A 576716-nucleotide genomic window follows, 5' to 3' on the forward strand; every position below is an offset into this window, starting at 1 on the left:
TTTCAGTGGGCTGCCCTTGAGCATGAGAGGGGTTTCCGGGGCACAAAGGGTGGAGCAAAGGCTGGGGTTGAATGTCACCTCCATCCCACCCAAACATACTGCTGGGATCTTTTTTTTTTGTTGTTGGTTTTGGTTTTCAAGACAGGGTTTCTCTGTGTACTGACTCACTGGAACTCACTCTGTAGACCAGGTTGGCCTCAAACTCACAAAGCCGCCTGCCTCTGCCTCCTGAGTGCTGAGATCAAAGGCGTGCGCCACCACTGCCTGGCTGCCCCACTTGGATGTCACTGCAGCAGCACATTGTAGCATCTCTTCTCCTCTAGCCTTCTGTTTTCCAGCTGCGCTTTGGAGTTACCTTAAAGAATTAAAGTCCTGGGCCCACTCTAGCTCCTGACTGTAGGTGTTTTTGTGTGTTTTGTGGTGCTGGGCTTTCCCAGGGTTTCCTGTTTACTAGGCGTGTGCTCCATCACTGAGCCACATTCCCTGGCCGGCCACGACTCTGATTTTCCCCTTTGCTGTATGAACCAGTTCCCCGAGAGAGATTCCTACACAATTGTTCTTGGAGCCAGGGCCTGGATGACTTTGGAGATCCTACTTAAACCAGCCTTTGCGTATCTCACCCCACCTCTTCCTGGTGCTGCAGTTTTTCCAGACTCCCCAAATTACTGTGCTTTCTCTTTAAAGATGCTGTCTCCCCACCCCAAGTCCCAGCACTCGGCCTGTCAGACCAGGCCTCTGCAAATCCAGCTTCCCACAGGGGAGCACCTGCAGCCTGCTTGCCTTCCCCTCCCCAGGTACTTCCACACACTTGGTTGTCTTGTAGCACCAGGGTGTCCTGAGCACCCAACAGTTTAGAAAGTGATGTGGTCTGTCCATCCCATCCCCTACCACATCAGCCAACCTGGCTGGGAATAACATCTCACCCTAGATCTCCTGCAGTTGGAGGACAGGTAATTCTTAATTCTACCCCCTCCACCCCGAGTATTGAAGAAGACACAGGAAGGGGCCTGCTCTTTGTTCCCTTTCCTTGAAGATGCCCTTGCTGCTCTGTAAATCTCGCGTTTTCTCATTTAGCATCCTGCTGCTCTTTGCTTCACTTTTCTTCCCTTGGGGTCTTGCTTTGGAGCCCAGGCTGGCCTTGAGTTCCTGATTGACTTTCTGCAGGGAAGGCCTAGACACAGCACAGAGCCTGGCTTCTATCTTTGTTTTTCCTCCCAAGTACTAACAAGGTCTCACTCTGCTTAGCTTCTGAGATCAGGCGAGACTGGGGACATTTTCAGGGTGGTATGGCTACAGGTTTGTCTTTGTTGCTTATGGTGGGTCCTGCACCTCATCGGCACAACTTCGGCCAGACATTCTGAACCAAAAATTTTCAGTGGAACACAGCAAAAGGAGGAAAGGGGCAGCTGCAGGGCCAAGCATCCCTTATGTGAAGACTACAGCTGAAACCGAGGAAGACGGCCAGTCTGCTCTACTTCTGAGGAGCCCAGTGCAGCTACTCCAGGAGCTGTAATTAAGTTCACCTCTAATTGGATAAGCGAGACCAGCCTGACATGTGAGAGAGTAATTAAGTCTCACTGGGGGCAGGACAAGTCCCTGGGCAGCAGCATCTCTGGAATCCCCATTCCCATTCTCTCTTTCTCCCCTCCCTCCATCTCTCCCTCCTTCTGATACATGTCCAAGAATGGGAAGGCAGAATGGCCCCAGCCCTGCCTTAGAATCTTTCCTGTCTCTACTCTCTGCCCCCTTGCATCAAGGGCATGGTCATTCGACAATACCTTGGACATGGCACAAGACAAAGAAGGCCAGGCCTCCCCTCTGCTCCGCCTTCTGCAAACTATGGGCTGGGAAGAGGCTGGCTTTAATGCTACCGCATCGCCCAGTGTTCCATCTCTGACTTAAGTCTAGCTCAGATCTCGGGTCCCGATGGAGACTAGGGGAAGAGGAGGGAGTCCTGGAGACAGAAATTTGAATGCTGCGTTTGCCTTGGCACACTGACTATGATCTCCCATAAATCACATAACCTCCCTGAGGCTCTGGTTTCTTATCTGCAAAATGGGCATAATGTTCCCCATCACTAATAACCAACCCGCTTACAGTGGAAGGAGATGAGAGACAACAGTTGTGAGGGCACGTGCAAGCAAGCAGCTGTTAGCACCTAGCCAGAGGTGAAAAGTTCTTGAACGCCTGAAGGCAACTCAGCCGGCCTTCCAGCCCAGAACGCGTCATCTGTCCATGAGGGATGGGGTAACCATGGCTGAAATCTCCCATTCACATAGAAAGGGGTATGGAAACCTTGTCAAAAGAGAGACCTGAGCTCTTGAACTTAACTTAGCCACTACCAAATAGCAAGAGGATTGAGATGTCAATTGTTCTGTGGAGGTCTGGGTCAGAGCCAAAGTCATGTGCCCAAGACTTGAGGCTAGACAGTAGAGGCAGGGTTGACTCTGCCTTTGGCTAAATCTTTTAGGACCAAGGAAAGACTCCCAGGTACTGAGTCCTCTGTCACTAGTGGGGTTCAAGCTCCAAGGCAGACTCTGTTAGCCACTGGCCAAACTAAGGTCTCTGGTCCCCATCCTCAGATGCTCACACTATACCTCTGAAGCTGTCACTCATGAATCTCAATCCTCTAAGGACTGTGCAGACCAGAAAGGCTTTGTATGCAATGGATAATCTCTATGGCAGTCCTGGTGCCTTCATCTCTCTGTTAGTGCTCTTTAAGCCAAACCAAACCTGTCTGTCCCAAGCCCTGTGCCCATGTCTCTCAAGTCCCTAGAAGTGTGGACTCAAGTGTTTCTAGAACCTGTCCTCTGAAATGCCCGCTGGTGGTTGAAGGATTCCTCTAGCACCGTCTCCAAGGGAGCCATGCGCAGAATACCAATGGGGTGGGGGTGGGGGTGCGGGCGGGGGGAGCTGGTTTGTGTGGCCATGCTCTGGGATGGTTACTGTGCTTGAGCTTAGAGATTCCTCTCACTGTTACATAATCGAGGTATTTTTTTTCCCCTCCTTATTTTAGATCCTGGTACCATCTGTCCTGATTTTCATGCTTCGCTGACTCTGGGCTGGAGGTGAGCTCAGGCTTGGCCAGTCAGCTTTGTCCCTCACGTGATGAGAGAGACTTGGGAAAGCCTGACCTTATCTGTAAAAGGAGATCTTGACCCCGCCCTGCCTCCCTGCCAGGGCAGCTGGAAGGATCAGCAGAGAGGTGTAACTGGCTGGGTAAGTGTGTCTGGCGCTGTACACAGGAGTCTGGTTGTTAACCTGGTTCTCCAAGCTGGGCAAAGGTGCTCGCTCACCTGTCCTAGGAGAGTGCCCACAGATTTGCAGAGCAGGGTTGAAACACAGGAAGTGAACAGACCTCGCCACGGGAGGCTCAAGACCCCCTGCCATAGACAGCAGGGGCACAGCCCTAGCAGTTTGTGACAGGCAAGGACAGGTTGTCTTGTCGCCTGCTCGCGTGGCCTCTTGGCCTTGCGGTGGCGGTGGAGGGTGAAGCTCGGCCCGCGTTGACTTAGCAGACAGCAAAGTCTTGCAAAAACCTTGTCCATTTCCAGCCATCAAAGGTGGGTTCACGCTAGGTGCAGCAGGCCAGAGGTCCCAGCTGAAGTCCTAGCTGCAGGCTAAGCCCAACCTGAGTCCCATCCTTATCCTCCCCACCCCCACTCAAAGGTTTGTCCAAAATGCTTTCCTTCCTCTTGCCTGTGGAACTAACTGAGGTTCAAAGGCACAACCAAAGGTTTGGGCGAATGAGAGCCAGCACACACTGCAGGGCCATCTCCCTGCTTTAAAGGCCACAGGAAGGAGTCCGTAAGACAAAGAATGCCAGGCTCTTGGCTATACTGGTCAGCTTGGCAGTTATAAAAACATGCCAGAGATTGATGATTAAGCAATAAAATACATGTTCACATAACTCTGGAGGCTGGATGTTCTGTTCCCACCCCCTGATGCTGGGCAAGTCACCCTCCTCTTTGGGGCCTCGGTTATATGATCTATAAAATGGGAATACCCTGTGATCTGCCCACCTCACCTGTCTCGTAAAGATCAAAGGCAGTTCTGTGTCCAAGCGGGACGGTAGCTGCAACAAGGGAAGGGGGTGGGGGTTGAATTACCACTGAGATTATCTGGAGAGAAGGTACACTGAGATCTTCTTTTCTGAGACAGGGTCTTACTGTGTAGTCCAGGCTGGCTTGGAACTCTCTATGTAGACCAGACCAGGCTTATCTTGAGCTCACAGAGATCAGCCTAACTTCTTCTGCCTAACTAGTGCTGGGATTAAAAGGGTGTGCGGCCATGCCTGGTAGCCTCAGGCTTTTCAGTTACGAGAATACAGAGGAAAACGCAGGGCCAGCAAGAGAGTCAGCGTAATCCTAAGTAAAATAAATCACAAGAGCCTGACCAGACAGTCCTCTTTTGCAGCTTAAGATGCCGGTGGAGATTCTCTGGCATTCAGCTTATTTCTACTCGGGACTCAAGTATGTGCCACTTCTAATCCCCTTCTAGTTCCCAGTGATGGATGGATGCAGACGTGCAACTCCAGGCCACTCTCCAAGTGTTACAACCAATCTCTTTATTAAGCACGAAAACAAATTCTCCAAGATGTAAAAATGCTACCTGAAGGCTCCAGCTGGAAACAGTCACTGCGGTACAAAAGCGGCTCGCTGCCGTGGGCTCGCTGCTGTGAGGGAGCTCTCTGGACACCGAGGCCCCGCCTCCCTCTTTCCTTCCCTCCCAGGCCCTATCTGTCTTGCCTGAAGACAGGGGCTGGAACCGGGTACCCCTGTTTGAATCCGGAGCGGTCCAAAGCCCAAAAGGCAAGCTGAATTCGCTCTCTGTAGAACCCTCTTGCTTCAGCAAGGCTGCACCCGGCAACCTGGTCTAGCTGCCTAGGTTCCTTTGCTTTCTCCTGGCACTGGGCTCCGGGTTCAGGCCAGACAGCTGCTCAGGAGTGTAAGGATAACCGTCTCTAAAGGGGCTTTGCTTCTTTCTTTGTTCCCAGGCAGCGTCCAAGTAGGTGGTCAAACGCTCTTGGAGGACCTCAAGCTTGTGTGGAAGAAAAAAACGCCTGAGCAAACTCTAGCCGAGGAGGCATAGCTCCCTCTGGTGGCAGGTCGGGATTTGCCGCAAAAGGCACAAATCACTGTGAAGAGCTGGCACTCCCTGGCTCAGGGCTTGACACCACCTGGAAGAAGGCAGTACTTGGTTTGGATCCAAATACCCAGACCCTGACCAACCGCAGGGACAAGCAGCCTTCAAATTCAAACCTTCCTGATGGACAACACAGACTGTCTAGCAGTGTCTCAGCGTAATTAAAAAATAATGTTTACAGTAGGAAGGAGAGGTGACCACCCTGAAGTCCTGTGGAGTGTGTGTGTGTGTGTGTGTGTGTGCGCGCGCATGCACCACATAAGCACGTGAGACAAGTAGGTACCCAGACCCATTGCTAGGGAGATGTCTCAGTGCCCAACCTTGGCACTGAGAATTTGTCTACAGCCCCAAGGATAGCACCAATCCTGTTCAAGGCGAAACCAAACCATACTCCTAGGCAAAGAGCGCCTCTGCCCAGACCCAACCTGAGTCTTCAAAGATGGTAGAGAAACTTCAGCTGGCAACCTCTAGATCTCCCATCCCCAGCCAGCTGAGAGTCAGTGGCTGCTGGCCACCAGTCACACAGTGCCATGGATGGGCAGAGAACACACAGTAGCACCTGATGTGACTGTCTCAAGAGAAGACACTCTGCTGGTAAGAAGATTCAAGGACCGATGGGTCCAAAGTGTCCCTGGAACACAGTGTGATGAGTTTTACAGCAATGCGCAAGCACGAGTGGGACCACCTGGATGCAATGGAAGGGGTATGCCATGTGCCATGAAGCTGCAAATTCTTCCTGCACACAAGAATAAAAATCTGTTCTTTTCACTTGTGAGACTAGATTAAAGATTAAATGGGATAAATATTTTGAACGGATGCTTTGACTTAGAAATGATTTGGGATTCTAGTCTAATAATCTGTTTTTAATAGAAAGATATTTCCCACAAATCTTTGTATAAAATCAACTTGAGCTAAATAGAAGCACCATGTTGGCTTTGAGGCTTAGGGCCACCCGCCTGTGACCTCCCACATCTGTGAAGGCCTACCCCCTTTACCACGTGAACAAGTAAGGTTAATGCTAAAATAAGTCTTCCTACGACCGTGGATGTTCCACAGCGAGTCATCAAAAGGTAACCGTATGAACTCCCCACCCCCATCAGCCTTTCCCCTCCCACCAGATCAGAGGACGCAGGCAGAGGACACCGGAGCCTCTTCAGTGGATGTAGATCTTGTCAGAGATGGCTCCCGGCAAGTGTGTCATGATCTGCATTCGCAGCCACCAGTAGTAGTCCATGGGGTGGTAGCGGGTGTAGGGGGTGGCGGCAGTCAGGGCGTGTGTGACAGCATCGATGACAGAGGAGGTGTCTGTGGAGCCGCTGTTGCAGTAGGTCTCCATCTTGGCGATCTTCTCATCGAAGTACTTCTTGCCATAGTCTTTGCGGACGACCTCGGGAAGCTCGTCCCACATCTTCTTGGCGATGGCCTGGATACGCTCAGGGCTATACAGACTGGTGGCAGCGATGAAATTGCCGGGCTCCACCACACTGACCTTCACGCCCAAAGGGTGCATCTCGTAGCGCAGGCAGTCAGAGAAAGCCTCTACCCCGAACTTGGTGATGCAGTATGGCGAGCGGGCTGGGTTGGCCATGCGGCCCAGCATGCTGCTGATATTAACAACACGACCTATAGAAGAAGACGGCAAACATCTGCTCAGGGGGCATTGCCCTGTGACGTGGTGGCCCGGCAGGGACAGCTTTAGAACCATCCGAAGCCACCCAGCTAATCAGTATTCCCCAGCTTCCCCAAGGGTCCTGCTGTGCCAGGCAGGACCAGGAAAGGGGAACAAATGAGAAACAAGCCTGTGGACTAGGAGGGTGCAGTAGACTAGGCAACACACAACGGGCTGATCACAGCCAAAGTCTGCCTGGTGGCAATACCGTGGGGTGAAAACACACTGGGCGCCCATGGGACATGGAATGGCTATGTCTGTGTGGACCTGTGCATCCACTCTAAGCAGGGTCTGATGCTGGTCGGGGAGAACAGGGAACTAATGCTCTTTCTCCCCAGTCAGGTGCACAGAGAAGTAACGTGGCAAGTCCAGGTAGGTACCAACTGCTGGCACAGCTAGGGATGGAGATAGAGCGCAGAAGGCAGAGTGCCCAGAACACCTCAGAAGAGAGGAGGACCTGGGTTGGTGGGCTGTTCCCAGAACCAGGTCCAGAAAGAAGTGAGCTGGGGCAGGAGCAGGGGTCAGGTTTCCAAAGCTGATTTCAAGGTTGGACTTTAGGTGGCACTGTGGGACTCATTCTGTCACGGGTCCAGCCTGGGAATGCAGGGGCCCATTACAACTCCCCATAGGGTTGGGGTAGATCCCTCTCAGTCCAGGCTGACCTGGGTCAGCTTGCCTAAGGCGTGCCCCCAGGAACACCCGCCCCCCAGTGTGAAGTCAGTTGAGCTTCCTCACAAAGACTACAGACTGAACCCCGTTCATTCCTGTGCTGCCAAGACCTTGGGGGCAGATCTGGGGATCTGGTACCTTTTGTCACAAGGGCTTGCTGTTCCAGGGGAAAATGTCAGATCTCATGACTTTATAGACGGTTTTGCTCACATTTGGCTATTTTATATGATTTGGAGATTGTGTCTCTTCTCCAAGTTTCTAGTCTTGTTTGAACCGAATAACACAACGTCTCATTTTTAAGCTACGGAACATGCTAACATTTGTCTAGCATTACACAGCGATGGAACAGCATGTAGACCAGCTGGTGCACATGTGCTGACTTCTGCAGAGTTGGTTCCTAGAGGACATGCCTCTACGATCCATGAGCCCGGAGTGCACAGACCACTGAACTACCTTTCTTGTGTGTTTTTGAGACAGGGTCGCATTATATATCCCAGGCTGACTTTAACCTCAAGGTCTTCCTGCCTCGGTCACCCAAGTGCTGGGTTTACAGATGTCCACCACCATCCCAGCTCATCTGCTCCACTTCTGAAAGCCACAGACCCCTCTCCCCTGCCTGACCATGTACTTCTGTCGATCGCCATTCCCAAGCCGAGCCTGGCTCAGATGCCTGAGTTCAGCTCGCTGTTAAGGACGGTAGCTCTGGCAGGTCTGGGGTTTCCATTCTGAACAGGAATGAAAAGTTTGGATAGGTATAGGGAGGGGTGGGCAGGAAGACTCTCTCTTCCCAACTCACCTTTGGCTCTCCGGAGAAGGGGGAGGAAGGATTTCGTCGTGCGTACCGTGCCCCAGAGGTTCACTTCTGCCACCTCCTTATACGTCTCCATGCTGGTGAACTCCACCTCCCCAAATGTTGAGATGCCTGCATTGTTAACCAGGCCCCACATTCCTGCACACAAGAGGACACAGCCAGTCACCATATGGACGCAAACGCAAACACTAGTCTGCCACTCTCTACTCTGATCTCTTTCTTCCAAGCCTCTTGCCCAGGGCTTTCAGGAAACATTTCTAGAGTCGGTCATCTCTAGAGAGAAAGGGAGAGAGAGAGAGAGAGACAGAGAGAGACAGAGGAGAGAGAGAGAGAGCCAACACTCCGACTGAATAGACTGTCCCTATGGTAGAACATCCAGGCTTCATGTCAGTGCTGACAGAATCAATTCTCAGCCCTTCCTGACTGAGCCTTGTAGGGTCTCCGCCTGTGTCTGCCTCCACTCCAGCTCTGTATGGTTCTTATCACCTTGACACGTATCTGGGAAGAGATCGCAGTAATTAAAAAGATGCCTCCATCAGATCGGCTTGTAAGCAATCTGTAGGGCATTTTCTTGATTTGGAGGGGCCCACTATGGGTGCTCCAATGCCTTCTTGCCAGGTGGTGTGGAAGAAAGCAGTTGAGCAACCCATGTAGCACAAGCCAGGCAGCGGCACTCCTCCATGGCCTCTGCTTCCGTTCTTTCCTTGAACAACCCATGTAGCGCAAACCAGGAAGCCACACTCCTCCATGACCTCTGCTTCTGTCTTACCTTCAGGCCCTTGCTTTGAGTTTCTGCCCTGACTTCCTTCAGCGATGAACTATGATTGGAAGTTTATACACCAAATAAACCCTCTCCCAATGTGCTTGTGGTCATGGTGTCTATCACAGCAGAGACGATGACAGGCATTTCTCTCTCCTCCACATGGCCTCAAGTCTACACCCTGCACCTATTCATCCAAATCAGCTATTGCTTCGAGGGCCCTTCTCGCCAGCAGGCAAGGAAACCTCAGAAACTTTCCAAGCCAAGCTCATAGAAGGGCACACAACCTCAAGGTCACCTATTAAGTTATGGGCTCTGCTGCCAAGCCTTGTTCATGGTCAGGCGCCGCCCCACTCCACCTTGGGACTGTTAACAATCCTCTATTCTCTCAAGCTCCTCCTCCGAGCAGGCTGCTGTTTGCTGGCGGTCACACATTAAGGGACCTTGGCTTAGGAGCCTTTCGGCCAGTGTGTCTCTTCTCGCCCTCTCCTGAGACTGTGCGGTGATACAGGCTATGAGATACAGTTCTCTTAGCGTGCACCAGTTGACTCTTCTATACGAGAGTAGCTAAGGGACAGCTGGCTTTTGTAGACTCAGATGATGTTGGTTCTGCAAAGTTCCTGGAGTTTATTTTGTCTGCTAACTATTTTTGCAGCAAGGCAAGGGAAACCAAAGCTGTCAAGGGAAAAGACAGATTTAAGTCTCATCATTAAGTTGGAGGCAGAGTTGAACCTGAGCCAAGGGAACAGAGCCTGTTTTCCAGGCCTCGATTCGAGTTCAGTTTTTTGGGTGTAAGCAGTGGATGGGTCAGAGCCCCAGGGCAGAGTGGGGTCCTGCCTCTTTGGTGTGGAAATCCTCAGCATTTGGTCTCCTTATGGCTGATTCTCCTGCCTCTCTCTGAAAGCTCTGTGCTCCTTGCAGGGGCTTCAGCAGCCATGGTGCCTGCTCGCGGCCTGTGAGGATAAGGCCCGGACTCACTCTCCCAGTGCATCATGGGAATGAATGTGTAAATGACAGAGTAATTGGTCTCATGTTGCTTTCCTTCCGTCTTGCCCAAATTAAAGCTTAGTCAGCTGACCTCTGGTGCCTTCTCCTTTAATTACAGGGAATTAAGGGCATTTATTAAGGAGAGGAAATTGCTGGTTAACTAAGTGTCCAAAGAGCTCCCTCCTGCATCAGCTGCCTGCTGGGGCTTCCTGCCCTCAGCTCTCAGGCTGAAGTTGTGACCTCGAGGCACAACCCACACGATCCGAAGCATCCCAGAAATCCACGGCTCCCAGGTCTGTCTTTTGACTTCCCTGAGGCTTCTTTCCTGGAGTCCAGAGGCTAGGGCTAACCCATGGCCCCTACCCATGCCTCCCCGCCCACAGCTGTCAGGCTTTTCTTCCTTTTAGGTGCTTCTCCTTTGCCCCAGTAGCCGCCCTTCAACTCTGAATCCATTAGGAATTCAAGACGTGCGTGTTGGTGGCGGATGTCTACAAACACTACAGGAGCCTTCTTAACCATGCCACCTGATCTCCTTCCTTCTGCAGCCAGACTTCTGAGAACACCCTATCCTCTCAATCCGGTCACATGGCTCTGGACTCCAACCTCCGTCTCCTGTTCACCAGGTTCTCCTACGGGCCGGAGAGGCCATCAACTGAGCCCCGCCTCTGTCTCTATTCTCTTCTTAGACACTGTCTACCAATGGCCCTGGACACCAGCTTTCCCCTGGGTTTAGTGACACCGGGCATCCCAGCGCTTTTCCTCTACCTGCCTCCACCCGTCGCAGGCACACCCAGTCTTTCACGCTCAGCCTGACTCTCCTGAACGCTGGCACAGTCTCCTCGTCTACTAGATGTTTATAGAACCTTCCAGTGGCTTTGTGTTTGATTCAGATGGGACAGTATCACATGACCAAAAATGTATGCATGCATGCTCAACCTGAAAATAAAACAATTCTATCTGGCACTACTGTCCCATAAAGATGAATTAAACTTCACCTGTCAAAGTCTCCTGCGTGGTAGAGCTGGTGACTTGGCAGATAGCAGTTAGCCTCAGAGCTCCAACAGCGCCCCTGCCAGTCCAGAAGGCAGCTGCTCCCCCAGAAAGGTCTCACCATTACCTCCATGTCCAGACAACTCCCATGAACCCCTAAGAGGAACAGCTCCAGAACTCCGCCTTACTGTCCCTTCTATCTGCGCTGAATGGCCCTAACTCACCCTGAGCACAGCTAACACGCTGAGTCTGTCCTGTTAGTGTGAACACACTCGCTCCTCTAGCTCCTTCACTTCTCCCATCCGATGTGTCAGCCAAGGCTGGGAAGATGCCTGGTGGTTAGAATGACAGCCACCAGGCCCTGGAGTGGCACTATGATGATGTCACCTGACCCTCATAACTAAGCCACACAGTAGATGTTAAATCGGCCCATAGCTGAATGAGGTAACCAAAGCTTGGCTTCACCAGGGACCAGGCGAGGAAGATGCGATTTGGACCTAGACGGAGGAGGAGCCTTCAAGCTCAGCCCCACATAGCTGCTGGTTTCCTTTGCTGGGACAGAAAGTCAATTCTGTTTCCTTCTGCATTAACTTAGGTCCTGGCTGACCTCTCTGCTGTGCTGCCGGTGAAGACCCAGGTCTCCCCGCCTCAATCTGTATCTTCCATCTCTACAGGACCTGCAGCCAGGTTAGTCTTTCTCCTCGGATCCTGTAGCTCTCAGTCTGTGGGTAGTACACAAGGCCCTGGCAGACTTCTCCTCACCCCTACACATTCTGCCTCCCTCAGTACGAAGAGCTCGATTGCTCCTCTAGGAAGCCTGCCCCTTGTCACCACAGGGGTGAAGTCTAGACTAAAGGGATCAGCTAGAAATACTTTACCACTTCACAGATGAGCAAGTTGAGGCCCACGCAGGGCCTGGTTGACATCCAAGTCACATTTCTGTGGAGAGGTGGAGCCCAGGGAAAGCCAGCCCTCCCCCTCTGATACCAAGAGAAGGGCCTGATGTAAAGGATTCCCTGCCCACGGCATCAAGCCCCTGGGTTGTTTAACTGTTCTTTGAAGGTTTGTCCTGGAGTCACTAGATTGGTGTCTAGTTCCAAGCTCCTCCTGCCAGATCAGAGCCCTCCAGGAACCAAGCATAGTCCCAGGCAAACAGCAAGGACTCAGTAAATGCTTACTCAAAGGTAAGTAATGACTTCGGAGTCAGGCCACACCCACAGCCCGTCAACAGCTGTGTGTTCGCTTTCCTGGAATTGGGAGGGCTGTTCACAGGCACCACATGTCCAGTCCCTACAAGTCCTACAAAGCAGGGTAGGTGGGACTAGTGAAAGGTGGCTCTAAGGACACCTCAGCACCTCAGGTCACTTCTCAGACTCCAGTAGTGACTGTCCCATGGAACCAGAGTGAAAACCAACCTCAAAATGTACCCAAGATGGTAGTACACCTGTCCTTGTGTTAAACGTGACTGCTGAGATGTTCTGAGAGGGCGCCACCTGCAGGTCAAAGTTAGCACTGCATGTAGGAGCTGTTCCTGATTTACCAGGAAAAGGACCACATGGCCCAAGGGGGCGAGCAGTGGGAGGTGGGGTGGATAACTGGCAGGGAAGAGGTAGATGGGGAGAATGGGAAAGACTGGGGGGCAGGGGGATCCGGCATGCAAATGCTGTCTGACAGTTTTAATTTCTGGTTTTGAACCCAAAAGTTCCAAATCATTTTCCCCAAACTGCATTATGGTTACGGTGGGTCACGGTGACGGGCAGAGCCGAGGCTGTGGATCCCAGCTGTGCCCCATTCCTGTCAAGCCCCATGAGCTGTGATTTCAGACTGCCTGGTGCTATGGCCGTCCCCATTCCTAGTCTGTGAAGGCAGCACCCTAGCTGCCCAGGGAGGCTGTGGGGACAAAGGGTGACAGGCTATGTGGCTGGCAATCATCCCACTGGGGCCCAGCCTGCATTTTCTAAATGGGCCAGGGACACCAACTATCGCTGTTAATCATTAAACAGATTTCAGTAGGTCTGTAACACACTGGGCGCTCCTGGAGAACACAGGGCCCCAGAATGACCTCTCAGAGGGTAGGGTGGCAGCACCGAGCTGCGGAGGTGACCCCAGTGACAGACTCCCTAACGGAAGTCTCTCCCATGGCTAGCCGTGTGGCACAAGCTCTTCTCAGAGATGGCAGCGTTTTTCAGCCTGGTGATTTTGGTAATCTACACAGCACAGGTGCAGGTCCCCCGGCTCCCTTCACTGGACCCCACCCAGAAGCTGTGCAGCAGGGAGCTAACTGAGGCAGCCCCCATTTTCCCTGGCCTGCCAAGGGGCTCTAAGATCAACAGCACAGACTGATTCTTCCACAGGGCCTACTGTGTGGCCTAGCTCCTTGCTTTCGGGGTCCATTTGAATGGTATTCCACCCCCTCTGAGCTGGAGAGCAGACCCCCTCACACTAAGGTCCTCCACCCAGGCTGAACTCAGGACAGTGTGCTCAGGCAGCTCTGCAGCATTCGATCCTTGGCCCCCTGGCTCTCCACACTTTCGACTTCGAGGCATCCATCCAACCTCTCTGACATCCAGCTCTCTCCTTCCTGGGGTCCTAACTCCTTGTATCCCTTCTGGACACTCCCCCAGGGTGTCCCATCGGCACTTCCAGCCTTCTTACCCGTCCCTCATCTTGCTCCTGCCGTTGAGAACACCAACTATGTAAGACAGACACCTCTTGCCTCTTTTTCATCCCCATATTCAAATCAACTCTGCCAGCTCTGTTCTATCAGTGCCATTAGCGAGCTCCAGTACCAGGGGCGAGCTCCAGTACCACGGGTGAGCTCCAGTACCACGGGTGAGCTCCAGTACCACGGGTGAGCTCCAGTACCACCGGCGAGCTCAGTACTACCAGCGAGCTCCAGTACCACCATGTTCAGGCCTGTGCCACCCATACTCCCCTTTAACCCATCTGTTCCCCACTCTAATGCAGGCTTCAGAGGGAGCTTTGGAAGTTGAGCCAAGCCATTACCTCAAGACAATCCCTTCACTCTCCAGCACCTTCAGCCAAGCAGCCAGTCTGCTGCTGCCTCCAGTCTCAACCTTGTGATGGGACCCTCTGTCACACCCAACACACCATGGGCTGCTTCCCAGCACCGTTCATGCTCTGCCCTCCCTCTGGCATCTCCTCCCCGGCTCTCGACCACACTACCCACTCCTTCCATACCCCTGACACTGGGCCAGGCCCCTTTCCTTGCTGTTCTGCCTCTGTCCGTGCCCTGTTCCCTGATGGTGAACTCAGTCCACCCACTGAACCCTAAGGTCCTCAGGGACAGAGAGCGTTTGGGTATCTTTGTGTCCCCGTCACTCAGCCCAGAGTGGGCATTCAAAGAACACTGGATGAACTGGCCTGAACTAGGAGGTCAATCTGTCACCCCACAGATTTCAAGCTTGCCTCTAGCCCTATTCCACTGTCCTATTACACAGGTATGTTTAATTTAATCCACTTCCTTATACCGAGCAGAAGGAAGAGTTTAAACAATAAAGAGAGGAACCTTTCTCCAGGAGGCCAGCAAACGGAGGGCGGTGTTGGGCAGGATCCCTGGAAGAGCGTCACATACCAACCCTGGTTCTCGCGGCACCCTTACCCTTCTCAGGGTCCTTGAGGCCGGAGCGGATGGTCTCCACCGCCTTCTCTATCTCTTCGCTGTTGCAGACATTGAGCTGCACGGTTCTCAGGCGGTCACTCTTTAAGCTGTCCAGCTCCTTGACCCCAGCATCACCTTTGTCCTGGAGGAGATAGGGCTGCCGTCACTGCTGTCCTTCCTACGCTGGGCAGGTTCTGGACTTAGGACCCAGCCCAGGTAGGGACTACCTCTAACCCCCTACAAAGCCTGAGGCTTACCCTAACACAAAACTGAGAAAGTTCACGGTAACATTATTCAAAATAGCCAAACGCCAAGGCAAGTTTTACAAATATTCTGAATAAATGTTTATTTTTATTTTTGTGCAATTTTTAAAATGCAGTTTGGGGCTGGAAAGATGGCTCAGCAGGTAAGAGTACTTGCTGCTCTTGCAGAGGACTTGGGTTCGGTTGCCAGCACCTATATAGTGGTTCACAACCATCACCTAGAACTTCAAATCCAGGGAATCTGAGACCCTCTTCTGGACTCTGGGGGCCCCAGGCACACATGTGATAGTCATATATGCAGGCAAAACATCCATACATGGGCTGGAGATATGGCTGAGCAGTTAAGAGCACTGGCTGTTCTTCCAGAGGTGCTGAGTTCAATTCCCAGCAACCACATGGTGGCTCACAACCATCTACAGTGGGAGTTGATGACCTCTTTTGGTATAAAGGCGCAAATGCAGATAGAACACTCATTTATAAAATAAATACACCTTTTTTTTTTTTTTTAAAAATTCATATACAAAAAAATAAATCTCTAAAGATGTTATATAGTTTATCTGGGGTACAAATGAGCAAAGTACTGTAGCATATCCATATAATTAAGTAATATTCTGAGAGAAAAATGAATTATAACAAATGCTACACTATAGATGGCTCTCAAAAACATGCTAAGGCCAGGTGTGTTGGCGCTCCATTCTTGTCAAGTCCCAAGTCCCCCAAGCTGTGACTCCAGGCTGCCTGATGCTGCTGCCTCCCCGCTTCCTGGTCTGTGAAGGCAACGCCCTGGCTGCCCAGGGAGGTCTTTCACCCCAGAACTCGGAAGGCAGAGACAAATGGATCTCTGTGAGCTCCTGGTCAGTCAGAGCTGCACAGTGAGACTCTGTCTAAACACAAACAAACACTGTGCTAGGTGAAAGACACACAGTAAAAACACCCAGTGACTTTGAGTCCAATGCGAGATTCATCCAGAGAAGGCAGGTCTAGGGGAATGGAAATCAGTGGTTGTCCGGGGCTTGAGGTGTGTGTGTTGCAGGGGGTTGGGGGGCGAATAACTGAAAAGAACCAAAAGGCAAAATACTGAGCCAAGGAACTGTTCTCAGAGTGAACTGTGGAGGTGACACAAGTCTCCGAACTGGGGGACAGTCCCCTAGTTACATTTGCAGCCTCATGTTTTAATACCTCCCTTCGTGGCCCCTAAATGCTCCCTGATTCCCAAAGCAGCCAGCTGTAGCTACACTTAAGACTGTGCTTAGGCTGTCCCTTCTGTCTGTCAATCTCTTCCTTCTCTGCATCCCACCCCCACCATGGATCATTCTGGAAAGGGCTTGAGAATGCCTTTATTCTCGTTCTTCAACTGTGTTTGTGCATGGTGTCCTCTCACCAACGGACGGAGAGCTCCCTGGGAGTGCTGGCTAGTTTTATGTCAGTCTGGCCCAAGCAAGAGTTATCTGAGAGGAGGGAATGCCAACTGAGAAAAAGTCTCCAAAAGATCAAGCTGTAGGCAAGCCCATAGAACATTTTCTTAATTAGTGATAGGTGTGGGAAGGCCCAGGCCATTGTGGGTGATACCACTCCTGGGCTGGGGTCTTGGGTGCTATAAAAAAGCAGGCTGAGCCGGGCAATGGTGGCGCATACTTTTAATCCCAGCACTTGGGAGGCAGAGGCAGGTGAATCTCTGTGAGTTCAAGACCAGCCTGGTCTACAAGAGCTAGTTCCAGGACAGGCTCCAAAGCCACAGAGAAACCCTGTCTTGAAAAACAAAAACAAAAACAGCAGACTGACCAAGCCATGAGGAGCAAGCCAGTAAGGAACACTCCTCCACGGCCTCTGCATCAGCTCCTGCCTTCAGGAGCTTGCCCTATTTGAGCTCCTGCCCTCGTTGCCTTCTACAAAGACGTGTGATATAGAAGTGTGGGCACAAGACACATTTTACTCCCCAACTTGCTTTTGGTCATAGTATTTATCACAGAAATAATAACTCTAACTAAGATACTGAATCTTGGACCAGTCTTATTCTACAACAGCTAGCAAAGCATCAGGCTCATCACCATCATCTAGTTGGGCCTATCAAGTGAACAGATGGCAGAGCAATGGATGGATAAGGATTGCTGGTACATGTATATACTCATACATGCATGCAAAAAGCTATGTAGAACACACGAGACTGAAGTGGAAAAGGCGTAGGCTATTTTAGCAACACATGTTAGAAAAGCACATGTGTGTGAACATGCACGCACATGTGTGCACGTGTGCACAAGCACACACACAGAATAACTGCTTGGACAATGGTAAAGAAAATGGCCCAGTCTTACCTTCATTAAGCAGCCAGCAAATACAAGGAAACCTTTTGAGTGTAGATGTTTGGCCAAAGAGAACCCAAATCCGGAGTCACAGCCTGTGATGAGGACAGCTTTGCCGCTCGCCTGTATTAGAGGGTTAGACCCGTTTTAGGAAGCCAGGACCCCACAGCGGAGTAACCAGCCCTCCCCAGCCCTCTTCACAGTAATATTAACGCACGCTGGGTGGCCAAGCCTCATCCTCCTAGCTGGCTTTCGCTGTCTGGAGAACTACAAGGCCCGAGGTATGCTGGGAGTGGAACTCAGAATCACCCGGTCCCTGCCAGCAACAGTACTGCCTGGGAAAAAGGACTCCTGCTGGCAGGATCTTCACGTCTTTTATCTGCAGTCACCGCGATGCTCACTGTCCTGGTCCTCAGCAAAGCCAGGCTTATGCAGTGCTCTCTGGGAGCAAGGCACTGGCTACGGGTTCCGTTCATGTCACATCCCCATCCCCAACCATAACCCCACAGACCAGCGGGTCTCAACTTTCCTAACGCTGTGACCCGTTAATACAGTTCATCTTAAGGTGTGGTCACCCCAACCACAAAATTAATTTTGGTATCACTTCATAACTGTAATTTTGCTACAGTTTGCTACAGATATTATAATGTAAATATCTATGTTTTCCAATGGTCTAAAGTGACCCTGTGAAAGGGTGGTGTGACCCCAATACCCCACAAGAGGTCATGACCCACAGGTTGAGAACTGCTGCCATGGAGTCACTGTGATTATTCCATGCCACCATAGAGGAAACAGAGTCACTTTCAAATGCCCAGTGCAGTTAGTGACAGGACTGGAGCACAGATGGGGCTGAGAGACCCCAGAGCCTCACTCTGAACCCCAACTCTCTGCTTCCCGGCAGGTCTCCGACAAGCTCCCTGGCTGGGAGGGGTGGAGTGTGTGTCATTACCGGTCCCACATGCATGGGGAGAGGGTCTTCCTATTGACGGAGGGTCTCAAAGAAGGATTAAGCGAAAATGTGGTTCAGAATGTCCTGGGCACTGTTCAGGCCCACGCAGAGGGTAACTCGAGGCCTAGGGTCCCCAGATGGCCCTCCTCTACCCAAGGGCTCCCAGGGAGCTGGCTTCCACTCACCTCATTTGCCTCACTGGCATAAGTCCGACGGGTGGTTGCCGCGAAGGAGTCTGGGTAAAACAAGAGTGTGTGTCTACAAGAAAACAGCAGCCGTGAACTCCAGGTTCCAGTGCCACTCCCGACCCCACCCCTGGGCAGAAGCTGCTTACAACACCCTCAACCACCAGCTAGGCTAAGGTAGCACTGATTTTCTCCCCATCCCGGGCTATGGGGACAGCGCTGCTACTGCTTAGAGAACCTTCCCACCAGGAGACAGGCAGGTGGGCAGCACACCAGACAGCTCGGCTACTAGACAGGAGATGCCTTCCTGAGAAGAAAGCCAGCCTGATGGCTACTTTCTTAGGAAGACATGCCAAAACTTGACTGACCCTTGGCCTACTCCAGTGATCCTCATTTTCTGCTTTCCACAGAGACACGGATGGTAGAGTGCTCCAGAGTAATCAAAGCGTGCATACGCTTTCAGAAACCAACTCTTTCAAAGCCTTCTGCAGGCTTAGAGGGTAAAGGTTATTGCCACCAAATCTGACAGCCTGACTTCATCACCAGAGCCCACATGAGGCTAGAAAAGAGGACTGATTGCTGCAAGCTGTCCTCTGACCTCCACGTGTACACACACACACACGCGCACACACATGCATGCACGATGTGAGATGCCCCTCTATATGCTGTGAATATGTCTTATTACCTTTGGTTAATAAAGAAGCTGCTTTGGTCTATGGCAGGGCAGAATATAGCTAGGCAGGAAATCCAAGCAGAGAGACAGGGAGAAAGAAGGCAGAGTTGGCAGATGCCAGCAGCCACTAGAGAAGCAAGATGTGAGATCACAAGCCTTGTGGTAAAATATAGAATAGTACAAAATTGGTTAATTTAAGTTGTAAGAGCTAGTTAATAATACGCCTGACCTAATAGGTCAAACAATTCAGGAACTGGCAGGCAGAAGAGAAACTTCCATTTGCACACACACACACACACACACACTTTATTTTCAGTATTTTAATTCTCCATTAGCTCAGTGCTGCTTTCTTAATCATTGTTTTTAAACTTTTTATTAGAGATAACTACAGATATACACACTGTTTATAATGATACATAGAGCTGGGCTTGGTGGAGGCAGCTAACTGGGAAGATGAAACAGGAGGGTCACAGGTCATCCTGGGCAACTTGGTGAGATCCTTGTCATAAAAAGTATAAAAATAGGGCTGTGGATACAGTTCAGTAATAGAGTGCTTTTCCACCACACATGCAAAACCCTAGATTTAATCCCCAGTACTAGGAAAGAGAAGGATGGGGAGAGGGAGAAGAGAGAAGGAAAAGGGGAAAGGGGAGAGGAGAAGAGGAGGAAGGGATGGGGAGAGGGAAGAGAAAAGAAAGAAAAGCAAACAGAGAGAAGTTGGGTACCTCTTGCCTAGTGTCCATTAATGATGGACATTGCACAACTGCAATATTACAGCCAGGATACTAACAAAGATACAGCAACCACGCGGAACATTTCCTCTTGCATCTTTCTCTCTAGCCTTCCCAGAGCCACACCTAGCCCACCCCACCTCTTCAGCCTCTTCTCTATCACTACGACAACAACGTTAAGCCAGGTATGGGGTCTTAGTCTGTAATCCCAACACTCAGGGTACAGGAAGACTTCTGGGAGTTCCAGGCCAGCCTGGACCACACAGTACAATTCTCTCTTATAAACACAAAACAATAACAACAAAGAGAACCTTCTAAGTGGATTACATGGTGTATAAGGCTTTCTGGGTCTGGCTTGCGACCCTCAGTGTTGCTCTCTGGAACTCATCCAAATTCTGGAAACCACTTCCCCCTCTGACTGGGGCAACTGTCTAACTAGTTACTTTCTGAAGGTCATCTGGGCTGCTTCCAGGTTGGATTTATTATGAATAAAGCTGCTACGAAGATTCCTGGGCAAGATTCTGTATAAACATATTTCTCTTGGATAAACTCCCAGGAGCGTAACCATTGGGTCCTATGGTCGGTGTGTGCTTGGTTTTTAAGGGACTGGGGAGCTGTTTACAGTTCCAGAGTAGTGGAAGCATACAGCATTTCCAGGAGAGATGTATGGGAGCCCAGTTTCTCCACATACTTCCCAGAATTTGATGATATCACTATTTTAAATTTTTTATTTATTTGTTATCATTGGTTTTTGAGAGAGGGAGTCATGTAGGGCAGGCTTGAAGGCCAGACAAACTCCAACTGTCCAGCATCCTCCTGTCTCAGCAGGCCAAGTGCTAGGATTACAGATAATGTTCCTTTATTTTACCCATGTCCGAAACTATACACGATTTTCTCACTGTGGCTTTAATTCACATTTCTCTAATAGCTAAGAATGTTGATCATCTCTTCTATGTTTATCTGGTACCTGTCTCAGGTCAGACAGCTAAACAAGCACCACAGTACGGGTGGCTTACACACAAGACAGTGGTTTATAAAGGGTGAAGACTTAACAGTTTTGAAAGCTGGGAAGCTCCAGCTCAAGGTATTGGCAGACATGAGAGCACACTTCCTAGATTTTTGTGACTTTGCTTGGTCGGAGCGGATAGGTGGTGTCTTAGACCTCTGTCACTGATGATGGCTTTGCTTCTACGACCCAACACTTCCTAAGACCTGACCTCCTCACACCAGCTGACGTGATCGCTTTTAACTGTCAACTTGACAGAATCTGGAAACAACCTACGAGACACACACTCTGTCTGTGAGGGCTTCCAACGAGGATTTGGTCCGGGTGGGAGAGCTAGCCTCAGAGTGGGTTGCGACTTCTAAAGCAGGGCTTGTATGTGCAGAGGACTGAGGGGAAACCAGTGCTGCTGGCCTGCACTTGCATCCCCGAGGGGTGTACTCCACGGCTACAATCTGACTGCAGCTTCTTCTGCCTTCCAACGCAGACTGAGAACCAGCGGCGATGAAGGTATCTCCCAGGCCTCCAGTACTAGCTTCAGATCTCCAAGGCATCTAGCTTTAGGTTCTGAGCAGCTACTGGGGTCTCAGCCTCTCCGATGTGGCCAGCCTCTAGTGTGTAAGCCAAGCTAACACACCCCTTTATAAGTCCTCCTATGTTCCACATCACACCAGCAGTACGGGACGTCCTCCTGTATTCCTCTAGAGAATCATATCACACCAGCAGTGTGGGGAGCAGAATTTCAGCACACACATTTGGGGGCACACAAGCATTGAGACCAGAGCATGTCATGCTCATCCTGTGCTTAGTCGCATTCTAGGTGGACTGTCTTCTTTCACTGCTGAACCTTCAGCATCCGTTAGATGCTCTAGATGCCTTTGCTGCCCATGCAGCATAAAAATCTCTTCTAATCTATAACATCCACCTGTAAGTGTTTGTTTTGAGACAGGCTCATTATGTAGCCTTAAGTGACCTGAAACTTGCTATGTAAATAAGGCTAGCCTTAAACTCACAGAGACCTGCCTGCTTCTGCCTCCCACGTGGGGATTAAAACTGTGCACTACCATACCTGCCCCCCACCCCGCTGTCCTCTTAGCAGGGGCTACTGCAAGGAAACGTGTTTCATTTTAATGAAGTCTAATCAACCCACTTTTCCTCTTATGGGGCATATGTGACTCTTTACCTAAATTTAACCTCCTCTTTTTTTTTTCTAAAAGTTTTCCATTTAAGCTCATGATTCTTTCTGAGTTTATTCTTGCATGAGACAACACTTAGGTCAAAGGATTTGGTTTTGCTTAGGAGATCCCAGCAGCACTGTTTGCAATGCTATCTTCTAAATCACTGTTGCCAAAAACCGGTCAAGTATATTGCGTGGCCTCTGTCTGGCTGCTTTTCTCTGTGTCACTGACATATGTACCCTCACCTTATTTCTCTTTTTGAAAAATAAACTATTATTCTATTTATTTTGTCTTTCCATGTAAATTTTATTTATTTATTTATTTATTTATTTATTTATTTATTTATTTATTTATTCAAGACAGGGTTTCTCTGTAGCTTTTGGTTCCTGTCCTGGAACTAGCTCTTGTAGACCAGGCTGGCCTCGAACTCCCAGAGATCCGCTTGCCTCTACCTCCCGAGTGCTGGGATTAAAGGTGTGCGCCACCACCACCCGGCTCTCCATGTAAATTTTAGAATAACTTCTATAGTGCAACATGGACAGAACTTAATGAATGACATCTGAGGTCATCCTCTGGCCTCCGTTGTACCCACGCATTCACACCCACCTATACCCACATATATGTGTACACACATATGCACACACGCACACACACACGCATGCATGCATGTAAAGCAAATGAGCGAAGAAAATAAAGAACTGTCCTTATATCCCTGGAACAAAGACATCTTTTTATGTTTCATAATTTAAAAAGATATTGCTGAATTCTACCTGCTAATAATTTAAGAGTATTCATAAAGGATTGGTCTGACCAGGCAGAGACAGGCAAATCTCTGAATTTGAGGCCAGCTTGGTCTACAGAGAAAGTTCCAGAAAAGTCAGGGCTACATGGAGAAGCCTCTCTCCTCTCTCTCCTCTCTCTCTCTCTCTCTCTCTCTCTCTCTCTCCACACACACACACACACACACACACACACACACACACACACATTGATATTGATCTGTAGCTTCCTTTCCCCACTTTTTGGTACCGGTTTTGTCTGGCTTGAAGATTAGGGTAATATTAGCTTCATAAATACTTGCATGACTTCATAAAGTCAGAGAAAGCTCAGCCCAGCCCTGGGCCTCCACTGCTGCTTCCCTGGCTGGGAGAGGGAGAGGGCGGTGGTTTCCTTGCTGCTTTGCACACATGTAGGGACATATGATCTTATTCCTGATGGGGACGGAGAGTCTCCTCCTACGACTCTGCTTCCTTCCTCCCGAGCAGACAGGGTTACCTGAAAATGACAGGTCTCTACTTGGCTTCCTCTGACTTACTAAAGTCCTCACCTCTCCGACACACCCTGTCTAATGGGATGAAGTCTAGACTCTGCTGTCTGCTGACCCTCACTAGTAAACACAGGCTGAGGCCACAGATGTGAGAAGAGCAATCGCGGGCTAATGTTATTTTCCCTTGCCAGGGCTGGTTGGTCCTACAGCTGGAGAAAGTGGCTTCGGTTGGGATGGTCTGTGTCTGGCTCACTGGTGTTTCCAGGCCACCAGCTTCCTCAGCTCAGAGTCTGGGATACATCAAACAAACAGAAACCTCAAGGCTGTCATTCCTCGGGTCTGAGGTTCTTGCCTCATCTGCTTTCTGTCCACCGGAACGGTCTGTTTGCTTTGTAGAAGATCCAGAAATTGTCACTGTGCTCAGCAGGGGGCACAGGCAGGGGAAAAGCATATGCACCCCATCTTTCTGGAAACGGAAGTTCTCTTCTGAAGTGACTGTTGAACCAGCAGTGGCAGGAGGAGGCCAGGGGAGATGAGTGACAATTTTCTGACCTTTGAACTTCGGTACCATATTCATATATTACCTATTTAAACCGAAGCATTAAAATGTATTACCAGTGGTAGCTTGCTTGTCCAAGATGTTTTAGGCCCTAGGGTTGGTCCCTGGGTCCCTAAACCTAAAAACCATGTTATTCACCATTCTTTTTTTTTTTTTTTTTTTTTTTTTGGTTTTTCGAGACAGGGTTTCTCTGTGGCTTTGGAACCTGTCCTGGAACTAGCTCTTGTAGACCAGGCTGGTCTCAAACTCACAGAGATCCGCCTGCCTCTGCCTCCCGAGTGCTGGGATTAAAGGCGTGCGCCACCACTGCCCGGCTTATTCACCATTCTTAAGGTGGTGGGTCACTAGACAGAAACAAGGTTGACTCGGAAAATCTGCCTGGGTGATGCTCTGTGCTTTACTGAGTTAAGCTCTCGTGTGTAGATGGTTTCAAGCGAGAACAGCAAGGTCGGTTTACCAAAGCTAGCTCAAATGACATCACCCAAAGAGAAGCACTGTGTGTCCGTGATCCCCAGCGTGACTTTACAAAAACAAAAGGACCAGAAAGGTGTTTCTAGTAGAACTGAAGTGTGCTTATCTTCTTAAGGGTCCTTGGTACTGTATAGCGTTTCTAAATACGTGACATTTTATTTATTGATTACTAGCATTATGATTGGATGTGTGTATGTGCACGCGCATGCGTGTGCATGGCATGGCACACAGTCAGTCCTCTCCTACCTTTACACGGGTTCCGGGGATCAAACTGAGATCACCAGGCTAGCATGGCAAGTGCTCTACCCATGGAGCCATCTCATGGACCCATGTGTGACATCTTAAAAAGTAACAGAAAAGTCACAAGTAAGATAAAGGCTTTGGTCAGAAGTTTGCTGCCAGATTTGTCTGTGACCCACCCTCCCATTCTCAAGTCTATCCAGATACGAACGCGGCCATGGCCAAGAAGAATGTGACACCTGGCTCTGCCACCCACACCCAGCTGTTGGTGGCACACACTTACGTCCCAGAGAACTCGCAGCCCCAAACCCTCTGGACCTAACCCCCAAAGGCAGAGCCCTACAGAGGGGTGGTGGTTCAGCCTATGACCAGCAGGGGTCCTGCTGGGCTCTGCCAGGGCTCTCTGCCACCTCCTCTCACCACCGCCGGCCGTGCCTCATCTGCTCTGATTTCAATTCTCTTAGTCCTTCCCGGGTTCCTACATGCCTGTGGCATCCCTGGCCTAGGGCTGTTTCTCACTGTGGAGGGGCTCTTGTTCTCGACCTGTTAAAGCAGAATCCCCAGGGTGAGGCAGAAGGAAGCACACACTCCATGCCAAGGTCTGTGGTAGACACCACTGCTCATTTGCAGCCGGAAACTCCAGGCCACGTAGAAGAGACCGTTCAGAACAGCCGAGGTATCCATTCTGACTCTTGCCCTTTCTTTTCGGTCAGAGTTCCTAACTGTGCTATTGCTCCCGTCATGAACCAGAGCTGGTAACCAGTAGCTCAGCTTCCCACCAAGGGAGCCACGAGTCAGTGTAGCAGAACTGCATCCAGGAAGATTAGGTTGAGAAGGCAGAGTGACCCAAGTCCAGTCTCACAATGACCTCTGGGGGAAACAAATTCAGTCAGGAATCTCCAGGGTCACACAGCTGCCAAACATGCAAACCCAGGGTGGACTTAAAAGAACCAGGCGAAAATGCCAGCATCCACTTCTACACGGCTAGACTGGAGCTAGGGGGTGTTATGTTTCCTATCTGCCAGGGCAGACCACGAGCGTGGGTTATAGGTTCTAGCGTCCAGGGTGGTACACACCGGCTACCTAGCTGCCAGAGCTACCAGTGGTGTCGGCACAGACACTCCTAAAACCAAAGGCTAATGGGGCTGATTGTCAGGTGTCTCGGCAGGGGCCGGAACCAGCCACCCCTCGCGAGGTTTGCACCTGGATGTGTCCGAGCGAGACTCCAGCTGAGGAGTGACCGGTGGTGGCTGTGCTGTCTGGACGTCACACTTTTTTAAGAGAGGAACACAGGTCAAGGAAAGACCACTCAGGAGGGAACCGCATGGGTGGAATAAAAGGTGACAAGCAGATGGGTACCGGGTGACATGGTGTCCAGAGAGGTGACAGTGTGAATTCGGAGGTGGACTCACAACAAAGGGTGGCCTTTACAGGAGAAAACGTTCCCGCCCACTATGAAGAAGGACTGTGTGCCGAGCTGTCCAAAGACACGAGGCTTCCTGGGAGAGGTAATGACCTTCCCATCAATGGATACATTCAACAGCACCAAGGCGGAAGGTCACACATCAAGGACGTTAGGATTCACCCTCAGGGATAACTGGAGCATGAAGCCCTTGGCAACTGAGACCCAAAGGGAACTGTTCAGGCCAGGGATTTCCCCTATGACCTTGTGTCTGATCCCTAGCACAGGTCACCCCCGTGCCAGCCCCCCCTTTGTATCTGCTCTCCCTCTGGACCTCCATGATATCCCACCCTGGGAATGTGATTCACTCTGATTCAGCTCTGCTGCCCCTACACACTTTGAAGTAACTCTTCCCTTACCCACACAGTCAAGAACGTCCCTGTAGGAGTTTTGTTTCCTCCTCAGTGAACCAAGTGCGACTAACACCCAAATCCCCTGAAGGATAAATCTTTGGTAGAAATATTAATTTCCTTTGGGGTTGTTTTGATATAAGAAATTTTCAGAACTCTCTAAATGCCACTTTGGAGACAGGTTGTTCTATTTTGTGTTTTATGTGCTTGAATATTTTGCCTGTGTGCAGTGCCTGCTAAAGCCAGAAGAGGGCGCTATATCCTCTCTAGCTGGAGCTAGACTGTCAGGCACAGACTCGTGGATGCTCCCGTGGGAGCATCTGGGTCCTTTGGAAGGGCAACTAATTCTCTTAAGCACTGAGCCGTCATTCTAGGCCCTATTTTTTGTTGTTTTTTTGTTTTGCTCTCTCTCTCTCTCCCCTCTTTCTCTCTCTCTCTCTCTCTCTCTCTCTCTCTCTCTCTCTCTCTATGAGTGTGTAACGAATCACTTGCTTTAACAAACAGAGACAGGCAAATAGCTAAGCAGTTTCACTATATCCCTCAGCAAGGCCCTAGTACAGTCTGGAGATTCTGCTGACCTGTAATTTCTATAGATTCCCGAGGGAAAGTGTGCAAGAGGGGAAACCACAGGACCGAATTGCTGGGTCCCCGAGGCCTGGAGAATGGGGTATCCTAGCATGCTGGGAATAGAGCATCTAAAAGACAAGCAAGTCTAGAAGCCTGGGTAAAAGCCATTTGCCCTGGTGGCAGGCATGGTCTGCAGAGGGAACACAGCTCTTCCTAAATGTGTAGCACTTTTGCCATAGATAAAAGTGAGTTCTCCTTGGGCAAGGGTTGCGCTTGCATGCAACAAAGCAGGAACCATGCAGTCCTGACAGGAAATTGGACAGAAACAGCCATCTAAGACGGGCAATGTGTGCCCATGCAAACTGCCAGATTCCCAGGCAATTTTCTGCTTAAGCCATTGACACGGAATTTCTGATGTTGTAACATTCAAGGACTTGAACAAATAAAAAGCAAATTAGAATGGATTAAAAAATAAGGAGGGCAGAAAGACACTTCTCTCTAAAGTCTGTCACACGCCAACAACGGAGAGCTGAAGTCCTGTTTGTAGCTGAGCCTCTTGCTCTGGCTCCCATACAAAAATGGGTTTTAGAAGAGATCCACAACTAACTACTGAGCTGAGCTCCCAGAGTACAAGGAAAGAGAAGGAGGAGCGATAACATGGACAAAGGCGTCAAGACCATGAACCTGAGCTAGTAGGAGCTCACTGATCCGCACTGACAACTGGGGAACCTGCATAGGACTGAACTAGGCAACCTGAGTGCAGGGGACAATGGTGTGGCTTGGGCACTATGTGTAGCCACAGGCAGTGGGACCAGCATCTAACCCTAAAGCATGAACTGACTTTGTGGAGACCATTCTCTACGGAGAGATACCTTGCTCAACCTAAGCATGGTGATGGGACAGATTTAGTTGGTTTTCCAAGGGAGGCCTTAACTCTCTCTGAGGAGCGGGTGGAGGGAAGGTGGGGTGAGCCGCAGGAGAGGAGAGAGGGGGAACTGGGATTAGTATGTAAAAAAAAAAAAATATAAATATAAATAAATAAAATTTTAAAAGGAGAAATTTCTCAATATCTGTTCTATCTTTTCAAGGCTTATTTATTTATTTATTTATTTATTTATTTATTTATTTATTATGTATCCAGCGCTTTGCCTGCAAGTATGCCTGCAGGCCAGAAGAGGGCATCAGATCTCATTAAAGATGGTTGTGAGCTGCCATGTGGTTGCTGGGAATTAAACTCTGGACCTCTGGAGGAACACCTAGTGCGCTTAACCCCTAAGCCATCTCTCCAGTCCTCAATGTCTGTTCTAAAGACCTGTATGAACATAGGAAAGACCAAGCATCTTGCTATAGAGACAGCATTTAACCTGACTGTTGACTCACTTTCCTCAAATATGACCAGGAGAAGTGTGTCTTCTTTTGTAGCAGCAGAGGCCACGGAATTCCCACTCGAACAGGTGAAATCTGCTGAGTGTGGCGACACACACCTAGACCCAGCATGTATAGGCTAAAGGGGAGGGCCCTTGAAGCAAGGAATTGGAAACCAGCCTGGGCTACAGGGTAAGATGTGTCTCCAAAATCCCAAACACTTGTTTGTTTAGTCTGTGCTTATTTCATAATTCTTCTAAATCACACAAGCAGTTCAGGAATGCCTAGGGTATTCTCTTAAAGTGTAAATGTAAAAAAACAAACAAACAAAAAAACCCCAATGAAACGGTCACAAGGACTCTTGAAGCTTCTTGCCAAACACGCTAATCTGTATTTAACCACAACACCACAATGGCACACACACACACACCCTACACCCGGACAGACATTCTTCAGAATAGCTGGCGAGTGGTCCCCCAGTATCATGATCATGACTAAGGTGACGAAGACTTGCTGTGATGAGAGCAGACTGAGGAGATGCATCAACTAAATGCAATGGTGGTGGGAGGGGCTAAATCATCAGTGGGTCACTCAGCGAAGGCTAGACAAGGTCTGCAGCTTGGTTATCAGCATCGTTTCCATGGCACTACGATTTAAATGATGCAAATGGCTAAGGAAGATGAGTGCGGAGGAAGCTAGGTGTCCTTTGTTTTTGCAATTTTTAGGAAATTCTAAAAGTGTTTCAAATAAAGGGTTTATTTCTTAATTTTTGCAACCACTGGGGACCATGTGTATACCAGGTGAGTGCTCTGCCCCCTGAGCTATAACCCCAGCACATCAAAGGGGTTTACAAGACAGGAGCTCTTTGCCCTGGGATTCCTGGGAAGGCCTGGCTTCTGAGCACTCCCTGAGGGCCGGGGTGCTGAGGACAGTCAGGACCCACCTGGGAAAAGCATGGTCCTCAAGGCCACCTACCTCTTCCTTTAGTGGCTTACCTTGTCACATTCTCTCTGTCACAGACACTTAGAATTTTCCCTGGGAGCTGCGACAGGGGTCTGAGACGGGCAGCCAGCATCATGTCAGCAAGTAGTAGGGCGATCGCTTTCTTCTGGTAACTCTGAAACACAAAATGCATGCTCAGCCTCTTGCCCTCAGAAGTTTAGGCAGGAAAAGTCCATTTTCTGACAAGGCACTGCTCAAGCTAAAGCCCCAGGAGATGGAAAATCGGGAGCCAGGGTGTACCAACAGCTGGACAACCATGGATGGGTGGTCACCTATGCGTGACAGACAACATTGAACTAGACCAGTGATCCTCGAGGCAGGCTGTACTAGGGGAACTGACTTGGGGACATAACCAGGGGAAGGAATGTCTAACCTTGTGACAAAGAAAAATGACCTCATCTGTAAAGTTCACACTCAAGAATTGTGCAATTGAGTTTTGTTGTTGTTGTTTTTCAAGACAGGCTCTCTCTGTATACCCCTGGCTGTCCTGGAATCACTCTGTAGAGCAGGCTGGCCTTAAACTCACAGAGATCCGCCTGCCTTTGCCTCCCAAATTCTGGAATTAAAGGTGTGCACCACCACTGCCACAAAAGGTAAAATGTTCTAAGTCATTTTAGAATTTTGTGTTGGCTCACGTCTATAACTGTCAGCTGTATGTGACCTGCAGGTCTGACACACCTGTTGGGGAGTCCTCTGGGAGAGCAGCCACCAGTTAGGGCCGGTCTAACTCAGAAAGCCTGGTTCCCTTGTCCAGGTTTCTGACATCTCATGAAACATCCATCTGTTGTGATCAGGACACCAGCCTTTGCCCACAGCGCATCTCCATCCTCTGTGGGTGGCGTGTGCCACACTATGCGCCACTTGGCTCAGGACTCCACCTCTCTCTCACCCCAGCAAACTGGAGGCTCTGAATTAAGGCGAGACTCTTCACATTAAAACACACACACACACACACACAAGGAGCTGGGCGGTGGTGGCACATGCCTTTAATCCCAGCACTGGGAGGCAGAGGCAGGCGGATCTTTGTGTGTTCGAGACCAGCCTGGTCTACAAGAGTTAGTTCCAGGACAGGCTTCAAAAGCTACAGAGAAACCCTGTCTCGAAAAACAAAACAAAACAAAAGAAACAAAAAAACGCACACAAAATCCAGACAGGGTAGTACACGCCTGTACTACCTAGCACTTGGGAGGCTGAGGCAGGAGGATTGCAACTTGGAAGTTAGTCTAGACTATAAGGCAAGTTCCCCACCAGCCTGAGCTATAAGACCAAAAAACAAACAAACATCATCGACAACAAAACCTGCACACAGAACAAATAAAGACCACACATATACTCCCTCATCCTTACCCATTTTAGGTTAAGTCAAACTACTACAACTAGGTCATATGTTACTTGGTGTCGCCTAAGGCCTCCCCAGCACCATGGTGATTAAATGTCTTATATACAAACCAGACCCAGACCGGGCTTGCGCTATGGCGACTGACAAATCAACCAAAGCAATGCTCATCACAGGGGCAGCTGGGGCCATTTATCTGCTTTATTCTTCAGACAACGAAGAGAAGCAGAGGTCTCCTCAGCTTGCACTATGCTTCCATTAGTGCCTGTGGCTCAGCATGTGTGTTAGCGCCTGCTCTGGCTAAAGGGCTAGGAGGGGATAGTGACAGCTTCTCACCAAAGGAGGAGAGGCTGGGAGGATCCACATGTCTGGAGCCCAGGTGATCAGACTGGGATGCGGATGTCTTTTTTCCTGGCCTCTCCTTTGTGAAATGGGCTGTAGCTTGCCACATCTTGTTAATAATAAGATCCCAGCAGGGAGAAATCTCTCCCTAGCCCACCCCAAACGCAACAGACGGTCAGCCATGAGGCCAGTACATCAGTCAATTTTCTATGACAATTAATAAAGTACCTGATACCGAGTAACCTTATAAAGCCAACAGGTTCATTTTTGACCCACATTTTTATTCCAAACTTAAAGGTGTACATCTAGTTACTGACTTCAGCTGGCAGAGTCCCAGGTTGTTACGATACATCAAGACATCATAAGTCAGTAGTCAGTAGCATGAACTAACTACACATCTTCTGTCCTTCCTTCCTTCCTTCCTTCCTTCCTTCCTTCCTTCCTTCCTTCCTTCCTTCCTTCCTTCCTTCCTCCTTTCTTCCTTTTGAGACAAGGTATCACTATGTAGCCTTGGCTGGCCTCAAACTCATAAAGATCTGCCTGCCTCTATGAATGCTGGGGTTAAAGGCACGTACCACCACACTTGGCACACAGACCTTTTATAGAGCCATCAAAATTCAACAAGGGAGCTCCACCTTGATGGCATTAGCTAATCTGGATCAGCTCCCAAAGGCCCTTTCTCTGAGGGCAAAAAAAAATAGTTCACTTAAGATCTGGAGAGGTGGCTCAGGGGTTAAGACCACTGGCTGCTCTTTCAGAGGACCCAGGTTCAATTCCCAATACTCACATGGCAACTCTCAATTATCTCTAACTCCAGTTCTAAAGAATCCCACTCCCTCTTCTGACCTCTTCTGGTGCCAGAAATGCATGTGGTACAGAGGTATGCAGGCAGGCAGACTCCCATACACATAAAGTAAAAAGGAAAAGGAAGAAAGCAAAAAAGTTTACTAATTTCCATAGTGAATAAGGACAGCCGGTTAAATTTCTACCCTTCAAACTTTACAATTCGAATTAAGGCTCAGACCATATCTAGATCATGGGAGCCTTATGCTAGTCAACAGGCCTGCCTAGACAATGCTCAGGGGGCAGGCAGAGGTGCTTAGCTGCTGAATTCCCAGGCAGGCAGACAGGGCCCCTTTGATTTGTGTTACTACTGACCTTGAACTTGACGGTGGTTCTTCTGTACTCTCCTTTCTACAAGTCACTCCCATTCTGAGAGCTTCCGGCTAGAAAGATCTTTCTAACAGCCGGAGGCAAATCCTGCTTTGGCCTCACCTACGCCTGCTCTGCTGGCCTCTAACTGCCTTTCTACACAACCCAGTTTGCTCACTTTCCAACTTTGTCTCTTACAAGTCTGGGGAGGCGGCTCTCTCCAGTCTCAGAGCACTTGCTTGGCCATTGCCCTCCCTCTTCCTGGGTGGCTGAGGCTGGGAGGACTAGTCTGTCCCTTCAGTCTTTTGAGTGGAGCAAGCAGCCTTGGCTTCACATGGAGCTCTGCCTATCTTTACACAACAAAAAAAAAGTGTTTAGTAATTGGGGACAATTAGAGCTGGTCCCCGGGAGATGTCACTCTCCGGGGCTGGATGAGTTACCCTAAGAGCAGGCTGTCTGGAGCAACCCATCTGCTACGTTCTGCCACGTTCAAACCAGCTCCCACCTCTCCCCGCCTCTGTTGTGCTATAAACAGCATGGCGTCCTCACCAGAAGTTGAGCATCAGCCCTGTGCTTTGGACTTCTCAGAAGCACAGGCGAACTGAACCTCTTGTTTTGAAAAGTATCATTCTCAGGTATTCTGTTAGAACCACAGAACCATGCAAAGTCATCTCCCGTCTTTAGAGAGCTCCCGAGCAATACACAGCATGACCCTGTAGGCCCATTGTCTTTAATGCCTGAGCTACCCTGCTTATTAACTTAACCTCTCTCTATGAGACAAAACCTCATGAGACCAGAGGACCTGCCCATCCTCTTGGCCATTTTCAGTAACCATCAGTGCCCAGGACAATCAGAGGAGGCACTAAGCACACCTCTGTTGAGTCTGAAAGGAGGTTAACCAAGGAGTAACCTTCCTTCTGGGTAGGAAGGCACCATGCGGTTCATACTGAAGTCCCTGTGGCAGGTCCCTGCAGGCGGCAGCAGAACAGAGCCCAACTTGGCCCCTGTGGAAGACCCAAGCCAGAAACTTCATTCTCTACAGGAAGCCATGTGCTGAAGAGCTGGATGAACACTCGCATCTCCACCTCGTCCCACCACAACCGAAGCCTGCTCACTGCTCCTGGCTGAACACACGCATCTCCACCTCCTCCCACCACAACCGAGGCCTGCTCACTGCTCCTGGGTGACTTCAAATGCTCGTCTGCAATTAAAGACCTTCTCCAGCCCTTGGCTCAATGCCTGCACAAGAAAAATGTCTCAGTGGAGTCTCCAAATAGAGGTTGCTTTCAACTTAGTTTTCCTTAGAGTCAGCAAAATGGGAAGTGTTATAGTCAAAATAGCTTAAAGCACATAAAAACTCAGGCCTTTGAATTATGCCCATTTACAATACGGTCTCTCATATACAGAGTGGTAGGCGGGGCCTCATACTAAGCAAGTGCTTTGCGGCTGAACTACACCCCCAGCCTGGCCTAGGTTTATGGCACACAGAGCTATCATGGCATACCTGAGGACTTTCCCCCAGTTGCTGTTGCTGTCTTAATGCCACTGGGTGGATTTCACTCTCTGTAAAAGAACAGGAAGTTCTTTGCCTTCAGGTTTGGGAACAGAAATGGTGACAGGAAGCAGGTGGTTCCAGAAAAAAGAAGGTCTCGTAAGGGCTGGGGGCTCTGTTGGCCTTGAAACTCAAGCACCGCTGTAAAAGGGCACAAGGGTCGGACTTGGAGAGACCAAATCCATAGGACGTTGTCACAAAATAAAGAGGCTAGCAAAACTCCTCTCATGAGCCGGGTGGTAGTGGCGCACGCCTTTAATCCCAGCACTTGGGAGGCAGAGGCAGGCGAATCTCTGTTAGTTCAAGGGCAGCCTGGTCTACAAGAGCTAGTTTAGTTCCAGGACAGGAACCAAAAAGCTACGGAGAAACCCTGTCTCGAAAATAAAAAAAAAAAAAAAAAATTAAAAAAAAAAACCCTCCTCTCATGAGCACCCCCTCAGATTTCAATGCATAATCTCTGGGAAACCCAAGATGAACCCCATTTCTCCTCCCATCAAAGCAGTCCAAATCAGGAGCTTGGTATGGTAGCGTCTATAATCCCAGCACTCGGGAGGCAGAGGCAGAGGCAGGCAGATCTCTGTGACTTTGAGGCCAGCCTGGTCAACGGAGCAAGTTCCAGGACAGCCAGGGCTATACAGAGAAATCCTGTTTTGAAAAACCAAAAAATAAAAAAGCAAAAGCCTTTGTTCAAAGAGATGCCCACCAGTCCTTTGAGAGAGTCTGGACAGGAAGCCTCAAAGGGTTACACAGGAACATTAGATGGTATCCACACATTCTCACCAGACTCCAGCACAATTGCAGACACAACACACAACAAATCTCAACAGAGTCAATAAAGCCAAGGATTTAGCTGCACAGCCCAGTTCTGCAGAGACACACCTAACACGGGCAACTCAATCTGCCCAGGAGACTGTGGTCACAGATGAATCCCTGAAAGGTAGTCACTGCAGTGTGTCTATTCTGTCAAGACCCTCTTCTCCCACTTGGTCCAGCCCACAGGACTCTGCCTCCACAGGGGGATGACCTGTCCCCTGACCCTGGATGACTTAGATGAGCCCTATGAAAGGATGAAAATCAGCCTCTATGAGCTGGACACCTAACACCTGCTGAGGGTAGGTAGTCAAAGGTGGATCCTACAGAACACTATCATTAATTTATCTGCCTTACGTTCAGACAGTGCTTCATTGTTGACCTTATAATGACAAGGTGACACTTGCCTCCCGTACCCCATCACTCATCTGTGTTTTCCCAAGAGAAGACGCTACCAGAGATGTCAAAATCACTATAAACTACAATAGCCAGACTAAGAGAACATTCTATGCCCAGGAGACCAGGGCTTGCTTGTCAAGGGCAAGATCACTGATGCTATCCGGGGCTCCAGCCTGGTCTGCTCTTACCATAAGGCGAGCTTTCATAGCTGTGTTATTCACTTGCTGTCAACACACTAAGGTTTATTTCCAGCTCAGCCTTTGCCCCAAACTCCAGGCTTAGGTATACAACTGTCCCTTTGAAGGTTTGATTGGGTATGCCAGGTCTAATTTGTCCCAAGTGTGCCTGTGTTCTGATTTCCTGCACATTCCACAGCCCAGCTGTTGGCAAATCTTACTGATATCCCCTCCACGAGCTAGTTAGGACCCTCTGCTAGGATCCACCACCATCTAAGCCTTCGTCCCTCCTCGCCTGCATTACTGCAACCGCTTCCCAAGTAGGCTCTTTGAGGTCCCCATGCAGGGTGCTCAGTCCTGCAAAACAGACATCATACCACTTCACTCTTGCATCTCATTCCCCTAACAATTAAAGCCCAAATTGGTACAGACTGCCCAAAACCCTACTTGACCTTGGCCCCATCGTCCTTTTGACCTCATCTCTGTCCACTGGGTCTCTGTCATGGTGGCCTTCTTGCTGTCACTAGAACATCTCTGGCGCACTGCAGCTTCAGGGTCATGCCTTCCTTGTCCCTCTGCCTGGAGACGCTTCATAAAACAGTTACATCTACAGAGCTCCATCACCTCAGTCCTTCACACCCCAGCCTGGTAATTTCTCTGTCCTCTGCCTGCTTCCTTTTTGGCTTTCCTTCTTGGTCCCTTGCTACAACCTTTCTATCTTATCTGCATTATACACATTCTTTCTATCTTATCTGCATTATACACATTCTTTCTATCTTATCTGCATCTTCGAGACCCAAAGCTGAGTGAATTAAGGGGGTTTTAAGCCAGGCGTGGTGGTCCATGCCTTTAATCCTAGAACTCAGGAGGGATACCAGTCCTTTTCTGTCGCTTTGTTCTGCAAACCACATAGTTTAACCAGGGCCATCTGGCTGACCACTGCATTGGAACTGTCCACCGGAGCCTAGTGGGGTCTTCAGCGAGTATTCAGTTTTAGCCCATGACTCTCCCTCTCCCTAAGTCAATAGTAAATATTTCAGTCGTGAGGGGTGGGGGCCCCTGAGCCCCTCCTCCATCCACGCCTGACCTTGGAGGAGCTGATTTTGTAGTCCACCTGTGAAGGCATGCATAGCATCTGGGTTCTTACCAGTGCTCACTAAATCATTTGCTATACCATCTCTCTGCATTCCTGTGCCTCCCTCATCCTATACCAAATCGGATCTGCTTCACACCTAACGGGTACAAATAAAACCTCCTCCAAGCTACCTTTCTTAATTGCCTATAGCAAAAATCAGTCTCCCAACAGCTACGCAGGAAGTTGAGGCAGGGTGGGGGTGGGGTCAAGACCTTACTGGACTATATGAAGTCTTAGGTCAGCCAGGTAACTGAGTGGAACATTATCTGAAAATAATAGAAATCAAGTTAAATATATAGCTCAATGGTAAACACCTATCATACATGAAGCCTTGGCTTCAACCCTCTTCACAAGAAAAAAAAGAAAACACCAAACAAACAATAAAACCTCTCTCTCTTTCCCCAGTCTCCCTCCGGACTTCTGTAATTGCAATCACCGAGTGGGGTATACTGGAGATATTTCTGTTTCCAACTACTCACAAGCCCTAGCTAACCATCGGTCCCACCTGCACTGTGAACACACCACGAACAGGACTCAGATGGTGAATCACTGACTTCTAGGTTTCCTCTCGAGATGCGTTGTTCAGAAAGGATGAAAGATACATAAATGTCTCCGTTCAGCTGCTTGGCCTGCTAGGGTGTTTATGTTCCGTGCTTCAGGGCGAATATGATGTCGAAAGAAAGGCGTCTGCTGCGTCACAAAGGACCCTGGCAAGAGGAAGCCTCTGCAACTCTTCCAAGTGGGAACCTCTGGGCTGGACAGTGACTCTGCACCTACTGACTTATGGGCCGACTTTGGCTCACTGGCTGGAAAAACACGCGATGGGTATTATGCCGCCTCCTCCTGGAATGGGCAGCCACAGGGAGAGGGAAAATGACGTTGGGGCCCCACCCAGATGCACGAACCCACGGGATCTCGGCGCCCTCCCACACGCAAGGGGTAGGGTGGAGTCGCACAGGCGCCTCCTCCTCCACGCCGCGCCCCCGACGTGGCTGTGGACCTCACAGCCAATCCCAGAGCCACGGTCCCTTCCAGCCGGCACGAGGGCGGGGACCAAGGGGGCTCGGCCAAAGCCGCGCTCCTATTGGCTGAGGCGGCACCACCTAGACAAAGCCACACTGTCCTCCAGACGCAGCGCTGGGGTGGCTTCGGGCCTGGTCCTGCCAGGGTCCCCGTAGCTCTGCCATCCCTAACCGACCCCCACGGTGCCGCCACCTTGCCTGGACCTTTTCCTCCCCCAGCACCGAGGTCAATCCAGTCTCCACTAACCCCGACTCCGTTCACTCTCAAGCGGCTGGACCTGAGGCCTCACCGCTGGCCAGCATCCTTTCTGGGCGCAGCACGCACGGAGGAGGAGCTGCCAAAACCCCGAGAACAGAGCCTAGTGGAGGTCATGGAAGGAGGGGGGTGAACGTAGGGCAAGGTCGGGAGAAGGGTCGGGACCGCGCAGAGCCAACAGCCGAGGCTAGAAGATTGGATGAAAGGCTTTGATTCATTCTCGGCCTTGGGCTACGAAGTGACCTTGGGCCAGTTCCTTCCATTCCTGGGGTCTCAGTTCCCGTCTGTGAAATTGCGCGGGCAGTGAACAATGAGTGCCAAGGGTTTCACCTAGGGGCCACGAGACCGCGTGATCAACCCCGGGCCTCCAGTGGCGAAAATAAAGCACCTTGTTCCTGGAGGCGCGCACGGAGGAAGCGGGAAGCAGCTAGAGTGTGGCGGGTGCAGACGACCGGGAAACGAGACAGGGAGATCGATCGATCCATCTCTGGTTCCTCTTTGGCCGCAGAGCTGCCTAGAGGACACTACGTCCCTTCCCCACCCGCATTCCAAGAACCCTTCACAGTCGCCACGCCAGGCCAACCCAAACCGGGCAGATGGTGCTGGCGTGCATGCTCCAGTGACGGCGACGAAGACCCTCCTCTTACCCCCAAAGCGACCCGGTAGGGGGCTCCAAGACGAGGGCTGGGCTGGTGTGCAGTCTCAACCTGGAGCTGTGCAGGTGCTCGCGCTTCTGGCTTGGAGTTGGCGCCCTGCCCCTGTTTCCCAAGATACTCTACCAAACCCCCTAAAACCGGCCTTCAGCCTCCGACACCCGGATGTGCCTTACACACTCTGGTGCTTGCGTTAGGGCTGCGCCGGGCGGGGCCCGACGGCTGACAGCGCGGAGGCGGGGAGAGCTTGGGCGCAGCCTCCTTAGCCCTCCTCATCCCGGCCTGGCTCTGCTCCAGTAGAGGGTGCCCCTAGTCTCTAGGCACCCCGGAGATAACTAGTTCATCCCAATATAAGCCTGGTACAGATCCCTGCTGCCATCTGATCTTTCCTTCCTGGACCCTCGATGGAGCAGGAAGGCAAAAGGTGAGAGAAAGCGTCAGCTCTCTCCCCGCGCCCCCAAACCAGGGGAGAAAGTGCCTCTCCAGGAAGTGAAGAAAACCCGCGAAGGACAAGACTTCTTCCAGGTTTTTCGTGTGTTTGCTGTCCTTAAAGCTCACTGGAGCTAAAAGATTAGTTGGTTGACTTTTAAATGTCATTTAACCAAATGACATATAAAATTTTTCTTCTGAGATTCTTTAACGTATCACAACGTCCCAAGGTTTCACCAATAGGACATATCTGCGTGTGGTCTGCGGAGGCAGTCAGCCACCCCACTACCACGAGATACCTGTTTCCAGGATGAGAAACAGGCTGAGAAAAGATACCAGGCTGTTAGTGATGGAGCTATGTTTAGAAAAATTACATAACGACTGCTCAGAAAGGGACTAGGAAGGTGAACGCCCGAGCGAGGTATCGGGGCGATTGTGGGGGTGGGGCTAGGCTTTAAAGAAACCTGCCATCCCCGTCCCTGAATTTTGAGGGTTGAGGCTGTGTTTCTTTTTTATGCCCCGCTTCTGGCACCCAGAGCACTGAAAACCAAGAGTCCTAAAAAGAGAACGCCTTGGTTTGCTGTGCCCATTTCACACACTCAAACCAGACTCAAAATGGCGCTCAGTAGATGGTGCCATAGCCCATAAAAACAAATCGCTATACGTAAATCAGGCGTGGCTGTATATGTCTTTAATCCCAGCACTCGAGAGCCGGGCAGATCTACAAAGTGAGTTCCAGGGTTCCAGGGGAAACCTGTCTCAAAAAAACCAAAAGCCTATAAAACACCTATAATCATAAAATCATTATAGAATGAGTTACACTTTGAGGGTTGTCATGCTGGAAGAGAGTTAATCTTCCCATCTAGGAGAACCGTAAATTCTAACTTGGTACTTGGGGCTGAGAATTATGTATAAAGATTTATAGAAGACTTACTAGTTGACCTCTTTGACATTAGTTTAGACACCCTTAGCGGCTGATTTCCAGTCTTTCCAGCCCAGCTTTGCTGGTGTAACCTGAGAAGCCCCCACCTCAGCCATACCTGTACCTCCTGATTCCAGTGTGTCCCATTGTCACAGCACACAGGGACCGCTGGGGCAACCCACCGCGCTCCGATACTGGGTAAACCTGCCAGCGTCAAAGAGCCAATGCCTTCCGGGGCGTTTCTCTGGCCAATATCACCCCCTTGAGACACATCTGGCCCTCATTATCCCCTTAGCAGTACTGACGTGAGCCTAGCATACTTCCTGAAATGATAATATGGGGTCGGTGGTAGGGAGCCACGTGACCAACTCAGTAACACATCCTTTTCCACTCCATCCTCCCCACATGACTACAGTCAGTCATGTCTAAAATGATTCCCAGTGGTGGCCCGGGTGAGTGTCCTCTGTTTTGCTGTGCAAATGACATACAGAGCCATCCTCTCCCCATAGGGAAAGCCATACATTATCTGCCAGACCACATGCGTGAGGTACTGACCTCGATTACTGAATTGCAAACGACAGAGCACCTCTAAGATGTTGGTACCCATGGGCAGATCACCAGGACCCTGCCATCTAGTAAGCATGGTCATCGCATGCCTTTCAGAATCTCTGGGGGCTTGGCCAAGTCATCCCTCTTAAGAACGTATAGAAAGGTATGCCGTGAGCTCTTGCTAGACTTTGTATGCAGAGGCTACCTTCATCCCAAGGAAACTGCTTGACCCTCAAAACTGGGATCTAAATTAAATGGAAACACAGTGAAGTTAATGTGTCTTGTCAGGGGGGTGTATTCCCTGTGCTATTTTCTCATACATACATATAATGACAAGGTCTCACTGTGTGGTCCTGCGTGGAAGACTGGCCTGCCTCTGCCTCTCCAGTGCTGGAATTAAAGGCATGCACCACCACACCTGGCTCTTCTTGTCCCTTTTAAACATAAAAAAAAAAAAAAAAAAAAAAAAAAAAAAAAAAAAAAAAAAAAAAAAAAAAAAAAAAAAAAAAAATTCCCTGTATGGCAGTGAGCCACATGACTAGTGAAAATGCTCTTTTGTCACCCCGTTAATCACGTAAATGGGGTTTGCTCCCCAGATAAGCCATCTGTATACACATTCTCTTTAGGGTCTGTTTGGGGTGGGGGACAAGTGGGGTACACAGATGAAGAAAATGGCAGCTCTGAAGAGGCATTCTAGCCCCATGTCAGGCCTCTTTCTAAAGACTGCTACCAACCCTGCTAGTGAAGAACTGGTTTGTTGGGTTTGAGATTCATGCCTTCATTCCCCAAATGTCCTGCCCTCGAGCACATCACTAACAACTCAGAGACAGGCTGGAAATGGCGACTCCCAGGAGAAAGCCATCGAGTAGGCAAGAGAGGCGAGTAGAGGCGGCCCCATCTCTAGTCATTCTGTCTTCCAATCTGGGAGCTAGAGAAAAGGCTTGGCTGTGAATGTGAGCACACGAAGCAGAAACTGTGGGAACCAGGTCACTCTAGACAAGACGTGTGCCAAGAGTCCAGCTTCCCGCTGCACTTCGGCCCACACGCAGGGCCTGGGGCCAGACTCCTTAGCAGCTGTGCACCTCACCTGAACCCCCAGAGGGCGCTGTTGCAAATAACCAACTAGGTTTGGGAGGGGAAAAAAATCTCTGCCTTTTAGGGATTGAGATGTGTGCGCGAGCTGAGTCATCGGGATCTCTACCGTAAGTCTTCTGAAAGAGGGACAGAGACATGCAGTGAGAATAGGGAGTGTGGAGCTTGGGAGAAGTTTTAGAGAAGAATTGGCTTTCTGAAAGATAAAAACACAGGAAAACTGCAACACCTAAGTCCCCTGCTGAATCAGGCTCTCCTTATCTCACACTTTGACCCAGGCCGGTTTAGTTAACATCCCTCCCCTTTTTGGACCCTGCCCAACTCAGACTACACCTGGCCCCGGGTGCCTCTGCTCCCTGCTGGTAGTGAAGAGCACAGCATCTGATTGGTGTAGACTAAATCCGGCCTTTATTCACCCCCCCCCTCCTAAATCCTGCACAATCTGCAGTTCTGTGATGAGATCGGACGGGGCTAGAAAACAATGGTGCCATCTGCTGCCCCAGACCCCACAAACTTTCTGCTTTGATGCAACTGGGTTTTTGTTTTAACCTGGAGGCCTGGGGAGGTGGCACCAGGGGGTGAGCAAAAGCCAAAGAAGAATTCAACACTCCCCTGCCCCCCATCACCCCAACCAATGTAAGAAGTCAAATGTGGCTGCACATCTGCACTCCTATCAAGATGGAAGGCTATGATCCAGTTTATGAGGCACTTGGAATAGGGACTCCTTTCTACAGCAAGTTCTCCATGGAAATGTCTCACAGTGATTCTGATATAGTGGCCAATTCTGGTACTACCTAACCTAATTGACCATATTAACTTCTTTTGTTTCTCTTGAGACAAGATCTTATTGTATCTCACTGTATACAGGCTGCCCTTGAACTCACAATCTTCCTGCTTCGACCTTCTGATTTCAGGAACTATAGGTGTGTAAAATACCATACTTGGCCCATATAAACCTTAAATTATAGTACATGGGACCTGATTCTCAATGCTTAGATCTGGTTAATTTTCTATACTTCCAGGTCTATTTTTAAAAAAGAATATTGAATATACTATAACAAATTTTAAAACCAAGGTACAAATTTATATGTTTATTTCAATTAATTTTTTTTCAGTGAGCACACATCCCTTTCATTTCTGCTGTTGGCACCCAAGTTGGAACTTAATTTTTCCATCTATCAAACTGCATAGCTACTGAGTCTTTAGGAGTAGCTGGGACCTCTTTCTAAAAGCCTGTTTACTTGTCTCGAACCTTCTAAGCATCCCTGGAGATGCAGGGGCATTTCCTTCCACAGGCAACTCTCAGGTCCACCTTCTCTTACCTTAGCAAGCTTCTGCAACACTGCCAGCACAGGGAGTTGTCCCAGACTGTGACCAGCCAGATGCCCAGAGTCCTCTTACTTCCCAGCAGGGTATAAAAACTGCCCAGCAAAATCTCGTCCAGACTTAATGTGTTTTCTTTAGATGGGAATGAAAGTTCCCACACGAGCGTGACAGGAAAGCCACCTACTGATAAAATACCGTACCAAGCTTCTGGATGTCTACGTGTTTGTTATTGAATGGGCAAAGTTCGGTTTTGTTACCATTTGTTTTAAGCTTAAACTGTCTGTGAATTTGACCCTCTGGAGAGCAGAGGATCAAGGGTTGATACTGCCGCTAAGGGAAATACTTTAAAGAAAAAAAAAAGATGGCAAAGGCCATCCTGGCTCTATCTGAGGCTCACCCTGCCAGGCAGGCAACTGTGGACACAAGTTAGCTCAGGAACTAGCTGAAGAGAATGGGGACTAGCCAGGATACCCTGAAGCATAAGCAGGAAACACGTCCTGAGGAAGAGTTTTGAATGTTTCAGGAGCTTTGCACGGGATGCCCGGAGTTTTGAGAATTCCTTGGGGGCAGCTCTTAGTATCGCCGTGCTACGATTCAAGTGGTTAAACTCAATGGAAAAGTAAGTGGGGTTAAATTAGTGACCTGGGTTGGTCTCTTCAGCAAACAAGGTTTGGTCACCTAACCTGGAGAGAAATGAGACGGCTGGACATGCTTCCTGGGGCCAAAGGGAAGACAGACCTGGTAGTGGATGAGAGCCATAAATGTGACCAGTTGCTAAGTCTGTAGTTGGCATGAATATTTATTCCTTGTTTCCTTATAACTATGTTTGTGTGTACAGCGATCCCTTGGTTCCCTTCTCTTTCTTTTTTTTTTTTTTTTTTTTTTTTTGGTTTTTCGAGACAGGGTTTCTCTGTGGTTTTGGAGCCTGTCCTGGAACTAGCTCTTGTAGACCAGGCTGGTCTCACAGAGATCCGCCTGCCTCTGCCTCCCAAGTGCTGGGATTAAAGGCGCGCGCCACCACCGCCCGGCTCCCTTCTCTTTCTTATCCTTTCGTCACGTAACATAAGATGTGTTGACACTCCAGTCCCAAGTCAACACATCGTAAGAGTGCATAGGGCTCTTGCAGAGGACCCGAGTTAGTTTCCCAGCCTGCATGTCTGGTAACTCACAACTGTCTGTAATGTCAGCTTCGGAGGATCTGATGCCCTCTTCTGGCCTCCAAGGGCACTCCCACTCATGGGCCACCCCACTACCTACCTGCCTCCCCTCGCCCACAATTCAAAATAAAAAATAGGGCCAGTTATAGTGGTACACACATTTAATCCCAACACTCAGAAGGCAGAGGCTGGTGGATCTCTTTGAGTTCCAGGCCAGCCTGGTCTATATAGTGAGACCACGTATCAAAAGACCAAAAATTAAATAAATAAGAAATAAATAAATAAAAATCTTAGAAAATACCGTGTTGATTTTAGTCTCCTAATAGTTAAGGACTATGAACTATTACCAGCTGGCCTCCTATACAGAGTGGACTTGTTGAGATGTCTCAGACACATGATCCAAATTCTTAAAAATTTCTCCGTTGGACAGAGCGTGTCACTCAGTGGGAGAGGGCTTAACCTAGAACATCTGAGGGTTGAGTTCAATCTCCAACAATGGAAAATAAATAAATAAATATATAAATAAATAAATAACATTCTTGAGCCCAGTGAGATGGCTCAGCAGGTAAGGCCACTTGCCACTTGCCACCAAACACAGCAGCCTGAGTTCAGTACCTGGAATCCGCATAGTGAAAGGAGAGGACCAACTACCCCCCCCCCCTGCAAGCTGTTTTCTGACCTCACACGTGTACACTAATGTGCTCATACACACACAAATAATAAATACATGTTTTAAATTTCTCCCCTGTATGGGCCATTTCACATTCAAAGCATATTTGTCTTTGATTGGGATACATGGGAAGGCCATTCTTGATATTGGTAGTTGAATGAGTTTTGTAGTATTATGTGTGCACATAATATACATTTTATATACATGAACAACCCTACTAAAATACCCACTCAAAGTGGTCTGGCTCCCCAGTTGGACCCCGAGACAAACTTGAAACAGATTCTTCTCTGCAACTATCACTCTTTTGAGAGTGGCGGTAAAGGAGCATATTCTGGGGCCTGGAAGATAGGCCAAAGGTAGGAGGGTTGGTCTCAAGCCAAGTCCAGATGTGGCAGTGTTCACTTTACACCCTGTCTATGCCCTGAAGTCTCTGCGGTCACTGCCCTCCAGGTCCTCGCTGACTGTGGAGGGGGCAAACACGGGAGCTTCCTCTTGAGCTCCCGTACTTTCTGTGTCCTAACTCACAAATGCAACTGTTCCTCTTTCCCATTTTTTCCATCTCCCCTTTCCGGACGCTGCTAAAATCCTCAGCCTGCTTGTCCTAACGCTCTGGATTTTCTCTCCCCTCCCCCTCTTGTCCTGTCCTGTCCCTCTCTCACCTCTCCCCCCTCTCTTCCCCCCTCCCCCTCCTGTCCTGTCCCTCTCTCACCTCTCCCCCCTCTCTTCCCCCCTCCCCCTCCTGTCCTGTCCTGTCCCTCTCTCACCTCTCCCCCCTCTCTTCCCCCCTCCCCCTCCTGTCCTGTCCCTCTCTCACCTCTCCCCCCTCTCTTCCCCCCTCCCCCTCCTGTCCTGTCCCTCTCTCACCTCTCCCCCCTCTCTTCCCCCCTCCCCCTCCTGTCCTGTCCTGTCCCTCTCTCACCTCTCCCCCCTCTCTTCCCCCCTCCCCCTCCAGTCCCGTCCCTCTCTTTCCTCTCTACCCCCTGCATCTGCTCACAGGTTGCCACTGCCAAGCCTCACCCTTTCTTTGCCTCCTCCTCATAAGGCCTGACTTCTCTTCCTCGTGTCCATCAGCCTCCTCCGGCAACTGTCCAAGCCTGCTGTTTTCACTGTCAAACTCCAACCATGTTGGCCTGTACTTTCTCCAGAGTCCCTTTGAAGATTCTTGCATCTGCAGGAGAGTCTGTGTCCTTAGTAACAGAGCGATGGAAGAGGGATCTATTCTTCAGGTGGAGGCCCAGGAGTGGGCTCAACAGAAACAGGGGTCACTCTAGCGCCCGGATACAGACGACAGGTGACCTTTCCCCCAGCTCATAATTTTGAAAGGAAGTTTAGGTGAGTGATAGAGCTTCGTGTTAGAGCATGTGCTTAGCATCCACTTAAAAAGTTGTTTGTGTGTACATGTGTTCATACGTGCATGCGTGTGTGCATGTGTTGCGTGTGTGTGTGTGTGTGTGTGTATGTTTCTATCTTGTCTTTTGACACAGAGCCCCTTACTCACCAAGTAGGCTAAGCAGGCTGTCCAGCGGTCCCCAGGAACCCACTTCCTCCAGCCAGAAATCACCTTTTGATGGTCCCAAAACAGTGTCATCAGCATGTGAGGCACTGAGGTATCTGCAGACAAAACACATTTACATAAACTGTCTGTTTTTGAAGTCCCCAAATCTAGGTTTGTCTGATCATTTCCTCCAGACTGATTATCCAGCTTAGGTATGTTGTGCAGGAACACTACCTGCATGGTTCTGAGGTGCAGTTTAGGCTGAGGTGCGGGCTCAGTATGCTTCTTATGTGACCAAGGAGCTCCAGTTTCTCCTGAGGTCCGAAGAGGAAGGTACTGAGGAGGAGATGAGAAATCCAGGCAAACGTGTCCTGTTATTGTTGACGGTTGTTCGGAGGCCAGCAGAGGCAGAGTAATGACTCAGCAAGTTAGAACACTTGCTGCTCTTCCAGACCAGATTTTAGCTCACAGCACCCAGACAGGGTGGCTCACAACGACTTTAAACTGTAGTTCCAAGGTATTCAATGCCTTCTTCAGGCCTTCATGGGTGCCTACACCTACCTGTGCACACACATTAAACACATAGATTAAAATAAATCTTTAAAAAAGCTTCAAGATGCCGAGAAACAAGCCTCACTCAAATGGCCAGATTTCAGCTCCTGGATGAGATGTTTTGAACCCTTTCCCAAGCCCTCTCCTCAAGACTACAACATATTTTTAGCTAGCATTAAGAGGGAAAGACAATCTCAAATAAAAAGAATGATAGTTTTAGTGCCCTTTCCCTTCCCTTTATTGTCAACTCTGCATGGCCCACTTTACTCAGAAATCCCTTCCCTCTCTCCTTCTTCCTGCTCACCAATGACCTCCATTTGTAGGCAGGGATTTTATCTCACTAGCCAGCTCCCCAATAACCACATGGAGACTTTTTCTTAGTTATGTGTTCTGCTGATAGCTTAGGTCTGTTACTGACTAGCTCTTATAACTTAAATTAATCTATATTTTTTATTGAAAGACTCCCAGTGTGGGGAGACTCTCACTTAAGTCTCTGGATAACACGACCTCCCCAGTAACTCATGAGAGACTGTCCTTGCTGCAATCACATGAGGTTTATTGACAGGTACCAGTGCACTGGGGCCGAGACTCATAACCCACACAGGGGAGGAGTTCGACCCCGAGTAACTGGGAGAAGGGGTTTTTAAAGGAAGAAACCACAGCCCAGTAATCTGAAAGGGATAGGGAGGGCGTCACAGAAAATTCCGAAAATACCAGTGATGATCACAAGGGGGCAACTCCCTGTTTCTCAAGATTATACTCAAGATTACAATCTAAAGTTTATCTTCAGCTAGTTCCTGAAACTGAACCTGCTAATCCTAGATTTCTGATTCTTCTCTCCCTGCTTAGATTTTTGACTCTATTTTTTTCCTGCTAGGGAGGGTCTGGATTTATCCAGGTCCTTCATTATCTATACTCTATCATGTGGTGTTACCTTTTTTCAGCACAGCATATTCACCTCCTGCTTCCTCTGCATGTGACTGCCAACTCCACCCACCTTCTTCCCAATATTCTCTCAGTCTGACTCTCCCACCTAACCCCTTTCTGCCTAGCTATTCGCCAGTTGGTTCTTTATTAAATCAATGAGAGCAAAACATATTCACAGTGTACAAAAGGGGTAAACTCACAGATCAGAATCCTCCACTTGACCTGTTGAATCACGCAATCCAAAAAAAGCAGCCGGCGGGAATGAAGCGAGGGTACCGGCTTCCCCTTAAATAGTATAAGAGGCCACGCCCCAGTAGGTGGGTAAATACAAGCTGTAATACTTCCTACATCACAACAGTGACAAAAATTCTAAAGCATCTGGGGATAAGAAAACATACGGCTCTGTCCCCTGTAGCCATGTCTATTGGCCGTGGTCAATCCCACTGTGTTCTTTCACAGGGCAGTGTTTCCTTCGTGATGTTTGTGGGCAGAGTTCCAAAGGCAGCAGAAGTTTTCTGCCCCGAGCTCTGGAGACAAAGGATTTGGTTACAAGGGTTCTTCCTTTCACAGGATCATTCCAGGCTTCTTTTGCCAGGACAACAACTTCACACACTATGGAGACACTGTTGGCAAGTCCATCTATGGGGAGAAATATCAGGATGAGAACTTCATCCTGAAGCATCCACGTTCTGGTATCTCGTCCATGGAAAATGCTGGACCAAACACAAATGGTTGCTCATTTTTCACCTACACTGCTAAGCCTGAGTGGTTGGATAGCAAGCCTGGGTCTCTAGGAGAATGAACCAGGGCAAGAGCATTGTGGAAGTCATGAAGCACTTTGGGTCCAGAATCAGCAAGAGCAGCAAGAAGGTCACCATTGCTAAGCACAGGCTTCTCTAATTCTTCTGACATGTGTGTCTCAAGCAGCAGACCATTCTTCAGGAGCTCAGGGAAGTGGCCTTCATCCCTTCTGCTCACAATGCCCATCATCTTTGAGCTCTCATTGCATTTCTTTAGGGTCCATATTTTCCTTATTTCCTCCAAGTCTATGTGAATTGCAGAGTTAAGTTTATGATTATAAATGAAAACTAAATGAAAAAGAAAATGTAGCGTTATTAAATGAAAACTGTCTTTATTGAGAGACATGATAGATGCATTGAAGAATAAGGTGATATACTGCCCTAGACAGGAAGCCAACTTTATGAAAGATTTTTCCCCAACCTACTTATCTAGAATTAAGTGCAACCTGGAGAGATAAGGAAGAGAAATTTGACCAGTTGATTCCAAAGGGGAAAACAAGCAAAATTAAGCAGGGGTGGAAGAAGAAACAGAGCCTAAGAGCCTAGTGGGAAAATGGTCCTCTTCAGGTTCAGTGAGAGACCTTGCCTCTAGGGAATACAGCAGAGAGTAATAGGAAGAAGGGTACCCAACATCCTCCTCCAATCTCCATTGATGCACACTCCCTATATGCCCAAGTATACACTTATGCATACCACTCATATATAACACACAACATACACACACACAAATAAAAAGTAAACTGGAGAGTGCTAGAGCAAGATAATTGATATCGACCCCTGACCTAGACAGGTACATACATACATGGGCGCACACACACAGAGGCCCTGGATTTGATCCCCAGAACCATGCACACACATACAATTTTAAACTTTTATACCAAATCATTGGCTAGGAGAAAACATATGCAACATATATAAAAGATAAGGGATAAAAATCCACTGAATTAGAAGTTCCTCCATATGAGTCATGAGAAGACAAGGAATCTTATTGAAAACAGCTTCATAAGGGGGAGAGAAATCACAGAAAATAAAAAATGAGAGGCTAACAAACATCAGAAAAAAATATACTCGATTGCCATGATAAATCATTTTTAAAATGCAAACTGACATTTTTTTCCTGACCAGATCATGGAAAACTAAAAACCACTGGATAGAGAGTGGAGAGGTGGCACCCTTACACAGCTGGATAGAGAGTGGAGAGGTAGCACCCTTACACAGCTGGATAGAGAGTGGAGAGGTGGCACCCTCACACAGCTGGATAGAGAGTGGAGAGGTGGCACCCTCACACAGCTGGATAGAGAGTGGAGAGGTGGCACCCTCACACAGCTGGGGAGAGAGAGAGTGGAGAGGTGGCACCCTCACACAGCTGGGGAGAGAGAGAGTGGAGAGGTGGCACCTTCACACAGCTGGCAAGAGTGAAACCCGCAATTGCCATCTAAAGTAAAATTGGCAGCAAGCACAATTCTTGTGGGCTCAGCAATTCACTTCTAGGACACCAGCCCATAAAACACTAGTGCTTTAACAGCCGTGTGTGCAGGTGGGTGTGTAAGGCAACATTGTTGAGTAAAAAGCTGGAAATAATCCAGGGATGGAATGCTTAGGTTAGTTATAGTCCATCCATACCCCCAAACACCACCTGCCCAGTGCAGATCCTTTTCTGGGGCCACCTTATGTGTAGCCCAGCCACCCCTAGCCCCCGACTCTCTTTGCAGGGCTCTTGTTAGAAGCCTGCCTCCCTGGCCCGCAGTTGGTTGATTTGGTGTGCCCACTGGCCCTCAGCAGGCCTCTCAGAGCCTTCATAAAGTTTGTAACTAGCATTGCGGTAGAGAGCTGTGGTGGCCTGAAAGAGAATGACCCCAGAGGGAGCGGCACTATGAGGAGGTGTGGCCTTGTTGGAGGAGGTGTGTCATCGTGGAGACCAGCTTTGAAGTCTCTCACATATGCTCAGGCTATGCTCAGAGTCTGAGACCACCTCCTGTTACCAAAATGTTGTCAAGATATGAGAACTCTCAGCTCCTTCTCTAGCACCATGGCTGCCTGCGTTCTGCCTTGCTTCCCTCCATGATGATAATGGACTAAACCTCTGAACTGTAAGCCAGCCACCTCAATTAAACATTGTCCTTTAGAAGAGTTGCCATGGTCATGGTGTCTCTTCGCAGCAATAGAAACCCTAAGACAAGAGCCAATCTAAAGATGTAACATAGGCCCAGAGGCCATGATTCTTGCCCTGTGCACGGAAACAAACTCCTCACTGAGCTGCCAGGAGAACAGGGAGTGGCGAGGACCTGCAGAGAGGATGTGGGGCTCCCACCCTGACTCCGCTGTCCCTGGACACAGCCAGCTGCCTTCTCACCCATCTTTATGTTCAGGTCACCTTCTTGCCTGAACTCATTCAAGCTGGCATTCGATCTTTTACGATCAAATAAGTCCAGAGTAAGATATCCGCCGTTAAAAAGACTGACATCACAAGTGTGTAGGAGTGAGGAAGGCCTCCCGAGAGACACTTGGGGTGAAAACACGTGAAGCTACAGAACAGTCGATGAGGAGTGGCCCCGCGCTGTGGCCGTTAAAATTGTCTGATTTTAATTTTAAGAATATTTTATTTTCTTTCGCAGTGTTGGGGGAAGTATGTGCCAGGCAAATATTCTCCTGCTAATTTACACCTCTACTTCCACATTTTGTTTCTAGTTTTAAGAAAAAATGATACACTAGCCAAAATGATAAGCTTTTAAACATGAAAAGGATGAGTAATATTGGGTGCCGAACTTCCAGCAGCTAGTATTTCTGAATAGGCAACAGACGACATCACGTTATCTATGCTTTAAGAAATATTATTGGTGCTTGGCCTCAGGCATACTAAGCCTGTGATCTGAAGCAGAGCTGAACCACTGGCTCCTCTTTTCTTCTTTCAGTGAGCTTTCAGTTTGAAGTAACTTTACATTTGTAGGAAATTTACAGAGCTAGGGCTCAGGGATGTGACCAGTCGGTAGAGTGCTTGCCTAGCGTGCAGGACGGCCAGCTTCTGTCCCCAGCACTGCATCAGGTCTGGTGTGGTGGCATACACCTGACACCTGCAGGCATAAGGATGAGTATTGAAAGTTCAAGGCTATGCTTGACGTGGTAGCAACTTTAAGACCAGCCTGTAATTCAGAAGCCCCTAACTTAAACAAACAACATGAGAAAGGAAGGAGGGAGGGAGGGAGGGAGGGAGGGAGGGAAGGAGGGAGGGAGAAAGATGGAGAGAGAAAAAGAGAAAGATTGCATAGATGAGTCCCCACAAACTCCTTAATCAGCTTCTCCTGATGGCGACATTCTGTATTCATCAAAGGTGGGACACTAACTCTGGCCTGCCACTTGTAGTTAAATTCCAGGCTTAGGGGTCATCAGTTTTCTCTCTGATCTCCCTTTCTTGTCCCGGGATCTCCTCTAGGATACCACACTGCCTTTAGTCATCATGCCTTCCAGAGTTTTCTGTCTGTGACCATTTCTCAGGCTTGCTTTGGTCTTTCAGATTGGGATAGTTTTAAAAAATACCCATCAAGCATTCCATAACTGTCCCCCAGGTGGCTCTTCTGATGTCTTCATGGCCAAACGGCAACATCTTCTCTTTTTTCTTTTAGTGGCAAGGAGAAAGGAATATCACAGGTGAATACTTTTGTAAGGGTGCACATTATCATCATAGCTGATGTTGCCGATATTGACCGTTTGCATAAAGAGTGCATCTGCCAGGGTAGGCACTGAACATCCTTCCCCATTTCCCCTCTTTCTCATCTCCCCTTCTCCCTGCCTTCCTGCTTCTCCCTTCTTTCTTTTCAGGGCTGAGGATCAAAGTCAAGCCCTTGAATGCAGGAAAAAACTCTACTGCTAACTTATACCAGCCCAGAAGTTTCTGTTTTAAACATTGGAAGCAAGTCATTGGAAGCAAGTCAGTGTCCAGCCATTTACAAAAGTTTGCGGCGGGGGGGGGTGGCTAGGTTCTGCTTCTTGGTGGATTACTTTTTAATTAAAAATAGATTTGAGGGCTGGTGAGATGGCTTTGTAGGCAAGGGTGCTTGCCTCCAAGTCTAATGACCTGAGTTTGATCTCTGGAAACCACGATGTGGAAGAAAAGAATCTGCCTGCTCTCTTCTGACCTCCATAGTAGAGCTGTGGTGCACACACAGACACACACGCACACACAGACACACGCACGCACACACACGCACGCACACACACACAAAGTAATTAAAAAGAGATTTGAAGGACTTTTGAAGGCCGGCTGTTGCTCAATACATTTTAAAATTCTAACATTCTTTCAACAAATCTGCATTGAGTACCTCAGTGGAGTGAGGGGGTTCTAGTTACTGATCTTAGGTGCTGAAAATAGAACAAAATTCATATTTATGAAACACAGACTTGTAGCCAGTATTGGATACACAGCAGATGGAGAAACCACTACAAACAAGCAAACCCCTCAACCCCATAGTTCTGAAGAGCTAAGAAAGGGACCTAACGTGAGATGAGATGAAGAGGACCCAGGCCCCAGGCAGAAGGAAGGCCAGAAGCAGAGAGCGCAGCAGTCTGGAGAGGTGGCCAGGGCCTCCACAGATGGTCAGGCTCCGGCACCCATCTTAACAGGCAGGCTGGAATTATAGGAAGGGCTTGCGACCCAACCAGACAGCATCTGAGGAGATAGTCTCAGCAACCCAGGACCGCAGCGGGCACTTTTGTGGTCGTTTGTTACACATATCTATGAAAACATAGCTACAGTGAGCAGGTATGCAGCCCCTGCTCTTCAGCACCCTCCCACCCACCAAGACCCAGAGCCTGGAGGAGTTTATCCCTGGGACTAAGACTTCCCTTAGATACTGCTCTGTCCCCACTGACACCCTCAGGCTCCATAACAGCCCCAGCCCGTCATAGGCACAGACCTTACCCCTAATTACAATCTAATTAATCTAACAGGACAGAATTGTCCTGAAAGTAAATCAAAGAGTCTGCCCAGATCTTAGCCAAAGCCAGAGCTAATTGAGAGCATTTTTCACCCTGGAGCCAGCAGGCAGCCCTAAGGTGATGGCTGTGTGGCCACCCAAGGAACATTATTGATTCTGTGATTTTTGTTTTTAGTATCAAAGCTGGAGCGTTATCAGCCCCAACAAGCTACCTGCCCCCAATGAGCCAGTCGTACAGATAAATAACAGTGACAAGCAGGGAAAGATCCACTCAGCCTGGCCACATTGGGAAGAAGGACAAATAGAGACCCAGTGATGCCCCCAACCAAGTCTGCCGTCTTTGGGCATTGACTTGAGGTGTAGCTTTAAATAGAGAGCAAGGGATAACCCTAACTAAGCTGTGATCGAGGTGTGGTCCTCACACATCACCGGTCTCTGTCTTGGTTCCAATCTGGTAAGGAGGTCTGATAAGTAGACAGAATGGTGTGAAACCTCTCCCAGGAAAAATTCGATAGCAACAGAGTGGGTGCATAACAGAAGTAAACACAGCCAGACACGAGAGAGCGGAGCAAACAGCAGGCAAGGAGAACGAGGAGAGCATTTCTAAGGCAATACTCTCCTGGGAGGGGATTTTATTTGGGGGGCTGCCGCATATTCGTGTAGGGTGAGACAATGTCAAGAGTACATTCCTGGGTATGCTTGATTTGTACCTAAGGGTTTAGCTGAAAATATAGGGGCTTTAAGGTGCATTAGCCCAGAAAAATGTCCTTGAGAGTTTCTGTCTTGTTTTGTTACTATAAATAAGAATGTAAATATGAATGGCCTCCCAGAGGCTCATATATTTGAATGCTTGGTCATCAGGGAGTGGCACTATTTGAAAGGATTAAAAGAGTTAAGAGGTGTGGACTTTTTGGAGGAAGTGTGTCACTGGGGGTGGGCTTTGGGGTTTCAAAGGCCATTGCCAAGCCCAGCCTCTCTGCTTCCAGATCAGGATGTAGCTCTCAGCTACTTCTCCAACATCTGCCTGCATGCCACCATGCTTCCTGCCATGACAGTAATGGACTAAACCTCTGAAGCTATAAGCGGGCCCCCAATTAAATGCTTTATTTTATAAGAGTTGCCTTGGTCGTGGTGTCTCGTCACAGCAACAGAACACTGATCAAGGGGGTTACTGATAGTTCCTTCTCTGGCTGGCACCAAACTTTCAGCTTCCTCTTCTTCCAGCATGAGATTGCTAAGAAAATTTTAACTCTTTGAGTACCAATATTCCAGTAGTTTTATAGTATAAGTAACTGGCTTTAAAATATCCTTTCTCACTTGATGGTATGATCCTCTTGCTGAAGACACCACACACTTTGATCCCAGGACATTGAGAAATCAAGTTGGTACTGACCCTGAAGCTTCCTCCCTGCTGGCTGGATTTCATAGTACTGGAAGGTGCCCTGCAAGCTGTTTGGGGTAGGGCAGCCATCAGTAGTATTACAGCTGTGATTACAGTGAGCCACGATAATGACTGGCACATGACATGCCCGTGAACACAACAGTAGAATTAACATTCTAGGGGTAACCAAATGCTTTCTGATGGGATTTAAGCCCTATTCCCCAGGAGGAAACACATCCTTGTACGGTAAATCAAGCCAAGAACCAGTGGTTGGGAAGTTCAAGCACCCCTCCCCCTGCAATCTACTACTGTTATTTTGATGAATGGATACAGTATCAAACTTCTCTCTAAATTTATATCTCTATATTCGTAGATTAGTGAAGGTCTCAGACCTCAGCAGAGACATTTCTTCTTCCACTTGGGTGGCAGCTAACACAGAAGCTCTCAACTGATCAAAGTGCAGGAAATAGGCTGTGGAGTGCAGCCACCTGAGGAGCATGAAGTTCAAGGGAGTGGGGCACGGGGGGGGACACGGGGGGGGCTGGAGAAGTAAGGGGGAGGAATGGGGGAGGTGAATCTGATCGAAACACATTGTACGTGTGTATAAAATTCTCAATAAACAAATAAGCATGTTATATAAACACTATCTTTTCTCTGCCTGGGGGTATAGCTCAGTCAGTAGAGTGCCTACCTAGTGTGCACAGAGTTCCCTGACCAGCACTGTGTTGTGGTACAGGCCTGTAATCCCAGTTCAAGAGGTGGAAGCAAGATTAGAAATTCAAGATCATCTGGGCCATAGTGGCTCATGCCTTCAATCCCACCATTTGAGAGGCAGAGGTATGTGGATCTCTGTGAGTTTGAGGCCAGTCTGATCAGCAGAGTGAGTTCCAGGACAGCCAGAGCTGTTACACAGAGAAAACCTGTCTCAAAAAACCAAAACCAAAAAGTTCAAGTCATCTTCAGCTATAACTAAGTTTGAGACCGACCTGTATTGCTTGAGATTCTGCTTCTAAACTGACTAAGTAAAGTATCTTTTCTCCTGCGCAGCAGTCATGCTAAGATAGGTCCCTCGAGAGAGCTGCTTTTAGAGATATCCATGGGCTCCATCTTCTGAGTTCTCCCCAGGGTTTCTTCTTCTTGAGGTCAATGAGATTAAAAAGCACCTGTTTCCTTCCTGCCCTTAGTCCTGAGAGCATGGGTGTGGAGGGTGGAGAAAGGGGGACTGTGTGGAGCCCAGTCTTCCCATTCTGTTCCACACTGGTCTTAAATTTTCTAAAGGGAAGTGATTTACCCCTGCACCTACATCAGAGGGACAAGATCCTGAGGAAGCCCATCCTCCTCCTTGGGTGCAGGTGACCTGAACTTCCCGGGGTCAAGGGAAGTTGCTATAAGGATCTTGCCCTCTTTCCCCTGAACCTCCTCCATACAGCCGACAGAACCACGTGGTAGGCGTGAGTAACACTGAAGATTGCTTTACAGTTGTGATTTTCTTTAAATCCAGCCTGATGCCTCTTCTGGTTCTTAAGAGCTGCCTTCCAGGGGTTCTGTAGACAGGAGGGTCTGGAAGGCACCCTCCCAGCAGTTTTCCTCATTCCAGAGAAACTGCAGTGAACCAAAATGGCCAGAGGGCGGAGCTCTTCATTAACCGGGAAATAATGAGGTTCCATATTGAACTGATAGCCTAATTAAGTATCAGCCAGCAGTGTACGCTGAACATTTTAGACAAATAATACGCCCTCAAGTGCCAGTAGTTGCTGCAGCTGTTAGCGAGCATCCGTGTAGCAGCCGCGATCACCTTGCCCCTCTCCTAGGAGACTTGAATTCAAATGTAGCAACTTTTGGACCTGAACCAATAAGATAACACCAGTCCTTGGGGTTCCAGTCCCCTCTTCTGACTTCTGTATGCACCAGGCATGCACATGGGGAACATACATCCAGGCAAACACTCATATACATGTTTAAAACATAGAAGTATTTACTGCTTTAGCAAAGGACCTAAGTCTGGCACCTGGGGCACATGGTAGCCAGAAAAGGGCACCAGATCACCTGGAACTGGAGTTATAGATGATGATGGTGATGACGATGGTGGTGATGATAATGGTGATGATGATGATGGTGATGATGGTGATGATGATGGTGATGATGACGATGGTGATGATGATGATGATGGTGATGACGATGACGATGGTGGTGATGATGATGATGATGATGACGATGGTAGTGATGATGATGGTGATGATGATGATGGTGATGATGATGGTGATGATGATGATGGTGATGATGATGATGATGATGGTGATGATGATGATGATGATGAGCTATTGTGAGGTTATAGGAACTAAACCTGGACCATCTGCAAGAGCAGCAAGGGCTCTTAACCAGCGAGTCATGTCTCCAGGTCCTCCAGGCTAAGTTAAACATCTTTTGAGTGGTTCAGTTGGTAGAGTATGTAACCGCCCAGTGGGTCAGTTATTCTAGGGTTGTAACCCACCTGGCAGGTCAGTTATTCCAGGGTCCCGAAGAGGCGCTATCTGAAAAGACGTGGGCGGGAAGGACGAAGGAGACCAAGCAGAGTTCTTGTCAAGGTCTCCGTTTATTAGCGTAATGGTTGTGGCTTATATAGCCCTTAAATGAGGAATTTGGCTTGGGATGGGGGCAGGGGCATGGCGAGGGCAGGAAGGGATCTTGCAGCAATGGTCACGAGTCGACACTTGGTCACGAATCGGTCACGAGGTCTCGAGTCGGTCAGGAGTCGACACACCTAGTGTTCTCTATGCAAGCGGAATCGTTCCTTTTGTGATTCCAACCACAAACAGTTCTCTAGATAGTTGGGATGTGGGGCGGGTTCCGCTAACAGATAGTTCTCAAGATAGTTGGGTGTGGGGTGGGCTCTGCCAACAAACAGTTCTCAATACAGTTGGGGTGGGGGGCTTTCCACAAACATCCCCAGGACAATGGTCCTTGCTATAGTCTTTGGGAAAATGGCTCCTGACAATCCTTCTCTTGGGATCCACAAATACAAATTTTCTTATTTCACCCAAAATGGAGCCTTGCCCCGTCCACAGAAATTCATTGCTCACTTGCCAATCTGCAGGCATTTCTTCAAATGCTGATGATACAGCGGGAAGAAACACACAAAGCCGTGTTCCCTGCAACTAAAATTCTAGTGAGGGAGACAGAATAAACACAATAAGTAAAGAAGGTAAGTATCACAGCAATTCTCTCCTTTAGAATTATAAATTCTGTGAGACGTGGTAGCGTACACCTTTAGGGAGGCAGAGGCAAGCAGATCTCTGGGAGTTTGAGGCCAGCCTGGACAGCAAAGTGAGTTCCAGGACAGCCAGGGCTGTTCCACAGAGAAAATAAAGGAAGAACTCTGAGTAAATTGCCAAAGATGAAAGGATGGTGGGGCAATTTTAGATAAAGACTTGGTATAGAAAGAGCAGAGGGCCACACCTATACATAGAGAGCAGGAGTAGATTCGATATCTACTTTTAAGATGTTCTTTAATGAGAGAATATAAAAGTCCCAATGCAAACAAGAGGTACAGATCCTTGGAGAGGGATCATATAAGTGATTGGAGGGGCCATTTGGGCCATGGGCCATGTGGCAATAAATAGATGAATAGAAGTGGGTTAATTAAATGTTAAGAGTTAGTTAAGAATAAGCCTGAACTATACATTAAGCATTCTGTAATTGACATTAAGCCTCTGAGTGATTTTTTTAGAAGTGGTGCGGGACAGAGCAGGACAGAGAAACCTCTGTTTACAGGCTATAGCAGAGTTCAGTTTGAACATGTTAATTTGAAATACTGATGCATCTGCAGGGAGAAGTCTAGAGTTCTACCTGGAGGTGACCTGGGCAGGAAGGTAATGTTTTAAAGCTGAATTACATTACCAAGCGAAGGACTAAAGATCTCTGGGAGGGGAGGCTAGCCTGGCCTACTTAGCAAGTTCCAGGCCAACCGAAGCTGCATAGTGAGACCCTATCTCAAAAGAAAACCCAAACAAACAAAAAATTTAAATGATCTGTAAGTTCCTTGGGAGAGGGTAAATGGAACAGAACACACACACACACACACACACACACACCATTTCACAGTACTAAATACATACTCAAACTGAGATGTTTTTGACTCCTCGGACTTCTGCATCAGATCTTGGTAGGACCTGAAGACCCAGTTCCCAGCCAAAGGTTACACTAACTGTCTTTGCCTCTCCTGAGTATACAACCCACCATGACTAAGCCATCTAGTCAGCCCTTGGTTGCCTGGGGCCTATGAGTGAGTGTGCCTGCCACATTCACTCAGGAGGATGAATTGGGAAAGAGGCACAGGTATGATGCCAAACTTAGTGCCGACACCCGATCGGCATAGCCCACTACAGCCCAGAACTTCAGGACTCCAATGATCCTCCTGTCTTAGCCTCCCGAGTAGCTGGGACTACCGGCGTGCGCCACCACGCCCATTTGCGCCTGTGAATCATGTAGAAGTCGACTTGTGGCATTTCCGGAAGAAAATTCCAGAGTGCCAGACACCTAGGGCTTGGCTGAGTGATGGGTGGGTGCAGGCTCTGAGTATTCACACCCCCTACATCTCACAGAGCCCCTTCCTTGTAGGAAGGACACACCCAGCCAGGGGAGTTTCAGATGTGCTTCCTGCAGCCTGGGACTCAGACCCAACGCTGGTCCTAGATAGAAGAAAACCTGCATGTTTATATACTAGCAGTTTCAAATAAATGGAGGGAGGTGCACAGCAGTTTGGCTGCGTCTTCCAAAATTAAGCCTTATAGTTCCGCTTTTAGAAATCTGTCATCTGATTTACTTGTAGAAATGCCCGGTGCTGGGTGTATAATTACATTCCCTATAACATACTATTATATATAAAAAGGCAGATGATATAAATAGCTACCAAATGGCAAATGGGTAATTGACTAAATTACAGCACACTTGTGCAGTGAAATATATCTTTGTAGCCACTACCCAAGCTGGTGGGAAAGATCCGTAATGGACGCTTTTAAATAAGACAAGAAAATTAAAGATCTGATATGGGATATGACCAATTGCGAGTCTATATAGCCATATGCATGTGTTCTGATGGTCACATTTGCTAAGAATTTTCTAGAAGTAATCACAAGAAACCTCTGTGTTATACTATTTCTGGTTGGTAAGAGGAGATATTGAGGGACAGTTTTTTACATTATGCTTCTGTTGGGATTTATCATCAACGGACTTAGCATTTCTATAATTAAAATAACAAAAAAGTGCTCCGACAACAAGCACATCTGAAACAACCTGCCTTCAGGTTGGAGAGATGCCGGGGGGTGGGGCGGGGTAAGAGCACTTACAGCTCTTCCACAGGAGCCAAGTTCAATTCCCAGAACCAGCATTAAGGCTGCTCCCAACCAATAGTCACTCCAGCTGTCGGGGCTCCAACACATCTGGCCTCTGCGAGGACCTTCACTCATGTGTGTACACACACGCACGCACATACACACAGCACGCACACACATGCATGCACACACACATACACAAAATTTAAGGGAGCTGGAGAGATGGCTCAGTGGTCAAGAGTACTTACTGCTCCTCAGAGGACTGGCGTTCAAGTCCCAGGGCCTATATGGTAGCTCACAAATGTCTGTAACTCCAATTCCAGGGGGTCAGACACCTTTTCCTGGCTTCCATGGGCTACCAGGCACTCAGATGGTCTACAGACATGCACGTAAACAAAACACCCATGCACATAAAATAAATTTTAAAAAATTTTAATTAAAAAAAATTAATTGGGCATGGTAGTGCTACCGCACATCTTTAATTCCAGCATGTGGAAGGCAAAGGCATGAGAATCTCTGTGAGTTCAAGGCCAGGCTGGCCTATATAGTGAGTTCCAGGACAGCCAGGGTTACACAGAGAGACCCTGTCTCAAAAATAAAAATAAATAAATAAATAAACTTTTCTGTTTCATTTAGAAATACATAAAAGGAACTCAGGATTAAAATATCATGCACTGAAGTACATTTCCTTCAAGGTGAGTTTGAGGAGGCTACCAACTGGACAGTGGGACATCAGGCCTCCAGACTGTCAGACTCTCACAGCCCTGTCTCAGGCCTGCAGCCTCTGGGTGGTAGCAGCCCCGTAGCTGTCCTGACCCATCCTAATATTGTGGGTGTAGGCAGTAGATCAGAGGATTTCTCTCTTCCTAGGGAAACAAGTCAAAGGTCAGGGCTACCCAACCATGAGTAAATACCAACGTCCCCAATTTCGAGAGCGCCTAGAGATGACCTGTACCCTAGTTTAGCGTCTACCACAGCTGGCTCTTGGCTGTTTGTCTGGCAGTTCGCAGACCTCACGAACTAGACTGAATTCATTTCTGTGGTCCTGGTGCTTGGCACAGCTCCTGGCACATAGGTGATGTTATACAAACATCCGTTGATGTGACGTCAGTCTCGCTCCCCTGACACATCTCTGGGTGGCTTTACTCTTTGGAGTTTCGAGCACTCAGCTCTCTGAAGGTGGTCTGCACCCGTGTAACATCCGCACTCTGCATTCGGGAGACCCACCAGAAACAGGAATCTCTTCAGTTGCTTCCTTTTATCTATATTTGTTTATTTACTTATTTATTTTTGAGATACGATTTCTCTAGGTACCCCTGGCTGTCTTGGAGCTCACTCTGTAGAGAGGGCTGGTCTTGAACTCAGAGATCCACCTGCCTCTGCCTCCAGAGTGCTGGGATTAAAGGCATGCACCACCACTGCCTGGCTATGTTGCTCCGTTTAAAGTAGGATTCTAGTCTAGGAAATTTGGAAAAATGAAGATTGCTAATAAAACCAGTGCTATGGTTTGATTAAGAGCTGCCCCTCCCAGACTTGTGTTTAGAACACTTGGTCTCTAACTATTTTAGGAGGTTGTGGGAACTTTGGAAGGTGGGTCGAGCTGAAAAGGTCAGCCACTGGGATGTGCCTTTGAAAGTTATACCAGGTTGCCAGTCTACTCTTCTCTCTGCTTCCTGTCCATCACACCATGAGCGGTTTTTTAACTCCTTCTGTGTCATGACAGATTGTTGCCTCTGAAACTGTGAATCAAAATAACCCTTTTCTCCAATCAGTCTTAGATTGTGTATTTTGCCTCAGTGATGCAAAAGTAACTCACTTGGAAAATTGATATTAGGAGAGGAGATGTGGCTAGGACTAAGCCTGACCATGTCATTCTGAGGGCTTTGGAGCTGCTTTGCCAGAAGAAAATGGAGATGCAAGTCAGAGAAGGCCTAGAATGTTCTAAGTGGAGCTTACTGAGTAATTCTGGTGGGAGCTAGGAAAACCAGGATGATAATGACAATGTGAACCATAGGGGCTGGAGAGACGGCTCACTGATTAAGAGCACTGGTTGCTCTTCCAGGGGATCCAGGTTCTATTCCCAGCACCCACATGGCAACTTACAGCTGTCTGTAACTCCAGTTCCAGGGGATTTGACACCTTCTTCTGATCTCTCCAGGCACAAGGCATATTGTCAAGCATAAACATACATGCAGGCACAAAATCCATACACATAAAATAAGAAAATGATTTTAAAGTATGAATGATAAAAGATAGCTCATGGAGTTTCATAAGGAAATGGGGATTTCATTGGAAAATGGCCTAGAGGCGTTCATACAACATTATGGCAAAGAATTTGTCCACATCTTGTTTATGGCCTGGAACATTGTGGGATGCTGTTTAAGTTACTGTTCTATTGCTATGAAGAGATACCATGACCAAGGCCACTCTTATAGAGAAAACATTTAAATGGGGGGGACTTGCTTACAGTTTCAGAAGGTTAGCCCATAATCATTATGGCAGTAAGAAGACAGGCATGGCTCTAGAGCAGTGATTGAGAGCTTTGCATTCTGGTCCCCAGGCAGCAGACATAAAGCAAAAGACTGGGACTGGAAAGGACTTTTGAAACCTCAAAGTTCACCCCTAAGCTGGGTGGTGGTGGCACACGCCTTTAATCCCAGCACTCGAGAGGCAGAGGCAGGTGGATCTCTGAGTTCGAGGCCAGCCTGGTCTAGAAGAGCTAGTTCCAGGACAGGAACCAAAAAAGCTACAGAGAAACCCTGTCTCGAAAATCAAAAAAAAAAAAAAAAAAAAAGGCCACCCCTAATGAAACACCTCCACCAACAAGGCCACACCTCCTAATCCTTCCCAAACAGTTTCATTAACTGGGGACCAAGCATTCAAAAATATAGGCCTATAGGGTCCATTTTTTTCAAATCACCACAAAGGACAAATTTTAATATAATAGATAAGTAACTTGGGTGAGGAAATTTCAAGATAGCGTGGCATTCAGGTTGTGGCATAGATGCTGCTGCTGTTCATAACCAGGTTTACAGTAAGAATAAAAACAGAGGGGGAAGATTTGTAAATGTGAAGTTTGGCTAGAGAAGGTACAGATTTAAATCTGTGGGCAAAGAGGGTATAGTTGTTGATAAACAAGTCCTGGCAAGATGACTGATGGGTAAAAGTGCTTATTGCACAAGCGTGATGACCTGAGATCAACAACTGGAATTCACAGAGGACGGAGAAAACTGACTCTTCCAAATTATTTACCTTCTAATTTCTACACATGAGCTATGGCATGTGAGCATCTGTTCTCTCTCTCTCTCTCTCTCTCTCTCTCTCTCTCTCTCTCTCTCTCATGCACACACAGACACACACACACAAAGAAGAAGGAGGAGAAGTGCAAAAGATGTTTCTTTCTTGCAGCTTTTCTCAAATAATCACTCAGAGGCTTAATTACTTATAAGTGCTTGACCAATAGCTCAGGCTTATTACTAGCTAACTCTTATATTTAAATTAACCCATATTTCTTATCTATGCTTCGTCATGTGGCTCTTGGCTTGTTACCTCATTTTCTACATGTCCTGCTTCCTTAGCAGCTGACTGGAATCTCCATCTCCAGACTCCACCTTTCTTCCTCCCAGCATTCGCAGTTTAACTTTCCCACCTACACTTCCTGTCTGCCTACTGGCCCGTCAGCTTTTTATTAACCAATGAGAGTAATACATATTCACAATGTACAGAAGGGTTATTCCATAGCCGACGAGGAAGAAGAAAGGGAAACAAAACTACATGGTTTCCACTGTGGTTATAGGAAAGATGTCTTAAAGATATCGCTGGAGTTTACTTATTGTAATCTGAAGGGTGTAAAATTAGAAGCTTAATTTAAAACCTTTTCCTTGAGAAGAAAAAGCCATTGGCGACCTATTTTACAGGAGGCTGCTTACGGGAATAACAAAAAGAGACAGGTTGACTCCTCGCAGCAGCGCTGTTTTCTCCAAAGAAGACAGAAGACAAATGTGCATAACAATGTTCATCTACACTTCATTTCAACTGCCAAGTGCTGACCACTGGGGAAAACTGCCTTTCATCTAAACTGAAGATCACCAGACAATAGACAGAATCACTGGAATCAACAGCCTAGCTGCTCAGGTCAAGGTAGGTTTGTCTTCCTACAGATTTCTTAGTCCACGGGATCTTCTGGAGCCTGGCAGGCCTTGTGCTAAACAGCAAAAGGCAAATAGGACCCTCAGAGACCATGGAGGACCCCAAGGAGTACCTATATGTGGGAACCAAGTAAGTTCTGTGTCATTTTTAAATTAATAACTCAAGTAAAATGTTACCTTCTCAAAGATCTCTGATGCAGTTTGACAACTGGGGGTTTTTGTCAGTTTAAAAGTACAGCCTCACCAAACAAATTTTAGTAAATTACAAATACAAGTTATTAAAGGTGTGTACCTGCAAGTAATAAAGGTGTGAGGAAACTTACGTTTTCACAAACCCCAAAAATTCTTGTGAGATCCGGGGAGCCGAATTGAAGGATCCACCTTAAACAGGTCAGATACACCCCTCTCAATTCCCTGGGCCTAAATTTTTTTTCCCTAAACTTAGCTTTGTCCTCTGTTCTGTCGATACCTTAAACAGGTGTAAGAGACACCAGACATTTCCATACCACAAACACTAGACAGGAACACAGATTTCTGTCTGGATTAAGGCATGTGCCACTCTGCCCAGCTCCTCTCACTCTTGGTTGCTTCCAGCTCCTTCTCTCTCCAGTGTGGTCCAGTTTGTCGGCAGTACTTGGCTGAGTCCCTGCCCTCCATGGCTTCCAATCTAATAGGAGAAGCCAGTGATTGCTGGTGTCATAGCTAAGTTTTAACTTCTAGACTGTGTCCAACAGCCTTTGAGACGCCTGGTGTTGTCTTCTCCTCAGTATCCAATCCTCCAAGGAAATGGCTACCTGCCAAAGCTTGGAGGGGGTGTGAGGGAAGGGGTGGGCAGGGGAGATCATTGCACTCTTGGCTTAACATCGCAGGGTTCTCTTTCCTAGAGCTGACTCCTAGTCAGTGTGGCCCAGTTCTGAAGAGTGGCCCAGGCTGAAATAGCAAGCAAGGGATGGTGACCTTGATTTGGAGTGCTCCACCCCCTGCCATCCCATTCTTGCCTGTTTGACCACAGAAGCTAAACAGTGAGTGTCTTCATTGTGAGTTTCCTTTACTCTTCTTGTTGCCAGGACAAAATACTTGACACACACACACAAAACAACTTAAAAGTTTGTTTTGGCTCAGTTTATGAAGGTTCAGTCCCTCTTGAGGACAAAGCAGAGTTCCTGAGCAGGAACATGAAGCAGGGACTCTTCACTTCTGAGAAAGTTGCGAAGCAGAGAGTGGGAGGTCTAGCATTCTTTCCTGCTTTTTATTCCATCTGGGGCTAGAGCCAGACGGAGCTACCCATACTCAGGGTGTGTCTTCCCTCCTCGGGTGAAGCTCTCTGGAAACACCCTCATGGACACACACAGAGTTGTGGCTCCCAGGTGACTCCTAAGCCAGCCAAGTTAGCTCTGAAGATTAACCGCCACAGTGATTGCCCACTAATTGTGTGCCTGGGAGCTCAGGGCTCTGCTTGTCATCTCTGAAACACCTGTGGTCAAGCCTCCTTGGCTGAACTCTGATCTGCTAGTCATTATGGTAATTATGGCTTCCTATCAACTGGCAAGTAAGTGCCACCCCCTGGCTTCAGTTACTGATGTAGGGAGAAGGGCACCATCACCATGGGTATTGTCGTAGTAAAATTTACACCAGTTAAAGACTTCCATTGAGTTTATTTTCAATTCTAGAATTGGGTAATGCTCTCATAAAGAATAAGGCCTCTGAGGGGCTGTGCAGAAGTGGACTTCGCAGACACAGGGGGCCTTTAAAAGCACAAGCAAAAAGCAAAAAGTCAGACTGGGCATTTGGAAGTTCCTTTTCATAGGGACAGGGATACCTAACAATAAAATGCCCAATTGATCATCATCAGGCCACGTGCATGCTGACACAGGTCAACCCCTGGGCCAGGCACGGGCCCCACAAGCGCTCTGCCCTGCACCCCAGCCTTCTGCTGTTTCTGAAGGGGTCTGGGCTAAGGGAACTTTACTGTAACTCCCTTTGAAACTGGCCTGTTCCAGACCCTTGAGTTATCTCTAACCCTGGTTTCTTGGAAGGTCAGAGAAGCATCTTGGGGATGTAGAACTCTGGCATGTGACCCCTTTTCATTTTTGCCTGGTCTGTGTATGAGCTCGATCTAAATAAATGACCTTCCATATTTGCCAATATTAATAACCCCCACTTTGTGACCATTTCTCCTACTTACAAATATTACCGCCACTCTCTCCTAAACATTCCTGAGGGCCTTCAAAAATCACGTGTCCTCTGGGCCCGCCGCTCACACATACTTCCTGGTTTCTTCTGGTCTCACATTGAGTATTTACTCCTGTGTGCCCAATTTCTTAACCTTTTTGTTTATTCTCTAACATCGGCCAGGGCAATGCAGGCTTTTCCATTTCGGGTCTAGGAACTGGCTGCTACTTTCCTTAAATAGAGATTACAGGAGGCCCTGTTTCTGACCGATCATCTTCCCAGATCTGTACATCAAAACAAGAGTGGCCCAGACTAAGCCGGGCGGTGGTGGCGCATGCCTTTAATCCCAGCACTTGGGAGGCAGAGGCAGGTGGATCTCTGTGAGTTCGAGACCAGCCTGGTCTACAAGAGCTAGTTCCAGGACAGGCTCCAAAGCCACAGAGTAACCCTGTCTCGAAAATCCAAAAAAAAAAAAAAAAAAAAAAAAAGAATGGCCCAGACTAACATTGATACCATCTACCTGACACTAAGCCATGCTTCTGATCTTCCACACACCGGAAATTACAGAGAAAACGGCCAGTTTCAGTCACGTGACAGTGATTGTTCTTCTGTCTAATTCCTTATGCAAAAGAAGTGCCTTGAAATAATCGGACCAGTTTCCTGTCCTGTCTCTGTTTCCTACAAGGAAAGTAACTTTGAAGTGACTAACCTGCCTTTTGGGTTTGTGGTTGGTGTATTTCCAGCCTTTCTCTCTATGAATCCAGCCTCTTGGAACGAGAGCCTGCAAGATGGTTCAGTGTATAAAAGTACCTGTGCAAACGTTTGAACCTGAGTTCGAACCCTGAAACCCATATAAAGGTGGAAGGCGAGAATCAACTCCAAAAAGGTGCCCTCTAACTTCCATATGAGTTCTGTGGCATGCGGTGCGCATACCCGCACGCAAGCGAGCACACACGTATAATCTTTTTAAATTAAGAAAAAAATTTTTTCTATTCAGCCCATTGCTTACTCTCTTTTATGGAAGGAGGTGCCATCTAATTCTAGGACTGACAAATAACAGTCCATTAAGGTCTGTGAACCTAGCGGCTGGAGATGGCTCAGCTGTTAAGAGCGTTCGTTGCCCTTTCCGAGGACCGCAGTTTGGTTCTCAACCTGGCATGTGACACACAACAATCGGTGACTTCAGTTCTAGGGGATTTCATGCCTTTTAACTTGCATTGGCACCAGACACACGAGTGGTTCACGTGCAATCACTTATACATAAAATAGGATAAATCTATTTTTTTCTGAAGCAATTGCTAATAGTTGTTTAGTTCAGTCATTTTTTATTAAATATAATTTTTTTATACAAAAGCGATTTCTAAGCTCAGTCGCTGCAGTTTTGGCCTTGGACAGTGTCTCTGGGCTTCTGAAACCCGCTACAGGGCTGGCTTTACCTTCTTGAGGTCTCTACCAGGGTGCAAAAGCCAACATCCCGAGGGAGACTTGCACAGCAAGTCTTCACTATCCCGACTGCAGCCTCCTTGGTCGAAGCGACCAACTGAGTTTGCTGAAGATGCTCCAGGCTGCTCCAGAATGCAAGGCCTTGAATTTTCATTACTACGTGGTCTCCCTTGTATTTTCATTGCCACGTGGTCTCCCTTGTATTTTCATTGCCACGTGGTCTCCCTTGTATTTTCATTGCCACGTGGTCTCCCTTGTATTTTCATTGCCACGTGGTCTCCCTTGTATTTTCATTGCCACGTGGTCTCCTTTGTATTTTCATTGCCACGTGGTCTCCCTTGTATTTTTAGTACCACGTGGTCTCACTTGTGTTTTCATTAGCACGTGATCTCCTTTGTATTCTCACTCTTACTTTCCCAGAACTTAACCCATCACCCCAGATTTAACAAGCAAACGTTGTCTCAGGCTGTTGCCTGGGAGACCTGGGCGTGGCTGAGATCCCAATGACAGAGCTGTGTTCCTTCCTGATCCTTGCACTGGTGTCTGCTGGAAACAAGTCCATCCAGCCTAGAGGTGAAGACAGAAAACCGATTTTTGTAGAAAGATATGGCTTAAGGAAGATAACGTAAAAGCTAAATAGACATTCCAAACCATACACCTTCCACCTCCCCAAATGACACGTTTTTATTGAAAACAACTTGGGACAGAGCTAGGAAGCTTCTCCAGACAGCAGAGGAGAATTAAGGGGACACCAGAAGCTTACTTGATTCAAAACCTTTGGTCCACTTTTGCTGATCTCATCGTTCATAGTATTCCAGGTTCTGCCAAGAATGGAAGGCAGGGCAGCCAGTAAACCGGCTCTGAGCCTTGACAAGCCCTTTGAGTTCAGAAGAAAGAGTTGAAGAAGAAACCTCGGGGAAAATGTACAGCCTACCACATCCAGGCTTCTTAAAAGTTCAAAATCAATGGCTTTGCACACAAATTCAGTTCCACACCCTTCTGAAAATGGTTTGTCACTAAGGAAGGAGACTTGTCATGGTGAAACTGAATGTGATGGCTCACAATAAACATAACCGAGAGAGGGCGAAGAAATGCTTTTATTACTGGGGCAAGTAACAAACACCGCTGTGAGCCCCAGGATCAAAGGGCTTTTGCTGAGGGAAGTGTCACAGGCACCTATAGAGAAGTCTGCTCACCGTATGTAAAGGTGGGCATTTCTGAACTGGCTTTGTTCAAAGTAGCACATCACCTCCCCCAAACCATCAAACAAACAAACAAAAAGGCAGTAAGAACTCTTGTGCATAGGGAATTTGATACTATAAGAAACAAAGTGTATCCTAGGTCACCTAAAAAGAATGTCACAATGAGCCAGCAATTTTTGGTTCCTTGAAGATTTCTCCGGAGGGACTTAGCTGGAAGGTAGGCAACACTGAAGAAATATTAGCAATTTTAAATTCAAAGGAACAGAAAGCCCTCGCTAAACTGGCAAACACAGGCAGTTATCCCTAAAAATACAAAATATATAGATTGAAGAGAAAAGGGGCGCCAGGAAAAAGAATGGAGCTAATCCTGTATTTAGGGCAATAAACAGATTAAGAAATGGAGTAAAGGGAGTGGTGACCTCAGGGTAAGACCCTGCCCAGCCAAGCTTCCATCTCATGAAAAGAAATTACAGAAAGGCAGACACACACACAAACACACACACACACACACAATGGAATTTGCCTCTGTTACTTATGAAAGCTGATCAGGCCAGGGGTGTGGCTGGGGTATCCCTGTCTGGAGGCCCAGTGTGAAGGTGAAGTCTGGATTGCCTGGGAGACCCCCAAGATGTTGGAGATTCCAGAGTCCTGGGAATACCTGCTGAAGAAAGCTGCTAACAGGGAGTGGAACAAGCCAGAGAGAAAGAAATGTGTTGCAGTCAACAAAGCTGAAAGGAGTTGGAGGTCTGAAGAGCGCTTTGACATCAGACGTGGAGATGCAGTTTGGAGTTTGCCCAGCTGGTTTTCGGTCTTGCTTTGGCTGAGCATTTCCTCACTAAACTCCCTTCCCTTCATTTTGTAATGGTAACATATATCCTGCCATTATATGTTGAGAGTATGTGATCTGTTTTTTCTTTTAATTTTGATTTTTTAAAGGATTACAGTTAAGAGATTGCATGAATCTCAGAAGAGACTATAAACTTTGGACTTTTAAACATAGTTGAAACTGTGATAGACTATGGGGTCTTTTGAAGTTGGACTAATGCATTTTACATTATTTTATGGCTACAAGTCTATGGGGGCCAGGGAGTGGAATGTGGTGGTTTGAATAGGCATGGACCCCATAGACTCAAGTGTTTGAATTCTTGCCTGTAGGGAGAGGCACTAGTAGGTGTGGTCTTGTTGGAGTAGGTGCAGCCTTATTGGAGGAAATGTAGGCTTTTAGGTGTCATATGCTCAAGCAATTCCCAGTGTGGGGCACAGTTCACTTCTTGTTGCCTGTGGATCAAGATGTAGAACTCCCAGCTCCTTCCCAGGCCCACGTCTGCCTGCATGCTACCATGCTTCCTGCCATGGTGATAATGGACTAAACCTCTCAACTGTAAGCCATCCTCATTCAGATGCTTTTCTTTATAAGAGTTGTCATGATCATGGTATCTCTTCACAGCAATAGAAACCCCAAGACACCCATTATGTATAATTAATATATGCTAATAAAATTTTTAAATAAAAAATAGTTTCCATACTTTATAAACATAATGCTACAAAATAAATATTCTTGTTCGGAGAAATGAAGACATAGCAAGAAAGATCTGACCGACAGAGTGAAAGTCAACAGGACAACTCCAGTTCCTTCAGTTCCAGGTCTGGCATCTGAGGCTCCTCATGGTAGTATCTATACCACAATGGGCTTGGGCACACGCAGACTTCCTCTGTAAACATCTGATCTTTCTCTTGTCTCCCCTTTCCTGGGGTCTCCATTTCAACTAAGGGCTTCACCTTCAGCTTTACAATCTAATCAGAAGTTCTGGGTGGGAGACAACCCTGCTACACATTTTCTGGAACTCCCATGAAAGCTTCCTTACCTGGTAATCCCAAATTCTATGCTCCTACAAACCCAGCTGGTACCAGGCATTTTCTTTTAGGTCACCAACCAGCTCCCAAATCATGACAGGGACTTATTAATAGATTTTAATGCTTGACCTTGGTTTAATCTGTTTATCTACAGTTTGCCTCGAAGCTTTTTACCTTCCTTCCTCCCTCCCTCCCTCCCTCCCTCCCTCCCTCCCTCCCTCCCTCCCTCTCTTCTTCCTCGCTCTCTCTCTTTCTCCTTTCTCTCTCTCTCCTTTCTCCCTTCCTCCTTCCCTTCCTCCCTCCCTCCCTTCCTTTCTTTCTTCCTATCTTAATTTCCTGCTGTCTCCTTGTCTGACTGGCAGCTGCCTGACTTCAGGCTCAGGGAGTATCTATCCCTCTCTTTCTCCCTTATTCTTGTCTTCTTCTCCCTTTCCTACTAATTCTGTCAGCCAACCACACCTATCCCTCTACTGCCTAGCAATTGATGGTTCAGCTCCTTATTAGACCAATCAGGCATCTTAGGCAGGCAAGGTGAAACATTAACAAAGGCACGTTCACATAGTTAAAGTAATATTCCACAACACAGCACTGTATGTTTTAACAAATAAAGCTTTCCTGAAGACCAGTGTGCAAAGCCTAACCACTAGAGGCCAGGGAGTGGTGGCACACACCTTTCTTTCATCCCAGGACTCAGGAGAGAGAGGCAGATGGATATCTGTTAGTTCAAAGCCACCCTGGGCTACACAAGATTGAATCTGTCTGAAAGAGAAACAGAGCTCACACAAAGGTGATCCCAGTACTTGGAATCCCTTGCCTTTAATTCCAACACTAGGGAGGTGGAGACAGTAGTGATATGGCCAGGCAGAGAGAGGAATATAAGGCAGAAGGAGACAGGAACTCAGTGGAATCTGAGGTTTGGTGGATCCAGTTGCAATCTGAGAATTGCCTGTAGTCAGAGAATGAAATCTGAGGGACAGTTTGAGGACAAGACTGCCCCTTCAATCTGAGCATTGGTAGAGGTCTCTCTAGTGGCTGACTGTACTGCTTCTCTGATCTTCAGAATTAATCCTTATATCTGAATCTGGGTTTTTATTAAGACCAACTAGAATTCATGCTACACAGCACCACATAGACGTCAATGCCAAGTTCTACTGTCATTGGGTAGCCTGGACCCTCTGAACCACAGCTCCAGTGAGTCCGTGTGTCTTCCTGCTGAGGCAGGTACCCTGAGGCCTCTTTGTTCACACACCCTCTTCTCAGATGAGACTTCATTGTTCCACTAGAGCAATTTATGGGCATGGTCTGCTCTCAAGGCACCTTTCTTATAGTCCCAGAACAAAGTTTGAGAGTTTCCCTTAATTGCACACTAATTAATTAAGATCACACTAATCTCTTCAGCATGTACAGCTGCTTTGTTCATACCTCCTTGATTCCAACTTGTTCTCCACTCTAACTGCCTCCAGACTCCTTTGGTTTATGTCTTTCTGCTCTCTCTCACTCTAAATTTAACTAAGAGCAGCGAACAGTAACCATGCTGCAGGCTGGATACTGTGCTGTCCTGAAATTTCCTCCTTTAAACAACTGAGCTCGTGGCTTTAAAGTTTGGTCTCAATCAAGTCCTCAGGACATAGAACGCAGCCTGGCCCTTCACTAGAATGTGACACAGCCCTAACAATTCCCAGTAGGGGCCTTGTTCCCTAAGAAGTCTCATGAACACAACCTCCACCATCAGTATTTCTAGATTGCTACAACCATTCACTTCCTGGAAACCTGATTTCCTTTAAAAAATTGAATGGGTGTTTTTAGTGTGTTCTCACTGAAAACCGTCACAGATAACACAAACTCAGAGATAACCTTTTTCCCCTTTAAAAAAATCAAGCTAAAGCGGACCATGGCATTGCAGTGGCAAGATTTTGTAGAATCTAGCACTATGAAACACTTGTAAAATGTAGCTGTCGGGATTGGTACTGGCTAAGGAAACCACTGAAGAAAAGCCATACCCCAAGAGGCTGTGGTGGCTCATATCTGTAATCCCAGCATCTGAGAGCTGAGGCAAGAGGATTGCTGGAAGTTTGAGGCCAACCTACACGTGGAGATCCTGTCTCAAAACAAAACAAAAACCAAACATTCAAAAAAAAAAAAAAAAAAAACCAAACAAACCAAAAAACCCAGCTAAACCATTCAAACAAGCCAGCAGCCATGCCATTCTTCTGAAACAGTGACTCAAACAAAATGCCCCTCAGTGGGTGCAGAGATCTCAAAAGAATGGTAAATATTCACAGTGGGTAGTATCCAACCCTAAAAATGAAATCTTGTCATTTGGAACAATGCAGATGGACATTGTGTTGAGTGAGGTAAACTTCACAGAAAGGTGATGTTTGTAATGCCAGTTCTCAGGGATCCAACACCCTCACACAAACACACATCCAAGCAGAATACCTATGTACATAAAATTAAAAAGAAATTGCTTTGATGTCCATTCTCCACCCCTCCAGTCTCCCTTCCCATCTCCATCCCTTACTCTCCACATCTACAAAAGTCCTGTCTGAGAATGCACAGCACTGTCTTTCTGTATCTTAGTACAGTGTCCACCTGTGTTGCTCCAAGTGACAGATTTTATTCTTAGGGTTGAATACCCCACTGTGAATATTTACTATTCTTTTGAATAATCTCTGCACCAACTGATGGGCATTTTGTTTGAGTCAATACTTTAGGAGAGTGGCATGACTTTTTGTTTGTTTGACATACATGGGTGTATATTGAAGGACATGGGTCAAAGAATCCCAGGCTAACTCCAAGATATACTAATTATATTTTTCTTTATTATAAGGGGAAAACTCATAAAACAGAAATGAGAAGTCCAACCTCAGCTGTGTAGTGTGGGAACCACAGAGAGAGAGAGAGAGAGAGAGAGAGAGAGAGAGAGAGAGAGAGAGAGAGAGAGAGAGGAGAGCGCCCTGAGTAGACCAGTGGTTTTCTCTGGTACCCAAAAGGTCACACCCCAACCTGGTCCCACCTCTTAAAGATCATTGGCTGACAGAGATTCCCCATCACCTCCACCTTTTGTCTAAATAAGAGAGTTTCAAACCCTATACAAACTATATACACTAGGAACAGATATCAAGTATAAAATTAGGATTACAATCAGCATATACAACATTAAGCAAGGACCACATGCTAAATGTTTTAATAAACATTTTATCCTAAAGAGTCTTGCATTGGAAATGGCTAAATTGGCTAAATCATAAGAGGAAGGTAACTACAACTATCTAATCTTCAACCTCATTGAAGGCCTGAGAAGGGAGATGATATTAGGTAGGCAGGAAGTACAATCAGGCAGCTTTCAAAATGTGCAGTAGATGACAGAGACAACTGACTACCTGAGCATCACCCAAAGTCTCATTTGCAATGTTTAAGCAACCAACTTTGGCTAAGGCCTAGTATAACTGATAGACCATTTTCAGAGGCAGAAAACTTTTCAGAACTGTCTTACCCTGTCTTGGCAAGATTTGACAGTCTTTTTCCTTGTGTCCTGCTTGTACACTATGTACTTTGTCAGAGATCGTTGCATGGGCAGTTCCTTGCCCAAAGGCCAGTTGTGCCAAGAAAACAAGCTCCAAGTGGAATGTCTTTAGTGCTCAACATTCTCTTGGGAATAGATTGGTGCTGTCAGGAGCAATCATGTCTCACATCAGCAGAATCCTAAGTTATTTAAATGTTGTGTTCTGCAGATCATTGAAGTGGTTGAAGATTACTTATCTATGCAGAGTACAATCTCTATGTATCTAAAGAACCTAATTAATCTGACCATATGTATAACAAACATGAGTGACTTTTGACCTATAATACTTAATGCCTGAATAACTTAAAAACTAAGACTTTATATCAGAATATTAAACAATCTTTAAACAACTGTCTTTTACTTATTATAATAATATATAATTTTAACTTTTATTTTTTTAGATACATATGTTGGACCATTGTTTGTCTTATTTGTGCAGGAATACTCATGATGGCCATAACTTGTAATAAATGTGTAATTACTGAATCAGCCTTTTTTGAGCTCAAGGCAGTTGTCCAACGAAAACCTGAATAATGTCTGTGATGTAATGTACACGTTTTAATTTTCCAAATTTTGTAAAGTGGAACACATTTATCTGCCAGATCTCATTTCTTTGAGTACGCTTTGAGTTACTCCCTGCAGGTAATGGTATTTGGTTATAGAAAGAGCAAGTAGGACATTTCTTTATAATCTCCTTAGCTTGTTGTCATGTAATAGGAAACTCTTTTTTAAAACCTTTGCTATTGACATGATGTTTTTTACGAAATTTTGAGACCTTTAGCATACTTTTAATCAATAATCAATTTTTGCATTACCTTGTGTTAAAGGACCTGGCAGACCTGTATGGAATCGGATGTGTGTTATGGGACAAAGCCTATTCCCGATTATGTCTTAAACCTGAATAAAAAATTATGTCAATTTTGTATTAACTGGTATAAATGTAGAGGTTTTAATATGTAAGATAACTCTTTTTGCATAATCAGTAACTATATTTAGAAGTTTTAAAAATCCCTTAGTACCATGAGAATAGCATATAACTCTGCCTTCCTGACAGAAGTATAAGGGCTTTGTTCCACCTTACTCAATTCTTTTGATTTGTAACCTGCTTTCCCTGATTGATTTGCATCAGAACAAAATGTACGGGTTCCAGTTATTGGCGCATCACGTACAATTCGAGGAAGAATCCAAGTAGTTCTCTTTATAAGGTTAAGTTTATTGCTTTTGGGATAATTGCTACTAATTTTTCCCAAAAAGTTAGCACAAGCTCTTTGCCATGGTTCATTGTCTTCCCTTAACTTTTTAGTTTGAACCATTTGGATTAAAAACCTGGAGTTGAGGCCTGACGGTGGTGGCGCACACCTTTAATCCCAGCACTCGGGAGGCAGAGGCAGGAGGATCTCTATGAGTTCCAGGCCAGCCCAGTCTACAAGAGCTAGTGCCAGGACAGGCTCCAAAGCTACAGAGAAACCCTGTCTCGAAAAACTAAAAAAAAAAAAAATCTGGTCCACTCTGGAAAAGCAGCTAGCGAACCATCTCCTAAGCACTAAGTCATCTCCCCAGCCCCAAGATTCTGTGTTCCACAGCACATCGGGGAGACACGCTCACAACAGCATCTTCTATATTTTATACACAGGTGTTCAAGAGAAATGATTCCTGTGGAAGGCGAAGAGCACACTAGCTCCTTCTACTCCTTATCAACTTCCTGCACATGCATTGAGTCATTCATTGCCCTGTCACAGAAATGTGTGAAATTATTAATCATCGATTTTTTTTAAAAGTCATCCTGCCTCTCCATTTTTAAGCAAGTCTGTCTTTTGAAAACAGACTCTCCCTCCCTCCCTCCCTCCCTCCCTCCCTCTCTCTCTCTTCCCCCCTCCCTCCCCCTCCCTCCCCCCTCCCTCCCTCTCTCCCTCCCCCCCTCCCTCCCTCCTGGCCTGGAACTCTCCAGTCCTCCTGCCTCGTCTCTCAAGCGCTGAGACTGTCACCACTGTCACCATCTTTTTTTCTATTTTTGGTGTTTTTGAGGAAGTTCCAGTCTAACAGTCACACCTCAAAGGGAGACTGAGCCGCAGGAGAACTGAGTTGTGAGTTTGCTTTTTTCTTCCTGGCCAGGGCAGGGCCCTAAGGGCAGTCAGAAACTGGGGCCTCAAACCCTCAGAACAAGAGAGTCCAGGGCATTTGCTATCTAAGAGGTTTCTGGACAGGCTGAGGCTGTTGACCAGACCCCATGGCCTGGAGAAAAAGTTGAAAAGAAAGTTATGCCTTTGGTGTTGCAACTCAAATAGCCTGAAGGCCTGTGGCCTGGAAACAGACTGGAACAAAAAAAGCCCAGTTACCCTGTTCTTTCCAGTCAGGAGTGACTTAATCAAACATCAAAAGAGGCTTTGTATTTTAGTAAAGTAAAATTTTATGACAATGACTTCAAATACCGTGTTCCTGTGCTTCATGTAAGTGCCCTAGCTCACTTACCAGGCCAAGGTCACCCGAAATGGTCAAGCGGAATAAAACCAGGCCTGAGTTGGAGGGGCCGCAGCAAGACTGAGGCCGTAACAATTTTATTGAGAGCAATCAGACTTTTTAAATCTCTATCAGAAGCAGAGTATAATGACAATTTCTAGGATCAATACAGTTGTAGTTGCCAGAATGCAATGAAGTTTGCGAGTTAAACAGGACACACAAGATTAGTGTCTAAGACCAATTGTCCTGCCACGTTTCCATGTTTCCTTGACTACTAAGGGAACAGACAGAGAAACGCCAAGAGGCCTGAATGGTTCGCTGCCTGAGAGAGTGCGTTGGTCTCTCAGGAACTGGAAGGCACATTATGCCCCAGGAGCCAAAGACTCTAATCCAAAAATCCCATGATGCATGCCTCTCAAGGCAGCTAGGCAGGCCAACCCCATGGTTCCCTGCGACTCCCCCTTTTATTTATTTATTTTTTTAATTTTGGAGTATGCAAGTCAATCTTTAAAGCAGACATGGAGTAGCAGATCAATCTCCAGGCTATAATGCTGCCCAGTATAGACAAGAAAAACTTCCCAGCAACATGCCTATGGACCAAAGTTTAGAAGTCCAATTAGAGACAGAAAAATGACAAAAAAAATCTTTGTTAGGTTTGTTATTGTGCAGCAATGGAAGAAGTTTGAATAATGAATGGTTAATATTTAATTATACAAGACCTGAACATCAACACTAAACTGTCATGTGACCATCTTTGCCTGGGGAACCGTATGATTGGCAGTGGGGACACCCAAGATCTCAATCATTGACATAAACAGGAGTGTTACTCCCTTCCCAGTTAGCAGAGTGAATTACAGGCTGGTCAGGTCCATAAGCCCAATATGTTTCAATAGTAACCGATGCATTCAACAGTGACAGCAAGGAACAGTCACCCCTTCCCTTGAGATTTCACCCAGGCTTTCCCCTCAGTCACTAACTTCTTCTTCACCTGAGTCATTGTTGGTAGGCAGACTTGGTTCTTCGTGGTTCGACAACACCACTTCATTCTCTTCCTTTCCTTCAGGTGTAGCCTCTGGAGACACTTTGGAAGGTCTTTGTCCATCCTCCACAGGCTGAGTCATTTTAGGTATCAACACTGGCTTTTCAGCACCCTGAGGGAAACACAAACACAGCCTAGGCTCTGTGAATTGTGGAATCATTCCATTGACCTGAAACAGCATCTCCACAAAGGATCATGACTTTGAAGTTTTTCAGAGGGGCCCCAAAACATTCTGCAGTGTAGTGGCATTTCATTAGTATTTTAATATAAAAAGCTTGCCTGAAGATCAGAAAAGTAAAACAGCCACACTGGCCAGCCTTCCAGACCAGGCAGCAATGACACACACCTTTAATCCTAGTAGCCACGCTAGCTTGCCACAAAAACCAGTCGGTAGTACACACCCTTAATCCCGGAACTAGAAAGGATTGTAAAGCAGGAGGAGGCAGCTCCCACTCTCAGTTTCGTTTGGAGGTTTCCTATTGTTGCTGCTGTCTGGAGGGCTCATTAACCCCAACGACCACACAGAGCTGGGGCAAGACTGCAATTCACAGAACACAGCACTGCAAAGATTCTCCAGGCATTTGATTGCAGACCTGGAAGGGGCAAGGGCAAGGGCAAGTCCCTCTCCTGTCATGCATCCAGGATCACTTAATTTCCCAAAGACATCATAAGCAGCGTTAATATCATGTCTGGTGGCCAGATCCCTTACGGAAGGAGAGGTGTGGGTCAAACAACCTTTTAAGAAAGGCATTGATCTCCCTTTAATCCCAGCACTTGGGAGGCAGAGGCGGGCGGATCTCTGTGAGTTCGAGACCAGCCTGGTCTACAAGAGCTAGTTCCTCAGCACTTAGAGGCTGAGGCAGGGTGTGGGTGTGGGTGTGTGTGCGCGCGTGTGCACGCGCACGCGCGCGTGCCGTGAGTTCTAGTCTTTTCTATGCTACTTAGCAAGACCCTGACTCAAAGCGAAAGGGAGGTGGCTCAGTTTAGTTCCCAGCACCACACTGGGAGAATTACAACAATCTTTAACTCCAGCTCCACAGGATCCGAGGTGCTCTTCCGGCTACCTTGGGTACGTAAACTCACATGTACTTAATTCAGCACAGGCACACATACACAGTATTAAAAATAAAATAAATCTTAAACAAAACAAAACAAAAAAAACAGTGATTGAGATGGTATTGATGTACAGCCCAGCATGTTGTACAGCGTTGGCTCGCACCACCCGCTAAGCTCCGCTCCCAACCTACAGAAGCTAAGTCGGACTTTCTCACTTCTCCCTAACCAGGACCATTGAACCGCCTTGCTCCCACTTCGGGGCAGGACAGATCTTGGAGGATCTCACTGAAGCCAGAAGAGACCACACTTCTTTCAAGAACTGACACTAGAGGTCGCCCTTCTCCAACATTAGACGAAATTTGCGGCAAGATATACTCAGTCTGTTCAAAAGGCAGCCTGGGAGGAGGGAAGGGCTGCTGTTGCCCAAGCTCCTAGAACGTTCTAAGATCGCTGACTGACGAGAGGCCGCGATGGGCGATTCACCAGAAATGGATCGGTTGTGTCCCTTCTCTCCGCCTGCCTCCCCCCCCATCCCCCACCGCCAGCCTCCTTCTCTTTCGCAGTCACCTTCCCAGAGAGCTTAGGGTGCTGTGGTCTGGAGCAGGATGGAAAAGACAAGATCCTTTCTATAGTGATGAACCAGGAGCAACAAAGGTGTGCTCTCTACAGAGCACACCGTGTGCATCAACCGAGGGCGCTGCGGGCAGACAGCTGGACCTGCATCCATTTTTCATTGGCCTGATGATAGTCTCTGCGGACACAGACACCGTGTTAATGAAGCTCAGGGGTCTCATGAAACCCCCAGAGGCTGACGGAATCTGGCTTGTCTGCCAGTTTCTCTTCTTTGTGCTATTCTTGGCCAAACTTTTCTCAAATAGGTCTGCTTGTCTGTGTAAACGCAAGGTACTTCCAAAAGATAATACTGTAATCTTTCGTTCTCTAGCCAGATGCTATTGTCTGCTGGAAGCCGGAAGGTCTTGTTCTAGCTGAGGTTTGCAGGGTAAATGCCCATTTAAGTCAATAGGCCCTGCAGGCTGCTCACCCCCAGCAATGATGCCGGGTTCACATAGGAGAGTTACATGCTTCCCTTAGCAAACCACCCACGACTAGAAAGAAAACTGTCACAGGGAATAAAAGTGCAGCCAGGCATGGGCCCTGCTACAATTTGTACGCTCAGTGTCCTGTGGAGACTGGGTGATAAAGGGGAGGTCCCTACCATGACACTGCTGGGGACTATTGGGTGGGGTCTTGTGGAAGGTCTCAGGTCACTGCGGTTGTGCCTCCCAAAGGGATTGTGGTATCCCAGTTTGGCCTACATAGTGAATTCTAGGCCAGTCAGAGCTACATTTTGAGATGCTGTCTCAAAAACAAAACAGTAGCAATAAAGGCTTCCCACCTAAGAAGGACATGGATGGGAGGAGTCGTGAAGGCAGCCGTTGGGAGTAAAGGTAGGGAAGACAAGGCAAGAGTCTTTGAGTCGCTGCATGTAATACTGTAATACTGAAGTGTTTCTACTTTTACACTACTGAATTTCATTTATTTGCTTGTTTGTTTATTTTTATGTATATAGTGTTCTGCCTGCGGCCAGAAGAGGGCACCAGATCTCAATATAGATGGTTGTGAGCCACCATGTGGTTGCTGGGAATTGAACTCAGGACCTCTGGAAGAGCAACCAAGTGCTCTTTACCACTGAGCCATCTCCCCAGACCCCTATTACTGAATTTTAAAGTCTTCATTATACTGCCTCCCAGCAGACAATGCTAATCTAATTAAGGAACCGAAGGAGATTTTTAAAAAAATGGATCTCTGTGCTGTAAACTTAAATAAAATTATACATGGAGAACTGAGTGTTTTTGGTAGGTTTCTATTGCTGTCATAAAACACCATGACCAAAAGCAAGTGTGAGTGTGTGTGTGTATGTGTGTGTGAGTGTATATGTGTATGTGAGTGTTTGTAAGTGTGGTGTGTGTGCGTGCATGTGTATAGGGGTGTTGTTTCATTCATTGTCAGTTTACAGTCCATCATGAAGGGAAGTCAGGGCGGGAGTCCAAGCAGAGCAGGAACCTGGAGAAAGACCCTGAAACAGAGGCCATGGAGGGGGAGCTGCTTACTGGCTTGCTCCCCATGCTTTGCTCAGTTTGCTTTCTTATACTACCAGGACCACCTGTCCAGGGGTGGCCCTGTCATTGTGGGCTGAGTCCTCCCACATCAATAGCCCCAACAGACTTGTCCACAGGTCGGTCTGCTGAGGTACTTCTTCAGTTGAGGGTCCCTCTTTCCAAACGGCCCTGACTTATATCACCTTAAGTTGACAAAGCGCTAATGAACACATCAGAAAGTGAATTAATTTGGGAGATGTAGAATCTGGGACGATTTACATGTTCTTCTCTTTCTTCCCTTTTCTGTTTTCTCTTTTCTTTTGCTCTTTATTAAAAGTTTCTCAGAGCTGGTAGGGTTTTCCATTTTCCTCCAGGACCTCTGGTTATGGGAGGTTCATTTGACGGTCGCATGCATGGGATTGCCATGGCACCTGCATGGACCGGCATGGGCTCAGCATGGGATCCATATGTGATGTGGGATTTTATTGGTCAATAAAGAAACTGCCTTGGCCCATATGATAGGGCAAAATTTAGATAGGCGGAGTAAACAGACCAGAATACTGGGAGGAAGAAGAAGTGAGCTCAGATGCAGGGCAGCTCCTCTCAGAAGCAGACGCAATGAAGCAAGCCGCCAGGTCAGACATGCTGAATCTTTCCCGGTAAGACTGGTGCTATACAGATTATTAGAGATGGGTTGATCGGGATATGAGAATTAGCCAGTAAGGGCTAGAGCTAATGGGCCAAGCAGTGTTTAAAAGAATACAGTTTGTGTGTTGTTATTTCGGGGCATAAGCTAGCTAGGCGACCAGGAGCTGGGGCAGCAGGAACACAGCCCGCAGCTCCTACCACAGAAATATGGGAACTGCTTTGCTCCCGACCCTTATTTCCTTGAGAGCTCCTTGCTTGGGGGTCGCTTCTGGTCTCCTAGCACCACTTAGCACTGCTCAGTGCTACTTTTCAAAAACTCTCCTGCTGTCTTCACAATTATTTTAAAGACACATCTATCGAGTTGAAGGCTATGGGGTAATGAAGCCTGCAGAGAAAGTTTTGACTTGGTACAGTTGCTGGAAGATGGACAGCTCACCCCTGTTAGTTCCACCCACTGACCCAAAATAGGACATGGTAACTCTGGGGTGGGCACACAGGGATAGGGGTGGTAAATGTTAACCTAATCTGCCCCGCCACACACACACACACACACACACACACACACACACACACACACCTGGGGTCCTTGTCTGTAGTCACAGATTGCTCGGCCAGTGGTGTTTCTCCTCCCCAGGGTGACAGAGGATGTATGCACTGTTTCAGTCTGTGTCCGAGTTGTACTATTTTCAGATGCAAAAAGCTCCCCCAGTGGCCTTCTGTTCTTTCCTCTTCTCGGATGGATCAAGTTGCAAACCTTTGTAAGGCTGGGTAAGGTAGTGCACACCTGTAGCCAGTGCTCCTGTGGTGACAAGGGAGACGCAGATAGACGCCCCAGCAGCTTGAGGGTCACTTAGCATGGTACATATGACAGCAAACAAGAGACCTGCCTCAAAAAATGTGGAAGGCAAGGGTTGATCCCTGAGGTCATGCACCATGACACACATGTGCCTGAACACACATACACAAGGGGTTGTTTTGTAATCCCCCCAAATCTCTCATTGTAGTGCAAGGTGGTCTTGAATTTGCCATCCTCCTACCTTAACCTCCAGAAGACTGGAATTCTACAATATAATTTGCCTCCCAAATGAACCTTGTCTACGCAACTGGCCCTCAAACGAACCTTATCTTCTCTGTCATTCTGACTCAAAGATGGATCCCAAGTAGCACATTCTAAGCCCTAGTGGTGCAGGTATGTAGTCATGGTGACCAGGTAACCATTCAGGATCTGCCCCTGTAAAGGATTCCCCCATTGTGGCAGGAAGTGGGGGAGTCAAAGGGCTCTTTGCTATTTCTTCTTAGGCCCAAGGTGAGTTCCACCTCCAGGCAAGCTCTCCCCATGATCATAGACTCTAGTTTTCAGAGGCACCTGGAAAGTCAAGTGACTGGTGGGTGCCCTGGCACTCCTAAACCCTGGGTAGGACAGAGGAAAAACGTGGGACACCAGATACCTACTGTGTGCTATAGCAGGCTTTCTTGAACTGCTAGCCCCCAAATTATGGTACAGAGACTTCTCATTCATTACAAATTCCTGGCGTTAGCTTAAGCTTGTCTCTAACTAGTCTTTTTTTTAACTTAAATTTACCCATTTCTATTTATCTTGTGCTGCCCCAAAGTTTGTTTACCTCATCTTCATACTGTCTATCCTGCTCTTCTGCTTCCTCTGTGTCTGTCTGTCTGTCTGTCTGTCTGTCTGTCGGCTGGTTGACCCAAGTCTAGCTGGCTGGCTGTCCTTTTCTCTCTGCCCACCAGCTCCACCTCTCCTTCCTCTGCCTAGCTGTTGGCCATTCAGCTTTTTATTAGACCTATCAGAAGCCTTAGGCAGGCAAGGTAAAACAGCAACACAAACAAATGCAACACAGCTTTCCATAGATAAACAAACATCCTCTTCCACAACAGTGTGCTTGGTGCTTAACTACATTCAATCCTTCCAACAACACTGAGAAGTAAGTAGATGGTCAACCACTCCACCGCTAGAGCCAAAGAGGTCGCCAACTAGGAAGCCAGTGGTAGGTTGGGAAGTCCCTGGCTAGAGCTGTAGCATGGGCTCTGCTAGATCTAGTCTTTCTTTTTTTTAATATTTATTTATTTTTATGTAAACAATATTCTGTGTGTATGCCTGCAGGCCAGAAGAGGGCACCAGACCCCATTACAGATGGTTGTGAGCCACCATGTGGTTGCTGGGAATTGAACTCAGGACCTTTGGAAGATCAGGCAATGCTCTTAACCTCTGAGCCATCTCACCAGCCCCTAGGTCTAGTCTTATATGACAATGCTTTCTAGCCCTCTGGGCCTTGGCTCCTTCATCCCAACAGTGGAGAGGATGACCAGGATGCTCTTTCTTCCCATGGAAGATCATATGAAAAGCAACTGTCAGCTGGGGAGAGGGCTTAGTCATAAAGCTCCTGTCAGGCAGGCATGAGGACCTGAGTTCCGGTGTTGAGCCGGTGGACAGGTGTGTCCCTGGACCTCCCCAGTCAGCCAGCCAAGCCAAGTAGGTGGACTCCACATTCAGTGAGAGCTGACCTCTGTCATGGTTCTTTAGATGGTCCGTCTAAAAATCCATTACAGAGGTCAACCGAAGGAGACTTCTGATGACAGCATCTGGTCTCCACAGGAAGCACACACATGTGCAGCTCGCACCAGCTCATGCGCGCACACACACGCGCACACACACACACACACACTAGCATATACCACTTATAAGAGAGAACAACGGCAATGGAGAGGGAGGAAGAGAGAGGGAGAGAGAGAGAGAGAGAGAGAGAGAGAGAGAGGGTGCGCATGCTCAAATCAGCTAATGTGCTTTGTGAACATTTTGTCAGTTATGAAGCCGCTACACAGGTATAAATGATGCCCAGGCTGAAGGAGGCAATCCCTGACAGAAGATGCTGCCTGGCTTGTAGTATACAGCTGTCACATCTCACTTCCTGCTTCCTTTCCCAAGTAGCAGGGCAAGGGTCCCATACGGGGTATTGATAAGTCACTATGGAGGCTCAGCATGGACACCTGTTCACAGACTCAACCCCACCCTTGAATTACCTTCAATCTTTTCACCCCTCAAAGGGAAAAAGGACCAGCTATGTTTCCTATGGCCATGGTGCCTGGCATGTTTCAGAACCATTCCATAAGTACATACTGGGGTTTTAGAAGCAGAGCCCCTGGAGAGACCTTGTTTAGAGACGGATAGGAGAGCATTAGTGATCACAGGCTTCACACGAACCAGAAGGTTGACAAGCAAGCATGGCCAGAAGATGCCCCCCCTTAGGCGTTGCCTGAATAGCTGCTGACCCTAGAGCAGTGGCCTTTCTAAAGCTGTGACCCTTTAACACAGTTCCTCGTGTTGTGGTGGAGGGGGAAGTATGGACCGTGGAGGAGAAGGGAGACTCTCAACTGGAACTGTGAAGTTTTGTTTTCTTTCAGGCCTGTGGGCAAACGTGGAATCACTGTTGACTGCGAGGGCAGAGTGGATTCTTAGGGAATCTTTTCAGCCCTTGGTGCGTATTTGATGTTTCCACAAGTTTGAAAGGTCTTTCTTAACAAGGAGAAAACATTCTCTGGTGATACAGCTAACCTGACTCAAAAAACAAAACAAAACAAAGCAAAACAGAAAATCTTAGAAAGAAGCTTAGGAAAGCTGGGTCCTGGAAAGCCTTGACCACGATTCTGCCACGCGGTGGCGCCACGCACTGCAGGGAGCCCCTGGGTGGAGCGGGCAGCCGCAGGAGAGCTGAGGAACCAGCTCTTGCCACAGACCTGTATAACTTGAAAGAGCGGTCAGATGTGCAAGTGAGAACAGCCTTGGGATATCTAAAGCAAGGTGCTGTGGTGCCTGGTAAGGAGGTGGGAACGAGAGCAACCGGTCCAAACACCCCCAGTCTGACAGAACAGCTGCTCAGCAAGTCCCGGGCTCCCTTCCCAAAAGCAGGGAGGAAGGCTTGAGCCCAGCCCCAGCCCTGGGACTGCGGACTCCAGGACGCCTGCCTGTGTCAGAGATCCTGGAGGTCTCATGAACTATGAACTTTTATCAAAATAGTCAACACTATTCTCCCCCTGGTTGACGCAACTTCAAAATTTTAAGGTGCCTTCTGGTTCTTTTAACCGTTAAGGTTATTATTATTATTGTCATTGTTTCTGGCTGAAATGCATGTGACAAGATTTTATGTACATATAGCCAATAATTAAAACAATTTTGAACAAGTAGAACAATTTATACTTACCAGACTTCAAGATACTGCACAGCCACAGTCAAGATAGACAACGGCCAGAATACATACACACGTATCAACTTTGCGGAGGCATTATTGATATGGTATAAACTCCACCTTAAGGACAAAATGTATTCCCCTAGTAGCAACACCATGATCAGTTGCTCTGTCGCCTTCCTGTTACCCAGTCCCCTTCCCGTTCTTGGGTACCCCCAACCAGAAATGTGCTTTTGATTATTAATGTTTTTCCTTTCTAGGACATCATCACAACATGTATGTTCACCCGTGTTTGTCTTTTCACTTAGAGGAGCGATTCGAGGTTTCGCCATTCTTCCGTTATTGTGTTTATATCCCTGCCGTCACACTTTTCCTTCTGGGCAGTACGGATGCCATTCACGGTATGGGTTCCTCACAATGGTATGGGCTGTTCACACCTTTTTTATCTATGCACTGATTGAGGGATATTTGAGTTGTCTCTTGTTCTCCACACGATAAAAACCAGCGTGGGACAGATCTTTAAATAGACATATTTTTATTTTTCTTGGGTAAATACCTAAGGAGTAGAGTTGCTGGGTTATAAAGTTCATGTGTGTTTAGCTTTAGAAGGAACTGTTAAATTACTTTTCAAAGTTGATGAACTACTTCGAATTCCCACCGTCAATTCATGAGCACCCCTGCTGTAGAAATCCTTGCTGACACTTCGAATGGTCGGTCCTTTCCAGCTTCAACTATCGGCAGCAGATGGAGAGGGATATTTTGTTCTGGTTCCCTGAGACCTGAGTAACAAATGGTTGTGAACTGCCAATGTGGGTTCTGGGAACTGAACTCGGCTCCTCTGTTAAAGCCAGTGTTCTTAACTGCTGAGCCATCTTTCCAGCCCAAAGTAATTCTTAATTTCTGATGTTATTTTCCTATAAAACATTTTAATTGAATAACTTCAACGATATAATTCTTTTTACATGCTGTTCATTTTTCTAATGTTTGCTTTAAATTAGTCATTATAGTTACATATTAAGCTTCCTGTTGCCATGATAACAAATCACTAAAAGCTTTAATGGTTTGAAACAGCATAAAGTTATTACCTCATAGTTCTGAAACAGGTCTTATGGGGATAAAACTGAAGTGTCTGCAGGGTTTCATCCCTTCCAGTTCATGGTCTCATCTTTATTTACATATTCTCTGTAATCCAAATTCCAACCCTTCCTGATTTTCCCCCTATAATAAACGCTCTAATATGTTTTATGTGACTTTTTGTGTTTTTTCCCCAAATGCTTTGTTGCCTGACTTGACACACACTTTAATTATATGAAGAGCATTCTGGCTTATATCTCCTTTATTTTCCTCCTTTAGCTCAGCAGTGGGAGCTGGAGAGAGGGTGGCTCCAGGGTTAAGGGCACTTTCTGCTCTTGCAAAGGACTCAGGTTAAGTTCCCAGCATTCCACAGCTGGCTTTAACTCCAACTCCAGGGAATCCGACATCCTCTTCTGGCCTCTGAGGACACCACTAGCATGCAGGCACTCACAGTACACATAAAATAAAAACAAACAAATCTTTAAAAGAAGCAACAACAACAAATGTTTAAACTCAGCACTGTGTTTTAAGTCCTATTCACGCCACTGTGGTTAAAACTAATCTTTCACTTCTAATGGCTACATAGCACTTCAAGGTGTGTGCTTATTGTAATTCCTCCTGTCTTTACTCCAGTGACCCAGATTACCTCCAATACCAGCAAGAATGCTGCCGTGAATTCCCTGGATGCCCCTCTGGGACACACTAGGACAGAAATTGCTGGACCATATGGTATCCATAATCTCACTCAGCCTTATTCCCTCCAGAACTGCTGCGATGAAACGCCATCTCGCCACAGCGCAGGGGGTTTCCTGGGTCCCGCAGCCCACATTTAGCCCCCTCCTGCTTTCTGTCCCTGCCTGTGGCATGCGGTGAGCTCTTCGTTACTTGGCTGTGCACTGCTTGATGACTGAGGCCACTCACTTTGCCTTTTATCTGGCTTTTCCCATCTACAATGTTCTCAGTTGAAAACTGTTCCCAGGCCCTGCTCGGAGCGCCCCACAGGTATCATTGGCCTTTCTACCTTGCCTATTGTCATTGCTGAGTGTAGTCATGGTAACCAGGTCTAAATTGTTTCTTCCGTGGCCTACAGGTGCCGTGAGCAGGGAGGGCCCCGGGTTTTACATGGAAATCGTTCTCAACAAGACTTCTGGTACCATCACGCATGTTTGATAACAAATAAAACTTGGATAGTACCCTCCCTGGGATCCAGGACTCAAGAAGGGGCGGAGTCCCTGCTCCTCGCGGTATTTGGAGTCTTTCTGTGATGCTGTCATTCTGTCTTTCTTGGGGAGATAAGGTGGATGTAACTCGTGCGTTGCCTGTGGCAGAGTCAGAGGCTGTGGCCGTGGACCTGTTTGAAATCCCATCAGATCTGGGTTTTGGGAATCACTGGCCTCCAAGTGGAATCTGGGAAGCAAAACCTTCAAGTACTCTCTCAGTAACAAGCCAAACAGAAATGGCACAGCTTTCTTCTTTGGCCTTTAACATTTCTTTCTATGCCACACTTGGAACTCTCATGCCTGTAGCACTACTGGCGGGCGGCACAAGGTGAGCAGGGTCAGGATGGAGCTGCTTAGGACAAGAGCGAGTTCTTCTAAGGCTGGGTGTATGATTGGCATTTTACTTCATGCCTCCCAGAACTTTTCATGCCAAATCCCCCAAGTCATCTTTTTTAAAAAATATATATTTTTACTTATTACATATACCATATACCTCTATGCCAGAAGAGGGCACCAGACCTCATTGCAGATGGTTATGAGACATTATGTAGTTGCTGGGAATTGAACTCAGGACCTCTGGAAGAACAGCCAGTGTTCTTAACCTCTGAGCCATCTCTCCATGCCCCAAAACCGTCTTTGCATGAGTCATCCCTTTCTCCAACCTTGGGTCAAGTGTGTTTCCATCCTGTGTGTTTTCCAGGTTCTGCCTACCACGGTGCAGTCTCCTCTTTCCATCCAGCCTGGTCTTCTATATAGCAGTTAGTTTTTGACGCGCCAGGAGGTCTATTTGGTAAGGACCCTCCTCTCCCTCACCGCCCCCCATATCTCAGTTGTACATGTGCTAGAGAAGAGGGGATGTCCTGATTTTAGAAGACCCCTCATTGGTGTATGTTACCAGAGGAGGAATGGGCCAGGGTCACAACATGGGCTTGTATAATTGTGTAGTTTGTGCATAGAGAGGCTCACACCGCCTTCAAGTGAGAACGGACAGGTCAACATCATGTGTTAGAACAAGTCCTTCCAAAAGGAACAGCAAGGATGCACCTGCAGGCTCCCCTGGCTCCCCATGTCAGTGTTGGAACTGAAAGGGTCAGACCCAGGGCTTGAAGAAGGAAGGGGATGGGCAGAGGTTCTTCATCTCTCTTCTACCCATGCACACTGCCGTGCCCTGACACACGTGGGACTGGTCTGCAGCCTGCCAATCGCAGAGAGTCCTCAGACCCTGGGCCTCATCAGTGGTGGGACGAAGGGAGGACTCAGCCCCCGACAGGACTGGAGACATTCTTCCATGCCATGACTGAGGATTGCTACTGATCAGGGAGAGGCCAGAGGAGCTGTTCAGCAGCCTACATAGATGCTCTCCAGCTGAAGATCTTATCCAAAACGGCAGTGGACATGACGACCACAGTGGGCAGGGCAGCCTACACCTCTAAGCTTGGGAGGCTGGGACAAGATTGCCGGAAATTGAGTCCAACCTAGTACATAGTAAGATCCAGACCAGCCCGTGCTACAGAGTGAGACTCTGCCCACCCCCCATTTAGTTTACTTAATTGGTTGATGTCTAGATCATACCATGGTTGTTAATTTAATCTTACACTTGTAAGGGGCCACCTACAGTTTAGGTTTTCCCTTGAGGGGAAGGCTCCTGCCCTAACAGCTCCTACCTCAATCTACCCTTACTTTCTTCCCAACTGCACTCCCACTGCCCTGAAAAGACAAATGCTTGAAAGAACTTTGTTACGCTTGTGTGAGTGTCCCTATGTATGGGTGGATGTGCGGGAAAGTGTGAGAGAGAGACAGACTGAGAAATGGAAGGAAAACTCAAAGATGCAGACAAAGATGAGAGGACGGATGGGCAAAAATTAGAGGGTGTGGGGGAGAGAAGGAAGGAAGGAGAAGAGAAAAAGAAAACAGGGCTGCCGTCTGTGATAACACACAGTGACCAAAAACAGATCGAGGAGGGAGGGCTTATTTGGCTTCCACATCCTGATCACAGTCCACTGTGGAGGAAAGTCAGGACAGGAAATCAAGGCAGAAATCTGGAGTCAGGAACTCAAGCAGAGACATGGAGGCGTGCTGCTTATTAGCTTGCTTGCCATTGCTTTTTTTTTTATATGACTGAGGACCACTCCCCAGGGTGGCACCACCCGCAGTAGGCTGGTCCCTCCCACATTCATCAGTAATGAAGAAAATGTGCCACAGACATGCCCATGGGCCCACCAGATGGAGGCAACTCTTCCCTCTTCCCTGATGTGAGATTCCCATCTGTATGCTATGAATATGTTTTGTTACCATTGGCTAATAAAGAAGTTGCTTTGGCCTATAGCAGGTCAGAATAGAATCAGGCTGGAAGAAATATAGAGAGAAAGTAGGCAGAGTAAGGGAGACTCCATGTAGCTGCCGAAGGAGAAAGATGCCAGAACAGAACCTTACCCAGTAAGCCACAGCCTCATGACAATACACAGATTAAGAGAAATGGGTTAATTTAATATGTAAGAGTTAGTTAATAAGAAACCTGAGCTAATAGGCCAAACAGTGTTGCAATTAATATAGTTTGTTTATGATTATTTGAGCCTGGGCAGCCAGGAACCAAAGAGCAGTCTCCAACTACATTTCCCCAGTGACAGTAGCTTGCATCAAGTTGACCAAATGACCTAACACACTGTCCAGCTAAAAGAAAAATTTTTATATAGAGCCTAACCATGCAATTGGCCTGAAACTCTCTATATAGACCAGGCTAGCCTTGAATTCACAGAGACCAGCCTGCCTCCACCTTCCAAGTTCTGGAATTAAAAGTGTGTGCTACCTTGCCTGGCTCAAACTGAAATATTTTAAATGCCGCTTAGGCCAGAGTCATGAAAATGTCAAGGGCCCTGTGCCCAGGGACCCTCTTATTTCTCCAGCAGACAGGCCAGGCACCAGCTCTAACACAGGAGCAGAAGGCAGAAGCTCATTTCCAAACAGGCAGTGCTGGGAGGAGTGCAGAGGACTGGAGGGCTTGTTCCCTGAGGGGTGTACAGGAAAGGGAGAGCACTGATGAGGTGAACAATGAAGAAGAATGTTCCAGCAGGGTCAGGATGCTCTGGAGGGGAGGATGCAAGAGGGCAGTGGAAGGGTCTCCTTCAGGCGAGGTTGAATCCTTAGCCATCAGAGAAGTGCAAATCAAAACAACTCTGAGATTCCATTTTACACCTGTAAGAATGGCCAAGATCAAAAGCACTGATGACAGCTTATGCTGCTTTGAGCCTATGACAGGAAAGAACAAAACTTGGCAGGGAAAAGCTAGGCTGTATGCTGGGGGGGGGGGGGGGAAGGGCAGAGTCAGAGAGACGCCATGGAGCCACCAGAGTCAGACAGGCTGAAACTTTGCTGGTAAGCCTCTGCCACATGGCGATATACAGATTACTGGAGATGGGTTAAATTTAAGATGTAAGAGTTAGCCAATAAGAAGCTAGAGCTAATGGGCTAAGCAGTGATTTAATGAATACAGTTTCTGTGTAGTTATTTTGGGACTAAGCAGCTAGGAACAAACGAGTGGCCCCCTACAACAAGGAATAAATTGCCATTCTTGGTCAACTACCCAGTCTTAGATGTTTTCTTACAGTAGTGTGGGATAGACTAGAACACCTGTCATGATCACCCATTAGAAAATTTAAAACTGGGGACATAGCTTAGTGGTGGCCTGTTATCCATAAGGTGCTGGGTTCAAATCCAGGAACAGGAAAAAAACGCATAAATTTTTAACCTACTTCCCTGACATTTTCCCCCAGGAGTGCTCATAATGTCAGTTTCTAATACAGACTTTGGTGATTGAGTGGGGATGAATGAGTACAAGGATGGCTTGAAGGGCTGATGATTGGATGGATGGACAGATGGATGAATGACATAAAGAATGACTTGTGGTAGATAGATGGAAGGGAGATAGAAGAAGAGGGAGAATGTGGTAGCAAAAACGAGAGCAGAGCACCTAGAAAGCAAGTCTGTGGCTCTCAGGAGGTGTGGGGGCTGTCAGGAAGTGAGAAGCGTGGAGGGAAGGGACAGGTCTGCTCACAGCCCTCTGCCTTGTTCCTGGAACTGTAGGTCAGTGCCTTTTCATGAAGACACCAACATCCATTAAGGGGCCAGGGAAGGCCATCTCTCTTTCCCTGCGCTTCCATTTCCTCCTTAGGAAATGAGAATGGAAGAAGTCACGTGGGGAATCTAAATGGCCTGTCCGTGCAGCTGCCGAGGGCTCCCCAGAGCTGCAGTGATTACTAAGGGGTAACCTGAAGTATAAAAGCCTTGCCCTGTAATTCCCTTCAAGTCTCAAAGGATTTCAATAACAAAGAGTGTCTGAAGTCTGTCATGCAATAAACTCTGAGCTCTGGCCTAAATCACCCTCAACTCGTTATACAGAGGAGCCTGTATAACAGCCAGGTAAGCTGCTCTTGGCTATGACCCCTGAGTCCACAAGAGAGACTGGATTACGGGTTTACCTAGTGCTGGAGGCATGATCTCCAGTGGGTGTTCTGCACTGGGAATGCAGGAAGACTCATCTAGATGGACTTTACTGGTGATACTCAAGGGTTTCCACCCAGGAATTCCATGGAGAGTGAAGGTTCTTCCGTGCCTCTTGCTGAGAACTTTACTGGGTGATCTTAGGTGAAGCCTCCACGCATACACAACTCCTTGCTTCTCTTCTGTTTGAACCTCTGTTGCTTCTGTTGTCATCCAACTCTGAAGAGGCAACTTCTTTCTTGTAATCAGTTAAAGGCCACTATCAGCCAAAAGGAATAAATTGTACCATGCTCACACTGGAGGCTGTGGTATTTCTGTCTTCATTGACTATGACCCGAGAGAAGAAGAGCTCAGGAATGCCACTGTTAAGGACTGCACCATTTGCCTGGGGTCATGTGTGTGAAATCCTTTGTACTTAGAAGCTATGACATCTTGGGTACCTAGTCTCCCTGGACCATGAAAACTCTGAGCATCCTGACCCATGGAGGGAGGGGTCCTATGCATTCACAAACTTTCAAAATGTCAAACTTGGATATCTCTTCCTGTGATGACTTTGTAACCTATCAGCTCAACAGTACCTAGCTAAACCGGCTTAAAGAAACCTGGGGAAGGCGATTGACACAGAGTTCTTTCAAACTGAAGCTTCCCAGTGGGTAAACAGCAAGAACTTGGAGTTTCTGGAACATGGTGCCTATGCTTGCTGTGATTTGAAAGAAAATGGCCCCCAGATGGAGCTGCACTATTAGGAGGTGTGGCTTTGTTGGAGGAAGTGTGTCACTGTGGGAGTGGGCTTTGAGGTCTCCTATGTTCAAGTGACTTCCAGTGAGACAGGCCATTTCTCGTTGCCTGAAAGATGTAGGAGTCTCTGCTACTTCTCCAACCCCATGGCTGACTGCACACCACCATGTAGCATCATGATAATAATGTACTGAACCTAGGAACTGTAAGCAAATCACCCCCGATTAAATGTTTTCCTTTATAAGAGTTGCTGTGGTCATGGTACCTCCTCACAGCAATAGAAATCAAACTAAGACACTTGCTCTGAAGGTGATGTCCCCTACTGCAAAGCTGGCCATTAACCTTCCTCCTTGCATTGACTCTGGCCCAGCTGTTTCAGTTCTCCCTCTAGAGAAAGCTTCAGGGTCATCATTCCTCAGCAACCAAGATCAGTAAAGAGACTCAGACCCATTCTGAGAAATACGAGAGGAATCACTGTTTCCTGGCTGGTCTCTGTCCCAAGACATGCTTCAGGTCAACTCCAGAAGCCTCAGAAGTCAGCTCAAATCTAAGCTCTGTGTATGGGTTCTATTAGTATTGATTCTCTTGTTGGGTACACAACCCTTCACCTGGCACTCTGAGCTGACACAGAAGGAATAAGTATACTGCTTGAATAGCCTGGTGACAGGGTATTCCAAAGTCACCAAGACTTCGTCGGGACCTGGATTCCTGGAAGAGTGGTTCCATCCCTACACTCAGGAGATCGAATGTCTGAGTAGATTTGCCCTGGGTTCCAGTGTGACATAATGGAACCCACAGAGCAGTCACCTCGCTTATTGCCCCCAGATAGTCTAGGCTAGTCTAGTGGGTTTTCAGTCACATCTATACACTCACCCACTCCCATGCACTAAGCCGTTCATTCAAAGCTTGTTCATCATGTTCCATTGAAACGGGCACTTTGACACAGACATTGACTCCACTTGAACCCACAGGCAACAGAAAGCAGTGTGAAAGTCTGGCCCCTCAGCTTTTATTTTGTGACTATACTGTGGTTGAAGGCACAGAAATAAGTTATTGCCCGTAATCTTTCCTCTGAGTTACCATGAATTCTAGAAAGAGTAAGCCTTTGCAGGACAGGTCCCACACACCCCAAGGAGAACAAGAATGTCTTAGGATTTCTGCTGCTGTGAGGAGACACTCTGACCACTGTGACTCTATAAAGGAAAACATTTAGTTAGGGCTAGCTTACAGTTCAGAGGTTTAGTCCATTATTGCCGTGGCAGGAAGCATAGTGGCATTGCAGGCAGACATGCTGCTGGAGAAGGAGCTGAGAGTTCTATGACCAGATCCTGAGGCAGCATCTAAAAGAAGAGAGAGTGATACAGGGTCTGAATTGAGCATCTGAAACCTCAGAGCCTGCCCCCAGTGACACACTGGGGCTTCCTGGGTGGTCAGAAGTGAGCTTCAGGTTCCCTGGGAGACTTTGTATCTGTAAGGCAGAGCATCATATAGCAGGACACCTGGCATCCTCCTCCAGCCTCTGTATTTATACACACACACAAGCTTACACAGCTAAGCAGAGTGGTATATGCTTGTTTGTAAACCCCAGCACCGGGAGATGGGGACAGGCAGACCCCTCAGGCTTGCTCGCCAATCTAGCCTACTCTGTGAGTTACAGATCAGTGAGAGACCTTGTCTCAAAAAACTAAGACGAATGGCCTCTGAGGAACAACTCCCAAGGTTCACCTCTGGCCTCCATACACACATACACACGCACGCATGCATGCATGCACGCACGCACGTACAGGAAGTAAAACTCTTCCAGTAACTCCAACAAGGTCCCCTGGGAAACTCACCCTTTCACTTGGCACCTGACTCCTGCCTTAATTGAAAGGCTTCTATGGTGTTCTCTGGGCCGCCTCTCAAGTAACTCATTAGTTTCCATAAAAGCCAAACGGTTGATTTCTATACATTTTCCTTTCAAACCGCGAACAAAGCAGGTCCCGTTCTCACCAAGCGGCTGGCCGTGAGCTCCCTGGGCTCAAGCAATCCTCCAGTCTCGGCATCCTGAGGATATGAGATTCCAGGCCTCTGCCCTGGCCCACTTTGCAGTCAGGTCTAATTGACTCTTTCCCCTCGAGGACAGACCTCTCAGCCCGCTAGCTTCCTCCTCTTCTCACATCTTCTCTTAAGAGTTTCCCTGGGGTGTTCTCCAAAGCGATGAACATTTTTTTAAACGTTACTTCTTAATGGGTCCATTAGAGATTCTAATAATTAAAAATGCATTTGGCAAGGAAGCCTCCCCTGACTAGTGACCATTCTCTCCACCCTGCCTCATTTGAGTTTTCACATCATCCCACTTGTTTCTTTGTTCTTTATTATCTTAAGGTGTGTGTGTGTGTGTGTGTGTGTGTGTGTGTGTGTGTGCATGCATGTGTGTGTGAGAGAGCATACACGCGTACACGTGTGAGCCTGTGGAGGCCAGATGTGTCAGATGCCCCTCAAACTGGAGTTTCAGGGGGCAGCCCAGAAGCTGCTCAGGATGGGTGCTGGCAGCTGAACTCAGATCCCCTGCAGAAGCAGTGTGCGGTCTTAACCATTGAGTGCCAATCCCAGTTGCATTTTAAAAATCTGATCTATTTCTGTACTTGTCCACTTGCAGACTTCATTTTGGTTTTCACCCATTCAACCCCTTTAGACTGTGAGGTTCATTCAGGGAGAATCCATGCCTGCTCTGTTTTCCATGGTGTCCTCAGCACATAACCGAGCTCATGCCCCAGAGGAGCCTTGTTAAACCAGTCATTGAGTTACTAAATACAGTAGAATATTCATGACAAGCAGTAGGTATAGTGTGGTAACCTTGGCTAACATTAATTGAAATGCATGGTGCAGCAGGATGGGGTAGGTGACGCTGGATGCATGACAGCTGCGTTTGGGGAAGCAGAACAGAGTTGGAAGAAGCCAGCAGGCCTAAGAAGCTAAATAAAAGCATCCTTTATGATAGAAATGATTGCCCACAGCTGGCCAGGATGGCCTACATCCAGATGGGGCAGAGCAGCTCCAAGCTACTGCTTCATGCTAGCAAAGCAGACCAGCATACTGATGGCAATGTCCACCTTGTCAGTGGGGACACCTGGCAATGCCACTGCAGCAGGCATTCAGGACTGCTTAAAGAACACATTTACGGATATGTTGGACCACCTGCAAGGATCACCTAGTCATTTAATCCCTTAAAATGGAAGCGCGTTGTCTGAGTTATTGCTGGGTTCCCGATACCAAGATGAATGGTACTTGGCGCCAAGTAGGTGTTTAACATGGCTTTCATAGAATAAATACTGATGAATCTTTTCCAAAGTCAGGAAAAACTATATGAGATCTCATTAGAAGACAGAACAAAAATGTTTCTTTTGTGCAGGGTCTGGGATATGAAGTCAGGATCAATTTTATACATTTAGCACAAAGGGGTTCTGCTGGTTAATCTTGATTATCAGTTGGCTGGACTCAGAATCCCTCGGACATCAGTAAGCACCCTCCGGTGCCTCTGTGAGGACATTAGGTCGTGATGGTTCTAGCCTAGTGAAAGGCTTAATATACTATTAGGAAGGGATAGAACTGTGGGAGGCGGGGCCTGGTTGAAGGAAGTAGGTCTTTAAGAGTGCCCTGGAGGACCCCATTTTGCCTTGACTCTTTTCAGTGATTTCTCTGCTTCTGGTCTCTTATGACGTGAGATGCACCACCAGCTCCCAACCATTTTAAACTGTGATCAAGACATACCTTTCCACACTACAGTTCTTTCTGTAAGATCCTGGCCATAGCATGATAGGATGAATGCAGGGCTATGAAATGGAACAAAATCAAAGTCATATTTCCTTCTCTCATAGTAACCCCATCAAATATACTTGCTGCAGTGACATTGGAACAAATAATAAATCAATTACAGAGACGCTGGCTATTGAGAGCAATGTTTTTAGCTGTGAAACTTCTAGCTGAGGGAATAAGAGGAGAGGTCAAGGTTCAAGTTGGAAAACTCAAAATGAAATAAACCTTGAGAGGGGCATTGACTCCTGGGACAACTGACAGACAAGATACTCCAGGGCCAGAGGACCCTTGGAGCCAGACTGTGTGGAAGAAGGTCCATGTCCTTGAACTCAGCCTCCAGGCTTGCTAGCTCAGCTAGCTCAGGCCTCAACGCATTTCTGGCAGGAAGACAATGAAACAATGGTAGCATTTCCTGCTTGTGCTGTTTACCTACCCCTACAGTTTTAGGGATAACTATGAGATTTCTCTAAATTTAGTGGTGAATTTTGGTAAATTCAATACAGTAACTGAATGCAGGACAGTTATAGGAGAGGACACATAGGGAAAGGGAACCGTTGATTGAAAGGTACAAAGTTGCAATTAAGAGGAATAGGCTTACATGATCTAGCAGACAAGTGACTAAGGTAAGTAATAATGTAATTCATATTTCAAAATTGCCAAATGACATATTTTAAATGTTTTACCTCGAAATTATAATTACATGGGGGTAATGGGTTTGATAAATTGCCTAATTTAGTCATTTCACATTGTAAACATAATTATGTTTCTTTTTTTTTTTTCTGGTTTTTCGAGACAGGGTTTCTCTGTGGCTTTGGAGCCTGTCCTGGAACTAGCTAGTGTAGACCAGGCTGGCCTTGAAATCATAGAGATCCGTCTGTCTCTGCCTCTCAAGGGCTGGGATTAAAGGCATGCACCACCACAGTCCGACAGATTATTTGTTAATTTACAATAAACTTCTGAAAACTGAAATTTGTCTAATTAAGAAGAACCCATTTCAGCATATTCTTTCTTGGCTAGACCCCCCCAAATCTAACCACGGTTAGATGGATTAAAGAAAGAGAAGAAATAGGTTCTCTTTCAAGATATGATTAGATTTTACATGCTTTGGTTCCAGGTCATACAGAACTGGGTTGGGCTAAGGTTAGGAGTTAGAGGTTAGGACAGGGTTAGGGTTAGGGTATGGTTAGGGTTGGGGTGTCAGGGTTAGGGCTAGGTGTAGAGTTAGGCTCAGGGTTTAGGTTAGGGGTTAGGGTTAGGGGTTATGATTAGGGGTTAGAGCTAGGGTTAGGAGTTAGTGTTAGAGTTAATGTTAGAACTTAGAATTAGGGTTAGGCGATAGGGTTAGAGTTAGGGGTTAGTGTTAGAGTTAGGGTTAGGGGTTAGAGTTAGGTTTAGGGGATAGAGTTAGGGGTTATGTTTAGGGGTTAGAGTTAGGGTTAGAGGTTTGAATTAGGCCTATCAGGCCAATCATAAATTCTTGGATCAGGAAATTGCATTATTCAATAAAAGCATTGGGTGTCTTTCAGTTATCTAGTGAGAAACTGGGCTGAGCGCTGGTCAAGCCCAGGAGAACAGACCCTGAAAACAACACACTGATGAAATTCTTCTTGTATCAAAACAAGCTGTGAGGGCAGGATGCAGTTGGAGGTCACTCCGTCCTCTCTGCCTGGGTGGGTTACTATAGTTCACCGGGAAATTATGTGTACTCTGAGAAGGCTCCAAATCCTGCCTCAGGGAGCCCATGCTTCTGGCTTCCTTGCAGCTCCCTCTTTGTGACCAGAGGGTGGCTTCAGAACCACGTGCTGGGCCACACTGCTCATGTTGTTCCCATCAGAGCACAGGAGAGAACCCCTGCTCACCGCTTCTGAATCGATATGAACACCCTGGTGAAGACAGTCCCAGATGCTCGGCATCCAGGGTGTGGTCCCTCTGCATCCTGAGGCTGAGGACCTGTGGGGACAGCTGCATTCAGAAGCCCCTTTCCCATCCTCCTTCCTTGTGCACACACGGCCTCTCTGTCTCTCCTTCTTGTGGTGAGGACACACATGGAGAACACGTGACAACCTGTGAGTTTTTCTGCTTCCCATGAGTCCTAAGAACCAGGTAGGGAGCAGCAGGGGTCTCCTGGCACTGACAGATCTCAGCTGATATGTGGGCCCCAAGGGGTTTAAGGGTCCTCAAGGTGGTACGATCCTCCTCTAGCTTCCTTTCTTCATTTCTGCCCTGCTGGGTCCTCCTTGCCTTACTTACCTTGAAGGCAAGAGTCTAGGGTGGCTCTTTAGAGAGAGAAGACAGAACAGAACGTTGTGCCTGCCCTCTTGGTGTCTTGCAAATGAGTTACTCTTGGGGAATTACTTGTTAAAACAACCATTGATTCTGAAAACAGGCATGGCGGTGGTAGAGGCAGGGACAATCTAGGTCTCAAAATAATTGGCTCATCAGAGAAAGTCACTCTCTAAGACTCAGGTCCAAATACCATCCCGCCCATGGCTGTGACACATGGTAACAATGCAGAGACACTAGCAACTGCCCATCTCACAACCAGTGAGACGATAGTCTGACCCAAGGCATCGCCACCAGGAAAGGGTGAGTGAATAGAAAGTAGGAGCCTCAGTAGTTGGATGTGGATTCTGACAATGCATGGACATTGAGGAAAATGCAGAAAGGGAGCAATGCAGGGACCACATCTTCATCACAGGGATGCTGTGAGAAGTAAGTAGCCTAGATCCCTGCTAGGTTCTTTTATTTTTGTTTTTTTGAGACAGGGTTTCTCTGTGCTGCTTTGATGCCTGTCCTAGAACTAGCTCTTGTAGACCAGGCTGGTCTTGAACTCATAGAGATCCGCCTGCCTCTGCCTCCCGAGTGCTGGGATTAAAGGCGTGCGCCACCACCGCCCGGCCCCTGCTAGGTTCTTGACTGAAGTCACTTTCTCCTCGCTTCTCTCCCCTCCCGTTTTCATTAAAGGTAGACCACCACCGCCTGGCACTCCGCCCCCTCACCACCGCACCCTGCATCTTCCTACGACTGTCACAGCTGAAGTAGGGTCAGGTTTTACTGGTTCCCACAGAATAGTTGGAAATAAACATTTCCTCTCTAGCACTACCTGGGGAAAGTCCTGAAAGCCATCAGCTGGTGGACAGAATGTTTCTTTGTTCCTCTGACACAAAACTGACAACTCTTTGGGAAGCAAAAAAAGGCAGCTTGATCACAGCTGGGCAGCCGCTATGGGGGAGTAGCAGCTGCAGTGGCAGCCCGGGCTGGGCTGCGGCTGCTGAGTCTCCAGTCCTTGTGATTCTGGCCGTGACATCATGTGAGAGGTTCTTACACAACGAATGAATGAACAAATGGACTTCCGAAGGTCAGGTTCACACTCAACCTTATCCCTTCTTGGGTACACACAGATTGAGATTTTTCTGGGATTGTTCTGAGGCCCGGAGGAGCTGGCAGGTACTGACTGATTCCTCACTTCTGATTCTTTGACTTGTACATCTCTTCGTGGCCTTGTTTATTCCACAGAGATGTACTGAGCTCCTTCGCCGTGCAAGGTGTTGTGTTGGAAATTGGGGGCCCGAGCAGAAAGGACATCCCAGGGCAAGTGGAACCCATTGTGTAATGTTGGACAAGGCAGCCGACATCTGTTTAGTGATAACACATGGAAAGCGCACTCCTAAGTGGTGTCCAGTGCCCAGCTGTGTGGAGTTTTAGGGTGGACGTGCTGACTCCTGCAGTTCCTACAGGCTAAAGAAATGAGGAGAACAAGAAATGGGGTTCAGTCAGTGTGCATTTGTAAGAGGAACTGTTGAGAGCAGTGAACCCCCAGATCCTGAATTTCTTGTAAACAACTTGTTTTCCTCTGCTCTGAGACAGCCTGCAGCTGCTCTGAGCATGAGACCCTCAGGAGTTCCTGAGGCAGGGGAGTGGTTTCTGGTGGGTTTGACTGGGGCATGGCTATCCGTTAAGGATCCCTATAAAAGCAGCTCTGGTACACAGTAAAGGGGGCATTCTTGTTTCAAGGATGACCCGTGGCTCTGTCTCTCTGTCTTTGTGTGTTTCACTCTCCAGCCCCTTGCCCGGTTCATGAACTGTATGGTAGCGCATAGAGCGCAGATGGGCATGGTGTGCTATAAGGAACAGTAAAGGCTCCCCACTTTTATCTTCAGGATTCCGATTTGAGCATCAGATTTAAACAGAGGAAGTACTAGGATAGGGAATCCTAAAAGGTATGATCCCACCTCTTGTTATGACTTTGGGGCTACAAGGTGGTCCATCTGCCAATTCCTTTCTCACACAGAGACCCGTCTGGTCAGGAAATGCATTCGGTTTCTATTCTATCACAATCTGATTTGTACAAGGTTATCAACTCCAGGGTGAAGTCTCTCCATCATAGAGAGAGGGGACTGTCTTGCCTGAGAGGCCTTGTTCTTTGGGGATGCAAGGGGCAAATTCATACTTTCTGACAAAAGTAAATTCTAAATACCTGTTCAATGAACCATCTCCTCCAGTTTTTTTTTTTTTTTTTTTCTGATTTTGCCCTTCACTGTCTGAAACTGTATCCATGCATGGAAATGCCCAAGGGACAGTCAAGCTACCATCTCCATCCCCACCCTCCACCCCCCATTTTCCCTCCTCCCCATATTCATCTTTCCTTGCCCCTCCGTCCTCAGACTTCCTGCTGCCTTTCCCTCCTTCTCTGTCTCCTCTCTCTCAAGGTAGGCCACAGCTTCCAAACATCTCAGGCTGCAGGTTACTCCTGCCCCTCAGGAGAGATCTCCCTCCCCCCCAAATCGACAAAAAGAACCTGAGCATGCCACAGTCCCTCTACCCAGACAAACCATCTCTCTTATCCTGGGCACATCAGGAACCAATTGGTTTATTATTTTAGGAAGTTCAGAAAAACAAAACTCATACCATACTGCTTCTGCACTGCCAAAGCCTTCATTGGGAGGATGTGGAAACCCAGCTGGGCCTTTGTGTATATGCAGGAGCTGACCTTGTTTCATGAAGGATTGCAAAATCAGACAAATATTATTTCCCATAAGACATCTGGAAAAGCTCCGAGCCACAGTAATTGAATCGAGGATTCAGCCAGCACACTGATAACTAGCTGCAGGCAGGGGTCTTGGCTCTTGGAGCTCGATGGATGGAGAGCAGCCTTGAAGCACTGAACGGACAAGCCCAACTCTGCAATCAAGTAAGTGACCTTTTAAGAAATCTGGAGCAGTGCTTTCCCAGTCTGACCCAGGCAACTCAGCCCTTGGTGTTCCTTAGAAACTGTTGCTCAGGGCTAGAGCACTTACCTGGCTTGCTGGAAGTCCTGGCTCCCATTAAAGAAGGGGTTGGGAAGGTTTAGTGAGCAAGTGACGTCATCCTTTTTCCAACATGGAGGCAGGAAGCGGGCTCATAATCCCACCCCTAACTGAGGAACTCTAAGTATTCGATACCAGCTGGGAGAGGATTTTCTTTAATGATGTGACCCCTGGTAGGTCAACCGCATGCCAGGCAGTCCCTACTTCCACGAGTAATTGGGCAACAGAAACTGGACTCAAAGTTAGGGGGAACATTCAAAGTTGGGCGGGTAGAGAGGTGAGGGTGGAGAAGGTGGATCTGGGAAGAACTGGGGCAAATATGATCCAAATACGTAGTAGGAAACTCTCAACGAATTAATTGACAATTTCATAACCTGAGAAGGCAATGACTTCTGACCAGCTGACATCGCCTTTCTTTCTTCCCCTGCTAGAGTAACAGAACATGGTTCCCTATATGATGTTTGGAGCCAGACGACATCACTTTAGAATAGTCACATGAGCAATCCCCGTCACGTGAGCAATTCCCATCACCTGCTTCACAATCTCTCTCATGGGGTTGGTAGTCATGCCTGCTTTCAGAATGTGACACGCTTAGAGACAACACTCAAGAGGCAATGACATGAAATGTTGTGTCCTATAGTCAAGGGCTGTTACTTCCATTAGTTGAATATCAACCAAGCCTCCTGGAACCTGTGTGCAGGCGGCTAAGTAGAGGTGTTCAGAGCAGCCATCTGCTGTGAGCAATGTAGACTTGCTTCTCTATCAGTCTCAAGGTCAAGGGCTGGCCCTCTGGTCACCTTCCGGGCCACTGTGGCAAAATATCTGGCAGAAGCCATGGAGAAAACGTTCATTTTGTCTCAGTTTTAGGAGGTTCCATTGAGCTGGGTGGCTCGGTGGAGGAGCTCCGTCTATGGCTATGGAGTGTATTAGTCTCTAAAGGAACAGAGCTGACAGAATGGATGAACTATTAGACTAGATCATAGGATGCAGTGGTCTCAGAAGTCTAACAATGGCTGTCTTGGGACAGAAAAGCCAAGAATTCAGCAGCCATTTCTTCCCCAGGGCTGGCTGTCTCTGCAGTCCCAATCTAGGGCTAGAGTCCCAGAGGATTCCTGCAGCGCTGCTGGTTCAGGTTACAATCTTGAAAAAGCTGGATTTAAGATGCGTTTCAGCAATGGGATGGATGAACTTGCCAGCCAGAGTGAGGGCAAATGGGCGAAAAGTCCTCACCCTTTTCTGTGGACCACTACCAGAAGAATGTTTGAAATATAGGATGGGTCTTCCATCTTGAGGAACCTGATTAAGAAAAATTCCTCACTGGAGGAACCAGCAACTCGGGTCATGATTTTAGACACAGAGAAGTTGACAACCAAGGTTAGCCATTGCAGGGAGCACGTGGCCTTGTGTTTCCACGTGGGCACAAACCACAAAGCAGAGAGATACAGACCAGGCGGTCTTCCAGGCCCCCCACCTTCTAGGCCAGTCTTCTATAAGCCAGGCCCCATCTTCTAAAGGCTTCACAGCTTTCAACTAATATCACAAGCCAGGAACCAAGCACTTAAACTATTAGCCCACTGGGAGCCACTACAGTTCCTGAGTATGTCTTTGTTTTCCATGCATGTTAGTGTATGTTGTTGAATATGTAAATAAGTGGATAAAAACAATAGATAGTAAAGCTAGGACCCAAACTCAGGTCTCCTGTCTTCCATAGCTGGATGCTTATTGCTTCTTTATGTGTACCAGATTTTGTGTCTTAAAGGGAATAAAGAATAGTTTATTCTGGGGCCATTTTGAGTGGCCATGACCTCAGGACCACAGATTTAGGTCATCATGATTCCATGTTCCAATGTGGAAGCTGTTCCAATGAAGTTTTATAGTGTTACAGATCAAAGAAAGTCATCAATCAAGGCAAGTATAAAGTGCACTGGTGGGTACAGACACTGAGGTGAGAGAAGCTTTTCTATAAGCCCAGGTTGCTTTCTGATGAGAATTTGGATAGATAAAAGTTGGTAGTCTGATAAGTTAGAAGATCCCAAAAGGTTTCTACCTATTAGTCCTAGGACATTAGTTCTGATGCAGAGGTCAGTGAGGGATGGCTGTTCTGAGAGCTACAACGAGCCCAATGTAAGGTAAGTAAGGTAACACCCTCTGGACCTGCAATCGCCCAACCTCTCCACAGCACTGAGCTTCTAACCAATCTGCAGACACAGCTTCTTTTAAAGGTGTTTTTGTTCTCACTTGGTACCATTGGTGCCAAACTGGTCCCAGGTCTTTGCCAGAAGGTGAATGGCCACATGGGGGTAGGGAAGAAAGGAACGAGGCATCTGAATAAATCATGAATTATATAATGTTGTCTTAAGAAAGCATATTAGCAAGCAAAAGATTGACACTGTCAAGTGATATGACGTGGGTCTGGGAGCCCGAAAGCTACAGTTTGAATGCACTGAGTCAGGTCAGCCCTGAGAGTGAAGTGCCCCAAGCACAGCACACACAGGGGCAGATTTCCATGGGAGATTCACACAGTGGTTGATTTTGGAGGCAGTTCTTTGGCTGTGAAGAAATCTTAAACTGCAAACCTGTTTTCATTACTATGTTAATGATCGTAATTTATACTGTAGAGAGACTACTAAACCAGACCTCAGTGTAGGCAGAAAGAAAGATTTACTTACTGAGGATCAAACTGCACAGGCTACCTCTTGGGGGTGGGCAGTGGTTGTGTAAAGGAAAGAACAGAAAGGCAGAAAAGGAAGCAGATTTTATAACAGTCGGCAGGGTGGGGGTAGGAGCTGACACAGGCTGTCTGGGTTGAACTGGAATTGGGAGTCCTTCTGTTTAGGACAATGTTACTAGCATTGCTTAATGGTCTGTTCTGTCCCTTTAAGAGATAAGCCCTGCCCACTCCCCCATCTGCTGAGGCAAGCAGATCTTCCACTTCCAGCCTGAGCTCTCTCTTTTCCATCTCTCTCCCAAAGAGGTAGCTTCTCCTCTCCTCTTCCCCACCTCTCTCTCTCTCTCTCTCTCTCTCTCTCTCTTTGTTTTTTTCTCTCTCTCTCTCTGCTCTTTCCCCTTCTCTCCTTCCCTTCTTTCCCTTTCTCCTCCATAACCCACTAAATAAATACCCACTTTCTCTGCATGGCATGCCTATCCGTGTCTGTCTCTCACCCACCACCTGGGACCCACAGAGGCCTTGGGTGGTAGGACCTGCTGCCCCTCCTGGCCCACCATGGTCTCCCACCTGCTGCTACCCTAAACCACCCGCAGTGGCCCGTTGCACCCCTTGGGGAACTGCTCCTCAGAGTTTTACCATTACAACTGCTATTTTGGGGGAAGAGGGGCTTTAGACCTGGCAGTAATGATACCCCTGCCAAGAGATGTCGAAACCAGAGGACACTTACAAGCTTTAATTGTTTGTGAAAGTGTACTGGAATGTTCTTCAATTTAACCATTAGCAGGTGTGCGTGTCATCTTCCAACTTTCCCACTTCTCTTGGAAAGACTTAGCCATTGTTTCTTCTTTTTCTTCCTCCCCTCCTCCTTCTTCTTTTTAAGACCAAGTCTCCCTATATTCCTCATCTCAATCTTAAACTCTGGGACCCAAGGAATTCTCAGCTTCCTGAGTAGCCAGAAGTATATCATCTTATCTGGCTTGTTTCTTCATTTTCTTTCCCAAAAATAAGCCCTGCAAGTACTGAGAATTATGTTGCTTTTAACAAAATCTCAATTGTTCAATTTTACCAGTAAAGACTTAGGGGCCGGGTGCTGGGGTAAAAGCCTGCTAGCTCAGAGAGGCAGAAAAAGCACCCGGCTGATCTTCCTCCTCTGCTGATGTCCCAGAAAAAGACCTTTCTCCTATGTCGTTTCAAAAACCAAAACAAAAAACAAAAAACAAAAATCTCTTCTCAAAGTTCCCCCCTTCTACTTCCTGTGAGTCTCTCTTTATGTCCTCCTGACTCCCTCTTTCTCTCTATGGCCCCCTTTCTTATTCACTTCCTGTCAACTGGTTGTTTACCGCTTGACCTATGGCTGACTTTATTTGATCCTGTTTACCGCAGTCAGGCCGAAAGCTCTTGGACTAAAGGTGTAGGCTAGGACTGAGCCACACTACAACTAGAAACAGGTTTTTCCAGGAAATAATGCAATCTTAGAGTTCACGGTGTGATCGAATATCCTGCAACAGAATTAAGTATTCATTAATTTTTTATTGTCTATGCAGTTAGTAAACACTGTGCATAAGCCAGGTGCCCCATTTCGAGGGACAGGGCACACTTCAGGAGAGGGGCGTGAGGGTGAATCCTCGCATGGTGTGACGACACGAGAGGTAAGGCGCACCGTGGAAACCAAGCAGAAAGTGGAAACCAACCACGCATGGGGCGGGTTGGGATGCAGGAAGACAAAGAAGCCTCTCAAACTGGTTTCCACTTGAGCAGGGCAGCTATGCCTACCTTTTAGCCCATGAAAGAAAAACCACTTTAGCAGGACAGACGGGGGGGGGGGGGGGGGCCTCTGGTGATTGAGAGAACCACTTACCCACTTACTAAGAAATGGAGATATTTTCATCCAGGAGCCATTCTCTTTGAGAGGTAAGAGAGTTCTTTGTTTCTTGCCACAAAGTGTTCACTGAATATAATTTCATCTTTGCTGTGGGTTTTATAGTGGAAGCATAAAGGCCGTCACTTGTGTGATGAAAGATCACCCGGGTAGAGAAGTTTTCCTTTCTAACCGCAGGTCGAGTCTGTAAGGAAATGTGCTGGGGGTGGTGGTGGAGGGGGAGGGACCAGCATTTGCAGCAGGTGAGCGAGGCCGATCTGTGTGTTAAATGTACCATGACCTTAACAAAGTGTGTTTCAGATAGTGTGTATCCGGATAGTGTGCTTTCCATAGAAAGATCTAAAAGAACAAATGACAACGGAGCAATGCTTAGACCTAAGCTGTGGGATTATGAGGCAGTTACAAGAGACAAAGGAGTTAGACAGGTTCTCTGACGTGCAGACAGATAGCGAAGAGAGTGCGTAATAAAGATGACCGGGTTCCTCCTCAGCCTCCTGACCAGAGACAAAAGCCTGGTGTCTGACATCTCCCGCTGCGTACTTGTGCCAGCCCAAATCGAAGGCACTGGGAGCGGGATGAAGTCATCTCTAATTCCTAAAACAAACAAACAAACAACAAACATAAAAGCGTATTTGTTATCAAAGCCAGCACAGAACACAGAACAATGTTGTTACTTGTAGCCAAGCTAGAAGAGGTTTATCCATTCATTGTTCAATTTAATTACTCCCCAAAGTAGTTTATTCTGGTGTTCTTGGGGTTTCATCTTGGACTGGGGAGGGAACAAGGCCCATGAAGCCCCCACCCCTCCCTGAGGAGTTCTAGGCCCTTAATGGTGGCTGTGGGAGAATGTTCTCTAGTGGTGTCGCCAATGGTAAGTTGCCCTCATTTCAAGTAAATAAATAACCCCTCCCCCCGCCCCCATGCTCATGCAGGCAGCGCTAACTAAACTCCGTGTGTAGCTGCCTCGACGGGTTACTCTGTCTAGGGTTTGTAACCCGCCTGGCTGGCCAGTTATTCCAGGGTCACGGAGAGGCACCACCTAAAAGGCAAGGGCTGATAAGAGACAGGAGGCTAAGCTTATTTTGTCAAAGCCTCAGTTTATTAGGGTCATGGTTACAGCTTATATAGCCCCTGAATAGCTTGGGGGGCTGGGGCACGGGATCTTGCCACGTGGTCCACAGGGTCTGAGAGGTTACGATGGGTCGGGTCACGATTCCTTGGTCGGACAGTCACAAGGTGACACACCTAGTTGCCTAGATAGTTTAAAATGTGAGACAGGTTCTGCTAAGAGATAACTCTCTATTAACAGTTAATTTGGGTGTGGGATAGGCTTGGTCAATAAGACTATTCTCAATACAATTGAAAAGTAAAGCCCTCTGCAAAAACTCCTCACGGCGGTGCTTCCTGTAAATTTTGGGGGGACACGGCTCCTGACATCCGTGGAAGAAGAGGATCAGAGGGGGCGGGGGAGGAGGAAATAATAATGGAAGTGGGGTAGGGAAGGTCTGGGAGGGTGGGGGCGGGGAAGGGAGGCTATGGTCAGAGCACATCATATAGTATATGTATGGAATCGCGAAAGAATACATTACATTAAATATATGCTAAAAAGGATGTCTTTGGGTTCTAAAAACATTTGGCTGTTGAGGGAGACTGTCTTGAGACTGTACAGGAGAAAAAGTGTTCACTGTGATGACTCAGCTACTTTAGATGAGCACCTTTACCCCCCTGGTGACTGACTCAGCGCTCAGGGATGAAGTGCAGAGATCCATCGACGATCAACTTAGGTATTTAGAAACTTCAGCAGAATTGCTTTGTTGAAAACTTGCGAGTTACCGTTTGGCCTGAGCTTCTGCACGAGGCCCAGCAAGCCAAACCAAAATGGAGTCGCTTAGACTCAGGCTCCGGCTCCAGGCACGACACAGACAAAGTTGCTTCTCTGAAGTTCCTAACTTTCCCAGGAGAACCAGAGCCAGGGCAAGAGAACCTTAGAGAGCAAGAACTGGAGGGAAACAGAATACCCCTTCCTGCTGACCCCCCAAAATGGTCAGTTTTAGCTGGAGGAAATCTTGCAGCTTCAGTTTTTCCCAGGGAAGGTGTCACGGCCGGCCTGCCGGGAGTTGGGATTCTGTGCTTTTAACCGTGTAGCCTGAAGTACCTCTTGCCTACTCAGGGGAAGCCTTCCTTGATCTTCTCAGTCAGAAAGAACTTCCGAGTGAGTCAGCACGAAGCAAAGCTGGAATTTATTAAGCAAGGAACAGACACCTGACTCGGAGACGGGGTGGGGGATGGGGAGGTGGGGGGACGGGGGGTGGGGAGCAAGAGGCACCCCTAGCAGTAGCCACAAAGTGAGATCTATAGCTTCAGAAATTGTTTCATTTTAAGGCCGCTACTTCCAACTAAGTTTAAGGACCAAGTAAACTTTTAAAAGTAAAGAATTACCTGGCTTGCTTGCTTATTTCTCTCGCCTAGAGAGTTCTCTTTTGTCAGTTTCAAGGTCATCAGTGTAAGGCCTTGTTCAGGTTTGTGGATGAGAAACTGCTAGGGATATCAAAAGGTCAAAGGTCAGGAGGTTAAGACACATGCCTTGACCTTAAGTGTGACCTATCAGCTGTTAATACTCCTTTGGAGGTATTTCTTGGAAGATAGAGTAGGCTTCTTTGCTGGCAGTCTCGCAATGGTTTGTTTGGTCGAGTGTGTTGAAACCTTTTGACTCTCAGCCTGCGAGAAGCCTAAGCCGGACTCTTTCTCATGCCTCCTTAAGCCCCCCTGTCTTTTAGCCTCAGACCATGGCTTAGAGACAGCAATTTCGTGTTGTGCTTGCCCTGCTCTGGGGAGAAAGCTGGCCTCTGAAACCGCTTCCTCTGAAGAATTGCAACCGAAACCCAGCGGAGGCCTTTGTGCTTTGTTGCAGTTTTGCCCTTTGAGTAGAAGCGTCCTTTCTGTGGTGCTGAGGAGCAGCTGATTACGCATCTTTCAATGACCAGCAATTCCTAGAATGAGGGATGATTTAGATGAAAATGATACAAACTGAGAGGTTTGTGCTCCTCCGGCAAACTAAGTCCAACAGAGCTAGAATTTTACCTCTAGCTCTTAGCGTTGTATCTCTGGATACCCATTAAAAGCTAGGGATAGTACCCCTTCAGTTAGGGTCTAACGAGCACTCAGTGTGTGCTGGGTAGCCACGGGAAGCAGAGCAGAGGCCAGTGAGACAAACACCCTACACTTGCAGAACCTACCTGCTAGCAGGGGAACACGACAAGCAAGCAAACATGGATTCGGTTGCCGTGGGAGAGGAGGGCTTAATGAGGATGGAGCTAGCGAAGAGCCAGTGGCCTGAGCACTGCTTGAAAGACCAGGATGGCATTTTGAAGAAAAGTGACACCTGAGCCAAGACCTGGAGGGAAGAAGGGATGGGGACATCATGGGAGGAAGGAAGGGATGGGGACATCCGGCAGGGCTGTTGCAGGAGAAGGCTCTGAGCAGGAAAGAGAATGCCTCATTGTTCGGAGAAAAAAAAAAAAAAACAAAAACAAAAAGTAAAGAAATCTCTCGGCCTCTGGGACATATAAGAGTCTCTGGGGTTCTGGCGGCATTTCCGCTGTATCTCAAGAGTAGAGCTATCAGTTTCTCTCTATTGGTGGCAAGTTGGGCTTTTATTCAAGAATCTAAATCTGCTATGGAGGTACTGCCTTATCTGTAAGAATGGAGTCCACCAGCCCCAGGAACCAAGAGGTTGTTCTGACAGGAGGGAGGGGAGGTTTTCCGAGGAAGGGACACAGAGTAAGAGGCAAGTTCACGTCTATTCCCCAGTGACAGCCCTGGCTTTTCTCTGCTTCTCTGCTCCTGGCTGTTTCCCTTATTTTTTCCTTTAGTTCAGCTGGTTTAACCAGTGAGGCCCACCTTCCCTATCCCACCTGTGATGGAGAATCCCACTCTGTGTGGGGATCACCCACTCGCTGCCCTCACCTTCTTTGTATCCAGGCAACAGTGGGTGGTGAGCACTGGGGAAGACTTGTGGAGGAGGGAGAGGTGAACAGGGAATTTGGGAAGGGAACAAGGGCTACCTGGGCCACCGGAGGACAAGAAAGCACCTATATCCTGCAAGGAAAGAGTTCCTGTCCCTTGTGTACAGTATCTGAGTCCTGAGTCTGCCTGGAGCTTCAGGAAAGGGTCATCCTCTTCACGCCCGAAACAGCCTGCCAGAATCACCAGGCCCTTCTCTTTTCCTTCTTCTATCTGGCTTAGGACTTGAATTTGCTAAAATTCAAGAATAGTCTGGTTCAAGTCACTAAAATCTTATTACAAAAGGATGATGCTCCTCTCCTGAGGACCAGAGACTTCAGCTCTCAGCTGACCAACAGGGGCTTTTCCAACACACACATGCACATGCATGTGTACATACACACACACAAGCATGCGCACGCAAATATACGGTCACACACATGCACGAACACACGAGGGGGGGGAGAGGGAGAGAGAGAGAGGGAGAGGGAGGGAGAGAGAGAGGGAGAGAGAGAGAGAGAAAGATGCAAACCCCTCAATTCAGGCAATTAAACTGCCGCCGGAAAATTGTTTGCAATGTTCTTCTCTAAACCGGTAATCTGATGCCTTCCTAGTTACCAAGTGTCCACTAGGCTGAACACTGTTCAAGCCCTGGAGAACAGACCCTGAAAACAACACACTGATGAAATTCTTCTTGTATCAAAACAAGCTGTGAGGGCAGGATGCAGTTGGAGGTTGCTCTTTCTTCTCTGCCTGGGTCTGGGTTACTATAGTTCACCAGGAAATTATGTGTACCCTGAGAAGGATCCAAATCCTGCCTCAGGGAGCCCATGATTCTGGCTTCCTTGCAGCTCCCTCTTTGTGACCAGAAGGTGGCTTCAGAACCACGTGCTGGGTCACACTGCTCATGTTGTTCCCATCAGAGCACAGGAGAGAACCCCTGCTCACTGCTTCTGAATCGGGATGAACACCCTCGCCAAGACAGCCCCAGATGCCCGGCATCCAGGTTGTGGTCCCTCTGCATCCTGAGGCTGAGGACCTGTGGGAACAGCTGCATTCAGAAGCCCCTTTCCCACCCTCCTTCCTCGTGCTGTGCACACACCGCCTCTCCTTCTCTCCTTCTTGTGGTGAGGACACACATAGAGAACACGTGACAACCTGTGAGTCCTTCTGCCTCCCATGAGTCCTAAGAACCTGGTCGTGTGGGAGGTGGGGAGCAGCCAGGAGTCTCCTGGCACTGACAGATGTCAGCTGCTCTGTGGAACCCAAAGGGGTTTAAGGGTCCCCAAGGTGGTACGATCCTCCTCTGGCTTTCTTTCTCATTTCTGTGCTGCTGGGTCCTGCCTTTTTCTCCTACACAGGATGCCAACGTGGAAGGAGAGTGCACGTGGGACCGGGTACAGTAAGAGAGCATTGCCACGGCAGGTGGCAAGGTGGTGGCAATGCTTGGCCTAGACCCCTTGTCTTAGTTCACAGACCTGTGCCCTTTCACGGATGCTAAAGGGAAGAAGACACCTGAACTGCACTCCTTAGTGGCACAGATTCAGTCCCCGGATGTGACTAGTAATGACCTATCAATGTCAGAGCTCAGACATGTCCTGCTTAGATGTTGCATCATAGAAAGCGCCAGCTGCCTCATCTCTGAGGTCTTAGGTGGTCTGAACAGCGCGAAGGAACCTGTAGATTTGTTCAGTCCCTGAAGCCTTCCTTCTCCTGTCCATCCTCACCATCTACAGAAGCTGTGTCTCTAGTACCATTTGGCTGAGAATTATTATAAAATTTTAAATATAGAGGAAAGAAAGGTCCTTACAGAGCAGGCGGTCCCATCAACGCTGACCATTAATAGTAGAGGTCAGTCTGAGGCCTCCGTAGCTCTGTCTACGGACTGTTTCAAGGCCTGATGATCTGAGTAGTGAACTTGGAGAGTTAGCAGATAAGCTGTAGAACTTAAGCGGAATGTTCGGTGCCTCTTCATTCATTCTCCACACGGCATTAGAAACCACTGTCCATTTATCAGGTTTCCAAGTCCAGAGTCATCTGGGTGTGTCTGATCTGTGCTATGCCCCAATGTGACTGAACCAAATGTTCCCCCTTTAAACTGTACCCCACTCTCCAGCTCTAAGCCACACAATGGGATGGGTGTATTGCAAAGGGTGCAGAGGGAGGGGCTGCTGAAGATACACTGGTGCTCTCAACTTTGACCCCGTCAGGTATAGAATTCTATTTACAGGGGGGCTGGAGAGATGGCTCAGAGGTTAAGAGCATTGCCTGCTCTTCCAAGGGTCCTGAGTTCAATTCCCAGCAACCACATGGTGACTCATAACCATCTGTAACGGGGTTTGGTGCCCTCTTCTGGCCTGCAGGCATACACACAGACAGAATATTGTATACATATTAAAATAAATAAATTTAAAAAAAAAGAATTCTATTTACAGAAGGTCTCTTTCATTTGCATCTCTAGTGAAGACCATAATGTCTGTCTCTACCTCATAATAGGGAAACTGGTGCTCACTGCAGTAGGGGCCCACCCTGGGGCCAACTCCAAACCCCAAACCTGGCCCAGTTACCTGAGTCACATTCCTGGAAGGGACTACACGGGGTGCAGTATTCCTGTTCCATTTCAGGAAATGAAACAGTTGATTTTTCATTTACACGGAAAGGAAAAATAAATACCAGATGTTTGGAAACCTAGTACAAACTCGCCATACTGGAACTTACAAGGGCATTCAGAAGGAAAAAATTTCAAGTCAGAAAATCCACAAAGCAAAAAAAGATGTTTTGAATGAAAATGCATTTTGTCTTTCTCTCTCTCACACACACACACAAACAGTATCTCATTGTTTCTTCCTCAGGGAGCAGCTGTGAAGGAACTTAAGGGAGGGGACAGACACAGCATCCCATCTTTGTGCCTCATACAGACCTCAGCTTTGAGGCCAGTGTTCCCGAGCTGCAGGGGGTGTGGCATGAATGGCCATCAAAGGGCAATGGCCTGATGGGAGCTTATAAAATGACCCGGAGATGCCAGGCACCAAAATAGGCGCCTCACTTGAAGGATTCTGTGTGGAAACTGCCGTCTGCTGTCGTCTTAATAATAATAAAAAAAGGTATGTACATCGTTGTAACGTTCACTTAGGATAAATATGTTTAAAATAGAGGTTGCCTTGACTTTCTGTTGCCCCCTTTCAGCTCAAGTGGTGAGTATGGACCCGGGGCGTTCACACTAGCCCTACAGACCATCTCATTGTCCTCAAACTTACAAGGTAGGTGCTACCGGCAAATTTCAGGTGACAAGTCAGAGGGTAGGTAAACCTGTGCTTGCCCTGATGGCTCCCCTTGCCCCCCAACCTCCCCCTACCCAAAGGAGACATGGGAAGCTGCCTTTGTGCCAAGACAGCATCGGATGAATTCTCTAGAGGGATTCAGCTGCTCCTGACGGTAAGATCCGAGTGAAAACTGGGATTGATTGTGTGAGCAGAGTACTGGACACGAAACCATTTTGCTTAGATATGGGATTTGCTGGGTGTAGTGGTGTAACCCTTTAACCCTCACGCTAGAAGACATCGCAAACTGTAGGACAGTCTGGATTATGTGGAAAAAAAGGAAAGGAGAGGAAAGGAGAGGAGGGGAGGGGAGGGGAGGGGAGGGGAGGAGAGGAGAGAAGAGGGGGTGGAAAAACGCAGTTCTTGTTTGATTTGAAAGTTACGTGGGTTTGGTTGTTTTTAAGATCTAAACACCCATGGAAATATTTTATTATGCCATGTGAAACCTGAGAGTCTAGTTAATGCTGCCAGCTTCTTGAGGTCAGGGACTGTGGCTACAGGGACACGCAGGCCCTTGGAGAACTGGGTTCAAGTTCTGGCCTTACAAGAGGACTATGAATTAAACTGAACCATTGACCTTACAGAAAACCCAATCCGTTTCAGCACAGGTGACTTCTGGACGAGTCACTGGGGCCTCAGTATAGATCCCATAGTAGATACTGAGGCCAGAGCTTCCAAGGAGAGCCTCAGCATGTTTGATGATGTGTACCCACAGCCAGTGCCTACCCAGAGTGCACTGCAGGCTTGGAAGAATTACCTCTAAGTTATTTAATAGTTGAAATTATAGTTAAGCTTATTTCTCAAGGTAAATTCACTAAGAGGAGCTTCCTGTGATATTAGACAATAGGAAGACACGCATTATAAACTGTGTATCTTTTACTCAGAGTTATGCAAGCCCTCCAATACCATGCTCTGTCAGTGTTAGGTGAATCTAAACCGAAGGAGCGTGAAATATCAGCGTCTCCCCTCTCGAGGACTTCTAGCTATAGGAAGAAAACTCCAATAGCCAGACAAGGGGAGTGAGCTGCGCTCTGACTCCTCTCAGAGAACTCAGGGCATGTTTCAGGCCACAAGAGAACATCTTGTCATACATACGACATTGTCAGAGCTAGACATGGTCTAGACATGGTAAGGCAGGCTTCATCAGGTCTCACAGGCAAGCATTCAGGGATGAACACAGAAGAGAGCATGACCGAGAGGCTATGGATGGAGAGCTGATCCTGTCATGGTCCTGCTCCTTTCCAGGCCTCAGTTTCCCCACTGTACACCTGGCAAGGGTGTGTGTGGGGGTGCTGTGTAGTTGTCCTCTAAGGTCCTAGCCATCTGTAAACGCAGTAGAGTGTACATCCGATGTGCCACACATAAAGTCGGGTGCTTGGGAAAGACCAGTGGGCAGAGTTACGAAAATTCCAAGAGCGCTGGAGAATGGGCACAAAGTTTTGTGAGTTTAGGCTGGGCTTCTACAAACACTCCACCCCCCGAAATGTTAAAACACAGGTGTTGTGTTGCGTACATAGTGAGGGGAAAGGGGGCCTTCAGGACTAAAGATGGTGGTCCCTCCACAGATTTGCTCAAGAGAGCTTCAGCAGCCACCCTTCCCCACCCCGCCCCAGCTGGCAGCTCTTGCTCCTTACATAACTGTTCTTTTGAAAACCAGGCAACAAAGCCTTCAGAAAAGAAGCTATTGATTATTAAAGTTATTTGGAGGTTGAAAGACTCGTAATGAAGTGGTTATAATTATTCCTGTTATGACACATCCTTCTCAGGGCTTGGATCTGAGAACATTTTGCTTGCATTGACTCAGTCACCTTCATCTCGGAGAGAAAGGCAGCGAGCTGGAAATAGCTCGTGTGCAGGGAGAGACGAGGAGTCATGGAAAGGGAACAGAGGGAAGGCAAGTTGGGGGAAAGAGGCAGAGAGGAGCCCAAAGTGGCCAGTCATAGCCTGCAAGAACAGCTATTACAATCTCTCCATTGTCCCTGCCCAGAGACAGTTATGGCCACCAGGAGACTTCTGTACTGAAATAATATTGTGCTCTTCCACATCAGCGGGCAGGCCTTCTCTGGTTAAATGCACACCTTCTGTGGAAAAACATCCTCAGCGAATGGAGAAAACACTTGGGAAATACAATCCTGTTTCTGTTTTTCATAATAACAATGCTAGTATTTAGCTGGGCAAAGAGGCCCATGTTTGTAATTCCCAGCACTCACGAGGCAGAGGCAGGAAGATCTCTGTGAGTTCAAGACCAGCCCAATCTAAAAAGCAAGTTCCAGTCTAACCAAAGCTAATAGTGAGAGGCTGTCTCAAAATAAATAAATAAATAGATAGATAAATAGATAGATACATGAAGAAATAAATAAATAACAAATAGTGAATGTATACTGAGTACCTGCTTGGTGTCAGCCCCTCCCTCTTTCTGGGGAGGTGTCTTACATCATAACAGCTGGTCTTGAACTGGTGACCTCCAGAACTGTCCCACCTAAGCCTCTCCTGGCTTTATTTTATCCCAGTTTATTTTCGCAAAGGTTCATGAGATAGACATGACTATTAGTTCCACTTTATAAGCCAAGAAGCAAAGGTCTGACTTGCACAGTTACACTTAGTAGGTGGCAGAGCCAGAACTGGAAACCCATTTGAACAATACTGGGTCTCCATATGCTGCTCTTGGCTAGGGTTCCCAGCCAAGCATGGGTTGATAGGGCAGCCCAGCAAGACAGTCAAGGATGAAGTGTAGGGGTCCGGGCAGCATTCCTTTATGAATCTGATAGGACAGTTAATTTGTGCATGATTTGGATCTGAGCTTTATTTCTTCATTCACAGTATGACCTTTGACCTTTCAGTGCACTTCTTTGTCCATTCCCTGTTGACACATTGTTTTTTGTTCCAGAAACAAATACCCATTTTCAAAAGTCTGGGATGATTTGAGGAGAACTGAACAGGGTGCCCACCCTGGAGAAATTTTCAATGGGGGGTGGGAGGGTGCGGGTCCACGAAGGAGGCTAATTCAGCAAGAGATGCTCTCAAAGAGGCCAGTGCTCTGAGGTGATGGTCTCACTGTGAATGGATGGCCAGCCTGGCAGCAGCTGCAAGATAGCAGCTCCTCAGTGCTGAGGAGAATGCCGGCTGACGGACCAGGCCCTCAAGGACTCTCCATCACCGTGTGTCCTCAGGAGACCCAGACACATCCAGCTGCCTTATTTCTCCCCAGGCCTCTCCTGAAGCCACCCAGACCCGAGATGGTGACCATGCTGTTGCTCCTGGCTACTCTGGCAAGCCTCTTCACTGCAGCCAAGGGACAAAGTTTCCATCTTGGGAAATGCCCATCTCCTCCGGTGCAAGAGAATTTTGACGTGAAAAAGGTGTGGTAACTCAAACTTCTCCTTTGTTTTGGGCATGCCGGGAGGTTTATTTTATTCTTTTTTTTTTTTTTTTCTGTTTTTTGTTTTTTTTTGAGACAGGGTTTCTCTGTGGCTTTGGAGCCTGTCCTGGAACTAGCTCTTGTAGACCAGGCTGGTCTCGAACTCACAGAGATTCACCTGCCTCTGCCTTCCAAGTGCTGGGATTAAAGGCGTGCGTCACCACCGCCCGGCAGTTTATTTTATTCTTTAATCTCCCTCCAAAGCAAGCCTTGGGGAGGTGTGGAGATCTTTGCAGAGACAGGCCAGCAGGGTTACAATCCGCGTGAGGCAAGGAGAAAATCGGTTCAAGACGACTCAGTAACCAGTGTTGGTTCAGACTTCCAGAGTCTGACCCCAGGCGGTTTATTTTATGCATATTTAAGTACCGTGCAACTTGGAAAAAAATTTCCTGATTTAACACAATCTCGTGTGCACAAAGATGCATAACTATATCGATGTCACTTCTTCTTGGATTATTTTAAGGGACGAGGGGAGGATCTGGTGTGGTTTCCATCTTCCAGTTAGCACAGAAGTTATCTAGTCTATTAGCCACCTTTGGTTCTAATTTGGGAGCTTGTGGGGAGCCTTTGGCCATACAGATAGTGTAAAGGTCATCCAGACAATTAATCACTTCTGGTCCTGGTTGAGGAAGCTTGGGGGAAGTGTGGTATGACTTGGTGCCTTGGCACAGGGATTACCGAGGCTATTAGCCACCTCCATCCCCAGCCTTCTGGGTGGAAAGCATCTTTTCCTTGAAAAGACAAGCCAGCCTGTTTGCATTCCTGGTCCCTAATGCTATCTGTGAGCATATGAACCTTTGCACTCCCAACAAGGAAGGCACTTGCATTCCTTATTTTGGGTTTCCCTGAAGTAGTCTCTGAGGCCACAAAGAGGAGAGGGAGATTCTTTGGCACGTCAGCTTGCCCTGTAGATGGATGCCAACACGCCGCCGTAGGAGCGCCCTGGCAGGGGAGAGCTGTCAGTGTGTAGGGATTGTCCCCCACATCTCTGGGAAGGTGGGGGTGAGGTTAGGGGATGAGAATAGCGGCATTGACTATGACTGGTTACTACTATTGTCCAGAGAGGAAAGTGGAGTGTCCTCCCGTGACACAGCTAGCATACACGCACAGGTTTCCTGTCAGAGAACTCAAGACAGGACCTGGGAAAGGCCAAAAGTCCCGCAGGGGTGTTTTCTTGTTACCTACAATATAACTAGCTCCCCATAAATGCTCCTTCTTCTTGGAATGAGTCAGAGGGAGCAGCAAGAAGGGGGGGCAGGGATTAGGTGGCAGAACTCAGCGGCTCCCACAACTGGGGAAGGCCTGGGTTCTAATCTTAAGGCCCCTTCTCTTTAAGAGGTTTTGGTTGATTTTAGGAGCAGCACACTTGGCTTGAGAAACAGTGAACTTACCAGTCACTGTGGGTGCTGGAAGTGCTAGAGGGTGGGACGGAAGAGCTTAGAGAGTAGAAGGGAGGAATCAAGCAGTAGGCAGAGCCCAAGGTTAGGTAGGAAAAACCACACGGTAAGGTCTGCACTGACATTCTTCATTAATATCTTAAGGATTTTCTTTAATTAAGTCAACCTGGAACCCCCCAAAGGAAACCCCCCCAAAAAAAATCAAAAAATAAAAGCAAACAAAAAACAAGTTTATGATAATATCCAGGGAATTTGAGTTAGATTTTAATCTGGGAGTAAAAATGCCAAAGTATCCTTGAAATTATAACTGATATCTTCACTTCCAAACATCCTTTGAAAACTGAGGCAAAATGTTTTGAAAAGATGTTCGTGTGTGTGTGTGTGTGTGTGTGTGTGTGTGTGTGTGTGAACGTACGTAAGTGAGAAGGCGCCTATGCAGAGTGCTGGGTCCCCTGGAGCTGGACTTGCAGGCAGCTGGGAGCTGTACCGTGTGTAGGCCAGGACTTGAACTTCTCTTCAGGAGCAGCAAGGGCTCCTAACTGCAGAGCCATCTCTCCAGTCCTAAAGTAGATTTTTTTTAAGGCAAATATTGGATTGATTAGTTTATATAGCATTTTGCTGACTTGTTCAAAAAGGTTTTTATTTCAAGGATTTTTAATATATTCACTGTTATGCAGCCATCATTAAATCAGTTTTGGAAGACTTTCATTGTCTTCTAAAGAAGCCACAACCCGTTAACAGTCTCTCTAGCCGCACTACTCAGACTTTTCACCGCAGTGACAAACCCCTCCAGAGAAACAACTTGAAAGAGAGAAGATTGGTTCTGGGCTCTGTTTTCAGTGATTTCGGTCCATGGTTCATATGGCCTGTGGGCTTATGGGAGCAGAACCTCACAGGGTACATAGTTCAGAAGGCTGCTTAGCTTATGGCGGCCGTAAGCAGAGAGAGAAAGGAGAGCAAACAAGCCATCTCTCCCAGGCATGCACTCCCTGGCCTGCTTCCTCTAACTAACCCCTCCCACTTACCACCTCCCAGTGTAGCAAATCCATCAAGGGACTAATCCATTGGTTAGGTCAGAGCCCTTGGCATCCTATGACTTCCTTAAAAGTCTCACCTCTGAACTCTACTCACATCAAGACCAAACCTCCAACCTGAGGAGAAGCTTCACACCCAAACCAGAGCACTCCTTTTCTTCCCAAATCCACCATACCCACACGATCAATATTTTCCTTTCTGTCAATATGAATTTGTCTATGGGATATGCAATGCTAGCTTTTTGTGGCTGAAGGAAATGTTTTCAAGGGTCACCTGTTCGCAGAGTGCACCAACACTCCATTCCTTCTGTTGCCAAATGATGCAGGGATGATGCTACAGTTATTTGTCCTTATCGTTTGAGTTGTTTTACTTTTTTTGCTATAGAAATGCTGTGGCTGCGGATATGCAGACTTGGGTTTTTTTTGGAAGAGAGGGATGTGTGTTTTCAGTTCCTTGGGGGATATATGATTGTGGCTGAAGGAAATGTTTTCAAGGGTCACCTGTTCGCAGAGTGCACCAACACTCCATTCCTTCTTGTTGCCAAATGATGCAGGGATGATGCTACAGTTATTTGTTCTTATCGTTTGAGTTGTTTTACTTTTTTTGCTATAGAAATGCTGTGGCTGCGGATATGCAGACTTGGGTTTTTTTTGGAAGAGAGGGATGTGTGTTTTCAGTTCCTTGGGGGATATATGAAGTACGGTTGTGAATGTGGTAACTCTGTGTTTAGCTTTTTGACGAGCTGTTGGACCATCTAGGAACACTGGCACCACTGCCCGTTCTCACAGGCAGCCTCTAACATTACTTTCCTCACATCTCCGTGGGCGGTTGTTATCATTGTCCTCTTTTATTATAGGTGTCAGAGTGGTATTAAATAGCATCATCCCCATTTCTTAATGATGATGATTATCTTTTCATGTGCTTATGAGCCACGTGTCAATCTTCCAATTGAATCTCTTGCACTTAAAAAAATGGGTTAAAAAAAAGGTGGGCATGGTGCATGCCTTTAATACAGGTACTTGAGAGGCAGAGGGAGGTAGCTCTCTGTAGTCTGAGGCCAGCCTGGTTTTCAGAATGAGTTCCAGGATAGACACAGAGAAATCCTGTCTTGAACACCCCCCCACACACACTCAAACCTTTTAATTGTTGATACCCAAATCCTCTTTCTTTAAGCTAGATGCAGATCTTTTCCAGATATGTTAAAATAGTTTATCCTGTTTTGATGATTGGAAGGCGCTTTTTCATTTTCTGGCTGCCCAGACTCCTGAAATAATCACACAGAAACTATATTATTTAAATCACTGCTTGACCAACTACTTTAAGCATATTGCTAGCTAGCTCTTATATCTTTGGTTAACCCATTTCTATTAATCTGTGTATCGCCATGTGGCTGTGGCTTACCGGCAAGGTTCCGGAGCATCTGTCTGCAGCTACATGGCTTCTCCCTGACCTCTTCTTTCTCCCAGCATTCAGTTTAGTTTTCTTGCCTAGCTCTATTCTGCTAAGACACTGGCTGAAACAGATTTATTTATTAACCAATAAAAGCAACACATAGACAGAAGGATTTTCCATACCACTATTCGATGGATATTGTTGTTGCTGTTTTACCCTAACCCCACAGTGGAATGACAAAATGTTGTTGGTTGTATTTACTCTTTGTTCTTTTGGGGTGCCTGCCATCCTGCTCCCAAATAAATTAATTACACATGGAGTCTTATTCTTTCTTATGAATGTCTGGCCTTAGCTTGGCTTATTTCTTGTCAGATTGTCTTAACTTAAATTATCACATCTACCTTTTGCCTCTGGGCTTTTCTCTATTCTGTATACCTTTCTTTACTCTTACTCCATGGCTAGCTGTGTAGCTGGGTGGCTGACCCCTTGTGTCTTCCTCTCCTTTTCTTGTTCCTTCTTTTTGAATCCTCTTTCCAGATTTCTCCTCCTATTTGTTCTCTCTGCCCAGCTATAGGCTGTTCAGCTCTTTCTTTATTAGACCAACCAGGTATTTTAGACAGGCAAAGCATCACAGCTTCACAGAGTTAAACAAATGCAACATAAAAGAATACAACACATCTTTGCATCATTAAAACAAATGTTCCACAGCACAAACAAATATAACACATCATAAAATAATATTCCACAACAGATAGAACGTTTTACTTTATCTATATACCCTTTGAAGCATGAGGGCTTTTTATATCAATCAAATCCAATTTGTCTGTGTTTTTACTTTGGGGTCGGCCCTACAAACTTAAGTACCTAATTAGTAAGTATCCCATTAGCTCAGTAGGTAGCACTTAGTCTCATCCCTAGAGAAGCATTGCCTAACCCAAGGCTATAAAGATGTACACCCCTATGTTCTTCTCTGAGTTTTATAGTTTAAGCCCTTACATTTAAGCCTTTGGTCCATTTTAAGTTAGATTTGGCCATAGGAACATCCAACTCCATCTGTATGTCTTCCCCATTGTTCCAGCACCATTCTCCATTGAGATAGAAAGAGACCAGTCTCCACTGATAGTCTTAGTATGCATAGCAAAAATCAGTTGATCGTGTTTATCAAGTTTTATTTTCACCACCACCTCAATTCTATTCCAGGTGTATGTCTATATTTACTCCATATTTGATTGCTACATATTTGTCATAAGTTTCTAATCAAAATGTAGGAGTCCTCCAACTTTATTCCTATATTCTTTGTCTCTTGAATTTTCTGATCAGCTTGTCCATTTCTTTTATATATATATATATTTATTTATTTATTATGTATACAATATTCTTTCTGTGTGTATGCCTGAAGGCCAGAAGAGGGCGCCAGACCTCTTTACAGATGGTTGTGAGCCACCATGTGGTTGCTGGGAATTGAACTCAGGACCTTTGGAAGAACAGGCAATGCTCTTAACCCGCTGAGCCATCTCTCCAGCCCCAGCTTGTCCATTTCTGCAGAGGATATAAGGAACAATTGATTTCTAAAGTATTGCCGTTCTAGCCCTTTCTATTCATAAGCTATCTTTTTAGCTAATTTTTTTTTGTTTGTTTTTTTGGAGACAGGATTTTTTGTGTAACAGCCCTGGCTGTCCTAGAACTCGCTCTGTAGACCAGGCTGGGCTTGAACTCAGAGATCTGACTGCCTCTGCTTCCCAAGTGCTGGGATTAAAGGCGTGTACCACCACTGGTCAGCATCTATTTACCTTTTTGTCTTACCAATATTTTGCGGTTTTCAAAATACAAGTTCCTACATATCTGTAGTTAAATTTATTCCTAAATATTTTTGTTCTTTTTATGTTATTGTAAATGGAATTTCTTAATTTCATTGGCAGATTTTTTTCATCCCATGTGTAGAAACATTTTTGTTTATTGATCTTGCATTTTTTAAATTTGCAGTACTCATTATTTTAATAGTATGTGTCTGTGGGGTTTTGTTGTTTGTTTTTAAGATTCCTTAGCGAGACTGGAGACAGAGCTTAGTTGCACAAAATCAAGTCTGACATCCATTTCCAAATAAACTAAGCATGGTCACACACATCTCTACTCTAGGATGAAGGCAAGAAGAACATTCAAAATCCCTCCAAAACATTTTCTTAGGGCTTTGTGTACACAGTAATAGATCATCTGCAAGTAAGGATGATTTTGCATCTTTTCCAGTTTTCCTTTTCAGATATCAAACTGTCCTTGTATAGAAACTGCAATGAGAAAGATTTGCAGAACAATATGGGATCATGAAGGAACACAACATGACAACCTTTCACCTCTGAGTTTCCTTGTTTCAGGAAAGTCCTTGCCCGTAATGGTGGATCACTCAGGTAGCCTGAGCAGTTAAGAACTATGTTAAACATATCATAAAATGGGGACTTTTCCAAGGGTGCTTATGAAATTGTTAGCTTGCTTTTGGATTCTGCCAATGAAAGTCAAGTTCAACGGAGTTGTTTTGTTTAGCTAGGGTTTGTTGTTGTTGTTGTTTTGGTTGTTTGTTTGAGACAGGGTTTCCTGTAACCCAGACTGGCCTTGAACTTTTCACATCTGGTGTTGACCTTGGGTTCCTCATTTTCTGGTTTTGTGCGCCTCCCAGGTTCTGGGATTAGAGGTCTCTGCTAAATTGCAGTGTTTTAAACGGACTGTGGGGGTTTGCTAAAGGAGTGATAAACTACGGTCGAAAATTGCGAACACAGGCTTTAGCAGAGTCACGTGACTGAAGCAGTGCTGTCACTTGCTTCTGGATATTTCTGGATGCTTGAAGGCAAACGCGTGCTTTACTTGCTCTGTTGAGTAGCAAATTTTTTTTTCAAATATTTATTTATTTATTATGTGTACAGCATTCCTTCGATGTGTGCCCGCAAGCCAGAAGGGGGCACCAGGTCTCATTATAGATGGCTGTGATCTACCATGTGGTTGCTGGGAATTGAACTCAGGACCTCTGGAAGAGCAGTCAGTGCTCTTAACCACTGAGCCATCTCTCCAGCCCGAGTAGCAGATTTTTAAGTTTATAGAATAATTACATTTAATATTTTGACTAGGCAAATATACTCAAGTAGTTCGAAATGCTGAAGATGCAAAAGAGAGCTGGGCCCATCGCTCAGTGATAGCACAACTAGTTGGTATAAAGTCCTTTCAGTGCTCCATCCCTCGAACCATGGAGAGTGGAGGTGGGGTGGACACGGCCTGAATTCCAATGGTTCAAAGGAGCATCCAATGACGTTTTTCTTAGTCTCCTCAGTTTTCTCTGCCAGGAGCAACCAGGAAAAACAGCATATTGTATACCTTTTTATAGACAATGTGTACATATACAAGGAAATATGCATTAGGCATATAGCAGCTTCCAGATGCCCGTGACCTGTTGTCTAACCTGTGAGCATGCTACCTTCCCCAGAATAAAGGGATTCCACAGAGCTGACCTGAGATGACCAGACTGGCTATCCAGGAGGCTGTAACTTAATCACATAAGTTATTAGAAGCAGAACATCTTTCCTAGCTGTGGTTAGAGAGAGAAAGAGATTAGAAGAAATGAGAGTCAGGGGGGCGCAATGGTCCTTGAAAATGGAGGTCTTCTGGGTCCAGAAAGCAGGCTGCCTGTGTAACACGGAGAAAGCGAAGATCCCCACTCTATCTCAGAGCCTCGGGAAGGAGAGAAAGCCTACACCTCAACTTTAGCCTCGTGAGGTTAGCATCAGTGTCTGGCTTATGGAGCTGTAAGTCAATGAAACTGTGCTGGTTAGAGTTTGTAGCTCCTCACTGAGGCAATAGAAAGCCCATCCTGTAAGCTTTCGTTGTTCATGAATTCAGCTTAAGTACCCTGCACTTCAGACCCAGTTCTTTGCTCTTCACTCTTTCGATACCTTCGAGATAATTGCATATACTTCTTTTAAAAGGGGGTGTTTAAAATTTTAGCAGATAGATGCACACTATCATTTAACTTCCCAGGCCCTCACTGGACTGTTTCCTGCCTTTTATTGTGACAGACAGAACTGTAACCGATAGCCTTATACACACACATCATTTTTTTTTTTTTTTTACAACAGGCGATACATTCCCAGAAGTTAAATTGCTGATCTAAAGAACATGTACTTTTAGTTTGGTTCAATATTACCAAGCAGCCCTCTATAACCAAGAGGTTACAAATCGGAACAGTAAACCAACTCCAAGCAGGAAGGCCTCACAGCCAACATGTCTGAGTTACACAAAATTCAAAGATGCGGTGTAGAATTATCAGCTGTTGGAAGTGAAAGGTATTTTTCAGGAACCAGACAATCCCTTCCCTTCTCGGAGACTAGAATTTCACACAGGTTCTGACTGCAGAGAACTCTGAGAACATCTCCAAATAAAGAGCCCTTGAGGAGCAGGCTGTGGCAAACAACCAGGACCCGCACACCCATTCACTGAGTCTCCTTTGAAATGATATCTTGCCCAGCTGGCTGGGAACGGAGCAGCCCATTTGGCCTGGTTTCCCCTGGAAAGGGCTCCGCTTCTAAGACTACAATGGGAAAGAGTCAGCAGGTCCCCAGAGAGCCCCTGGGTTTTGCTCTGTTCCTTGTTGTCTGTACAGTATCTCGGAAGGTGGTACGAAATTGAGAAAATCCCAGCGAGTTTTGAGAAAGGAAACTGCAACCAAGCCAACTACTCGCAGATGGAGAACGGGAACATCAAAGTGCTAAACCAGGAGCTGAGGTGAGTGGTCCCGGGGGCCTGCCTGGGGTGGGTGACCTTGCTGTCAGGGGCAGGGAGACAGAAGGTGCCTGAGTTCCTCAAGCTAGGCACTGTGGGGCCGGAATGCGCATGCTTTCTCTTCTTTAACCAAGGCTTAGCTCATGCTGATTACCAAACACTGAGAGACCATAGGCAGTCAATAGGAATGTAGCAAAGCCCCTGCTCTCATTGTAAAATGGAGACTCCAGAGGCAAAGGACATCAGGCTGCCTTGTGTGGCCTCCACACCAAGACAGAGAGCCCTTGGACCTCCCCACCATTTTGTCTTTCTTCTTCTTCTGAGTCAGGCTCTTATGTAGCTCAAGCTAGTCTCCATCTCACTGTGTAACCAAGGATGTTCTGGAATTTTTAATCTTCCTTAGTGCTGGGATTACAAGTGTGTGCCACCAAGCCTTGCCTGTGTGGTACTAATGTTAACCCAGGGCCTTTTGTATGCTAAGAAGCACCCTACCAAGTGAGCCGCATCTCCAGCCCCAGGCACCTCCTTTTCTTGCTGAGCAAGCATCAGATATATGTGCTCTTGAGTTTGGGCCAACAGGATGTCTTTTAGAAGTATGTACTTCTGTCATTAAGTGCTCTGAACATTAATCTTCAATCCAGAACTTTTTGCCCTGGCGAGCAGACATGACGAGACCCAGGAAGAGGTCCTTCTTGTTTACCCTCCACCAACCAAAGTTATATCCAACAAACACATTTCAGTATTTCCTATAGGCAAGGCACTCCCCCCACCCCCACCTGAAAATATATTGTTTAATCCCCCATGATAAAGCAAAATAGATACTATTATAAACCTCATCGGTGAGAAGACTTAGGTACAGAGACGTTAACAACTTGTTTAGGGGCCACACAACTGACACATGATGAAGTCTAGATTCGGATCAGGGAAAAGGGAATGAAGAGAACAGAGACCAGTGGAAAAAGGCCTGGGTGAAGGGTTGTTCTTTCTGTCCTCTACAAGATATGAGGACAGTACTCAACTCTAAGAAAATAACTACGCTCAGCCCTCAAGTCGCTAGGTCCACAGAGGCTCTCTGTGCCCACCATACCATCCACTAACAGTTTGGGAGCCAGAGCCCTGCCAGCTGACTGCCAGCCAGCATAAACCAGAGAAGGAAGGAAGGCTCTTGAGGGCCCTCTGACAGAAGGAGCTCCTTTCGGAGCCCCAGGGGAGGGATGCTGGAGGGACTGACTATAGGGCTTCACATGCCTTTGCCAGGACTCTCCTAGGATTTTACAGGCCCTGTACTAGTCAGTGGTTTCTCCTCAAAGTGGAATACCATATAAAATGGTTTATTTGGGCCGCAGTTCTGGAAGTTCCATCTAGAATCAAGGACCAAACTTTTACCAGGTCCTTTGGGGGAACAAGTAGCAAGCAAGAGAGTTCTAATGACCTCTTTTCTTTTTATTTTACTTTTGTTTTTCAAGACAGGATTTCTCAGTGTAGCCTTGGCCATACTGGAACTCGCTCGGTAGACCAGGTTGGCCCCGAATGCACAGAGTCCGCCTGCCTCTGCCTCCTGAGTGCTGGGATTAAAGGGGTGCATCACCTCTGCCTGGCAGTAGGATCAATGAAATAATATGTCCCATTAGATGCCAAACCCATGAAGCCCACACACAGGGAACTGGAATTCTCAACCTGTGTTTAAGAACTTGGAGCCCAGAAGAGCTGTCATAGAACTGAAAGAATGAAGGGACCCAGCTTTGCTACTTGCCTGCCTGGCTCAGATCAGACTAGAATGTGCTCTTAGGCTAGCTAGTTCTGCAGCCAGGAGCAAGAGAACTACCATCCCTGAGCATTAAGTGGGGTAAAAAGGGTAAAGCTCTTACAGCAGTGTTTGGCATCTAATAAGCATGACTTTAGTGACTGAACTCCTGCTACTTGAAAACACAGATTGGGGCCGGTGAGATGGCTCAGTAGGCAAAGGCTCCTGCCACCAAGTCAAGTCCCACAAGTATCCTCTGACCTACACACTAATGTCATGATAGGCGTGTGTGTGCACATGCATACACACTAAATGTAATACAACCACTATTTAAACAAAATACAAATGCGTTTTCCCCATGAACACATTGTGCCTTCATGATCAGAGACTGGTGTCTCCAAGAACTGTTCTGGAACAAGACACAAATGATAGTGAAGAGAAGAGCCTGCTGTGTTGCTAAGTTACCATTTGCAGATGGAGACAGAACATCTTCCAAGAGACAGCAGGGCATTGTGCCTGGCCCTACGTGGTGGCAAAAAGACAATGCAATCAGGACTATGAGAGCACCTGTCCTAACCTGCCTTACCTGCTGCTTAGGATCTGGTTATAGAGCATCCTTGTAAGTGGATTTTTCTGTCCCTCCTGCCAGCTCTCAAATCAAGAACAGAGACTTATTAATTATGAAGTTCAACTGATAGCTTAGACTTGTTTCTAACTAGCTCTTAGAACTTAAATTAACCCATTTCTATTAATCTATGTTTTACCATGTGGCTTTTACCTCTATCCTGTGTTGTGTATCCGACCTGTTCCACTATTGGCTGTTCAGCCTTTTATTAAACCAATTGGAGTAACACATGTTCACAGTGTACAAAGAGATTATTCCACAACACATCCCTCACTGCGAATCATAGCGCTAAGCTCTCAACTTCCTCACACATACTTGGCTCTCATGGTTGGCCTGCTTGGCGACTGATGGGCAGGTAGCTCCTTTGCCACTCATGTCTAGACACCCCCTTCTCTGTCCTCTTTCCCAAGGCTTTCTTTCCCCTGCCCTCTGGGTTCATGGGGTCGTCGGGAGTTAGCCTAAAATGGGCCAGGTCCTTGTGAAGAGTACTTTCTTGGTTTCAAGACCAGAACATTTAAGATATGCCACCATGGCTGGGCGGTGATAGTGCACGCCTGCAATCCCAGCACTTTGTGAGCTCGAGGCCAGCCTGGTCTATAGAATGAGTTTCAGGACAGGCTCCCAGGCTACACAGAGAAACCCTGTATCAAAAAAGATACGCCACCATTTTATGTACCACTAAGAAAGAGTATCTCTGTCATTGGTTAGTGCTGGGGGACCGATTATAAAGTGTGTGTTTCTTCACAATTATGTCTCTGAGAACGGGACTTGTCTCAGAACCATGCTTCCTCCTTGCCTCTGTGACAACCTGCTCTGTTTCAAAATCTCCCGCGCTCACCGGACACCAGCTGAACTAGAGGGGTTTTCAGAACTCAGCTCCTAGATGGGACAAATGCTAAGACGTCAGGCAGCTCAGGGCTAACGAGAAGTGCCTCCGGTCCCCATGGGAAGTGCCTCCGGTCCCCATGGGAAGTGCCTCCGGTCCCCATGGGAAGTGCCTCCGGTCCCCTTCCTGCTTTGCATTATTTTCAGGGCTCTAGTTCCCCATCCTTTGTCTCTTTGTCGTCCTCTCCTCTGTGAAGAGACAACCTTGTAGGGGCTGTTTTGTTTATTTTCCCATTCCCCTTTATTCCCTCTCTTTGAAGCCTAAGAGCAGGAAGTGCCTGAAAGATGAAAGGCAAACAGTCCAAAGGTGTTGGAATGCCAGGGCCTAGCATAGAACCCAGCCCTTGGCTTTGTCACAGGGGCTTCTTCTCCACAAGTGCTGTCTTCCTCCCCTGAATCTCAGGCAGTCACAGAAGGAAGGACAGGGTCCAGAGCCAGGTCTGGTTGGCCTTTCAAGAACCCCTTACACCAGATACCACCATGTTGGCTGCCAGAGCCATTGGGCATGAAGCTTGACTTTCATTGATGCTTTTTGCTTTTCAATTATGTGTATTTTCTTTCGTTCCCATATCTCTTTTCCTTTCCTTTTCTTGTTCTCTCTCTCTCTCTCTCTCTCTCTCTCTCTCTCTCTCTCTCTCTCTCCACTCACTTTAGACCTGATGGAACCGTGAACCAAGTTGAAGGTGAAGCCACACAGAGCAACCTCTCAGAGCCAGCCAAGCTGGGAGTCAAGTTTTTTGAGTGTAAGTATCCACTTCCCTCAGGGAGCTTCAGGGACAGGGGTTCTGTAGATAGAAAGCTGGAGCCCTGTGTTCCAACACATCTGAGAGCTATCTTCAGGGTTCAAGTCAATGCACAATTATCTTCTGTGCACCTACCGTATGCTGTTCCCCAGAGTAGGCACTGATGATGGGCTAGACAGAGCTGACCATGTCCTTACAGCCTGACACATCCCAGTGGACACTGAAGAGGTACCAAGAAACTTCCTTAGCGTTCCAGGAGGCGAGGCCCACAAAGATACACATCTAGTATGAGTAGGAGACGGGATCCAATCTGATCTCGCAGGAAGCAGAAGTGGATGTTAGAACTATCCACATCTGCGTAAGCTTACAGGCAGGAGTGACAAGCTGAGGCCTGACTCTGCCACTTTCTAGTCACTCCGTTCTGCCCTTTGACTTCTGGTCTAACCTGGGAACATACAGGCAGCAGACAGGGTAGTTAGTTTGGTTACCTCTGTAGGTAACATTGGAGAATCCATCTCAGACCTGTAAGATCTTCTCACCCTGGAAATGCTTCGGTGGCCCCTCTTTGCACCTATGGGACAGATACCAAGTCAGTCCCATAAAAGAAATCATTGTCCTTCTCCTGCCTGCCTTACTGGCACCATGACACATTCTTTTTTTTCGAGACAGGGTTTCTCTGTAGTTTTGGTGCCCGTCCTGGAACTAGCTCTTGTAGACCAGGCTGGCCTCGAACTCCCAGAGATCCACCTGCCTCTGCCTCCCGAGTGCTGGGATTAAAGGCATGCACCATCACCGCCCGGCAGCATGACACATTCTTAAAGCTGATACAGGAAGGAGGACCCAAACACGTTAGTCTTTGCTTCTTCACTCAGGATGCTGGACTTGAAGCCTTGCCATGCATTCCTGGCCCTCCTTGTGAAGCAGTCTCTGTGTACATTGATGCTAGGGCAGCCATCAACCCAAGGACGCCAGCTGAATCCCTGGTCATCTCGTGTGCCTTTTCCATGCCGCTGTCGGGGGAGGGGGGCATAAAAATGATCCTTGACTGTAGCCACGCACTAGAATCACTGGGGAGTTTTGTTGGTGGTGTTGTTTTTCAATACCAAGCGTGGTGGTACACAACTGTATTCCCAGCCCTGAGGAGGCTGAGGCAGGAGGGATACAAGCTACAGGTCAGCCTGGGCTGACGTGACTTGGTGGATAATGCGCTTGTCGTATGAGCCTGACGATCTGAGTTTGATCCCTGGAACCCACCTAAAACTGAAGAGAGCTAACTCCAAAAGTATTGTCCTCTGACCTCTTCGCATATGCCATGGCATGTGGCCCGGCCATCTCATACACACACACACACACACACACACACACCCATGCATGCACGCACGCACACACACTAATTTAAAAAAAAATTAAAGAAGGCCAGCCACTTGAAGGTCTGAAGTTGGAGAAGGGTGGGAGGGTAGTCTTAATGTCTCTCACTGCCCCCACACATTTCCCATGTGAAGCACCGACTTAGAATGGGTCCCCACAGTCCTGGAGAGGGGGCTCCCCTTGCCCTGGTCCTTCCTCATGCTGCTGCCCCTGGTTTCAGTGATGCCATCTGCACCGTACTGGATCCTGGCCACCGATTATGAGAACTATGCTCTTGTCTACTCCTGCACCACCGTCATCTGGCTCTTCCACGTGGATTATGCCTGGATCCTGGGAAGAAACCCTTTTCTTCCTCCAGAGACAGTAACCTACCTGAAAGATATCCTCACTTCTAATGATATCGACATCCAGAAAATGACGATCACGGATCAAGCGAACTGCCCCGACTTCCTGTAAAGGGAGGGGTAGCCACTCCGGGTTACTCCTATGCTTTGTGCTCCACCCCTGCTCCTCATAAAGACAAACCAAGCAACCATGGCAAGTACCGAGGGAAAGTTTGGCTATAGAAGCCAAGGGAGGGGACTCAGGGAAAGTTGACCCAAACCCAGCCAGACCCCACACTGTCACTCTGCTAGCCCAACAATAAACATTTTGCTGATCAGCTGTGTTCACAGTGGATTCTGAGTTAGGGCTATTGTGGGAGATTCATTAGAAGCAGATGGTGGGAAACCCTTCAGCGGTTGTGTTTAGAAAAACAATTCTGAGCTGCCCTAGTTTCAAGGTACCAGAAGGCCGATGGTAAAGTTTGGTGAGTTGGATCCAGGGTCCCACTCGGCTGCAGCTACCCCTCTGGAGGGAAGGCTGGGAGGTTTTCGCTTCTGTCTGGAGTCTTCCTTGAAGTTACTTTCTCATCAGGAATTCAGAGTGTGGCTGAAGAATGAGTGTCCTGGGAGGGTCTGTGAAAGAAGAGATTCTGTGAGGAGAAGACAAAGGAATTTTAAAAATGATACAAACATTTCTCTTTCCTCCTTTGTGTTTACTGAGGTCCAATCACATTCCAGCCACTGAAAAATCCTGAGTCCCTCCCCGCCCACCCCAGAAGCTCCAGACCAGTAAGAGACACAGCAGGATAGAGGGCACCATGGGAAATCTGAGAACATCACACCCCCTTCAAGACAGAGGGTCAAGCTTAGACAGTCTGTCTAAAAGCCTCAAGGGCATTCCCATGCCCCTGCTACTCTAGGAAGTCAGGAACCTGGTGCTGTGTCTTCTGACCTGTGACTTTTAAAATCAAATGACCTCAGATTTATCTCTTCGTTCTTGTGTAGAATATATTCTATTTATGTTCATATATACAATTTTCATTTAAAGAAAAGTAAACTCAAAATGTAGCTTCCAATTCATAATTCAAAAAGCCTGAAAAATGCTGGGTAAAAATATGGGGGTTGTACGTGATCAGCTGCTGTTCCCAGTGTTGCCGGTTGTGTCCTGTGTCTGTCACCGCACTGTCCACTAGAGGCACTTGGCTACTCTTCTAGAATGCAATGATTCCTCAGAGGGCTAAGCTTCCTGTCACCTGATAGCTTGTGGTAAAAACTAAATTGTGTATATTAGGAATATTTCCTCACGCGAGCTCTCTCCCGAAGCAAAAATCTCAATCAAACCAAATCACAACAAGCCGAATTAAAGGATATCCAGGTTTAATGGGATTTTTGTGTGTGAGGGGAACCGGGAAGCCACCAAGGCTACTACCACCGGGAAGGAAAGAGGAGACCACGAAGGGACTTTCTGGGGAGCAGTTTATATAGACTGGGGGAGGGGTCAAGGTTTGGCAGGCACAGGGCTGGGGCCACCAGAGATGGAGACCAGGACTTACAGTGTAGGCGGTGTGATGACTCAGCTGGCAAAGGCACCTGCCACCAAACCCAAGGACCCGAGTTTGATCCCTGGGACTCACTTTGTGGAAGAAGAGAACTAACTCCAGTAAGGAATGCATGTGTTCACAGACAAACATACAAACACAAATGCAACCCCCACCCCTGAAAAAAAACTTATTTCTTTCTTCTCAGAAGTTATCTGGTAACATCTGCCTGCGGAAACTTCTGTGAGATCCAGATAGGGCAATCCACAGGCACCAAGTGGGGAGAGAAACTAGAGGGGGCAGAGAAGGCCAGTAGGAAACACGGCACAAAGAAACACGATAGCACATGGTCAGGCCGCACAGCCATCACTAGCTCTAACCATCACACGATCGCCAGTCTCTCTTCGTTATCATTACAACACATAGCTCTTTTTTCTGGAGGCTTTATAAAGCAAACTCAGATATCACAGCGCATTACTTGACCTATAACTAGCTAAGTGCACATCTCTGGCAGATATAATCACGTGTAGAACAAAAATACTGCAAGTTATGACATATGTCCTAAAGGTATTCAGAGAATGTAATCTCTATGTAGTTTTTAAAAATATTTTACATAGTTTAGGTGAAAGGGAGGATGTGTGCACAGAAATGGCCATGGTTTTATTTGGGTCAGTCTCGGATGGGAAGCAGCGACATCAAGACAATGAGGGGATGGGATTCTGGCTTCTAGAATGGCTGCTTCATATCATGCCACGTATTCATGAAAATTTGAGAACTACAAAATCACGTGGGAGTTGCTGCTCTGTGTGTGGGGGTTTGGGAGGTCCCTGCTGGTGGCCTTGCTACTTTGCAAAAAAACGGAGCTTGTGACTCTACCTCGGTAGCCACACCCAACTGAACCAAAGGCCCTGTACCTGAGCTAGGGGCCAGCAGTCTACAGACTGAATCAGCCTCACTGCATGGAAAAGGCCCCAAGAGATCTGGAGATGGAGCTCAGAGGCACAGAGGAAGGACCTGATTTCATTTCTTAGCTTCTACAAATAAACAAGCAAATAAATAATAAGTAAAACCCCTGAGAGGTTTAGGATGCTCCAGAGCTGTAAGGTCTCATAGTTGGCAGTGACCATTACTGGAGACAGACAATGAAGGCTATGAGAATATAGAAAAATTGTGGATATTAGAGGAGACCTTCACCCACCCAGGGCTCCTCCAGGCAGCTTCAGCTGTCGGTGGCTTTTCACTTCTCAGCTCAATTCCTGTGAATCTTGGCTGACTTAGTTCCTCAGTTCCTGCCCTTGGATTTTTGCAGGATTAGGTATGAGTACACACACACACACACACACACACACACACACAGAGAGAGAGAGAGAGAGAGAGAGAGACAAAGACAGAGAGACAGAGAGCACATACCCCCCCACACACACACAGCACACAGAAACACACATACATTCACATGCACACGGAGCACACATACTCCTCCCCCACAGTACATAGACACACACATACAGAGAGCACCTACTCCCCTCCACACCCTCCACACACAGCACACAGACACACACATTGATACACACACACAGAGTACATACTCCCCCATACACACAACACACACACACACACATATACACACACACAGAGTGCACACACTCCCCCCACACACAGCACAAGACACACACATTTATACACACACACACAGAGCACATACTCCCCCATACACACAACACACAGACACACACACAAAGAGTGCACACACTCCCCCACACACACAGCACACAGACACACACATTGATACACACACACAGAGCACATACTCTTCCCCCACATCACACAGACACACACACACACACACACACACACACACACACGCTCCCTTACCTTTTTATTCTGAGATAATTTGACTTGACTGAGTAAATGTTCCTTGCAACCGAAATAGCCTCAAGACAAAAGAGTTAATAATATAATGTTGCGTGGAAAAAAGAAAGCAGCAGTTTAACTCTGTAGTATTTATAGCTGCGTGAAATAAGGGCATTAAATCAAGTACTAAGAGCGAACAAAGAAGATGAAAGCAATTAGTGTGTTAGTATGATAGAATTATGGGTGCTCCTTTTCTCATTTTTTATGGCTGCTATTTGCGGCATGAGCTCTAAGATACATACAGACCCTGAGGCCTTCTTTAGTTTAGCCTGATCCTCTGGAAAGTAGAGTGTCAAAGCCCCCAATGGGCCTCCTCTTCCCAGAACGGCCTCAGATGTGGAGGCCTTCCAGAGCTGTTCTCATGTTTCTAAGGTAAGGGCATCATTCGTAAATAGGGGGTGTGTTATATTTAAATTTTTCACTTACTGAAGCAATTACTATTTATTACCAGTCAGGACCCACCCCATTCACATCTAGAAGACATAAAGGTCAATATTGAGTCATTTAGACAGTTTTTATTTCCACAAATCGGCTAAGCACTGTTTTCTTTTATAGCAGACTTTCCCCCACAAAACCATCTCACCTTGATAATTGAATAAGTGTAGGTTTTCATTAGTTGCCAAGTATGTTCAGATTTTATGCTAAAATTCAATATTTTGTTTAGTTTGATAGTAAAATAAACTCAACAGTTATATAATGTTTTCCCACGGAAGAGGTGATGTGAGCTCATTAGAAACAGCAAGGAGCAGTGGGGCCCGAAGCCCAGGGGTGGGGTGGGGTGGGGGCTGGTCTTGGCTCCTTGGTCCAGCAGGTTCTCTAAGGATCCTGCTAGAGCATTATGGTTTTGTACACTAAGCGAACTGTTGCTGAGAGAATGCCTGTACCTTTTTAGGGGAAAGAGTCCCAACATAAGTATAAAGTGACTGCCAGGCACATGTCTGTAATTCTAGCACGGGGTAGGCTGAGGCAGCGAGATCAGAGGATTCAAGCTAACCTAGGTTATATAGTGAGACCTTGGCTTGGAAGACGAAATCAAATGACTAAAAGACTAAAGTTTTACACTGCTTTGCATTGTCTTCAAAGCCTTATCCTCGTATATGGTTTGCCAAGTCATGTACAGTACCTGACACATGCATTTCCCAAAGGAATAAAAACCTTTACTCCCGTTACATGTTCTAGTCTATAGATTGCAAACTTTACATTTTGTTCTTCTTAGGTTTCCTAGTCTGCTAATAGTAAGTGAAGTATAAAATGTAAACCTTCAGCTAATTCTTTTTATTTTTATGTTGTTATTTTGAGACGTGGTCTCTCCATGTCTTTGGCTGTCCTGGAACTTGCCTTGTAGATCAGGCTGGCCCTGAATTCACAGAAATCTGCCTGACTCTGCCCACCAAATACTGAGGTTATAAGGTGTGCCATTGCACCTAGTTAAGCCAATTCTTTTTAAAATTTTTTATTTATTTGTTTATTATTTATTTTGTTTTATGTTTATTTTATATTTATTTATATGTGTGTGGTCTCTGTACACATGTATGTGCCCAAGAGTGCACATGGGGACCAGAAGAGGGCATTGTGTGTCCTTTCCTATTATTCTCTTCTCTATTCCCTAGAGGCAGGGTCTCTCCCTGTAACTGAAGCTCCCAGTTCTCGGCTAGGCTGCAGTCGGCCTCCATCCTCTTGTCTCAGTCATGCCCAGGACTGGGGCTGCAGGTTTGCATGCGCTCACTAGTTTTGTGGGTGCCAGGATCTGAACTCAGGTCCTTAGTTACACAACAAAGACTCTTAACAACTGAGCCATCTTCTGCCTTTGGAGTCCCATTCATCCAGCTGTTCAGCATCTTCCATATACCCAGAAACCATAGACAGCAAGGATTCATTCAGCTCTGAAATGGCTGTCAGTAAAGCAAAGTTGAAAGGGGACTTGAGCCAGGTGTGGTGGTGCACGCCTTTAATCCCAGCACTCAGGAGGCAGAGGCAGGCGGTTGTCTGTAAATTCAAGGCCAGCCTGGTCTTGACAAGTTCCAGGACAGCCAGGGGCTATGCAGAGAACACAGTCTCAAAAAAAAAAAAAGGTGTAGGGGGGGAGGGGACTTGAAATAAGAGCTACCAGATGCCAGAGTTGAGTAATGTGGTGTTGTCAAGGATGGAAACTTTATCCACAAATATCTTAGGTAAAAAGAAGGGGAGCCAGGGAGATGGTTTCAAGAAGCATACCCCTGGGAATGCTCAAAGAGAGATTGGACAATTTTCCGTTAGTACCTAGGGCATTCAGATATATGCAAATATGCCAGGCTCAAGGGAGCTAGCTGGGCTAAAGGAATAAAAAGATGTCCCATACCATATTCATGTGTGCTTGTCCAGAAAATATTATAAGGATGAAGATCTCCAGGCAGGCATTATGCATCGATTACGTAGCTACCCGCGACCATGTAAAAGAAGTACCCACTTGTCTAAGTCAGCACCACTGATTGTCAGTTTGGCACAGCCTAGAGTGTCTGAGAGGAAACTCTCAATTAAGGGACTCCTTAGATCAGATTGGCCCGTGGCTATGTGCGGGGGAGGGTGGCTTGATTATTAATTGATAGAAGAGGACTCAGCCCTCCAAGCGCAGCACCGTTCTCAGGCAGGCAGGCCTAGGCTGTGTAAGGACACTGGCTAAGCATGATCCTTTGGCTAACCCAGCAAGCAGCATTCCTCCACGGTTTCTGCTTCAGGTTTCTGTTTGAGCTCCTGCCCGACTTCCTCAGTGGTGGACTGTGACCTGGAACTGTAAGTCAAGTAAAGTCTCTCCTCCCCTAAGTTGCTTTGGGTCATAGTGTTTGTCAACGCGAACAATTGAAACTAGAACACGACAGGTAGGAGTGTCACCCATCCCCTGGCATCCATGTGTCCAAAGAGTCTGGAGTGTTCAGGCAGAAGCTCCAACCCAAGACCCCTCCCCATCTCTCTCCAAACCCTGACACACCTCAGAAAGCCCACCAACAATGACCCCTCCCCAAGAGACGCTCAAGACCACTCCCACAGTGTATTTAAACTGCCCTCCAGAAAACAAACGTGTGGTTTCCTGGTCTTTCTTTTCTGTTTCCGCTCTAGAGGGCTGGAAAGTCATTCAGAAGCATTGTTTCCATTAAACCTGGGCCTTTTCTAATTCGGTTTGATTTTGTCTGATTTGGATTGTTACATGGCGGAGGGGCTTGTTGGGGTACAGAAACTTTTCAGTTTTTTGCTTTGTTTTGTTTTTGAGACAGGGTCTCACTCTCTAACCTAGGCGGGTGTAGAACTCACAGTATATCACACGCTGACTTCGAACTTACAGAATCCCTCCTGTCCTGTGCTCCTAAGCACTGGGGTTACAGGTTCCACCACACCCAGCCAATGAGTCTATTTTTGGACTATATATATAATAATATATATAATAACAGTTACAGTGTTAAATGAATGGTCTCCTCCAAAACTGTACACTAATGGGCCACCAAGTGCCCACCCCATTGAAAAAAAAACACAAAAGGAATTTAAAGACCACGTGGGTTGGATGCTAACTTCTAGCAGAAGAGTTCCCAGCATCGCGAACTGGTCATTAGGGAAAAATTCCAAACATCTTATGCAGCCAGTCACCAGCTCCACCTGCTTGCCACCCAAGCCTTCTGTTTCCCACCCCTCCCAAGTCAAAATTCCTGCCGGTGTTCTGAGTCAGTTCCAAATCCAGAAGGTGTCAAATGGGCTCAAGCTTGCTGACCAGCTTGACTACAACTGGAAGAAGCAGGTGGCTACTCTTTCACCGGGGCATTATAGCTGTGACTAAGTGGGTGTGTCTTCCTTGCCTGCAGCCTGATCTTCGTGTACAAACCACAGAGCCAGAAGACTGCCTGAGTCTTCTCTCCAAATTGAGGGAGTGGTTGATGATGGCTAGGACCAACCCCTTGCGAGATGCTATAGGAATCTACAAAACGAAGCTGACATAATGCATTTTTCTTGGAAGCATTTTGTCAACAGATGATAATATGCACTGGAAGCAGCCTAGATGAGTCATTTTTGCACCTACAAATTACTAATAATTACCTTGGTGGGCTGGAAGTTGAGTTGCTGGTACTTTGTTAAGTCTTGGCTTGGATGACAGACACCTCAGGAAGCATCTACCGCAAAGTGGTTGTGCTGGGAACTTTCTATCACTTCCTCCTTTTGATCTCATTCTCACCATGTCTCATAATCCTTGGTTTCATGTTGCTATTTGTTTATACATTTATTATTCGTGTCTTCTACTAGAATGCAGCTTCCAAAAGCAGCAACCCCAATTTTCTGGACTCATGTAACCTCAGAGCCTTGGATTGAGATACTTAGTAAAGGTTTATTGAATGAATGAGTGAATGAACAAATGCATGAGTAAATCCAGAGGCTTAAGACAGGTCCCATAACCCAGAAAAAAAAATCAACAACAGAGTGAAAACAGAACCTACGTATAAAATGTCTATATCCGTGTGCCTGAGCATATTCGGCTGAGATAGCTTCCCAGTTACTATTTCTGGTATGTTCCCACAACCGACCACTGGAAAATTACCAGCTCCCTGACACACACGTTTACTTTCTAAATGAAGAAACTGAAGCTCAGCCAAGTGAAGTGACTTCAACAAAACTATGTGGCTTGTCATAGTTTACAGCTTGAACTCGGAACCAAGCTTCTACTTGTTAAGGTAAAAGTAAAACAGCCGTTCCCTGAGTGGCCTGTGGGCCATGAGGGCCAGTGGGTCCTAGGCAGGGAGCTGCACAGCGGGTAAGAGCCAATCTGCAGATCAGCCAGTCCCATGAGGAGCCACGGAGGGTGAGAGACAGAGATGGATAGGCACGCCATGCAGAGTGAGCTTGAATATTTATTTAGTGGGTTATAGAAGGGAAGGGGAAAGGGGAGAAGGGGAAGAGCAGAGAGAAGCAGAGAGAGAGAGAAAGAGAAACAGAGAGAGGGGGGAGGAGAGAAGTGGGAAGAAGGGAGAGGACAGAAAAGGAAGGACTCAGGCTGGAAGCAGGAGGAAGATCTGCTTGCCTCAGCGGACATGGGGGGGGCTTGTCTCTTAAAGGAACAGGAGAGACCATTACACTACTAAAGAAGTGTTTTGCTCATAGGATGAGATGGATTTTCTTTTAAAAAGTAATAGTTCTTTACCCCACAAACAAAACAAAATATAAACTATAATTAAAAAGTGATTTGTCTTCATGAGATAAAAACAAACACTATAGAATAAAGTCAGGGTTATACTTGACAGCCAGAGATCACGACACAGGCAGTTTGTTGAAGGACTAATTGCTGAGAAACTGCAGAAATTGCTGAGAAATTACTGATAAACATAGCTTTCTATTGCTATGATAAATCACTTTGAGCAAAAACAACTTATGAAACCTGTTTTGAAAGACGAGAGTTGAGAGAGGTGGTGCATGTGTTTACTTCCAACATTAATCCCAGGAAGGTAGAAGCAGGCAGATCTCTGAGTTTGGGGCCAGCCTGGTCTACAGAGAGAGTTTCAGGACAGCCAGGGTTGCATGGACATAAGCATGTATGAGAAAAAGTATGGTTCATTAGGGAAAGTAATTTTTTTTTTCCTTTCTAACAGATAAAAACCGCAAGGTATCATTTTTGTCATAATTAATTTCACTGCCTCCCGAGAGGGAAAGTGGAGCTGGATCATGACCTTGTTCTAAGAGATGAGTGAGCCAGCACAGACAAGACCACCTAGAGACTGTCCCAGACTGCTAACAAACCTTTCACCATTTCATGTCACTATGTATCATCTAGTATTACAGTATGTTAAAGACAGTCATCCCCAGACTCAGTGCCGATGCTCACACAGTGTAAGACCAGCACTCAGAGACTGAGGGGAGGGAATGGGGAAGTCTGGGCTGTTCAAGAAGACCCTATCTCAAAACAAACAAACAAACAAAACAAAACCCACCAACCAAACAAAAACCCCAAACAAAAGACATACACTCAACCAATAGAAGGCCCCCTATGAAGTGTGTCAGCACAGAACAATGGCGTTTCCAAAACAGTAATTGCCAAACAGAAGAAACCACAGAGGGAATCAAAATGAAGACTAACGATCACGTCCAAATAACCAAAGAATGCAAAGGAAACTCGCACAACTCTCTAAAAATAGAATCTATAGAACATTCCAGAAAGACTGCATTGAATCATTCAGTTCAACACGATCAAGTGCGGGGTTTTCTGCCTAAGGGATGATGGTTTCAATTTTCTGCTCTTAGGGTTGGTTTGATTCATGTGAGGCCTACAACCCCTGACGCGCTTGTGTGGCACACACGAGGCCCTAGGTTGGCTCTCCAGCACTGGGAGGGAATATCACTTTGGGTCAGGAATATAAATTAATCATAGAGGACTTATTTGCCTATCATGAGTGAGGTCTGGGTTCCTTTATCTCAAGTGACTTATTTCTTTGATTCTTTTTGCATGAAAATAGATGTTTTAGTACAAATTTAATTTATATGCTTAATGCTTTCTTTTTCCAGTAAAGGTGGAGTTTCTTGAGTGTACCGGATTTGGATGTGTATTCAGATACCATGCTAATTTTAATCATTTTAATTTGGGGACTTAATGATGGAAAAATATAAAAGAAAATTTATATCTAATTTCTTTAAAAAATTATAATTTCATGCCGGGCGGTGGTGGCACACGCTTTTAATCCCAGCACTCGGGAGGCAGAGGCAGGCGGATCTCTGTGAGTTCGAGACCAGCCTGGTCTACAAGAGCTAGTTCCAGGACAGGCTCCAAAACCACAGAGAAACCCTGTCTCGAAAAACCAAAAAAATAAAATAAAAAAAATAAAAAAAAATTATAATTTCTGTATCTCATTTCTTTTAAAAATTTATGTTTTCTTTCTTTTCTTTGTTTTTTGTTTTTTGAGATTGGGTTTCTCTGTAGTTTTGGAGCCTGTCCTGGAACTAGCTCTTGTAGACCAGGCTGGCCCCAAACTCACAGAGATCCGCCTGCCTCTGCCTCCTGAGTGCTAGGATTAAAGGCATGTGCCACCACCACCCAACCAAAAATTTATATTTTCTTATTTCCAATTTTTTTGTTAATTGTTGGCAATTTCACACAGGCACATAACACACTCCATCCACTGTCACTGTCTCCTATGTCCCTTTTGTCCCTGCCTACCCCCTCCCTCTCTTCTCTGCAAATCTCTTTCTTGTGTACACGGTTAGGTAGCAGTTAGACACTGTGTTACCCAAGAGCAGTAAGCTCCTCTCCCCTCACTGGGCTTACCACCTCCCCAGACATGGGCTGTTAAACAGGCTCACAGTACCCAGGAAGCGGGCTTCAATCAAATGGTTGGCACCCCCAACAGCTATGCCACTACTGCACAAGTGGGCATACCTTACTCTGTAAGCTGACTTTGTAGTTTGCCGCATTCACAGCTGGGAGAAACGCTTGTTGTCTACTCTCCCTGCAGCCTTCGCAGCACCTTCTAGCATTCTGAAAGCTAACCAGCAAGGAAACTTCTAGTGCACTCAGTATGCTTTCTACCTTAAAACAGAGGCCTTTGTTATCTTCAGCAATAGGGCCTTTCCCTCTAGTTCTGGTAGGCAAGCAAGAGGGCTGACAAGAGTCTACTGTTTTGAGGACCCTGGAACCTCCTGGGCCAACTCCTACCATTCTAGGACTAGATTTACATTCAGTAACCTATTGCTTCTAGGAGAGGCATTGTCTAGCCATGCAGGGGAACTCCTTTTTGTGGTTGTTTTGTTTTGTTTTGTTTTGATCTCAAATGCACAAAGATCCACCTGCCTCAGGCCCTTTGAGTTGCCCAATACGGGTGCTGGGATTTGAACACTGGTCCTTTGCAAGAACAGCAAGGCACTTAACTGCCGAGTCTCTCCAGTCCCATCGCAATCTTTACCTATGGACATGGTCTCTCTTGCTATAGAACAGGCAGGGACTGCGAGTCAGCTTTGAATTTCCCACTTCCAGTTCAAAAGAATGGAGTTGACACACCGTCAGATGTAGAACCTCTCTTACAAACCAATTATTTTGCCTGGTGTGGTGGCGCATGCCATTAACCCCAGAATCTGGTAAGCGGGGACAGGCAGATCTCTGTGAGTTCAAAGCCAGCCTGGTCTTCACCAGTGAATTCTAGGTTAGCCAGAGCTGCATGGTAAGACTCTGTCTCAAAAAAAGAAAAAAAAAAAAAGGAAAAAAGAAAAGATAATTTTTAAATATTCTTTGTAAATTTTTTTTGGCAATTTAAGTAAAGACTTTTTAAAAATTTTAAAAATGTGATCGAAAGGCATGTGTCAGAGGTCTATTTCGGTGTGCCGGAGGCCTATTTCGGTATGTCGGAGTTCTATTTTAGTATGTCGGAGGTCTATTTCAGCGTGTCGGAGGTCTATTTCAGCGTGTCGGAGGTCTATTTCAGCGTGTCGGAGGTCTATTTCAGCGTGTCAGAAGTCTATTTCAAATGAACTCAAACAGATTTGTAACATTTTATGAAGGGTAGAGTTGCTTTGCTCTAGTAGCTATTATTTTTCTGTTCTTTGTTGCTAACCAAACCTTAGGCCAGGTGTGGTAACACACAGCTATAATCCCAGCACAGAGAGACAAAGAAGGAAACTGTGAGCTGGAAGCTAAACTAAGCTAAGCTAGGCTATACAGTGAGACCTGTATCCAAGAAACAAAGAAACAAATTTAAAACCACAAGATAACATACTGGAATATAATTTATCATAAGAACATAATTAAGAAGATAATAATTATATGACTGGTGGTGTCCCATGCCTTTAATCCCAGCACTTGGGAGAGACAAGGGAATCTGTGAGTTCGAGGCCAGCCTGGTCTACAAAGTGAGTTCCAGGAGAGGCAGAGCTACACAAAGAAGCCCTGTCTCAAAAATCAAAAGAACAAAAAAGTCTAATAATTAGTGTTTTAATAACTATAATGCTATAAAATAGAATACTAATTTGTACCAGGTATTATGGGTGACAAAGTTATTTCAATCATTTTCAGGTGAGAACACCCACAGTAATGCTTCTCAGCCTCCACTTAAAGTTAATAATTCATCCACAGCCACACTTTCAGCTTCCAGCTAAGTGTACCTTTCCTACCTCATTTGGGCCCGACTGCTTAGCATCCAGCACTGATAACTGCAAATACGCACTTTTTAAAGGGTCAGTAGTGCAAGAAGATCATGTCTAATGTCTGTGGAAATCCAGCAATTTTCTCAAGAAAGCAAAATATGAATGCCCAAAATTTAAAAAAGGAAAGGAAAGGAAAGGAAGAGCTGGAAGGAGGAAGGAAAGAGAAAGGGAGGGAGTGAGGGAGAAAGGCATGGAAGAGAAAGCTTGAATACCACATAGATGCTAAAACAGCAGTGTTTCTGATAAGCTGCTTTTAGAAGAATTGATCTAGACCTGGATGAATTTGCTCACGATCTAATGAAAAAGGCAAGCAAGAAAATCAACTATTACAATTTAGGATTTGGAAATCGCATATGATTAGAAGCCTGTAATCTGGGGAGAATAGGGCAGGTGGGATGAGGGCCAAGGCTTTCTCCAGGAATAAATCCAAAACTGTACTTACAAGAAGAGCAGGGGAAAGACTGCCCCGGGAAAGGACTCGAGTGTGTGGGAGACAAAGGAAGAGCTAGGTTGGCAAGGGTCAGATTGTGGACAGACAGATGGATAGATAGATAGATAGATAGATAGATAGATAGATAGATAGATAGATAGATAGATAGATAGACAGATAGATATGGATGGATGCACAGATAGATAGAGACAAACAGAATCACTACAGACCGCATCGAGGAGCTCAGGTTTCAATCTGAAGGTGGAGAGTGGTTAAAGGATTTAAATCTCAAAAAAACAAAAAGCAAAAAAACAAAACTAAACTAAAAGTCTTTAGCTAGGATTTAATGAGGATTTAAATTTATAAGTTCATGTTGAAAAAAGGAAAAAGAAATCTACTCAGCAAGTCAGAGTCTGGTGTCCTCTGGGAAGCAAACACTTGCCCTCAAGGTGGCCCAGGGAGGGATGCCAGAATCTGAAAAGGAAAGGCTGCTTGGTGTTCAGCAAACCAAGAAGCCACCTCATTCACCACACACTCAGGAGCCACTCACCACTTGGCTGGACACCTCCCCTGGGGTACACAGTTCTAAGCGGTATTGAGCAACTGCGGCTAAGATGGATGCAAAAGGGATGGGAGATGAAGGACTGTGAAGCTGTGAGGACTGGAGAGGAGGCCAGGACACTGATGTGTTGTAGTGTGGACCAGAAAAAGCAAAGACTGATTTAGAAGACATTCAGGAAACAGTTATGTGGGTTTAGTGATGGGGATTAGGAGTCTAACATGACTACTTGCAAGCACTCAAGAACTAGACTCAAAGGAAAGCAGGCATTTGCGTGGGGAGGTGGCTAGCTTAGGACTTAGCTCCGGACACCGTTTAGTGTATTGTTAAACACAGATCCTGTACACCTACCTAGATGAGACTCATCCAGTTGCAGTTCCCAGTCAGCCTCTCAGACATCACTAATTCATTTTATGTGCAGCTCTAGATGGCATGGCTCCTCGATGGTTCAGTTTAATCCTGTTTAGTCCCCACTTCCAATCCAACTGTTGGGGAGGGATGAACAGTGTCTTCCTAAAAGATATGCTGCACAGGGGCTGGAGAGATGGCTAAGTGGTTAAGGGCCCTAGTTGTTCTTCCAGAGGATCTGGGTTCAATTCTCAGCACCTACCTGGAAGCTCACAATTGTCTGTAACTCCTGTTTCGGGGCAGATCTGACACCTTCACACAGATATACATGCAGGCAAACTGCCAATGCACATAAAATAGATAATTTTTTAAAAAGATATATTGCAGCCCTAATCCTCAGCACCTTCTCGGGGTCTTGGTATGCTGAATTAGGTTGAGATGAGGCTATTAGAATAGGCTCGAATTCAGTCCTAGTGATGTCTTCACAAGAGGAGAAAACACCACGTGAAGTCAGAAACACACAGGGAGAACTTTACACAACAACAAAAGCTGAGATTACAGTAAGGAGTGTGTGAGTTAAGAAGTGGCAGGAATCTGTGCTCACCACCAGAAGAAGCTGGGAAGAAACAACAACAATAACAAATCATACCCAGCCGGTCACAGTAACACACTTCAGCACTCGGGGCAGAAAGATTTCCTAAGGTTCAAACCTGATCTACATTGTGAGTTCCAGACCAGCTAGGGCTATATATAGTAAGACCCATTCTCAACAACCAAAGCCAAAAATAAAACAAATTTATAATAAAATTATTATTATTATTATTATTAGCCAACCAGGAGTGTGGTCCACCTATGACCTTGATTTCAGAAAAGCCTTCAGAACTATGACAGACTGCATTTATGTTTTTTATTTATTTATATATTTATTTATTTATTTATTATGTATACAATATTCTGTCTGTGTGTATGCCTGCAGGCCAGAAGAGGGCACAAGACCCCATTATAGATGGTTGTGATCCACCATGTGGTTGCTGGGAGTTGAACTCAGGACCTTTGGAAGAGCAGGCAGTGCTCTTAACCTCTAAGCCATCTCTCCAACCCTGCATTTATGTTTTTAAAATGATATTTGTATTTCTAATATTATTATATCATTTCCCCCTTCTCTTTTCTCCCTTGCCAATCCTTCCATATACCCTGTCTTGCTCTCTTTCAAATTCAGGGACTCCTTTTCTTTAGTGGTGTGTGTGTGTGTGTGTGTGTGTGTGTGTGTGTGTGTGTGGTGTGTGTTTCCAGGACTGATCAACTGGTGTGCTGTTCCCCGAGGAAGACTATTTTTCCTGCTCTCAGAATCCTGTTGTTGCCTGTAGTTCTTTTTGTAGGGTTGAAGCCTCTCGAGGTCCCCCACCTTTCAACACGTCTCTTGCTGCCCTTGTTCAGCTCGTGTTTAGCATCCACATTGGTGAGACTTCATGGGCGCAGCTTCTGATATTTTGGAATCAAAATGTGTGCTCCTTAACTTGTAATAAGGTTTGGTGCCTGTTGCTGCCTGCTGTGCCTGAGTTTTTTTTTTCCCTGTATTTAATTGGTGGAGAGAATAAACTGGATCAAGACTCCTAGACAAAACAATACCTCACACATCTTGTAGGAAGTTGTTTGACACAGTGGATAACCAACAATGTCTCTTAAAAGGAAGAAAAAAACTTGAGGCAAAGTTGTTTTTGTGGGGTGGTGTATGCCCATATTTCTATATGATGTGACAGCCAGGCTCTGAAGCCATAGGTCCCACCTGAGGTGGTCATGTAGACCTGCAGACAGGCTATTACTGTCCCAACAATAGCCAGGATGTACTGCTCCTTTCTCCTTTGTTAAAAAGGTAGATTGCCCTGGCAATGATGGCACACGCCTTTAATCCCAGCACTTGGGAGGCAGAGGCAGGCGGATCTCTGTGAGTTCGAGACCAGCCTGGTCTACAGAGCTAGTTCCAGGACAGGCTCCAAAGCCACAGAGAAACCCTGTCTCGAAAAATCAAAAAAAAAAAAAAAAAAAAAAGGTAGATCGCCTGGGGAGAGGTGTTTGCCAAAGCTGGTGACTAAGTTGCAGGTGTTTCCCTAGCCCAGCGCCCCCCAAGAAAGAGAATATTAATGAGGTCACGCGGGGGAGGGGTGGGGAGACGGTACATGACACACTGAGATGCTCTTTCATGATGACGGTGTAAGCTGTGTCTGGTTATTTCTCGTGCCTCCATACCGGTCCAGTTAGGGAAAATAGTTTTCTATGTTGGGGCCTTCGGTCCCTGACAGGGTGGGAGGTTGAGATACGGTTTCTTGGTGTAGCCCTCCATGACTGTCCTGGAACTCGCTCTGTAGACCAGCCTGGCCTTGAACTCAGAGGTCTGCCTGCCTCTGTCTCCTGAGTGCTGGGATTAAAAGCATACACCTCAACATGTTTACTCAGCATCCAGTAGAAGCAGTTTGGTGTCAAGGAATGGAGCCAGAATGTGGGGCAGAAAGGGCAGAGGAACATGGAGATGCCTGCGGACGATGGTAGGAAAGAGGCTACGGTCCAAGGTGGGCTGAGCATGACAGGATGGGAAGTCTGGTCAGTGAATCCTGCTTTAGGAGCGAAAGGACTTGTCTGCCACACCATCTGACCCTTAAGAGCTGGCCAGGCTGGCCTAATTGCTCCCCGAGGCAGCTGTCCCAAGAAGGAAGTGCTTAGCTGGGCACCAGAGCCTGGAAAGATTAAAAGGAGAGTTCTCTAAGGGCAGTGAGGGAGCCAAAAACATTTGGGGTTAAACTCTGCTTCAAGCTATTATAGCACTGATTTAATTGAATTATATTCTAATTCTTCAAAGAACCTAATTTCACACTTAAGGATGCTAACCTGATGCTCGGTTCTTCTGAAACGTGGCAAATGGAAATCGCCACTAACCAGCACAGCTGAACAGTGTATTAATATAACTGGAGACAACACGTTCGTTCCCCGCCACCCAGACCTGAATAATCACACAAACTATATTAATTACGACACTGCTTGGCCTATTAACTCAAGCTTCTTATTAACTAACTTTTACATCTTAAATTAACCCATTTCTATTAATCTGTGTATCCACATGAGGCTGTGACTTACTGGTAAGGATCTGGCATCTGTCTCCTTCAGCAGCTACATGGCATCTCTCTGACTTAGCCTACTCTCTCTTTCTCTCTTTCAACCTGGTTATATTCTGTCCTGGTATCGGCCGAAGTAGCTTCTTTATTAACCAATGGTAATAAAACATATTCATAGCATACAGAGTGGAAGCCCACATCATATTAAGAATTCAGAATAGAGGCTAAGGACATGTTAGTAAAGCATCTTCCACACAAGCATGTTTGGACCCACAGCATTCTCATAATTCTGTAACCCAGCACTGGGGTGGTGAGCAAAGGCAGGCAGACTACTGGAGCTCACTGGCCAGTCAGCCTAGCACAATCAACAAGCTACAGGATCAATGAAAGGCCATGTCTTAGCTAGGGTTACTATTGCTATGATAAAACACCATGACCAAAGACAACTCAGGAAGGAAAAGGTTTATTTAGCTCGCATATCCCAAGTCACAGAACATTGAGAGAAGACAAGGCAGCAACCTGGGGGCAGGAGCTGATGCAGAGGCCATGGAGGAGTGCTGCTTACTGGCTTGCTCCTCATGGCTTTCTCAACCTGCTTTCATATAGAATGCAGGACCACCAGCCCAGGGTGGTACCACCTACCATGGACTGGACCCTCAATCACTAATTAAGAAAATGCCCTATAGGCTTGCCCACAAATCCAATCTTATGAAGGCATTTTCTCAATTGAGAGTCCCTCCTCTCAAGTGACTTTAGACTGTGTCAAGTGGACATAAGACCAGACAGGGCAGACCATGTCTCCAAAGATAAGGTAGAGAGTGACCGAGGAAGATAAGCAGTGTCAACCTTTGACCTCCACAGGCATCATACATATTTGCACTTACATGTTCACACATGCTGACATGAACATGTACCTTTGCCATATACCTACACACACATGCATACAACTCATTTGCCAGAGTATTAGGGGTATGGTAGACTTTCACAAAATTAAGGCAAAATTAATATTGACTACAGGTCTATCTTGTACAGAGCTAGGCTCCCAAGTAGGGAAACTATTGAGAAATAATCTAATTGATTGTCTATGAGACAAGAATAGTACAGGTGCCATGCTAAAATATATGTTAGGAAAAGTTAGTTTTCACATAGGCTCCTTTTTTAGGGTAGGTGTTGGGTATTAAACGCAGAGCCTTGTGCACACTACCACTAATGTAATGTAGGCGTGCATTCCACTACCAATACACATTCTCCCTCCTTTGGCCTCAGTTTTCATTCAGACACCAGAAAACTCCCAAATACAAGATACAGCAAAAGGTCAGTTCTTTTGTGCCCTGGAATGGTCTGGATTGGAGATATGGAAAAAAAAAAATATTGGAAGCCATTACAGAGAGGAGCTGTTGAGATAATTTATTTATTTATTCCCCAATTCACCCAATACTTATTGAGAATTTCTATGCAGACACCATGTTCATGAAGTTTGTCTGTTGGAAAATAATAGAAGACAAAAAGGCCACTGTGAGAGATGGACCCCAAAATAATGCTAGTATGTAAGATGAGCCATGTAAACCAGGCAATCAGTGCAAAGAATGTAGGTAAAGAAAGGGTATGTGAAGAGAAAGGAGTCTGTGATGGACAAAACAAAGGAGAGAGAAAGAGAGGAGAAAACAGGAAGTTGGGTGGGTAGGGAGTTAGGGGTGGGAGAGGGAGTTGGAGGAGGGAGGGAAGGAGTTAAGGGAAGGAGGGAGGGAGAGAGAGAGGGAGGGAAGGAGGGATGGATGGATATGATCAAAATACAGTACATAACTGTCTTAAAAATTAATGAAAGTAATGTTTTAGAGAAGAAATTAGTCTGGAGAAAGATGAATCCAGTTTGGGAGGGCCCATGTAGTTCCGACTTTAGCCTACGTGGTGAGCAGTCACTTTTAAAAGCTTAGTCCTTTAGCAAACAGAGGAGAGAGGCCCTGACGGGCCCGACCTTTAACACGTCTATGGGGGAAGCGGTTAGTTTATAAAAAGCGGTTTGTAATCCAGTTTCTTAGAAATATGAGAGTAGCATAAAGACAAGTGGACAAAGAAGTGGAGTGTCCAGACCTTCAAGTGATCAAATAAAAGAATAAAATGACATACTTGATTAAAATTACTTATCAAAGTAGGATAAATGCAGAGTAGAAAAGATTTCCCGCTATAAACACTACTTTAAAGTATTTACACGTACATCATATGCATTCTTGGGTTTGCTGCTCTTTGATTTTACTTACATTGTGTGTGTGCACATGCATTGTAGTGCACACATATATGCATGTGGAGGCCAAAGAACCGCCAGTGGGAGTCCGTTCTCTCCTCCCACCATGTGGGTCTCTGGAGTCAACTCAGATCACCAGGCTTGGTGGCGAGTGCCTTAACTCAGTGAGCCACCTCCCCTGTTACTTTTGTGTGAGTAGGTGGGGATGTGGTCGGAGATGGGCCTGGTCCGTGCTCAGAACACGCCTTCCACCCCCAGGAACACCCCATTCTCTGTATTTGGAATCAAGGTCTACTCCTTATTGCATTATGAGTTTATAGAATAAAATGCAATCAAATCTGACCCAATTTATACAATATGTCACTGTTTGCTTACTTTATTCAGTAATTAGTGAATAAGTATGGAAATTTTTCAGTCCCCCAAAAAACAAAATCAAGCCAAAACCAAAACAAAATCAAACAAACAAAAGCCAGAGTGATTTCTAGCCAGCACAAGATAAACTCAGTTTAGCCAAAACACAAAATCCATTTCTTGCTAAGAACTCCCCCAAATCGCCGTGGATTAGTCTTCCTCTTTCCGGTTTTGCTCTCACAGGCTTTGAACGAGACTACTTGTCCAGATTCTGTGGGCTTAGCTCATTGTCAGAGGGTCAGGAAGTGCGAGGAGGCTCATGAAAGTTGTGTCCTGAGAAGGGCATGTGCTGTGTCCTGGCTGCTCTCAAGCTTCCGCGGCAGTCTGTCTTTGAAGAGCAGCAGGGAGAGTCTCACAGCACATCAAAGCCGCTTCTCAAGCAGGGAGTAATTAATCTCTGTTCTGGCACCTTTGGGGCTCCGGCTCCCTTTCTAAAACTTTTTGTATTTTGATCAGATAATGTTGCCCCTGAAAAATCTGTGATCTTCCTGCCCAGGGAGGAATTACCTGTGAAGAAACAGGACACTGTGCTTTTCCTGGCAAAGGGCCACTCCTGATTCAGTGGTCACTAAGTCATAACCTCTGGGTAGTTTTCAGAGGTTGGGGTAGGGTACCCTTGTGGACCTGAGGTAGAGGGCCTAGGCAGCCAGGATGCAACCAGCCACTGAAAGCCATTTCCAACTTTGGAATTTAGGATTCTGCTCTTGGTGGGAGTGGTCCATTCCAAGGGACGGAAAGTCAACCGACTCAGTCACATGCTGATGGGGCGCCTTAAAAGAATAGTCCTTCCCTTCTCCTATACAGCGTCGGGTCAGGCAGCTGCCATAAAATCTTCAAACAAGAACAGAAATGACTGGCAGACAACCCTGCTATAGGTTTATTTTTTAAAATTACACCTCATTTAGCGTGTGTGTTATGTGTATGTATATGTGTGTATGTGTGTATATGTTTGTGTATGTGCGTGTGTATGTACGCGTGTGGAGGTCAGAGGATAACTTGTGGGGGTTGGTTCTCTCCTTACCATGTGGGTCCTGGTGATCAAGCTCAGGTCAGGTTTGGCAGCCTGTACCACACCCACTGAACCGGCCCTAATTTTTTTTCTAAAATGGTGTTTGTGATTTGCCTTAAGCGTCAAAGCTGCGTCTAGAAACGGAATCCAGAATGGAAGATTCCACCTCATGGCCATCAGGCAGGAAGTGTAGCACAGATACTGTCAAATACGGTGTTTGTGCTGTTTGGTCCCGACGACCTCCTCCACGGGCTACCTTCAGAGAGGAGCCAGGAGGGAGACCTGTTTGGAGGTGTGTGGAGATGATCCGGCTACGCTGAGGAGTAGAGTCGCCCGCGTGAACATAGGAGGGAAACGTGGACAGGTGCCATCATCTTTTAGCCAAACTCCCAGGCTGCTTTCCGGTTTAGGAATTTCCATCTGTAGTCACTGATAGTGGAATCGAGCATAGATTAGAATGAAGCAAAACTCTGACTTTGAAGAGGGAAAGATTTTCCAAGGGCTCCTCAGAGAACTCTCCTTCCAGTCCAGCGACGTTTAGCTTACTGTATTAAAACCCATGGCGTCTAGCTGCGGTAACCTGTTCATTGGAGAGCTTCCTTTCTCCGAGTCGGGCAATGCTTAATTATGAGCCTAGTCACAAATTCCGTTTGGCCAAGCAGGAACAAAGCGAATGACCCAATAATTATGAACATAAAGAAAAGTGTTGTGTCTTCTCTCGAAAACAGGATTATCAGTGCTGAGCTAGGCACGGGAGGGGCCACACAGTGCTGGAGCAAGAACCATGCTGCCTCCCAGGCCGGCAAGAGTCTTGTCCCTGCCTTAGACCTGGCTGACAGGCTCTGCCACCGGATCTGCTGGAAGAGCCCAGTGCAGGAGGGAGGAGGGCAATAGGAAACACTGGACTGGGAAAAGAGGTGGGCCTCAAGCCAAGGAGTGCTGTCATGGCTTTGCCTCAGAAACCCCAGGACACACTTAGCTCTCTGGCCAGCCAAGCCACTTCCCCTCTCACCTTCCTGCACACTTCCTCTCCATTATCTCCAGCCGCATTCCTTCCTATTCGGAGGCCTTCCCCTGGCAGGAATTCAGCCAGGGGCCAGCCTGGAAAATCTGAACCAGGTCAGGAAAGCTGAGGCTGTTCCCAGGAACAGAGTGCTAAAGACAGCAGACCGAGCATTGTCTCCCAGAAGCAGAGTCTCATTCTGAGATTACCACTTAAAACTTTAGAGCCTTGTCTCTCCCACCCCAACTGCCTAGGCTTCCTGAGTCAGAGCTGGGGGAAGGTAGGGAGTTCTGGCCTCTCTAGTGGCTAGATAACCTTGTCATGGGATGGGCAAAGTCCCTACAAGACACCTAGCCGGCTCTAAGGTTCCAGTGGGGTAGGGCCAACCTGATGAGGTGGCATTTCCCTGTGCCTTAGACCACTCTGGCCTAAGGTAGGTCACTGAGAAGTCTGATCTGGAGAGTGGTGGAAGACAGCTGGATGGTGTGGAGGAGGTGGGACAACTTTCACACCCAAAAAGCTTTCCGCAATAGAAATGTACTGGGGGCCTGAATTTTTAAATTAAGTGCAGGAAATTTGGCTCCCTCTGAGGGCACAGGGAATTTGAATCTGTGGCAAATGGCTCCCCTGACTTCTGGCATCTTGTCATCGCCTAGTGTTGCAAAGGCAACCACTCCAGTCCTCCACTAGCCCCCTGCCTTCTCGTGGTCTTCATATCCTACAGACAGGCTGCATGGAAGCGGCAGGATTTCTTCTCTCCGTCCATCAGCTTCTCCAACGGTAGAGAGAGGTTAGGTCGTTCTAACCTCTAATGCAGGCTGGTTATTATATCTTAAAAGTAACTATTCTGTGGTTTCATGATGGGTCTCTGAGGACCATTCCAATACTGATATCTCATAATTTTGTAACAAAGAGTTAAATTATGATGAAGGACTGGAAGTGGTGGCAAAGGCCTTTAATCACAGCACTCAGGAGACAGAGGCAGGTGGATCTCTATGGGTTCAAGACTAGCCTGGTCTACATAAAAAGACCTTTTCTCAAAAAAATTTTTTTAAATAAAAAGAAAGGAAGGAAGAATAAGAAAGAAAGAAAGAAAGAAAGAAAGAAAGAAAGAAAGAAAGAAAAAAGAAAGAAAAAGGAAGAATAAAATTATTACAAAAGTTACATAGAAAAGGGAGCTACATCGTTCAGTCAGCTAACGTCTCTTATCTTTGGGGAATGAGGTCACCCATGAGCCTCAGTTTTCTGGCATAAAACAGAAATAGTAGCAAGGCCTCACACGGGGATGGGAGAGAGTGCTTGACCGCCCAGCAAATCAGCCAGCCAGACTCTCCGCTGAAGATTAACAAACTCACGGCTCAGCGACTGCGCCCCGACGCCCGGGCGAGCACAGCAGAGCGGCGGGGTGGGGCGGGGCGAGAAGGGGCGGGGCCGGAGGGCTGGCTTCGTTCTCGCCCCGCCCCGCTCTAGATATCGCGAGAGGGCGGGCCGAGCTTGGCTTGGCCGTCGCGTCGCTCCCGCGCTGGGGCACAAGTCCGGCCTCCTCCGCGGGCCGTGGTCTCCTGTGTCGGCGGCTGAGGGCCGCCCGCCGCGCGGCGTCGCCTGTGGCGTTGCGGTCATTGTGTCGTGACGGTGACGCCGGTAGTGGTTTCCGCGAGAGCGGGTGCGGCTGCTTGAGCCCGGCCTGGGCTCCGCGGCCGCCTGGGGGGTCTCAGCAGCGCCCACCCTTTCTCCTCCAGGACCCCACGCCAGCAGCGACCCTGAGCCGACAGCCGGAGCGACCGGCAATGGCGGCCTCGACGGCCTCGCACCGACCCATCAAGGGAATCCTGAAGAACAAGACTTCTGCGGCTTCCCAGGTGGTGGCCTCGGCCGAACAGCCCCGCCGGACTGTCGAAGAGGAGCTGAGGTGAGAGCCGGGAGGCCGGCCTGGAAGCCGCTCCTTCCCGGCGGACGGGCGGCCGCGGGGAGCCAGCGCTCGGCCCTGCCCCTCCGGCCGCGGGGTGGAGCGGGGCCGGAGCCGGCACGGGCGCCGTCGGCAAAGGTGGCGTTCGTCGCGTTATATTTGTTAGGTACATGTATACATTTTAAACCTGGCTTTGAACTTGGTGTCCCCAGATAATTTAGAATCAAATTGAAGTTTCCATGCTTTAGCAGTCAAGTTTTTAATTGTTCGGTACCCTAAGCTAAAATTCTGCGGCAGAGGAGTTACTTTCTTGCCCTTAAATTTCAGTCTAGGTTCAGGCTAGTGAGATGAAAATTAAAACACAAACATAAGCACAAAGCCAACATTCAGCATCTTCCTGTATCCTCCCAGTTCCTGGTTTGTCATCTCTGCACTAAGGGAAACCAAAATTTTAAAATCACTGGTCTGTATTTAATGGGAAGTTATTATATTTTTGTACTTGAAGCTAGAGTTTTGGTGCTTTCTAGTTTGGAGTCCTGTCCAGCGTTTCTAAACGCTCGTCAGAGAGAAGCAACTCAAGATGTTGACGTAAAGCGTTGTGTGTAGTAGTAAATAACTGGCAAGTGCCCAAGGTCCATTAGTGAGAACTGGTGAAATATTAATTATGATACGCTTGTATAATGGAACAATATACCGGCCTGAAAAGAGGTGTTTGGCTACAAAGAAAACTACCCAGGATTCAGTGCTCAATGAAAATAATGTTACAGTACCGTGTCTAAGATATAACTGTACCACTGGGTCAGAAAGTAAGGGGGCTGAGATACCACTATGAGTTACTAAAAATAAAAGAACTCTTGCTTTTGGAAATAAAGCTTTAGGAAAGTTACTGAAATTTGTAGTAGTAGCATTAAATGAGTATGCTGATGAAATCTATTAGAACTAGGGCATTCTTATATTAAGGATCTTAATTTAGAGTCCTAAGAGTAACTAGCTGGGAACAAATTTAGGGAAATTGGAAGAAAGTCTCCTGTGTGAGTTCAGCTTAGAATGGCCTGCAGACACTAGAAAGGGACTTAGCCTTGCGGGACAAGGCCCCCACCTGGTTCTTTTGGTTTGACTCTTGGCCTTCCTTCTCAAGTTTTCAACCTCTGCTTGGAGTAAGCTGCTTTAAAGGGATTTGACAGTGGTTGTAGGTCAGGAGGAAAACAGTATGCCGGAACATAACAATAGCAAGAAGATCAAGATGTTCAAAAGTACCTACATAAGGCACCTCCACAGCCTGACTATTAAGCAGCAAGATTCTCATTGACTTTTATGTTATCCAGGTGAGCTTTTTTCCAACTGCCAAGAGTCTTTTTCTGCCTGCTTGATGTCCGTGCATTCTCAAATGTGATGTGCTGTAATCTAAAGCACAGTATTAGAGGTTTGCCTGCCCAAACTCCCATGGTTGCCTGAGATTTACATTCAGATTTTTTTTTCCTTTTTTTTCCTGTGGATGCCACTAAATGAGACTGGCTCCATTAGACAGATGGCTTCTTCTGAAAGAGTTCCTGGCAGAGCAGATTGATTTAAAAAGGATTTCATAAGCTTGTTGACAGATTGCATTGACTGTAGTTGTAGCCACATAGCCAGCACTACCAAACTCTAATTCCTTGAAGTTCATGGTGTATGGTTCCAACTGGTAAAAGATAAGCCTTTTCATAATCACTGTTGGAACATTATAAAGCAAAGAAAACAAATTATAGAAATAAAACTGTTATTGTCACAATTCATGCAAGCAATATTAATTGAGCCTCTTTTAACAGAAATGATAATATTGTAGTTTGAATACATTTGAAACAAACTTTTTATGTTTATGCTTAATTTAATTAAAATCAGTACCCCCAGTCTGATATATAAAAAGACTAAAAATAAGTGGCTCTTGCAATTATGATGTCCTTAGAATCCAGAAACAAAAGGTAGCGTGTCAGTCTAACTGGAAACGGTAGAGCAGTGCATTAATAACACAGATGGCCATCATATTAATGTAGAGACAGCCAGAGCTCTAAGGGGATTGTACTCTAGTAATTGTGTTCTGTATTGCCCCATAGATGCTAAGCATTGTTGCAAGCTTTGAGTCCTTGATCCTAAGGGAAATAAGGGATTATGTCCTCTCAAGCCTCTGGTCATAAATTGTCATCATCTGATCATTACTTAACCTTGTTTTATGTGTTTCTACTTAAAGACACCATATTTAATATATAGTGTTTATTAATTAGCACTGAATTCATGGCCAGTAGCACTCATGCCTGGATGAAGTTTATCCATTGTCACAGCATGGCTTTCTTGCACTTAGGGACACTGGGCAGCACTTAACCATTCGGGAGCCACTCACCAACAGAAACAGAAATGTGCATGGCACTAAGTAGACCACAGAATGTACTTGTGGCTAGGATGTAACACAGTGGTCCAGTGCTTTCCTCACATATTCAAGAACCTGGGTTTGATCCCCAGCATGGAAACAGAAGGGAAAGGAAGGCACATACTTGTATGTTGTATGAACAGACCATGTGATGGACATGTATCAAAAGGTCAATGAAACTTATCCTTTTGTACAAGGAGTTCAGGAATATATGTTAGTAATTAGTAAAATCAAAGAAGACTTATACGGTATAAGAACTGAAAGCAGCAAGCAGAGCCTTGCCATATTTGGCCGCGACTGATGGACAATACAGAGTTTTCCTACTCTGCTGCTGTCTTGACCATCCAGTAAACCACCTTCACTATTGTTTAGATTTAGTAAGGAAATTCCCAGATAGAGAGCCTTCAAGTAAGAGTGAAGCCTACCTTTTTTGCAATTGCTTCATCACTATCCCTCTCATCTGCCCCCAGTTACTGAAGGGTGTTACTTGTATAGGAGTAATTACTGACAGTTTTTCAAATGCACTTCAAATATTCTCATAATTCATGCATACTATTGGTTGTATTTCTTAAAATAAATATAGGGGCTAATGAAGATGGCTTAGTGGGCAAAACATTTTGCTGTGCAAGTGTGAGGACCTAAGTTTGAATCCCCAGAACCCATGTAAGACCAGACAGGATAGCATGCTCACCTGTAATCCCAGTGCTTACGTATGGGAGGCAGAGACAGGAGAACCTTTGGATTCCCAAACGCTTGAGAGCCTCAGCTAATCTGGCACACTCTGAAAAAAAGAAATAAGGATGCAGTCTCAAACAAGGCAAGAACTGCACCCAAGGTTGTCCTCTGAACATACACGCACACATGCACATTTTCACAGGTACAAAGTTTTTTTTATAGGTAAAGGGAGGTTTGTAAATTTTACATTGGTATTTCAAAACTCTGGTAAATTCATCTTTTAAAATAGTGTTTGATATTTTGATTGTTTTTAATTGAGTTCTTTTCAAGACTGATAAATCATTATTTGTAAATTCGTTAAGATTTTACACTCTAACTCAGATTACCCCTGGCATTGCAGTTCCCCTTCCTTACCCCAGAGACACAGAGCAGGTACACACCAGCATATCAGGCAGGTGTCCTAAGTGTCTTGTTCTGAGTGAATTATTAACTATTAGTTCCTGTGAGTCGTAACATTTGCCAGGTATTAGTTTTAGGGGGTTAATTAAAATGGATACACTCCAGAGTTTCTCATATTTAGGAAAGTTAAGTACACCACATTGCAACATGGTACCACATTGCTCAACTGTTTTGAAAACCACTGTCCTCTCCTGGGTTTGTGGAGTTCCCAAAATTGTTTCAGGATACCTCCAATGTAGTGCACATCTTACGAAGGCCTAACCTAACCTCTAGAGCTAATGAAATTAGATCAGTTCATTGAAAACATTGCCCCATTGAGTCAAAGAAACTACCACCAGAAAAAGAAAAAAAAAATTCCTATAATTATAAGATGCTATTCCTTTCAAGGTATATTCTTTTTCAGATATGAATGAAAGTGATTGTTTACAGTTATTAAAAGTATGTTAAATGTTACTAAATCCTATTTTAGGGAGAAATTGTAGTGCTTAATCTGAATCCTGTCTGCTACCAGTCACTGATTATTAGTTCTGACTGTCAATGAATTGCTCATTTTATCTGTAGATTGTACATCTTAAATGAGTTAAAATGCTCAACCCAGGACCTTATCTTAACTGTGTTGTTATAGAAATGTAGAAATCTTAATTGTTCATGCGTCTTGGGTTCCTTTAAGTAGCTCAATCCAGATTCTGTTGTAGTTTTTTACCTGGTAAATTCAACTTTTTTTTTTTTTTTTTGAATTTCGAGACAGGGTTTCTCCATAGCTTTTTGGTTCTTGTCCTGGAACTAGCTCTTCTAGACCAGGCTAGCCTCGAACTCACAGAGATCCGCCTGCCTCTGCCTCCCGAGTGGTGGGATTAAAGGCGTGCGCCACCACCGCCCGGCTAAATTCAACTTTTTAAAATTGTGTTTGAGTGAGGGATAGTGACCCACACACAATCTTAGTACTTGAGAGGTGGAGAGGTATGAGGAATGAGAGTTCAGGGTCATCCTTGGCTACGTACCCAGTTCAAGGCCAGTCTAGACTATGTGAACCCCCTACACCCCAAGGTGCTGAATTCCATTTTGTCTCCTTAAGTATGTGGAGTGTTAAAGTCAAAATTAATTAAAAGGTTATTTCTTTCCAAAAAGTTGCCTTTTGTTTGCTTCTGCTTGCTTTATTGTTAAGTCTTAGTTTAACTTCAATTGTGCTATCAGGCTTCAAATCTTGAATCTTTTCTAAAAACAACAACAACAAAAAATCAAACCAAAGAACCTGTTTATTGAAATGTAATATTAGAGTTTAATACTTTGAAGCAAAACCTGGCTTGCCACTCTGCGAGCAGTGGAAAGTATCAGACATGCAAGCAGAAACAAGAAGTACTGGGAGACCTTTGAAATGGCAACATTTGAACTACCCAAGTGAAAGAAGTAACTTTTACAGGACAAGATGTAAACAGTCTGCAGCAATCTAGTCACCCAGTGGGAAGGGTGAAACCAAAACCAGCAGTTTGGCTATCACAGCAGATCTGCCATGACCTAGTACGTTTTTATCTTTGGGATTTCTGACAGAAAATGGCTTATAGTTGAATGCAGGCTGCTCCTTGAGTTTTTAGACTCTGCCACTAATATTAATTCCACTGAAACCTTAGGAATGCTAATTTTATATCCACTGTCTCTATTGACAGTTCTTCTCTTCATTTGCTTTTTACCTAAGAATTCTTAGCAATTTTTTGAGTTTGTTTCACATTTTTTTGTTTGTTTTTGTTTTACAAGACAGGGCTTCTCTGTATAACAGCCCTAGCTGCTCTAGAACTTGCTCCATAGACCAGGCTGACCTCGAACTCACAGAGATCTGCCTGCCTCTGCCTCCCGAGTGCTGGAATTTAAAGGCGTGCGCCACCACTGCCTAGCCCCTGTTTTACATTTTTAATTTTTGTGTCCCCCCCTTTAATTTCAAGATAATCTTTCTTGGATTTGAATTTGAAAATTTCTAAAGATTTCTTTTCCTCTTAATTTTGTACTGAGGAAATGAAGGTTAGTACAGCTTTAAATATGTAAGACTTTAAATTCCATTTACAGTAGAGCATGATAAATGGAGAACAGACAAGGAAAATTCGGGATTCAGATTTATTGTAGTTGCAGATCAGGTAAATTCAACTTTCATGTGTAATGTACTTTTGCTAATCTGAAGAACTTGGATTTGCTGTGCAAAGGCTGTAAACAATTCATACAAGTGAAGTAAGCATTTGTCATCTATTAGATAATGAGTGATAAGTAAAACATAGTTTTAAACAATACTTAATACTCTGTAAATTAGAAAAGCACAAATAACCAGTTTTAGAAATGTCTTGGCAAAAATTGGTGACATTATAAATGATCTTTGTTTGTTTGTTTGTTTGTTTGTTGGATCTTTTGTTCTTTGCTTTTGTTTTTGGTTTGGCTTGGTATGGTTTGGTTATGGTGTAGCCCTAGCTGTCCTGGAATTAGCTCTACGGACCAGGCTGATTTGAAGTCAGAGAGATCTGACTGCCTCTGCCTCATGCTAAGTGCTGGGATTAAAGACATGTGCCACCACCACCCCACATAAGTGGTCCTAAAAATTTTTTTTGGGTGCCAACTACAGTGACCCATACCTAGAATCATAACTATTTGAAGGCTGACATAGGAGGATCACTTGAATCTGTAGACCATTGTGGATGACACAGAACCTATCTAAAGAAAAAAAGATTATTTTATATATTTAGCAAATTCTCCTAAAATCATCAGCAAATAGAATGTATGGAAATATGTCTGTCTCTGCTTGTTTTAAATAGCGTTAGATTAGATTACATTTAAATATCTAACATTAGTTAACTTATGTCAAATATTATTTAGTTATTAAGGCAAAAAGACAAAAGTAGCTTATTTAATATAGTATATAGTTTGTGTATTGGTGTATATATTTACATATTAATATATATTTTTATTTATGTATTATATAATTTAGTACATAGAGTGGAAAGAAAATGCAAAACTCCAAATTATTAATGTTAGCGTACGGGGAATTATACTTTTAAATTTTATTCTTAAATTTAAGAAATGTAATTCTGCTTATGTTTTATGTTTTTCTTTCTGTCATCTTACAAAGCAAATTTACAGGGTGTCGGTGTCTCTTCCCTCATATTAGAAACACTCTTTAAATGCCAAATATTTATCTAAATTGTATGAGAGAGAAATAGAAAAAGAGAGCTCATACCCACACTTGAGCATGCATGTGCAAATAACAGTTTGCAGGAGTTCATTCTTGCCTTCTACCTTTTTGAAGTGCAAGGTCAGTTGCTCTCGCTTCTACAGACTAGTTCAGAAGATTCTCCAGTCTCCGTGTTTTTACGTTACACTGGGACTGCAGACGCCTGCCACTGTCTCTCTTTACCTGGGTTCTGGGCATTAAATTCAGGTAGCTAGGCTTAAGAGGGCTAGTGTTTTACCTACTAGTGAGCCATTTCCTTAGCTGTTCCTTTCTTTTTCTACCCATGTAAGATAAGGTTATGTGTAGTTCAGCATTAACACTTAGAAATTTAACGTCATTTAGCATTGTTATCATCATTTGTTTTGTTTTGAGGTTAGAAAGCATCCAGCTAAGTCATTAATATTTTTAATATATCTAATAATAATTCACATTCAGAAAACTGTGTTAAATGCCAATTTAGAGCTTAAGAAAATACTATACATGCTGGCAGTGGTCTTGCAGGCCTTTAATTTCAGGACTTGGGAGGCAGAGACAGGCAGATCTTGTGAGTTCAGCCTGGTCCACAGAGCTAGTTCCAGAACAGCCAGGGATATATAGAGAACCTCTGTCTCAAACAATGAAAAAGTACTGTACTAGCGGCTAGGGAAATGGTTCATTTTCTAAAGCACAAGCATGAGGAACTGAGATCAGATCTCCAGCTCCCGTGAAAAGGACATAGTAGTATGTGCCTGTTTTCATTGTGTTGAGGTGGAGACAGGAAGGATCCCTGGAGCTTACTCCTAAAGCATAAATCAATATCAATTCTTTTTCATTATTAGTATCAGAATTGTTTTTCTGTTTTAAATATTTTTAATTAAAATTAGTTTCGATTTATTTATTTTTGTTTTTCAAGTGTATGGGATTTTGCCTACATGTATATTTGTGTACCACATGTATGCCTGATGTCTTTGGCGGTCAGAAGAGGGGATTGGATCCCCTGAAAATGGAATTACAGTTGAGCCACCATGTTAAGAATAGAACCTGGGCCCTCTGGAAGAACAGCAAGGCATCTCTGCGGCCCTTCTGTGTAGCAACTTTCTTGGACTGCCAGCCAGCTCCCAAATCTAGACACGGAGACTTACCGATTATGAAAGCTCAGCCGTATCTTATGCTTGTCCTACCAGCTCTTATAACTTAATTTAACCTATTTCTCTTCTTCTACATTCTGTCTCGGGGCTCTTTACCTTTCATTTTGTCCTAATTTTCTTGCTTCCTCTGACTGACTGGCTGGCCCAGGGCATAACCCTTTCCTGCCTATTGACCGATCAGCTTGTTTATTAAACCAGTCAGGGGCTTAGGCAGGAAAGGTGAAACAAATGCAGCACATCTTTACATAGTTACACAGTGCAGCATAAATACATGTAACACCTTCACATAGTAGTATTCCACAGCTCTCTCTTAATTCTTTAAAGATGTGTTTCTTTTCACTGTGAGCTTCCTTGGGATGTGTCCATGAACAAACTGAATTATTTGCTTTCTAAGCGAATAATATTTAATAATGTTTAAACAGATGGTAGTAGTGGGCTAAAATAGAAGGCCAGTTTAATTGTTTTAAAGATATTTGTTGCCATGCAACCCAGACAACCCAAGTTCCTCTCACAAGTTTAATCCTTTAAGCTCACATAAAAGATGGGAGAACTGACTTTTTCAGCTTGTCCTCCGACCCCATTACATGTGCAGACAGTAATAATAATTTAAAGACAGGTTTCTCTGTTTATCTCTGCTGTCCTGAAACTCACCTCGTAGACCAGGCTGGCCTCGAACTCACAAAGATTCCCCTGCCTCTGCCTCGAGTGCTGGGATTAAAGGTGTGCACTGCCACCACACGCCTCCCGCCAAATATTTTTAAAAATTGAGTCTTGTTATATAGACAAAAGTGGATGAAACTAAGCAATTGAAACTTCTTTTTTAAACTCATTCTCTACTATGACAAGTGAAATTGAAATTTTGTTTTAGAATTTTTAACCAAAGATTTTAAATTTTAAAATCATAAACGTAATTTTTACTTTTGGGGTGTGTTTGCTTGCCTGTGTGTGTATTGTATGCAGTGCCCTTGGAGGCCAGAAGACTGTGTTGATTCTCTGGAACTGGAGATGGTTGTGAGCCTCCACGGGTATAATGGGAGCTGAAACCTGGGTCCTCCACAGGAACAACTGTTCTTCATTACTGAGTCATCTCTTGAGCCCTGTTCCACATCTTAAATATTGTTTATATTTCATGTTGTTTTGTAATTTTTTCATGGATATATTTTCAGTTGCCTCTGTGTGTTAGATAGTAGGGCTGATTGCAAGTAGTGTAAATAACCTAGTGCCACAGGACGCACACTCATAATTTATTAAAATTGTATTTTGTACATTTTATCACAGTGAAAATGTGATATTCTTAATCTGAAGGTTAGAAAATAAGAGAACATGAAGTCAGACTCACCTGCTAAGTGTAGACATGTACGATTTTTTGTTGTTAGTTTTTGTTTTTTGAGATAGGAGTTCTCTGTGTATCAGGGCTTGCTGTTTTTAATATGTATACTAAATGCTTCCCCCCCTTTTTAATTTCAGTAAAAAGTCCCAGAAGTGGGATGAAATGAACATCCTGGCAACATATCATCCAGCTGACAAAGACTATGGTTTGATGAAAATAGATGAGCCAAACACTCCTTACCACAGGTAATATAATGTAGACATACTATCTTTTGTGGCTTGTTTCCATTTGAATTGATATAATTTCTAAATAACAGAAACTTTAAATCTGTTTTATATTTCTCTGTGTGTGTGTTTGGAGAAATATTTTTTCATGATTCTTTTTATTTTACATACTAACTACAGTTTCCCCTCCCTCCTCTCCTTTCGTTCCCTCTCGCACATCCCTTCTACCTCCCCACGCACCCACTCCTCCATCTCCATTCAGAAGGGGTTTTATATTTCATGCCAGAGTGCTAGCTAATGGTCTACCTGAATACATTTTTGTTACTACTGTGTAACTTCACATTATTGTTGTAGTCGTGAATAAATATTACTGTACCTGGATGGTGGCTAGCTGCTGATACACACAAATAAGTGAGCTTTGTCTTCTTTTTCATTGCTGTGGTTTTTATTTTTGTGTGTATGTATATATGATGTGTGGAAGTGCTGAGGAGACCACAAGCTGAAGTTAGGTCTCGTAGAGCTGGAGTGGAGGTGGTTTGAGCTACTTGATGTGAGCGCTGAGACTCCGTCTCATGTCCTGGCAGCAGCAAGTGCTTTCAACTGCTGAACCATCTTCCCAGCTCCAAATTTTGAAAGGAAGATGAGATTTGAGGGTTTTTTTTGTTCCCCAAGTAGAAATCGGAGGCTTTCTTTGGGGGAAAAAAAAAACTACATGGAAGAGATAGTTTTGTATTCTTTTGTATGGTGTTGTAGTTTTGGTAGTATGGATTTGGCAATTATAAATTTCAGAATTTTTATTTTTTTTTTATTTGTTTTAAGATATGATCACACATTATATTTCAGGCTGGTTAGAATTTACCATATAGTTCAAGCTGGCCTTGAAGCCAGAGTAGTCCTTCTGCATCAGCCTCTTGAGTGCTGAGATAACAGGGTGTGAGCCATTAGGTCCAGTTAAAATTTTAAAATATAGGGCTGGAGAGATGGCTTAGCAGTTGAGTACTGCTCTTCTTCCCGAGGTCCTGAGTTCAATTCCCAGCAACCATATGGTGGCTCACAACCATCTGTAATGAGATCTGGTGCCCTTTTCTGGCCTGCAGGCAGACATATAGGCAGAACATTGTATACATAATAAATAAATAAATAAATCTTTAAAAAAATAAAATTAAAAAAAAAATTTAAATATAATTGTGAAGTGATATTGTAATCAGTATCCAAAAAGAGATAAAAATGATGCAATAATAAGCATTATGAGACAATACAGATTCTAAATAAGTAGAACACCAAAGATTAGAACTTAATCTGTGTTGAAAAATATTTTCAGGAATAAGATTTTTTTTTAATCAAAGTAAGACCAAATAAATCTGTAAGTCATGTGCTTTTTTTTGTTTGTTTTTTTCCGCCTGCCTCTACCTCCCAAGTGCTACGATTAAAGGCATGCACCACGACTGTGCAGCCAAGTCATGCAGGGTTTCATGAAACCTAGGCTAGACTTGAACTTGCTATGTAGCTAAGGAAGATTTTGATTTTCTGATCCTCTTGCCTATATTCTTAGTACTGGAATTACAGGACTATGCCCCGTTTATGTGTTCTCATGGATTAAACTCAAAGCGTTGTGAATGTCAGATGTGAGTTACATCAACAAAAATGCTATCTTAAATGAACAGGACTTAAGGAGATAATGTGATGCTAACAGAAACAGCTCAAATACACATGAAAATGCTAAAATCTGTGACAGAAAGAAATAGTGAAACAGAAGCTACAGAAAATAAAAGTAAATATTGATGAATTTAAGGAAATTTATACCCCTTTCCTCTTAATTACAGGGTACACTTTATATCTCAAACCCTTTATTAAACCAAATCCAAAGTCGGGATTTTGTTCCTTCTCAATAAAGCGGGTAGCCACCCCTCACCGAGGATAGCTGTCCTAAAATAACTCAGATCAGAGATGACTTTGGAGGAATGGGTGGCTTTTTGTTGTTGTTGTTTTGTTTTTTCCTAATAACATTTAAAATGTAGTAAAATCTGAATGGTAGACATTTGGTGTTGCATTTCTTTTTGTTCTTTCATACCCATATATCCTTACTGTAGAGCTGCAGAAATGTAGCTTGGTCACTAACAGGCTTGTGTATGCATAGAGTAGTTAGCTTTTGTCAGTTCAGCACTCAGTGCTCCCGTTACTTCCATGAGATTGGTTTTGTTTTGTTTTGTTTTGTTTAGCAACAATAGCAAAATTTTTTTTTAAAAAAAAAAAAAAAAGATCATTTTAAACTAAAAATCTCATTGGTGGTTTATATTCTTTTATATATACACAAAGTTCATTTGTAACCCATAATTTTCTGTTGAACATTGCTACAAGTCAACAAATTATATTTCTTATATTCTACTCTACTTAAATCCTAAATATTTGTGGGTTTATTTCACGTTTCCTTGGATAAATGTATAACCAGCAGGTTTTTATTCATTAGGTCTCTAGGGTCTCTAGGGTCAGTATTAGTTTGCTTTTTTGTTGCTTTGACCAAGTAACTGGCAGAAGAGAACTCCAGAGGAGGGATTTCCATTTTTGTTGACTCGGGGCTCCAAAGGATCCTGGTGTCTGTCTGTGGTAGCTTGACCCTATGCACTTGCGGTAGAACATCATCAGAGGGAATGTGTAGTAGAGAATTTTAAAATTCTTTTCATGTTTTTTGAGAATTCCATACATTTTGATCATATTCTTTCCCCTCCTTAATTTCTTCCAGGTCTTCCCACCTCCCTACTCACCAACTTTATGTTCTCTCTTTAAAAAAAAAAAAAAATCAATGAAGTCAGTGACTTTTTTCCCTGCAACTAGGTCCTACCTCCTGCCTTGCACAAATTTCTATTAATGCCATCCTGAATCCAGAAGCCTTATCTGCCATTTGATCAGAGCCTTCATAGTCTGATACTGTCTGAGACTATGATCACAAATTCCCTGGAGCTGAGCTTTACTAATTCCCTGGGCACTTTTGTTGTTTTAATCTTTCTTTGTCTCTCATAGATTTGTTCATGTGTTGGCTGTTCAGTGAGATAGTTGGAGGGATGTGAAAGAGCTACAGATGGCCCCTCCCCAAATCTCAAGAGTAGAGGAGAAGCTTGTGTGCAGTGGGCACTCCTGATTCTATCCTGCATCCTGCTTGGGAAGCTCTTTGGAGGGTTCCCACATAGGAGAGGACACTGGCTCTGTTTCTGTGCATTTCTTAATCCAGCGAAGTAGGCAGCCAGGATTACCCACCATAGGATCTGTTTATTTTTCCTAGTCATATGTCTGTGTAGACCATTTCTTCCTTAATGGTGATATATAAACGCAAATTCTAAACCAGCTCAGCATTCTCACTGCCTAATTGTAATTCCAGTAGTCACAAATTTGGGGCCAGCTGGGCTGCACAGCAGGACTCTTCCCTCTCAAAATACTAAACCAACAAGTGGGTTATTTTGCATTATTCGTCCATCTGCCTCATTAGATAGAAAATTAACATCTTTAGTTTTTTTCCCCCCAGATAATTTGAGTTTTCAGTATTGTATGGTTGCTTTTTTTTTTCTTACTAAACTTATATTATCATTCCTTATGCCTGAGGCTTGAACTCTGGGACCTTATGCATGTGTGGCAAAGACTCCACTGAGTTAAATTCCCAGCCCAGTGACATGTATAATAGAAACTATTTTAAAGTTAAATTTCAAAGATGACAAAAAGTTGTAAATAAATTGTTACTTTAATAAAATTTTGTTTTCAGTCTTGGTTTTCTAGCTGTACAATTTTATTTCTTGTATCAATTTTAATAATGTGCTTGTTAATAGAAACATGCTTGTCATCCTAGTATGATAGGTGATGATGAAGATGCCTATAGTGACTCGGAAGGCAACGAAGTTATGACTCCAGATATCTTAGCTAAGAAGTAAGTACTAAAGCATTTCTGTGGGGAGTTTTAATTGTGGAAAGTCAAAGACATTTGCTGTATTCTGCTTGTACATTTATAAACAAAAGACTAAACTTACCCAGGTTTGGGTTTTTACTGACAATTGAACCCAGGGCTATGTAGTAAATACTTGCTTTACCACTGAGTAAGATTCCTGGCCCCCAACTAGATTTTTATAGCAATTATTGCGATCTTGTTTCTTGATTAATATCAATTTAAACTGGAGGTAGTAAGGTTAAAGTGCCTGACTCTGTGAATACTTAGTCTGTTCATATCCCGCCACCTACATGTTAAAGATGTGAGAAAAACAAATATAAGTTCCTGTTGTTCATTGATTTCTAGCACCTACCCTGCTGTCCTTGTTGCTTATATCCATCCCTACTTTTCCTTTTGCTTTCTTCATCACTTGTAGCTAGAATAGTTATTTATAATTTTGAAGTATTTTCATGACTCAAGTTAAATGAGACATTTAAATAGTACAAGTCACAGTTACTAATTTCTTCATAAATATTTTATAGATTAGCTGCTGCTGAAGGCTCTGAGCCAAAGTATCGGACTCGGGAACAAGAAAGCAGTGGAGAGGAAGATAATGACCTCTCCCCTGAAGAGCGAGGTAGGTAATTCCTGCAGCTGCCTTCAGTGCGATGCTAATAATTTTTGTGAAAAATAAATGTATTTGAAGATTGGAAAATTACTTTCATAGTTGGGAAGTGGGCAGGAAACAAAAAGCAATAAAAATAGAACCTATAATTCAGATTCTACATATGTGAATTTTTCATGTAATAGTATTGCCCCCTTGATTAAAAGAAGGTAGAGGAAATACTACTGTCGTCCAAGTATTTGTAGATATTCCTTTCTTTGTATTTTTAGTGCCCGATAAAAAGAAACTAGTAACTACTTATGAAATTAATTTTTTAGTGTCATTGAGTATTTGAATGATCTTCAAGTGGATAGATTGCCTTGTTTGTGCCTTTTCTGTTTTAAGATAGTGGTGATGCAGGACTAGGGATGTGGTTTAGTTTGGAGAATGCTTAAATAGCATTCACAGAGCCCTGAGTTTGAGCCTTGGCACAAATGAACTGTTTGTGTTGTCTCTAATAACAAAACTAGAGAAGTAAAGGCAGAAGTTCAGAACCTCATTCTGTAGTAGATGTATGGTCGTCCGGAGCTACCTGAGATCCTGTGTCGAAGAAAAAAAAGACAGTGAAATTTATCCAGAGAACCAAGATGATAAAATATAGAATGAAAATTGTATAGGTCTTGTGGAGCACAGAGTAGTGATGTCTTAGAAGAGAAACTAGAGAAGCCCTCATTGCAGGATGGAAGAGGCTCTTGTGCTCCAGACAGAACATGTGTAGTTAAGGCACTACTGCCTTTGTGTGTTTTTGTTTGCATGGAACACTAATCTGATAGGAATATGTTTTATCTTACTGTTTTTTTACTTTTTGAACCATGTGAATGTATTAGCTTTTCAAGAAAAAATTTGGCTGGAGAGATGGTTCAGTGGCTTTTCCAGGGGACCGGAGTTGAGCAACTATGTCAGATGGGTCACAATTGCTGTTAACTTTAGCCTTGGGCACACAAACACAATTTAAAAAATAAATATTTTTAGTTTATGTAAAAGAATATAAAATACCCTGTTGGCCATTGGTATCTGCAGGTTCAACACCTGCACATTTAACCAACAATGATTCAGAAACATTTGAGGGAAGAAAAATGAACCCATACTGAACACGGATAAACATGATTTTCTTGTCATTATTCCCTAATAGTATAGCACAGCATCTATTTACATAGCACTAAACCTAGAAATGACTGAACACATATTCAGTGTGTGAAAGTTATATGCAAATACTACACCATGTACATGAAGGATTTGAACATGTATAGATTCTGATGCCCTTAGATGTCCAGGATCTAATCCCTCAGGTACTGAGGGATAACTTATACATAGTTGTCCCATCCTCTTTTTTTTTTAGGGGGTGGGTTGGAGGGGCTCAAGACAGGGTTTCTCTGTGTAGATCAGGCCGGTCTGGTGTGTCACCATCGCCCTGTGTTTCTCATTCTCTTTGTAGAAAAAAATCAAAAGCTCAGGATGTAGCTAGGTGGTAGAACACTTGGGTAGAACTGAAGCTGTTCGGCAGACTCTCAGCCCAAGCTCATTATCAGCATTAGAGAGACTCTGACAATAAATAGCACTGGGGGCTACTAATATAATTACTAAATTAAATATAGGCGTTTTTCTCCTTAAATATTTACATGTCTAGAAAACATTTTGAATTTACAGGTGACCTTTTTGTTTGTTTTTTTGAGACAAGGTCTTAAACAGTAGCCTAGTCTTGCCTTGAACTTATAGTAATCCTCTGCCTGGGCTCTCCAGTACTAGGCTTATAGCTGTCAATAAGTACTACTTTTTAAAGACATATTTGTTATTTTATGTGTATGTATGGGCACTTGAGCCGACACATGATACAGTCAGGTGACAGCTAATAAGGAGTCAGTTCTCTGTGTGGGGTCTGGGGTTTGAACTCAGGTTATTAGTCATGGCAGCAAGCACCTTCCACCTGCTGAGCTATTTTAACAGTGCAGATACTCTCTTTTTATTGTTTTGATTTTTTTCCAAGACAGGGTCTCACTAGGCAGCACTGGCTCTCCTGGAACTCAGTAGGTAGACCAGGCTGGCCTCAAACTCACAGAGATCTGTCTGCCCCTGCCTCCTGAGTGCACCATTACACTTGGCTAGCCCAGATATTATTAAGATAAATCTAATGTATATTATAATAATTAAAATTATTAGTTGTGAAATCTGAGAAATACGATTTTATGCTCCAAGTCTGATGCTTTTTTAAGTTGGCTAATTTAAAAAAAAAAAATAGTTCTGTGTTTGACAGTACATATCTATGGTACTACAGTTACGAGGCTGGGGCATAATGATCCTATTGAGCCCTCAAGTTCAGGACCAACCTGGGAAGTTTAGTGAGACCCCCCCATCTCAAACAAACAGACTAAGCTGTTGGTGATTATTAAATGAAATGAAGTATTTAATGCACTTAGCACTGGTCATTTTGTATTCTAATTGATCAGTAAATACACTAGGGATAATTCTAGCACTTGGGAGGCAAAAGCAGACTGATCACTATGAGTTCAAATTCCATGCCTGCCAGGGCCACATAGTGAGACATTTTCTTTTTAAAAAAAAAAAAAAGACTTGAGCCCAGGATTCAGTCCCCAATACTACAAGGTGGGGAAGGACAGTTTTATTTTTAGTGTGAATATGGGAGAGGAGGCTACTCATATTCTATGGATGAGTATGAGAATTGTTTCAGGCATTACCAGTAACTACATATATGCATACATATATACATACATACATACATGCATACATATATATATATAAAAAACGAAAGTAAAAATATCACAAGACATTACTTATGTTTAATGTTTTGTGATCATTACAACCTAAACTATATATTTCATTTTTTAAAATATTTTGTGACTTACAAAGAGTAATGTGCATTTATATTTATGTTGAAAATAATAGAATACATAAAAACTATGTATAAGTTATATCATAAAAAGCATTGCTAATATAGTGAGAAACCAGAAAACTTTGACTTGGAGTAGATAATTATATCTCACTACCTTGAAACTTTTTACAAAGTTGAAATGACACTGAGTCTGTCTTGGATAAACTTGGATATGTGATTGTGTTAACAATGTAGTAAGTGCAGAAACAAACTATGCCTTAAAATGTGATTCAGTTTTGTAGTTTGTGTGTGTGTGTGTGTGTATGTATGTATGTATGTAAATGTATATATATTAATTTTTATTTATTTATTTTGGTTTTTCAAGACAGGTTTCTCTGTGTAGCATCTTTAGCTGTCCCAGGGCTACCTCTTGTAGACAAGGCTGGCCTTGAACTCCCAGAGATCCGCCTGCCTCTGCCTCCCAAGTGCTGGGATTAAAGGCATGCACCACCACTACCCGGCTGTAAAAACATATTTTTAGAAAAAAGAAAAATCTAGCTAAAAAAATGTTAGTGATCTCTGGGCGTCTTGCTTTGTTTTGTTGTAGTCTGAAGATTAGATTCATGAATACTAGGCAAGGAATCTTGCCATCTCTGTCTCCGTTTTTGAGTGAGGTTATTGGAAGTAATTTCATTTTACAATTTCTGAGTAGGTATTACTTTGGTGAGTTAAGATGTGGGTGGATATTTGCTTTGCCTTCACATCATCTGAATATTTAAAGATACCTAACTGCTCTGTTATGCCTGTGAACCTAGCTACTGAGAAGGCTGAGATAGGAGGACTGATGGGCCCACGATTTCAAGACCAATATGAGCAGTATGGTGAGATGACCCTCCCCCCATCTCCAATGTGGTTTTTTTGCTTTTGTTTTTGTACACTGTTTTTTGAGACAAGGGTTTCTCTGTGTGGTCCTGGTTGTCCTGGTTGTCCTGGTTGTCACTCATTAGACCAGGCTAGCCTCAAACTCTATCTGCCTGCCTCTGTCTCCTGAGTCCTGGGATTAAAGGTGTGCTCCAGCCTTCTGGCTGAAAAGTATTTTATATAAGCAGAGAAAAATAAATAATGACTGACAAGATCTTAATAATAGAACACTTGGTAATAATATAACCCTTGAAGGGAATTAGATCTTAGGAACTTTGAATATCCTTATTTTGGTGATGGCTGTGCTGTTTTGAGATTAAAATCATCAATAAAGCAAGGATGATGGAATTTTAATTCATTTCATCGACAGCTTTATTTTATTAATTCATTTTAAAGTTACTTTTATTTTGTGTGTATGAGTGTTTACCTACATTGTATGGAGGTGTACTCCATCTGTGCCTGGTGCTCAGAAAGGCCAGAAGAGGGCACTAGATCCCCGTGGAACTGAAGTTACTGGTGGTTGTGAGCGCACGTGGGGGTGGTGGTTAAGGCAGCAAGTTTATTTTTTGTATTTGTGTTTCAGTGTAAGTTTATGCTTGTGCCTGCTACAGGATGTTTGGCTTTTTATATGGGTGCTTGGGTTCAGATCTTAGAATTCTTTATTTCTTCATGAGCAGTTCAGTGACTAAAATGTGGCAGGTGTGTTGAGTTGCCACTAATTATGTTTCTAAAGTCATAGGAGTTTTTTAAACTGATAAGGATTTTTAAGAGGATTTTTTTCCTTAGTGAAAGTAGAAGTCATAATCAGGTGTGGTGTGTGCCTATTTTGTTTTTATTAGTTTGTTTGCACATTTTATTTATGCTGTGCTCGTGTGTGCATGCTCAGGTGCAGGGCAAAGGACAATCTCCAGGAAATGATCTTTCTCTTCACCATGTGAGCCAGGTGTGCTGTCTTGCCAGCCCTGGTGCATGCCTAGAATGTTTGCATTTAGGAGGCAGAGGAATTAGGAGATGTAGGTCATCTTGGGCTGCTTACAGAAATGTTGGGATTTTGCAGTCTTCATACATCTGATTATACTATTGCTGCAGAGTTTTCTTGTATCTTTAAATTTTCTTCACAGAATTTCTAAAAGCTTTGTCCATTTCTATTCTTTGATTGAGGTGTATATTTGAATCATAAATTAAATACTTGAGATTTTGTGGGCTGTATAGTCTTACTACTACTAACTACCTGACTTTGCCATTGAGCACAAACATAGTCTTCAACTGACAACAAAATCTTTCAAGTAAAATGAAGTGAATATAACTCTGTTATACACAGTGGACTCTGACAGAACAGGCTTGGACCAGTCCCCAAGTGGAGACCTAAGCTCACAGTCCTCTTTCAAATCTTTTACAGAAAAGAAACGACTGTTTGAAATGAAAAGGAAGCTTCATTACAACGAAGGACTGAATATTAAATTAGCTAGACAGTTAATTTCAAAAGACCTGAATGATGATGATGAAGACGAAGAAATGTCAGAGACTGCAGATGGAAACAGCATGAATATTGAAGAGTCAAATCAAGGTCAGGTGCCTTAGCAGCATCACTAGGCCTAAGATAGTGTGCTTCCTTCGCTGGAGCTTCTGGAATCCTTCAGAAGATTGTGTCAGTGTTTCTACAGCTTAATCCTTGGGTTCAGTTTCAAAATAAATTTATGCCTAAAATTAATTTTATAAAACCATATTTTTTTATTTACTTGGCTTTAAAGATAAATAACCTAACTGTATGAAGTCATGTTTTATTTAACAAGAAAATCTAAATTAAAGTTTAAAACGTTTTACTTGTTTTTATTGTTTTGTTTTATAGTGTTGAAAATTGAACCCAGAGCCTCACTCATGCTATTAGAACTCATTTAAAGAAAGCAGTTTTTGTTTTTTGTTGGGGACTATTGTTTGTGGGTATTTTATGTGGGGTTTTGGTTTTGGTGGGATGGTCTGTCATGTGACACTGCTGGTCTTGAAATCACAGCAGTCTTCCTGTCTCTTCCAAGTACTGGGATGACAAACACGAACTGCCATGTTTTGCTCAAAAACCATGTTTTTTTGTATGGAAGATTTGTTTTGACATTCCTATAGATACAAAAAGTACGTCATCTTTGCAGTGTTGCTGCTATATTTTTTGTGTTTTGACTACTTTTTTTATTTCGTTTTTCCCTCTTAAATTTAAATTGAGATAGAGCCAAGCTGTGAAGCCCACAACAACTTTACTCTACTCCACCTCCCTTGGCCTCTAAGCGCTGGGTTCTGAGTGCCCACCATCACATCCAACTTTTCTTTTGTCATTTCTTTAAGTCTTAGACTGCTTTCTGCAGCCTAACAATTATCGTCATAGGGAATATATTTTATTTCATTTGTTTTTGAGGTACAGGATCAAACCCAGGGCCTTATATATATCTACGACTGAAGTATATACCCCAGCCCCTAGTTCTTGTCATTTATTATTGTGTTTAACAAAGGTGAACCAGGTATGGTAGCACATATCTGTAATCCAGCACTAGTGTTGACTGCAGGATTGTTGTGAGTTCAGGCCAGCCTGGATTAGAGAGCATGGCCTGCCTCAAAAATGCAGTGACTGTTCTGTCCATCTTTATCTATGATTGAAGATGTTATATATATTCACAACCTTTTCCTGTGCTCGTTTCTTTGTTTTTTTTTTTTTTTTTTTTTTTTTTGGTGGCAGTGTAATTTATCTGTGGTGCCTAAACTGGTTCAAGTAAATGGTTGTTATATGTTAATGCTTACTATGGAATAGTAATTCTTTGATATGAAATAGTCATTGACTCGTTATAGTGTCAGGATTACAGTATTTAACTTGAACAAACTTCATCCTAGTAGTCATTAAATCTTTCTCTTCCTATTATTTATTTTTAATTGATCAAACACTAGGAACTGAGGTGTACTTCAGTAGTAGAGCGCTCGCAAACATATAATGTCTCCTAATTGCCCTGACGTCTTTGTTTCCCACTCTGGCCCCTCAAGTAACTTCTCATCAGCTTCCTTTAGACTTTCACTTTTGCTGCCAGCTCTTCTGTGCTGTAACAAGTTAAGAACATTCCTCATTTGCTGCTAAAATTCTTCCCCCAACTCAACACAAGGACTAAAGAATAAAGAAAAATCAATCTTAATCTCTCTTTTCTCCCACTCCCTCTCTCCATAGCTTTTTTTTCCCCAGAAACATTTTTATTTTTTGAGAATTTTACATGTATTTTGGTTATATCTGCTCCCCAGATCTTTGAACTCCTCCCATACTACCTCCAGCCACACCCATTCCCAACTTAATGTCCTCTCAACCCACATCCAGTCCATGCTGCCTGCACGAACATGGGTAACATCTGAAGAAAGCTGACTCCCCAGCAGCCATCAGCTGCCAATGTGGGGAGTTTGTGACCCCCTCCTCCATGCACACTGCAATGTTGTCTGGCTTGATGTTAGCATGCAACCACAGCTGCTCTGAGTTCCTGGGTATGATGGCCTTGTCATGTCCAGAAGACACTGTTCACAGCAGTCTCCCTAGCTTTTGGTTCTTGCCAGTCTGCTTCTGTGTTCCCTGAGCCTTGAGGGAGTGACAAAGATGTCACTTTTAGGGCCAACCTCTGGTCAGTTGTGGGTGTCTGTACTAAGCACTCTGCTACATAAGAAGTTTCTCTGATGACGATTAGGGTGCACTAATCTGTATCTAATGGCTCTTGAAAATTAACTTTTCTTCATCTCTGCTTATAAAACATTAAACTTCATAGACTATATATAGAGAGATTATTTTCCCAGGCAAGTATACTAGAATATAAAGTTTTGTATTAGTTTCTGAGTTTTCTGAAGTAGAAACTAAAGTACCCTCACATAGGAGTATAACTCCCATGGCATCATAAGAGTGCACAAGGATGGTTGAAAACAAGTTTCTCATCTACTCTTTGGGTCTTAACACTTCTTAACCAACCTTTAAAGCCCCATGTTCTGTAAAACTTACTACTTTTTAAACATGGGCAGTTTCCCTCATCTACTCTTTTGCTTCATGCCTCCGTTTATTTCTAAAGTTGGTATTGTATAATTGTCGGGTAATGTAATTTTTTTAGTATCAAATAGTTGGAGCTGTGTAAAACAGCTTTCTTCTTGCGGTTACTCACACCAGCGTCCATTCTGAAACCCATTTGTCCTATCTCCACATACATTCCTGCTTTTATAACATTTAATGGTATGTTTAGGGTCTTTCAAATCCGTCTATATAGCCTACATGAAGCATACCTTACTGATTTATTAAAGTTTTTATATTTGCTTATTAGCCATGCCAGGGAAAAGGTGTTTAAAATCAGGTAACTTCAGAGTTGGTCATAGTTTTTGTTTGCTTTAATAAATATCTGAGGAAACCACCTAAGAGGATTGGAGGAAGGATTCACAGTGTCTGAGTTTTCAGTCCATGTGTACTAGGCTCTGTCACTGTGGACTGTGGTGAGGCAGAGTGCATCCTGGTGACCAGGAAGCAAGGAGGGCCCGAGCACAGTGTAGCCACTGGGACAGTGTCCCATTCCTCTAGCTTAAGCTCTGTCTCCTTTCTAGGACCTCTCAAAGTAGACTCGATCCCTCAGCATATGAGCCTGTAGACAATTCATATTCAAACCATAAGAGCAAATTAGACTGATTTTTTTTTCTCCTTTTATCTTTGCAGGATCTACTGCAAGTGGCCATCTGCAAAACAAATCACAAAGTTCATAAAAGAAATGTGTTCAACAATGCAGTCATTTGTCAAATACAAACCTTGTTACTATACTACACTGCTTCTTGTTCTCTACAATTCGTGACTTATATACCAAAATACACACCAGTTATGTATTGCCAAGAATTAAGTGATAACCATAGAGACTGGTTAGACAGACAATGCCTAATTAATGCATATATTCTTGTGCCTCATATTTCACCAGAAATACAGTGTAATGTCATTAGTCCAAAACTGCTTTACTTTTGTAAGAACACTGGTTAATTTGTATATGATATTATATAGCTTTTTATGCTTTAGATATTAAATAATGTCATTGGGGGAAACTAATTTATTTTTGTCACTTCTAGATAATGGTACCTCTTATAAAATGTTTGGAGAGTAGTTTGATGTTTTTTCTTATTTTAATCAAAAGCCTATTGGTACAGTGGGATATATGGGTGGATAAATATTTAGACAGAAACATATTTTTAACATTTATCTTTAGCTTGTTTTGGCTAATTGAGAAAGTGTTACTGTTCATTTTCTGATCGATGACCTTTAAAATTCCTGATTTTCTCTGTTCTCAGAAGGAAAGGAATGAAATCTTTTCCATCCAAACTGGTTTCCCCCACTCCCAACCACACTCAAATAAATTACCAGGTTAAAGTTGCACTGACATCTGCTCTGCTTGTTTTGGTAGGCTGGGCAGACTTCAGATGAGGTTTTGAATAGTGTGTGCTAGCTCAGCGTTCCCTTTATTTATATACCTGTCTGAACCTGCTCTTGTTTCCTACTCCCTTCTGCGTATATACATGCAATTGTAAAGATTGTTATAGGATGGTAAAGGCTGTTGGACGTGAGAAACTCTTCTCCCATACTCTGTCATTTGCTGTAGTAATGAATTCTCACTTTGACATCTGCTAGTTTTAAATATGAAGGAAATAAATGAAGTATCCATACCACAGCAGGACAGCTAAGCAGCCTGATCTCTGTGCATCTGATTGACAGCTTGGTCAGGAAATTGCTAATAGTTCATTTGACTTTAGACCTTAGAAAACTATTAACTTAGGCTTTTTTTGCACGATGAAAACTTTTTATGTAATCAGAATATGATTGTTCCTGAATGTACAGACAGAATTATGCCTGAACATTTTTAAATTGAAAGATTCAGAGGAGTTCCTGCTTTAAGAGAATATGATAATGCACACTTTAACAGATGGACTTGATTCCTTGAACATGGTAGAAATTATTTGGATTTTTTTCCCCTGAAAAGAATAGTTCCTGTGTGTCTTAGTTTATTGATGATTTCCTTTGTAGTCATTTATTTGTATCATAAGTTTTTGGTAGCACCAAATGAATCTGTTATATGACAGACTTTTAAAATAACTTCTGTATATTATATATATAAAATGGCTTTTATTGAGCAGCAATCTTCCACTTTCAATTTATGGAACTATGATGTCAAAATAAAAAAAGTGGGAAGAGTCTTTGCTGTTAGAAGAATATGCTTATTTGGAATGTCTTTTTTTTTTTTTTTTAATGGGATCAAACCAGAGTAGTTCTGAAATGTTACTACAGGATTATAACTTAACATTTTAACTAGTGAACCACTGATGTACACACTAAGAAATGTATACCTCATCTTTGTAAATTAAGCCTGTTTGTGGGGTTGGAAATTCAGTCTGTATAATATGTTCATGTACCCAGACCTCTGCTTTTAGTTTCTTTTTGTGTTCCTTTCAGATTATTGTTTTATTATTGTGTGTGTTGGGGGGGCACTACTGTGTAAGTCTGTGCACCACTTGCGTGCAGTACCTATGGGAGCCAAAGAAAGGTGTCTGTCAGATCCCCTGAACTGGAGTTACAGAAAGTTATGATTTCCCATGCGGGTGTAAGGGATTGAACCCAGGTCCTGGAAGAGCATCCAGTGAGTGCTCTTTATAACTGAGCCATTTCTCCAGCCTCTCCCTCCTGTTGTGTGCTCTATTTCTGTTAAAGTAGCCTATTGTACAGTGAAGAAAAGTTAAGACTTAAACATCTGATTCTTAGAGTTTTCTATAAACTTTCCTAAAACTTAAAGTCACAAGTAAGATTTCTGGTTTCACAAAGAAGATCCTACTCAGAGGAGTATGATAGACCTACTATAGTAGCACGTCTGTAGGATTTCAGGTAGTCAAATACAACTAAAGTGTACCCCCAGGGCATTAGAGAGAGGGCTCACTTATTAGAGCTCTTGCTGTGCACCCAAAGGCTTCATATGGCCATACATGTCTAATTCTAGAGCATAGCTGAATCAGTGAGCTCCAGGTCAGTGAAGGCGCTGTCTCAGAAAATAGGGTTGAGGGTGACTGAAGGGGACACCTAATATCCATCTATGGACTCCACGAGTGCGCGCATCAGAACCTGGAGACACAGAGTACTTCATCAGATCTTTAGTTCTAACTGACATTGTGTGGGACTGTTGGAAACAGTGATTTTTTATAGGCTAAAGATGGTGCTGAAGGGGGCGAGTATCTGCCCATCGCCAATGGAATGGTGGTTGGGACTGAGCCCACATGATGACTTCAGTAGGTCAAAAAATTTGTCACATAAACCTGCCTTTAATCCCAGCACTCGGGAGGCAGAGGCAGGCGGATCTCTGTGAGTTTGAAGCCAGCCTGGTCTACAGAGCTAGTTCCAGGACAGGCTCCAAAGCTACAGAGAAACCCTGTCTCGAAAAACCAAAAAAAAAAAAAAAAAAAGAAAAACCTTAGTTTGATATCCAGAACCGTGGTCAGAGGAGAAAACCAACTCCCCCAAATTATCCTCTGACCTCCACACATACACCATGGCATGCAGCCTGCATGCTGCTGATGTATGTGTGGTCACATGTATGCACATGCTACTACTACTGGATGTGTACTTTTGTAAATTTTTTTAGACTTTATTTTTACTTTCTCTACATAACACTTTTGTATCACCTCAAGTGATCATTAACTCTCACGAAGTCAGTGGGGACAGTAGTTTAAAACCTGAGCCATGGTAGTATAAATGATTGTTAATTTAAGAACGTAAGTTGAAGGGTAGAGCAAAATGCTATTTCCCCCTAAACTTATATTTTTAAATATTTCCCCTTTATTGGAATGCACTATGCATATTTTAATGGATATAATATGAAATTGGCCTGTGTGCAGATTTTTTTTTTGTTGTTGTTGTTGTTTTTGTTTTTGATACAGGGTTTCTCTATGTCCAGGAACTTACTCTGGAGGCCAGGCTAGCCTCTAACTATCTGCCTCTGCCTCCTAAGTACTGAGGTTTAAAGACATGCACCACTACCACCAGCACCCACCGTGGCTAGATTTTATTTCCTTTTTAACCAGCTGTCTCCATTAACCAAGTATTGTAGATACAAGGGTAGATCTTGGAGTTTGTTCAGTTTAGAAATGATACCAGGAGCTGGGCATGCCGTTACTCCCAGCTACTTGAGGTGGAGGATCACAAGTTCAAAGCTAACCTGGGCAACACAGACTGTTATTGAGAACCTGTTTGCTCTTGACCAGCATTGTATTAGACCCTTATTTCTGATCTTTAAAACCACAGGAAATGGGCATTCTACCTTTCACAAGTGAGGAAAATGCTCTCACTAAAACTGTTCAGTTTCAGACTCTTGTACCTGCAAAATGGCTAACCATATTTTATGATCGTTGGTCACATTTTAGATACAGACAATGCATTTTTAGCATTTGTGCCTTACAAATAACCTTAGGTTACTGGTGCATACTGTCTCCTTTGAGGGGAATGTTTCTCAAGTAGTTTTGAGTTTCTGTTTTGTTTGTGTGGGTAGACATGTGTGCTTATGAGTTCAGATGCTCATTCACGTAGGCATGTGTGCACGTAGAGACCAGAGGTCAGTTGTGAGTGTCAGTCTTCAGGAGCCATCTGGGTCACTGATCTGAATCTCACAGAGTAGGTTTCCTGGCCAGTGAGTTCCAGGAGATTTGCCTGATTCTGCTAGTGCTGGACTTAAATAGTGTATGCCTATTTAAATAGCACCTTCCCTCCTCTTCCTCAATATGGGTTCTATGGCTCAAACTCAGGTGGGTGTAGTTGCAAGTCAAGTGTTTCACCCACTGGAGGTGGTTAATCCTGATTTTTAAATATGGATTTAAAAATTATAATAATCTCCCTTATTTTTTTAAAATCTGGAAAACAGAAAATAGGCTTGTATATGGGAATAGTTAGGAAAATTGGAAGCATGTATGCTTGGTGGCTGCACATGTCTATATGCACTTAACTGTTGGTTGTATTCCACATACTTTTTACTTTTAAATCACTCAGAACCATGCACACCCCCCCCCCCCCCCCCCCATAGAATCAGTATTTTAAATTCAGGTTCCATGCTGTTTTACAGAAACTGATATGGACTGGAGAGGTGGCTCAGCAGTTAAGAGCACTTGCTGTTCTTGCAGATACCCAGGTTAAATTCGCAGCACTCGTGATGGATGGCTCCCAACCATCTGTAACTCCAGTTCTGGGAACATTGACACCCTCTTCTGGAAAGCTACCCAGACACGGGGTACACAGACAAAATACCCATATGTGTAAAATTTTTTTTAAAAAGATGTTAAACCAGCAGTTCCCAGTGTGTTCCATCAAATTTTCATCCCACGAGGTGTCTCATAAAAAGGGTTCCATGAACAGATAAACTTTCTCCTATAGCCCTTTGGAAAATTATATATTACCATATTGTAGGGACTGGGATAGAGCTTAATGGTAGGACTCCTGTTTAACTTGTTAAAGCCCCAAGTTCATTCTCTAGAACCAAAAAGCAAGCAAGCAAAGAAAGGTGCATAAGACTTATCTTGTGATTCTGGTATGGGAAGCCAAGGCCGAATTTCAAAGCCAACCTGGATTGTAGTGAGGAGCTGCGGGCTGCATTCCCACCTGGCTCCAGCACAGCTAGCTTATGCCCTGAAAGAATTACACGGAAACTGTATTCTTTTAAACACTGCCTGGCCCATTAGTTCCAGCCTCTTATTGGCTAATTCTCACATCTTGCTTTAACCCATTTTTAATAATCTGTGTAGTACCACAAGGTGTGGCTTACCAGGAAAGATCTTAACCTGCGTCTGTGTCTGGTGGAAGAATCATGGCGACCGACTGACTCAGCTTCTTTCTCCTAGCATTCTGTTCTGTTTACTGTGCCTACCTAATTTTCTGTCCTATTAAAGGGCCAAGGCAGTTTCTTTATTTAACCAATGAAAGCAACAGATAGATACAAGACCCACCTCCATCACTGGGTTCCATACTGGGATCCTGCCTCAAACACCTTTGGTGAGTCTTGGCTAAAGGAATTTCTTTAAAAATTAATGCCACACTTTTCAAATGCATTTTACAAAAGCCACCCTACCTTGTCTATCAGGTAACATCCCAAGCAAAGGTCTGGGCTCTTACTGGGTTTTATAGAAAAAAGGAAACTTTAGAGAAAAGATTTGGCTTATATGTAGTTTGCCAAATGTAAGACTAACTTTATGTAACTTAGGCAAGAAAACTGTAAAGTGAGTTTCTAGGAAGGAAGGGTGGTCACTGGCTGGCCATAGCCATAGTAGTTTAGTGCAGTGTAGTTTACTGGGTGACTGCGTGCTACTTACTGGAAAGGCATGGAACAGCCAGTGTCTGTGGCTGATGCTCCTAAGCCCGGTTAGTAGGACTTTTAGCTTCTGTATTTAAAATTTGTGTTTGACTCATCTTGGTTTTTATTTGAGGCATTATTGGGGGAGGTAATGATAAGACTAGGTAAGTGAGGGTGGATTTGGCAACTGTTTAGTCATGATTTTGTCCCAGCGGCCCAACCTGAAATTATTTTCAGTGTGAGTCTGCCAAGTATTTCAGTTGTTAGCAATGGGCGTTACTGAAAGTGGAAGAGAACGAACTTCTGTAAGTTTTTATCCCCCTTAATTTTCTTAATTTGCGACAGTGTTGACTATAAATAGATTGTGCAGGCTGATTTTTTCATTTATATCTATATCATTAAATCTATATCACTTAACTTTAAGCAAAAAAAATATTGAAAGCTTTACAGTATGTTTTGTTTAAATAAAATAGTTCAATGAGAAAATGTGTTTCTAGTAAAGAGCTAACATTAGAGAAACTAGCTGTCTTCATTACACTGAAGTATTCCTTGCATAAGCAATTACATAAAGTATTTTCTTCTCCCTATGTAGAAGAGACACTCAATTGAAAGCTAAGCACTTTTTCTATTGTAGAGTGATGTGTCAAGCTAAGAGGCGAAATACGGTTTAAGATTCTTTCTCATGTATAAAAATCTTCAAGTTTATGTGTGCATTCCTAGCAAAGGGAGCACTGCCTTGAGAACAAGGGAGGGGTGAGCATTTGCTCACTCTTCCCAGACACCTGAGGCTGCTGTCTTGGCTTTGATGTCACTGTTTTTGTTTTTAAGACAAGAGTTTCATTATGTAGCCTTGGCTGCCCTAGAGCTTGCTGTGTAGAACAAGCTGGTCTCACTCCTTGAGATCCCCCTGCCTCTGCCTTCTGGTGCTAGGATTAAAGGACTGTTACCACAGCCCAGCAAGATGGGTACTTTATAATTAGCAAGCCTAAATTAAGATATCTTTAGTTACCTACCACAAAATTGTTACTAAGCAAAATAGAACATTACCATAAAAATCAAAAATTGCAAGTTGTTTGCTAGTACCATTGCCTAATACAGAATTTTAGATTTCAGCAGTTAAAGTACATTTTGGTTTGTTGCCCTAAATTTTCTGTCTCTCTAATCTCTAGGTTGGATTATTGAGAGTTAGGAGGCTAAGGAAGAGGGTCTTGGTCAGGGCCAGAACATGGAAGTCCCACTCTAGTTTAAAATGAACATTTCTAAGATAATTTGGAAAAGCAAGTAGGTACTACTCCCCAATGAGCGTCTGTATTTTTCCTGGCAAATTGTAAAGCCAGTAATCAAATAATTGGAAGTTGTCATCCTGCTTTTTAGTCTTCTTTCTCCCCTGAGACAGGGTGTTTCTGTGTAGCCCTGGCTGTCCTGGAACTAACTCTGTAGACCAGGATGGCCTCAAACTCAGAGGTCCTCCTGCCTCTGCCTCCTGTATGTGCCACTACACCTGGCTTGTCATCCTGTTTTTAATCTAAAAGTATCCAGGGGTGGTGGAGTTGGCAGGTGATGAATCTAAAGTAGTACTTCGAGATTTTATTTGTAATTATGTGTATCAGTGTGTAAGCGAGTGAGTGCAGGTGCCCTTGGCAGGTGGATGATGGAGGCTGTTGCCAGTCTGCTGGAGCTGGAGTTATCAGGCAGCTATGAGCAGCCTGCCAGTGCCGGGAACTGGGGTCCTCTTGCAAGAGCAATACAAGCTAACCACTGAGCTGTCTCTCAAGTCTCATTTTTATTCTATACTTCAAACTTATAGCTAAACTAGAGTTATGTAGAATGTTGTGTTTTTGAAGTAAGGACACAGGCATAGCGCTCTGAGGAGAAAGAATTCAGTGAAATTCGTGAGTGAGCATCAGTGACTCCACTGCCACCTTACATCTGGGACTCCCTCCCATCTGTCCTGCAGCTCTCAGTCTCCGTTCCCATGGCAACGTCCTGATGTCCCCACTTGCTGTTTCTCTAGTCCACATAGAGGTGTTGCCAGCCTACAGCATAAAACCCTTGTGGAGACAAGATTGCTGTAAGATTACCACCCTGCCCTCTTACCTCTTCTAGACTTGGGTGCTTCTACTTAGCAATGATTTCTGCCTTTGTCTTTTAGTTTCTCCAGTTCCCCAAGTTTTCCCTGTTTTAGGACCCTTAAAGTTCCCCTGCTGGAAACAGTCTATTTCCCCCCTAATGCTTATCTTCCTGAGGTTTAAAATGTAAGTCTCCAAGAGGGGAGCATGCCCTATGAGCCCTAAAACATCTTCCCTACTGTTTTACTTGGTTGTTGCCCCCAGAATCAAATATCTCTCTGTACTTAGCTCATTCACAGTCATAAAGTTCAAAGAAAACAATAATATACATAATCCAGACTCTCTGCATATATTTTATCTTTATGTGGCTTATTTTTTTTCTCTATTACTTTTCCCACAAGTTTAATACTTATTTTATTATCTTTAATCTGTGACTGACTGGACTCTTATAACTGTCTATACTCTTTTTCCTCTCTCAACCCTACGTATATTTATCTAACCTATATTTAAAACTGTGACCCATTCAGAGGTCTCTTTTATCTGAATCTGTCTTTATTGTGTGTGTATCTGTAATTGTTATTATTTTCTGACCAGGAGTGCTTATTCTTTTAAATGCTAAGCGGGTGTAGCTAGGATCACTCCATGGCCCTGCCTGTTGGGTCCGCCCAGTCCAATATGGTAGAGGCATGTTCACTGTCTCTGAGAGCTATGCATACTACCCCAGCTCCAGAGTTGCAGTGGGTCTAAGTCACCGTTAAGCAATTTGTAACACACTGCTCACAGACCCCATTTAAGTGCTCGGCCGCCTGAAAGAGCCAGAGCTGTTCATGTAACTAGTTCTAGAAGCCTTCCCCTAAAGAAGCCATGCAGCCTTTGCTACCAAGGCTGTGTCAGGAAGATCTTTCTTAAAGGAACTATGCCACCTCACCATCAGCAAACAGAGCCTATCTGGGGGAAAAAAATGCAGCTTTTAAGAAACTGTGTTAAACTGTTTTATGTCTAGAATTTTTTTAAAACTCCTTTAGGTTTTATGTGGATGTAATCAGTCCCACATTGGGCACAAATTTGTTGATGGAGCTGCTTGTTTGTTTCTCAGCTGCCCAGACTTGAAATAATCACACGGAAACTATGTTAATTACAACATTGTTTGACCAATAGCTTAGGTTTCTTATAAACTAACTCTTACATCTTAAGTTAACCCATTTCTATTAATCTGTGTATCGCTATGTGGCTGTGGCCTACCCATAAGGTTCCGTCCTGAGTCTGTCTCCTTCAGTGACTACATGGTGTCTCTTCGACTCCGCCTACTCTCTCTCTCCATATGTTTGAATTTTCCACCTGGCTTTACTCTGTTAAGCCATTGGCCAAAAGCAGCTTCTTTATTAACCAATGGCAGTAAAACATATTCACAGCATACAGAGGGGAATCCCACATCAAAGAGGTAATAAGTGCTTGTGGTGATGTAAAGAAAGGAGACCATGTATAAAGTGTTGATGGGAATGCAAATAACTTAGCCATTATGGAAAACAATAGTTTCTTCCAAAATTAAGAGTGGAACTACCATGCAATTCAATGGTTCCTCCTCTATATAGTCAACGGGAATTGAATCAGTGTAATGGGGGAAAATGTGTTGTTGGGCCAGTGAGAGGGCTCAGCAGGTAAAAGTGCTTGCTGACAGGCCTTACAACCTGAGTTTGAGTCCCTCTGATCTCCACAGGTTCCAATGGAAGTGCTTGCCTATGTGTACACAAAATGAATAAGTGTAAATTTAAAAAGAAAAACAAAACCTGTCCTCTAGTGTTCATGATAGCATTTTTTCACAAGTCAAGATATGGAATCCACCTATGTGTCCATGAACAGAAGAAGAGCTAAAAAGTGGTGTGTGATTAGGTGAAATACTACTCATTCAGCCCTTTAAAAAGGGAGTGAGGCCTGAGGTCCTGAGCTCTGTCTCCACTGCTGGGGTTGGGGCCACACCATGAAGAAACCTCAAGTATGCTAAATGAAATAATTCAAAAATAGACAAATTGTGAATGATCTCACATCTGTGAAGATGTCAATAGAAACAGGATGAGTAGAATGGTAGTTACAAGGACCTGGCACGTGAAAACAGGAAAATGTTCATCAAAGGATACACCATAATCTTCACCTCCCTTCTTCCTTTCCCTCTCTAAAGTTTTTTGGTACCTTTATTCTGCGTGTGTGCATTTTTGTATACCACAGCACATGTATGAAGGTCAGAGGACAATTTAAGGCCATTGGTTCTCTCTGTCCATTGTATGGTCCTTGGGGATTGAACTCAGGTCATCAGACTTGGTCATGAGCACCTTTACCTACTAAGCCACCTTGCCACTCCTATTCCACCCCTTTTAGAACAGATTCTGACTGTTTGCCAGGGTTCCTAGAACAACCTCGGCTTGTCAGTAGCTGGGACTGCAGATGCATCCCACTACACATGGCTTCCATACAGACTTTAATTGCATTAAAGAATACATTCAGGGCCGGGCGGTGGTGGCGCACGCCTTTAATCCCAGCACTTGGGAGGCAGAGGCAGGCGGATCTCTGTGAGTTCGAGACAAGCCTGGTCTATAAGAGTTAGTTCCAGCCGGGCGGTGGTGGCGCATGCCTTTAATCCCAGCACTTGGGAGGCAGAGGCAGGCGGATCTCTGTGAGTTCGAGACCAGCCTGGTCTACAAGAGCTAGTTCCAGGACAGGCTCCAAAACCACAGAGAAACCCTGTCTCGAAAAACACCAAAAAAAAAAAAAAAAAAAAAAAAAAAAGAGTTAGTTCCAGGACAGGCTCCAAAACCACAGAGAAACCCTGTCTCGAAACCCCCCCCCCAAAAAAAGAATACATTCAGGGGATCTATTATACAACATGACTAACATTAATATTTTGTGTGCCTGAAATTGACAAAAGATAGTAGTAGTGTTCTCAATGCACGTGCGCGCACGCGCGCGCACGCACACACACACACAAGACAGAAGAAGTAATGGCCATATCAGTCAGCTTGATTTCATTCTACAATGTATACATATGTCAAAATCATGTACATCATAAATAGACATGGTTTTGTTAAAGAACGTTCTACCTCATTCTTTTAGATTGCCTTCATTATATAAAAGCAAAGGAATAAAAACATGTTGACTTTGCAATTACTGTAAATGATAAGAAGATCCTTTGTTGGATTTCTAGCCAGAAGATGTACTTAGGTCAATGAAAGCTGTAAAAGGGGAACATAGCTCAGACATTCAGAGGTTTTCCTGAGGATTAGGTGAAGCTGCTTAGTAGCCATAACAATGGGGGGCTATCACCAGTCCTCAGCACACTAAGGGTGACCCATAGGCATTGGAAGAGTTTTTTTTTTTTAAAAAAGGCCAAACTGCAGGACAAGAGGAAGTGTTGAGAATGTGAACAAGAAGATTGCAAGTGTAGGCAGCTTTTCAAGAAATTCAGTTATAAAAGCAAAGATGGGGATAGAGTAGACGGGGGGGGTGGATTTGTACATTTATAATCATATTTTAGAACAGCCTTGGGAAGTGGCTCCTCTCTTTTCTGTATATACTGTAGTGTTTAAATATTAATCACCAGCAATAGCGTTTGAAAGGAGACCTATGGAAGTGCCTAATAATCCAGCCCCCCATCCTTTGAAGAAGCTACTTACTGAATATCTCATGGAAGCTTCATCTAAGCTTACTCTTTCATCTAAATGCAGTGCCTAAAACATATCACTGCTTTCTACAGAGTGGACCTATGAGATTTATATTAATATTTTCCATTATTTTCATGTTATTTGCCTTCAAAAGATCATCTATTTTTAAACCTTTAATTAGTCTCCAGGCAGATGTCACAAGGGCTAGGACATCTTTCTCAGTTTCGGGCCTTGGTGTGTGTTCTGTTCTTTGTTCACACATCTTAGCAAGTTCCTGCATTCTAATTTTAGCTGCAATACAAATTAAAATGTCTACTGTTGTCAAAAAAAAAAAGCTATTTAGAAAAACATTTAAAATTACCACCGCCTTTTGGTTAAGTTTTGCCCAGTAAGATGGCAAGGCTCATAGAGAGTGGATCTCCCAGAACACTTGGGCGCAGAACTAGACAGCTCAGGACTAATTTTGGAACTCAGCAGTCAAAGCAAACTCGTTCCAAGGCTGACTGAGAAAAAGCAGGTCTCGAGTTCACATTCTTCTGTTTACCAATGTGTTCAAAACTCCAGCTTTCCCCCACCAAACAGCGCCACAGCCATCCTGTGGAAAGCCGACTCCCTGCCAACAAGCTGTAAACAAATCTTTGATGCCCTTCCTTGACCCCACTACTTAGAACCCCTGGTAAACTGTCAGTTCCCTTCAAAGTCTCACCCAAGAGCCCAGCAAAATGTCCTGTCAAGTAGGGATGCCTACTGCTGAGCTAGTGACCCTCTCGCCCCTATATGTGCACTGTGGCGCATACACACACACACACACACACACACACACACACACGTGTGAATCTTCTTGTCTGGCTTCTCTGTAGCTATCCGCCCTCCAAGAGTTCCACCTTCCGTTACTTTATCCCTCATTTCTCCTCTGCTAATCTATACCCATCTATTCCTGGATGGTAATGACCCTGTTAGTTTGGCTACCATCATACATTCAAACATTCCCAGGTTAAAAGCTCCTGACTCCCTTAGCGAGCAGGGTACAATAGAAGTCCTTTATGCCTTGGCTCTGGTCCGTCTTCCCAGTCCTTTTTTCCTACTCTGTGTGTCCCCTGAGCTGGGGAAAGCTCATCTGTTCTTTTCTCTAGCACAACCCAAGCCTTCTGTGTCTGAACGTCAACCCCCTAGCACGCTGGTCCTGTAAGCCGGGTTCCACCTCCTCCATTCAGCCTTTCCATATGTGATTTCTGGTTCCTTCGAGTTGCTGCCGCATTATGCTTCTTTCTCCTGTTTCATGTTGTTCTGTGCTGTTTGTGTTCCTGCCATCTCTTGCCTGAACTAACCACGCCTTTCTCATACTCTCTAACACCTGGAAAGGTATGCAGGGAATGTTGATATTCTCACGTTGAGGTATGCTCATGATTAAAGCATTAATACATGATTCTGATCTGTAATGTTGGAGCTGGTGAGTTTACAACTGGATGTAGGTGAAGGGATAAAAACAGTTTTTTTGTTTTTGTTTTTTAAAGATTCTTGTGCCTTAGACTTATTTCTGGACTACATATTAGAAGGCATTCTAGGGGCTGGAAAGATGGCCCAGTGGTTAAGGCCCTGGCTGCTCCTACAAAGGACCCAGGGTGCAGAGTACCGAGCACCCATCTATCAGCTCACCACCTTTGTAACTCCAGTTCCAGGAGATCTGACACCCCTCATCTGGCCTCTGTAGGCATTAGGCATGCATACACATGATGCACATACATGTGTTCAGGCCAAATAGCCACACACCTAAAAATATTCGAGGGAAAAGAAAAGACAGCATTGTTCTTCTTTCTCTTGTCTCTAGATCTGGGCACCAGGAGAAGCTGCTGGATTGCCAAGCTATGCAAAGCTGCCTCAGATCCAACAGAAACAACTATTCAGTTCTATTCCAGCTGAGCTTCTCCTCCCCGGGGAAGGCCTTACAGTATTCAAAGGGCTTAGTGATACATGGCTCTTTGCTCGAGGAGGACTGGAGTAGGTTTGGCTTGAAGAGCTGGCTGCTTCCGAATGCAGGTCAGCACAAAGCCCAATGGTATTTTCTGTTGCTCAGTGACATGTGGGCCCATGGAGATAAAAATGTTCATTTCAGTAGATGTGTGGAGTTTTCAGAAGGAAAGGTGTCAGAACACTGTCTTCACCAAAAATAGCATTCTGGAGGCACTGGGTGCCTGAATTTAGAAAGGTTAAAATTAAAACAAACCATTTTTACATCTTTTTCAAACAGTGGTTAAAATGGACCACACATAGGGGCTCGGCACAGTAGCTCATGTGTGTAATCTCAGGATTGGGGAGGCAGAGGCGAGAGACCACCTATAAGTTCCAGACCAGCCAGGGATGCCGAGGGAGACCCTGTCAAAGAGGGGGAGACTCTGCTGGGCTCTAGGACTTCATGCACTGCGCTGGATAGTTTCTTTCTAACCCAGCTGTCAGTATGTCCTCCGTTTTTATAAACTCCTGCGCTGGATAGTTTCTTTCTAACCCAGCTGTCAGTATGTCCTCCGTTTTTATAAACTCCTGCGCTGGATAGTTTCTTTCTAACCCAGCTGTCAGTATGTCCTCCGTTTTTATAAACTCCTGGGGACTTCTCACCTCCCTTTCCAGTTACTGATTGATGTTGGAAGATAAAAACATTGATCTTTTTTAAAATATTGATATGTAAATTTTACATAAAAATGCATTGCATGATTGGAAATACGACCACATTAATGAATTCAGTTCACTGAACATCTCAATTACCAACGGTAAATGGCTAATACTGAGCATTTTTGTTCCAGAATTTGTCCTAAAGGAGAACACACACACACATACACAAATTTCTCAATTACTCTCAGAAACAACCGGTGTCATAATTTTAAAAATTGCAGGAGAGAGAGACACCATCATAGGAGTGATGTGAAGGGGTTTTTATTGCGGGAAAGGAAATGGGAAACGAGGGGACGGGGGAAGCAGAAGATCAGCCTCTAGACACAGGAGCCATGGAAGAGAAAGAGGGGGGAAGGAGGGAGAAAGGGGGGGAGGGAGAGAGGGAGGGAGGGAAGGAGGGAGGGAGGGAGGGCCTGAGCAGGCCAGAGTACTGCCTGATTATATCCTGCCAAGTCCCCAAGGGGCAGGCTAGCATAATGCCCGAACGCTAACATTCCTCCCTTTTGTTTATTATAACAACTGAGTTAGGGATAACAAGTGGGGATGGGAAATTAGGGCTCTGGGTTCTTGAAGCTGTTTCCCGCTGACCTGGGGTGGTGTATTTTGGGGAACCTGAGAAAGCTGGGGTGCTGGCCAAGTCCAGGAATATCTGGCTGTTGTATTTCGCTGTCTAGGTTCTCTGGGGCCATCTGGTGCCTCACGGACCTGGCAAGATGTTGGCAGAGCAGAGAACAAAGTTAAGTTTAGGGGAAATTTTTCCTCAGGTTCTGATAATTGCGTGGGGGCAGTCCCAAGACCAGGGAAAGGTGGGGAGGCTTAGGTGTTGATTGACAATTCTTAATTGAGGGGTACATCTGACCTTAGAGGTGAATCCTAGTCGTCTCCCTGGAGCTTACAAGGATTCTTTGAGTTTGTGAAAAGGTAAAGTCTAAGACACATTGACAACTGGAAGGTAGTTCGTGGGTAGGTTCTGTTATTACCACTATTTTACGAACAGGGAGCCTTAAAGTGTGTAAAGAACCCGCCAAGGCCATGCACTCTAAGTGGCCTGTCCGATACTCCAACCCAGATAGTGTCTGGGCTTGTGATCCCGGCACAGGTGTACCATATCGCCACCCAAGTCATCGCTACAGCCATCCATTCTACATGGCTGCTTGTTCCCACTGTGTTCTCACAGCTAGCATCCCCAGCCCTCTGTGCCCACCAGCAGCATCTGCCATCAGTGCTGTCAGCCACCATGCTTCCTCTTGCTCACTTCCTCCTCCTCCTCCTCCTCCTCCTCCTCCTCCTCCTCAGACATCCCAAGCTCACTCCCTCCTCAGCACTGAAAACACCCCATCTGGGCTGCCCTTTTCTCCAGTCGCTGTCTTGTTTGCTCTTCATTCTGTTCCCGTCACCTCCTTGCCACCTGCAGTCTCCTGTCTCCTTCCAGTCACACATTTTGTTTTTGAGGGGGTCCTGGGTTGGCCTTGAACTCATCAGGTACCCAAGGCAGAGCTTGAATTTAGGAATTTCTTTCTCTACCTCCAAGTTCTAGCAGTGGAGGGCATGCCCAGTTTCCACGGGGCTGAAGGTCAAAAGCGAGCGCTCTACCAACCGAGCTGGGACCTATGTTTGAACTGATTTACTGTTTGTTTCTGGCACCTTCTGCTAGAAGGCAAACCAGGCTGCAGCAGGATGGGGGGGGGGGTGTTCCTAACGTGACTAGGGTAGAGCTAGGCAGCTCACAGATGTCAGTCAAGTGAATAAACTTTGTTTTTTTTTTAATGAATGTAGAATTAGATAAAAGAGTGTCATTAGACTTTTTATAGTTGAGCTAGTCTCTGAAAGATGAAAATCAATACTTCAAATGTATTGGCTAATAGATGGTTGGGATTAAAAAGGAAACACAAATCCTCCCCCCTCAACCTCAGGCCTGGCTGGGTTTGCCTGACGTCGTCTGTTTATTTCTTCTTTGCCTTTGGGGCGGTTCCAGAATCTTTCTGAAATTGCTCTCCGCTTCAGTCATTATAGCAACCAAACCACAGTGACGAGGAACCTTATAGTTTGGATTTATTTTAATTAGTAGTGGCTCTAACTTTTGTTGTTTCAGAGCCCAACATGTTTTTATCTATGGCTAAAACCTTGAAATATTTACAAAACCGTCTTTTTCACATTCCCTATGTGACTAGAATATTTAGCCAAACCCAGATGTTGACTTCATCTGAATGGATTCGTTTTTTCAATGTGGTCTTCTGTTACGAGCTATTTCATCTTTCTGGGCCCTTGTTTCCTGATTTAGTGAAGGTAATAATTGTCACCACTTCAGAAGGCTGTTCTGATGGGTAAATGAGATTGTGGGAAGACCTTGACACGTAAGACTCAACATGGTAGCTCTGAGCTGTCTATCTCTCCAGTGCTGTTGTCACCCCGTCAAGGCCTTGACCAACCCCCACCCGGGCTACCCTTACCTCTAAACTGGTCTCCCCATGACCACCCTCATGTCTTACTGCTTATTCCCCACAAAGGAGCAATAGGAGACCCCTTAAAACTTCAGTCAGGGAGTGGTGGTCTCAGGTACTGTTAGGTCAGGATGCTGAGGTGGGAGGACCTAAAGTTTAAGGCTAGCCTGGGCTACATAGCTTTTAGCTCAGAAATAAAGATCATTTCTCCTAGTTACAGACAAAGTAATCAAACCCCACTCGCAAAGGTGCCACGCCCTAATCTCTGGAAACTACAAATGTATCAGTGCCCGCTAGGTGTCACCTGACCCGAGTGTTATCCCCACCCCTGAGAGTATATTACCTTCTATAACTGAAGTACTTTACAGCTATGACTGAGTCTTGGGACAGGGAGACCAACCTTCCAAGTGGATGAGGCTTCCTTACTGTGGTTAGGAGGCCCCATGACCAAGCCGCACTGTGACCACCTCTAAAGATGGAGGGAGGGAACCTCTGGAAGCTGAAAAGGCAAGAGGGCAAATCTTCTCCTCGCAAGTCCAAAAGAAGCACAGCTCCCTCAACATGCTGATTATATCTCAGTCTGTTAACTTCTGACCTCTAGAATTGGAGAATAAGTCCGTGTTGTTTTAATTCACTAAATCAGTGCTAACAGTAGGAACAAAATGCCAATGTACCAGTCTCCTCTCAGAACCCTCCAGTGGCTTGCCAGGTCATATCAGCTTTTAAAACTGTGACCTGCAGTGCCCCGAGTCCCTGGATGCATCCTTGTGCCCTCTGCTGCAGCCGCGCTGGCCCCTAGCGGTTTCCATTCAAGCTCTTGCTCCGGCTTCCTCTTCTTGGACTGATTCGGCCCTGGAAATCCACAGGGCTGTCCCAATGCTTCCCTTGATCCCTGTGGGATGTCCCCAGTCTAACAATATAAAACAATCACTTGTGCCTTGTGCTGTGTCCTGCCCACCTCACCCACCTGCCGTCCCTTAGTCACCTCCCCCTCCCCCTGTACAATCGTCAAGTTTCTGGAAGCAGAGATCTTGTTTCCCATGCTCCTCTATGGCTTTCATCATAAGTGCTCGATAAATAATTCATTAAGTGGATTGAATGGGTGGACAGGGAAGAGAGACAGGAAGAAACGAAAGAGCCTTGTGGGAAGACAGGGCAGCTTGAGGGAGGGGTGTGACACCCAGGAGGAAGACCACAAAAGCCCAAGTGGGGCTTAGCAGAGTGAAACGAAGACAGTGACACTGCAGACAGAGGGAACTGCGTGCCCAGAGGCTGGAGTACACAGGGCGGTATGATGAGGCCATGATGCTGTATTACAAAGCTGGAATATGCATGGAAGAGTGACGTCATGTCCAGCCACAAAGGCAGGCTCTGGATCTAGACTGCTGCTTGGGCTCCATCCTGTCCCTACCCCTTCCATGCTGTGGGACCTCCAGGGCTCATCTCTGTCAGGTGGGGATGCTAGTGACCCTAAATGAGTGACTGACGCAAGTGTTAGATACATTGTAGGGAGAGCGCTGTAAGTGTGAATTTACTCTAAGGGTTTTTGGCAGCAGAGATGTTGATGAGGTTCATGGTTAGAGTGAGTGATATGATAGGACCTAAGGGATTGATTTTGTTTCTTTGGGTTTTTTGTTTGTTTGTTTTGTTTTCTTGGTTTTTTGAGACAGGGCTTCTTTGTGTAACTCTGGCTATCCTGGAACTTGCTCTGTAGACCAGGCTGGTCTCGAACTCACAAAGAACTACCTGCCTCTGCCTCCCGAATGCTGGGATTAAAGGCATATGCCACCACCTCCTGGCGATTATTTTTTCTTTTCGGCGTCTGAGAAGAGCTTCGCAAGGACTGTGAGTTCATCTCTGAATAAAGAATGATTAGTTCCCTTTTCAGAAAGTTTTCACTATGTAGCTAGAGGTTTGATGGCTCCGTGGGAAAGAGTACAACAAGCCTTTGCAACGTGAATGGTGCCTTAAAAGCCACAGGTTGTGACTCATTAATGGGCCACAGACCAACTTGATGGGTCAAGCTCAGCTCGGCAAGAGCAATAATAGAAAACAGAGCATGCGGTTTGGAAAGAAAGTCGTGTGTCTGACATTTGTGTCCATGGCATGCCTGTATTTATCCTTGTATACGTGTACACTGCATCTGCTCTCACGGGCCACCAGGATGAGCATTTCTGGCCAGAAGTCGCGATTTCACAAGGCGAGAAGCACTGCTTGAGGGAACCTTCTTGCCCTGCAAGCCGGCTGTGTCACAAGTCCTTTCCCGGATCTCTGACATTCTTGCCATTCTGCGAAGAAGTTGCGATGGACATCTCTCCAGGGCCACGGTGAGTCAAGCGACAAAGAGCAGCCACTCCTCAAGGGTGAGCCAAGGGGAAGCCTTGGCAGAGCACCAGCGGCTCAGTGCGGCAACTGAGGGAGGAACTCCAGATTCCAAAGAACTTGGTGTTTCCAGAGCAGGGAGTAGGAGGCCGGATAGGGAGGTGTGAAGCGCTTTATCTCCATAGTGCCGCCCACTGTGCTGCCTTTGAGAGTCACACAGCTGACAAGCTGCCCACCGCTCATTGGCAACGGCCCTGTCTACCTTGCTGCCCCGCCTCTCGTCAGCTGCCAATCACGGAATCATCTGGGGCGGGAAAACCTAGGAAGGAGTTGCAAGGTCCATCGGAAAGGGGAGGTCCCCACATGCCATAGTCACCTCTGCCGAACTTCTCTTCCCGCACCCAGCATGGAGGGAGGGGTGACTCTGGCTAGTTTATAGTTTAGTCCCAGTGCCGCCACACACCTGTTTATTTCGGGCAACACGAACTGGCACTACCTCGCCTATTCACTCTGATACCTCTTCTAGTTCCCTGAGAAAGGCGAGAGAGCCAGGCCTCAGGATTATAAAGGACCTGAGCCGATGGTAGCTGGCACCAGAGGAGCCGGTGAATGTGTTATTTGAATCTAGTATTTTCTTCGTTGTTTTTGGTCAACCACCTGCCGGAAATGGTTTAAGAGAGAAGGGGTTTATTTTGAGCTTGTAGCTTAAAGCGATGTTGTACATTATGGCAGAAAGACATGGCAGAGTTCACAGAGGTGGGAACAAGCTGCAGAGGGGGAAATCCAAGAGGACACTGGCACCAGGGCTGAGTCATAACCGTCAAAGCCCTACGTTAGTGCCCTGCTTCCAACAGCCAGGCTTCACCTCTTCTAGTTCCAAAGCACAGCCACCAGATAGGGACCAAGTTTTCAAAACATGAGCCTGGAGAGGACATTCCAGGTTGAAGCCACAAGAACGCTGATGTGACCAGAGACATGGAGGTGGCCAGGGCGACTCCTGTACTTCCGGCCATGTTTTCTCTAACAGTTTACTCTGTGTGCTTGCTGTTTTTACTAACCGGGAGCATCTCCCTTCCCAGTGCATCCCAGAGCACACACATCTGCTCTTCCAGATGAGCAGTTTGGGGCTCAAAGTATTTTGGCAAGTACGCATTTTGGTAATGTCAACATTTAAAATGTCAACATTAGAATGTTTTTAACTGAGTACTTTTCTCTGGTGAAATGAAATTCTTTTCTTTTCCCCTTAGGGGATTCTGAACACATTTAAAGGAAGGGCAGGAACAGCAAGGTGCCTGCCTTGTCGCAAGAGAGTAAGGAAGGAGGCGCTTCCAAGTCACTGGTAGTTTAGGTAGGGTAGGCTGAGACTAATCTTCACTAGTCAGGAACACATTTGAGCTTATTTTTTATTGCTGATTAAGGAAATAAATAATAATTCTTTTAATTTTGGCCCAGAAAGTTAACAGCTTGACTTTATCTATAGAAGCAACTTCTTCACATGGAGGAAGGTAGATTTACTTCTGTTCCCACATACTCCCCAAGCAGCCTGAGGATTCGGAGGCGGCAGGAAGATATTTGGAGGAAAAGCAGTGAATGGTTGACCTTTGACTGCTGAGGAACGAAGCCTGAAGTCTAGGGCTTGAGTCCTGTAGCGGGGGTGGGGGTGGGGTCGGGGTGGCATGGTGGGAAGGGGAACAACACGGAACTTACCCGCCCCCCCATATCATCCGCTCTGTACCATGTACAATAAAGTGTTAAAATCATAAGCCACGCAGCAAAACGATCCCTCTCCCACGCTATTATTCAGACAAACACTCTCTCCACGTTTGGAAATACCAAATTTCATTGTAAAAGCGAGGAACCCAGGCTTTAGCTAGCTCAGGAGCAGAGCTGACCAGAGACGTGGAGGTGGCTAGGGTGATCCCTGCACCTCATCCTGCCTCAGTTTCAAGGCATACCCTCCCACCCCTCACACCACCCCGACATACACCAAAAACAGAGCAGGAAACGTAAAGAAACCAGAGCATGAGACTGGAGATGGAGCTCAGATGGAGCGGCCACATTTGCTCAGCAGACATAAGAAGCCTCGCATCCCTTCCTCAGCCTCATGAAAGAAAGGAAGGAAATAAATAAATAAAAAATAAATGCATTTGGTGCTTCCTCAAAAGAGACACCCCGAATGTCCCTGTGATGATGCCAAAAGGCCTTGCACAAACATGCTCAAGGCCATGGATCGGGCATGAATGCTGGGTTTCTGCAGAACTGCTGTGTAGTGAAGAAGAATTAGAACTCAGGAATGTCGTCTTCCATCCTGCCAGGCTTCTGTGAGGCTCCCCTCAGCTAAGCTGAATCACAGCACACTCTTTGTCCAAAGCAGAAATAGAAACAAGCCTCGGGTCTTGGTATAACGTCTAGTAATGTCTCCACATCATTGCTTTAAATTCTTATTATTATTTGATTTTTAATTTTTTCCCCTTTGGTTCTTTGAGACAGAGTTTCTCTGTGTGACAGACCCAGCTGTCCTGGAACTCACTTGGTAGACCAGGCTGACCACGAACTCACTGAGATCCACCTGCCTCTGCCTCCCGAGTGCTGGTATTAACGGCGTGTGCACCACACCAAGCCCTTTTAAATTTTTAAAGATTTATTTTAGTCTATGTGTTTTGCATGCATGTTTGTTTGTACAATATATGCATATCGGGTGCCCTCAGAGGCCAGAAGAAAACATTGAATGCTGTGCTAGTTTGAATAAGAATGGCCTCCATAGGCTCACACAGTTGAATGCTTAGTCACCAGGGAGTGGCACTATTTGAAAGGATTAGGAGGTGTGGCCATTTGGAAGAAGTGTGTCACTGTGGGGTGGGCTTTGAGGGCTCAAAAGTCTATAACTAATGATCAGGATGTAGCTCTCGGCTACTCCCCAGGACCTTCCTGCTTGCTACCATGATCCCTCCCATGATGATAATGGACCAAACCTCTGAAACTGTAAGCCAGACTCCAATTAAATGCTTTCTCTTCTAAGAGTTGCTGTGGTTATGGTGTCTCTTCACAGCAGTAGAACATCAAGACAAATGCCGGGGACTAGAGTTACAGGTTATTATGAACTGCCTTATGGGCACTGGGAACTGACTGCCAAATTTGCCTTACCTGATACTTTAAAATTCAAGACATGCAGAATATAAATGGTGAAAATAGATCAACTTAAAACTCTGTGATCCACATTATTGGAGTAACAGTTGTAAAAACCTTTATCAGTTGAAAAATATTTCTTCTCATTATAAAAAGTAATGTATGTCCAAAACCAAACAAACAAAAGACAAAGGACATGCTACGCACAGTAGTTCATGCCTGTAATCATCTTGGCATTCTCTAGGAAGAGACAGGCAGATCACAAATTGAAGGCCAGCCTGGGCTGCATAACAAGATTCTTATTAAATCTTAGCACTGCCCCTAGATGGACAGATAGCATAGAGGAATATATAGTAACTAACATTGAATTGATTTCCTTCCTGTTTCTTTCTTAGAGATAATAATAGACCACGGGCTACTCTATGGCTATGCTGTGACTGTCTTTGGAGCTGAATCCAAGGTCTTGTGCCCAGCACTGCACTGGTCCTGCTCTGAGAGACTGGATTAGCCACGGTATTAAATCTAGCATATACCTCTTTCCTCCTTTGTTAGCAACAGGATGGCATATGCTCACATATGTTCACATAACCTTTCCATAGGATGCATTCAGTAGACATATATACATATTTTGAGGTTTTGACATACATGGTCAATTCGTTCTTAGTGTCCTGTGCTACCAACACTTCTGTGTGTACACTCTCACCGGTGTTTGGTTGTTTTTTTTTTTTTTTGTTTTGTTTTTTTTTGTTTTTTTTTGCCTAGCTGTGCTATTTCCTCCTAGAATGTAATCTATCCTCTCAGGCCCTGGAGCTTTCAGGGCTCCTCTTCCCAAGCCACACCCTTCTTTACCTGTTTGCTTTGTATATCAGGAGGAAATCTGGGTCTTGTGTCTGCCTGCCCTGCTTTGCAATAAGGAAAGCGTGTGTGGGGCAGAAGTGCCAGTTGGTGGCTAAATGTGATGTAATCAAAGCAGAACTGCCTGCCAGGCCCTGTGCCATGTGGTAGGGACAGCAGTGAGTAAAACAGGTCCTGACCTCAGGAACCTTGTATTCTCAGGAATCCCGATGTGTCATTGTTTTAAAAGTGCTTTTCAGTTCAAAGTGGGATACATTTTTTAAGAGAATGTGATTTTTAGGAGAGCAACAGGATGTTTGGGGGAATGCATAAAAGAATGTCTTTGAAGCTGGGTGTGAGGATACACACCTGTAACCTTGGCACTGAGGGAGCTACGACAGAAGGACCAGGTGGTAGTGGCACGTGCTGGCGGCAGAGGCAGGTAGATTTCTGAGTTCGAGGCTAGCCTGGACTATAGGGTAAGTTCAGGTCAGCCAGGGCTACAAAGAAAAACCTTGTCTTGGAAAAAAACAAAAAGATTCAGCCACAGGTGCACAAATCATAAAGGAAAAAGATATTTTACTACATCCAAATGAATGACCCCTGCTTCTGGAAGAAGATATTTGTATAATTGACGAGTCAACACCTGGGGCTGGGCATGAGACTTAGTGGTCCAGCACTTGCCTAGCACTCGGGAAGCCCCAACAATCACTAGCATTTCAAAAGAAACAATGAGATTAAAACAAATAGAAAAAGGCTGCTATTGAGGACCTAGAAATGTCCTACAAATGGAGAGAAACAAAATAACGGTGCCAGGTATGGTGGTGTACACCTTTAATCCCAGCCCTTGGTGGCAGAGCTATGTGGATCTCTGTGAGACCGAGACCAGCCTGGTCTACATGGTGAGTTCCAGGTCATCATGGGATATATAGAGCTACTCTGTCTCAAGTGAAACAAATTTCTAGGTTAAGGAACTGGAGAGGTGGGACAGCAGTTAAGAGCCCTCAGTGTTCTTACAGAGGACCTGGGTTTGATTCTAAGTACCCACATGGCCACTCAAAACCATCTATGATTCCAGTTCTAGGGAATCTGTCACCCTTTTCTGGCCTTCAAGGGCACCAGACACACATATGGTGCACATAGAAACATGCATAAAAACCACTCATAATTTACATATATATACACACACATCTATCTACACACATACATACACATACAAATATATGCCCCTTGCTAGTTTCTTTTTTTAAATAGATAGGTAAATAGAGATAGATAGATAGATAGATAGATAGATAGATAGATAGATAGATAGATAGATAGAGATATATAGAGAGAATGCACTTCCCTAGCACACATGAAGCCCTAGTTTTGATCCCCAGCACCACATAAGTGGAGGAGGGTGGCATACACCAGCAATCCTAGCACTCCGGAGGTGGATGCAAGAGGACCAGAAGTTCAAGATCATCCTCAAATATGTAGCAAGTTTGAGGCCAAGCTGACATTTATAAAGATCCTGTCTGGAAAAAAGGAAGGAAGGAAGGAAGGAAGGAAGGAAGGAAGGAAGGAAGGAAGGAAGGAAGGAAGGAAAAGGGACAGGCCAAATAGCTCAGTCAAGAAAGTGTTGAGCCCGAGACCTGAGTTGAGTGTGGGTGTCCAGCTCATATTAAAGCCAGGACATGGTAGCATGGTGGCATGTACCTGTCATCCCAGAGCTGGGAGAGCAGAGACAATTGGATCCATGGGACTCCAGAGACAGCAGCCTAACCTTATCTGGGAGCCCCAGGTCCCAGGAAGTTACCCTGTCTTTAAAAAGTCAGTAGAGATGACTCCTTGAGGTGGACCTGTGACCTCTATGTTCATATGTGTAGCATACACATGCACACACACACACACACACACACATACACACACACACATACACACACACATACGCACACACACACCTGAAAAAGAGAAATAGCTATTTCACAGAAGAAGCAACACCAATAACCAACAAGCACTTGGAAAGGTTTTTAATCTCACTGCTATTTAAGGAGAATATATTATAAAATCAGTATCTGTGATATATGTTATAAAATGTAAACTCAATACCATGCTTTTTACACATGAGATGGGCAAGAGCTAAAACACCTGACAGCACCAAGAGCCAGTGGGCATCTGGGGTGACGGGGACTCACAAAGTGTGGACTGAGTGCACATAGCTTGGACACTCAGCAGACAAGCTGCCTGCCTGCAGCCATGACCTGGAGACACTGTTGTAAATGTGCATAGGGAACGTGGACCAGAATGATGACAGTAGACAGGTTTCTGAGAGGGAAACTAAAGTGGAAGGGAAGGTGAAGAACTCATTTAGGAGTGAACCTCAACCAACACGATTTGACAACAAAGCGAAAAGTTATAGGAGAAGACATGAAGCCCCGTATCCCTCATACAAAGTGGAGAGATGGAAAGAAGCGAAGGATACACGGGTATCTTTCATGCACACAAAAGTGAAAATGGGCTGGAGATGTAGTTCAGTGGAGCGTGGGGATAAGTGAGGGGAGAGAGGAGAAGGAGGAGGAAGAAAGGAGAAAAAAGAGAGGTGTCTTCTACTTTTCTATTGCTGTAATGGGACATTACGACCAAGGAAACTTACAGAAGAAAGTGCTTATTGGGGCTTCCAGTGTCAGAGGGTGAGTTCATGACCATCGTAGCAGGGGACACGGCAGTAAGCGGGCAGGCATGATGCTGGAGTAGAAGCTGAGAGCTCGCATCTCGATCTACAAGCACGAGGGAGGTAGACACTGGGCCTGGCATGGGCTTCTGAAACCTCAAAGCTAGCCCCAGTGACACACCTCTGTAAACAGATACTGCTTGTTCATTTCCCGGTCACTCAGACCTGAACAATGACACAGAAATTATATTATTTTCAACACTGTTTGGCCTACTAGCTCAGGCTTTCTATTAACTAACCCTTACATCTTAAATTAACCCATTTTTATTAATCTGTGTATAGGCATGAGGCTGTGGCTTCCTGGTAAGGCTCCAGCGTCTCCTTTGGCAGCTACATGGCGTCTCCTTGACTCTGCCTACTCTCTCTCCATATCTCTTTCAGTCTGGCTATATTATGTCCTGTCATAGGTCAAAGCAGCTTTACTTATTAACCAATAAGAGCAACACATATATATATGAACATCCCACATCACACCTCCTTCAACCAGGCTGCACCTCCTAATCCTTCCCAAACAGTTACACCAACTGGGGACCAGTCAAGCCTACAGGCTTCTGTGGGCCATTCTCCTTCGCATGACAGTCAGTGAGAGAGCTCAGCATCTGGTCACTAGTCATCATACTTGGTGACCAACAGGGTAGAAGGAAAGAACTGACTTCTATAACTTGGCCTCTGACTTTTGCAGCTGCAAAATCATGGCACAACTCCCCCAATGAATAAGATGCGATTTTTAAAAATTAAAGGAAGAGAAAAAGAAAAATAAGGATGAATAGAAGACAATAGTTAGCTCTGAAGGCTTGATAAGTAGAGGGGGTTGGGGGGGATGTCACGGAACGGTTCAACAGTTGAGAATGTTCTGTCGAACATGCTGGGCAGTGGGTACAAGGCATGTACTACATCATTCCTATGTACACATGTAGACACGAAAGTATCAGGGATGATCAGCAGGGGCCCGAAGCTTAAAACAAGCACACATGTGTGAACATCTAGACCAGGGATTCTCAATCTTCCTAATGCTGCAGCCCTTCAACACAGTTCCTCATGTTGTGGTGACCCCCAATCATGAAAGTGACCCCACTGCTACTTCTTAACTGTAATTTTGCTACTGTTACAAATCGTAATGTAGCTGGGTGGCAGTGAGGAGCCTGCCTGGCTCCATTTTAAAGGCAGGAGCCATTATGCTGTGTTTTAAAAATACGCTTCTATTTACTGTGAGAGCTGAGTGGTTCTGTTTCTTGGAACCTGAGCTTTCCCAATCTATGACCTTTATTTGTTCTTGAAAAATACCCTGCCCCCTTCCTAACTCCTCCCTAGTCACGTGGTGGGTGATTACAAAAAAAATTTTAAGTTTTTTGTATTTAACAATTTACAAAATTGTAAAATTTTGTATTTTTTGTATTTTGTATTTTAAGGAGTGATTTTACTCCTTAAAAGGGGCCCAAGAGACAGATTTGGGGCTGTTCTTTTTAACCCAACTTAGGAGACAGTCACTGGCCAACTCTTGAGTGTACCCCAATAAAAATCAAGCTTGCTTCAAATTTGGCTCAAATCGTGGTAGTGGTTTTGTTCACACCATTGGGATTAACAGTAGTACCACATGGCTTTAATCTTAGCACTCAGGAGGCACAGGCAGGTGGATCTTTGTGAGTTCGAGGATAGCCTGGTCTACAGATCGAGTTCCAGGACAGTCAAGGCTACACAAAGAAACCCTGCCTTGAAAAACAAAATAATAATAATAATAATAAATAATTAAAAATAAAATTTAAAAACCCCAACAAAACAAAACTAATTGCAATGTAGATATCTGATATGCAGGATATCTGATATGAGACCCCTGTGAAAGGGTCATTCAACCCCCAAAGGGGCCACACCCCATAGGTTGAGAGCTGCTGCTCTAGACAATTATTGTTGCCTGATTTAAAAAAAAATGGCAAAAAACCCTAATACATATTCCATCTAAGGCACATCTACTTGTAACCAGGCCCTGTCTATACACAGGGCACAAAGACAATCGTTGGCATCTGCCCTTGAATTCGCAATCAAGGCAGACAAGGCGGTCAGAGTCATGGAAGCTTACCAGGGACATTAGGAGGGCAGATCCAATGCCCAACCCCAGCAGGAAGGGCTCCTGGAGAAGACACTGAAACAGACTGAAGTGGAGCAACAGGCATCCTGTTGCAGACCTATGCTGGCAATATGGGGAGCAAACCTAGGGCCTCAAATTGCTGTGTAACCACTCCTTGCTGAGTCACACCCTGAAGTCCAGAGGTCAACCTTTAAAGAGAATTTAGGTTGAATGAGGTCACAGGGTGGTGTCCTAATCCTAAACGACTGGTGTCCTGCAAAGAGGAAGAAGGGCTGTGCCGCAGAGGCGTGCATACAGGAAATATCACTTGAGGATCCAGCAGAGGCCATTGCAAGCTAAAGGGAGAGGCTCAGGAGAAAACAAGGTTGCCGAAACCTTGAGTTTGAACCTCTGTCCTGCAGGCAGTTCCTGTTGTTGAAGCTCACGTGTGTTACTGCTAACCAACAAACGCCCTTTGAATGCCCTGAATACCCAAGGAGTCCTTCGGGTCACAAAACCCAGTTTTCTTGACACTACCCAAGCCAGAAGATGCTGTTGCTCTCCCTCCTACCGTCCCCAGACACAGGGAGAAACACTCTCCCTCGACGTGGACTTGAGCTGTAGACAAGAGCAGCAGCTGTACAGGACCCCACTGGGGACAGCGGGGACAGCAGTGGCAGCAGTAGGGGCTGTGTGTCGCTTCCTGAGGCTGTGGTGGGCAGGTTGTGGCATCTGGAGGGGGTGGTAGAGACATAGCATCTTCAGAAATAGCTCTGGTCTGTAGTTAGAGGATTGTCCCTGCCTCAGAGGACCTCAAACCCTGATTGTTACCCTACTAACGATCCTTTGTAAAGATTTAAACATTTACGTGAATCACATGGTTTTTGTTTGTTTTGTTTGTTTTTGGTTTTTGAGACAGGGTTTCTCTGTAGCTTTGGAGCCTGTCCTGGCACTAGCTCTGTAGACCAGGCTGGGTTTGAACTCATAGAGAAACACCTGCCTATGCCTCCCAAAGGCTGGGATTAAAGGCGTGCACCACCACCTTATGAATTCCATGTTTTACATAAATTAAAATGTACCTATTTGAAGTGTGAAGTCTGACGAGTTTTGACAAATGCCCATGCCTATATATTTACCAGCACAGCCAAGATTTAGAACATCTCCATCATCCAAAAATTCTCCTTGTGCCCTCTTATTTGCCCACTCTCTGTCTAGGTAACTGCTGATATGTTTTTAGTTGCTATAGATTAGTTTTGTGCTTTCTAGAATTTCATAGAAATAAGATCCTAAAGGACATATTCTTGCTTCTGGCTTCTTTCATTCAGCCCAACATTTTGTAATTCATCCACTTTATTGATCCCACTTAATGGCTGGATAACATTCCACCGTATAGACTTACCACAATTTGTTCAGTCCTTTGTCTGTGGACGGGGATTTGAGTTGTTGCACTCTTACGGATTCCTACCAGCATGCTAGGTAGTTCCTTTCTTATACAAATAATCCAGCTTTTGTTTTGGCTGTTTGTTAAGTCTGTGGGCCATGACCACAAGGTGTGAGACCTGTAGGTCAGAGGTGGTAGTTCAAGAACGGAAGTGGGGTAGAGTGTGGGTCAGACACAATTGCTGTGAGCTCTGCCGGGGAAGCAGTGGGATGATACCACGGTGAGCTTTGGCATGATGGAGAGATTAGCTTCTAAGATAGCTTTTAGTAGCAGAGCACAGGCTACATTGGAGAGTGTGAGGCTGGCAGTCAGACCAATTAAGATGCTATTTGGAACCATCCAAACAAGCAATGAAGCAGCCACCCACGGCGGTGCTCATGGTGGTGCTCCTGACGGAAGGCAGGTGTAAACTCAGAGCTGGTACCTGGGAAGAAGTTACCGGGATCTGAAGACAAGTTAAATGGGGGCAGCTATGGTGAGGGAGACTTCTAGAAAAACAGCCAGAGAGCAGACTGCAGCCAGATCAAGAGAGGAGGCAGTGGACCAACATGGCTGTTCCCAGCATCACAAAAGCAAACAAAGAAGGAGATTAGGGAGCAAATTCTTGGAAACTGGGCGACTTGGATCTGTGGAGCTGCAGTGGAGCCGAGAGGGAATTTCCTTACCATATACTTACTGCCAGGAAGGCAGTTAGAGAGGAAGTAGAAACAGCCATGTTTGCTAGGTATGGGCTCTGCTTCGTATGGACCTCACAGGAAGAGACCCAGAGTCTGTTAGTATTCACTCTGGGCCCTGTAACCCTAAGCCTGCTCTCCCTCCTCAATCTCTTGACTTCCATGTCTTAAACATTGAATGTTTCTTTCCATTTTGACCTCTAGTTAGTGAGCACCTACAATGTCTTGGTCTTCTATGAGGTCTAGAAGGACCCTTAGCTAGCCCTTGGGTTTCAGCTCAAAGGCTGTTCTTTACAGTACTCTGAGACTCACGCCTAGACTCTGACCCTGGAAACTCTGATTCAGCAGGTGAGGCTCTCACATCTGCCTGAAGACAAAGGAACAGTAGATCCAGTAAACAATACAGATGGTTCTGTTCTACAGCTATGCCCGGCAGATGAATAACACATTGTTTCTTGTATCTTACTTAGTTTTCTCTCTCTTCCTGGCATCATTAGCTGAGCACATATGTGTGGGTAAACACATACAAGTGCATGAGTAATGATAGGGGTGTGAACGAGGAGGACATCACTGGGGAGGATTCTGAGTATTCAAGTCTTTCCATGTTTACTATGTCCCTGGTAAGTGAAGCCCAAGGACTGGCAATATTCAAGAGCTCAAAGTGAAAAGAATTCAATGACAAATAAAGATGGCCAATTGAAGTGCAGGTTGGAAGATGCAGGGCAAGAGGGGACAACCGACAGCTACCCTCAGAGGAGAATGGAGGGTGTGGTGCAGCAGGAAGATCTGTGCTCTCTTCCTAGACAGCGGGGCAACAAGTGCGGAAGGTGGGGATGTAAACAGGCACGCGGGCCGGAGAGCCACAGAACGCTCCTCACGATGAGTCACGGGTAGCTCCAGACCAGAGAGGAGTGAGCCATAGTTCACAGGAGGCCTGAGGATAATGACGAGCTTTGAGAAAAGCAACTTCCCCAGCGCACCACGGATCTAGCCACAGATCAGTGATAGCCAGAGCAGCTAGCATCCTGTCCCTAGTGTTGAAGCAGCGGCGGTCGCAGCTCCCACAGCCTAGGTGCCCTGTCTATCTACTCCTTAAAATATAGGTGATGCAACTGATTAATAGCTGGGGTGTACAGCTCGGTGGTAGAGAGCTTGCCGGGCATGTGCGTGTGTGTGAGCACACACACACACGCACACAGCGTCCAGTTCTGTTTTGTTTTCACTGACTAGAAATAGGGAAAGCTGGAGGAAAATGGATTGATGAAGAGCTGGGTGTGGGAAATGACCCAGGAAATGAGGCAGAGTGGAGGAAAACAAACCTAGAGGGACCTCCAGCTGTCTGGTGGGAGTGGGATGGGGGCAGGGTGGGAAAGGCTCGGAATGGGTGAAGAACTTGAGACATAGGAGGTTGAGCTTCTGCACGGAGTGTTTCAGTCGCGGCAAGGCTTGAGGTGGGGACATTTAAGGCTTGTCTGCCGTCCATATTTGGGGACAGGAAGATCTTCTCTTATAAATGGTACCATCCCCCACTTACTCATGCAAACCAGAAACCTGGTGTTATGGTCTGTTTTGGCCTCCTCCCTTGGACTCAGCTGTCTGTTGGACACCTTGGATTGCCTTTCCCGGATGACTCTTGATTCTAACTGTATTGGCTGAAAATCTCAGCGTTGCTTACAACAGATCAGCTCTGCCCTAGGAACCCTGTCCCCTCAGCCCACTCCCCTTCAAGCCGGGATTGGACTAAGTCACTCCGGCTAGTCTCGTCAGTGGCTCTTACCCAGAAGGCAAGGACTTTCCTAACACCAATCCTGCTTCCTTCTCCAGCTTCCTTTCTCCTTCCCCAAAGGCGACTGCTCTATTTATAGCTCCTGGAGACCGTGCTCAGCCTCTGTGCTTTAGACGCGGAGTTCCTGTCCTGCAGGGACTGGCCTTGTCCTTCCTTCATTCTTACTTTTGCAGGTTTCCTTATATCTGCAGATACGTAAGGACCCTTATTCCTTTCCCCAGGAGAGATCAGCATTCGTGCACAGATAGCCCTGTGTATGTAGACGTCAGTGTTCACGTACAGGCAGCCCTGTGTACGCAGGAGATGTCAGGGTTCATGTACAGGCAGCCCTGTGTATGCAGATGTCAGTGTTCCTGTACAGGCAGCCCTGTGTGTACACAGGAGGTATCAGTGTTCGTATATAGGCAGCCCTGTGTACGCATTGTCAGAGAACTCATGGAGGCCTGTAAGCTCTGGGGGAAGACGACTGTTCGTTTGTACAGAAAACCCAGAACTTGGGGCTGGAGAGATGACTCAGCAGTTAAAAACATTTGCAGCTCACCCAGAGGATCAGAGCTCAGATCCCAGCACCCACATCAGGTGGCTCTCACCCATCTGCCGCTCCAACTCCAGGGGATACGATGCCTCTGACTCCCACAGGCGCCTGTACTTACGTGCACATACCAATGCGCAGGCACACATACCTATACAGAATTTAAAATAATAAAAAATAATTCTTTAAGGATCCCCAGAGTGCCAGGCGGGCGGGGGTGGCACACATCTTTAATCCCACCACTCAGGAGGCAGAGGCAGGTGGATCGCTGCGTTTGAGGCCAGCTACAGAGAGAATTCTAGGAAGCCTAGGGGTACACAGAGAAACCTTGTCTTGGAAAACACAAAATAAATAATTAAATAAATACATACATACATAAATAAATCTCCAGAGCTTAAGATAAAGTTGAAGCGGAGTACATGCCCAGGGAAGCTGTTGAGTGAAAGAAAGAAGGAGTAGGTGCTGAAGTCACTAGACTGATGGCAGGAGCTGGGTGGAGCACTCTGAGTCAGGGACCGAAGTCCTGAACACGAGTGTTTTATAAGATGCAGCTGTCAACATCCCCTTAGAGAAATTGCCGGGCTAACCACTCAGCTGTCCTTCAGCCCTAAATCCCACCCCTCATACAAAGGATCACGGTTACATGACCCCATTCTCCCTTGGCTTGCCAGGAACCACAACCCTTGCGGCCTGATACTGAGAGGTGAGCTGCACTGCTGTGATTTTTCTTTGAGATCTGGACATTGAGCAGCAGACTGAAGTGCCAGACACCACTGGGAGCAAGGGTTGAGAGGCCACATCAGGAACCAAAACACATAGAAGTTGCTAAGCGGCCCTGAGACTCATTTTTATGGCCTGTACAACATCTTCTAATAGTTTGAAGGAGCTGTCAACATTTGAACATAGGGATTTGTTTTTTACATTAAACCTAGCTGTTTGGTATCTCATATAAAATCTGAAGATCTGGTATATTAAACACTGGCCAGATGTTAGGTGATGGTGGCACACGCCTTTAATCCTGCAGAGACAGGCAGATCTTTGTGAGTTCGAGGCTAGTCTAGTCTACAGAGATAGCCAGGGCTACACAAATAAATCCTGTTTTAGAAAACTAAAACCAACCAACTAAACAGCAACAACAAAACACTGACCAGAGCTGACCATACCCAGGGCATAGAGCTGACCATACCCAGGGCACATGCTTTCTTCTGCTATCCTGACTGCTCCTCTGAAGCCAGCTCCATCCATCACATTGCCTGCTGGGTGTCTGTAGAGACAGCCAGTAGCAATGATGTATTATGTCAAATATAAGTGCAAGGCATGTACTACATAAAGAACAGAAAAGAAGGGTCTATAGACATGGTTCAGTAGTTAAGAAAACTGGCTGCTCTCGAAGAAAACCAGGATTCTGCTCTGAGCACCCACATGGAGAGCAGCTGTCACTCCAGTTTCAGGGAATCTGATGTCTTTTTCTGGCCTCCAATGGTAGCAGGTTCAAATGTGGTGTACATACATGCAGGTAAACACACACACACACACACACAGAGAGAGAGAGAGAGAGAGAGAGAAAGAGAGAGAGAGGGAGAGGGAGAGGGAGAGGGAGAGAGGCATGATGTTGTGTGGAGAGAGAGGATACTGATCCTAGAAAAGGAAAAACAGTCCCCAGAGGTACCTGGAGTCTTGTGATTCCCAGTTCCCATATCTGGCCATAATCCCCCTCCATCATAACCCATTTTCTTTAGGTAAATCACAATACAAGCAGCTAAGCAAAGGCAGTGAGTTACTATGGTACTAAAGGGTGGCAGCAATGAGGAAGGCAAGATCGTGATATGTTGGGATGACACACCCTCCAATGAGAAATTCTTGATGAAGAGGGAATGTGAACTGTAAATTAAGAAGTGTCAAGACTCAGCTGGGTGGTGGTGGTGAATGCCTTTAATCCCAGCACTCAGGAGGCAGAGGAGGCGAATCTCAGTGAGTTCGAGACCAGCCTGGTCTACAGAGCTAGTTCCACGACAGCTAGGGCTGTTACTGAGAGAAATCCTGTCTTGAAAAAAAATCAATCAATAAACAAATAAAAAGTAAAAGAAATGCCAAGACTTGCTGACCACACATCACGAACCAGGAACACACCAGGGAAGGGCACTAAATAACCTCTGTTCAAATGCCCTCCAAAGGAAACCTGGGGGCATTCTGGGAAAGGAAGGCTACAGTGTCCAGGGTTCTAGAAGGTTGGAAGAGAAACAGACTGAAATGTCTAGACGAATAAATTTGGGAAAGGTTTAAAATGTTTGACCACTTACATCCTTTTACTATTGTTATTGCTATTATTATCATATTGATTTTTCTTGAGAGGGACTGGGATCTCATAATATAACCCAGGCTATCCTGGTACTCTTTATGAAGCCGAGGCTGGCCTCAGACTCCTGATCCTCCTACCTCAAGATCCCATGTGCTTGGGCTACAATCATGGACCATCATATTCACTAGCTTATATTTTGGCATAGTGTGGATTCAACTTAACTTTAACTGTGTGTTGGAAAGAAAAGGAAAAAGATTCCCAAGAAGTGACATTTGAGCCGTGTAATTCTTATTGGTGGTGGTGGTGATGGTATCTTACCAGATACATGCTAAGCTAGTGCGAGACTACTAACCACAGCCTCACCTCCGATACTGCTCAAGCAGACAGCCACAGTGACAAGCAAATTCTCAAGGGAAGGGTGGGAAGTTTGGAGTTAAGAGTTTGGCATCATGGAGCTTGTGCTTGCCCTGAGTCACCTGGAATGCTATTTTTATATCTTGGGGGCCTCAGTTCCCATTACTATGAGGATAATGATATTGAATTTCTTTTAGTCTGAGATCTACAGCTCCTACTTTACCCCACTTATAATATTTCTTAATTTAGGACATTTCTTGCCATTTATACCTCAAAATGCTGGCACGATCACAGTATGGAGAAAAGAATTGTGACAGTGTCCTCAATAACTGGACACATGCAGGTTTAACCACATACAGAAAAAAGATGTATAATTGCTAATTAGCTCAATTATTTGTATTTGTGGTATTGTGCAGTTGAACTATCTATCTATCTATCTATCTATCTATCTATCTATCTATCTAGAAATAGGATAAAAGGATAGACTATTGAATATATTTGAATCCCAAAACAGCTATTAATTTCAGGATATTTTACATTGGTATGGATTTTAAATTATTGATACAAATTTAAAGTTAATTTTGTTATACTGTATGCATATTTTTACTCTTGTTTAAGGTATTGTGTTTATGCAGCTCAATTTAAAATGTAAGGTATAACTAAGAAATACAGATTAATAATCATTTATAATAGTTAAACTCATAGTCATGTTAGATATGTTTTCAAGATCTTATAGAGATATATTTCAGATAGATAGGTAATCTTCAAACACTTCAAAGACCTACAGAATATAGCATTTAAAATGTTTTAATAACTTAGACTTTTATGACAGTGAGACATGTCTGCTCCTGGCAGCACCAATCTACTTCAGAGAAGATGATGGGCATTGAAGAAACTCTGTATGGAGTTTGTTTTCTTTATGGCAAAAGCTATCTATGTGGGGAAAGAAATTGCTGTTGCTTCAATTGCTGACAGTTACTGTCCAAACTGGACTGTTAGGACTTTTTCCTAACACGAGCTCTCTGCTGATGGAAATTCCCAATCAAGCCAAATCAAAACAAGCCAAATTAAGAAATATCCAGGTTTAATGGGATTCCTGCACTCTTGGGTGGCCCCAAGGGGGAATTGGGAGGCCCCGAATGTGACCACCAGGAGGAAGGAAAAGAGACCACCTGTTCCTTTTTTGGGAGTTCACTTAAATACTCCATGGGAGTGGTCCTAACCCCCTCCAGGGAGGGTCAGGACCTGGCATCCTGGAATTTGGAATACAGATCAATACAACTCTCAGGGTTGGGGGTTGGGGGTTATGCTCCCAACTTAACATGGACCAGCAGGACGCAAGAAAAGTGACTGCTCAACTTTGCCAAGACAAGGTAGGATAGTCCTTCAAAATTGCCTGCTTCACAAGAAAGTCTGTCAGATATGCTAGGCCTGTAGGCCAGAGTTGGATGCTCCAATATTGCAGAGGAACTTTGGGTGACTGTCCAGGCAACTTGATGTCCCTGTCATTAGGTAACATTTCACCCTTCTGGCGACTTTGACACAGTTGAAGACTAAATAGCTATAATTATAGTTTTTCTTAATTATAATAGAAAGTAAATAAATACAGACTCACCAAGATAAGATAGATGATTAAGTATTTTCTCTAATTTGGATTAGATATTGTTACTGTAATTCTTACTTAATAACTGTTTTTGTTGTATATAGTTTTATTACATTAAGGCAGGATTTTTTTGTTTTTGTTTTTTCTGAGACAAGGTTTCTTTGTAGCTTTGGTGGCTGTCCTGGAACTAGTTCTTGTAAATCAGGCTGGCCTCGAACTCACAGAGATTCATCTGCTTCTGCCTCCCGAGTGCTGGGATTAAAGGCATGTGCCACCACCGCCCTGCTTAAGACAGAATTAATTAGATGAAAAGGCAGCAATCCTGTGGAATACTTCTCTTGTTCACTGTAAAGATTTGTCACTTAAATTGGTTTAATAAAACACTGGTTTAGGGCCTCCAAACTGGGGGTGATGGGAGGAGAGTGACAGAGTGAAGAGAGGCCAGTTGCCAAACACGTAGGACATATAAAAAATGAGGTAACAAGCCATGATCCACTTTGCAATGCACAGATAGAAATATGGGTTAATTTAAATGTGAGAGTTAGCTAGTAAGAAGCCTGAGCTATTGGCTGAGCATTTGTAATTCATATTCAACCTATGAGTCCATTATTTGGAACAAGCAGTTAGGACTAGAAATATCCATTTACATATCTATATGTATTCAACACACAAAAGTAATGAGTTTCATTGTGATATTTTCATACATATATCATTTGTTCTTATTCACCTATACACCATACCTATTGCCATCCTTCATCTCCCTTTCTTCTTGATGCCCTCTGCCCCAGTTCCTCCTGCTTTTGTGCTACATATCCTCCTCGTTTGAATCTCTGTGATAAACACTATGACCAAAAAGCAACTTAGAGAGAAAAGTGTTCATTTGGCTTACAGGTACAGGACTACCTGCCTAAGGGTGGCATTGCCCACAGTGGGCTAGGCCCTATCACTTCAGTAATTAATCAGGAATATGTTCCACAGATTTGCCTATAGGCCAGTCTGATGTAGGTGATTCTTCAATTCACATTCCATCTTTCCAGATGACTCTAGTTTGTGTTAACCATCACAATTGGCCTCTTGCAAACACATCAGTATTAAACTGTAACATTTTCTTTCTTGTTTACTCCCAAGATCCCATATTAATATTGATATCATATTAATACAATATAAATATACAGTATAACTTTCAAAGCCCTACCATCTTTAAAAAATTAAAACACTACAAAAATTTTAAGTCTCTTAACTTTGGTCTTCTGCAAAATAAAAAAACAACTTACTTTCTTCGTCCAAGTGGGAAGAACCAAGACACAATTACAATTAGATACAAACAAAACCCAAGTCCCAAAGTGTAAACAGCTCCGTATCTGATGACTGGAACTCATCCAAGATCCTCTGGGTTTCAATGGACTTGGGCAGCTCTACTTCTCTACCCTGGCCACCAGCAGCACATGCATGCAGTTTATCTCGTGTGTGCACTCCATACTTGTGGACGTCTTTGGTGGTCATCCCACTCTCCTGACATCTCCAAAATGCTTTGAGTATCTACACTGCAGCTGAGGTTGCACCTCGACCCATGGCCTCCTGGCCTCAGGGCCAAGCTTCAACTGCTCTTCATGATCCCTTCAGTACAGCAGCTCTCATGTTGCCAAAATCAGTAGCACAGAGGAGAGACCCTTACATATATATCATCAAGCTCGGCTGCCAGCTGGTGACACTACCTTGCCTCGGCCTTGCCGCCTCTGGACCACAGCTGTATGCTGACCCCGAGGAAATGCTTCCCAGAAGATTTTTGCCTCAGGATGTTGGTTCCTTATTAATCATAGCTGACTTTTCAGCCCTACCTAAGCAGCATCAATTGTCCCAATAAAATAAAGTTTCACTTCAGCCATGCTGGTCTCTTGTTAATAACAACTGATTCTTCTGGCTCAGCTGACCAGAAATCAGAGCTTCTTAACTTCAATATATCATCTAAACCGTTCTACTGGAGTCTTTGTTTCCCGCTGAAGCTCACAAGCCAAGCATTTCTCTCACCTGCATCTCTCTCAACACTATTTATCTTTCAAGATCCCACAAATGGCTCAGTAAGCTTTGAACACAAATGACTTTTCCAGTCCCAAGTTCCAAACGCTTCCACAGTCCTCAGCAAAACAATCTGGCCATGGCTGTCTGGAACCAACTTCTGTCTAGTTTGCATTCTGTGGCTGTGATAAAACACGACCAGGATCATCTTAGGGAGGAAAGGATTTATATGGTTACAGGTTACAGCCACCATTACTTGACACCAAGGCAAGATTCTGGAGGCAGGAACTGAAGCAGACAGAACAGAGAAACTTGGCTTACCAAGTTTCCAAGGCTTGCTCAGCTGGCTTCCTTAGACAACCCAGGACCACCCGCCTAGGGGGGCACCACCCACAGTGGGCTTGGTCAGTACCACAGTGGGCTGGGCCCTCACACATCGATCACTAGTCAAGAAAGTGCCCCACAGACTCACCCATAGGACTGTCTGAAGGAGACGGCTCCTCCATTGACAGTCTCTCTTCCCAGATGGCTTTAGCTTGGGTCAAGTTGACAAAAACAAACAAAACTGACCAGCACGCACAAATTCCATTACCTTCTCATTTCCCCTGCTCCTCTCTGTACCTGTTGTCCTCACCATTTCTACTTGCTACTTATGTCGGGTAGGTTTCAGGAAGCACAAACGTCCAGAAATGACAGTCTTGACTCATCAGCCAGTTGGACTGCAGAAGGATTTCAGGTGCATAGATAAAAGTCAGTGTTCCTCAGGAACTTGTAAAACAGGTTCCCAATTTGTCCACCAAAAGGAGTCATTTCCCTTGCCTCTGGCAGAAAAGGGACACTTAGTTCCCTGTTGATATACCTGTGGGGGCTATCAGCATATCTCAAAAGTTCACGCTAGCCTCCAGGCTCCTAGGCTCCAAGTACCCCTTAGGCATTTCACACTCCACTTTGGCATCCGGGTCCCTCTCACCTCTGCCTCTACCCTGAACTCCCAGGCCTGCTTCTGTTCACAGGCTTCTGCCCCCTAGATACCTTTGAGGTCCCCCCTTCCTCTGCCGCCCCCTCTGCTGTTCTCCCCTCTCTGGCAGATAGCCCTGGCCATGTCTAGTCTGTTGCTTGTTTTCTGCTCTGGACTCTTCCAGATGCCTCTGGATATTTTTCCTCTCTTATCCACAATAAAAAACGTTTTCTCCTAATCATGGACTGAAGATTTTGATGGTTTCTTTACTGGGCTCCCTTATATACGATATCTAGGAACAACTACATGAACATATAAATTCAAATGTAGATTCTATGAGAGAAAATACTGGGTTTGTCTTTATGAATCTGGATTACTTCTCTTCTATAGCCCCGAGTATCTGTGGAGTAGGATGTCGAGTCCTTTGGCCATAAGCCAAGGATGCTACAGCTGGGCATATGGTCGATTTATTTTTAGCTTTTTGAGAATTCTCCACACTGATTTCCAGAGTGGCTTGCGCAGGTTTGCAGTCTCACCAGCAGTGAGTCAGGGTCCTTCCTTCTCATAGTCTTCCCTAAGCTTGATATTTTGTTGATCTTAGCCATTCTGACTGTGGTAAGATCGAATCTTAAAGTTATCTTGATTTGCATTTCTCTGATTGCTAAGGATGCTGAACATCTTTTGAGCTATTTCATAGCCATTTTTATTTGTTCCTTTGAAAACTCTCTGTTCAGAGCCACGGTCTATTTTTTTTAATTGGATTGCCTGTTTTCTTAATTCTTTGTTTTCTGAGTCCTTCATATATTCTGGATATTAATCCTCTTTCAGATGCATAGCTGACAGATGGCAAAGATTTGCTCCTATTCTGTGGGTTTCCTCCCTACTTGATTATTTCCTTTGCTGTGCAAATTTTTTTTTTTTTAAGTTTTGTGAAGTCCCATCTGTAACACGTAGGGTACTGGTACTGTCTATGTTTCCTTTAATGGCTTCAGGTTTCACATTGAGGTCTTTGATTCATTTGGAGTTAGTTACTGTATAAGGCGGTAGATAGCATCTAACTTCATTTTTAATGTAATTATCTCAAGCTCCATCCATTTATAGGCAAATATCATAATTTCTTCCTCATCCTCTCTTCATCTGTTGATAGACCTTGAGGCTAGTTCCATTGTCTTGGCTCTGCTAAGGAGTATCTCAAAAGCGTGGGTGTGCAGGTACCTCTGTGGGATGCTGACTGAGAATCCTTCATGTGTATATCTAGGAATGGTGTAGGTGTATCATATCACATCATCTCATGATCATGATAATCCTAGCTTAGTCTATGAGGTGCCTCCATCCTGATTTCTATGGTGACTGCGTTAGTTTACATTCCTACCAGTGCTGCAGAAGGGCTCCTCTCTTTCTGTACAACCCTAGCATTTATTGTGGTTGCTTTTCTTTTTTACTTTTTTTTTTTTTTTTTTTTGACAGGGTTTCTTTGTGTAAGTGTCCTAGCTGTCCTGGAACTCTCTCTGTAGGCCAGACTGGCCTCTAACTCACAAGATCCACCGACTGAGTTCTGTGACTAAAGGTGTGTGCCACCGCACCCAGCGTGGTTGGTTTTCTTGATCAGCATTCTGACTCTGGTGAAAAGTAATCTCCATGTAGTTTTAATTTTCATTTCCTTGATGACTAAGGATACTGAGCACTTTTTTCATTTTCTTTCTTCCTTTGAGAAATGTCTATCAACCCATTATCCTATTTACTAAAAGAATATTTTTTTTCTTTTTGTGTTTAACTTTTGGAGTTTTCCCCCTTTAATTAAAATTTGTATTTCTCTTTTTAAAAGCGTATGTGTGTGTGTGTGTGTGTGTGTGTGTGTTGGGACTGGAGAGATGGTTCAATGCTTAAAAGAGCACTTGTTCTTTCAGAGGACCCGAGCTCAGTTCACTTCCCACTACTCACATTAAGTAGTCCACAGCTACCTGTAACTCCAGTTTCAGCGGCTTTGGCACTCTTACCTGGCCATTGCAGATACCAGAACACAGGCGGTATATATTCCCAGGGACAAAAACACATACTTTAAAAAGTAAATAAAAATTATTGTGTGTGTAAAGCACATGAGTGTGTGAGTATGGACATTAACTTTTGACAGCATGTATGCAGGTCAGAGCACACACAGATTTGGTAGCTTGTACTTTCTTTCCAGTGTGGGATCCAGGATTGAGCTCAGGTTTAGTGGCAAGAGTCTTTCCTGCTGAGTCATTATGCTGACCCTAGAGGGTTATTCATTTATGTTTTTCATTCTTGTTATACATTCTAGATTTTAATGCCTGTCATATGTGTAATTGACAAAAACATTTACCATTCTATAGGCTGTCTCTTTACTTTGCTGTTTTTATTTTTTTAAAAAATGCCACGTGGAAGTTTTTTGGGGTATGTGCGTGGCACATGCATGTGTCTGTGCTCATGTGTGTGCACATGCCTTTGTGTTAAGGTAGATATTGGATGTCTTCCCAGCCGCTCTTGACCTTATATTTGGAGATAAATTCTCACTGAGCCTGGAGCTCCTCAGCTCAGCCTTTCTCCATCTCCCAGCCCTGGGACCACAGCACATGCCACCATATTTAGCTTTTTACATGGGTGCCGAGGATCCAAATACAGGTCTTGTAATTGTGTGATAAGCCACTTATGGACATTGCTCTGGACCCTACTGTCATTATCTTATATGCAGATGTCCAGGCTCTTCAGCACCATTTGTGATGGATATGAGCACCATATCCCAGCCATGTTTTTGACATTGCTGTTAAAGATTTGGTAGTGTAGGTGTGTAGTTTTCATTCTGGGTTCTCAGTGCTATCCCACTGCTCTGCCTCTCTGGGTTTGTGCCAGTACCACAGGGTTTTGGTTACTATGACTGTGTTTTTGAGACAGGGTGTCACTATGTAGCCCAGGCTGGCCTCATATTAAGATCTTGTGCAGCTGAATTTTAACTTGCCTCCTCCCATGCCACTTTTAAGGGTCTTGCAACAGAATGATGAAACCTTGGCACAATAACTGACTGTATATGCTGACTGTTACAAATCAATGCAATTAAACTCAGTATAAATGGCTAATTCTCTTGATAGAGTTACATTCCTCGAAAGGATTAGCCTGACCAGTTGATATACTTGAGGATACTGAGCATTTAACAATTGATAGTTTGTAGCTATCAAGAGAACCTATGTAGATCATAGAAATGTAGAATTCAATAAAAAAAAAAGCGAAACAGTTTCTAACGAAAAAAGAAATATATACAATGTGTGTTCTTTCAAAAGTTTCAGATTATGCTAGAACGTTCTAAATGTGCAGAAGAGATCAAGGTTTAACTGGAGGTTATGAAAACTGGCTAGAAAACTGGCTAGCGTGCAACCACTCTCTAACATATGCAAATGGCCAAAGGTTACAGACTTTAGATAGTAAAAGTGAGCAGGCTGAGGCTTGACCTTTGACTAACCTGCAAAGAAGACAGTAGTGCAATTACAACCAACGCTTGTTGGATGTGTGACGCCGTGTCAACTGGACAGTTCTATCAGATGAGCGCCCTGTCAAGTGGGAAAGCTAGAAGAGAACTCTAGAAGTTGCCTCCAGGTGTTCACAACCACTGGGTTCAAACATCCCACCTATGCATTTTTACAGATACACTCATACTTTTATAGGTGCTTTTAATATCGTTTAGCCATTGTACTTTCTTTCAGGGAACGGTCCCTGATTGTATGAAAAGATGTTTGTAGAAACAATTTCCAAATCATTAAGCGGTGTTAGCAATACGCGAAAGGTTATCAAAGGTGCCCTCACGCCTCTCCTGGCCTCAGTTTCTCTAAACTGAAAGGCTTAGTCTAATCCTTTCCTTGTCATAATTTCTGCTCTTAGATCTCTACAGACTGCTGCCAAAGCTGCTTTAAAGAGCACATCTTCCTTTCAGACCCGAGGGAGGGGTGAGGGAGAAAGGTGGGGGGTGGAGGGGGCTGAGCGACGCAGGCCACGTGACTGTCTTCCTTTTCAGGGCGCCTGCGTGGCCAGCCTCCTAGCAACCCGCGCATCCCGCCTAACGACACCGGGGCACCGCGGTTGGCTGTCGCAGTGGCCGTGCACCTCCCGCGGGCGGTGCTGCCGGAAGCCTCTCCCGTGGCCGCGGCTTGGTGGCTGGCTGGCCTCGACTGTCACTCCGGAGCGTTTTCTCCCGGCCGGCGCTCAGCTGGGGCGGAGGAAGAGGCCGCCTGGGCCTGCCGAGCTGTTGCAGTCTTCGCGGCTGCTATGTCCAGGGTGCACGGTGCCCTCCGCAGCTCCGCGCAGCGCTAGAGGCGGCCGAGCGCCCGCCGACGCCGCCCAGATCCCCGGTGCCACCGCTCCTCCGCTCCTCCACTCCCGCAGCTCCCGCTGCTCCTCCGGCGTCGCCTGCGAGGCCAGGCGGAGGAAAGATGAAGATGACGGTGGATTTCGAGGAGTGCCTGAAGGACTCGCCCCGCTTCAGGTAACCCTGCCCTGTCGCCCGGTGCCTCCCGGAGCCGCCTCTCCCGGCGGCGGGGCGAGAGAGCCGGTCTTGGGGAGCGGCCACTGAACCCCGGATCACTCGTCAACCCGGGAGCATTCGCTGGCCCCGGTAGTGCCCGCCGGCTGCGGGAGCATCGACTGACCAGGGAACACCCGCCAGCTCCCGGCAGCACCCACCGACCCTGGGTGCATCGTTGGCTGTCGGGTACACCCGCAGATCCTGGGTACACCGCCGACCCCGGGCACTCCAGCCAGCTCCGGGAGCACCGCGGGCCCTCAGTCCGCGCCTTCCGACGGGGCGGGCCGCAGCCTTTCGCCCGCAGTCCGAGGCGTGGCCGAGAGGGGACGTCGCCTCTTCTGCCCTGGCTCACCGTCGCCTCTCCCGGAGCCCGGGCACCGCCGCATCGCTAAAATCGCGTCCCTCTCTGGCGCTCTTCCTCTCCCTTTCCTTCCGCTGTGCGTCGGCGCCCACCTCCCCACCCCCCTGCACGCCAGCTTTCTGGGCATCCTTGCGGGTCACTTAGTTCCTCTTCCCGCTTCTCAGCGGCCCTCGGCGGGGGAGGAGGGGGCAGGGGCCCCAGGGAAGCTTCGGCGGCGGATTCGACAGAGTCAGGGCTGGAGGGGCTGTTGAACCACCTATTCTAGCCACTCTTGACCGCCACGATCTGCTCTGCTTTCGGTTGAAGCTTTTGGAAGAGGTGCAGGGTTGAGAGGTTAGACAAGACAGCGTTTCTGCTTTGAGAACGGAAGTAGGAGGGCCCCGAAGATTGCATTTGTGTTCCTCTTCCCGCGGCCCGGAGGGCCCTGGATCACAGTCGGATGCTCCCAGTGGATCTGTCACAAAACTGATGTGGTGGCATTTGGATTCACATGGGCTGGCCTGCCTTCCACGTGAGAGGCGGCAGTACTGAAGGGGTCCAGAATCCGTGCTCTTTCCCTTTCGAGCATTATCGGAAACTCTGGGTTTGGAGAATGGAGCTTTTCTAGGCTGTGGTTTACAGTGTACTGGATAGGGCTGGCCTTAGGCCTAAATAAGTCCTTAAAACTTCTGTTACATAGTGACATTTTATGAAAACTTCCTCTGAGCATTGTGTGTGTGTGTGTGTGTGTGTGCGTGCGTGCGTGCGCGCGCGTGTGCGCCCACCGAGCTCCCTGCCAAATATGCATTGTAAATTCTTGAACCCTCCGGGAACTAGCTGTTCTCAGCCTTCTGACTGTTAATCTGGCATCCCATTCTCCTCTCCAAGAAGAGGAAGGAGATGTGTAGAATGAGGGAACTTAGAGGAAACTTAAGGACACGTTGTCTTTGCTCTTTTCTAGACGTAAGTTTTATTTGACGTTAGTGGTTGCAAGCAAACACAGCTCTGCACTTGGTTTCGTTACTGTTGTTGCCATTAGATTTTGACAGTTTTATGTTCTGGGTGAATTGAAGGACCCTGGAGACCCAAACAAGTTGTTTAGGGCAGCCATGGAGGTTAGCTCTCCTGACTGGGCAGCAAATGAAGTAATTGTAAAATAATACCTTGGGAAGTTTTGCTTATTATGAAAGTTTTGCTTAGATGATTCAGCTGTTTGCGTTTGTGTGTGTTATATGTTCGTGTGTGTGTGCGCGCAGGTGTGTGTGTGTGTGTGTGTGTGTGTGAAGGCCAGAGGTAGTCACTGGGTGTCTGCCTCGGTTACTTCCCACCTTGTCTTTTGAGACAGCTCTCACTGAACCCCAGGCTTGCTGATTTGGCTAGACTGGCTGGCCAGCAGTACCTAGGGATTCGCCCATCTCTGTCTCCCTAGCGCTGGGATTATAGGTATAGTGAGGTACCTTTTTTATAAACATATGTTTTGGGGAATCAGACTCAGTTCCTTTGGCTTGTGTGGCAAGCGCTTTTACCCACTGAGCGGTCTCCCCAACCATCAGTTCTTTATCTTCACAGGAAGTAACGACAGTTTTTTTTTGTTGTTGTTTGTTTGTTTTCTTTTTAGAGACTGTAAGCTTTGTGCTTCCCTAGTTTCAGATAAATTTGATTTGGAAAAAAAAGGCAAGTTAAGGGAAGTGCTTTGGGTAGGCGGCTGGCCTTTGATGTTGGTTACATGTCACATGACACTTTCTTTTTAAAGTAACCATTGAATATAAAAGAAGAATTAGAGATGCCAGGTTGTTATGGCGTGACGTGGTGAACTTTTTTGTTCAACTTGATTGTAATATTTGCCCTATTTTATGTAGATAGAGACTTCTAGCGTATCTAGCTGCTGGCATTCCAGTTATTGTCGGCTGGAAACTGGGAACAGAGACCAAGGTTCCAAGAGCTCCAGTGTCTTGTATTCATTTTGGGGCCTCGTTTAGATTCACAGTAGAGAACAGTGCCAAGAAGTTGACAGCCCCTTGTTCACATAATAGTTGTAGTTTTCTGGGTCTCTACTATTGTGTAGATTTGTCTTGTATCTGAATAGGATATTTCCTTAATATTAGTTCACATCACGTGTATACTGGATAAAATTGACTTAAGAGTGTATGTGAATTTATTGGAACTCATATCAAAATAGAGAATCTGCGAGCTGTGGGGGTGGGTGACTGATGCCTATATGTCCATCAGACAGTGAGGCAGGAGGATTGTGAATTGGTGGCTAGTTTAGACATCTTAGCAAAAGCCCTGTCACTTGGACCGAGGGGACGGCTCAGTGGGTAGAGCACAGACGGTGTGATCCTGGGCCGAGGAGACAACTCAGTGGGTGGAGCACAGACAGTGTGATCCTGGGCCTAGGGGACGGCTCAGTCATCGAGGACCATCGTGTGGATCCCCAGCACACTTGTAAATGCTGGGCTGGCAATCTCAGCGCTTTGGAGGCAGAGATGGAGGCTCTGGAACACGTTGGCCAGCTAGACTAACAAGCTGGCTAGCTAGAGGAGCTGAATCAGAGCTCTGGGATCAAGTGACCCTACCTAAATATATAAGGTGGAGAATGATGGAGGAACACCCACAGCTGGCCTTTACACATATGTGTGTGGGTGCTTAGACATACATACACCAATCTACATAAATATGCAAACACACTTGCGCACCACTCACATATACACATACTCTGCTATTCACTACTATCAAGGAAAGTGAGAGACATCGTGAGGGCTGGTCTCTGACTTTAATCCCTTAAAACCATTTCCCCTTTACTCACACTGGGGCTGGAGAGACAGCTCCGCTGTTAAGAGCACCGACTGCTCTCCAGTGAACCTGGACTCGATTCCTGGCTCCTACGTGTCGGCTCAGAACTGTCTGTAACTACAGCTCCAGGAATCAGTGCCCTATTCTGGGCATGAGGCATACATGTGGTGCACAGACATACATGCAGGTCAAACATCTACACACAGAAAATAAAAAGGAAACAAATTAAGGCCCGGTGGCACACGCCTTTATTCCCAGCACTAGGGAGGCAGAGGCAGGCAGATCTCTGATTTTGAGACCAGCCTGGTCTACAAAGCCAGTTCTAGGACAGGACAGCCAGGGCTACATACCCAGAGGAGTCCTCTCTCGAAAAACCAAGCGGGGGTAGGGGGATCAGAACAGAAACTGTGGAGCCTTCATTAAATTTTATACTTTCAGTATTGAAGATGTTTTATGTACTTATCTACCACCAAAACCAAAATCTTATGTTCGAATTTTAACTGTATAAAAGTTCATTGAGTTTTGTAGATTTTGGGTCCTGTTAATTTTGGTGTGTGATGCTTTTATTTATTTGCAAATTTTTAAATAATAAAATTTATAAAATAAAAATTCTTTCACAAAATGAATCTTTTGTGAGGGGCTTGTTTTTGAGACAGGGTTTCTCTGTGTAGCCCTGGCTGTCCTGAAACTCACTCTGTAGACCTGGCTGGCCTCGAACTCACAGAGATCCACTTCTCTCTGCCTTCCAGGTACTGGGATCAAAGGCATGCACCACCTCTGCATGGCTCACCAAATGAATCTTATGGCATTTAAGTACTGCATTTGCATGTAACTGATTTGGATGCTATAGACTTAGTGCAAAAGACAGATATTGTTGAGGAAAAGATTCACCACTACTCAAACCTTCATTTCCCTGCTAAACTGCTGGGAAAACATGAGGGGATATGGCTGAAGTAGGGGGAAAAGGATGCTGTTGCTGTGAATTTCATAATTTGAATAAACTCGATGTTTTCTCTTTCATTCCAATGCTGGGTACTTTGATTTTTTGCTGAATAGATTGGAGGGCACATTTCATTGTATAATTTTGGGTTCTATTTTTAGCTTTTAAAATACCAGTCTAAATGCTTAAAGGTCAAAATCTTGTTATAAAAATCTGCAAGAATGTAAATGTATCTAAGTGTACCTGTTTTTTTTTTGTTTTGTTTTTTTTTTTTTGTTTTTTTTTTTTTAGAGAGGGAATATTTGGGAGGCAGACATTTTAATTAATATTTACTGAATTTTGAATTTGTGCCTGGGATTGTTAGTAATTTCTTGTTTGAATTTTCAGAACTCGTAATCCAAATAATTTCTAGGCTTGGCATGTTGGTGGCACCACTACAATTCCCAGTACTCAGGGTGCCAGAGGCAGAAGGATTGTGAGTTTGAGGCCAGCTAGGGCTATGCAGTGAGACTTTGAAAAAAGAAAAGATTTTTATTTATTGCGTGTGTGTGTGTTTTGCCTAAATGTATGTCTGTGCATAAGTACAGCCGGTGCCCATGGCAGTCAGAGAGGGTATCAGATCCCCAGGAGCTGAGTTACAGACAGTTGAGAGCTGCCGTGTGGGTGTTGGGAATTGAACCCAGTTCTCTGGAAGAGCAGCCAGACCTGAGCCATTTAAGTTCGTGTGCAGTATGCTTTCACACCGAGTAGTGTTCGTATACAAACATAATTACTAAGCTTTTAGACATTTGTTTATTTGTTTGTTTGTTTGTTTGTTTAGAGACAGGGTTTCTCTGTGTATCTCTGGTTGTCCTGGAGCTCACTCTGTAGACCAGGCTGTAGAGCAGGTGACAGAGATCCACCTGCCTCTGTCTACCAAGTGCTGGGGTTAAAGGTGTGCACCACCACCACCTGGCATAGAACAAAACATTAGACATTAATGTTAGAATGTATTAAATATTTAAAGCTAGCTGCATATTTTGACATTGTTAATGATGTAGACTTAAAATGATGGCTTTGTAATAAAAATAATTTAAAAAAATCCATCCAAGGGTTGTTATCTGGGTGAATCTTGGTCTAGAAAATACTAAATGGGGGCCGTGTTGATAGCCTGGTGGTAAAGTGCGCACGTCTGATGACCTGAGTTGGCTCCTTGGAGCCCGTGTAAAGGTGGGAGGAGAGAAGGGAACGGCTCAAAGTTGTCTTCTGACCTCCATGTGTGTGCCACGGCATGCAACCCCCATTGTGTAATGACAGCAATAAGTAGAAAATACTACACGGAAATTCTAGAAAATATGGACTAGAATATTTATGCTGTATTTTGATTATTTTTTGTGTGTTTGTGTGTTGTCTATGTGTTCGCAGAGGTATGGGTATATGTTTATGCATTCAAGGCCATGGGGTTGGAATCTTCCTGTATTGCTCTCTACCTTATAGTTTTTATTAGTATATATTAATTATATATGACCACGAGTTAGTGGTTTCATTACTGTCTTACATGTACTCAGTTGTCTTGGCCCCTCACCCGTTGCTACCCTTCCGTATCCCTTTTCCACTTCCTTTCTTTTCACAGCTGGCTCCTCTCTACCCTTGTGTCTTCTTTTGGCGACCCTTAGGGCTGCCCACAGGCGCACAGGCACCTTATTGTAGGCTCCACGGCTGAAGAGAATGTCTCTCCTCCCCCAGCAACCACTTACTGTGTGTAAGTCCTCAGGGAGTGGTGGGATCTTGTGAGCCCCTCTGTCCTCTGTGACAGTGCCCGCGCTTGTGCAGGTAATTCCAGCTGCTCTGCACTGAAGAGTGTAACAGCCATACCATCCCCGAAGTCAGCAATCCATACTGCTCACTCCTTCCTCTGGCTCTTAACAATCTTTCTGTTTCTTCCTTGAGCCGTAGTGGGGATGATACCAAAGGCCTCATTTCTGCAATTGATGTTTCATCACTGTGACCAACTATAAATCTCTACAGTTACTACTGACTGCTGCAAAGCAAGTCGCAGCACTCTCTGTAGGCATCAACATAGTTATTTTGATTGACACTTTGATGGCCACATTGTGTCCATTTAGCAGACAACAGTAGCAGTGGCCCTCCTCTTCGCTCTCAGCCATAGGCTTTCCACAGTATCAGAGGTGGCCCTCCTGTTTCCTGGGCTTCAAGTCCAATCAGCAGCTGGTTGGTTGCTCCATGACAGTGCACCGTGGGCACAGCTTGCATGGCTGGCTCATAGGTTTGGAGGCTGGTTTCCGGCTTAGCAGGACGATGGATGGAATTCCTCCTCAGCCTTCTTGTGGGCCAGCATTCCCTGGTCTCCTTAGAGCTTGATTTTTGTTCTGTGACGGGGTGTGTTCCACCTTATTTTTTTTGAGGCGACTTTATCACTGAACCTGGAGCTCATGGAGTTGGTTAAACTGGCCGCCTGGCTAATGAACCCCAAGCATTTGCCCGTCTCTGTACTCCCAGCACTGGCTGTGGATGCTTGTTGGCACACTCGCCTTTGCTTTAGTGTTTGAGACCTGAATCAGGTTCTCAATGCTTATGCCACAAGTAGTTAACCAACTGTACCATGTCCCTAGGCCCGAAAAGTCATGTTTTAAAATTCGCCCTTCCAAGTAGTGTGGTGAATAGTCACTCACTGTCCCGCTCCATCCAGCTGGGATATGCTACTTCCTTTCCCAGTGTGTTCACTGTATATGCTGCCCGCCCATCAGCCACTCAGCGGTCTTAGTTATCAGATGGACGGGGTGGGATTGTAGTGTTGTGTTCAAGCAGTCTTTGTCTTATTTAATAGTGGGCTGGAAGTGTGAGAGCCGTGGTGCTGTCAGATCTAGACAAAGGAAACTGTAAAGTGCTTCATTTATGGGAAAAGGCAAAATTCTCCATGAGAAAAGGAAAAACTGGCTTTACGCTGAGATTGCTAAGGCCTGCAATATTACTGTATGGCTGTGAACCATCCTCCTGAAGCTCATTTGTGTGTGGAATGTTCGGTCCCTCTCCAGCAGGGCTGTTTTGGAGGTCATGAAACATTAGGAATTGGGACTGGATGGAAGTAGGTTCCTCAGGTTGTCCTTACGAAAGACCTGGTTCCCCCTTCCGGCTTTGCTTCCCGTCTACCTGTCACAAGGTGAATAGCTTCCACTGTGTCTTCTATCACTCTGATGTTCTGCCCATGGACATGGGGCTGAGCAGCCATGGATGGCCCCTTGGGAATCACGAGCACAAACAAACCCCTCCTCTCTTCTGGTGTTTATATCAGTGATTTTAGTCACCGTGACCTGAAACTGACTGATACCAAACGTTGGTACCAGAGAAAGAGGGCTCTTTCCACGACTGCCTCCTGACAGGTGCAGAAGCCTTTGGGAGCTGGTCTGAGGGAGCAGTGTGGAAGAGTTTGGTGAAGTGGGCTAACAGAACTCTCACGTGCTATGAGCAGGTTAGTGGACGTTGTGCTGGGAGCTCAGAGGACCAGACAGCTGAGAAGAATGCAGGCTGCCGGCTGAAGGGAGGCTTCTTTGGGGAACTGGAGTACAGGCTATTGAGAATCCCTTCTACATTTTGTTCATGGCTGGAGACTGTGGGAGACTGAATTAAAAGTGATGGACTAGTTATATGGCGAGGGGATTGTTAAGGCCGTTTAGGGTTCAGTGGTGGCCTAGCATTGCTGGCTGCCTTTAGCCAGGCTAAACTGACTTCACTCACGATAAAGTGCTCCATTTAAGTGAAAAGGCAGTGAGGGTTGAGAATGAAGGGAACAGAATGGCTTAAGAAACGTGCATTGTGGTCGGAAGGCTGCTGTGACGATGCTGCTGAAGAAGGATCGTTTCCGAGGAGGTTAGGACAACTGAGAAGCCACCAACTACAGCTAGCCCTAAGGGCTTCCTGGGAATTGGCCAGGACTCCAACCATAGCAGGCTCAAGGGCATAAACACATAAACTCATTAAGAAACTTTCACTTGGGATGAGAGCTTCACCCAGTCACAGGGCTTGCGACGTGCAGCCTAGGAAACTGTTTTCCCATGATTCATTTCACTGTACTCTGCTGCTCAGGAACTCAGAGGCCAGCACAGCCATGGTCCAAGATGGCACCACTCCAGCTGGTACAGAACTGGTCATTATCCGTGTGACCCTGGTTGTAGGGTCAAGGAGACTTCTAACCAGATCTCACAGAGAAGGCTGGGAGGCTGGGTAGACAACACGGGGCAGGGTGGGAGTCCACACAGGCTGATCGTGTGGAGTTCTCAGGGTAAACACCGAGCTGCAGTGTAGATTCCAGGATGCTGGAGATAACAGCATTTTGCTTTTGTTCTTTTGAGCAGGGTTGGAACTGTGACTCTCGGAGCTAACTGAGTTCATTTGGCACCATAAGATTGTCATGAACTCTTGGAAGCCAGGGGCAAGGTGAAGTGCCCTCCAGAAGCTTGTGTTACATGCTTGATCCCTAAATGACGGCAATAATTTTGGGAGGTTGTAGCAACTTCGTGAACCTAGGTAGATGAAGTAGGTACGAGGGTGTAACATGGAAGGTCATACCTAGTTCCCGGTTGTAGGTACGAGGGTGTAACGTGGAAGGTCATACCTAGTCCTGGTTGTAGGTACGAGGGTGTAACGTGGAAGGTCATACCTAGCTTCCTCTCTGCTTTGCTTCCTGTCACGTCACGTGATGAGCTTCTTTGGCGTGCTCTTCCTGCATGGTGGGCGGGCCTTGGACCTTAAATAGATCCGTCCTCCTCTAAGTGGTTTCACTCAGCTCTTTGGTTACCACAACAAGAACCATATGAATGAGTCTTCTTTTTTATTTATTTATTTATTAAAGATTTCTGCCTCCTCCCCACCACCACCTCCCATTTCCCTCCCCCTCCCCCAACCAAGTCCCCCTCCCTCGTCTGCCCTAAGAGCAATCAGGGTTCCCTGCCCTGTGGGAAGTCCAAAGACCATCCACCTCCATCCCGGTCTAGTAAGGTGAGCATCCAAACTGCCTAGGCTCCCACAAAGCCAGTACGTGCAGTAGGATCAAAAACCCATTGCCATTGTTCTTGAGTTCTCAGTAGTCCTCATTGTCTGCTATGTTCAGCGAGTCCGGTTTTATCCCATGCTTTTTCTGACCCAGGCCAGCTGGCCCTAACTTTACTCACTATAGAGCAATTCATTTAAGTGACAAAGCAGTGAGAACTCCTGAAACTGCCTGGACTATAGCCACAGAACTGTGCCCTTCTTACAGGGTGCTTTTTAAGACGCTTAAACTACCTTTACTCTGAAACGGTATGTGAGTGTGTGTGTGTGTGTATACATATGTATGTGTGTATGCGTGTGTGTATACATACATATGTGTGTGTATGTTTGTGTGCGCGCATGTGTGCGTATACATGTGTGTGTGTTTGCGCGTGTGTGTATACATACATGAGTGTGTGTGCATGTATGTGTGCGTCTACATATGTATGTGAATGTGTGTGTGCATGTGTGTAGGATCACACATTTGGTGCATGTGTGATGGTCAGAACACAACTTGTGGGAGTCAGTTCTCGCCCGTCCTGTGGGTTCCGGGATTGCACTCAGGTTTTTGGTTTACTGTCAGGCTGCTAATTTACCCGATGAGAAATCTTGCTGGCACTTCATTTTTTTCTTGTTAGAGTCTCACTCTGTAGTTTCTGCTGGCCTAGGACCATAGTAATCCTCCTGCCTCAGCCTTTCATGCTGGGATTCCAGGTGTGAGCTGCTTTACCTGGTTACAAAAAGGCTTTTTTTTTTTTTTTTTTTTTTTTTTTGTGAGTTTTGCTTTCACCTCTCAACTGGTGGAAGTTGCAGACACTGGGCCAGTGAGATGGCTCAGCAGACATTGGGCCAGTGAGATGGCTCAGCAGGTAAAGGCACTTGCCACCAAGGCTGACAACCCGCGTTTGATTCCTAAGAACTGGCTCTCCTGAGTTGGCCTTTGCCCTCCATATGAGTATGTACACATAAACAAATAAATGTAATAAAATTAAAGTCACAGATAATAACATGTAATAAGCACCTGTTACAATGGGAGAAGGCTTGTGGGTGGAACTTGACCTGGGTGCAAAGTGCCAGGGCAGACAGTGTTTAACATACACGAAGACTTCAGTGGTAATCCCCTGAAACAAATCACACCAAGCCATGTGACGGCAGATAAGAGACAGGCACACAGATTCACGTTTGTGTTGGGGCTGAGAACTGTGAACATCTTCAGAGAGGGTGCGTCTGTTGATGAAGAGACCGCGGACACATTTTCAGTCGTGTTGAAGAAATTGGATTAAGGCCCCATCCATAGCAAGTCCTCAGTGGCAAAACTAGGCTGTTCTGGAAGAAACCCAATAGAAGCGAGTGTTGAGGACCGTAACTTCTGGACGTTTGTTCCCTGTAGTCACTACCAGCACCTCTGTGGCATCCGTCTTTTCTGCCTTGGCATGCGGACATTGAACTCTCTGACACATCCCAGGAAGCAGCATGACTCCAAGAGGGTGCTCCGAGAGCGCATTCATGTTGACTTTGTTCAAAGATTTGTTTTTATTTTATGTGTGTGAGCATTTGCCTGCATGTATGTGTGTGTGCCCTGTTCTTGCCTGGTGCCTGAGGAGACCGGAGAGGACACTGGATGGATCATCTGGAACTGGAGTTACAGGTGGTTGTGAGCTGCCAAATGGACCCTCTGCAAGCCCAGCAAATGCTTTTAACTGCCTAGCTGCCACGTGACTTTTATTATAGTGTATTGTTATGATAATTCTATTTTTATTCTCTTTTAAAAATGATGTATTTATTATGTATAGTGTTCTCTCTGCGTGTATGCCTGCCTGCCGGAAGAGAGCATCAGATCTCACGGCTGTAAACCGCCACGTGGTTGCTGGGAACTGAAATCACGACCTCTGGAAGAGCAGCTAATGCTCTTAACCTCTGAGCTATTTCATCTCTCTAGCCCTAATACTACTTTATTATGGTTATGCTTCTTTGCCCAATTTGTAAATTAAACATGCAAGTAGGCGTGCATCATATTTATAGGATTTGGTACTAGCTGTAGTTTTAGAACTCTGCTGGGGATTTGTTTTTCCTCTTTCTTTCAGTGTTAGAGGTTGGATCTAGGACCTCACGCAAACTGGCAAGTGCTCTACCCTCAGCCCTAGCACCCAGCTGCAATATCCCTTTGGATAACAGAACAAAGTAGATTGATAAAATTCCCCTTTGAGTTGCAGGAGAGCAGTAAAGGGCTTTTTTTTTTATTATTATTAAAAAAAAGGATTATATAAACTGGGCACATTCCCTGTGCCTATAGGTCCAGCTACCTGGAGGGCTAGGCAGGAGGAGGTGTCTGAAATGACGTCACAGGGAAGGGGGAGTAACTGACAGGCATACATGTTTGACTGCAGGCGGGCGATGGTGATAACACTAGGAGGAATATTAACAATTTAATTGTGTGTCTTACAAATTATCACCAGCCGCCGGGCGGTGGTGGCGCATGCCTTTAATCCCAGCACTTGGGAGGCAGAGGCAGGCGGATCTCTGTGAGTTCGAGACCAGCCTGGTCTACAAGAGCTAGTTCCAGGACAGGCTCCAAAACCACAGAGAAACCCTGTCTCGAAAAACAAAAAAACAAACAAAAACAAAAAACAAAAAAAAAAAGCAAATTATGACCAGAGTATGCACTAGTTTATTTACTCATAGGAAACTAAACCTGACCAGACTAACCATTTTGGTTTTTGTGGCATTCGCCAGAAATATGTGTAAGTAAACAACTTTTCCTGTTGACATTCTTTTTAAAATGGTTTTTTTTTTTTTTTTTTTTTTTTTTTTTTTTTTTTTTTGGTTTTTCGAGACAGGGTTTCTCTGTGGTTTTGGAGCCTGTCCTGGAACTAGCTCTTGTAGACCAGGCTGGTCTCGAACTCACAGAGATCCACCTGCCTCTGCCTCCCAAGTGCTGGGATTAAAGGCGTGCGCCACCACCGCCCGGCTAAAATGGTTTTTAGCTTACAGGTGTTTTGGGTTTAGTTTGTTTCAGCTTTGTGAACTGAAAGTTCGTCCCTTTGAGTTTTTCTTTAAAGTGTTGAAAATGCAAGGAGACGGCGCTTTGGAGGTTATGTTTGTGTAGGTGTTGTGTGTGTGTATGCACGTGTGTGTGTGAGTGTGTGAGTGCGTGTGTGTGTGTGCATGTGTGTGAGTGTGTATATGTGAGAGAGGTGTGTGTGTGCATATGCAAATATGTTTGTGTGTGTGTGTGTGTGTGAGAGAGAGAGAGAGAGAGGGAGGGAGGGAGGGAGGGAGGAAGGGAGAGAGAGAGAAAGAGAGAGAGAGGGAGAGAGAAAACACCGTACTTCCTCGCACTACTCTTTTGCTTTTGCGTCAGGGTCTTGTCCTGGCTGTGATGAGGTCATGTACCACCATGCCTGGCAAAGTAAAAGAACTTTCTTTTGGCAGCACTCTGTAAATGCAACACATCTTTTAGCTCTTCTCCCTCTGTTTTTTGGAGCTAGGGTCTCGCCATGGGGCCCAGGAGAACCTTGAGCTTAAGATCCTCCTGCCTTTTCCATCCCCTAACACCGGGATTTTAGGCGTGTGCCACCGTTCTTGGTGCCTTTTTCTTTTAAAAGAAAAATTCAAATAGTCTAGGCATGATGATTGCACACAAGAGGCAGAGGCAGGGGGGTGTCTGTGAGTTTGAGGTCAGTGTCTGGTTTACATAGGGAGTTTCAGGCCAGCCAGGGCTACCTGGTGAGACCCTGTCTCAAACAAGAAACAAAATAAAACTACAACCACAAAAGGAAAGAATAGTAGAAAGAGATATTAAATATCGTTTAGCCCTCTCTGCCCCATCCCCACTTATGTCTACTGATATTTCTAGATTGCAGCTGTGTTCACAGGGTCTAAGCTTAGGTAATATGGTGGTTATCACTATCCTATTTTTCAATGTTAAAATGTTTATTTGGCTAATTAATACAATTTCCCTTATTATATATAGTGTTATCTAAAAATTGACAAATAATAATTGTTTTTTTTTTTTTTTTTTTTTTTTTTGTGGTTTTGGAGCCTGTCCTGGAACTAGCTCTTGTAGACCAGGCTGGTCTCGAACTCACAGAGATCTGCCTGCCTCTACCTCCCAAGTGCTGGGATTAAAGGTGTGCGCCACCACCGCCCGGCTAATAATTGTGTTTTGAGGACACAGTGTACACACTATACAAACACACTAAAATTTGATCAGATCAGAATAATTGGCATACACAATACCTCAGATATTTATCATTTCTTTGTGTTGGGAACAGTTAAAGTCTTCCCTAGTAGCTATTTGACATTGTTTAATGTTGCTAACTATAGTTATCTGGTTATCCTAAAGTACTGTAGGACATCCCGTTACTCTGCCAACTCAACTGCGCTTGTGCGGGTTAACCGTCCTTCCTTCATCCTGATACAGGCTTGTGTTTTTCCTAACTGTTTAGGAAATCAGACAGCTTTTCTGCTATTGTCCCTGAGCCACCTGAACCAGAGTGAGATATCTAGAGGAAAAAAAAAATCCATGGACTCATGCTTGTAATCTCTGACCTTGAGAGGCTGAGGCAGGGGCATTGTCTTAAGTTTGAGGTCAACTTTGGTTATATAGTGAGTTCGGAGTCAAGCTGGACTGCAGTGTGAGTTCCAAGCCAGCCTGGGCTATCTAGCAGGACCCGGTCTCAAAAAGAAGTAACTCACCCCTCCTCCAACCATCCCCAACAACCTCACAAACAAACAGCTAATGAAATGTAGGCTTGAGGGTGGTTTTTAAAGACTGGTTGGTCTCATAATCACTTTGTAATCAAAATTATAGCACTGGAGAGGTGGAGGCAGGATCAGGATTAAAGTCTATCCTGAGCTACATAGTAAGTGCCTGGCTAGCCTCGTGCCCTAGTTTTTCTGTTCCCGAGTACCGCTCCATGCCGTCCCAAGGCAGTGTGGTAGTGCTATTACCAGGTCCTCTTGTGAGGCACATTGTTGATTTGGAGAGACACTTTAAATCACATCTGAGTATCTGATGCTGTGTGTAACAAATCAACTGAAAGTGAGTCAAAACAACCCTTTTATTTTGCTTATGATTCAGGAGTCAGAGGTTTGGAAAAGAGCCTGGCTGGCTGGCTCAGCTCTGACTCATCTTCCCTAGAATCTCCTGAGATGGCCCAGGCTGGAAGACCCACTTCAGCCTGGCTCTCGCAGTCCATGTGTCTGATGTCCTGGCCTCCTTGGATTTCTCTGTCCTTCCCACCCGGCATCTCATTTTTCTCTCTCCCTGTAACCTGGGCCTCTTATTGCATGTTATTGCTAGTGTAGTTATATGTTCAAAGTAGTTTGCTTCTAAGGAATGAGAAAATTAAAGGGTTGAGAGATGCACCTGGACTAGCAATGTTAATGTTATCATATTCTTTTAAGGTGCCACCCAGCTCAAGGGGGCAGAGAAATACAGTCGCTCCGTGTGTGTATGTGTGTGTGTGTATGTATGACGCTGGAAATGGAGCCTCTTGTCTCGTGCATTCCAGGCAAGTGCTTCACCAGCAACTTCTATCTTCAGGCTTTTGTTTCGACTTTTTATCTTGAAATAGGGTCTCATTTGCACAGATGGTCTTGAATTTACTCTAGCTCAACAGGCCTTGAACTGTCTTCTGAATAGCTGCGATTACAGACCTGTGCTCCTGCCATATTCTTCATCTTTACTGGGGGTGGTAAAGTCATGTTGGGAGCGATTGATACTGTTTTCTTGTTGACACAGCAGAATACCTTAAAAGACAACTCGAGGAAAGAAAGAGGGGTTTATTTTGACTCCGGTTTGAGAGAACACAGTCCATCACATGGGGAAGGCTTGGCAGGGGTATTAGGCGGCTAGCCAGGAGGGGGCAGAGACCAATGCTGGACCATCACTCGCTGCCTTCCACTGCTAAGCCATGGGAAGGAAAGTTAAAGTGCAGCGAGGTTGGGTGAAGCCTGGGCAGTGGGTTTGCCACTTGATATCTCCCTCTCTAGAAGGGGTCACCATACCTTTGGAATCGTGAGCAGAAAAACTAAGAAATCAAAAATCAAAACCTGTACACACTAAAGGAAGGGATTTTTGCTTATTAAATTGATGACTTCAAGAGTTCCCGGTACTGCCAGGCATGGTGGCACACACCTTTTATCCCAGCACTTGGGAGCAGAGGCAAGAGCAGCCTGGTCTATATAGTGTGTTCCAGGACAGCTGGAGCTGTGTAGAGAGACCTTGTCAGTCACCCCCCCCCCACACACACACACAAAGCTAAACAAAACCAGTAGGCAAAAGGTACAGGGAAACAATCCTCACACAGTAGGAGAGAGCGTAGTCGGTGCATTCATGAGTGTGGGGCTGTGTCCCAGGGTGCACACGAGGAGTCAGAGGATGGTGCACATGAGGAGTAGCTTCTGGAGGTTGAACTCTGAACTCTGGTTGCCAGGCTTGCATGGTGAAGCACCTTTACCTGTTGAGTCATTTGCTGTCTCACACATCACAATTTAAAATGCATATATTTTGGGGCCTGAAAAAATGGCTCCGTGGGTAAAGGTGCTCGCTACCAAGACTGACAAACTTGAGTCTGATCCCTGGGATCCACATGGCGGAATGAGATAGCTACCTCCTATGCAGGTTGTCCTCAGAACACACACAAAAACTACAAATAAATAAAAAATGCATATTTTGATTGGTATTTTTTATATCTGGGACTACCTTCTGATAAATAATAGGGTGAGTGTGGTATGCACAGTCAGTGCAAACAAGAATATTTATCAGAGCGTTATCAAAATTATTATTATTTATCAAAAATAATGCAAAATAATATAGAACATTGGCAAAGTAGAATTTCTCTAGTTATTGAGGTAAAATTATAAGGGTTAGGGATGTGTTTGCCTGGCATGTGCAAGGACCCCATGCGATGATCCCAGTCCTGCAGCGAGGAGAAGCGAAAGGAGGAGGAGAAAGAAGAAAAGAAGAAAACATGGCTGATGGATGGTCATGAGAGATTTTGCATGTACTAGACTTCTCCTGAGTCTACTGTTTATTCCTCCCAGGCTAGTGAGGTGGGAGCAGCCCAGTTTACAGACGTGAGACACAGGACAGATACGACACACAGCTTACAGACGTGAGACACAGAACAGACACGACACACAGCTTACAGACGTGAGACACAGGACAGATATGACACACAGTTTACTGACATGAGACACAGGACAGACACGACACACAGCTTACAGCCGTGAGACACAGGACAGACACGACACACAGCTTACAGACGTGAGACACAGGACAGATATGACACACAGCTTACTGACATGAGACACAGGACAGATATGACACACAGCTTACAGACGTGAGACACAGGACAGACCCGACACACAGTTTTATTAAGTGGTAGAGAACAATTTGGATTTCAGTTTGGCCCTGATTCTGCGTAGAGTCTTAAGTCAAGACTTGGCCATCAGTGGCCCCTCTGCCCGATGGACGTGTAAAAGTCACACGGGACTTCTTGTGGAATAGACTGTGCTCAGCGTAATGCCCTTCTGTCCCTGTTTTGAAATTTTGAATAATTTTTAAATAAAAGGTCATACCTGTTTCTGTTTTGTATTATATCTTGAAAATTATGTCACCCTTAATTTCTACCTGTGAGATCAGCTTTTACATCTTAAAAACTTATAATCTGTAAACACTATATAGAATTTCAGTGTCCATAAAACTAACTAGTTTCTTTTTTTTTTTTTTTTTTTTTTTGGTTTTTCGAGACAGGGTTTCTCTGTGGTTTTGGAGCCTGTCCTGGAACTAGCTCTTGTAGACCAGGCTGGTCTCGAACTCACAGAGATCCGCCTGCCTCTGCCTCCCAAGTGCTGGGATTAAAGGCGTGCGCCACCATCGCCCGGCCTAACTAGTTTCTATATCTTCCTCCCACCCTGCCTTCCCTTTGTCTGTGCCACCTGTACCAGAGTACAACTAGCTCTCTGTAACTGTGGGTTCTATATCTATAGGTATGTATAGATACATATCTATTACCATAGAGGGAAAATAATTTAGAAGAGAGAAAATTGTGTCTGAAATAAATATGAATAAGCATTTTTCTTGTCATTGTTTCCAAATAGTATGGCAAATATTTACATGAGAAATATTGTAAAATATATAAGTGTGTGTGTATATGTGTGTGTGTAAGTGTTATATACAAATATGACATCATATTTTATATCAGGGTCTTGAACATCTGCAGAGTTTGGAACTCTGTAGTAACCAGGATGACCTCGTTTGCTCTTTGGTGCTTTGCGTTAACCTTAATAGCCCCTGCTCTAAGCCATGCATTGTTACAGTCCCGTTCACGAAAAGGTGAGACTGTGGGCCTCACGTTACATGGATGATACACACTCGTGTGCATGAAAAAAGTAGATCAAGTAATAGAATGCATGATATGACACTCATAGGTTCAAATAAACATTTAACAAAAGTCTGAGGTGGGGAGGAGAAAGGTTGACCAGGGGCCATGGTGTCATGATGAGGGGTGACATCATTGTACTGTTGCACATTGGAGTGACTGTGGACAGTCATGTACTTATTTATGGACTTTATGTTTTGAATGTTTTCAATATAGAGAAATAGCGAAAATTTGAGTTGGATTTGTTTACTCTGTTTTAAACACTAAACTGTATTCGTGTGTTAAAAGAGTACCCTCTTTTGTTCAGTGGTGGTCACAGTTTTTATAGTTTATTAGCCTTTGCTTTTGAAACTTGCTTCATCATGTCAGATCAAGTCACAGCAGAACTGTCCTTCTTGTGGCTTTGCCAGCTCCAGCACTGGCCTTTGCACTCGCCACCCCCCCACCCCAATTCCGTCTTTTCCTGTCACTGTTCCTTGAGGTCTCTTTCTCTCTCTCCTTCAGACCTGTCTTGCGGGTGTGATTGGGCTCCCTTTCCTATGTATGATCCTAGGAATCATAAGTATTGCAGATTGTCTTGCTACCACCAAATAGTTTTGAATCCCAGTCCACAGATGACACCTGATGTGTCTTGCACAGTTTGGCTAACTTCAATGTTTGTCTTGTTACTGTTGCCAGTGGAGGACACCCGTGACGTCGCTGCCTGGTCACGGACTTCCCAGTTTGGTGATCACTGTGTTGTTGGAGATGGCTGTGATCCTTCAGTGGCCAAGAGACAGCAATGCTGGTTTCTATGTATTGATCAAAACAGCGCTGGAAGGCTGTTGTGTAGCTTTGTGGGTGACTCCTGCCAGCACGCAGGAGCCTCTGGTCCTCTAGGTTTGATCCCAGCACACCCCATCCCGCAAAGGAGAAACTGTTGACATAGTTTAGTTCTGAGAAATGGGAGTGTGCATTTGTATGTGTTGTGCTTCCTGTTCTGTCCTTATTCTTTTGTTTCTTGGTGGGAATCGAACCCAAGGCTCACACATGCTAGGCAGTCACTCTGTCCATTCCCATTTTATATATAATCTTTACAGAAATCAGTGCAATGAGTAAAAACCTAAACTTTTATTGGGGAAAGGTGCCCTTTCTGTTTTGTGGGTGCTGGGGTCCTGGATTCCGGTTCTCAGGCTTGTTCAGCAAGCACTTACCTGATCCACTGAGCCGTTCACCCAGCCACATACTGAGGGTTTTGGGCAAATTATTTTAGTGTATTATAGTATGAAACAAAAAGATACAACCTGGAACAAAATGATTTGTCCAAGTACATTCTGAAACAATATGGGGAAGTTAAACATGAAATGGGTATGAGACATTAAGTTATTTTTAATATTGTATTTATTTTATAGTTTGGTTTTTTTATATCAATTTGACATAAACTATAGCTTCAGCTTGGAAGAAGGAGCCTCAGTTGGCAAATTGCCTCCATCAGATTGGCCTGTGGCTGTGTCTGGGCATTTTCCTGATTGATGATTGATGTGGGAGGGCCCACTGTGGATGGTGCCCCTCCTGGGCAGGTGGTCCTGGGTTGTTTGAGAAAGCAGGCTGAGCAAGTCATGGGAAGCAAGCCGTTGAACATGCCACCTCTGTGGTCTTTGCTTCAGTTCCTTGGCTTCATGATGGACTGTAACCTGTGAGTCAAGTGTACCCTTTCCTCCCTAAGCTGCTTTTGGTCAATGTGTTTAGCATCACAACAGAGCCACAGGCTAGGGTATTTGGTAGTAGTGAGGAGATTGTGCTACAATTTATTTGTTAAAGCTGAAAGGTAATATGGTGTGGGGGATTTGCTTTAAAGTATATGACAGTATGGGACCATATGAAACAAGTATAACGAAGTGCTGATGGTTGTGACAGCCAGGTGGGTGCAAGGGATACATTGTTACTGCTCTGATTTTTTTGTGCCCTTGACTCATTTTGTAAGGTTACAGAAGACATACTCTGACACTTCATCTTTGGCACATAAAAAAATTCAACCAGAACGTTGAATTGTATATGAAGATTTTCCCAAATGTTTATTACTTTTTCCAGAGGAGTTTTTTTGTATAAGGTTGTCAAGCTGTATATGCCAAAAGTACTTATTCCCAATTATTTGTTATACAAAAAATTCTCAGCAAAAACTGTTTGTTTCTGAATCTTTTGAAAAGAGCCCAACATCTGAAGTTTGAAGTAGTTATACTCACTCTTATAGTATTTATTGACCCCCCCCAACTGCATGCCCCTTTAAGTATGGCAGAAATCTAGATACTACAAAAGAAAAGTTCTATATGAGTTACAAACCCATTTAAATCAAAATGCCACTGAGAATTGTAGGACGCCATTGTAGAGACCCTGCCTTGTCAATCAGCCATTGTGTTTGCACTGTGTAATCTTCTCTGTGATTGCAGCACAGATGCGTCGCTGCTGCCGTCTTGCTGTGATTCTAGCTGATGTAAACAATGGCTGCTCTTCTGATCGCAGTCCAGCAGCTGTGCTGTGGTCATAGGGGCTAGAAGTGGTTATTGAAGTAAAGTATGGCAGTATTGCACACATTTATTTGATCCCAAGGAGCATAACACATGACTTGGTATCTACCCAGTTCCCCCGCCCCCCCAGTATTAAGAGTGTTCGTTATTCATTTGTTTGTTTCCCATGTGCTGGGATTAACCAGCATGTGCCACTCACTGTACTTGTCTTGTATTTTATTATTTAATGGGTCACTTGAGAAGTCACCAGACAGTCAGAGAGGTAGTTCTGAATCAGAAGTGCTTGTCACAGTCATATGGTAAACTTTTTCCAGAACACTTTTGGGTCGATTCAGATCTACTGAGTCAGAATTTTGGCAGTGAACAAGACTCGGGCACAGATACCTTGAAAAAGTTTTGTGGGTTGTTGTAAGGAGGCCACTTGTTTGTTTCCCAACTGCTCAGCCCTGAAATAATCACACAGAAACTATATTATTTAAATCACTGCTTGGTCCATTAGCTCTAGATTCTTATTGGCTAACTCTTACATCTTAATTTAACCCATTTCCATTAATCTGTGTATAGCCATGTGGCTGTGGCTTACCGGATAAAGTTCTTGCGTCTGTGTCCAGCGGGGCTACATGGTTTCTCTTTAACTCCTCCTTCTTTCTTCCAGCATTCAGTTTAGTTTTTCCTGCCTACCTCTATTCCCTGCACAGGCCCAAGCCAGTTTCTTTATTAACCAATGGTATTCACAGCATACAGAGAGGAATCCCATATCAGTGCATCATTCTGATGTCAACCCCAATGCACTTTCCTTTATCTAGTTAGTCTAATATTTACTGACTTGGCATAATTTTCTACCTGTTTTCTATAACACTTTTCCTTATTTTGTCATGTAGAACAAATGCTTTCTTTTTGGGGTGTGGGGTTGTTTGAGACAGGGCTTCTCTGTCTGTGTAGCCCTGACTAGCCTTGAACTCACAGAGATCTATCTGCCTCTGCATCCTGAGTGTTGGGATTAAAGGCGTGTGCCACCACTGCCCAGTTAAACAGTGTTTTCAAGTTGAAAATCAAAATGTTTTTAACAGACAAACAAGTGATGTGTTGGCGTTTGCATTTCGCAAATCTCTCTCTCTCTCTCTCTCTCTCTCTCTCTCTCTCACTGTGACTGTGACTGTGGTTTTTTGTTTTTCCTCCTTGTTGTTGGGTCCTAGATAGATGCGTATTACTTGTCTTTGAAGTTTGTGCTGTAATTCAACTCATTTACATGGAAATACTTTGACCCTTTAGGGTCATGAATCATTTATGTATTGGTTTTGTCAAGACAGGGTTTCTCTGTGTTACAGCCCTGGCTGTCCTGGAACTTTCTCCATAGACCAGGCTGGCCTTGAACAGAATCCATCTGCCTCTACCTCCTGAGTCCTGGGATTAAGGGGAGGGAGTATCATGAATGATTAATGTTGACTGTCACTACAGATTCTGTAGGTATTACCAATAAAGTGATATTATTTTATACATTATTTATACTTGATATAAATATATATATAATATAATTGTTTACATTCATAATATAAGAATTTTATGCCTTCAAATTTGGCATCTTGGATGAAATTAGAATGTTCCTGCAAGTTGAAACTTGAGAAAGTTTAGTCGTGAAGAAAAAGATTTTTTGATAGTTCTATATCCATTTAAAAATGACATTTATAGTTTAAAAATTAGCAAGCAAGAAAGTAATACCTGGTTCAGATGTGACTTTGTGGGTGGCTTCTAACCAAACATTTAATGACACAGAGATGTCAGTTCTACCCAAATTAAGAAAGCAGATAATCAGGGAGCCGCTCCCCGCTCTTTCTGTAATGACTGCAGCATTCCCCATGCTGAGATCAGACAGTTACAAGACAGCAAACAATAGCCCTCACAGCTTGGGAAATACAACTAATACTATGTAAAAGGGTGGTATGTCAAGTGGGGTTTATTACAGGGATGTGAGTTGGGTATAAAGTCAGAATCAATGACTACATTAGCAGAGAGCAGAATCAGACGATCATGTGCTCAGGAAAATGCCTTTGACAGAACCCACTATTCCTGGTAGAATCAGGCGATCATCTCATGTGCTCAGGAAAATGCCTTTGACAAAACCCACTATTCCTGGTAGAAGCTCAGGCAGAAGTTTCTAGCCCAGTAAAGATCATCTCTGGCAACCCTACAACTAACATATATCTGGGCAGAAACTAAATGCTTTATTCTTTAACGAGGAACAAGGTAAGTATGTGTGCTTCCACCACTGAATTCAATATGCTAGGGATTCTAGCTGGTGCCAGTGGGGCTGGGAGGAAGACGGGAGAGGAACTAAGAGTTTTTGTTAGTAAATAACATGATCTTATATGAAATAAAGTTGATAGGATCTACCAAAAACTGACAGCAAACTCCTAAGCGTTTGTAGTAATTAAAGTTAGATATACTGGTATTGAGTAGTTAGAAATTAAAATGTAAAAATCTCTTTTTATGTTACTTAGCATTTCAACATGTTAACAGAATACCTGAGATAAACAAGGAGAGACATTCAGTTTGGCTCATGGCTTTAAAGGTTCTAATCCTGGGGCTATGTTGTTCTTGAGTCACCAGGAGGCAGAACATCGTGTCACGGGTGTGTGGAAGAGCAGAGCCAGTCCCCTCATGGTGACTGGGATGTGTGTCCTTAGGGACATATGCCCTCTGACCTGCTTGCATAATCTCGTCCCCTCCTAGTCCACACTTCAGTAATGTCATCAGGTTATGAATCTGCAGTGGATCAATCCATTCTTGATGAGGTCTCATCCCTAAAGCACTATTAACTGGGGTCCAGCTTTTAACTCCTCTTAACACCTGTTGGTAGAAATTTCCTAGCCAAACCAGCACCTTTAGAATGACATTGCAAGCATGAGATACAAATGAGTAAGACTTGCAAATCCCAATTTATAAACCCTGCTGAGAAAATTCAGGAGAGACGCACCATGGTTGTGAGTGAAAGACGAAATTTTGTTTATGTTTTTAAAATTTATTGGCTGGAGAGATGACTCAGTGGTTAAGAGCACTGGCTGCGCTTCCAGAGGACCTGGGTTCAATTCCCAGCACCCACATGGCAGCTCACAACTGTCTGTAACTCCAGTTCCAGAGGGCCTGACACCCTCACACAGACAAGCTTGCAGGCTTAGTTGGGAAAAATGCCTGCCATTGAAGCATGAGGACCCAAGTTTGGATTCCCAGTACCCACATAGAAAGCTGGGTGCGGTGCAGTAGCCATGCCTGCAGTCCCATTGCTGGGGAGGCAGAAACTGGCAGATCTCTGGAGCCTATTGGGATTGGTGAGAGACCCTGCCTCAAAATAAGGTGGGAGCCATAGAGGGAGACACCTGACATGTGTGCATGCCCATGCACAAGTACACCTCCCTGCAGAAATCATATATCCATGCAAAGATTTTTGTGGGAATATTCCTAGCAGATTTTTAAAAATAAAAGCTAAAAACCGGAAAGAGTCCACATCTCTGTTGTGTGGTGAATGTATAAACAAACGGGTATCTCCAAGATGGAATATATCACTCAACAGTGGAAGGGCATTGTACTGTCTACACCATGACTGAATCACAGCATAAGTGTGCAGAGTGACCGGACCCAACCACAAAGAGCACATGTTCATTTTATTTCTTGAGCATTGTCAGGAACTTAAATTTATGTGTCCTGGGCAGAGATGGGAGACAAAGAGTCCAACAGGGCCTGAGGAAACTTTTGGAGTGTTCTAGTAGACTCATTATTAAATTTTGTGGGTTTGTGAATATATATTGTTGGGTCCAAGGGGGTCAGGCAAAGATGGGGGGGCAGACCACCAAAGTCTAGTAAACCAGAAACAAACTTTATTCCAGGGAAAAAAAATAAGAAAAAAATTAAAAAAATAAATCTCTGTGGGGTACAGAAAGCTTACCAGTTAGCTGAGACCACAGCAGGAGATGGACTTGTAAGGCTGTGGCAAAGGATGGTTTCCATACTCCCCCTTTTTATAGCAAGAAGTAACAAGCATTAGGCATGAACAGAGGAATTTTTACAATTTCGAAGTAAACACAGATACAAATTGTCCTTCTCTGCAATTTCCATTAGCAGAGCTTTTTAGTTAAACTAGTGTTTGTATTTTAGGTCATTGTTTTCTTCTGGCACTTTTTGAAGGTGTTTAACCAAAGCTCTGCACGTCCCTGATACTGCCAGTTTTGTGGAGCAGGGAAGGGTGTGGGAAAATGCACAACCAAAACGTCAGGTACATCCCGTCATTTAGAAGCTAACTCAGCTCACATTAATTGCTGGTCACGAGTGGCCAGGGGGTTCTCTAAGAGCCGACCCTCAGTTTGCAGAGGGACTCTTAGTTTGCAGAGGGTCGCTTCAGCCTTGCAGGCAGAGAAGAGCTATGGGTTGTAAAGCAAAGTAAGCTACTGTTAATCCTTAAGCTGCTGAGAAAGCTGCTGACAGCCTGTTCTCATTCTCCTAGGCTTACAACTTTGAATTTCTTTATTTCTACATTCTTATTTCTGGAATCTACATTTCTATATTCTTATTCTTGGACATACACACACACACACACACACACACCAGTTGTATACTTTAAATATGTTCAGTTTATGTCAGTTAAATCTCCATAAAGCTATTTATTAAAAAGATTTCAAAACCTTAAAGGAAGCTAGGCTGCGGCTGCTGTGACCCTTCAGTGGTGAGTCTCTAAAATGCTTTTCCCTTGCTGTGGGTATTGGTCATTTGCAGTATTTCTGCCCATTTCTCAGCATCCAGTGTCTCTGTAGAAAGCTGCCTTCCACGGTACAAACCAGCCTAGGACAGCTGGTTCGCACCTACTGTAGGAAGTGCTCCCTGGACCTGCAGTTGTAACGGTGCATCCATGCACTTTTGGAGGCCTCTTGCTGCTGCGTGGACCACTCCAGTCAGATGGTAGTCTAGCTTGCTCATGGAGAGACAGTCAACCCACAGAGTGATCTCTGGAGGATGGCGGCAGCCTGTGAGAGTGGATCGTGAAAGCCACTTTGCTAGGTAGCCCGAGGTGAAGGGAAGGAGCCTGCCATGTGTTTCGGTTCAGGAATGGACCTGAAAGTCCTGTGTAAGGAGACGGCCTTGCCCCAGCTTCCACCCCATCTTGGAACTTTCCAAACCGCCCCTCTTCTCATCCTTGCTAAAAATGGTTTGAGGCGAGAGAGGTCTGCTGTGTCCTGATGTGCTGTGAGTTTCCTGCCAACTGGACTCAAGCTGGAGTCCTTCCAGAAGAGGGAACCTCAGCCGAGAAAAGGCCCCTGCTGTACTGGCCTGTGGTGCATTTTCTTGCTTGATGATTGGTGTGGGAGGGCCCTGCTCATTGTGGGTGGTGTCACCCTGGGCTGGTGGTCCTGGACGCTGTAAGGAAGTTTGCTGAGCAGACCACGAGGACCAAGCCAGTTAACAGCAAACACTCCTCCATGGCCCCTGCTTCAGCTCCTGCTTCCAGGTTCCTGCCCCAACTTCCCTGGTTGATTGTCTTAGGCTGTCAGGGGAAAGGAGCTTCCGCTTTGTCATGGTCTTTTATTATAGCAATGGAAACCCTAAAACAACCATGAAGCTTTACTGTGCCCCTCTAATCATCTTATCATTCCCCAGGGGCCTTGTATGTGTAGTTTAGCTTCTCATTTGGGATTATGGCCATAGTTGGTAGCGATTTCCTTGGAGCCATGGCTGAGGCTGCGACAGACATTCAGTAAGGTCTAATACTAATGATGTTGATTGGCCCTTCCCGACTATTAAATAAGATTTGTGCTGTGTTTGGGGTCATCACAGTTGTGAGCCGACTTTGTTACTATAGTTTTGTACCTGGATTCCTTCCTGCATTGCAGGGCTGTAGCCACTCCTAGTTTCCTAGGAGGTGGCTTCCTGCTGCTGTCGCTTGGGTTTTTATTACTGTTTGTCCCTGCTCCTCTTTTTAAGTCAGTGCTGTCTGGTTTGCCTTATGATTCTGTCTTTTCTAAACATCATAGAACTTAGTTCTTTGTAACAGTTGTTCTTTATCGTCAGAGCTAGCTTGCTTTCTTCTTTTTTCCTCCCTCCCTCCCTCCCTCCCTTTCTTCCTCCCTCCTTCCTTCCATAGTTCCTTTAACTACTTAGTGGGACTGCTTTCTCTATTTTTTTTTAATGGAAGAGTTAAAATGCTTATTTTTAGGATGCCTCATAGCCCATAGGTTTTAGGGTTCTTAGAACTCCTGGAGAGAAGTAGGGTGGATAGCATTTGTAGCTACAGAAGATAAGTCAATCAGATGTAAAGTGGGTGGACCAGTGTGACAGATTCATGGCAGAATCAGAGCACAGGCTGTGGCAATCCACTCTGTTGTCTGGGTGCTGAACATTCAAGATCTGCTTTTCTCCTAAGGAATACCATTGACTTATTATCGGGATTATACTGGCAGGTAATACAGGAATGAGGATTATAGTAAGTCATGTATTAGATATTTATATTCTTTCCTTTACATTATTCAATAGGGAGCTCTCAGAAATACATTAATCAAAAGCAACCATATACCGTATTGCCAGTAAACTTACAGGAAACTCAGGCTAATAGGTTAACTGCGTGCATGCGTGTGTATACTTTTTTGGGGGGAGAGGGGAAACACAGGATCTTTCCATGAAGTCCCAACTAACCTGGAACTTACTATGTAGACCAGGCTGACCTCAAACTCACAGAATTCCAACCAGCATTTGCCTCCAGAGTGACGGAATTAAAGGTGTGCACCACCACACCCAGTGTGTGTACATTCTTTAAAAAAAAATATAGGATGCAGAAGTCTATCAGTTGTGTTGAACACTGATATTTGAGCGGGAAGCGTGGAGTGGCTATTCTGCTCTCACTCCTGACAGTTCAACAGCCTTCACGCTGTAGTCGTAGGGAAGTCTGTATTGAGAGGCCGCTGCGTTAACATTGGCAGGTATTATTCTGATCCTGAGTCCCTCAAAGAGTATCCATATTTCCTTAAAAAGAAGAAAGACCACAGATTTACATTGTAACATAGAGCTCTTTCCAGATGGTTCATTGCCGAAAACATTCTCCTATTACAATTTATTCCAGATTTTGTGAGATTCCTCTTAAACAACGTTATATTTTTGATATACGATGCCTCTTTTTTGAAATGTAAGTTTTGGGAAGATGCAAGTTTTGGAAGTTTTTGTTGACTCGTAAGGCAGAGTTAGTGTTTGGGAGTTTGATCAGCAGTCTGTTTTGGGACTGGATGGTGAGGGGAGTGGAGTCATTTCCTTTTTATACCTTTCTAGAGCTCTTCTCCTCTGGGTTGGTGACTGGAAATCAGTCTCCTGTCGTGAGGACATGGGTACTGTGTTCTTGTGACATGTAGCTGTGGAGTATAGTCAGACAGAGGCAGGTGTATATTCTGACCCTATTCCTGGGTACCTCTTTCAGTTTGTGATAGCTAGATCTGATTAACTATAAGACAGAATGAAAAGTAATGGAGTAATAAAAAAAGATCTCTGAATATGTGTGGGTATAAAATGACATTAGTAATTTTCCTGTATGTCATAAGGAAGAAAAATGGAGGGAGGAGAATCCCACTCAATTAATAACAAAAGATGACAAATAAATAGCCAAATTAGCATACAATATGTGAGATGTCCCAAAACAGCCCTAGAAATTCATTTGTTTCACAAGGTTGAACATGACCAAGGAGTCATTCCTGTTACATGTAGACTCATTGTTGTGGAAGAATAAATTCTTCCTAGATTCATTTGTAATAAATGAAACACCAATGTTCTAGAGTTTAGATGAAAGACTAAATATGTGAGCATAAAGTCCTAAAAATTAATGTTATTGAACACAGTGTCCCTAAGCAGATTTAAAATCGTGCCGTTAAAATAATAGCAGTCGGCAGTGTCCTTAACCAGTTCTTAAACGTGGTCTTAAAGTACAGAACTTGATCATGGAACAGACGAAAGAATTAGAAAAAAATCCAGACTAGACCTAAAATGTCTATGACTTTAGTGAATGGTGAAAATAAATGAAAGGGAAAGGGGTTGTCACTTGGTGAATGTGTGAGGGGCAGCTGGGTGGGGGCGCACACGATGTTCTCGCTGGAGTAATGAGTTCCCTGTAAAACTGAAGCCGCTACACTGCTGGAAAATGCCCATGAGAACACTGGGTCCTTAGAATCAGGATAGTTCTGTAAAGCATGGTACCAGATGAAGGCAGAGCCTTGGAATAGATCTGGCTATATCAAAATATTACCTGTTTTCTTAGCAAATGAAATATGAGGATTTGGAAAATGTGAAAAATTAAAAATTGTGTATTTTAAAAGGGTTAAAAAAGAAAGTCTTGAAAGCTAGGCATAGTGACACACACCTTTAATCTCAGCAGAGGGAGGCAGAAGCAGGCAGATTTCTGAGTTCAAGGCCAGGCTGGTCCACAAAGTGAGATCTAGTGCAGCCAAGAGCATAATGATACCTTGTCTTGAAAAGCAAAAACAAATACCACCACCACCACAAGTCTTGTAATCCCAGTTAAATACCTAGAAAAGGCGCCGAAGGGTGCCTACGTCTTGGAAAGCAGGAAGGGGAGGGGAAGAAATCCCTAATGGAGCTGGGTTATGAGAATGTTTTAAAATTAGATGGTGCATATACTCAGTTATTGAACTGTACACTTTAAATAGGCGTGGTATTTGAATTATATCTCAATAAAGCATTTCAAATTTTTTTAACTGGGAAAAAAATCTCAGTCGATGGATAGTTGAAAAAGACAAATGTGCCTGACTAGTAGCCTAAGAAATGCTTCACTTTTGTGTTAATAAACATGCAAATTAAGTCAACAGTGAGAAGCTAGTATTTAAAATATTGCATTTGACAGATGTTGAGAAACTTCTGGGTGTGTGATGGTTTGTGATCCCAGCTAACCAGGAGGCGGAGGTGGGAAGTTTTAGGCTAGCCGGAACAGTAGAGCAGGACCGAGATGTAGGTCACTGGTAGGAAGAGCACTTGCCCAGCATGTGTGGCCCTGGGTTCTTCCCCAGCACTGAATGAAGAAAGGCAAATCCTGGCTGGGCAGTGGTGGCGTGGCCAGCGCCTTTAATCCCTGCACTCCCGAGGCAGAGGCACGTGGATGTCTGTGAGTTTGAGGCTAGCCTGGTCTACAGAGCCAGTTCCAGGATAGCCAGGAACTACACAGAGAAATCCTGTCTGGAAAAACCAGCCAACCTACCAGAGCCCATCCTGAGTGTCAGAAGTTGAAGACCTTAGCATGAGGAAGGGGATCTGTTCTTATGTAGGTGAGCCAAGTGTGAATCGACTCACCTGTGTGGTGAGGCCAGAAGGGAGGGCAGCCCATGCCTGTGTGCACTCACAAAACAGCAGCTCCACAGCCAGACTGTCCTCAAGGCTGTGTGCACTTATTCTGCTGAAAGTTCCTTCAGCTTAGTAACTATGGTCTCAATTTCTGTCGGCCTGAACGTCAGTCACAGTTGAGGGTTGGTTCTCGTATAAACCACTTTACAGGAATTGATTTTTTTTTTTTTTTTTTTGGTTCTGAGGATCAAACCCAGAACCTTGCAATAGTAGGAAAGTACTCTTGAGGTATAGCCCAGCCGAGCCTGCTTTGTCCCTTTCTTAAGAAGTTGTTTGAAACTCCCCTGAAGGTGTATTTAACCCGTTAATATATCCAGCTAGGATTTAGCCCTCTAGTGGCCAGTGAGGCTCAAAAAGTACAACAGAGAACTTGTTGATTGTAGTGTGCTGGCAAAATTCATGTTTTGGGGGTCAGGAGAACCTTCACAAAGCAGTTACTGCAGGTCAGTGGGGGAAACGATGGTTAGCACCTGGTAGAAGTCTGTGCCGGGGAGAAGAAGACACGATGTTGTCATGCACTGGTGTCTGCACCATGCAGGAGTTCAGGGCGGCCCAGATTTGTGTCTCTGAGCATCAGTGTGAGAAGACAGGGAGCAAGCAGACTCGCTGCAGGAGTTCCCATGCTCTGGGATGGGGATTTTACTGCTGCTTTTCTTGCAGGTGAGGATAATTTCCTTCTACATTTTAAGATTTGCTTTTACACTTAAGATATTTTAGGGTTATTAGCACATGGTAAATCTTTCCTGAAAGAACTGCTCTTTTGTTGAGCATGTTTTTACTTCCACTGTTAAAATAGTGCGAGGTGGCAAAATTGATACGGCTTCTTTTAGTGTGTCTGTTTTCGTAGTGGTTTGAAATCTCTTCTCTATCTTCTTTTCCTTTGGGGGTTTCCTTAAAGCTCAGTTGTTACCCAAGTCTCAGTTTTCCTGCCTCTGCCTCCAGCGCCGGGGATTGCTGTCCTGTGGTGTTACACTCTGCTCTGGAAGGCTTTGGTGAGGACGTTCCTAACTAGAATCTGTCCTGGTGCCGGGGATTGCCGTCCTGTGGTGTTACACTCTGCTCTGGAAGGCTTTGGTGCGGACGTTCCTAACTAGAATCTGTCCTGGTGCCATTTGGACCATTGACTCCTTTTCTCAGGGAAATGTGGCGTCACTCTCACGGTGTGCTGCGCTACGACACGTGCTAGCACGACACCTCTAAAGTGGTAATTTACACTTTACACTTGTCTTCCTGATAGTAAGATTGAACGCCTTTTTGCGTTAATTTTTCTCACGTTCCTTCTCCTTGTCTATTTGATACTGTCATGCTGCGCTTCCCTTGGCCTGCTTGTCCTTTTCTCTGTGACTTACGGAATATTATTCAAATGTTGTAATGCTTTGTCAGAGAAAACCTCCTCCTAACCTGTGTTTTTTACTCATTTTTATAGTGTTTTTAACCAGAAAATTTCATCTTTCTACTGCTGCATAGAAAACATAAGTTTTGCATGTCTTATTTTTCTAAACAAATTTTTCTTTATTTATAGAGAGCCATCAATAGAGTAGTATTAAATAAAGTTCAACATTTGAAAATAATTAAAAATGGTGTTGATGTTGCAGACATGAGGGAATGGTTCATCTAGCTGCTCCTTGCTTTGTCTTGTCTGCCTTTGCTCACTGAAAGTGGTATTCACTTTTTAAATAATGAATTTATGTTCTGACAAGGTTTTTTTTTTTGGTTCACCGCAAAATCAAGCAAAAAGTAGGAAAAATTCCTATATACCCTCTGCTCCAACAAACATGTCCCGTACCAGAGGGTATATTTGTTAAAATCAATGAACATATCAATGTCACCCAAAGTCCATAGTTCAAGTCAGGTTCACTCATAGAATTTGGATCATTTTATAATGGCGTACATCTACCATTGTAGAATCATACAGAATAGTTTGGGTGTTTTTGCTAAGTGAAAAAAATCCTATTTTTACCTCTTCTTGATGTCCTCCTCCAGCTCTGATCACCTCTGGTCCCTTCACTGTGTCTATGAGTTTACTTTTTAAAGGAAGTGTTATTTAGAATCTGAAAGTATGCCTCCTGCCCTCTTTCACTTACTAATGTGTACCATGAGTGTGTTCACATCTTTTGGGCAATGGTATCGCGGTGTGGACCGGGGGGGGGGGGGGTTGCTTGTGTGAGGCAGGTACTCGAGCCATGTCCCTAGCCCTCTCTTTACATTGTGTTTTGATAGAGGGTCTCACCGAGTTACTCATTCTGGTCTAGTGCTTGCTCTGTAACCCAAGCAGGATTTGCATTTATGCTCTTGATGTCTCAGCCACTGTGAGGACTGTGCCGCAGGCCTAGCTCTCTGTTTTCATGGCGTGGTAGTTCATTTCTCTTTAGTGTGAACTATAGCCCAGTGCCTGGGTGTTCTACACTTTTCCCACCCACCTAGTGCAAGACGTGACAGCTGCTTCACTCTTTGGCATTTTGAACAAGCTGCTACAGCATCCGTGTATAGGCCTCTGATTGTGTGGACACGAGCTTTTAACTCCAGGAGCGTGATCTCAGGAGTGTGTGAGTATGTTGATGTCATTAGGAACTGCTAAGGATTTCCACGTCCGTCTCCCTTTGCCTTCCCGTTGCTGTGAATGAGCTTTGTGTTGCTCCTTACCAGCACCCGATGCTGCGGTGGTCTGGTTTCTATCATTGTCTTAGGTGTGCTGGTGCTTCTCCTTGGGGTTTACTGGCTGTGGAGCTGTTGTTTATCCCATGCGCTGGCCATCTTAGTATCGTCAGTGAGCTACCTCCTCAGAGATTTTGCTTCTTTAAAAATCAGACTTATTTTCTCCTTACTGAGTTTTAACTTCTTTTTGTATTTTGGTTAACTTTCCTTTGTTAATTTTTTTTTTCTTTTTCTCTGCACTATGGATCGATAGCCCATGGCCTGCATGCTTGGCAGTTGCTCTACCCTGAACTGTATCCCTAGATCAAACAGTCCTTTACCAAAGAAGGTCTTTGTAAATGTTTTTTCTCTGACTATGGTTTGTCTTCCTGTTCTCTTGAGAAATGTTTACTTTTAAGTGAATGATAGGTGTATTTATTTGTGACCGTAGTTTGTGATGAATTGGTGAATATTTTTACATAGAAAATCAAGACTGTGCGGGACTTGATAGTCCACCTGCCTATAAGTGTAGTATTTACTGTCCAGAAGCCGTGATTGCAGCGCTGAAGCTGGCCTGTGCTGTAGGTAAGATCAAGACTCCAGGAAAGTCATTCACCCCTCCCCCCTCCCCCACCTCTCTCCGTCTGGGATTGATTGACCTCTCTCTGTACTGGGATTGACCAGTGAGATTTAGCCCAGCCAAGCGTCTGTAAAGCTTAAGTAGTAGTTTAGTTTTCCTCTGTGAATTGTGTTAAACACAATGTTAAACACAAAATATTTAATCTTACGGGTCACAGAAATTCTTTATGCCTCACCAGTACAGTTAATGTGATTGCATGTGGTTAAGGAAAAAAAATATTTTTTACGTGTAGTCCAGGCTGGCCTCAATCCCAATCCTCCAGCCTCAGCCCCCTAAGTGCTGAGTTTTTACTTCTGTGTCACCACCCCTATCTTATTCTCCTTTTAGTTTTATGGGCTGCCTGTAATCTAATCACTTTATTTTATTGGAAACTTTAAAAAACACTTAATCTCACCTTAGAAGTACATTGATTCAAAATATCAGGGCTGAAGTGTTTTCAATATTGAAAGCTGTTTTGTAATCATATTAAAACCCGCCTTGGCTGGGAGTGGAGCACACCTTTAATCCCAGTACCCAGGAGGAGAGGCAGGCAGATCTCTGTGAGTTCTAGGCTAGCCTGGTCTACGTACTTCTGGGACAGCTAGTGACATACAGAGAAATCCATCTCAACAAACAAACAACAATAAAAGCCTCCGTTTATCCTTGCCCTTCTCTGTGACCATTTACTGTCTTGTGCTTGCCTGCTGGGCAGCTTCTGGCTCCCTCACTTTGCTCTGCTGCCTTCATTTCTGAACCACATATGTGGCCTTTCTTCCATCTTTGTCAATTCCCTTCACTCCCCGCCCCTTACCTTCCTTTCCCCAGCTCTTGACATCTTTTTAACTGGAGCTTTGCAGAGAGCTCAGGATGCCCGGCGCCCTCTGCCTCCTGTTTCACCACCTTAGTGCAGGTCTGTCCACCGTGCCCTTCTCCAAATTCTGACTTTTAACATCAAAGTGTTCCAAAGTTTAGCCCTCTTTTTTTGACGTGTGGTCTCAAGTCTGTTGATACTGTCTTTGTATCTATGATCCTTTTTTTTTTCAAATATAATTTATTTTTATTTTATGTTTACTGATATTTTGTCTTCAGGTATGTCTGCAAGGGTGTCGGAACTGGAGTTACAGATGGTTGTGAGCTGCCATGTGGGTGCTGGGAACTGAGCCCAGGTCCTCCCTCTAGAGGAGCAGCCAGTGCCCTTACCCATGGAGCCGTCGCTCCAGCCCTGCATTCTTCGCTCACATCTCCATCTTGCCTGAGCTCTGGACTCTATTTTATCTGCCTGTTTGCTCTCACAGCATGTATACCTAGTACTATTTCCAGATAAATGTACAACTGAATTCTAGATCTTCTCTCCCTAAACTGGTGCTGCTGAGTTTCCTGGTTTCGCTTGATTGTAACTCTATCCCTTTTGTGCTTTAGCCAAAGCCTCAGTCTCACCCTTGATTATACATTACCCATGCATTTGTGTGCACATACATGTACTTGCGTGTTACACACAGCTCACCAGGAAATCGTCTGGCTGAGCTTCCAGGGGATGGCTAGAATCTGGGGAGTTTTCACCATGGTGGGTGTTGGTTTGACCAGCCTCCTCTCTTAAGTGGGTGCTGCTACCTCCAGCTGGTCTTTCTGCTTCCTGTTTTGTCTCTTTACACTCTTCTACTCAGTAGCCAGACTGCGTCTTGGCAAAATATGCCCTACTGTTACCTCTTCTCTGGTTCAGACTGTCGGCGGTCGGCGGAGGTCATTCCTTTCTCTGGGCCTGTGAGGCTCTCAGTGTGATGAGGTTCTCTGTTAGCTCCCTGTAGCCTTTCTTTCTGTTCTAACCATGTTGCCTTCCTGCTGTTTCCTGGACACACCAGGGCTGCTGCACTGGTTGGTTTTACAACAGCCCTTCCTGATGGCTCACTACCTTACCTCAGGCCTTTGATCAAATGCCGCGTTCTTGGGGAATTCTTCTAGATACCCTGTTTGAAACTGTAGCCCAGACCAGCTTCTTTTACTCTTCTCGCCCTCCCCCGTCACCTTATGTATCCAGTTGATCGTTTATCATGTCTGCTGTTTACTGCCTGGGTTCCCTTAGGATGGCAGGAGTCATTGTCTCACAGACCTGTAGTGTGCATGCTCGCTCCTTCGTGTTTGTCTCTCTGAGAGACATAGTGTCTCATTATATAGTTCATGTTGGCTTTGAACTTTCAGTGTCCTCCTTGGAGTCCCAAGCGCTGGGTTACAAGTGTGCACCATCATGCCAAATTTTTTTTTTTAAACTTTAATTTGTTGAGGCAGTAGGGATTGAGCCCAGGGTCTTACACATGCTAACAAACATCTGTCATCGATCACATCCCCATCCCAATTGTTGTGTGTGCGCTCCTTTATGTGCAGCTGCATGTATGTGCACGCATGTCGAGACCATCCACCTTGTGTTTTGAAGTAGGGTCTCTCACTGACCTAGAGCTCACCAAGGCCAGGCTGGCCGGCAAGCCCGGGGGTCTTCCTGTCTCTCCCTGATTACCTGCACCTGTTGTGACTTCATTTCTTTTGAGACAGGGTGACTGTATGTAGCCTTGGCCTCTGACTCTCAGAGATCAGCCTGCCTCTGCCTCCTGCCTGTGTTAACTTTGTGTGTGGATATTAGAGATCAAACCCAGATCCTGTGCTCACAAGGCAAACTTTGCCGACTGAGATGCTTTCCAGTTCCTCTGCTAGAGTAAGAAGTGCTCTTAAACACCGCACTGTCTCTCCAACTCGAAAAGATTTATTCTTTTTATAATTATATGTATATGTGTGTCCTAGTGTGGATTTGTACTCTAGTACAGTGTCCATGGAGGCCAGAAGAGGACATCGGATCCCCTGGAGTTGGAATTACAGGCCTTTAGGGGCATTTAGTGTGAGTACTGGGAAACAAGCTTGGTTCTTCTATAAGAACAGATGAGTCCTTATCCACTGAGCCTTCTCTCCAGTCCCATTAGGGCCTGCTTTCAAATGCAGAGCTGTCCTGTGTGCTAGCATTATACACACTTCTCATGGCCAGCCGTCCGTCCTTCCTTCCTTCCTTCCTTCCTTCCTTCCTTCCTTCCTCCCTCCCTCCCTCCCTCCCTCCCTCCCTCCCTCCCTCCCTCCCTCCCTTCCTTCCTTTTTTATGACTTTTATGTGGGTGCCGGGGATCCAAATGCCAGTCTTAGATTGTCAAGCTTCAACACTAAGCCATCCATCTCTCCAGTCCCACAGTTTTAAAATGTTTTGTTCACCTAGACGTCATCCACCCATCCACGTGTCTTTCCATTTAGTGAAGGATACTTGCTGGTTCCCTAACTGAACTAGAATAGACTGGTAAGAGAGCCACAGCTCCTGTCTCTCGGTCTCGACACACTGAACACTAACCGACGGTTATACTGTGTCAGGCCCTCAGTCTGAAGTGAGCACAGTTGTCACTTCATTCACTTTTAAATTATGTGTGTGTGTGTGGAAATGTGCACGTGCAGGTGCACGCTACCAAGGAGTCCGGAAGAGGACACTGGATCCCTTGAAACCGTAGCTGTAGTTGGCTGTGAGCCTCCTGACGTGGGTGTGAGGAACTGAGCTCGGGTCTTTTGCCAGAGAAGTTCATGCTTTAACCCCTGCGCCATCTCTTCACCCGTCACGATTTTACTAGCCCATGTTGTTCATAGTATGAAATGGCTTTTCAACCTTGCCTGTTTATTATGCTTTTTAAAGTGTTGTTCTGTGCCCTTCTGAGCTGTGTGAGATCACAGGCTTTTAATGGAGATGCAATACTGAGTGATACGCCTTTGTAAGCATAGGTGTTTTATTTTCATTAAAAGGTTTTATCATTCAGTAATTTGCTAAGGTTTCTTCCAGTTTCTTGATTTGGGGTTGTTGCTCGTTTCCTCTTAATTTTTTCTTTCTGTAGTTCTGCGCTTTTCTCATGTGATAAATACAACATCATGTACAAAGGTCTAATGCAGACTGTAAAATGCCAGAAAATGGAAGGGTAGACTTCTCGTCACTAGGTGTTCCTAGGGGTGTGTTTGCTAATGGAGGAACCTGCAAAGTTATAGCTGTGAATGTGGAGAGAATCTCGAAAGGCTGAATTTATGTTTGTCCAATCTGCTGTGATTTTTGGGGGATGAGGGGGAGTGGTCCCGTGTATCACCAACCATTAACCTGAAAAGCATATTTGGGAGCAGCTGTGTTTCATCTTAGCAGCAGTTTTGTCTCAGCCTGACCTAGGAGCATCAACCCTCCCCCCCCTTGCTTCCTTTCTCCTTTGGAGTCGGTTGTCAGTCACAGCTGCTTTCGGTTGCTCAGTCATCCTAATAGTCCCCCAGCCATAGTATTCTTCCCCCATGGAAATACCTTTACTTTTTCCAAGCCATGATGTCTATAGTGCTCTCTAAAGCTATTGATGAAACCTCCAGTAATAATGTAAGCACCGAATCTGAGGTTCTTGGGTAAATTTGATTTTATCTCTTTATGCAGTGCTCCAGACCTGATAGTTTTCCTGTCAAACCCCAGAGCAGTGATAATAGTTCTTGGGAGTAGAGTGACCTTGTAGAGCACTAACTTAAAAAGTTTCTTCTGAAGGAAGTTTGCCCGTGCAGTGCATGTATGATGTTAAGACAGAAGACTCCTGGCTGTTGTGTCTGGGCTCAATTGCAGGCAGCCGTATGTAGCCTGTGTTTGTGTGTTTCCCTAAGCGTTCTCTTTCCTCTGTTGGACCACTTCCCTTCATTCCCCTCCTTCTCCTTCAAACCCTGTCAGGTGGAAGAACGCTCACGGTTGTCACTGCTGACTCATTGATCCCCGTGTAACAAGTGGGCTTTCTTTTGCCACCTTTTCCTGTGGCATGATGTTAACTCCTACAGTAATTAACCTGGCATCTCACATGCTTGAATTCACTAACTCCCCGAACAAGAAATACAGGCTGTTAGGGGAGGAAGAAAACATGCGAATACGTTCCTGAACTAGTTTTGAGTTTTATGAGGAGGAAAAATAAGATAATCTCATACCCGATGGAAATGTCTCTAGTGGCTCTTTAGGTTGGTGTCCTGTCAATAGCGGGTATTTGCCATTGTGCACGATAAACATTACTGTCTGCACACAGAGGAGATGCCAGGTGTGGCTGAGAAGTCACTTGCCTGTCCTGGAGAGAAGGAGAATCCTGGGGACAAAGCCCCCGTGTATCTACAACCACTGTGCAGAATAGAATAGTCTAGATAATAAACACAAGCTAGCCTTTATTTTTTATTTTATTTTATTCTATAGTTGTGAGTTGGGATTTACCGAGTGATTGATGATTGTGTAATGGCTGGAGGATGTGGTCCTACTCTCCCGACCAGCTGCTTGTGTTCCTCTCTGTACATTGGTTTGCTTGCAGTTTAGACTGTGTTCTTCCCCATCTACTGTGGTTTTACTGTGGATGATGGTGACAGGCGAGGACTTGAGAGGTAAAGAACTATGTTTTTTAAGTTACAACCCCTTTCTTTTGGAAAATTATTTTTATTTTGGGAGAGTGGCAGGGTATTTTGTAATCTGTATGAAGTATGTAACTGTTCCTCCTAAAATATTGTTCATCAAACAACTGACAAATCCCACCATTTTGTATTCCTGTGTTACATGATGAACACAGAGGCTAGGTACTCTGAGGGAGAATGAAGTTGTTAACAGAAAAGACTTTATGTTTTATACGTTGTTTTTTTCATTCATTCATTCATTCATTCATTCATTCATTCATTCAGTCAACTAATTCTGTTGAAAGCACAAGCAAGAGCTTGAAGGAAAAAGAGAATCAATTTAGGTTTTGGATTTGTTTTGAATGCTATTGTAACAGAACGTTAGATCTTAGAATAATACTGCAGGCGCACCAAGGCCGAGCTGCAGCTTTTATGGGTGATGGAGTGGAGACTGAGGAGCTTCACATTCTGTAGGGGTTTATTTTTGCTGACATAGTTACTTCATTTTTTCTTTCTCATTTTAGAGTTTCTCATGGAGCCTGCAGGTTGGTTGGTTCCAGTCGGAGGAAATAAGAGTAGTTGCGTTCCTAAGGTGATTGGGGAAGGCAGACCTTTTAATTCCATTCATTGGGACTTAAAAGAAAGTTTCAGGGCAACTCTATGATTTGTAGTGCCTCGGGATTGATCTCGTGTGCTGAGTCCTGGCTTGCTTTTGTTCTGACTTCAGTATGGGTTTTCCTGTGTTTGCTCGGCTCTGAGGGGTTCTGAATGCCAAACCATCATGTCAGAGTCCTTGGCCTGAGGTTGGGAGACCTTGGCTGTGTACTCAGCTCTGCCATGTAGATGTCGTCACCAGCTGCTAAAGCTTTCACAAAGTCTTCAAAATGGGTCACATTTTCTACGGTAGACCTTGTGGTCTGTATTTTATAGATGGAATGGTTCATATAGCTAGTCAGATACAAAGTCTGCGTTTATTAAAAACCCCATTCCCTGATCTCTCAATATAGAGACTTCACAGAGCTCCGCTAGAGCGGATCTGGATAGGAATCATGATAGAAATGCTTTAGTGAGAAATTTCTTTTTAAGAAATGGCTTTCCAGGGTTTATGCTCATTGTCACGGGGAGCTGTGTCTTGCTGGGGGGACTTTGTGTCACTCTTTTTTGCCACTAGCCACGGGGCTGCCTTTGGATCAGTGAGCTGTCCTTGATCCTGCCATTGTCCTTTCTTTGCAGAGAATAGTCCAGTATTGCTCAAGTTGGAAAGGACTGTTGCGCTCAAAGAGGAAGTTGGCTGGGGGCTGACATTTAACCGTGGCACACAGCAGTTCTTTAGAGTATAAATACTCATCTATGTCCTTTCTACCAAACAAGAGCTACAAATGTTAGTTTCAAAAGCCGTACATTATATGCATGCATACACAGACATACATGTGTGAGTGCTTTTGTGGATGGTGTTGGGATCCCATCCAGGGCCTTGCTCATGATAGTGAAGTATTTTATTAATGAGCTTCCTCTCAACCCTGTACAGTGTTTTGAGTATTTATCATTACTTTATATTTGATATCTCCCTAGCAGGTAGTCAAGGCTTGGAGTCTCCAGTCTGCCTTTAATTGCCGGAGGACATTTGTGTGCTTGTTAGTGATCTTGAATATCTTGTTCCTGCACTTTTCATTGCATAATTGTGTGACCTAGTTTGACGAATCCATTGTAAGGATATTGCCAGAGTTGGAGTGAAGGGTGTTGTTGCTTTGCCTTAAAAAAAAAAAGCAGGTAGCCAGGTTGACCTTGAATTTGAGGTGCTCTTGTCTCAGCCTGAAAGTCAGAGTTAATGCACTTGCTTCTGGACTCTGCAGATCTCCGAGTGTCTGCGCTGCTGGGGACAGCTCAGACTGTCAGAAAAGTGACAGTGGCAGAGGTGTGCACCATGTGTGCTGGGAACTCAGGGGCCTTTTGTCATGCCTTAGAGAGAGGGAGGGCCACTTCTTGGGGAGTTGTCTGAATAAATGTACCACTGTTGAAAATGCTGAGCTTATCCAGAGGTATACTTAGAATGCAAATCCTTCTCTACAATGCCTGTTCTCCAATCCCCGTTCTTCTGCATTATATAGTTCACGTCACATTTACCAGTCTGGGTTTCAACAGGGTTTTTTTTGGAATTAACATTATCCTAATTGTGTAATTTTCTTCTTCCTCTGTGTAATAATTTAATATCATGTACATGTTTCCCTGTCAGTAAGATGGACTTCATTTGTTTATTTATTTTGAGATGAGGTGTCGCCAGGCTTAGAACTCCTAGGCTTAAGCCTCCTCCCACCTCTGCTTCCTGAGTGCTGGGATTCCCAGCATGCCTTGCAGCCTCTTTTAAGAACTTGCTCCCTTCCCTAAAGAGAAGAAGCTATCAGTTATCTAGGTTTTTCTGGCTGTTGGACATCTTAGTTTTAGGTCAGTTGCAGTCTCCTTATGGAGATGGGTTTATTTGTCTCGGGTGTGCGGTGAGTTTAAATGATGGATAGGTGAGAATTCTATTTCCCAGGCTGAGGGAACGATGTGTAGTTAGAACAGCACTTGAAGACCGTGGCCAGCTTGTGGCCCAGGAAGCAGCATTCTGGCTTCTGTACTGTGTATTTGCCGCCTCCTGTGTTCTTGAAGCATATGCAAGAGGATCTCAGTTATAATGGCGCATGCTTACTGAATAACTAACAGGATTTTAAATCTTGGAGATTTGGAAGCTTTAAAAATGTGTGTCCTTAGATGGAACTGATAAAGTATTTATTCAAAGGTCACCCAAGGTATTTATGGAAATAGGAAATAGGGTTTATATCCTGGTTGTCTTTTGTTTGGTCCATTGCTTGAGAAGAAGAAGGTAGTCTCCCATTACTATCCAATTAAAGCAAAATTTGATTAGTTCTTAAAATAACGGTTGGAAAATGGCTAGGACATCAGTAGGAGTACGGAAATGGCGTGGGGACTATGGTTGGCTCTGCAGTGGAAAGTCGGCACGCCTAAGGTTGGGATCCTGTGGCCAGCACACACAGAGAACATGTGTAACTTGTGTTTTATTACACATCATTCTTAGTGTAAAATCTTACCCTTAACACGTTCTAATTGCAGCTGCTTCATTTGGCGTGTGACCTTGTGGCCTCAGCTGCTTTCTCTTTGTCGTTAAGAGCATCTGGCTCACTGTTTACTTTTTTCTTTTTGTGCGACCTAATCTTTGCTGATTTTCCTATATTAAAATTCTATCGACAGGAGAAAAGGGATCTTTATAAGCTATTTCTCATAGTAAAAGCCCCTTTGACTGTTAGTGCATTGCTCTTTGGTCTCATATACTTCACTATCTACAAATCAGAGTCAGTTAAGGCCCAACTATTAAAATGTTTTACTCTATTTTTCTTTTTGAAAGTAGGCGTTTGGATGATTTTATTTGACTAATGTGTCCTTTCTGTATTTTCTGGTATCTTGCTTACATACCCTAACTCATTTTTTAAAACACAAACAGTTCAGAATACTGTTACTAATTTGAATCGTATTAGTGATTAAATGTAAGTTAGCCTGGGGACAGTAAAATGGCTTGGTATTAAGACCACTTGCTCCTCTTCTAGAGGACCTGGGTTTGATTCCCTTCACGGCATCAGAAGCCTCAACTGTCCCAACTTCTACTTCAGGGGATCTGACACCACTGGGCTCTGTGGGCGCTTGTGTGTATGTGCACAAAACCACATGCAGACATACATAATTACATGTAATTAAAAATAAATGTTAAAATAGTTTGCCTAATGTATTTTCTTGTTGACCTAACCTATTATCTGTGCCATTGCATGATCATTAAATTTACATAAAGGATATTCATATCTATGTCTTCACTTAGAATGGAAAATTATTTTTCAAGAGTAAAGTATACCTTTAAAGAAATAAACTAACTGACTTTGTATTCAATTTTCCTAGGGCTGCTTTGGAAGAAGTAGAGGGAGATGTGGCGGAGCTGGAACTAAAACTCGATAAGGTAAACTTTGAAAAACATTTATTCTTATTTTCCCTAGTGAACGGGTAGTGCCCTCACTCGGAGCTGGTTTATGTCACTGGGATCTCTGTGTGAGTAGGTGCTGTCCTCCTGATTGGACACCGGAGGAAATGAAGCCTAGAGACAGACAGTAGCTTGCCTGTTCAATTGTCAGAACAAGGATTTGTGTCCACATCTGACTTCAGAAGCCACAGAGGTTCCTTTAGGTAGAAGTTTGTTCCTCTCCTCTCCATCAGAATGTCTCATTTGTCATTTCTGGTACGTGATGGGTTTTATATATAAGCTCATGATCCTAGTTGTAAATTTAGTTGTAAATCCTAGATGTAAATCAAATACAAATAAAATTTTAAGTATTCATTCCATTTTTAAGCTAATTCTAGAAATACTTAAGATACTTAACAGTTATACAGTTATATTTTATATAAGGGTAAGCATACGCTGATTCCCATCTTCTCTTTTGCTACTGACAATGGTTTTTGGATGTATGTCCATGAAGCATTATCTGCTGTGTACCAGGCAGAAGCATTTGAATGAGAACTGCATGGCTTTTGACCCATTTGTTCAGACTTCCTTCATAACTGCTGTTTGATGATATTTCTCCAGATTCCTGGAGATAGGCATGCACACAGATTAAATTTCTCTCCTGACAGTGATTTTGGTTGGACAGTTAAATGGTATTGCCATGTAAAACAGTCTTTTTGGACCCTATGGTACATAGGCATCACCCGGTCATCTTTTGGTGGGGCGGTGCAGGTCCTGATTCAGTCACACTTAACCCAAAGAACCTTCAAATCTTTTTTTTTTAATTAATTAATTTATTTAATTATTAAAGATTTCTGCCTCTTCCCCGCCACCACCTCCCATTCCCTCCCCCTCCCCCAATCAAGTCTTCCTTCCTCCTCAGCCCAAAGAGCAAGCAGGTTTCTCTGCCCTGTGGGAGGTCCAAGGACCACCCACCTCCATCCAGGTCTATTAAGGTGAGCATCCAAACTACCTGGGCTCCCACAAAGCCATTACGTGCAATAGGATCAAGAACCCATTGCCATTGTTCTTCAGTTCTCAGTAGTCCTCATTGTCCATTATGTTCAGCGAGACCGGTTTTGTCCCATGAATGATCAAAATACTGGAATCCTAGAGTCTTTCTTAACCAAAGGGGACCTAGAGAGTGTGAAAACTTAATAGTGTTTAAAATATTGTTCCCCGACGCCTGCCTTTCTTCTCAAAGATCCACAGTTACTTTCTGTGTTTCTCTGGGGTAAGATCGTGATTCCCTGTAAAATAAGCGTCCCTGTCCAGATTCTTGAGCTATTGTCCTTTTGATGCTGTGGTCTGAGAGAGTAGACCTTGAGGCTCACAAGGAATGGTGATTATGGAAGGGTGGCAACGTGAGGAACTTTTGGGGGTGGTACCTTCAGTTCCCAGCTTTCATAACATCGTGCAGGGTAAGTTCTGCTTATGATATCATTGTAAATCATACCAGTGACCAACTAAACTTGTTTGGTGACTTAGTGCATGGTTATTTTGCGTATCCTGTATGCCTCCAGTAGTTGGTTCTGGCTTGTGCAGTCCTCCCGAGTGGTCGAGTTCATGGGTCCAGGTATGCACTCCTGAAGGCGCTCTGGTGTTCGCTGCATCATGGAGTCTCACTGTTGCCATCTAGATTTGATCTCTGTGTCTACTGCGTCTTTTCTTTGGTGTGCTTGGTACCTGTCTGTGAAATCTCTCCTCAATTCCCACCAAACTCCTGGCCTTTTTGCTTTCATTGCATCGTTTCTTCAATGCACTTTCACTTAAACTCGACAACATTATGATTTTTAGGCTGTAGCAGAGTTCTGAGCTTGAACGCACAGAGCCTGGAGCTGCCTGGTTTGGCCTGAGGCTCTCATGTAACTGTAAGGTACATGGTTTTGGGCAAACTCCTCAGCATTTCTGGGCCTTGGTTTCTTCTTTTTCATTTTTTTCCCCCGCAAATGTTAACAACCTTTTATTCAAGAATCTCTAGTAAGGTATACATTAATTTCTACTGTGTATGAGACCAAGTGTCCCTGGCTGCTACTGGGTGTATAGCTGACAGGTATAGTTAAGAAACAATATTGTTTTGATCAGGGGAATGACAACACAGCACTTACAGCCATATTGTAGTTAAATCCTGCTTGTTTCTTATTTTTCCCACCAGGGGAGTAAGAGTATCCGTCTCTCTCACAGAGATACCCTAAGAATGACATGAGCTGTTTTATCAGGGCAAAGCACTTGGCATGGTTCTTGGCATGCCTGGCGAATGCTATGTATTTTTATTTTCTTTCTTATATGTGTGGATATTTTAGCAGCATGTTTGTCTGTACACCATTTGCGTGCCTAGTGCCCATGGAGGCAAGAAGAGGATGTTGAATCCCCTGGATCTGGAGTTACAGAAGGCTGTGAGCCGCCATGTGGGAACTGAACTCATGCTCTCTGGAAGAGCAACCAGTGCTCTTAACTGCCGAGCCATCCCTCCAGCCCCAACGTGGTAAATTCTGAATTAGCAATGACAGCAGCAGACAGCTCCCTGGAGATGCGGACAGTCTTAAACAGCAAACAAGCAGAAAAGACTCTTCTGGCCTTGCACTCACTGGACACAAAGTCCTGTGTTCACTTCTCATCTTCACTGCAGTGCTGCAAAGTTGGATTTATCGTCAGTTAAACATGGAAAAGAGAGAGGAGTGGAGAGGAGAGGAGAGAAGAGGAGAGGAGGGGAGAGGTGGAGAGAGGAGAGGAGGGGAGGGGAGAGGAGAGGAGAGGTGGAGAGAGGAGAGGAGAGGTGAAGAGAGGAGAGGAGAGGAGGGGAGGGGAGAGGAGAGGTGAAGAGAGGAGAGGAGAAGAGAGGAGAGGAGAGGAGAGGAGGGGAGGGGAGAGGAGAGGTGAAGAGAGGAGAGGAGAAGAGAGGAGAGGAGAGGAGAGGAGAGGAGAGGAGAGGAGAGGAGAGGAGAGGAGAGGAGAGAGAGATCACTTACCAGACAATGAGTTGTTTGTGTTCCTGTCAACTGGCAAATGCCTATGACATAGTAATTCCTTAGTGAAAAAGTGCTGGACAAATAGGTTAGGCTACCAGCCTGACACTTTAGACCAAGCTGACATTTATAATTAGGCAAAAACTCTGTTTTTAGCTTTTTATTATTCAGTTATATTTTTATCCATCACTGCCATTTGATAGGCAAAATCTCTGCCCTTTCTACACCACCAAGCCAGCCCTTCCTCTTGGGCAACTGCAGTGTGATTCTGCGCCCGTTCTCCTGTGATGGTGGCTGTGCTAATGCTGTCACATATGTCTCTGGCCACAGTCTTTGTCTCACCATTCGGCTGTACTCTCTGAGCTCTAGAGTGCTGCTAGCCCACCACTCTCTGATACCCTCATCCCTTAGTTCCTAGTCTCAGTGCCATTCTGTCTTAGGCCCTCTGCGCCTCTGGCCTTCTGTCCTGCTTGTTTGCTTAAGTAGTTTATTTTTTCCTTTTCCTCTTCTCTTCTCTTCTCTTTTCTTTTCTTTTCTTTTCTTTTCTTTTGTTTTCTTTTCTTTTCTTTTCTTTTCTTTTCTTTTCTTTTCTAGATAGGGTTTCTTTGTGTAGCCCTGGCTGTCCTGGAACTCTCCTTGTAGACCAGGCTGATCTTGAACTCACAGAGATCTGCCTGCCTCTGCTCCCTAAGTTCTGGGATTAAAGGCATGTACCACCATTGCCTGGATGACTTAGATTATTTTAAGAAAATGAAATTAATGTATGTTTTAAAAAGAAGAGAACTCTTAAGAACCAAACTATAATGTTGAAGTTGGCATTTTCTACAAGTATATAAATCCTAAAATAACTAGTACCTACAGAGTTCACTACTGGCAACAAAATATAATCCAAACAGTTGTTGATATTTCAGTTTATCCCTGTGAAAATGGTTAAAAGGACAATTGGGAGGCTGGAGAGATGGCTCAGAGGTTAAGAGCACTGACTGTTCTTCCAGAGGTCCTGAGTTCAATTTACAGCAACCACATGGTGGCTCACAACCATCTGTAATGAGATCTGGTGCCCTCTTCTGGCCTGTAGGAATACATGGAGGCTGAACCCTGTGTACATAATAAATATATAAATCTTTAAAAAAAAATTGGTACATCCACACCTGAAACAAAGTTTATAATTAATTTTTGACTACAAAAAGACAATCAACTATTTAAAACTGTATACAGCAGTGAAATATAAACACAACATGTAAACATTTGGTCCAACAGCCTTTAATTTGGTTAAAAGTCTGTTGCTTGTAGATGAGAGGTCCAGTGTGCTCCCTGCCCCCAGCAGTGCAGCCGTCTTTCCCCTGGATCGTCAAGACCAACACTGCTGTTCGTACACTACAGGGCTTTTGCTGGTCTAAGTAAATGTATTGCATCTTCTGTGTGAGTGATTGTATGGCATGGAGCATCCCCAAAGCTTGTGGTCTGTAAACTACAGGCGGGTCTGCCCACACAGTTTTGTTTCTTGTCCTATCTTGAACTTAAATACAAACCAATTTTGGCATCAGTAAGATTTTGACATAGAAAATCTTGGACTTTTACACCTGCGAAACCCTTGTATCTGAGACCGAGAGCCCTGCCTTCTCCCCTCTGGTCCACCCCACAAATGCTTGCTGGTGGGGAGTAGCATACTGTACAAGAGAAGACTCTGAGAACTCAGCCCTAACCCACCAGCATCCTAGTCCCTCCAACCCTACGGTACAAGACCCACAGCCTGTGTGTGAGCCGGGTTCAGGGCAGATCACAGTGATGAAGAACCATTCCAGCAAAGCAGCCCTCATTTGTTCTCAGAAACAATGAAAAACTGTGCTATAAAAAAGACATTTGCAGAACAAATATAAAACCAACAGCATCCTGCATCTCCAACTGTGTGCAGTGTTCTTGGTCGTCACCACCAGCTTCTATATGAAATACTCTTATCTGGTTATTAAAGTGACAGTAAGTCACAGACATTGAGAAGATTGGAAAATCATTTTGTTCAGTTCCCCTGTGCCATGCACTCACAGGCCTGGCAAACAGAGGAATTAAGTACAAATGGGACAGAGGTGGCTTGCTTTAAGTTGGACACAGGAGTTTTCACGTAAAAACAATCAGGCAGAAGGGAGGTGGGCTTACTGGGAGCACTAATCCTGGGCCCTGAAAGGTCCTGAAACTGGTGAGCACTTAGGAATGGAATTGCCCTGACAAGTTTTAAGAACACCCAGCCTGAGCACCGCCTTAGGTCCACCCAGCACAGCGCTCCCTAAGTTCCCACAAAAGCGGCCGCAGGTGTTCACTGACTGCAGTCGCTACAACCTCAGTGTCCTGCTGCTCCCTGGACAAGGGGTCCTGACCCATCACAACCACAGGTGATGGTCTCCAGCTGCTGCTTTGCTTCAGGGGCCATTGCTACTTCCTGCGACTTCTCAGCTCACTCTGGATGGTACCATTGGTGGCCGCTTCCTTTCACTGTGCATGTGTCTCTCATGCCTTTTGGTAAATGCCTCAGCACAACAGCCACACACAAAAGGCTTTTCCCTGTGTCTTCTGTCGTGGTCTTTGAGGTGAGACTCGTGTTTGAAGACTTTGTCACACAAAGTAGCATGCAAACAAACGGTCTCTCATTGCTGTGAACCTATTTGTTTTTTTTAGCCAGGGGCACAGACGAGTGACTTCCTGTACACCTCACAGCTATATGACTTCGTCCCTGTGCAGACTTCTTGGTGTTCTTTTAGGTGGGCCTGGGTGTGAAACCTTTTGTATATATTTTACAAGCAAATGACCTGTCCACCGTATGGAATTTTGCAGACTTCTTAGTCTGCTTTTGTTAGAAAAGAAAAAGTCTTACCTTGTGCCTGGCAGGCAACTTGCTCCCACTGGTGACCAAAAAGCATACTCACTCAAAAGATGTCTCTGGCGGCCATTGTCTGTCCTGGAGTCTGACCATCTTACACCCCGCTCACTTCATCATTAAATGTTAAGGTTGGAGAAATCTGGGACCCAGATCTTTGCATTCTGGGGTTTGTGTGGATTCTCCTCACTCCTGAGCATAGTTGTGGGTGACTTGCTGTCCTGACTAGGAGAGGGAGAGTTCCTTCTACTGTGTCTTCTTCTGACTGTGCATTATCATCCTGAGTATTTCTACCAGGGGCGATTTAGCTGGACCCCATACTGTGTAATCCAAGTTTCTTCCCCATCATCACCCTGAGCATCTCTAGCGGGGGCGATTTAGCCCCATGCTAATGTTTCTTTTGCCCCAGCCTCTGAAGGCTAGGGCTATAGCCACCATCATGCCTAGTGGAATTCCCCTTTTCTGAAGCTTTATGATGTGTTGTGCCCCATACCTAGGCTGTAACGAAGTTACAGTCTGTTTGGTAAAGCTACAGATTCCTGAAATGCTAGATACCATTTCTTGCCTCCAGAGCAGAAGGCAGGTCTCTTGCTGCCTCCTCAGTGTCTCTGCATGACTCCGCTGTGGCCCCGTGTGGCTGACTGCTGAAACTAATGCAGTGTTCTTCACGGATCGCAAGTCTCTCACTGCGTCCTCTGTGGCCCTGCGTGGCTCCGCTGTGGCCCTGCGTGGCTGACTGCTGAGACTATTGTAGTGCTCTTCACAGGTCACAGGTCTATTGTCACCTCTTCTGTGGTCCTGTGTGACTGACCACTAAGATTGGCACAGTGCTCTTCATAGATCACAGATCTCTCGCTGCCTCCTCTGTGGCCCTGCGTGGATCCACTGTGGCCCTGCGTGGCTGACCACTAAGACTGACACAGCACTCTCATACTGCTTGGTGGGAATGTTTTTATTTCTTCCTCCTAGTCTAGAAACAGCACGTTCTTTTGCAGTAATGAAAATCTCTTTTTCTGTGCAAACCCTCTGTCGCCTCTCTACTTTCCCTTGTCTGCCTTCTCTTTGTTTCTTATAAAGTGAAAACAGAAGCAAGTAGCAGCCAGGAACCTTGCTGACAGGGAAGCCCGACCTCTGCTGGGTAGCTACTGAGCACCTGTGGAGGCTCTGCTTGACCGAAGCCTCCTGTAGGTTAGTGCCATTGTTACGGTTATGCAGGGAGCCTCACAAGTTTGTTAAGGCTAAGGTCACCTAGATTCGCTTAAATGCCATTAGGATTTGAGTTTAAATAGACTGAGCTGAAAATCCAGTTTTAATCATGCTGTACTATTAGCCTTTCCTTTTAATTTAATTATTTTTGATATTCAATTTGTTGAGTAACATTACCTACATGGAACAAAATTCAAAGGCAGGAGAAGTGTGCCCAGTAAAAGCTGTTGACCATCTGACCCTCTGCTGGAGGAGTATACCCACCTAGTGCCTTTTGACCATCTGACCCTCTGCTGGAGGAGTATACCCACCTAGTGCCTTTCGAATTCTTGCAGAAATTTCCTAAGCATGCAAAAGAATATACATGTGTTTTATTGAAATATTAGTACTTGTAAAAATATTATTTTTTAAAAAATATGCTTTGGATGCTATTAATTTGTCACTTGTTGTAGGGTTGTCATTGTTTTTGGTGCCAGGGATTGGATTTGAGTCTGTTGCATGCTAGGCAACCTCTACAGTTCAGCCACACCCCTAGCACTGGCCTTCTCTTGGGTATTTTTATTATGCTGCATGTATATAGCACACCCATATGTGATGTGGATGAATCACAATGAAGATACAATGAGAGATGGAGGGAGAGAGGAAGGGAGCAGGGAAAGGCTGATGCAGGCTCAGTCCTGAGGTTGTAATCAATGCCTAACACAGGCATTGAAGAAACCCTTCTTTTTCTAGTAGTTTCCAGTGAGGCTGGTTAGTCATTTCGTAGGTCTGCTCTGATGGGGCGAGCCTGAGCCGCGTGGCTAACTTATAGTGCCGGTTTATGTACTTTTCTCTAGTAACCACAGCTGAAAAGTGTAGCTATATTTTCATCACAGTGCTGCCCATACACCTTCTCTTCCTTCTAGGGTGTACGTGTGTGTGTACGTGTGTTTGTGTGCGCGCGTGCGTGTGTGGCACGTGATGAACTGAACCCACGTGTAGGGGAGTGCTCTACCGCTGAGCTCCATTCCCTAGCTCCTCTTTTAGGAGGATTTAATAAATACTTATGGGCTTAAATTATGGATTTGAATGTGATGTGCTGGAGAGGGATGGGGCGTTGTCACACAGCCTTTGGGTCCTAACAGGTTGACTTTTTGCTGTCGCTCTTCCTGTGAATTTACCTTCTAAGGCAAAGGAGAATGTCGTTCACTACTCTACTTACTGATGGGATGTGATTTGGATCGAGTAGGCTAACTCATGTGTAACTGCTAACACGGTCGACTAAGGCCCATCTACATTCACTTCCCTTCCAACTTTGTCTTCTTTTCCAGCTTGTGAAGCTCTGTATCGCGATGATTGACACTGGCAAAGCCTTCTGTGTTGCAAATAAACAGTTCATGAATGGGATTCGAGACCTAGCACAGTATTCTAGCAATGACGCTGTCGTTGAGGTTGGTATCACTAAGATTACAGGTAAAGTGATGAGTGTGACAGAATGCCTTATGATATTATGATCATGTATTAATCTGCCTATTAATGGTTAGAGCGAACTTAGCCAGAGTAGAAGGCTGCCATTCCTCGGAGCCATGTTCCACAGTTGTGTTTCCTTAAGGTAGTAGTATGTTAAAGTTTGATTTCTTGTTGTGCATACTTAGCATCACTGCCCTACCCTCGCTTCACAGACTTGAGGTTTGCATGCAGACAGGTGAACTGAAGCAGGCAGGGGTCACGAGCAGAATCAGGTCACCAGTGGGTGAATATTAACCTACTCAGATCAGAACAGAACCCAACTGTGTGCCTGGAGCTGTATTGCTTCTGGCTGGCCTGTGGTCCCAAGTTAGCTTATATCCCTTGTTGTGCTCTGTAGTGCTACTGATGTTTCTTTCATGGTGAAAACTAGATTGGGAAGAAACAGGTATGTTGTGATAATTACGTGATCCATAGTTGCTTACAGAGGCACACTGTTGATGCTATCAAACCTTTAGGATCTCATGTTGTGGATGGGGCAGTACCAATTCCTTGATTTTTCTAGGCCTTAACATGTTATCACATGTAGACTTGTGGTGGTCTGCAGATCATGTGAGTTATTGAGGTTGTCCTGGGAAGTGTTATTGTTTACAGGCTAACCTGAGTTTTGTCAGATTAAATGCTAAGTAATATTTTTGTAACTTATTTTAGTAGCTTGCGAGTGACTTGATTTTCCTTTGGTTTCTTCCTTACAGACAAGTTTGACCAAGTTTTCTGACAGTCTTCAAGAAATGATAAATTTTCACACAGTAAGTATCAGTGAGTAGGTGATACCATGATTGTTTTAATTCTCTTTATTATTTTTTAAACATTTTTTATGGTTTATTAAATTTTATCTTATGTGCATTGGTGTGAAGGTGTCAGATCCCCTAGAACTGGATCTTCAGACAGTTGTGAGCTGCCGTGTGGGTGCTGGGAATTGAACCTGGGTCCTATGGAAGAGGAGTCAGTGCTCTTAACCGCTGAGCCATCTCTCCAGCCCCCTGTTGACACTCTTGAGTGGCAGTCTTTTATGAGATGACTTGATTGGTCTTATATTGGGGTGGAAATAAAAACCACCATAGGTGTGTGTGGCGGGGAAGAAGGGGGTGGGTCCGCTTTCCTCACTTCCAGTTCTAGCACAGTCAGTCTCTTCCCAGTGTGCTCAGTGAGCATGGCTTGTTGAGCCATGGTTATTACTGGAGCGTGGACAGTTTCCCAATGGATTCACCACTGCGGAAAATGATGTTCCCCCATAATAAACTCAATACCATAAAATAACACTCATTAAAGTTATTTTTCCACTTTGAGTTCTGTGCAATGTTTTTGGGAGTGGGGGGGACTGGGCTGGTCTTATTGTGGCTGAAGTTATATATCAGTGTTATTTGAGTTGTTAGCTGTTTCAAAAATGGGCAGATGCAACTCTCTGCCTCAAAAAAAGAGACGCATTTATTTTTATTTGTATTTCATGTGTATGAGTGTTTTGCCTACATGTATGAGCATGCCTAGTACCTGCAGAGGTCAGAAGAAGGCACCAGACCCCCTGGAACAACTGGCGCTAAAGATGGTTGTGAACCACTGTTTGTTTGGGTGTTGGGAATCAGACCTGAGTCCTCTGGAGATGCAAACAGTGCTCTTAACCACTTAGCCACTGAAAGCATCCTGATATCGTCTATAGTCTAATTTCATAATATAATTTCTGCAGTCCTAGGAGGTATTTTGGCTTTACTTTATACTTGGTAATCACATAAGTGGTCACTTGTTCTGGTGTGGAATCCAGTCTCACAGAAGATTACTGTTTCTTATGTTGCAGAAGCTTAGAGCATACATATCTATATATGTATCTATTTCCCTAAATATCTTTTCAGTATGCAATAGTCACTTGGAGTTGAAGTATTATATGAACCATTTGTTACCATTGATTTATTTAATAACTTTTTGAGATAAAAAGACTTAGGTTGAGGGAGATAATGTGAACTACTGTATTTGTCTTCTGGGTGTAATTAATGAGAAGTTGTTCAACGTGGTACAGATAGACCTGCTTAGCAGGTCTTATGAAATACATTATGAAATGAATTCTGAAATGCAGTAATGGATGCCATAAGGTCCAGAAGTTGGTAATAGTGTTTGTATGTATGTGTATACAGTTCTGTATTAAGATGTTTTAAATAATTTGTGTTGAAATGTAAAGAATTATTTAGTAAAGAAAAAAAAATTAGCTCACTTTGGTCAGTCTAGTATTATTAGGAGGTGGAATTTTCAAAGAAGAGTTTGAAACTGTAAGCCTATAGTCTTCCTAATATTTAATATGTACATTTAGTTTCATTTGCTTATGTGACTTCTTCAATAACTAAAAACAAGAAAGAATCAAAAAAATCAAAACTGCTCGGGCTAGCTGTCATCACAAGCCAGGTGAAAACAGCAAGAAGTAATAGCCGACGTAACAGTTAATTTACGGTACTAGAATTATCCAGGCCAGGGTAGTGACGCGGAGGAATGAGCTGTGTACTCTGTCAATGAGAAGTCACGGCCAGCACCGGTAGTGAGTTCAAGATGGAAACACGGAGGGATGAAGGGGCACAGCTTTGCAGGATGACTCCCTGTCTGAACTCTGTTAGCAGAGGAAGTCACAGCAGCAGGAAACCCAGAATGACCATCAATATCTGTGTGTGGCTGACAACCACTCCAGTGCTTGGCACCTTAGAAAAACACACACTCTTGTTTATTGGGCAGGAGGTGAAGCCACCAGCTAGCTTCTGCTCCTGCTTCTGGCTGGGTGGCTTGTCTGTGGCCAAAGGAGTCCACGTGTCTGCTGTGAAGCCTGGCTGGTGTTGCCTGGGTGTCTAGCACCTGTCATTTCTTAAGACCAAGGTCTGGAAGTCACACCGCTTCCTCTTCCGCTGCAGTCACAGCCAGGTCAAATTCAAGATAAGAGAATAAAGTGTAACTCTTGGCTGTACAGTGATGTGCTTCTGTGGGCATGGGAGAATTGTTGGTAACCTCTGGGCATGGGAGAATTGTTGGTAACCTCTGTCTGTCACAGTTTTAAACATCTAATGTGTGACATTTGTATGTTTGTAGTAAATTGGTCTTCATTTATTTATGACATCTATATCAGAATTCTTTGTTTGTTTGCTTTGTTTTTTTGTTTTTCAAGACGGTATGTCTGTGAAGCCCTGGCTGTCCTGAAACTCACTCTGTAGACCAGGCTGGCATTTCTCTGTATAATAGCCCTGTCTGTCCTGGAGCTTGCTCTGAAGACCAGGCTGGCCTTGAACTCGCAGAGATCTGCCTGCCTCCGTCTCCCGAGTGCTGGGATTAAAGGTGCGCGCCACCACCACCACCACCGGTTGGAGCTAGCTAGCATGAGAGATCATGTCCACTTCCCCCTCTCAGTGCGGAGGGGGTCCATCTGGCTTGGTCCTGTGCCGGCCTTGTGCATCCTGCACAGTCTCTGTGAGTTTATATGTACATCAGAGATCCTGATTCTTAAGTAGTGGTCCCTGGCCCAGCAGCATCAGTGTCACCAGCATCACCTGTAAACTTGTTGGACCTACAGAGCCTCAGCTCCAACTCTAGATCTGTGTCATCAGAGAAGCTAGCAGCCAGTTAGAAAGCCACTCTTAGAGCCACTATGGCTCACAGGCCAAATCTAGTCCCTTGCTTTTATTTTTTTACTTATTTTCAGGTCAAGTTTTATTCAAATAAAGCTTTACTCATTTTTTTGAGTTTTATATTTATGACAAGGTTGAATAATTGTGATACTCAGAGCGTATCTCAAGGGATTAAAACAGTTGTGTCTGGCCCTTTCCAGAGGAAGTGTGCTGACTTTGTTCATGTGAACCTCTTAATCTTTGTCTAATTCTGGGGCTGTGAAACCCATCAACTTTCTGTATTTGTGAACATCATTTAGTAATTTAGCTGCCTTTGGTAAATTCTCAGTGAAGTTAGGTGTGAGCCAGGTTGCAAACCAGCCTAATTAAGGTTAGAGTCTTTGGTGGTAAGGACTAGAAATCCAGAAATATGTGGCTGGTTTGTCTGTCTGTCTGTCTGTCTTTCTGTCTTTCCTGTTTTTCTGTAAAGCACCCTGGTCACCCTGAATCTTCAGTTCAGTGTGACTATAGAAGAGCTGCCTGGAGACCTTAGTAAATGTGGATCTTGATCCTTTCTCCTCTCCACCTTTCCCCTTCATATCCTTACTCTTCTCCTCCTCCCTTCTCCCCTTTCTTCCCTTTCCTATTTCCTTTTCCCTCTTTTCCTTTCTCCTCCTTTAGTTTCCCTTTTCTTTCCCTTCCTTCCTGCCAGGGTCTCCGATAGTCTAGGCTAGCCCAACGCTCACTATGTACCTAGGCTGCCTTCCGTTTGTGATCTTCCTGCTTCTGCCTCCTGTTTGCTGCTGGCGCCTTGGCCTGCTCCTGCATGGTGGGCAGCGATTCTGCATTTCTAAGAACGAGTTGGTGTTGCTCTCTCAGCCAGGTCAGGCTATCCTAGAACTCACAGCCCTTCTGTCTCAGCCTCTCAAATGCCTAGCCTTCAAATGTTGGCCTTTTGATTTTAAGACCTAACCCAGTAGAGAATCATTGCCTGAAGACAGAGGAAAGGTCTATAGATTAGCATGGGCAGAAGATGTAGTAAAAGTGGAACAAATTCAAACGTTTGTTACCTGTTGGAAGTTGTAATAATGAATCTTCATCGTCAATCGAGTGGAATTTGAACCACCTAGGAGATACTGTGCTGGACAGTCTGTAAAGACATTTCAGATTTAACCGAGAAAGGAAGACACTTTCCATTGTAGCTGCCCCGTCCCATGGGTTGAGGTCCCAGATTGAGTAGAGACAAAGGCAGACTGAGGACCAGCATTTGTCTTCTCTGCTTTCTGACCACAGAAGTGCCCCACACCCCGGCCACCAGTCAGAGCTGCTCTCATTGCTGTGTCCTGCCTCTCACAGTGAGCAGAATGTAAACCCTTTCTTCCCCAAGTCACCTTAGTCACAGCGATGAGAAGTCACTAAGACAGAGTGCAAAAAGTGGGACTGTTGCTGTGATAAGCCTGACCATGTGATTGGTAGGATTTAGAACTGGTTTGCAAGAGGAATGGGGGAGAAGCCTTCCAAGCAGAAGTTAATGGACCATTCAGAATACTGATGGAGATGTGGACGTTAAAGACTGTCATAGATTTCAGAGAGTGTCAAGGACTCTTGGGAATTGAGCTAGAAACCATTCATGTTATGTTCTGGAAAGCAATCTGACTCTACTCTGCCCATGTCCTGAGAACTAGAGCGACCGAGTTAAAAAGCAGTGAACCAATGGGATTGGAGGAGGACATTTCAAGATGTCACAGCATCCAGTTTGTGTAGTGGTTACTACTCATTCCTCTGGTCCAAGTTCCAGTGAGAGAGAGCACAGGAAGGATGGAAAGCTATGAAAGGCGTGGTTTGGTGAGGAGTGTAGCAGATGCAAAGTCCTGGATAAGCAGGGTGTGGAGAAAGCCCTGTGATCATTACAGAGATAAGCTGTGTTAAGGAGCGCCCTGACATTTTGTACTGGGACAGTAGGTAAAGAACCTCAAGGGCAAGATCCGACCATTAAAGGCTGCATACAGCATGTGCAAGGAGAAAGACAACCAAGAGAACCCGTGCATGGCTTCCCTGCTTGAAAACAACCTTCTAGGGAAGTGTTTGTTTCCCTAGGTTCAGCCACAAGGTGCCCAGAGGTCCAGCTGTTGTAGAAGGGGGCCAGACTGCATCTCGAGCTGTTAGCAGAGTAGGCCAGCCTCGTCCACATGGTGCTGATTTTTCTGGCATGCAAAATGCAAGAACATAGGGTCATGGAGTCTTCCAAGATTCTGGAAAACTGCAGAAGCAAGGTTGGATTCCAGGCGGAGACCATTTGTGAATGAAGTCTAAGTTGCAGTGGAGACCCAGGATGTTGGGGATGCCAGGATCCTGGTACAGCAGTAGACAAAAGCTGCAGGGACCAAGTGGAACCGACCTGAGAGAGGACTGGAGAAGCAGGGCTGCCCAAGGCCTTTAGAGCCCCAAAGATGCCAAGAGCCCTAAATGCTGTATATGTAACTGCAGGATTTTATGCTTCCCCAACTGGATTTTGGTCTGATCCTTGCTAGGACCCTATTCCTCTGTTTTAGAGTGAGCCTACTTTGTCTCATTACATTTTGGAAGTAGTTAACTTTTTATTAATTTTATAATGCCTCAAAATTAAGACATGCGTTGAGTCTTACAAGAGAAATTAGGCTTTTGAGTCATGTTGGAACTGGTAAGTCTGAGGGGACTTTGGAAATAAGATGAACGCATTTTGATTATGAGATGGCCGTGAGTCTCAGGAAGCCGGGGTGGAATGTTTTGGTTAAAAGTGATGTGTTTGGATGTCAAGTCTCCTCATGATCAGTGTGACTTGATCTAGAGTCACGTTGGAGGCTTTCCTCTGGGCATATCTGTAAGGGTGGTTTAACGAGGGATTGAAGATCCACCTTGAGTGTGAGTGGCACCAACCAACCCATGGACCGGGGTCCAGGAATGGGTCAAAGGGCAGAGGAGAAACTGAGCTGAGCACTGCAATTCATCTTTTTCTGCTTCCTGCGTGGAGATGCCGTGTAACACACCGTCTCATGCGCCTGCTGTCACGGCTGTATCTTCTCTCCCTGCCATGCCTTCCCTGCTGTGATGGAGTCGAAATAAACTTTTTTTTTTTTTAAAGTTGGTTTTGTCGGTGATTTTTGTCACAACAGTAACAGTAACGAGGAATGTAACCACTGAAGGTTACACGACAGAGCCTTCTTGATTTGTTTCAGCTCTTGCTATTACAGGCCTAGTGAGATTGCACAAAAGATTCAGTAACCCCACAGGGTCAAAAGCCTGCCCCTTAGGAGAGGATTTGGAAGGGGCAATAATGATTTTGTGTCCTGGAGTCATCAGGTAGGAGACGTGTGGTCCCTGGATGATAGGAGTCATAAAGACTTGAGAACATGCGCTCCCAGAGTCAGTGCTTCCTATATAAAGCGGCAGGAACGGGAAGCAGGGTTTATGCTACCTGTAGATTTGTTACCACATTTCCCCCCCTGCTGACTTCGTGAAGTGATTTCTCTGCCATCTGTGATGTGCTTCTGGGCTTTCATCTTTTCTTGAGCACAGCACGGAGTATGTTGTCCTAACGGGACCCAGGCACAAATGGGAAATAGCTTGCGTGTGAGCACTGATTGCCAAGTCCTGTGTTACTTTCTGTAGTTTAACGAGATAACGTGACATTTTGTCGCTCGCGGTTGCTCACAAGAGTGTCACATTTCTAGAAATGGAAGTGAACCTTAGCTTTCTCTTGGTGACCGTCATAGCTGTTTACCTTTAGCATCTGAAAAGGTGTAGGTTGGTGACCAGGAGCTGAGCTAAGACTCCAGCTGACTAATTGAGGCAGCTCTGCATACAGCTCAGCACTGGGGAAGCGTGTCAGGAGGTAGCTTATGTCTCAACATTGGCAAATAGGAACCGCTTTTATTCAGTTGCTCCTGCATTAGTAGCCTTGACTTCCCCAGAGTGGATGAGACATAAACGAATAGGCCAGCCTTGTGCAATGGCAATGCCTGCAACACCAGCACCAGGGAGCCTGGGGCAGGAAGGCTGTGTGCTTGACGGAGCCTGAGCAATAAGCATAACGACTTCCCAAGCAGCCTGGTCTACATAGTGAAGTCTGGTTTCCAAAAGACACAAGCAAGTGGGATTAATGGGTTTCTTAAAATACTTTTCTTGCTATTCAAATGCATATAGATTTTTATTTTGGGAATGCAGTATTTTGGAGGATATGGATGAAATATTACAATTTTGGAATACATTTTTTCCTTTGGAATGCTTTTACACCTTTGCTGTGGAATAGGGTACATACTGCATAACTATAAATGTTGGTAAACTCTGACATATTTTGTGCCCCCAGAGTTCCCTTTTGCTTCTCTGTAATTCCTTCTCTCTTCCTTAATCCTCCTCATTCCTAGTCAGTTGTCTGTAGTCTTTCATAATTAATTAATTTGTTTTGAGGCGTTCTCATAACTTTCACTCTTAATTATTTTTGGACTCAGTCATAGTATGTGTATAGTAGTTGATTTCTTCTTATTGCTCAGTAACATTGAATCACATGAGTATATCACCTGCGTATATGCATTCATCCGTTCATGCCTGTGTTATCTATCTACTGCCATATTACAGTTAACCCCAAACTTAGAGGCTTACGATACAAACCTCTAGTACATCCTCGTTTTCTGAGCTAGGAGTTTGGGAGAGCGCCACTTGGTGGCTCTGGCTCAGTCTGACAAGATGCTGCCTCAGTGTTGAGGCTGGGACCTTCATCATTTGAAGTCCTCACATGGACCAGCGGGAGACAGTGCACTCCTTAGCCCGAGGCCCACGTTCTTACCAAGGACCGTCTTTGCAGGGCTGCGTGAGTGTTCTTATGGTATGGAGTCTGTTACTGTCCAAACGTGACCCAAGAGCAGGGGAGGGAACGTCAGCATCTCTCATGGTCTAGTCCTAGAAGTCATATTGTGTTTCTGTCAGTACTGTTTGGAAGAAGCAAGTGACGGCTCCCACTTGAGGAGAGAAGAATTAGGGTCTGCTTTTTGATCACCATAGAATTTGTGGATGGATGTTCCAGATGAAATGGTGTGCCCCTTTAGTCATAGCTGCTTGGGTGACCCAGAGGGGTAGAGTGTCACAATCAATTGGAAGCCATCCTGGAAAGGAAAAAAATGTGCCCCATGTGGTGGCACACACCTCCATTCCCAGCCCTTGGGAGGCAGAGACTGGCAGTTTCTGAGTTGGAGGCCAGCCTGGAATATATGGTGAGTTCCAAGACAGCCTGAGCTACATAGCGAGACCCTAAAAACAAACAAACAAATATAAAAATAAAATTGTGGACTTATTTTAAGTGTACCACAATGGGCATTGTGTCACTTCTCAGTTTTGATCATTACAGATACAACTGCTTGTTACATATCTACCTACCTAAATACATACATATGTATAGATCTGTAAATACACATTTATTGTGTGTATGTAAATGTCTAGGGGTAGTTGGATGAAGAAAAGGAAAAGGAAAAGGAGCGTGACTGCTCCTAGGTGTGGCGGATGAGGAGGTGGATACGTCGGAGAGCATAGCCAGAGGCAGGGGCATCTGGGAGAGGCCAGAGAGCACCTGACCCTGAGCATTCGAGGGGGTGGGGGAGAGGACAACTAGGTGCAGGCAGCCAGGAGGCCCAAAAGAGTAGATGAAAAGGGCCAGGTAACCAAAGTGGTAGATTATATAGGGAAGGGTAGGGCAGGAGGCAGGATGCCAGCCAGGAATGCCCTGTAACAGGTCCCGACTGAGGGATGCAGGGAGAACCTGACTGCCAGCATCCGCTTTGGTGTGATAATAGGCACCTCAGCCATTCGTCCCAGGTTTGGAACTTAACAGTAGTGTGGCTCATTTCGAGGATGGCATTATGTGAAATTTTACCGCTTGCATAGTGAATTGTGTACTAAAAGAAAAAAGTACAGAAAATTAATTTCTTATATGAATGTTCATTTTAAATGTTAAAATTTCCTTTACATATTACATTCTTTAAGAAAGTTTTAGTATTAAAGAAAGCAAAACCTTCCAAATGTGGAGACAGTTTTCCCCAGTCGGTGGCACCTGTCTCCCTCAGCAGCGTGTGAGCTGCAGTTGGGTCACACAAGTGTGTTTATTCCGTAGAAGTTGCTGGGGGTCACTGCTTGACCTTTTGGCTCAGATCAGGTATCGATGCGATGGTTTTAAGTTGCTTTCCCTGAATTTCTTTTATGCTGAAATGTCATCTTTTGTACTTTAAAGAAACCTCACTGCGTGGTAAGAGTGTGCGCTGTGCCCATGTGCTTGTCACATGCTCTGGTCTCTTGTGGCACGTGGCTTTGGAGGCTTTGGCAGTACTGTGTGTGTGTGTGTGTGTGCGTGTGTGTGTGTGTGTGTGTGTGTGGTGACACTGCAGTCAGGACAACTCAGCAACTCTCACCCCCCTTCCCGTGCACCCTCGTGTTGCTCTTCCTCACGTCCAGTTATCACACATTCTCCTCCCTTCTCTACTGGGGATCGCTGATTGTTTTCTACTCCTATAGCTTTGCTGTTCCCTAAATGCCGAATAAATCACAGCTTGTGAGGTAGGTGTTGTGACTGGGATTTATTTACCCAGCCAAGTGTGCCGAGATTCATATGTTTGTGTGCCTTACAAGTCGTTCCCTTGTATCCCTGTCTTAATGTCTTTCCATTTCACGGTGAAGGGCATGTAAGTTGTCTCTGTTTTCGGCAGTTGTGGATACAGCTGTCGTGGAAATTTACCTCCAGCTGTTTCTGTGAGCCTACTTTTTTCTCTTGGATTTAAGAAGGAGTGGGATTGCGAGGCGCCGTCCAAGCCCAGCTTGGCCTTACATAATATGGGGTTTTAAATCACAAGTTTTATTTCTTAATTCTGCTGGTTGTTGGCTCCTCTTTTGTGAGCTTTGGTAGGTTTTGTGTTTCAGAAAAAAGAAGCGCCCCTTTTCTATTGAGTTTCTTGGCTTATAATTGGGTCCCAACCACATACATTATCTTTTTAATATCTACTGTGCAGAGGTCATACCCTGCCTCCTAAATAGCCAAAACTTGGCCTTTCATTTCCCTTCCCTTTGCTTTGGCTAGATAGATGTGTTTATATATGTATTCACCCTTCAGACCAGAGTAGAAAAAGAGATTTATTGAGCCTACCGCGAGAACATAGTGTACATGGCGTCACAATGGAAGCCGCCTCTGTGGAAGAGACAGTGGGCCGTTTAAAGCCGTCTTCAGAGTGGCCACCGTACAGCGTCCTTCCTGCGGCCCCTTTCCCTTAGAGGAGGGCAGCCCTGGCTGGCTGGCGTTTGATTCCCAGCAGAGCCTGGGTTTGCAGGGCAGCAGCTACTAGCCAGGTAATTTTAATTGACTGTATCCGGTCCCTCTGGTAGCCACCTGCAGTGACGCATGCTTTCTCTTTAGGGACGTGTTCTTGAGCAGCCTTGTGAAAATGCCCCAGTGGGGGCCGTTCCCTCTCTGTTTTCCTGTCATGGCCTTCCGTTTACTAGTTTTATAATCTCAGCCGTGGATTGGTTTTATTGCTTTTTCTTTATCATTTTCTATTTAACTCCATTTTGCTTTCTGTTGTTTCTTTTGCTTACATTGGGCTTTACTAGGATACAGGTGAAAAAGTAATTTTCGTGAAAGCAAACTGGGCAGATGTGGTAGAATTGTAGGGTAGAATGACTCACGAGATTTTTTTGCTTTTGCTGTTTTGTCTATTGCGTTTTTTGTTTTGTTTTGTTTTCTGCCTGTTCATCTTACTCTGTTTCAAGCTCCAAATTTGAAGTCGTTCAGAAAATTATGAAAGTACTTGGGATTTCTGTAGTGAGACCCGTCAGTGCTGGTTACAGCGTCCTGATGCCTGGGCAAGAGGCTGCTCTGAGGGCTGAGATTTTGTTCTTTCTACCACAACTGCCCTTTGACCCCCAGACTGTGCAGTGCTCACTGGGATTCAGCTCATCCGTCGTCTATGTTCCCAGGTCTTCCCCAGTGGAAACGCTTGCTGGGGTGTCACACAGGGCCGAGTCTGTTTCCATCTGGGTGAAGGGGAAATTTGTGTTGCTATTGGGTTGTCTTCCAAATTGGAAGTAGAATTAAGGATTTTTTTTTTTTCTAAATTTCTTTTCTGTAGTGAAGAGAAGCAAGTTATTTTTGAGACTGGGAGAATTTGGCTTAAAATTGGCTTCAATTTCTTTCATCTTTGTCTTTCGTAATTGTCCATAAGAAATAAAATGTGGTACTGGAGAGATGGCTCAGTGGTTAAGAGCACTGACTGCTCTTCCAGAGGTCCTGAGTTCAGTTCCCAGCACCCGCATGGGGGCTCACAACCACCCAGTTGTGAGATCTGGTGCCATCTTCTGGCCTTCAGGCATGCATACAGGCAGAACACTGTATACATAATATAAATAAGTAAATCTTTACAAAGAAAAAGAAATAAGGTGTTATTAGAATTGGTGGGTGCTGTGGTATTTATGTTTTCTCTTTCTAACATTTAATGCTATATTTTATCTTCTAGATCCTGTTTGATCAAACTCAGAGATCAATTAAGGCACAGCTTCAGAACTTCGTTAAAGAGTAAGTCAGCTTCGGACTAGAGGGCAGAAAACAATCAGCCAGTGGTTGCTGGGGCCGGGGAATGTGGTGGCCTGGGGCTATGGCTGAAGATACCAAAAGAGAAAGAAATTATAGGTCTCAGATTTCTGAAAATATTTGCTTGTTTGCTTTGTGAAATGTGATTAATTTCTTTTGAGTTTGTGAGGGAATCAGATTCACCTTGAACATATGTTTGAGTAACATTTCGTTCTGGTTAGAATCCAGAAAGTTTTCTAAATGTATGTAAAAACTGTAATTTAAAGGCCCCAAGGGTGGTTGAAATACTTACTGTATTCACAGCTAGGTTGTCTTGTCTCGATGTGGTATTTTCTTTGAAGAGAAGATAATAGATGAGAAAGAGCCACAGAAGTGACATGTTATATGTGACCCTTTGGAGGAGATTCACCATGTTTACATATGAAGTAAAATCAAAGTAAAAGTAAAAAAAAAAAAATCCAGATTTGACAAGTTAAGGAAAAATTTTTTTCACATTCTTAATTTAGTTTTTCTCCTATGATTTCTAGCAGAGAGTTTATAAATGCCAGTTAATTCTAGTACAGTATTAACTCTGAACACGGCGGACAATGAGGGCTGATGAGAAGCTAAGGACAATGGCACTGGGTTTTGATCCTACTTCATGTTCTGGCTTTGTGGGAGCCTAGCCAGTTTGGATGCTCACCTTCCTAGACCTAGATGGAGAGGGGAGGACCTTGGACATTCCACAGGGCAGGGAACCCTGACTGCTCTTGGGACTGGAGAGGGAGGGGAGAGGAGTAGGGGGAGGGGGAGAGGAGTGGGAGGAGGGGGAGGGAAATGGGAGGCTGGGAGGAGGCGGAAATTTTTTTTCAATTAAAAAAAAAAAAGATAAGTAAGGAGCTGGGCGGTGGTGGTGCACACCTTTAATCCCAGCACTTGGGAGGCAAAGGCAGGCAGATCTCTGAGTTCGAGGCCAGTCTGATTTACAGAGTGAGTTCCAGGACAACCAGAACTACAGAGAAACCCTGTATTTAAAATAAACAAACAAACAAACAAAAAACAACAACAAAGAAACCACGAGGAACATAATATAGGAATAGTGTCAAATATTATCTACGGCTGTTTTGAGTAGTTTTGGGCTTGGGTTTTTCACACAGTGCTTAGGGCTTAGGCCCAGTAGATTAGAATTAGCCTCCAAAGATGTCTCATAGTTCTGGGTTCTATTTTCTTTTCTCTTTCTTCTCTCTCTCTCTTTCTCATTCCCTCCCTCCCTCCCTCCCTCCCTCCCTCCCTCCCTCCCTCCCTCCCTCTCTTTCTTTCTTTCTTTTGAGATTTATTTGTCTAATGTACATTGGTGTTTTTCTTGTATGTCTGGGTGAGGGTGTTGTATCCCCTGGAACTGGAGTTACAGACAGGTGTGAGCTACCATGTGGGTGCTGGGAATTGAACCCAGGTCCTCTGGAAGAGCAGCCAGTGCTCTAAATGACTGAGCTATCTCCCCAGCCCCTCACAGCCTTTTTTCAAATTACTTCAGAATGCTTTAATACTCAGAAAGTCTTAGTTACACACAGAAACTTGTGGAATGTTTTAAACCCATTATGTAGTCTTTCTTAGACGTATTTATGATAATTAAAAACCATTCGTCTTCAGCTTAGTTTGTCAGTGGTGCTCTAGCAGTGGCTGCAGAGAGGTCTTGTGATTACCTGAGGTCACTAAGGGTCAGGGGCTTCACCTTTCCAGACTGTTACATGGTCCAGCTCTTTATAAATTTGTGTACATGTGTGTAAAGACTTTTTAATTTTATTCTTTATGTTCTTTTTTTATTAACCAAATAATTCCCTCTTAACAAGAAATTGTTTCTTCTGTTTCCATCTTTTGGTATTTTGAAACAGAACCTTGCTCTGTAGCCCAGGCTGGCCTGGCACCAACAGCCTCTTTCCATAGCCCCCAAAGTTGTGGTTGCAGGTGTGTTGTGTGATGTTTTACTCTTTTGGTGTTTTGGGGAGCCCAGCTTCTAAATAAATCACACACAGAGGCTTATTCTTAGTTGTAGAATGCCCAGCCTTAGCTTGGCTTGTTTCTTGCCAGCTTTTTTTAAATTATCCCGTCTACCTTTTGCTTCTGGGCTTTTACCTTTCTCTATTTCTGTTATCTTACTTTTACTTCTGCTCCGTGACTGGCTCGATGGCTGGCCTCTTATGTCTTCCTCTCTTTGATCTCTTGCTGCTCCTCCTTTTCCTTGTTTCTCCTTCTGTTTATACTCCGTGCCTGCTAGCCCCGCCTATCCTTTCTCCTGCCTCACTATTGGCCGTTCAGCTCTATTAGACCAGCAGGTGTTTTAGACAGTCAAAGAATCACAGCTTCACAGAGTTAAACAAATGCATCATAAACAAAAGTAACAAACCTTAAAATAATAACAGTGCATTGCCCTTGAGGTGGGCTTATGAGTATTGTTTCTTAAAATCAATAGTAGGTCTTAAATACTTCCCAGGTTCTTAGGATTTATCTGGAAGGTAAATAAAATTTAAGCTTTGGGAAAGGCCATTCATATCTGTATTCCCATACACATTCTCAATAGTAAGACCTACACTACTGTTTAGAAAACAGTATCATGGTTAAAGCAAGTATATGCTTTGAAATTATCTTTAGAAAAATTACCTTTCTGTTCTGTTGCATTAATTTTTATCATTATTTCCATTTGAATCATATAGATGAAACATTAGCTCACTTTATGAAGATCTATATACACAGAATGATGATACTCATAGTCCAAATCTGAAACAGTTCTAAAATAGTCCAAATCTGAAACAGTTTGAGCTCTCAGCTCTGAGCATTGGATTAAGCTACAGACCGGAAGTCTGTATACATGTCCCGGTGTCACGGGAATCCCAGACCTGAACTTCCTTGGTTCAGGCATCTCGGGATGGTGGCGCCCAGCTGGGGAAGGATGTGAACTTCAGGTGGATTAGCCGTGACTGCCTGTGTCTGATGACACACGTGACTGCCTGTGCTTGATGACACACGTGAGTGAAAGGACAATAGTGTGGAATTCTGAGGTTGTCTTGCCAGAATTTTGAAGAAAGTTTTTTTCTTTCTTTTTTTTTTTTAGAGATCTTAGAAAATTCAAAGATGCCAAGAAACAATTCGAAAAAGTCAGCGAAGAAAAGGAAAATGCACTAGTGAAAAATGCCCAAGTTCAGAGAAACAAGCAGCACGAAGTGGAAGAGGCCACAAACATCCTCACCGCCACGAGGAAGTGCTTCCGGCACATAGCCCTCGACTATGTCCTTCAGGTACGGTCTTGCCCACCTCCTGTCTCCCAGCAATGGTTACCTAGCAGGCTCCTTTGAGTGATTGTCCTAGGAAGAATACAGAATGCTTTTTCTTGGAATTTAAAATTAAAACGCCATTTTACATTTTTGTAATTTAATGCTTTTTTGAGGTATCTTAGACTGGCCTCAATCTCACTGTGTAGCCCAGGCTGGCCCCATACTCAATGTGTAACCCATCCTGGCCTCAACTTGATACTTTTCTGCCTCAGTCTTTGGAGTACTAAGCTATAGATCTACATTGTTACCTCCAATGGAAAATATGACTTCCACCTGTTTATGTATGTCTTTGTGTGCACACAGGTATGTGAATATAGATGCCTTTGGTGCTGATTCCTTTCTCCTTTTTCCTTAACTATAATATCTTATACACATTTTATTCTGCAGCATTTCTATTTCAGCTTACTTGATATTTGACTATCAGGCTTAAATAGTGTTAGCTTTTACTACCAACATTGAAAATATGTGTTTTTCAATTTTTCAAAACTTTTATTAGTGCTTCTTAACATAAACCCCAAACAGCAACTTCTCAGGGAATGCACCATGAGAACTGCTTTTCTGGGTGAAGGGCCTGCTCCCCCTTTTCTCCGAGCAGCATACGTGTGATCGGTATGTACTTAGTGGCACCAGCTTCAGTAGCTGCCGAAGGTGTCTGGAATTCATTGGCTGCTTTTGAAGATGAAACCCCAGACCCATGGAGGATTTGACTCCCTGTGGAGGTGGAAGACAGTAGCAGGGCTATATGGTTCCACCCGGCACACGGGGAGAGACAGGAGATGTGTATTTCTCTATCTGTGGGTATGCATGTTTGTGAGCGTACGTCTTTGCTTATGCATGTGTGTGCACTTCAGATGTCACCCTCCAGAATATTGTCCATCTTCGTTCAGACAGATCTCTCACTGGCCTGCAGCTCACCAATTAGACTATCCTGGCCGTCTGGTGAGCGCCTGGGATCCTTTTCATCTGTTCATCTTTGGGATTACAAATACTTGTTACCATGCCTGGCTTTTTTGTTATTGTTGTTGTTGTTTGTTTGTTTTTTGAGACAGGGTTTCTCTGTGTACTCCTGGCTGTCCTGGAACTTGCTCTGTAGCTCAGGCTGGCCTTTAACTCTCAGAGACCCCTCTGCCTCTGTCTCCCTAGTGTTGGGATTAAAGGCATGCGCCACCACTGCTTGGCATTTTTTTTTAAACATTTATTTTTATTTATTATGTATACAATATTCTATCTGTGTGTACACCTGCAGGCCAGAAGAGGGCACAAGACCCCATTACAGATGGTTGTCAGCCACCATGTGGTTGCTGGGAATTGAACTCAGGACCTTTGGAAGAGCAAGCAGCGCTCTTAACCACTGAGCCATCTCTCCAGCCCCATTGCTTGGCATTTTTATGTGGAGTCTAGGGATTGAGTGCTGATGGTTGTGTTCAAGAGCATCACTTTACTAACTGAACATCTCTCTGGTTGCTATATTTTTTCTATTTCTAGATTATTGTAGTTTTGTGTGTATATATGTGTATGTATGTGTGCACACACAAACTTGGATGTCATGGAAATGTCTATATAAAATTACACACAAATATATAATTATATATGTGTGTATATGAATATATACCTTGTATATGTTTGTGTGTATATATTTTTTTTCTTGTTCACAGGTCTCTCAATGGCCTGGAGCTAGGCTAGATTGAGTCCCAGGATTCTGCCTTTTCCCTTCCCCAGAGTGGGGATTTTAAGCATGTGCTGATGCACCCAGCTTTTTTCCATGGTTCTGGGGACTGAACTCAGGTCCTCAGGCTCGTGTGGCCAGCATTTATAGACTGGGTAGTCCTGTAGTCCTAGAGTATTCCCGGCCTTCTGTCCCAGTGGTTGGAAAATAGTTAGTGTATTATTTTTGTTTTTTAAAGAGTGAATGATATGTTATGAATTTTGTGTATGATGGGCTGTCTAAATTTTTGTTGCTGTGATGAGACCCTATGATCATAGCAACTTTTTTTAAAAACGATTTATTTATCATGTGTACAGTGTTCTGCCTGCACGTATGCCTGCACGCCAGAAGAGGGCACCAGATCTCATTACAGATGGTTGTGAGCCACCATGTGGTTGCTGAGAGTTGAACTCGGGACCTCTGGAAGAGCTGGGTCTTAACCTCCGAGCCATCTCTCCAATCTGAGCATGGCAACTCTTGTAAAGGAAAACATTTAATTGTGGTGGCTCCTTTACAGTTAAGAGATTTCGTCCGTTATCATCATGGTGGGAAGGAAGTTTAGCATGCAGGCAGACATGGTGCTGGAGAAGGAGATGAGAGTTCTTACGTCTTGATTCGAGATGTAAGGCACCAGGAAGCAATGTGTCTCACTGGGTGTGGCTTGAGCATGTATGAGACCTCAAAGCCCACCTCCCCAGTGACACACCTCCTCCAACAAGGCCACACCTCCTCATAACATCACTCCCTTTGGGAGCAGTTTTCCTTTAAACTTCCACTTGGGCTTTAGCTAAAATATCCATTCTTTTCAAACTGAGACATAATAATTGGGCATTTTCTTTGAGTTCATGCGAGAGTACTAAGTTAGCCTCCATGCTCACTCGCTTCTAACTATAATATTTCTCATGAGAATTCTTGGATCATTTTCTTTTGTGACCAAAGTAGCTGTTTTAGAGAATAATAGTAATGGATACCCCAAAGTGTAAAGTACTTTAGATGCTTTAAGATTTGAATTGTTTTTTTCCTTGAGTTTGAATTTTTTTTCCAAATAAAGAGGACAAAACAGAAGCCTGAGTTGGAACAGGGCCCCCCTCAGCCTACACTGGGCATCTGGGGGAATCTGAACAGTGCCCCCAACCCCGCGCTCAGCTTCCAGAATCAGTGTATTTCTCAGAGTTGAGCAGGCTGTGAAGCAGACAGGCGGAAGAAACCAGCGAGAAGGAAGAAAGTCAGATTTAGAATTTTCTTGGTCTGTTTTTGTTTGTAAGACTGTGTTTTACAATTCCCTTATTAAATAGACCGAGAGTTCAGTGGGAAGACATTTGGAAGGCGTTCTGTGCTCTTCTGGGCATCATTAACAAAGAGTGAGGGCCTCTTTTGGATAACGTTATATTTAAATAAAATGGTTTTTTTTAAAAATATTTATTTATTTATTATGTATACAATATTCTTTCTGCATGTATGCCTACAGGCTAGAAGAGGGCACCATACATCATTACAGATGGTTGTGAGCCACCATGTGGATGCTGGGAATTGAACTCAGGACCTTTGGAAGAGCAGGCAATGCTCTTAACCACTGAGCCATCTCTCCAGCCCCTGTTTTTTTTTTTTTTTGTTTAAAAAAGACAGCAAAAATATTTGTTAGGAATTTCTAGAATTGCAAAAGATCCTGTTAAAGCCTCCTTCTGCCTCGAACTCACTATGTAGCCAAGGATAACTTTGAACTCACAATCCTCCTGCCTCTATTCCCAGGGATTATTGACATGCACCATGACTCCTGTCTTGGGCAATCCTGGGGTTTTGATCCAGGGCTTTGTGCATGTAGGCGAGCAGTCTGCCAACTGAGCTTAACCCTACCCCCGAAAACTTGTAATTTGCTGGCATTTCAGTAAGTCGATCATAATTAAAATACTTAAATCCATTACTTCAACATATATTTATGGAGTGCTTACTATGTTCTGCTTGGGGACTGGAACTAAGAAGAAGGCCCCAATCTCATGGAGCTCATACTTTAGGTAGGGAAAAGATGTAGTCAGAAAACAGCAAGTAAGCACCGGGGAGGCAGAGGCAGGCCTAGTCTCCATAGTGAGCTGGAACTCACTGTGACAGTCAGAGCTACATGGTGAGACCCTGTCTTAAAAAGATAAAACAAAAAAGATAAAACAAACAAAAGTAGTTATAAATGTTATTGCTAAGTAGGACAGATATAGCAGCTAGCAAGTCAGGTGCCGAGTTAGACTGTGTGAGAAGGCGGTGTGTAGCTGAAGCCCGGGTTAGCAAGAGGTAACTCTAGGTCATGAGGGCAGAGCATCCTGACATGGAGGCAGAACAGCCAAACCAAGGCATCCGTGGGACAGTGATGGTCTGGCAGGAGCCCAGAGAAGGCAGAGGAATAGACCACGGGGCTGGAGCGGGTGGCAGGGGCCTCGGCACAGTGAGTGGCTTTTGGGGATGTGCTAGGAGGTTGCAGGATTTAGCACTGAAGGTAATGTGACTTCGTTTATATTGGAAAATCACTGTGGAACCGTGTGGAGAAGAGATTACATGGAAGGAAGGAGGGAAACAGAGGCCGTCCAGAAAAGATAGAAAGTGGAAATGGTGATAATTTGTACTACAGCTGTGGTTGAACCTGGATCTTCAAGTAGATGAGGGTGGAGGAAGATGGACATGTCACATGCTCAAGTGTTGAAATGGTCCATGACAACTCTGCTGTAATTTGAAGAACCAGTGTTTTCACTGAGCATGAGTGTGGTTGAGTATTCATTGGTATGCTTGTCATAAGTCTTTTAGCCAAAAGAGGTTTAACAATGAAAAACCCAAGCTTTGATTTTTCTTTTGTTTTGGGATCGTTAGGACAGGCATGCTTAGAATCTTGTATTCTGAGTTAGTGTTTAATTCACAGATGCTTAACCAAGTTTATCTTTCCTCAGATTAATGTGCTTCAATCAAAGAGGAGATCAGAAATCCTGAAATCAGTAAGATCTTAATGAAACACTGCTAACTGGGACTGTGTGTGTAGCCTCTGTAGTCTGACGCTCTGTCCAGGAGCTCTTGGCTCCCTTTGCTCCCCGTTTCTAGTTCCTGTGTCATCTGCTTCAGTTCCAGCTGCTTATGTGTCTGTTGCTAACATAGCCTGGTCCATGAAGGCAGGCCCACTGCCGGTGCTCCGCTCTGTTATCTAATGGAACATTGATGTGGTCTAGATGCCTAATACTTTCAGAAAGGAGCCGGAAGTGGTGTCTGACACTGGCAAGACCATTTCAGGAATCAAATATAATCATCACCTTGAATTTTCTTTTACTTGTATTTCCTTTTATGTTTTGGGTGTTTTGTTTGTTTGTTTGTTTTATGAGACAGAGTTTCTTTGTGTAGCCATGACTGTCCTGGAACTCGCTCTGTAGACCAGGCTGGCCTCAAACTCAGAGATCCGCCTGCCTCTACCTTCTTTGTGCTGGGATTAAAACTGTGCGCCACCAATGGCTGGCTGTATTTGCTTTTAGAAAGTTTGTTTTTAAAAATATTTTTTAGATTTCTTTATTTTATATGTACGTGTGTTTCGTAAATATGTGTATGTACTACATGCATGCCTGGTGCCTGCAAGGCCAGAAGAGGGCATCAGATCCATTGGAACTGGAGTTACAGACAGTTGTGAACTGCCATGTGGGTGCTGGGAACTGAGCCCCAGTTCTCTGCCAGAACCGCCAGTGATCTTAACTTCTGAGCCCTCTCCTCAGCCCCTGCTCCCCTTGGAGGGTCAAAGGACAACTCGTGGAAATAAGTTCTCTTTTTCTCCCATGGGGATCCGGGGACTTGAACTCTGGGTGTTAGGACCAATGCTATCTTCACTGGCTGTCTTGCCGTCCCTACTTAAAGTTTTCAGATCTGGAAAAGGCTTTTAAAAAATAATACCAAATTTCAAGGCTTGTAAGCTGTTTTCACTGATAGTGTGTGAGAGCAGCCGTTTCTCCACTGATTTTTCCTGGCAGTGCAGTGGCATTATAGCCTTGTCTCGTCACCTTCCCCAGTGGCATGATAGACAGAAAATGAGATTTCCATATGAATTTTGCATTTTCAGAGTTCAGTCACTTTTCTATATGTTTTTCTGGCTACTTACAGGATGTATGTGTATCTTTTCTCTTCTTCTGTTGAAGTCTTCATGTTTTGTTCTGATTTGTGGCACCTTGTATGGATTCAGATCACAATCTTCTGCTGTGTTTTCCTGATTTATCATTTATTTTTTAATATGCTTAGTATGTATTTTGATATATAGGTATATTACATTTTAAAAAACTCTTTTAACCTTTATCAGTTCTTTATGGATCTGACATCATGCATTCGGATCGGATCCCACCCATCTCCCAGTCCCCCGAATTTGCACTCCACCACTGCAACCTCTCCCCCCAAACCAAACAGAATTTAAAAGAAAAACCAAAAAGCCAAAACAAACTAACAAAACAAAAACAAAACAAAGAAAAATCTCATTGTGGAAGTTGTAGTGTGCCCTTGTGTATTTTACATTTTTATATAATCTTATTAATTCTTTATAACTCAGTGGTCTGAAAAATATTTTCACACAGTAATGTAATTATTACCATTATCTAACACTATAGTAATTTTTATATGTGAGTTTTATCATTAATCTTCGAATTTTACTTAGCTTCTTTATATTTTGAAAACAATTTTTTTTCTGTAGAGGATTCTTGAGTATCAACACTCTTATGCTCTACATTAGTCTTCAGTATATTAAACATATGTCTGTTCTTGCTAAAAAAAATAAAGCAGGTCTTTGGAGATCATTTGCATACATTTAATTATATATAATTCCTTCCCACGTGAAAATTGAATTGATGAGAACGGGAGTGTCTTTTCTTCTGGGAATTAATACAATACAGAAAAAGCTGGGAACCCCCACTCCTTACTTAATGTCAGTTTTGAGTCTGTGGGATGAATATGAAGAAATCCCCAGGGCCAGTGAGGGGGCCCTGCAGGCGAGGACACCTGCTGCTGAGCCTGATGCCCCCAGTTCAGTGGCCAGACCGTGAACTGACTCCTGCAAGATCTCCTGGACCGCCACACTCCCCAGGCATGTGTGAACACACACACACTGCACTAAAACAAATAAACAACAGCTTTCTAAAAACAGAAAAGGCTGTGCCATCCCCACTTGTATCTAAGTTTTTGGAAAAAGGAGTAACTGAGAGTCTGCCCACCTCCCTGGGGCTGGTGGCCCTGGTAGGTTAGAGTGTTTGCTACTGTTGACATTTCTTTCCTTCTCTGCTTAGGGAGTTTTCTTCGAGGACCACATAGATATCTCAGATGAACTTAAGGATTACTGTTGAGTGAGGCTATTGAGAATATTATTTCAATCACCCATGTATCTTTTATTTAGCTCTGAACAACCACAGTTGTTAAGATACCAAACCACTGGGTTTTTCTCTTAAAGAAAATTGTATTCTCTTTGTATTTACAAATATTTATGAAGTTCTTAAGAAAAAAAATCTCCATTTTAAGTAGATTTGACACTTTGAGTCCTTGTGGAGTGATCTGAAATGTGGGGAGGACTCCAGCTTTCTTCGCTTCCAGCACGCCTCTGAGCTGATACCCCTCTGTCCCCCTTAGATGCTGTCCTTCATGTATGCACACCTGGCCTTCTTCCACCAAGGCTATGACCTGTTCAGTGAGCTCGGGCCCTACATGAAAGATCTTGGAGCGCAGGTAACCTCTTGACTGGACTCTTTGATTCTGGGCTGCTTGTTGGTGTGTGTGTGTCTCTAAAGATATTTAGCGTGTGGGAATCTGGCTTATCACTTACTTATAAGGAGTTTGGCACTGGAGCACATTCACGTGTGGGTTAAAGGTTGAGCCAGAAGTGAACTTAAAGGTGACAGTGCCTGTGTTGAATATTGACATGAGGGTTCTGAAGAAGAGACTTCAAGGAACTCTTCCGGCAGGCGCGGTGCATAGCTGTGGTCCTAGGCCTGGGAGGGAGGCTGAGGCATGCTGAGATACACGTCCACTTTTTATACTACAAATAGCGGGATTTAGCCCTTTACTTTTTAAAGTAAGTCAGTAATCAAGTTACTGCCTTAGTTTGCTTTTATTTAAGACATTGCTTTTTTCATCTTCAAAAATTTATATTGACTGCTTGAGTAATGAAAGTCTTAGAATCATAAAGCTCTCAAGACCGTTTATCATCTCACAAAGATTAAAATGTTTGCCCCCCCCCCCCCCCAGACATACACTTGGTGGTGGCACTGCGGCTCAAATACAAATATAGGGCCTTAATGCATGCTAGGCATGTGCTTTACCACTGACTTGGCGCAAGTTACTTTGGGCATACTTTGTACGGGGTAATGAACCTTCTTACTCTGATTTAATAGTATTAATCTGGGTTTTTCTTTCCCATTATACTTTTTGAGGTGAGAGAATAAGGAAAAAAAATAGAATTTAGGGAAATGGGAGAAAGATAAGAGAGGAATGTGAATACCATTCAATGATCAAAGTATATGTGTGGGAGGGGAGGAGGGAGAGGGAAGGGAAGGGAAGAGGGAGGGGTGGGGGGGAAGAGGAGGAGGGAAGTGAGGAGGGGGAAGGAGGGAGAGCAGAGGGAAGGAGGGAGGGGAGGGAGGAGGGAGAGAGGAGGAGGGAGAGAGGAGAGGAGGAGGGAGGGGAGGAGGAGGGGAAGGAGAGAGGAGGAGGGGGAGGAGAGAGGAGGAGGGAAGGGAGGAGGGAGGGAAGGGAGAGAAGAAGGGAAGGGAGGAGGGAGGGAAGGAAGGAGGGAGAGAGGAGTGGAGGGGAGGAGAGAGGAGGAAGGGAAGGGAGGAGGGAGAAAGGAGAGGAGGAGAGGGGGAGAGAGAGAAGAGCGGAGGGATCGTGTGCACAGCATATGCTGTGAATTCCATGCTTTCTGTTCTTCGTCTCCTGCCGTGGACTGCTGTTTGTGTCCCTGCCAAACGCTCTGTATATGTGTCAGGTGAGGTAGGGTTTGTTTGCAGCCCAGCCTGAGGAAACTGGGACTTCTGTAAGAGAATCTTGGTTCTTTTATGTAAAGGCAGAAGCACAGGTTCATGGGTATTTGTGTCACAGTTAGCCTCGTGGTTACAAGTGACTTATCAATCTTAGCCATCATCCTTTGCTTGCGACCTTTGCCTTTCCTAGTCTAGCTGTCAGCTGCATTGCCTTTTGCTAGTGCTGGAATAATAATAATAATAAATCATGCTTTTGTACGTGCACTTTGTTTTGTTTATCTTGTCTGCATCTACGAGCGTCTTCTAAGTGGGTCAACAGGCACTTTAGTTAGGGTCCTTGTCCTTTAAGGATGGAACACACACTGGTACAATGCTCAAGACCAGGCCTCCAGCTTGGAGCCATTCCCCCTAAGATATCTGCTTTCTCAAAAAGGATTTAATGCTAGAAAAATGTGAATTTCTGCTTGAGTGTTTAGCCAAAAATGCCTGTTCATGTTAACGATAATCGGTTGATTTCTATTTATCTGTAAAATAACTTGGACTATGGTTTACCAAATACCTTTGTTTCTTTGACTTTTAAGTCTGTAATTTTCTTCTTTTCTTTAGTTGGATCGACTGGTTGTGGATGCCGCAAAGGAGAAAAGAGAGATGGAGCAAAAACATTCTACTATCCAGCAGAAGGTATGGGGCAACTCAGATCGACTTGCGTTTGCGGGAATGTTAGTGAATGCAGCCACCATTGCTACACAGGTCCTCTCAGTCGCTTGTTCAGTAAACCCTTCTCTCTGTGAAAAGTAAACGTGCTAAATGTTAGTGCTTGCATTTTGTTATCTTCTCAGAGCAAAACATTTGCAAGCTAGATTCTCGAACCAGTTTATAAATACTGCCTAACTAAAAGTTACACCTTGTTAAAATCTTGGCTATTATTCATGGTATCATTTTGGACACTGACAACCACCTGCCAAAGTGTGCATGCATGTATGTGCGTGTGCACAAGGCAGGGCATGTGTGTGTTCATCTGTACATGTATGTGTATGCCTGTGTGTGAGAGAGAATGAGTGCACATTCTCACTCTTCTCTCTCTCTCTCTCTCTCTCTCTCTCTCTCTCTCTCTCTCTCGCTCTCGCTCTCGCTCTCGCTCTCGCTCTCGCTCTCTCTCTAACTTCCCAGCTGCAGCCACTCCAAGGCAGCTCAGCACATGCCTTCTGGACCCTCATTGCTTGTTAATTGCCTAAGCCTAGCTAAACTATTCTTGACAAATACTTCTAAACATGAGGATTCAATAGAAATCTGTGTTGATTTCTTTATACAAGAGTTGAGTGTATTGTGTCCATACTTTACAGGTAATAGTCTGTGATGGGTTGGTGCAGCGGCCCAAGCATAAAGGCAAATTAGGGATTGGATAGTTCTATAGAGTTACGGTGAAGTTTTTTCTGCATGCCGTAAGAGATCTGTCCTCTCGATAATAAGCAACCAGGCCATCTTTGATTACAGATTACTTAGATTGGATCGGACATAGAAGATGTAAATGGGGAAAAATGAAGTGAAATCAGGAGCAGGTGTAAGACAAAAATAATTGTTCATGCTCAAAAATAACATTTAGAGAAGGGAAGACTTTTTTCTTAGGCCATCTTTACATCAGTCACTTTAGTTACTAGAGGAGGAGGCTAACTCCATATTTTCTTTTGTTTAAAGACGTGATCTGTCTGTATTCCCAGCCTAGCTTTGACCTCACAGCCCTCCCACTCTTGCCTCCTGTGTGCCTGGGATTACAGGTGTGCACCACCATCCCAGCTCTGGTTTAATTTACAGGTCTTGACTTGCTGCTCTCTTTCTCCTGCTTGCCCTGTCTCTCCAGAGTCTTGCTATGCAGCTCAGACAGGCCTTGAACTTGTGACCCATCTGCCTCAACCTCCTGAGTACTGGGATTATAGCGTTACACTACCGTGCCTCCCTCTTCTTTATGCTTAGGCTATACAACATGGCATTTTGATGACTAACTTGTTTTAATGGTGTTAGTGTCAAATGATTGCTAAAAGTAAGATGACAAATTATGTTTCAAAAACTATGTGATTGTTGATTAAATTGAATAAATATTTTAATGTCTTTTTATATATTTGTTCAATATTACACTGAAGGCCTCAAACTGGTAGACTGTCAGATAGGAGATGATTTGACTTTAAACAATGCACAACTGTTTTTATTTAAGAAAATAATGCTCTTTTTATTCATTGTGAATACTTTCTCTACCCCTAAATGCTGACACAGGCTGCATTACAGGTAAATAAACAAACAAACAAATGAAGTCAACTGAAATGTAAGGGAAAACATTTCTGATACTTTTCCAGTTGTTTTATCAATTGTATTGATCAGTGTGAGAAGTAGCGATGCTGTGAGTGCCCGTCTGTCTGTCCTGCCCGTGCCTTGGCATGTCTTTAGGTGAACAGTAATGAAACAGAGCTGCTGTACCAAACAGCGTGCATGTGCCCACCATGTCGAGGATGCTGGCAGGCAGCGCCGAGGTTCCTGATGCTCTCACCACTACACTGTGGATATGAACATCTCATTGTGGTTTTAATTTATGCATCATCAGTAACTAGTAATTTATATCTTCAGGTCATTTGTGGTCCCTGTTTATGAAACATCTATTCTCTTTTCTTCCATTTTACTCCCAGGCTTTTTAGCTGATGACCAAGTTCTTCATATATTCTAGATATAGGTGTTTTAGGTTTTCAGCCCTGTGTCTAGTGCTTTTGTTATTGGTTTAGCAGTACTCATCACAAGATCGCAAATACCACATAGCTTTGCTTTTTCATGTTTATAGCTTTGTTTTATTTGTTTGTTTTTTGTGATGGTGCTGGAGACTGAGCCTCAGGCCTCATGTATGACGGGTAGATGCTTTGTCGCCGAGCTCTGTCCTCGGCACTGGCATTTAGCTCTTTAACTCGTGTAACTGGGTTCTTGTGTGTAGTGGGTAGAAATCTACTTCCTCCCGTCGATAGATTATTGCTCTTGGTGAGTTAGCAAGCCTCCTCCTCCAGTGCTCTGTGTTATGGCATGTGGCATGTGGTACACCCCACACTTTTCCTATCTGAGGCGCTTTCTGCACTGTCATTCCATCCCGTGGTCATTTCGTCTTCATTATCCCAACACATCATTGTCTCAGTTGTTATCAGCTTTATAGTAACTTTTCATGTCTGAGTAAGCAAAGCTTCCACTCCCTCTTTCTGCACACTGAGTTTTGTATACTTGCAAACTCCAGGAGTAATTTTGTTCTATAACAGGAGCTTTTTGGGGGATTGGTGAGATGACTCAGTGGGTTCAGCCCTTGCCACACTAGTCTGGTAGTCCTGAGTGCTGGGACATTTGTTAGTCTTCCTCCAGGATACACACAGCAGTAATTCATTTTTTAAAAGGCTTTCGGGATTTTGATTGAGGTTATATTGGATCTGTCACAGTCTTACGCTACCGTCTTTTTAAATTCTCTTAATGACTTGCATGAGGTTTTGTGATTTTCTTACATACCTTTGGTTAGGTGTATTCCCAGACCCCTACATTACAAATGTTCCTGTAACTACTACCTTTAGAAAGTCTCTGTTCTGTTTGGGCGAGATTGATTTCCCTGTGTTGATTTTATACCCAGCACTCTCATTGATGCTCTCTCTGTATTGATTTTATACCTAGCAATCTAATGCTCTTGATGCTGCTTTCTCTCTGAATTCTTTTGTGTACAGTGTCTTCTCCATAAGCAACATCAGGACAGTGTACTTCTTTCTTTCCACCCTTCACCTTTGTCACTGCTCTGGTTGACTGGACCTTTCTGATCGTCTTGACTGGTGGTAATAATGGTTCTTCTGGTCTCACTCACAGGCTCAGTGGAAACGCTTTGGTTAGCTGTTTTGACTCACCCTTCTTAGTCGAGCCATCCGCTTCCTGGGCCCTGCAGGAAAGAGGCAGATGTCCTTGTTCTGTTGATCTGTCTTCCAGTTGTTCTTGGCTCCAGTTGCCTTTGAGTGTCCCCTCCTAACTGTCAGATTATGAACGTGTTCACAGAGATTCCTGAAGCAATATTGCATCCGCTGTTACTAGCTGCTTACATATGGAACGTCCTGCAGTGTATCACATCTGAGTACTTTATTAAGGGACATGGATAATAGAAGACTCATACATCTCAAGAAGTAGTCGAGAATACACATTTACAGTGCATTGCACATTGAGCTAATTCTGTTTGATGCTTTATATTATTACTATTTGGTATCACTACTGTTATCACTATTTTGGTGTTGCACATGCTGGACAAGCAGACCCCATCGAGCTGCACCCCTAGCCCCATTATTTATGCTATGAGTCTCGTAATGATTACAAAGAACCTGCAGATGCCTCAAACACAACCTTTAGTCCTCCCCAGAAACTAAAAATAAAGCCAGCATGTGACGACAGTTGTAGCGCCACTCCTGGGCCTGCTCCTGACTATGTAAGGGAAGCACACCCCAGAGATGCTCACACACTCGAGTTTCCTGCTGCAGTTCACAGTGGCCAAGACGTGGAGCCAGCCACGTGTCTTCAGCAAACATGGGACTAATGAAAATGTCACATGTTCATACACATGTGCGCACAGAGTTCATTTAGCCTTAAAGAAGAGTAAAAGTATGTCGTTTACAGGAAGACAGAAGTGGAAACAGAGTAGGCAAGTATCAGAAAGATAAATAGTAAGTTCTTTCTCATATGTGGAATCTAGCCCAATATATTAATTCTAAGTACATGAAATCTACACATACGAATATATCATAATGAAACCCTATATTATATTCTATATTGATTTAAGATGTAAAAGTAAAAGCACAAGAAACCTTTAAGATGTTGTAAAGGTGAGGGCCGGAAGGACAGCTCATTTGGTGCAGTGTGCGCTATGTAAGCATGGGGCCCTGTGGTCAGATTCCAGGGACCCTGAAAAAGACTGGGCGCCGTGGCCTACACCTGTGGAACTAGTACTAGGGACTGGAGTGAGGTGGACCCCCGGAGCTTGCTTGCCAGCTAGTGTTGCCAAATTGGTGAGTTCCAGGTTTATTGAAAGAACCTGTCTCAAGACATAAGGTAGAGTACAATCGAGGAAGATCCCTAAAGTTGATGCCTGGCTTCACAGGCGTACACGTGCTCACACACATATGCACAAATGAACATGTACACACGTACAAAGTATACATATGTTGCAGAAGTCAGTTAAGTCTGGTTACTGCGCAATGCACTCTGCTGTGAATGATGGCTGGGTTTATGTGTTTGTTGCAGAACACTTGTCTGTTGTGTTTAGAGTACTGAGTTCAGACCATACATGAAGTACACATGCATGCACACATGTACACATGCACATACACAGAGTAATGTGAATTTTAAAAATAGGTGTACACATAGTTTTAATGAAGGAACTAGTGTTTTCTATTTTTTCCAAAGATAAAAATGTAGAAATATAACGATTCATTTATAGATTGACTTTTTATGCTTAAAATTTTTGGTTTTTGAGAAAAGGTTTCTCTGTGTAACAGTCCTGGCTGTCCTGGGACTCATTTTGTAGACCAGGCTGACCTTGAACCCACGGAGATCCGCCTGCCTCTGCCTCCCAAGTGGTATTAAAAATGTGCGACTACCGCCTGAATACCGCCTGGCTTTTTTAGAATTCAACCTATTTCCATTTCATGTTTTAGCATGTTCATGGGAGGAAGCCCTGGGAGGATTCTCACCCGCTTTCCCTCTAATGCTGGTTTCTCACAGCTAAGCATCATCCAGTCTGCAGAAGAGCTATCATAGGTAGAAGTCTGGCTTCCAGGGCTGGAGAGAAGGCTTCCAAGAGCACTTGCTGCTCTTGCAGAGAGCCAGAGTTTGGTCCCCAGCACCCTGAATTGTTAGTGTGTTGAAGCACGTCTCTGTTGTTATGTTCCTTCTCCCGTGTTTGTGTAGGACTTACTGCGAACTTCTTACAGCTGTTTTCCCTGGATACATCTCTTTCTGGGAACACTGTTGTCTGAACTCGTGTGTGTCTTGTCTAGGACTTCTCCAGTGATGACTCCAAGCTGGAGTATAATGTCGATGCTGCGAATGGCATTGTCATGGAAGGGTATCTCTTCAAGCGAGCCAGCAACGCCTTCAAAACGTGGAACAGGTAACAGACTTCAAACGTTCATTGTAATTTTAACATGTTTGCCATTTTCTGCCTCTCCTTGTAATTGGCAACTCATTTTCCCCAGAACTTTCTAAATTCTACAAATTCTTATTAACTGTCTTATTACAGTCTACCGAATAGTAAGGGTCAGGTAAAGAGTGAAAACACAGATTTTTAGATTTGAAACTAAAGCCTTAAAGGATAAAACTAGATTTTTTTTTAACTCTTGGTCTATAATGACTAAATTCTCATACACACACACACACACACACACACACACCACACACCGGGCTACAGAGCTAGTTCCAGCTCAGCCACGACTACACAGAGAAACCCTGTCTCGATCCTCCCACCTCCCCACCCCCGCAAAGTAAAAATTTGCAGGTCTTAAGACCAGGTAGCCCTGAGCTTTTGGCCTTTGTAATAACACGTAAGTAGGACATGAGAAGTCATGATAGTCATTATTTCTTTATTATAAATGTAATGGCTAACAAACACTTTGAATTTTTACTTATTTTTTTGTTGTTGTTTATTTTGTTTGTTTTTTTCAAGACAGGGTTTCTCTGTATAACAGCTCTGGCTGTCCCGGAACTCATTTTGTAGACCAAGCTGGCCTCGGATTTACAAAGATCTGCCTGCCTCTGCCCATCAAGTGCTGGGATTAAAAGACGTGAGCTACTACTGCCTGGCTTGATTAATATTTACAAAATACAAAACTGTTGAATGTCTTACAAGAATGGAATTGTAGCCAGGTATCATGGCGTGGATACCTGTAATCCTACCCACGAAGGCAGAAGAATTTTGAGTTCCTGGCCAACTTAACTTGCATAGTATGATCTTGAGTCAAAAATCGCAAAACAAAACAAAAAAGAAATTATGAAGTATTTTACTATATTGATATGACAAGTGAAGTAATTTCATGCCTAGCAGCATTGAAAGGTGCTCAGCTCCAGTCGTCCTTCTGATATCAGTGCTTGGTCTTTTGCTCAAGGATGCTGTTTTCCCTTTTGTTTAAATCAAAAAAGGACAGTTTCATAATAATTGAAAGTGGTGTTTGTGTTCTGGGTAACTGACTTGCTATTGCAGGATTGGATGAAATGTCTTCTGTGGTAGTGGCAGGTAGGCATTCACCCAGTGATGGAAATGTTCCTAAAGGCGGGTTATTGCTAAAATCAATAGGGTCTCCTATTAATGTTCATTGGGTGTACAATGTGTTAATTTAACGGGAGCCTCAGTGCTGTGTTGAGATGGATCTGATTGCACTTACTTAGATTTCTTTTTTTTTTTTTTTTTTTTTTTGGTTTTTCGAGACAGGGTTTCTCTGTGGCTGTGGAGCCTGTCCTGGAACTAGCTCTGTAGACCAGGCTGGTCTCGAACTCACAGAGATCCGCCTGCCTCTGCCTCCCAAGTGCTGGGATTAAAGGCGTGCGCCACCACCACCCGGCCTTTACTTAGATTTCTTGGTGTTGAAGTTCGACAGCTCCCAGTGACATTTTTAAATGTCAGTGGTTTATTGAGCATTTCTCTAGTGTTTGATGTTGTAGGAAATCTAAATGGTGCATGATTTTATTTGATTTTTTTCTTCATTTGAGAGTGAATAAGCTGAAAAGACTGAAGATATTTAATATTAAGCCTCTGAGTTATGCAGAACTTTTAAATAAGACATGGGTACTGGAGGACCGTTATCGTGATCTGATTATCAGTAATGCTTCTAGTTATTACACAGTGAAAATGAAAAATTAAAATTGTGTTTCGTGAGCTGAAATGTAAAACTATGATCCCTTTAAGTCCTTGGAAAATTCTGTAGCTTGTGTAGGAAACTAGAAACAACGAGTGCGCAATAATTTTATAAGATTATTCAGCCACTGTGGTTTTATAGTGTGATGCTAGAATTGAAATGTAACCTTCGGATTTGCACCTCCTTAAAGCTTAAGAAAATGAAAGCCAAGATGTATAACCACTTTGCATTTCCACCCTAGCGAGAAATGCGATCTCGGACTACAAAGTGAAGCACAGTTAGTCTTAGTGGGAGGTCCATTGCAGACCTACTGTTCAGAGCAGTAGAATACGATCAATCAAATGTGGACCTTCTCAGTGTTTGATGAGTCATATTGACTGGCTTTGACACTAAAACAGAAGCGAGATCAAGTTGGAGCATCCGCGAACCCCTGCTGTAGATGTGCTGTGTCCACAGGGTGGGAGGGCATCCCCTCAGAAGTGGAGCTGCTGGGTCAAGGACTGTCTGTGACCACTGCAGTCAGCAAGGACAGGGAGATTTAGAAAGATGGCTGAAATTAAGACGGATTTATTTTTCTCATGGTTTTGTAGTCTGGAAATTAAAGATTGGATGACGTCATTGAGGGAACTTGTGTTGCTGGCCTGTGTTTTGGTAGCAGAGCTGTGTGCCTGAGATCTTGAGACAGAAAGTCAAAGAGCAGGAAGGGAAATGACCAATTCCCGACAACACACGTCCTTCAGGAGACCAGCACTGGTCCCTTGCACAGGCAGTGTCTTCAATGATGTAGTCACCCAGCACAAGGCCCTGCCCCCTAAGGATTCCACCATTGTAGCTGTGCCACACTGTGAGCCAGATCTAGTGCAGAACCTTCAAGGGGACAGATGATATGCAGAATATAGCAAAAATTTGACAGGCGAGAGCAGGGATGAGGCTTATCAAATGCCTAATCTCAGACGTGCAAGTAGTTCCCTTCCATTCATGTAATTTATTATAATACGGTCTGCTCCTCTAAGTAAGACTCTATATTCCTTAATATTAAAAACATCTCAGAGACTGGGCGGTGGTGGCACACACCTTTAATCCCAGCACTCAGGAGGCAGAGGCAGGCGGATCTCTGTGAGTTCGAGGCCAGCCTGGTCTACAGAGCGAGTTCCAGGACAGGCTCCAAAGCTACACAAAGAAACTGTCCCAGAAAACCAAAACCAAGCCAAACAACCATCTCAGAATCCACCTCTTCAGATATTAAGCTTTTCTATTCATTTTATGAAATTATATCATATTTTCAGCATCAACTATCAAAGATCTCCATCCTGAGGGATATGTGAATGTGATTAAGAATTCCCAAATGTTAAAAAAAAATCTCCCTCATGCTTCATAAATTACACTTTACTTTAAAAGCAGTGTCTAGTATTGTATGATGTAGAATGGTAATTATGTTTTGTGTGTGAGGGCAGATGGCATAAGAATGAGAAGTTCATGTCCTATATGCATTGCCAGTCATGTTCCTGCTAAATTCCAGAGTTCTTGTTGGTGGCATCTGACCATGTAAATGTATGATACTGTTGGCTCTCTGTATGATCTCACACTTACGGACTCACCCAACTGAGAATCAACAATTTTGAGAAACACCAACTCTGTACTTAACATGGAGGTTTTTTCCTTGTAATTATTTACTCTTTTAAAAAATGCAATAATACTATTTACATAGCGTTTACATTATAATAACAGTTGCAACAGTTGCAAGTAAATCTAGAGGTGATTGAACTCAGTTAATTCAAGTCGCAGGTGGGAAAATCAACTGAGCCCAGAGAGGTCTGCATGGCCAGTCTTACTGTTTCTCTCTCTCTCCCTCCCTCCCTCCCTCCCTCCCTCCCTCCCTCCCTCCCTCCCTCCCTCCCTCCCTCCCTCCCTCCCTCCCTCCCTCCCTCCCTCTGTCTCTCTCTCCCTCTCTCCCTCCCTCTCTCTTCCCCCTCCCTCTCTCTCATCTGTCCTTCATACACTCATGTATTATGATTATATGCAAACGCTGCATTTTGTCTTAGAGAACTTGAGCATCTATAGATTTGGTGATGTGCAGTTGGATCCTAGACCCAACCGCTACACCAACACCAAGGGACGGCTTTATTTTTCTGGGGTGCATGCAACAATGAGCTTTCTTATTAAGTTATTTTCTCAGTATGCAGTTTCAATTCAGACTTTAAACACTGGAACGTATGTCTCTCTTCTCTGCCTCACAATGAATTTGGAAAGGAGGAATAACAAGGAAAATAACTGTTAATGTAATTTAGTATTTAGTTGGAAATGCTAATAAAAGAAGCAGACTCCAGAAAATATAACCCAGCATAAAATGTATTATACAAAATTTTAAAGCAAAATGTTCTATATACTGCTGGTACAGATAAAAATGTTTTTGGTTTTTTGAGACAGGGTTTGTCTGTGTAGCTTTGGTGCCTGTCCTGGAACTCTGTGTAGACCAGGCTGGCCTTGAACTCACAGAGATCCTCCTGACTCTGCTTCCCAAGTGCTGGGGTTAAAGGTGTGTGCCACCACCGCCTGACTTGATAAATTTTTTTTATTGGCTTTTGTTTTAAAGTAAGAAGTATATACCTAGACTAAAAATGAGTCTTCTGGGCAGAGTGTGTATTCCCATGGTCCCAAAACCTGGGAGGGTGAGGTATTACGTGAGCTAAGTCAGCCTAGGCTACACAGCCAAGCCCTGTCTCCACCTTCCTACTTCTCCCAAAATCACTGAGTGAGTCATGTTTATGTGTGGCCTTAAAGTCTGTCGTCATGTGATGAAGGCAGATGGGGATCGGTGGGAGGTTTACTCGGTTACTATTTTATGATCTTTGAAATTCTCAATTAGTCACCCCATTTTCTTTCCAAAAAGTTTTTATTGGCTGAAGGTTTCTGTAGGTAAAATGCAGTGCTTTTCCTCCTACCTTCCAGGCACAGCTTATTGAGGTGTGGCACAAGGCTATCTGTATTTTCTAGTTAGGACCATAGAGGCAGACAGTCAAATTAGTAATAATAAGGTAATGGTAATATAATAATTCAAATATTTGCAAAGTATTTCAGTTTCTTAAGAATTGAAATTTTGCAGAATGTATATGTTTATAATAAAACACATGATACTCTACTCAGACTGCATTGTTAAGTTGTTAGCTTACGCTTGTTTCTTTAGTTTTTTTTTTTTTTTTGTCTTATTTTTGTATCATGCTGGTCCTTTGCTTATTTGGCATTTGCATTTTCTTTCTTTTACGCCTTTCCCTTTTGTTTTAACCCTGCCCCATTTTTTCACATGACAGGAAAAAACCCGATCATATCAGGTACCAAATAGCTTCCTGCCTCCCTCTTCTTATCCGCTTTCCTCTGTAGCATGAGAAAGCCCGATTAACCCGTGTTCAGTTGGATTACTTGCAATGGATAAAAAAATCTCTTTATGCTTTAAATTGGAACGAAAATACAAGTGTTTATTTGAGGAAGAGACCTTTTGGTCGCCCCTGACCTCAGTTGGTTTGATCTGGGGAAGGACGGCTGATGCAAAGTCGATGCAGACCGAGTGGTAGGCACACCCTGTGACATGTCTTTTGACATAAAATAGTGACCTTTGTTTAGGATGGAGCAGCAGCTGGGATGAGAGAGACTCCCTTGCCTGGTCATAGGTGCTCTCTTCTGCTTTATTCCCATGGAAACAGCAAATTGAATTGAATAAATCAGTGCATTAGGCCTTTAATTTATATTAAATGGTTATCTAGCACCAAAATATGGCCCCATAATTTATATAGTTTTAGTTATAAACCTTCTTCAGATTTAGAACTGCGACTTTTCCCAATATTTTTGATGTTGAGAGCAAACATAGTAAAATATATTTGATTTTTGTAAATTTATTTTTTTCCCATTTGACCTAAATTTTGCCAACTGGAAGTTTTTCTTCATATGTAATAGTATTTATTTTTTAAAAAATAGATGTAATATTTTGGTCTAAATTATAATAAATTACTTTTATTTGACACAGATACAAAATGTGTCTTACTTTTCTTACACATAAGAGATTAGAAGCCAACTATACTTTGTGCTCTACTTTTTAGTCTTGTAGACTGTGTACTCTGTTAGCATGGTGATTTCCAAAGCTTGTTTCTTCACTCTAGTCACAATTTATGTAGTGCTTTAACATTTCCTGTAAGAAGTATTTCTCTGTGTGTAGGTAATTCATAGGCTGCGAGCTGTTCATCATACTTTTCCTTTCTTGGAAATATTAATAGTCACTAGTATTACTTTATAGGAACAGCTAAAAACTCTATTCCAGTGGTCGGAAAGAGAACTCAGTCACTAACGTGCTTGCCTTGCACATATGAGGACCTGAGTTTGATCTCTCACAACCCCCACACAAATGGCACTGAAGAGGGAGAGACAGATAGATCCCTAGGGCTCGACAGCCAGCTGCTCTACCCAATTCGTGAGTATACGAGACCTTGTCTCAAAGGAGTTGGGCAGTGCCCTAAGTATGATCCCCAAGGTTTTCCTCTGGACTCCATGTGCATGTGCATATATCTGCATGCACACTAGAGCACACGCATGCACTCCCCAGACATGCACACATATATGTTTTGTTACCTTTAGGCACCTGGTTAAAGTTCTGGTTGGCATTGGATGTATGTTTCTAATGGTAGCAGAAGGAAGATAGCGTCAGACTATCACATCTTTATAATTCATTTTTCCCTTCCTATGATGTATTGTTATGCTTTCTTTAAGGAAGTAGCAAATGAAGAGAAATTTGTACTGTCTTTTCTAAGTATTTTACAAAATCCAGTGATGAAAAAATGTTACCCAGAAGCAGTTGAATATCAGGGAAACTGACCTTCAGAAATACATATGCTCCGTAAGGCTAATAGCCGAAGGGAATGGTCTCTGATGGAACAGGGGCATTTATCTAGTTATTATTAGTAGTATCCCTAGGGAACACTGTCCCAAGATGGACCAGGTCAAAAGACCTCAGAAGCATGAAAAGTTTGCATTTTTATATGGATGTCTTTCCATTATTTAATAAAAGTGTAGTTTTCTCAAACCGTGTGAGAGAACTACTATGGTGCACAGCCTGTACATTTTTATCAATATAGTTCACCCTCCTCAAATGAATTTTATGACAACATTTTAATCAGATTCAGAGATTGCCTCCATTGCATGTCATCCCATGTGGCAGGGTGCGCCATTTGGTTTGTGTGTAGGACTTTGATCTAACATCTCTAACTGGCTGCCTGTCCCCACAAGAGCCGTGGAATTCTTCCTTTTCTGGTCTGTTGATTTGCATTCAGCGGCACCCACGTTATTTTACTTAGATGCTTATTTAACATAACAAACTCTCTCTCAATGAAAAAGGTGATGCATTTTTAAGTGGCAAGAAAACCCACCCACCCGGTAAAAGGCCTGAAACCCTAGGATGTATTCGGGGCTCCTTCTCAGCTTTGAAGAAATAACGAAAAATTTGAAAATAGAAATTCAAAACACCTGGATATAATTTCTAGCAATTTGTATTATTGTCAATGAAAAGGTAGAATCTCTATCTGCTAATAGATTAATAACTAATGTTTATATTAAAAATCATCTCATATAAAACTAATTTAAAAATAACAACTCAAATACTGTTCATTTTTCGTGCTTGGTGAGAAGTTTTGCTTCTTTTATGAATGGCTTTTGACTGTAATTTTTTATGTATTTATTTCTTTTTCTTAAGTTAATAAACTAGAATTAGTGCATATGGCTTACATTACCTACATTTATTTTTCTAAATAAGAGTGTGAGCAAATTGTTTTCCTAATAACTTAACAGTAATGAGGAGAACCATTTAAACAGTTTGGGGGTCATATATATATGGTAACAACAATGTAATTCGCCTGAGAAGTAAGGGCTCTTCTATGGAATAAAGCTAGTGATCATCTTATTTTTGATACAGTTCTAAGTGATTAGTCTCTGTTTTGCTGAGGATCAAACATTTGCTGAATTAGCTTCTAAAAGGTTGAAAATAAAGCACCATTTACCATATATAAATGGACATTTTATCTGTAATTTAAGTTTTCTTTATCATAAAAGTAGATATTTGAAGGAAAAGATAATATTTAGTACCTCAAAAAAACAAAACAACAACAACAAAAAAAATCCGTGAGTTTAAAATAGTTATGGTCTTAGCAGGAAAAATAAAAGCTTTTGTTGAGATGTGACAGAAAATGAACCAAAACAGATATTTATCTCCCTAACCTGTGATTATTTTTAAGATGCATATTCTTAGTTTTCGGTAGTTATGTCATATGCTTTAGTTTACGAGAACAAAGCAGTGCATTCCCAATACCATCACCCTACACCGCCGGAGGATGACTGAAGGTACACGCCATCTTTAATCTGTTTGTCTTTGTCTAGACGCTGGTTCTCCATACAGAACAATCAGTTGGTTTACCAGAAAAAGTTCAAGGTACGTATGTTCTTTATTAAGCAATACAGTGAAAACTGCTAAGTTCCAGTTCTAGTTCTTTGTCTGTTTGTCTTGGTGAACACTGAAGTCCATAAATATCCATATGCAAAATTCTGAAATTTCCGTCTATTGGTTTTATGTTTGGGTATGCATAACAAGTAGAGTGGAAGCTGTCAACCTTGATCCTTAAAAGCAGAGTGATTTGATTCTGAATTCTTTTTGAGAAAAAAAATTGTTTTCATTTGTGTGTACATGTGTGTCTGAGTGCAAGTTTGTGCACGTGACTGCAGTGCCCCCAAAGGCACTGGGTTATTGTCTTAAAGCATCCCTGGCCAACCTGGAACTCACTGTGTAGGCCAGGCTGGCCCCCAGCTCACAGAGATCTGGCGCTCTCTGCCTCCTAAATGTGGGGATTAAAGGTGTGCGCCACGTGACCTGCATTATTTTTATCATTTTTAATTGTGAGTATGTATGTGTCTCTGTACGTGTGAATGCAGTTGCTCACTGAGACCAGTGGTGTTTGATCCCCCAGGAGAGGGAATTAGAGGTGGTCGTGGGCTGTCCGATGTGGGTGCTGAGAACCCAATTCTGTGAGCAGTAAGCAGCCTTAATGGCTGAGCCCTTTCTTTAGTCCTATTGTTATGAATTCTTCTTTTTTTTAAATCAGTTTTTTCCTTTTTTCTTCTTTGCATGTGTATGGGTATTTTGCCTGTATGTATGTCTCTGTATACAGTGCCCAAAAAGGCCAGATAAGGGCATCAAATCCCCTAGAACTGGAGTTACAGATGCTGAGAATCGAACTTGGGTCCTCTGGAAGAGCAACCAGTGCTGTTAACTGCTGAAACATCTTTCTACCCCTTTCTATACAGATTTTATTTTTATTCTTAGTTATGATGTGTATATAAATGTCTTGAATGTGGATTTGTGCACTTGAGTGCAGTGCCTGTGGAGGTCAGAAGAGGGCATCAGACTTCCTGGAATTGGCATTACTCACAGGTAGCTGTGAGCTGCCTGACCCTAACCCTGTCCTCCACCAGAGCAGTGTACACTCTTAACCACTGTGATGTCTCTCCAGCTTCAATTCAGAATTTTTTTTTCTGTGTTTTGAGACAGGGTTTCTCTGTAGCTTTGGAGCCTGTCCTGGAACTAGCTCTTGTAGACCAGGCTGGCCTCGAACTCACAAAGATCTGCCTGTCTTTGCCTCCCTAGTGCTGGGATTAAAGGTGTGCGCCACCACTGCCCGGCCGGAAATTTTAATTCCTAGTTTTAAGGTGTTTTGTGTACCAAGATTATTACCTTCATCTTATAAGTCCTTCTGTTAGTTATGTGGCAGGAGTAACCCTGACATCCCATGGTATCATTTTGAGGCTGCAGATGGTTTGTCTTTTAGAACACATTAGTTTAGGACCAATGGTGACCACAAAGAGTGCTTTAAAATGACAGAAGTCAAAGTGTATGCCGTCAGTAATGTAGACAGAAACCCTGTCTTTGTTACCGCTGTGTTTATGTGTTTCCTTGACCTCATTTCAAGGCAAGGAATTTTATGTGTTGGAAAGGTGTACTGGAAAGGCTTGTGAGAATGCTGGAGCCTGGAAAGAGACCATTTGTTAACTGATAGTGTGCTTCTCACTTAGCCCTTGAATGACAGTCTGTGAACCATAAACCTCTGATATCCCCTTTGCTGTGAGATGGCCGCACTAATCACAGGCTCTTGTGGACTTTGTAGTTAATCCATTGGTGCTTTCTCCTGATTTTTTGCACTGGTATTTTAATTAGGGAATGACAAAATCTTTTCTCTTTCTTGTAAGAATTTTAAGAAGGATTTACCAATTTCCCGTTGTTTCTCATTGTGCTATTTAAAATATGATTTGCTACCGGTTTCTCTTTGGGAAGAACGTAGCTCTTCTATATGTGAGTGGGAACCCAAAGAGTAATGGACATCAGTGGGATGGAAGAGGGTCAACAAGGAGATAATTTTTTGAGTATTTGTTAAGTGTCAGTTGTGGGTCAGTCCTTTCTCTACATGATTGCACTTACTTTACATAGTAGTTGGATGAGGCAGATTAAATGAACAATATAGGATTGCCTCCATTAGTTCTATATCTTCATAACGACACTATGATAAAATAGAGACCTTCTAAATGAGGTCCGTTTTTGGAGTGTATTTGGGCTGGGAGCTAAGTTGATGAACTGAGCTTGCCTCCTTGCTGTAGGACAGCCCCACGGTGGTGGTGGAGGACCTCAGGCTGTGCACGGTGAAGCACTGCGAAGACATAGAGCGGCGGTTCTGCTTCGAGGTGGTCTCTCCAACAAAGTAAGACGTTCGTGACAATTTGAGAATTGTTTTTATGTTTACGTAGTTTGTCTCAAAGACTTTACCAGATCTGAGAACTCTGATTTATGATTATCAGTGTAACAAAAGAATGAATGTTTTAAAAATGAATTCCATTAGCAATTGTAGATGCTCTGTCCAAGAACTTATGTAATTCTCTCCATGTATCCCAGTCTTTCGAATCTGTAGAGATCGCTATTTATTTACTTAGTGGGGCTGCGAGCATGTTAGGCAAGCACCCACTACCGAGCTCTGTCCTTCCTGTAAACGTTTATGTGAAAACCTGGTAGGTAGTGAGAATTGAACTCAGGGCCTTGAAGTTGTCGTTCTCCTGTCTCAAGCACCAAACCTAGTCCACGCGAAAACTTTTTAGATATTATGTTAAATTGAAAGTGTGTGACTTTGAATTTCATTTTGTACCACACTTAAAAAAAGAAGCAGTGTTCTGCTTACATGGTGGAGAGAAAGGGAGGTAGAAGGCTATGAGAGAATACACACACACAAACACCACACAGACACACTGACACACCACACAGACACACACACACACACCACACATGCATACCATACAGACACACACAACACATCACACACAGCACATCACACACACACACTACATACACACTACATGCACCCACCACACACACATACTGCACAGACACACACACACAGATATATACCACAGACATACACACCCCTCACACACGCATCACATACCACACAGACACACAAGGTACACACACACACCACTCAAGGACACACCACAGACATACACACACAGCATACCATACACACATACCACACAAACACCCATAGACACATACCACACACACACACACACACACTACATCACACAGACACACACACCACACAGACACACACATCACATCACACACACAGACACACAGTACATCACACGCACAGGCACACACATAGCACATAGAACACACAGATACACACACACACACGGTACACAGACTTAGAGTCAGGCAAAACACTAATGCACATTTTAAAAATGTACTTAGTAGCATAGTGAGGAAAAATAAAGTGTATGGATTTTTTCCCTCCTGACTTACTATCTGACAAAATGATGCTATTTCCTTGTAGAAGTTGTATGCTCCAGGCAGATTCTGAAAAGCTTCGCCAGGCCTGGATTAAGGCTGTTCAGACCAGCATTGCCACTGCGTACAGAGAGAAGGGCGATGAATCAGAGGTTAGTAGAGGTGTCGTCAGTATCGTGGGACATACTGCTGAATGTTTTCAGTTTCACTTGTAGCATATAGTATGGCATCCTTTTTATGGAACGTAATTTTACGTAATTGAAATGTTGTAAAATCTTAGGCTCAAGTTCTTTTTGTTTATCTTTTTGTATGTTCTTTCTACCCCTTTCTTCCTTTCTCTTCCTGCTTCCCCTACCCACCTTTCCCCCCCTTTAAGCCTCTTTTATTCTTCCTTTCTTGACAGATCATATAGCCCAGGCTGGTTTAGGACTCACTGTGTAGCTGATGGTGACCTTGAACTTGTGATCCTCCTACTCCCACCCCCAGAGTGCTAGGATTTAGATGTCTGCTATCACAGTTGCTTTTCAGCCGTGGTTGGGATTAAGCTCAGCACCTTGTGCATGCTGTATATGCCGTCTTCTAACTGAGCCGTGTTTCCAGACCTTCCTTTTCTTTTCTCTCAGTATCCGTGTCTCTGTTCTGATATTTGAATGCCTATACCAGATCGAGATAAAGGTTTCCCACGTTAATGGGTTTCTCCTAAATATTTTGATATCTTTCATTCATAATAAAATTTTGTGAGTTTGTAATCTTTAGTTTTAAATTAACACTAAGTAAGCTGCAGAGAAGGGAATCTCACACTGTCTCTTGTTGAAAGCTTCCCAGAGAACGAACAAACTCTCTGGAAAGGCAGTGAATGAAGCCCTGAGGAGTGAAGCTGTTCTGGATCTTTAGATGTGGCCTGAGACATAGAATTAGTGAGAGATTGATAATAGGAACGTTTTCTATTGTATTTCAAAGATTATCATGGGCGACCTGGAGCTCCCAGGGGTAGATGAACCTAGAAGCTTCCTAAACAGACACCAAGGGAACTCCACTTCTAAGCAGTTACTCTCAGAGAAGGGATTTCTTCAGCCTGCAGTTTACCTGGGCATTGTTGAATACAGATGATGAGAACATTGGCAAAAGGGCATGTTGGTGAAGGGAGACCTCAATATTGCCTGTTACCCAAATCATTTCTCCGTTCTGGGTCAGCTACCCCTCAGTGTTCGGTGTGGTATAGTTATTAGCCTGGCTTTGTCTTAAACAGTCGTATTTTAGTGTTCCTTTCTTTTTGTTGATCCATATTATTTCTCCCTCTTGAATAAAGACTTTGAGGACTTCCCTCAGTATTTTCCAGAAAGCGAGGCATTTGTGATTCTATGTTCTCCTGAACAGTGCTGTTTTTTGTCTTCACATTTGTTTGGTAGTTTCACTAGGTATAGAAGTTGTAGATTGGAGACAGTTATCCTTAAGAAACTACATTATGGCTGGGTGGTGGTGGCGCACGCCTTTAATCCCAGCACTTGGGAGGCAGAGGGAAGTGGATCTCTGTGAGTTCGCTGCTGGCCTGGTCTACAGAGAGGGTTTTAAGGACAGCCAGGAGTACACAGAGAAACCCTGTCTCCAGGGTGGGCAGGGAGAAACAGCTTTAAGATGTTTCTTCTGCTCTTTTGTTTTTTAGTTTCAGAGTTGCCTTTCTTATTACTGATCTTTCCTATTCTTTCCAATTCTCTCTTTCTGGAATTTTTGAATCAACATTTTTTCTTTTTTTTGAATATTGTTAATCATCTGGCCTCTATTTAATTTTCAAGAATTTTTCTGTTCACTGAATGTTTATTGAGTCTGTTATTTTGTGGAATTGCCATACTAGAACTGTAATTATTAATTTTTACTTCCTGAAAAAAATTTTCATTGTCTAAGTCCCATTTCTAAACAATTAAATTGTGCCATGAATCAGGCATCAGTATTTTTATTTATTTTGGGTTTTTTTGCAGTCTTTTTTATTCTTTAGAAATTTGTCCATTGTTCTAATGTATTTTGATCATATCCACCCACCACTACTTCCCTCTAGTCCTCCACAGAGACCTTCACTTATCTTTCTCTGCTCTTCTTATTTTTGTTGCTAACAACTCTCTGAGCTCATTTAGCGCTGCTGACATATAAGTGGCTGTGTGACTGACTCATGAGGCATGAACAATATAGCACGAGCCACATCCCCAAAGGAGTGATTCTCCTTCCCTCAGCAGCCATCACCTGCCTGTAGCTCCTCTAGTAGGGGCGGGGCCTCGTGGTCTCAGCCATCAGCCATTCTGATTGGCTTGACCTTGTATAGATCTTCTGCAGGTAACCAGAGTTGCCAAGAGTTGATGCAGTCAGCAACCATGCCCTGTCCAAATATGAGCACATTGCAGCTCTCCTCCCTGTCTGCCAGCTCTTCTATGGTCTCTGCCCTTGCTTCTTCCCTGAGCCTTGGATGGTGAGTGGCTGAGAGATGGGCCACCCGCAGCTGAACACTCTGAGTTATTTATGTTTGGCGCTTTGATCAGTCATGAGTCTCTGCACTAGCCACTACTCCCTGCCAAAAGAAACTTACCTGACCAAATTGAGGGTAGCACCAAGACTTTAGTAGCGACATAGCATTTAGAGTACAGTTTGACAGTCCGACCGTTTGGTAGAACAGTAAGGATAGATATCCCCCCCCCGTGGCCTATGATCTCTGCAGTCATAGGCTTTTGATGAGGTATACAGTATGAGGCATGAAATCCCTTTTGCGAAGCAGGTCTCAGATTCACACAGAAAGCAGTTGGTTGACCTGTAATCATTATGCCATTATTGTACCCGTGGGTGCATCTTTCTAGCAAGCCAGTGTCATTAGCATGCATGTTCCAGTGCTGGGTAAGGCTATTGATGTCTCTTCTCTCCCCAGCAGCTTCTGGCACTGCGTAAGGCAGGCAGCCAGCAAGGAGGGAGTTCCCCAGTCAGTTTGAGGTTGATCTCTCTGTCCTGCATCCAAAGTGAGTGGTGACTTCAGCTATAGGCACTTCCTATCTAGTTACTGTGGGCAAAAAGAGCAGTGGCCGCAGCCTGTGATATTTGGGGTGCCTCTGGGCCTCCCTAACCAATACACTTAATGAAGTATCCTGGGTCATAAATTAAAACAATTTTTTCCTTAGGCAATCCTGTAGACAGCTAGATGAACTGCTCTGTAGGTTTTCCTTGGCTCTCTTGTAATGTATCAATGATTAAAAGTTAAGCCTACACATTGAACACCTAGTTAAGATTTTGTTGAGTAGAAAAGACTCTCCTAAGTTTGGGCTATGTGCTGAGCAACTACCACACCAGCATCTTTTTCCTAGAGAAAATTCACTGGTGTCTCCCACAGGTGTAAGGAGTCGGCAGGGCAGACGTGGGTGCTGGGTATCTATCTCAGCACTGTGTATGCATGTTCGCTTTGTTTCCCGCCTTTGATCTCTCAGCTGATGAACCCCATCTGAGACTCTGATTTACTCCTTTAGAGAAATGGTTTCAATTCATTTGTACTTATGTTTGGAGAAGTCCCTTACTGGCCTGGGGTTAGGGAGAGAACCCTGGGCTACAACTGCTTCCTGACCAATGATGCCTTCATTAGCTCTCAGCATCTCTAGTTGGGAGCAAAAACATTAGCATATCAAGGAAAATTGGGAATGAACCCATGTGATTTCTGCCTTAAATACTGATACCTTTTCCACAGATAATTCTGTTTAACTTTACATTTCAGACATCTGATAAGCCAGATCTATTTTGAAAAATTTCGAAATCTCAAATGCCCATAGAATTTGAGTACAAGTTAAGTTCTTTCCCTTGAACTGCTTGAGAGTGAGTTCCTAGCAGGCCGCCTCATCTCCAGCTCCTACTTTATTAACCCATTCCCCTAGCCTAGGACAAGATGTCCCGTATAATCATGGTACAGACATAAGCATGGAGATACGAGCCTTGATATGTGACACCCATTTGATCCACAAATGCTTTCGTGTTTAGAAAGCAAAACGATAAAGTTAGTGGCCATGTTGTCCTCAGTCAGTAGTAGTTAGGACTTCAGGTTAACCTGACCTTTGACCTTGAAAGTTTTGAATTTAAGGCTATCTATTCAGCTAAGTTTTACATATTTGGCAAGAACGTTGTGTGTAAATACTGTGTTCTCAGGCCATCCTTTCGGGTGGCACATGGTTTTACTCGCTCCATTTTTCCAGCGTAAGGTACTCTTATAACCTTTGGGTAGTAAATGTTTTGTGGGGGGAGTACTTTGAAATTCTGTTTCTTGCTCAGTTGAGGTTTATTCTATGACTAGTTTTTAACTGTGTTCCTGTTTGCTTTTATTCCATTCAATGTGTCACAATTCATTACTTTCATTATTTGTGTGTCTCAGATTGACTCACGTCTGTAATGTGCACGCATCCTTCTGATCCCGTGTAGGAGCCGGAGCCTGCATGAGGCTGTGCTCTTTAAGTGCATGTTGACCTTGTTCTCTGAAAACAGTAGGAGTTCCACGTCCCTGCGCTCGCCTTGTTTGCTCAGCCCTTCCTAATTCTGTGTGTTTTCAGAAAGACAAACAAGAATCAAATTCTATTTCCAGTGCTTCTGGGCTAACACACTGGCTTGTACAGGGCAGAAGGTTTTTCATCATGAAGACTTTATGTCTTTAATTGCTTATAATCAAGAGCCACATCTGTGGATTTGGTTGATTATTGCTGCCTCTTAGCTAATGCTTATTAAATACTCTATTATTGGTGTGACCATGCACTTAAACAATTATCTTTTTGTATATCATATTTTGTTTTTGGCTCATTATGAAGGTGATATATTTTCTAGCATGTCACTGTGTCATAGCATAGTTTTTCTAGTGATTAACTGTAGTAGTTGAAATAACTTACTTATAGTTAACACCTTTGGGGAATGTGGCTTGAAATTCTTTATTCTTTTTGCTTGCTTGCTTCTTTCAGGAGGGCCTTCCTGTGTAGCTCAGGCTCTCTCAGCCTCCTGCCTCAGCCTCCCAAGTGCTGGATTTTACCTTATTATTGAGACTTTATAACATTATGCCTCCCACTATGTCTCTGTCCTTGTCTCTTGTTCATATGTTCAGTGACAGTCGTCACGTAATTGGAAATGTGTATATTCCCCCTTCATTGATGGAGAGCCTAGTCATTAGAACCTCGGGTTTTCCATTCTTTCATCTCCATTGCGGAGAATAATGCCTGTACAAATAGATGTTTAATTTATGGCTTAGAAGCTTTTGCTTGTAGTATATAACATGTAGGGTGTCCCTACAGTCCTTCACAAAAAGCATTAAAACTATCAAATTATTCTTAATTCTTTTAGAAGCTGGATAAGAAATCATCTCCATCAACGGGAAGCCTAGATTCTGGAAATGAGTCAAAAGAGAAATTATTGAAAGGAGAGAGCGCCCTGCAGCGTGTGCAGTGCATCCCTGGCAACACCAGCTGTTGTGACTGTGGGCTGGCAGACCCACGGTGGGCCAGCATCAACTTGGGCATTACCTTGTGCATCGAGTGCTCTGGGATTCATCGGTGGGTGTGCTCACTCAGAGGGGGAGAGTTCCTTTGGGTTAGATGCGTGTTGTAAATTACCGTGTGTTCTTGTTAGTGGCTCTTTCCAGATTAACAGTGTATATTTATGCATTTTATAAAGTGGATAATTTTAGTTTTGTAAAGTGTTTCGAAAACTTTGATTCATCATTTTGTCATTAACCAGAGGGTCCATCCATATTTATATGTGGGAGCCATTTGTGTGTGTGTAAATATGCAAATAGTGACTTGATAACTTTTTATTAAAAGTAATGCAATCTTTTTTTCTCCATGTAGGAGTCTTGGGGTTCATTTTTCGAAAGTACGGTCTTTAACTTTAGACACTTGGGAGCCTGAGCTTTTAAAGGTGAGATATGTTTGCATGGAAATGTTTCACAGGCAATTGTAAATATCCTCTAGCTGAGACAAACTAGCACGATGGGGAATTTACGACTGAAGCAGAGAAGTAGATGGACCAGGAGAAAGCAAGTGTAAGAAGTTAGAACATTCAACAAGGAGTTAGGAGGTGTCTGGTGATAGAACTCAGGTACAGGGTGAGTCCGTCAATTATTTCAGCAAGCTCTGTGCTTGATGGGTTTTAGTATTTCTATAAAATGGGAGTGAGGACATTGTTTGAGAAGATTTCTTTATTTTATGTATGAGTGCTCTGTCTTCATGTATGCTTTTGTGCCAGAAGAGGGCCTCAGACCCCACCATAGATGGTTGTGAGCCATCATGTGGTTATTGGGAATTGAACTCGGGACTTCTGGAAGAACAGCCAGTGCTCTTAACCTCTGAGCCATCTCTCCAGCTCCATAAGGGACATTTGAAAAAAGATGTCTTATTTTAATTTTCTGTTTTTGAATTGGCCGTACTTGCTGTCCTAACTGCATTGATACTTTATTGTTAAACTTTTTGCCCAGCCACGGGCCTAGGCACAGTCAGGAGTTTGATATATAGATAGATGTGATAGATATGACTTTTGGTTAGAGGTTTATTGTTATTGTTTTTGGTTATGTGTATGTCTGAGCCTGAATATGGATATGTGCACTAAGTACAGGTGTCTTCAGGGGGAAGGGTCAGTTTCCTTACAGTTGATGTGCGTGCTGAGACCTGAGCGTGGGTCCTCTGCAAGAGCAGTGCAAGCCCATTAATCACTGAGCTATCTGTCCAGTCCTGATTTTAAATACTGCTATATATGTAATACATTTGGATGGATAGGTGGATGGGTGGGTGGGTGGATGGATGGATGGATGGATGGGTGGATAGATGGTTTCTGTTAGGCACCTATAGGAGTGATAATGTTCTGATAAAGAATAGCAAATGGGTAATTATGTCATTCTTTGGCCCGTTTTAACTTTAAAATTTCTTTGTAGAATGAACAATTCCAATATATAAAGAGGAATTAGTTAATTGTACCCACCTTAAGGACTTTTGAAGTTTAGCTTAATTTTAGGATTAAATTTTAACTTATTGCTTGCTTGTTTGTTTTCCTGCCAAATAGCTTATGTGTGAGTTGGGGAACGATGTTATAAATCGTGTTTATGAAGCCAAGCTGGAAAAGATGGGAATAAAGAAACCACAGCCGGGACAGAGGTATGGTCGTCTTAATGTGCTCTCCTCCCTAGCTACAAATACACTCTGGCTTTATTCTAGCACGGCTGACACAGGAGATGGTGGTCGGTGTTTAGAAGCCATCACCTCTTGTGTTTAAATGTGACCCGTCTGTCTTCAGTGTGTCCATCAGACCCGTGCATCTTATTGTAGGTGTGCTCACTAGACCGCTGTTCCTTCCTGGGCAGACAGTCATTTGTAGTCAGATGTAATCATCTTTAGATGACATGGAATTGTTAAAAAAAATTTAAAAAAATCTCTACATAGAAATGTAAAAAGCTTTTTGCAGTTAAAGACGTCCCAAGTTCTGTTAGTGGTGGGCATTTAGAGGAAGCGTGGCTCAATCTCAAGCATGTTTGATTCCTTAGCACCTGTGTTACAAGTAAGGCGTGGTAGTATTTGCTTGTAATCCCAGTGCTGGGAAGTCAGAGACAGGCTAGCCCATCTCAATGGTCTAGTAAATTCCAGGTTAGGCAGAAGACTGTCTCAAAAAATAAGGTAGAGAGTGATTGAAGGAGACACCTGACGTTGACCTCTGGGCTCACGTGTCTGTGTGTGCAGATGAGCACACACACATGTGCATACACAAACGTGTACACATACCACACATGTCTCAAAGCTCGAGTTTATACTCTGTACTCTGAAGCGTCTGCACGATCTGACTTAGTTCAGCAAGTGTTGATCTCGCAGCCAGGTGGCACTGTGAGGCCTTGGAATCAAAGGTGAAAGGCAGTTTGGTTGTGCAATTGGACTTCCAGTTCTGCAGGAGGAAATCTCCTGAAAAAAGCTGTTAGAATCAGGGCCGTTGGAACACGTAGTCTTTGTGGTTGACACCAGGTTTTGTCAGTAAGGTCCTTATTTTTTTGGATTAGAATTACATTTTTCCATAATCCTATGTTGAGATTGGAACTAAGGACAGTGTGTTTTAAATCACTTTTAATATTTGCCATATGACAGAGTGACCTTGGGCTCTACTATTTTAACCAAAGACTAAGCATTTTTAAATTAAAGAAGAAAAAATTATAGAACAGGCATATTTCATGGTTATATCACAAGCTAAGAGAAATGACATTTTCCCACTATAAATCTGGAATGCTCTATTGTTTTATTACAGTTACTATATGAAAAAATTATGACCATCAGTAGTGATTACTCAGGATATGACAGTATCTCTAGTAAAAATGGAGTTAATGTTAATTTCTAGATATTTTTTAGTTTTCTTGGCAGTGTTTCTAATGTAAAACACAAGGGAGTGTGTATACAAATACATCACACAGAAATTAGGAGACTCATGGCGTACTGTGGATCTATGAGTTTTCAGTGGGTCATTTGTATTTCATCTGTCTGTGAAACTTGCTTCTTATTTAGAAGAAAAACACGTTACATGTTAACTGTTACAGATTCACTTAAAAACGTTTTAGAACAGGGTATCAGATTCCCGGGAGTAGTTACAGGCGGTTGTGAGTGCGTGGGAAGCAACTCAGGTCCTCTGGAGCAGCAAATGCCCGTCACTGCTGAGCCCCCACTGACTTCACTTACGATCAGATTCAGTATCTAGTGGCATTCATTCAGTGTTATCCATGCCAAGGGGCTAAACAGAACATCATGGCGTTTTTCTGTTTACCAGACAGGAGAAAGAGGCATATATCAGAGCAAAATATGTGGAGAGGAAATTTGTGGATAAATACTCCATGATATCATCGCCTTCTGAGCAGGAGAAAAGGGTTATTTCCAAAAGCTGCGAGGAACAGAGGCTGAGCCAAGTCAGGGCGTCTGTCCACACCGCAGGTATTTACCTTGGATATTTTCTTGAGCTGAAGTCACTTTTTAAATCTCACAATTATGGCCATTGTAGGGTTTGTTTCCTAAATACTAGAAGCCTGTTTCCTTGTATACATTCTAAAGGAAAACAGGATTTCTGTGTCTTGAAGACAGCAAAACTGAGATAGTCCCATGGTTCAGTCTATACTCTATGAACTCCAACAGCTTAATCGCAAGGGGGAGATGGGATTGTCGATGGATTATGCCGGAAGCCCCGAGTATCTGATTAAACACCTGATTTCCTCCTATGTTCCCCCTACACTTGCCCAGTAACGGTTTTTCCTGCCCCCCCTTCTTACGGCCTGCTTTGTGCTTTGCTAACTTGCATGTCCCCAGTGGCTGCTGTAAATAGCGACGAGGCCAGGCGGGAGTCTCTGTTCTGTCCTGATGAGCTAGACTCACTCTTCTCCTACTTTGATACTTCTTCAAAACTGCGTAGTAGTAAGTACTGTCGTGGAGCATTCCGAGTCTGTGCCGGTGGTCATTGTGCGGTGTGGCCATTTCTCTAGATGTCGCCCATTGTCTCAGGATTACACGTTACCACAGTCATGCAGTAAACTAAGCTCTTAGCTGCTCCCAGCATTTGTGGGGTAATGAGATATGCTAGAACTCTGAAAATAAGTTTATTTTCAAGTGCTGTGATTGATTTACGATCCAATAAGCTAAGTTTCAAAAGGATTAACGTTGCAGTAAGTTTATTATGCTGGTGGTGGCCAAGTTCATGTTTCCATGTGCCAGCTCATTTTACGGTCTTGTTGGTTGTGGGAGTCTGCTTTCCAAGGGGTGTGAACTTTCATCACTAGCCATTCTTTTCCCTGACACAGTCAAAAGTAATGACAGTGGGATCCAGCAAGGCTCGGATGATGGACGAGAATCTTTACCTTCCACCGTGTCAGCCAACAGCCTATGTGAGCCTGGTGAGTTGTCATGAGCCAGCGTTGACTGGTATAGTCGGTTGGTCGATGCACGTGGCAAACGCCCGCCCTCTTGTGGGTGTGTTTGCATGTGTGTGTTCACGTGAGGGCCACAGGTTGGTGTCTGGTGTTTTCTCAGTGGCTACCCGCCTTCCTGTTAGGCAAGGGAGGACGTATAATTCATGTGTTAGGATGTGACGCATGTGCACGTGTGTGTGCCCACAGGAGCGCTGATGTTTTTGTGTCCTTCATCTCTATAACTGGCCCGCTCCTGTCCTGTACAGACTCAGTCCCCAGACACCATTTTGGTTCCTGTCATGATTACAGAAGGTGGCATTTTTCTAGTTTAGGGAAATGGGATCTTACAGTATGTAATCTTTTTGTTTTGTTTTTTTAATTTTTGTTCAGCATATTTATTCCAAAATAACTATGCCATTATTCTTATCAATTGCTAATTTCTTTTGTATTTTTATTGTGTTTTCCCAAACTTTTACTAGATGATTTAAATTAACTTAGTAAAAATTTTGAAATATTAATGGCATTAGGATCAACATAAGAATGAAACTCCATAGAAATAGTTAAATGTGTAGAAATGTCAAAACCAGACTACCACATTTTCTGCAGCACTACTGATTAAGACAGTTAATAAGAGACAGTGTATCTGGAACTAAACTTCACAGCAGGAATTACAGATTTCTTAAATATGTAAAAATGGAGGGTTGCGCTGGTGCCACGGGCAAAGGTGCCTGCTGCTGTCCTCTCGACCTGAGGTCAAGCCAGAGATTCACTTGGTGGAAGGAGAGAACCGACCCCCAGAAGTTACATGATGACCTCCACACTCACACCTACCTACTTACCCCAAAATAAAATTTTTAATATAATAACTATCAACCATGACTTTAGATTTTAAATAAAATATAGATAACATTTACTTTGATTTAACTGTAGAGCAATTTTCTGCTGAGAGTTTTTTCCCTTGTCCCAGACCACTCTAGGATTTCATGGCATCCACCTTTTCTCCCTAATGAAAATATTTCTATATGGACTATTAGGAACTATGATTTTTTTCCATATAGCAGAGAACATGGGTATTTGCCTTTCCGAGTCTGGGTTATCTTAATATGTTTTCTAATTCCATCTGGTTTTCCACTTTTGTTTTTGGGACAGGGTCTCTCACTGAACCTGGAACTCAGTGATTTGGCAGCGAGCTCAAGGGATCTGTCTGTCTTTGCCCCCCAGCGTTGATATTGCACGTGCCAGCCTCTACTGGCTTTTTACCTGGGTTCTGGGGACCTGGACTCAGGTCTTTTCTTATCTGGCAAACATTTCACCCAATGGCCATCTCTCCGCTGCTCTAAATGTTAATTCCTGATTAGATCATTTCTAATCAGGGTGGTTAATCCTTTTAGAAGGAACTAAGGGTAAAGCAGTATTGTTTAAGGAAAAAGCTATCTTTTCTCTTCATTATTGGAACCTTTCCCCTAGGTAGACATTCATCCAAACGTCATGGTGTATGCTGTATGCTAGGAGACTTTTAATCTGCACTAATCCCGTCTGCTTCGTCCCTGTCTTCTCCTGTGGCTGCTTTTATACCAGCTTCCCCCTCCCCTTCGGGTGTTCTTCTCATCACTCATTCCCTGATGCTTCCTTCTGTGATGTCAGTGTGTTTAGTCTTACAGGATTCTCTAGGGGAGTAAGCATTCTTCGACGCATTTGAGTCGGTTGTAGTGTAAATTGTAATGATATTACATCACCCTGGGAACTGAGTTTGAACTACTAGTAAATTCTTTAGGAGTCCAGGCTTTTTGGAAGATAGCAAATTTTAATGGTGACTAACTTATTCTCCGGATACTGGCAAGGCCACCAAAGCATAGAATACCAACTGATGTCATTCCATGAGAAGGTTGAATGTTTAGGGAATGAGTAGTCCATAAGAAATAATATCTGTGTGAAAATCGCTCATATGCTCATTGGGATAGATGAGTAATCTTCTGTCACAGTGTTTACATTGTGAGTTGAAGAGTTCACTTTCAAAATTGGAGTAAAATATACATACTGTAAAGATACCCTATCCACTTATCTGTCCTGAAGTTATCTATCCTAACCGTTTTTAAATATACAGCTTACTAGCCTTAAATTCATCTTCACTTTGCTGTTACTGTTATTTGCTCAATAGAACTCTTTTCTTCTTGCAGATTCTTTCTGTTCTTGCTAAATAATTTGTCTCCTGTGCTAAGAGCACATTCTTATTAATGTATTTGTGCTTTGCTTTCCAGAAGGAGAAAGACCAGAGTCTTCTGTGTTTCTTGACTCTAAACATCTTAATCCAGGACTTCAGCTTTATAGGGCTTCATATGAGAAGAACCTTCCCAAAATGGCTGAGGCTTTGGCTCATGGTGCAGATGTGAACTGGGCTAATTCAGATGAGAACCAAGCAACGGCACTCATCCAGGCTGTACTAGGGGTATGAACTGATGCATTCAAGCTGTACTAGGAATACGAATTAATGCATCCAGGCTGTACTAGGGGTATGAACTGATGCATTCAAGCTGTACTAGGGATACGAATCAATGCATCCAGGCTGTACTAGGGCTATGAACTAATGCATTCAGGCTATATTAGGGATGTGACTTAATGCATTCAGGCTGTACTAAGGGTATGAATTATTGCATTCAGGCTGTATTAGGGCCATGAATTAATATATTCAGGTTGTATTAGGCCTATGAATTAATACATTCAGGCTGTACTAGGGATGTGAATTAATGCATTGAGGTTTTCATCGATCTGGTAAAATATAAATTCTAAACAAAGCAGCATTATTGTTACCATTCTAAGAAGGTTAGGAAGTAAAGAATTCTCTCACTGTCATTTCTGAGTGTCACATGGTGGTTTCTGATTTTTGGGAGGTGCATCTGGAAGAGAATTCTGATAATGAAAAGGGAGTGTGTGTTGCTGGACTTCAGTCTGTAAACAATTCTGTGTTAGTTATTGGAAAAAGAAAATATAATATTTCTCTGCTACTTACGTACAGATGTGCCCTTTCTCATTTGCATTTATTTATACATTGTCATCTTCTTCTCTTGAAGGGCTCTTTGGTGACATGTGAGTTCCTCTTACAGAATGGTGCTAATGTAAACCAAAGAGACGTCCAAGGGCGGGGACCACTGCACCACGCCACTGTCTTAGGACACACAGGGTAAGTGACTGTGCCAAAATATGTAGGTGGTTTTTATCTGAAAAGTACTTTGAGATAACGTTATTTATTTCAGCTTAAGGATATTATGTAGAATTTGTGAAAGAGGGCAAAAATGAAAGATTCTCATTCAGAAGAAAAGCCATGATCAGTGTTCTACCTTGCTTCCTGTCGTTGGGATAAACAGCCCGACCAACAGGAACTTGTGCGAGGAAAGGGCTTATTTGGCTTACACTTCATGTCACAGCTCATGAGTGAGGGAAACCAGGGAAGGAACTTGAATGTGGAGGCAGGAACTGAGGAACTGAAGCAGAGACCACAGAGGAACACTGCTTACTAGCTTGCTCAGCTTGCTTTTTTTAAAAAATTATTTAAAATTTTTTTATTTCTTATATGTGTACATCTGTGTATGGGTATATGCATGAGCACAGTGCCCAAGGAGACCAAAAGTATCACGTCCCCTTGCTTCTGGAGGTGAATATAAACGGTCTGATGTAGGTGCTTGGAATTGAACTCAAGCCCTATGCAAGAACAATGTGTACTCTTAGTTGACAAGCTGCATCTTCAGCCCTCAGCCAGTCCAGGCCTAACTGCCTATGGATAGCATCATCCACAGTGGGCTGGGCCTTCTGCAGCAATAAGAAATCAAGGCAGGTCCCACAGACTTGTCCACAGGGCAGTCTGACAGGGGCAACTTTTCAACCAGAGTTCCCTCTTTTCAGAAGACTCTAGTTTGTGTCAACCTGACACTAAAAACTAACCAGTGTAACTAGTGTGCAGATATAAACTAACCAGCATAACTAGTGTGCAGACATAAACTAACCAGTATAACTAGTGTGCAGACATAAACTAACCAGTATAACTAGTGTGCAGACATAAACTAACCAGTATAACTAGTATATAGATAGCTAGTGTGCAGATATAAACTAACCAGTATAACTAGTGTGCAGATATAAACTAACCAGTATAACTAGTGTACAGATATAAACTAACCAGTATAACTAGTGTGCAGATATAAACTAACCAGTATAACTAGTGTACAGACATAAACTAACCAGTATAGCTAGTGTATAGACATAAACTAACCAGTATAACTAGTTTACAGATATAAACTAACCAGTATAACTAGTATACAGATAGCTAGTGTGCAGATATAAACTAACCAGTATAACTATTGTACAGATACAAACTAATCAGTATAGCTAGTGTGCAGATATAATCTAGCCAGTATAACTAGTGTACAGATATAAACTAACCAGTATAACTAGTGTATAGACATAAACTCACTAGAATAGCTAGTGTACATACAGTGTATAGCTAGTGTTAGATATAAACTAACCAGTATAAGTAGTGTACAGATATAAGCTAACTAGTATAGCTAGTGTACAGATATAAAATATAATGCTCACTTTAATCTTGGCATGTCAATAAATTGACCAGTTTTCTCCCTGGCTTCCTCTATTACTGAAGTTGTGGTATTTTGTTTGTTTCCTAGCTGAAGTTTATGCTATATATATGCATGTATACATACATTCTCTACACATCCTAATTTTGGGAGAACTTATAACTTTGGAAATTTCTAGGTTTTCCTTAAGGTGCTTAGTCCCAGCATTGACTGAGTTCTTTATTAAGATAACTGACGTTGAGGCCGTAAATGATATATTTGGAACAGTAATGCCAGGAAAGTGGACTTCCTGTTAGAAGGTGCTAATGAAGCGAGATGTTCGAGTCATTTTAAATGAGATTTCTCAGAGCTTCCAGTTATTCCTGGATAAGCATGAAGCTGATTTTAAACATAGTTAATGACATCTTTTAGTTCATTATCACTTGTTGTCTTTATCAGCAGATAATCAGTTTAGTAACTTAATCATGAAAGCTTCTCTATGGTAAAACACAGTAGTATTTGCTTCATCTTTTAGAGTTGCCTAAATTGTGTTAGTTTTTCTCATTTATTTCACAGACCCCATTTACTCATTCTTTCATATATTTTTAAAAATGTGAATATCTTGAAGTTAAGAATATTTGTGTAGCACAGGGGGAGGATTGCTGCCTACTTTCTTCTGTTGTAGTGTGATTATTATAGTGTTTACATTGTCTAGTTCCCTCCGTTCATAGCCTTCTGTTGTCAGTATCTCTGTGTAGCTTTTAGAGATACTTGCTGAGGACAGAGTTGTAATTCTATGTCCCACTTTGTTACAGAGCATCAGATTATCTAAGATAATGAAGATTATTTGGGACTTGTAAAGATCTCAGTTGGCTTCTATGATTGAAGTCTATTCATTGACGATTGTAGAATGCATTAAGAATTTTCTAACAAAATGTTTTTTAAGTTAGGTAGAACTTTTTATTTTTGAAGGTGAATATGGATATTTTTCATCTTGGTACTGTCTGAAAAATGCTGTTCCCTTAAACAGGCAGGTGTGTTTATTCCTAAAGCGAGGTGCCAATCAACATGCCACTGATGAAGAGGGGAAGGACCCTTTGAGCATAGCTGTGGAAGCAGCCAATGCTGACATAGTAACCTTGTAAGTGTTTCCCGTGTACTTATTTCCTGCGCTATATATTGTTTGTACAAATAGTCCTGGCTGTCCTGGAACTTGCTATGTAGACCAGGCTGGCCTTGAACTCACAGAGATCTTATTCCCTCTGCCTCCCAAGTGCTGGGATTAAAGGTATATACCATCATGCCCAGTCTGTGGGAGATTTAAACTCAGTGTTTTATCTGTGCCATTCCTTTATGGATACTGGATGTGGCAAGCGCTTTAAAACGCACGGTTCATTTGTCCTTCACAGCAACTCTGTGAGGACTCTGTTCTTTATTATCCCACTTTATTGGTAAAGAAGCTAAGCCTGAGATGATTTGGAAAATTAATAAATGTTAGATCTAGGACTTCACTCCTGAATTTCTACTCTAATGCCTGGACTCGTGGTTGCTTTTGCTGTACTGCCACGGCAGTAGAAACATAAGCCATGGCTACCCCCAAATGCTCTTCCCCGTTAGTACAGCAGGAGGCCTGGCTGAGGTGGGGCGGGTGGAGCTGTGGGTAGTTTCAGTCTACTCCCTGAGGGGGAGAGGCTTATCATGGAGCTGGAGGGACAGCAGCCGTTTAAACGCATGTTCATATGGACAAACATGAATAGATGGTTTTGAATGTTGTGTTTCCTGTGGTGTTCAGTAGGTTTGCATGTTAGGTCAAAGCAGTGTGCTACGCTTAGAACCTAGAAGTGTGATGTCATCAGCCATGCTTCATTTCCTGAAACTAAAGAAACAAGTTTAAGTCATGTGATTATTCCATTCTGGGCTAATGGAAGCTGAGACTTGGTGATCCCATCTCCTCTTGAGCAGAAACATGCCTAGTCATGACGCTCTCAGTTCAGAGGAGCCTCATGGCTGCCTTGAGCCCATGCTCACAGCCTCCCATGGCACAGGCCATGGAGGAGTTGCTGTTGCTGTGAAGGTCTCCATCATCAGTCAGCAGTCAAGAAAATGCCCTACAAACATGCTCCCGACCAGTCTAATCCAGACAGTCCCAAGTTCAGGACTCTCCCAGATGAGTCAGTGTCAAGTTGACAACTGAAGCCAGCTAGGAAGGCTCCCCTTTCAGAGAATCCACATAGCAAGGGGATGCTTAGGAGCCAGCCTTAATCCTCAGAGTGAGAGCGGAAGGGCAGTGTCAGTGTCCACTGCTCCTGCTCCTGACAGAGCACCAGAAGAGAGTGCGAGCTCCGGGAAGGCCGCAGGTGATGCGGCCAGAAGGACAAGCAGGCACCACAAGGAGTACTTTCAGAAAGAGAAGAAATACTTGCTTTCTTAATCCAATGTTACCTGTCTGCCATCGCCAGGATTCGTAACCTCCAAAGAGTGTACGACCATTATGGTAACCTTGGGAAAATGTTGGTAACCCTTCGTCATTTCCTGCAGTGCTCGTATATCAAAATATATTTCCTTTATTTGGAAGGAGCACATTGCTCATGTGTTGGGAACACTCACACTCAGGGTAAGCTAGTGAACTAGGACAGGCTGGCGCTCCCATGCTGCAGAGGCAGTAATTCCATCCAGTTGCCGTGGGAGTTAGGCATCCTCTGAAGCCTGGAGGACACGGGCTGTTGGAAGAGCTCTAGGCACCTGCTTTCCTAAGAAACACTTTACTGACATGGATGGAGGTGCGGTGAATTCTGCACTGCAGAGTGTCTGAGAAACGGAGTTTGTCTTACTGACCGATGCTGGTAAGGGACTAATTCTGCCGGCATTCATACTGCCTGCCTATGTAACCTGTTTGTTTATGAGTCCTTGTGTTACTTCCTCTAAGAGCTCTTCTTCTTGAATTTTAGGTTACGTTTAGCAAGAATGAATGAAGAAATGCGGGAATCGGAAGGACTTTATGGACAACCAGGTCAATATTCTACTAATAATCATACAGAAATGCAGTATAAAAAATGCATTCAGGAATTTATCAGTTTACAACTGGAAGATTCATAGCTCCTTAGCTAACTAATGTGTTGTTATAGAGATTTTATAATGTACCTGTAAATTGTGAGTTGTTAGCAGCTGGACCTATCGAATTCTCGGGTGGCTAATCCCGGACCTTTACACACTCGGACGTGTTTCTGTTTCAGTACACTTGACTTACTGTTTTCAGTCAGCTCTGGCCGCTGGCATCCTTATCTGCTGTACAGATGTCTTCCACATGCGCTCCAGCAACACGCTTGACAACGGACTGTGTGCTGCGGAGGCGGCAGGAGAGCAGTTTCAGAAGGAATTCTTTCTCCATTCCCTTTTCTCTTCCTTTCTTCCCCTCCTTCCCCCTCCCTCCATCCCTCCCCCTTTCTCTTTCTCTTTCTTTCTTTTTTTTTTTTTTTTTAACAGGATTTCTCTGTATAGCCCTGGCTGTTCTGGAACTCGCTTTGTAGACCAGGCTGGCCTCAAACTCAGAGATCGATCCACCTGTCTCTGCCTCCCGAGTGCTAGGATTAAAGGCGTGTGCCACCACCGCCCAGCTTCAGAAAGAGTTCTTGTTAGCTGTCCAGCGAGTATAACAAAATGGGGTTCTTTTTGTTATTCAGGGAATTTCTATACATTGTGTTCAGGGAAAATAAAACAAATTTATGTGTTTTGTATATAAAAAAGTTAGTGTGGAAAATACCAAGGAGAAGTTTATTGATGAGTTTTATATTCTAATCTAAGAATGAGTTGAAGATTTAAAGTAAACCTTTACCAGTAAGTTAAAGTCCACAGTGGGTAGAGAATTAGTTTCGAGGCTGAAAAAGTTTATCTATCTGTAGCTTTGCCCCAGGCAGTTTGTACACTGCGGTGAGTAGATGTATTTAGAGCAATGTTTTGTGAACCTGATGGCTAGGTAGACTTTCTAGAAAAATCTCAGTTCATGACCACTGCATTCTGCATCTCGAGTGGTTTCCACTTGAGTCACGGTGTGAAAGAAAGAAAGAAAAGCTGATCAGATTCCCCTGTTTGACGGAAACGTGCTAGTTAGCGTCACAAGAAGGACATTGCATTCTACTTGATGAATTTGAGCACATGAATTCTTATCTGTTTTAAATGCATACACATATTCCTAAACATTTCAGGAATTCATGACCAAAGTACTTACAGACATTCACTTTTCAGTGAGAATATTTCATTTTATAAAAATGAATATTTATATTATCTTTAAAGTGGCCTGGTAAAATCCTCTCTCCTTCCTGTTGAACTATATTTTGAATTTATGTTAATGTCAGCCACTTACTTCATTTTGACTGCAGTAATCTCTATCAGTGTGAGGCCATTTTTTTCTCAGAGGACTGTATTTACCACTTATGTTTGGCCTGACATAATAGGGAAGGAAAAAGGCCCCGGGTCCGATGCAGACTTCGAGTCTAGGGCGGTTCACTCTAATCCTGTGGATCACTGCTGAGTCCGTCCGGATGTTCTGAGATGTCAGTGTACTTCTTATGGGGGTGACTCAGCGCTAACTCTGGGTCTTGCCCATGTGTTTCAAAGTTGAATGTTAGATCTTGAATAAGTTCTAATTTTGTAACAGATATCTTTAAATGATAGTATTACTAGGCCTTTTCTGAGGCCTTTGTGGTTAAGCACTTTAAATAAAAATCCATCAAAGAAAATGAGCTGGCATTTGTGAGGTAGCAGGGAACTAACTACAAGATTATAAGCGATGGGACATTTGTAGCCGTGGAGCCAGCTGCACCTTTCTTAAGGTGCTTGCTACAATGGCCGCCCAGCTGGTGAGCCAAAGGTCAGAGGTCAGCTATCCATTTGCTCTGCAGATGGGAATTTGCAAGGGCAGGACCTTTCCATTTTGCTCCTCATCTAGTTCTGCCCAAGTTGGCTGAATTTCTTCTGTGTCATCCAGGAGCGCTCGGATGCCTCTTTCACAGCTGTCTGTGTGCAAGTTTATATGTAAATATAGGGACTTCCAGGTATCAATAGGAAAATCATTTTTTTCTTAGTTTTAATAAAAATCCAAAAACAGGCCTCACTTTAAGACTTAAAAAAATTGGCAAATTTTAATTTAGAAGTTAAAAATTAGAATTCTGCCAACCATGCCAGGTTAAAAAATAAGATGTAAAAACCTATTCGAGAAACATCTTGGAAATAATTTGATTTTGAACTCAGTATCAGGGTCCAGAGTTTGAAGGTGAATGCTTCATTCGTGAGATGTGGTGAGGTGGCGCAACAGCTGCTCTCTGCCGTTCCTCCTTTCCCCTCTGAGTCCTGGCAGAGCAGAACGTGCCGGCCTGGACAGCCACAGAGCAGATATGCGCACACACACCCGTACACCCCCCACCCCCACCCCACCCCCGTCCCGTCCCCGTAGAGCAGGCGTGCTGGCCCAACAGCCACTCCTCATTTTCTCTCTGCATCTTACTGTATTTTCTTTGCCTGACTCCTTTATCACTAGCAATAGGAGGGAAGCGGCAGAGCTCTGAGCAGTTCAGAGGTACAGAAATTGTCAGTCTTTTGATAGTGACAGGTCTACTATTTAGAGGACTTGGTTAAAATGCTTGGCAATCAGGGGCTTCTAGGAAACCCCATTTCTAAACGTGGGTCTACAGTCCCACGGACACACGTTTTTTTGCAGGCAGTATTAAGAGCACACAGCTTCTGAAGGAAGGGGGTTCTTTTCGCAGCTTTTGAGAACTCTCAGGAGGCCTGGCAGGGCGCGGTAATGTGGTGGGAATTCATTTATGTGCTTCCTGCCTCTGCTCTGGGTCTCTTGAGCGCTGGCAGGTTCTCAGCCAGCAGAGAATCGCTGCCTTAGGGAGCTACTCTGGTCATGTGAGCTGTGGCTTCTGGGACCTAGCCAGTCATTTGTAGAAGGAAAGTGTTCCCAGCCAAAAGGGGCGGGTTGATGCCTGTGCTCCCAGATAGTGGGTGTCACATCCTCTGAGAGCGCTCATTTCAGTAGTGAGGCCACCGGCTATAGCGATGAGCGTTCTGAATGCCAAAAACCAAAGGGGTTTTAAACCGGCGCGCAAACACAGCAGCCTGTATTTTAAAAATTCAGAATTGTTCAGGCACACAAAAAACTCGAACTTTCTGAATGGGGAAGAATATGATTAAGTAATTTAAAGAATATGCTTAGGTGTTTTGTAGTAAGCTGTTCTGTGTATTAATAGGAAGATCCCAGGACAATGTATTCTGGAATCTTGTTTATGTGTTCTAGTTCAAACAAATTAGATTTGCCTCGGGAAATATTCAAGTGATTAAAATTCTCCTTAAAGTTTAGATAATGAAGCTCACTTTGTGTCGACTGTTTTAAGTAAATCACTGTTGTTGTTTTGGACAGCACATTTTGAGGTCTAAGGAAGGTAGCGTATTAATAGTGCATTATTCATTTAAAAAACTGAACTTAACGAGTTTTGTGTATGAAGCTAGAAACTTCCTTTTGTATTGTGTGGACTCCTAGCCGTTTGCAGTCAGTGAGACCAATGATTACTACAGCACCACGCTCTCCTTCCAGGACACGTTGAATTCCGTGAATGGAAGGTCTTATAATTAGTTTTGCATGGTACAGTGGTTTTACTAAAACTGTACTTGTGTAATATGTGCTAGGTGACTTAAAAATCAAACACTAGAAAACCGTAAAGAAAAGCAGCTCGCTATACACAGAATATGCATCGCTGAATGTAGAAGCCATACATCGCCATTGTACCGCTGTAACACTTGAGAGCACTCACCTGGTGCTATCTGTGAACGACTTGGCGTCAGCGTCTGCTAGGCGTCAGCGTCTGCTAGACGTCAAGACGTCAGCGTCTGCTAGACCCGCCTCCCGTTTCTTCCTGGATATATAATGTGTGCCTTTTACGTTCCTTCTGGTGTCGAATGGTAAAATCAATGTGGTATTTTTGTATTATAATCTGCACTTTACACTTTCTTGGAAAGTAAAATCCTAGACTATCTGAATAGTATTTTAAAAATATTTATAATGTTTACAATAAATATTTTACATATTTTACTTCAACATCTAAAAAGAGAAAAAAAGTATTTTGTATGGTTTGTTAATTGTTATTTAATGTTGCGCTCCTGAGTTTATTTCGTGTCCTGTAGGATGGCCAAGCACAAGAGTAGGTCGTAGTTTGTCGTGCTCTAATTGGACGGGCTGGCCAGTTCCAGCGGACTGGCCTTTAGTGTGCTCCGGTCGAGGGTCGGGAGTCAGCTCTCACCTCCAGCCAGCCCGTTAACACTCTCTTCTCACTGTATTTTCTCGTTTTAAAGTAGATTGGTTAGGGTTAACTGATTTCTGTCATGGTTCAATTTCCCAGATTTTAATAAATTGCTTTTTACATAGACTGAATATTTAAAGTACTACATATTAAGAGTATTAAAGCCTTTTTATTAAAATTCTTACGTTATGATTTTAGGTCTTTTAAATAGATTTTTACCTGGCCCCCTCAGTATTTTTCTAATTCTCTAGCTTTTGGTATGACATCTCTGTGCTTTATAATAATCTCGCTTTGTAAGACTTTGAGAGCTTACTGTGCTGTTAACAAGATCTGTAATAATGAGATTGTTGTAAGATGGGATGCAGGTTATCTCAGAGGATCTAATGATTGAACCCTGTGATGACAAGAATCTTATAAAACAGTATCCTATGCTCAAGCGAGAGTAAAATTGTGCCAGGAGTCTACCAATGCAGTGTTCGGCTGGATGTGTCATGATGAGCAAGCCGTCCTGGAAATTAGATTTCTCCCTTCGAGGGATTAATTTATACGTGTGCATATAGTTCCTTGGTGAGAAGAATTGTTCCCCACTTGCCGTATGTCCTCAGCTCTAATTTACATTTCTGTAAGAGTGCTGAGGGTCCACACGCTTATTCCTCCGAATGTGAATACATTCTTGGCTATCCTTTCCAATTGCCTAGCAGTCCCGCTCATGAGTCACCTGACAGTGTGGAGCTCTGGTTTTTAGTCACGCTCTGGCCTTGTGATTAGTGAATTTACCAAGCAGCGGGTCAGATGCGTTAGTTCTCAACCTCAGAGGGTATGCGAGCTCCCTTTCACCAACAGCTGTTTCAGCATAAAGCGCTTCGAGCTGAAAATGGTGCAGGAAGCTCTTCGTAGCTGTTGCCCAGCTTGTCTCCTTGGTAACCTGCATCCACCAGAATCTTGACTAGTATTTGGCTTTAGTCATTTCCTTTAACTTTTATTCAGCAAAGTATTTTCTTATAAAATGTGCTGTGTACTTCATCTCGCAACCTCTCTTCTTTCGTGTGCTAACGAATGTTTCTTCACATTGCTTTCAAACGCTTGCACCTTGCTCCTCTCTAACTCTGAGCTCCCCTGCGGCACATCTGAGATGCTTCTCTCAGGTATAGCTTCCCTTTCTTTCGTACTTTTCTGGTGTTATTTTTAGTTGGCTTTTTTCCTTCCAAAAAATGCTCTTGGAACAAAACTTGAATGTAATGAACCCTAAAATAGTACGAGTAAAAGCGTATGTTGTTCTGTTAACACCTTAGCTGTATACATCTTAAAAGTGTCTTTGCTTTACTTTCATGCAGGTGATGAAACTTACCAGGACATTTTTCGTGATTTTTCTCAAATGGCATCCAATAATCCAGAGAAACTCAATCGTTTCCAGCAAGATTCTCAGAAGTTCTGAGCCTTTTAAAGAGGGGAAACTATGAAATTTGGTGAATTACTAATGTGTACAACCAAAATCTTACACCTTTTTTTAACTGCTTTAATTCTACTTGATTTTGGTAGACATTGAATTGTTTGGAGAAAAATGGTACCCATTCATTGGTATTTTTGTAAATGAAAACAGATCTCTCATAGTTGAGAAAGGGAGAAATCCACTGTAATTCCTCTTTTATTTAAGAAGAAAAAGACTGTTTAACGGGTGTGCTTTTATATAAAGTTGTATCCAGATCTAAGCGATCTCCTAAGTTCCGAGATGCTTACACTGTTGGGCCCATGCACCTTTGCCTTGGGTAGTGCCCTGCTTCTCCCCAGGAACACTCAGTTGCTATGTCTGCATCAAGTGGGAGCCAGTTTGCTTACCTGTGTTGAGGATGTATCTTTTCTACAGCTTCGCTGATAATTGTTGGTGGTTTAGAAATATGTATGTGTGCTTCCTGGTAGCTTAGCTGTGGTACCCACGGTATATGATGTCATTGCTAGGACTAGTGAGGATGCTCCTCCTTTGCTCAGAGATGCCATTGCACGTCAGGACTTTAGCATTATGGTGACTGTTCAGTAGACCACACTTTAGTCTTTAGACTTATTTCATCTTGTGGTGCAAAGGAGCTCATTCTGTTTTCTTCTTTCAGTTACCGCAAGACTCCCAGCTCAGTTTTTATTGTTGGGTTGATTTCCTAAAACCTTGAAAGATCATCAGTGCAATAAAACTGTATTTCAGAAGTTGACTATTGCAAAATTGGGCTTTCATCAAAACACGGTGATTTCAAAGATAATGTAGGTCATTTTATATTTGGAATTTATCCATTTTAAGATATATATATATATATATATGTATATTTACTATTACTCCTGGTGAAAGAAAAATCTCCATGTAAAAGAAGAAAAAGCTAATTTTTTTCTGTTTATACTAAAATTTACCAGCAATAAATTCCTTTTATTTTTTCTACATTTATCTTGTTTACTATACAACAGCATACATTCTTTTAAATTGTATCCTGTATATAGCTTTAGAATTAAGTAAAATATGTCATTGACCTTTGAGTTCCAAAATTACGAGTATGTGATACAGTTTGGTCAGATTCCACCTCTGATTGACACATCTTGTCAAAGTATGGAATGAATAAATAATTGCCTTGTGGTTCATTTCCAGCACTGTTGATGACATTTAATCTTTTAGAGATTGTATGTAAATAGCATTGATATTCAGCTTCACAAGAAACATTTTTAAATGTATATATATATATATATAAAATTATAGTCAATTAAATAAAAAATTTAACATTTCCCCCACAGTATGTAAAACCTTACTTTGATTAAATATGAAATTTGAATCTAAGCAGAAATCATACTTAATAAATTCTCAACATAAATTCTCAACACAGATACGGTCCCCTGGCTCAGCCAAATTGCAAGAATGTAGTGCTTATTTCGTAAGTCCCCACATGTTAGAGATAAAGATCTGCTGTGATTTCTATCTGAGGAAGCACAGACTTCCACAGGATGGAAGGAATCTGGCCTTGTCGGTATTTTGTTAAAGGCAAAAGTCTAATTTTAATTGGTGTGTGTTTTGAAATTTATTGTCCTAACACGTATTCAAGGAAGAACAGGCTAAAGAGAGGACGAGAGGGAAGAAGCCCACCTCTTCTCAGTGCCTGTTCTCAGTCACCGTGGAGCTCCTGCCTCGTCTGTGGAGGTACAGATAGGCTTCCCTTTTTGCTGCTGGGGACAGTCCTCTGGACCTGTCTGCCTCCCTCCCTGACTTGTGTCAGAAGTCCTTGGTGTGACAGTCAGTAGTGTCTGCTGCCCTTTAATGGCTAGAGTGTTTTTGAAATGAGCCTTAAAGATTCAAGTGTGTGTGAAATGCCTTAAAGATCATCGTGGTTCTGAGTATCTTCAGAAAAAGCTTCATCTTTTCTGATCGCATGGAGCCTGGCAATGCAAGAACATGTTTTTATGGCTTACTTAATTTTCTCAACGTGCTGAGAAATTGAATGATAGAAAGGAATGGAGTCTAGCAAGGCTTTAAATTTATATCATGAGTAGATTGGCTCTTAGATGAGTTTTGCTGTGTTCACCAATAGCTTTATGTGGTGTGTTGTGCAGTATTCCATACAGTAGGAGAGATGAATATCCACAATGCCAGTCACACACTCAGGCCCCTCTTTCTGATTGCTCTGTGTTCTCTGCAGGACAGACATGCTGAGAAGAATTTTTTTTTTTTTTTTGGATTTTCGAGACAGGGTTTCTCTGTAGCTTTGGTTCCTGTCCTGGAACTAGCTCTTGTAGACCAGGTTGGCCTCAAACTCACAGAGATCCGCCTGCCTCTGCCTCCCTTATGCTGGGATTAAAGGCATGTGCCACTACGAGTTTGATTCTTTATTATTAGCCTGTTCATTCTTTTTCATGCTCTCATTAATGGAAAAAATTGGATTGCTGCCAAAATAAGAACAGAGGCACAATGAAGGATGCACGAAATGTGGCTTTAACACGGGCACAGATAAAGGTGATCGAGTAGCCATTCCCCAGGCTTCACTGCGACACTTACTCGTTTAACATTTCCAAGATTTCAAGTTCATCTTCAGTACAGTCGTTGGCAATGAAAAGCTTCCAGCATTACAGGGTGCCTGACTGACTGATGCCGGTGTCTGCCTTGGTGCCGCGAACTTTGGTGTTTGCTTCCCCCAAAGTAATCCAGAGGGCAGCTTGTGTTTTAGCACCTCACAGGTGCATTCTGGGGGAAAATTAATGCTTACATTTTAGAGAATTTATGTTTGTGATCATGTTAGCAGTGTTTAAAAGTACATTTTTCTGCATATTAGATATGATCACGAACCAAGTTGTTTTATTTAAACCTAAACTTGCTACCCACTCTGAATAATTGGACATTCCTAGACCACTCATTCTCAGGTCAACTTTCTGTGTTGCTGCATATTTTTTTTTTTAATGAAATCTTACATCCATAATAGCTTTAGTTCACATCCTTCTTGGATCCAGGGCTCCTCACAAATAAAGCGAATGGCTGAAATAAAGGAAACCTCTAAAGCCTCCCTTTGTGTACCTGTCCCTGGAGGCTTGCAGGAGGACACCTGCAGTCTTAGCCCATGAGCAGCAGCCTGGCCCCCAGGCTTCATCCCAGCCCCGTCTTGTTTTACAGAGCTGACCCATGGTCCGGCTCTGACATAAGCTCTGAGAGCATGTGTGTCCTGAGAGGACTGGCATCCCTGTCAAGTAGCAGCTTTCCCTGAGTGTGATAAGAGGCTCCAGAAACACGGGAGAACCTCACTGTCACGTTTAGAGGACTAGATTGGAATTTGAAAGCATCAAATTGTAAAAAAGTCTGCATTTTATACAATAGCAAACATTAATAAAAAGCCAAATATTATAAAGTTAAACTCACCTTTTATTAACTTTTTGATGTCATAACCATAGAAAGGACTTGGATTCAGTCTGGCTGAGTCCTGTTTTGTAGGCATCTTTTTCTGTTTACATAGATGGGGATCATGTGGACAAAGGAAGATTTAATTAACTAGAATTTTTCTTTGCATTGGTCTTCTCACTATCTTATTTTCTAGGATTTTCTCATTCCCCAGCCCTATTTTGGTTATTAATTTTTAACAGGGAAAGCTTGCTGTGCTATCAAGTTGTTAGCACCTTTTCATACGAAAGGCTAAAGGGTAACTTTTGGAAGCTCCTTTTTAAAAATATCTGTTTACGTGCTTTGTGATATTTCTGGATCATTCCGGTCATAAAGACTGATCACATTTACTATTTCTTGCTACCTGTGAAAAGGATTTTAAGAATGTATAACCAACACTCCATTAGTTTTTATTAGTGTGTAGATTTGTATCTAATTCATGAATGTAGTTTTTCTGTAGTTTGTCATTGTAAATGGAGCAAAGTACATTATCTTTATAGTTATTCTAAAATGTACATTATGTAAGAATTGTAAATATACTTGATTACTTTGTATGCTGAAAATTTACAATAATAAGTCAATAAAAATATCTCACTTCTGGCGCAGTCACTGTGGTGCTCAGATTTCTTTTGAACTGTGTGGTGGCTGTCTAACATCTGTTCTAGTTAAAGTCCAGCCTGACTCTCCGACCCTTCCAAGGAATGGCAGTTCATGTTGATCCTGTTTACCGATTGCTTCCATTCAGAAAAAAACATTTGGATCCTTTAAATATTTTCTTCTTGCCGATTTCAGAGATTTTGTAGCCCTTGCTTCATGAACTAAAGACCTAGAGAGACATTCTTGACTCTTCTGCTTCTCCCCATTATGGTTGATATGTTTGTTGGCGTTTCTGATCTTGGCAGCGCACCTATAGCCCATCCTTTCATTAAAACAAAACCCCGCTCCTGTGTGAATGGGGCCGAGGGAAAGGAGCGCTGAACCACGGATCTGGAAGCGAAACTGGGCTTTCACAGTTAGTTCAGAGCAGATGCAGACTCCCAAGTGATCTGCCTTACAAACCCGCATCTCATTTTCGAAGCAGTCTCGAAAAGAGAACCCACACAAGTGTTTTAGATGAAGGCAAAGAGCCTGTTTCTTTTCTTATTGTGAAAAAGAGTTCGTCTTCATTGCAAAGATAAAGTTTAAGTAACTGAAAAGGGCTAGGTATGATGGCACGTGCTTGGAATCTCAGCACGTTGGGAGTTGGAGGCAGAGGAGTTGGAGGCAGCATGAGCCCAACTCCAAACAAGCAATCAGTAATGTCACTCAGAAAACAAGACTCAAGTAAAAGAAAAATCATCTGCAATTCTGTCACCTACCTGTGCTGTCCAAAAAAAGCCACTAGCTACAGGTGGCCATGTGCATATGTGTGCATGCTTATGTGTTTGTGGGTGCATGTATGTGCAGGTGCAAGTGAACATGTCTGTGTGGAGAACAGTGCATCCTTGGATGTCATTCCGCCTCAGGTACAGTTTATATTGTTTACTTGAGGAAAAGTCTCTCACTGACCTGGGGCTTACCAGTTAGAGTAGGCCAGATGGGCAGTGAGCCCCAAGATCTTACCTCTGCGTCCCCCGTGTGTCTGATTTTTTGACATGGGTCCTGGTGACCAAACTCAGATCTTCCTGCTGCTTGTATGGCAGGCACTCTATTGCCTGAGCTGTTTCTCCAGTCTGCACAAGTCCCTGTTAATCAGAATTCGGGGACAGCAAGTTCAGTTTTCAGCCCTAGTGCCCCATCTTGAGAGCTCAGCAGCCACAGGCGCCTCGTGCCTGCTGTTCTGGATAAAGTGAATCGTAGAAGTACGTTTTGATTTATGCTGCTGAGGAAGTTGCCCCCGTGGAGCCCTTCTAGACCTTAGCGTCTTTACGCACTTACACCGCTGACCATACTGCTTTCTGATCTTCTTTTACTTAGATGGGGAGCATTTAAAAACCTTGGTGAGGAATTTCAGATGTGCCAGCATCATTTTAGTAGTTGTGGACTCAAGGGCAGTATTGCTTCGGGTTTCAGCTCCCACTGACAGGTCTCCTTTTCCCTGGAGCAGATTCAGAGTGCCACCAGCAGATCATTGGGTGTGGATCTCTGAAGGACCTCGTGTAATGACGTAGCAGCCCCTTAAATTGTGCAAGACTACCGTTTTTCCAGTCGTCTCAAATATATGGTTTTCCCAAGTCACTCCGCACATGTTCATATGTTGCAGCTGGCTAATATGTCTCAAATTTATAGGTTTCCTCAACAGAAAAAATTGTTCACGTGCAGTTGATGATTACATCAGTTATTGTTTGTTTTTGAGTCCGCCAGACAGTTCCTTGGATCGTCTCGAACTTGCTCTCCAGACTAGGCTGGCCTTGAAATCTGCCCACCTCTGAATATTGTCACTTTTAATGACTGCAATATATTGCTTGCCTAAGCAGTTCATTGCTAATTACTCAATACCCATATTTTGCTCTCATATATCTAGCTATTAGAACTAAATATTTTATCTTTAGGAGGCAGGACCTCAGTCACATAGGTCTGGAACCGTACAAGGTAATCCGAAGCCTACCAGCTAGCTCTGAACTCACAGGCACCGTGATGCCTTAGCCTTCCGAATCGTTGGGATTACAGCTACCACACCTGACCTCTTACGGCTAAATATCTTAGTATGTTGTTATTTCCTTAGAGTAAATTCTTGGAAGTGAAAATGCTGGTTTGACTGGTATTTTTGAGGCTTGTTTAGCCTATTGGATGCTTGTTCAACAGTGGAAATATTTGATTAAAAAATAGTTTCGACTGTTCATTTAGAGCCTATTCAAGAAAGAAAGATGGACTAGATAGTGTGTAGGTGGCTGTCACACAGTCACTAATGATGGTCTAAGTCCATACACTAGAGGAAGGAGTTTAGAGACTACAATCCATGCTCTGAAGTAGATATGAAATGTACTCTAAAGGAAAACCCAGCTCCCTAATAATATCTGATTAGGAATCATATTTTGGTCAAAGTTGAACTTAATTCTAGAGTTACTGTGCATATCAGGGTTTTTGTCTATATGGGCATATTACGATATACCCAAGTTTGTGCATTTTAGCTGAGAATAGATCAGTGCAGAGAAATAGCAAGTAAAAATTAATGCCAGGTGCTGATAGATCAGGCAATGGAAATTTTGTGCAGAGCATTTGAGTATTTTCCTGACTTCTTAGATAAAATTTAAATCACTTTATTTCTTTTGCCTAAATTAAAGGACTTGAAGTCTGAAAATAAAGCATTAGTTGAAAAAAAGGTAGAATAAGTGCCAGAGGGAAAGCCCATCGCATCGATGGTATGAATGGGGACTCAGAGGCACGGACTGCAAAATTATGTAATCATTTAGAGACATAACATTACGATTTGGGGCAGTATTTATAAGTACCCCCAGAAAGTTTCTGGTTACTAAATTTTTGTCTGTTGGATATTTACACTTATTTTGGTAAATTTAATGTCTTTGAAATATTTATTCAATGTGAGGCACTTTAAAAAATAATCTGTGTCTTTCTTATCTGTGATGGTAGTGTTGGCTTCATTTTCAGAGTAACCAAGTAACTGCTGGGCATGCAATAGCTTGCAGTGGTAGAACTGGCGTGGACTTCCCATCCCATGACTCCCAGCCTTGGAGGTTTAGAGAGATACAATGCCAAGTTTGATTTATGCATCGGAAAGCCCATGTTCTGGGCACTTGTAATACCTACATATTATGGAGTTGTGGGCCTCAGGTGACTACCAACTGTGGTCATCCTGCCACCTGGGGTCCTTCCGGCCTCTTTGGTACGGCAGATGCTTTTCAGAAGTGTTGCTCCGATAGAAAAGGGCAGAGCTGAATATGATTGTGATGCTGGGACAGGTGAGCCCCGTTTTCACGCGGGAGAAACGTGTGTCATAAACGTGGGATTTTCGTGCATTTTCACCTCCACCTCTTTCAAGTATGCAGAAATTTACTTCAGAACGCTTGGAAATTTGAAGTTAATGAACTTTTGTCCATCTGTTCTTGTCTGACTGACTAGGGTTAAAATGACTACAGGCTAGTTACTTCAGTATGCCCCAGTTAAAAATTTTCAAAAACTTTCTGGGACAGTTCAGGCTTTCCATTGAGGGTTTCAATACTGATGCTCCTCAGGGACTCTCTGAAGGGATGATGTTTTGGACAGCGAGGTCCCTCTGCTGGCCGCACATATTCTCTGAGTTATACCAGAGGTGCGAAGTGGGTTGGCGAAGCCATTTTCATTTGGGGTGTTGTAAACTTCTCTGTGAAACAGGAAGGAACGTTCTGGTTTAAATGTTTTGGCTCCAGCTAGTTTTTTAAAAGGCAGGAGAGGCAGCTAAAGCTACTAAAAAACAAGAAGAGAAATGTGGAGAAAAGTTAACGTTTTCGAGTTCTGCATTTATGGGTTTAAGTTCAATGTTATCCTACGTTGGGATGTAATTTCAAGACCCAGCCTAGTAGATATTTCCCTCCCTAGCTCTGTCTAGTTTCTAGCTTTAGTCCGCCGGTCGCAAGCGGGGCAGCCAAACTACGAAGGGGTCATCGGAACCTAGGACCTAATCCCTCGGAACCTAGGACCTAGCGGGGCCTACGGTGGCCCCGCCTTTCAGGCAGCCACGCTCACGATTGGCTCGGGGCAGCGCGGCCCCGCCCACGCCATGGCCGCCGCCGGCTGCGGGGCAGGGGCCCTGGATCGCCGGTGTGAGCGGGCCCGGCTGCTGGGCCAGGCTGGGGCGCATGGGCCTCCTCCGAGGCGGGGCCGCGTGCGCTCGGGCCATGGCGCGCCTGGGCGCGCTGCGCTCGCACTACTGCGCGCTGCTGCTGGCCGCGGCGCTGGCGGTGTGCGCCTTTTACTACCTGGGCTCGGGCCGGGAGACCTTCTCCAGCGCCACCAAGAGGCTGAAGGAGGCCCGCGCCGGGGTCGCCGCGCCTACGCTGCCCCCGCTGGACCTGGCCCGGGGCTCCGCGGTGCCGGCCTCGGGCGCCAAGGCCAAGAGCCTGGAGAGCGGCGCGGCTGTGCCGGTTGACTACCACCTGCTGATGATGTTCACCAAGGCGGAGCACAACGCGGCGCTGCAGGCCAAGGCCCGGGTGGCGCTGCGCTCGCTGCTGCGCCTCGCCAAGTTCGAGGCGCACGAGGTGCTTAACCTCCACTTCGTGAGTGAGGAGGCCAGCCGCGAGGTGGCCAAGGCCCTGCTGCGGGAGCTCCTGCCGCCCGCCGCCGGCTTCAAGTGCAAGGTGAGCGGTGGATGGCTCTTGCCTGCACTCTGAGCAGTTTTGCGCCGGCCCCTTCCTATGCGTGTAGTCTGTCTGATTCCCTCCACCTTGCCCGGCGCATGCATGCCCAGCAAATGCATGCCCAGCATGCTGGAGATCTGGTCTGGGGGCGTGTCCTAGAACCAGACTAGCTCAGCTGAGCCGAAGGGGATCGTCGTCTCCCGCTTCATTCTGTACTGCTTCATTCACGGGAGAATCAGCCTGCCCCATTTTGCTAGCTTCCCAGCATGCCTAAGAAGTGCCTTCACAGTCCACATTCCTTTTAATATTCCGAGGAGGGAACTGTTCATTTTGAAGACACCAGTAGTCATCTTTCTGAGCAAAGTGTGCCGGACAGGGTCTGGGAGAAGCCTCTCGAAGTCGTGGTTGAACTGGAATTCCTCAGTAGAAGTCAGGGTATTGCAATCGTTTTGGTTCTCCTTGGAAACCATCTCGTGTCCTCTCTGTGCCCTTTTCCTTCCTGCCCTTAAGGACATGAACCAGTTAGAGAGGCCGCAGGTTCCTCCTCCAGGGGAAGAGAAAGCTCAAAGAGATGCAGATATGAACCCACCAGCCTGCCTTCCTGGCAGCTCCCACGTCTTTCATCTTCTGATTTATCACTTGCCTCTGCCTGTCCGGGAGTGGACTCTTGACCTAGTGTGCTGGTTCTCCTCATCAACTTGCTTGCCCTGTTTTGACCCTGTATTGTGTAGAAGGGTCCAGAGTCTGCTTATTGGGTAATGGGTTAGGCGATCTTAAAGGATGGCATCTGATGGTGGTGGAAGGACAGGGAGGCAGGAACAGTATTCCCTGTGTCTGTGCCTAGCTTGGTGACTATCAGGAGCTGCTGCCAGGGCCGTGCTGGGTTCAGGGGTCCGTAGCATTTTTGTGTTGGCTACAGTGTCATGCCCCAGTTTCTTGGTGAGGCTCTGCTGTCAGCCTGGTTTTATTCTTTGACTTCACCTTTCTTTCCCATAAATGTGCCTATGTCCTCATTTTATTTTATTTTTTTTGGAGACACCATCTTGTTATGCATCAGGGAGGGCAGCTGAACTCACAGTCCCTGCCGTTGTCTCCTGAGTGCTGGATTATAGGTGCGCGTAGTCCTGGCTGCTCCCCTCATGTCCGGATCTCACTGTTGTCTAAACTGTCCCGGGAATTCATTGTGGAGCTCAGGCTGGCCTCACACTCGTGCCAATACTCCCGAGTGCTCCATGTTTGTGTGTCACGCACTACGCTTCCTAACGCTATTGAAGGTGGCCTTACACACGCTGTCTTCTCCACCCAGAATGTCCCTTCTTCCCTTCCCAGAATGTCCCTTCCATGTCCAGTCCTTCATAGCTTCCAATCTTGCTTCCCCTCATAGCATTGAAGATATGTTTTCTGCACTGGGCAGATGAGTCCGTCAGGATAACTGTTACAGTAAGGAAAGGGTACCTGGGCTGGACTTTCGTCCTGTAGGAGGCCTAGGAGCTTCTGGCTGAAGGGGCCCTTGTGTTCCACTTTGACGGGTGGATTTGTTTCAGAGCCTTCCTGTTTTATTGATCTGGAATTCCAGAGGTAGCTCAGCCTACCCTGTTTGGTCCTCCGGGCTCTGACATTGGGGAAGCTTTCCTGTTTCAGGGAGAAGGCCCTGGGGCCAGTCTGGGCAGATCTTGGATTTTACCAGGTCACCTCGAAGACCAGCATCGTTATGGCCACCTGCTGGGGTAGCAGGTTGGGCCTACTCTGCATTTCCAGATCTGTTCCCTCCTTCATCCCCAGCTGAGCACAGCTGTGGCCACACATGTACTGCCTTCCAGTCTGCATGCGTGAGATGATGCCATTCCCAGGGGTGGGGTACTTCCTCCATCCCGCGTCTTGCCCCTCCTCCAGTCCCTCCTTGGAGGTATGCAGGGCACCCACAACTGAAGAATTTGTTTTTTTTCCTTTTCCATTGGTCCTTCCTGCTGTTGTCCTGTGTCATGTCTGCTGCCCCTCACAATCCATGCCACACAGTTGGCCTCAAGAGCACAGGCCATGACTTGAGTACATGATGCTTCCTGCTCTGTGGGGCCCATCTGACAGCCACAAGCCCTTACACAAAGCTTGGAGACTACTGCAAATGACCTGAAGGGACTGGCACCTTCCCTGTTGAGGTATGAAGGTAGGAGCTAGTATGAGCCAGTGGGTCTAACCCAGTGGTTCTCAACCTGTGAGCTGTAACCCCTTTGTGAGATTTAATGACCCTTCCGCACAGGGGTCACATAAGATCACTGAAAAACATAGATATTTATGTTACGATTCATGACAATAACAAAATTACAATTTTGAAGTAGCAGTCAAAATAATTTTATGGTTGGGGTCCCCATAATATGAAGAACTATATTAAAAGGTCACAGCATTAGCAAAGTTGAGAGCCACTGTTCTAACCAGACAACATTGGGCAGATAAAGGTTTATCAATCTTGGGGTCACATTGCTCCCATTGCTTATGAGTTCATATTTTGTGAACCTGTTCCTGTGCTAAATAAATGATGCCTCTCCCTGAAAAGCAGGATCATTTCGCCTCTTGTGATTTAATTCTTCCTAGGCTTTGGACACTGCTCACACCACAAGCTGTTCCCTCCTGCCTTCTCCTCTGCCGGCTCTGTCCTTCAGGTCTATAGTGCTAGGCAAATGCTCTACCTCACCCCAGCCCTGTCTATGAACTTCTTAAGAGCGTAAGCCCTGACGTCTCTTTGCTGCCACATCCCTAGCCTCTGACCCGGGCATGTGATTGTTTTTTATACAGGGAGCTACTTCTTTCAGCATGGATTAGGAGGAAGGAAATTAGAACTTCTCGAACAGGTTCAGTCAGCTAGAAGGGATCTTCAGGAGCAGACCACAGAAGTGAAGAAACTCGCCAAGGCCACTGTGGGGTAACTGGCTTTGAGGTGGCCTTGAGGTGGGAGAGCCCGGGACTACAGTTTGTCCCCTTTAAGGATCACCTTTCTCTTGTAAGACAAGTTCAGAGGACAGTTTACTCTGGGTATGTTGTGTTGGAACTAGAGGGAAGGGGAAAGTGGCCCCTTGACACACAGCCTTCTAGAAACAGCGTGGGCTTCTCCCAGAGAAAACCCTGGGACTCTGTCATGTCCACAAGATATTCTCAAGGCTATAGTGAGCTAGCACAGGACTTGTATCCATGCTCAGAGGTGCCTTCCCAGGCCACCTTCACATGATAAACACCAGAAATAGATAGAGAACATTATTAGCAACCTTAGGCTATGTTTTGATTAATTAAATATTAGGTGAAACATTTTTCACAAAATGAAAATTTCTTGTTATGTTCTTACTGTGGAATCCTTGTAACTAAATGTCTGAACCTGCTGTGTCCCAGGTACCAATGAAGGAGCTGCTTGGATAGCCCATCTTCCTACCCCTCAGGAGTCACGTGTTCACTAGAGTCCTGTGTCTTCCCCCAGACTGCCCTGGGTGGTGCCCAGAATGTGCATTTAGATGGGGTGGTGCAGGCATTCCTGGGATGAACCTGATGCCCTCCTGCTGACCGCAGAGTCAGCTCAGGCTCCCTGGCCTCTGCTGCCCGCCCTGGGGAACAGGTTACCTGGTGTCAAGTAGGCATTCTCTACCTGTTGACTGGCAGCTCCCTTTTATCCAAGCCGCCTTTGCCAACGTGGGTAGCATTGCTATTGTCACCTTGCCACTTTTACCATATCATTCCCATTTAAGCTTCTTGTGCTCCCCAGCACATCCAACATCCTGGAACCCTGGCAGCTGGCCTTGGTTTCTTCCTCCAGCTTATCCTAGAGCTTAAAAGGTGGTGGTGGTGGGGTTCTGTGAATCTACTTCTGAATCCCGCCCCTCCCCGTCCCTCTGTCAAGTGGAATTGCATACTTGTAGAACTTAGATCAAGACTCCTGTCCCCCACCCCACCCCCAGTGTGGTTTTGCTCTGTAGTCCATGATGGCCTAGAACTCAAAATCCCACTGTTTTAGTCTCTTGGTGCTGGGATTGTAAGTGTGCACCATCACACCTAGGAGGATTGAACTCCCCTCAGCTTTCCTTGCTGTATTGGATTTGACGGGGTGTACCAGGAATGTCTGACAGGAAGCTGGCGTAATCACGCTTGGGCTGGAGGAAGGCATTTCTGGCTCCCGTGAGAACCCATGCAGATGTGAGGTTCCTTCTAGATCACTCTCACCCTCCCCAGGGTAAGCCCTTGTCATGCTTCAGGATGGCTGTTGAAGTTTGAAGCAGCAAGTCTGTGTTGCTTTGTGTTCAGACCAGTGTTTCTGTGGCTTTGCTTTTGGATCCAGCTTTACATTGTGGCCCTCCTCTGCTGTCTTCTTGGAAACTAAGCATGGTGAACAGACCTGGAAAGCATCCCTGCTCCCTGCAGAGCCTGTCGACCCCTGCGGTGCTGTTCCTTATAGCATTCTCCTGTGTTGTCACCCTGATGTCTGCTCAAAGGCCACCACTCCTGTTCTGAGCCCCTTTCTTTCCTGTCACCCGTGTGTGTCTCTTGTGGCCCATACTTATTAGTATGCCCATCTGTTCCGCAGATGTAGACCGCTTACCCTGGACCAGGCACTGCTCTGGGTCCCTGTGACCCACAGGAACAGAACAGTGCCCCTCCCCCCAGCCCCAGCTCACTCTGAAGTCTTGGAAATGTGTGTGGGGGTGGACGTTAAACAAATAACCAAGTAAGAGAAAAGCAAAGCAGGACAAGGAGCTAGGGTGTGTTCAGGTGTCCCGGGTGGGGACTTGACTGTGGAGGTGGTCAGGGAAGGCTCCCTGCTAAGATGTGGGAGCAGAGACTGAGTGAAGGGGAGAGGAACTCCCTGGAGGAGTGGTTTCTTCAGAGAGGACTGGGAGCGGGGGCTGAAGTGCCAGTGTGCCCGGATGTTTGAGAAAGTAACTGACCGAGGGACCTGTTTGCGGTCTTTCTCTCCTGCTGGAATATCCCTAGAAGGCAGGATGGCCTTACCCTTTCTATCTGTCAGGGTCTGGGAGAGAGAGAGACAGGGGAGACCTTCCAAGAGCACATCCCTAGGGACCCACTTCTTCCAACGAGGCCCCACGTCCTGCTTTCCCACACCTGCCAATAGTACTGTCGGTTTATGTGTTGTTCGTTGGTTAGGTCAGAACCCAAATGATTGAATCACTTCCCTGAAGTCATGCCACCTAAGAATATTCCATTGCAGGGAGATTTCTTCTTTGCCTTTTCCTTTCTTTCTCCCTCTCCCTCTTTCTCTCCTCCTTGCTCCTTTCTTGCACTTGTTCCTTTCTCATGTAGCCCAGGCTGACCTCAAACTTGTTATGTAGTCAGGATGGCCTTGAGCTGATTTTTCAGCTCTGCCTCTTGCATGCTGGAATTATATAGACATGTTACTCCTTCACCCCCAGCTCTTAGAGAAGGCATTTCAAATCCAAACCCCAACATTCCATCCCTAGCCCCTCTCACAGGTTCATTTCTGACTCACACTGCAAAATAAATCCAGTACCAAGAGCCTCCGTAGGCTCAACAGTTTCAATATTGCCAAAGAAAAATAAATTTAGGTTCAAAGTGTCTGAGATTCAAGGTGAATTCTAGATCTGAGCCCCTGTAAAGTCTAAAAGGTTACATGGTTACATATTTCCAACCGAAGTAGGGGACGTTCCCATTCTTAAAGGGGAGGTGAAGCATAGAGAGGAGTGGTGGGGCCACAGTGAACCCCAGTCTGCAGGGCCATTTCTGGCATATGAGGCACATGGCATGAGCCGAGCATTGAAGTACCTGGGAAGCCCTTTACCTAACAGCTCCCCAGGCCATATGACATTGCTCCTGGCTTGGCTGTGCTAGCTGCTTGTTACTTTTCTTGGCAAGTGGCCCATGTTCTTGGGTCTCTAACTTCCTAGAGTCTCCAATGGAACATGGGATTTCATGTATGGCCCTCTCAAGGGCTGTCTGCCGCCACAACCCATAATTTGCACATTCTATGTATATATAAAACCAGCATCACACAGAGCGTGCCTTCAGCTGGAGCAGCAGCTGTCCCCTGGACTCACAGCTTCTGAGAATCTAGATGGCCGAATGTCATTTCACTCCATGATCTTTCATGAGCAGGGCAGCCGGGAAGTCTCTTCTACCCCTTCAGACCTTTGTCTCAGTGGATAAGGGACTGGTCAGTTCCTGAGACACCCTCAAGACAGCTTTCCTCTTGTTCTGATGCCAACGTACTTAGTTAGCATCTTTAAAAGCAACCACAGTTTATAAACTTACCTATCGTATGTGGGGGGTCAGTCTGGTTATACATGCCACAGCAGCCCTGTGTGGATCCCAGGGACCAAACTCAGGTGTGAGAGCAAGTTCCTCTCCCTGCCGGGCCATCTTGCTGCCCTGCTTCTTTTTAATGGTGCTCATTTCCTCAGCTACTCACCTTTGACCTATTGTTGAACTACAACTTTTTAAAAAGCAAGCTTGCCTTTTGCTTCGACTAGCACTGTGAATGCAGACAGAACCCTGACTCTCCCTGGATGAATTCTCATGCCATTTGAGGCTCAGCTTCACTCAGAATCTCTGCGCAGGGACAGAATGCAGGCAAATTCTTTTCCAGAGTTTTCTATGAATAGCCTGAAAATTAGGAATAGCGCTTCTAACTCACCAGCGGGGTGAGACCCTCATCCCTTTACCTGGGTATTGCTATGAGCGTCTGTTCTGAGTTCACAGAATCACCAGTAAGCTCTGTCCACAGTGGTCCAGGGCTTCTTCTCCCTGACCCTCTCAAGGTCAGATGCAGTGACAATGCCACTACTCTTCAGTGCCAGTTTTTCCTTAGCCACGCTTGGTCACTGTGGCAGAACACCCACGAAGAACAAGGGAAAGGTATTGAATCACTGCGGGTTGAGGTGAGGTGGGAGTTATGACAGGAGGGTGGCAGTGAGGCCGCTTACAGCAGAGGTTAGCGCCAAGGGCCAGCAGTGTTTCCCCAGTGGCCTACGTCTTCATATGCCCTGTTCTAGTCCCCACCACCTCCCTGTAATACCACCAGACTATAGTCCATCAGTCCTGCCTAAGAACACTGCTGTGGGGATTGAGCCTTCGTCAAATGAGGTTTAGGGGATATTTCATATCCAAACATAACAACCCAGATGTATTTTACAAACACAGCAACCTCCCAACTACTTTCACTCTCCCCTTCCTCTCTGTAACATCTTTAGAAACCTGTATAATGAGAAGAAGGTGGTTGCTTTACCCTGCAGTCCTGCGTGTGGCTTCCCTTTATACCGCCTCTGGTCTCTTAGGTATCATATCTACCCTGGGCTAGCATCCCAGCTGTTCTGTGCCAGGGTCCGTACTAGGGAACTGTGTGCCTTGGGTGGCCCACGTCCTTGTCTCCTGCTCGAGATGTCCATCGGGAGACCGTTTTAGGACTTTAGAGTCTGCAGTTTTCTTGGGGGTCACCAGGCCTGTCTGAGGAAGAGCCCAGGCACAGCACAAGCTTCTGGAAAGCCTGGGCAGTAGGGCCTCTGTCTCTAGTTTGCCACTGGAGGGCACTGTGCTACCGTGTTGTTGCGTTCTGTGCCTGGTCTTCGGGTCCCCAGGGAATGCTCGCTTTCACCAGCCCTGCCACTAGGGCTTTAGGAAGGGGGACCAAAGACTGCCTTTCTGTCCAGTGTAAACCGGGTTGATGAGGCTGTTTGAATGTGGTTAATGGGCCTCCAGGGTAGAGGGAATGCAGATAGGAAGTTCGTGTTCTTCTAGGTCCCAGCTCTGGGGCGCAGCCTGGTGCTACCCAACAGGCCTTGCAGCGCTCCCACCGGGCGTGCCCTTTCTTTGGCACGGGGCAGGATCCTGCTGCAGATGTGGGAACCGTGTCTGTGGAGACAGGTGCTGTGCCGGCTTTTAGCCCTGGCAGAGCTGGTGGCTTAGCTGCAGGAGCTTCAGGTCGTTGACTGTCAGTGTGTTGGGAATCCCCCATCTCGAGTTCACCCCAACCCTCCTAACTGGTGAAACAAGGAGCACACCCCGCCCCCTCCACCCCCCTCCGCTGTCCTGCTGACCTACAGGGCTCCTGCATCCTCATCACTGGACTGAGCTAGCACCCCAGCTGCTTTCCTCACACCGCCTCTGTTCAGAACTTTGCCTTTGGCCCAGGGCCACTAGCACTGCTCTGTGAGGAGCAGGGAGGGGCGGGGGCTGAGCCAGGCCATGTCAACTGGTGCCATGCTTGCTGTTAACTTAATGTGCTCCAAATTAAAGTCGTTTGTTTCATTTATTGGGAGTGATTACTGTTAAAAAGCCCCAATTAAGCGCTCTCCTCTGGTGGAATGAAGTGCCACAGAACCTGCCTTCTGTTACCCTGCCCAGGAGGCCTCAGGCTGGAGAAGAGGTGCTCCCATCTGTCCGCTCTCTCCCTTGTCTTCTCAGGTCCTGTAGCCGGGGACACTGTTTCTCACACTTGCTCACTGCCCTTCCTGCCTCTAACAGTCTTTCTTGGGTGCTCCAGGGAAATGCCCCAGGTAAAAGTGTGTGGCTTGAAGCCTAGAACCTGGGTTCGAGTCTAGTGTATAACATTTGGGAGCAGCTGCCCTGGGTGTAACACTTCTGAGCCTCTGCTTTTATGTTTTTCTTTTTGGTTTTTCTAGACAGGGTTTCTCTGTGTAGCCCTGGCTGTCCTGGATCTCACTCTGTAGACCAGGCTGGTCTCGAACTCAGAGATCCACCTGTCTCTGCTTCGCAACTGCTGGGATTAAAGGCATGCGCCACCACTGCCCAGTTGAGCCTCTGTTCTTGACTCCCTCTCTTTCATGACCTTCCAAGGTATCTGTGGGGGAAAGTGAGGACAGCACAGGGCCTTCCTGGCACTCAGCAATGGAAGATAAATTGGTGACTTCTACTTCTGGTTCCTGAGTAGGTGCTTGGGGCCCTTCTCAGCATTCTAAAAGAAATAGTCACGTGGAGGGTGGTGCAGCGAGCTTGCAGTACCAGCATTAGCCCAGGCTTACTTTAAGGGGTCCTTGTATTCTTTTGCATCTTCCTTAGTGCCCTAAACTACAGTTTTCCTTCCTGTTGTGCTTCCTGTCCCCACCCCAGTGCAGTGCCTGCTTGTCCTGGAGCAGGCTCTGGGTGTTTCCTGCCCCCACCCCAGTGCATCTCCTGCTTGTCCTGGAGCAGGCTCTGGGTGTTTCCTGCCCCCACCCCAGTGCAGTGCCTGCTTGTCCTGGAGCAGGCTTTGGGTGCTTTACTGGATGCTCTTTTGTGTCTGTGCCCTCTCCTGTGAGTTAGCACTGATTAGGCCTGTGTTGCTTGGCCGATGTGATCTGAGAGATGGGAGGCCGTATCATCCATACCATAGGCATAGACGTGTCTTTGTCTGTGGCAGGAAGAGGCTCTAATCTTCAACCCCTCATTCCCTTGGATCCCCAACATAGCTCCATGGCTCTGGGCTCTGCAGATGTCTGCCTGCTATTGTTCTGAGAGCGGTAGAGCTGGAGTCTGCGCACTTGCTGCCTTTTGACGGCAATGTGGATGGACCTGCTGCACCTGCGAATATTTAGCTTTTAGGAGGCTCCAACCAAACTTGTTCCTAGTAGACTAACATAAGTGCTAGGTGATGTTTGCTTTACCTCTTCTCAGTGTCTTTGGGTTGTTTTCTTGGTCTGATTGCATATACCAGTTATTCATGATATTCCGGAGTATTGACTAAGTACAAGCTGTCAGTGATTTAGAAGGTCATGCCACCAGGAAGGCCGGCATTCCCCCACATGTAACCACATACTTTCAGGCATGTTCACATGCCCAGCTCCTGCCCACCTCAGGTGGCATTAGGTTTCACACTTTGTGACTCTTCCAGTACTGGATGCATGAGACAAGTGCCAGATTATCATGGTAGTCTGGCATGTGTGTGTGTGAGCGTGCGTGCATGCGTTTGTATATGTATGTGTGTATTTGTGTTGCGTGGGTAGTGGCTGAGACCTGCCCGAATGGTCAGCTTCCTGGGGTCCTGACCAGGATGCAGTTCTAGAAGGGATCCACTGGTAGGTGCACAGGACACCTGCACAGTATTAGGCAGAATGCTATTTTGACTTTGGTGTCTGAGAGACCAGAAGAGAAAGCAGGGGATTTCGGGAATGCCTGAGGCTGCCTGCAAGGGTGCAGAGGATGCCGACAAAGAGGCTGCCTGAGGGAGCAAGGGCCTTTGAGGATGCCATTCATGGTAAATTAGCAGAACACTTGTTCATCTTGGAGAAAGGGGGACTGAGGCAGCTGAGGGGAGGGGGCAGAGGGACTTGGTAAGAGGAAGGCCAGCCTGATTGAAGGAGTGTTTGCTGTCTGGGTTGGCAGAATCATCCAGCAGGAGGTTGCCAGAACAGGGAGAGACAGCTGTGGAGACTGCCCAAGGATGCCTGGCTTGTATGCACATTTGCCAGCTGAACTTCTGGAGTGATCACTTCACACCTCTGCAACTTAGCTCGGGGTCTCTTCTCCTGGAATCTGCCCAACCCTTTGCTCTCTAGTCCCATACCCCTAAGATACTCCTTTTTTATTGTGCTATCAGTGTGTGGTCTCACCCACCTCTTGACACCCCATACCCATTAATCCCTTCCTTAGCCCCTGGTGTGCTGAATCTGGCCTCTTTGCCAGCTGCTAGAGGGTGGGGTTGGCTCTTATATCTGTCTCCATGGAGATGCTAAGACAGATGTGGTCCAGTGTGAGACTCGGTGCAGGCTGAATGGGCTGCAGGAGAAGATGCAAGCAGGTGGGCAGTGAGGGTGAGCACTGTGGAGTAGCCGCAGGAAGTGAAGGGGCTGTTGGGTAGCCGCACATCTCAGGCATCCAGTGAGAGCTATTCCTACGTGTGTGGGATCACGCTAATCAGAGAGGGAGAGACATAGCCCTCCAGCAGGAGTTGCCCCATCGGAGATCAGCCAGGATGGTGCCGGTATGTTTTAGAGACTTCCTTTTAGGTTTTTGGCCACCACTGCCCCTCCTGTGTCATCATGAAGGAATCCTGATGCTGTCGGGAGGGGCCTCTATGTTTCTCTTACTGTAGGGAGCTAGGGAGGTCCCCGGCTGCTGGCATGGGTGCTTCAGTTGACAGGCTCTTCAGTTCCTGCCCTTGACCCAGATATTGGTGGACAGAGTCCGCCCAGGAATTGCGTATCCTGGGATCTAGGTCTTTCTCTTCTGGCTTTCCTGAATAGGCTTTCCAGTGTGTTTGAGCCTTAGTTTCTCTACTGTGATGGATTGGTCACTTTTCCATTACAGGAACAAATATCCCAGATACTCAGTCTAGAAAGAGAGGTTTGTTTGTTTGTTTGTTTGTATGGAACTGACCCAGGGCTTCTTGAATACTAGGCAAATGCTCTTCCATCAAACTATATCTCCAGCCCACCAAGGATTATTTTAGATAGCATGTTTAACCTTTCTGTCCACAATCAAATAAAACCATTTTTTTTTTTTTATCTGTCTCTGGTGGAGTGCCAGATGGCAGTAGCAGGGAATACAGTGTGGAACCCAGTTCACTTGGTTGGGAGTTGAAAGGAAGGAAGAGGAAGGGCTGGGGTCCCAGAATTCCTTTTAAAGGTAACCTAATTCCTTAAGAACTTCTACTGTGGGCTATGAGATGGCTCGTTTCGTAAAACGTTTGCTAGGCAAGCATGGAGCCCTGGTTCTACATCCCCAGTGCTCATGTAATAACCAAGGTGTGGCCCTTGTCTCTAACCTTAGTTCTGGGGAGGCAGAGCCAAGAGTGTGCCTCGGGCTTGCCTCTACTACCTGCACGCGCACACACACACACACACACACACACACACACACACACACACACACAGAGCCTCAGCTCTTTAAAGTTCTAGCAGTTTTACCATTATGCCACAGGCTGACCAGCTAGTTCATCATGTGGGCCTCTGATCCTTTGTGCAGATGGTGGTGGAAAGGTGGGACTTCCCAGCCCTGAGTCACATGTGCTGTTGTCTTACTGGTGGCTCTAAAATGGGTATTAGGAAGCTGCAAGCACACAATCTTTTAGAATTTGTTCTGAAAGGAGACTAGAAGGCGAGGGGAAGACACCGTCATTCAGCTCTTCCTGGGATGGTTCCTGGAATGACCCTCAGAATCTTCATGGATGGGAGATTTGGGTTGCTTTCGAGGCCTCCATCCTGAGGAGATGAGGGGATGAAATCTCCCCAGCTCTATCCACTGTTTGGCATCTCTACAAGTACCATGGCAGCCGCCACAGTTGGATGAGTCCCCAAGGAGCAGGCATCATGCCAGGGCCTACCCTGGTCTGCAGAATGCTTGTCTTCGTGTGGAGGTGTTCTCTCTTCAAGAGACTTTGTACAGTTGACCTAAGGCAGACTGGCTTGCTCAGAGCCACAGGCAGTGAAAACAGAGCTGGACCCCTCACTGACACTTGAGTACTATATCCATCCTGAATGCCTGTTGATTTGGGTAGTTCTTCCTTATCCTTCAGAAGCAGGGGATGCTCTGGGGTCCCAGTGGAATGGTGATGGGGGTGCCCTTTTGTATTGTTCAGGGACTTATGCATGAGACCTTGTCCCCCCACTAGCTAGTCAAGAGTTAGCAGGTGATTTATGAAAATATGAAAAGCAAGGCACTGAGTTCCCAGAGCCAGGATGGCAGCCCTCATTCCTGCTCCAGGCCGTACAGTCAGTGGAGCCTTTCTCCAGTGTGCCCTGTATGCCTGTGGTGTTTGAGGTGCTACCTCCTGCATTTACTTGGTAGCAGGTCACAGGAGGTCTGGGTTGGAGGAAGTCTAGTACCTTCAAGTTACCTGTGAGGAAGCTGCACCCAGGAAAGGCTAAGTGGTTTGCTTAAGGCCTCTGTCGCAGTCACTTTTCTGTTTCTATGGTTGAAGCACCATGACCAAATTAGCTTAGGAAAGGAAGCATCTACTGTTTCAGAGGGTTACAGTCCCTGATGACAAGGCAAAGGCATGGCTGCAGGAACAGCTAAGAGATACTATCTTCATCAGCAAATAGGAAGCAGAAAGGGAGGAGGGAAGGAGAGAATGAGTGCAGGAGAGAACACTGGGAATCACATGAGTCTTCTGAAACCTCAGCATGTTCCCACTGACACACCTCTAACAAAGCTGCCCCTCCTAATCCTTTCCAAACATGAGCCTGTGGGGTCAATTGTCTTTCATATCACAATACCCACATAGCTGGACAAGGGGATCTGGGACTCCATGGTGGTGTGGGAAGTCCTTCTGTATATGTGTTGCTTTTATTGGTTAATGAATAAAGATGCTTTGGCCTTTGGCCTATGGCAGGGCAGAATAGAGTAAGGCAGAAATTCCAAACAGATAGAGGAGGAAAGAAGGTGGAGTCAGGGAGACGCCATGTAGCTTGTTTAAGGAGACAGATGCCCGGAAATCTTACTGGTAAAAACCTTACGAACCTCATGGTAAAATACAAAATAATAGGAATGGGTTAATTTAAGATGTAAGAATTAGTTCATAAGAAACCTAAGCTATTGACCAAGCAGAGTTGTATTAATATAGTTTCTGTGTGATTATTTCAGGTCTAGGTGGCTGGGAAATGAACAAGCAGCCTCCAAATGGCATCCAATGTGGGAAACTACATCCACATAAAACCTGAGAGAGGTTAAAAAGAAATTCTAGACACAAAAGAACAGAGTTTAGCACAGCTTCTTGATAGCCACATATCTTTTCGGGTGGGCTTTGTTTGCTGGCAGCAAGCAAGGGTGCCGTGGCTCCTTTAAGAGAGTCCTTCCTGACTTAGCATTGGCAGTGAAGGCTGCATGGCTTCTTTAGGGGAGGGCTTCCTGGTTTGTGCTAGTTGTATGAACAGCTCTGGCTCTTTTGGGAAGTCTGGCCGTGGAACACTTAAATGGGGTTTGTGATCAGAGTGCTACAAGTTGCTTAATGTCAACATAGACCTGCGGTATCCCTGGAGCTGAAGCAGTGAGTATGGCTCGTAGAGGCAGTGAATGTACCTCAGCCATATTAATAGGCCAAGAGAGGCAGAGCCAGCATCCAGGGCTTATGTGACCACACTGCTTACCATTTTAAAATGCTATTGTCAGAAAAGCACAGATTCAGTCATAAAAGACCTCTAAATGAGATACAGTGTGTTTTAAAAATGTACGTAGGCTTGGGAGAGAGAAGAAAAAGAGTATAGAGAGTTATAAAAAGAAGTAAATTGTTTTTTAAAAATAAAGTCTTTAAAGAGACACAGTACACCTAGTCATAGATTCAAAGAATAAAGAAAAGCCATGTAAAGATGGAATATACACAAAGAATCTGGATTACGTATATAAAGGTGTTTTGACTTCAAAATTTGGGTCTAAGGATATGTTGCTTTGGAAAAAAGGTTCTGCTTTTGTTTCCACAGAGGATGAGAACCTGTGGATTCCTTCCAGGCTAATGTGGTTTGATGGAACTAAGACAGGCCCCCCAGAAAGATCTCCGTGAACCCCTAAAAAGTACTTCCCCCCCAAAAAAAACCCAGCAGGAAGCAGTTTGGAGAGAACTACACCCAAATTCTCAAATATTGTTTATAGATGTTTGTTTTTATTTAAAGGGGATATGCTATAGAGATGCATACTTTGCATTGGTGTGGATCTTGGTTTATTGATACAAATTTAAGGTCAGTTTTGTTATATGTGTATTTCTGATCTTGATTAAGGTATCGTGTTTTTGCAACTCATTCAAAAATTTCTTAGTATATAATTAAGAAATACAGGTTAATAGATTGTCATCTATAATAGTCAAACTTAGAGTCATGTTAGTTAGGTTTTCTAGATGTATAGAGACTTATTTCAGATGGATAGGTCTTCTTCAAACCTTTCAAAGACTTAACAGAATATGACATTTAAAATGTTTTAAGAACTTAGTACTTTTCATGACAATGAGACACATCTGCTCCTGGCAGCACAAATCTATTTCAAGAGGATGATGGGCATTGAAGAGGCACCTTATGGAGTTGGTCAGCCATTTGGGCAAGAAACTGCTCTTGCCTGAACTGCTTGATGGTATGCAAGACCCACAGAAAAATGACTGCTGAAGTTGCCTAAAGAAGGTAAGACAGTCCTTCAGGGTTCCTGCTTCATGAGAGAACTGCCAGACATTCTGCAGGACACAGAAGAAAGTGACTGATAAACTGCCAATATAAGCGAAATGGTCTTCCAAATGTCTTGCCAGATACTATGGGCCAGTAGGCTGAAGATGGATGCTCCAATGTTACAGAAGAACTTCGGGTGACTGTCCAGGTAGAGAGATGTCGCTGTCAATTCTAGAGTTTTGGAAGTTGCTTAAAATGCCCTTCCTGTTAACTTAGTTGAAGAATAGTTAGTTATAATTATAGTTTTCCTTAGTTATGATAAAAGATAAATAGATATAAATATTGTAATCAAAATTCCTGCTTGATAACTATTTTGTTGTCTGTAGTCTTGCTATGTTAAAGTTAAAACCTTCCTTTTTATTTAGACATAAAAGGGAGGTAATGTGGGATTTCCCCTCTGTATTTTGTGAATATGTTTTATTACCATTTGTTAATAAAGAAGCTGCTTTGGCCTGTGGCAGGGCAGACTAAAGCTAGGCCAGAAAACTAAACTGAATGCTGGGAGAAAGAAGGTGGAGTCCGAGAGATACCCTGGAACCTTACCAGTAAACCACAAATCTTGTGGTAAAATACAAAATAATAGGAATGGATTAATTTAAGGTATAAGAGTTAGCTAGGAATATGTCTAAGTCATTGCCCAAGTAGTGTTGTAATTAATATAGTTTCTGTGTGATTATTTTGGGCCTGGGCAGCCTCCACCTACACCATTGGTTTTGTGTGCATAGAGGCTCATGCCACATCCTTTACTATGTCAGTTGGTGTCCCTGCTGAATAAGAATGACAGAGTGCCTGAGCCCAGGGGCCATCTGAGTAATGTCACACCCTGTGTTCCCTGGGTTTGTCAGTGGGAGAGGAACAAGCTTGAAGCTGTGGGATGTGGCCCCAGAGCACTGTGGGGAAGTTATTTCAGGCGATTTCCTTACTGTAAGGTTTACCTAACAGATGACCTTGCTCCCTGGTCGTTGGTGGGGCTGGTCACTGCTGTCGTGTGTGCTATGGCCAGAGTCCTGAGTCCCCATCATCTACTAGGGCATGCTGGTTGGTGTGCTTGTTGAGAGTTCATATGGGGAGTCCTCTGGGTAACACTGTCCCTCCTGGTTACTGTCCACCCTGTGGCGTATCTCTGATGGTGCCTCCTGGGTAGAGCTTGTCTTTGGACTCTGGGACGTCCTGGAGAATACCGGTTTTCTCCACCTGTCACAGCTGAAAACTCAGCCTGGCTGGGACCTTTGGGCATCAGCGAAGTGCACATAGCCAAATGCTGAGTTAAATTTGGTGAGCTGCCTCTGCCACGGACCTCAAGCTATTTGTAGGTTAATTCTGCCTCCTTTTTTGTTCTCCAGGCTCACAGAGAATCGTGGCTTGACCAGTACCAGCAGTGGAAGTCATTCACTTTCAGGGCTCTCTCAGAGCTGGAAGACTTAGGAACAAATGCAAATCAAAATGGTTCCTTTTGTAGAAGTTAGAAGCTCTGCCTTGAGGGTTGGGAGGGAAATCTTACCTTGCTGTTTAACCTCCTGGTTTCTATGACTGTGGCTTCTGGTCTTCTTGTGTGACGTGCAGTGTCTGGACTTGATTTGTGAATCTCTTGAGGTATTTGTTATAGTCTGAACTATGAAAAAACATCTCACTGGCCCACGAGAATGTTCTGCACTGAGGACTTGGCCTTACCCAGCATGGAAGGTTTGTGAGGATACAGGAGAAGGTGCATAGAGAGATGGGCAGTGGACCCCGAGAACCTTCTTGACCTGCCTCTACAGAGGGTATGAAGCTAAAAGTCATGTTCTCATAAACCACCTTCATTTTCCCATGTGCCCCTTCAGCTGATGTCCTTCCTGGGATAATTTTGTTGTGGTGAGGGATTTTAATCTCTGCTTATTTTACTTATGGGACCTGTATGCTATGGTGTAGGCTCAAGGTGTCTCTGTCTTCTTGTCTTGTTTCCTGCTTATTGCTCATGTAATTTGTTGTCACCTTTGTTTTATAAGCTGTTCTGAGAGTTTCTGACTTCTTGAGACAGGATATCACGATGTATTAGGCCTCAAAAGAGGATGTCTCCCATAGGCCCAGTACATATGGACACTCACAGCTCAGTTTGATCATTACCCGTCACTGAGGATGGAAGCCCCAGCCAGGCAGAGCTCAGCTGTGACGTGGGGGAAGTGATGCTCTCAACCATATTTCTAGATGCTGAGGATGTCCTGCCATAGGAGCTAACATTTTCTGTATTTGATTCAGATTCTCTTTTTCAGAAGTAAAATACAGCGATAGCTAAATGTCACCTGTGCCTTCCATTCCTCTCCTTTAAGGCGTCCTTGTCCCAGATGTTGAGTGCTTTGTAGAATTTATTTTCACTTTCATTTTCATCTTACATATATGTATATATGATATATACTTATTATGTGTGCTGGTCAGTTTTTTTGTCAACTTGACACAAGCTGGAGTTATCTGGGAATGGGGACTTTCAGTAGAGAGAATGCCTGTCCAGTTGACCTGCAGGCAAGTTGGGGGGGCCTTTTCTTGATTAAACTGATATCGAAGGGCCTGACCCATTGTGGGCAGTGCCACTCCTGGGCAAGTGGTTTGAAGATGTATAAGAAAGGTACCTGAGCCAGCGAGGCTACCTTTGGGACTGGAGCAGGCCTCAGGAAATGGATGAGGCAGATGTGGGGGCACCTGTTCATGATCCTGGCATGCTTTGGGTAGAGAATGATGGGTAATTTTCTTCAGTTTTCAGTGTCTCTGGGAGAAGGGTAGTGAGAGGGGTGGTTGCTTAGCCTTAGTGGGAGTAACTTTTTACTTGGGCCTTATCTGTTCACTTCCCGGAGCTTCAGGAAAAGACCCTGGGCCCTGGCTTTGGCTCCTTCTGTGATTTGCCTTGCAGCCTGTTCCCCAGCCCACCTCACTGGACCCAGTTTCCTGTCTGAATTGAGAGGGTTGAGTTGGTGGTGTTAGATCTTGGGCCTCCCCTTTAAGGTGGTGTTAGATCACTGGAGGCCTCCCCTTTAAGATGCTAGTTAAGCAGACTGATCTGGGGATGCTATCAACTTGACACAACTGGGAAGAGGGGTATCACTTGGGAAATTGCCTCCATCAGGTTGACCTATAGGCAAATATGTGGGAGAATTTTCTTGATTAATGATTGATTAATGTGGGATTAATTAATTGATTAATCAATGTGGGAGAGCCTTGCTTACTGTGGTGGGTACCACCTCTGGGCAGATAGCCCTAAGTTATTTAAGAAGACAAACTCTTATGGAAACAAGCCAATAAGCAGCATTCCTCCATGGTCTCCTGCCTTGAGTTCCTTCCCTGGCTTGCCTTCATGATGGACTGTAAGCTGTAAGATGAAATAAGCCCTTCCTTCCCCTAGTTGCTTTGGGTCCTGGTGTTTATCCCGGGATAACTAGTTCAGGGCCCCCCTGCATCTGTCTGGGACAGAGATGTGAACCTGTTTGTGTTGTGGCTTCATAGCTTGTTAACTCATGACCTAACCCAGTTGCTGGCTCATCCTTGTCACTAGGATGTCCCAGACTAAACACAGTGTGGAAGTTCTTGCCACCCCTGGAAAATGATGAGAGTCAGATTATTTTCCTTTGGAGAATTTCTCTGAATACTCTTCTCCTGGTCTCACTGTGTCAACCTGTCCAACATGACTGTCACATGATTGCTATCCCTGTTAATGAAAGGGAAACCTTTCTTTCATTCAAGTTCCCATCATATTGTGTCTGATATAATGGGCTGCATTTTTTCTTTCTTTCTTTTTTAATACTCTCCCATCTCCAGGCCTGATGATAGCTTCCCAGGTCACAAGTCTCTCTCCTAGTGAAGTTCATGTCTCACGGTAGATACACAAAGAAAGTTTCTTGCCCTGGTGGAACTTACATTCTGTGGAGAAGATTTAATGAGGTACTAAAAGTTGTCCACCTTGTTGCCCAAGAGAAGTGCAGCGACTATTCTACGCAAAGCACATGAATAAGCTATCCAGTATGCGGGCAGGTCAGGACGTGATGCAGGAGGTTGGCATCGTAGGAAGGGTCAGGAGTAAGGAGCACTTGAGAGGGCTACCGGTCAGGCAGAGGAGATGCCTCTGAGAGGGGGTATTGCCAGAGGGCAGGATCTAACCTTGCAGCTAGGTGCAGGGTACTGGCACTGGCCTCATGTGAAATGGTTTCTGGACCTCCTTGCTGCCTTGGCCGTCAACTTTGGATGCTCTAGCATTTGCCATGTGCCTTCCTGCAGCACGATTTCTAGAGCTGCATTTACCTGTGCGTGGCACCAAGCAGAGACTCAGCTTCTACCGTCCTTCTCAAGGTGATTGGGGTTCCTTACTAGAATCATGTGGGGTGATGTATAAGTGGGTACCCCCAGTCTCTTCCCAGATCCTGATTCTGTCTCTGGGATCAGTGCACACAGTTTATAAGATCTCCAGGCCCCCCTAGTGAGAGCCTGTGTTACTGAAGCTGAGGACTTCTCAGGACAGCGGTTGGAGCTGGCAAGCTTATTGGAGACGTATGGTCCCCTGGTGGTGCTTTGACCTTTGACCTTCAGTTCCCCACCTTCCCCAAGACTCTTTGGGGTTGGATTTCTCCTTGCTCCTGTCAAAAAAAAAAAAAGTTTCTGATAAAACCTGCTAAAAGGTTGGAAATACAGGACTACCTGGAAACGCCAGTGGTGCAGAAGTGTGAGTGGAAGTGGGTGAGGGGCAGGCAGGTGCTGTCCCAATTGGACACAGTGGGGACCAGGGACGGGACTCTCCCTTCTGAACTGTGGGGGAAGCAGGCCCTGAGAACAGCTCTTTGAGATGCCTTTAGAAGTCAGATGAGTGGCTTTGATTCTTCTCCCGCTGCCTGCACTTCTGTCAGACCAAGTTACATTCATGTAGGAAATCTTACAGAAGTGGTAAAAGTCACACAAGGAGGGGGTTCACAGTGTGCTTCCTTTCTTTTCTCGGGAAGTCTATTCATTTTTACCTTTTCCATCTAAAACTAACAAAGGCAGGGCTTTGCTCTCTTATCCCAAGGGGCCTTTGTTTCCAAAGTTAAAGTTATCAGAGAGGGCAGCGTATAGCCATGTATGACTGACGGTGTTGGGGAGTCATTAGAGATTCAAAACCAAAAGATCAGCAGTCTCGTGCTCTCTCCATCTGTCTGTCACCACACGTTGTCACTTCCTGGTCTAGGAAGACTTGGTTTAAGGAAACACCTCTGATAGGATTTTAGAAATGACTTTTAAGAAACAGGTACAGTTACCCTGAAGCAGCTCACAGGTTGGATATAAGATTTACCAGGTGACATCCTGTCCAATAGGCTAAGAGTAAAGAAGGACTACAGGTTCCTCAAGGTTTAGAATAAGTCTATGAACTAGAAATTTCTATTCTTTAGTTATGGTCCAGGGCCAGGGGGATCCCTGGACTAGAAGAGAGCTGCCATTGTCTTTTCTTTTCTTTTTTCTTTTTCTTTTTTGGATTTTTTTTCGAGACAGAGTTTCTCTGTAGCTTTTGGTTCCTGTCCTGGAACTAGCTGGAACTAGACCAGGCTGGCCTCGAACTCACAGAGATCCACCTGCCTGTTGTAGGAGCTGCGGGCAGCATTCCTGCCCGGCTCCTGGCCGCCTAGCTAGCTTATGCCCTGGAATAACAACACACAAATTGTATTCTTTTAAACACTGCTTGGCCCATTATATCTAGCCTCTTCTTGACTAATTCTCACGTATTAATTTAGCCCATTTCTAATAATCTGTGTAGCACCCCAAGGTGCGCTTACCGGGAAGATTCTAGCCTATGTCCATCCTGGGTCGGAGCTCCATCGCTCTGCCCTAGAGAGCAGAGCTAAGGCGTATGAGCTCACTTCCTCTTCCTCCCAGCATTCTGTTCTGTTTACTCCACCCACCTAAAGGCTGGCCAATCAAATGGGCCAAGGCAGTTTCTTTATTAGCCAATGACCTTCCTCCATCACCTGCCTCTGCCTCCCGAGTGCTGGGATTAAAGGCCTGCGCTACCACCTCCTGGCGAGAGCTGCCATTTTCTTGGGTTTCCCTGGGAGCAGGTCCTTCATGGCTGCTGTTGTGTTTCAGGGTATCAGTTGTCTCTCCTCTCTGGACTCATGATTTCTGCCTCCTCCTTTGCTCATTCTTCCTCACAATCTCAGCAGATTCTCAGTGTTTGCTGGGTCCCCCTGTTGGTGATGTGCTTTGCCGACAGGAGCATGCCTGGCAGTGAGTAGCAGACCGACCTTGCTGCCTGGCTGGGAGCTGGGAAGAGGCGAGAATGCTTGACTAAATATGTAAACATGGATGTGTCAGGGGGGTAGGTGTTCAGGGGAAAACGAAGCTGCTGATTCAGTGGCCGGAGCAGATTGTGTGTGTGTTGTGAGACTGAATGGTGCATCTGTGTTACTGGGGTACGCTTTGTGGTGAGAGAAGAGATCTTAGCATCACATTCTTTGCTCCCCATGGGAGGCTCTAGAAGAGACAGTCAGCCAGTGCAGAGACCCTGAGGTTTGCAGGTGCCTGCTCTGCCTGTGGGACTGAAAGGGTTTGTCAGCATGTTTTCCTTTCCTGCATAGAAATAAGATGGCTGTCACATTCCTGGTGTTGATCCATGAGATATGGTTTTTCTCCAAAAAATAATTTTATCCAGACCTTGTTGGAATTGATTACTGAGGTCTTTAGGATTAGTGATGCACGTGTGGAACTGGCTGCCTTGGGTGGTAGGTAGTGGGGGGAGTGGGGGCAGCCTGGGTTGGGGTTTACCTTTTCCCTACTCCCAGCTCTCAGAGCAAGTCACTCTGTTGTGCTTATTCTGCCATTTGTCCTGGAGAATGGTTCCGGGTCAGGAAGATAATGGAGGACCTGCCCCTCCCACTGTTGTCGAATGTTGCTGTTGCCTACCCACCCCCAGCAAACGGCCATTGCCATCTTTACCAGAAACAGCTGTGACCACCTGTTAGTGGCCTTCAAGGTCAGGCCTGTTGGCACCCCCCTTATAAAGGGAGGGGTGGGGAGGATCACTCTGCTCTTGAGATTCAGCCACTCTCTGGCCATCTCCCTCCTGGCTGTAGGTAATTTTGCCCAGGTGCTCATGGTTTGGGAAAGTGTTAGTCTATGAGGCTGACTGAAAGGGGCTCCATTTATGCAGCTCTGGGGATGTCTTCGTACTGGCATTGGGAGATGGGGCTGCTTTAGGGATTCCCGTGCTCCTTTAAGTAACTGCTCATGTCAGTAAGCACAGTGAATTCGTCGGTTCAGCAAGCTAGGCTTGGGTTGGATCTTTAATCCAGTCTGTTGTTGGTGCCCTATCTGGGGTGAGTAGGCATTCCCATCTCCCCAGGGAAAGTTAACAGTCAGAGCGAAAGCAGCTGCTCTTTGGGAATGTGTCCAGTGCCTCTCACCAGGAAAGACCTACCTGTCTGTTTCATGTCATCTCAGGTGACCTTCTGGGGGAGGGGAGGCTGTCAGCAGGGAGTGGCTGAGAGAAAGATTATTTCCCATTCCCTTTTAGTGAATTTTCCTTATCTTTAGGACAGTGTTTAGTGTACCTGGAAAGGGACTGGCGCTCACTCTCTCTTTCTCCTTCCCTCCCTCCCCCCTCCTGTGTGCATGCGTGTAACATATGGGCATATACACACATGTGTGGCTGTGTGTAGAGGCCACAGGTTGATGTCAGGTGCCCTCCTCAGTCACTCACCTTACGCTTAGACAGCTTTCTCACTGAACCCAGACTCGTTGATTGACAAGACGGTCAGTAAGCTCCAGGGACCCAGCTCTGGGCTGTGCCTGGCAAAGGTGAGCTAAGTGGGTAGGCTGAGTACACAAGATGGGACCTGTAACCATTCTGTCCATCTAGGACACCGAAGGGCCAGGTAGCTCTGATTTCGACCTCCAGTGTCTTGGGTCTGATATCTAGAGATTATGTCATGTCTGGATTTCTGCATGAGGGAAAGCTTTCTAGCTGTACTGAAAGTGGCAGTGATATCATCTGTGCTTATCAAGCACCATTGTGTGCCTTGTCAGAGGCCTGCGAACGTTGCCAGGGCTTCCATCCTGCAGACATGTTAGGGTGTTGGAGTATTTTGCTAGGGTAGCTAGGCACCTAAAGCATCTTGCCTTTGAATCCAGGACTGTGATTTACTAATGATTCTTCTGTCTCTTGAGTCTCTGGAAGCACTGACCCCTTCATCACTGAGAGATGCCAGACCAAACCTGGCGCCTGTAACTTGGTAATGTAGTGGGATATTGTATTGGTTTTTTTTTTTTTTTTAATTAACTTAACATAAACCTAGAATACCATTTAGAAGGAATCTCAATTGAGTAACCGCCTCCATCCAGTTGACTGGTGGGCATGTCTATGGGAGCATTTTCGTGATTGCCAGTCGATCTAGGAGGGCCTAGCCCACTGTGAAACACCTCCGGGTATGTGGGCCTGGGCTGTGTAAGAGATGTAGCTGAGCAGTCCATGGCTAGCCTCTTGCTTCAAACTCTTGCCCTGACTTCCTGCCCTGGCTTCCCTTGATGGTAGACTGTAACCTGTAAGATGGAATAAACCCTTTCCTCCTCAAGTTGCTTTTGGTCACGTGTTCCTCGTAGCAACAAGAAGCAAATTAGGACAGGGATGTTTGCTTGTCCTGTCGGGGGACAGTTCTGTTGACGGCAAGTTTGTTGGCAGAATCTAGATGTTGCTGCAACACCCTTCCCATGCTGACTGTGAACCCTCTGGACCGTGGAGACATTTTTGTCATCCTGCAGGAGATGGATTACCATCGCTGCCCCAGAGATGGTTGTGGGCTCATCACTCTTCTCTCCTGACTTGTGAGTGACCTCCTTCCGCCCTGCCTCTGGCTGACTGGCCTTGCTGTCTGCAGCTGCAGGAGCTGCTGCTCTTCTGGCAGCCTCAGGGTTTCCTGGAAACCGCGTCCTCCTGTGCCCAGGGCCAGCTCATTACCTGCCTCCTTGGCTCTAGCCATGTCTGGCTTCCAGTGGACTTGTCATTTGATAAATGAGTTTTCCTCCCTTTGAGCTAAGGGCTTGGGGGTGTTTTAGGTTCTTGGGGAATGTTTCCAGGAGCTGTGGTCTGGCTCCCCTGACTCTGTCCAGTGGGAGTGTCTGCTGGCTGCTTGTGCTGGCTTCCAAGACTGGAAGTGATAAGAATGTCATGTGCATGGTAGAGTGAGGCCAGGCACCCCTTCCTGAAAGCCATCCTTCCTGAGCTGTCTACCTGCTGATGGCACACAGTGCTTTCTCCATGCAGACTTCATTTTGAACCGCAAACTCTTTGAGGACACTTAGTCTAAGAGTAGTTTGTCCTTACTGAATTTAGGTTTTTAACATAATTCATTAAAGATAAAAGGAGGCAAAGGGACATAATACAGATTTAGTCATTATTCCTGATATATGGGTGATTGAGTAATTACTGGTGTGAAATATTGTTATGAACAAATCCTTTAAGTGTCACCGATAAGAGGAAATTAGTGAATAGCTACCAATGTCTGATAGAGGCTGACTAGAAAGCCACTTGCCTTGTGGCTGTGCACTTAGTAAGTCATGGGGTGGGGACACTTTCAGTAGCTTTTTCATGAGCGCTGGGCTCTGGCCTGCATACCAGGAGTTGTACACTCTGGTGACTTGGTCAGTGCCCCCAGGCATTGCTGTTGATTTATGTGAAGGACTTAAGGAAGAAGCTTTTAGGTTGGATGTGGGTAATGTTTTATAATTAACAGGGTTTGAAGTTTTAAGATGTGTAAATTTAAATAAAGTGACAAAGTTACAAGTGGTGACCTGATATCTGTTGTTTGATCTCTGTAAGTCACAGGCTTGCGTTGGCATAAGCCGCTGTCTGGCTGTCTTCAGGAACCAGCAGCTGACACCCTGCTTTCCTAGGTGCTGTGGCAATTCTTCCTCTAGGTCTCGAGGTGGGCTTGCAGCCCTCAGCCAGGCCCTGGAGCCTACTGGATGGGCACTCCATGCTGTCCAGGCTTGCTGCTGTCTGAGATCGCAGTCTGCAAACCCGCTTCCTGCTTGGAGACTGGGCATTTTGATTCACACTTGATGCCTGTGGTTTGCTTCCTGTTGTATGAATATATCCACGAACTATATTCATTTTTCTTTAAGTAGATTTATTATCTGAAATATTCATTGGAACTGGCTAATCAGTACAGCTCTTGGAACAAATGTACTGAACAAAAGTCCAGTCTGTCCTCATAAATCTATTAATGCTGACGAGCTACAGTTGTTGCCTGGGAAGCTTGGGTGATGTGAGGCTGGTGGGGGAGTAAGTGGGCTGCCGACGCTTTTCTGGACTTGGCTGTGGCCTAGACAGGCCCTGCCCATGTGTATATTACCTCCCCCCCACATGCATGCAAGTGCATACCCCCCACCTTCCCCATCCATACTACACATACACACATACATACATGCACACACATACTACACATACACCACACCACACCACACCACACAATGCTACACATACACGCACATCCCCCCACACATACAATTGCACACAGATACACACATCCTATATACACATTGCACATACACCACACCACATACATTCTACACATACACCTCATCACACACATTCTACACATACACGCACATCCCCACATACATATGCACACACGCATACAAGTGCACACACACATACATACACACCCACCCATACCCACCCATACACACTTTCTATACACACACTACACATACATGCATGCATGCACACACACGCACGCCTATTCCCTTGTTCCTTTTCCTCTCTGAATGTGGAGATGTCTGTTTCTTGAGAGCTTTCTTATACTTTCAGCATCTTCTATAATTCCAGCCCCCAGTGGTGGTTTGGGGATGTAGTGAGGGTATGCTGGGAAAGCTGTCCCATGAGTGGTATCTTATCTGTGGGAAGAGATTTAGGGGACTGGACACAGGCTGGGGCAGGCTGTGAGGCTGACGGGTGAGAGCGGCTTAGCAGCCCCTGAGCAGGGAGCTTGTCCCCAGGGACCTTAGTGGCTATCACAAGAGTCAGTGTTGCCGTTCCTGTGCCACCCACAGAGAGACCGAGGCTCTTGCCCAAATGTGGTTCCTTTGGCTGCAAACTTGTGTCAATGACCTGGCGTGAATGTAGTCAGTGTTACACGGCAGGAAACACTCATGGCCAGTGAAGCCCCATGTGAAATGGGGTGCAGGAGGGGCCTGGAGCATCATGGGAGGTGAGAAAGCTGGAGGGAAGGCTGAGAGAGGGAGTTCCATACTTGGGAAGAGCAAGGTGAGGTTTACGAGGACACGGTCATGAAGGGGCGGCTGACGGGCTGGGGTGAGGGTGATGGTTCAGTTTTGCTCAGTCGTGAGGGCAGGGGAGGAAGCTTAGAGCCGCTGTTGCAGACCTTCCTGGGGGATTTGGACGTGAGAGAAGTGAGCTTTGGAGTTTTGAAGCTAAGAAGAGAGATACAGATCTGTGTATTTGGAGAATGACTGTGAGGTGCAACAGAGGACGTGATGAGGTTAACCATGCAGGGAAGCCACAGGGCAGGGCCAGAGGCGACCGAAGCTGGGGAAGAGAGATGCAATGTGGGATTAGTGTCGAGAAATAGCAAGAACTGGCCTAGCTGAGAGACCGTAGAAAGAAAAGCCAGAGGAATAAAATGGCCAAAAAAGGGAAGGAAAGAGCCCCTTGGAATAAAAATGTCAAGAAATCTTAGCAAAGCTTTTACAGTCAGAAATTGGGTTTCTTGCAGTTTTGAAACAGGGTCCTATTCTGTAGCACAGGCTGGAACCCACTGTGTAGCTCAGGCTGGCCTTGGATTTAGAGTAATCCTACCTCAGCCTATTGAGTGCTAAAACCATAGGCCTGAGCTACCAGCCTGGCTAAATTAAGCTCAGTAGTGTTTCCGAAATTGAAAGAGACTGAGGCCACAAGTAAACATGAATCAAAAGGAGTATCGTTTAGAGAAAATTGACATTAGAATTCTAGAGCAAAAGCAGGACCTGCTGGAGGGGGAACCAGTGATGCAAGGCTGGGCGCGAGGACCAAAGACTGCAAGCCCAGGAGTATGACATAGGAAACCCGGGCAGATCCATGGGCAGGGTGAAGGTAAATGGGCACAGAGCTCACCTGTTTGAGACTGTCTCAGGCAGTGCCCACACCTGACCTTTCTCCTGATGGACACTATCAACACAAAGGGCTTCTTGTCTTGAAGTTTGAAACTAGAAAACAACCCGGGAGTTGGGCCCACTTTCTTCCTTCTTCCTGCTTGTCCACTGTCCTGTCCCCAACAGTGTCCCTGTCAGCATAGCCATCCCCGTGCTGCCTGGCCTTCCCTCCTTATTGCCTTTCCCCACCCCCACCTCCTCCTTCGCTCCACTGTTTCTGCCTCCTGGGCTCAGGTATGTGGTGTCTAGCACTCAGACAATTGGCTAACTCTGGGGTTTCCTGCTCCCACTCCAGGTCATCTTCCATGACGTTGCTGTGCTGACAGACAAGCTCTTCCCCGTCGTGGAGGCCATGCAGAAGCACTTCAGTGCTGGCTCGGGGACCTACTACAGTGACTCCATCTTCTTCCTCTCTGTCGCCATGCACCAAATCATGCCCAAAGGTAACTCGGGGTGTCAGACTCTGTATGCACTTCTGCGCTCAGTATGACTGATGCCCTGTTTGTGAAGAAGGCAGGGGCTCAGGGGCCTCCTTAGAGCCAGGTGCAGCTTTATCCACTTGCTAGATCTCCTATTCCTGTGAATGACACATACACCAAGACGTTGCATCTGTCTACAGCTTATACAGTCATTCAAGTGGCAGAGCTAGAATTTGAAGTCATGTCTCTCTGATTTGGAGTGCTGCCTCTCCAGATAGCTTTCTGTCTCTTCAGGTGACCACATGAGAGCTCTCTGGGAATGCCTGGTTCAGGTGTAGCATTCAAGATTGGGTGCTGGGCACTGCTTTGCCACCAGCTGTGTGCATGGCTTTGGCTAAAGCACTCTGTTGCTAGGTTTGTTTCCCCACCTGTGAAAGGAGGGGACTGACCCAGTTGGTGAGCTGTATCAGCCTGCCTTCTGCAGATGCTGGGCCTGTAGGATGCTCCACCGTTGGAGTAGGCCTGGAGAGTTAGGAGGCCTTCTGTCTCCATCCCACCTCTCTTGGCTGTGCCCCTACTCCACATCGAGACACTGCCCACCACTGCCACCATCTGCCATGAATTATCCCTATCTGAGCACAGGGTTCTGTGGCTAAACAAGTGTGCAACAGGCAGCTTGATGGGCCAGAAGTACCTGGCAATCTGTGCCTGTGACAGGCCGTGACACCAGAGGACATCAGATTGGGAGGAAGCATGCTGTCCTTGCTGAGTTCCCCTCCCTCCATCCACCATCAGGTCCCTGACGTTGAGGTCAGTTTGTGTTTTAGGGTGCCCAGTGTCATACAAAATGGAGCTCCTTTGATTTGCAGGGAAGGGAAGGTACCAGTTACCCCAGCTCCTCAGCTATGTGGGAAGCTGGGCAGTGAATCCCAAAGGGCCTGGGGGTCTACTAGATGCTGCTAGTATCGTCTCCCCTAACTTTACAAATGAAGACAGACAGAAGGCTTTCCTGTCCCATAGTCCTCTACTGAGGGGACCATGTCTACTGAAGAAAGCTGTGGTGGGGGCTTTGCTAGAAACCTGGTGTGGGGCATAAGGAGTTTCTTCGATGCCCCATGCCATCATCTCTGACGTACATTGGTGCTGCCAGGAGCAGATGTGTCTCATTGTCATGAAAAACCCTATATTAACAAAATATTTTAAATGCCATATTCTGTAGGTCTTTGGAAGGTTTGAAGACCATCTGTCTATCTAAAATATATCTCTATATGATCTGGAAAGCCTACCTAACACATCTACAAATTTGATTATCATAGATGACAAACGACTGACCTGTGTTTCTTGATTATCCTAAGTACTTCGTAATAATAACTTTCAAAAACTATAATTTACCTTATATTTTTAAATGAACTGCCTAGGTAAAATATCTTAAACATACATATATATATATATGTATATATATATATATATATACATATATAAAATATGTTGCAACAAAAATAACCTTAAATTGGTATCAGCATACAAAAGTCCTTTAAACAAGAGTAGAAACGTATATACAGAGTGTTGTAACAAAAATTGCCTAAATTTGTACCATTATACAAAAGTCCATACCAATACAAAATATTTGAGATTAATTGTTGCTTTTTAAAGTAGATTCAATAATCTACCCTTTTGTCATTCCTATATTTCCCTAAATGATAACAAACATCCATAGCCCAGCAAATAACCAAAGAGCACTCATACACCCCGGCCCTGGATTGCAGACACAGTCCTCTCCACACTGCCTCCTGCTGGCTGAGGGGGAAGTGTCCCCAGGGGTCCCCAAGAAAAATTTGGGATAATGACCAAGTCCTAGGAAGACTATTTATAAACTTCCTTTGTTGATAGATCTCACCTGTCAAGATTCAGGAGGTCTCCCCTGATCAAACCAGATCCATATCAACCTGAAGTGAGTCTATGGCCTCTTGTTTCCTGGAGAAACAAAGGCAAAACTGCTTCTCCAAAGCATTTTTTAATTTTCACTTGACAAATACACTTTTGACGTTTTTAAAGTTAAGGCACTCTTACAATACCCAGGCTGGTTTACCCCAGCAGCTCTTTCAGTTCAGATCTCTTAGAGCTGCGCTTTGCTTTTCAGCAGTCAAAAACCCAAAATCAACACAATAGCATACAGGATTCAGACTCATGTGTATTTCCCATCTTATGTGGCTTTTTATTTTTATATTACTTTTAATGTCTTTTTAAAGACTTTATGTTTTAAAAGGTTTACTGCATATGATTTAGTCTTTTTTTTTTTTTGGGTTTTCAAGACAGGGTTTCTTTGTAGCTTTGGAGTCTATCCTGGAACTAGCTTTTGTAAACCAGGCTGGCCTTGAGCTCACAGAGTTCTGCCTGCCTCTGCCTCCTGAGTGCTGGGATTAAGAGCGTGCGCCACCACCACCTGCTTCAGAGGCTTATTTTTTTGTTATGAATGCCCAGCCTTAGCTTGGCTTGTTTCATGCCAGCTTTTCTTAAATTATTCCGTCTGTCTTTGTTCTCAGGGCTTTCAACTTTCTCTGTTCCTGTATACCTTTTCTTTCCTTCCTATTGTCTGGCTGTGTGTAGAAGGAGCTGCGGCTCCTAGCTAGCTTTACACCCGAAATAATTACATGGAAACTGTATTCTTTTAAACACTGCTTGGCCCATTAGCTCTGGCCCCTTATCGGCTAATTCTCACATCTTGATTAACCCATTTCTATTAATGAGTGTAGCACCACAAGGTGGTGGCTTACCAGGAAGGATCTTAACCTGCATCCATCTTGGAGAGGAGAGCTATAGCATCTGCCTGACTCGTCTTCTTTCTCCCAGCATTCTGTTCTGTCTTCTCCACCCACCTAAGGGCTGGCCTATCAAAGCCAAGGCAGTTTCTTTATTAACCAATGAAAGTAACACATAGACCCTCCTCCATCAGCTGTGTAGCTTGGTAGGTGAGTGACTGGCCCCTGAAGTCCTCCTCCTTCCTTTCTCATTCCCAAATCCTTTTCTCCCAAATCTTTATACTCTTTGCCTGCCAGTCCTGCCTATTCTTGCTTGTGCCTTGCTCTTGGCACACATCTCTTTATTATACCGTCGGTGTTGTACACAGGCACAGTAACACAGCTTCACACGGTTAAACAAATGCAACAGAAACCAAAGTCACACACCTGAAAATAATATTCCCTAACGTCCTCATGTTGTGTATAATTCCCCAAGTGGTTCTGTTAACTAGATGAGGCTTGCTTTACTTTAGTGCTTATTTTCCTGTCCTGGCTCAGTGCTCACTATTGGCTTTTTAATTTTGTAAATTAGACTATGGCAGATGGCCACATCTAGAAAGATTATCTCTCTTCTTAGGACTGCGTCCACATGACATCTTCCCAAGGGTGGAATTACTACAGCAAAGGTGATCCTTACAAAGCCAGGTGTGTCAGCCCCCAGTGCCCCCAGTGTGGGCTACATGAGTTGGGTCTGTGCCATGTTCTGGACCCAGGGTGTCTAACCTTTTGTGGAGCTCAAGCCGCTGCGTAGACGCTCCAGTCACTTGACAGGAAGAGAACCCTGCTGAGAGTTGGCAGAGCTGGGTCTCCCCTGCACTTTTACTTTTAATGTCCAGACCTGAGTTCTACCTCATCTACCTGCATAGTCCTGTGCAGCTTCTAGATCCTGACTTCCACCCTTCTCCTCTGCTATAACCCTGCTGAGTGGCCTGGCTGGGAGAGGGGTGGGAAAGCAACTCCATGTACTAACTGTTCCCTGTCAGAAAACCACATCTGCAGAGTGGTGCCCCAGGAGAAACAGAAGGTTAGGTCAGGTGTGGCGTGCTGGCTTTGATTTTTCTCAGCCCTTGTTTTTCCTTTGCTTGCTCAAGGGGTCACATTTGGCTAGCTGGCCCATCCTGCTGTTCACACTTGCTGTTCCTTACGGACCTGTGGCCACTCTTTGCTCCTCACTCACCCTCAGGGCTTTTCTCTCTATGTCCATAGTGTTAGTTTTGTCACCATTGAAAGCACTCATGCAATAACAAAGGCTGTGCCTAACTGGAGCTGCAGGGAGCAAAGAACAGCTCCTTTGGGCTAGCTAGTGTCTCTATCCCACGTGACCCAGCTCTGGGCAGCTGTCAGCTTGGCATAGTCACATGCCAGAGGAAGCAGCTCTTGCAGGTTGAGCTCGGATGTGTGATTTGTGGAGTGGCAAGGTTCTCCGGGTCAGGATAGGCAGATATCAGTCAACCTTTATGTAGTCAGAGGCCCCAGGAACCTTCCCTGGTCTAGCGTGTACCTTGGAAGGCACTCCTGTCCCGGGGTAGTCAGTAACATTTGCCTTTGCCAAGGGTCTGCTGTTCGTAAGCTGAGGTCTAACAGCTCTGCCGGCTCAGACAGTCTAGCTAGAGTGCTGCTTTGGCTCAGGCTGAGTGGAGCAAGTGGTATGTTCTTGCAGCCAGGGAGATGGCATGAAGATCTGCCAGTTCTGAGGGTTTCAGAAGAGAAAGAGTGAGGTATTTTGCAGGAAGGCTTCATGGAGGAGGTGGTACTTGAGATGAACCTTGTAGGATGTTAAGTTTTTAACCTCATGATAGTGATAATAAGTGGTTTAGACATGACAGTTAGGAAGGCTGAGGTTGTTTAGGAAATGTGGATACTGTCCATGTTGAAGAAAGCATCAGGCTACCTGCTGGATAGTAGTGACGTTGGGCAGGAAACCTGGTGAGGGTGGTAGAGGATGGACTGGGTGTAGGAGACAGACTTTAGGACATTCTTGGTAAGGAGGGTTCTGATTGGCTTTGTGTGTACTTCAAGGTATAGATGCCAGAATCTAGCTGCATACCTTTCTGTGTGTCTGTGGCTGGGCACTGTGGGAACTGGTAAGACCCATGGGGCCTGCTTGGTCTCAACAACAGATCTGCTAGAGAAAGTATACGTAGGGGTGCATAGGCTTCTTAATGAGCACCTGTGTATGCGTGGGTAATGAGGCAATCACCCCTGAAACCTGACAGCCCCGGTATGTAGTTTCAACCTGTGAGTTGCAACCCCTTTGGGGTGTGGGCGAATATCAGCTGTTCTGCCTATTTACATTACAATTTATAAGACTACAAAATCACAGTCATGAAGTAGCAATGAAATAATTTTATGGTTGGGGGTCACCTCAACAAGAGGAACTGTATTAAAGGTCATAGCATCAGGAAGGTGAGAACCACTGCTCTATAGACGGGGCTTGTGTGCTTACTGGAGAGCTTGATTGGGTTTTGTTTTTGCCATTGTTCCTGTTGGGCAGAAGGGATTTACAGTTCCAATTGCAGCAAAAGCAGCTAGTCAGGGGTCTCCACAGCCCCACCCACTCTGAGCTCCCAGAGCACTTAAAAAACTACCTGTGCCCTCTGCCGCCCCCACCCCCACCCCAGTGCGTCCTTCTCATATGTATGTGGCTTCAGATTCCACCAGCTCTGGGAATAGAAGCCTAGAGATTTCAGGACTGTATACATGTTCCAAATGGTGTTTCTCTGTGGGTTGAACCCATAATGTGTCTGGGTCTCTTTGCTTTCTAGACCTCATGTCTGTGACAAGGACTGAGCTAGGCAGGTCTGCGTGGCTAGAAGGGAAGCTCATTTTCAGAGTGTAGTTCAGACTCTGGCGGAACTAGATGCAGACCATCGCCTTGCATTTCAGTAGCTTCATGGCCATGGGGAGACAAGAGATGTATGGAGCAATGGTGAAGAGACAGCAGCAGTTCACCACTTATGGAGTTGTTACAAATTGAGTGTGTGTGGAACAGGCTTAGAGCAGTGCCTGGAACATGGGAGGTGTCTTTGGGTTAGCTTGTCTCTTGTTGGACCTTGGTCTTCTTATTTGTAAGATGAGGGTAATGTGGTCCTGATGCCAGGATTTACAATGATGCCTGAGACTGCAGGTCGCACTGTGCCTCCCAGCTGGCAGTGCCTAGTCATTGTTGGCTGGTTGGTGGGTGATGGTGAGTCTTTGCCCCCAAACAGCATCTAGGGGTATGGGACTTGAATCACTTTGTGCTTTGTCTTTTGGAAAGAGTTTCTGAGAGGGTTCTTAGTCTGTTCTCCTTTCCTTTCCTTTCCTTTCCTTTCCTTTCCTTTCCTTTCCTTTCCTTTCCTTTCCTTTCCTTTCCTTTCCTTTCCTTTCCTTTCCTTTCTTTTCCCCCTTTCTTTCTTTCTTTCTTTCTTTCTTTCTTTCTTTCTTTCTTTCTTTCTTTCTTTCTTTCTTTCTTTTGTTGCTAATAGCACAACACTACAGACTAGGTTAAGTTATAAGGAAAATAGATTTGTTCTGGTGATCAGTTCTGGTCCAAGATCCAGAGGCTAGGGATGGACTTATTGATAACATCTTTAGGTAGCACATGAATGCAGGTGTGTGTTTGAGTTTAGTCCCGAGGCTCCCTCCTTGTGGCCTTACCCAGTCTTTATCACCCTACAAAGGCCCTACCTATAAGAACCACATTGGGTTATTTTCATACTCCTAAAGCATCAGAATGGAGATTATATTCCAGCATGCTCTGAAACACTGGGATTAAATTTTTTTCAATTGTAACTTCCATTATTTTTCTCCAGTCAACCCTTGCCATGTATCCCCTATCCCCATGCTCTTTCAAATTCATGGCTTCTCTTTTTTATTGTTGTTACATACATGCATATGCATATATATATATATACACACACACACATATGTACACACACTTTCCTAAATACATAAATACAAACTTCTTAATCTATCTAATGTTATTTGCATGTACATGTTTTCAAGCATTTGGTATTGGATGACCAGTTTGTGTGCCCTTCTCAGGGGAAGACTATTTCTTTCACTCTTAAGAGTTTAGGTGTCCCTAGGCAGTGTCCCTGATTTCTGTTCTCATGGCTTGTCTTGTGTCGTTAGCCATGACCCTTAGGGTCATTAGGGTATTGATCTCTGGGCCTGAACCCCTTTCTGCTTCTTGAGGTGCCTGACATGGATCCATATTAGCCTTCCCAAGCTTTCTGTCCCTCCATTGTGACCACTCTCCCCGCTGGTCCCCCTCGCCTCAATCCCTGGTCTTCTGCAGTTTTGTCTCACTGATAGTGTGTTAAACTGTTCTTCCCCTGGATGAGCGCTCCTATCTGGCTGTGCTGTGCCGCTTAGCAGTAATGTATGTGGAATATTTGCTCTGTTTTCTTTTCTTTTTGGATCATCTATCTGCCCTGTCCAAATGGAGGCTCCACAAGGGCAAGAATTGGTATGCGTTCTCAGTGTTGAGAACAACCCAGACAAAGAGTAGCCATCCAGTAGGTATTTGCCAACTAAGTGAAACAAACTTCCATTAGGTGTACATTAGATTATGGGTCCTACCGATTGTCTTTTGAGCCATTGTGGATTCATCTGGATATGCTAGCAGTCACTGCAGATTCTGGATGGCTCTTGTAGGTGGGGAACAGCCAGAGTTTGAATTTCTCAGAAAACCATTCCATGAAGCCCCACTAGAAGACAGCCCCACTTGGACTCTGGGTTCTGGTGGAGCTGGGGAGGCTGTGACTGCCAGTGCTGAGCATGGCGTGAGGGAGGACACTCTCGTATGGAAGACAGCACAGGAAAAAATCAGACACTGGGCACTCGCATAAATGAAAACGTATGTGTGAATCCCGAACAAAGACTGTACACATGTGTCCACTGATTCCAGGGAAGGCTGTTTCATGGCAGCCGCTCTGAAGCATTTGGTGCCTCTTACTCTGATGGGGGACAGCTGAGCAGATTTTTCATAAGTATTAAAAATAGTAATTGGTGCAGACCCTTCTTACTAATTTAAGGCTGGAAGCTTGCTCTCAGCTAATGGAAACCACGGCCATGTTGGTTGAATAGTGACATCTTGCCTTTAATTGTTCCATAGGCTTCTGTGTTTTAATTTTCCAAGGCTCCAGCTGACTTCTGTTCTTGCCTTGAGGTTAATCAGCTGGTGTTGTGTGCAGGGCGCTGAGGCCAGTGCTGCTGACTGCCCTTGGGGGTGGGAAGGGGAGAGCCAAGCAAGTGGCAGTTACAGCAAGCTGCCATCGGAGCTGGCCTCTGCCCTCTCTGCACTTTGGAGGAAGCTAGGAGCTTATCTTCAGGGAAAACAGACCAAACACTGTCAGTTCAGTCAAAGGTCTGAGGGAGAGGTTTGAGGAGGTGGGGGAGGGTCAGGTGTCAGACTTTGAAGGCTGGGGGCCATGGCTGAGAGGAGTTGAGCAGGCCTTCAAGGACATGGTACTGGATGGGCAGCTTGGGTACCTCTTCAGATTGTAAGAAATATCAAATACAGACCTCGTCTATTACAGACTATAAAACTTGTGATTAGGACAAGTAAATAAGATATTTTATCTCCCTGACCTCATAATATTCGCAGATGTTTTAATCCTCCCCAGCCAGGAATCCAAAGGCCAGGAGCAGTGACCCTTTTCTCCTCAAAACAACAGCGTTTTCCACTCCTGCTTCATGTCCTATGTGCCAGTTCTTTTTAGACTCCCAACCGTTTGTGAGGTCGGACCCCGGCCAGTGAAGAAAAGGCAGCCACACCTTCCTTGGAATGCAAGCCAAGTGCACATCCTGCCTTCATGTGCATGGCCTCCTGTTGAAGAGTAGACTCTGTTTCCAGACACTTCTGTTGGGGTGCTAATCTTTCTCTGTGACCCCAAACTTGCTTCTGACGAGATGGTGCTGAGCTCCAATCTTCCCAGTGTGCCAGTGTGGTCACCACACAGCACTAGAAGTGTTCGCTGTGTATTTTCTCTTTGTCTCTCTGTAGTTTGGATACCTGGGTCTCCAAATGGAGAATGTAGGTAGAATTTGTCTATGTCTGGCAGCCACTCCCAAATAACCACACTGAAATTTCTTATTGATTATAAATACCTGGCTAGTAGCTTGTTTGTTACTGACTGCCTCTTACAACTTAAATTAATCCATATTTTTAGCCACCCTCCGCCATGTGACAGTACCTTCTTTCAGCATGGCATGTCCATCTTCTTCCCCTACGTCTTTTGGAGACTCCTCAGACTCTGCCCTTCTTCCTCCCAGTATTCTTTCTGCCCCCCAAACCCTACCTAACTTTTTATTAACAATGAGAACAACACATTTTTACAGTGTACAGAAGGATTATTTTACAGCATTCTCCCTTTCGTCTAAATAAAAAGGAAGGTTTTAACTTTAACATAGTAAAATTATATACAACAAAAGCAATTCTCAAGTAAGAATTATAGTTACAATATCCAGGCCTTTTGTATTTGACAAATTTAGAGAAAATATTCTATTATTTATTTGTCTTTGTGAGTTTAATTTTTTATGTTTAATTTACCTTTTTATCATAACTAAGGACAACTTTAACTAATTATTTAGTCTTTCATTCCCTCAAAGACCCCAGAAGGGTGTAATGTTACCAAATGACAGGGACATCAGGCTGTTTGGACAGTCACCCAAAGTTTTTCTGTAATGTTGAGGCATCCAACTTTACCCTGCAGGCATAGTATATCTGACGGATATTTTTGAGAAACAGTCTAGCAGTCACATGCTTTTGTATCCTGCTGGTCCAGTTTGGATACTATGCTGTCAGCAATTGAGGCAAGGGTATATCTTTGCCCAAATGACTAGCTTTCCATAAAGAAAGCAAACTCCATGTGCAGTCTCTTCAGTGCCCATTATCTTCTTTGAAGTAAGGTAGTGCTGCTAGGAGCAGACATGTGTCACTGTCAAGAAAAGCCTTAGGTTATCACACATATTAAATGTCATATTCTGTTGATCTTTGAAGTGTATGAAGACCATCTATCTATATGTATCTGTATATGACCTTGAAAGCATATCTAACATGACTGTAAGTTTGACTATTATAAAGTTTGTCTATTATAGATGACTAATTAATCTGTATTTCTTAATTAGGCGTTATATTTTAAATGAGCTGCATAAGCACAATACCCTAAACAAGGGTAGAAACACACACTATAACAAAATTAACTTTAGATTTGTATCCATAAATCAAAATACATACCAATGGAAAATATTTTATGATTAATAGTTGTTTTTTAGATTAAAGTAGATTTAATAATTTTCCCTTTTTTCCTGTCATTCCTGTATCAGAAGAGTGTTACAGCAGTATGGTAAATCAGCTCCTCTTGTCTGGCCCGTTTCTCCTTCTGTCTTGTTTCTTCTGCCCTCTCACACTCATCACTGTAGGCAGAAGTTTCTGTCCCGTAGCTTCTCTCAAATAACCATTCAGAGACTTAATATTAACTGTAATATTAACTGTAGTTCAGGTTTGTTACTTCCTAACTCTTACATTTAAATTAACCTATATTTCTTATCTGTGCTTCTCAATGTGGTGCATGGCTTGTCACCTCATTTTCTATATGTCCTGCTTCCTCCTTGGCTGGCTGGTGTTCCCCTAACTCCTCTTCTTCCCATCTTTCTCAATTCGATTGCCCTGCCTAACTCTATCCTGCCTTGCTATAGGCCAGTCAGCTTCTTTATTAACCAGTAGAGTAATACATATTCACAGTGTACAGAAGGATTATCCCACAGCACATCCTGGTCTCTGTCCTTTTAGGGTAGGTTCTCAAGACATAGTCACCTGTACCCTTTGTCCAAACCCGCCCATCTGGGTATGCTTCTTCAGCAAGAGTGTGAGAGTGACTACTACTCACTCTTACAGAATCAGCCACTGAGCATGGATGCCATGTTAGGCGTGGGAAAAACAGGGAGGGAAAGGTTGCGGACCAGATGTTGTTTTTTTCCCTCATGACTTCCATTTCTAGTAGGAGCATTAGACAGTTATACAGGTATGAGGAGGGGGGAGGGAATGAGGAAAGGAGGGAGGGAGGGGGAGGGAGGGAGAGAAGAAGGAAGGAAGGAGGGAGGGAGGGAGGGAGGGAGGGAGGGAGGGAGGGAGGGAGAGAGAGAGAGAGAGAGAGAGAGAGAGAGAGAGAGAGAGAGAGAGAGAGAGAAAGAAAGGAAAGACTTCCATAGAAGTATGGTTTTTGAAGGACACTGTAGGCAGCCTCTGAGTTGGCCCCTGTGATCCTCATCCCTGTATTTGGCTCCTCGTAGCATCCCTTCCTTTGTGTTGAGTGGGCTTAATTGGTTTGGCTCTGATGAATAGAATATAGCAAAAACACCAGCATATACCTCTGAGTTTATTGTAGAAAGACCGTGCTTCTGTCTTGGGTACTCTTCTGCTTCTCCATCTTGGAGCACTTGACTTTAAAGGACCCAGATGCTGTGTAATGAAAGGCTCTGTGTAGGGTCTTAACCACAAGGAACTGATATTTCTGGGTAACTGCCAGAGAACTTCTGAGGACAGTAGTTGCTAGGCCCATGAGTAGTCAAGCCCTGACTGAGACTGATTATATCTTATGGGCCAGAGGCATCCAGCTGAGCTGGACCTAAACTGAGGCTCTGAGTCTTACTGTCTGTTGAGATAAGTATACACTGACCTGTAGTTTTAAGGAGTACAGAGATCCTATACCCACTTTGCCCCAGAGGTAGCATCTTGCAAGACCACAATAAACATGACAAGCAGTATACAGACTTTGGTGCCATCAAGCACATGTCATTACTACAAGGGGGTCCCTCGTGTTCCCTTTGGTATTTCCTCAACTCATGTATCTTAGTTTGGGTTTTTATTGCTGTGAAGAGACACCATGACTATGACAACTCTTATAAAGAAAACATCTAATTGAGGGAACTTGCTTACAGTTTCAGAGGCAGTCCATTTATCATCATGATGGGAAGCCTGGTGGCATGCAGGCAGACATGGTGCTGGAGTAGCTGAGAGTTCTGCATTTTACAGGCAACAGGAAGTAAACTGACTGTCACACAGATGGAAGCTTGAGCAAAAGAGACCTCAAAGCCCACCCCCACAGTGACACACTTCCTCCAACAAGGTCACGCCTCCTAATAATGCCACTCCCTTTGAGGGCCATCTTCTTTCAAACCACCACACAATGGTACTCACTATTCCATTTTCCATTGCTAGGCTCTTGTCATTGCAAGTGTTGCATAAGCTGAATTGTGAGGTGTTTCACCTTTGGGGAGTTGCCCTTTTTTTCACTCAACATAATATACAGGAGATTCACTCAAGTTGTTGCATGTACTCCACAGCTAGTAGTTTAGCAGTATTTCCTGGTGTTGATGTAACTCAGTGCATGGTTTACTTAACTGTTGAGGGGAGCTGTGGGCTGCGTTCCTGCCACCCGGCTCCTGGCTGCCTGGCTAGCTTTGGTTTTTTGAGACAGGGTTTTTCTGTGGTTTTGGAGCCTGTCCTGGAACTAGCTCTTGTAGACCAGGCTGGTCTCGAACTCACAGAGATCCGCCTGCCTCTGCCTCCCAAGTGCTGGGATTAAAGGCATGTGCCACCACCGCCCGGCTACAAATTGTATTCTTTTAAACACTGCTTGGCCCATTAGTTCTAGCCTCTTAATGGCTAATTCTCATATCTTGCCTAGCCCATCTTTAGTAATCTGTGTAGCACCAGTCTTACCGGGAAAGATTCAGCATGTCTGACCTGGCGGCTTGCTTCATTGTGTCTGCCCTGGAGATGAGCAGCATGGCATCTGAGCTCACTTCCTCTTCCTCCCAGCATTCTGTTCTGTTTACTCCACCTATCTAAATTCTGCCCTATCAGATGGACCAAGGCAGTTTCTTTATTGACCAATGAAATCCCACATCACTTAACCATTCCCCCACCAAAGGACACCCGACTGTCTTCAACTTTGGGTGATTATTATTAAAACTGCACAGTTATCTGTGTACAGGTCCCTGCGTGAATGTAGGTTTTTACTTCTCTGGTACAAATGATCAGAGCTATACTTGCTGACACATGTTTTATAAGAAGTCATCAGTGTTCTCCAGGGTAGCTTACCATCTTATACCCCCTTGCCTCACAGTGTGTTGGTGTCTCCCTTCTTTTAATCTATCGGTTCTTCCACTGTGTCTATTTCTGACCCCTGCTGGGGATAGGACTCTTATAAGGGAGCTGGTGTGTGAGAGCATCTGTGCTTCCTTCCTGTGGGTGGATTTGAAGACAGTATTGCAGAGTGGCACAGAGAAGTCCTGCAGGCACGTATCAGCCGTCTTCTCCACCTCCCTCAGTGACTGAGCGGGGCAGCATGGCATGAGCTGGCGTGAGCATTGCCACAGACTAGGCATATCTAGTTTGGCTTTTGTTTGTCTGTTTTTGTTTGTGTCAGGCTCTCCTATAACACAGGTTGGCCCTGAACTCCCTATCCTCCTGCCTGTACCTCCCAAGTGCTGGAATTACAGGTTTGGGTCACACTACACCCAGCCAGGCTGGCTTTAAAAGAAAATACAAAAACAAAAAGCTCTCTGTAGGTTTGTGCACATGAATGCAGGATGCAGGTGCCCGCAGAAGTCGGAGGACCTTCAGGAGCTAGAATTTTAGGCAGTTTTGAGTCACTGACATGGTTGCTGGGAATCAAACTTGCGTCCTGGAAGAATAGTCCATGTCCTTGACCACTGAGCTATCTATCTCTCTAGTCCCTGGCTCGGCTTTTAGAAGATGCTCAGGGTGGTAAGGGGTGAGATGTTCACATTGACTGAGCAATCCACAGAGTACGGTTCCAGCCCACAGGCCAGGAACATCCAGCAGAATCAGTCTGGCTACTGAGAATGGTGTTCTGGCCACCTTGTCATGTTAAATGGTGGTTCTGTTGGGGGTACTGCCACTGCAGAGAGGGAAGGTGAGAGGAGAAGGGAAGGGAGGGAGACACATCTTCACACTGGGTCTGCTTGACATAATCACAGTTTTCTATGGCACCAAACTGGTCTCTATTAGAAAGAAACAAAAAAGCTTTTAAAAGCATTCTCCCCACTGTTCCTTGTGCTTTGTGTGATTTTCTCATTTGTCACTCTTTTCCCTCCATTGCTGGGCTGATGACTGGTGAGTTCTGCCTTCGAGTCCTCCTTGTCCTGGGCTTAGTGTGCCCTCTAGGTCCCCAGGTTGCTTGATGACTCGGGAAGAAGAGGCATAGTAGGTATAGCCAGTACCTAGCCTTGTAGCACTTAGAACATGAAGGATGACAGTCCCCAGGGTTGTGGGGAGGGTTGTAAGGAACAGACAGATGGAGAAGCCTTTGAAGCCATGCTAGAGGGATGGCAGGACAGTGGAGGGAAGGACCTGAGAGCCCTCTCTACCCCACTCTGCAGCCTCAGTGGGTAACGGATCTCAATACATTATGTTTGAGGGAGTGAGATTTTAATTTTGTTAGATTCAAATCTTTCGAGTTTTCTCCAGTGCTGGCTGGCATGCCCCACTTGGCTTGGGGATAGGGTTGTGTCTTCTCCATGGAGGATTCATGGAGGCCAAAGAGATCTGCACAAGGTGGGAGAGGCACAAACCATTGGTGCACGCCTTTAATCCCAGTACTCGGGAGGCAGAGGCAGGAGGATCTCTGTGAGTTCAAGGCCAGCCTGGTCTACAGAGTGAGTTCCAGGACAGGTTCCAAAAGTACAGAGAAACCCTTTCTCAAAAAGGGTTTAAACAGACAGACAAAACCCAAAAAACAAAAACGGAACATAAAGAAACAAACAAGAATAGGCTGTTGCCGTCCCAGGACTGTCGGGTTCCTGACTGCGCAGACAGAGGCCGAGTAAGAGCTCCAGCTCGAGGTCTCCCTGAGGCTTCCTCTGCATGCCACTCACAACTCCATGTTCCTACATGCTGCTCCCCGCAGGGACAGGGCCCCTGGGTATTCCAGCAGCACTGCATGTCACAGACAGGGGGCACACAGCTGTAACCTTGCTGTGGGCAGTCACTCAGATTAGCACATACAAAGGTTTGAGACACTCTCTGTCTCTGACTCTCTCTTTATCTGTGTGTGTGATACAGTGACATACAGACCTCATACCAGCTCAGAAAGCGCCATCATGAGTTCACGTTTCTAAGCTTTACTAGAGCTTTCAGTCGTTGTTAGTGAAGGCTCTTGACCCAGGAAAGGCCCAACAGGAGCCTAGTATGAGGCTGGGCAATCTCTTCAGCCTGAGGACTTTCAGGACAGTCTTTGAGAGCACACCAGCATTCCTGGTGGGGAAGAGATGTGAAGGTAATTTCTACAAGACTTTACCAGGGTGACAAAAGGATTTATTGGTAATTTATTCACTTTAATTTTATGTGGAGGTATACAGCTACAAAGATTGTTTTGAGAACTTTGTGTAAAATCCCCACTCCTCTTTCTCCACTATTAATGAGAATTTTGGGGCAGTGGCTCCTTGTCTGACTGTGTTCCTCTTATCCTGCCCTCTTTGGGGCTTCTCTTTGGGCTGGGCTGCATCCTAGCGTGTGGCGTTGACTCCCCAGGCCTAGTTCTAGCGCTCACACCCCTCAGTTCTTCATTGTTTACAGAGTAATTTCTGTCCCTAGTGATGCACCAGATAGAATTCATTCCCAGTAGCCAGTCTGCATCAATTGATTTTGTTCTTCCTCTCATACTTGGCAAAATGCTGGCCAGTGTTTACTTTATGACTTGAGGTTGTGTTTTATCTTGCCACCCGAGGACTCTAGATTTTATAATGAGCAATGGTCTTAGTGATGAAGGGTGGGGACATTTGCTCCTTGTGATGAAAGATTCAGTACCTGAATTAGCCATGAAGAGCTGTGGGTGCAGTGACCTTGTGAACAACATGGAGCTTTGCTTTGGGGGCAGGGAGGTTTGTCTGTAAAGATTCTGTTTTGTGTGGCACAGTGATTGAGAACAGAGGAGCAGCGCAGACTGGGCTTAAGTGCAGCCTTCTCATTTAGCAGGTCAAAATAGTAGTTTCAATTTGGGAAGACTATTTATTGTGTGTGTGTCCATCTGTACGTCCTTCTGTCTGTGAGTGACTGTGTGTGTGCCTACCTGTGTGTGTGTGTCTGTCTGTATGTCTATATGTATGTATGTGTCTTATCTGTGTTTGTGTGCCTGCCTCTGTATGTGTGTGTGTCTTGCCTGAGTGTATGTGTGCCCGTCTGTGAGTATGCCTGTGTGTGTGGTTTAGATGGTATCTGATACATGTTTGATACTAAATAAATGTTTGCTTGTATTGCTCTTGCTGGTATGGTTCAGTTGGAACTTTACTATGTCCTAACATTTGTGTGGAACTTCAGAAGACTCACAAATAGTCCAATTAACCTTGAGCAGAAAGACCTAAATACAAATAAACAAACAAAAGCCACAAAGCAGGAGGCATCTTGCTACTCAACTCCAAACATTCTACAAAGTGATAGTAACCTGTAAGAGGGGCTGACCTAGGATTAAACGCACAAACCAGCGGGACCAAATAGAGCCCACTGCACTTACATCAAACTGTTTCAGTGAAGGCAATCTGTTTATTCAGTAGTTACAGAGACTGTTTACACGCATACTGTTGACAGCCTAGACTCGCTCTCTCATCACCTGTAAAAACAACTCAGAATGGACTAAAGAGTTACAAACTATAAACTATGGCAAAACCCGGGTTTATTTTTCTGTAGCCTCTTGCTTTGGGCTGGAGGAGTGTGAGCCTTTCTGGAGGGAGCCATAAGCCGTGTCCTTGCTGATTCCGGGAAAGCAGGATGAGGACTGCACTTGGCAAGCGAAGGCGATGGCTTTGACCTGGACCAGCGGCTTCCCTGAAGAGCAAGGATTTATTGTGTTATGATGCAGTGCAGTGCTAGTGGCCGTCTTCTGGTGCACAAGTGTGACCACTGAATGTCGTTTCCCACTGAGGATTCCCTAAAACAATCAGAAATAGCATTGCACCTTTGCTGTGAATCCTGTTTCTGTGGTCTTGAAAGAGAATGCCCCCCAAGGGAGTTGCCCTATTAGGGAGTGGGGTAGGTGTTGTTGGGGTAGATGCGGACTTGTTACTGTGGGGTGGGCTTTAAGGTCTCCTGTGCTCAAACTATGCCCAGTGTCAACAGTTCACTTCCTGTTGCCTGCAGATCAGGATGTAGAACTCTCTGCTCCTTCTCCAGCACAATGCCTGCCTGCATACCGCCATGTTTCCCACCATGATAAAACTGAAAGCCACCTCAATTAAATGTTTCCTTGACAAAAAAGCTGATGTCGTCATTGTGTCTCTTCATAGCAACTGAGACCCTAACTAAGACAGTATCCCAACAGAAGATGGAAGCTAGCTGTTTCGAGTTAAAAGCTAACTGGGCTGTGAGCGCAGATTGCCAGTTCCATGCCAGGATGTCTGGGAAATAATTGCTGTGCTGCATAATGATTTCCGCAGTCAGAGACGGTCGTACTGTGAGATGGTTGGCCAGCACTGGCCTTAAGAGAGGACATTCCAGTTCCTACAAAGATTTCCATCTGCCAATTCTCTGTCCTCAGTTATGCTACTTCTTTTTTAAAAAAATTCCATGACGTGACAGTTAGTGACTTGTTTCGCTGGCAATTATAGACTGTTTAGTCTTGTCTCACCCAATATTCCTCATTACTGTGGCATTTTAGTTTCTACAAAGCAATTTTTAATAATCCTCATTTTCTTGTCAGATATGTCTGTTTAATTTAAAATTTTTGTACATGCTTCAGCCCTAACTCTTAATGTAATGGTAAAATTATACAAAAAAATTCCAAACATGTCGCCTATGTAGAGTCACAGATTGAAGGCAGAGGCCTTATCCGTCCTCCTGTTTTCACGGAGTTAGCTTCATACCTGTGTTCTCTGTCTGTCCTACACTGTTGTGCCCTTGTGTCAGGAAGAGCCCTCAGAGGGCTCTCTATGTTAGGATTGCTGAGCCAGGGTAGTTCTGTGGGGATGGAGAGAAAGCCCAGGCACTTGAAAGCTTAGGCAGGGGCCCAGTGAGTGGCCTGTGGCTGCTGCATACTTGAGCTCTGCTGTCTGGTGAGGCGCTCACCAGCCTCAAACAGTGACTTCTGTTCATTAATCAGAAGCAAAGGAAACAAAACTGTTTCCTTGTCACACACACTGTATTTGAAGTTCTGAGGTCACATGTGACTAGTGACTGGGAAGGCACTGCTTTAGCTGGTGCAGGAGCAGGGCCGTCCTTTGCTGCATGCTGCTGTGGGAAGGCCCTGCTCTCCAGGCCATGGAGGCCTCCTGAATGGTGTCAGAAACCAGCACTCAGGTACCTCTCATGGTACTTCTATAAAGATCGTTTTACAATAAATGGGGTTCAGCTTCCTGAAGACAGGAAGGCAAGGAGACAAACAGGCTATAGCCCTGGACAGCCTTGGAGAAATGGTAGTGACAGGCAAAGACACTGAGACAGATTTTAGACACATTCTAGAATAGCCCAGCAAAGCGAAGAAAAGGTTCTGTATCTTGGGGGTCATGCCAAGTGTGCTGGTGAGTTTTTGTCGACTTGACACAGACAGTCTGGGAAGAAGGAATGTTAATTGAGAAAATGCCTCCATCAGATTAGATTGGCCAGTGGACAAGTCTAAGATTGATGATTGATGGGGGAGGGCTCAGCCCACAGTGGGCAGTGCCACTTCTCCCTGGGCAGGAGGTCCTGGGTTGTATGCGAAAGCAACTGAACAAGCCATGGAGAGCAAGCCAGTGAGCTGTTTCTCTATGGCCTCTGCTTCAGTTCCTGTCCCGCCTTCCCTGATGGTACAAGCTGAAATAAGCCCTTTCCTTCCTGAGTTGCTTTTGTTCACAGTGTTTATCCTAACAAGAGTAAAACAAACTAGGGACCCCAAGCCCCAGGCTCCTAGGACCTAGCGGGTATGTCTGTCAGAGAGGTGGAGCTGGCTGGCATGGGGACTGGATCCTAGTACAGAGTACCCAGGATGCAAAGTGTGCTGGGGAACTCTGAGTGAACTGGAAGGGTTGGCGGGAGGAGGGCTATTCAGGAGTCAAGGGACTAAGACACAAAAGCTTTTATGAATCTCTTTTATTGCCACACAAAGTGGCCTTTCCGAGGGATCTGGGCCTTTCTAAGAAAAAAGGAACAAATAGGGAAAAGATGGGTTTTCATGTTTAAAAGCTAAAAGAGGCTGTGTCGTGTGGAAGAAATTCGGCCATGTCTCAGTGGGATTCCTAAGAGACCAACCAGGGAAGGAATCCATAATGACAACCACCCCAGGAGATGCGGCCCCAGGACCATCTTTACAGAAAGCTTGATGGCTGAGTGTCTCAATGACAATGGCAGCAGGGCAGTAAGGAGTGCAGAAATAATAATGGAGTGTTTGTTAAGGCCCAAGCACTGTTTGAATTGTTCTATATAAACTTAGTGAACACTCAGGAGAAATGACATTTCTCAATTTTGTAATTTGGAGTTTGTAATTGGAGTGTTCCCCACAAAACATGAAACCATCATCATAACAGGTGCTATGGTTTTTATTTAAAAATAATTTTCAGGTTGGGAAATGGCTCAGTTGGGAAAATATTTACCAATGTGAGGATCAGAGTTCAGGTCCTTTTATCCATGTTAAAGACAACAGTGGAGCTGTGTGCCCTATAATCCGGCAGTGGAGGCTCCCTGGGGCTGCTGGCTAGCCTTGCTGAATTGGAGACCTGTTTTCAGTGAAAGACCCTGTCTTAAAGAATAAGGTGGAGTGTTGTCAAGAAAGACACCTGACACCAGCCTCTGGCTTCCACATGCACACGTATGCACAGACACAAAAGGGTTCCAAAAGAACTTTCACTAATTTATGTTTTTAAAAACTGCATTTATTGAAGTACAGTTTATAACATAACATTTGCCCTTTGTAAATGTACAACTCAGTGACTTTAGGTAAAATTTACAAAATTATACAACTGAATTGCAACCCAGTTTTAGACTCCTGTCCATCATGCCAAAAAAGTTCCCTCATGCTTCTCTGTGACCAATCCCAGCTTCCACCTCTGATGCCTTGTTCCCACACATCCTGACCCATCCTGACTCTAAATTTGCTTTTGTTGGAAATTTCATATAAATGGGCCCATATAGTATATAATCATTCCATCTAGGTTCCAACCACTCTTCCTTTGGAGATTCCGTCATGTCATGGCATATGCCGGTGGGGCCTTTCCTTTAAGCCATTGCATGGTAGTCCTTTGCATGGATGTTCCACTTTTAACTCATGGATTCATGATCAAGTGGATAGTCTATGGCTGTTTTGAATGCTGCTATTGTGAATATTCATGTGTGTATCTGCATGATATACCTACATACAAATAAATAAATACTGAACACAAGATCTTTGTCATATATGATTTCCAAGTATTTTTCACCAATTTATTGTTTTCCTTTATTTCTTAGTGATTTGTTTTGAAAGACAATTTCTTTAAACAATAAAATCAAGTTTATAAACTATTATCTTTAATAGGTAGATTGTGTTACTATCTACAAGTGCTTTGCCTAAGCCATGGTCATAAAGATTTTCTTTTGCTTTCCCTTTTTCAGAGATTTGTACTTTGAGCTATTGCTTTCATGGGTCTGTGGTCTATGTTGAGCTCATGGTTGTGAATGGTATGACAGCCAAAGCTGAACTGCCTCCCTCCCTCGTCCATGTATGCACCTCACTAGCCAGGTTTTGTGACGAGTGGTAGTGGGGGTGAGTTGTCTGACTGTTGACTGCAGAAGACTCATCCTGCATTCCCCAGTCTGTCACACCACTGTCCAGATTGCTGTGACTTGGTATGGTTTACAATTTTCTTTCTTTTAAAGTTATGTTGGTTGTTTTGTGTCTTTTGCATTTCCAGATATATTTTGGAATCAATTTTGCATTTTCTAATAAAAAGTCTGCTGGAATTTTGGTAGGAATGAATTGACTTTGTAGATGAGTCTAGGAGAAGCTCCCATCTGAAAGTGTGACAATTTCTAGTCGTTCATATGAAGTGTCTCTCCAGTTGTTTTTTCTTCGGTTTCTTTCGTTAGTGTTTTGTAGTGTTTGGTATGCATCTCCATTTGTGTGTGTGTGTGTGTGTGTATGTGTGTGTGTGTGTGTGTGTGATGCACATTTCATAGTAAGTGCTTGGAGGTTAAAGGACAGTTTTTGGAAGTCAGCTCTGTCTACCACATGAGCCTTACCCAGTATTGAACTGAGGTCATTAGGTTTAGCAGCATGCAGCCTTACCCACTGAACTGTCTGGCCTAGGTATGAAAGTCTTAAGCTCCCTTCAAGAATTGTTTTTTCTTAATGCCATTGATCTTGCCTGTAGTGTGTGGACACAGATGTCATTGTTTAATATTTGTTTTAATTTTGTTGTGAGCTTTCAGCCTTGTAACTGAGAAGTTGTCCAGTGACTATAGCCAGTGAGCATGTCTGGCCAGTCTAGGTTTTCTCATATAAAATGAGAATAATAAGTGGTTTCGGAGGGTTGAATAAGCTGGTTAGTATGAACCACTCACTACATATGTGCTCAATGATGTGGGGATCATTTACTGTGATTGTGTAAGGAAGGTAAGCTCAAGAAGATGCAGTGACTTTAGACCACACGTCTGTTTCAGCATGTTTCAGCCTATCAGCCTATGTTACATAGGCTTACCTATGGGTTCGGACATGTTTCTGTTAAGTTAACTCCTGGAGTGTTTGCAGGAGAACTTTGTGGTGTACAGGCTTCACATGGGCAAATGAAGCATCTCATTGGGCACTGGAAGAACCTGTGTCCTTCCAACCCCAAGACTGTGATCCAGAGATTGCACACAGTGCACGGAACGGGGTGAGCTGTTGAACCCTGAGCTGGAAAGGCCCTGGCAATACCTGGGCTTCCAGTTCCTGGAGCTGTAGCTGGGGAGGCCATATGCATCCAGTAGGCTTCTCGGATCTTGATCTGAGTGCCTGGCAGAGACCGTAGACTCTGCGGTTCCGAGGGCTTCTGAGGGGCAGCAGGACTGTAGGACACTATTTGCCAGCCAGCTTTGGGAGAGAGAAAGGTGCTGCCACCAGAATGCACGGTCTCTGCATAGTTTTCCTCCCCACTGGCAGGAAAGTCACAGTGACTTTCTTCAGGGACGCATGTTAGAGAAACAAGAATTTTCTATTTGTTAGTTGGAAGTAAACATTTGAAACTACACAAGGGGACCTCTTGGAAGTACCTTGGACAAAAGTGATATTTAAATGTTTCCTGATATCCACCCGATTTTAAGATACAACTGTTGTTAGTCATGTCCAGGCATGTCCTCAGCTCCAGATCTTTCCAGGCTAATAAGAACATGTTCACTGGAATGTAGCCGACATCATGAGTTTCTATCTGTAAATGAAAAGTTTTAGCCAACAGGAACTCTACCTCAGTCTATGAGCAAAGCAACTAAAAGCAGGGACATTTAGAATAATCCCTGGGAAGGATCCAATGTCTTTCTCCTCTTTGTTTCAGCTCATGAGTTCTCTCAGCAGAGAGCCTAGGGCAGGTTATTAGGAGGAGATCGCCCCTCTGCTTGAGTGTACTCTTCTGGCTGCTTAGAATACCATATGGGTAATTGAAATCCCCTGAAAATAGTGACTGGCTGGGAATTTTACTCTTTTGACGTTTTGGGGGCCCACCAACCAGGTCCCAAATAAATCACTTATTCTTAGAGGCTTATTCTTATTTATGAATGCCCAGCCTTAGCTTAGCTTGGCTTGTTTCTTGCCAGTTTTTCTTAAATTATCCTGACTACCTTTTGCCTCTGGGCTTTTATCCTTTATTTCTGTATACTTTACTTCTGTCTCCGTGGCTTGCTGTGTGTGACTTGGCGACTGGCCCCTGATATCCTTCTCCTGTTGTTCCCTTGCACCTTTCTCCTCGTTTGTAGACCAGGCTGGCCTCAAACTCACAGAGATCTGCTTGTCTCTGCCTTCCAAGAGCTGGGATTAAAGGTGTGCGCCACCACCACCTGGTTCATTTCTCCTTTTATACTCTGCTTTCTAGCCCCACCTGTGCTTGCTTCTGCCTTGATATTGGCCATTCGTCTCTTTATTAGGACCATCAGGCAAAGAGTCACAGCTTCACAGTTACCCAGATGCAGCAGAAACAAGTCACACACCTGAAAATAGTATTCCCTAACAGTCGTCCAGGTAAGTGAGAGATGTCAGGAGTGAAGAATGAATGTGCCTTCTTCCCATTGCCTCCCTCAGCATCTGGAGACTGACTGGCCCAGCTCCTGTCACCACAGGACCTCAGAGTGGACCTTCAACTCCAAGGACATCAGAAATTAGAAGCTTATTTTTATAAATCAGCATAAATAACCTCATTACCATGGTCATTTAGTGTCCTCAGACACCAAAGGGGAAAACAGATCTCAAGCTTCACAGTTTCCTTCTGCAAGTAGGACCCGGAAATACTAGTGGCTTGTCTTCTGCTCTGGCCATTGTGTCCTCGTGGTGTTGGCTTAGACCATGTCCCTGCTATATGCATTCCTTTCCATTGCAGTGCAGATATGTGGAGTGCCATTGTCTACTGATCAGATCATCATGAGGGAGTAGTCCCCAGCTGGTCTGTGTTTTCCATTCTTCCGTCTTCTAAATTCTAAGACAGAGCATTGGAAACCTGACCACGCCTCTGTTTCCAGATGAGCCCCTTCTCCCCAGCATTTGTGCACACCCTTCTGCCTGCTGCCTTTAAAGGGCTGGAGATTGAAGCTAGCACCCCACAGGAGCTGAGCAAAGGCTCTAGCACTGAGCTTGCATCCCTGTCCCTTGTTTCTATTTGAGACAAGTTCTGAGTTACCCAAGCTGGCTTTAAATTCTCTGTGGCCCACACAGGCCTTGGACTTGTGACCCTACTGTGTCAGTCTCCAGAGTAGCCAGGCTTGAGGCCTGCCCCACCAGGTACAGCTTCCCTGCTCTTCCTCTTCCTTTCCCCAGCTAGCTTTTTTACATCAATAGATGTGGGGTCATTGAACTGTCACTGCTCTGTAAAGGGCAGCTGCTCATGAGGGCTTCCTGGCCTTCAGATTTGTACAGTCTAAAAAGTACCCTAAAAAATAGAGCTGTAAGAAAAAACAGACTCAACTCAGGAATACAATGCTGACCACACCGGAAGGGTTTAACACAGGGCTAAAATGAGAAACCTTTCCCTTTAACATGGATCATGTTATTGGTAAGGATGAGAATGCTTTGACCTGATCAGAAACTTCCTATTTCCTTTTCATCTGCAGTAAGCGCTTTCAGAATGCTTTCCCAATTCACACTGCCTAGGGTAGATTCAAGAACTAGTTTACATGCGCGCTGAGTGGGTGGGAGGGGTTGTCTGTCATGTGAATCCTGAGGAGAGTGGCCTTGTCACTGAAAAAGACCTAAACTAGAGAGACTTACAGGTTTCTCGGAGGTATGTGTGTGTGCAGGGCATGTGCAGGCACATACAGAGACCAGAGGAGGACATTGGGTAGAATGTGACACACTCTTATAGGACCCATGATAAGAGAGGGAGGTCTTGCCATAGGGCTCCCCTTCAGATCTTGCTCTGATGGTTGTCTTTGCTCCTGGTGGACCTCAGAGGATGGAGCTTCACAGGAACTGGGGATGCTGCACAAACGGGGCTGGAATCTGTTATTGTTTGTGTTTGGTGTGTTGTGCTTCTCCTCCTTTCTAGATTATAGATCCAGCCTGTTTTTAAATAGATTTTTTTTTTTTTTATTACAGATGTGAGATGGTATTCTGCTCCCAAATCTAGATGTCTCTTAGATGCCCCAGAGCCACAGCCAGGGAAAGAAGTCCCAGGCTTCCCTAATTTTTCTAGCCATCTGATCCTCATGCTGGTTTCTGTCTTGGAACCTGGAGAGGTCTTGGGATCTGGAGAGATTATGATCTAAGCTGATCACCAGTTGCTCTCTTTTAGTTCTAGGTTCCTTGACCGTGATATGTTCTTATTGTTTGCAAACCCCAGTCTGGAGGCACTTGAGCTCTCTGGATTCTGGAAAAGATCCAGTTTATTTGAATTCCTAGAACTAGAGCCTTTGTGCAGTGCCTACAGTAGAGGAGGCCAGCATCTTGGGATGTCCAAGAGTTTAGGGCCAACTCTGGGGGAGCACAGGACTCTAGGGGACATGCACAGCAAGTGGGACAGGGCAATGAGTTAGAGTCCTTCAACATGAAGGTAGCAGCGCCCCTCCAGCTGGCTGTGTGAGCTCCATCATCTGTTTGTCCTGGTTGAGTTCTGGTTTTATTGTTGTTATTGTTGTTGTTGTAAGTGGGATAGGGCAATGAGTTAGAGCCCTTCAACATGAAGGTAGCAGCGCCCCTCCAGCTGGCTGTGTGAGCTCCATCATCTGTTTGTCCTGGCTGAATTCTGGTTTTATTGTTGTTATTGTTGTTGTTGTAAAGTGAGGATAATATGTACTTTACAGAAACAGTCTAAAAACTTCACTGAGTTTTATGGAGAGTAAATGAAAATATGGTATGTATATATACATATATAGCAATATTATATATACCAACATAATTACTTTTTCTACTTTCTGTGGAGAGTTTGAAATTTTTCTCTTGAAACACTTAGCACATCTGTTGGTTTGCAGTAAATGCTGTCTTTCTGGTTCAAGGCGTTGTCTTTCCCGCTCTACCCTGGAGGTTTTACTTCTCACCTTTTATGGAGAAATAGCTATCGTCAAAAATAGTTGTTGTTGTTGTTGTCTAAAAAAATAGTGTAACATAAAGGGATGCGAAATGTAAGGTCTTTTATTGTTCTTTTGTTTATATTTCCTTCCTGTTATGGTGACTTTGGGGCTTACTGGTTTCACAGTCCTGATGGGGAAAGCAGACCTTGGCTTCTTGCTGAGTTCCAGAGAGGGAAACAAGGCTTCCTCCCTGCAGGACTAAGGGTGCCACTGGTGATGCAGCAGCCTGTGCTCACCCAGGCTGGCTTCGTAACTTTTAGCTTTATCCACTGCATTGATAAACTGATTTGCCCAGTTCATTATTATTTGACTTCTTTAGAGACCGGCCTGAGACTTAGGACTCCCAGAACGGAAGCGCTACCCCCAGCACCTTGTCAGTAAGCATGTTGCCGTGGTGTCAAGCAGCTCCAATGTCATGACAGTTGACTGGGCAGTTATTCGTCGCTAGCCAATGTTCTCTGTTTTCTGTGCACTTGTTCCTAGTGAGCACAGCTACCAGTTAGGGTCGTAGGTCAGGGGCTCGGAGTCTTCCCATCTGGAAGTTGACAAAAGCAACATGGCTAGGTTAAGTGGCTTGCCTTATGCACCTGGCTGACACAGTGCTTGGAAAGATGATGATTAGGTATCATGGGCAATTAATTAATTAGCTAATTAATGTGCCAGACATGCATTGTCTTTTTTTTTTTTTTTTTTTTTCTGTCTCTGGTCTGGAATTGAACTAGAGAAGTGGGATATCTCTTAAAATGGGACAGAAGTGTATTTTTCACAGCACTTTATGGGAGCTCTTGTGGAAACCAGGACTCTGAAGACAAACGCTAAAACCCTTTAGGACCTGACTCAGTCCGAGTGCCTGTGAGTTAACTAGATGCTTTGTGCGTATGGTCATATATGGTCCCGTAGCTAGAGGGATAGACTGTGTGGGAGCTGCACTGGCTCAGACCCTGTGCTGCTTACCCACTGGGCCCCAGCCTCCTTCCTGAGGAGTGAGGGCGGTCGCAGCATGCATCTCAAGGCTGTCACGATCACCTTGTGAGCTTTTGTCTAGAGAAAGTAAGACAGGTTGGTGGCCTGTGGCAGACAGACAGTGTTCACTGATACACTTCCGTTATTTATTTCATCATCAGTCTCTTCCTCTCAATCCTGAGATGTTCACTAGCGTAACACAAAGTAGACAGAACCAGTCAGCAAGCAAAGGCTGGGTCAGGGAGGTCAGACAAGTTAGAAATGTAGGCCTCACAGAAAAAGACGCCAAGGCACTTGTGGTTGTGAAGGATGCTCTTTGGCAAACCATTGTTATCACTCAGCAGCCATTACTGTAGAAAAAGGAAGCCGTGAGTCCTCAGGAGGAGGAAAACTTCTAAAATAAAATGTGCCCGGACCCAAGGCCCCAGCCCACAGCTGACACGCCCTACGCTGGGCACCGTACACCAGGCACACCTCTGCTGACTTCTTTCTCTCTTGAACCCCATAGTTCACCCTTGAGACTTTTTGTCTTGAGCTGTCTTTATTGAAATAATTTGGCATTTTACATTTTTGTGTAGGGGCTTCTTCCATTTTCAGGTAGGAATGAACCATAGCATTTCTTTTTATAGATCTTAGATGCCTTTGGCTTTGAGACCCTTCTCAGAGCCAAGTTCTGTCATGGTTGAGGATTGCTGCAGTTTCCCCTGAAGAGTGCATTATGGCAGTTGCCTGGCTAGGGGAAGCTGTGGGTGCCTGTCTAACCGACCTGTAGAATGAGAAGGGTGATGCTGGGCTCATGAACCTGGTCATATTTGTAGCGGTGCTTGTGACTCAGGGCTCCACCGATGGTAGCTGGTGCTCTTGCCAGACAGGACCAGTCTCAGAGGCCAACCCTGATCTGTTTGCTAGCTTATCTCCAGGGCCTGCAGAGCCAGGAAGAGGAAGGAGTGTGTACACACACACACACACACACACACACACACACACACACGTAGAAAGGAGAAACAGGAAATTGTTCAAAGGGATTGATGGGATGAGAAAAGCAGCAGGAAATGGCTCTGAAATGAGGGAAGGCTGCAACCCTGGAAATGTCCTGAGGACCAGACTGCTGAAGGACAGCTCCTTCCCCCAAACCATTGTTGTGACAGTTCTCTTCCTGGCCTTCTGGAAGCCAGGCCATAGTCTCCCCTGCTACTGAGGGACCGTGGGTGACCTCCTGCCCCTGGTTAGAAAGGAAGCAGTGTGGATCACAGCTCAGGTAACCCTGGAGTGCTCTGTAGCACCTCCTGGCTTCTCCTCCCCCTTTGTTTTCCTCCTCCTAACCCTGGAGCCTGCTCTGTGTGGTGGAGACAAAGGGAGAGGAGGGGGAAGTGAGAGCCCCCATGGGATGGAGGCACCCCAGTGTGGAGTGCAGATGCTGGGCTCTTTAAACAAAAGCCACACCTAGGAAATCATTTGGTAATTGTGGCTTGCTTTCAAATTTGTGCCACGTCTTGATGTGAAATTTAGAAAATCACCATTTCTGCTACCCTCAAGGGAAGGATGAAGCTGCTTAGTGGGTATAGGCCTGGCTCTCTGTTTCCCAGGCTTTCCTGTTGTGGTTGATTGTGAGTTTATAACCTAGCAACATGCATCCTGCGGTTTGCTTCCGTGCCTGACCTCCTCCAGCTCCTCCCCGTCCACCTGTACACCTGTGCACACGCTCCAGCGGAGCTCTGGTGACTGCGGTGGGATTAGGGTTGCGTTTCAGCAATGCACAACAGAACCAGCCCTTGTTGATCCATGTGCTCTGTTGAGCCCTGCAGCTTTAGTGGAGGTAAAGGGCTGCTGAATTGACTCGGTTATTTTAGAGGTAGGAAAATACAACCCTGTCATCAGCTCTTGACTCTTCATGAGACTTTTGATCCCAAAGAGTGAGTTGTTCAGTGTCCTAAAGACAGATTGATGCTACCACCAGAGGCAGTGTCTGCTATTTTTGGACATGTTTTGATTTTTGAAAGTTCCTTGTTATATCGTCTAAAATCTGCTTTTTGCATTTTAATGATTCTACCAAGTTCTGATCTCAGCAAAGAAGCCTGCATACTTTGTTCCCAAGATTCAAAGGCAACATCCAGTTGGGGAGCAGCTTCATTTTCCATGTGTTCTCTACTGGAAAGTCCTCCAGACTCTTCACTGTCTGGAAGGCTGGGTTTGTCCTTGTTCGTCCTGAATTGTAAGATCAGGTCTCGCCAGAGCACGTGACATAAACGCTGGAGTAGCATTCCCCCTGTGATGAACACCTGCCTCAGCTGAGGTAGTGCACACACTGCTGGAGGCACAGTGCTTTCTCGCCCTTATTCCCAGTCCTGGCATGGCTCCTTGGTCATGGCCACTCTGCACAACACGGTGGACTCCATTCAAATTTTGGTTTGAATGTTGAGGCCATGTAGTGGGCTTCCTAAACCAGTCTGAAAATAAGGGAAGGAAGGAGAAGGCTAGCCTAGGTTATTTTATAGGAGTAGAAGTTGAGGCTGGGTTGAGGGTCCTGCAACCCTTGTAAAAACTGGGGATGAATGGTTTGAACTTACTGCTTTCACCAGAGAAGGGGCTATCTCTGTTTTCTTCTTAGTGGTCCAAGAGGAACAGGCAGGGGAGGGCTTAAAAGCTCTAAGCAGTCCAATGCAATGTCTGTCAGGCTGTCAACACTGACTTTTTTTTTTTTTTTTTTTCGAGACAGGGTTTCTCTGTGGCTTTGGAGCCTGTCCTGGAACTAGCTCTTGTAGACCAGGCTGGTCTCAAACTCACAGAGATCCGCCTGCCTCTGCCTCCCGAGTGCTGGGATTAAAGGCGTGCGCCACCACCGCCCGGCTCAACACTGACTTTTATTTATATTCTTTTGACGTGAAATTTATATATTCTTAAGTGTGTAGTTTAATTAATTTCAACCTGTATGTATTTATTTATTTATTTATTTATTTATCTCATAACTACTTCTGGTCAAGATATACATCATCCATTTCCTTTTGAGCCTGTCACAGAAGTGGGTCTGCCACCTTGGATTTGTGTGTCTGTTTAACACAGCACCACAGCAGTCTCCTCGTTTTCCATTAATTAAACATGACCAAGCTTGGTCTGACCCTGAAAGGTGCCTCTCAAGATGTGACAGAGACTAATTCCTCGACCCTTTCTATGTGCCATACCTGCTTGTGAGCACAGTGAGTTGGGGGGGGGTGTTTCCCTCTCCTACCAAGTCCTTGAGGAAAATTGTTAGTACATGCTCAAGAGAGTTCTAAATTCACATTGGTTTTGATTAGTTGGTCCAGACCTCATCTCAAATTCTAGGTGCATGTGCTCTGTGAGGTAAGGTATGTTGCTATGGGAATAGCACCTTTTTAAAAAAATAGGTAAGATTTTCATCCTGTAGTTTTGGCTGGCCTGGAACTCTTTACGTAGCCTGGACTGGCCTCAGGTTTACAGTTCCCCTGCTTCAGCCTCCCAAATACTAGGATTACAGCACAGATCCACCATCCCAGGTGGGAATAGTAACTTCCATGTCCATTTATTGACTAGGCCCAACCTAGTCTTCTTGTGCAGCAAGTGTGGCTGTGCTGAGATGCAGATTCGTGTCGCTCTATGGCTCATCACCAGAATATGACGAACTGTACAAGTAGTGGGCACTTAGCGTGCAGTGAAGTAATCAAGAATACTGGCATGTCCAAAAGACGGTGCCTGCTCATAACTCAAGTGTAGACTGTTAGTTTATGTCTGATTAGCAGACATAGGGTTTATGATCAAGGTCAGCTTCTTCTCTGATCGTGTGCTCCTATTCTCAGATTGTAGGGGTAGAAGGGAACATACAGCTTCAGAGTTGCCAGAGGGATTTACCTTTGACACAGTCCCCTTCTAACTAAGATTATGAGACGTACCCCAAGGTGGGCAGTGGTGCCTCTTCTCCCTTACAGGTCATTACTGGAGAGGGGTTCTTGTTAAAATTATGCCATCTTTTAGGCATGTGGACAGGTAAAGGATTTTCTTGGTTTTTAGCTACTATCCATATGCTAATGATTTCTACATTGGGAAGGCCTGGGCTATGCTGTATTGTTCTGACAAATGAGTTCAAAAATCTCAGTGCCTCTGTGTGTGTGTGTGTGTGTGTATGTGTGTGTGTGTGCACATGTGTGCATTTTTTTCAAGCAACTTCTACCCAGGTGTAGTGACCTTCTAGATACCTTTCAAAACCAGGATCCAGGCCATACCACCTAAAACATGTGGCTCACTGCCACACTGTAAAAGTTATACCCAGCCGGGCAATGGTGGCGCACGCCTTTAATCCCAGCACTCAGGAGGCAGAGGCAGGCGGATCTCTGTGAGTTCGAGACCAGCCTGGTCTACGAAACTAGTTCCAGGACAGGCTCCAAAGCCACAGAGAAACCCTGTCTTGAAAAACCAAAAAAAAAAAAAAAAAAAAAAAAAAGTTATACCCATTGCCAGGCCGTAGTCATATGACCACCCAATTGAAAGCAGAACAGAAGTACATGGTATGGGGGAACACATGGCATGTCTGCTACCAACCAGTCTACCTGAGACCTGCTTGTAAAAAGTCCTTTTCTACCCGAATACCTGTCAGTATGTCAAGGCTGGCATGTGCAGTACACACAGCCTATCTTCTCTCCCAGGTCTGTCCTTTCCTTGCCTTGGTGAGTAGGTTTCCCTTCTACCCAAAGATTGTCACTGCTTCTGCTCCCCCCTTGGTGACCCCTGCTCTCTGTTTTTGTTATGGGATGGTGTTTAGCCATACGTGAGTTCTCAGGACTCAGATTGCACGTTGCTTCCTGCATGCATTTTTCTGGTATGCTTGTTCTTCAGGGTTCCATGCTCTACCTCCTTGGTCCCTGAAGACATAGCCTGATTTCCCTGGAAGTATTTTAAAATATATCATAGCACAGTTTATTTATTTATTGTGTTTGTGTGCATGCATACATACTGAGCCATCATGCCTGTTCTAGAGCTGTTTTTTATACTTAACCTCATGATCTGCTGTGCTTTTTAATTGGGGTGGCTCCTTACTAAGGGGGTCAGTCTTATGTGTCTTACTTTTCAAAAATAATAGTTGTTGAGTGTGCCAAGCTCTATGCCAAGTTATATATCGCTGGATCATGAGATATAATGAGAAATATATAATTAGATAATTTGGTCATACAAACATGAAATGTATATATATAAAACCTCAGCCTTCTTGAACTTAGGCCCCATGGTTCAGACAGTGTACTAGGCTACAAACCGATGTAACAAGTTGTAGTATTGAGTATTTTAGACAGTGGTAACACAAAGTAAATGAATATTTGCATATCCAGACATGGAATAACAATACCAGGAGATAGGACATTCTCAGCTCCATTGTAACTGTTGGGGCTGACAGAGCCTAGAGTTTCATGGAAGAAGGTTTCTGAAGTAAATAAAGCAATGTGTCATTGCCAGTTGAGAAAGGCTCCCAAATAAGACTCGGGATTTCTTCCTCTGCCCTTCTGGGGGAGCTGTTGGAGGTTTGGGGGTCTCTAGAGAAAGATAGGGATGGGAGTTTAAAGGTTTCCTGAGAGCCAGTGGCAAGGCTGCCATGAGGCCAGCCCATGTGAGGTAGATAGATGGGGCCATCTAAAGTCTTCACAAGACCTGCCACAGCAGTGTCTGCGCAGCCCACAGTGTGCAGCTCCGCTCAGGGCATGCTGGGGCCAGAGACCACTCTCAGTGGTTCCTCTGCCAGTCGGCCTAGCCTCGTGACCTGTGAAGACCAGTAATACTTCTTCACTTCTGTTTCTGGGGAGGAACTCTGCCTTTGAGAATATTAGGATTGACTCACTGCCTGCTTTCTGAGCAGCTGATGGTTTTACCCCAAGAGATGCCTTCAAATGGCACATTCTCCTAGAGCACATTCTCCACTGCCAGTTACTGGGTCTGTGGGGAGGGTGGGAAGAAGTGAGGGGGCTCACAAGACATGGGGGGCACTGAGGAAAGAGTGGCACAGCTGTAAAAGGATGACTTAGGTCGTTGAGAAAATAGGAATCACTGAAGAGGTATCATTTCCTCTGAGTGTGAAGGTCCATAGTGCCGTCAGGACAGCATCTGCGGTCAAGTGCCCCTTGATAGGCCATCTTCCAGGTGCCGTAGTTGGCTGGAGGCTGTTAGGGTCTGCCTCAAGCCCACCAGGTCCAGCCTCTTGACTCACACATGGGGGGAAGTGAACTCAGGAGCCATATTGGGTCAGATAGTGTGGCTGAGACTCTAAAGCAGGGCCAGCTCGGAGTCTCAGCACAAAGCCATGATGCTTGCTCCACTCTCTACCACCAGGAGTGCTGCCCTGGGCCATGGGTCATGACCAGCTGCCCGCAGCCTTTCTTTCCCCTCTTACCTTCCCATCTAAGACCAGGTAAGGGCAGATTAGGCCCCAGGGAGGTGGCTGACCTGGAGAGCATTGGTTCTCTTGTTCCAGAGTACAGTTTCAGGCAGTGCACAGAGAGGTGGCCATCTGAGCACCATATCTCTGTCTGATTTGTGCCATGGTCACTGTGCCTCATGCAGGATGTGCCATGCTGTGCAGTGCTAGCCCTCTGTGCTGGGCAGTACGAGACAGAGAGTTTCTATCCAGGAACCTTGGGCAGATTTACTGATGCCCAGAAAGGAGACTTGGTGGCCCTGGGTGGGTGCTCAGCTTTGTCCGTGTCCTCTGTCCAGATAGTCCCAGGGGCCTTGTGCTCATCTCTTCTGGACTGTGGCTTTAAGTTACAGCCTTATCCTGACCGTTTCAGACCTCCTTTTCTGCTTGGGAGAACTTGGCCAATATGTAGGCCGATCCTGTTGACCTTATGATAATCTAGGAAGGTAGTGCACTTGGATCCTCCATAGTGTGTAATGTATGCTTCATACACGGAAATATATTGGTTTCAAAGCTGTTGTTGGGAGCTGAATTGTATCTTCCATATTCAAATGCTGAAGCCTGAACCCCAATATGATGATGTTAGAGGTGTCGCCATAGGGGTTGGCCCTGTGGGGTCGTAGTCCTTATGGAGGAGGACACACTGGGGGCTCAGTCTTTCTGCACAAGCATAGAGAAAAGACCATGTGAAGACACAGTGGGAAGGTCATCATCTCCAAGCCAGGAAGAGCCTCATCTGGTACTAGTCATGGGAGCTGTGATCTTGGACTGACAGTGCAGAACTTTAGTAATATAAAGGACCATCAACTAAGCCACTGGGTAGTGTTTGCTATGGAGGCCAAGCTAACTGGGTTGCCTTCCATCACTGCTCACAGCTCTGTCTGGTCCTCTCTAGGCCTCAGCACAAACTTTCTCAGAGTACTCTTCTCTTGTGGCCATTACATAATTTCCACTTGTGTATTGTCAATGCACTCCTAACAATCACAGTGCAGGGTGTCTTATGTATCATCACCTGACTGGGTAAATTCTCCATCCTTCCACTCCTCCCTTTCTGTTTCCTACAGCTGGCCGAGAGGCCGCAGAGAGTACTCCATCACCGCTTGTCTGTTGTCACCACTTGAGAAGGCTATTCATCCTGATCCCAGCTGGGTACAAGTTGTGGGCGGGATGGAGGTGGAGAGTGGGCTCCGGTGGCCTTTGTCTACCCTCGTTGTGCCTGCTTTGCCTGGATGTGCAGCTGTTCTCGGCTCAGTTGGTGAGAGTATGTTAATAGCACAAAGTAGAGCCAGGCTAGCAACAGAACCAGATTGTGATGGCAAGGCCAAGAGCGATATCGCGGAGGAAGAAAGAATGGTATTCCTTAAGTCTTTCCTGGTTGTTTCTGTCCTTAAGCAGCACTGCACCCTCTGTCCTTAGACTCTTGCCCCAGAAGTTGGGTCACAGACCTAAAACCCAGGGAGATGCAGCTCTCTGGACTTGGGTGCTCTATCCCATCCCTCACATTGCTCATTTTAGGGGTAGAGTCTGGAGGGCCTGGGATGCTACAGAAATCATTCTTGGGGAGGGAGATGGACAGGTTTTCCAAATAGGGTTGCCTCATTCTTCCCCCCTGCCTCCTCTCAGCACCATTCCTGAACAAAGTACCACTAGTTCCCTGGGCACCAGCTCTTTCCTGCTTCTTTGCCGTGCACCAAATAGCGTCTAGGACATAGGAGGGCGTATAATATGCGATCTGACTGACAGGATGCAGAGCTCCCAGTGGTGCCCAGGGAAAGCATTATGTGTCCCAGTTCCACGAGCCATGTTGCTTGCTGTGGCTGTTGCTGCACTCAGAGGGTCTAGCTCAAAATGCCAAGCCTCCAGATCCATAGAGAATGTGGAATTCCACCCTCTCCCAGCTGTGCCAGCTATCAGCTTTCTGAGGAGTGGTTCCTCCTAAGCAGACTGATTTTCCAGCCACTTCTCCTTTCTGTTTCCATTACTGCATTGCAAACTCCTCATGAGGTACAGAAGGAAATGGGGGGGGGGGGCAATTCTGGTTTCCCTAAGGAAAAGAGAAGGGCTTGGCCTTGGGCAGAGCATTACCATTCACCCTGAGCAGAGTGTTTTTGACAGGCCTTGTTCTCATTACAGGAATGTAATGTGACCGTTCTGACTGGACAAGCGAGGAACGAGGTGAACATTTCAAATAGAAAACAAAACTCACATTGGCCTTGATGAAGAAAAATGGCTGTTTTCTTTCACTGTATGCCCAGAGTTTCTTGTGTTCACAGGGTTGTGCCCAGCCTTGTCACTGAAGTTATTTGGGAATCCTCTTAAGATTAGTCAGTTCTCCCTAACTCTCTGCACCCGTATATTTGCCACACGGGACTCCAGCAGTGCCACAGATAACTCTTGTATGACTGTACAGAGACACCTCAGCCTGGAACTGAAAGTGCGTGTACTCTTCTGTGAGTTTGGGGATGTATGGGGGCCCGAGGGTGGGTATCTTTCCTTTCTCACCTTAGTTTTTGGAGAAGGTCTCTGGAATTCAATGTTTTTGAATAATGTTTTATTTTGTGTACATTTGGTATTTTTCCTGCATGTATGTCTGAGTGAGGTTGTCAGATCTTGGAGTTACAGACAGTTGTTAGCTACCATGTGGGTGCTGGGAATTGAGCCGGGTCCTCTGGAAGAGCAGGTAGTGCTCTTAACCACTAAGCCATCTCTTCAGCTCCTGAAACTCAATTTTTAGCTGCAGTTCTGGCTGGCAATTCCCTAAGATCTGTCTAGCTCCACCCTCAAGTGCTGGTTTTATACGTGTGCTATCATGCCTGGCTTATTCTCAGGAGTGCTGAGCATATGGGGAGTTGAAACTTAGGTCTTATTCTTCACGATTTACCCACTGAGCCATCTTCCCAACCATCGAATATTTTCAAAGTAAACTTCCCTGCCCTGTATTCAGGAACCAGAACCTAAATGCAGACCTGTGGGAATCTTCCTTCTTTGGTATGGAGAGAAGTAGGGGATGGGTCCTGGTCCCATCAGAGTAGTATAGGTCTAGAAACACCACACCAAAAACCTCCACACCAGCTCCCAAGAATAGGTTAAATGTTGTTTGTTTCCATAGGAATGCCAGAGTTTTCCCTTTAGACAGGCATGCAGGAAATTAAACCACAAGAAAGGCCAAGTGGAATTTCTTAATCCACCCAAAACAATGAAATGTGAAGTGTGGGTTTATGGTTGGAAAGTGACCGGGTAAAAATAGCATGGACTAACTCCACAAATCTGCCTCCTTGGGCCCCTAGAGCACGGGTGTACGTGGGTTGTGGGAAGAGACCCGTGCTTGGCTGGCAGCTTGCTCTCCTTTGGGAAGGCTGGCATTGCCTAGCATCTTCTGCCCAGGCATATTTTCTCTCCATACTCAGCTCTAGCAAGCCCACCACTATCCACAGAGCCTGCTTAGGATGTTGGGTCTGTGTTTAGACAGTGGCATCATTAGCAATCATCTTCAGCCCTCCTTGTCTTGAGTGAGGTTGATGTGGCATTGATATCTGGTGGAAGAGGCTGCTTGGCCTGAGTGGCCTCCCTGGACCACTGGTTGAACTTTCCAGTCGTGATCTTGCATCCTCACCTGCCTCTGAGGTTGCTCCCTCAGTGCTAGGCTCTTTTTGGAGCTCTGGGGACACAAACTCACACTTGGGAGAAAGACTTGTTCCAGCAGATGTGGCTTTTGTCACCGTCTCTGAGACCAAACATGCTGCCATTGCCTTGAACTTAAAGATGTGCCTGTCAGGGATTGGGGTGGAGCACACAGCACAGTTAAATCAGTGCCAGGGAAAGAGTGCAGGTGAGAGGCGCTCCCATCTGGTGTGGGCATTTGCTTTGAAAAGGGGGGTGTGGAAGCACAGTGAATGACCTGTGCTGGAGCAGGAAGCTGGGACTATATACATGATCTTGGCTTAGGAAAATGGTTAAGATTCCGGCCACTTGAAGACAGAAACTTAAAGAAAGTCGAGGTCCTGTCAAAACCTTAAATCTGATAAAAATGACCTAAAACAGGTATTTCTCTGAGGTAATTAATGTCTTTTAAAAAAATTTAACTTGAAGGCAATATACACCACTTTTAAAAGATAAAACATATTTTAAAAGTAATTAGACATTTCCAAAGTAACATTTTAGCACATTTTCAGCTAGTTTTACTTGCATGTACGTGTATACACATACTATACATATACTAACGTGTTTTACATATTAAAAATCATGTTACAATATTATATAACTTTAAGTATTGATTTATTTATGTGATTACAAAAATGAGTATGTATTGTAGAAAACTTGGGAGAGTATAATAAGGAAATTTAAAATAATCTAGAATTCTGTTATGGCCAAGGGTAGTTGCTACAGATGACCTCATGCTCAGTGCCTCCCAGCATTCATACCTTGTATGGTCCTCTCTCCTTGAACTGAGCCACCTCTGTTACTTGTTTATGAAGATAGGATACAGTGGAAATGACGTTCCTTAACTCTCAAGGTGTACTAAGACACCATGTGGTTAAGCCTTATTATACTTGCCCAACACTTGTCTTGATGAAGCCTCTCTTGGAACCCAGCAGCCATACCTGACGAAGCTGGAACCCTGAGAGAGCACTGGGGTTCACAGCCACAGCTGAACCCAGCACCAGCTGCTGACAACATGCAGGGTCATCTTGGACACCTAGCCTGGCCAACATTGTTGATGGCTGCAGCCCTCCTGCCATTTGTCATAGGCACATGAGACTACGTGAGAACTATCCACACAGCTAAGCCGCGTTGATCTGCAGGGCTAATTGCTCTCTGACACCATTGCTATTTTCAGTTAGTGGTTTGCTACACAAATACCTGGCAAAGCATGGGGCAGATTTAGAAGTAATCCCAGGTGAAAAGAATGCTCGAGGCAAAAACATCTCAGACTTTGGAGCCAGCTGGGCTTCTGCTTTGTGACTGTAGGCAGGTTTTTGGCCACTGTGAACTTTAGTTTTCAAACATTTGTAAAATGGAAAGGAGGGCACTGAAAAACATTCCAGTCTGGCACATAGTTGGTACTAAGTAAATGTTAGCTGTCACTTGCTGATATTAAATGGTCATGAGGAGTGGTGATAAGAGCACAGCCTATCCCTCAGTTATAAAGCGGATGCAGGCTGATCCTGGTCCTGATTACCCTCCCTCAGGCTGCTACACAACCCAGTATCAGGATCAGCCACGTCCTGCGCTTGCTGGGCGAGGTGAGCAAGGCCATTACTCTTCAGGCCAGGACAAGATGGAAACAACAGCAGAGAATGTGTGATGAAAGTCCTGTATTTGCATTTTGAGGTTAGGCAGAATGCCATTCATTTCTGAGCCCTGCGCTTTGCACACTGCTTGGCACACTGTGACTTTGTGGCCTCGGCTGGCCATCGGTGAGGTCAATAGAGTGTAGTGTATCAGTTCTGCCCAGTGTTGTATCTGTGCTGTTTTGAGTTTGCCTCAAATCTCCCAGGTTCATATTTCACTAAATAAAGTAGAACTCATTGTATAGTGTCTTTAAAAGCCAAGCATGTAAAAGAAAATTTGGTGTTGTGGTTTCTAAAAGTGCCGCTAAAACGCTTCACCTCCACTGACACTGCCTGCCGTGAAAATGGACGGAAGTCAGAGCCTGGTGCTGCTGGGGTTTTCCAGCGCAGTCTGCAGCTCCCAGAGTCCAGTCATGGCCCAGGTGCCTGGGACCAATCACCCCCAGGTTCCTTGTCCTGGTCCCCTGTACCGGGAAGCAGCAGAATCTCTTATCAGAAAGCTTTTGTTCGCTACAACCACTGTAAATGGCTGTAAATGAGGGATCCTCGAAAGCTAGCGCTTCCTTGCTGTAGAATGCCAGCCGTGAAGAAAGGAAGGTGGCAGAGGGCCACAGCAACTGTAGAGTCGCCATGTGTGTAGACAGACGTCGTCGGGTAAAACCAAAGAGGTTAAGACCTTGTCAAGGAAGGACATTGTCATAGTCTCAGAGTGTTTCCTTACAAAACACTGGTTTACAAAGACAGAGGAGCATTGCAGGGGTCAGAGGTAAAATCAGTAATGGTGGTACAAACGCACAGGATGAGGCGTAGTGACAGGGACCCAGCTTGGCTTCCAGGGTGTTCTCAACCAATGTGCAAAATCTGTCCCTGATCACAAGGAAACATCAGGCCAACCCAAACCCAGGGACCTTTCTGAAATCATTGCTTGATGTTCCTTAAGTTGTCCCAGGTGACGGAAAGCAAGGACAAAACCAAAGAATTATGACGATGTGACAGCTGTTTGCATGCGATCCTGGGCCAGAATTTTTATTTTTGTTTCGTGACAGCTGACAAATGTTGACTGGGACTGTGGGGTTGATGGTGCTGAGCTGTTGGCATTCACCTGGGTTCAGCTGTTGTCCATTCTCCGTGTCTTTCTCCTGGGGAGTTTGTGCTGAAATATTGAAGAGTTTAAGATCCTTTTGTTCTCTTGTTTTCAACTGTAGCATGTCAGTTTGGCATTGTACATTAAGTCCTTCATTAAAATTAAAACAAGTAACTTAATTTTAATAAAACAAAAACAAAATTAATTAAATTAAGCTAAAATTTAATTAAAACCAGAAACTGAATGAATTCATGCTTAAGTACAGTTTGATAGACTCTTTTCAGTTATGGACGGTGTTATGGGAAGTTATAAAGGGGGCTTCTTGGTGCAAATCAGTGGGACTCCTGCTTCAGAGGAAAGAATCTGATTGCTGGCACAAGGCCAGGCTCCAGCTGTTCCACCTTTGCACTGTTATTGTCAGATTCAGAGAAGCTGTGTAGAAAATGGGGGACGGGGAGCAGTGGGATTTTGTGCTTAGAGCAGGAAACTGCAAAATGAGGCAATAAGTTCTGTTGTAAGGGGTGCATGCAGTAACTGGCACATTTTATAGATGCTCACAGCCATTGCTTTAAAGTAGAGTATAAAATACAAATATAATATCTTTTACTATTATAGCCTTGTATTTTGCCAAGAGACTGATGAGCCATTTACTGGTCAGTTTTCTGACTATCTTGGGTGATTAAGTGTTGCTAAGGAAAACATAAAAATGGTGATTTTTCTCCTGCTTTAGAAGGTGAGGGAATGGTCCATAGCAGTAGCCATTGTTGAGAAAGTGGCTCACATTGGTTCAATTCTGCTTACCCTGTGGGCAAGCATCCCTGTCCAGCACACAGGCAGACTTGCCCAGGCACCACATAGTAAGGGGCTGTGGGTAAGCATCCATGTCCAGCACACAGTCAGACTTGCCCAGGCACAATAGTAAGGGGCTGTGGGTAAGCATCCGTGTCCAGCACACAGTCAGACTTGCCCAGGCACAATAGTGAGGGGCTGTGGGTAAGCATCCGTGTCCAGCACACAGTCAGACTTGCCCAGGCACAATAGTGAGGGCGCTGGGGTAAGCATCTGTGTCCAGCACACAATCAAGCAGTGTATAGAGTGTGACTTTCCAGCGGAACAAGGTGGTGCTGTGCAAGACGTTCACTATCAGAAGCAGTTTCGAGAGATGCCAATCCTGTGTGGAGTCTTACAGGATTCCAGATCCAGTTCTGGGTTTGTGATCCTACTGTGAAGGCCCTGAGACGTGGTTATCTCTGGCTTGGTCACCTAACGAACATCTGTTTCTGGTTCTAAGAGGCACAAGTACAGAAAGGTTGGGGGGAGGGTGAAGTAGTAAGGGGAGAGGGAGGAGAGCAGGATGGGATCCGAGAAGGAACTCAGCAGAAGCCCCTCCCCTGCAAGCCAGCTCTGCAGACACAGGGAAGGACTCTGGCTGGAGTGAGGTGTTGCCGTTATTGACTGTGTGACCTTGAAACCTCATCTCTAGCTTTTCTCATCTGTCCAGTAGGGAGCAGTGGTGGCTAGTCCTGTCTCTTTATTTCACTTATAATGGAATTCCACTTATCTGACTGCAGCACTGTGCCATCAAAGGTTTCTCATAGAACCCTGGCCCTAGGACTACATTTTGTCTGTTAAGGTATAGAAAGAAATAAAATTTCTTAAAAGGGGGTGTTTATAGGGTCTTTCTCACTGGAGGGAGCAGAGCAGGAGATGACCTTTCTGTTTTCCCTTTCTATTGCCTGGAAATACAGTCAAGCTGACCAGAGTCAGTAGTTGTCTAATACCAGGAGGTGGCCTGTAGGATGGAAGCCACATCTGGGCAGTAGCCCGGGAAACAGAAGGACCTCTTGACAAGCCATAGGGCAACCATGCCATCCGTGAGTGACTCAGCTGTGTCTTCTGTGGTTCAGACATTGTTACTTTCCATGCTTGCCCGTTAATATGTATCTCAGCCATCACATCCGACCAGGGTTCTTCTAAGGATTAAATTAACTAAAGCAAGGGGAAGTTCTGTGAGGAGAATCGCAGCATACTACGAAGGTACTACTGAATTAGTCCTGTTTTTGCCATGTGAGGAAACAGAAGGGCCAGGGTGGTGATAGACAGACCCGAATGGACTGGCTGGGCACAGAGGTGGGAGAGTCAGCTGCCGTATAGGCTGGAGAGCTGCAGGCGGCAGGGCAAGACTTGCTAGCTTCCTGCTTTCAAATTAAATCTTTCTGTGGTAAAGGCTGCATTGCCAGCAGCAGAGGAAAAGGTGGTCGGAGCAGTGCAAGACAGAAATACAGAGGGCTAGAAACAAGGGCCCCAGGACTTCACTGAGAATATCAGCATGGGGAATTTGGGAAGCTGAACAGGGCTGGTTTGGGCACACCAATGGTAACTGAACCGTTATGTCAGAAAACATCTGTTAAGCCTATCTAAAGAGAACTGAATTCTACAGCTTCTGTTTCCAGAGGGTTCTTGAAAGATCTTGTTGGTATTAGAACTAGCAGGCATCAATCCATCAGTTTAACAACTCCTGTGAACAGAGTGAAGTGTGCTCTGTCCCAAATAAGGAGAGCTCAAGCCTTTGGACAGATGGACAGATACACACATACACACACACACACACACACACACACACAGAGCACTCTGTTTCTGGCAGGTACCAGAAAGATATATATGGAAAGATTCACAGGTACCATGGGGCCTCCTTACTCTAGAAATGGCGGATTTGCAGGTAACAAAATATGTGTGTGAGCTATAATTTCATCTGAGCAATAGAAGTGAGAAGTTTGAGACTGGGTGTTGTATCTCTCATTGTTTGGCCCAGTTCAACACAAACTCTGTTCTATACTCTCCCTAGTTAGAGAGCTGAGGGGGAGGAAGAAGACTGGTGTTGTCCTGTTGCAGAACCAAAGCCTGTATCTTTCCATAGTCTTTTGTTTGGTCTTCACAGCAGAATCTGGGAGCTGAGTCGTAGCCAGCACCCAGCTTTTCGTGCCTCATTCCCAGAAGGCTAGTTTGTTGTGTAGCTAATAGATCAAGTTGACTGTGGACATTAATTTCAACCCCCAAGCCTTTCCCAGGGTTGTTCACAGGGTGCATTAATCATTCTTAGGTGCTCCTCCCTGGGCGGTGTGGGCAGCTGTTAATGTGGAAATCATAGATTCGTGTACAGAAGGCTGGGCCTTCTAACAGACCAGCGCCCGTGTTACTGTAGCTGGCCATTCCTTGGCATCCATCTGGAAGGCAGACTATGGGGGTGAAGACTTTGGAGACCAGTGTATTTTGCTGTGAATTCCACTTCCCAGCTGTGCAACGTGATTACCTGACTTAACGTCCATGTCTTCTACTTCTCTGGTAGAAATAATAATGACATTCTCACCTTGCATTTGAATCTTGGTGTGCGTGCAATAGATGTGCACATATTGGCTGTCGCCATTGAAGATTTCCATTTGCTGGACTCTCTCTCCAGTGGTCTCTGCTCAGTGAAGGGAAATCCCAGAGCCTTCAAACTCCTCAGAGATGAGAGTTGTGGGGGAGCCAGCTGTGGGAAGTGAGGAGCCCTTCCCTGTCTGTAGTCTCACTTGGAGGTGTCCCCTGTTTCCGCTCTTCATGTGGAAAGTTTATTTAAACAACAGGATCTAAATAGAGGCCTTTCTCAGCCGAGGAAGGTCCTATGCAGTTGCTTCCTTGCTGGGCTGAGGTGAGTTGCCATGCCTCGCTGAGCCTGTGGTCCCACCGTTGGAAGTGGTAGGTGCTAGTACTCCCTTAGCTGAATCAGCAAAGGTAGAGACCCCAGCATTGCCAACACAGGAACCTTCTCCTGCTTCTAGAGAGGAAGTGTGTGTTTGACCAGTGCCCAAGGCCCTGGACAGGCATAGCAAACCAGCTGAATCTTGAAGGGTGCTTTGAGAGTCAGGGCCAGAGCCAGGTGAAGAACCCAAGTTTCCTGCTGGATGTTAAAACCATCAGGGTCAACTCTACACCTAAGTCTCTTTCAGGTACACATCCCTCTTATGCTTGGACAGCACCCCCGAAGGGAGAAGCCAGGCTGGTAAGAAAAAGGATTTGCCCTGCAGTCTCCCAAACATTCCCTCTAGGTTCTAGCATCCTCTCCTGGGTAGGGGACATCTCTGGCTCCTGCTGGTCAGAGGTTCCGCCCAAGCAATAAAAAGCAGCAGGTGCGATAAGGCAGGTGGCAAATTGCTGCCATGTTTCTGGACAGGAAAAACAAGCTGCTCTCCAGGCATCTGCTTCCACTGCCACCAAACCCTAGAGTCACACAGGTGGACGTCATCTCCTTTCTCTGCAGACCCTGAGTGGCCACTGGGAAGCCAACTGGGGCTATGATCAGTGAGCTCCCCTGATGGAGGAAGGTCATTGGTTAAAAAATAAAGAAACTGCTTGGCCCTCATAGGTTAGAACATAGGTGGGTGGAGTAAACAGAACAGAATGCTGGGAGGAAGAGGAAGTGAGCTCAGACTCGATAGCTCTCCTCTTTGGGGCAGATGTGATGAAGCTCCGACCCAGGATGGACGTAGGCTAGAATCTTCCCGGTAAGCGCACCTTGGGGTGCTACACACATTATTAGAAATGGGCTAGTCCAGGTGCGAGAGTTAGCCGAGAAGAGGCTAGATATAATGGGCCAAGCAGTGTTTAAAAGAATACAGTTTGTGTGTTGTTATTTCGGGGCATAAGCTAGCCAGGCGACCAGGAGCTGGGGCGGCAGGAACACAGCCCGCAGCCCCCACAACACTCCCCCACATGCTATAAATGTTCATATCTAGGAAGCTCTTCAGCAGAAGCAGATTCCAGAGGGGAAGATGTCTGCCCGTTAGCTTGCTCCTCTGGGAAGGCCTTTCCCTCCCCTGCAGTCGGTCGGTCGTGCTTGCCTACACGACTCTCCTCGTCCCTTCCTGACTCATCCTGCTGCCTATTGTTTGGTGTGTGCTAGCATGTATCTGCCAGGAATTGTTTCTAAGGACAGGAGAAGGGAGGGGGAGGAAAGGAGTGAGCTCTCATTTTTTTTTCTTTCTGGGACTTTTTTCTCTTGTTTGTTTTGTGGTGTCATTAAGTATTCAGTCTGGCTTGTCATTTCATCCGCAGTCAGATGACGTGCATGTGGCTGACTTAATTGGAAGCTGATGACTTGCTCCCAGCCCGTTTCCACAGGGCATTGTTGAGTTGGAACTGTCCCAGCCAGTCTGGATGTCATGACTGGCCTTCTGTGGCAGAGTTCCACCTTGCCTGGCTTGGCCTTGAACCCTAGCAGCAGGCATTGGCCTGCTCAGTCCATAGACAGTGAGGAACTCTGATGGAGGGCTGCTAGGGCCAGCCATGATGGTAGTGATGGGCTTGCAGGGGTTTAGAAAGCCTCATCGTTAGCCAGAGTGCTCCATGTTTCCTTCTTTTCAAGCTTAGTAGAGCCAAGGTCTAGTTAGAGCTGTCTCTTTGGCCAGAGACTGGAGTCAGGAGAGTGAAGATGAGCAGGCATAGCCCTGTGAACATGAAGCCCACACCAGAGAGCCCCCTGAAATTCTTCTCCCACTGTGGGTTGGCATCCTTTGTTGGCTTGCCAGACTCTCATCCCCCATAAGGACCACTGTCTGACACTGACTGCCGCCCCACAGTGGGAGTGCCAGGTAGTGCTCCATGCTCTGTCTTCCGCAGAAGGCCAGTCCACCGTGGAGCTCCCTGGGGGCGAATACTCAGTACAGCTGTGCTCCTCAGATGCTGGGGCCACCGACAACTATGCACTGTATACAGGACAGCATCCCCCAACAGAGACAATGCCACAGGTGTAGTGGGGAGCTGCGGGCTGTGTTCCTGCCGCCCCAGCTCCTGGTCGCCTGGCTAGCTTATGCCCCGAAATAACAACACACAAACTGTATTCTTTTAAACACTGCTTGGCCCATTAGCTCTAGCGTTTACTGGCTAATTCTCATATCTCGATCAACCCATCTCTAATAATCCGTGTAGCACTAGTCTTACCGGGAAAAATTCAGCATGTCTGATCTGGCGGCTGGCTGCATCGCGTCTGCTCTGGAGCACACCGACATGGCGTCTGCCCCAGAGAGGAGAGGAAATGGCGTCTGAGCTCACTTCCTCTTCCTCCCCGCATTCTGTTCTGTTTACTCCACCCACCTATGTTCTAACCTATGAGGGCCAAGCAGTTTCTTTATTTTTTAACCAAAGACCTTCTTCCATCATTTCCCCTTTTTCTGTTTAAACAAAAAAGGAAGGCTTTAACTTTAACATAGCAAAATTACATATAGCAAAACAGTTATCAAGCAAGAATTACAGTTACAATATTTACATCTATTTTATCTTTATCATAACTAAGGAAAACTATAACTATCTATCTATTCTTCAACTCCATCAAAGACTCCAGAAGGATATAATATTACCTAAGTAAATGAGAAGTAAGCAACTTACAAAACTCTAGAAATCACAGAGACATCTCGCTGCCTGGTCAGTCACCCAAAGTTCCTCTGTACTGTTGGGGCATCCATCTTCAGCCTACAGGCCCATAGTTTCCAGCAGGCATTTCAATGAAGCAGGAAATTTCAAAGGCAGTTCAGTAACTATCTGCTGTGTCCTGCAGAATGTCTCGCAGACTCTTTCATGAATCAGGAACCCCGAAAGATCATCTCACCTTTAGGCAAGTTCAGCAGTCCTCTCTCTGCAGGTTCTTTGTGTCCAGTTTATGCAACAGTCCAGGCAAGAACAGTTTCTTGCCCAAATGGATATCAAACTCCATAAGGTGCCTCTTCGATGCCCATCTTCTTCTTGAAGTAGATTGGTGCTGCCAGGAGCAGAGTGTCTCATTGTCATGAAAAACCCTAAGTTATTAAAACATTTAAAATGCCATATTCTATAATCTTTGAAAGATATGAAGAATGCTTATCTAAAATATATCTATGCACATCTAGAAAATCTTAACTAACATGACTACAAACTTGACTATTATGATTATCTATTAACAACCTATATACATTACATTTTTAAATGAACTACATAATCACAATACCTTAATCAAGATCAGAAATACATATACATATAATAAAATTGACCTTAAATTAATATCAGTAAACCAAGATTAATATCAATGCAAATTATTCACATCTTTATCATCTCCCCCTTTAAATGTAAAAGAACATTTATAAACAATATATGGGAACATGGGCGCAGTTTTTTCTCTCCAAACTGCTTCCTGCTGAATGGGGGCGCTGTTATTCGGGTCTTTTATGGGATAACCTGTCTGCTAGGTTCATCTCAGTTGGCAGTTGAGCGAAGCAATTTTTTAAGGGTGTTCACAGCAACCCTTCAGGAGGGCGTGGTCTATCATACCATATTGGGATGGAAGAAGCAATCCATAGAGTCTCATTCTCTGTGAAAACAAAAGAAGAATCTCTTTTCCAAAGTATCATATCCTTAGATCCAAATTCTGAAGTCAAGGTATTTTGAAAATATCTATCTTGGATTAGTTCAGCAGCATTTATAAACAAATATCTTTTAGCAGATGTTGCTCCTTCCTCAGCATTCAAACAATTCAAACAGAGCATAATAGCATATAGTATCAAGATTCTCGTTGTATTTTCCATCTTTGTGCGGCTTTATTTTAACCTCTATTTCGTTTACTTTTACTTTTATTTTATATTTTCTGTATATCTTCGTCCTGGAATAACTCTTTAGACCAGGCTGTCCTTGAACTCTCAGAGATCCACCTGTCTCTGCCTTCCAGGCATTGGGATTAAAGGCATGTGCCACCTACCACACCTTGAAGTCATAGAGGTCAATCTCCCTCTGCCTCCCAAGTGTTGGGATTAAGGTGTGTACTACCACACCCAACTACTTTCTTTCTTCCTTATTTTTTTTTCTCTCTAGGATTTTATGGTCCACATTAGGAGAGGATGGATGAAGAGGTAGGAATTTGAGTTCTGGGATTAATGTTACTTCTTCGCTTGAGTGTCCTGATGGCCCTCAGTTTTCTGACGTATGGAATGGGCAGGTTGACCTCAGTTGTTACCAGGCTTTGTAGCAGGACTCTCTTGTTGTGGCTGCCAGCTCCCAAATAATGACAGGAAGACTTTTTATTAATTACAAAAGCTTGACCTTAGCTTGGGCTTGTTCACAGCTAGATCTTATAACTTAAATTAACCCATTCATATTAATCTATATTCTGCCACATGGCTTGTTACCTTTCCTCCATAATGTATGTCTCCTCCCTCCACGTCTTGCTGGTGAAATCCTAGATTCTTCCAAGTTCCTCTCTCTCCCTGGAAGTCCAGCCTATTCTCTCCTGCCTAGCTATTGGTCATCCAGCTCTTTATTAAACCAGTCAGAAGACACCTTGGCAAAGACCACTTCACAGGGTGCAAAAAGATTATCCCACAAGGCTTCCTCTCCAGAGCTGCCATCTCAGTATTCTGGCCTCCTCTTTGTCATCTTCTCACAGTATTTGGATGGAAGATGTCCCGCCAGCCTGAACAATACCCATGCTTTTAAGACACCCGCTCAGCTGTTCTCTCCAGAGTCCTTCTTACGCATCACAGCTTTCGTGTTCCCTTTGCATTAGGGACCATCATCTCATTCAGTCCCTAGTTTGTGTGGTCTTACCTCCATCTCCCACCAGTATCTTCTTGAGGTTGTCACTACGGTTGTCCTGAGATAGGAACCTTCTTTTCATAGTCCTGTGTTCCCTATATGACCACCCAGATGTAGTTCCCACAGAGAGATGACTGCCGAGACCAGAGTCTGTGTAGCAGGTCGCTAAGCAATTCCATTCCGATGAGCTGCAGTGCTCTTCGTAGGCACCAGCTTCTCTTCAGCATGGACATTGGCATCTTATTTGCTCATTTTATAAAAGAAGGGTCTTTGCTTGGGTGCCCATGTGGCAGTGCAGGCTGCCCAGGGCTGTGGACTTCCCTGAACAGATGAGGGTGTCCTTTGCCAGCCTGGGTCTGGTGTTCTGCCTCCAGGTGAAGGGTCACTCCATGGTGAGCTGGACCAGTTAGTTCTTCTCCTTTTCAGCCAGTTACCTCCCTTGATGCAGGACTGACACAGGGTATGCTGCCTCTCTGAGAGGTGTTTTAAGGATGAGTTATAAGCAGTGCTCAAGGATCTCAGATTCCTGTGTAGTGGGCTACATTCCCTAAGAGGAATGTTCCTAAGGGGAAGTGCTCAGGTTATGAGCCCATTAGGGGCCCATTCAGACAGGAACTGTACCAGTGAGGGAGACAAGGATTTTCAGGAAGATCCAATACTCCCTTAGTAACCTAAATACTAAAATTGGACCAGTACCGAGATTAGTACAGCCTCTGAGCAAAGAGACACCGATGTCTGCTCTGCCCTCCCAGTGTACACCCGTCCCCTAGGAATGCACTTTCTAGGAGGAGGCAGTGATGGATGACTGGAGATGTTGACAGTGCAGGACAGATGAGGCCATAGTTGTCCACCGGGACCTGTGCAGAGGCTGCAGCAGAATGCTAGGACTGTGGTGCCTGGACAGCAGAGGATGCGCATAGCAAGGGATGGGCTGACCACTGATGACTTCCATATCCGTGAGTGCAGTGAAATTACCATAATTGCTTTGTTTGCTTCCCTTGAAATCTACTTTTGGCCAGGCGATTGCCTGAGGTGATTTCTTTCTGGCTGCCTTCAATCCTTCTGTGTGTTCCTGGGGTGGTGAGCGATGGATCAAGAATCTGCATGTGAGCCCCTCTGCTCAGAGGGAATCATGTGGAAGGAGCTTGGGGTACTGGCTTCAGAGTCAAGTCAGAGTTCCATTTTTACTCCACCATTGACTTTTTGAGTGAGGCTCCTGTTTTTTAACCTTTTATTTCTCAGAGGAGGTTTTATATAGCCCAGACTGGCTTCAGACTTGCTATGTAGCTGATGCTAGCTATAAACTCCTCATCTTCCTGCCCCTATCTTTCAAGTGTTGAAATTACAGGTGTATGCCACTATGCCTGGCTTGTCTATTATACTTTTTAAATTTATTTTTATTTTATGTGCATATACATGTATGTCTGTGCACCGTGTACATGTAGTGCCTGCAGAGGACAGAAGGTGTCAGATCCCCTGGAGCTGGAGTTACAGATGGTTCTGAATTGTTGTGTGGGTACTGGGAATTGAACCTGGATCTCTGGAAGAGCAGTCAGTGCTCTTACCACTAAGCCACCTCTCCAGCCCCTTGTTTTTTAACCTTTCTAAGTCACTAGTTCTTCTAAAACTGAGAATTGTACATCAGTGGGTAGATCTACCTTGTGGTTGACAGAAGTCCTCCCTGGGGATGTGGAGGTGAGGCCTTTCTTACCTTCACAGCCCAGTCATTATCACGTATCAACGTCCTAGTCTCTGTCCTCTTCACTCACAGAATCAGGGTGATAGGATTTTACTGCTGGAGATGGTAGTGTGTCCTGTCCCTGTCTCCCTAAGGCTCTGCTTTGCTGTATGTAAGGGCTACTTGAGATATGGGTGTGAATGCTCATGCCACAGACAATGGACAAAAAGAAAGAAGAATGTCCGGAGAAAATGTATGTGTTTTGGGGATGTCTCCAGACCCAGATAGTCAACCATTGATATAGCTCAGCAGAACTTGAAGAACTTGGGGACTGTAACTTTCATGCAAGGACATTCTTTCCTGGCAAACATTGTCTTTCCCTAGGGCTGTCATCAGGGTCCTTCCCCTGTGTCCTGGACCGCCTTCTAGAGCAGCAGGACCCCTGTGGCCTGTGACTGCTCTCCACCCTTGGCTTAGGGCCTCATCCCCAGGCCAGCACAGTCACTGCTAAGGCTTCTAGACACATAGACTCCCGGGTTATTAGCAGGCAGCTCCGGCTTCCAGGCTTTGGTTTTGACATTGTTTATGGCTGCAGGAGGAAACGGCCTCTTTAGTCCTCGTGTGGGGGTTGCAGTGTGATGCTAGCAGTGGTGGGGTCCTCATTTGCCTGGGCAGATCTTCCTCCCCAGCCCTACACCCAGAGCAGGCAGCTTGCTGCCCTCTTGCTTTGCTCTGCCCTGAGCAGCTGGATTCTCATCTGTTGTTACTTTGGCTCTTTTATGTTGTAGAAAAGTCACATAGAATATCAATGAAGGCTTTGTTTCTGTCTCACATAGGAAAACAGAACAAGTAACAAATGAATCAGTTTTTCTGACAAGTTGTGATTTCTCTGTAAACCAACTTAAAGAATGGCTATTGCTTCCTGGACTCCCCCCCCCCCCCCAGTGTCAAATGCCAAATTCTACACCACTGACAGAGGCCAAAATGGCCAAGTGCTGGTCTCTGTCCTCCAGGGAGCAGTGATGCCCTGTAGCTGAGCAGGCTAGAAAGGGTTGCTGAAAGCAGGGGTGGGAATCAGGAGGAAACAGGTCACCCCAGCACTCTGAGTTGGGCGTGAATATTACTTCACTCACCCGTTCCTGTCCATGCATAGGGCCCAGCCCAAATTCTCCTCTTCCAGAGGTTTACAGGACATCTGTATCCAGGCCTGAGATGATAGTATCTTTTATCCTTCTTGTCTGGCAGTCTCCGACACTTCTACCCCAGAGTGAAATCACCTGGATGCCTTGGGTTTACACAGGTGTCCGTATTGTGTACCTTCTAGGACACTCACCTAGTCAGAGGCTGGATGCACATATGGGCCCTTGGGATTGAACAGGATGGATTCTGCAGTTAGAAAGGGTTTCAGGTTGCTGAAAGTGACTTTGCATCATTCAACAACTACAGCAACAAGCCAGTAGCCTTGTGTGTTCTCTGCTTTCTGTTAGGCACCAAGTCTCCCAGGATGTAGGCCTGTGTTTATCATTTAATTTTTAAGGCTCATTATACATCCCAGACCATCTCAGATTCCAATCCCCCTGCCTCAGCCTCCTGAGTAAGTAGCTGGATTACAGAGGTGTGGTAGCATACCTAATCTTACTGTCCTCTTTTGAAATTACTCCTCCAGAGATCCTACGGATCATTCAGCTGGACCTTGACCTGAAGTACAAGACCAACATCCGAGAGCTGTTCGAGGAGTTTGACAACTTCCTGCCAGGTGCTGTTATCGGCATTGCCCGAGAGATGCAGCCAGTGTACAGGTAGGTGCTGGCTGTTGGAGGGAGCCCCTCCCATTCTGCCCTCTCTTTTGCCACTTATGGCTGCTTGGGTGCAGCAGCATGTGGTGTTTCTGTACTTGGAAGCATGTCTGCTGACTCTGGCAGGGAGGGGGTCTGCTCCAGAGCTGGAGAGGCTGCCCCCCTAGAGTGGGGGATGCTGGGACTTTTTTCTTCAAAAATCCCAGTTGTTTAGGTTATTGGCTCTGGTTAAGCTCACAAGATTAAAAATCCTAGGCACATAACATGACACATAACAAAATATCTTGGGGTAACTCTAACTAAACAGTGAAAGACCTTTATGATGAGAACTTTAATCTTTGAAGAAAGAAGTCAGAAAATGGAAAGATCTCCCATGCTTTTGGATAGGTAGAATTAACATATTAAAAATGGGCAGTCTTACAAAAACCAGTGTACAGATTCAATGCAATACCCATCAAAATCCCAACAAAATTCTTCACAGACCTAAAAAGAACAATACTCAACTTCATATGGAAAAACAAAAAATCCAGGATAGCCAGAACAATGTTGTACAATAAAGGAACTTCTGGAGGTATCATGATCCCTGACTTCAAACTCTACTATAGAGCCACAGTACTGAAAACAGCCTGGTATTGGCATAAAAACAGATAGGAGGATCAGTGGAATCAAATGGAAGACCCAGAAACCAACACACATCTACGAACACCTGGTTTTTGACTTCTTTGTTAAAAGTATAAAATGGGCAAAAAAGAGCATATTCAACAAATGGTGCTGGCATAACTGGATATCAACATGTAAAAGAGTACAGATAGATCCTTATCTATCACCATGCACAGAAAGCAAGTCCAAATGGATCAAAGACCGCAACATAAAACCAGCTACACTGAACCTCATAGAAGAGAAAATGGGAAGTACACTTGAATGCATTGGCACAGGAGACCAGTTTCTAAATATAATTCCAGTAGCACAGACACTGAGAGCAGCAATTAATAAATGGGACCACCTGAAACTGAAAAGCTTCTGTAAAACAAAGGTCATGGTCAACAAGACAAAATGGCAGCCTACAGAATGGGAAAAAATCTCCACCGATCCCAAATCTGACAGAGGATTGGTCTCCAAAATACACAAAGAACTTAAGAAACTAAACATCAAAATATCAAATTATTCAATGAAAAAGGGGGTACAGACCTAAACAGAGAACTCTCAACAGAGAAATCTCAAATGGCTGAAAGACACTTAAGGAAGTGCTCAGCATCCTTAGCCATCAAAGAAATGCAAATCAAAACAACTCTGAGATACCATTTTATACCTGTCAGAATGGCCAAGATCAAACATACTGGTGACAGCTTATGCTAGAGAGGATGTGGAGTCAGGGAAACACTCCTTCATTGCTGGTGGGAGTGCAAACTTGTACATTTACTTTGGAAATCAGTACGGCAATTTCTAAGAAAATTGGGAATCCATCTACCTCAAGACTTTTGGGCATATACCCAAAGAATGCTCAATCATACCACAAGGTCATTTGCTCAACTATGTTTATAGCAGCATTATTCGTAATAGCCAGAACCTGGAAACAACCTGAATGCCTAAAGCAAAGAATGGGTAAGAAAAATGTGGTACATTTACACAAAGAGTACTACTGAGTGATAAAAAATAATGACATCTTCAAATTTGTAGGCAATGGATGGAACTAAAAAAATACTGTGTGAGGTAACCCAGACCCAGAAAGACAAATATAATATGTACTCACTCATGCGTGGCTTTTAGACATAAAGCAAACGATAACCAGACCCTAGAGAACCTAAACAGCAAAGAGGACCCTAAGAGAGATATACATGGATCTAAGTAGGAAGGAGAAAAAAAAAACAACAAGATCTCCTGAGTAAATTGGGAGTTTTGGAGCCATGGGGGAGGGGAGGAAGGAAGGGGAGAGAGGAAAAAATATGCAGCTCAATAAAACAATAAATAAAATTTAAAAAATCCTAGGCTTTGTCTGGCAGCGGTGTCAGGATTTCCCCTCCAGCCTGGCGAGCTGTGTTTTCACTGACCCGCTGTTACTGTGGCTCTGTCACACCAAAGGACAGTGGGTGGACAGTCGTGCAGAGGGAGCAGCAGAAGCAGCTGAGGACACTGGTCAGGGTAAACATGCACTTCCTCCCAAGGTGACACTTCCTTGTCAAGTGGTATATCACAGAGAAGCCAGGAGACATGCTCAGAATGTTCTCTACACCGCTTAAATGTTTCTGACAGCAGAGTGGTTAAATAAAATGTCTCTACCCAGTTGAGTACTGTATAGCAGGAAAAGAAAGAACACGCATAGCTTTGTATGATGATAGGCAAGCAAACACCAAGGCTAAAAATCACAGGGAAAACCAAGGAGATGCTCTCCAAAGCCAGCACAGGTCTTGGGGACAAAGGGGGTGGTGCGGTGGTGCTTTACTCCCCGCCATGGTCTGCATGTGTTGCACGTGTGTTATGTTTGGGGGGGCGGTAAGAATAGCAGAAGTAAGTTTGTGTTCAGAGCCAGTCACAGCTGAGGTCAACTCACCCCTCCCCACCCCCACCTCTGCCTGGTAGATTGACAGCCTCTCCCAAAGCCAACTTTGGTAAAGTTTGCTCCTGAAGACCTAGAATTTGTCTTCTTTGGGCTCCTGGGGCCCTTAGTTCTGTGCCGCCTTGTGCTGGCTCAGATACTGGGAGAAGTCATCAGAGAGCTGCCAGCCTTGGCATCTCTTGACTCAGAGCTGAGTTTCCCCCAAGGACGGAAGAGGAGGACAGCCTGGGTTAGTGGTGGCTCTTTGCAGTCTCAGATCTTGTAACAGGAAATTCCTGCGAAGCCTCAAATGAGCTGAGAACTCCCAGGGCTTTGTGGGCTGTCCCCTTACATAATGCTGACTCAGGTTCCCCAGAGGCAAACCTGCCATGTGGACTACAGAATGTGAAGTTCTCAAGATTGGGTTCCAATCCTGAGGCCTCTCTCTCCAGCTTTGGTGCTCATGGCTCCTCCACCCTGCTCTACCTTCAGCCATTGTGTGCAGTGAATCCCCTCCTGCTCAGACCCAGGCCCTAGGACATTTACACCGGCTGGTTATCAGATGGTTACATCAGCAACCCCTGCACCACAAGGTTGGCTCTTTATAATACATTAAAACCTCATCACGTTTGTTACAGATAATCTTGGCCAAATTTTTGTTTTCTGCAGAACTAGACTTTTATAATGATAGAACTTAAATCAGTTTAATTATCTGGCCTTCCCAGAAGAAACACCTGAAGGGTGGTGGATTCAAATTAAATTTCCCTTACTTTCCGCATTTTAATCATTGTGTGCAGTGAGGACCATGAGAACCTGCTACTGGCAGAGCCTTAAGAAAGGTACTCAGCCAACATGCATTGACCCTCAGCCGTAAACTACCCCTACAGGTCGTAAAACACTCATAATAAATCAAGGCAGCAAATGAGTGTCCTACACTACGGTGTCCAGGGATCACCTGTTACAGTGTGTGTGTTTAGTGTTTGCTGGGCCTGAGAATGGCTTGGCTGGTGGCAAACTAGGAACATAGTATACATGCATTTGCGGTTGTATGTACACATGGCCTTCATCCGTATGGGAATGGGAGAGCCCAGGGACCTGGAAGATCATTGATGGTTCTCCCCTACTTTGGAGACCCGACTGGGGTCCAGGGAGGGAGACTGGGGCTGGGGTGATAGGAGGAAAAGGTCGGAAGAAGAGAAGAGTCCAGTTAATGGTACCTACACAAGTACAGGTGAAGCTGGGCCCTTCTGAGGGGATGCTGGGCCCCTGTTCCTTAGACATGGGCAACACAGTTTATGGGGAACCCACAACTTGGGCATCAGCCCTGTCTGTTGCCTGCAGACTCCCTCCCCTAACAACTGGTGCTCAGAGCCCTCCCCAAGTGGCCAGATGTGATGTGGACAAGTTGCTTGTTACAAATGGAGTCTGATAGCATCCTCAGAAATGGATAAGAAAATGCTGTAACCCTGGATGCATCGTGACTGGGGAAGTGAGTACGCTTGGTTCTTGAAATTCACTGAGCAGGAATAGACTCCAGTCCCCCAGCTGTGTGAGTTTTATAGTCACTTGTCATACAGTTACTGCACTTCAAAGGGCACACAGCAAGTCATTTTTTATGATGGCTTCCCCTCTATTGTGAGTCGTTAAATGTCTCAGGCTTACAGAAGGGTGGGGAGAAATGCTTCCCGCCATGCATTTGACAAATGGCTTTTTCACATTTTTTTCCCCACAAACACATCAAACTGACTGCTTTCTGGACAGTGCTGCAGGGTCAGGGAATGTTGGAGTATGGGTAGAGGATGCTTCCCTCCGTGAGTCCCTGTCTCAGTTTGGTCGAGTCAAACCAAACCTTGACTTTCTTCATCTGAAAATCAAGGACCCAGTCATCTTGGATAGAATGCTGCCCTTCCCTCCTTTGACCTTTCTGTGCAGCCGTGTCTGGAATTGGACCCCTGATGAGCTTCTCTGTGGTGCTGTATGACTGGAGTGGGTGTCAAAGGGAAAGAGACCCGTGGGGCCTGCTCTGCAGACCCACACCTGAAGTGTGCAAGCATGACCTTGTGGGGTGGCTTCCTGTGATGCATTGGAAGTGCGGGGAGCACTTGGGCCTTCCTTATGTGCATCCTGTAGAATTCAGTATGACATCATAGGAACAGCTCAAGCGGCTGATGTAAAGGCAATGGCACCAATTAGCTGTGGGATGTGCTGCAAGTCACAGGATCCTCTGTTTTTCCTCTGTGTGGAGAGAGCTGTCTGTCTATCACCTATCCATCTATCATCTGTCTACGTGTCTACCTATCATCTGTCTTTCTGTCAGTCTATCCATCAATCATCTAACTATCATCTTTGTTTCATGAACTCCTATTCTATATGACCCCTAACTATAGCAGGTGCCAGGACAGGACGCCAGGGATGTAGAACTTGCAGTTAGTACCAGATATTGTTTCGTGTAATAGTGTGTTCTAGATAGTGTATGCACACACCCAAACTGAAGTCATTTGTTGTTTATCTGAACATCGCATCCAACAAAGCACCTTATTTGTTTTTCCCAAGTTTCTCTGACCCCATTTGGAAAATGTCTTTCCAGCAGAGGTGAGTGATCTGACTTTCCTTCAAGAGCCTGGGCAGGAACAAAGGGTATGAAAGTGGGATATGCAGGGTAACCAGGGCTAGCGTGAGTATGGTCTCTGCCTCAGAGTGCCTAGCTCAAGGAGGACCACCCTGCAAGGAGCTAGGAGCCAAGCTGGCCCAGGTCATTGAGTAGGCCGTAGTGCCAGGCAGCCTGGTAATGCAGTGACTTAGCTTCAGGTCTCTGGCTTCTGCTAACCCTAGTGCTTGACAGAGAGAAGACAGGAGCCTGAGCGGCAGCAGCAGGTTACTTTACCTTGGAGCTTGTCACCTGAGAAGCCCCTGAATGGCAGATTTATTAGTAGGGGCCACTGTGTCCTGGAACAAGCCCAGGCACACCATGAAGCTGTGGCAGAGCAGCAGGGGGTCCTGTTAGTTCATGCACAGAGCCAGGAATTTGCTTTTGTGTCAGTATTTTCAGTGTCCGTTTCTTCAGCTCTTGGATCACATGGCTACTCTGTTGACAACCCTGTGCCAGCCTTGCCTCCTTCCAGATGCTAGGATGAACATGCCTGCCTCGCTTCTCTGCACTTGGCTTAATCTTTCCTGAAACTGGTACAGGGCTCTCAGGGGCATGCTGGGTAGGAAGGGAGGACATGGACAGATCCCACTGCTGCTGTTCTACAGTCATGGCTTCTTGAGAATTAGCTAATGTCTCTGAGGTTAGTTTGAGAAATAGGGATTATAACATTGTTCTCAGCAGAGCTGATAGGGGATTAATTTAGATGCTATATTTATACTTCCTGGCAGGAGCAGTGTTACCCTGAGTCCTAGCTCAGCCACTGATGAATGTTGTGGTATGAGGGGAGGCACTTAACTCCCAAGCCCATGTTTTCTTGTACATGAAGCTGGGACTAAGGTAATGTTAGTAGTGCCCCGCCTCTGTGTGAGGAAGTTCTTACCTGCCATACATGCTTGCCTCATGGGGAAGACTGAGAAACTATAAATTCTAGCTTCCTTGCTACTGAGATTGTGTAGAATTCCGTGTTCTCCTTTTCCCTCTTCCCCAAAGAAAACAGTCTCATCAGTTCAGCTTCTGTATACACCGGATTGTCCTCTTGCTGCACACTTTCAGTAAGGTGGCGTGTTTGCAGAACAGAAGCTAACCGTATTACAGGAGACAAGGATCTGTCTACAGTGATTCTTACATCTTAAATTAACCCATTTCTATTAATCTGTGTATTGCCACGAGGCTGTGGCTTACCAGTAATGTTCTGGCATCTTCTTCAGCGGCTACATGGCATACATGGCATCTCTTTGACTCCACCTTCTCTCTCTTTCTCTCTCTCTCTGGATTTCCTTCTTGACTTTACTTTGCTAAGCCGTTGGCCAAAACAGCTTTATTCATGCCGAATAAATGTCTCTCTGAATGAACCGTATTAGCAACCTAGGCAACATAAAAGACTTGGGGAGGGTGGTTAGTGGCACGGATAGCATAGCTGAACCATGGTGGCATGTGTGTGAAAGGAACCTATGGCAAACAGCGTGTGGAAAGGACTGAGTTAAGTGATGAGCTGTGTGCAAAGGATAGACTACAATGGCTCCAGGGCCACCTCAGACACAGGATGTCTTAAGATGGCTCCAGGGCCACCTCAGACACAGGTTTCAGCTGCTTTTCTCCAGTGACAAAGTGACATGGAGGTTCAGTTCCCAGCCAGCCCCTGTACCTCCAGGTTAGCAACAGAATTGATTTTACTAAGACATCAAGTGTTCAGACTGAGCTTGGTTTTGAATTGAGCACCTTGTGTGTACAAGCCTTTTACTGTTGACTATGGAGAGTCCCTGGGCCCCTTCCTTTGTTTGAGAGTGGCTGAGTTCAATACACCCCCCCCCCCATCCCATCTAGGAGCTGAGTTGTGAATGTGCCATTATTCGGGAACTTGGCCCTCACAGCTGTCCCCATCCTTGGAACTTTTGTATCACTATATGTGAGAAACAAGCTTATGGTGGAGCTAGAGGTGCTCAGCATGTAATGAATGGCCCAGATGCGTGCTGTGTCCCTGCCTGTGCAGATGAGCTCTCGTTATGAGACTGGCGCATTCTGATGGACTTTCACAAATGGAAAGTCATAGAGACGCTCCTGGGACCTCATTAATGTCATCAGTATGGAGAAAGGTGCCGTGCATATGACTGCTTCTCTGCCTCCACTTGATTCCCCTTGGCCCTGTAAAAATACTTACTGCCTCCCTTAATAAAATGAAGCCCACTGTCTGCATGGAAACCCTTTCTCTGCTGCCAGAACCACCCTATCTCCACTGGCCCAATGCTTGTGAACTTGAAACTATAAAAAGGCAATATGACCCCAGCACTCTACTCGGACTGTCAGGGAACAAGATTTTTATGTTCATAATAATGTAATTGCAATTCATTTCAGAGAGCTGGAAGATACTCTTGAAGCAAGACGAAGGTTAAAAATTAGTCTTACTATTTAGAATAACCAGAATAGAAGAGGGACACCCACATTTCTTTGACTGTTTCTTCTGCCAAGTTGTTAGCAGGGTTTGGGAGGACTAGAGTGTGACCCTGTCTACAGCCACCCTCCAGACAGGCTTCATCTTCCTTTGGCTGTTGTCCAAGGTTAAGCATCAGACTGTGATCAAACAATGCACGTTTTCATATGGGGAGAAGTAGAGTCCGTTGCCCTGTTTGGCTCAAAGGAGATTGAAATGGCTGGGAACAGCTGTCTGATCTGCCTTTGCTAGCCAGAACCCAGGGAACTCTGGGGCACAGAGCACACGGATTGCGTGTGTGACGAGCTGTGGCATGTAGGTGCCTCCCAGTCACCTGTGCAGACCGTGCTGGAAGAGCTCCAGTCCCACACCAGAGTGGACTATTTATTGGTGCTGGTGGTGGTTTTTGTTTTAAGTTATGAAGTGAGAGGACATCGGATTCATTCCAAGGATCAAAAGGTGTGGGGGGGTGATATTCTGGTGAATGTAACTTACTGTAATAGGCAGAAGGGTCCTTCTGTGACTCAGAACTTAGGATACAGCCTTGAAAAGTGTAATTTCAGGAAAATACCTCCAGGAAGTAATGCAAGTTCTTGAAGATATATATATATATATATATATATATATATATATATATATATCATGAAGGAGAGGGAAAGGAGAGCAATTAATTGGAGATCCTTCTATGACCGGATTGTTGAATGGTGTTTCTGAATTTTTTGCTTTGGGTGTTGTTTTGGTTTTTCCTTTCCTTTCCTTTCCTTTCCTTTCCTTTCCTTCCTTTCTTTCATTATTATGGTTTTTTACATGAATATTGGCCCAGTGTTGTCACATCTGATTTTTCTTTTAAAGAGATTGAAGTCTCTGTTGGGAATGTTTAAGTATTAACAATTAAACAAGCAATCCACTAGCTAAACAGAGCACACCTGCGTGACAGATGGAGCCCAGCCACTGCCAGGTGAACCTGATAGAAAGCTCACACTTGCTGCCACCCTTGGCCAGGACTCTTGGAAGCTTTAGTTAGCTTATCTCAGATGCTGGTGCTGATGGTTTCTGGGTCCATTGGTTCTTCAAATGTTTTCTCCCATTCCTTGAAATAGTTGTTGATTCTTATTGATAATTTTAAAAATTCTATTAAATGTTTTTTAAGTAACCTCAGACTTAACTAATAACAAAGCACTAGACCAAGCAAAATTCCTTTCCAGGAATGTAGTTCTGGAAGAAAATAGAGTCAGTCAGTAGACTCTCCATAGCTTGCCTGTGTTCTCCTTAATCTGTAGATGAGCATGTTCCAGGTCTGAAGATGCTTTGCGGAGGTTGAGGACCTAGATGGGAAAGGAAGGGAGGAGAGGAATCCGTAAGAAGGTGGGTGGGAGAAAGGTTGGGGTGATGGCAGCGGTTACATATTCCCTGCTTCTCATCACCCTCCCATCCGCTGATGCAGAGAAGCCTCTGCAGACTTGCGCCCTAAACTTCACTGCCTGTTCAGCTTTGACAGTGTGGTTGCCTAGTGTGGCCTCTGCACCTAAGGCCTAGGTAGAAGGCATCCCTAGGCTCTTCTCTGGCTTAGGAAAAGTGAGAAAAGTGTAGGTTTGAGAGGATTGGCAGCCTTATATTCAGCTCCCCTGCGTCCTGGGGCAGAGTCCCCTCCTTTGGAATTTGTAGCATGTGTCTGCATCTAAGGATAATACAGCCTTTCCCTAGAACATCTAAACACATTATAGCCCCTGCCCCAGTGCTCGGGCCTCATGGAATGACCTCACACCTCTGTCCTTGGTCATTTGGGAGAGCCAGATGTCTGCTCCAGCCTTTCCATGTCTCTGCAGCAAAACAACTTTGATTACTTTTCCTTTCTTAGTGGTGCTGTGATCAGCGTGGGATTGCCTAGAGTTTTGAACATCAAGAAATCTTAGTGGTGAGGGTGAACTATATTCAGGTAGGCCATACATAGCGTCAACACTGGTATATGTACAACATGGCGTAGATTACAACATCTCTTACCATTAAAGTTGCCCTGTAATGCCATCTGCTTGCAACCTATCTACCCATCCACCCATTCATCGGTCTGTCCATTCTCCCATCTTCATCCTTCCGAGGTGATAGAATTTATTGTGGGTAGAAGTCCCCTTTAGTCTGAGTTCTAGAGCCTGCCTCTTAACCACTCAGGAACCCCATTTAACTCTTTTCTGCAATCTCAGCCTCCTGGTATGGGAGCTTAGAGTGTGCTGGGAATCAGCGTGGGTTTTCCCGTGGAGGGTGTGCTGGGAATCAGTGTGGATTTTCCCATGAAAGGGGCTGCCCGCATTGCCAGTCTCTAGAGATGGCAACCAGTGGTGCTTTGCCTTCCTGCCTCTTTCCTGTCATGAGCTGTCTGGTGCTCCTCCCTGGTAAGTGCAGCTGTTGGAGGAGGTTGAGAAGGAGGTTGGGTTGGCGACTCACATGATGCCCTTCCTAGTCAGCTTCCTTTCTTTCTCGTAGCTGTCACTGTGCTTTAGGAGATGGCAGTCCACGCTGCTTAGGAATTCATTATGTATCCCTAGATAGCCTCAGACTTGCAGCAATTCTCCTGTCTCAGCCTCCCAAGTGCTACAATTACAGGTGTGAGTCTCTATGCCCAGCTGCTTCTCTCCATAGGATTACAATCTCAGGATGGGATACCTGAGCGTGTCTTCTTTCATGTTAGAATCTCCCCTGCATCATCCATGATTTATCTGATCTCTGCTTAATTGTCCTGCTATGGGGGACCTGGTAACTTCTGAAGCAATCCTTTATTTTACTGCTGGACAAGTTCATGGGAATGCAGTCCTTTTTTAAAATTTATTTTTATTTTATATGTATTCATGTTTTGCTTGCGTGTATGTCTGTGTGAGGGTAGGAGATCTTGGAGTTATGTGAGCTGCCATGTAGGTGCTGAGAATTGAACCCAGGTCATATGGAAAAGCAGCCAGTGCCCTTAACCGCTGAGCCATCTCTCCAAACCCCCACAGGAATGCATTTCTGTATGTTAAACCTGAACGCCTGCTTCCCCATGTACAACTCACTGTCTCAACTTGTGGTCTCTGAGGTCATGTGGATCAAACCTGCACTCTTCCCCGAGAAAGTTTCGTTTTCTCTGGGTTACCCTTTACTAGGGCTCATAGTCTCCTTCCCGTGTCTACTCCTTCTGGAGCACTGGCCAGCTGGACATGTGGATGGACAAGCTTCTGCTGTGGCTCTGTGTCCCAGAGGCAAGAAGGAGGCCTCTCTGAAGTGAGCCTGTGCATATACACATTTCTTTTTTAACCTGGGTAGCAGGGTCTGAGTTTGTGTCTTTGCTGAGTCCGATCCTGGCATCCCGGAGGCTGACATGGTCATTTCCAGAGTGCACTTTCCCAGCAACTCATGGCCGCCAGCCTGTGGTTGAGCCGTGCTCTGGGCAGGGAAATCCCTTGGAGTCCTGATGACCAGCCAGGGGCATGCTCTTGTTCTGGGTGCGGGGACCGGCAAGGACTTCAGGATGTCAGAGGCTGTGGGAAGGAAGGGACAGAAGGAGACAGTGTTGAGTTTGGCGGTATCTAGAAAAGATGTCTGGCGTTGTTGAGACTTGCCAGGACATGGCTGCCCATAGCACAGTTGTTTTCCCTTCCTCACTTGTACTTCTTCTCTGTTTGAATCAGGTTTTCTGTGGGTCTGTCATTTCTTTGGTTGGTGGACTGGCTTGGCCATCCCCACAGAGCCAGGCAGCATGTTCTGTCACCTTTTATTTTTTCCTCATCAACCCCACCATGCCGCCTTCTCTCCCTGCTATCTGTGCAGACAGATACCATCCGGGTTCCCTGCAAGGTCTGAGCAAAGTGTTTGATTGAGTTAGTTCCGAGAACTCTGTTCCCCAGTGCACCCTGACAGCTGCAATTCAAGGTCATGGACACCTGCTATGCCTTCCAAGAATTTTCTATGGCTGCTCTGAGACCAACCAAATGCCTCTATTGTCATATAAGTTGAATTTTGGAATAGAAGTGAACTAAAGCCCTAGATCCCTGTGGTTTGTGTCTGGACTAATCTAGAGTCTTGAGAACCTTGGGCTTGGATACACAGAGTTCTAGTATGACTCTCTTTTGCAGGGATCTTGGGGAGCCTGGCCTGCTGGGAGGTACTGGAAGTTGGGGGTCTTGGTATTTATAGGAGAAGAGCCCAGCTAACATGTTATAAACTGGGTTACTCCCTCTATTTTCTCTGACTTCTGCTGAGGGCCCGCTCAGAGCCCAGTGGGAAGTCAGGGGCAGAAGCTGGAGTCAGACTGCCTAAGCCTGAATTCCAGCCCTGCGTGACTTTGCCCCAGCTATTCAATCCAAGTGTACCATGGACATTGTATGCCAGTATGCTTCTCAGGAGGATACTGGGCCGTATGAGTTAAATGACTTAATATTTGTCACATGACTAAAAGAATACCGGGCATGAATGTTGGGCAAGCACTAGAAAAGTAAGGGGGCTGCTCAGTGAGCCACGCAGCTTACTGACTTGAGAGCCTGTAAACAGCAGGCGTCTGCCTGTGATGTCGTCTGTAGCAGAGATACTTAGACATGAAGTGCTTCTAATTCTAGAGGTCCAGCAGCTGATTTTCACAGTACAGTTGTTTCAGAATCCACTAATAGATGCTGTCACTTAGGAAATTCTCTCTCCTAAAGGACTTTTGGTCACGTTTGCCCATAGCACTTCCAGAACTTTTGATCACCTATAGAATTCTTACTGTAGATAAAAGAGCCCTTCGTGGGCCTCTTCCCTGCACAGAGCTGGGCAGGCCTTCTGCAGATGTCAGCTGCTATAACTGTGCTATTCAGGAAAATTAATTTTCCTCTTCTTGTCCCGGCAGCCATCTGCTAGCTCATCAGGAAGGGCCCCCAACTTCCGCTTCCTCCCTCACATTGCTCCTCTGTGATCTGCTTGACTCCAAGGCCTGGGGATGGTGCCACACTGTCATCTGCCTAGCTTTCCACCCCAGGCAGGGCTTTGGGATGACATTCTAAAATTATTTTTGCTAGAAATCAAGGGGAAGATTCAGTTTGCAGAATGTAGATGCTTCTGTGTTCACTAACCAGAAAACCCAGCGTTGTCCAGCAGAGGATTGTGCATGTGACCAAACACTGAGAGAGCAACTTAGGGAGGAATGCTTATTTGAGCTCCTGGTTTCAGTCCGTCGCAGCAGGGAGGGCTTGGTCTGTAATTGTGGCCAACCAGAGGGAGAGGATGCTGGCACTGGCGGGGCCCAGCCTGTGGGATGGTGCCGCCCACATCGGAGGCACCATCTCTCCTTAGTCCTCTCTGAACCCCCATAGACACATCCAGGGTGGTATCAGTCCCAAGCCTCTAAGTACAGAAAGAATGCAAACATGGCATCACCCCAGCTTTCTGCTCTTACTTTGAGAAGGCTCCCAAGAGCATCTTCCCAGTGAAGGCTGATGCCATTAGTGTCCCCAAAGGCCTTCGGTTCCCCTAGTTCAGTTTAGATTAATGGCAAGCAGAATCTACTTTGTGGCAGTGCTAACTTGTACTTAACAACTGTATCACACAAGACAATCACTGTCCTGTGTTACTCTGACTCCACAAGGTCAGCACTTTTCCCATCCCCATTTTATAGGCTGGAAGCAGAGGTACAGAAAAAATGTCCCTGTGTCTCAACCTGTAAATATGGGTTCTGGGCTGAAACTGTGGCCTTCTGACCCGGAGCCCTGCTCTTGATACGGTGCATCTTTGTCCTTGGGTGTAACAGGTTCACAACTGGCCCCACTGATTCCTTACTTCCTTATGAGTGAGGCTCGGTAGCTGGCTCCTCCTAGCTTCACGGCTTCTAGTGGCATCTTCTGGCCCTGCCTGATTCTGACCCCTTCTCTGAACATCTCTCTTCATTTTCTGTCTCTGTTTACTGAGGTCTGTGGAGGATGGTCAGAAGAGATAGTGTCCCCATTTTACAGAATTTGCTTAAAGTCATAAATCGGGTGTGGGGGGAGGCAAGCATCAAGCCAGCTTATTTCCTTTTTCCTCTGATGTCATGTTAGCATCTTTTGTGATAAAAATAGCTTAGGTGTGCTGGGGTCACTGATAACACTCAGTGTGGAGATGTAGTATCACACTCTCAGATTGGGAAAGTCTTCTAAAGAGGGGCTGCCCATTTCTCTCATATGACTGTGTGTGACTGCAGGGGAGGGCAGAGTGTGGAAATTACCAGGGTGGGGCTTCCTGGAAGAATCTTATGTGTAGAGTGGAGCTCGAAGGGATGCATTTTCCTGCTGCAGCAGATTTCAGAGCCACTCTTTTGTGACTGCTGATTTGTGCACTTTGCTGCAGTTGCAGAAATAGCCATGCTATCAATAGCCAAATGCAATGTGTCTGCTCAGCGCAGAACAACTGGCTGCCAAGCCAAGGCTACCCAGGCTTGGGAGGCATTGACAAGGACATGGAGCCAGGACTGATAAAACAGCTAACCATATTGAAGATACTAAGGTGGACACAGAAGACCGGAAGTGGGGGCAGGGCTAAGAGATCTTCCCAGCTTGTTTTGTTCTAGTTTTAGAGCGATTGAGTAGTGTCAGGGTCAGATCTTTGGCATTAGATGCCTGTACAGTCAGAGGCTCCCAGTGATGGAGAAGAAACAGGCTACTGAAAAGGGGGGTTGTCCTTTGTCTACCCGAGCTCAGGCTGTAGTAAAGAGAGCCAAGTGGCACCATAGAGGGAGGTCCCCACATGTTACCACTTGTAGAACTCATGGGCCTTGGTTGTGGTGTTGAATCCATAGGCCCTGAGCTGAGCTTGGCATTTCTGCCACATTGGACTCTGCCATTCCATACCCTTTGCAGCTCAGAGGATAGAGCCACACCTGGTATAGCAGGAAGACCCCTGTGTTCCGGCTTCAGCTTGGTCTGCCCACCTTCTCTCCCCACAAACCCCTCTCTCCACAGCCTGGAGTGGTATTCACGGAGAGCTGTGCTGACACAGTATACCTGTTCACATGTTCAGAGGTGCAGATGCACATCTGATTCCTTCAGCAGCCTGTGGTAGCACATCTTCCTGTCTCCAGGGACTCCTAGCCAGGCATGTCCTTTGCCAGCTCCAGATTATGAGCGCCTCACCCACAGTTGCAGCCTCTCCTCCTGCCCTTAGTTCCCAAAGCATTTTGCTTATGAGCATTCATTGCTCCTACCTGCTGTCTCCACATCCTATCATAAAGCTCTTGAGCTGTCACTGTTCACCCTTATTCATCTGTCTCCCCTTGCACCACCATCCTGGTCGGATGGCAGCCGGCTGCACAGCCCTGTCCTCAATGGAGTTGTTATCACCTCAGTCAGCCACAGAGTGGGCTCTGTAGGTGCTAATGGGTGACCCCTACCTGTTGGGAGGGATGCTTGAGCTATGCCTAGCAGCCCCCAGGAAGGGCACGCACATCTGCTAAGAAGTTTTGAGGATGGAGTACATTATAGTGAGTATTTGGGGTACAGAATGTCAGGAGAGGCATCCAAATGACCAAAAGCTATGATAAGAGGCACTCCATTAGTCATCAGGGAGATGTGACTCCAGTCTACAGTGAGGTGCCAACGCCTGCCCTCCAAGATGGCTGTGATGAAAATGGACAACAGTAAGTCCTAGTGAGGGTGTGAGGAAGAGGAGGTTCTTGCTTACTGTGTGAGGGCAATGGTGATGGAGTTACTCTAGAAAACGGTCCATAGTCCTCAGAACTGAGCATGGTATTACCATATGAGCAGCCCATTGCATGCCCACGATGTACTCTGAAGAGAAAAATGCCTGCCTATATAAAAGCTTTAAGCTTGTATGGACATTCGTATTTGTATTATTAATAATAATAAAAACAAATAGTCCTGTGCCTATCAGTTGATAAACATAGAAACAAAATATGCTGGGCGTGGTGGCGCATGCCTTTAATCTCAGTACTTGGGAGGCAGAGGCAGAGGCAGGCAGATCTCTGTGAGTTTGAGGCTAATAGGGTCTACATAGTGAGTTCCAGAACAGCCAGGGCTACATAGAGAGGATACACTGAGGACATTCGTGGCTTTTGTAGCAGATGAGGATACCTGCTTTTGACATAAGAGGCCCTGTTGACAAGTGCTGACTACCCAGACTAAGCTGTCAGTGTCTATGTAAGTTGGAAAGTAACAGGAGTATCCCCAAGTCAGCCAGTGGTGTGTCTGTGTGCTGTCCCTTCCCCAGTGACATCACAGGTTGTTGGGTATCACGGTCCCTGGCCACACAAGCTCTCTCAGGAGGAGCTCCCAGAAGAGAAAGCCTTGTTAGTGTTAAAGCTTCTAAGGGTGCTGGCAGTCCATTGTGCCACACAGCGGACGGTAACACACGTCCACAGTTATCCCTTTCCATGGATCCATTTGAGACATTTCAGAATTCACCCGTGTTAGGTGATTCCAGAGCTTCCATTTCAACTTTGCTAAGCACCCTCTCCATGTCTCTTCTTCCAGCTCTGATCTCTGAAGGTTCAGATTTCCTGGGGTGTTATGTTAGAGAAGGTTTTTCCTGAGGCAAAGATTTACTGTAGGGCCACTACCCATTTTTCTAGGTGCACCCCACCCAGGCCTCCCAGAGCCTCCTTTCCTGGTGTGCTGCAGAAATCCCCAGGGAGAACAGTTGATCAAGTGGCCTCGGGTTCCATGAAATCCGCAGGGAGAACGGTTGGTCATGTGGCCTCAGGTTCCATTGCAGCAGTGGAACTGCAGCTGGACTGTTTCTGCTCCCTGGGGTGTTTGAGCCCCTCTGCTTTGTGATGGCGCATTGCGTCATGCAAAGCCAGGCCAGCCTCCACCCTATTGCAGTGATAGCTAAGAGGCAGCCAAGCAGGAAGCCGAGCCTCCCTTTGCCAGCTGCAGGTGCTGGGTGGGGTTTGCAAGGCCCATCCCCCCCCAAGGGTGCTGGGATGGATCTACACAGGAAGAGCCTTTCAGGGCTGGTGTTCTGTGCCTCCTCTGCTTAAGAAGACATTCTGTCCCTGCCTGCTTTCTTGCCCTGACGGGCCTTTGCCAGGACTATCATGTCATCAAGGAATGTCAAATTGAAAGGGGCAGTCCAGCTCGTGGGCTCCTTCCTGGAGAGCAGAAATCCATCCTCCAGTACCTTCCTGTCTCGGGCTTGAGGTGAGGCTCAGCACACTGCCTCCCCAAGCATTTCCTGGGCCAATGAATCTATCAATCAGTTACAGAAGAGAATGACTGCCCACTGGCCGAAGGTAGTGTCTCAGCAGCGGTGATGCCCATGGACCGCAAGACTGGAGGATGAACACGTGCTCGGTCCCTCTGCTGCACTGCTGGCAGGGCATCTTCAGCTAGAGTCTGGCCTTTTCATCCAGGCCCTTAAAATCCTCAGCCTGCACAGGCCAAGGGGACTTCTCAACCTTTCCTGTGAGTTTACAGACCTCTACTCACTTAAGAAAACTATGTGCTACAGCAGGTCTGTGATAAAAAGAACTTTTAAAGTGGCCTCCTGGCTTTATCCTTATGTGTATGTGTGTGTCATGTGACCGTTGTCACTACCAGCATTTCTCATTTGCAGACAGTAAAGCAGCTGTTCCTAGATGAAGTTTTCAGGTCCTTCTCATGTCCTCATTTATCAAGGAATGTCACAATCCCACCAGGAGCTTGCTTACATCAAATTTTAATTTATGTATTTCTCTTTGTTTTATTATATCTTATGCTCCATTGTAAAGTTTTTAAAGTAGCATAGAGATGAGGGTATATTTAACATATAGAGATGTATTAAATCTAAAAATAACAAACAAGGAAGATGTCTTAATTGCCTTCACTGAGAATCCAACTTAGCATTGAGTGTCTTAAGAAGCTAAGAAAATGCTTAAACAATGAAGTATGTTTTGTAAGCATGTCACATGTCCCTGAACTCAGCATCTACAGTAGACAGCCCTGGAAGAACTCAGGGACCACTACGGACTGCTTCCCTTAGGACCTGTAAGTCCACACACAAACTGCTTAAAAGAAGAAGCAGTGTGAACAGCAGGCAGGTGACTATGGTGGCATAGGAATGGTGGCGCTGTGCCCTCAGAGGGCAGTTCTGGGAGGATTGGGTACGGGGCTCTAGGTTCCTGGCTTACTTGGTACCTGTACCTGGAGCATGCCCTTGTAGTGGCATGGCCTCCTTTTAGAGCCTTCCTTCTGCTTTCTATGAACACCCCACACCTGAGTGTCTGTCTCAGCTTCCATGCCAGTCCCATACCACTGTAATCAGGACCAGGCAGAAATGAACAGTGAACAATCCCCATGCCCTAGGGCCGTCTGGGACTCTGGGTGTCAGCACCCTAGGAACAGTGTCAGCTGGGGTCCTTTTTCTTACAGCCAACTTAGTCTGCTCTGTCTCAAAGACTGGAGTCAGCACTCAAAAATGACCTGGACTTCTCAGACACTGTCTGCCTTGGTCCCAGGCAGACACATTTTTGGTCTGCTTTCTTCCCCCCAGGGACAAATACCCAGCAGAAACACTGAGGGGAAGAAGGATTAATTATTCCAGCTCACGGTGTCAAGAGTTTAGTCCATTCCAGAGGGAAGGCAAGGTGGCAGAGGCAACTTGTGTGGTGGCAGGAGTCTTTGGTGGCATCTTGTGTGTGTTGAGAAGGATGGGAAGCAGAGAAGCAGGCTGAAATGCTGGCGGGTGTGGCCTTCAAAGGCCTTCCCGTAGTGCCCGGCTGCTGCCAGTCGATTCCTGCCTGTAATGGCCCCACAGCCTTCAAAACTAGGGTCAAACACTCAACCCAGCGCTTGCAGAGGACATAATGGGCATAGTGAGATCTGTCCCATTGAGGGCACAGGTGCCAGAAGAAGATCCCCCATAGGTCAGCGAGGGTGCTCCAACGATTGCCTTAGCCCTTGGCGAACCGCAGCCCCTCCTCTCTGTTCCCGTATCCACACCAGAGGCAGCTCTTTGTTTTTCCTGTCACTTCTTAGGAGAAGGGTCTGTGGTGTAGTCGGCCCCCTCTCTCATCTGCAAGCAAGGTCTGCGGTCTAGACGTGCACTTCTCAAAGTGAGTTCCAAGGAGCCCCAATTCCAATTGCAGATCGTGCCTTGGGAAAAAAAAGGATTTCATGATCAAACAATCCTGGGAAGCTTGGATTGTATACACAATTGCCCCATACACACAGAAATACTAAAATCCCTGGATGTCCAAGCCCCTTATTAAAATGGCATCCCACTTGCTCATAATCTACCCACCCACAGTTAAGTCCTCTGAGGGTCCTTATCATACTCACCGTGGGGCAGTGCTGTGTCAGTAGTTGGTAAGTTGCATTGTTTAAAGACAAGAAAAAGTCCATGTGTTCAGTACAGTACAGATTTCGGTTGGTTAGTTGGTTGGTTTGGTTGGGTTTTTGTTTGTTTGGTTTTTGTTTTTCGAGACAGGGTTTCTCTGTGGCTTTGGTGCCTGTCCTGGAACTAGCTCTTGTAGACCAGGCTGGTCTCGAACTCACAGAGATCCGCCTGCCTCTGCCTCCCGAGTGCTGGGATTAAAGGCGTGCGCCACCACCGCCCAGCTATTTGTTTGTTTGTATTTTCTCTTCTGTTTTTCAGTCTGCAGTTGAATTAATCTATGGACATAGGGCCTATGGACGTGGAAGTCTAACTGTATACAGTGTGTGTCTGCGTTCCCCTCTCGGGAAGTGGAGTAGAGACTGTGAAGCCCTTAAACACACAATCCTGCCTAGATTTTTTGAAGGTAACCTTTTTCTGAAGTCCCCAGAGGTTCAGACATTTGGACATGTGGTCCTCGGCTGCTAGCACCATTTGGTGAGGTGGCACAGCCTTGCTGGAAGACGTACCTTGCTGGGGGTGGGTTTTGAGCATCCACAACCCAGTCACACTTCAGTTTTCTCTCTTCTTAAAGCCTGTGGTTGGATATGTGACTGATCTCTTAGCTTTCTGCTTCGGCCACCATGCCTGTCAGTGGGTCAGTGTCTCCCACAGCTGTGATGGACTCTTGTTCCTCTGGAACCTTAAACAAAAATTTATTTATTCATTTATTTACTTATTTAGGTTTTTCGAGACAGGGTTTCTCTGTATAGCTTTAGAGCCTGTCCTGGAACTCATTCCATAGACCAGGCTGGCCCCGAACTCACAGAGATCCACCTGCCTCTGCCTCCCGAGTGCTGAAACTAAAGGCATGTGCCATGCTTGATTAGCATGTTGTTTATCAGAATTGACCCGATCACTTCTGCCCTGTGACACTTGTTTTTCTAAGGCTATAGAACTCATGGAATCGCAAGGCCACAGGCTTGTGAAGGACACTCTGCCCTATGTGCAGTTGGTATATCCAGGCCAGGGACCAACATTTACAAGCCTTACTCTCCGGCAGTTGGCATGCCAGTGTCCAGGAGGGCAGGCTGTGGGTGTCTTGCAGTGGCTTTGGGGGTGTTTTAAGATACTCACGGTTGTGGCACTGCCTCAGAATTCTCTATCGTGCTTAATTGGTTGTAGCACTAGCAACTCGCCAAGCCATCTGTCACGGGAAACCTGAGCAGTGCTGCACGTGCATTAATAATTCAGCTGACGAGTGTCTTCAGACACAGCCCTTCCAGCCTCTGAACTCATGCAGCGTCACCTGCCCCCAGAGAGGTCCCTGCAGGAGCTCTCTGTTACACAGAGATGCTGATGATTCACATGGTAGTACTTCATGCTCTCCCAGAATCCCCTACACCTCAGCAGCTGGAAGAGGAAGGTTGATCTGAGCTATTCGCACTCTAATTACATCGACCACCTTGATGCCAGTGGGTTTGGAGAGCAGGTCGGCCAATGCCTGTTAGTGGGTGAAGATGTGCTCCCTTAGCTTCGTGCATCTGCCACCAGCTGAGCTTGTCCTGGGGAGTGGGTGCTAATGGCAAGCTTTAGGCAAGCTCTTTGTTCTGGAAAGTAGAGGCTCATCCACTTTGAAGAATGGGGAGCCTGTCTGTTTCTTCCTTACCTTCAGCCTTCAGGAAGAAGAAAAGGCTTTTAAAATTTGGGTCTTGCATATTGAAAATACTGGTGAAAAAATATTGGTGGTATTGGTTCGAACTGACTGGATCAGGTTCTCATTCCCACTTAGTCCACTTAGTAAACTGTCACCCCCGAATGAGAGCATGGGCATTGTCTATCCCAGCTCCTGTTTAATGGCGAAAGTAAGTAGGAAGAGCCAACGTCACTTCAGTGGTCTTTTGTAGAGCTAAGGAGATGCCCAGGCCCCTGAGTCACAGTGCCAGTCCCTGCTTCTGAATACCTGAATGCAATGTCCTTGGACACAGTGATGTTGGGACACCAACTGTTTCTATTTCCCTGGCCCCGTGATGCCAGGGGAAGCATGTCTGCCCCAGGGAGCGGGTTGATAGGAAGACAGTCAGGTTTCTTACATGCTATCAGTAATCAACAATGTAAAATAGTGACTGTCTGTCCTCAGAGCCTTTCCCTGCTACTTTGTGATGTTTGGCAGGTATCTTTTCAAGTTCTCCAGTTCTTGCTATGAAATTGAGCCTGGTTCTTAGGGAAGGATTGTGGAAACCACTCCTTCTCGTCCCTCTGTAGGCCCAGCATGGGACAGTCTCTAGCTAGTGACTGAGCTGAGTTCCCCCTTTCTGTAAAGAGGAGGGAGCAGAGTTTTACTCGACTCATCTGCATTTTAACCTCAATCCCTTGGGCTTCTTTAGGCACATGAAATAGACTGTTTCTGTGCCCCACCCACCATTCATATATTGAAATGCTAACTCTTGAGACAATGATCTGAGGAGGCAAGGCCTTTGAGGATCATTGGGCCCTAAGGGTGGAATCCTGGTAAGTGAGATTTGCACTTAGGAAGAGACCCAGAGCTCTCTCACCTGCCTTGCTCTGAGGACCAGCAAGAAGAGTTATCTGTCAACTAGCAAGATACTGAGGCCACCAGAACCCTGATCTGGGACTTGCCAGCCTCCAAGACTGGACAGCGCCTTTGGTCATCACTCTCGATTTATTGATGAGTGCGTTCAAGTACAGAGAAGGGGTCGCTACCTGCACAGCCACAGAAGGCCAGTTGATGGCAGGACTGCCATGGGTGCAGCCCGCTTCTTTCCACAGACCTGACTCTCAGCTGCTGGCCCTCCACCGCTTCAGTTTGGGACAGGATGAATTCTTAGCTGCAGGCCCAAGAGGTGAAAGGGGTTTGAGGAAGCTTCGCTTTGGGGTCTAAGGAGCTCTGCAGGGCTAATGGGGCTTCACAGTGTGGCATAGGGGCAGGTGGGTGGGAAAGTGAGCAGAGGGGCAGACTGCTCAGGTGACTGTCCCCTGACAGTCTGGAGGTGTGGAAACAGCGTGTGCTGCTGAGGCCCTTGGTGGAGTCCCAGTCAGTCATGGTTGTGGCATGTTCTTCACCATCTGGATAGAGAGATGTAGGCCTCTCTGGTTCTGACTAGGCAGAATCTGTCCTTGCCTTTAGACCTTTCTTTAAATTTTGAGCTTGGGTGGTATTGACTGTTTTTCTGTCCATAAGGCTTAGGAGATGTAGCCCACAGGGCCAGGTTGTACTGTACAGGAAAGACCACATCCTCTGGGAAAGACTGTGAGGCCGGCTCAGGGCCTAGCAGTGGAGCGCCTCAGTGGCTCAGTAAAGCTTCTTGTGTAAAGCAGTCTGGAGGCACAGATAAGAGAGGCCAGTGAGATGTTTCACTGGGCAAAGGTACCCACCACCAAGCTTGATGGACAGCTTGAGCTCATCTCTGGGGACCACGTGGTGGAAGGGTTGTCCTCTGACTTCTAGACACACCCTGTGACCCAACTACACCCATGCCCACAGTCCCACTTGAGTGAGTGTGTGAGTGAGTGAGTGAGTGAGTGAGTGAGTGAGTGAGTGAGTGAGTGAATAAAGAAGCACGGATAGCCTGAGCTCCAAATGTGGTCCCTAGGCATTTAGGCTCCAAAGGAGAGGCTCAAAGCTAAGGCAGCAACTGGACACAGCTCACAGGCCCTAAACCTGTACCTTAGCCTCCAGCACCTGCCAGAAAGCCTCACAGAATCTCACCCGGGAACAGAGTGGAAGCATGTCGAGCGTGACTGTGTGTCAGGGAAGTGATTCCTGGGACTCTTAGCTCCACAGAGCTTGCCTGGGGTGGCATGCAGGAGCTGTCCTCCATGCCCAGAGCCTAGGCAAGGGGATCTGAACGCAGGGATCCTGAAGGAAGAATACTGCAGTAGGTATTTGCAGTAGGATTTGCTTTCACGGGGCCTGGGCACAGCCGGGCAGACGTCTGGAGCACGTGCAGCATTGTCAGGCACACCCTATTTGCCAGATACCACGCCCAGCATTTCATAGGGAGTGTCGCTTAATCTGCACAACTAGTTCTGATTTGATGTTTCTGTTGCCTCATTTTTATGATAAGAAAAGAAAGACACCTACCTAAGGCCACCCCAAGTCCCTGATGAGGTAGAGCCAGGACTTCAAGCAGGGCCAAGCTTTTCTCTGGCTGGATAGAGGCCCTGGAGCAGCAGAGAGGGGCAGGTGTTGGGAGAAAAGCTTCCAAGGAAGACGGACTGACCTCTGCTGGACGTGGTTCTTTTTCTGTCCTGTGAGCAGATCTTCCCATCCTTGGGACCTTGATGTTTGCCTTAGAAATCTAAACTTTTCACTTTCTGAAAGGGGAGAGACTGACCATGTGAGTGTTGACGGGAACATGAGCTAGAGAAGCTGCCAGTGCCCCAGTCATCCAGCAGGAATCCTGAAGGCCCAGCAGGAACTTCCCACCCTGAGCATCCGAGGTCTCAGGACAGCCTGCTGCCACAGTGGTCCCTACCCGGCCAGCTGACCAGGCGGGGGGGGGGGGCCTCCTGCGCCTTCCCTCCTTCAGCTGGAGCCCCTTGCCTTGTTGTTGCAACTGCAGTGTGAGCTCCCCCGCTGTTGTTCTTGGCTGCCTCCCTGTGATCTTAGGACCTTTGAGAAAAGAACAAACAGCTAGGAAAACACAGGATAGTTAAAAAATGTTTGTGAATTCTCTGCTGTGTGGAACAAAAGAGGCATTCGTGAGACTCAGCATTGTCCTGGGGTAGTGAGGATGAAGCAGCCCTTTGAGGTCTGCTCATGGGCTCTGCTCCATGGTGTGCAGCTGATGGTGGAATGCAGCTAGAGACGCCGCCTGGCTCTCCAGTGCCAGGCGCCTACCCGGTGGTGGGGCTGGGAGCTGACTTAGACCGTGATGCCTTTAAACCTCACACCGTTCCCAGCTCATTCCTTTCATCTCATCACGAGAAAGAAGCCGGTGCCATTGCCCAGCCCCAGCTGTTTGATTTGGGCCACTTCACTCTTACAAGATACCTTTAATTGTCCCTGCTCAGCGGAAATGATGAGGTCATATTTATAGAGAAATTATGATTCCCCCAGTGATAGTGTGGTTCCCCTTGATGGATCGTTTGTCTCTTTTATTACGTATGTGTTGTCTCCATTTTACCAAAATAAATCTGAGGCTGCAAGCTGAGAGCTGGCATTGTGCAGCTGTCAGAGTCTTGAAGAAGTGCAGGCCTCCTCAGGTGCTACTGAAGAAGTGCAGGCCTCCTCAGGTGCTACTGAAGAAGGGCAGGCTCCTCAGGTGCTACTGAAGAAGGGCAGGCTCCTCAGGTGCTACTGAAGAAGTGCAGGCCTCCTCAGGTGCTACTGAAGAAGTGCAGGCCTCCTCAGGTGCTACTGAAGAAGGGCAGGCCTCCTCAGGTGCTACTGAAGAAGGGCAGGCCTCCTCAGGTGCTACTGAACGGAGACTAGAACCTCATCTCCACCTCTTTGGGAACTACCAGGGACCTACTATTGTCTTTGTCCAGGAAAGTTTTCTCTAGGAAAGTCTCCAGGCCCAGCCTCTTGAATTCTGAGGGCAGATTATACTCAGAGGTTTAGGTTGTGGTTCCTGGCTCCACAGCTTCGTGGCTGTGCAGACTCAGTGATGTCATGGTGTGCTGTGGACCCAAAAGCATTAGTATTTCTCCAGGAAGGGCTGTGTTGGGGTTATTCGTGGTGCTAGAGAAGGGTAGGAGGGAGCCCAGGCTGGATACAGTTATGCCCATCCTTGTTCTGTGACCACAGTGGAGGGGCAGTTGGCTTTCTTTAGAGGATGGAATTTCCCCTTGATGTTTCAGAAGGGTCTTTAGACTGCCTCCACCCCCGTGCCCCATTATCCCATGTCTCCTGCACACTTTTGGAGGCAACACAAGTGTTCCTTGGGGTGTTCGCCTTTACCTGTCCAAACTGCTGTTTCTGAGGACCAGTAGCTGCTCTGACACCGGAAGATGCAGGAGGTGGTGCCCAGCACCTGCCCGTGGGAAGAGTGGGGCTGCTGAGCAAAGATGAGAAAGCCCAGTGTGTGTGTGTGTGTGTGTGTGTGTGTGTAGGGGGAGGGAGGGAGAGAGAGAGAGAGAGAGAGAGAGAGAGAGAGAGAGAGAATATGCTTTTTCTGTTACCTTGGTGCAGGCTGGAGCAGAATAGGTACCTGAGGAGGGGAATTCAGCAGCTGAAGGAACTCTTCTTAAAGGCACAGTTCTCAGAAAACAGAAGTGTTGTCCAGATCAGAGGGAACTACTCCCACAGACATTTCCCAGTGTTAGGAACACAGTGGCACAGGGCCTGGAAAGCATCTCCCTGAGCATCGTGGCTCAGGCCATCCTTACATGCTGAAGACCTATGTTTAGAACCCTTTCCTATGGCCGCCCATGAGAACTGAGCCCAGCCAAAACCTCAGAGAGTAAGAAGGCAGATACCCGTTTCTGCTGCTCTGGGCCTCAGTGTTTCTCCCCGTGCAGATGCTGATGTAGGCGCACAGCCCATCACCATCAGTAGTTGCTGTTGGAGGGGAAATGCTGACTGAGCACATCTGGTCTGTCAGGGCTGTGGCTCTTCCTTACAGGTGGTCATGTTAGAGAGGAGAGAATGAAGCGTGGATAACATCTCATCTCCAGAGTCAAGAGAACCTTGCAGACAGTGGGGACAGTTGACCGAGATGTCCAGTTCCCTGGTACCTGCCTTTCCCTCTTCCCTTCCACATAGCTTACTGTAGTGACTCAGAATCCCTCTATACATTTACTTTTGCTTAAAAAATCATCTACAGTTATAGTCATTTAAACACACGCAACATACATGTGCAGGCTCCTTTAAATAACACAGCAGGAATCCCATTAATCACCCTCCCCAGTGTTGCTTTTCTGGCTCATCAATATTTCATAACACATCTCTGGAGTTAGCTGGTACACCTCGTATTTCCTTCTTATTTATTCTATAGTATGGTAACCTATATTTTATTCAGTCATTCTTATTTCCATGGGCATTCATTTTGCCTCCGGTTTTTTATTTAATTTATAAGTAATGTCATTATTTATAAATGTGTTTTTGTGTCTTTGTGAATTGCTGTTTTTATTTCCCGGGGTAAATTCCAAAGAGTAGGAATATTGAGCTGAAGGGCAGGTATATTTATAATTTTGATAGATGTTTCCAGGTTGTTCGTTCCATGGACCACATAGTCTTCATTTCCATTAGCCATCCGTGCAGCACCTCCTTCCTGCCCACACTCCAGCTCGGCTCTCATATTCCGGTTCATGCTGGCCTGATGTGTGGGCAGTGGCACCTCATTGCTCTGTGAATTTCCAGTGAGTCTCAGCATCCTTCCCTAAGACAGTTGGCTGTTTGAATTGGTTTTCCACAAATCGTCTATTGTATTCTTTCTCTATCTCTCCCAGTGTTCCTGAGGTGAGAAAGCTCGGGGCCAGGGGTATGATCCAGATGTGTTACCTCCACAGCCTTTAGCTGGACGTCGTGGCTACAGCTCTCAAAACTTTCCCTTCTCTTTCCCTTCAGCAGTTTTTAGAGTCACACCATGTCTTTCCAAGGGTAGGGACAGTGGAAAATTAAGTTAGGAGCAGATGTGAGCCTGCTGTGGGCCTGCTGTTAGTTCCTGCTATTTCTTTTTGGTGTAGCCTGGGACAAGTTCCACCACCACATAAGAAACAGACACTTGATGTTTCAGCTGATGTAGATGCATAGTGTTTGCAGCCTTGCTACTGCCTGGATCACAGAACACAAACTCTCAGCCCTCCCCAAACTGCAGATTCAGAGCCTGTGGTTCATTGGACTCCCAGGTGACTTGTGAGCACAGACCTGATGGACTGTATCACTGTCTCCCTTTATGGCAAGGATACACTAGTTTAAGAAAAGTCACTATACCCAAATCCAGTTGCTTTTCCCTGTGGCTAAGCCATGCAGTCCTATCAAGCCCACACTAAAAACACTGCCATACACTGCAAATACTGGACGTTCACTCACATTCCTGCGCTCTCCTGTGTGACCCAGATCATTGCCAACACTGTTAACCTGTCCTCAGTCTTTCTAGATGCTGGAAGCACCTCTGACATCACTAGTTTTCCCATTGAACTCTTCCTATCAGATCCACCTCCCTCTGACTAAGTACTGTTTCTCATCCTCTAGGCAAGTGAGTCCTGCCCTGGCGTTGACCAGTTGGCCTGCACATGCGCCATCCCGCCTCAGCCTTGAGCTTGATTGTCTTAGCTCTCAAATGAGAACCTCCAGGGCCATCTTCCAAAAAATATGTAAGGAAGCTACATTTTGCTCTTGATAAATGAATCTTCTGCAGTATTCCCAGAAGTCTTTGTGCTATGGCTGCTGTGACCTTTGAGAAGTCTGCCTTATGTCACATGACTTATCATTCAGGGACCACTGTAGGAAAAAGAAATGACCCCAGGTATGTTAAACATGAGTTTAACCCTGGGAATCGGGTGTTTACTATATTGTCTGCAGGGTTAACTGAGGATTCCTGACTGGTCTTCTGAAAGACTTCCACACTGCAGAAGCAGCTGCTGCCACAGCTGGAGGGTGGCCTCTAAACTGAGGTTCAGCAATTAAGGCATTTAGATAAAGGCCACCTTGACCACCCTATTTTTCTAGTAGCCAAGGAGCTACAGGGTGAACTCTAGGTTCAGGGAGGCCATGACTGTGTTGGCCAGCAGTGCAGATGGAAGCTGCGTCCCATCTCGTACACCTTGTGCAACACATCTGATTTCCGACTAATAGAACCTGGCCCTCAGCCAGAGCTGCAGCTGCCTGTAAGTCCAGGCAGTGTACATATCCCCATTCAAGTGTTTTACTAGGGTGATGAAAAGGAAATAAAGAAGCTAGACACACACCTCAGCTAAGTAGAATTTTGACAGTTAGAAATGAATGCAGCATCCTGCCTTGGCTTTCCAAAATTCAGCCTCCATCCAGCCCAAGGAGGTTACTGCAGACTCCATGGGAAGCCCTGGTCTCTTCCCACAGAACTGGCTTCTTTGTCTTCTGCAGGCATCCGTCCCCATTGTACCAGCAAGGGTACACTGCCCTTCCTGTCTGCTTTCTAAGATCTCGAGTCTGCTGCCTTTCTGGGGACAGAAGCAGCCTTTGCTTTTACTTAGTTCTTCTTGACTATATAGTGACAAATCTGACAGACGTTCTATACCACTATAGTATAGTCCTTATACAAATTATATATATATATATATGCACATATAAAGCATGTGTATACATATAACACATGCACACACACAAAATTTATTCTTGTATAGTGACAAATCTGACTAAGGTTCTAATCTGCTCTGGCTTAGGGACCTGTGCCACTGAGATCTGTCCAGCTCTAGTCTTCATTATTGGGTGTGCAAGGTTCTCCCAGCACTGTAATGATCAGGAAGTGTTTCTTGCTTCTGACATGGTTATGTAATAATGGATTTTGGGGGACATATGCATTTCAAGTGCTAGAGAATTAGTGATGGTGTGGGTCTTGTGGGACCCTGGGAAGGGGTTTCAGCTAGTCAGCAGTCTGGGTAGGGAAAGTAGGGCTTGGGGTGAATTGGTTTTGAAATAGGTAGAAGTCAGTGTGCTGTGGGTGATCCCCTGCTGATTCCCCATCCAGAATCCTCTCCTTTTCCTCACACCCTGGTCAGAGCTCTGCAGAACAGGTGTCCCAAGTGACGTGTTTATGACGCGAGGCTATGAAGAACTGAGTATCGTGAGGAGGTTTGGGATTCTTTCCCAGCTCTCCAGGTAGTGGTCATCCCTGGGACTTCAGGCCCTCCACCATGGTGCACAAACGTGGCTCAGAATTTAGGGAGAGCCAGTCTGCCCAGCTAATTTCTGGGGTTCACTGGTAGAGAGAAAAGGCGGCACTCTGTAAAACTGTCCTCAAGAGTTTGGACTGGGTAGTGTTTCAGGGTGAGTTCACCATCACAGGGCAGAATGCAGAGATGTTCGCCAGCAGATTTTTATCTCGCTCTGTTAGCTGAATCTTGGAGTGCTCGTGTAATTTCACTCCCTTGGGTCTGGCACTCAAGGCCTCATGGCCTGGCGTACACTCTGCACTCTGGAGCCAGGTTCACAAATGCTCACTGCTCCCTAAGGCTGTGCCTAGTGTTCACTTTGCTGTCTGTGTGTATGTGTTATTCTTGTCACTGAGGTTTCTTGCTGACTCTTCACTGTCTTCCACAGCCAACTCAGAATGCCTGGGCTCCTCTTGTCCTATCTGAATGTCCTGGGCATCTTTGGACTGCTTCCTGTAGCCATATTTCTTTCTACCTTTTCATTGAGTCTTGGGAATACAGTGTAGGTTTCCCTCCCAGCAGGGCAAACTCGAGGCCTGTAGCTTGTTGAGTAAAGGACTACAAAGTGAAGCAGAAAGCTAATGAAAGAGGGGGTGGGGGGTAGGAGTCCCAGTTTAAGAGAGAGGAATTTTGCAAAAGAGCCAACAGTAGTGTGGATAAAACCACGGGTACTGGATCTACACAGCCTCACCCTGGTCTTTGCTCTAACTCTGAGACTTTGGCAGGCCATCTAACTTGCGTGCCTCAGTTTCCATATCTGTTAGGTAGGAATAAGGATGGAATCATAATAGATTACAGTGAAGATTAGAATATTTAGAATATGTAAAGTCCTCTGAACAGGTCCTGGCACATAGCAAGTGTTAATGTCCCTCAGCACACCCGCCATTCCAGGAAGAATGGTGTAGACTTCCTATAGATGTGTTAGAGGAGGAGCCGGAAGTTGGGGTTGTCAGAGTCCTCATTGTAAGTTCACCCCTGTCTCAATCCTGTGTGGCTAATCAGACGGGGTTCTTGAGAGGGTTCCATCCTTACTACGGGAAGAGAAAAATCTCAGAAAATTTCATCTAACAAGAACCAGCTCTGGCCTGGTCCCATGTGTTGTATCTCATCGACCCCCAAATGTATTACCATCTATCTTATGGGAAGCAAGGCTCAAAAGGAACCAGTCCCTTTTCCAGGATGACAGCTCAGACTCCAAAACCCGTGATCTGCTTGATGGAATGTGTGTGTGTGTGTGTGTGTGCTTGTATGCATGCATGTGTGTGCATGCATGCATGTCTCTGTGCTTATATGCTTGTATGCATGCGTGTGTGTGTGTTCCTGCAAGTAGACTCACTTTGTCTTGCTCAAGAATGAGCAGGATGGGTTAGTGTGGCAAACGTAATGTCCAAGGCTAGAAACCCTAAAGCTGTGGTTAGCCTCATCTCGTGTTTGCCCAGTGTTCAGTTCTAGTAGATAGCAGGAGCCTTTTGCCTAGCTGTACCCTAGATGTCATTGAGCCTTGCTTCCGTCCTCTGCTCAGTTATTTACCATGATTCTTTCCTCACAATAGCTGACCTTGTATACTGATTTTGGATTATTATTAACACCAAGTCATTTGCAATGTATGTATGCAGCAACTGTAATGCTAAGTACATTGTAGAAGAAGTCAGTTCCTAAGCTATTTCTAGCCTGTCCCAAAGGTTTCTCTGTATATGCAGCAAGCTCACTCTGTTTGAACAAATATTACACGAGTAGCTGAGTAAATAATGGCTGCATTTACACTTTTCCCTCAGGAAGCGTGTAGTAAGGCTACTTCTACTTTAAATTGAGTCTATATTTTGAAAAATTCTATTCTGTTGTAACTGCAATAATGCAGTTCTAGAGCTCTCTGGGGACAATATATATTAGCCTTGTCTGTCAACCTTACCAGCCTGAAGACAGTAGATTTCTTTGAGAAAAATATACCATGAAGTCAGCAGCAGAGGTGGTGGATGGATAGGGTGGGGATGGTACCTTATCTCCAAAGTGGTCACTCCTAGTCTGTATCTAGACACATTCGCCATGACAGGCACCCCATTATAGGAAGTGCTGACACCATCAAACATCTGCTCCGGGAGAAAGAGACTAGCTGGGTGGAACGTAAGGCCAGCCAAAAGTTAGTTCACACATCCCCCCGCCCCCGCCTGTCCCTTCCTCCTTTCATTCTCTCTTCTTCTTTCTCCCTCTTTCTTTCTCTCTTCCTTCTCTGACCCCCTCATTTCCCAGTAACTCATGTGTTAATGTTCTACCTCAGAAAGTGACTTTATTGGGGATAGGACCATTGACAATGTCATTGGTTGAGGTGAGATCCATAGGGCAGATTCTGAACCAATCCAGCTGTTGCCTTTTTAGAAAGAGGAAGTTAGGGCAGACACTCATGGGGGGAAATGCCACATGAAATGAAGGCAGAGGTCAGGGCTTTGCTTCTATCAAGAAAGGACAGGCCAAAGATTGTCAGCTAGTCACAGAACACAAGAGACCTGGAGCGTAGTCTCAGGAGGAGCTGGAACTGTAGAGTGGGGGGTTTCTGTTGTTTAAATCATCCAGCAGCCCTAGGAAATGAACACACATCCCCCTTCTCCAGCACGGAGGACCTCAGCACAGTGACGGTGTCTGCTTTAAACAAGGCTGGAATGGAGATCTGCAACCCAGCTTGAATTAGGGGAGTAGCCAGAATGGGGTGATTTCTAATCCTGGATCTGCTAGATTTTAGTTTTTGGGAATTGTACTGTGGCGTTGTGGTGAAAAGTCTACACACAGAGGAGCCAGGCTTGCTGCATCACTGCTATTACTCAGGAATGCTCTGACAGTAGTGTTAACAGAAGGCCATCCTTGGATTTGGTTTCCCAGGGTGAACTACAGAGTTTTAGCCTTCTGTATGTGTGTGCATGCATACACACGAGGGCGTGCCTGGTCATTCATCAGAGACAGATGTAGGAGCCAGAATTGGGGGAATGAGATTGAGTTTCACTTTGAACATGTTTTGCAAACAGGAGATAGATTTCTTTTTTTAAACAAAGAAATATTTTACTAAATCGCAAATGAGGGGAAAAAAGATTTAGCAGTATGCTTCTGAGAGAGGCGGCAGTGGCACCTGGTTCCAAACACTCAGGTGTATCTGGTTGTGTATTTCCATAAATTAATTCATTACATCTCTAGTTACTGTCTCTGCAGAGCTGTTTTCAATACAGGATTATATTTAGTGAAGGAAAACAAAGAGACACAAGAGGCCTATGGCATTGGGCTTGTATCTCTGGCCATCTGAAACTACCTCTCTGAGTCACCGAGATCTCTTGACTGTGGTGTCTGATCTGTAAAGTAAGGAATGAGACTCCACATGGCGAGTGATGTGCAGAGGGCCATTAGAAGTGTCTTCCTGTGTTCAGGTTGATGCGGTTCAAGTGTGTGAAGGTATGTGGCATTGGTTGTGTTTGCTGCAGGCAGGGCCTCTCCCCAGTGCTGGCTGGCACCCACTGGAGAAAGAGGCCCCCCTGTGGAAACTGAAGTAGGTGACTTTCCCATGCCAGGCTTTAAATTTCCCCATTTAAGAAATGAGGTGGTGTTCCCACCATGCCTGTCCCATGAGGAGGTGAGATGACAGTGACAGCCGTGGTGGCCAGCTCGAACTGGGAGGCTCAGAAGGACCGGTTGACAGTTTAATCCTGGCTGCCCTTGATGATGCCCTGGAGCCCACAGTCTTTCTTCCTTCTGAAAGCTGGGAGGAGACAGCATGCTGAGTGATACTGCAAATGGAAGGCTGTGCCAGCAAAGAAAACCAGAGCGCTCTATTCTACCAGGCATGGGCAGATGCCTCTGTGCCTGCGATTTATTTTATTTCCTAATCTTGTTGCCGACAGAAAAAGACTCTAAGGAGTCTAATTTTATTACCATCCAGAGCACTTTATCTGTTGTAGCGGGGTGCCTGGCCAGATGTCCAGGCTCTGAGCATCTCCTTGTCTTCACTCCCTGTCCTTCCAGAGGATGGTCTGAAGGTTTTTCCGTGACCTATAGGTGAGTAATGCAGAGAGGATCCCTCTATGTATCTTGGGGGCTCAGGATGGGAGCCATCCACTTGAGTTCTGATTTGGAGGTAGCTGAACAATGGGGAAACAAATGAGACTCCCATGAGCAGAGCTGGGTTGCTGCTCTCAGCGACCCTGCAGCAGCTTCCTAGACAACACTCTGATCCTTGCTGATCATCCTGTCTGAGCACCCTGCTGTGCACAGCAGGGCTGCAGTATCACCCATTGCCAGCAGGGGTCTCACCTGGGTTGCTCTGGGTTATTAAGCAGGCAACAGATCCTTCTATGTCCTCCTCCCCCACCATAGACTGATTGGCTGAGCCCTGTAAATGTTCAGCCCAATCAGACTTGGATGGCACTTTGAGTCACAGCAAACTGGAGATGGTTAGTCCCATGGGAGAGGTGGCGGGAAGAAGTGCACAATAAATCACCATTCTCCCTCTGTGCAGAGCCTTTGTGAATAACAAGTGGAGGTCTTTTTGGTCTCCACAAAAGCCTTATTATTTTTCCGAGTTATCAGTGATTAAAGTAACTGTTGGTTATTTTCTGTCACATTATTAATAATGACAAGTTGGGTACCAGATGTAAGTAATTCATATTTTGCTTAAAGCATTCCTTCCCCACAAGAATCAATACCTGTGTGGTTTAAATCAACAGCTAAATGCTATGTATATACCAGGGAAATGCTGCCTGGCATTAATCAGAAGTAATTATTAATCATAGTAAGATGTAAACACTGCCTCTAAAAGGGAAGCTTCAAGCTGACTATGGTGTGGTGCTGTTGCCCTAAAGGAAAGAGGAAGCAGCAAGTCCTTAAATGCTGGGACAAGTGTCACGAGGAAGCTGGGGTGCTCGCCTAGTCTAGACAGTGTGCCCACCCTGCTCACCCCAACTGAAGCAGATCTCCAGTTGATTGCTGTGTGGAACATGGTTTCTGGAAACGTCCAGCTGCCTCCCCACAATGCAGCCTAGCAGATAGCCTCTGCAGAAGGAGCCCTTGCCGCCAAGAGCAGACCTGGCATCATGTCGGAATTTTCTGTTTGCTGCTGCTTTTTTCATAAAGAATACAGCGAAACATTCGTAGTCATTGGCTTTAAAGCTGCTGTTAGATGATACCTCGCTGTTATGTCACCCATCACTCTGCGTCTGCTGTGCACAGACACAGTTGCTGGTGACCGAGCTCTCCACCGCGGACTCCTTGTGACACTTTGCTGTCCTATCACCTCTTCCTCCGCTTCTGTTTCTAAAGTTTCATTTCTTCTCATGGTCCATGTCTCCACCCCACCCACACACACTGTGAAACACCATGTAGGTCCCTCATGGTTGTCACAGTGGCACTGTGCTCCTGAGTGGCCTAGGCTCCTATATTCCATTCACCATGAGTCCCTCTCGGAATTTGACTCTAGTTGTCTGTGACTGGTCTTAGTTTTCACTTTGATTACTTTAAGAAATAACACCATATAAAGGCATTTCCAGGGAGGGCTGAGGGGAGGTGACCTTCCTTGAATGTGGGCAGTGCCATTCTCTGGGTCTGACTGAGTAGGAAGAGGGAAAAGAAACTGAGTCAAGTGTCAGTATTGGTCTCTCCCTGCTTTCTGATCGTCTGGGATGTGAGAAGGCGTCAGGCTCCTTCTGCACACTAAGGACCGCTGCACACTAAGGACCGCTGCACACTAAGGACCGCTGCACACTAAGGACCTCTGCACACTAAGGACCTCTGCACACTAAGGACCGCTGCACACTAAGGACCGCTGCACACTAAGGACCTCTGCACACTAAGGACCGCTGCACACTAAGGACCGCTGCACACTAAGGACCGCTGCACACTAAGGACCGCTGCACACTAAGGACCGCTGCACACTAAGGACCGCTGCACACTAAGGACTGCTGCACCATCATCCTTCCCCATCATTACATTCTATACCTTCAGACCAGGAGCCAAAATAAACCCTTTCTTCCTTAAGTAGTGCCTTGTCATAGCATTGAGAAAAGGGACCAATCACTATAATAGAAATAATATAATAATGTATAAAAAGCAAATACCAGTGGCAGATAAACTTTATAGGAAAATTAATACATTCAAGTAACAGATTTAATCAGTGAGTGTTTAGGACATATGATCACGTGGTTGAGTAAGACTCTGAGGTAGGATTATGTTAGGTCTGTCCACCATTAGAATCGAGGTAGTCTAGGGACAGCTCCTGACTTTTAGTAGTCTGGGGACAGTTCTATTGTGTGCTGTTTGAGGACACCATTTGTGTTGGTCACCTGATAGAATGTCACTGCTTTCTTCCACTTTTTTTTTTTTAAGTTACCCAAGTCCTGAGGCACAGCTCTCTCCAGCTGCCTGTCTTGATGAGTTTTACAGGTGGCACTGAATGTGGCCTCTTCCTCCTCTTCTTGAGTCAAGGCGAAGCACAGCATAATCAACAGTTCTTAAAAGGCAAAAAACAAGCCAGGCAGTGATGGCGCACGCCTTTAATCCCAGCACTCGGGAGGCACAGGCAGGCAGATCTCTCTGAGTTCAAGCCCAGCCTGGTCTACAAGAACTAGTTCCAGGACAGGCTCCAAAAACCACAGAGAAACCCTGTCTCGGAAAAAAAAAAAAAAAAAAAGCAAGAAGTGTCGTTTTAAGTTTAGTTCCTGCCTTGCCTTATGATGTGGGATTCCCCTCTGTATGCTGTGAATACCATTGGTTAATAAAGAAGCTGCTTTGGGCCTATTCCTGTTGCAGTGTAGAATAGGGCAAGGTGGGAATTCCAAGCAGCTAGAGGAGGAGAGGGTAGGCGGAGTCAGGGAGACGCCACAGGAGACATACATGCAGGAACCTTGCCAGTAAACCATGAGCTTCATGGTAAAATATAAAATGATAGAAATGGGTTAATTTAAGATATAAGAGCTAGCCAATAAGAAGAGTGAGCTAATAGGCCAAACAGTGTTGTAATAGTGTAGTTTCTGTGTGATATTTGGGGTCTGTCTGAGCGCCTGGGAAACAAACAAGTTGCCACCACCTACAGCCTTACTTTTAAGTTCCTTCTAGGCTCTGAGCACATAGGACTTAAGCCCATGCGGCTTCGGAAGGATCCAGAAACACTCACTACTGGACTCCTCTTTCACTGCCAAGTAAAGCCATCTGATGTGGAAACTAGGCCCAGCCCAGTGTCCCCAAATCCCAGTCTGATAGCCTTTCCATGTAGGACATCCCTCTCTCTCCTGCCCTCCTCCACGGCACTGCCATGTGCCAGCCTCCTGTGAGGGGAGTTGGGAGGACCGTGGAACCATTTCAGGTCGCAGATGTTACCAATCAGACAAATCAGAAAGCAACGCTTCTCACCCACACTCCAGGGTCACTGCCAGGAAGAAGAGAGAAACATGGGTCAGGCTGTGGAGGAAAGGAAACCCTGTCCACTGCTGATGAAGATGTAGACCGAAAGAGTCAGTAAGGAAAGCAGGACACGGCAATTTCCAGAGAAGTTGAAAATGAACTATCAGAATGCTCCTAGGTGTGTGTACGCGAAGGAAAGGAAATCTGTGTTGTAAAGAAGCCCGTAGTCCACATTCACTGCATCACTGCTCCCTGTAGCCAGATGTGGAAACAGCTGGAGTATCTGCAGATGGATGTGTGGATACAGAAAGTGTGGTCAATGTACAGCGGAGTATCCTTCAAAAGAGGATGTTCTGCTGTTGCCACAGCATGAGTACACTGAAGGCCCTCTTGCTAAGGGACAGCATCCAGGCACAGAAAGAAAAACAGCTCCATCTCACTTATACGTAGGATCTTAAAAGCAAAAACTGAGAGTTTGGTACACAGAGATGGTGAATGGTGGAGGTAAGGTGACAGATGAGGCCACAGAACTCTGAGGGTAAGGAGAGGTAGAGAGTGTGTGGGAGGGAAAAGTCTAGAGGTCTGATGTGTGCCGTGAGGACCGAAGTCAGTAGTGCTGTGTTGTAGTAAGGGTCTTTGCTAAAAGAGTACAGCTTAGATATTCTTCACACATGCACAACATGTACACACAGAGGAATGCACACACATGCATAAAATAAAAAATGAGCAAGTAAATGAGATGAGGGGCATTGATTCGTGTGACTGGTAATCATTTACATATATACAAAACATCACACTGTATACATAAACACATACACTTTTAAAAATCAGTTCTTTGCTAGCTGTTGCGGTATCCCGATTTCATGTATTTAACTTAGTAAAGGGCCAGATGTTCTCTTTCTATTCAGAAAACATGCTAATCAGAGATACATTTCTAACCACCATACTTACTCAGATTTCACTGAAATGTATAGTTTACAAAGAAGGTCTCTGAGACGAATTAATGTTTTTAAATATTTACGTAAAGCACATAGAAATTGTATACATTTCTAGAAAAAACAAGCCATAGGACAGGCAGGTTTTGTAGCAGGGGATGTTTTGCTAGCTTCCTGTGGTGTTACCCTGAGGTGCTCATCAGCCTGTTTTTCCATGTGATCTGGGAGTTAATGAAGGTGGCTGTGGGGCCCTGTGTTATTTCTGGACTGTCAACTGATTGGGCAGAAGCTGTACAGTATGATGGTGTGTGGCCAGGCCTGGGTGGCTTTGGCAGTGGCCCAGCAGACTCTGTAGACAGCATGGAGCTTCCTAGTCACAGCCTCACCGCCATATGCTGCTGTGGTACCAAAGCCGAGGTGCTCCTGGGACTGTTCCAGACTCCTCACAGACACTGCCGAAGGCCTAGCCATTGACCTCTCTTGGGAAAGGCAAGTTTGCCCGTCCCTGTTTGCTGGTGAGAGTGATCTGTCTGGACTAATTCCCTGTACCATGCACTAGGCTAGGCAGCAATGATTCATTTGGGTGTAGAAAGACACCATCTATGTCTCCAGAGATCTGACAACGTAATAGGACAGAGAGGCATTTGGGATCCTTGGAAACACCACAAAGGGATTGACCTCTGAACTGAGGGAGGGAGGAGGGCACAGCAGCCCAGGCCTTGGTGAGGCTGGCATATGCAGAGCCATCAGGAACCTGAGTGTGGATGGAGCATGAGCGAGAGTGCCGGGGAGCAGAGGAGCCTGAGGGGAACAGGGCATGGCCACGTGGCCAGGCTTCTCATGTCCTGGGCTCAGCAGCTGGGAGCAGGTCTTCAGAAAGTGAGGAGCATGGCATCACAGTGACGTCAGGGTAGAAGAACAGCAAGCACTGGCCTCTTGGCCAGGTCACACTGTCTGGTTTGCCTGGCAGTGAAAACACAGTGCTGTAACTACTCCCATGCTGGAGACAAGACTCTGTGCTAGGTGTGTAGACAGGAGGTCCAGGGGATATAATCCAGCCCTGGCCATGCTGCCACCAGAGGTCTACAGGTTAGGGCACGGACAGTGTGGCCATTCATTGCCAAGAGCAATGGCCTGCAGCGTAACCTGGTGGGGTGGCAGCCGGGGGTAGGAATCTTTCTCAGTCATCATCTGAAACCCTCCCCAAACTTTCGTTCCTGTATCTGATAGTCTGTCTCCTTTACTTTAAGTGAGACTAGAGAAACTTTCCTGTTTATACCCAGCAAGAAATATATCTCACATTTACCAAAGCTACACTTAAAAGCAACGTTTTCTAAAGACATGTACACTGAGGAAGACTTCAGATGCAATTATAACATTGGGTTCTGCCTCGCCTGGCTGAAACTTGTCTCAAGTGGCCTGGGGAAGGGGCTTGTGCGTGACTTCTGCCCACAGTATATTTCACTTTAGCAAAATGGCTGTGCCTGGGCTGACTGCAGAGCCCAGCCGATGTCGTATTGCATGGCACTGTGATGGTCCCTGTGATGCGGCACCCCGTGTTTCTGTGGTGAGCTGCCTGAGTGATGGCGGACACAGGGAGCCTGGCCAGCTGTTGCCCAGACACGAGCCTCTGCACCTGCAGGCCCGTTTCCTACATGTGAAGCTGTGCAGGATGACTGGTTTCTCTCTGTCTGTTATTTCAGTCTCCTAAAAGGAGGAAAAAACAACCGTCTCCACAGAGAGCGTGTTGGAGGACTTGTCTCTCCCCCACGTGTCCTTGCCTTCCTCAGAACATTCCATGCTAATTACACAAGCTGTGGCTGCCAGTTTCCTGTTGGTGTCCACAACTCTGGGAAACAGGTCCGTGGAGACTGATGACCATCTTGTGCCTGAGTGAGCTGTGGTAGAGCTAACGGGGGTCAACTTCATTTGAGGGCAGTGTGCCCCACACATCAGGCTCAGGCATGCTGAAGGAACTTAAGGCCTCACAGTGGCTTGTGGACCTCAACTGAGGACGGGGGCCTGTAGGAAACCATGTGGCACTAGGAACATAAGATGAAAGGCTCTCCATCCACCTGATTCTGTGCTGGGATTTGACTACAGAGCCTGAAGGTGGAACTCGGCCTCAGGGGACTGTGACAGGAGGGTCTCTGGAGATCTGGTCCTGTCTGAATCCAATGACTTGTTTTTCTCTGCCAGAGTTTTAAGACAGTGTCTCTCTACATAGCCCTCCTAGAACTCACTACATAGAACAGACTGGTCTCCAACTCACAGAGATCCACCTGCCTCTGTCTCCAGAGTGCTGGAATTAAAGGCGTGCGTCATCGTACCCAACTTCCTCTGTCACATTTTTAAATTGCTAAAATATATGTCATGTAAATGTTGCCATACACAGCATTAATTTTGCTCAAATACTGTGCCACCTCCACGGTCTGCTTCCAAACCAGTTGCATCACTCTAAAGAGAAACTGTATCCTCTGCACTAGCTGCCCTCCATTCTCTCTCCTCGGTCCAGGCTAGCTCTAATCTACCTGTCTTATGCATCTGCCTGGTTTCAATGTTCCATATACCTGGAATTGTATATTTGTCTCCTCTGGCACTCTGTTTCCATTAGAAGCCACTAATACACTGTCCCCACCTCCTATCCTGAGTGTGGGCCTTTGGGATCCCATGTGTTCTTCCTCTTGCCCATCACTAATGCCTCATCATTAGTCCTTCAGCTAGCCATTCTGTCTGGAATCTGGTTTGGGGCTTGCTTTCTGTTCTTGATTTCCCCATATGTGATTGATGTATGCAGGAGCCTTCTTCCACCACCACCACATAGGGTCCCCTTGCCAGTCAGAGGTAGCTGTGCTGCTCAAAGCAGAAGCTGGGGTCTGTGATTTTGTCTTTGCCTTTGATGGCCAGGCCCTGCCCATGCCTTGAGAGGCAGTGGAGCGTAGTTCGAAGAGGGAAGGTCTTACCATTACCAGCTGGATGTTTTTGACTGACACCCTTCCATCCTGTAAGCCTCAGCTTCCTCGCCTGGAAAATGGGTTTAATAATATCCTCCTCCCAAGCTTGCACAGACTAAGCACAAGTATGTACTTATGTACAAGTGCTTAGTGCAGGTTTTGTCATAATTATTACCATATTTGTGACCTGTGTTACTAAGTTTCATAACAGTTAAATGAAATAACGTATAAATTGTTCATGAAGTAGCTGGCAGGTGATAATTCTTTAGTAAGTGTCAGCCTCCTCCTGTATGCATGCATATGTATTACATAAAAAACATCAGGAGGAGCTGGAGAGATGGCTCAGCGATTTCTCTGGCTGCTCTTCAGAGAAATGGTTTTTTTTTTTTTTTTTTTTTTTTTTTTTTTTTTTTTATTCTTTTTTAATTAAAATTTCCACCTGCTCCCCGTTTCCCATTTCCCTCCCCTCCTCCCAAATATTGCCCCCTCCCCCCACTCCCCTCCCCCTATCCCCACTCCTCTTCTCCTCCCCCCACACCATTCCCCCTCCCTCTCGATACTGAAGAGCAGTCCAAATTCTCTGCCCTGCGGGAAGACGAAGGTCTTCTATCTACGTCCAGGAAGGTGAGCTTCTAAACAGGCTAAGCTCCCACAAAGCCAGTTCATGTATTAGGATTGAAACCTAGTGCCATTGTCCTTGGCTTCTCATCAGTCTTCATTGACCGCCATGCTCAGAGAGTCCGGAATCAACCCATGCTTATTCAGTCCCAGACCAGCTGGCCTTGGTGGGCTCCTAATAAATCAGTTCCACTGTCACAGTGGGTGGTTTTAATTCCCGGCACCCATGTGGTGGCTTGTAACAGTCTCTAGCTGCAGTTCCAGGGCACCCAGTGCCCTCTCTAGGCCTGCACAGGCACCAGGCACACAGGACATGGCATGCATGCAGGCAAAGCACCCATACAGATAAATTAAACACTATGTAAAGCAACAACCAGCAAGACACTCAGACTGGATACTGTTGCTGTCTCCAGTTCAAAGTGGATGCCGTCCAATAGCGGACTGCCCCCCACCCCAAGCAGAGCCCACCAGCATTTCCTATTTTCTCTCAAAGCAACAGAGAAATTCAGAGTCCCAGGAGGTGGGAGACAGACTGGCTGCAGAAGCTCTTCTTGGGGTCTGTGGCAAAGTCAGAGCAGAAGCACTGAGTCTAAGGATGGTGTCAGCACTAACAGCCCAGCTTGGGGTCTTCACCTCTTACTTCTTTTGGAGTTTGGAAACAAGTCTTGTGTGATGGGAGTCTTTCTAACCTCTGGCTGAATATGCCCCGCCCGGTTCCATCTGCATTCAGACCAGTGACTGTGTGGGTCCTTCAGAATACGCCCCCGCCCCTCTCCCATTCCATCTGGGTTCAGACTGTGAGTAGTGTGACTGGAGACTGTTTTCTCGCTTCCCTGCCACCCAGACCCAAATAATCATACAAAACTATATTAATTAAAACAGTGTTTGGCTGGTGGCTCAGGCGTATTTCTAGCTAGCTCTATGTCTTAAATTAACCCATTTCTATTATCTGTGTATTGCCACGAGGCTGTAACCTATTTATAAGGTTCTGGTGTCTTTCTCCTTTGTAGCTACATGGCATCTTCCTGACTCCTTCTTCTTTCTCCCTGCATTCAGTTTAGTTTTCCTGCCTACCTATATTCTGCCCTGCCATAGACCAAAGAAACTTCTTTATTAACCAATGGTAGTAAAACATATTCATAACATAAAGAGGGGAATCTCACATCAGAGTAGCCTTTCGACTTGTTGGGTCTCCACAGTTTCAGAGTCTCAGCTTTTAAACCCATTAAAGGAACATTATCCTTTATGAAAACCAAGCCTTACTGAATGTGTCTCCTTGTTCTAACTTCAGTTGCCAGCTAAAGGAAACAGCACAGATGGTGAATAGCTGTGAGACATGTTACCAAGGGGGAGACCTCTGGGAAGAGAAATGCTGACTCAGGCTACAGGGGAAGAGTGTGTGCGTACAATCGTGTGCCATGTGTACACATATCTGCGTGCACATATGTGTTGCAGGCAAGTGTGCATGTGTGTGTTTTTGGATGCACTGGAACAGAATGCAGTTTCTAGGGAACATGTAATGTCTCCCCACTCAGCTAAGTACAGTGTTTCCTCTAGTCCCATGTGTGCCCTTGTCACCATAGTCTGAATGACCCAGGATCCTTTGGGTGCTCCTCGACTTGCCAGGTTCTTTCTGAAGAGACGTTAGAATAACTTGAGCTCCTGGCTATCGTTGGATCTTAGTGTAGGGAGGCTTAGGCAGGAAAGTGTTTGCTGCAGCCTCTCTGATCTCTCCTAGAGAGTACACTGTAGGGATCACCTACTGAGCTGCACTTTGTTGGGCCCTGGCCACTCCCTGGCAATGAGCAAGGCCTTCTCTGAAGCTGCTTGAGTTCCTGTACCCCAGGAAAGGTACAGGGGAGGACTTTGTCCAAGCATTCTTTTCCTGTCAAAGCTGAGTAAGTGGCTTCCAACAGCTTGTTTCTGTTGGACTGCTGACCTGCCCTGTAAACCAGACTCAGTGGGCACCCAGTGTCTCTTCAGTGAAAGATGCCACACCTGGGTGCCACGACCTCTGCTTTTTCCCAAGAGTTGGCAGTGGTCTAACGCGTGCTTCAGCACATTGGTACCAAGGGCACTTGAGTACTTACCCACCCCCAACAGCACACTTCATGCTCAGAGTCCAGCAGCCAGGCATCGGGCCTTTCCCGCTATGACTACTGGCTCTGTGTTTCACCCGGTGCTGGCCAGTGAAGGCAGGAAGGAAACCATCTTCCAGCTGTGTACCAGGTATTCATGTGATACTTCACCTCCTTCCCCAGTTTTCTAATGCCTTACAATTTCTCCTCTACTGGGGAGCAAGCTGAAGCTAAAGGAAGAGAGGTTTCCCTTGTAGGTGTCCCTGGGTATTGGTCCTATATCCCCCACACAGCCCTCAGCCCTTCGGTGATAGAATATGTAGTTCTCAGGGAGCTGGGGCAGAACATGCTTCCTCTGGTTCACTCTCTGCTTCTTTCATTATGCAGAAGTGTGGCCATGTGACACACTTTTGTCAACACTGCAGATCCCATCTGCATTTTAGCCTATTCCCCAGACACACATTTCATAGGCACAATGAAATCTGAGTGCCTCTTATGTAAGAGGACCTGGGATTGAGGGAGAGGCCCAGGGAGCTTGCTGAGTACACAGTGCTATGCCTGGGACTTGAGCTGAGTCCTTGGGGAATGTGAGGAAGAAGAAACACTTTATAGTCAGAATGGCTTCTCAGCTTGCCGAGGGCTCCTACCACACAGGCTTCATTCTTTCCTGGGTGGAACAGATGGCAGGGCTGAGGAAGGATGGCCTGAAGATGGGAAGAATTGACCTCTGTGGGGACTATAAACCCTCAGATCCAGACCCAGGAGGTGAGACTCGTGGCTGTCAGAGAACTCTCTCAGTGAAATCTCTGTCCTTCTGTAGAGGACTGTGAACATGGGACTGAGGGCTGACTCAGCAGAGATTTTCCAAGATCCCACAGGTGGCCACCTGTATATAAGATGGGGGCTGAGTCAAGCTCCTTCCTGTTAGCCCTTGGTCTGAACAAGAGAGGCAAGGAAACCTAGCATAACTGTATGAGTCCTTTGTATGAGGCAGGCATCTGTTGGTCTTGGGCAAGGACCAGGGATCTCTGGGAGGTTAGTAAGAGGCCAGGGAGGAAAGTATAGAGGACACTGGCTGGCCCAGGGCTATGACTATGGCTTTCAGCAGAATAGACAGGCAGGGTCTGCTGGTGGTATGGGGCCCAGTGGGGCCTGGCCTGGCTGTACTGGGCATGTTGGCTTTTTATCTTTTCTGCTTCTTTTCCAAGGTGTTTCCATAGCCCGGCCCAGATTTCTTCCTGCTTTTCCCTCTGGTGGAGACCTCAGACAAGCAGCAGCTAATGATGAGAACCATGCTCTTCTAGTGCATGCCCTCCCCAGCTGGATGGCTCTGAATTCTGTGGGGGTGGATGAGGGAGGAGCTGTGGTTCCTGAGGGGTGCAGCCTCGATGCTGCTCACACTCCCAGCTGATGTGGATGTGACCATACTGTGGCACTGCCTCCTTGGTCAGCAGTCAGTGAGGAAGACAAGGGGCAGCTGGGTCCCACGAGGAGAGGTCTACCCAGTAGTGAGTTCCAAAAGAAAGGCTGGGAGGGTCACGTCCAGGAGCACATGGTGTTTTTGAAGAATTACCTTGCTTGGGCAGTGGCTTGAACTAGTTTCTAGTTTTAATGCCAGCTTTGATCTGGGTTTTTAATTCCACATTTTCCATTCACTCACATTCCTGTTGTCTGTTCTGGGTGAGTCCAGGCCACATCCCTTCTCCTCCCGTGCACTCTGCAGTTCAGGCACTCACTGGCACACCAGGGAGGAGGCTGAGAGAGTCATCAGCTTCTTCTCTGCCTTCACAAGGAGCACCCCAGACCCAGCAGGGATTCCAGAGACTCTTCTGGAAAACCTGAAGAGTAGAGTCAGGCAAACATAGCTGATGAGGAGCCAAGGAACTTGTTGCAATTTAAAGAGAAAAGCATCTTCCTAGAAAGTCAGCAGTGGGGAAATAGGCAATGAGAATCTCTAAGCCTGTGGGCATGGGTGAAGTGAGGTTGGCCAAGGTCAGGAAAAAGAACATGCATGTTTGCCTTGGGCCTTCTAGGAAGAAGGGCCATATAGGCCAGCATCGCCAGCTGCCCCCGTCCTCCATGCCTGGTCCTGAGATTGGAGACCATGTGCAATGGCAAGAGGGCACATGGGGCTGCCACCAAGATGGCCCCTAATGATGGATGTCACACCATTAAGACCATAACACACTTGAGCTGGAAAAGCCAATGATACTCTTCTTATACAGATTTGGATACATAAATGACCTTGACATCTGAGAACTGGTCAGGAAAGGGCCTCAGGTGGAAGAAACCACATAAAGGCCTTATAGATATCTTAGTGGAGAGGGTCTGAGTTCCTTGGATGTCACTAGGCTGTGATGTTGGGAATGGGTGACTTCAGGGAAGATGCCACTACCACAGGGCTCCATGTTTTATGCCAAAATGAATGAGGAAGAAAGTTCCAGGGGCAGAGAATACTTCCTTCCTGCTCATTCGTCCTGTCCCAGCACATCTCCTTAGACAGTGGCACTGAGGGAGGTAAGGTAGGTCAGTTACCTCACAAAATCACCTGTAAGAGAAGGAAGGAGGCAGAAAACTAAGGTAGCTCCCCCCACCACACACACACTTACTGAACACTGCACATATGGATGCTAAGAAAGAAAACTAAGGGTGGGGCAGAAGTGACTGCCTCGTGTGCTATCCCTGGACAACAGCATGTGGTAAGGTGCTCTTCATGGGAGACCACCATACCCAAATCTGCACATGCCGGGGGCTTTGCTGACAGTGGCAATGAGATTTGAAACAAAATCAAGTAACTAAACCCACAGTACACTCAATATTCGGTGGCATATCCAAGGAGAGAAAGGAGGGATGATTGCTGGGCTTCAGTGACCGCAACATCCCCTTGAAGCTCTTCAAGTTTCACGGCTTGGCTAATACCAACACAAAAGGGTCCTCCAGCTAATGAGACTGTTGAACAGTTTTGGGAATTGAGATCCTATGACAGGCAGCGATTTGGCCAAGGTCACCTACTGGTGTGTATGAGAGCCCACACCTGCTCAGACAACAGCAGACGAGGTGTGGGCTTGGCAGCCACACCACTCAGTGAACTTGATGTGTTCCTGTGCTTCTGTGATCTCATCGGACACGTGGAGCACTATCCCTACATTACCTCATGATGTCCTCTCCACACCCTTGTGTATAGTCAGGAAGCCAGGGCCATGGAGGATGAAGTGCCTTCCCAGAGTACTAAGTAGAGGACCGGGATTTGAATGAAGTCCAAGCTGAGATCGACTGCCCCTACAACCATGCCTTCTTGACCTCTTCCTGCACTGGTGATAGAGGTGGTAACACCCCTTCTCACCTCTGCTCCATATTCATGAGCATGTGAATCTTAGGAATCATCTTAGTAGGCGCTCCCACCCAGGACTGTAGCAGAGTGAGAGGCACAACAAGTGTTAGCTTAGAATTCATAAAAACTTCAGGTTGCCACATTACTTATTTTATGGTAATTTAAAAAAAGCGATGTTGATACTACTCTTATAATCTTCATCTCTAGAAAACCAGTTTTAACTTGACAAGGGCCAGTGAGATGGCACAGCTGGTGATGTATACACTACACAAACTTGACAAGGGCCAGTCAATGGCATAACTGTTAACGCGTATACCATAAGACTTGAAAACCTGACTTCCATCCTGTAACCACATGAAGGTACAAGGAGAGAACAAACTCCACAGAGCTGTCCTCTTGCCTCTACACACCCCAGGACATACACAGACACACACACACATACATAATAATACATGTTTTTAATTTTAAAAGGGTCAAAGGTGGCTGGAGAGATAGCTCAGTGGTAAAGAATGCTGGCTGCTCTTCCAGAGGACCTGGTTTCAATTCCCATCACCCATGTGGTGGCTCACAATCATTTGTAACTCCAGTTCCAGAGGATCTAACATCCCCTTCTGACCTCCATGGCCATTGCACACATGGCGTACAGGCATATATGCAGGTAAAACATCATACACATAGAAATAAATGAATCTTAAAAGAATAACAATAACAAGAAACAAACCAAACAAAACCAACTCCTTTTTCCCATTCCATGGGAGCTAGTCAGAGATGCAGCTTCTGAGTGGGAGCCTTCATTTTAATGGGGTCCCCGGGTGAGCCCATGTCCACACAGGGCGTCTGAAAGCAGGCGCTGGGTCTAGTCCTTTGTCCCCCACAGTGAGCTTGCTCTGTGCTTGATGTGTGAGGGCCTCAGGTCTGTGTCGGTGTGCTGCCTTGACCATAGCCCATGCACAGATGTGCAGTGAGCAGGGACAGCAGGTCTGCTTAGATGGAAGGGGACGGCACCCTCATTCTCCTGGCTTAAGAAGCCATGCTTTGCTGAGGCCATGCTGCCTGTGCCCTCGCATTTGAGTGAGGAAGTCCCTGCACCCTCTGACTTTTGAATCTGAACTTTCAGTGAAGGGCACTAGTGTGGCTGGTGGAGTTTAACTGGGGACACAAAGTCAAATTCCACATATACCCCTACATATTCCTCCCACACACACCCACATTCTGCTCATTGTCCTGGAAAACATCCCATCATGTGTTCCTGGACCTTCTCCTGTGACCTCCAATGCTGCAGGGCTGTTGGGAGCAGTGAGCCAGCCAGTTCCAAAGGTGATACTGGCTCTGTCTCTACCCTGATGAACATCCTTGGCCTAAATTCAGGCTTTCGGCTAGGGCCAGTGCTCAGCCAAGGCCAAGTGTTCGGGGGGTCCTTGAAAGCTGGTGTCATCAAACTCTATTCTCACTCTAGCCCCTCTTCCTCATCTTAGATATGACCTTGGGCTCCTCCCTCTTCTGGCAAATTCCTGAGCCTGGTCCCCCTATCTGTACTTCAGTTTTTCTTACTAGAAATGAAAGACAATAACACTCTCCCCGCTTAGTCATTTAAAGATTAGCATGAATACAATTAAAAGCTTGCACAGGGCCTGGTACATAGGCAGTGCTCACTAAACATTACCCATCAGCATCCTTTCCCAGTACTGTCTCTGCAGTGTGACTTAGCTGGCATGTGCTTTCCTGTTGTCCCTGTAACCTCCATGACAAGGTGCCAACTGCCTCCTCTGGCATTCCATTCCAGGCCAGCATGTCTTGCTTCTTGGTCTCCCTTACTCACTCCTCCCGAAGGTCACTGTCATCTCCTGTGTGTCCAGTTCTTACCAACTGTAGCTTTTAGCACTGAAGAGGCCAGCAAGGGGCCAGCTTTGGCGGGAAAGGAGCCAGGAGACTGCTGATCCAGGAAATGTGAACAGGTAGTTCCAGAGAGCCCCAGAGGTGAAGCGTGACATCATGATGTCGCCACCACAGAGAGCTCTGTTTCAGTGACTGGAGCAGAGTGCCACTAGAGGCAAGGTTCATGGAGGGTACTGTGCCCACCTCAAATGGCCAAGGTGAGGGAAGAAGCAGAGGGTGCCCTAGTGCTCGAGCAGAAAGAAAGATAGATGGTGGGTTGTGGTGAGGAGCAAGGACTCATCACCTGGATGAATGCCAGACTACAGGTGTGGGCTGTGGTTGGTAGGGAGGCAGCTGTGGAAGGACCAGGGAGAGTGGCAGTAAGGTTGATCTCTACTTAAGGCGAGTGCTGAGGCTCTGATCGGCGCGTTTGGATGACGGGCAGAGTGGGCCCCTCGTCTCCAGTCTCTGTGTGCCACCGCAGGACTCTGCCAGCTGTCACCACCGCCCATGCTGCTTTCATCATCATTAGGACAAAGTATGCCATAGAAACAGCTCAGAGTATGATTGGTTCTTGGCTCCCGGTGGAGTGGTGGAGAAGACGTGGCAATGTACATGGCACACAGAATCATCCTGATGGGGTGGTCCCTATCTGAGGCAGCAGGAGCGTGAGTGTTGCTTATATCTCAACAGACCAGAAATTTGTCAGGCTTGACCCACAAGGTCCACCCGAGGGGCCCATTTTCTCTCTCCAGGCCTTAGACCCTAAAGGTCCCAGAACCGCGCAGAACGGCACCAAGGGTGCAAGCACATGAGACTGGAAGGGCCATTTCAGACTCAGGACAACAGCCCCGAGACCTTACGTCTCTACGACTGTGAGCAAGCATAGACCTCGTTTAATTAGACAGATGAGGGCTAATGTCAGTGGCTTGAGTGTGAAGGGCACCGCATGGGGAGATAAATCTAGAGAAAGACCTGTCTGCGTGGGGAGAGGAGGTGGGAGGAAGGCCAGAGACACCCGGACTGGGTACTGTGGGGCCTGCTGACCCAGCTAGGTCTGGATGGCCCCGTGGCTCCTCTGAGAGCTCTACAGCAGAGAAAGGGCCCCAAGGCCTGAGTTAGTGTCAGCTGCTTGGGCTTCAGTGTGGAGGACAGGTGGCTGGGTTCTCCTAGGCCAGCCATCTTCCTGACTCCATTTCTTCCATCCACTGACTGAACTCTGCAGATGCCTGGGTACCTTTAACCCACATGTCCAGCCATATGCTGGACTTTTCTATTTCTTTGTTCCTCTTCTCCTCATATATCCACCCCTCCCAGCCTGCACTGCTGCTCTTGGCACCTCCTTGTGGTACCTGGCTTGCCCTTCCCCTTTTCCAGGTCCTCCCCATGCAGCTCTCCCAGAATCTAGCCCATCTGTGCCCTATAGTTGTTTGTGGGATGGAGCAATGGACATTTCCTAACCCTGCCCACTGTTTTCATGGCTCCAGGACAGCAGGGGTGGGAGAAAAGCCTTGGGATTGAGATGATGCCCAGGCAGGTAGGCACAGGTTGACGAATCTGCTCCCAGGTGCCATGGCGTGAAGCCTGCAGCTTGGTGGGGTCTCCACACCTCCTGAGGGATGGCCAGAGCTTCAAGGGCCTAGCTGGGAGAGGAGTCCTCAGATTGATGATGCCAGTCTTCAGGGCTCTGAGGACTGTAGATGTGGGGGTGCTGTCTGATGACACGTCAAGCCTTGCTGTCAAGGCTGTCCATCCCCAGGATCCTGGCACCTGTTTCTGTAGCCCATGAGGATTGACTGGTCATAGTCTGTGCAGCCATGGGAACCAGACAGCATTGTAGGTCACCTTCAGCATGCCAGACTCTGGTACAAGAAGCCATGCTGAAACAGAAGCCTCCCGATGGCTTGCTGGGTAGACAAGGGCTGGTTGCTGAGTTAACAAACCCTGAGCAAGCTAGGCAGGCAGGGAGGGGCATTTGCATATCAGCCTTCCTGTAGTTGAGCACCTACTATGGCAGACGGGGCCATTCTTCCTGGTCACAAGGTGAACACTGTCTATGTTCCGCCTCTACTCCCGGAGCCCACCAGAATCTCATGAGAGAGTAGTATCCCATCCCTGTCCCAAGTCTCAGGCCATTGCCCAGCAAGCCAAGCCCTAAGAAACTCAGTGGCCCACACAGTTGGCTTTGAGTCCAGCCCTCAGAGTTTTAGACTGCAGGCCCTCCTTTAAGCCAGGAGCAGTGGTTTTCTTCCTGTTGGATGCCTCTACCTGGGGGTGGGATGTTCTGCTCACTTCCCATGGGTTCAATAGATGCTCTTTAAGTGATGCCAAGCTGCTGCCTTCAGCTCGGGAGTCTCTGTTACTCCAGTGTATCTCAGTGAGAATGGGGGCTTTGGGTATCGCCCTGCTGGCTGACACATGCTGTTGCTAATCACATCCTAAGGGGCTTGGGTCCCAGTCCCTGACCAGGGGCAGCAAGGAAATGAAGAACATTCACACATATACAAGAAAGCTGGGATCTGGTAGGGTCTGTGCTCTCTGGTGGAGCCTCCGCTACTCTATCAGCAGCCTGGAACCCCAGTGTTTATTGGGTGCAGCACAGGTGCAGGGTGGGGGTTTCTAGCTGTAGAGGCAGACTCTGACAACATCCAAGAAGAGGAAGAAGCTCTAGAGGCCAGGCCTTGCACACACTGATCACTCCACCCGCACTGGGTCGCCAAAGGAAAGCTTTGCCATCGCTCTTGAGCCTCACCCAGGTAAGATTTTGCCACTGTGGGGCTGAAGCTTTGGCGTCTTCAACATGGCCGTGCCCATGTCAGCAATTGATGGTCACCTAGAACTTTGTCCACTCCCTACAAGCTCTCAGCTGATATTGCTGGATTCTCATTTTTCGCTGTCCAGTCAGTGGTCACAGCCTCCTTCCGTCGCTCCAGCTCAAGGCACATCAGAGCTCAGGAAATGGAGGAAAAGTGAAAGGCCCAGTTTGCAGGTGGTGGCCGAAGTGTGTCTCTAGAAAGCTTGGCTCTTGGAACAGCAGCACCCCAGTGCCCTCCATGACCTTTCCTCACAAGCTGAAGGCCTCAGAGATGCAGAGTTCAAAACCACACCAATCCGTAGGCTGCCTGTGGTCTTCTCTGCCCTTTGCTGTATGGATGGTGGTGGTCCTGATCCATTTCATGAGGTATGTGTTAGCTGCTCCCTCAGTAACCACCTCCCTTTCCCTGCTTTCTCCCCAAGACCTACTTCCAGGTCCTCCCTCCTTTGTGAGGCTCTCTTTGATCCTCCTAGGAATAGCTCAGTGACCCTGGAAACTTAGCTTCTAGACTGGGCTGCAGGCACAGAGGTACAATGAGTCTACAGAACATACTGGCCAGAGAGGCTCAGTGCAGGCTATACCTTCAGGGGCCTCTGAAGTGGGTCTCTTGCAGGATCTACTGGGTCTCTGTTCCACTGGAGTCCTCTCCTCTCTGGCAGGCAGCCTGGCTCCACCACTGAAGACTGGCCCACCTATACCCAGGGGCCCTTAACCTGAGAAGCTGAGGGCCCTGCCTAGCCCCATGCTGTCTCCCATGTTGGGAATATGGAGTTTGTTGACTCAGTTACTGACCTGCAAACCATGCTGGTGTTGACAGCCAAACCCACATTTCCGACAAGGGCCTCCAAACAAGGCCAGGCGTTACCTCCCACCTGCTTCCTTTCCTCCTGTGCCCCATGCAAGGGCTTGGCTTTTTCTACCCAGCCCCTTCCAGGAATGTACCATCCAAAAGGGCTTGAAGGGACCTCATTTGTATTTTTCCAGCAGGCTCCACCGTCTTCTGGAAGGACTCGTTTACAGTGGACCATCTGTGTAAGGCTTGTTTCCCAGCTGAAAACTATTCCCAAAGAGAAGGAGAACCTTATCCTGCTGTTACGGTACCGGGTGATTATGGGATTGAACGAAGCCACACAGGGAAGAGTGGACAGGTGTGAGAATGGACAGTCGCTCTGAGAAACTTCTGGAAGATCAGGACTCAGAGCCACATACCTGCACACCTACAGGAGATCTGTGGACATACAAAGCCAGCCCCCAGCCCCTGTGAAGAAAGGGCAGGTTTGGGGATGTATACTGACCAGGTTCTGGGGGCTCTCAGGTCTGCCCCCTGGCCAGTCACATGACAGCAGTGTTGTACATCCTTCTTGGCCTTGAGTGTGTCGGTCAGGCTCAGAAATGAGTTTGACATTCAGGTGCTGCTCGTTGGAACATTAGCCTGTGGAATCTGAGGCAGTCAGAGATAAACGGGCCACAAAGATCAGAAGCCCTGCCTAGCTGACCAAAGACTGCAGTGTCCTAGGGAGAATGTGAGAGGGCCATGCAATCTACCCCTAACCCGACCTTTGTGGCAGGTGAGGAGAGCTGGCGCCACCAGCTCCTGTGTAAGCACTCTTGGTTACAGAAAGCCTCTGTGTGCTGCCTGGTACAGCACTGGCCATGGTGATCCAGGAGCCACCTGGGTTAGAGTTTCCACTTGGAGATGTTCTGTCTCCTCTCCCAAGCCTAGCAAGGTAGGGGCCAGGCCTCCTTTTGGCTACTCTTGGTACAGAGAGGGAAGATCTGAGGAGCTCCCAAGCAAGGGTAGCCCCCAACCCCCAGCTGTGAACTCTTGCTGAAGGGCATCTGAGCCCTTGTCCACTGTTGGGATGTTTTTGCTCTTTTGTCTTTTTGAAGGGCCCACCTCCCAGCTCCCAGATAAATCACACAGAGAGGCTTATTCTTGGCTATAAATGTCTGGCCTTAGCTTGACTTATTTCTAGCCAGCTTCCCTTAACTTAAATTATCCCCACTACATTTTGCCCCTGGGCTTTTTCTTATTCTTACTTCTGTGTATACTTTCACTCTTACTATCTGGCTGGCTGAGTGGCCAGCCCCTGACTGATGTGCTCTTCTCCTTGTTCTTTTGCTGTTTCTTCTCGTCCAGATTTCTCCTTCTGTTTATACTCTGCCTGCCAGCCTATTCTTTCTCCTGCCTCACTGTTATTGGCTGTTTAGGTCTTTATTAGGACCATCAGGTATTTCAAGAATCACAGCTTCACAGAGTTAAACAAGTGCAGTATAAACAAAAGCAACAAAAGTAACATTCCTCACCATCCATGGTGGATGTAGTGCTCGGGACAGTGACTCAGTATCCTTCCTTACCTTGGCCTGCTCCCTGCTCCCACCAACACCAAAGGCTGCACAGACTCACTCTTACCTTTTTCGTGGGCCTTTCTTGGCCACTTTACCCTTCCCAAGGACCTGTCATCCGGGAAGCCTGCATGAGGTAGAAGTACCCGAGGATCCTGTCCCTCTCGGTAGCCCCTGATCGCTTCCAGGTCTTCTACAAGGAAGGGAAGGAAGCAGTGGGCAGGATGGAGCAGAGATGAGCTCTCCATAGCACTCTCTTCCCTCTTTCCTGGCTCTCTCTCTTCCTCCTTGCTAAATGCCTTATCCCCGCTATTGGAAGAGGAATCCAGTACCTGGATGGTGCAGCGTTCACTCCCTGGAGGGTCCCTCCTCTACATGGGAGCACTGTGCTAACCCAGGCCTGTCTAGTAGAATTGTAGCTAGGTTGTAACCTGACCCTGAGAGTAACCACTTGGTGGTAAGGTAAAATGATGAAGTGTTGACATTTTGGTGGTCCCGTCCTGGCAGGCTCTGTGGCCAGGAGGACTTCAGCATCTCAGCTTGCTCTCAGAGCTTATCTTTCCAAGGCCGTTTGTTATCAGCAGGCAGGTGCCAGATCAGAGGCAGATCCCCACTCGCCTCATAGCCCATTCCCGACCAGACGCTAACAGTGAGCCTGTGTGCTCCACTGGTCGGTGTCCCAAGGGCACACTTTTCCTGTCCCCAGATCAAACTGTCGGCTGCCTTTCTGACATGCGAGACAACAAAGAAGTCTTGTCTGTCTGTCCCCTTACTGGGGTCATGTGTGTGAACTGGAGAGTGGACCTGCTGCAGGTCTTGCATGCTGGGGCTATGGTTTGCTTTTGACAACAGCTTGCATGTCCTATCCTGTGAACAGTGTGATGCATTTCTAGGCTGCTGTGGCCATGATACATTCCCCACCCTGAGGACCCAGGCTAGCCCTGCCCATCCCAGGTGGTGCTGCTGGGTCTTGTCTGTGTTTGGGGACCCCTATGCCCCCATTACTGTAGCACACAAGAACTTAAAAAGGCTAGAAAACAGTGAGCAGAGCTCTCAACATGTCAATCACAGGAAGATTTCCCACCTCCAAATGGAAGTATTTGGATACAAGACCAAGAAGTGTCATTTTCTGAATCTGCCAGAGAAAGACAAAAATTGAGGTGGCATCCCCTCCTAAATTCCATAGTTCTACATGGCTCCGTACAGCTACTTTTCACCCTGACTTGTGGATAGATGCCTTGAGCTATCATCTCTGGACCCCAGCTTCTACCCAGCCCCTCAGAAATGCTAGGCTTAGGTCATGAATGAAACTTGTTCTAAAGCAGAAAACGTGTTTGGTTCAGTCTCAGTTTGCTGTCTATGATATCACCATCATTCAGAGTCTCTTCCCCTTGTGTCCTCTCCTCTCCACCATGACGACAGGGTAGGAATCCTATCACTCTGCTGTTGTCTGAAGGATGTGAACTTTAAGCCAAAGACCTAGCTTTATTCTCTGCTTCTTACTAGCTGTGTGGCCAGGGGTCATCTCACAGAGCATAACACTTGGAGGAGGAGCAGCCCCCATTCAGCATGCTATCTAGTATCTGCCATCTCTACAGATCCTAACATAATGGCAGTGACATGATGACCTCATCATCATGTCCTCCTGAGGCGGCGGAGGATATGAGAAGAGCCTGAGACTTAGAGCAGGTCATGGTGGGGGCTGGATTCAGGCTCTCGCTATGCAGCCCGCTGGTGATGTGGTGCAGATGCTGGACCTCCAGTGCCTCTGCTCTTGTCCCTGTGAAGCAGAAGGAAAAGTGGTCATGTGAACACCCAGGAAGCAGGTCTGGCAAGCTCATTCACCCCAAATTGGGATAATACTGATTTTTTTTCTCCCCTTCACAGGCACACATTCTGGCAGTTCCGCCATGAGAACCCCAAGACCAGAGTTGGGGACCCTCCACCTGAGGGCCTTCCTGGCTTCAACAGTGGAGTCATGCTGCTGAACCTGGAGGCCATGCGCCAGTCTCCACTCTACAGCCATCTGCTGGAGCCTGCATGGGTACAGCAGCTTGCAGACAAGTACCATTTCCGGGGCCACCTTGGGGACCAGGACTTCTTCACCATGATCGGCATGGAGCACCCCGAGCTCTTCCATGTGCTGGACTGCACCTGGAACCGGCAGTTGTGCACCTGGTGGAGGGACCATGGCTACAGCGATGTCTTCCAGGCATACTTTCACTGTGAGGGCCACGTCAAGATCTACCACGGGAACTGCAACACCCCTATCCCGGAGGACTAGGCATCTGCTTGTCCACTCTGCTCCTGGGGCTCCCGGGCCTGGGGAAGGATGCTCTTGGGATCCAGGTGCTGCAGGCCTCCCAGCTGGCCAGTCCCATCCAGTGGCCATCCAAAGAAGTTTAACTGAGCCCTGCTGGAGCTCAGGCTGTTTCCCTTTAGGGCAACCTGAAGGACAGGCAGATGTCTTCCAGTAGGTGGTTGAAGATACAGAAGGACAGATTCTCTTGTCTACATGGACTCAAACCCCTTTCAAAGAGCTGGCTTTTGCTAGACCAAATAAGTGTTTACCTTAGACTGACAGGCTTCTGTTTGTGAGGACCGAGCTGTGCTGCTGTAGCCCCGGTGGGCCCTGAGTGAGTGAGTCAGAACTCTAACAAGCAGCCTCCAAAGGAATGCCACAATCCCATGTCCTTTCTCAGGAGGCTTTGCTCCTCCTTCCCAGATGTCCATGTTGCTTGGTGCAGACTTCAAGTGCAGCATCTCTTTAGGTGAAGCTGCTTGGGCCAGCTAAGGGACACAGAATAACCCCAATTGTAGCATTCACAGCTCTTATCTCCCGGATGTATCCCGGAGCCCATTCCCTGTCCATCCCCTGTTCCGGTGACCTGACTGTACTAAGGAATCAAATCTGCCATCAAAGAACAGAGGTTGGCCATGCTGAGGCATGCACTAGAATTGCCTGAACAAGGGAGATTTCCTCCAGGGAGCAGCCTAACAGTTCACTAATGCAAGTGGGTAGGCTTGCAGAAGGCTGGTCTGTGGGCTCACTGTGGTCTCTGGCGTGGAACACAGATAGGCCCATACTTTCCTGTGGCGCCATGCCAGACCCTCCCCCTTCCCAGAAGAGTGCACCGTTTCTGTATTTGTGCTTATGAAGGCTCTGTAAGTCAGCTGCCCACATGAAGCCACCACAGGCCATGCCCATGTCCAGCTCATGTCCTCAGACAAGGAATGTGAGGGTCTCATATTTTCTTTCAGTTCCCTTGACTTTTAAATTTTCTTTCACTCCAAGTGAGAAAATAGCTAATAACTGATCTTTGAGAACACTTGTTCATGTTGTTTGTCCTCTGATCAGCGTTTCCAGGGCCTGGGGCTCTGAATGAAGACTGGAATCAATATCAACCAGAGGGCCTAAAAGGACCATCAGGAAGGAAAGAAGGAAGGAAGGAGGGAGGGAGGGAAGGAGGGAGGAAGGGAGGGAGGGAGGGAGGGAGGAAGGAAAGAAGGAAGGAAGGAAGGAGGGAGGGAGGGAGGGAGGGAGGGAGGGAGGGAGGGAGGGAGGGAGGGAGGGAGGGAGGGAGGGAGGGAGGAAAGAAGAAAGGAAGGAAGGCAGGCAGGCAGGCCCGCCTGAGGGTGGCCATGAGGTGGCTTTGCTGTGTTTGGTTCTAAGTACAGAGCCATTTCAATCCAGCGACCCCTCCCTGAGCCCAGACCTCCCCACTGCATTCATGTCTGATGAGGTGGTACACACTCCTTCACTAGCCCTCTGCTGGAGCCCAATTCGTCTGTTGTCCTGGCTACTTGATTTCCTATTTATAGCTTCTGGTTATTAGATGCCTGTTGTGTGCTGGGCATCATCTTGAGGATTTATGTGTGCTCTAGGTAATATTCATGAAAACCTCAACAAGCTCATTCTAAAACTTAGGTCTGAAAACAGAAGTATGGGCAGAGCCCTGTGCTGTGTTGTTTACTGCAGCTTTTTATTATACAAAAACCATATAATGGGATATATTAAAAATCATTTTAAGGAATATTTAATGTACCAGAAAATACTTACACTAGTGAGTAAAGGATACAAAATACAAGATTATATGTGTTATCCTTTTATTTTTTAAATTACCTATGTGTGTATATGTATTTGTGTACAAACAGGTGCATACATGAAGTTCATATGTATGTGTGAAAAGAGGGAGACTCAAGAACAAGCCTAGTCTATATTTTATTCAGTTCAGCTCCTCAAGACCATGCTTTAAACATTAACAAAACAGTTATCTCAGTGAGGGGTGGGGGATTTAAGGCAGGGAGTTCTTCTTAACCCACAATGACAGCAGAAGTTTTCATCAAGAATTAAAGTGTTTCTAAAACTATAAATGTCTTTTGTTGTTGCAAGAAAAACAGTAAACCAGGTACTCAGAGCACAACAGCATCCCCTACTCACTGTGTGTGTGTGTGTGTGTGTGTGTGATTGTGGGGAGCACAAAGGACAACTTTGTGGAATCAGTTCCCTCCCTCCACATTTACATACTGTCTTAGTGTTTCTGTTGCTGTAAGAGACACCATGACCACAGCAGCTCTTAAAAGGAAAACATTTAATTGGGACTGGTTTACAGTTTCAGAGGTTTATTCCATTATTATCATGGTGGGGAGCATGGTGGTGTGCAGGCAGACACAGTGCTGCCTACATCTTCAGAAGGCAACAGAAAATTAGCTGAGATGCTGGGTGGTAGACTAAGCATAGGAAATCTCAAAGCCCACCCCACAGTGACACATTTCCACCAGCAAAGCCACCCCTCCTAATAGTGTCACTCCCTATGAGATTATGGGACCCATTACATTTAAACTACCATACATATTCATTGCACCAGCCCCCCCACTTACTTTTGAGCTCACTTTCAGGAGGTCCCCCTCCCCTGGAACCAGTGGTTTTGATCTAATGCCTCTGGTGAATGTAGCCATAGACAACAGGAAACCCAGCCGGACTGACAAAAGCCACTGTGGGCTCTTTGCTTGCCACAAATGGCTTTGACAGATGTTGGAGTCAACTTCGGATTGGGGTCCTGGTAGGATTCTTGTTGTGCATACATAATTAAAACGCTGTGCGTCCTTTATTTCATAGAACCTTCCCTGTCTAGTGCATATCTGTACATGTAAGTGAAATGGAAGTCCAGACAGCATTTATGAATATAACAAACTTTATCTTCACTTATGTTCATTTCCTTATTTTGTGCTTATTAATTTTATAAAATGCATAATAAATGTTATACATTTAAACATTGTAATTATGTTCACTTATTTAATATTCACAGATTGTCCTGTGGGGAGGTCAGAGGACTTGTGGGAGTTAGTTCCTGCCTCCACCCTGTGTATTCCAAGGATGAAACTCGGGTTGTCAGGCTTAGTAGCAAGTCCCCCGCTGAGCCACCTCACCAGTGTGATATACGTTTTAAACCACGCTCCTCTACAGTCACTAGTGACTTTCATCCTGTCTGTATTTTCAGCTCATGGCTGGCCACGACTGATGTCTCCCGTAGGACAGTCTAGGCTAAGTAGGCTCTTGTCCTCACCTCTCCCGTGGCTGCCTCTCTTCTCTACAGAAAAGTAATCTAATAATAGCAGCACTAGCCTGGCTTCTGTTTCCCACACGGTAGCCTTTGTACACACATGAAGTCCACCCCCCCCCCCATGTGCTGACAGCATCGGGAAAGCTTGCAGGCTTATTGATAAGGTTCACTCTTGTATGTGTGTCAAGTCAAACAGACAGCAGCATCCCCATAACTACATCATGGGATAGCACTTGGTTCAGTGGTACCCAACCTGGAGCGCATCATTGCAGCATCCCCATAACAATGCATCATCAAGCCATGAGATAGCAGTTGGTTCAATGGTACCCAACCTGGAGGCATCATGGGTAAGCTGGTACTTGCTCAAACCTCCTCCCATTTCAGCAATAGCTAGTTGGGAAGTCTAACTGTGGATCTAGAGGTGGGCAGGGTGGTACATTGGAGACAGTGCCACCTGTGGAGAGGCCTGGCTGTCTGAATCTACAGTTGTCTTCACTACCTGGGCTACTTTGGGTAAACAAAGTCACCCCATCCCTGTTTCTAAACCCAGGGCTTAGAAGTCTGGCAAAGGGTGTTGACAGGAGGAAAGATGTATCAGGATCTGATAGCGTGAAGTAACAGGTGCAAGGAGAATCTGGTAGGTTTTACTTAAATGGTCTTTCACAAATAATAAACTCAAGCTGTTGGGGTGATTACATGTGCTGCAGGTGGCCAGCTGCTTGCAGGGGAACCACCTCTGAGTTATTTGCATCACTTTGCAGACGCCCACAAGGTCAAGAGCTGCCTCAGCTCATGGGTAACTTGTTGGACAATATTTGGATAACTCTCTACCCTGGCCTCGATTTCTTCCTGTGCGAAAACGAAGGGTATTTAAGGAGCGCCTCTGCCTCAGCCACGTGTGGAGCAGCTGTGTTTAACACACCTGCGGGTTCACACATGCAACGCAGGCCTTTCCCACCCACTCCCCTTTCACCACACCGACAACCGAAACACACAAGGTTGGGTGAGGTACGCCTCCATCCTTCTTGTGGGCAGGCAAGGTGTTATAGGCAAACCATGGAGGGCTGTTTACAATCACAGAAATATTAACTGTCTTCCAAAGGCCCCAGCTCCCCTGCTTTCACTCTCCTGACAGCTGTGCCAACTAAGATTTTTGTCTTAACTTTAGGCTTCTGTGTCCAGCTGCCAATGGGCCTCCCAGGCACCGCTTCTTTATAGACAGATGCGCCTTCCATGGTGGGGAAGCATAGAGGCTTAAGTTCCAGTTTAGGAGTCCAGAAGGAGCTGCCCGGGGGACAAATGAAACATCCCAGTCACTGCTGGGGAGTGTGCCTGGGATTAACATGGAGACACCTCCTGGGATAGGGTGCTCTCAGAACCCAGAGCGTCTCTAACCCTGTCCTGGTGAAAGGTGCCTGCCACTGTACAGCTATCTTGCTAGGGGCCCCATATACCAGGCCAACTGCTCCTCTCAGCCTCCCTCCTGAAGGGTAGGGTTTACCCCAGCCCTTCCCTGGGCCTCACGTGTCTGGGCTACCCACAGGGCAGTGGCCTATGTGAGACCATAATGGTAGTAGGTCGGGGGAAGCAAGTTTCCAACACTTCAATTCATGTCCCAAAGCCATTTCTGCTCCTGCAGGAATTCTTCACCTTCTTCCTTTTTAACCCCTGCCCCCAAATCCTACTCCCATCCCCCAACAGTTATTCCAGTGTGTCCCATATGTCTCTGTTCTCACTAAGGGGCACTCTTGCTTGGTGTCTGCAGCTTTAATTGAAATAACTCTCTCCCACTTCCTTTTTCATTCACCACTGCCTGTTGGGTGAGACTCTTCCTGGAGAGATAAGAGACAAATGTCTCTCCACCCCAAATAGGGACCAATGACCCAAGTATCAATTCCACCCAAGTCCAGCTTGGTGAACTGGTGAGTTTATCGGTTATTTATCTGAGTGTGGGTGAGGGGGTAGTTACTAGGAGCTTGTGGATCTCTATAAAGCCCACCCCACCCGAGGGAGAATGTATGACTGCTGCAACCCCGGGAGTTCCTGGAGACACAAGAAAGGCTCTCCTCCAGGTAGCTGAGCTGGTCCTGCTGGTCCTTCTCCGTAGGCAGCTCTGCATCTTTCCTCCCGAGGGAGGGACGATTCGCTGCCTCCTTATCACAGGACTCTGGAAGTTTCAACTCTCCAGGCTTGTAAGGTTTGTTTATTCTCCCAGTCCCCAGAGTCCCTAGTCCCCCTTTCCTCCCACTGCCCCGGGAGGGAATGCTTCACTTCAGAAGGCATCTTTTAATAAGGAGGTGGTACTGGCTGGTTGTGTGTGTCAGCGTGACACAAGCTAGAGTCATCAGAGGATGGAGCCTCAGCTGAGGCAACGTCTCCATGAGATCCAGCTGTAAGGTGTTCTCTCAATTAATAATCAACGAGGGGAGGGCTCAGCCCATGGTGGGTGGTGCCAGCCCTGGGCTGGTGGTCCTGGGTTCTATAAGAAGACGCACTGAGCAAGCCATGAGAAGCAAGCCAGTAAACTGCTCCTCTCCTTGGCCTCTCTATCAGCTCCTCCTCCGGGATCCTGCCCTGTTTGACTGCCCATTCTCGCTTCCTTCAGTGATGGACAGCAATGCTGAAGTGTAAGCCAAATAAACCCTTTCCTCCCCAACTTGCTTTTTGGTCTTGGTGTTTGGTCGCAGCAATAGAAACCCTGACTAAGACAGAGATGACCACACTGCCTTTGAGATCTCCCTGCAGAGCCATGTGAAGACCGTCTGCGTGCTACCAGCCTCCTGTGTGTGTCTCCTCACCCCCACACTGTTTACTCTGAGGAATTCCTATGTAGTCTCCACCCATATGCTCACCCAACCATCTATGTCAGCATCCCTGTCCTTGTTCCTCATGGGCCAGTGTTGTGGATTTTAACTGTATTTTAATAAATAAAGACTGACTGAAGATCGAGAGTAAACAGTCCCACTGGTTAACCTTAAAGACCAGATTATGGTAACACACACCTTTAATCTCAGTAGCCACAATGACACACACCTTTAATCCCAGTAGCCACACTAGTTGCCATAGAAACTGGGCAGTGCATGCCTTTAATGACGGTGGTGCACACCTTTAATCCCAGCCCTAGAGAGGATTATAAAATGGGAGGAGACAGCTCTCAGACACACAGTCTCCTTCTGAGATTCCAGGAGGCAGAATCACCTTTTCAGACTGAGGTTGAGGTAAGAGCCAGTGATTGACTGTTTTGCCAGTTCAAATGTTCCGGTTGAACCCAAATTTCTGACCCCGAGTTTTTATTATTTGTGCTTTAGGCCAGGTGAGCAGTTCCTTGTGTTGTAGACCCAGGAGCCAACCAGGACTGTGAGGTAGATAGATACTTCCATTTCATAAAATTGTGTGTGTGTGCGTGTGTATGCACACACACATGCAGGTGCTGATGGATCCTCTGGAGTTACAGGTGGTGATGAGCTACCTGACATGGGTGCTAGGAATGGAACTCGAGACCCCTGAAAGAGCAACATGTGCTCTTAGCTGCTAAGCCATCTTCCCATGACCAGTTTTGGCCCAGCGGCTCTGGTGGCTTTGTAGTCCCTTTCCTGCCCTCTCCAGCAGGAGCCTCGCTTCCCCTGCATGCCTCTATGTGTCGATGTGTGTCTCTATGCATAGACACATGGGATCATCAACATACTGGAGTCTTCCAGAACATGTGACTGGTCCTCAGCCAGCCTGGGCAAGAATGGTTTTACAAGCGGCTCGGAGCTGAAGGCCGAGTCCATGCTAGGTGACTAGAATGTCTGTGCTTGCAGGACATGTGTGCTCCTGGGAGGCAGTTAATCCTCTTTTGTTCAGGCCACGGACAGTGACAGTAGGGCTGATGATATCCCAAGGCTAAGTGTACACAGGCTTAGGAAAACACAGGGCCTGATCATGGTCCCAGCCAGGCAGCTTTGTGGCAAACTTGGATCCGTCACATCCCTTCTAACCTTTCAGAAAGATTATCCTAGCTCTGCACCGGGAAGCCACGACAGCTTGTCATGTCAGCCTTCCCTCTCTGACCCTCCATGTGGCTCCCCTCCCATTCTTCCCTGTCCAGTCTGTCTCTGGGACTCCAGCGCCCTTCCATCCCACGGTTTGAAATGTCCCAGGTGATGATCTCAGTCTCCTGGCACCCAAAGCATGTGTCGCGTGTCACCATGTGTCACAGCCTTCCACTGTCTCTAGTCCCACACAGTGTGTGGGTATACTTTCACAGAGACAGCTAGCGTCTATCCTGTCTTCAGGATCCATGAAGGCACTAAGGAATGGAAAGCCTGCTCTGTGTGCTCCCAGGGATGTGCCGGGGTACCTGGGTGCCCAGTGTTTCACATGGCTCTCCTCTCCTGCCTTGCCTCCTGTTTTTTTTTCTTCCTTCTGCTCTTCTGTGGAGCCCCAGCTGGAGGTGGATGAAGGCTTTTTTTTTTATTCTTTTTAATTAAAATTTCCACCTTCTCCCCGTTTCCCCTTTCCCTCCCCTCCTCCCAAATATTGCCCCCTCCCCCCAGTCCCCTCCCCCTATCCCCACTCCTCTTCTCCTCCCCCCACACCATTCCCCCTCCCTCTCGATACTGAAGAGCAGTCCAAATTCTCTGCCCTGCGGGAAGACGAAGGTCTTCTATCTATGTCCAGGAAGGTGAGCGTCTAAGCAGGCTAAGCACCCACAAAGCCAGTTCATGTATTAGGATCGAAACCTAGTGCCATTGTCCTTGGCTTCTCATCAGCCTTCATTGTCCGCCATGCTCAGAGAGTCCAGTTTCAACCCATGCTTATTCAGACCCAGACCAGCTGGCCTTGGTGGGCTCACAATAAATCAGTTCCACTGTCATAGTGGGTGGGTGCATCCCTCGTGGTCCTGGTTTCCTTGCTCATGTTCTCCCTCCTTCTGTTCCTCATTTGGACCTTAATAGCTCAGACCGTTGCTCCAAACTGAGACTCTGTCTCTACCTCGATCCATCGCCAGATGAAGGTTCTAAGGTGATATGCAAGATATTCATCAGTATAGGATAGGGTCATTTCAGGTTCCCTCTCCTTAGTTGCCCAAGGTACCAGCTGGGGACATCTCCCTGGACACCTGCTAACCCCTCTAGAGTCAAGTTTCTTGCCAACCCTAAGATGGCTCTCTTAGATAGGATATATACTTCACTGCTCGGGATGTACTCACTCATAATCGGTTTCTAGCCATAAATAAAGGACATTGAGCATATAATTTGTGATCCTAGAGAAGCTAAATAAGAAAGTGAACCCAAAGAAAATCATATAGTCATCTGCCTGGAGAGGGGAAGTAGACAAGATTGCAGGGCAAAAACTGGGAACCTGCGGGTGAGGTGGCAAGGGGCAAAGGGGAAATGGGATGAGAAACATGAGAAGGGGAGGACGGGAGGAGCTCGGGGGATTAGGATGGTCGGGATATAGGAAGGGAGGATACGGGATGAAGGCTTTTTTAAAAAAACTTTTTATTGATGCTTTGTGGATTTCACATCATGCACCCCAATCCCACTCATCTCCCCATCCCCTCTTATCTACCTTGTGCCCTTGCAACCTTCCTCAAAACCAAATAAAAAAATTTTAAAAATCTCATCATGGAAGCTGTAGTGTGTCACAGTGAGTATACCGTTTAATCCATACATCCTTACTTGCAAATGTTCTTTGCAAGTAAATGAAGGTATAGTTTGAGGCCTCTGACTTCTGCTACATTATCTCAATATTGGATCCTCACTGGGACTTAAGGAAGGCTTATTTGGACCCCAGTTTGTATTATCTGTCCTTTGTCATCTGTCATATGTGCCTTCTTGCATGGGTCTTAAGGATTTTGAAAAGATAGCTGTAATGGGTGGTGAGCAAGTCCTGAGGGCTGGGAAGAAGGCTAGCAGCATCTGTGGTCCTGGGTCTGGCCTGTAAGAGGTATGGGGCCTGAATTGAAGGGAGGAAAGAGTTGATTAGGGCCTGTCTAAACTGGAGTCCCAAGCAGGTGTAAGCTCTGGAAAGGCCACCAGAGGAGTCTGAAGAGACACGTGGCAAGGTGGAGCTGCTGGGGCTTATCTGCAGAACCTTTGCTCTTTTTCAGAAACACAAACTCATCAGCCTCACTCTTTGATGCTCTCCTCACATGGGTACAACTGGCATCTAACCCTGTACAGAAACCTGGAACTCCTTCTGCCCCTCAAATGCAGTACCTGCCTTCACCTGGGCACCTTGAAGCAGGAATAGTGTGTCAGGACCACACTGCCTGGCATGTTGTGGGAGCTCATTAAATGTGTGACCACAGATATAAGTGTAAACAATACCACGTTTCTCAAGAGGAGAAAAATCGGAGAACATGAGTAACGAGAGGAGATAGGCCTGGGGGCACCTGCGTCATGGGGTCCAGGTGGGGAGCAGAAGAGGAAGCGGTAGGAGTGTCTGAGCAACCAGGCAGGTTTGGGGGCCATGAGTGGGAGCCAAACACCCCTGGCAGCAAAGTTCCCTGGTCCCATTGCTAAACACCTCTGTTCACATTTGTCTGCTCACCGAGCTTAATGATTTTTCTGGAACTTGGCAGGCTTTGTGATTGATTCGTTCCTGAGATTCCTAAGATCTGACTAGAAGACGTTCTGTTAGCTCCCCGCTCAGGGCAATGGGGGATCCTTAAGTGTAGGTACAGGAGAGATATGTTCAAGGCAGAAGAGCCATCTGGGGTATCATGGCAAAGGCTGTGGGGTGCCTACCTGTCGAAAGGCGGTAGAAGCCTAGAGTAGGTGGGAGCTTGACTCCCCTCAATCCCTTATCCCCGCTACCCCAAGATTCTGGTGCTTTAGGCCTATCTGCTGACCTTTCCTTCACACCAGCGCCCACTGGGACACACTCCCCGGTTCAGAGCATGTTCAGACCCCAGACACCTGGCCCATTTCTAGAAAGAGAACTGGGCCATCAGGAAAACACTTTCCACCTCCCCTCATTGGCTCCTTGCTCCTTTCCGCATGGTGATCTTGATTGCTGTAGAAAGCACCTCAGGAGACCACGAGGAGCATGGAAAGACGCAGGAACATCCTCTTCTGTCCATGAGGGTGGCTGGGGAGGGGCATCCACCGGGTCTGTGCTGAAGCTGGCAATGCTGGCAGAAGACAGCGCTGTGAAGACACTGACCAGGGCAGCCCTGGGAGCTTGCTTTGTGTGCTGGTCAGTCCGCACCTGGTCACGGTTGGGCAAGATTCTGAAAGGGAGGGTCAACAAAGGAAGCCTTAGGCAGCAAGTAGAGGGAAGTTATAGCTGAGGTTGTTGCAAAGGAAGAAGACTAAATGACCTTAGCAAAGTGAACAAGGAACTGTCCCGAAGGGACAGTGACAGCACTGATTGGCACCAGAACACATGTGTTTTCTTTTCCTTGAAAGCAAGAATGTCATCCGTCACTATGTAGAAGCCCCCTCAAGGGCTGTCCTCCTGCCTCCGCTTCTCACTTTATGATGGTGCTGGGCCGATCACTCTGCTGTCAGGCCATTAATCTCCTCTACCCTGCTGCCTTCCAAGCTTCCTTCTCCTTCCTGGTGTGTCAGGCATGATGGTGAAGAGCACTTCTGTTGTGGAAGATTTAGCTATGAAAAGATGTGTTACATTGTTTATGCTGGGACTAGTACTGTGACTGTGAAGGTGTGTTACATTGTTTATGCCGTGGACTATCACCGTAACTCTTGAAGGTGTGTTACATTGTTTATGCTGTGGACTATTAACTGTGAAGGTGTGTTACATTGTTTATGCTGTGGACTATCACCCTAATTGTGAAGGTGTGTTACATTGTTTATGCCGTGGACTATCACCCTAACTGTGAAGGTGTGTTACATTGTTTATGCCGTGGACTATCACCCTAACTGTGAAGGTGTGTTACATTGTTTATGCTGTGGACTATTAACTGTGAAGGTGTGTTACATTGTTTATGCTGTGGACTATTAACTGTGAAGGTGTGTTACATTGTTTATGCTGTGGACTATCACCGTAACTGTGAAGGTGTGTTACATTGTTTATGCTGTGGACTATTAACTGTGAAGGTGTGTTACATTGTTTATGCCGTGGACTATCACCCTAACTGTGAAGGTGTGTTACATTGTTTATGCTGTGGACTAGTACTGTAACTGTTAAGATGTGTTACATTTGTTTCTACTACATTTGTTTAATTATGAAAAGCCATGTTGTATTTGTTTCCCCTTGCCTGCCTAAGGCACCTGGTTGATCTACTAAAAAGCTGAACAGCCAATAGCTAGGCAGGAGAGGGATAGGTGGGGCTGGCAGTAGCGAGAATAAGTGGGAGGAGAAATCTAGATGAGAGAGGGAGGGGGAGGGAGGGAGAGAGAAAAGAATGACAGAAAAAGAGAGGAATGTGCCTGGGGACAAAAGTCAGGCAGCTGCTAGCCAGACAGACACGAGAAGCAGGAAAGTAGAAAAGGAAGGAAGGAAGGAAGGAAGGAAGGAAGGAAGGAAGGAAGGAAGGTAACAAGCCCCGAGGCAAAGCATAAATAAAGAGAAACATTAAAACAGGAGCTAATGTAAGGCCAAGCATTCAGAACTAATAAGAAGTCTGTGTAGCATGATTTGGAAGCTGGTTGGTGGTTCCAAAGAAAAAGCTTGCTACATACTTCTCCTGACCCCATGGGTCACAGGATCTCACATTTCACAGACAGGTACCTGGATGGGGATGGGTTTCACTTCCCCAACCTCATTTTGCCTCACAGCAGTGTCCCTCAGAAAAGAGAAAGGAGAGGAACTATTATCGCCATTGTGCATGTAGGAGAAACTAAGGGTCATAAAGGTAAAGTTACTTGCCAAAGCTCACCCTACTTGCACATCATATGTAGAACTGGCACCAGGCCAGAAGGACTTCTGAGTCCCAGCTGTCCTGTCTCTGTAAGAGCAAGCTCCTGTTAAGAACCATGGCACAATATGTATGATGATGTTATGGTAAAACTTTGCACGTTGATCTAAAATAAACACGTGCAATGCTCCTTATGCTTAAATCCAAATAAAAGAACCAAACATTGCCAGGTATGGAGGCATGTACCTTTAATGCCAGCACTTGGGAGGCAGAGGTTGGCAGATCTCTGTGAGTTTGAGACCAGCCTGGTCTACACAAGTGTGAGGCCAACAATGACTACATAGTGAGACCCTGCCTTAAAAAACAAAACTAAACAAAAAACCAAATGCGGCTGTGAGTGATGCTGTATCTCCAGCACCCACATCCATGATGAACGCCTTCTGGATGAAGGCAGACAGGGTCTGTGGTTAGCAAATGTATCCTCTTGTAAGAGGAGATAAACAACAGAGAAGGAAGTAGATGACTGATCATCTCAGTGAGTAGTGAGGAATACAAGATGTGACTTGACAGACAGTACCGCAAAGTTTCAGATGGTCAGGGCTGGCCCCTTAAGGACTGGAAATGAGCAGGAGATAGCTCTGGGGAGTCTTGGGGTACAGGCAGAAGGGACAGCAAAAGTGATGGAACCAGGGAGAGGATACACTGGAGTGGGAGGTACTAGATGAGAGAGCAGGGAAGAAGCAGGGACATGGCAGCTGGTAACAGGGAGTGACAATGTATATGGAAAGTCCCCATTCAGGTTCCCACCAGTGACTATGCAGGGACTTTATTCTCAGAATAAGATGAACATGGAAGGCCAGAGAGCAGGATAGCCATAATGAAGCCCAACTGAGCAAGAAGCTGGGCAGAGTGCATATACTGAAGGCCAGGGCTGTCCCGCCCGACCTGAAGACTGTAGCCTGGCTTTTATTCTGACAGGCAGTTTGAGGCACCCTTCTATTTTCTGGAGAAACTGAACTGCCCAGGAAAGACCTGTAACTGTTGACCTCTGAGAGTCTACATGGAATCTGATGATCCTACAAAGAAGCCCCCAAGCCCCCTATCCTACTTGTGCAACCAAGTTTCCTGTTGGCACTGGCCCATAATGAGATGGTCAAGCTGCATCAGACATCCAAGAAAGTCCTTAACACAAAAGACGGAGACCCAGTCAGAGGCAAACTCACCCAAGTGGAATACACAAAGGAAAAGAAATTATCCAATAAACTGCATCCTCATAAAGGTTAGAAGGCTGCATCCAGGAAGAAGAAACTGCAAAGAACAGTCAGGGCCACCATTTGTTCTTGGGCATTAGAAATGGCGTGAAGATGGGAAGTTCCTGGGTGATGAGCATGATCGGGTGACAGATTTAAGGAGACCCCCAAGAAAGCATCAGAGGGAAGCAAAGGTAGACAGTCAGGCAAGAAAGATCTTCAAACCCTGTCCCCTGGTAGTTTAGAGAGAGAAACAAGAGAAAACTTGGAAGCTGTTAGGATTCAGGCTATGCTGGCCTGCCCTGTCATCTGGCAGAATGAACCCAGGCTGTACCCAGGCTGAACCCTGGCCAGCCCAGGGTCCTACGTTGTACACAGGTGCAAAAGTTCCTTTAAGAGACAAACTCTGCCCACTCCCGATCTCTCTCTCTCTCTCTCTCTCTCTCTCTCTCTCTCTCTCTCTCTCTCTCTCTCTTTCTCCCCCTTCTCTCTCTTCCTCTCTCCCTCTCTGTCTTCTCTCTCTCTCTCTCTCTCTCTCTCTCTCTCTCTCTCTCTCTCTCTCTCTCCTCTCCCTTTTAATGAAACTCCACACTAAAAAAAAATGTATCTTTTAGGTCTGTAGTTAGAAAACGACTAAAGAGAATTTAAAATCTTGATTCTGCAGCTATGATAGTGGTAGTACTTTGCCAGAGCTCAATTAATGGCTTATCAGAATTTTATTGATTAATGTTAAGACTGTGGACCCTTGGGGTCCTAATATAACAGTAGCTTAATGAAAGAGATATCTGGAACATGTCTTATTCTTTTACCAAAGAAATAATGAAGAAAAGTTCCCAGGGCTGGCGGACATAACTACCTCATCCAGTGAATGATGGCATGAATGAAATCACCGTGAAATGTGAGACGACCAGAGAGGGAGTGTTGACAATGTCCAATCAAGTGTGAGTATAGACTAGAAACATCGTCAGTGACGAAGTACCAGGGCATCGGCTTCCCATTAGGTAGCCAGGGAACCTTCTGGAGGAAACTGTTCCCATGAGGAAGGAAAACAAAAAGAATGCATGGGGGCCAGGAGGTAGTGTAGGTGGAGCATGCTTGTTTGCTTCCCAGCCGTCCAGACCAAAATAACCACACAAAACTATATTAATTACAACACTGTTCGGTCACTGATTTAGGCAGATTTCTAGCTTGCTTTTACATCTTCAATTAACCCATTTCTATTAATCTGTGTAGTGCCACGAGGCTGTGGCTTACTGGTAAAGGTTCTGGGCGTCTATCTCCTTTGGCAGCTACATAGCATCTCTCTGATTCTGCCTTCTTTCTCCCAGCATTCAGTTTAGTTTTCCCACCTAGCTCTATTCCGCCCTGCCACAGACCAAAGCAGCTTCTTTTTTAACCAATGATAATAAGACGTATTCACAGCATACAGAAGGGAATCCCACATCAAGGTAGGAGGCCAAGGACTGAAGGGACCACCCAGCTGCAGTCAGAAGAGCAGCCCAGACTGGAAGCTGGAGATGGGCATCCAGAAGGAGACAGAATTAGCAAAGTTAGTAATGAGCTCTACCATGCAATACCTTCTAGTGAAAGATGCTAAGTGGACAGGCTGAGCCAGCAACATGGTAAAAGAAAGCTAAGCAAATTTAAATCTTTAACTCTAGAGAAATAAAAAAAAATTCACTTGACCTATGAGTGAAAAATAGTAACATAATCATATCAATATAACATTCTTATAAAATATTTAAATTGATGGCTTAGTGGATAAAGGTTGTTGCTGTCAAGGTTGATGACCTGTGTTCTATCCCCAGTACCTACATGGTGGAAGTGGAGACCAACATCAGCAAGTTGTCCTCTGTTCTGTGCTGTGCACGTATACTGTTGTATACATGGTATACTATACTATGCTGTGGTACACATGCACAAGCACATACACACAAGCACATATACACGTGCACACACACCCTTGCACACACAATGAATACACAAATAAAAAGCATAAAATATTTTGTCATTATTTCAAAAATGATGCACATTCGTATAATTAGTGAGTAATTAACAGACAATATATGAAATTACTCATCAAGGGGCTGGAGAAAATGCTCAGCTGTTAAGAGCATGCATTACTTCCCCAAAGGACCTGAATTCTGTTCCCAGCACTCATACCAGGTGGATGGCAACTGCCTGGAACTCCAGCTCCCGGAGAGCAGACGCCCTCTTCTGGCCTCTGTCAGCACTACAGTCATGTGTGCAAGCTCGCTCTTTTTCCCTCTCCTCTTTTCTCCTTCTGCCTCTCCCTCCCTCTGCCTCTCTCTTTGACTTAAACAAAACATTTACATAAAATGTTTAGACAAAAAGAAGTCACTGGTATTTAAAGGTTCCAGATATTCCTAAGCAGAGAGTACAAACAGAAGCAGACCAGGGGCTGGGGCCCCTCAACACTTAGATGCTGATCTGAGGATGAGCAGCAAGGCAGGCCGCTGCGGGTGTGTGAGAGCAAATGGGGTAACTCAGGCTAAGACTTTCTAAGGAAGCTCTTGCACCTGCTGACATAAACTGCAGAATCAGTAGCCTTGGGTCAGTGTCCTTGGCCCTTAACATCTGTCAGCTGGAATAGCCTCGTTAACATCCCTCAGACTTACGAGGTAGGATTTCTGCCCAGCCAATGTGCTGCTTACAAAAACATCTGTTTTGGAAATTCCCAGTTTAAAAAAACAAAACCAAACAAAAGCCCTCCCTTGCTACTGCAGCACGGGACACTATTCTTGGCTGTGCTGATTCAATGTTCCCAAACTGCAATTCTTTGTTCAGGATAAATGCTGTTTCCTTTGACCTTGGGTGCCAATCTTTAGTTCACAGAGGGAAACAAAAGAGTGAGGGTCTGAGGAGCCAGGGGGATTGTGGTTCAAGCAGGAAGGAGGGCTGATACCTTGGACCCTACAGAAATGACTAAGATTGACATTATTTGGGGGCCATGAATGCAGTAGACTGTTAGCTAATCTGTGTCCTTTAGCCATAGCTTGCCATTCTGGCCTCTCCCCTCAGATTGGATCTGCAGTGGTGACTGTCATTGTGTCACCTGTAGCCTTTCAACTCCTGTCCCCAAGGGAGAAAAGCCTTCTGGTGTGTGCCCCAGGTGCGCTCTTGTCAGGGCCAATTGCGTATTTCTTAGGAGCTTTGCCATCCCTTTATTAAACACAACCATTATTAAAAATTGAATCGTATAACTCCAGTTAAATAATGTCTCTTTACATTCTTTAAAAGTGTGGTGCTGGGGCTTGAATCCATGTTGGGCAAATATTCTACCCTGAGCTACTTCCTGCCTCCAACTTATTGTTAAAACAAAGATCATATTTGAAGCATAAGTATTTGTAGTTCTTTACCGCAGTTTGTGCTTGCTCATGCTCCTGAGGTTACATCCATGTGGTGGTGGCACAGGTGGTCTCTGTTGGGGCCAGGTGTCTCCAGGTTCTTGGTGCCTTGTGCAAAGAACTGAACACACATACAGTAAACGGCGAGCAGATATTTTTTTTTCCTCCGAAGCAATTAGAGATTATAAGCCAAATACCCCAAGAGAGGTGAGCCTGGGAGAACCAACACCAGGTTACCATTTAGGGTTTTCTTTGATGGTCCAAGAGAAGGGAGAGTTGGTTCCTAAGGGATAAGGGAAAGGTGCGTTTCCTGTTTTGATTAACAGGCTTGAGTTAGGAAGCCTTTGTTTACTGTGAACGTCCCTTCCCATAATGCATCTGATTTTAATCATTTGCACACCCTATTGTACAGAGGCATAAGGTGATAAACAAGGGTCTTCATCTAAAAGTTCATTTTGAGAACACAATTTGCTTTCAGTTCGCTACCCTCATTCACAGATATTATAGGTCACAAAGGGGAAAGGCTATGAGTGCTAGGGAAGGCTAGGTTTGAGGGCTCTTATTGCCCTTGGGAGAGGGGTGTTAATGATTCGTGGTGGCGCGACCCCGGCAGGTCCCCTGATGGGTGGGACACTGGCAGGTGGGAGACAGACAGATAAGCCATTCAGGGGAAGCTTGGGCGTAAAGTTCATTTAGTGGGTATTGGTAAGGGGATTATGGAGGGGAGAAGAAAGAGAAAGGGGCCAGAGAAAGAGAAGAAAGGGTGGGAGAGAGAGAGAGGCAGAGACTGTCTCTTCAGAAGGATGGAGAAAGAGAGAGCTGGAGAGGAGGTGCATGATCCGCTTGCTTCAGCAGGAAGGGGGAGATTGGGAGTGAGCAGAGCTTGTCTCTTAAAGGAACAGGGTACCCAGGTGACAGGGCGGGCCAGCAGATTTATTATTATAACAAGGGTGCATGCAGCTTGTCAGGGTTCTTAAGTGTGTTGCTGGGAATACAACCGGGTATTGCTCAAATCAAGTGGGTGTCTGGGTGGCTAAGCTAGCCCTGCACTCACCTACTTCGGTGGGAACATTATATGAGTGTATTCGACAACCTAACACCTTTACCCAGTTCCACATCGGGGACATCAGTTTAGTAATTTAAAATTTGGGGAATGTCTATGCCACAGAAACTGACGAATGCCCCAAGCCAGGGCTTTGTATTCCAGAGAGCCGGTGATTTGGTCCGCACTAGCAGCCCACGGCTCATACAAGTCTTTTGTATGTTTCTCTTCCATGTATAGATGGATGGATGATTGCATGATTAGTGACGTCACTCTGTGACAGTACCTGGAGCCGAAAGACCAAGTTCCCAGGCTGTGAAACTGCAGAGCATGGGCATCACAGGAATCTAGCCCGACCCAGCCCTGTGGTTGGCTGAAAGGCCTATGGATGTGCTGACTCTTGCCTGAGCATGGAAGGGAGGCGATTTGCTTTGAGGAGCTGGACATCCGCTTCCTCCATGTTTCTAGAACAATAAAACATTTCCTACAGAAAGTGAGATGCTTTCTTCATGTCTGCAGGAGGCATAGACTGTGAGCAGAGCCTTGCAGGCAGTTAGGCTGAGGGAGGATCCCGGCACAGCTCAGGCCAGAAGCTTTCTAATATGAGGTGCCAACGGTGACAGAGACGGGGCACCATTAACTCACCAGAGTTTGCCCCTGCTGCAGTAGCAGCTGCTGGGAAGCCCCTAGCACCCGTTTCCAAGCCTCGTGAAGTGGAGAAGGAGTCAAACCTCAGCTCAGCTTTTAATGCTCTGTATGCCCTGGTGATTATTACTTCACTGTTCTCAACTTCAGTTTCATATCTATAAAGTAATGGGATGAAATAGAGGTTATTTGATTGGGGGAAAGTAGAATTTTATGGTCGAAAAGATTTCTTGGAAGAATGTTTAAGAATGATGCTTGCACTGGATCCCTTTTTTGGATGCTCTCAGTGCTCCGAAGTGCATTAAAGGACCCGGTCAGTCCTGTGGGAAAGATCCATAGTTCTTCTTCTTTAACCAGCGCACTCAAAATCCCTTTGACCACAGATCTTTTTAGGAGAGCTGCTCTCCAGAAATGAGGCCCCCATCAGCTTAGTCATCGCTCTGACTTTTATAGGCTACAAGGGTACCCCGACTATACAATGTCAGAGACACAGTCACACCCCCAGGAATTCAGTGTTGGAAAGCATGAGCCTGGGAGGTGGCAAATATCAGAGCAACCACTCATCTGCTATGGGCTACCAGGAACTATGAGGTGGTAAAGCCTTTCTCTGGACAGTGTCTTGATGCCTAGGCCAGTGCCCAGAAGGGTTGAGATCAGAGGCCTGACATCCAGTAGCAATGTGAGATGGAGTTGAAATGCCCATCACAAGCCCAACTCTGAGGTCTTCTAATGCAATGAGGACCAAGCTGCAGTCATCTGAAGTAGTGTGGAAACACAGGTCATTCGACCCCAGACTCTAGGTTCCTGGTTCTGTGAACCCGAAAATTTGCCTGAGAAGTTCCTAGGTGACACTTTGACCCAGGACCTCACTATGAAAGAGATAGTCCCAGACTAATTCCCACACATTCTGCAGACGGTAAAACGTGTGTTGAGTCACAGGTGATCAGAGGCCAGCACCATCCAGAGGGAGGCCAGCGCCATCCAAAGAGTGGCCAGCGTCATCCAGAGAGAGAGCCAGCACCATCCAGAGAGAGCCAGCGCCATCCAGAGAGGGCCAGCGCCATCCAGAGAGAGAGAGAGCCAGCGCCATCCAGAGACAGCCAGTGCCATCCAGAGAGAGAGAGCCAGCGCCATCCAGAGGGAGGCCAGCACCATCCAGAGGGAACCAGCACCATCCAGAGACAGCCAGTGCCATCCAGAGAGAGAGAGCCAGCGCCATCCAGAGGGAGGCCAGCACCATCCAGAGGGAACCAGCACCATCCAGAGACAGCCAGTGCCATCCAGAGAGAGAGAGCCAGCGCCATCCAGAGGGAGCCAGGACCATCCAGAGAGAGCCAGCACCGTCCAGAGGGGAGGCCAGACATGCTGACTTATCAAAGCCCCAGGCAGCCGTCAGGGATGAACTAATCTAAGGCTCCTCCTGTGTGGAAAACCATCTCACCCTCTCTCATCTGAGGCTGTATCAGTGGGTAGGACCTTTCAGTTTTGAGTGTGAGTATAATGTCTCAGTCCCCAGCCCTGTCCCAGTTCCTGTTTATAGGAGCAGCTTTTCAGGTACCCCACTGTGTACGGATAGGTGAGACTGGGCAGGGGGAAGATTCCTTACTCTAGACAGCAGTCACTGTCCTGGGACAGGGGCAGACAAAGGGAGGACATAGAGAGAGGCTGGGGACAGTAGGTGCTTCACATCTGAGAGGGAGGAAAGAGTAGGCATTGCCCCTGCTACTTGAGGGACACAAAGAGACCCCTTAGACCCCTCAGGAGTTTTCTTGTATCATTTCCTTGTGCCGGACCTGCCCAGGAAGTGAGGGTCTGCCGGATCTTGGACAGCTGCATTTCTCTCTGAGGCCCTAGAATTCCAGGAAGAGGAAGCATTCTACGGCTGGGAAGAGCTTGTCTGTTGAGGACAGGAAGACAAGATAAGGGATCACCGAAGATGGATACAGGATCATAGAGCTTAGGTTCTTCCTAGTTCAACCTTTTCACCTTACCAACAGAAAAGAGCAAGTCGTGACACACTCAGGGTGCCCTGGAGCCTTAGGCTCCTGCCTAGCCGACCAAGGTCCCCACTGTCGGTGCAGGGTACCCACACACCTCTCTGTGTCCCACAGACATCCCCCTACCTTGTGTTATCAGGGCAGTGAGGGATGCAGGCTCTAGGATGCTGAGGAAGAGATCCTCTTAACGATATTTTCTCAAGCTACCCTGTTCCTTTCTCTGCACCTGTGCCCACCACCGTGACATGAGGTCCCGGGTTTATGTTCTCGGACGCAAGTATCTGTCAAGTTCCTATCATGTTTCCATGTATCAGAAACACTACACGCTTTCCACCTGACCCACGGTTTCTGAGAGAATGAGAGCGGGAAGCTTGCAGACCAATTGCTTCCGACTTGACGGTGAGTGTGGGCCTGTTTCTCTTCACAATGGAGGATGGGCTGAGGAGCAGAAGAAGGTAGAAAGGGCAACAAAGGACGGCTCTGGAAACTTCCTACAGCGTCGAGGACCAGGGGACAGGAGAGTGGACATGCATTAGAGTTCTTCATCTGGGCCTCTTGACCGGCCATGCTGAGGGGAGCAGAGAAAGATGAGGAGCTCAAGATGGTCTCTGAGGCTCTGCTGACTCCAGAGAGCAAGGACACCCCTCTTCATCCTGATCACCCCATGGGAGACCCCTGAGACACCCCTTGGAAGTAGCTGCGACATCACTGGCAAAACCCCTGTAACCCTGAGGGCAGAACACACTGTCTTTTTTGTTGTCTAAGATCTCCTGGGGCCCCAATCCTCCTCATGAGACTTCTGTAAGCCCAGGACTTGTGCTCACAGGGGCACCTTTGCGAGGCCCTTCCTCACAGGCTTCCTCTGTAGAATGGCCACACCTCCGACTCTTTATCTGTTAGGCAAGAATTTCACATAGGTGGTGGCTGTCCTCCTCCCTGCATGATCAGTGCAAGAGGCAGCTGGCGTGAGGTGCTCTTTCTCTCAGTGGGGCTGGATTTAATAACTTCAGGCAGATGGCCAAAGCTCTCTCACAGAAAAGCGCCCTTTGTCTTGCAAATTACTCTTAATTCACAGGGGGAGGGTATTTGAGTTGGTGTGGATGTTCAGTTCCCTGGCAACCTCTTTCCTGCTGGCTTTAACGTCCGTGGATGAGCTGATCCCCACCCGCGGTTGCCATGTGTTGGGGTGCTAGGTCTCTGGGTCCTTCTGGGCAATCAACTGGTAATTTCCTGGCAAGAGGAGCCTTCCTCCCCTTTCCCCCTTTCTTCCTCAGAGCCACAGACCCCAACTCAACTGTGCTGTTAATTACCAAAGAGTGACTCTCATAGATGCTGTTCCTGCCCCCAGATGGACTTGTTGGTTTGAGTGGAGCTTGGGTATGGACACAGTGGTGTGTTTAAAGCTCCTGGTTCTGTCCTGTAGACACGGTGCTGACCTCAGAGCCATCAAGCCGGTGAAGCTGTAGACCGGAAGTGTTCTGGAGTCTCTAGAGGGCTCCTGGCTGCAGAGGTGCTATCCTTTCCGGCAAGCAGAGGCAGGGTGGGGAGGCAGTGCCGTGAGAATATGATTGCTGTTGTTTCCCTGAAACCCTGGGAGGAGAAAATCGGAGAAATCAAGTTCATGTCCGAAAGCACTTAGATGCTGGAGTCCTGGGAGCTGTCTGTGAGGAAGTTGTGGGCTGAAGTTAATAAAAAAAGTAATAAGTGATCTCGTTCGTGTGTGCGGTGCGGCTTCCTGTTCCAAGCAGTCCTCATCCCCCTCAACCCGCATTAGAAACATTGGGAAGATAAAGAAAGAATGGGAAGGTAGCAGAGAGACCAGGGCTAGACACGCTACACACACCCCACTGCCTCTGACTTGTCCTTCTCTAGGTCCCCTGTGGCTACGCAGCCAGCATCTACTATCCCTCATCTGCAAGGTCCCCTGTGGCTATGCAGCCAGCATCTACTGTCCCTGCAAAGAGCCTTGTTTAAGATGCAAGCAGGGAGAACACTCATGTTGACTTTTGATTCTCATTTGTTTTAGGATTACTATTGTGACTGGCTTCATTCTTGTTTGAATAACATAAATATGCATTTGTCAAGATCAGGGGGCAGGCGGAAGCCCAGGGGACCTTGGGTTCTGGCTGGAGTGTAGGAGTGGGAATTGGGTTGGCAAAATGTAAGCAGAGTATGTGGGCCATGGGACAAGTGTGCCACGTGCATGCCAACTCCAGTGTGCCAGACTTCGACAGCCAGAGCCATTTAGGAATCTGGTAGCGATGGGCCTGGCCAGACACCTATTCTTCCGGAAAAGGAAGTGGGAGGACCTTTTATGGACACCCAGAGAATCTATACTGAAGGGCGGCAGCCACAGTCAGCAGCTGGCCTGGGAGTTGCTCCTGGACAGCTCATCCTTAGCAATAACACAAACTGCTGAATCTCTGGTGGGAGATACCTACCTACTCCTGCAGCCCCCCAGGTCTGCTATTCAAGGCAGGCCTTGCAGGGACCACCACCCAAGACTATAGATAGCACATCACTACAGACACTCAGCCCACAGAGCCCTCTAGCCTAGCTTCTTACTGCTCTCGCCAACTCATTTTGCTTTCTCTGTCTGTGCCCATAACCTGGAGGTTATGCCCCAGAAACACAGAAAAGATGCTGATCCAAGACACAAGTCATTCATTTTGTGTGACTCTGTGGCACAGAAAGGTGACACAGATATCAGACGGACATACGTAGCGGTTGGGTAGGATGGAGATGAAGGACATTTTTGGTTTTTGTTTTGTTTTGCTTTGCTTTTTTCTGAAACAGTGTTTCTCTGCATAGCAACAGCTCTGGCTGTCCTGGAACTCACTTTGTAGACCAGGCTGACCACGAACTCACAAGAGATGTCCACTAGCCTTTACCTCTCAAGTGCTGGGTTTAAAGGTATGCACCACCACTGCCCAGCTGAAGGACATCCTTGGATGAAGCAGGATCGGGTTGGTGCCTTTAAAAGTCAGTTGAGACCTTCAGGGACCAAGAACAGCACTATCCTCCAAGGAGTGACCTCCTAAGGGGACCCCTTGCCAACAGGAGGATTGCAGACAGGAACAGAGCCCCCAGCTCTGGTATGAAAGCACCTTCTCCATCTTAGGACAAAGTGTGTCACAGTGTGTTGCTCCCCTGACTGTGTGATTGCAGTCAAGTTCCTCTATGCCTGCTGGTTGTCTTCCTCTCCTGCTCCATCTGTAGCTCTGAACTCACCCAGGGCTGACCCAGGACTCTGTCTATTAAGGTCTTTCCCTGTGGCCTCCTTTTTGGACCCAATCACAGACAAGGGTCTGAAGGCATGACCAGACTCTCCACAGCCCATTGCTGTAAGGTCCCTAATGAGCTGCAGGCTGAGTGACCCTGGGTAGATCATTTCCCTGTCTTTGGGCATGGAAAGCCTCCTCATCTGGAAAAGACAACGGTTGCCTCTGTTCTTCATGATGTGCTACGCCTGGCCTTTCCTCCCTTGCAGATCCATTGGGTGAGTGTAGGGAATGAGAGTAACCATCTTGGTCCTAAAGGAGAATCTTCCCCTCCTTTTCTCACTCTCTACTGGGACCCTGCAAATCTGGGACAATGAGTTTTCCTCCTACGTAGCAGGAAGCCAAGAGTTCATTTTAATTCTCCTCCATCTCCATCATAAACAATTGCTGCCCAACCCAAGGGAGTGTTGTGAGGCTTAATGCAGTAATGCTAGCAGAGGGGTCAGGCCCTGGAACCACTCCCCGGGATGCCTGCCTGGGCTTCTGGGTGGGGTGGGAACTGAGTGCTGTCTAGGGATTCTCCCTCCAGTTTTCAGGCCTGACTTCCCTGCCAGGGATCCTGGGTTGCAGCCCTCCCCGCCCTCACTCCATCTCATGCTGCTGTATGTGCAGTGCCTAGATCCTGACAGGTCCTTTCTTTCTGTGCTGTCCACCCTGGTTGGATGCCCTCTGCAGGCCAAGGCTCCCCCTGCAAGGACCTTCTCAGGCTCCTTTCTTTCTCTGTACTATTTCCGTTTCCTCCAGAATGTCCGCAGCAGAGACTTGGCTCAGAGGAAATGGATCCCGGTGGTGGAGGAGAGCTTGCTGTATTTACAGCAAATGTATTTACAGCATGCAGTTCTGGAGGGAAGCAGGGTGCATCAGCAGCAAATGCCGGTGCAGCAGAGGCTCAGCAGGAGAGGGTGCAGGCTCAGCTGCGCACTGTGTAGATGCAACCGTCACCTCCTCCGAGCCCTGCCTTCGTCTCTGGACAGTTTGCACAGACTTAGGGTTGTTCTGCAACAGTAGTGAAAATGAACCCCAGAACACTTGTGGGGTACTCAGCTAGCACAACCCTCCTGTGCCTCACTTACCAGGGTTGTGATGGTGCAGGGGACTGCAAGGTTGGTTTTGACTGGGCTGTTCTGGACACGCCACCTGCAGGTGATTGGGTTTGAACCTGGAAAATGATATCACTTATAAGTAAATTTGACTCTAAGTATTAGCAAAATTCTAAGGATCAGATGTTTTTAAACAAAACACAAGACTATATATTCCTTAAACTATCAGAAAACAGACCAGACTTTTCTTGCACCATGTCCTTGTGAGCAGGGCTGGAGCTCCCCTCTCCGCTCAGGCAGACCTGCGGCAGTGTTTGTAACCCACTTTGTGTTCAGGGCTAGACAGAGACTCTGGAGATGGAGGCGCTACCTCTCTCTTTTCTCAATGAGGACCTAGGCCAGAGCAGGTACCCCTTTGGTATACACTGAAGGGGCACTGGTGAACTTAGGTTGCCCCAACTCTAGACCTCCCACTGAACGAGCCGTTCAAATCCAAGATGTCTGCTCTTAGAGAAATGGTGTTGACTAAGCTGGGTGGATCTAGGTGGATCTCTAGCTACCTAGAATTTTAGATTCAATGCATCAAAAATGGCCTGGCTTACTGTCTTCTCAGGGTAGCCAAGACCAGATGGAGGCAGGAAGAATTTGGCTTAAAGCGAAAAAGAAAGTCACTGATGCCATCCATAGGCAACTACAAGCTCACCTGGCTGTGACTGCCACTGCCTGACGGCCCCTGATATTTGTGGTCCCCTCTTCTGCAGAATTTTCAGCTAACTAAGCACTTTGCCTCCAAGCTTAGACCCAGCTCCTCAGCATTTTATCTGCATGAGAAACCCACACAGTGCTAAGCATCTTGGGGCAGGGGAGCTTACAGGAACAAGCTGTCTCAAGTAAGCACGGGGCAAGGCTACATCTCCAATCCCCAGCCATTGAGCCCTGTGGGAAGGCAAGCCATTTTTGTTTTTTACAGTATTGGAGATAAAATCTGGGGGTTCCAACATGAACTATGTGCCCAGCCCTCTTTTCACTTCTTATTTTGAGGCAGAGTCTCAGTAACTTGCCCTGCCTAGACTTAAACTCACTCTATAGCCCAAGAAGTTCTTGAACTTGTGATCCTCCTGCCTCACTCTCCCCAGTAGCTTGTCTATAGCTGGAAGGGGTGTCCGACCGGAGAGGAACAGATGTGGAGTGGCAGGCTACCCCTTCTTGCCTTTTCAAACCAGGAAGGCCTGAAATGGTCTCCCACACTCCTCCTTCCCTGATGAAGATGGCAGCTGACATTAAGAGTTACACCAGGGCATGGATGTCAGCTGTCCATCTCACTGTGACCTAAACGCTATTCTCTGAACCTTGACGGCTGATATCACAGCATTTTCTGCTTCAGAAATAAAATGATCAATTGTTAGATCCGATTAAGGGAAGCCTTGTTCTGCCCACAAGGTGAGGACCAACTCTTCCTATTGCTTTAAAGGTCACCTCTCCGTGCTACCTCCTCCTGCCTCAGTGTCTAACCTGCCGGTGTGTCTGCCCAGGGTCTATGGAGCCTCTTCTGGGTTCACCCAGCCATTTCTTATCTACATTCACTTCTCCAGCTCTGCAGTTTCTAGGACATAGCATAACACCAAGCTTCCCCAGGCTTCATGGGGGAAGGACTACTCTTATATCCTAGCAGGAAATAGGACCTAAAGGGCACTAGCGGAAGACCAGAGTCCCAGTTTTAGAATTCTCTGCATGTTTACCACCTTACCTTTCTACTGATTTTTGTTTATTTGTCTGTTTGCTTTTTGAGGCAGAGTTTCTTTGTATAGCCAGTAGCTATGGCTGTCCTGTAACAACTCCTGTAGACCAAACTGGCCTTGAACTCATAGAGATCCACCTGCTTCTGCCTACTGAGGGATGGGATCAAAGGCATGTGCCACCACTGCCTGACCTTACTGATTTTTTGATGCCTAGGAAAATGACTGGCATCTTGGTTTTTGAATGTGTGCCTGTGGGGAGAGCCTAATGTGTTGCCATACATTGAACACATCTATGAAACACTTGCCATTTTCAAAGTCTTGGTTTATCAAAGTGAGACTCCAGCCCAGCTATGGACAACAAATGGGCCAGACCCACCAGCCCTCAGGCAAGTTAGAAAGTGGGCTTAGCTAGTTTCTGTTGACAGAGATTTCGGATCCACTAGGTCCCACATCTGTTTAGTCCCAAATAAACACACAGAGGTCTACATTAATTATAAACTGGCCTATTAGCTCAGGCTTCTTATTAACTCTTATAACTTATATTAGCCCATAATTCTTGTCCGTGTTAGCCACGTAACTTGGTACCTTTTTTGGCAAGGCAGTCACATCTTGCTTCCTCTGTGCCTGGATGATGACTGCAGACTGACCTTTCCTTTTCCCAGAATTCTCCTGTTCTCATCACCCCACCTCTACTTTCTGCCAGGTTGCCCCACCTATACTTCCTGCCTGGCTACTGGCCAATCAGCATTTTATTAACAATAATACAAGTGACAGGATAAAAGATGATTGTCCCACAGCAAACTTCCATGAACATAGAAGGCTACACAGCTCTCTATAAGCCTTGAGCTCAGCCCTCCTGGCCCCTAAGTCTGCTGCCTGCCTACCTCCTTGCCTATCTACTACATGGTTGAACCCTCTCTAGCCTTTCTGGAGCTGGCGAGGCCAGTGACTCTACCAGTGGGTCTCAACCTTCCTAATGCTGTGACCCTTTAATATAGTTCCTTTTGTGGTGGTGACCCCTAACCATAAAATTATTTTTATAGGCTGGTTTTCTTTGCTTTATGTTTATAAACCACTTATAAGTGAGTAGATATAATAATTGTCTTTCTGGGTCTGGGTTACCTCACTCAATTTGATGTTTTCTAACTCCATCCATTTGCCTGCAAATTTCAAGATGTCATTTTTTTCTTCTGTGTAGTACTCCATTGTGTAAATGTATCACATTTTCCTTATCCATTCTTAGGTTGAGAGGCATTCGGGTTCTGGCTATGACAAACAATGCAGCTTTGAACATAGTTGAGCACATGTTTCGTGGTGTGATTGAGCATCCTTTGGGTATATACCCAAAAGTGGTATTGCTGGGTCTTGAGGAAGGTTGTTTCCTAATTTTCTGAGAAATTTCCATACTGATATCCAAAGGGGCTGTATTAGTATGCATTCCCACCAGCAATGCAGGAGTGTTACCTGATTTTTGACAAAGAAGCAAAAAATATCAAATGGAAAAAAGAAAGCATATTTAACAAGTGGCGCTGGCATAACTGGATTTCAACATGTAGAAAAATGAAAATAGACCCATATCTATCACCATGCACAAAACTCAAGTCCAAAGGATCAAAGACCTCAAAATAAAGCCAGCCACACTGAACATCATAGAAGAGAAAGTGGGAAGTACACTTGAACACATTGGCACAGGAGATCACTTCCTAAATATAACCCCAGTAGCACAGACACTGAGAGAAACAATTAATAAATGGGACCTTCTGAAACTAAAAATCTTCTGTAAAGCAAAGGACATGGTCAACAAGACAAAATGACAGCCTACAGAATGGGAAAAGACCTTCACTAACCTCACATCAGACAGAGGTCTGATCTTCAAAATATACAAAGAACTCAAGAAGTTGGTCATCAAAAGAACACATAATCCAATAAAAATGGAGCACAGACCTAAAGAGAGAACTCTCAACAGAGAAAGATTTAGATAAAATGGCTGAAAGACACTTAAGGAAATGTTCAACATCCTTAGTCATCAGAGAAATGCAACTCAAAACAACTCTGAGATTCCATCTTACACCTGTCAGAATGGCCAAGATTAAAAACGCTGATGACGACTTGTGCTGGAGAGGGTGTGTGGCATAAAATTACTTTTGTTGCTGCATCCTAACTGTAATTTTGCTACAGTTACGAATAGTAGTGTATCTGATATGCAGGATATCTGACGTGCGACCCTCAAAGGTTGAGAACCACTGCTTTAGACAGATGGACAACAGGTATACAGACAGACAGGCAGGGCCACGAGAGGGCAAGGGCAGCAAGCCTGTATTTTCCTTCTACCAGCTTCCTGAGAGGACCTGGAGCTGCCACCCATCTGGGGACCCCGTGCACGTGCCTTCCCCAGGTCCGGAAGCAGCAGCTGCTCTTTGCTGACGACATCCTCAGCTCAGTGAGAGACATTTCCTCTGTGTTACACCGAATGCAAGGCCAGGGCTCTGTAAATGGTTCTGCTGGGCTGGTTGGAGCTAATGCCAAGGGGAAACATCTGCACATGCTCAGTAAAGACACAACATTTTCCCCATGTCTTCCATGCATGGATACAGAACCCACAGGTGTGGCTAGCCAGTCTGCCTCAGTATCTCGGTCAGTCTAGGCACACCCAAGCATCCTGATTGGCGGTTTGCCCTGACCAGAGATCTTCTGAAAATCAGTTCCAGCTCTCAGGGAGCTTGTAGCCAATGGTGGAATTTAGACTTAAGAGCTATGGTGAGGAGTGTCAGAGTTTAGGTCTCCAGTGGTTTGTTCATCTGTTCATCTGTCCACATACGATGTCCATGGGCTAGCTGCTCAGACTTGTGGGTTGCACCCAGGTCACCCCTTGATTCTCGGATGGGAAGGGGGAGTCCATGGAAGAGAAGGACCATATTCCAGGGTTGTGGAATACTCCTTCATATTGTGTGAATATATGTCACCGTGACTGGTTTAATAAAAAGCTGAGCAGCCAATGGCTAGGCAGGATTTTGGGGCAGAGAGAATGCTGGGAAGAAGGGCAGAGATGCTGGGAGCTGCAAGGAGCTGGAGAGGAAACATGGCATGGAGGAGGTTAGGTAACAAGCTGCGAGCCATGTGGCGACAAGTGCGTTAACAGAAATGGGCCGATTTAACTCACAAGCCTAAGCTTTGATAACTACTATGTCTCCATGTCATTTTGTTGTTGCTGTTGTTGTTCCTTGTGGCCCAAAGAAGAATCCGACTCCAATTCAGAGTGGAGGACACAGCCCAGATCTGCTCCTTCCTGGTCTTGTCACCCACACATAGCACAGTCCATTCTTCTCTCCTGGAAGCAGCTTCAAGGAACTATCGAGGGTATTATACATGTTGACAGCTGGACAAAGGTCAGGGCACAAAGCCACAGAAAGCCAATGTCTGCAATAATTCACAAGCATGGCCCTCGGGGGACATTACTGGAGGAGTCTGCCCCACCATGAACTCCGTCCTGGTTTTGGTGAACCCTGGAGTATCAAATCATTATTATTGATTTGTTCTAAAACACAAGGCTGTATTCACTGTGATTTTGAGAAAGTCTTATATATCTAAACCATCTAAGTTACTACAATAAATAAGGTCTTCGGTTGTCTCTCCGTCTCTGTGGAAGCTTCTGTTTCCCCCATGGTGCCTGATACAGGGTTTCCAGGAGCTTTGCGGGGGTTCTGCGAGATGTGTCAAGGAAAACCTGAGGGCCCCTTTAAGGCCATTTTTGAAGTAGCTAAATCACAGGCTTACCTACTGGTTGGTATGATTTCCTTGCCTTGCCTTCACCTGAGAATAAGCTAGAGGTAAGTAGATTTTCATGCCCCTGGGGTTGCTCTGTGTTGCTGGCTGGTACGTAAGAGCCTTCGCTCCTTGAAAGCAGGTCTTATGGCCAGGTTCCCACTGTTGGAGGGTCCCCTCCTGCCAAAGGTCCCTCGGCTCCAGCATAACCCCTTCTATAGCCCCTGGGAGACCCTGACTTTTCTATCACATTGGTGCCTACAGGAAATTCCAGGTTTTTCTGGAGACCATCTTAACTACTTGCAATCTTGCCCTTTGACCTGTCTGGCCCAGCTTGTTCCTGGAGAAAAGTAAAGTAAATAAATATTATTCTGTTTGATCACACACAAAAACATTTATCTTTCCGCAAGAAGCTTCCTGAGGAAGCACAGTGAAAGGCTTCAGATGAGACACTACAGTGTTAGCGTGGGGATGCTCTGTGGAACCCCAAGGTAAGGGACATGGCGGACCATACTGAGCCAGGCCTCTCCTGAGACCCAGCTACCACATGGGCACCTCAGCAACCTACCTTTCTCCCCTAGATCTTCCAGATCTATACCACCCCGTGGACCATCAAAAGTCCAACCTTTCTGTGGCTTCCCAAGTTCAGAATGCCCATGGCTACTGAGGTCAGCAAGCTCCCCCCATCCAAGAAGCATAGTCTTCCTCAGGACTATTGGGCAGTGTAGGGTGTGGATTGGGCAGGGATGCCAAATTTGGTGCTGCCTGTGGTGTGGTCCCTGTGTACCGTCCTCTTCAGGATCCTCAGGTGGGGAGGGGAATGCTTTTTCTCCTCAGGTTTGGAACAAGACGCCACTTTCCTCTCTGCTGTCACCTCCTGTTTCTGCTTTTGTTATTCTCTGGCCTTTGGGTTCTGGAGGACAGCAGAGGTTCCAGACATTCTCTTAGGAAGCTCTGGACCCTCAAGGTCTGCTGGGAAAAGCATTTCCTAGCCAACTGGGAAGAAGCCGTGGGTTTCTCTCCTACGAACCACAGCCACACAGTGAACACCAACCCTGAGGATTCACGGGGCACCGTTAGCTGATCGATCACACTCGACACTGGTTGTACGCCGCCCCACGTCTCTTTCCTGCCCTCTTCTACCCAGCCTTTCTCCTGCTGGATGTTTGCCACAGCTCACCTGCCTTCATCTGTGTGGCTGGCTGCTGTAACAAAGCCCTTCAATCTGCAATTGTTAAACCACGCGTATTTATCTCCTACTGTTCTAGGCCGGCAAATTCAAGAGCGAAGTGTTCGGAAATTGGCTGTCTGGTGAGGACTTGCCCCCTGTGCTGTCTTCTCATGGGTGGGAGGGGGAACATGCTCAACCCTCCAGGCATAATCCCACCCTCATAACCTGTCACCTCCAAGGCTCCACTTCCCCATAGCACATTAACAAGAATTAGGTTTAGGCATGAATTTTGGATTGGCACAGATAATCAGGCCAGAACTCCTGGTCCACTTAACATTTGAAATCACGAGTGGGGCATATTGTGATGTGGAGAGGACTCACACTGTGTCTGCCCCATAGTGGCCTCCTTGACTTGCTCCCATAAGTGCAGCAGGAGGCGGGTTAACTGGACTGCAGTGGAGAGAGCTCGCAAGGCCCGTTTTCTGGATCACACTTCACCCCACGCCATCAAACATCTGAACTGTTCAGAACGAGAAACCCAGGCCACAGAATAATGGCTGGAAGAAAGAACAGAGATCTGGGATGTGGTGAAATTGTGCGAAATGAGCTCAGCAGGCACAATATATTTTTAGAAAACGGAGTTCATTCATTTGAAGAGCTTGAAGGACAACTGGTGTGTTCAGTATGGAGAATGAAAGCAGTAGCGGTTCCCATGACCAGACCACAGACATCATCGGGAGTCTCTAGAGTATCCTCCCACAGCTGAAATGGTGTGCTAGAAAAGGCACGGCTTAGCTGGGCGGTGGTGGCGCACGCCTTTAACCCCAGCACTCGGGAGGCAGAGGCAGGCGGATATTTGTGAGTTCGAGGCCAACCTGGTTTACAAGAGCTAGTTCTAGGACAGGCTCCAAAGCTACAGAGAAACCTGTCTCAAAAAAAAAAAAAAAAAAAAAAAAAAAGAAAGAAAAAAAAAAAGGCATGGCTTGCATGTGGTCACAGTGCTGAAGCCAGTCTGTCTGATGCCGGTTTCTACCTGGGGAGGATTCCTTATTTCTATCAGCTTCCTTTTAATCAAAGCAGCTAAGAGCGTTCACACATCAGTGAATGTAGCCTTCGAACAGAGCAGTGTTGATTGAGCAACCACAGGGTAAGGTAAGCCGTTACTTGCTTTGTTAGTGTTCTGGGAACCAACCATAGGAAATTCCCAGCAGCTACATCTTGAGATCTCTGAAAGAAAAAAAGAAATAAAAAAGGAGGACATGGCTGTTCCTAGGGGTGGCAGAGGAGGAAGTTTATTCCAGGTATGAGGGAGAGCACAGCCAGAGGTAGAGACAGAGGTACCTGGGGGGGGGGGGGTCCAGAGTGAGCATGACCCTTACGGGCTATGGCAGGGGAGGGGGGCCAGGTGACCAGGAGACAAAGAAGGAAAAAGGTAAAGAAGGAGGAAGAAAGGAAGGGAGGGGGGAGAGAGGGAAAGGGAGAGAGAGAGAGAGAGAGAGAGAGAGAGAGAGAAGAAAGAAAGAAAGAAAGAAAGAAAGAAGAAAAAAGAAACAAAGAAAGAGAGAGAGAGAGAAAGAAAGAAAGAAAGAAAGAAAGAAAGAAAGAAAGAAAGAAAGAAAGAAGAAAAAAGAAACAAAGAAAGAAAGGGACAGGTTAACCAAAATGCCTGGATTATATAGGGAAGGGCAGCTGGGTTGGAGAAGTTTAGGGTAGGGGCTGGTGTATGCTAGACAGGAGGGTCCTTAACAGGTAGGTACTGAGAGATGCTGGGAGAACCTGGAGTTTAACATGATGATAGGCCTCAGCCTCTATCCCAAGTTTGAGACCTGTCAATCTCCATCCTATTTGTCTTTCCCACAGACTTGAGCAACTCTGGAATTGGACCAGGCTGGGAGTTTGGTGGTTGGTGTTGCAATCCTGCTCGTGTAGGGATGGGCAGTGTGACCTTGGCAAAGTCGCTTTCTTACAGCAATTCTACCTGTCGTACTGCCATGAGGAGAGAACCTGGCATCCAGACTCATGTAGTGCTGCCTGCGAGCACAGGAGCCTGTGAGCAAGGGAAGGGCGGTAAGGAACAATGTCCAGGCAGACTCCAGTGATGCTCATGTCTCCCGGTCCTGAACCAGGGCTGCTGTGTAAGAGCAATAGTGCATTGCAGAAATAACATCATCCCTGAGTCTAGGTTACACAAACACAAGTGCCTCTTTTTTTTTTTCTTTTCTTTTCTTTTCTTTTCTTTTCTTTTCTTTTCTTTTCTTTTCTTTTCTTTTTCTCCCTCTCACTCCCTGAAGCTTTCTTTGAGCAGGGCGGAAGTGGTCTACATGCTGCTGAACTTAGATAACTGCCCACGGCCCTGCAAGCCAGCCGTTCTATCCACCAGGTAAAGCTTTAGCTTCAGTGAAGCCTCAGATGACAGCAGCTCCAGCCCTCAGCTCAGCTGCGATGTCACCAGAGGCTCTGACCTTCTGAACTACCTACACAAGCTGGTCCAGGACCCCCAGTTTCAGAAACCAGATGAGATAATGAAGTTTTTACTTGCTTGTTTTTATTTTTGTATCTGCTGCTGAATTTGGAGACGAGGGGAATTCGTTACAGGATGATAGATGACTAATACGTCTCACGCTATAAACTATGCAGTAGTTAGAGCAGTGGAATCGGGCTGTGTGCACTGATAAGGAAGGAGCACTAACATGTGTTGTTAAGAGAGAATAAATAAAAACCATAGGAAAACACAGATAGCAATATATTTTTTTTTAATAATCTTAAACTCTGTTCCTGGGACAGAGAGGTGACTCAGTAGTTTAGAGCACTTACCGCTCTTCCAAAGGACCTGGGTTTTGTTCCAGCACCCGTGTGGCAGCTCACAGCCATCTGTAGCTCCATTCAAGGGGATCTGACACCTTCATTTGACCTCTGCAGGCCCCAGACATGCACATGGTGCCCAGACATTCGTGCAGGCAGAACACTCCTGCACATAAAATAAGCCTTAAAAATAAACATTTAATATGCCTTAAGAAAAGGCTGCTCACTGTGTTCATGTATTTACATACATGAATCTCCCTGTGGTCAATAACTCGTTATGCTGTGCCAACCATGACATTAGCTGGTCTCTCACTGAGACAGGAGGAAAAGAGAGCAAAGTGAATTTTAATTTTTATTCAGTGTAGTACTATGCATATGATATATACGTAATAAAATTTTTATTGTGATGGCATGTTATGTAAATTACACACAACAGAAACCTTCTTAAAACAAAGAGGTTAGAGTCCACGATCACTGGAATCTCTTTGAACTTTGATGTTCTATGTTCTGTTAAATAGTCATGTGACTACAAAGGAAAAGAATGAAGTCACATTCAGCCCTTGGGCAGACAAACAGAAGTTTGGAGAGTCAGGCTTTGGCAGTGATGGGATGGGGTGGGTCCCCTCATACCTGCTGCTGGGGGGAATGGGTGGAGAAGGCTTGGGAAGGCTCTGGGAAGAGACGGAGCAGCGAAGTAAAACTAAGTCTAAAATCCCAACTCCTCGGAGATGCAGCACTTCCACTCAACGGCATTCACTTTTTAATACAGGCACGTGCTGGGAAAAATGGAGAAACGTTTAGTAACGAAAAACCTGTAAGATTTACTAAATGATATTGGTTTATGCTAGGCTCAGGAGAGTTGTGACCCTGGACTTTCAAGAACAAAAACTTTGAAATAGCGTATGTGCCCATGAATAACTAAGTTGATGTATTTTCATGCTGTGAAATACTTTGAGGCTACCGAGATACGCAAGCTAGACTTAATAAGTAGTCACAAACAATGTGGAGAAAAACTCAAAATTTTAAGGAAAAAGCTCATGGCTTAATGTTATATGTTACATGACATCATCAATAGACAACAGCTGTCCCAGGTCCTAATGTTTCTATGGAAGGAAAAGTCCGTAGCTCTGGAGAAGGGGGAAAGGCATAGTGTTGAGGGATTAATTACAAAGAACCTAGCCTTTAGCCACGCTGCTGTAATTTGGCTAAATAATGACAAGGCAGCAATGAGCGTGATGTAAGAAATATATACAATGTTCATGGGCCATTAAAGATTAACTTAGAAGTAGCTGCTTTTCTATACCAGGAAAGACAAGGATGAGTAGATATGTGGGTACTCTCAACTCTGGGTGGCTGAGCATCAGATTCAGAGCGGCTTTAGAAAATAACAATGTTGGTCCCTCCACAGCCAGGGCTCTGGCCCTGACCCTGGCCCTGGAGACATGGCTGGCCAGGCAATTCCAGTGGAGACTCAGGACTTAGAAGCCCTGAGAGAGGACAGAGGCACTGAAAGACTGTTGTGATGATGATGGGACACGAAGGAGCGCTAGTGATGTGGTACCCTGGACCGGATGCTAGAGCAGAGGAGGGATGCTAGTGACATCCATATGAAGTCTCTAAGCAGCCAATGACAGCCTTGTCCACCTCCCAGCTTGTCATGTGTGTGGTCACGGGACACGGGAGCATGGGGAAGCTGCGTGAGGGAAGTGGGGCTCAGGAACTCTCCTGTGGTCCAAATAGTCCTTGTGCTTGGCTTCTGTGTCTTCAGCATTAGGGGTGGAGGCATGTTAGCTCAGGAGACAAGAGGCAAGAAGTGGGGCTTCTGCCCAGGGAGGGACCCAGCAGGAGGGAATTCAGAAGGGGCTCAGCCCATTCCACAGGCCCTGTCTGGGGATGGAATCTGACTGCAAAGTTCACCCTAGAGTGAGTATCCATCTCCCTCAGGATTCTGGGATCCAGTTCTGGGAGCTATCCCAGAAAAGACTGCTTGGTCTAGTGGGAGGGCTGGAGGGAGAAGGTCCTAGGGTAGAGTATAAGACCTTGGTGCTGGGGACGTTCAGTTCTCAAAGGCCCAATGTGCTCACCCCACAGATGGAGAGAAGGGAGGCTGAAGGGTTGGTAGGCCAGACCTGAGCTGCAGGGAACCAGGGTTAGGGTCCTATTAGCCTTTGAGTCTTGTCTAGGACCCATTCTGTCACCATGGTTTTGTAGTTGTGTTTATCAGTCAAGTGTCTGTGGGGGAGGGAAGACTTACCAGTGTAATGACATTTCATTTGTATTTTAATAAATAAAGCTTGCCTGAAGAACAGAAAAGTAAAACAGCCACACTGGCCAGGCTCACAGACCAGGCAGCAACAACACACACCTTTAATCCCAGTAGCCACACTAGCTTGCCATAGAAATCAGGCAGTAGTGGGGCATGCCTTTAATCCTGGAACTAGAGAGGAATATAAAATGGGAGGCGATAGCTCCTAGACACAGTTTCATTCTGAGATTCCTGGAGGCAGGATTGCCATTTTGGACTGAGGTAGAGGTGAGAGCCGGTGGCTGGCTGCTTTGCTTTTCTGACCTTCAGGTTGAATCCCAATTTTTGCCTCTAAATTTTTATTAATCGTGCTAATACTAGAGGCCTCCTCCCTTTGTGTGGTGCTAGGGATCAAACCCAGGACGTTAGACCTGCTAGGCAAACCCACTCCCATTGTGAACTGCACTTCGGCCATTTCTATATTTTATTGTGCTTTTGGGACAGGATCTTACCAAGTTACTCTGACCTTGACCTCACACTGTAACCTCACTACCCTTGAACTAGTGATGTGGGATTGCCTTTGTATGCTGTGAATACCATTGATTAATAAAGAACTGCTTTGAGCCTATGGCAGGGCAGAACAGAACTGGTAGGGAAAGCTAGGCTGAATTCTGGGAGAAAGAGGTTGGAGTCAGAGAGAAGCCATGGAGCCTCTGACAGAGACAGACATGCTGAAACTTTAGCCAGTAAGCCACAGTCGCTTGGTGATACTGATTAATAGAAATGGGTTAAATTAAGATACAAGAGTTAGTCAATAAGAAGCTAGAGCTAATGGGCTAAACAGGGATTTAATTAATACAGTTTCGGTGTGATTATTTCAGGACTAAGCAGCTGGGAACCAACAAGTGTCTCTCTCCTCCTACAGACTAGTGATTCTCCTGTCTCAGTTTTCACAGTAGCTTGAATTCTAGGCCTGTGTCCCCACGCCCAACTCTCCTGTTTTTGCTAAGGAAAGTTTCTCATGTTACATTCTAAAAGAGAGATGGGGTCTGGATGAGGGCTTGGGCCAATCTGCCAGCTGCCAACGTTGCTTCCTTCCATCCTGAGTTCTGTGTCCACTCTGCCTGGCTTACCCATTGGTGGCTGATTTTGGAGGTTCTTTGGGAGGGTCAAGGATGGCCTCATCTCACAAGTGTCAAACTGACACAAAGGACCTTTGTTGCAAGGACATGTCCTTGTTGGGTCTAAAGTGGGCTCCCAAAATGATACTGTTGGTGACACTGTCTTAAACAGAAGGACTCTGACCAGGTAAACAAAATGATGGTTATTGGGAAAACAGGAGCCTAACTCAGCACTCCTCAGGAATCTTCTATGCTGTGCTTCTGTTTGCCAGGAACCTCCCTTAAACTCCCCAAAGGTCAACTACCATGGGCAAGGGCACCCAGTTCTCAACCAATCCAAACAGCTCGTATCAGCTCAAGGACCCCACCCAGCTGACGGTCATACAACATCCATTTGATTTTCCGCCATTTTGCTCCTCTCCACCTGAGAAATAGGCGCAGCAGTTTGATCCCCAGTAAACCTTTCTACCCGTGGACTGCTCCAATTTGGTGGTTTCACAACCCTATCACACTTAGTGCTAAAAACTGGGTGGAAGAGCAATGCTGGGCCCCCATGGGCTCTGCCCCTCCTAACTCAACCAGACTGCCAATTTGGTCTTCCTGGGTACTAATCATTGCCTATGCTGGCTCCTGCCACCCACCACATCAACTCCAGATTTGAGAGCCTGACCTTTCTGCCGACTCTCTTCTCCTTGCCTACTCAAGCAGTTCTCTTCTCAGAGCTGCCTGCTCTGTCTTCTCTTTGTCCCTCACTGGATCACTGGAGCCTGTTCAGCAAAAGTCACATTAATGTGTCAGGTAGCACCCTATGCCCTCCTGGGTGTCCACCAAGTTGAAAGGGAAGCCTTTCCACAGGAATTCGGGACATCTCGCTGACAAGTCGTTTTCCCTTTGGGGACGTCCTTGGGTTGAACTCTGTCCCTCCCCGTGTCTCCACTCCTGTGCTAATTCTCTGCTGTCGCATTTTCAAGGGCTTCTCCCTTCCTACTCAAGTGAACCATGGGCTTTTCCCATTCAGACTTAGACTCATAGATTCCTTGCCTGCCTTCTTAAATCTCTTTCCTTTCTCAGACTGAAATAACATTAACCCTCGCTGCCTTGTGTGTGTGTTTTAACTGCAATATGACGTGGCCTCAGTATAAGCCTGATAGCCAAGCTCAATGACTAGAAAATGTGGCATCTGAGTTCCAAATCCTTATGGATTGTGACTGCTCTGCCATAGGACAAGCATGATCTGAAAATCTCTTATATTTAAACTCTATTTACTCTCCACTTCCAAAAATCTGTTATCATTAAACTTTCCTTACTCTCTGTTCCCATCCCCAGCCCCTGATCACTGGGTTCAGTCTTAGATTCAAATGTCATTGGATATTGGTAATGTCGGGGAAATTGTCACATGTCATTCTACCCTGCTAAACAGCTGGCTCTGGCAGTGGGATTTGGCTTGCTCACTCTAGACCCAAGCATGTTTGTCTAAGGATTCTTCCAAAGCTCTGTTGTGGATCAGGCTGGCAACCTGACTCTGTTACAGGGAGAAAGAGAACAAAACAGAGCAGCTAAGAGGTAAACTATTTCTAACAGAAGTTCCCGATGGCTAGGTGTAATCACAGATGCTTGGCTCTCTGCATACTCCCCCTTTATCTTGGTTTTGTTTACTCTCTAGAAATGTTTTCTGAAATGTAAACTTTATCTCTGGGTTTGTAAGACCACTAGGATGTGGTTTTAAATAAATCTGTAAAATTCCAAGTTAAAAAAAAAGTTTAAAGCTTGTAAATGTTCCAATTTGGTGGTTTCACCTTGCTCTCACTTATAGTCCCTGGGTTGGAATTGTGTCTCCCTCAGCTTTCCAGAACACTTCCTCCTTCTGAGTCTGAGGACCTACCTGCTTGTTCAGCCCTGCACTTCTCACCTTGGGTTGATCTAGGGAAGAAAAGACCTGGGGAAGTAGATTACATTTAAACTCGGTAACAGTGAAAGGTCCTAATTTTTTCGCCTGGGAAGAGAAATTCATGATGCTGGTCCAAGGTTTTGAGCAGGAATGTTCCAGCAGCTTGAATAGTGGTCCCTGGCTATACAGAGAAATCTCCTGTACTCCTTTCCTGATTCTGGTTTCATTGAATTTGGGCCATGTTTTTAAAAGTGCTTCAAATGGGTTTAATGAATAGCCAAGGTGGAGAACCTATGGACTGACATGAATGAAAAAGGTACCCTGTGGCCAGTGGGTGGAATTAATGACGTTTGCTAAGTTAGGGTACTGTCTGGAAAAGAAAGGGGATGCTTTGCCATGCTGCACATTGTTAACCAATTGCATTCATATTTCAGTGTAACAAAGACCCACGTGCTACCTACTTTGTGCTTTCTGTAGCTACTTCTGTGGGAGGAACACTGTTTGAGCTGGACCTGGGTCATGTGTACAGCTTGTATGGAAGGGGTTATCCTGTGGAAGGGGCTCCTACTTTTAAGGAAGGGGTTCTGTTGTAGGAAGGTCAGGATATTAAAGGCTGAAAAGATTTTTTTTTTTTTCGGAAACCAGAACATTTATTTTATGACAGATTGAAATTCTCAAAATGAACTGAATGTTACAACAGCTGCCCTCTTGGGTTTAGGGGTTGTCCCTTCACGGGATCCATGTCTGAATCTTTGGTAAACAATTTTTAGGTGCCTCATCCGCCCAGTCCCGGTAGTGTTTCGTCTCTTAGCCTTGGCACTCCAGTTATACTTTCTCTTGTGCTTGGCAGGGTAACCGCATTTGCCACAGGTAGACTTCCGAAGGTGGTAGACCTTAGAGCCACAGCGGCGGCACAACATGTGTGTCTTGTTGCCATGCTTTCCGAAGGATGACGTTCCTGTCGTCATCTTGTTTCTGCTGCCGAGGCCAAAGAGACCGGAAGACAAGGCTGAAAAGATTTAACTTAATAAAGCCTTCAGCTAGCCCAGACTGTTTCAGAGTTAAATAGCCCACCAGACATTACTGTTCTGGGCCGCTTCTGGTATTTCTCTGTGATTTTTCTCAGACCGTATCTCCTGTGCTGAGCAGGAGAAGTCAACATGAAGTTTGATGGCAGACTATGATCACTGGGGCCTCAAAAGAAGACATGCAAATGGCCAAGGGCGTATTAAAATTCTCAGTCTCACTAATCAGAGAAACAGAGATCAGAACTATAGGCAGATGCTGTGATGGAATACCCAAGACTGGGTAATTTACAGATAGAAGACATTTATTTATTACAGTTCTAGAGGCTGGCAAGGGCAAGGGTAAGGGACCTGTGGCTTGCACATGACTTCTTGCTGTATCATTCCATTGTGGAAGCTGGAAGGGCAAAAAAAAGCACAGGGCAAGGGTACCGAACTCATTCATTCATCGAAATACACACTTGTGGTTGTAACCCACTGTCACTATAGTGACATTAATCTTCATGAAAAATAGGAAGAAGGGATGGGGTGGGATTTGAGACACCGGGAAGAGACTTGGGAGCTCTCAAGAAGGGGAATCCGTTGGAGGGTGATAAGGGATACAGAGAAGCCTGCTAGAATGACTTACCATGAATTCATAGGAAATCTGTGCTCATTCCAGGGAATCTCTGCCACGAGGTGGGGAATAGGTCATCTGTTTAACCTGGAAGTGGGGGTGTGGATGGGGGCTCCCATCCCTGAGGCTATTAAGAAAGTAGTGCTTGTATAATCGACTGGTCATGGAATTGTGAAGAAGATGTCCGAATCAGAGGGAATGAATAACCTTTAGTTTCCTTCCAAACCTTGAGACTTTAGGATCTTGTAATTCTAAGCATCGCAAGGAACTTAATAAAATGAAATTACTTCCATCCTATCTAAATTATAGTGCTTGCCTTTCAGCTTCCTGGAGGGAAAGGACTTTAAAAATGCTGCACCCTTGGAACAGATGATGCGATCCAGGCGCTCTCATTCCGGGTCAGTTCTCTTAAGCATCAGTGTGATTACGACCGACCGAACAGATGCGCCATCATGCTGGCTGATAAGTTTGCTGCATTTATCTCTCTCCAGCAGGCATTGTGGGATGGCTGAACACAGGCTGTCATTTTGATGCATAGCCCTTTTTGTTTGCTGAGGACTTTTTGAGATTTTTTTTATTATGGAAGTTATATTATCCCTGTTGGCTCTGGGTTATTAAAGTGTTGTACTTTTTGACTTTTTTAGAGATTTGTATTTGGTCCCAGAAGCAGCTTTGCAAAGTTGGCAGCAGGAAGGGGAGGAGATATTCTGGATGCTTCTTCCTCCAAAGGTCCCACCAATCCTACTTGATGGCAGAATGCCCACGTAGGTAGGCACACTCTCTGTCCTGGAATAGTAGGGAGGGCACAGATTGTACAGGATGGTGAAGTTGCTCCATACTGGCACAGAGCTAAGGATGTCCCAGCCTGGTTCTCAGAGCAGTGCTTTTAATAAGGCCTTCATTAGAAGTCACAGGACCACTGGACATTTTGCAGGTCTCCTATAGCTTCAGCTAATTGCTCCAGCTTCTTCTACCATGAAGACATCCCTTTGGGGACCAGTGGGTAAACATCAGTCTGCTAATGTGACCTGCAGGCACAATTAAAAGAAAAAAAGTCTTCACTGTAGAAAGTCTCCTGTCTCAAGCAGCTCGTGACATTGTCCCAACTCTCTAAACTATTTCCATGTGGAGCTGGGCCCCATGCTACAATTCAGCATCACGACTATTGCTAAGTTCTCCCCTCTGCCCAGCATCAGACTCGGAGAGCAGCAACACTGCATCACTTCCACATGTCGGGAAACAGAAGTGTTCTTAGAGCAAGGGGATCTGTGGCCTGTTTAATAAACAGGTACCAATGATACAGCATGGGAGGGCAGGGATAAAGGAAATCCTTTAATCACACATGTTCAAGGGGGAGTCACAGAGAGCTGCTCACTTCTGGTCAGAATTACTCTTAGCAGTGAACCCAAAGCACATGGGTTCCATTGCTCAGGATTGTGATTCCAGCTGCTCTGGAGGCTATGACAGATGGGTCACGAGTTCAAAGCCTAAGTAAGCTAAAGAGGAAGTTTGAGGTCACTCTGGGCAAGTCAGTGAGACTTTGTCTTAAAAAATAAAAAGTTTAAAAAAAATGGTCTTGGGACATGACTTAGTTGTAAAGTACCTCATACACCCAAATTTCCCCCGTATGACAACAAACTAAAAAATTTGTTTTCTTTATTTTTCCATTTGAAAATATTGGGATCAAAATAAGACTCTATCTAATTGTACTCTTCTTGGCTGTTTTCATAATGGATAGTAAGCTTTGGAAAGAACCTGCAATCTATATCCTTCTTTAACCATAACAGAAAAGGAACCACACGGTGAAAAGGAACAAAGAGCTCCGGCGGAATCACGCCCTGGCTAGAGGGTACTAGGACAGCAATAAAAAAATCAAGCCTTCTGTGGTTTAGACCATCTTTAAGACTGTCTACCAACTTAAAACACTACAGTTTGTAGTTGTTAGTTTTCTAGTCTTTTGACTCTTTGGGGGCCCACCACCTAGCTCTCAAATAAATCCCACACGGAGGCTTATTCTTTCTTATGAATGTCTGGTCTTAGCTTGGCTTATTTCTAGCCAGTTTTTCTTAAATTATCCCATCTACTTTTTGCCTCTGGGCTTTTTCCTTTCTTTATTTCTATAAATCTTTTCTTCTTCTTCTTTCTTCTTCTTCTTCTTCTTCTTCTTCTTCTTCTTCTTCTTCTTCTTCTTCTTCTATTCTTATTCTTATTCTTATTCTGTGTCTGGGCATGCGACTGGGTGGTCAGCCCCTTCTTTTCTTGCTCCTTCCTCTCCTCCCAGATTTCTCCTCCTATTTAGTCTCTTCTGCCTGCCAGCCCTGTCTGTCCTTTCTCCTGCTTTGCTATTGGCTGTTCAGCTCTTTATTTATACAATCCAGTATTGTAGTCAGGCAAAGTAACTCAGCTTCACAGAGCTAAGCAAATGCAACATAAAAGAATGCAACACATCTTTGCATCATTAGACAAATGTTCCACAGTGTAAACAAATGTAACACATGTTTCAGCTAACATTCTACCACAGCAGTTCTGGGGGAATAGTTTATTCCCAAATGGGCATTGAGCAGATGGACAGGAGAGGGGTGAGCTGACTTACCACAGAATCCAGGGAGAGAACCGGGGCTTCAGGAAACCTGCTGTACACAGCTGGGTAGGGTGGAGGAGCAATGATCAGAGCGACAACAGGTCTGACGCTATGTCATATTGCTGAGATGGATCCCCTGGGATGAGTGGGGCTTCTCCAGGGGCAGGGCGGACTGTGAGGGTACCGCCGCTCCTTCTGCTGGGGCTCTGGCTTTCATGCCCTCTCAGGAATAGGAAAGAAGTCTTTCCCATCTAAGGAAGGGAGCTAGAATGAGAACCCGCTTCAGTCGGTGTCCTTGGAGGGACACACTCTCAGGTAAAATGTAAGTTATGGAACAAAATGAGCTGCCAAAACAACCGCCTCTCTGCTAGCTAGGCAAGACAATGACAGGACAGCAAAGCTTTCTCTGTTGGGCCCTCAGGGAACCACTTGTCTCACATTGATTAGGTCTGAATCTGTACAACCCAGAACGACAGAAGTTCACAATCCTTTATACCAAAGAGGCCCCAGGTTGCTTATCGGGTGATTTGCCCAGAGAATAAAAGCAGCAGTCCTCTTCCTCAGGACTATGCTGGAATCTGTGATGAGGGGCCTCTCGCAGAATGCACAGGCCACAGTAAAGACGACAGCACCGCCACCACGCAGGAGGTGGGTGACACATGACCAGGGCTAGAGCACCTGGGAACTGGGGTACCGGAAGGAGGAGAAGAATGTGAGTGTGTCTATTCTTCATAAAGACTGCGTGCACAAACGACACAGGGACAAGGTGGCTGATTGGAGCACTGCTTGGAAAAGCAAAGCAGGCACAAGGAAAGCTGGACACAGCCCAGGCCTTTCTTCAGAGGACTGATGTAAAAACCTGGTGCAAGCCAGCATCGAAGAAATACCCCATGTACTAATGTGAGCCTATGGGGTGTACTGTTAGTTAAAAGCAAACCAGAAGAGCTGTTTATCTCGCCATTTGCACCTAAGAAGTGCGTGCATGTGTGCGGCGAAAACACTTTAAATCTGTGTTTATATTAACACTGAATAACACCCAGGAAACTAAAATGTAGAATCCACTGGGACTGAGGCATAGATACTGTGGGTTACGGGGAAGGGGAGTGGTGCTTCTCAATGATTATATTTTGTTACTTCAATCTTTAAACCATAAAAATCTATCAACTACCCAACCTTAACATTTAATTTTAGAAAAATAATAAAGCTAAAGTTTAATAGGATTGGGACCCCAGGTGCTGGAGATGGAGAAGCCATGAGTTCGGCTTCCAAGTACCCATGTGAAAAGATGAGATTGTGAAGTCCCATCTGCAATGCCAGTGCCATGGAGGTAGGTGCAGGAGGATGAGGGGGCGGGGCTTGCTGGCCAGTGAGTAGAGCAGAATTTGTGAACTCCTGGTTCAGCGAGACACCTTGTCTAAAAAGTAATGTTGCGAGTGCTTGAGGAAGACACCCAGTGGCAACTCTGGTCTCTGCATGCAAATGCACCCACACATGTGTGCATGCACATGCATGCACGCACACACATACACATGCACACACATGCATGCATACACATACACACATGCATGCACACACACATACACATGCACACACATGCATGCACACACAAATGCACACATGCATGCACACACACATACACATGCACACACACATACACATGCACACACATGCATGCACACACACAAATGCACACACGTGCATGCACACACACATGCACGCACGCACACATATACATGTACACATGCATGCACACATACACATGCACACACACATACACATGCACACACATGCATGCACACACACATACACATGCACACACGTGCATGCACACACATGCACACACGCATGCACACACACATACAAATGCACGCACATGCACGCACACACACATGCACGCACACACATACACATGCACACATGCATGCACACACACAGGATGATTCCACATTATAAGAAGATTTGAAAGGGAGCAAATATGAACTGTGAAAACAGCGGAAGAGAGGGGGTAAAGAGGTGGGGCAAGAGTAGAGGACCATGTCAGAAATCCGGCACATGCTTATAGGAGTTCAAAAGATAGGATAGAAAAAACAGGGTAGAATGGAGCCGATGGCTGCACATTTTTATGACATTGAAGCACAGTGGGTTGTAAGCAAAAACTAATTCTACAGTGCAATTGGAGACATTGTAGAAGGGCTCAAGAGAGCGGGAAAAAGATGAAATGTAAAAACAACTCATGAGAAGGACGCATGACTGACGGAGAAAAAACACGTGAAAGCTCTGAAGGTCAAAAGCCAATGGAGTCGTACTCCAAGAATGAGAGCAAGTTAGCATTTTCAGACTCGAAAGGCCTAACGGACATCTCTGGTCAGCACTTACGTATTTCAGACAGAATGAAAATCAAACTAAGAGGAAGGAAGAGAGTGAAAGAAGTTAAGTGGACAGAAAGCTGGAAAAAAGCACCAAAAATTCCAAACAAGTCATGATAGGAAAACAACCATGATAAAAAAAAACATTTTGATAAATCATAGTAAAAGTAAAGTACAAAATAGCATAGCTGGTGTCAGAGTTAAGGTTCTCTGTTGGGCTGAGTACAGGCAAAAGCAAGGGAGACGCCCACCTTAAGAACACAGTATAAGCTGGGTGGTGGTGACACACACCTGTAGTGCCAGCACTCAGGAGGCAGAGGCAGGTGGATCTCTGAGTTTGAGGCCAGCCTGGTCTATAGAGCATGTTCCAGGACATCTAGGGCTACACAGAGAAACCCTGTCTCAAAAAAAAAAAAAAAAAAAAAAGACATCAAATTTTCCTAGAAAGATTAGTAAACATTCCCTCACCCTGGATAGGGCACCAGCGACCAATTCCTAGTCCAATTCTAGCTTGGTGAACCAATGGGTTTATTGAGTTTGTTTACAGAGCACAGTGACAATTTTACCAGGACAATTCAGTCTTAGAAAACTCAGTTTCTTTAAGAAACTCTAACTAGGAGCTGGAAAGATGACTCAGTGGTTAAGAGCACTGACTGTTCATCTAGAGGACCTGGATTCAATTCCCAGCACCCACAGACAACGGTCTGTAACTCCAAGATTTGACACCCTCACACAGACATGCATGCAGACAAAAACACTAATGCATATCAAATAAGAATAAATAAATTATTTTATAAAAGAAACTCTTACTGAGACTACAGAATATCCATGGGTAAAAAGTAAAACTGGATCTCTACCTCACTCCAAATATAAAATTAATTCAAAATGGATCAAAAATCTACATGTAAGAACTAAAGTTGTTACTCTCTTAGAAAACAGAGGTGCAATTCCTTCTGACCTTGGATTAGACAGTGGTTTCTTATACAAGATACTAATGGTATTAGCAACAAAAGAAAAAATAATCGGATATCAACAAAATAAAAGACTTTTGTACCTTCAAAGGCATCAACAATTAAATGAAGCAACAACCCAAGGAATGGGAGAAAACAGTTTCAGATCGCACACTCAACTAAAGAATTGTGTGTAAGACTTGTAAAGAACTTTAAAAGTTTAATAATGGGGGTAATGCCATTTAGAAATGGCTGACAATTTTGAATAGATCGATCTCTAAAGAAGACATCAGCATCGGCATTAGACTCGAGGAAATACATCATAATCGTCAGTGTCCTACTCAACTTTTGCATCAATGTGAGACAACCCAGGAAGGAATTTCTTGGATCAGATTGACGTGTGGGTTGTCTGTGAGGTGTTGTCTTGATTGATGATTGATGTGGGAGGGCCTAGTCCATTGTGGGTAGCACCATCCCTAGGCAGGTGTGCCTGGACTGTAGAAGAAAGCTAGCAGAAGTGGGGTAGTGGTGGTGCACATTTAATCCTAGTATTCAGGAGACCCGGGCAGGCAGATCTCTGTGAGTTTGAGGCCAGCCTGGTCTACAGAGCTAGTCCCACAATAGCCAAAACTACACAAAGAAACCCTGTCTTGAAAAACAAAACAAAACAAAACACCACCACCAAGACAATAAAAGATAGAAAGAAGGAAGGAAGAAAAAAGGAAGGGAGGGAGGGAGGGAGGGAGGGAGGGAGGAAGGAAGGAAGGAAGGAAGGAAGGAAGGAAGGAAGGAAGGAAGGAAGGAAGGAAGGAAGGAAGGAAAACTAGCAGAAGACAAGTTTGTGTGCAAGCTAGTGAGCTCAGCTAGAGGCTGAGCCAGTCAGCAGGTTCTTCATGGATTCTGCTTTGAATTCCTGCTCTGACTTCTTTCAATGATGAGTTGTAACATGGAAAGGTAAGTCCAATAAACCCCCTCTCTCCCAAGTTACTTTTGGTCAGAGTGTTCTGTTTACAACAGAGCAAGGGTAGAGTAACCAGACATCAAGGAAATATAAAAACCACTACCCCAGTGTCTTTGTCAATGTTCTGTTACTGTAAAGAGACACTATGACCGTGGAAAGTCTTATAAAGGGAAGGATTTAGCTGGGACTTACTTACATATTTAGAGGTTTAGGACATTATCAGCATAGCAGGGCATAGCAGCATGCAGGCAGATGTGTACAGCTAAGAGTTCTACATCTGGATTCACAGGCAGGAGAGAGAAAGAGAGAGAGAGAGAGAGAGAGAAAGAGAGAGAGAGAGAGAGAGAGAGAGAGAGAGAGAGAGAGAGAGAGAGAGAGAGGAGAGAGGAGAGAGAGAGAGAGAGAGAGAGAGAGAGAGAGAGAGAGAGACGAGAACAGCAGGGCCTGACTTGACTTGAGAATTTGAAACTCCAAAGTCCACTCCCAGTGACATACTTTCTCCAACAAGGCCACACTTCCTAATAGTACAACTCCTTGATGAGCAAGCATTCAAATCTATGAGCCTATGGGAGCCATTATTATTCAAACCACCACACACAGTGAGATACACTGCACATTTATGAAGGTGTCTATAATTAAAAGCCAAACAGTGTTCAGGATGTGGACAGATCAAAATCATTTGATGCTACTGTGGACATCTAAAGTCATGCATATGTTTTGGAAAACAGTCTGACAGTTCCTTAAAAAAAAAAAATTAAACAGAGTAATCATGTGATCCAGAAAGTCTACTCCGAGGTGCACATCAAAGACGAGTGAAAAGATGCGCAAATAGCCAGCTTTATTACCCATAATAACCAAAGGGGAGAATAACCAAACAGGAGAATTCCATTAGCTAATAATAGGCAAATTACATATATTATAATAGTATCTCCAAACAGGAAAAAGAAAGCTGGGGGTGGTGGCAGCACACGCCTTTAATTCCAGCACTTGGGAGACAGAGGCAGAGGAATTTGAGGCCACCCTGGTCTATAAAGAAAGCTCCAGTTTAGCCAAGGCTACACAGAGAAACCTGCCTTGAACAAATAAAATTAAATAAATAAGTAAATAAACAAATGATAAAAAAAGAAAAAGAGAAAAAGAAAATCTAAAACAAAGTAAAAGAAGCCAAAATAAAATATTCTTCTATTTAGATATGAAATGCCCAAAGTAGATTAATCCATAGCTATAGAAAGTATGTAGATTGTTACCCCAGCCTGGGAAGGACAAGGGAGTGTTGGAAAGGAATCAGGGAAAATTGTTGGTATAGAGCATATTCTGGGGGAGACAAGAATGTCCTACAATGGATTGTGGTGAGGATCACACTACTCCACTGATATCTTAAAATCTTTGAATTGTATACACTAAGGAGATGGATTTTATTTTATATCAATTTTCTCTCAAACATTTATCTTAAAAATTGACCTCAAAGATTTACCCATTTATGATGGACTCTACAGCTTACTCCAGAAGCTCGTGCCTGATACTGTAGCCGGAGCCAAGATCCCAGAGCTGGGGAGGTCATGGGTTCTGGGGACAACCTCCTGCTGTTTGCTAAATGAACATGGCACCAAATACTAATCTTTATACCCGTGTGTTAGTGCACCTCTCAGTCCTCATCACAGAAGCTTCCTTACGGTGTGCGGAGCAGTCCACACAGAGACTCACAATTGGTAGAGTACAGAGAACAAGGGACCGTGGAGTGCTCAGCTCCAAATGGGACATCTGTATCACACCCCTCCCCACAAAGCTCAGAGATGATCTCTGAAGAGGGGACGGAGAGATATCTGGCATGGTGGTGCACATCTTTTAACCCCGGCACTTGGGAGGCAGAGGCAGGAGGATGTCTGTGAGTTTGAGCCCAGCCTGGGCTACATAGTGATTTCCAGGACAGCCAGGACTACATAGAGAGACCCTGTATCAAAAAAAAACCAACCAACCAACCAACCAACCAACCAAAAAGCCTATCAGAGTTGGAGGTTGTGGAAAACTGCTATGGAACAGTGTTTGGGGACACAACAGAGCCACTGCACATGTGATCTCACAGCAGCTGGGACCATATGCATAAGCTCTGCACAAGATGAAGCCAGACAAAAGTCTAGCCTGAATCAGGGAGCACTCATGAAGCCCCACTCATGGCTGAGACCCTATTGGCGGTTGATTGCTGCTGGGGAGGAGGAGTCAGATTTCTTCAGAGATATGGCCTCTAATAGGTTCATAGAAGCCTCTACTAGATCTGTTTCTAATGTGCCAATGGATGCCCTAAACCCATGTGCATGTTGGCAGCATTCATTGAATTCAGTAAATTAAAAAATAATAGAGTATGTGTATTTGGGAGGGAAAAGTGGAGAGGGTATGGAAAGGGTTGGAGGGGAGGAAGTCCAAGGTAGGTTTGCTCAAAACACTGTATACTTGCATGAAATTCTATACATAAAACCATGTTTTTTTAAAAAAAAAATGGCCTGAAAATTAATGACCTAAGTCTATAATTCAAGAAACGAGAAAAAAGTGCAAAGGAACATACATAAGAAATAGGAAAAAGAAATTCATGAAGGGAGGGGAATAATCAATGAAGCAGAAATGAGGCACAAGAGTGATCTTTGGAAAAATTAATAAAATAGGTCCGCCTGTGGGAAGACCGCTAAAGAAAACAGAAAGGGCAGTCCAAGTGATTCTCTTCTTTTTTTTTTTTTTACTCTTAGAAATGGAGGTTTTTATTGGTTTTGGTCCACACAAGGTATTTCACATTATCTGGAAGCAGAGAGGCCCCTGTGGGTCGGGTGCAGCACTTCTGGACGCCAGGGTGGAGTCCAGCACAGATAATCACCCCAGGGCAGGAGGCTCGGGAGCGGGGAGGTGGGAGCCCAGACGAATCCCGGCAAGGGTTTGGGAAAAGCAAATGCAGTTCCTCAGAATGCCTGCAGTATTTAGGACCCAGGCGCACCCCCATACCTTTAGGGGGAACAAACAAAACACAAAACCCCTTGTTTCCTTTCACTGAAACTGCCTGCAATTTCCATGGGATCACACACCACAAACTGAAGAGATGAAGAAACCCGAAACTCTTCCAGAGCCTTCTGAGAGATCTATAGCTGGCTACTCTACCAAGTACCCCATGTTGCTTACTGGGTGGGTGGGTCAGTCCTGGGAAGCAAGGCATGACAGGTGAGGAGGGCACAGCTACTGCAGACCTCTCCTCCAAGCCCTCAGGAAGCTGAGGCAGGAGGACTGCAGTGAGTTCCAGGCAAGAGAGGGCCACAAAGTGAGGCCCAGTTTCAAAAAACAAAACAACACAATGAAAGCACATAAAACAAAGAAAAGCCCACACAGGGTGCTGACGTGGGGAGCCAGCACCCTTGGGTGTTCAGTAGCCCGCCTCCTCCTGGCAGTATGCCAGGTACTCAGGGCCCTCGCCATGGCTGTCACCCCCGACGGGTGCTCCATCAGCTGCTGGGCCCTGTGGGCAATACTTGGGGTCATATATCTGCCGCCCCAGCCCGAAGACCTGGCCGCTCTGGTTGGCGCCCTGCGTGTAACCCATCTGCAGAGACATGGAGGAGTTGTCACACTTGTCGGTGCCCAGCTTGGTGTCATAGATGTGCCTCCGGGTCCCTGGAGCCGTCATGCCAACCTGACTGGCACACTTATTGGTGCCCATCTGGAGGCTGATGGTGCAATGATCCATGGGAGGCAGGATGTGGTTCTTGGGGTCATAGAGGTGTCGTCGGGTACCATAGGCCGTCATGCCAGACTGGCTGGCACATTTGTTGGTGCCCATCTGCAGCCCAATGACGCACTGGCCGGCCTTCATGGTGGCATCATCAAAGTTCCTCTCCTGTTTCTCCGAGTATTTGACCCCGATGTCCACACCACTCTGCAGCCCCTTGGTCTTGGCCTTTCCCGCCAGCGCAAGCAGAGACACTTGCACCTGCGTCATGTTCCCGCTCTCAAACAGGTCATTGGCCTCAAACAGGTCCACAGGGTTCATGCCATAACCGACCATGGCCTTGATGAAGTTGGAGAGGTTTTCTAGCTGGTGCCAGTTCTGCATAGAGCGGTTGATCTTGGGGACGGAGCCTGGCTGGAGGATGTTCATGAGTGTGCACAAGATGGCCCCGTCTTTCAGGCCCTTCTGGAAGTCGGGGCCAATGGAGAGGCCCGTGAGTCCTTCAATCCAGCTGCGGAGCTCTGCTTCCTTCTGGGGGTCATATTTGGACAGGAGCCGGTTCCTGACCTCGGCCGAGAGCCCGTAGGACGGGCCCTTGTTGAACCCAAGTGATTCTCTTCTAAAACCTCACCTCACCGCAGGGTGCTGCCCACGCTGCAAAGATAGTAGGGAGGTGTTGGAACAGATTTGCATTCTGTTATCTGAGAGCAGAGGGCTCTCAGATGTTTAAACATGGATTAGTTTAATGTAGAGAAGAATACTGGAGGTGTAGAACCAGTGAACCTGGCCGCGGGGAGAAGCAGGAAATAGTGGTGACCCCTCGGGCAGGTCTGGATACAGTACCGTGGAGAGAGGGATTTGGCAATGGGAAAATACTGTTGAGCCCTGGAGAGGTTCAAGATGGACAGTGGATGTCATGGGGGCCACTTTCCCATTGCTGCAGCCGGGGCTTCACAACAATGCCTCTTCCTTGTCTCCGATTTGCCTGGCTCTGTGGTCACCCATCCGCATCCCTAATAGTTTTCTCCTGCAGCATGTCTGATGTCTTTTATGTTGAGAGTGTTGGTCCAGATGATGTCTCTGGCTCTTCACAACCCCAAGGCTCATGATCCTCAATTGTGTTATCTTCTCATAGCTGCAAGAGATGTGGGGTGTGGTGTCCCTGGTAACAGTCAGATACCCCAAGTGTCTGGGAATAAACTCAGGTATTGGTTTCCATGCTGTTTCACAGAATACTGGGTTCCAAGAAGATTTTCACTGGCTGTCCGTGTCTGAGGTCCTCGCTAAGACTCAGGACCAAGAGGTCATCCACTATGGCTAAAGCAAGGGCAATCTTAGTTACCATAAATGGTGGTGCTCAGGGTTAGGTGGTATTTGCTGTACATCTTTGAATTTTCATAGCACATCTGACCCGATAGTCACTTAGCATCAACCACTTCAGTACCACTTAAAGAGTCTCAGAAGCCAGGTGTGGTGGTGCACCTAGCTTTCATCCCAGCACTTGGGGGGGGGCAGAGGTAGCTTTCTGTGGGTGCAAGGCCAGCCTGGTCTACATACTGAGTTCTAGGACAACCCAGGCTACATAGCATGACCCTCTCTCAAAAAATAAAAATAAAGTTTCTGAAGGATGTAGGCAAATCACAGATGTGATTTTGGACAGAGGTTTTGAGTCTCCTGGGGTTATATCAAGGTCTCAATCCTGAGCAAGGTTTATGGCAAACAAGACAATTGGAGGTGAGGTGCAGGAGAGGTATTTGCCCAGGTCTTCAGGTCTACCCTGTGACAACGTGCAGATAAACGGATGGGGAAGAATCAGTGGTATTTGGGGAATGAGAACAAGAGAAAGGAAGGGAAGAGCTGAGTCAGTGTCCCAGGGGAGGTGGCAGGCGGGAGAAGGGAGAGATCCCATGCTTGGCAGGACTGGAACCCTGACAGTGTGTGGACCAGCATGAGGACACCCTCACCTGGGGCGTGAACCCTTTCTGTGAGATCTTGAGTGCTCCCTTACAGGTGTCCAGTCTTCACAATAATCTTGGGACTGGAAAGGAAAGGATGGGTTGTATGAAATTAACTGTCCACTCCGAGCCTTCCAGATGCATTAATGACACTTCCGATGTGTTAGTGGCTTGAAGATTCACAGGAAGTGGACACCCAAGTTGGACTGGCCAGAGGGCCTTCTTTAGACCCCTGCTGTCCACCCTGACAACACCCCTACAGCAGTTGTGTTTGGGGCTGTTGTGATCCAGCTGACAGTGGAACTTCCTTGTGGTCTGTAATTGACAAGGATGTTTGTGTTCTTTCTGGCCAGTGGGTCTCCACAGAAGGAGTAGAGGTATAAAAGGTTGCTGGGCAAAATAAAGGTTGCTGATCTTCCACCTGAAAAGAAGCCTCCGTGTCTCAATCCCCCCCTCCCCCCGCACCTGTCTTGGCTCTCCAGGCTGCGCCTGTCTTGGCTCTCCAGGCTGCGCTGGCTGCAGCAGGGGCAACCTCTCTGGAGTGAAGTATTGAGAGTACAAAACTGCTCTGTGATCACAGACACTCTGGACGCAAGATAGCATCAGGAGACAAGGCCTGGCACCAAGGCCTGGTGGGCTCGATAATTGGACCCATCACACAGTCTGTTAGTCGGCTCTATTCCTTGGAAGCAGTGCTTTGAGCATAAAGCACACTTATGAAATGCCCCATTCATTTCCTGTTGGAGATCCTATCTGGAAGCAGGGTCTGGCCTCCTGGAGACTTAGCTGGTTGTCACTATGCCTTCCCTCCCCACTAAGATGTGGAGAAAGCCCTGAGCAAGGAGCAGTTTTCGGTAAGATAAACTCTGGGACTATTATGTTTTGCATAGGTTTTTCTTAAGTATATTTCCTTGTTGGCATAGCCATCTGGTATATCGGATCAATTTAATACTGCATTATCTCCTAGCACATATTTTGGTTGATCTGAGAGATGATACTTAAAAGTTCTGAATATGATCAGAGCCACAGATAAGACTTCAGCCATCAGTTGTAAAACAGCAGCTGATTCAGATCTGGCAGACGTGAAGCTGGCTGGATCTTCCCGCTGCGATGTTAAGCCCTCCAGGAAAGAGAGGAAAGAGGGCACACCTTGGCCTTTGCCAGCAGCCCTGAGATAAGATAATGCTTCATATCAACTGTCCACAGAAATGATTAATAGGGCTTAGTACGGCTTTCAGCTATCTAGACTATTAAAATCTCCTGTCATTAAGATGAGTCAGCCATGTAGTCCCTGTATTGGGGCTGTGCAAGGCTGTTGCTGAGCAAACCTGGTTGGAATCCTGTGTGCAGAGAGCACCCAGGCTAGGAGGTAGGAACTTTGATCCACGGTTCACCATGACTCCGAGTTCGGGTATATGGTGGTTGCTGGCACGACCATGTGCTTCCTAGGTGAAGACTGGACTGGGAGCCAAATGAGAGACAGACATTCTCCCCTCCCTTAGTTTCCCTGAGGCAGTACAAGTAGACAGGGGATTGGCTTGGATTGCAGAGCCCTTGGGATTGCTTGGGAGACTGGATACAGAAACGGATTGGGGGGGGGCTCTAAAACAACAATGGAATTGATCAACTGCATCAGGCAGCCAGTCCTCCATCGGACCTTGGGAGACAAGGGAGTCTGACTGGTCAGCTCTCAGATGTCTCTGCAGCCTGAGCTGCTTCCTTGCATCCTTCATTGGCACATCTGTCCACTCTCAGTGTCCCCCTTGTACCAATGGCAGGGACGTGCATCTGAGGACTCAGACGTCTGAGTCACTTTCTGTCCCCCATGTCCCGTCCTCACCAAGGATGGCTCTGAAAGGAGTACTGGCCAGTGTTACCTCCATGTCCTTGGCACACGCTAGGGTTGAACGAGTGTTTGCTAAATGTATTAGTTACTTTCCTGTTCCTGCGGGAAAATACCATGGCCGAAAGCAACTTGAGGAAGAGTGGGTTTCCCTTAGCTCACTCTCGGGAGTTTTAGATTACTCCCATGTCACTCCCTCATACCAAAGCCCTCACTTGCCCCCCAAAGCTGACAGAGAGTGCAGTTCCTGAAGGCTAGACCCCAGCTTCCTGAAACATCAGCAGCCAGGAGAAGACCTTGAAGTGCCACCTGACTTTGGCCACTTCTTTAGTTCTTTAGAGGAAGTACCAGGTGCGCACGGCCAGAGCAACTTCCCTGTGTGTCCCTCAGTGAAGAGGAGGACACCCACCTAGAGAGGCTGGGACTGGGAACTGTGAGGCTAGAGAAGGAAGTATGGTAGAGCTGCCTGTAGCTGACCCTTCTGTGATCTTGTTTCTCCCTTCCTGTCCTTGGCCATCTCCCAGGTCGCCGTCATCTGGCTCCAGCTTGTTCGGTACCCTCCCTGCTATTTCTCTGTTCTAGGCTATCTCTGCCCTACTCTGTGCTGCACCAAAGTAGACCACTGAGGCTTTAACCTCTGCAAAAGCTCTTCTGTTGATGAAGAGCGGTTTGAGTGGTTTCAGAGAATGACAGGATAGGGAAGGTGTGGCTTTTACATATCCACTGGATATATGAATGGGAAGCAAAGTGTGGAAACCTTACATGTGTGCCTCAGTGAATCTGTTCAACATATACTGGGGGATCTATCACCCAAGACTGGATGAAATCACATAAGACTGGGGCATTCCCAGTATCACAGAAGTCTCTATCCCCTACCCGCCCTGCTCTTACTTCTTCCTGGATTATCTATCTATCTATCTATCTATCTATCTATCTATCTATCTATCTATCTATCTTGACACACATTAGTTGACAGTTGACCTGTTCTCTCTCTCTCTCTCTCTCTCTCTCTCTCTCTCTCTCTCTCTCTCTCTCCCTCTTTCTCTCTCTCCATTCTTTTTGGTTTCTCTGTGTAACATGCCTGACTGTCCTGGAACTCTCTCTGTAGACCAGGCTGACCTTGAACACACGGAGATCTACCTGCCTCTGCCTCCCGAGTGCTGGGATTAAAGTCGTGTATCACTGCCCCCAGCTTGACCTATTCTTTTAGCAAAAGAGTTATTTTACTAGTGTGTGTTTACCCAAGGAGGCCAGAAGAGGACTTTGGATCCCTTGGAGCTGAAGTTGGAGACCTTTGTGAGCCATCTGATGTAGGAGCTGGGATCCAAATTCCAGTCCTCCAAGAGACCAATAAAGACTCTTGACCTCTGAGTTATCTCTCCATCCCCAAATTTAGTTTTTACCTAAAAATTATTTTTGAGCTGTGTATGTGTGACATGGTACTTGTTAGTGGAGGTATGTAAAGGGTGATCACACACATGACTGTGCACATGTATGTAGGACCTGAGGTTGCTGTTGGATATCATTACTTGATTCTTCTGCACTTTTTTTTTTTTTAACTCAAAGTTCAATTTGGCTAGGTGGCTGGCTAGTGGGCTTCAGGGTTCTACCTGTTTTTGCCCCGACCTCTCAGGGCTGTGGACTGTCATCTGGCACCATGCCCAACTTTTTAATGTGGATTCTGGGGCTCCAAAATGAGGTCTTGTACATCAGGTACATCATGGACTGAGTCAACTCTGCAGCCTCATCTCTGATATGGTTTCGGTGAGGCCAGCTGCCCGTGCATTTCTGATTTAATTTGGTAAATTCACGGGTGGTCGGTTTTCATTTACACAACTAAGTTATTTTTCCAGCCCGTGTCTCAGGGTTTGTTCCAGACAGGTGTACAAACAAGATACAGAATTACTCTGCTTTGGCATTGAACTCAAAGTGGGCAAGCTGCTGTCTGGCAGAATGGAGTCACTTAAGGCAAGGCACAGCCTGAAGTTCGCTGTGCTGTGCAGTATGGAGCAACTCAGGGCAGGCACTGCCTGCTGCCATCAGTTGGTCAGTCTGTCCAGTGAAGGTGCTTGACTGGCGGAGACGATTACTTGCTTGCCTTTCCTGAGTGGTTGCTCCAAGTGGACTGCCATTTGGAGACTTTGTACTTGTTTTAGTTCAGGCAAGAAGGAGAAATACAGCCAGATAATGGACAATGGGCCAGCCCAGTGATGTGGGATGTCCTTCTGTATGCTGGGAATATGTCTTATTACCATTGTTTAATAAAGAAGCTGATTTGATCAATAGCCAGTCAGAATATAGGTAGGTGGGAAATCCAAGTAGAGAGATTTGGGGGGGTAGAGAAGGCAGAGTCAGAGAGAGACCAGCAGCTGTCAGAGAAGCAAGATGTGAGGTAAGAAGCCACAAGCATTGCGGTAAAATATAGGTTAATAGAAATGGGTTAATTTGAGTTGTAAGGGCTGGTTAGTAATAAGCCTGAGCTAATGGCCAAACAGTTTGTAATTTATGTTAAACCTCAGAGTGGTTGCTTGGGAACTGGTGGGTGGGAGAGAAACCTCCAGTTACAGCCCAGTGCCTTTCAGGCAGGCACGTGCAGTAGCAGAAGATGATGAGAATGAGAGAAGACGCACACATGGAGGTTCTGAGAATGCAAAGTGAAAGCTGTCTTACAGATAAAACATTCCTCTCTCTAGAGGAGACCCTGTGCTCTCCTGCCCTTGGACCTGGACTTGGGTCGCATCCCTAGTTTCTAGAAGCCTGGTTGCAGGGCTCAACCCTCTGGCTCTTGGTTCCTTCTTGTTTGAAACAGGACAATCACACTTTCCTCCCAGATCTGTGTGAAAATTCAATAATCTGGTGTTTGTGAAACACAATTTGTGGAAAACAGTTATGCTCTGGTCTGCTGCCAGTGTGCACAGTTGGGAGTCTGCGGTTGGTCTGTGAGTTTGGGGTGTGCGTACAGCTGGGAGTCTGTGGTTGGTCTGTGAGTTTGGGGTGTCTGCACAGTTGGGAGTCTGTGGTTGGTTTATGAGTTTGGGGTGTCTTCACAGTTGGGAGTCTGCGGTTGGTTTGTGAGTTTGGGGTGTGTGTACAGTGTGCTGAGTGGTGGTTCTTAAAATATATGTCTACGTTCTAGCTCCTGGAGCTGGGAAGGTGACCTTATTTGTATAAAGGGCCTTTTAAAGTCTAAGTGAGATGATATCGTTGAAGAGAGCCTGGTCTTTTGAAGAAGGAGGCAAAGATGTAGCAGCACAGTCAGAAGCCAAGGAATGCTTGTGGATGTCAGAAGACACAAGGACTGAGTCTTGCAGCCTTAAGGGAACATGGCCAGAACAGTAAATAAACATCTATTGCTGTAAAGTCATTCGTCATTTGTTATGGTCGTCCTGGCAAAGGAATGCAGTGCTTGCTACCTGCTATACTGGCTGGCTTTATGTCAACTAGACACAAGGGTTTGGCTGGAAAACTCCACCCCAGCTCCACTCCTCCCCATTCCAAACCCCGCCCCTCTCAGAAAGACTGCCGAAAGTTCAGGCTCCTCCCCCAAAGCTCAAGACCATCTACCGGGAATTTAAGTGCCCCCCACCCCGGGCTCTGAACCATTAAACCTGATCTTTTTCATTTGGCTTGATCTGGTTTACTGAGTTGACAGAGAAACTCAGTATCAGAGTCCAGACAAACCTATCAGTAAGGTAGAGTCATCTGAGAGAAGGAACCCTCACTTGTGAAAATACCTCCATAATATCTGGCTGTAAGATATTTTCTTAATTAGGGGTTGATGCGGGAGGGCCTAGTCCATTGTGGATGGAACCTTCCATGGACTGGTGGTCCTGGGGTCTATAAGAAAGCAGGCAGAACAAACCAGAGGAAGCAAGACAGTGAGCAGCACTCCTCCATGGTCTCTGCATCAGCTCCTGCCTCCAGGTTCCTGCCATGTTTGAGTTCCTGTCCTGGCTTCATTCAATGAACTACACTGTGGAAGTGTGCGCCATTAAAGCCTTTTCTCCCCAAGTTGCTTTGTGAGTCATGGTTTCGTCAGAGCAATGGAAACCCTAGCTAAGACATCTTTCATTAGCCTTTGATGGAAAGGCTTAGCTTGACATCTAGTACATCTCTGTGTTTCACCTGCCAACTAACGAGCTTCTTTACACGGATCACAGTGCCCCACATCACAAGCTTTTAAAACGTGGGAGGAACTAGAAGACAGCTAGACAAGCATGGCGGGGCTTGTGGCAAGTTCTGCATTGATCTTTTTTCTACAGAGTTGAGACAAAGTTAGTTCCCTGGGTCCCTGACAAGTGGGTGGGCCATCTTTAGTGAGGGTTTCCTTGATCTTGGTGCTGAGGGGGAAGCATCCAGCAAAAAGGCTTTGGGAATAATCACAATGTTCTTCAGGTTCTTGTTATGACGATCAATGGGCAAGCCAGGGTCAACTCTACCCTCATGAAAAGTATGGGTTCCCTCAGGTGGGCTGTGCCACTGTGAGAGGAGGTGCCTTCCTCCCTGGTGATGGGAGAGACAGCTCGGGCCAGGGCCAATGCCATGATAGCTGCCACTTTCATTAGCAGAAATTTTGATCAAAATGGAAACAAACCAATTATCTCACACCCTAATTCGACAAGAAGGGTTTCTGTTTCTAGGAGGGAGATTCCTGGGATGTTGTCAGCTGCAAGTGTCTTTGCGGTCATCACCTTCGGTGGCTCACTGCCCCATCCTTTCACTCCCAGCAGCACTGTGTCTGAGGGGACTGTGAGAGGGGCCACCTCTGCTCGCCTGCGCCATCACTGTCTGCAAGCTTAGCCCCAGCTGTGCAGCAGGAAGGAGTTCCTGCTGGACTGTAAGAGCTGATCACCCAACAAGCCGAAGGGAAGCCACTCCGTCATAGCCATGAGATCCTTTCCATCACAGTGCATGGTCTTGAAAGGCCTGCTGGCTTTTGATGGTCGTATCTTTGAAAGTGGCAAAACCACATTCTGGAATCAGAGAGAGTTGTATGATGCTTAAAACATGATGAAACTGTGTGTGTGTGTGTGTGTGTGTGTGTGTGTGTGCAGAGCCAATGAATAACCTCCATGGAGGTTGTTAGAAGTCTGAACTTGGAGAAAGATCTCATTCGTGCCTGAAGGATCAAAAAACCCCACCTGGCTGCCATTCTCCTTTCCTTGAAAAAAAAAATGCTAGTTGTGCTTTGAGCGCGTGCCTCAGAAAGTTCGCGGGACATAGCTGCACACAGCACGGAGGGAGCTCTCTGGAGGCTCGCGGGTTAGAGGGGGAGACAGGCAGTTAACAGATGGTTCTATGATAATGATGTCTGATGAACTGCTTTGCACCTCAGAGTCAGCGACTAGATCCTGTATGTGTGGCTCTGCCTCTGCCCCAGTCCTGTCCTGCCTGCTGGGGATCCCTGCACATCTACACCACTCTGCCCTTCAGCTGCAAGAAGTCTTAAAAACAGCACTCACACCTCCAACTTTACTTCTCTTTCCCTAACTCACCTTCACTCTTCCTGCTTCTTTGTTTTTCTGGGTAAAATCTAGAACCAGCCACACAGGTCCTGTGCGATATATAAAACGTGGGGTGGTTTGAATAAGAACGGCCTCAGAGGCTCATGGATCTGAATGCTTGATCACAGGGAGTGCCTCTATTCGAAAGGACTAAGAGATGTGGCCTTGTTGGAGCAGATGTGACCTTGGAAGAAGTGTGTCACTGGGCACGAACTTTGAGGTTTCAAGGGCCGAAGCCAGGCCCAGTGACTTGCTCTTCCCGCTGCCTGTGGATCTGGATGTAGAACTCTCAGCTCCTCCAGCACCATGTCCCCTTGTGCAACCATGATGACAATGGACTAAATCTCTGAAACTGTAAGCAAGCCCCAATTAGATGCTCTCCTTTATAAGAATTGCTGTGGTCATGGCGTCTCTTCATAGCAACAGAGCACTGACTAAGACAGAGGGGACAGCCAAGGAGCCAACATTTTTTCATCATTGAAGTGCTTTTCACCAGGAGAGACCCAATGGTCAGTTTGGCAGCAGGAGGAGGGTGGACGGGGCGAATGCTCACTTCAGTTTTTGTTTTCCGTTGTCATGGTCTTTCCAGGGCACCGCAGGCATGTCTAGCATGTTTGAGAGAAGTGGTCCACAGCCGGCCGGATAGGGAGGCTGCCTCTTGCCTCAGAAGCTATAAAGGTCCTTGCCATGCCTGGAGCCAGCAGGAACCTGACTCCATGCTGACACCAGCGGCATGCTGCCAGCTCTACCCTGCTTTCGTCTAGATAGTGATGAGACTTGGCTGGACATGCATGACTGGCTGGGGATTAGTAGGCAATGCATGCCCGGGGGCTGGTGCTCACAGGACAGACTTCAACCACTGTCCTTGTGTCATTGCAAGGGGGCCAGTATATCACCAGTGTCCCCAGAGGAATGCACAAATGCGGCTGTTTCTACTACACTGGAAGCTCTTTGCCCATAAGAAAATGGATGGTGTCTAGCCTGGGTCATCAGGAAGAAGCCTAGGCCTGTGAGATGCAAGCTTCCCTCTGAGCTGCACTGAGTGCTATTGGTCCAGTCATACATGTGGACTCCTCCCCTTCCAGAGGGAGTGGGTGATAAGTATTTTTGAATCCCCGGTTGAGGGGGTGATCTCTACCAATGCAATAAGCCAAAACTAGCTGAATTAATAAGTCTGGGTTTTAATAAACAGAGCAAAGCAACTCCCAGGCTCTCTCTGAAAGGCAGGAGAGAAATCACATGACAGGTCTAGGGTTTGGGTCTTAAATACCCTGTAGGTGTGGCCTTGAACATCTCATGGGGAGGTGCTACCCCTTGGTGGGCTTTCTGAGGGGTAGGGTTTGGAGAGGGAGGTGGGGGGTGCTGAGGCAGAACTTCTACCTAAACAGTGGGGCCTCTTCATTTGGGAGGGTCAAAGGGAGCAACTCTCTCTTAGTCATGGCAGTGAAGCTTCTTTGCATGAATGACGCTAAATGCAGAAACTATGGTTGCCCAAGATACTGAGAAAGAAGGAGGGGCTGAGAGCTTGACTGTAAGGATATTTACATCACCTATTCTAGGACCAAGTGGGCACCACAGAAGAAGGGGCAGGAAGTTTGTAAGAGGTAGAAGCTGGGGTGGAGGCTGTGAATTGTTATTCTCTGAGCACAACCATTGTGACCAAGAATTCACACCTATGGTACCTGCACTGGGTCCATACAAGATTGACCTTGTCAACAGCCAGTCATGAAGGTGGGAGGGGCTTATGGGGGGGTCATACCCCTCCCTGCTGAACTATTGGCTCAGGTAGATTTGGGGGGGGCGGTCGCTGTCATCAATTATATACACACTGATGTGTATACACACTGAGGATCCCACCAGGCTCCAGGGAACTGTGCCACACCCATGGTCACAAAGATGGCTGTAATCAGACACAACTGGTCACCAAACAAAACAAATGGACACCAGTTTGAGAAGGGATTGGTGGGAAGAGTTGTGTAGACAGCGTGGCAGGAAGATGGGAGGTGAGAGTGGCCAGTCGGCTTTATGTACATGTGTGGGGTCGCCCAAGAACAGCCTTAATGTGATTTTGGAAAAAGACGGTAACTTATTCCAAGTATCTCGGGCTACCCGATCTGCATAAATGTGCGCAGATTTCCCCTCCTCTCACAAGGACAAAAAGTGGTCATCTTGCAAGTGGAAAATGGACCTTTTATAGCCCATAATCACATATTCATTGGGGAAATGTACTAAAAATCGCTCCTCTCTTCATTGACTTCAATGTGATTTTTCTGTAGTTCGTTATGTAATTACCATTACTTTTCAGTAATGTTATTAAGAATAAACGGCCACTACTTCTCAACTGTGACATAAAATCAAGTATGGAAAGTTCCTCATTAGACAGGACAAAGAAAGGGGAGAGGATCAGCTGGGGGAGGCCCGTGATGCTTGGGTCCCTGTGCTGGCTTATCCGGAGTGAAGGGTTGCAGGTGCTCTGGGTTAGGGTGCTTTCTCTCCCCATCCAGCATCTCAGAGGTCATGGCCCCTATGCATGACCCATGTCAGGAGTTTCTGACACTAGAACATCCATCTGTCCCTTAGTAAAAATGGGTCATGGCATACCTGAGCCATCAGGAAGGCTCACTGTGGAACAAGGTCTGGGTCTGGAGGCAGGATCAAGAAAGGGATATACTGAGTGAACATTCTAGAACTTTTCCTAGTATAGTCTCAATCTCAGCTTTTTGCTCTCTTAGATGGCTGTGGGGAGATCATTATCTTTTTTCCTAGAATAATATTTTAAATTAAAGAGACTGTTTTGAGAGAGCAGATCTGTGCTAATTTGAACTACCTGTGCCCGCTGCTAACCCAGCTGTTCCTGAGGTCCTTAAATTATTCATAAGGAACAGGGCATGGGTTGCTGTGGGGTTTGGGGACAGGAAGCCTGCATGCATCTGTTTAGGTTATGCACTGTAAAATTCTGAGAGGTGCCACTCAAACAGACTTCAGTGTGTACCTCCTGTTCAGATGTGGGTGGGTGGCCCTGCTGTAGAAGATGGGAAGTGGCCAAAGGAACAATGAGGGCACTGCCCCCTCCCCAGGCTGGTGTGGATGGGCTCTATGTATTCAGCAATGTAGGCAAGCTCCACACATCTGCTTTTTGCAGATATGGTGTTTAGAAGGCAACCTGGAACTATCCACTGGGTTTTACAGTCTGAGCAAAGCCACACCACTTTCCTGATGACACTGGGGACCTCTGTGCTGGGAAATAGAAACTGAGGCCCTCAGAGAGGAAAGAGGTTTTTAATGAACCTGGAAGGACCATGGGAGGGAAAGTTGAAGGCTGGTATGAGCCTAAGTTCAGAACTTGTAGACAGAGCTCAGTGCATCTTGTGCAAGCTGGTGAAATCTTCCACTCAGGATGACTTCACATTGATGGAACTCCCCCTGCCCCCCATGGCAGGTGCTATGCCAGTACAACATCATCTAATTCCCACAGGAACCCTTGAAGAAGATATGTAATCATAAATCAGTTATAACACTGTTTGACCTATTAGCTCAGGCTTCTTATTAGCGAACTCTTACATCTTAAATTAACCCATTTCTTTTAATCTATGTATCACTATGAGACTGTGGCCTACTGGTAAGGTTCCAACATTTGTCTCCTTTGGCAGCTACATGGTGTCTCTCTGACTCTGCCTTCTTTTTTCCTCTATCTCTGCTTGGAATTCCCACCTTGTTATAATCTGCTCTGCCATAGGCCAAATAGCTTCTTTATTAATCACTGGTAATAAAACATATTCACAGCATACAGTGGGGAATCCCACATCAAAGATAGTTTTAGGATCCTCATTTTAGAGATAAGGAAACGAATGCATGAGATATTCCAGAACTTAACCAGGATCGCACAACAAGTGCACAGAGGAGCTGGGCTGCGGCCCTATTGCCCAGATTGTTGTTAAGCATCATGCTCTTTCCCTGAGCCCCAAGGTTACTGACCTTGTAGTTCATGTTTGTCTAAAAAACTGAGGTTGGAAGAGATGAGATGGTCCACAAACATATCCCCCGATTCCCCAATTTAACCATCTTGCAGTTCTTGAATAGAATTTCTGCCCCTTCTATTTCTTTCTACCTCTTTCTTCATATTAGTTTTCGTGTCATACTCTTCCTTTCCAACTAGACTGGTCTTTGTTGGGGGAGAGGAGAATGATTTCTCAAATCCATAATGACTTTATATCCACCAATTCTAGGGCCTCCCTTTCAGACTGTCATCCAGGTCATTGCTTCCAAGAAACACAGGCTCGGAGATTCATCATCTTGTGCTGATCAAGTCCCTCTTTTGCCCCAAACCTTAGGATGCAAACATGAATGAACTGCATGGGTTCTACCTATACAGAACTGACAGTCTGACTGGGGAGGCAGACGGATGAATAGAGCAGTTATAGGACAGACAATGTGTCCCTTATAAAGAAGCCCTTTGACTTCATGAGTCCCCTGGAATTAGGGTGACAAGTCTGGAATGGAGCCTGACTATTAGCCCTTTCAATTAGTTCCCAGGTGCTGAGGCTGCCTCTGTTGCAGAGAAGTTCTCTAGCCTGTGTGCATTCTGGAAGCTCTGAGGGGTATGGGAGTGTGTGTGCATTCTGGAAGCTCTGAGGGGTATGGGTGTGTGCAGTCCAGATGCTCTGAGGGGTATGGGAGTGTGCATTGTGATGCTCTGAGGGGTATGGATGTGTGCATTGTGATGCTCTGAGGGGTATGGGTGTGTGCAGTCCAGATGCTCTGAGGGGTGTGGACGTGTGTATTGTGATGCTCTGAGGGGTATGGGAGTGTGTGTGCATTCCGGATGCTCTGAGGGGTATGGGTGTGTGCATTCCAGATGCACTGAGGGGTATGGATGTGTGCATTCTGGATGCTCTGAGGGGTATGGGTGTGTGCAGTCCAGATGCTCTGAGGGGTATGGGTGTGTGCAGTTCAGTTGCTCTGAGGGGTATGGGTGTGTGCAGTCTAGATGCTCTGAGGGGTATGGATGCGTATGAATTGGGATGCTCTGATGTGTGGTGCTGGGAGGTTGGGTAGGAGCTCAGAGAAAAAAGGCTTCTCTGCTGGGAGCCCAGGGAAAATGGACAGACTCCTTGAATGCCTCACAGAGAGCCACTCTGTAGGACAGGATGGCTCTGGTTCCACCCCCAAATGCAGGTTCTGTCTGCTCTGCCTTAGTGTGCCCTGAACAAGTCATTTGCTCCTGGGAAGCGTGGAGGTTCAGCTCAGAGTTGAGATCTATTCCAGCTTCATGGTCCATACCCAAAGCAATCATATTGGGAGCACTCCTAGAGCCTGGGAGGCAGGGTGTCCAAGACACGACAGAGTCCCACTTGGTCGTCATCTCACAAATGAAGAAGCAGGTCCCAAGAAGAAAGTGAGAGTGACAGGTGCATGAGTAATTTTGCAAGGTCACATGTCAGTCAGCAGCCAGACCCCAGAATCCAAGCCTCCCTTTGCTAAACCCCTCCCATGAAGCCCTGTGCTGCACCGGTCGAGAAAGCTCCAGGCCGAAGCAATCCATAGAGATCTCCTCCATGGCGTTGTGCTACTGGCGTCCTGTCTTTCAAGGCACCACACTGCCTTTCAGAAGACAGACAGCACACCGGGGAAGACTTCCCAGAGCTCTTCATGAGGAAGTAGTAATAATGAAGACTAAATATTCCCAGCCTGCCAAACCCTCCAGGAGGGAAATTACAAAGCCTTAGTAATTCACCATCACTAGGAGTTCACAGTAAACACAAAGCAGCCTCTCCCCTCCCTTTCTCTCCTTAAATCCCAAGTGATTGATTCTGAGCAGCTCAGCTTCCACCCTCCCCCCCCGCCCCCCCCCCCCCCGCTGCTTCCAACACGACAGAATGCAAAGAGAATTTGGTCCTCCAAATGTCCATGCTAAAGGTGACACGCCCGCCATGGCAAACAAGCACAAGGGCTCATATATTCATACCCATGGTTGCCCCAGGTGTGTGCATGAACAGCTGCCCAGTTTCATATACCTGCACACACTCTCTGGTCCTCAGAAGTGCTCAGGAACAAAGCTGCATCTAATACTGCGTGTTGGACACTGAGTATGCCCTGACGATGCCCATGCAAAACTCCAAAGGGCAAGCATCACGCTTTCAAGATGAAATAGAATTCCTCTGAAAAAGAAGTCCCACCTATGCCCCCAGAGGATTAACTGGGTTTACCTCCTCGGCCATTTTAATTAATACAAGGCGTAGTTGGCAGATGGAAAGCTGGGCTGGAGTGACATGCGTGCAGAATTTCAAATATGTCAACAAGCCCTCATGGACACTGTGATCAGAATGCTTTGGTTAGATAAACAGGTGCCCATGTCATGCCAATAAGCACACAGTGTTTCAGAAGATTATCTGCCTGGAGACGACCTCCTCTGGCCGCCCTTGGCCACCAGCCAGCATAGTTCTGAAATGACAAAGGGATTAGACGTCCCTGCCCCTCCCCGGCGCTTCCAGTCAGTGAACTGGACACCTGCTGGCCCTCAGAGGGTCCCCTCCTACCCCGAGAGTGCCCTTTGCATTGCAGGTGTGTTCTGTAGACAGTCACTAAAATTCTGGAATGATGGGGAGGGGGAGGGGGAGTTCTGAGACCCAAGGCAGGTGAGTTTGTGGACAAAAACCTTTGCCCCGTAAGAAGCCCTCAGCCAAAGCTAAGAAGATGGCCCTAAGCCCAGAAAATTCCAGTTCTTCTGGGTAGAAAGCTTGTCAGCGCTTTAACTATACAGCGTCAGTGAGGGCCCAGTAGGATTCAGTGAGAAGATCTGTGTTCAGATTATGATCTTGACTGATATCTGAGGAGTGTATAACCTCTGGGGGAAATAGAGGAGGATTAGCTTAGGGAGTCTTTGGTCAGGTCTTAGAGGATGGGAAAGATATCAGAAGAGAAGCTTCAGAGAAGAGAGAGTGGAAGGCACACCCATGAACAGGGGGTGTGCCTGCCTAGGAGTGAACCAGTGGCCTGGCTGGGGAATCCGGGTCTGCTACTGAGCAGACTCCATGAGGATGAAGAGCTTCAGTGGTGGGTGGATCCTACAGATCCTTGAACTGCTGGCCTATGGAGGAGCCTTGCTATCCCGGGAGAGTTGGAAGCCAAGAAAGGTCACTTCCATCCAGACCAGCTGTGGCTTGTCTGATTAGGAGGAGGGTGGAGGTGTAACAGTACCAGGGCGGAGGAGTAGTGGTGTTACCCAAGAATGTGTCCCATCCTAGCGACATTCTCAGGCATTTGAACCAGGAACCTTTGCCTAAACATCTGGCCGCTCAGTCTTGAAACTGATTCCATTTCACTTCCAGCACTCGAAGCTCACAGTTCCCCAAAAGTGTCTCCACTCCCAAAGTGCACAATACTTTGTCATTCGACTCATTCTAATTTCATTTTAGTCTCTCAACTTGCTGCTTGTTCCCTGTTCGTTTCCCCCACTGAAGTTTTTAAAACCTCATCTAAGCTGCTAGGAATCACAGTCAGACATAGCGGAAACAAGAATGAAAAGTCATTGGTATTCATGGCTGTTTGAATGAGAATGGCCCCCAGAGGGCAAGAATACTTGCATTTGATGGAACTGCTTGGGAAGGACTAGGAGGTGTGACTTTATTGGAGTAGGTGTGTCACTGGGGGTGGGCTTTGAGGTTTCACAAGCCCATGCCAGGCCCACTCTCTTTCTCTCGGCCTCCTGCTTGTAGACCAAAATATGAGCTCTAAGCTCCCGCTCCAGTCCTGCCCGTCTGCTGCCATGCTAGTGATACCCACAGTGATAGTCATGGACTCTAACCCTTCAGAACTGTGAACTCCAAATTAAACACTTTCTTTTAAAGTTGCCTTGGTTATTACAGCAAAAGAAAAGGAACCAAGACATGATTAAATCAGAAGATGTTTTATTTTTATTTATTTGTTTGTTTTTGATTTTTCGAGACAGGGTTTTTCTGTTGCTTTAGAGCCTGTCCTGGAACTCTCTCTGTAGACCAGGCTGGCCTCGACTCACAGAGATCCACCTGCCTCTCCTTCTGAGTGCTGGGATTAAAGGCGTGAGCCACCACTGCTCATCACTGAAAGACATTTTAAAGAGAACGCTGTTGAGTTCCACAGAGAGCTCGATAAAGACATCAAGAGGAATGTAAGTGTCAGGTGCATTAGCAACCCCAGTGTTTGAGTAAGAATCGGATCTACTCTACAGAAGGATTTTCCAACTGTCTCCAAGCAGCCTCTGAAATAGCCCTGCCAATCTGGCTTCCCCTAAGAGAGTCTCCACATCTCCAGTCAACTGAACTGGCAAAACCTCTATCCAGAGCCCAGAGAGAGTGAACGTATGCATTAAAAATGTATAAAGTGAGGACACGACGGCTCCAAGGTATGGTTGAGGGGAAAGTGTTTATTGCAGATGTGAGAGAGGACAGTCAGAATCATCTGGAAGAATCCAGAGCAGGGAGAGAAACTAGTAGACCAAAATCGACCATGGGATGGGGGGGCAAGAGAGGAAGAAAAAAGGAGAGAGGAAGAGAGAAGCATAGAGAGGTAGCCAAGAGAGCACATGGTTGAAATGGCAGGGTTATATAGGAATGAGAAGCCCATGAATTGGGAGAGGTTTAGGGTAGGGGGCAGTGTGAGAAAAGCTGAGAAGAGCTACAGAGGCCAGCAAGTGCTCTGATATGATCACAGGCACCACAGTTAGGCATTTGTCTCCAGTTTTGGTAGCCTGTTTTGGTAAGATCATCGTAAGGTGCCCTGTCTACACTGATAAAGGTCAGGGTGGGAGTGGGGTGGGGGTGGGGAAACACACCCTCTACATCTTTATCCAGAGGAGGCGCTAGGGAACAGGCTTCAAAGACCTTCAGGATTTAGGTGGAAAGGCTGTGTGTGTGTGTGTGTGTGTGTGTGTGTGATAGCTGGGATAGCCCCTAAGCCTCATCTTGAAACTGTAAACAACAGTTATCGTACACTCCCCAGGGAAGAGGGCCCCAGCTTGAGATGCAGGAGGAGTAACATTGGCAGAGAGAATTGAATCTTCTCTCCCTTTTTCAGCAAGCTATTAAAAACAAATCAGACTGTCCGCTGCCTACAAGACTGGCAGCCAGCCTTTGGATGGGGTGCTCTGGCTTCTCTACCTCTGAGGCCTCTGGCTCTTGGGTTTTATGCTTTTTTGTTTTGACAGTTTAATGTAGCTGTTTGTGCTGTTGTTGATGTGGACATAAAACCATATGAGCCTCTGTGGACTTAGGTGACCAGCCCAGCCCCTTGGCTACTGAGTGGGCCCAGGTTGAGATCAGGCAGCTTGGTTGCTCTTGGCTCTCACCATGTACTCAGAACTGAGTGTGAAGGTCTGTCTGGTGAGGATCTGGGGATCCTGAGGACACTCCTTTGCTTCCTCTGGCTCTTGGCTGAGTCATACCTCCTGGGAAAGCCTCCAGCTTTACACTAAGGTATGGGATTACTCACTCCATGTTTGTGTTCTCCAGGAAGGCTGTAGAATGGGGCTGTCACCATCATTCTCAGTCACTGATGAGTTCGGTGCCTGGTGAGTCCCTGTGTCTCACCAAACATATTTTAGTGAAAGAGAAAATAACTGAGAGAGGTAGTCCTAGACATCGCTTTGTTTGTTAAAAAACACATTAAAAAAGAGATTTTTATTTATTTATTTTATGCATTTAAGTGCTCTATCTGCATGACAACTTTATGCCAGAAGAGGACATCAGATCTCATTATAGATGGTTGTGAGCCACCATGTGGTTGCTGGGAACTGAACCTAGGTCCCGTGGAAGAGCAGACTGTCTGTTCTTAACCGCTGAACTTCTAGACATTGTTAAGCATCTAATTTACTTTCCTTTGGATCAGATCTGGTAACCATGGGCTGAGCTGGGCTGGGGCGGAGCTGGGGAAGAACTCTGTCCCTGTGGTGGGGACTACTACCAGGCCTATGGCCTCAACCTCTTATGGGAAGAGAGCATGGGGGTTAAGCTCAGATCCTACACTGAGTAGGGAGCAGCTAGGCAGCAGGACAAGCTGTGGAGCATGAGGCGCTTCATGAACACAATGAGCAGACAAACATAGTTTGCAGTGTACATGCAAGTTTTAAACCTGTGTTTTTTTTTTTTAACTATTACAAAGCAAATTAAATAGAAAGAAATTTGAGCAGTCAAAAATGTATATGAAAACCTTTGCTATTGATGGCAAATTAAAAAAATATTGAAACACAAATCAGAAAATATCTCTACCCATCCTGGCACAAAGCAGATGGCCCGACAGTGCCTGCCCTGGTGCTGTTAGGATGGTCTCAAGTGCCTTTGGTGGGAAGGAAATCAGTAAGAGTTTCCAATCAAATTCAGCCTGCCAAAAAATTCCCAGGGGCTCAAGAGACGACTCAGTGGTTAAGAATGCTTGCTATGCTTTCAGAGGATCTGGACTCAGTTCCCAGGACCATGTCAGGCTGCTTGTAACTCCAGTTCCAGAAAAACTGATGCCCTCTTCTGGCCCCTGTACACACACACACACACACACACATCTTTTTTTTATTATTATTATTATTTAAAAAAGCTTCCAATGAGGTCAATGGCTTTGCTTTCCTTCCTGCTATGGTGGCTGAAGAAAAACAGGCTTTCCCACATCACAAGGATGATGTGGTACTCCCCTCTGTCTGCTGTGAATACCATTGGTTAATAAAGAAACTGTCTTGGGCCTGCACAGGGAATAGAAGTAGGTGAGGAAAACTAAACTGAATGCTGGGAGGAAGAAGGTGGAGTCAGAGAGAAACCATGTAGCCCGGCTGGAAATAGACACGGAACTTTACCCAGTAAGCCACAGTCACGTGGTGATACACAGATTACTAGAAATGGGTTAAATTAAAATGTAAGAGCTAGCCGATTAGAAGTTAGAGCTAATGGGCTAAGCAATGATTTAAATAATATAATTTCTGTGTGGTTATTTTGGGTGTGAGCTTCTGGGTGGGCCTCCTTACTACACAAGGATTCAATAGGGAAATTTCACACACAAGAGTTTGAGTTTGTTTTAGCTGTTGAGGTTTTCATATGTATTCCTGGTTGCTACAGTCTTCATTTGGTGCCATCTAATCCCCAATCACCCAACAAAGCTCCAAATCTTGCTGGGGGATACTCCTACTGTAAGTCCCAAAATTCTTGAGGAAGACAGGACTAAGTCCACAACTGTCCGAATTAAAGCAAGCTGCACCTGAGGCTGGCCAGCTGGCGGTCTCCCCCTGTGTGTGTGTGAGGGGGGGCTTTAGAGCAGCAGAAAGGTGGTGGTTATCTATTGTTAAAAGGGTACACAATAAAGGGGAGGAACAAAGGCAAGAATACACAGCAAATAAATGCAGACTACAAGCATTTACAGCAGACCAGGAAGCTATTCTTGATTACAAATAGAAGCCTTAACTAGGAGGGACTTCCCACAGGACAAATGGACTTATCTCCTAGCTAGGGACAGACAGGAACCGTTTTGGCTGTAAGCAGAACTCTTAACCTGCAAGGTGTAGTTTCAGTTACGGTCACAGGTCATATACCTCTGAGGTATAGTTTCAGTTATGGTCTTCCCATTAACCTGTCAGGTATATTTTCTTTCAGTTTCGGTCTTACACCTACCTCTACCTGTATGATGTTTCTTTATGGTGTTCTTTAGCTGTTTTCTTTGCGTGAAACACTCCCGGATGGTGGAAGTTTCTTAAGACTTAGGAAGCTAATGACACAAGGCTTGGGACATTTACAAGGTACAAGATTTACACAGCCCCTTCCCAAGGTTATAAGTGGCAAGCAATTGCGGTAGAGCGGGTATCGCTCTTCTGTGGAGCTGCCTACAAGGTGGGCAGCGAACTCCAGGGATGTAGCTTCTGTCAGTTGTCATCCATGCTAGAGCGTGCTCTTTGGAGAAGCCACCACCTCTGTGTCCCTCATCAAACTAGTTGGCTTTCTTTGGCCTGTCAGTTGATACCTGTATGTGAGGATGCAGTAAAGAAACCACTCATCGAAATGTGATTAGAGAGAAGATTGTTATGGTGAATAAGACAGAGAAAACATCAGAAACATCTGGGAGAATCCAGAGCAGAGAGGAAAGGAAGCAGATTGGACATGGCTAGGGATAGGGAAGGGGGGCATGGGAAAATCATACAGATTTCCACAGAGGGAAGAAACCTGTGAACTGTGTCAGGCATGAAGTTCAGGGGAGAGAAGGAGGTAAGAAGGGCCAGGATGCTCATGTGGGCTTTGAGATATATAATGGGTACTTGTGAATAGGACTGAGGGAGCCTGGAGGCCAGCGTGGGCTTTGATATGTCAACAGAAAGGTGTATGTTCCTTTCTGATAGGCAGGATCCCATTCCATGTGTTCCTGACAAAGGCTGGCTGTACACTTTTTCTTTTTTCTTTTTTTAATAATCCTTCTATAGTCTAGCTTGAGCTGAGCCAAGATGTCATTTGTGGACATATGCACATCCTAACAGTGCCTTATCTGGGGTGAATAGACATTTGTTCACTTCCTCCCTGAACAAAGGTCATGCAAAAATTGACGAGCTTAAAAATAACTTAAAATACCAATCCTATGTAACTAATGGAACAGAAGTGTGAAAACGTGGACTAGATATACATTTGATCTAGAAACATGGACTAGACACACATTTGATCTAGAAACGTGGACTAGACACACATTTGATCTAGAAACGTGGATTAGACACACATTTGATCTAGAAACGTGGATTAGACACACATTTGATCTAGAAATGTGGATTAGACACACATTTGATATAGAAACATGGACTAGACACACATTTGATCTAGAAATGTGGACTAGACACACGTTTGATCTAGAAAGCCCTTTTCTCTAGAGACAGTGGGTGGAAAGAACTGGAAAAAAGAACATACTAGTATAAACTGAATCTGTTGCTTTATGTTTTAAAAAATAAAATCGAAATAAGCTACAGTTTTTCATTATTTTAGAGATAGTGGCATGGCTTTTGCTGTGTTTCTAGAATCTTAGAGTAGAATTTTAAGGAACTATAATATGGACTGCTGAGACAGCTGAGTGGTAAAGGTGCTTGCAATCAAGTCTTACAACAGGAGTTCAATCCCTGGGACCTACATGGTCCTGACCTCCACACATGCACCTTGGCACTCACGAATATTGACAGCCACTGAGTGTACACATGCACAAATAAATGTAAAGCAAAACAATAATGCATGTTTGTTGCAAAAAATTAAAAAGTACAGAAAAACATAAAGGCAGAAATCAAGAGTCCCTGTAGACACTGTGGTTCTCTTTCCAGTCTGCTGTAATGACACACAGAGAAGGATATTATATATGCACTTCCTAACAGTAATGTATATATATTAAGGATTGTATGCATGATTGAATTTTACGTTGTGCTTTTGTGGCTCAATACAATGTTCTAGTATTCCATCCATTAAATTATTTCGAGCAACTTCCTCTTTATTAGCTGCATAGCCATTCGTTTTGTGGTGACCCCCTATTGGCCTTGCAGGTTTCCAGTTTTTTGCTGTTCTACACAACACTTTTGTTTTTATTTTTTGTCTTTGAGCTGGTGGAGGGGGGAGGTCACAGAACACTGTATTTTCCACAATGTCTGGAAAGATTGGCTTAGGGATATGAGGGAGCTATGTCTGTGAGGTTACGGAGGGCTTGGGGACCAGTCATCCTTCACAGCCCGGAGGTTCTAGCAATGCAGTCTGCAGTGAGTCTGCAGCCTTCCATCCATTCAGGCCAGACAAGTTTTCATAAGCCCACGTGATGCTGGGGACAAGGACCTGAGGCAGTCAGACACACAGGTCTTTCCCCTGAGGCTGACAACCAAGATCCAACAATCAAAGTATCAAAGTCCAGCAATCAAATCTCCCTTTGGCTCACCTAATTAACATGCCAAATTAAAATTAAACACCTTATCCTAACATGGGATGGAGTTTGTATGTGTTGGTGGAGCCTGTTCATTTGTTCCCAGCTGCTTAGATCACAAAATAATCAATCACTCAGAAACTATATTATTTGTAATACTGTTTGGCCAATAGCTTAAGCATATTGCTAGGTAACACTTATATGTTGAATTAAGCCATTTCTATTAATCTGTGTATCGCACGTCACTGTGGCTTACCGGGTAAAGTTCCATCCAGCATCTGTCTCTGGCAGGGCTACACGGCTTCTCTCTGACTCTGCTTACTCTCTCATCCTCTGTCTGCTTGGAGCTCCCACCTTGCCCTATTCTGCTAAGCCGTTGGACGAAACAGATTTATTCATTAACCAATAAAAGCAACACATAGACAGAAGGACCTCCCATATCATGTGTGTGTGTGGTTCCTTTTTCCTTCTATGAACCTCCATTTGCCTATGAGTCTTGTCTATCTTCTCTCTGTCCAGAGGCAGTCCTTTGTCCTCTAGGGCAAACATCTCCACCCAGCCCCTTGTTCCTTTCTCCTTCTCCCTCGTTCTCTATCTTCTGTCTTTGTCTCTTATTCCCTGCCCTTTGTCCCTCTGGGGCAAATAAAACTCCTTTGTGCTTAGGATTTGGTCTTGGTGTGTCTTGTGCCAGTACAGATACTTTTTTTTAGGCCTAATCTTGCTGGAAGACATAAGCACTGCCATAAACGGTGCATCAAAGGCTTAGTCTCTAGTCTGTGGTGCAGCTGAAACATGGCTGAACCTTTGGAGGCGGGGCCTAGTGAGAAGTTAGGCGTAGAAAGTACGCCCTGAAAGGGGATATGGGAGCCCTCACCCCACCTTTCCTCTCATTGCCTCCCACTGGCCACAGGCTGACATGTGGTCCTGCCGCAATGGACAAGTGTTAGAGGCCCAAAGGCAGCGGAGCCAACAGACTTGACCTAGAACGCTTGAAACAGGAGGCCCAAGTAAACCTTTCCTTCCTGTACGTTGTTTTCCCTCAAGGTTTTGCCCTAGTGGCAAGTTAAGTTGAGAAGTGAAGAGAAAGACCCCCAAGAAGCCTGTGGAGGGAGCCTCGGCCCATGCAGTGGCTCAGCTTGGAAGGTCAAAGAGGTCACTTGAACCTGAGTGAGGGTTCCTTGCTGAGTCTTCACTTTGTTTTTATTACCAGATTTATTAAGGTCAGTTTCACAGATCATAAAATCCAGCTATTTAAAGAAGATAATTCAGTGGTTTTAGTAACTTTGCTGAGTGGTACCACCTTCCCCATAGAATTTTAGAGCTTCAGGGTGACCCTTCAGATCCACAGGCACATTTCCAGGCCCCTGCCACCCCCACACCCTTCCCCAGACACCCACTAATCCATTTGCTGGCTCTCTGATTACATTTAGATTTACATTCCAAAGACTGACCAACCGCCTCAGATCAAGGTGACAGTGGGAAACTGCAAGGCCCGGGTTTGTCTCCTAGAGACAGATTTTGCCATCCCAAAGGCAGAAAGCCGGGGCCTCTGCACCCACTGAGCACTGATTCTACCCACACAAGGTAAAGCGTTTCTTTCTTTTGCCTCTTGATGGATGCATTCCTGGATCTCTTCCAGCCTCTACCTCGTCCGAGTGGACTCAGCACTGTCATTGGCTTTGACAAGGCAGGTTGTTGGCTCTCTGGTTGGCCACCATGGCAGGGTGGGTTGGGGAGTCCCAGAGGGTTGTGCTAAGGACAGAGGCTTGCCCGAGAGCGACAGAGGATGTGGTGTGACCTTGGGCTTCTGTGATTTCTGCCTAATGTAGGCCTGACAGTTTTCATGCTCAAAATTAGGGAAGCATGTCTGTAGGTGTGTCTGTAGGTGTGCTATAGGTATTCTGTAGGTTGCTCTAGATGTCTATAGGTGTGCTGTAGGTGTGTCTGTAGGTGTGCCTTGGGCGTGTCAGTAGTTGTGCATAGGCGTGTCAGTGGGTGTGCATAGGTGTGTCTGTAGGTGTGCTGTATGTGTGGCTGTTGGTGTATGGAGGCGTGTCTATAGGTATGCATATGTGTGTCTGTAGGTGTGCATAGGCGTGTCTGTAGGTGTGCTGTAGGCGTGTCTGTAGGTGTGCTGTAGGCGTGTCTGTAGGTGTGCTATAGGTGTGACTGTAGGTGTGCTGTAGGTGTGGCTGTAGGTGTGCTGTCAGCATGTCTGTAGTTGTGCTGTATGTATACTATAGGCGTGTCTGTAGGTGTGCTATAGGTGTGCCTGGGTGGCAGAGATGTGCTATACGTGTGTGAGACCCTGGGATCAAGCTGCAGAATGACACTGAAACAAGAAAGAGGCTTGAGCAGATTGTGTGTACAGCCTGCCTGTCTTCATGTACTAGGGTAGGAGATGCTGTGTATGAGATCCTTTAAGATAACATAAAAAAAGAAAAAAGATGAAAAACTTTCAAATAACAGAAGGCCAGTGCAGAAAAATTGTACAGCATTATAAAACTCAAAGTCAGCTATGGGACTTGCTCGAGCAGCCCTGCTGCACCCGGGCACATGGGGCATCCTGTCTTGTCACATCAGTCTAACTTTTGCAGAGTTCGGGTGGCAGGGAAGGCGCTCTAAAGCATCAGGTTGTCGCCTGGCTCTCACTGGTCTGGGCTGCCACTCAGGCTTTACCCAGCTGCTGCTGGGATGCAAACCCGGCTGTTTAACCTGCTCTCTAATTTCCCTTTGACTGTGGGCCAGGTTTGGCCTCTAGGATGGTCCTTCTGCTGTGTAAAGCAGGGCCAGCCTAGAACGATTAACATCAAGAGCCACTCCACGGTGTCTGGGCACCAGGTTGTAGCACGCCTCAGGGTAATTCAATTTTGTACAGAAGCTAGGCCATTAATCATAAATTAATGACTCTTCCAACTGAGGCAATTAAGAAGACCTAGGACTTAAAAAGAGGTCTGTATTCATTTCACATCTGTCTCATTACCCTGAAGTTCATGGAACCTAGGAGAATGTGAAAAATGGATTCCATTCTTCTCCTCTGTTCTTGGCAATTCTCTCTGGGTTGGCTTCAGCCCAAAGGGGAAGAAGCGCCCTCTGAAAGTATGAACGCTTTTGTCTGAGCTGCGAGACCAGAACCAAGGGTCTTGGCTTGCTGAGAAAAGCATGGGGCTGGCTAGGTGGGAGCTGGGGTGGGGAAAGCCTAAGTCGTTAGGATTGAGGTTCAGAAGTGTGGGGATGAGGAGAAGCTTCTGGGCTAGTTTACAGGGGCTGGAGGGAACAGTCAGATGAACTGGATGTCACAGGTTTCTCCTGCCTCCAGGGTACCTTACCAGGTCCCTTTGGTATTTTTCCTCACTCTGGGAATTACACATACTCAAGCATGTTTTAAATATGAAAAAAAATGCCCTGGCCTAATATCCATAGACATAAAATAAAAATAAAGGGAACAAATATTAGTTAGCTTGCAAAAGCTTAATTAAAGTGACGGTTTTAGATTTCCCAAGTGCTACATCAAGTGCCTCTAAGAAAAGAGAGGGAGGAATTTGGTTAATAATCAGTTGATAAGTCAGGCTAGGACTTTTGGATGTTCTTTCCAGAAAATAAACAACAACAATTCCAGAGACTGGGTAAGACTTTTAAGTTAAACAATGTATATTGGAGGCCCTGTGATGTTTCATTTAAGCAATAAAGGAGAAAAGATGTTAGGGATGGGGGCTGGGTAGCAGGGAGAGAGAGAGAGAGAGAGAGAGAGAGAGAGAGAGAGAGAGAGAGAGAGAACTAATAAAAGAGCTTTAAAGCCATTTCTCCACAGGAGGCTCTTCTGACCAGGACATCACTAGTTTGACCCGCATGCTTGTCTTGTCCCCCATGGAGAGCTCCTCGGTTTTCTGTAGCTCCCTCTCAGGCTGTTCCAATCGATTGCCACCATTCCAATCATTGTTCTGTGAGCTGGGCTGCAGACTCCTCTGTGCCCTCTGTCCTGGTCTGTCGTGCTCACTCTTCAGTGACCCTGAGGAATCCTGGTAGTCACCATGGTTAGAACCACAAGACCCACTGCACCCTTTCCTGTACTGGTCGCCAGTATCTAGGGCCTCTGACCCAGTGATCCTGAACTCTGTTCGCCAGTGACAAGTCCCCACTGCTGGTACATGCCTTTAATACCAAGCATGCGGGATGCAGAGGCAGGCAGATCTCTGAGTTCAAGGCCAGCCAAGTCTGTGGAGTGAGTTCCCAGGACAGCCAGGGCTACACTGAGAAACCCTGGCAAAAAAAAAAAAAAAAAAAAAAAAAAAAATCAAAATCAAATAAATGCCAGATTCTTACAAGGATGATAAACTGTCTAACTTAAGGACGGTGTGGGTGGTTTCTCAGAACAGGTGACCGACACAGAGTTCACAATGACTCAGTTGGGCACTGTTCCCAGTACTTTACAACTGATAACACACTTCATCTCCTCAGCCCCACAAGGAAGCTGCTACTGTGCCCTCTTTGATGGAGGAAGAAACTCAGAGAGGTTGCAAACCGTTCCCGAGAGCACACGTCTAGAACAGAGTGGTATCGTGTTTTTCCAAAGCACCGACATTTATGGAATGGTACGCGTGCTGCCGCTGACTCCATTCCTGCCTTCTCTGGCTCCCAGTTGTCTCGTCTCTAGGATAGGCTGGCAGTAAACAGGCGAAAATATCTGGGCATCTGGGCGCTCTGTAGCCTTTTTGTTTTCATTCAGTTCATTTTCCATCGCTACATCATGAAATACACGAATCGGGTCATTTCTGAAATAAGGGGGTCTTTAGCTCACCTGCTGGGAAACTTACAATCCAAACAGAATGGCATCAGTGCCAGCGAGGGCCCTTGGCATACGCATGGGCAGAAGGAACCAGTCTCAATTCAGAAGGCAAAAGAGTAACTCAGGTAGGGGATCTGGGAGGAGCTGAGGGATGGGGAAAATATGATAAAAATATACTATATGAAACTCTCAAAGCATAAACAAACAGAAAAGAGAAAAAATAAAAGCTCAGACTCAGGGTTTTAAATCAATTTGATCTTGGATTTCCTAAACACCTCTCACTAGGCGTCACCCCTTAAATGTTCCATACTGCCTTCCAGCACTTGGTGGTCAAGCTAACACCTGAGTGTGGGGAGAGGGAGGGGGAAGGAGGAGGGGAAGCAAACAGCATCCGGACATTTGAGCATGGTTGTTGAGTTTGAAACTGAAAGACAGGGAAAGTGAATCAACTTATGAGAAAACCACAGCTGCTTAGTGTTTGGTTGGAAGCGTCACCCCAGCCCCTGGCACTCTTATACCCAAAGAGTCTCGAATGTTTGGGTTAAGGCTTCACCTCAGCCCCTAACATCCTTATACCCAAAGAGTCTCGAATGTTTGGGTGAAACTTTCCACCCCAGGCCCCTCCCCTGGGAGTTGCCTCAGTCTAGACTTCACCTCCGAGAAAGACTGTCAAATGGCGACCCCTCCCCAGAGAGGCTCAAGACCACTCCCACAGGGTATTTAAACTGCCCCCCAGCGCTCTCCTTGGTCTTCCTTCCTGTCTCCATCCCTGGAAGGCCACCTGGGAGTGCTAGTCTCCATTAAACCTGGGCTTTTTCTAATTCAGTTTGATTTGGTCTGATTTGGATTATTGCGACAGAGAGGTTTATTGGGCAGTAAACAACTTTTCAATTAGGACTGGAAATCTCCACCTCACAAGCCACTGAAGATCTATCCTGGTCTCCCTTCTCTTCTGTGGTCAGGGAGAAGGTTTGCAGAGCCCGGGTGACTTAGCGCATTTCTGTAGATGATTCTTTGATTCATCTGGCCTTAAGATGACCGCTGGTGTCTCTCCAGGAAATCTCCAGCCTCATACATCCCCTCCTTCACACTTCCTGGGTGCTGGTGCTTAGGAGGGTGTCTGGTGAGGCACTGATTAGGGGCCAGGGTGGCCTGGGTCTGAGGGTGAGGGGACTGGAGAGAGCAGCTGTGGATAGTAGCTGGCCAGAGAACTATGCTTTCCTTTGTGTATGTGTGTGTCAACCAACCAAGCAAAAGCTCAAAGAGGCTGATGGGATTACCCCAAATTTCCCAACTGGTTTGAGGGTCAGCCCGGAGCCCATCTTTGGCTGTTGCTGCATCTAGGCCTGTGGAAGTCATGGGACTTGCTGCTCATGTCCAGAGTGCTTACGATATGGCCGTCGTGTACTGGAGGTGCTGAAGGGAGCGGCTGTACCTGGGGAGGAGTTTGACTAGATAAATCCTGACTCACCTTGATTCCAGACAACCTTGGTCTGCGGATTGCTGCTGCAGCCCTGTTAATCAGGATTCTTTCAGTGGAATGTGGCAGACACACAATCCACACGCAGTTCATACTTGCTTAAATACAGAGGGATGACTTACGGCTCCCCAAATTAGGAAGTACAGATGGCATAGCCATTAGGGGTGACTGGCCTGTCAGTCCCCATCCCTTTCTCCAGTGCCCAACCATGAGCGCTTTTCATTATTTTCTACTTGGAATATAGGTAAGATGAGGGAGTAGAGAGAGGCCCTCCCGCAGTCAGCATCATTACCCCGCCCCCCTAAGTGGGTGACCCCGAAGGAAAGAACCACAGCATTTATAGGTCCCAGGGGAAGGCGTCACACAGCTGCTTGAAGTCACACAACTGACTCTGAGATCAACATCATGCCCAGGCCACAGTAGGGCAAACGTTCCTCTCCTTGAGTATTAAGTATCAAAGATATGTCAGGGAGCAGGTTTGCCAGTGAGGGGGTTCTGTTATCAAAGAGGGGCTAGGAGGGCTCCTGAGAGCTCAAAACAATAAGTATCCACACCAGGTACCATGATACTGCCCAGTCACCAGAACCGAATTTCATAAGGGCCAGGGAGAGCCCAAAGGCTGATAGGGGACCGGCAGCAGCTATGGTTGAGGGAATTCGGATTCAGAAAGACAAGGCAGGGCTCTCAGAGTGGGACTCAGACTTGAGGAAGGGACTCTGATCAGTCAGCACCGGCTCTGGCCTGGTCAGTCCTCTGGCTCAGACCTTTGAGCAGAGGACACCAGCCAGCTGTTGCTGCTGGCATTTCTAAGGGCCCAGGGGTGGGGAGTGGGGGATGCAACCGAAGCTGCAAAGGGACTTGCTTGGCTGCTGCAGGTTCAATCAGCCTGAGGCCAGCTGGGGTAAAAATAAATAATTGCCGGCATGGCGCCCCCAGAAACAGGAAGCCTGCAGGAAGGAGACAGCGAACAAACAGGAAGAAACAGGTCCTGGCTCCCACCTCCTGCCTGGCAGCCTCCCTCTCGCACCCCGTGTGGTAGGCACTAACACAGACCACTAGCACAGTGGAGCTACAGATACAGAATTCTAGCATCACCCACGGGGATGTGGAAGGGATGGTTGGAAGACTAAACTATCTTCATCCCTTCCCACAGTTTTCTGGGATGTGTAGCCTCCAGAGCGGTAGCTCATGGGACAGTCCTGATTTAGGGACATGCCTAACTTACCTTCCTTACCATGGCCCAGTACTCTCCCCGGGCAGCACACTAGTGTGTAGTGGCAGAAGGGAGCAGTGAGGCAGACTTCTACGTAGGTAACTCTGCAGCCTCTCTACCCGGCCTTTGAAGTTCCTGTCTTGTATTCCCCAGGGCTGCGAGTCCAGGCTCTCCCTGTGGTCCTGTACTGGGGCCAGGAAGCGAGTACTGAACCTTAGCTTGGACAGCCCAGGACAGGCTAGACCCAGACTCAGTGAATATGCTTAAAATCCCTTCCTGCCCTTACCCGTTTTCTGAGTGAGTCACCAACAGGAACCATGCTCTACCCTAGAAGGCACTGTTGTGGCACTGGGAAGGTCACTGGGTCATTCAGTCTCTGTTTTCCCAGAATGCCTTCTAGGTCCCTTGATCTGTGTACAAGAAACAGGATGAGCCTCTTGGGACTCTTCATCTTGCCCAGTCTTCTCTACACTGCCCCCCCCCCACGGCTTACAGGGGTGATAGGTCAGCATCATGCATCGCTAATCACTATTTTTCTTTGAAGGCAGAGAGACCAGTTTAACTTGAGAAAATAAAACACACGCACCCAAAACAGACAAATAAAAACTGATGACCCAGGACGATGGGGGTTTGCTGGGCAGAGATGGTGGCCAGCTGAGGCTGATGCTGGGTGCCGAGGTGTGGAGACAGGGAGCAACAGAATAGAGAAGAGGACAGTAGAGCCTCTGTATTTACCTGAAGGAGAGTGGAGACCAGGTATGCACAGTGCCCTGAGTGCTGATGAATTCCAGAGCAAGGAAGCCTTTGAAGAGGCTCCTCAGGCTAATCTTCTAGGCTGTGGCCACTTCAGGGCAGGACAGCAAGTGCCCAGTAGGGTAAGAGTTTGTGTACCTCATGAAGAACGGGATTAAAGTGATGTTCAGGTTAGAGTAGCGGTAAGTGGTAGTTCGCTGAGGTATCAGTCTACCCACAGTACAGATTTGTGTGTGTGATGACTCCCCTTTTCCAGTTAAGCTCAGTCCTTCCAAGTTGGCCATGTCTGGTGGTACCCAGAGAATAACTGGGAGGTCGTCATCTGAGACCCACAGTGAGGATGAGTAGCTGTTAGGAGGGCTTGTGTGGTGATACGGCCTAGACCACTGGGGAGTCATGGCTCAGTGTGTTCAGGCAATGGTGTGAGCGGCAAACAGATGGGCCAGATCCCCGAGGTGAGCAGAGTGATCCAAGCACAAGGTCCTCTCTACCCGCCGGAGAAGGAATCAATGAAGAGTTGGCTTGGTCTTCTCCCAGCCACCTACTTCCTCAGGATTGATTTCCTTTTCCCCTGTTGAGGGCAGCAAATCTTGGGTGAAGAGTGATTGGGGATGTTTTCTTCCTTTCTTTTCATTTCTTTTCACTTTGCTCTGGAAATGAGCCACTATTGTGGACAGGTTCCTGGTGACTTTCGCAACAGGACCTGGAGGGCTGGGGAGGGGATTATTTTCCTGAGGCTCTCAAGGCAGTGAGACCCAGCCCCTCCCCCATCCTGTACCATCTTATTCAGCTGCGATTCTCTGGTCTTACTCAGTTCCCCTCCTTTCCGTGGAAGTGGTGGGATACTGTTGTGTGAAGGTATCTGAGCTCAGAATGCTTTGTCCTAGCATCCTGACACACAGCAGGGGTGGGGCAAACTTCTTTTTGTCCTGGCTTGAGGCTATCCAGCTGCCCCATTTGCTTGAAAAGATGGAGTCACAGCTTGTCGAAAAGATAGGTCTGCTGTCTGCTTGCCTGTGTCTGAAATCTGTCTCTTGCTCTTAGACTGACCGATCCAGGGAAACAGAGTTGTTCAGTCGTCCGATGTAATGTGAGCCTTACCAATCGGAGGTCATATTGGTTTCCTGTGGCTATCCTAATAAGCGACCACAAAGAAACTTCCTCTCTATGTTCCAGAGCCCAAGAGTGCAAAATGGAGGTGTCAACAGGGCCGCTGTCACTTTATTCCTTGTCTCTTCCCATTGTCTGTGACTGTTGACACTCCTTGTTGCTGGTTGTTGGTTTTTGTTTTTTTGGTTTTGGTCATCTTGACACAAGCTAGATTCATCGGAGAAGATAAAGGAACTGCCTTCATCAGATTCCCTGTAAGCAAGTCTATGGGGGCATCTTCTTGATTAGAGACTGAAGTGGGAGGGCCCAGGCTGCTGGGAGTGGTACCACAGCTGGTCTTGGGTTGCATAAGAAATCAGGCTGAGCACACTTTGGAGAGCAAGTTAGTAAACAGTGTTCTTCCACGGCTTCTGTTTCAGTTCCTGGTTCTGGCCTTGAGCTCCTGCTCTGGCTTCCCTCAATGATGCACCATGACATGGAAGTCTAAGCCAAATAAACCTTCCCCAGGTTGCTTTTGGTCATGGTGTTTATTATAGAAATAAAAGCAAACTGGAATATGAGCTCATCTCTTCAGTCTTCTAGGCCAGCGTCTTCCCGTCTTTCCCAATTTATCTTTCTATTATCTTTATATATCCTTATCTGAGTGCAGTCAAGTCTCCCTTGTCCTCCCTCCAGTGAGGACCCCAGAGAAATGCCACCCCACCTCAGCCCACTCATCAGGTAAACTGGAATCACCCTTGTCTCAAGACTTTGAATTCAGTCATATCTACAAGACCCCTATGACACTTGTATGGGTCTTAGGGTTTGGGATATTCATATCTTTTGTGAAGGCCAAAAAGGCATAAGTCGGAAAGTGGGGGAGGGGGTAGACCTGATGCCTTTGGTCACCGCAGGAAGCTGCAGCTTCAGTAAAGGAGAGAGCAGGATGCTGTAGATAACCTGCTTTTTAAACTGTGGGTGATGACCCCATATGGGGTTGGATAAACTGAGTGTGGAAGTCACAACCAAATTGACAACAGTAAAAGTTTCTTGAACATGCAATGACCAAAAGAGATTCAAAATCAAACATCTAACGAATCTAAGAAGTGTCTGGCAGCACTCACTCATGTCGCATGGCATGACATCACTGTAGGCCAGATGCTGAACACACAACACACACACACTGCATGGTGACATCATCAAACAGGGGGGACACCCACACATGCTGCCTGAAGCACCTGAGCTCAGATTTGATACAATTGTGTGTTATGAACTGCTGGGTTTTTACCATACATAAAAGGTGTTTTGCTCTCACAGAAAAATAATGGCTACGCGGTGCAGTGAAGTGCACAGCTTTAATCCCAGTACTCGGGAGGGAGAGGCAGAGGCAGGCAGATCTCTGTGAGTTCGAGGCCAGCATGGTCTTCAGAGTTAGTTCCAGGAATAGCTGCTACAGCTGTAACACAGAGAAACCCTGCCTCGAAAAACAGAACAAAACCAAAAAATAAGAAAATAAAAAACCCAAAACAACAACAACAAAAGAAATACAATGGCTAACTTACAGAAAACAAAACCAAAAAAATTTAAATGTTTTCCTACCACCATCCATCAGCATGCAAGTATCAAATTAGTAGATTTGATACTTGTGCATTGGATTGTTTTTAGCATGTTTAACTTTAGATGCTGCTCTTTGAGTTGATAGCTTGCATTTAATAAAAGCTTGTCTAGTGAATTTGGCTTGGGAATAGACAGGATTGCCAATGACTTCTGAGATGGTCCCAAACATCTGTCATTTTGCACTACGTATTTATATAAAGAATCACAATTAACACTGACAATTTTAAAATCAAATGCCAATCAACTCTGAGCAATGTTGAAGATCTATGTCAGTGTTAAATATCCAGTCACAATTTAACTCTTTGTGTAAAAACAATCATATCCCTCTAACTAGAATGTAAATGGTAAAATTACATGTATGTCATAAAGTAGATTCTTTTATTTTCCTCATCCTCCTCCTCCTCCTCTTCCTCCTCCTCCTCCTTCTTCTTCTCCTGTCCTCCTCCTCATCTTCCTCCTCCTACTCCTCATCCTCCTCCTCTTTCTCCTTCTCTTTCTTTTTTGAGACATTGTTTCTATGTGTAGCCCTGGCTGTCCTAGAACTCACTCAGTAGAGCAGGCTGGCCTCAAACTCAGAGATACACCTGCCTCTGCCTCCTGAGTGCTGGAATTAAAGGTGTGCACCACCACTGCCTGATGTAAAGTAGATTCTTTATGATTTATTTTCAGGAAATGTTTGATTTGTATACTTATTTTAAATACTCATTTACCTAGGGTCATACAGTTTCTCAGGGGTCACGAATGAGAAGAGTTTAAGAAGCCCTGATGCAGAGGAAATCTCAGAGTCCGGGTGTGCTTTTTACAGAACTCATAAGGATTCTGTACCCTTGTAAAGCTGAAGAGAAATCATTAAATCGAGTCACGGTGTTAGAGATTGCCTGTGCTTTAATTTCTCTGTTTTTAAACCACCACACAGATGCTAATTAATCAATACTTAATTAGACCTTACATGTCTTTTTACTCATTTGTAGCTGAGCCCCTGCTCTACCAGGGTATAATTTCTAGATAAGACCTGCAGAGAAAAAATTTAGTTATAAAGCTTTCCAGGGTGGGCCTGTGGACACGAAAACATGACTTTCACCCCAAAGGGGATAGAGTACTCCAGAGCCAAGTATGAGAGACCGTGGCTTATCCCAAATCCTATGTTCCAGCATGGCAACTGTCTGACGTTGTTATAGTAGCAGAGTGGACTCAGTCATAAGGAAGTTTTCAGGTACCTTGGCAGACGCATTAGGTAGGCGGTTACAGCAGAGCGGAGAGACCTCTGCTACAGGTTCTTAGACTTTGGTTGGGGGAAGCTTGGGCTCTGGTAATACACTCCCACCATGTTCACCTATCAGTCACACAGATGTTAGGCACAGATGTTGGCAAGGAATGGTTACTGAAGGGAATCAAGACAGCCCAAGATAAACCGTAATTAGACTTTGGACCTGCAACATCCCAACCTCTCTACAGCCGTAAATGTGCTAATCTGCTAATCAGCGCTGCAGAAGGTTCAATGGAAGGCGAAGACTCATTCAGGAACATTAGTTCACAGCCCTTATTCGGGGACTTGTGTCCTTGAAAGAGGAAAGCAGGCGCACGTATGTGCTTGTGTTTGAGAACACGGTGAGAAGACATCGTCCTCAAGCCAAGAGAGATATCTCAGAGCAAACCAATCCTGATGATGTCCTGGCCTGGACATCCGACCTCCTGAGCAGTTTAGATCTCCAGTTTAAGCCACTGTGGTGTCGTTCTATACCAGCCCTGGAAGACAAGTGCACCGAATCTCCCCCACAGTTGTCCTTCCCGGAGAATTTGGTCTACACATCAATACATCAATTGTTTAAGCTCTAGTGCTTTCACAGGGGTGTCTCTGGGTCTTCAGCTGTCTCTGCATATCTCTCAGGACACGTATTTCACCTCACTCTGGTACCTTGGGTTCTGGTTCATTGTTTCATCAAAGAGTCATGATAAGACAGATGAGTGCTTGTTTACAGGGATGCCTGCCCTTTGATACTGGACAAACAGAGAGAAATGGGCAGCATCACAATCCCCCGTACGGCATCTTCCTTAGTGTATACAGGTGTAAATCTTGGACTCAGGGTCCCTGCTGGAGGTGGAAACTCTGCCTTTCATCTCGAGGCAAAGACGGTGATCCACGCTTATGGAAACTGGCTTTGACCGCTCATTCCTTTGTTTGGGTGGACTGTTGTGTTTATTCAGTGCAAGGTCCTTTGTTTCTCCTAATCTGAAAAAATCCTCTGGTGTCATCTTTGTAAATTCCACCTCTTTCTGATTCTCTGCTCCGGGAGCTCCTCAGGCAACGCTGACTTCACAGGCTCCTTCTTGGGCTCCTGCTCTCCTCTTGATTCTCCATCTTCCTCTCTTGTTTCAACTCTGTATACCTTTATCTCATGTTTTCTACCTCCTTGTAGCTTTGTAATTTCCCTAGCTGGTGTGGAATATTACTTCAGCTAGGCAAAGATGTGTTACATTTGTTTATGCTGCATTTGTTTAATGATGTAAAGATGTGTTACTTTACCTACCTAAGATACCTGATTGGTCTGATAAAAAGCTGAACGACCAATAGCTAGGCAGAGGATGCATAGGTGGGCAGTGAGAATCAATAAAAGGAGGAATCTCGATTCAAGAGAGAATGAGAGGAGAGAATGAATGAAGGATAAAGAGAAGGCGATGCCAGGGGCCGGCCAGTCAGCCAGGCAGCTGCCAGCCAGCCAGATATGGAGTAGGATATACATAATGAAAGAAAGGTAAAAAAGCATAGAAGAAGAGAAACAGGATAAGTTAAGTTATAAAAGCTAGTTAGAAACAAGCTAAGACAAGGTCGAGCATTCATAATGAATGAATCCACGTCTTGATTTGGGAGCTGGTTGGAGACCCAGAAAGAAAGCCTTCTGCACCTAGCTCTTCAGTCTACTCTGAAATTTCTGTTTCATTTGTGGAGTGTTTGTCTGATCTGATCATTAATTCTACAGAATGGATCATCATATTGTTCATGTCTATAATTTCCTCTTTAGTGTGTATGTATATGTATGTACATATATATATATGTATATATATATATATGTGCATGTGTGTGTGTGTGAACGTGCGCATGCACATGTTCCTTGGGGAGTATGCTTTGTTTAGTCAAGTATGAACGTACATGTGTGTATGAGCATTCGGAGGTCAGAAGTCGACACTGTGCATCTTCCCCTATCATTCTTTACTATGGTGGGCTCCCTTGCTGAACCCAGAGCCATGGTTTGAGTGGTCTAGATAGATAGCTTACCCCAGGGATCCCGTCTCCGCCTCCCAAGCCCTGGGATTGAGGGTGGGCTGCTACACCTTGCCTGACTTCACACTGGTGGCTCTGTCCTCCTGACTCTTAGAGCATTCTGGGTACCTTAACTTCAGTCCTCATGCATGCGTAGCAATGGCTTTATCTGCTGAGCCATCTCTTCGGGTACCTTCTGAAATCCTTCTGTTTATCTTTTCTGGTATCTATTTTTTGCCCTGCCAACATAGTCTTCATTTAATCCCTTTAAAATGTCAAGTATAGTTATTTGTGTCAGTTCATGTTGACATTGCTGGGGCCCAATATCTTAGAGAAACAACTTAAGGAGGAATTATTTACTTAACTCATGGATTCAGAGAGTGCACCCATAGTATTTGTTCTGTTGCTTTTGGGCCCATGATGAGAGGGAACATAACAACGGGAGCTTGTGAGCCTGGGGAGGAGATGGAAACGGAGGCTCAGAAATAAGGAGTGAGTAGCCAAGGACACAGAGTGGGCTCACAGTGTGACCTCGGGTGAGATTATGGCACCAGGTCTCCCCAGTCCCACTGTCAAGTCTTCTCTCTAGGCCTTCTTTTCTGGAAGTCTCAGATCAGCTGTGCAGTTGGAGGAGGTCAGGAGGCAGCAATGCTGACCATTTCTGTGGGCCTGGTCCGTCAGGAAGAGGCATGGAGGAAGGCAGGAAGCTAAGACATGAGGATGGAGAAGGCTCAGCTGGCATCACTGAACATCTGACCACAGAGTTGGAGGGCTCCTTGTCCCTTCAGCAAAACCAGAATGTAGGAATAGCAGCTCCCAGACTTTGAAGGTTGGAAGTGCTGCCGCTCCTGAGAGAAGTTGGGGCAGGGGAGGGGATGCCCAGTGGTACCCAGGTCCTTTCACTCATGGATGTGGGCTGCTATAACAAGCAAGGCGGGGCTGACCACAGACTAGCCCACAGTCACTCTGATAGAGGCAATTCCTCAATTGAGATTCCCTCTTTTAAGCTATGCCTAGGGTTTTTCAACTTGACAAAAACTAACCAGTACAGGAGAAGAAAAAGGGAGGCAATTTTTTTTAAAAAAAAAAGTGTATTGACTGTGCATATTAGTTGATCCACTGTGACATTTCCATATTCATGGGAGTCTCCTTTTACTCAGCTTTAGTACCATGTCAATTCTCTGTAGACAGAGCACCGCCCCTAGAGCCTCCAGGCCCACAGCCTGCAGGACTGGCTTGCCAGGATCTCCCTCCATGGAATGGCATCTAGGAAAGCAAATGTCGCCTGTTCCCGGTGTTGACAGTGGAAGATAGCAAGGGAGGAAGGACACTGGCCAGCTGCTGTGTTTCAGTCCGTCCCTTAAGGTGACAGGCAGGGCTCAACCATGGTCCAGCATCTTCGGAATGTCTCACTGATTGATGGAGACTGCCAGCCCCTTGCCAGAGCTGGCTGCTTTGGTCAGCACACCTGTGGCCAGGATCTATCTTGACCGAGCCGAAGGGTTAGTTGCCAAAGAGGCATATCCACTGGAGAGAGGCAGAAAGCTTATTTGAGGTGGATGTGATTGGTGATTCTTAGTGGTCCTGGAGAGTGGTGTGGGACAATGGTCTGTAGTCTGTCAATTATATTTTAAATAAACGCTGATTGGCCAGTAGCCAGGCAGAAAGTATAGGTGGGTCGACAAGAATAGGAGAATTCTGGGAAGAGGAAAACTGTTTGTGCAGTCCTGTCCCAGACACAGAAGCAGCAAGATGTGACTGCCTCGCTGAATAAGGTACCGAGCCACGTGGCTAACATAGACAAGAATAATGGGTTAATATAAGTTATAAGAGTTAATAAGGGGCTGGAGAGATGGCTCAGTGGTTAAGATCATTGCCTGCTCTTCCAAAGGTCCTGAGTTAAATTCCCAGCAACCACATGGTGGCTCGCAACTATCTGTAATGAGGTCTGGTGCCCTCTTCTGGCCTGCAGGCACACATGTAGACAGAATATTATATAATATATATATATATATATATATATGTTAATAAGAAGCCTGAGCTAATGGGCCAATCAGTTTATAGTTAATGTAGACCTCTGTGTGATTTCTTTGGGACTTAATGATTATGGGAACTGGGCAGGACAGAAAACCCAACAATACTAGAGGGACAGACAATGGGGCTCCTTTTGTTGTCCATATTTAAACTCCAACATACTTGCAAAAGGGTAGCATTTCCCTGAACATTCTCACCCAAAATATCAACATCAACTGAAAAACTCCACGATAGCAGCCTCTATTTGACTGCTTCTGCAGAAATACACCCCCTCTTATTATCAGTTACCCAAACCAGACACTGCCATTAGTGAAGCTGAATATTCCTGTTGAATATGCCGGAAAGTAAACCAGACGAGTTTAGTGTTTGCTCGGCTATTTGGGCTCTGCATATTGGCTCTGGCTGAATTGGTCTCTCAGCCCTCTGTTAACTGGCATTTGCTGGGTGACCTGAACTCACCCTTGGGATGGAGTCGGGGAGGGCCGGTGCTCCTGAGTCAGAGTCCTAGATGATGAGAGAGGACATTGTGCTGCTTAGACGTGGAGGTGTAACTCGTGCCTGAATGGTCCCCTTTAGGCTATGCCAGCCTCCCGCACTGTTTCAGCTGCCCAGGTTCTCCTCTGTGAGCATGGGAAGCATCAGTCAGTCTGCCTGCCTGACATCAGTCCACCCATGGGTGATACTTGTCTATCTGTAGAGGACTCTGAAGTGAGGGTCATGTTTCTCTGGGTAAAAAGGGATGCTGAAGCATTTCAGCAAAGACTATAAACATCTCAACAAGACAAGTTCATATGGGTACCAGGAAAAGTCAGAACGTGACGGCCATGTGTGAGCGACAGCTGCATCTGCTAAGACTGGGCTCTTGGGGAAGACAAGAAGCTGGGCTAATTGCTGAGGAGTGGGAGCCTGGGAGCCAGTGTGGGTGGAAGGGACAGGAGAGGATACCCAGTCAGTACCAGCATTGGATCCACTGGGTCATGGAGTAATTCTTCCCTGGTGCTAAAGGGCCATATTTTGAATTCAAGAAGCAGGCATGGCTCTGTAGCAAGTCTTGTTTCCATTTACGATGCTTCTCTGTATAGCCAGGGACCTTCGCCACCAGGCTGGTGCCTGCAGGGAGTGTTTACAAGCAGAGGTTGTTACAACCAGTTTGTTAGGGGTTAGGCAAGATTGTGCATCTGTTTAGGTTTCTCATACACAACCTTGTCTCAGGTTATTTCCACCTCATTAAAGTCTAAATGTTCCTCTTACATACCAGACAGCAGCAAGGCATTCTCAGGAAAAGAAAGAACAATTCGTCATGAGTCAGGCTTCTTGATTACAACAGTGGAAAGCACATAGGTTCATTGAGTCCCAGAGGAACGGGCATTGGGAATTTTTACCAGTTACGGGGCAGGCTGGAGAAGTGGGCTGAGGAAATGGTCAGAAATAGAAAGGGAGCAGTTGCATTTCCCAGCTTCTGTACTACCTGGGCCAGGCTGCTGAGGATGGCTGGTCACACCTGCTGGGAAACAGACAATGCTGTCACCACCACCTGGGGCTCCAGGGGGTCATGACTGCTGTGTCTGCTGCCCTGACTGCAGTCCCTTGACAGTATCGCTGGCACAGAGTCTACCGTCACTAGAATGTTCTGCCATTCACGTTTCTGGCGGGTCCCAGATGTTGGGTCACCAAAACAATGGCAGTGACAACCACCACAAAATAGGCAAATGTCCACTATGCTGAGCCCCCACCAGAGAACATGATTTTAGTGGTGGTGGTGGTTTGTTTGAGATGGGCATCCCACAGCCCTCCTTTTGTGGCTGACGCTGATCTTGAACTCCTGATCTTTCTGCCAAGTGCTGGGATAACATATACTGCCATGCCTAGCGACATTTGGATTTTGTGCTAATTATTTCTTTTTCCTTGAGTATGTGAGAAGTCGGGCTGGACTGATCTGGGAAGGGATAAAAGGAACATCAACCAAAATGTCCAGTGAGAAAACAGCATCAAAGTGACAAGAAACACAGCTCCACTTCAATCGTCCAATTTAAAAAAAATAAAATGAGTAGTCCAGGCTCTACACAGAATTTCTTTAAAGAAGACACCCGAATGGCCCAGCATCACTGGGGAAAGGCTCAGAATCGCTAAACCTCAGGGAACCGCAAACACAGTCAGACATCATTCCGTATTCACTCAGATGTCTATAATAAGACAACGGGCAGTGTGAAGGGTTGGCAAGGCTGTGGAGAAATTACAGTCTTCATATGTGCCGGGAGGAATGTAAAATGGCAAAGTCGTTTTGGAAAACAATTTGAATTTCAAGAAAATACACAGAGTTATTGTATGACCTGGTGATTCAGTTCCTAGGCGTGTATTCAGGAGATGTGAACATATTTGTTATTTTGACTAAATACCTGTATGTGAATGTTTATGGCAACATTCTTCACAATGGCCGAAGGTGAAAACAACCCAGATTTCCATCAACTGATGAGGGGAAAATAAAATATGGTATACCCATACTTGGAATATTATTTGACTACAAAAGGAATGCAGTACTGATATATGCTGCCGCTGGGACGACCCTTGAGAACTGTAAAATAAACACAAAGGCAACGTATAGGATCACTTTCTATATGATAGCCTAGATACACAAATTTACAGAGAGATAGCAGATGAATTGTTTCATAGGCTGGGAGGAGCTGCAGATCTGAGACTGATAGCTAAAATATATAGGATTTATTTCTGAGACAATAAAAATGTCCTAAAACTGGCCCTGGCAAAATTTGCATAGAGCTGTGAATCTACCAAAAATAATTGAATTGCTCACTTTAAAGGGAAGTATTATATAACGTGTGGACTATAACTTCATAAAACTATTACTTTATACAGGAGAAATACTTGCTTATTGCAGAAAAGTAAGAAGGAGGAAAAATAGGCTTGACTCAATGTCATTATTCTGACACATTCCTTATTTTTTCCCCAGATAAAACTTAAAAAATATTTACTATAATTTTTAGAAAAATGCTTATTTCCTCTGTCCAGCATCTGTGTAATCTAAGTATCTCTTGGTTGTATTCATTTTGGTTAAATACGATTTTTCGTGATTTACCGTATATGGGTGCCTGGCAAGCTCCCAGAATACTTGTTGATGCTGTCTGGGCATTTCAGTTGTCTCTTCATTTTGGTCATTATGGGCTTTGACGAACACCTTTGTGCAGGGAGCTTATCCAAGATGTTATGATTGTTCCTTGGGATAATTCAGTGCTGCAGCAATTAGGTGAAGAGTTGATGTTATTCTCTAAAATGGTGGGTGTCCTGAGTGGGGCAGTGGCAGGTAGGAGACTGAGAGGCCTTGGCAGGTCGGCAGGAGACCATGGTAGGTGAGACAGATAGGCCATGCAGAGAGAGTTTGGGTATAGAGTTTATTTAGTGGGTTATGGAAGGAAAGGGGAAGGAGAAGAGGGAGAGAGAGAGGGAGAGAGAGGAAGAGAGGGAGAGAGGGAGGGAGGCAGAGAGAGAGACAGAGGGAGAGAGAGAGAAAAAAAGAGAGAGAGAGGCAGAGAGACACAGAGACACACACAGAGAGAGAGAACAAACCGGTTGGATGAAGCAGAAGATCTGCTTGCCTTGGCTGAAGAGGGGAGTGGGTAGGACTTGTCTCTTAAAGGGACAGCGTACCCAAGTGGCAGGATAAGCCAGCAGCAGATCATAACAGTTGGCATGCTTCCAAGACTCCTTTTAAAAAGAGATTGATTTATATTTATTTTATGTGTGTGCATGTTTGCCTGCCTGCATGTCTGTGTACCTAATGCCTCCAGAGCATTGAATCCCTGGAACTGGAGTTACAGGCAGATGTGAACTGCTATGTGGATGCTGAGAATCAAACTCAGGTCATCTGCAAAAGTAGCCAGTGCTCTTAACCTCTGAGCCAGCTCTAGCTCTAAGAGTCTTAATACCTACTGACAACTTGTTCAGTGAAGGAGATATGCTCTCTTAAAAGATGTCATTTAAGGATCCAAGATGACTCAGCAGTTAACAGAGGCTGCTCTTCCAGAGAATTTGGATTTGATCCCCAGCACCCACATGGCAGTGAGCAGCTGTCTGTGATTCTAGTCCTAGGGTTCCGACGACCTCTTCTGGCCTCCCTGGGCATCTGTCCCTGGTGCACAGACATGCAGGCAGGCTAAACACCTAGACATACATATATATATATAGTCATTTAAGAGGGTGGAACAATTCTCGGCTTACTTATTCCCCCACCCCTTAAAACGGAAAAAGAACCCATGTGTTCTGTTCACTGAGAGTTCTTTTTTGTTGTTTTTTTTTGTTTTGTTTTTAGTATTTTTTTCATTTTTATTTTTTGTTAAGAATTAACTCAGTATGCTTTCATTTGAGCCTTATGAATTTGTTTTTATGTACCAGTTCTTTTTTTATGAATTTATTTATTTATTAAAGATTTCTGTCTCTTCCCCACCACCGCCTCCCATATCCCTCCCCGTTCCCCAATCAACTCCCCCTCTCTCATCATCCCTAAGAGCAGTCAGGGTTCCCAGCCCTGTAGGGAGTCCAAGGACCTCCCACCTCCTTCCAGGTCTATTAAGGTGAACATCCAAACAGCCTAGGCTCCCACAAAGCCAGTACGTGCAGTAGGATCAAAACCCAGTGCCATTGTTCTTGACTTCTCAGCAGTCCTCAATGTCCACTATGTTCAGTGAGACTGGTATTATCCCATGCTTTTTCAGACCCAGTCCAGCTGGCCTTGGTGAGTTCCCGAAAGAACATCCCCATTGTCTCAGTACGTGGGTGCACCCCTCGCGGTCCTGAGTTCCTTGCTCGTGCTCTCTCTCCTTCTGCTCCTGGTTTGGACCTTGGGGTTATAGTCTGGTGCTCCAATGTGGGACTCTGTCTCTGTCTCCTTTCATCGCCTGATGAAGGTTAATATCCAGGAAGATGTCTATATGTTTTTCTTTGGGTTTGCTTTCTTATTTAGCTTCTCTAGGATCACGAATTATAGGCTCAATGTCCTTTATTTATGGCTAGAAACCAAATATGAGTGAGTACATCCCATGTTCCTCTTTTTGGGTCTGGCTTACCACACTCAGGATAGTGTTTTCTATTTCTGTCCATTTGCATGCAAAATCCAAGAAGTCATTGTTTTTTACTGCTGAGCCTTTGCTGGAGAGGATGTGGAGAAAGGGGTACACTCATCCATTGCTGGTGGGAATGCAAACCTGTGCAACCACTTTGGAAAGCAGTGTGGCGGTTTCTTGGGAAATTCGGGATCAACCTACCCCTGGACCCAGCAATACCACTCTTGGGAATATACCCTAGAGATGCCCTATCATACAACAAAAGTATATGCTCAACTATGTTCATAGCAGCATTGTTTGTAATAGCCAGAACCTGGAAACAACCTAGATGCCCTTCAATGGAAGAATGGATGAAGAAAGTGTGGAATATAGACATAT

At 45.7% G+C, this 576716-nt stretch overlaps 7 protein-coding genes and 1 non-coding gene across 19 annotated transcripts; 4 read left to right on the plus strand and 4 right to left on the minus strand.

The window, feature by feature from the left end:
* Window positions 1–4550: 4550 nt before the first annotated feature.
* Bdh1 (3-hydroxybutyrate dehydrogenase 1) lies at window positions 4551–38333 on the minus strand. 2 transcript variants are annotated; one of them, XM_057765207.1, is made up of 7 exons: window positions 38046–38333; window positions 29212–29333; window positions 18351–18423; window positions 17229–17339; window positions 14654–14795; window positions 8280–8432; window positions 4551–6768 (listed from the first exon to the last, which is right to left on the minus strand). In XM_057765207.1, the coding sequence occupies exons 2-7, from the start codon at window positions 29292–29294 to the stop codon at window positions 6299–6301; spliced, it is 1032 nt and encodes a 343-aa protein (XP_057621190.1). In that variant the 5' UTR covers window positions 29295–29333; window positions 38046–38333; the 3' UTR covers window positions 4551–6298. The 2 variants fall into 2 exon arrangements, with proteins under 2 accessions (XP_057621190.1, XP_057621191.1); XM_057765208.1 differs by lacking the exon at window positions 38046–38333 and adding an exon at window positions 36626–36955.
* A 75290-nt stretch (window positions 38334–113623) lies between these two features.
* On the plus strand, window positions 113624–132032 carry Apod (apolipoprotein D). Of its 3 annotated transcripts, XM_057765169.1 has the most exons (6): window positions 113731–113780; window positions 113863–113936; window positions 117205–117355; window positions 125878–125999; window positions 129905–129993; window positions 131582–132032. In XM_057765169.1, the coding sequence occupies exons 3-6, from the start codon at window positions 117233–117235 to the stop codon at window positions 131815–131817; spliced, it is 570 nt and encodes a 189-aa protein (XP_057621152.1). In that variant the 5' UTR covers window positions 113731–113780; window positions 113863–113936; window positions 117205–117232; the 3' UTR covers window positions 131818–132032. The 3 variants fall into 3 exon arrangements, with proteins under 3 accessions (XP_057621150.1, XP_057621151.1, XP_057621152.1); XM_057765167.1 differs by lacking the exon at window positions 113863–113936 and having other exon boundaries at window positions 113624–113780; XM_057765168.1 differs by lacking the exon at window positions 113863–113936 and having other exon boundaries at window positions 113686–113777; window positions 117203–117355.
* Window positions 132033–154870: 22838 nt separating this feature from the next.
* Window positions 154871–179469, plus strand: Ppp1r2 (protein phosphatase 1 regulatory inhibitor subunit 2). The gene is made up of 6 exons (XM_057765170.1): window positions 154871–155286; window positions 164621–164728; window positions 168543–168620; window positions 169160–169254; window positions 174429–174596; window positions 177732–179469. Exons 1-6 carry the CDS (start codon window positions 155165–155167, stop codon window positions 177776–177778), a joined length of 618 nt encoding a protein of 205 aa, XP_057621153.1. The 5' UTR covers window positions 154871–155164; the 3' UTR covers window positions 177779–179469.
* A 41600-nt stretch (window positions 179470–221069) lies between these two features.
* Acap2 (ArfGAP with coiled-coil, ankyrin repeat and PH domains 2) lies at window positions 221070–341265 on the plus strand. 9 transcript variants are annotated; one of them, XR_009056799.1, is made up of 26 exons: window positions 221070–221411; window positions 263466–263523; window positions 271914–272033; window positions 272805–272858; window positions 284207–284265; window positions 287369–287552; window positions 292221–292265; window positions 294910–295005; window positions 296865–296939; window positions 298527–298538; window positions 302300–302412; window positions 307459–307479; window positions 310565–310616; window positions 312830–312930; window positions 314056–314161; window positions 319347–319555; window positions 319850–319919; window positions 321057–321148; window positions 322794–322954; window positions 323324–323428; window positions 323812–323904; window positions 326178–326365; window positions 326988–327097; window positions 329509–329619; window positions 331427–336921; window positions 337111–341265. XR_009056799.1 is itself a non-coding variant. In XM_057763770.1 (26 exons), exons 1-26 carry the CDS (start codon window positions 221359–221361, stop codon window positions 337209–337211), a joined length of 2451 nt encoding a protein of 816 aa, XP_057619753.1. In that variant the 5' UTR covers window positions 221071–221358; the 3' UTR covers window positions 337212–341265. The 9 variants fall into 9 exon arrangements, 7 of the variants coding, with proteins under 7 accessions (XP_057619753.1, XP_057619757.1, XP_057619754.1 ...); XM_057763770.1 differs by having other exon boundaries at window positions 221071–221411; window positions 331427–331488; XR_009056800.1 differs by lacking the exon at window positions 307459–307479 and having other exon boundaries at window positions 221072–221411.
* On the minus strand, window positions 265567–265696 carry LOC130872295 (small nucleolar RNA SNORA63). The gene has a single exon (XR_009056905.1). It is a non-coding gene; the product is annotated as a small nucleolar RNA SNORA63 (small nucleolar RNA).
* Window positions 341266–345374: 4109 nt separating the features above from the next.
* Window positions 345375–481368, plus strand: Xxylt1 (xyloside xylosyltransferase 1). The gene is made up of 4 exons (XM_057764629.1): window positions 345375–345943; window positions 373463–373610; window positions 424767–424899; window positions 479814–481368. The coding sequence occupies exons 1-4, from the start codon at window positions 345443–345445 to the stop codon at window positions 480208–480210; spliced, it is 1179 nt and encodes a 392-aa protein (XP_057620612.1). The 5' UTR covers window positions 345375–345442; the 3' UTR covers window positions 480211–481368.
* A 38959-nt stretch (window positions 481369–520327) lies between these two features.
* On the minus strand, window positions 520328–520621 carry LOC130871287 (60S ribosomal protein L37-like). Its single transcript, XM_057764648.1, has one exon. It carries the CDS (start codon window positions 520619–520621, stop codon window positions 520328–520330), a length of 294 nt encoding a protein of 97 aa, XP_057620631.1.
* A 10795-nt stretch (window positions 520622–531416) lies between these two features.
* LOC130871288 (calponin-2-like) lies at window positions 531417–532891 on the minus strand. The gene is made up of 2 exons (XM_057764649.1): window positions 532857–532891; window positions 531417–532474 (listed from the first exon to the last, which is right to left on the minus strand). The coding sequence occupies exons 1-2, from the start codon at window positions 532889–532891 to the stop codon at window positions 531553–531555; spliced, it is 957 nt and encodes a 318-aa protein (XP_057620632.1). The 3' UTR covers window positions 531417–531552.
* Between the last annotated feature and the right edge of the window lie 43825 nt (window positions 532892–576716).

Source organism: Chionomys nivalis, chromosome 3, assembly GCF_950005125.1.
Source record: "Chionomys nivalis chromosome 3, mChiNiv1.1, whole genome shotgun sequence".
NCBI lineage: Eukaryota > Metazoa > Chordata > Mammalia > Rodentia > Cricetidae > Chionomys > Chionomys nivalis.

What these genes read in the sequence shown, in the direction of transcription:
- Apod (XM_057765167.1), top strand. Translation starts at nt 113,695, where the DNA reads ATGCCAGGCACCAAAATAGGCGCCTCACTTGAAGGATTCTGTGTGGAA. An exon ending in CTTAATAATAATAAAAAAAG is followed by an intron (nt 113,781 to 117,204) that starts GTATGTACATCG and finishes ATTTCTCCCCAG; the next exon opens with GCCTCTCCTGAAGCCACCCA. An exon ending in AGAATTTTGACGTGAAAAAG is followed by an intron (nt 117,356 to 125,877) that starts GTGTGGTAACTC and finishes TTGTCTGTACAG; the next exon opens with TATCTCGGAAGGTGGTACGA.
- LOC130871287 (XM_057764648.1), bottom strand. Translation starts at nt 520,621, where the DNA reads ATGACGACAGGAACGTCATCCTTCGGAAAGCATGGCAACAAGACACAC.
- LOC130871288 (XM_057764649.1), bottom strand. Translation starts at nt 532,891, where the DNA reads ATGCTGCAGGAGAAAACTATTAGGGATGCGGATGG. An exon ending in ACTATTAGGGATGCGGATGG is followed by an intron (nt 532,475 to 532,856) that starts GTGACCACAGAG and finishes GTGAGGTTTTAG; the next exon opens with AAGAGAATCACTTGGGTTCA.
- Acap2 (XM_057763770.1), top strand. Translation starts at nt 221,359, where the DNA reads ATGAAGATGACGGTGGATTTCGAGGAGTGCCTGAAGGACTCGCCCCGC. An exon ending in GAGGTGGTCTCTCCAACAAA is followed by an intron (nt 312,931 to 314,055) that starts GTAAGACGTTCG and finishes ATTTCCTTGTAG; the next exon opens with AAGTTGTATGCTCCAGGCAG. An exon ending in GGGAGCCTGAGCTTTTAAAG is followed by an intron (nt 319,920 to 321,056) that starts GTGAGATATGTT and finishes CCTGCCAAATAG; the next exon opens with CTTATGTGTGAGTTGGGGAA.
- Ppp1r2 (XM_057765170.1), top strand. Translation starts at nt 155,165, where the DNA reads ATGGCGGCCTCGACGGCCTCGCACCGACCCATCAAGGGAATCCTGAAG. An exon ending in ACTGTCGAAGAGGAGCTGAG is followed by an intron (nt 155,287 to 164,620) that starts GTGAGAGCCGGG and finishes TTTTAATTTCAG; the next exon opens with TAAAAAGTCCCAGAAGTGGG. An exon ending in CCAGATATCTTAGCTAAGAA is followed by an intron (nt 168,621 to 169,159) that starts GTAAGTACTAAA and finishes AATATTTTATAG; the next exon opens with ATTAGCTGCTGCTGAAGGCT.
- Bdh1 (XM_057765207.1), bottom strand. Translation starts at nt 29,294, where the DNA reads ATGATGCTGGCTGCCCGTCTCAGACCCCTGTCGCAGCTCCCAGGGAAA. An exon ending in GACAGAGAGAATGTGACAAG is followed by an intron (nt 18,424 to 29,211) that starts GTAAGCCACTAA and finishes GTTTTCTTGTAG; the next exon opens with ACACACACTCTTGTTTTACC. An exon ending in CCTCAAGGACCCTGAGAAGG is followed by an intron (nt 8,433 to 14,653) that starts GTAAGGGTGCCG and finishes TCTTGTGTGCAG; the next exon opens with GAATGTGGGGCCTGGTTAAC.
- Xxylt1 (XM_057764629.1), top strand. Translation starts at nt 345,443, where the DNA reads ATGGGCCTCCTCCGAGGCGGGGCCGCGTGCGCTCGGGCCATGGCGCGC. An exon ending in GCACCAAATCATGCCCAAAG is followed by an intron (nt 373,611 to 424,766) that starts GTAACTCGGGGT and finishes TTACTCCTCCAG; the next exon opens with AGATCCTACGGATCATTCAG. An exon ending in GAGATGCAGCCAGTGTACAG is followed by an intron (nt 424,900 to 479,813) that starts GTAGGTGCTGGC and finishes TCCCCTTCACAG; the next exon opens with GCACACATTCTGGCAGTTCC.